General features: G+C 38.8%; 6 protein-coding genes across 22 annotated transcripts; 2 read left to right on the top strand and 4 right to left on the bottom strand.

Moving 5' to 3' along the window:
• Positions 1 to 261110: 261110 nt before the first annotated feature.
• On the bottom strand, positions 261111 to 266012 carry KCTD12 (potassium channel tetramerization domain containing 12). The gene has a single exon (XM_074911935.1). The coding sequence runs from the start codon at positions 265777 to 265779 to the stop codon at positions 264772 to 264774; it is 1008 nt and encodes a 335-aa protein (XP_074768036.1). The 5' UTR covers positions 265780 to 266012; the 3' UTR covers positions 261111 to 264771.
• A 28402-nt stretch (positions 266013 to 294414) lies between these two features.
• ACOD1 (aconitate decarboxylase 1) lies at positions 294415 to 302298 on the top strand. Its single transcript, XM_074931048.1, is given in 6 exon segments — positions 294415 to 294488; positions 294490 to 294556; positions 295907 to 296068; positions 297145 to 297234; positions 299216 to 299421; positions 300275 to 302298. Coding segments are annotated over 6 exon segments (1554 nt in total). The 3' UTR covers positions 301230 to 302298.
• A 497-nt stretch (positions 302299 to 302795) lies between these two features.
• Positions 302796 to 308904, bottom strand: LOC141972966 (glutamine amidotransferase-like class 1 domain-containing protein 3, mitochondrial). Of its 2 annotated transcripts, XM_074931040.1 has the most exons (5): positions 308714 to 308904; positions 308007 to 308178; positions 306179 to 306203; positions 305999 to 306103; positions 302796 to 303092 (listed from the first exon to the last, which is right to left on the bottom strand). In XM_074931040.1, the coding sequence occupies exons 1-5, from the start codon at positions 308819 to 308821 to the stop codon at positions 302900 to 302902; spliced, it is 603 nt and encodes a 200-aa protein (XP_074787141.1). In that variant the 5' UTR covers positions 308822 to 308904; the 3' UTR covers positions 302796 to 302899. The 2 variants fall into 2 exon arrangements, with proteins under 2 accessions (XP_074787141.1, XP_074787137.1); XM_074931036.1 differs by having other exon boundaries at positions 305999 to 306203.
• A 6205-nt stretch (positions 308905 to 315109) lies between these two features.
• Positions 315110 to 324510, top strand: CLN5 (CLN5 lysosomal BMP synthase). The gene is made up of 4 exons (XM_074931027.1): positions 315110 to 315272; positions 317240 to 317405; positions 318607 to 318832; positions 322706 to 324510. Exons 1-4 carry the CDS (start codon positions 315154 to 315156, stop codon positions 323215 to 323217), a joined length of 1023 nt encoding a protein of 340 aa, XP_074787128.1. The 5' UTR covers positions 315110 to 315153; the 3' UTR covers positions 323218 to 324510.
• A 5821-nt stretch (positions 324511 to 330331) lies between these two features.
• FBXL3 (F-box and leucine rich repeat protein 3) lies at positions 330332 to 347955 on the bottom strand. Its single transcript, XM_074911922.1, has 5 exons — positions 347798 to 347955; positions 343602 to 343965; positions 341199 to 341321; positions 337891 to 338062; positions 330332 to 332260 (listed from the first exon to the last, which is right to left on the bottom strand). Exons 2-5 carry the CDS (start codon positions 343962 to 343964, stop codon positions 331617 to 331619), a joined length of 1302 nt encoding a protein of 433 aa, XP_074768023.1. The 5' UTR covers position 343965; positions 347798 to 347955; the 3' UTR covers positions 330332 to 331616.
• Positions 347956 to 357258: 9303 nt separating this feature from the next.
• Positions 357259 to 562763, bottom strand: MYCBP2 (MYC binding protein 2). Of its 16 annotated transcripts, none has more exons than XM_074911767.1 (86): positions 562480 to 562763; positions 530567 to 530642; positions 523701 to 523916; positions 518708 to 518861; positions 517142 to 517338; positions 516683 to 516925; positions 516321 to 516392; positions 513405 to 513501; positions 508945 to 509018; positions 507613 to 507751; positions 506718 to 506794; positions 504893 to 505097; positions 502136 to 502300; positions 501260 to 501418; positions 500319 to 500523; positions 499434 to 499579; positions 497257 to 497358; positions 488329 to 488436; positions 480016 to 480135; positions 479498 to 479579; positions 473250 to 473367; positions 471099 to 471303; positions 470589 to 470742; positions 468020 to 468192; positions 466777 to 466902; positions 466550 to 466677; positions 464723 to 464814; positions 463613 to 463747; positions 463447 to 463530; positions 462126 to 462222; positions 459203 to 459395; positions 458298 to 458572; positions 457140 to 457361; positions 454497 to 454688; positions 453241 to 453447; positions 452426 to 452557; positions 451722 to 451900; positions 448036 to 448178; positions 447119 to 447219; positions 445603 to 445821; positions 443190 to 443415; positions 442733 to 442851; positions 439694 to 439781; positions 435965 to 436017; positions 434526 to 434698; positions 434049 to 434193; positions 431891 to 432103; positions 429373 to 429428; positions 428834 to 428949; positions 427629 to 427726; positions 423327 to 423443; positions 422392 to 422532; positions 416216 to 416290; positions 413853 to 414077; positions 412806 to 412938; positions 408690 to 408815; positions 405249 to 405434; positions 398313 to 398414; positions 393916 to 395559; positions 392434 to 392603; positions 391424 to 391668; positions 390571 to 390738; positions 388734 to 388891; positions 388113 to 388312; positions 386754 to 386903; positions 383837 to 383997; positions 383079 to 383235; positions 382200 to 382424; positions 381501 to 381566; positions 379019 to 379258; positions 378784 to 378882; positions 377750 to 377830; positions 376259 to 376525; positions 373422 to 373705; positions 373027 to 373123; positions 370753 to 370872; positions 368928 to 369029; positions 367121 to 367249; positions 364497 to 364629; positions 364123 to 364226; positions 362799 to 362987; positions 362171 to 362278; positions 360930 to 361139; positions 358828 to 358935; positions 358469 to 358634; positions 357259 to 357659 (listed from the first exon to the last, which is right to left on the bottom strand). In XM_074911767.1, exons 1-86 carry the CDS (start codon positions 562761 to 562763, stop codon positions 357544 to 357546), a joined length of 14385 nt encoding a protein of 4794 aa, XP_074767868.1. In that variant the 3' UTR covers positions 357259 to 357543. The 16 variants fall into 16 exon arrangements, with proteins under 16 accessions (XP_074767868.1, XP_074767877.1, XP_074767886.1 ...); XM_074911776.1 differs by having other exon boundaries at positions 378793 to 378882; positions 562480 to 562750; XM_074911785.1 differs by having other exon boundaries at positions 393916 to 395538; positions 562480 to 562750.
• Between the last annotated feature and the right edge of the window lie 13953 nt (positions 562764 to 576716).

The raw sequence follows: 576716 nt of genomic DNA, 5'->3' as shown, positions 1-576716 counted from the left end.
TACGTGTGCAGCATAACCCAGGCGTAGACTGAAACACAGTTACCAAAGAGACCTGACAGCTGGCATGAGGAACCCATTCTCTGGTGGGGATGTTCTGTTGAAGGCTTATGGAAGGATTTATACAACCCTGTTGAAAATGCCCAACAGTTTTCTCCACTCATCTTGGTGGGAGAAGGGTAAGTATGACAAACACAAGGCACACAATAGAAATTCACCTTTTCTTACTGCATCACTGTTTCCTGTGTGGAGAGTGCCACTTGCAACATTTCTTATTTCAGCTGCTTGCTGGCATCTCTTGTTCTGTAAAACTCCCATTGTTGAGAAAGGAATTAGGTTGCATTTTACAGACATTTTGCTTCCTTTTTGCCTGCAAGGTGGAGACATGGCAACGGTTGTCATATTTCAGGGGTAGGAGGGAAGATGAGATTATAATTATCAGCTTTACAGGAAAGTAATTGTCTCTTAATTGCTCTTATAACACTGTAATATTAGAATCAGAAACAGGGAATATGAACATACTGCTTTTAGCTTCTTTAGTGAAAGGTGGCTGAAGTATAACTACAATACAGAAACAAATATTTCCTAAATTCTACCATAGATACTGATTGTCTAGTCCTGCAAATGCAACAGCTCAAATCCAATCTTCTTCTCAAGTGTCCCGATAAAGCTGTCAATCACCTTGAGACCAGACATGGTCCAGAGACCAGCCAATGTATGTAATAAATGCTCTGTGTCTCATAGCCCCATCCTTGGACCTCACCTGTTGTCTAACATGTATACTACTGATTTTCATATAACTGTTGTGCAGTTGGTGTCAGACTGCTAAACCTTTGGTAAATAATGAAGTTATTAGATTGCATCCTTCCTTATTCTTCATTCTCTTTCCCTAGTTATGGTATTTATACTTCACACTGTTGTAATAAACTTTAGCTGGTAGGACATTGTGTTCCCTAACTGGCAACATATGCAGAAATGAAGAACTTAATTCCAAGCAAATATGTTCAGAATTACTGGAGTGGAAATATTTACAAGAAAGTTTTAAATTCACACTGGCACGCCTCCTCTTTATTAAAGTAGGCAAGTCTGTGTGTGAGGAATACTAGGAGGAAAAACAGGGAAGAGAAGGAAGAAGGAGGGATGAGAAGGGCAAGCTGAGAATGGAAGATGTTATTAGAGTCAAAAGGGTTGGCTTTGTGTGTTTGCGTGTTTGTTGAAGATTCAGACTTTTAAGTTTGTTCGTGTGGGTGCTGATGCTAAATTTGCATGTGTGAGGGAAAGAAAAAACACAAATACACATACCCTTGCTTCACTACACAGACCTTCATAGAGGCTACCTATGCTTTTCACCTTTTGGATAGTGGCAGTAGTGGCTGAGCTTTTTTAATGGGCTCAAGAGTATAGAATTGTTTTCATAGTTGTTGACAAAACTGTTTGACAGATAAGGCAGCTCCTGCTTATTTACCTTGGGGAAAAAGAATAACAGGATGGTATTTAACCTTAAAACTCAGAAAAATACCTACTTCTAGCAGTTACAGTTTCTGCCTAAGTGTTGTAATAGCTGCTGTAGTTCTGCCCTCTTTGTTAAATACTACCCTTTAGGCAGTACTGTTCTTGTTTAAGAATATCTGTTTAACATGGGTGAGCAGCAAAGCGTAACAGCAAGTTCTTAAAACTTCACACTTTCTTTTATTTTCAAACAATGAAGACTAATTTTTTTTTGTTTGAATGACATATAGGCACAGTCTGTCTTTCAGATTTGCAGAATCAGTAAAGTTATAGTTTATATTCTAAACAGTGATGTGTCAGTAAGGTTGGTCCTTTAGTGTAACACATGAGGTTATGTTTCTGATGTCTGTATTTATTTCAGGTTCCATGATTTAGTGACAGTGCCTCATTTATTACTTGTATTTCTATGGTAACCAAATATCCCATAATGGGTGTGTTATGATGCCAAAAAATGTTTCAGTTTAAGATAATCTATTCAATTTTAGGTCATTATGCTGCAGTACTAGCAGGGATGACGTTATAGCTTTTTGGCTTTTTCTAGTCTTATTTTGTTGCAGAGAAAAGGAAAAAATAGGCACTAAAGAGACTGTTGTGAATAAGAAGCCCTGGGATGTCCATACATTTAAGAAAGATTTTATAGCTGTCTAGCATCTAAATCCAATATATTTTGTGATCTTGTGGTCCTCACAGATGTATCCTACAATTGATTTTTACTTTGAAAAAAACCAGCAAAGTCCTGCTTTGATTCTTGTGTCCTTGTCTTTCACTGTTTGGATTTTGGATATCTTAAGTTTTCTCTATATGAAACAACCATTCAAGCTTTTCCTAGTATGTGGGCCCTCATGCTTCAAAAAGCATGTGTTTTATACTTATTGATTAAATATCATAAGATTGATTCAAGGACTTTGATCATAATAGTCTCATGGATGGACTGACCCCACTTCTTGTGGCATATTTTAAGAAGCTAGCTTTATGCACCTGCAATCTTACCACTGCAACTACTTAACACATACCTAAGCTTGAGCCACCAGGTCTATTGCAAACACCTGTAATTAAGCAGCTGCATAAGAGTTTGAAGAATCAGACACCAAATGTAATTTTTTGTTCTGTTTTTATCAAATCAGTGAGAGAATCAATGGACTCATAAAGGTATTTCTCAGCACAGTTCCCTTGCGTGCAAAAAGTAGCTCGTATTTCAGCAAAGTGCCTTGGAATCAGTACGTGATACAGCTCTTTTTTCTCTGTCTATCTGCTCAGTATTCCTCCTGATTTCCCCTGGGATTCTTTCACACTGAAAAACTTCTGCCCTGATACAAATAAATTGATGCAGGAGTTGTTTCAGTGTTGTGTCACTACAAATTCCTGTTATGATGGTACTACCAAGCCTCCTGGCTTGATGAAATTAAGGAAAGCAAGAAACCCACTTACAATTCTTGCAACTGCAGCTAGTAAATGTGTTTTGTTACTTGTGCTTGACAAGATAAATACCAGCACCAGAAATGAAGCTGAAGAACAGAGAGAAATAGAATGATTTTGCCTATATTGAATTAAGAGGATATATATAATTTTGTAGGAAGAGAAGATGAAATAAACTGGGTGAATATATAAAACATACTCAATGCTGTAACTGTACAATAATATCATACATATACCCAGCAGATTGATTGTAAGTGGGTGTGCAATGAAGGCAGACTGACAAAGTCACACTTGGGGAGTGTGGCTGATGGACAGGCAGTGTCACTTGCTATCAAGAGGGAGACAGGCAGCATGTCTGGAGTTGCTCAGTCTCACTAAGGCTGCAGAATATACAATGCCCAGCTGGAGTCTCTGGTCTGGCAGCTGAGCTCAGACAAACAGAGGCAAATGGCGGCTGAGTTTTTCTAAAGGGGAAGGGGACAGAAGGGAGGAAGCTTTCTGCACATGCTCCTTGCAGCAGGAAGGAGGTAAGTAATTTCTATTTTTTCTGTTTTAGATCACCTGCCTTAAAAATCACAGTCAATTGTTCCCAACTTTCTCACTATTCCATCCAAACTGCCCTTTCTGTCACATTCCCCTCGCTCTCCAGCCCCAGGGATGACTGAGCTGGTTACAAAGACACTATGTTCGGCACCATTGTCCAACCATCGCTTCGGGAGGTTGCAGAGCTGCTCCTCTCCATCAATGGTGACACCATTAGCAGTGGTGAGATGTCAGCAGTGGAGGCATCAACACACAAGTGTTCCCAGACACCAAGCAAAAGCAATTCTGATTCCTGTCCCTAAATTACACATGAGAAATGAACTGATAAAATTATTTTCTCCCCCCCCCCTATTTATTAGATTATCCTATAAGTGATGTAATTTATAGAGAACTGATAAAGACAGAGAAAACAAAATCAATAATATTGAGCTTTATATCTCATTATTGTTTTTATATGTGCCAGAGACTGGTACTTGTATGTTATAATTAGTAATGAAAAAACAGCCTTAAGAAGTAGGGATGTTATATGTCATATACTGTAGCTAGCTCTTCCTCAAAGTTCAACAGTGAAAGAAACTAAGGAGTTAGAAATATCTGTGCTATGTTGACATTTCAGTGTGGATTTTACCACTATAGTACCTGTAAATCTCTGGCGTCAGGAATGTTTAACCGCTTATTGTGGGATGCCTAAAAATGAGGTTTAATTTCATGATCAATAGTTAAAGAATGTCATCACAGAACAGACTCCGAGTTCTTGTAAACCTTGTTCTGTCCAGCTCTGCTCAGTGCAACAGTCACAATTTCTATCAGCTGAGAATATAAGTAATAGCCTTTGCATAGCTCATCAATATTGTGCCATTTACAACCTGTAATGAGAGTACTTTTCCCAAACCAGAATATTACTATGCTTGCTTTCAGCATTTCTTGTGACTGGGTGGGATGCTTTGTTTTCACGGGTAATGCAACATTGACAAAAAATTGCAGAAGATTCACCCATTCACAATCCCTTGAATTCTGTCCAAATCCAAGTGCAACAATTACCTAGGATGTACAGAGCAAGATAATAAAAGATTAAATTTATATTCCTTATGATCCTTGAAAATTATATTCCTGCCTATATGCTGAGAGAAGAATGCAGTTGGTAGAGCAGAAGTTTATCCTTCAAAGACTGTGCTTCCTTTTGACTGGCATCCCCTTGTTCATCAAGGGGAAAAAGGCAGAGCACTCCCTGTCTCTACCTCCAAACTGAACATTCATTTCTGTAGGTGCCCCCCAGCCCTCATTAGGCACAAAATTTAATATTGTCAAAGTTCACTGCTTTGTTCACAAGACAGCATGATGCACCAAATAAAACTACTTTCCATTTCAAAATCTGAAGATTTGTACACAGCCAAAGAACATGTAAGCAACTCAGGCTGTTCCTACATAATGAATTAAACATGATAAAAGTGCATGTAAAGAAATATCCACCTTTCCTATAGTTAGCAGCATGTAGTCTACTTTTTTTTTCTCTGTGGCTTTGCAACAGCTACGTCATTTCCCTCATGACTTTACACTTTCTCATATATTATTTGGATGTACTGTGGAAATTTAAAGTGCAGTAAGTGGGTAATTTCAATTGTCAGACTACTATGCTCACTGAAAATATGAGTGTAGAGATTCTTCTTAGGATCACAATACAGAATAAAGTTTCCTTCTTCAACTAGATGTCTTTTGCTGCTTTAATACAGAAACTAATAGGAGGACCTTGAACCTACTAAAAACATGGGGAAAAAGATTGCTAAAGGTGCTTCTCACCACTTACTGGAGTATTTGTGCTGTTGTTTCCCTTTTTGCATTCCAGGATAGACAGAGAAGGTGACAAAGAAGCTGATGTGATTCCTATTCTGCTTGATCAGTCCCTCCATGCCTAATAATTTTACACTGTATGAGCAAGAACTTTGGCTTTTCCCAAAGGAAAATCCCAGACCATAATGCAAGTCTTTGACTGCACTTGCAACATTCGGGAGAGCAAGTGATCTGAGTCTAGAATGGACTCAGACTGCTGTGTAGCTGACATACTACAAACATACAGGATCACACAGAAAAGTTCTGGTTTAGAGGGGAAAGAGGCCAGCAGAAAGAGCATCAGGTGTGATGTCACTGCTCCCAGCTGGAGTATAATACAGGGTTTGCAATGACTCATGCAAGCTGATTCATAAAGCAAAGAAGTACCTGCAGCAGTAGCTGTGCATTTTGCTCCTGCAACTTAGTAAAGTTTCTACCATATACACAACATAGTCTTATTACTGTAGAGGATAATGAGAAAATGGAATTGTATTTTAAAAAAATACATTGAAAGATCACTGATTGCATCATTGTATTACTGGGAAGTGCTTGACCAGGTATCATGGTGTGTGTCAATCTAATGGAGATCAGCTCCATGTAAATATGCACAAACTGACTCTTTTGCTCTCTTTATATGAACAGCCTTCCTTAAGTCTTTGTGCTTCCCAGAGACAATAATTAGCTATTCTGACTCTTCGAGATTCATCTCTTCTTATTTTAAATGTCTCTAAGGTGGATGTCTGGTTCTCAAATCCCCAGATTACTTTTATATTCTCTAGAGAGAAAGAGGCACTTTGGGTGTCATTGCCCACTTCACTCTAAAGTGGATGTATATTTTTAGAGTAAAAACTTTACTCTCCATCATTCCCTCTGGCATAATCTATGCATCACCCTGTATCTCACTGTAATCTCTTGAGATCATATACTTCTACAGGCAGAGACCATCTTTTGTTTTGTGTTGGTACAGGCATTAGCTGAACGGGATCAAAATTAAAGATCTGCATGCTCCAGTCATGGGCATAAGAACAATAAAAGCACAAGGTACTGAATATACTTGCAGATAATTATATATATCTTATCTGAAGTCATCTAGTAATTTAAGGATGTTTGAGTTTCCAGATGTAAGATGTACATGTGGTTTTAAAAGATGCAGAATTCAAACAGGCAGTGCTTTGACTCCTTTGTTGTTGCGACATAGCCATCAGAATAACAAAACTGCAAGCAGGGAGAGGAGCCTCGTTTATCACCAGTTCTGCTATGGTTGAAGAAAATAGCTGTAAGGTAGAACAACCTGAAGCTCAGAAGGGAAATAGCAGCATAAAAGAGTTTTTTAATTTTTCTGGGTAGATTGTAACGACTAATCATACGTCACTCTGGCTAAATAATGAAAAAAGTTTCTTCTCCAGGAAATCGGAAATTTTAGCCTGTCCAACAAATGTTTTATAAGCACGCTTTAAATACATTAAAATGCATTTCAGCAATCCCTATCCAATATTACATTCAGTCACTCATTTTATTTTTATAATATTCTCCATACAAGTGCCACAGAGAGTTTGACTGCGAAGCACACTTAATTAAAAACACAGCTAAGTAAATAGGGTTGGGTTTTATAAACCACAAGACACCTATCATTTTAATCACACATGGAAATGTAGTCCACACACAAGAGGCATAGTTTTCTATCTAGAGAAACTGCAAAAACAATCCTGCTTTTATTTTTACTGAGTTTCAGAGATACTAAAAAGTATGTATTTCATATATATAGAGAGTGCTCAGCATCTGGTGCTTAATGTTCAAATAAATAAATACTGGAAAACAATGTCATGCGTGTTATAAAACAGGCTGTAAAAGTGGAGGGTTAAAGCCAAATGTCTATTCCTCTTTCGGACAACAAAGAAAAAAATTTGTACTCTTCAGCTTGGAATCTTCATCAGCTCAGTAATATTGCCTCCAACTTTTTTCCTAGTCGTATGAATTATGTTTGTGTTTTTATCATTCTGCTACATCTCTGGATATTACATTTATATATTCAGTGTGATGTACAAGAAATGAGCCAGATAATTACGAGTAAGCTGAACCAGCTGCAAATACAGATAAAGTACATTCATTATGCTATAATAAGAAGATCATGTGTGAATGTAAAGGTTTGTATACTGCAGTTGTGTCTGGGTTTTTTTAGCAATTGCGCCTGCACTGTGAGATGCTTGCCAAGGTTTTCAAGCCTATGCAGACTGCCACTGCCATTCTGTGACTCCAGAGAGCTCCATACTAGTGGGCTTTATGGCTGGGCTTTTTGTCTTCAGCTGTAAATCTACTTGGTAGCCCTGATCCTGAGAAGAGCCAGCATGCTAGGAATAGATAATAAACAAAACTTAAATGATTGTGATACTTACTAAGTTAATCTTTTATGGTAAGAATGACATTTTGACTATAAATGACAAATCCTGTAAACAAAACATACACCCTTTGTCTGCGAAAGGAAAAATATTAAAATTACTTATAAAAATGCTATTTGAAGGATGAATGGAAAGCTCAGTGCATTTGCACTTGACAGCTATTGTTGTTGTCGTGAAATCTTTTTGACATTTAAATGTCAAAAATATTTTTATGGATGTGCTATTCTTACAAGATTTTCATTGTCTTTGATCATTCTGGTATTTCTGGTTTTGTCTTTCATTATTTTAATTTCACTGTGGATTTATGTCCAAGTTGTGCACTAAGTCCATCATTAACCCTATATACTTTGCAGCATATAAAAAGTGGTGATCCTTGCAACTTCTTTCCTTGCACACATTTTATCTTTATAGATAAATTAAATTTAAAATTTAATTTTATAGAAGTCACTTCCTTCTTCCTTCCTTGTCTTCCTTTTCAACATATCTCTTGCCTTATCCTCTATTTCCATGAGCTTTGTCTTCTAACTTAAAACCGAGAACTGTGGACCATCTCAGATGGTGGGTGTCATCAGACTATTCTGCTCTCATGTTGTATCATTTCCTTCAGCCTTTTTCTGCCTTGTCTGTTTAGAGTGGAGCTTTTAAGCAAGGGCTGCAGGTTGCCATGTCTTGTTCTGTTTAGTCCTTAGACTTTATTCCAATAACCATGATTATGAATGTCATTTAGTTTTCACAGATAAATGTACTGTAACATTGTATTGACAGAGACCTTGGGCTTAGGCTTTCCTATATGTGGGAAAGATCTGACTTCAATTCATGAGATATTTTGTAAATTCCTTAGGTGAAGTTGGCCAAAATGTTCCTCCCATGTAACTTAGGCATCTAGAGACCCAGCAAAGATGTACTTACATCCATGACTGCAGAAAATGCTGAAAGTACATTTAGCATAGGTGGCTGAAGATGTATGAGGGGGGATATGATCCAAGTCCCCATCCAAAAAGTTTATTTGGGCTTGATTTTTTCAGAAAGAACTCAAGAAAGTTGAGTTTTATATTAGTTTTATTTTATACTAGCTTTATCACAAATTAGCTATATTTCTTTGCATGTACTGTTTGTTACACATTCAAAGGCAGTAAATTTGTTGCTGAACTAGACCTGAGTGTTTCAGATGCTCAAGAGGATGCTTAGTTTCTGTGTGCTTTTTCTTCCTGTGCCTTTAAAAACATGACCCTTAGTTCAAGGACCTAAAGGGGAAACACGTCTCCTCCAATGCATTCTCTCATTAGTACTATGTATGGAGCTTTTACCAGCATTTCATTCCACTTCATTTAAATAAAATATGGCCTTTTTAACCGAGAAGATAATTAGTAGCTGGTGGAAGCTCATTTGTAATTATGTTGAGCTGAAACTAGTAATTATTACATTACTTTATATGTACAATGTTTTTCCTCCCAAATCCCCTCTGATTCCCTCATAGATGCCCATGAATTTGGAGCAATTTTGCAACCGCTGTTACGGGAGAGGGAGTTCAGTTCTTCATTACCTTTTTTTCACTACAGAAAAGGAAAGAATTCCTCAGTTTGTGAGGAAATCACCCTTCTCTAGATGATACTGTTTAATCAGAAACAGCTCATTGCTGGGCTTCATTCAATAATATCTTGGTTTTACACTGCCAGAGCTATCATAATGTTACAGGCTTGTTTTCAATTTTTTAGTCGTGGAACATTTCCTGAGGTTCCTTCTAGAAAATATTAAATCTTATTAACAATTTCTTGTGATAAAAACTGGGATGTGTTACTAGTTGTACTTCTTATATGGCTGGGGAAGGGGGGGGGGGGGGGGGGGGCGTTGGATGTTCTGTGAAAGATGAAAGGAAAAACATTGCCACCAAGATGCACCTCAACGTATCTCTGTGCTAACTGGCACAGTCTGCCCTCTTCTAAAAGTCAGCCCTTGCCTCTTCTCTCTCCTCTCTCTTAGTGCATTCCCCAACATCTGTGAGGTCTCATGCAGAGCCCAGGGACATTTCTGGGGGGTGATACTTTGACGCGTTAACACCACCAACTAGTGTCATAAGTATCACAGCTACAGGGCTCCTATTTACTCTTCTGCTCTGACCTCCTGCAGAACACTGTTGTTCAGCACCAGAACGAGTCATCCTTGGGCATCACTATGAAAAAACTAGGCAAACCTGAGTTAAAAAATCCCCATGTCTGTGTGCTAGTTTCTCTTTATTTAGGGAAAAAAGCCTTTGGATTTATCAGTCCTTCATTTTTAAGTATGGCATCTCTCTGAATATTCTCCTGCTAGTTTGCAGACTTTTACTGACAGAAATTTCTTTCCATGTAAACAGGTGGGAATATCGACAATAATGCATGATAATATATCCCATGCCTTTTGTTAGGTGTGTTTCCTAGACCATGACCAGGTCTTGTAGCTCTCTGTGAAATCCTTCCCCAGCTTTCACCATCTTTTCTTTAAAATATTGACAACAGAACTACAAAAGCTATTGCAGATGGTATGCAGGGAGGCAACACCACCTTCCTCCTTCTGTTTGATACCATTTGCCCTACAAGCTATCACATTGAAGTCATGATGCCTACTGTTTTTTCAGTGCCTCTACATTGAAGAAGAAAACTGGCATCATGCAACGGTGGCATCTTTTTTTCCTTGAATGGTTCTGACAGATGGAATTCATTTCTAGATTAAGATAGATCAGTTTAGGCTGATAAATTTAGTGCCCAGTGGTGTCTGCGGAGGAGACTTCGTAGTCGGTGGAAATGTGGGGAGCAATTCTGCTGACCATTACAATGGATATGATTCGTTCACACCACAGAGACATTAATGCCACTTCCCATATCCTCACTAATCTCATCTGGCTTCCAGCTGCTGCTCTAGAAAGGCAAGAGTCTCCCAGAGGTCCATTTGACATCATGCATACCTCGAGATGTATCAAATGCCACTGCAAACCAGTGTGTAGGCAGTTGAGTCATCCTTTAGATGTCTGTTTTATCATAAATTGAAATGCTTCCTAGGCTCTATTGCCTGTAATAGGATTTTAAACATCTATAGACACCTACGTGGAGACATTTTAAGTTTTCTAGCCTGAAATTCATTCGAGTGCAAAGGCTCAGTTTAGTTGCCTAAAAACAGATATTTACCATTTCTTAATCTTAGGTCAGCTTGCCCTACTTTTTCTCAAATTGCTTTCAGGACTGCATGATGGTAGACTATGCAGGGAGAGAGACTCTAATGGTATTGATAGCCCCAGGTGAAAGATTTGCAGTTCTTCCAGTTTGAGAACATTTAGCTTTAATAGTTACAAAGTTTAAATGTTTCAGACTTGCCAAGGAGATAGAAGCTATTCCATGAAGACTGGAAAATTTAAGTAGAACTTTCAGATTTCTCTTGAGATAAAGACTGCATATATCTGTTGAATCCATCTACCTTCAGATCTTCATTGGCAATTGTGTCAGAGCTGTCTAGTGTCAGGGCCAATGCTAGGATTTCACTTGCACACAGTATGCTGTATAAATAATGTGTCTTGGGTATTTTAACATTCCAGACACGGGACTCTGAGCTTCAGTAATATCAGTACTATTTTATTTCTTTAGAAATGAACAGTGTCAGTTCCTTGTCTTTTTATCCGAGGCCACTAGCATGGGTATATACAATAAAAATCAAATCCTTGTCTCTCTACCAAAAGTTGTGATAATTTTTGGCCTTTGTGGTATTATTAAATAGTGCAAAATAACATTCTATTTTCTCACAGTTCCCTTCAAAATAACAGCAGCGAGATTGTTATCATTAATACTAGAAAATATGACAATCTTTTCATTTTTGCTTGGACTATGAAATATTTGGATTTAGATTTAAATTTAGATTTTGAATTAGAATTAGATCTAGTTTTAGATTTAGATTTAGATGCAGTAGAATCATCCTGAATTTGAGAACTGGGGGTTTGGATTACAACTCTGTTTTCTAGGTTTGGTTATAATGCTCTGTAATGTTTTACAGACAATTTAATATATTACTCACATTCCTTTTTTCTTTTCTTTAGTGGATTCTTTGAGATTTATTTATGAATGTTTAAAATCAAGATGCTTAAGTGCAGAGGATATAAAAGCCGTCATCAACATTGCTACACAATCTTTTCCACATTGTATCATAGGCTCTTTATGCCTTAATAGCATACTAAAAGGTACTGTAAAGATGTTGTATCTGATGCTTATGACATTTCACATAAAAGATTATGGGCTGTACAGCTCAGCTGGTGGTGCCAGGTGTGTGTGCACTTCATTTCAGGAGATATCACTAAGAAGTATTTATGATGGGTAGTGAAATGATTGTAGGAAAAAAACATTGCTGTAATGGGAACTGCAGTATCATTTAACTTTTTATCATTTTTATCATTTAATTCTTTTTATCCAAGTTGCTGTCTTAATAGTGCCTGTCATAGATGCCTTACATTATCATACTCATGGTGGGATCCATCTGCCAAAATGAAAGTGTCTAAAACTTAGACATACAATTCCATGTTAGTCACCCTAGGCTATACCGTCATTTGAGAGATACAGGCACCTCCAGAGGAATATTCACATTAAACTCTTATTTTATGATGAGCTGAATCGCCTTTGAAATGTACTTATCCTGAATGTAGAGTTACAAGCTTAGGTTCAGGCATGTAATTTTAAGTTACCTAGGTTATTAAATTTGGACAAATGAAGTTTTGGTTGACTATAACCAGTGCTTGTTTGATTTCCTTAAAATCTTTCCCAAAATAATCTATTTTTATTTATGTAACATAATCATAATGAAATTTTGGTCCTTTAGCCAAGAAAGAGTGACAAACTGTAATAACACACATCCAAAATATGGGAGTTTTACAGTAAGGCTGCACACTGGCAAATCACAGATTCACAGAATCATTCAGGTTGGAAAAGACCCTTGGGACCATCGAGTCCAACCATCAGCCCTACTCTACATTGTTCTCCCCTACACCATATCCCCCAACTTCTCATCTAAATGACCCTTAAACACATCCAGGGATGGTGACTCCACCACCTCCCTGGGCAGCCTATTCCACTGTCTGACCACTCTTTCTGTAAAAAACTATTTCCTAATGTCCAGTCTCAACCTCCCCTGTTGCAGTTTAAAGCCATCCCCTCTTGTTCTATCATTAATCACCTGTGAGAAGAGACCAGCACCAACCTCTCTACAATGTCCTTTCAGGTAGCTGTAGAGAGTGATGAGGTCTCCCCTCAGCCTTCTCCTCCTCAAACTGAACAGTCCCAGCTCCTTCAATCGCTCCTCATAGGATTTGATCTCCAGGCCCTTCACCAGCTTCATTGCCCTCCTCTGCACTCGCTCCAGCACCTCGATATCTCTCTTGTATTGAGGTGCCCAGAACTGGACACAATACTCCAGGTGTGGCCTCACCAGTGCAGAGTACAGGGGGACTGTCACCTCCCTACTTCTGCTGGTCACACTATTTCTGACACAAGCCAGGATGCCGTTGGCTTTCTTGGCCACCTGGGCACACTGCTGGCTCCTGTTCAGCTGCTTGTCAGTTAGAACCCCCAGATCCTTCTCTTCCAGACAGCTCTCCAGCCACACCTCCCCAAGCCTGTAGCCATGCATGGAGTTGTTCTAAGGATTTTTGACTTGTACGATGTCAGAAGGAAACAGAAGGGAGCAAGGCATCTCCACTTCAAGGGCATGGAAATGGCTGAGCTCCTCCCTAGGGTGATGGATTTGTCAAAAAGCCCAGCCCAGAGCTGCACAGTTGGCTTCATACTTCTGCTGGCATGCATGGTGAATTTGCAGGATTAAATGCTATTTGCTGTCCCTTTAGCTATTTTCGTGTTTCTATCACATTTCTGATGAGACACACAGACAGTTTTCAAGAATGTGAAGCCCAGGAGTACATGCTGCTGTGCCCAGACATATGCATAACAAGCAAAAGGAGTAATTGTTTTCATTAAAATAGACCAAAAAAAATTCCTTCCTAATGAGCAGAAGTGATTATATTTTAGATGAACCATGAATGCTGTAAATTTTATTTTCATGAATTTTTCAGGTACAGATCACAAATAGGCTAAGGATGTTTGGCATTGGTTTTGAGACCTGCAGGTAGGAACAGAGAGTAAATACAGGTGTCTTAAGGCAGGGAGAGTTGTTCCAAATTATTTGAGACAGCCTGGGCCCTGCTGAGTTGCAATGTCTATGGTGAAAAAAACGAATTCTGTCTTGTTTTGCTTTGAAGTAGTTTATAGGAATATTGGTTTATTTTCAGATGTTTGAAGTGTGTTGTCATAGTTATGCAGTGAATCATGCTCCCTAAAAATACATCCCCTGTATTAATGAAAGGTAGTTTCAATCTTATATAGGGTTATATAAGGCAGTTGCACCAACACATTTTTGTAGTCTTTAGTTCTTCAACTAGTTATAGCTAAGCTGTTTGAAAAATTATCTTTTTTAGTTTCTGGAGATTTTTTTTTTTTTAACAAAAAGATGGGGTGCTGTTTTACTCCTGCCTGAAGAGGCCTATGCAGTGCTCTGCCTTTGGCAACACTGTATCTTTTTTTGTGGCGAAAGCTAAAATCAAACCTCACTTGGCCCAATGAACAGGGAGCAATTCCAAATGCCCGTTAGGTTGTTTAGCATTAAATTTTTGCGATGTGTTTATGATGGTATCCAAGGTATTGTAACCTCTATTTTTGTTATCACCATGTTCCCCTGGAAGACAGGATGGTTTTAATTACCACTTCAGTAGTAAAGATCCTTGATACTGTACTTTGGAAAGATTTGCTCCATGTCACCCAAAAAATGTAAGCAGAATGTATAAATTAAGCCACATGTCCCACCGTGCAAGCTAGTACCTTCGAACTGAGTTATCCTGCTGTCCTTAAAGACAGTGATTTTTTTGGTCCCCTATGTAAAAGCCTTAGAGATAATTACAATCAAATACTGTAGCTATGTCTTTAAATAAATCTTACCCTGGTTTACAGCTATAAGAAGAATGAAGCAGAAGTTATGTTAGTGTGAGATGGTATGTTTGCCTTGAGAGAAAAAAATATTTTTGCATGAGTGAAAATTCACTAGAAGTCAGGAGCTATCAGTTCTGGCACCCTACATTAGGGTCATACCTCATAGCCAATGACAAAAAAAATATCTCTTTAAATGGATAGCCCTCACTTCAGTGGTTTGCCAGAGTTGTTTGTTGGGAGAACTGCTATTTGGTACCTTACTGAGATATTTTTGCTTCTTCTTCTTATAGAAATATGGGGATGGCCCTATCCATGCTGGTGTATTCTTTTTCAAAAGCAGCTGACTCACTCATCTTATTTCCCCTCTGAATACTACTTGTAAGTCCCAAGTGCTTTGATCTCCCTGAAATGACCTCCCCTAGGCTTCAGGCCAGCTCTGCAAGGAAGACAGTGATGCTTCCTAGACGCTATAATACTTCTGATTTATTCTTCTTTTTTTTTTTTTTTTTTTCTGAAGAGGAAATAATTTGCTTTATGATAGAAATGACTTATTGGAGTCAAAGTTTGGATAAAAAAATGTGGGAGAATTAAAAGCTGTGGGAGAATTAAAAGCATTTGTATAAGAGGCCACTAGCTGTCCTTGCAGATTGACTTTCACAGATGTCCAGTAAGCACTGGAAAGTTAGATGCTAAAAAGCTTGAAGTAGAATCAGGAATTTTTATAAAGTGAGAAGTAAAAGTGCTTGTAAAGTAATTTTTAGGACCAGCTATTCCAAAAATATTTGGCTCTCATTGCCTTCTGTTCAGGTACACAAAGCAGTTGTTCATTTTTTAGAACTCTGCCCCATTTGTATAATATTGAAAACAATGTTGCTGGACACCATGTTCTCTCAAGAGCCCAACATCTTGAAGTGAGGCTCATTTGTCTAGAAAGCTCAGATTTGGTGCTGATGGGAATACCACTTCTCTGACAGATTCTGCTTTTCCATTGCTACCTGCTATTTTATGTTCCTTTAATCAAAATCTTTTGTAGTTCCTTTTTTTTTTTTTTTCCCAGCAGATTCTGACAAAGATGCTGTTTTTATTTAGGATGGGACTACTTATGTTTTGTTGTTGGCTGTTCTTTAGTTTCATTTTTCACTGAGATGTGACTTTTATATCCCAGCACAAACTTCCTGCCCCTTGCAAGGGCAATGTCTGCAATCAGAGTCTTCCTTTTTGGCATTATGATTGCAGTCAGGTTGCCAGCAAGGACACCCCACTGTCTCGTATATGATGATGATGCAGAGAGCTGCCAAACATTCATAAAACAGTGGTAGATTCATGTCATTCACAACAGATGAAAGAAAATGTGCCTGGTTGTATGCAGGAATTGTAGGCAAGCAGGGTTTTGTGCACAGGAAAAGTTCTGCAATGCCAAAGGAGAAGCCTGCTCTAAGTTTTGGAGTCTGACGAGTGATAGCTGCAAGCTCAGGTTGAAATCTTGCAGTACTTGGCATGTCTTATTCCCTGCCTGAATGTAATGATCACAGAAGCTAAATTCTTAACTAGTAGAAACCAATGCCATTTGTCCTAAAAGTTTCATTAGATTTTGAGTCAGGCAGAGGCCATCTGAATACAAGATAGGCTTCCTCAGACGAAGTGTGCTTTTATCATCTCACTCAGCATGGCTCCTCAGAGCAGACCATGTGCTGGATACAGCGGTGCAGCAATCTGCTGCTTCCCCCAACTACTCACAGGGATTCATTTGTTCAGCAAGTGTGTCTGGACAAACTTATTCTAGGTCCTACACTTACCTCCTCACTGCCTGCTGTGAGACACATTAAGGTGTTCAGAGAAGATTTCTAGAGAGTTTTACAGCATAATAACATTTTTTGCCTTTTTTTTTTTTTTTTTTTTTTAAAGGAGCACATTGCTTTATTTAACCAGACATGGGCTAGCTTGCTTTCCTTAGAGTAAAAGCCCAAATCAGCCTTGTAATTGCTACTGCAAGTACTATTTTCCTAGACAGTCAGGCAGGACGAATGTTAGATTTTTCTCTAATCTGAATAGGACCACTGTGCATTTTTAAACTGCAATGGCTTTGACTGGGTGAAAACAAGAAGAAATAAAATATAGAAAGAAAGGGAAAAAGCGAGGCATCTTAGTGACATCTTTTGTGGAATTGCCAGCTTTGTTTTTTGGTTCAAACAGAGATATTGTTGTTGCCTGATAGTGAATCTCACTAAACTCTTCTCCGATTTATAGTTCCCCATACTGTAATCCAAGCAAACCCAACAATTTATCATTATGTGTAGCCCAGGAAGAATATTAGCAGCTACTTTTCTTTCTGGAGACCAAAATGACATAAAAATGTAAAAGAATACTAAAGGAATTAAATTATCTTATCTGTTCCTTCAAAAAAGAGAGTCTGAAAACATGATGGTAATGGTATTGAGGAGACAACAAATATGTGTTGCAACTACTTATTATGGTTGATAAATATCTTTCCTTAGGGACACAGGAAATCAAGAATGCAAACTACTCCTACTTGTGCACTGAGCTCCAGTTATCTGTGTTTATTTGCCTTACACTGGTATTTTTTCCTATACTGGCTCTTGTATTTGGATGTACATTATATTAGGTATATTCAGTGAGGTACGTGTATAGATACAGATTTCTCAGGTTTTGCAGTGCCATGCAGCGCTAAGACACCCCAAGAATTGTCATGGGATGCACTAGGAACATCTTTCCTTTTCTTACAATGGCCAAGGCAGTTAGACTGCTGAAGTGATTTAAAGTGATTACTGTTTACATAAAAAAAAAAAAAAACAACAACCAACCAACCAATGTCTTTTGTGGGAAGCCATGTGACTGCAAGCCAATACTTTCTGCATGTTAGGAACTGTTGATATGAATAAGATACTGAGTTTGCAAAACTGTTGAATGGCCCTGAACAAGAGGACATGAAGGAATACTCAGACAGCTCTGAGTAACCCTTTCCGTCTTAATACTTCCTGCTGAGCCTCCAAGGGTACTTCCCCTTTCTAGAAAAAAAAATTAAAAGATGACATAGATTTTTTTATGGATACAGTCTGGTTAATAGCTGGCTCCAGGACTTGCAGGAGGTGTTTTGTTGATCTGCGAAAGAACTTTACCCTCAGAGAGAGTGAGACACATTGTGTGTCAGGACACGCAATTGCTAAGATCAGTTCACATACTTCAGACGTTGTGGCTTCTAGTCTCTAGCAGGCTTTTTTGTTTGAATGAGTTGTCCAACTCTGCCACAGGCATTTGAAAGCTTGTGCTTGTGTTTTCACAGGAATATGAGGGAAGCTCTTAATCTACATGGATTATTTTGCCCTTGCTCAATGTTTAGGATTGCAGTTGATAAGGCCTGATTATTTTTTTGTTACAGCATTAAGTATCCATTGAAATGAAGTATTAATTTAAATTTAAATCTCTGCTTGCTAGTTGTGGGTCATACGTTGACATTCTATTGGCTTGAATAGATTGTTTGCTCTTTCTGTGTATTTCAATAAATCCTTTTGACATTGCTATGGCCTCTTATCTCCTTAGAACCAACTAAGGACCTACAAATGATTAAACAAACTCTGAACAGTCTCAGATATACATAGAATTGGAGACTTCAGAGCAGACAGTCAGACCTGCTGGCTGCAAGGAAAGTCACTAATAACCAAATCACAACTTGGGACAAAAGTACAAAAATTTAAACTACAGTGTCAGGGGAGTTTACTTGTCAGTGATACCTGCTACTTGCCTCATCCTTCTTGTCTTGCTTTTCCTTTTCGCCTGTGCCCAAATCATTTGGGTTGCAACTGCACAGCTTTGCTGAAGTTTCTGTTCAGATGATCACAGCAATGCAATGCAATATAGCCACAGGAGTAAAAGGGATTATCTGTGTTTGGCAGTTCATCTGACAGGGAGAAGACAGGAGCAGGAGGAAGAGCTGAACTCCCTCTGATCCCCTCAACTCCTTCAATACGGGGCCTACCTGTCAGTAGGAAGCTATTAAATTAGTTCAGTCATCTCATGTGATACCACACAGAAACCCTGAGATTTTAAAATGACAAACAGAAATGAATAATACATACAGAATCAACCTGTAAAATTTGTTATACCGACAAAACTGACTGAATAACTTGAATTCTGGTTCTCTGACAAAGTAGCAAGCATCAGCTAGCTCCTAGTAGCGTGTAAAGATCAGGACAATCCTTTATATGTTCCTGGTGTGATCCTAATTCAATTGTTAACCACAGATTTGCTTACCTGCCCTTTCCAAAGTTGCAGGTTTGTTTGTTTGGAGGTTTTTTGGTTTGTTTTTTTTTTTTTTTTTTTTTTTCCACAGCAAGAGTATGTAGCAGTTTTATATTTCTTACAACAAAGTCACGGGTAAAAAATTGAGATTCTGAATACGTGAGTCATGTAGCTATCTAATTGTAGCAAGAATTGAAAGGTGAGGTGAAGTTACATCTAGTTTCTGACTCCTTTTTAACATTCTTTCTCTGTTTGATAGCCTTCTAACATTATTGTCTCCTACGACTGCCCCGCCTCCTGTATGAGGGGCAGTAAAGAGATCAAAATACCTTTTGTTCATTTATAAATCTCTTATATGGCTTCTAGCATAAGAAGAAGTCAAAATCCTCTCTCATTTTTCATTGTCTGGACCATCTACGAGAAAGTGCCTCTACTTCAAGCCATAATAATTTCTCTCAAACCTGTAATAAAGAAAATAGGCAGCGTTCGCTGTTACTCCACCAGGTCATGTTTCTGTTTGCGAAACCGATGAGATCCTCAGATAATTTGCTTGAGCTGCCTAGTGGAACAATTTGCTGAGCAGTGTGCTTAGAAGTCACTGTCAAATTTAATGACATAACCACAATCACAGGCTGAGACATACTGAGATGTCCCCCTGTTCCTCCTTTTGGAGTAGGTCCTATTGGAAGGTGTGGTTCCTGTCACACATCAGTGAGCTACTAATAGCAAGAAAGTGGAACTAGATCAGTGGTAATGTGTATCCTTGTATCCTTCACTCTCAGTATCACTGTCTGGGGTATTTGCCATGACCCTGGCATTGCAACATGATCCATAGCATGTCTGACTGAACAAGCTGCCTTACAATTCACTTAAACTATTGCTTTCTCTCCAGAGAGATTATTTTCACATTATAAATAGTTAAACTGCGTAATTCATTGTCACAGGATATTGTGGAGGCCAAAATGAGTTAACACCCTTCAGCATCTGTTAAAGACGATTATCTGGATGCAACCTCTGGTGTATGAAGTACACTCTTAAAGCTGAATGGGAGGTATGTCAAGGTCCATTCAGATCTCTCAGATTTACAGGACAACATACTCCATGATTTAAACTTTATTTCATGAGCTTATTAAGAAATATAATAAACAAAACAAACAGGGGGGTCCATCCCATTGTGCCCAGACTAGTCTATCACGTTAATTTGCTTATTCACCATTCAAGTCATAAGATTTCATAACTTACGGTAACTCTTAATACTGCACATATATGAGCAAAAGAAAATAATTAATTACCTAGATGATGGTGGGAGTTCTTATCCTTCCTCCTCCATCATGGTGTGGGCATCCCCTTTATCACACCAGGAAGAATGAAGGCTTCAGCAGTCCAGCTGCTGTGAGAGCCACTTCAAAAGATGATGTTTCATACCTTCCAGCTTGGAGATTTGGTCTATACCATTTCCATAAGTTATTGGATTCTGAGGAGACAGCAATTAGCAGGTGATCATGGCTGCGTAGCTGCCGTTTAGCTCTTCCTGACCACCTGTCCTGCCTACATGGTACTCTTGATTTGACCTAATGGCACTGCTTCCAGCATACATCAGGCCGTAGCATGAGCTGGCTTAGCCAGAATCTAAGCAGGAGTTGAGTGAACAGTCACAGAGGTATCAAGGGAACCTTTACCCTGTGTGCATCCATTTTCCCTAGTATCAGTTACAAGCCATTTTTCAAGACAGACTGGTGAGTTGGATGGATATCTGATATTACTTGCTTTGGATGATTTTAAGTTCTTATCATTACAGAATCAAGCTTAACTGCATTTGACAGTCCTTATCCACCTAAACAGTCATACTGATGTCAGGCAGAGTTTACATTTCCTAGCAATTGCATTTTATGAGTTGAAAGGCCCACATACAGTGAAAAGGCCTAAGGCTTGGATGAGCTCCAGCAGAATTTCTTGGCATAAATCAATATATTTCAAACACAGCATTTGCATCCCTCATGATGCAAAGCAGCGGTCAGTCAGTCAAAGATTTGAGCTGAAATCCTGACTGTTTGTTCAGTTGCTGAAGTCAAAGGGAAAATTATGATTCATTTCTGTGAACTCATAATTTCTTCATTACTTTCCAGTCTCAGCTATCCCACTACTCTACTATCTTTGATCTTGGCAATAAAGATAAGTCATTCAATGGTTAGGAATTTCTTTTCTTCATTGTGTTCCAACTTCCCATTTTGCTAGTGAGGAGAGATACAAAGACTGTCTTGGTAACAGATTTTTTGATTCTTAAATGAAAACTGGTATAAGAATATAATCCTATAGATGGGTGCTTGGTCAGATATTGTATATGCTTACCTTAGGCCTTGTGAGGATTTTGTTTATATTAGGAGGCTGGGGGGAACTTCCCAGTTCCCAAGTGTGGGTTTCTGCCCTGATCACAGCTCTTCACCCTTTTTCTCCCCCACTTCTTCTCTTCCCAGTGCTCCATTTTCCACAGAAGGGAAACCTGCTCATGTGGGCCATGTGGGAGCTTCAGCTGATGACACTTATGCTTAGCCCAGCCACTCGTCCTAGACTGCCTACAGTCATGATCCGTCAGATCCTAGTACCTGTTGTGAGCCGAAAGGGTCATGATACATAATTTGTCCAGACATAGTAGGAGACTATCACCAGGAACTGGTAAATCAGAGAACAAAATATAATCTGTTAATCACCTAAATTTAATAGCAATATGTATGACAACACATCTCATAGTACTCAGGTCTAAACTCAAATCCATTTTACTGTGAATCATGTCCTAAAGCACACATCTGTGAAAGTATAGATTAAAAGATAAAGATGACCTTAAAATATACATTTATCTAATTCTGCAGACAAGAAAAGAAAGGAAATTGCTAGTCAGTGTTCATTTATCTAAAGAAAAAAGTTGCTGTTTATTACTTCTACTTGGCAAAATGTGCCTTAGAGGAAGCTGGAACAAACTATCTTTGTTAAGGGAGAAAGAGGAAAAGTCAAGAAGAGAAATAATAATTATGGAGAAGGTCTTCTACTTTGTTTTATGTGTGTATTTTTATAAATCTTAAGATGTTTTCTAAATCTTAAGATGTTACTATATTTAATGGAACATTTAAAATTCTTGCTTCCTATTTTTTGAGTTTAGGACAAATAATCTACTCATCCATGAGCATGAAATGAACAGCAGGAGTGTCTTCCTATCTGGTGTATAGGACAACAGGACAATAGTAACACAGGAAATACAGGAACTCTTTTATTAGGCAATGAATCCAACAAATTTGAATAAGGTGAAGAGTTTTTTTCATGTTATTTTCATTCTGGGAATTTAACTAAATTAATACTAGTGCCTTTTTTGTGGTTATTCCTGTTCATGTTCTTCACAGACTGTCTCTAATCCTCCTTTGATCTTCCCGCTATTTATTGCAAGTCATCCACAAAGCTCTGAGATTTAGAGACAAAGTTTCCAGGGACTATTTTCACTGAAGAGCCCTCTCCAAGTCTACAGGTAAAAGACCTCTTTTGGACAGGAGACAAAATGTAGTCCTGATGCAGACAAATTTCTGAAAAATGAGAAAGAGAGCAGAAAATATGCTTTCCCTCCTTTTAATAAAGTGAAGAAAATTTGGGGGTTTTCCAGCCTCAATTTTTTCTTAAACAAAGGTGCCAGGTGAAGGACCTGAAGCGTCTGTATTGATGACATATATTGTATATATTTTCTGAGGAAAAAGGGAGTCAGAAGAGGCCTTTTGGCCAAATTCCACCAAAAAGTCACCTGGTTAATGAAAACACGCAGATAAACAAGCTTTTAAACTAAATTTGTTGCTGATGAATATTCGGTAATGGGCACATCAGTCAGGTTTCTGTTTCTGCATCATTACCTTCTAGGAAACCTTTGCTGCGTTTGCAGACACCTGCTCCCAGAATCTTTAATTAGAGCAAGTGACATGTCTAGATTGACAGGTCCTGTTGCAATGGAAACTCGTGCAGTTTCAACTCTGTATCTGCACAGTAATGGCTGTATGACTGTGCTTTCAAGCTGACAGCATCAGTCTTACCTGACAATCTCTCTGTTAGCTTCACTGCCAAATAACATTTCAGGTAATAACTTGAAGATAATGTATTATCTGAGCAAAATGGTCACCTCTGAAGGGAGGAACTGCTGACTTGGCCAAGAACAGGCCAACCAGGGACTCTGGGCATTTTCATTGTAAGGGTAGTGGCTGAGAGTGGAGAATCTGACAATTGTACTTATTTATCATAGAAGTGTGCTGCAATTTTATTGTTACAGTTCAGGTAGAAACACTGCTGAGGTATCTGAAAAGGCACAATTTGCATGTTGAAAAGATCCAATTTGCATGTTTATGAGGTTTTTTTATTGTAATGACATAGATAATGGCTTAACTCTATATTATCAAAAAATAAAAAGGGAATGTGTCATGAGAGTATCTTGAGAAAGAAGAAAATAGTATAGTGAATCACTCAGCACCATGTACACAAGTCCCTGATCAGTTTCTAGTTCACCTGAATTAAAAAAATAAAATAAAAAGGGAAAAAATATACACTTGCACAAACTAAAATGGAGGAGTTAGAAGGCTACTAACATGTACAGCAACATTTATTTGAGCCTATAATTAACATAAAATATGGGTAGAATATGTAACCTAGCACCCTGCTAAGTTCCACACTTTCCATTTTAGTAGCTTCTGTGAGCTAACTAATTAACACAAAGGTCATTGTTCTCCTTTTTCCAGTATCAACAGAAGATTAAAGCAGCACATCTCTGATTATGTTGGTAGATGAGGGATGTTTTAGTTGAGATGAAATTTCAGTTTCAAAAAGGTTAAGACCAAAGACTATAAATTTAGCAAGGGGATAATCTACTGTGCACTGTTTTTCTGAAAGGAGAAAATAGAAACTACCATGAAAGCACACAACCAAGAAGAAATGGAAATGGGGATGGTCTTTATACTTTGATCAAAGGTGCATCTGCAAAATTCCGTGTGAAAAAGAAGTTAACATCATGACTCAAATGCCAAATGTTGAAACAATAGTGTCTGTAGATGCAAATTGGCAGGACAGGTAGATTGTTGTCTTATAGGGAGGACTATATGACTACAGCGGTGTAGCCACCTACCTTAACAGGAAATGTGTCATGTCTAATGCTAGTATGAGAACTACATTCCTTTATCTTTTGCTCCTTTTAAATCTATAACTGAGTTAGGACAAGCACTCAAAAACGCAAATAGTTGTGTAGGAATACTTGAGAATCCTTTACTCATATTTCTGTCTGCCTTCATTTGCACCAGAAATATGCGAGACAAACTCAATATTTTTCATAAATGGTGGATAGCTTTTCTTTAGATGTTGGCAAGAATAAAGTAGTTCTGATATTAAAGAAAAGAGAGAATGTTTTTTTATTTCACTTGAGTTTTGGACTGAATACTTCTGGAAGGCCAAAACATTCTTATTTTAACTAAATCATTTCTTCGTGTCCTCCAAGTAATTGACTTCTAAGGCTGCAAGGTATCATTCTACTCACCTCATTTGATTTCTCATTAGCACTATGTAATGAGGACTTCCAGGAATTACTACATCAAATGTAATTTTTGATTGAGCTGAACCATACCTCCCAAACTGACATTACATATAAACATGCAAGCTAAAGAATTCACTGAGGAAATCTGATAATCCATGTTAGACTCCGTCTCATAAAAATAGCTAAAGACATCTTCAAATGTGTTTGAATTAGAAAAAATAGAAGTGAATGAAGTTTTGCAACCCTATTCCTTCTGAGTTATCTATTGTAGGGAGGAGACATGAGTGCTAGAAACAAGTCAAGAGAACTCTACAGATAATTTTGTGACAGTGGTGCTGGATGGACTGACAGAGAGGTGCTCTACTCAGTCTGCTTGAGGGGATGTGATAGCCAATGGTAGCCTTTGTTGCAGTGGTCATGAGATGATATTGCTGAAGAACCTGAAGAAAGGAAAGAAAGCAGCTATCAGAATAATGAATGTGAACTTCAAGAAAGTCCAGGGAACTGATACTCATGGGAGGCTGCCGTGATGCTTAAAGGGGTCAAAGACTGCTGGTTGATCTTCAGGAACAACCTCCTCAAAGTTTCAAGAGCAGTCCATCCTGATGTTCAGATAGTGCAGCAGAAAATCAGCTTGACTGGAAGGGTAACCTCCTGTCTGAGCTGACCAGAAAGGCAAGGATGACATGAGGAAAGTCGAATCTCAGTTGCAGCTGAAACTAGAGAGGAATCTAAAGCACAATTAGAAGATCCTATTGGTACTTTCACAGCAAAAGAAAACCATGAATATTGAGGTCGGCTACTGAATGGAGTGTGCAGCTTGATGACAAATGACATGGAAATGTTGGAGGTACACAATAGCTTCTTTGCCTTTGTCTGTTCTGGGAAGTAAGTGTTAGTCTTTATTGTCAGTCTCTTATCTTTGTGCCTGGTAGTACAGTGAGGCAGAGAGAAGTGCTACCTGCAACAGAGGAGGAACGAGCTAGAGTAAACTGAAAATAGGCAAGCCAGTGGAACTGAACAGGATGAATCTCAGGCGTTGTCTATATTACTCTGAGGCCTATTTTTAATGGTCTTTTTTCAAAGGGTTTGGCAGTCAGGGGAACTTTCTGAAGACTGTCCACCTTCAGGAAAAGTACAAGAAGGAGGATCTAGGTAACTACAGGAGGGTCAACCTCTCCTTACTTCCTGTGATAGTTATGGGGACTGTCTTCATGGAAGCTATTTCCAAGCAATTGAAATACAAGAAGGTGATTGGGAGCAGACAACATGGATTTTCCTAGTACTAGTAATGTCTGATCATCATGGTTGCTTTCTCTTATGAAATGCTGGCTATGTGGACAAGAGGAGAGCAGAGCATGTAATTTACCTTGGCCTTCCAAGGTCTTTGAAATAATTTCCAATATCATCCTTGCAGCCAAATTATAGACTGTAGCGTGAATGGGCTAGACTTCAACCTGTTGAAAAACTAATTAGACCATTGGACTCAAAGAGTTACTGGTCTGTGGTTCAAAGTCTAACTGGTAAATACAGTGAAATGGGGTTGATATGGGGTCTAATACTATTTAATGTATTCATTACCAGTCTGGACTGTGGGAAGGAATATACCCTCAACATATTAATGGATGATATAAAATTGGGGTGAATAGCTGGTGAGAACATCCACCTTTTGTAGGAACCTCGACAATCTGGAAGACTGGGCTGACAAGGACCTGAAGATGTTCATTAAAGATGAATGCAAAGTCCTGGATCTGGAGCAGAACAACCTCATTGAGCAGTACAGGTTGAGAACTGACTGATTAGATCAGAGCTTTGATGAGAAGGACCTGAGGTCCCTGTGGACAGCAAAATGAACATGAGACAGCACCATGCCTTTATGGCAATGAAGGTCAGCCATGCTGGGCTATGTTAGTGAGAACATAAAGAGTAGGTCTACGGAAGTGATTATTCCCTCTGCTTGGCACTTGTCAGACCACATCTGGACCTGTGTCCACTTTTGGACTAGATGCTCTTCAGGGGTTTCTTCTGACATAACTTCTTCTGTCATCATGCGAAAAAGGAAATTGCAAAGTAAAGTTATACATATTATTTGTCACAATAATGCGATGTATTATTTTTAATGTGAAAAATATCTCTGTACTTCATAAATAGATTGATTTCTGCTTCATTACATTTAATAAGATTTTTAGCCGAGGACATGAGATGATATTTTGGGGTGGATAAGCAATCTGATAGCCTTAAGGCAGTAACTTTAATATGAAGCGTTATGAAGCTTTCTGAGATATTGCAGGGAAAGAATATGAAGAATTTTTGTTTTGGAGTGTTCTGAGAAGAGAAGCTACATGGCTTAAACCTAAGCACAAATAGGATCACATTATTAGCTGGTATGCAGTGAAAATTAACCTAATGTTAATAGCCAGAAATGTGCAGATTTTAGGAACTGGTGTCAGTGTGATTAGGTTGTCAGATACTGTAGCAAAGTAAAACTTCTATGTTCAGCTACACACTGACTTGTTTTGTCTCGTTTATGATTCATTCAGCATGTTGACTTTCTATCTGTATCTTTGAATCAAGAAAACCTTCTTGATTTCTTTGGTATTGCTACTAGTATGGAATAAATTGTAGAAATCAGTGAAAGTGTCATTTTTATCCAGTTTCTGCTGAAACATGCAGTTGATTTTGAAGGGATCTGATTATAACAATGTTGTGGGTGCACTGAGATGCTTGCATAGCAAGTATTGCAGGGATACAGAAGCATAAATTCTTTAACAACCTTCTATAGATTTTTGAGAAAATGTGCTCCACCACTTTAAAGTCAAATTGGATTTTTTTCAAATGAAATAGCAACTACCAAAAAATAAAAGGTAAAAAAAAGCACAAAAAAGAGCACCCAGTAAAAATCCATATCCAGTGCTTCTCCAGCACTGCTCACATTACAGACTTTTTTGGTTGCCATTTATTTTAGACCTGAATTGCACAAGTCATCCAAGATACATTGTTGTCTCATTCTGCAGCTATTAAATCATCTCCTACTACTCAAAACCCGTTCCTCCTGTTGAACTTCCATTGCTAAGACTCTACAAGACTTTCTGAGTGGGTATCTAAGATAACATTTTAAGTGAAAAGTTTAGACTGTATTGTCAGGCAGCAGTTTGAACAAAATGACTTTTTAAAATTGACTTTGAACAGAGGGTGTACGATCAGCAAGACTTGACATACACTGAGGTTCTCAGACATAGATCTGGTAAATCTGTTTTATAGAAAACACATTTAACCCTGTTAAATACTGTGGTGGTTTAAGCCCTGCGGGGACCTGAGACCATGTTGCTGTTGCCCCTCCCCCACGCTCAGCCGGTCAGGCTGGAAGTGAGGCACAAACCCCAGGGGTTGAAATAAGGGAAGATTTAATACAACGGTGTAATAAAGTCTGAACAACAACAGCAGCAATGATAACAACAATAAACAGTAATAACAGTAAGCAAGACAAAAGATATACAGAGAAATACCATAATGGTTACAGACAGCTCGCTTGCGTGCTTCCCGCGGCCAAAGCCACAAAGGAAAAAGTTCCTGTGTCCCGCGCCTGGATCTGACATCAGCATGATATGAACAACCCGGCTGGAGATCCCTTCTCCCTCTCTGCTGTGGAAACTTAGCCCTATCCTAGCTGAACCAGGACAAATACAAATCGAGGTGGAAACGTTTAAAATCTATTTTTCTAACTCCCTGTCATAACTGATTATGCCCCAAACATAGTAGAAGTATGTCAGTCTTTTTAATAATTCAAACTTCCAAATACCTGGATAAAGGGAGCAATGGCTGACCCTCAGCAATTTAATTGTGTCTTTCTGGGACAATTTTTATGTATCAGAAAAAGAAGTCGACTTCTTCCAAACCGTTTTGAAGTGTGATAGAAACATCACAGTAATGCCTCATATGTGAAATGTATTAGACACAAGGAAGAAGCTCCATTTTCTAATGTTTCACAGAACAGAAGAAAGTAAACAGAAATTATCTTTGATGACATAATCAGTGGGTGAAGGAAAATATAATAATTGTGGCTCTTTCCTTCTTTCTACTTGATATTTATGCACCCTTTAATTACATCCTCATTTTTTAATTTCTGTTACTTTTTGTGAAAAATTCCTCAAAGTGCTACTTTGACTGGCAAATTTCAAATGCTAAAAAAAGCAAGTGGAGAAAATAGAGAATCATTGTCAAGCACTGTCCTAAAGGCTAGCTAATTATTTCCTTGGAAGGACATCTTATTTCAAAATTTCATTTAATGTGTTTTGGGTTTTGTTTTTTTTTTTTTTTATTTCAAAATTAGTAAAAAGGCCTGCTACTAACAGTCTGCTAAATCTCTAGAACTCTCTCTGCCTAATTTTTACTTTTCTATTTAAGTTAGTACTCTGTTTAAATCCTTTGTTTTTATATAGCCTACACATGCTAAAATTGCATAATCCACTCAAAGATCTAAGTATATTTTTAGTACCCTGTAGGTGTTTCTGTATGCGTGTGTATAAGAGTAGGTATGCAGACACGTAGGAAGCTCAGAAATTCCATATAAAAAAACCTAGATGAAGTTTATAAGAACATATTCCATCTTTGAAATTGCAAAGGAAGTAAGTCATGATATTAACCATGGGAATGGTTCATAGCTGCATTGGAGAGGTTCAAACTTCATGTTAGGAGGTATTTCTTTACTGAGAGGGTGGTCAAACACTGTAACAGGCTTACTAGAGAGGTGGCCAGTGCCCCACACCTGTCAGTGTTTAAAAGGCATTTGGACAATTCCCTTAACAACATGCTTTATCTTTTGATTAGCCCTGAATTCTATCTAGATGATCATTGTAGGTCCCTTCCAAATGACATGATTTCTTTTCTTTTCTTTTCTTTTCTTTTCTTTTCTTTTCTTTTCTTTTCTTTTCTTTTCTTTTCTTTTCTTTTCTTTTCTTTTCTTTTCTTTTCTTTTCTTTTCTTTTCTTTTCTTTTCTTTTCTTTTCTTTTCTTTTCTTTTCTTTTCTTTTCTTTTCTTTTCTTTTCTTTTCTTTTCTTTTCTTTTCTTTTCTTTTCTTTTCTTTTCTTCAGGGCTGCATCAATAGACCACTGAGTTATTCCTGTTCCCAACCTCTATTATGACACCATGTAGCTTCCCATATTAATGTACTAAATTAACTCAGCAACAACTTCACAGAATCACAGAATTGTCTAGGTTGGAAAAGACCTTAAAGATCATCCACTCCAACCATTAACCTCACACTGACAGTTCCCAACTACACCATATCCCTAAGTGCCATGTAGACCCTACTCTCAAACACTTCCAGGGATGGAGACTCCACCACTGCCCTGGGCAGACATTTCCAATGCCTAACAACATGTTCTGTAAATAAATACTTCCTGACTTCTAGTCTAAAATTTCCCTGGTGCAACTTGAGGCCATTACCTCTTGTCCTGTCACTTTCTACTAGGCTAAAGAGGCTCATCCCCAGCTCTCTGCAACCTCCTTTCAGGTAGCTGTAGAGGGTGATGAGGTCTCCCCTCAGCCTCCTCTTCTCCAGACTAAACACCCCCAGTTCCCTCAGCCACTCCTCGTACGACCTGTGCTCCAGACCCTGCACCAGCTTCGTTGCCCTTCTCTGGACACGCTCGAGTCATTCAATGTCCTTTTTGTAGTGAGGGGCCCAAAACTGAACACAGGAATCGAGGGGCGGCCTCACCAGCTCCGAGGACAGGGGTAAGATCCCTTCCCTGTCCCTGCTGGCCACGCTATTGCTGACACAAGCCAGGATGCCATTGGCCTTCTTGGCCCCCTGGGCACACTGCTGGCTCCTCTTCAGCCGGCTGTCAATCAACCCCCCCAGGTCCCTCTCTGACTGGCAGCTCTCCAGCCACTCCTCCCCAATCCTGTAGCGCTGCTGGGGGTTGTTGTGGCCCAAGGGCAGCCCCCGGCATTTGGCCTTATGGAAACTCCTCCAGTTGGCCTCAGCCCATGGCTCCAGCCTGTCCAGGTCTCTCTGCAGAGCCTCCCTACCCTCGAGCAGATCAACACTCCCACCCAACTTGGGGTCATCTGCAAACTGACTGAGGGTGCACTCGATCCCCTCGTCTAGATCATCAATAAAGATGTTAAACAGGAGTGGCCCCAACACCGAGCCCTGGGGGACACCACTTGTGATCGGCCATCAACCAGATTTAACTCCGTTCACCAAAACTCTCTGGGCCCGGCCATCCAGCCAGTTTTTTACCCAGGGAAGTGTGTGCCCTTCGTGTTGTTCAGTGTTCAGCTAGCACCTTCTGCACTTCTCAGCCCAGGCTGAAGAGAGAAATGAGTAGCTGCACAGCTTGTATTTGTTCACTTATCATGTAAAAAGAAATACATGCATAGTCAGAGTTGCAGGCCCACTGCTTCACAAATCAACTCCTTTTCCAGGGAATGCAGATCAAAGTAGCATATCATAAGCTGAACAGATTCTGAGGTTAAGCCTCATTACTATACTGTGTGTAGTTACACAGCGGAATTGGATTGGATTTTTATATCCGCGATTGTACTGTGTATAGTTACACAGCAGAAGTATGACTTAGTTCATTGTGGACTGGATAGTTATTAGCATGATATTTGGATCCTAAAAGGGGCTTAGCTGTTGAATTTCATAGGTTGAATCCCTTCATCTGAATTGCCGACAATCAACCTAAATGGTGTTTACAATCCATTTTTTTGGTTCAGGAAAGCCTCTAGTATTTATGCTTCAGGTTGAGAGGAGCTGAGCAAAAAAGTCAGGGTTGGTCGTTACCCATTTGAAAAATGTTAAAAATCTTTGTCTGAGGATGGAAAACAGAATTAGTCATTGAAAAAGTATGTCAACAATATTATCCTTGTTTAATTTATAATTTGCCCAAACTGCCCATTTAAATTTTTAAAGATTAAGTCCTCTGTTTTAATGTAGTTCCTTCATTATTACTTTCCAGCACCTCACATACACCACAATGCGTGTAACTGGGGAGTGCCATAACACAACATAACTTTTCTATTTGGGTGTATCCCTTATGGGCATTTTAGACATTGGCTGTTAATTCTGTTGAGATCCATCTTTTAGTTACCCCACACTAAGCAGGTGTGTTGCCACTCAGTTTTGAACTGACATTTCATGAACACTACAACCAGAGTGCCAAATGAAATAGAAAATATCCTGAGTAATCTTCAGTAGCACTAAAATGCAAAGCTAAATAAAAAATAGAGATAGAAGGAACAGAGCTTGTGCCTTATTACTTTCTGCTACTATTCCTTCCCACATTTTGCTCTGTGATCACTTGCGTGACTCCATGTTTGTTTTTTAGAAGAAAAACATGAGAGGAGCAGGTTCTGCAATGAATCTGGTAAAGGGACTTCCAAATTGGAATGGTTGAAAGGTGGAGTTGACATTTTTGAAGAGAATTATGCAATGTGATTGCTTATAATAGCAGGAAATTAAGAAAGTCCCTTCTTGCCACATGAACAATATTCTTAAGATTCTCCTTCAAATATAGTGGCATTTGCTACAAAAATTCCAGGTAGGAATCTGGTGTTCCTGTGTTAAGTGTCTGACATTGAGATCTTCCCTGATGGTCAGAGGAATCCTCCAGATGCCCCAGACCATCTAGTTTAGGGACCAAAATTTAGGGTTATGGGTTCTCCCTTTATAGGAAAATGAGGCTCTTATTTTGGAAGGCTGTTTTGCTAGAAATGTTATATGGGTGTGCTATATACGTAAGTCAGGCTGACTGGATTTCAGTCTAGATGTATCTGTATTTAAGAGAAGGTTTGGTACTGGTGTATTCATTCCTGAAGTTCATACTATTTTCATTCACCTTTTCGGCCTTATCAGATTCAAATTTTATTTTCTCAGGAGATCAGATGCATTCTGAAATTCCCTGGGGAGGATCTCTTTCTTCCTTTAGTGGCTCAGATGCTTTAACATTTCAATGAAAGACCAATGGTACAACTTTTGGTAACAAACTCAAAGTTTTCAAGCAGATCAGGGACTGAGCAGTCTTGTGATGAGTGCTATAGGATTCAGCTGTTGTATAAAAGATTTAGTTAATCTCTAGCTGCAGAAACAAATTGTGTTTCAACAGCATTTCAGGGGCTGGATTCCTCCTCCAGGTTTGTGATTAGGCTTCCTGTAATGGGTGAAGGGTTGTGCAACATGAAGCAGGATCTGAGCAGGTGCCACTTCCATTAGATAATGTAAAAAAGTAAGCACAAGGGCATCTTGTTGCCATCTCAACAGCCATAATCTTGGCCTCTGGACTATCTGGAGTCCGTGACTGGAGATTGTCTCCTTAGGGTAGGTGCCCACATTGAATCATGAAGACACTTAAGCAGCACACATGGTTTACTTTCATGAGAAAAAGTACAAGGGTGAAAGAATATTTTATATGCAGGGAGCTAGTGGCTAGAATTCCCTTCTGCAGTAATTTAAAGTGATTTATTGCTGTTGTTGCAGGCAGAGTACTGTGACAGGCTGCCCTGAGTTTACCTATCCCCTTGTGAAAGTTGTGTTACTGAAATGGATCCAGGATCTCAGAAGCCAGATTGCTCAAGCTGGACCTTGGCCATTTTGCTTCCAGTAATTAATGTGGACAGGGACAGTCCTGACTTGTGCTTGATGGGGCAAGATTGTGTCTGCTTTATACTAAGGATATAGAGGTCAATTAGGAAAAAGGGTGCTCAGATTAGGGCAAACAGAGAAGAAAATAACCAAGGGCAAGGCTAAAAGTGTACAGGGAAATTCAAAGTAAAAAATCACTGTATTTTGGAGAAAACGAAAATTGAGCATTGGATTTTGTATCTAAGGTTTGCATTGTTTTGATATGTAAACCAGACATATTTATATGTTTTTGGTTTAGTAAATATATTTCTCTGACCTAAAAGAATCGAACACCTTATTTCTTCTTCATTTTAACTGTGTGTGCTTAATTCCTTTCAGGTTCTTTGAAAATTTAACTGAAAGTGTCAAAATACTGTTCAATAATAGCTTTATTTCACAACCGTAATGTTCAAATCCAGAGTCTGATACAGCTGTGGACTGGGAAGAGTCTAATTTAAATGAAAGTAATTCAAAGATCTTCTCTTCTTCTCCTCTGTCCATACCCCATCTTTTCTATAGTTATCAAGTCCAGTACAGAAGTGGTAGCAATTACCAATTTAGCAATGCATGAAGCATGAATTTCTTTTTCCCCAACAGTCAGGCATTCCTTGGTGGTTTGCTAGCAGCTGAAACAGGGAATGTTTTTGAGGAAATATCTCCTTGGTCAGTTGGAAATACTGTGCAAACAGTGGCTGCTCTGTAACTGATAAGAATGTGCTGTTGACACAACAGCAGCTGACTTTTCATCAGTCAAAATTGGCAGTATCATGCAATTTAAGGCCACTTGGCATCGATTACTATCTAAATATTGTACTTTTATGTGCTAAGCTCACCACTAGATTCTGAAACATCAAGAAAATAAGAAGAACTGGAAAAATGTGATGAGGGTGAATGCATAAAATTTCAGAGAACTTTTAATTGCTGAAGCTGAAATAGCAGTGAAATATCTTTTTATTGTTAAAGTCTTAAAAATTTATCAAGAAATAAAATGTCACATCTATCTCCTTATTTCTCTTGGTCTTGATATAATTATTCACTAACAGAACTAAATTCTGAATTATTAATATGACATTCAATATATAATATAAAATGTCTACTCTTGTCAAATCAGCAGAGAAAAGAACAAGCAGCCTATCCCAGTTACTGAAAATTAAAAAGGTACATCAGATGAGAGACCCAGTCATCTGGGAACATTCACTCAGAACAGAGAGTCAGCGTTGTGCCTTTGTACACACTATACTACACTGAGGTCTGACAAACTTCCAGTGACATCAATAAGAGCAGGTCAGGTGAAAGATTTTGAATTCAAATTACCTTCTTTTATCTTTTCCTGAAAGTCCCCAAATTCTTACAGTCTGATGTGATTTCTAACACAAGCAGGAGAGTTTAAGATCCAGAACTTAAAAGAATAAGCAGTAGAAGAGGTTCTTACTCAGTCTCCTTGCTTTGATACTTTCATGAGAGCTGCAAGGAGTCTGCTGCTAATAAAAAGACATTCTGAGTTACCATTAAGAACTCAACTTCATCTGATGTCTGAATTCAAATGGGATACTGAAATGCTAAATGCAAATGCTGTCCACTAGCTAACAGATTGCAGATACTTACACTCTGATTTGTGCTCCAACCTTTACTACTTTAAATTTGCAGTTGGGCTTAGATTGGTAATAAGAGGCATTCAGGTTGGAGGGCTTACATCATGTTCAGAGGTTAGCAACTCAGGATTGTCTGATCTAGTTCTAAGTGCGTGCAGGTATCTCTCTGCTGTATAAAATTACTTTCAGTAAAAACCTTTAACTAAATTTATTCACTGAATCTGGGATTAACAACATCATTAGAAGCTACATTTTCAAAAGGCAGAATCAGTTCACACGTGCATCATAGCTTACACCTCTGTCTACACAATCAATTTTTTTAAAAGGAGTTATGTCCTGAGGTATCAAGAGACATTATTTCTACAAAGCTACATGTGTGGTTCTTAGGCAAAAATTGGACTCTGAGATTGTTTTTTGTTCTGGAGTGAAAAGATACTTCTCAAAAATCAACTTCAGTGTTAAATATCCCTTTAGACAATATTTTAATTTGGAGCCAAAACCAATTGGTCAGAAAATTATCAGTTTCCCATTATAAATGCATTACTTTAATACTCTTTGTGCTCCTGGGCTCTGGTTTTAATTTAATGAGAGAATAGTACATTTTCAAATTTATATAGAAATAACATATGGTATTTTGTTGCTATAGCAAAATAGATCCCTATTTCTTCATTTATGAATAATAATAAAAACCTAATTGAATTAAGTTACATTTTCATTCTACCATTTCCTGAAGCTAGCCTTTCATGAAGACTTTGTATACACTCAATTTAAACTACTTTATGGCCCTCTCTAACAGGATTTTATGTTCTACTTGGGTTTCTTTGTTAAATGCTCTATGCATTTATTTTTGCTTGTGCTATCCCATTGGCAAACATAAACACATAAATAAAAAAATGTCGTTTTTTACTAGGGCAGTCAAGCAGTGGAACATGTTGCCTAGACAGGTTGTGTGGTCTCCATCCTTGGAATTTATCCCAGCAGACACTGCTTAGAGCAGGAGGCTGGTCTAGATACTGGTATTATTCTGTGATTCTTTTATTGGGGTCCATCGTAATTGCAGATCCCAAAGAGCCCAGTTTATGTCAGTTGCTACAGCTTGAAAATGTACAATGGGAGTACGTGAAGAACTTTTCCACAGTCTCCTGTATCTAGTTAGGAATGTAGCTGGTGCTGCTGAGAAAGTCTGTTCTCAAAGGCTTCATCCCAGTGCCTCATTTTACTGTAATATTATTAGATTTAGTTTTATCTTTTGCATCATTTGAGTTCACACCTTGTGCTGAACGACATTTTCCTGGATCATTCAAGGAAATTCTTAGACCTGAAAGACATCACATTTTGGTTGTCATTAACCTGACTTTATTTCAAATGCCAGTTAGCAATCAGGTGCTGTAGTCTGATAATGCCATATGATGTTATCCCTTCCTTATTAAAGGAGTCAAGCTCTAGGGTTTACACTGTCTGAAAGACTATCTAGGAACACATCCGCAGACAGAAAGACACAGTAAAATCAGCCCTTTGGCTTCTCAGAGTACAAGCTGAGCATGGCAAATGTTATCTGTGGAACAGTGGACACTTCTAAATGGACCATTTAGCAACTGAGGTTTTCTATTTTTATATATACATTTTTACATATATGATGTTTATATATGTAAAAGTCACATTAAAAATATATATAAAATAGAAAAACCTCTTATTTTTCATATATGTATGCCGGAGATTAAAGTCCTCACCAGATTTTTTATAAAGGCACTGTAGTTTAAATTATTATTATATGGTGAAACTCCCATTGTACCTTAGTTTCAATTATAATACATATCATTTAGATTCCTAAATTCCCACTTCAGGTCAGTTAAAAATAAAAAGAAATTTCCCCTAATTGCATTCTATTTTTGAGGATGTATATTCTAGATTAAAAAATACTATTATTGGTGATCTTTCTTGCTCTCTCACTGCAATACATATATACATAAATGTATATATATATATATCTCATATACAAAAATAATAAAAATACTGTATGTTTGTGTGCATGTATGTATAAGCATGCAAATATATATATACATGTATACACACAACCATACAGAGAGCAAATTTAAGGGCCTTTTTTTGTACTATTTTCTGTATTTCCAGGATTCCAGGCAATTATTTGAGACTTTCAAATTAGAATGATCTGTTAAAGGGGAGTTTGCCTTTATTATTCTGATCTGTCATTTCTTTTATGTAACAAGCCAGCTGTTAGTTGAACAGCATCATTCATTTCCTCAATGGAATGATGACACTACAATCAGCCTTCATTATCTTCCCATGCTCTTATATGAGAACTAAGTGCAGAGGAAATACTTTGTAATTACTCTAGGCAGATTTCCCACATGTTAGAGATGCCATAGATGGGATTAATGAATATCACTTGAAAAGGTTGAAGTAGACAAAAACAAAATTAGGCTTCAGTAATCGCAACATGCAGATGGGTTGAAATGCTAGTGGGAAAAAATCCCATCAGCAATTAAACTTGCTTCTTGGAACAGCAGATGTGCATAGTCTTTTACTGAATACTGAGTACACTTGAAAGGAATTTGTAGAGGAAGAATCCTGAAATATATACAGCTCTCTTCAGGCAGGATTGGGATGAGTGACAGGGTTGTGCTTATTTTACTTAGCAAGCATCAGGATCCTCCATCTCTGCTCAGAAGAATCCCAAACTTCTGCTAGCTTCTTACCACCTCTGGTGCTTTCTGCCATGAAAATCTCTTATGCCATCAGAGACCTGTTAAAGGCTTGACCTAGGACAGCAATCATATGGTACAGATTGACCCCTTAATCTCTGAAAGGCACCATTAGTTCTACCAAGGAGACATTCCTCAAGCCCTGTTTTGCAGGTGGCAACAGACACACAAGAGCATCTCTGCTAGCTTCCTTGCCAGATAGTCTTCAAACATCTTACTGACAAGAAAAACTGTTCAACTAGAAACCACCAGCAAAACTAATTTAGCCACATAGAGGACTTGCTGTGAGTCACTGAGCAGGGAGCTGCTATCTAGAGAGGCAAATGCATCAGTGGACAACTCAAGTTCTCAATCAGTTGTTTCAGTTTATAGTGCTGAATTTTTCAGGTTCTAGATCAAACCTGACTTTCAACGTCCAGACAAAAGGTCCACAGTCATCACTGCAGGATACCTCTCGGTATGACACCTGGGGAAAGTGGGAAGGGTAAATGAGCAAGGATGCAAGTTCACAGAGCTTCTACTTGTACTGATTTTTCATTTATGGCTTTTTTTCCCATATATTCTTTTAGTCAGCATGTGGAGCAACATCAGAGCATTCTGAAGTATTCTAACTCCTTAATTACTTGAAAAGTGGACTCCAGTCCTGTGAGAGATGACTTGTAAAAACAGGTCCTGAAAGAAACAGGCCTGTGAGAAACAAAGCCTGAGAAAAACAGCCTGAGAAAGTGATAAAGGATAGCAGGGGGAGTGGAGGTCCTCTGAGCTAAGGAATGTCCCAGACACTCAAAAGTAATGAAACTATAGTCACAGATGGATAGTGTGGAGGTCGAAGCTGATAATGCTGCCCGAATAACACAAGATGAAGCTGAAGGAGGGACTCCTGTGGAGACAGGACGGCCCTGCTCTGGGGCACCTGGGCAAGATTTAAGGGCCATCTGTCCAGTGAATGACCTTTGCTTCATTATCCATGAAATGCATATTAAAGTTATCATCCCGGAATATTCTAATGAAGGCTAACATGATCATGCTAATTACATCATCCCCTGAAACACCTTACCCCTCCCCGTGCATGGGATACGTAGGTACGAAGGTCGACCTAGGGGATGGACCCAAGGGGTGTGTATAAATTGAAGGAGTGGAAAGAGGGGAGGGGGCCCCTGGAGAGTATACAGTGAAGAGAAGAAGACTTGAACCAGACTGTTGATCTGTATTTCTACCTCTCTCTCCATCTCTCTTCTTTTCTTTTTCCCCTTTTCCCTTAATACCATTAAGCCATGCAAGGCACGCTATATCGCTTGCCATACTCGTTATACACTTAGCCAATTATGTATCAAATTGTGACAAATTAATAAATGTCTGTGTCTGAACTTTGAGACTTGTCTCACCATTGTCCACTCTGTTGGGAATTTACAAATCTGCCACTTGTCTCCCTTGTCTGAGTGGGACGTGACAAGTCCCTTTTGGTTGAGCAGGTGGAATGGATTTGACAGTTACAGAGAAATTGTCATCTTTCACTCTGCACAAAAGAAGTGCTGTAATCTGACCCAGTGGTTAAAAACACAACTTTTACCATCCAAAGCAGCTTCTTTTCTTCTCTAAGGGCAAAATTAAGTTCCCTTCTTCCTCTCCTGTGCTGGGAAGAGATTTGATTCCTCTCCCTCTCCGCTTGCCTGCCAGGCGGTGTGGCGGATGAGTAACCCTTCACACTTCTCTCACTGGTTTCTGCTGTTCCCCAGTCACAGCTAGACCCCAGGCTGGATTCAGAATCTGATAGAGTGGACATGATAGGCAGAGATGTATACAGTCATAGGTACATATGCATATAGGGAGAGGTGCAGCATTCTAGAAATAGCCATTTAGATTAAATCTTACCTATGATTTGATCCCAGTCTCTACAATAATTTCAGCTCACGTCTTACACCTAACACAGTTCCCAGTGAAGAGAAATCTTTTGGGTTAGCTTAGTTACAGTCCAGAAGCACTGATCTGTGCCCATATTATGCTTGCCACTAAAAGGTCTTAATTTATCTATCACTATTATTTCCTCTTTGAAGCATATGGAAAAGCATGTTGTATCCCAGCTGCTGTTAGGCTTGAAATCTTGCTAGGGACAAAAGGAAACACTTCACACACACACACACACACACATATATATATGGAGCAAATAATTTATCGTTAGATTAACCACAATACAGCAGTCACTCTTAGTCAATTCCAATACTATTAACATTCATAGTCCAAAGTAATTAATAATACTCTTAACATGGTTAAAAAATAAAACTTAGTAACATCTACCCCTTTTTCCTGGAGCTGTGCTCACTCCTCCAGTGTCCCAGTGGGCCCTACAGCCAATCGCTCTAGTTTTCTTCAAGCAGAGGGGTGTGCATGGAGGGCAAAAGGTCCATGTTGAGTTCTGGGCATCTGGCAGTTTTCAGGAGGACAACATGGTGGTGGGGGTCCCTTCCTCCTTGATATTGGAGGCCACCTGCAGCTATTTTTACATGTTTTCTTAACAAGATCTGCTTCTACTCACTGAGCATCACCCAAAAGCCTTCTCAAGCTCCTGTGAACATAAAGGGCTGTTGTACATCATACAATGATTACCTAGGTCTGTTGAACCTTTACCATGCTGTATCCCCAGAAGTGACAACAGGTCAGGCAGTAGTCCCTTGCTAAAACTAGCTCAGGTCCAGAGAAGTCCTGAGTCTCTCCACTGTCAGGTCCATGCCAAGCCTGTGGTCTCGTGTGACTAATGGCAAAAATTTTATTTACTGATGCACACTACCACTATTAACCAGTGACTATTCAATATGTGAATGTCTGTATGGGAGTGATGTTAAGGTTACCTCTCCCACCCTAATAAAATCATCTTCATGGTTTTTTTTAACGCTTTGATTTGTTCAGCACTCTTCTGCCCATTCTGATTGTACAGTCAAGTCTCTTTGAGTGTGAATGCAAATAGACCATTCCTAAACATACCATATGCTACAGCGTTGGTAAAATTATTTAGGAAGCACAACTACTGTGAGCATGCAGCATCCTGATCTGGATTGAGGCAATGTATACAATAAAAAACCTATCAGTTGATATCAAGGATTTATGGAATTTTCCACAGTATGAAAAAAATAATCCGGTATATCCTCTATCAATTTTCTGTTTATTTATCAATTTATATTTTGGTCAGTATATATTAAATTATTATGACAATGTTCTTTCTTGAACCCTCATTCATTTCAGAATCTCACTTTTATTTTTGGCTAATGGTTGATGAATTAAACCACAAGATTTAGAAATGTGTTAGCTCTGATGACAGTATCTCCACAAGAAGCTGATCTTCAGTCCCTGGAGAGGTTTTAACAACGTGGCAGTTGGATTCCTGTGAGTGGAGCCCTCCAAACATCTGCCACACACACCTTGTTTTGTCTACAGCCTCACACAGCTTCCCATCACTGCACAAGTCTTTCAAACATAGATAAAGAATTCATTGCAGAGATCAGCAGATGGTTTTCATTGTTATTATTCCTATTGGCACCAAAAATGCTTAAATCAATGAGCAGGCTTTGGAACAGTATTTCCTCTTCTATTTCTCATTTTGTTTTGACAGTCATTTGAGCATCTCCAGATTCCCAGATTAGACTCAGTATGTGGTTTATCTATTTCATCAATACTCTTACAAAGAAAAGCTTATCTTCAGCTTCAGCCAGTTCCCCCTCAGCCATTTTTAAAAGCCTAGCAGTTGTAATACTAATTGTGCCTCTCACACCCTCTTGTTATGATCTCAGATTGTTATCTGCATTTAGTGTCAGATAATAATAAAAAAATCAGAGAAGTAGTAAATTTTGGGTTGTTAGCATCAGTTAGCAATCAGTATGCCTTATGCTTCCTATTAGAAGACTTTTTTCAGTTGCTTACAAGCCTTCCTTGATTTAGCTCTTTTCAACTCAAATTTTCCACGCTGAATGCCTGTTTCTGCCCAATAAAATAATTTATTTTTAAATCAACTTGTAAATGATTTGGTAACAGTAATGGAATGGAAAAATAAGCTTGTTTTTCTCACGTTAAAAGATTCAGGATTTCTTTTTGTTTGAAGACCCATAATGTACATATGAATTTGTGTGTTTTGGTAAGGATTTGCTTTTTCTCTCTGGAAAAAGCTGCTCAGCTTTGGCCTTTGAAAACCCACAGTTAGCTTGTGTCCTACAGATACCCTCTTGCTACAGTTTTCCAGGATAAAGTCTCCCAGAATCCCAGCTATGGGATGTCTAGCATGTGGTTGAACAAAACTATGCTTAAAGTTGTAGCTGTGACCTATTCTAATTGTGTCAAGTCCAGGTTTCAGATCTTAAGGGTCTTTTCTCTCCTGTGCTCTTGGTAGAAGCTTTCTTGCTGGGCCCAAGAAACCTGGAGGAAGGATCTAATTTATTCATATGCCAAGGGGTTAAAATAACATGGTAAAGTAAGGGTGACCACAGAACAGCACATGGGAACATGGCCTGCAGCATGGGATGAGATGTGAGGTTGTAGATGGCGGAAGCTTGTATTTCAGGCTGTGGGGAAAGCAGGACTGGAAGTGGGGAGAGGAATAGTGTATATGCCAGGGCAAGAGACTGAGGGTGAAAGTGAAAGAGGAAATATGAAAGAAGGCGATTAAACTCTACTGTGTAAATATGAAAAAAAAAAAAAGAAACTGCAAGCTGATTGGGCGTCTGGATGAGAAGAGTCAAGATGGGAATCAGTGAGCCAAAGGACAAAATGTAACAGGGTGGGCAGATGTGACCTGACACTGAGGGAGGGTTGAGGTGTAGGGAAAAGGGATGTGGGTGTAGAAGATCCATGGATGAGGAGCTTGATGAAAACAAAATTGAGCAAGAGTCTGCGCACTCAAGTTTCAGTATTGCTAAAAGGGAAATGGTCAAAAAATGTCTTGTTAAATGGAGAGAAAAGAGTTGTTCAGATAATGAAGCTTTCTATTTTATTAAAATTGGAGAAATGAGACTGACTGCATGGGACTACAATGAGGCTGCAGTGACAGAGTAGGGAAAGGACTTCAATGGGGACACTCTTGCAATGGGCCAGATAAAATGTTTGAAAGGAATGGGCAGAACAGCTTGTAGGCATTCAGAAAACTCCTACCTGAACTTGAATTTGATCAAGGGTTGATCTCAACTGCACAATCAATGGCCATGTATATTTTCCATACCTGAATCAACATAAATGTGCAATCACAAAGCTCTCTGTGGGTAAATTTACCCTGTTTCATTTGCATTTGTCATCAGACAGAATTAGGTCAGGAAAAGTACTACACTAACAGAATCATGATTAGGTGTCCCAGTGGCTTTGCTAGCTCAGATATTTCTGTTTAGCATTGCACAGTGCTTGGTATAATCCAGATTTCTTGAGTTCCACTTATCTTTTTTCTGTTGTCAAAACTATGTGAATTGCTGCTCTTGCTAAGTGCTTGTTGGCTCAAATGACAGAGCTGGTAAGGTTCTGATTGTTACAGTTTACTTTCTTAAAATCCTAGACACTTCTACATAAAAACCACACCCTGCACACAAATACATTAAAAGAACATTTTTCAAGATTGAAAAATCACTGTGCATGAAAAAGTTGTCAAGTACCAGAGCAAAGCCTGCTCATGCTGAAGTGGGTAAACAATCTGCTTTTATCTGATATGTCTTTTCTGAAGTGGCTGAGAGATTTTTTCTGAAACATGACAATATAAATTTGATCTGTGGAAGAATAGGGTCTCAGCCTAAGTAGAAACATAAGCATAGAATAAGCAATAAAAATGTTTGTTATCAAGTTTCCCATAGCATAAAATACTTTACACATTAATTATGATCTCTTTGCACCTTTGTAGTTTAGTGGTTGATCAGATCTGGCATTTAAATGATATAATTTTTAATTAAAAGATTGCGGAGGAATTAACCAGTGAAGCATTTCCTTTTCTATCTCACTGTTCTTCTACCATGTGCTCCACAAGCACAAGGTTTTGTATAAACTCAGTAAACCAGTTGTGATCCAAACTGTGATAATTTGATTTTGAATATGGCTTGTGGTTGTTTTTTTGGGGTTGTTTTTTTTTGGTTTTTTTTTGGAAGAGTAATGAAAAGTAGTTGGCAAGATGACAGCATATGTAAAACCCAGACTGAAGCTGTCAGCATGGGATGCAGCAGTGCAGCTGCTTCCTGCCTTTGAGAAAGGTCAGGAGAATATACAGACAACTCGCACAGCACGTAGATGTTGCTGAGGATTACGGGCTGCTTAGGCGGGAGCGTAAGTATAACATGAGAGCGAACAGAACATGCAAGTGCAAAATTCAGAGAAACGCATTTTACCCGTGACAAGTGATGTCAGCTGTAACAGACAATGTCTGCGAGTCGGACAGGCAGTCACAGCTCACTTCTGACAAATGAAAGGTGCTGGCTCACCTCTGTGGATGCCACTCAGGGAAGCAGAGGCTAAATCCCACCAAAATCAATCAAAGCTCATTTACTTCAGTGTGCTTTGAACTGGGTCTTAAGACAACACATCACTCTGGGTCTTCCTGTTGTGTGAGCCTGCATCACCCAGCAGGCCAGGCTGTAAAACCTTGAGGGGCATTGCTTATTTGACACATCTTTGCACAACACCATATTTATTTCAGGTCCTTCTTCATCCCTAATTTATCATAATTTTAAGCAATTATGAACAAACTGCTGCCCTGTAGTTTCTCACAGAGATGTCCTAAAAGAGATGATCTGAATCACCTTTGTTGCTGTCTGTATTTCTCCCAGACTGTAATGGAAAAAGAGGACAACCTGGCTTCTCATTTAGATGTCTCAGTTTGGTCTCTGGAGACCAGTGCAACAGGGGCTTGAGAAAGTTCAGTGAGTCCATGCACATCTCATACTAAAGCCTAAGAGATAAAAGCAGCAATGAAAATCTCTAGTTATGATCTGGATTAAATAGCTCAAGAAAGGGGAGTGGTGACTCAAAAGCTCATTGACTGCTAAGGGAAGGAATGGATGAAATTAGAGTCCCTGAGTGCTTTCTGTCCTTTGACAGCCACAGACAAAGTATGAAATGGTCCCCTCGGGACATATCATCTTTTTTTCATATTAATGAAGGCTTGCCCTTTGTAAAGATCTTTTTATTTTACATTTTCAGCAAGCATTGCACTATTTTATTGTTCTCTGCTGCTGATGTGGCAATCTCACCCTGTTAGCCCTCTGGATATATTAGCAATTCTAAAATGCCATTTTTCTCTTGTGAGAAAGTTGCCGAGAAGAAAGATATCCTTTTAACTCTTTCTGAACCAACCAAAATGTATATTCCTTTTTGCCATTCATATTAAATTTCTGAATGTTTTGGGTGATTTCGCTATACAGCCAGGATCAAAGTCATCAGCTCACTTCATGGAGGTAACCAAAAGTCATCCAGTGATGCAGCAGTACATCCAGCAGTACTGTGAAAAGGGTAACTAGAGCTTTTACAAGGTCAGTATCCCACTCTGATCTAATATAATTTTAATTTGATTCCTGTTGATTTTAGTTTTTAACCATTTTTTCTAGGTGTAAATTCCATTTCTGGACAGGCAAGATTGACTTGTCTGATTATGAGTCCATGCAAACTGAGAGTTTCTCCTCTGTTCCACAATATCTTATTTATTTTCTTCCCTTTGTATTCCTAGGCTCCTTATTTTTTAATTTCAAATAGCAACATTTTTATATTGCAAACCTGAGCTCTCAACAAATAATTATTAAGTCCTTACACATTTATTGAACATAATCAAATGACAATATGTTTAAATTATGTTAAATTCCATTATTTACCTCCCATTTACTCATTTAGTAGAAATTGAAAGTGCTAAACTACTAGCACCACTTACAGCTTGGTTAGTCAAAGCAAAGCTAGCCACACAGCAATTATTTCCATAAACACAAGCATCTTATTCAATACAGGAACCAGCATGCTAGTCCATTACCCTGCTCTGCCCCTGCTCCTCAACAAAGGAGTGCTGAAAAACAGTCTGCAGGGCTCAGCAGACAGAGAGAGATCCACAAGGAGGAGGGGTAGAATGGGTTGTAGGAAAGCCAGAGCGGAGAGACCCATCAAAAAGCAGGGAAGGCAAGAGAAAGGGAGAGAAATAACCAAGAGATAAGTAATGAAGAACAAAGCCAGAAAGGAGAAAATCAAGGAGAATGATAAACAGAGATGGGAGAGGAGAGAAAGAAGGGAAGTTAAGGTGACTGATATAAGCACAGAAGAGAAAAATAGTCAGCATAATCACCACAGTATTTACTGAATCCTAAGGAGCTTCTTTGTCATATGAACATCCTAGAGCCTACATGAATTGTGAAGGGAGTAAAATAGGATATCAATCAAAAGTGCAACACCAGAGTTTCTGAGGCCATGATTTTATGATACAGGAAAGCCTGTCTTCAGGTTCCCAGTACCAGCTCAAACAGTTGCAGCTGCAAGGAGCAAAGTGCTGATCCTATATAAGCTTGCTCTGCTGGTTCAGATTAGTGCAGAACCTCTGGTGTGTTAACTTTGTACTATTAACAGGCTTTATTGTGTGTCATCTGTCCTCCCATGTTGCGTGTTTTGGCTAATTCAGCAGAAATGTGTTCATGTGTTTGTAATCACATTTATAGTGCTGGTCCAGGAGGGCATAGATTTGGTAGTAAACTGTCTTAATACACTGCAAATGTTGTTATGAGCAGAAGGGAACATACCATATACCTAAATCGAATTATTTACTTAGTCAAATTAATATTTTAACAGTCGAAATTATTAACCCTGTTACAAAAATATATACTCATTGTTCAGATTAATACAGAGATGTCTCCTCAGTAGTAGTCTTAAAATTGTTTGGGTCTGCTTGGTGTTATTTCACATTTTGCCAGCAAGATCTGCCTGCTTCTCCTTGGTTCCTAGGTGAAGTGTGAAAGCTGCACAGCAGCCTCCATCTGATGCAAAGGGCTGTTGTTTGTCCCATGACGACTGTCTACATTTATCAGGCCTTTGCCACCTGCAATATTCCCAGAGATAGGGATTAGTCAGATGACCACTAAGCAATTATTAAAGCAAGCTAAGGTCAGCTCAGGCCAAGGCAAGGCCAAAAAATCCTCAGACCTTGAGCTGTCAAGTCAGCACAAAACCTGCAGATTTTTACTAATAATGGCAAAAATCATGTTTACTGGGGAACAGCCTCAGTGTTGTGTTCATTTGAAACCCTTTGTGAAACTGTATGACGCTCTGTAAATCTGCTTTATATGACTGATAATGGAAAACATCATCAGTAGGAGCTTTCTTCTGCTTTTCAGCTGACAAATGGGCTGTGCTATGTACTTGTGAACTGAGATATCTGGCTTCCTATGACTAATGTTTAAAATTATGGAAGTCTGAACTTACATGCTTTTATATGAGGAAATATCCCTGATGCACCTTCTCTTCTCTGTAAAGCATTTAGTTTAGCCTGCACTGCAGAAATCACAAAAGGTATTAGTTCCATCTCAATTATTGCAGTTGGGTTCTGTTAGTATCTAAATTTATTTCACAGCAGCATGTATTTATGTGTTAACACCTGATTGCTGAAAGTACCAGGCTTAGGAGAGCATTACTGGCAATTTCATTTCTTGAACGATGGCTGCTAGTATCTACCGAAAAATAGTGGATGGGCAAACAAAACCCCATGAGGGAAGTGGTGATAACATCTGCTGTGCTTACCTTTATCGAGCTGCAAAATTTGGCTACAAACTCCCCACACCCCTTCCTCCCCCCTCCTTTTTTTGCAGGTCTGCCAAGCATGAATAAAGAGCTCATTTCAGAGCTCAGCAGATGGTGTTCCTCATTGTTATTCCTATTGGTACCCAGGGATGTCTGAGTCCATGGGCACGAGAATGTTATTGCCCACTGCTGTTGTAGTTCCACTTTGACTTTAATTTCTAAGTGTCCATACTGCCAATATAATCTGTGATACCTCTTAATAATATTTGTCATCCAGTATTGCTTTTAACAGTTTAAAAGTTGTAATATATATCTGTGTATAAACAGATTGCTCATGCTGCATTCTGAGTCTGTCAGTAGAAAAGCAGAACATCCAGGTGATCACTATAACCTAGTGAAGAAGGCTGAGTCACAAAAGACAATGTACTCGCTTCTACATATAAGGAGAAGATTGTTATTAGAGCCCTGCCTCCTTTGGTGCCCATGAGGGAAGGTGATCATGTTGCTGCTAGAAGTATTTTGCAAAAATGCTGTTTTATCCATTTTAAAAACAGACAAGCTGGGGTCCGTTTTCTTATGTGACTTGCCCAACACAAGTTAAGCAAATATTGAAAGCAAAGTACATCTTTTAGTTTCCTATGACCTAATCTGTGTCTTCTACTAGCCTTGAAAAAGCAGATTTAATTTTGGAATTTCCTAATTTATTAGTGGCTTGATTTTGCAGTCTTCATCACTGCAGTTGTAGTATTTCTACCGAAGACATCCCAACAGAAAATACCTTTCTATTCCTGGATAGAAATAAGCCTGGGTATGCCAAAATATTGCAAAGGTTTTGTAGACACCTAGAACAATTATAGAAAGCAATTTTTACTTTAAAAAGTATTGTTGTAATTTCAAATGAATCTTAGGAAAGGGTCTTCAAAACCAGAGAGAGATCACAAAACCTCTCCCTTTTTTGCCAGAAGACTTTGCTGCCTTTCTGCCTAGGCTTCAGATGATATTAAAGAGTCCCAAGTCTATCGAGTTAGCCTTGGATAAATAACAGACTTGCTTACTGGCTGGAGGCAGCAGTACATACCTTCAATAGATTTCAGATTATTTATGTGACAGTGTCTGTAAGTCTATGTCTGTATATGTACTAAATGTCTAAACTCTCACTGTAGTAATTGGAGATCTAGAACAGGATTCAGTTGCATAGAAAAGTATTCATACTTCTAGCTGTATTTCTCTGCTTAAGTTCTCTGTAAAATAGAAACAATAATAGTTGTGAAAATCAATCTGCTGATGTTTTTGGAGACCTCCAGTAAGTGGCATACCAGGGAGAAAATGGGAAGTAACAGTGACACATGTTAATCAAGAAGAATAGAAATTACTGAATAGATGTGCTGACACTTCATCCACTGCATGAGGAATAGTGTGTTTCTTAAAAAATAGTAAGAAATTCAGTACTGCATCATAACACACATGTTGCAGTGATGGCACTAAATGACATTAAATCTTCATCCTGGATTTTGTCTCTATTCTCAGTATTCTTTCTGTTAAATTTGTGAGTTTTATGTTTAGAAGTTGGCTTTACAATTGTGCACTTAACACTTTGTAAATAATGCAACAGGCTTAAACTTTGAATGTTTGGCCACCGGCACATTTTGCCTCTGGGTAAGATGCAACAGCAACAGCAAATGAGATGTATTTTGGACCAGATTTGCTTATATTTTTTGTTGTTAATAAAACTTTAAACTCATCTTACTCTCTGGGGAATAGCTGTTATGATAGGGAAAGAGCAATTAGAAAAAAAATGGTGATATCTTGCAAAAAAAAAATCGTCACTGAATTTAGTTGGGTTAGAATTTCACACATGGGGTGTTAACCACAGCAAAAGTAACAGAGTCTGGGTGCACTGCTGTACTTCATTAAAGTGGCAAAACTGAATTTTCCCTACCTCTTCAAATTTTCAAATTATTTAGAAATAATTTTCCAGCAGGTACTGATTGCTGAACTGCTTAATAATTTTTCTGTCAGCAGATTTCTATTTATATTTTCATATTCAATGAAAAAAATTAGTACTAAGAGTCAGGAATGAAAGTACTTGGTTGCCTACACTAATTATATATCAAGAAAGTACCAAAGGGAGAGGAGATAATAATTCCTGAGCTTCCTTCCTTTAGGAATTGAAATATCACAAGAGATTTTGGAAGTACATACAAATGAACTTCAATACTCCCCTATTATAATATTTGTTGAGAACATGATATCTTCTTGTTTTTAAAGGTGATGGTTTTAATAATTTAAGAACCATGGTGATATTAAATAGATATATTTGGTAATCAGTTTCCTTCTTTGCTTCCATTCAGATGTTACACAGTGTTGTATCTAGCCATATGCAGTTATGAAAGAGAATTTGATTGTCACATACAGTCTATATATAATTGGCACTGCTGACTGAATCAAATGCAATAGCAGTGACAATCTTCAGGACCTGACCTTGCAATCTATTCTTCAGGTTCCAAATGACTGCCCATGTGGCTAATATGTCTAATTTCTAGAGTTCATTTCTACACTCTAATGTTACATTTTTAGGAATAGACTAAAAAGCTGAGAGCTCATACCTTTATCTCAAGTCTTCACTTATTGAAGCAACAGTTATTCCCTCCAAATCATCCTGGCAGGTAAGTGAAGAATTATTTTCAAATCTTTGCATTTGAAAATGACAGCTACATTTCAACACCATTATCTGCCTTCAAGCTGTGTTTCTTTGCCTACTCAAATCTTTGTTCTAAGTTCTGTCACATTTTCAGCAATTCAGAGTGCTCATTTCAAAAGATGCCAGACTGGGCACAGGCAGTTATAATTCATAATACTGGGTAGGTTGAAGAAAAGAGAATTTTGAGTTAATACTTTTTTTTCAGTTCAAAATTGGAATAGACAAATAGAAGGTCAAGTCTTAGCACACCAAGAACAGACTGAAATACCTCACTGTAACATATGTATGTACGCATGTATATTTTGTATGCATTTCAGTGCAGAATGTGATTGCTAGTCTTAAGACTATGTTACTTTTTAAAACTTCTGAAGGTGTTTAATTTACATACTTGGGGATGTTTTGGTATTTATACCCAGTATTTGCATTGTGTACAGCAGAGCTCCCTACAGGCTCTGAATTACTGGGTGTTAAACAGAACAATCCTTTAGTCCCTCCTGCATGCAGAGATTCATTTGTGAGCAAGGAATTAAAAGCCTGGATTCTAATATAACAGCTGGCAAATCAACATTGTGTTTCATTCATTCAATTAAACTACACAGTACGATTTTGGATCTCGTCCAAGTCCTATCCTGGAAGAATATGAGTCTTTCACCAAAAGTTTGATATAGTCCTCAGTGACTTGCAGCTATCAAATAAACTGCAGCTACTGCAGCCCTGGAAGATTTATAACCTTCACTCTAGACTTGACTGCAGCTGTTAAGTCCAGAGTTTTAGAGGACCAAGTCTCTGACACTCACTGAATAGATGGGCTCTATATGTCAAGCTGACTAATCTCATACAGGATTATGTGAATCATTCTTCAAAGTATTGTTAGAAAGATGCTGGATGTCAAACATGAAAGAGGTCTATCATCACTGGGTATAACTGCTCCAGTGACAGGCGCACAGAAGCAAAATATTGGCTTAAATATTGGCAGGTACAAGAACAGAATTTGTTTCTTCTTTCCCTACACAAACTGAAATGATACATACCATCATGCTATGGCAAGTCTCTCTCCTTCGCATGGGACAATAGATGAATTTATGTCAAATGATCATGTCTCTTTCTGTCCCAGTTGGCCTTTCTGACTTTGTCCAAGGTCATCTTCCCTGTATGGACTCCATATTAATTGCTTCTAGGAATTACTTTCCAGATATTCACCTAAAACGAACCCACCCCAAAAGCCCTAGCATCATTGTTGCACAATATTTTTTCTAGATGTTACTTTTATTTTTTATGTTACTTGCCTCATTTCTCTTTGAGCTGCATTGAGATAATTCAAAAGCAGGAGTCTAAACTGATCACATTCATATGCAACTTTCTTTTTCCAGCATGTTTTTAAAGGTATATCAAGATAAGATGTATTGCAAAATAATCTCACATAGTTTTTTTCAAATCCCTGACAGGTTTCAAAAATAAACTCTTCTCTAAAAAAATTCTGGTTTCTGACACTTAACTTTAAATAGCTTTGTAGATCCCTTTCATGCTTCATTATCTATTCCCTGTTATTGCCTACATTATTTAAATCTGTTGTTTTTCAATTACAGGTAAACTTTCCAGTTATAGGAGAGTTGGAAAAGACAGATACTTTCAATGTTAATATTACTGCTAACATTTTTGTTTACTAAGATAAAAAAATTGAACAGGAAATCAAACAGAAGTTACTAAAACCACAGCCAGAATATCTTGTTAGTCTGTTAGAATTTGTTAGTCTCTGCTATATAGAAAGCCATCTTTGGGCCATGACCACATTTAAGTGACACTATCAGCAGCTTTCATTAACATATGCCTTTTGACTATTATATATTGTGGGACTACAGGTAGATACTGTGGTTTCCACAAGAATACAGGACAAACAAGGGTGTTACCATTCATCTCAGCCAAACATCTTAGTTGACTCTCAGCTTATATCATCTACTCTTTCAGTTTCATAAACTTGTTTGTCACACATTATTCCTCGTGGAGAAAGAAGATACAGCCAGGATGTGGACTGAATATAACAAGAGCTTTCCTTCCAATAATAAGCAAAAAATTCTTCCATGATTTTGCATGATAGTGTACTGGCTATCTGCACAAAGTATGATTTTGGTACTCTATTGTTTTATCTCCTGTTTTATCAGCACTTCTTCACTGACAGTAAGAACCTGGAAGCAGAGACAGCTTTATAAAGAAAAGAGCTGCTAGTGACTTTTAAAATATACTGGGAAACATGTTAATTTTAAAGTAATGATTAAGACTTTTATTTTAATGAAAGGAGGAAGTTGCCTAATTTATCTTTGGTTTATCTGTTTATGTGGTATCATATAACACAAGTTAAATGCAGCTTTGCAAAATAATCTCCAAATGCTTTCAATTTTCAGAACAATAAGGAATTGGACTTCTTTAATCAAATTTGATTGTGTAGTAAACTCCAGAGTTAAAGCAGATTTACTTTGTTATTATTCCTTCAATACTTGGAAGTTCTTACAGTGGCTGTTTGATACATACAAGAAACCTGGCTTCCTTTCACAGTAATTTACATTGGTGTGAGTCATTAGAAACATTAAGGTAAAAATTTGAGAACAGAGAGAAAGATCCCTTTTATTCCTAGCTTAGTGAAAAGTGAACTAATGCTTCCCACAGATGGGAGAGACATTGCCTTCACAGCAGATGCAGGACAAGGCATAGGACAGCAAACACCCCTCGGGTGAATTGCTTCCCTGAGAAAAAAGACTAAGGAAGAGAAGTGCCTCTGATTATAACTTCCTTTATTTGCTGTGTTTTTTAACAGGAGTTAAGGGATTTTCCAACATTCAAACATATGTGAAGGGAACAAGTGAAGGAAGGCTGGTGACACTAGCAAAACGGGAACATCTTCCCTTTTGACGGTCAGAAAGCAGTGAAGAAAACAAGAATGACAGAAAACCTTATGCTTGTTCACTCTCTGTTCCTAGTGTTTGGTACCATCATCTTTTCTACTCTTCTCTCCTTAGGTTGACCTATGTGAATTGTGTAGCCTCACCCTGTATAGCCTTGGCAGGAGGAATAGTTATTTGACAACTGACTGAAAGGAAGTCACACGGAAAATAGGAAGCCAGGTTAGTGAGGTCTAGGATTTGAGAAGCTGGGACTGTGGTTCCTCTACCATAGGATAGTACATCCTTTTCTACTTTGTTAATCCCTGCAGGAATCCTTCTCATTTAGTACTGGGAATATTTTGGAGTTATCAAGAAACAAGATACATGATGCCTTTCCCCACACCCTTTAGACATGTTTGATATTGTAATCCTAACACTTTGTTCCAGAGTGAAGTGTGCTTTTAACAGACAGCAGCTGAGATGAAAGCTGATGTCTGAGACCTAACAAGCCACTTTTACTAGAGAAATTTAGGAATATTTGTCTTCCTCTGTATGTCTTCAAAAAAATATTATCTCAACTGTGAGCAAAAGAGTTCAAACCTGCTAGCTAGATTCAACCTAAAATGTCACTGTGTGAGTCTGTCTGCTTAGCTTTGGCTCTTCTGCCTACATAGTGTTTTCTCTGCAGATGGCTCAGTCACCAAAAAAAAGCACTGAATGTCACAGTATCTACCACATCAACTATGAAAAGTGGATATAGCAGCTCAAAATCTTTGATACTGTAACTCCAGGGGAGGGAAAGTAAGCTGGAACATCTGTAAGATTTAGCAGATTTGAGGCATCAAATCTCTTTAATTCAGCTCAAATGTTATGTGGCTAAGCAAATTCTAGTTTTCTAGCTTCCAGACAATTTTGCCTCTGTCAGCTTTCTGAGTTAGGTATTCATCATATATATTTTCTATATAACAATGTATGTTACGGCTCTGAATGGACCATGCTAATGCATGACAGTTCTTAGGTATGAAAATTTTTATGGCTTTTTTTGGCTGTACAGGGTACTGAGTTCAGGAACATTTTCTGAGTTCATATTAGCTGTGATATTACCATTTCCTTTTTGTGCACACAGCTCATGGTATTCTTTACACAGCACCAAAAAACTTATTTCTAAATTCCAAACATATATAAATTGTTGTTATGATAATTTTCAAAGTCATGTTCATGTTTTGTTGATACTAAATAAAGAAGGAGTCACAGAATCACAGAATCATCTAGGTTGGAAAAGACCATGAATATCATCTAGTCCAACACATAACCTAACACTGACAGTTCCCAACTACACCATATACCTCAGTGCTATGTCAATCCGACTCTTAAACACCTCCAGGGATGGGGACTCCACCACCTCCCTGGGCAGCCTATTCCAACGCATAACAACCTGTTCTGTAAAGAAATGCTTCCTAATATCTAGTCTAAACCTCCTCTGGTGCAACTTGAGGCCATTTCTTACACATAAAGCAATGATGTAGCAGTAACAATTTTTTGTAGTACTAACCATCACTGGAGAGGTAAAAAGAAACTGCTTTGAAAACCATAAAAATAAAGCCACACATGTGAAAAACTGTCATTTTTCAAAGATGATCTTCTAATTAAACTAAAAGTGTCTGAATTTCCAAATGATACATGAGTAGCAGGAAAGAATAGAACTATTTTTGCATATCTAGCACTTGCCATGAGAAGTCTGCATGAGACCTGAGCATAGAATCATAGAATCATAGAAAGGTTCGGGTTGGAAGGGACCTTTAAAGGTCATCTAGTCCAACCCCCCTGCAATGAACAGGGACAGCTTCAACTAGATAAGGTTGCTCAGAGCCCCATCCAACATGACCTTGAATGTTTCCAAGGATGGGGCATCTACCACCTCTCTGGGCAACCTGTTCCAGTGTTTCAACAGCTTCAGGATAAAAAATTCCTTACTTCAGACTAGTCTAAATCTACCCTTTTGGTGGAGTCTCACCAGAGTGGAGTACAGGGGCAGAATCACCTCCCTCAACCTGCTGGCCACACTTCTTTTGATGCAGCCCAGGATATTGTTGTCTTCCTGGGCTGCAAGCACACATTGCTGGCTCGTGTACCACCAAATCCTTCTCCGCAGGGCTGCTCTCAATCCCTTCATCCCCAAACCTGTATTGATACCAGGAGTTGCCTTGACCCATGTGCAGGACCTTGCACTTGGCCTTGTGGAACCTCATGAGGTTCACATGGCCCAGTTCTCAAACTTGTCCGGGTTCCTCTGGATGGCATCCCGTCCCTCTGGTGTGTCAGCTGCACCACACAGAGTGGTATCATCTGCAAGCTTGCTGAGGGTGCACTTGATCCCACTGTCTGTGAGGAAGATATTAAACAGTGCTGGTCCCAGTACGGACCACTGAGGGACACCACTTGTCACTGATCTCCATCTGGACATTGAGCCATTGACCACTACCCCTGGATGTGACCATTCCATTAATTCCTCATCTGCCAAACAGTCCATCCATCAAATTCATATCTCTGCAATTTAGAGGTGGGATCCAGAGCTCATGGGAACAAACTCTATCTGTTGATTTCAGTAAGTTTTATTGGACCCCTATGGTTTTTAAATAATAGTGAAAAAACAATTCCTCCATATAGCAGAATTTGTGAAAAATAAGACTGAGTTTTGGTTTGATTTATAAGTCTTGAACTTTCAGTAACAAAAATTCATATTTATAGGTGCTTGTTCACTTTACATAGCACCTCCACATTCTAGAAACACCACGATGCATTTAATTTACAGGCTTCCCGGCTAATCATATTCAGAACGCTATCTCTGTGATTTAAACTATTTTTTAAAAAGGACTATAAGACTGCAGAGCCAATCTCCTAAAACAACATTGCAAGGAGCAATTCTGTGTTCTCTCTTGCTTCATTATGCCCATAAGCTTAGCAATAATGTCAGCCTGATCAATTTGATTCAGCATGATGCTAGGATTTTAGTCCACTCCATGCACAGTCCTACTGTTAGTACTTGTTACAGCCACATAGGGAAACTTGATTTAATAATTTGTGGCCATATTCATAAAGATGTAAGCAAACACAATTGCACTGGTTTCATTGAGCTCAAGACAACTCACTCAGGAGCTGAGCAATGCACTATAAGCTCACAATCTCCAAATTTTCACTCTAAGGTAGCAGCAGACTGAAGGGAATCCAAATGACAGGATAAGACTGAGATTTTGAGCTCAGGTATGGGTTACCTGTGGCTTTCAAACTATGTATGGTCATTAGTAAGTCAAGCACATCAACCGTATTGTAGCCATACTCTTTTTCTGACTAGTGACTAGAGGAATAAACTCTGTTATGGGAGGAAAAACCCATCAGGAGCTATTTAGATTGATACTGGCACATTATCCCACAGCTCATGGAGATGCTGAGAGAGAACAGCAGGAGTCCTTGCGAGCCTGATACCTCCGGTACATGCAACGCCCCATGTAACATTTCTCTTAGATCTTTGTGAGGTGTGCTATGTGTCCTGCTGATTTTGCCCACATGGACATGAAGACATGTGGGTTGGAGGATCATGAAGACTGTCTGCTCTTATTCTAGCTCAGATGGGCAAATGTAAAACTCACTTGTGTCACTGGAAAGGTTCTCACTGACTTCAGTGTTTGCTGTGCTGGGACTGTGAGTCAGAATGACACACAGGTGGTGGGGATATACTTATCCCTTGAATGCTTCCTGTCTATTTTAAGCAATTATACTTATCTGGTTCAAATGAGTTTAGGAAACTCAGCATGCAGTTTGCAACTAGTTCAGGAGGAAACATGCAAGAGAAATTCACCGATTATCTGCCTGTATATAAATATAGCTTAATAAACCATAGTTTTCTTGATGTTAATAACGTGCTGCTGATGGAAGGTATAAATTAAAGGTAGAAATTCGTTATCCGCTCCCTTTTTTTTTTTTATTTTTTTTTCTTTTCTTGCTGGAGGCTGCTGGCATGAAACATTTCTACCTAAAAAGCTATGTCTCTGTTATGGAGAGCAAGTTTTAAGGCACTGAGGCAGTATGAGGAGGTGAAGAAAGGCATGTCTAATAAGGTCTGCTAATCTTAATTGAAAGGATGTGTATTCTGTTGAAGGGTAAAATAAAAGGAACATAGTCAAGTTTACACCTATTTTGCTCTTCCGACTCAGGAGACGAGGAGCCAAAAAAGGCAATACTTTTAGGGAGAGTTAACAGTCTTTTTTAGATCAAGTGCTTTAGCTGGAGAAAATGAACAAATGACTGTCTTGAAATTCAGGCAGAAAGCCCAAGAGGTATACTGAGCAGTCAAGACAAGTAAGCCATGGAATCTCATTGCATTCTTTGCCAATTTGCATGAAGTGCTGAGCTCAGTAAGAAGTGAATTTTGAGCCTCTACAAATCTTGTAATCTGTTTTAGAGACTTGAAAGAGATGGGGGAAAAAAAAAAAAAAAACCAAAGACAACAGAACCTTTTTTCCTGTTCTTTTCTCCAATGCATGACAAAGACGAACATGTCCTTTCATCTTACAATACCTTCCTGATTACATGACTTTAGCAACCATTTTGTTTCCTGTAAATCACCAGGTACTTTGTGCTGCTCTCTGATTTTCTGAACAAAGACACTCCTGAAATTCTTTCTGTTTGTGTTGCCTCCACTAATGAGTTCTCAGAGGTACCTTAACCTAAATAGCTTTATAAACGAGAGGTGTTAAAGGTCTCTCAGTCAGTGCAGAGGACTCGGAAATATGCATAAGAAGCTTTCTTCTCTTCTATTCTCTTTTTCTTGCATGGAATTTGCTATACTAGCACTTTTTCCCAGGTAAAGGGAGCTACCATTCCCATTAGGTGCTGAGCCTAAACCTGATCAGACAGTGTCATCTTTCCTTGCTGGGAAGCACAGCACTCTAAAGTATTATATATTCCCATAAGAATAAAAGTCTTTTAGCTCTGTTTCTATTTTCCTTCACCAGTTCATTGGTGCTGGGGAACATCAGCTACTCAAACAGTAAAAATGAACAGAACTGAGCATTCTAAGGGATACAAGCAGGCACCTCAGCATGAATATGGAATCAGATATCTCCAGGACTTTTATATTGTTAATATTCATTAGTATTTGTTTAGTCCCAAGACCAAAAGAAAGAATTTAAAATTTTACATGCAAGTTGCCATGCTAAAGGCTGTGAAGCTATTTAACCAGGAGTACAAATCTCAGTGAGTAGACTGAGATTTGTACTCCTCATTAGTTTCTGACTACTATGAAGCAAGGAAGTGAGAGAGTTCCTCAGGCAAGACAGGCATGCAGCTAGGTGGCAAAAGATGGCAGCTTTCTCCCCATGGAAGGATGCTACTCTATTATCTTGCCTTCTTTAACTGGTGGCAGATAATGTGAGGGAGAGAATGCAGCTGTTTGCAGCATGCCTAGCAATCACCCATCATCTTTGTATGGTGCTAATTGAGAGGGGAGACAAAAATAGTTAAAATACTTCAGATGGGATCATTGGATAAGGCTTGATATTAAAGCTACTGCAGGTGTGGGGCTTGTTCAATCCTTTTCTCCATGAAGCAAATCGTTGGCCAACTGCTGGAAAACCATTAGTGCTGCAAGATGACATTTAGTGTTAATTTTATTAGGTAGAAATGATTTATAAATTGCTGTGACTACACAGAAGGCTCCCTATTACAAAATACTGCCCTAATCCTCTTCCATTGTGGTTGATAGAAAAGCTCTTAGTGGTTTTAATATGAACTGTATAAAGCCCTGTGATTGTAGTAGGGAGTCAGGAGTAATTTATGCCTCCTCCTGATCAACCAATAATCTCTGGTGTTTCTTCTTTGTGTTTGGAATAAGGGAACTCAGAAGACTTTCTATTTAAGATACTGTGATGTAAGACTGCTGACTGAGCTTAAGCTGTGTGGAGTGTTTTGTGGTGTTCTTATTTGATACTGGATAATAGTAATAACAGGACTTGTAGTTTCTGCATTCATTAAGGTCTTTGAAGAAGGATGGAAAATGACCTACATATTTATGACTTTCTTGAGCAAGCTTATTAAAAGTATTTATCAATAATGTCAAACTTTGAGGAATAATTCTGTCAGGTTATTTAAGAGAACATTTAAGATTTTCATTAAAATTACTTTATTTTATTTATCTGAAGTTCTACAGTTATTCCATGAAGACTTTGAATTCAGCACATGGCCTATCTTCTTTAAAAAATAAAAACAAAGCAAAAAAAAAAAAAAAAAGCAACATAATGCAGTAGTTCAATGCAGTAGTTCCCCATGTGACCTTCTTCCCTCCAAAACTATATTAGTGACACAAAATCTCATTGTATGGCCCCAAAAAAATCTTTATAAAAGTTAGCTTATCTCAGTGCATAACAGTTGAGCAAGGATGAGAAATCATAGGGAAGCACATAAGTCACTGGCCAAGAGTATTGAGAGGGGAGACAGAGATGTATGAATGATCAGAGGGCTGGAACACTTCTCTTATAAAGAAAGGCTGAGAGAATTGGGATTGTTCAACCTGGAGAAGGATCCAGGAAGACCTTATTGCAGCCTGATCTAGTTGAAGATGTCTCTTTTCATTGCAGGGGTGTTGGACTAGATGACCTTTAAAGGTCTCTTCCAACCCAAACCATTCTATGTTTCTATACTTAATACATGATTCCTGTTCATGGGCATTCCCTGATTGTATGGTATCTGTATGTTGTCTTTGGTCCTGTATTCATGGCTGTTTCTACTTCTTGAAAGTCTGCCAATATATTGTGTGTATACCTCATACTTTTAAGGAGATCAACTTTGATTAAGCATTGTAGGATCACAAGAGCGTACAGATCCAACAGGCTTGGACTGGTGGTCCCTCTCTCCCATGTCATCTGTGAGAGTGGCAGTGGCATGTGCTGTCTAAGGAGACCACAGGAGCCTGCCTGCTGTCTTCAGTGTCTCCCTTTATACCTTGCCAGTATCTGCAGTTGTTGGATTAAGGATATTAAAAGGTACATCCTTGTCTGTCGCCTATAGTATCTGTCTATGGAAGTGCTTCCCACGAATTGGTCTAACTCCTTTCTGAATCTGCTGTTATTATCTGTGTCCAGCAACTTCATTGAAAACAAATTTCAGATCACCTTTTGCTTTGTAAATAACATTTTGCATCTACCTCTGTCTTGCACTGATATTTTTACTTTTGGCAATCGCCCCTTACTTCCTGTATTGCAAGATGAGGCAATAAAGTTCTACACTCAGTTTATCCTTTCATGACTTTTTAAACGTCTCAGTTGCACTTCCTTAAGCTTCTCCGCTTTGAATTGAAGTCTCAGCCTTTTACCTGTCCTCACAAAGCACGTAGTCTGTCATCCTACCCATTTTAGCTGTCCTCACCTTTACCCTTTTTAAATTCTGTGATATCTTTCTTAAACATGGAGATTTCCAGAGTTTTCTGTCTATCCAGCCTGAACTTTGAAGGCAGTGATCCTTAAACAGAACTTACGCTCTTTTTTCCTCAATGAAGATTTTTCAGTCCCTTGCAGAACCACACTACTATTGATAAATTTGCACCAAGGATGGTCCAAATAACAGGGATGGTGGAAAAGAAGGCTAAAGAAGAAAGAGAAGAATCTGAAGAGAAATACAAACCTGTGCTATGCTTTTCATGCTTGCTTTTCAAGTTGGACTCAGAAGCTGGTTCAGAGCATCCTGTGCAGTTGTTAGAAGGGAAAAATGTGTGACAAATAGTTTAAAACATTTTATCTTTCAGAAAGTGTCAAAATGTAAAAACTTCTTAATTTTTGCATTTTTGTCACCTAGACCTGCACACAGTCCATGGTTGTAAATGTCTGTGTTTATTATTACAGTAACTGATCTTATACAGTACTATAATCAAATGAGATGGAGGTATGAGATTGAGTAGTATTTAGGAAAATTTACATGTATGCATATACAGGCCCATTTTCTAGATATTTTTTTTGAAATATTCATCTTCCTTTTTCCAGAAATATCATGTTAGATATCTGAGTAGCCCTTAGGTCACTTTTAGCTGTACAGTTTTTGCATTAATAGTTAGTAAACAGAACACTGGAATCCAAATAAAATTAAAACCTCACAAGTGAGTGAGTTAGGAGCATGAGACACCCCAGTTGTTCTGTGGGAAATGAAAAGGGAGTGAGACTTTAAAAAACTCTGCAGAAGAGGAAGCTGTTTATCCCTATTGCCAACTGAACAATACTGAGCTCAATTGCTTGTGGATAAACTTGTCTATAGCAGTCAGAAACACTTTTAATCTTGTCTTAAAACCATTAAGTAGAAATTAATTTATCATATAATTTGGCAGTAGTTAATCCAGTGATTATTCAGTTACATTTATTTCATATTAACTTTTTGTTTTCTCTTCCCCCCCCAGTTCCCAATTATTTCCTATCATTTTCTGGAGATGGGTAAGCCAGTTTGGACAAAATGCTGTCAAGTTCAACTTCAACTTTAAAATCTCCAAGGAGAATCAGAGTCTTCTGAGACTCAGAAAATGTTTTAAAAATGTTGTAATAAAACTTATTTTTCACTCTGTGTACACTTTGTGGTTCTGATATTTGGACATTTAAAAAAAAATAATAGTGTTGGAATATGTTTTTGCCAAAAACACTCATCAATTCTACTTATTCCATAGTGGACTGTGATCAGCAAAACTGATTACATGTTTTATAAAAATTGTATTCAGATTAAAAAGTCTTTTTTTACTTGTGTGAAGATATCCTTTTAAAAAATTCTCTGTTCAGTTACAAAATTGTTTGGATTTTTTATATATATAATATATTGATGATGAAAGTCACCGTGATACAGTTGTGGCCATCTGAGCTTATACCTGGCTTGCAGAAATCTACTTATTCACTAAAATCAAATAAAATTCTGAAAGTCATTTTCTCTGAGCTACAGGCAGGTCTTTTCATTTGGCTACTACGTAAGTGACTATCAAATTATCATTAATTTACCCTCCAAAATAATTCATAGGGTTGGTATGGGTGTGACTAAGTAACTTTACATGTGTCTTGGAAAGCAGACATTCCCAGAAAAAGGAACATATTAGGTAATATGCAAAGCTGATTTGTGGTCAGCTATAAGTTTTTTGGGAAGGCCAGTGAAAAGATTTTTGGAAATATGACTGAGAATCTGCTCACTTTCTTTACAGTCACTAGTGAATTATTCTGCCTGGATGCAGCACGCTGCACTGGAAAAAAAAATAATGTATTTCAGTGTCTATAGGTAAGTGAACCTTTTAATCTCACCTGTATCTGAACTTTAAGCTTATGCCACAGTCCTGTTTAGTGTCGTATTGCCATAGCTGTATTAGCTACTGATCAGTTATTCAGGTTTTCCAGTGTAGGAAAGGGAAGCAAAATATGGCCCAAGTTGTGAAAGATACATTTCAACCACCACCTTGAAAGTGATGTTGAATAGCATCTGGGCCCTTTACCAAGGGAATGAACTTGCTGGCACATGGCACTTTGTGTGTCTACAAGGACTGGTGCTATGCCAGGTACCCCTCTAAATCAAGACAAAAATAAATCCCAAAATTTCTCTTCAATGAAATACTTTAACTGAAGAAGTGTCTCATAGCTAGTATTAGCAAGCAAGCTTCTGTAGCATTCTTATCAACATCTCATCAGAGATGGGCTCAGGAATACTAGTGGATCACAGCCTGTAGGCCTTTGCTCTTGCTGTCTGTCTTCAAGACTGATAAATGCAAAACTCCTAGGTATGCCAAGTCAGCATCTGGATCCTTCTGTGATTTCTTCTGGAATCAACAATGCTACTGTTAATTAAAGAGGGTTGAAATTCCATTCTCCAGTGTGTTGTCTTTTAGTGAAATACCCTTCAAGTTCTCTAGTTATATGATAAGCATCTGTTACTATGAATTATTTAGTGAATATGTTAGTTTTTGACTCAAAAGGAGGAGCAGCAAAAAACATGTCACCAGCTATATGACATGTATTTTAAAAAAACCTGACAGATCATGTAATGTCAATCAAAGCAGCTCTCAAACTCCAGCTACCCTCTCAGAGCAGAAATTAACTGGATCTTTTTTCTAAGATACAGCTGTCTGTAAACTATTCTGTAACCAAATTAAAATTTCATGATGTGTGTGAAATTACCTCACACTACCAGAACAGCTATAGAATAAAAATAATATAAATTAAACCTCACAGTGTATCTCATTTGGCAAAGTAGTTACTGGGTTTTGGATCACTGTCAGTGAAACTACCTTTTACAAGTGATGGAAAACCCTTAAGCCTTGCAGCTTAGAAAAACAAATATAAACCTACGAGGATCATCAAGGAACATAATCATTGTATGTTTCATATTACAAATTGATTTTTGAGAATTTTTGAGATTTTAGGCAAGAAAAGGCAAGTAAAGATATTCAGGTATTTGATTTTCATTTCATGGCTTCCTTTTCCTATGTTCTTGGTTCTTCATTTTGTAAGCAAAAACATCAATGAAACAGGGAAACTGAAGCTCCATTCCTACCTCCAGATTAGTTACCAAAACCATATTTTGCTCATCCTCTTGGATTATTTTAAACACAATAGAATAGGTTGAAAAAAAGCCCTAGTGACTAGTGCAATGTTAGTCATGTAGGATATTAAAAAGTCCTAATACATGTTTCAATCAAAATTTATTTGTGTTAAATAAACAGCTTCCCATAGAGTCCAGTTCAGCTCAGGATAGTGGGCCAGTGTCTCTCAGAAAGATACATGAGTTTAAATCTTCTGTTATAAAAGGTGGAAATGAACTTGATTCCTCTGAGTCCTGTGCAAGGACATTATTCACATCCACCTCCTGAATAAAAGGACACTAATATGTTACCTGCTTTCAGTAAAATCACAGTTTTAAATAGAAATACATTTGTATTTTTTCCAGTCAAGACTGATTTGTAAAATACATATTTTCAGAACTGACACATGTATTTTGGCAGATTTATTATTTGTGCTTCAGAACATGTGCAACTGCAATTAGAATCATGGTGGAAGTGTAATGCATTACTCTAGCCATGACTGTTGAAATGATTGTAAATTAAGAAGTCACATACAATGTTACTACAGACATTCCAGTCATGCATTTAAGTCTTCTGCTTTGCTGTATATGGACGTAATATCAGAATTTTATCTACCAAATTTAAAAATTTGATCGTAAGTGTCCAAAATTAATTTTAAAAAATCCCCTTACTTATAGCATTCAGTATGAATTCTTTCATTTTTAATCTGAAAGAAATGTAAAATGGAGTAATAAGCATTATAAGTGATTAAATATGGAATTATAGTTTTCTGTAATTAATAAAGAATAATGGAAGATTTATTTTCATGCTTATGCTTTTATAAATCTACAAATTATTACTTTGCTTCTAATTTCTTACATGTTTCTTTTATCTAGATCACTTCATTCAAAATGTGACTTAAGTACTGCTGAAAATACTGACATATTGACTCCAGGTAAGTCATGTTTTCCTTTCCTTAGTCTGAAAAGTTAACATCTGAAACGTAATATATTTGCAAAACTCTAGTCAGATTGTTGAGATTTGGTACTGTATTTATTTTTGTTGAAGAATCTGTTTTAACTTTAGTAGAATAAAAGCATAGATTTAAGCATTGTGAATATGTGTGTGACAGTTGAATCAGGAGTTGTCTTGAAACATTAAGTTAATGAACAAAGTTTACTTCAGCATGGCTTGAAGAATTTGTTCTCAAAATTAAGGTCATGAATCTACAAATATGAGGACTTTGTAAAAAAATAATCACCACATGGCTATGCAACTAAACAAATTATGTTTGCTGGGTGGCAGTAGGTGACATTATTGCACATAACCTGCAAGTAATCCTCAGAGTTGGGAAAAGACATTGTCCTGTGAGTTTTACATTGAGTTATTCTCCGGTTGAGACCACAGCCTTTGGAAAGGTGCTTTGCAAGAAGGAGGACAGATTCTTCTCTTCTTTAAAATCTGAATAAATACTCAAAAATAAGAGTTTCTCTGCATACCAGGTGTTATATCATCACATTATTCCTGGGAGGGACACTGGTTTCATATTGTCTGCAGTTGTCTTTGGTTTATGGCTGCTATGATGTATGTGTGTGAGCACACATTTGTGCGTGTGCTGACAAAATAAGCCAAATTTAAAGTCTGCTCACAGTATGTTCTTGATTTCTCCTCCACTGGAAAATTCATGTACAAGTTGCTGGAACTCTACCACTGAGCAATGAGGCAGGACCACCCTAAGAAAAGAGTACTGAAGTTGAGAGAAGAGTGTGCAGTGTACAGGGAAAGCTAATCCAATTAAACCTGTACCATCAAATTCAGTTGTAACATGTTAAGTGTGTGAATAATTATACCTTTCTAGGGGAAATCTTCAGATTTATCTGGAAGCATAAATTTAACACCATTTTAATTTTCCAGCTAGCTAAATGAAAAACTATCGTCTACATTTTGTCCTTTGGTGATGTTTTCATACGTATTAAAATGAATTTGAGGAAGCATGTTTAAAGAGTTTGTAGATCACTTTAAAAAAATTTTTCAATAAGCTATTATCAAAGCTGCAAATCCTGTCAGTGTGAAACACATAAACTGCAACCCATTGCAACCTAATGTATATCTGCATCCTATACAGTCATAGTTATTCAATAGCTTCCACTCAAAGCAGGAAAAGAAATTATGGTGGAGACTAAGAATGTACAGAAACTGATTAAACAGTTACTCATGAAAATGGACTAAATATGTAGCTATATATCCCCTACAAAGCCAAATGGAAAGATATATCTAGTGGAAAAATTGTTAACCTCTAAACATATGCTTGAGGAAAGAGATTTCAATAACAGTAACTTTAATAAACCTCTTATTAGTATTCCAAAACATGAGCTAAATGAGTTCAGAATTAATTGCTACAAATACCTGGGAAAGTGGAAGTATGTTCAATGACCTACATTTGCAGTATTAACTGGGAACTGAGTAAGGAACGTAGGTGAGGCCACCACCACTGTTAATTGCCATATGCTGCCATTTACCTTGAGCTGTATAAAGCAGCACCAACAGTTTGCCCATCAAGAATACGAGTCCTGCACTTTCTGTCAATATTGTCCCATTTGCTGCTGAATAAAGGCAGATTTCTGACCCTGAGGATAAACGGCATAGCAGAACTACCATAGAAACTTTCTCTACTCCCAAAAGGAGCTTTCTCCATACTTTTGCTGGGATCATTCCTGGGCTTATTCTATACTTCAGATCATTTCTAGATATTCTCCAGCTGGCACAGATCAAACCATTCTGAATTTGCTGAAAATTAAACAATATAGATAAAAGTGTGCCAGGACTCAAATCTATCCTGGTCCTGTTTAGTTTACTGGTGTAGACATATACATTGAGCTGCTTTGGTGGAAGGAGTGATAGACATTCCAGATTCTGACCTCGTTTACATAATTTTCAATAAATCCATTGAAGTTATAAAGAAATCTTTAGTCACACAAACACTAGCGAGATCAGAACCTGGCTCGCAGTGTTGGTTTCAAAGGCCTAGTCTGAAAGTCCTAATGGACCCTTATAACTAAAAGCTAGAGATCCAACAGCTCCACAGTGACAGCCAAGGAAGGATCAGGCCTTTATTAAGGTTCAGTTAATTCATATAGAGGTAGCTAGCAGAAAAAGGACACATGAAGAGCGGGCTAGATAAGCCCACTTCTTCCTGCTTTACGTACAAGTCAAGGCAAATAACTTAAACACATACTTCATGAAATGAATCTTTCTATGAGAATTTCTTTGTGGATTTAGTCTAAACTTATTAAATTAACACAATTTGTTCTTATGACTTAGTATCAGCTCTAAGGTAGAGAATTGTTCTGAACTTCATCTGTTGACTCCTGAAGTTATTATCCAGCTATCAGACTCTTTAATTAGCAACTACTGTCAATGACTGTTATGTTGTACACAGCCTTTTTTGTTTCATTGGTTTTGGCTTTTGTGAGGAATTTTTAGCACATTTAATTATTCGCTCTCTAAATACTTTCAACTTTCTAGGAAAGGAGCACTTTAAACCTCTGAAATCACTAAGTGACTTCCATTGACCATGCAAAACTATAACTCAAAGCAAGCTAAAAGGCAAAGCACTTTCAGAATATCAGCATGGTAATAGAAATGTCATTAGATCAAAAATCTTAACAAACAACAAAGAATAATAATCTTGAAATAAATGAGACCTAATCTTACAGAACTATATGGCCTGCCTGCACTTATAGCTCACCTTTGTCTTATGTTCTGTGGAGAAAAAAAAAAGATAAATTTTTCATCACTGTTATTCTGAAATCTTGATATAACTGCATTATGCACACACAAAAGAAATGTCCCGTTCTCGCTGAGTGGACTTTGGTGTCTGTCCAAGGTGGTGCTTTAAGTTACATTGGCAAAAGAGGTCTTTGGTCACTATAAGCTGTCTTCATAAGAAATAAGGGGGGAAGACATCAGAAGAAAGATGATTGACATAAATATCTACCAGGAAGCTTTTTGAAAGTGTATAATGACTAAAGATAAGAAGTACAGACTGCATAACAGCTAGATACTCACATTTACCATGTTGACGTGTTCATGAAAAAAACCACAAACCTTTAAGGATTTTGTACCCAAAAGATTATTCTCAGAATAACAAGCACTGAATGGAATTTAGATAGCACAAATCTGAGACTCTGTTTAGTGTTAGTGATGTCTCACTGCAATTACGCATTTGGATACTGTACTTCCAAGTTTTTGTCTATCCTTAGAAGATACTAATTTTGTGATGCTTTATCAGGGTGACAGTTACTCCTATCTAGGGAAAATGTATCAGTGATCTACTGGTTTTCCTTTCATAGACACTAAAACTGAAGGACCGTTGGGAAATATGCACGATATTTCCTTGAAAAATATTTATAATTTACTAGTTGAAGCTTACTGCTCAGAAAGATCATTTCCTGACAAAATCTCATTTCAGATTTGTCAGAATAATGACTGGAACTGAAAAACTGAAGGCGTTTACTTGCTTTGGTAGCTGAGTTACAGGGAACAGTGAGTCCTAAGTGGTAATGGGAAAGCAATGAATTCCCAAAGCTTTGGGTGTAATACTCTGATTTCAATATGAAAAGACCAAACGGGACAGCAATATTTTGCTAACACCTCTTTAGGAAGAAATTTATACTTTGACATAATGACATACAGGTTTTTCAGGGTTGAATGCAAAGTTTTACATCACATACTTTCCAGCGGGAAAGATCAGGACAGTTTGAGGAGGAAAGTTGTAGTATGGATACCACAGAGCATCTCTCTGGGGAGAGCTGGACCCAGCAGGGTGGGAGAGCAACACTTGGTGATGAGTGGTCTAGGACCATGGATCACCCCCTGAGGCATACGTGTATACCAATTTATATGTAGCTAATACAGCATCAGCTGGGGCCTACTATGCCTGGAGTGACAGAAACATGTTTTGTATACTGGCAGAAATTATTCCTGCAAAAATACAGTCATAGCTGCATCTATTTCTTTCTTTCTTTCTTTCTTTCTTTCTTTCTTTCTTTCTTTCTTTCTTTCTTTCTTTCTTTCTTTCTTTCTTTCCTTCCTTCCTTCCTTCCTTCCTTCCTTCCTTCCTTCCTTCCTTCCTTCCTTCCTTCCTTCCTTCCTTCCTTCCTTCCTTCCTTCCTTCCTTCCTTCCTTCCTTCCTTCCTTCCTTCCTTCCCTCCTCTTTCTGCAGTTATTTACTGGGTAGGCATCTATTCACTAAGCAGGTATGTACCATGCTCAGCATGGTAGGGTTTATGAATCCACATCTCCTACGTGCGAAGGGAGTCCAGTCAGCTCCCGCCATGCATGAGATGACCAGGAGAGCCAGCAAGAGGGTGTGAGGGCTGCACAGCTGGGCTGAGGTAGTAAACTGGAAGGGATTGAAAGGATGAACTCAGACCTTTAGCTATATCTTCTTGTACCTTCTTGATTAAGTTCATTTGAAGTGTGGGAAAAGGCATCTTTCAACACCTTGGTATTAGTTTCAGATGTGATGGAGGGGGTGGGGAAGAGCTTTGAAGTGTCTCAGACTGTTGTCTTCTAGTTGGCAAGATCCTGGCTTTCAGGATGTCTTGGTCATCAACAACAGAGGTGTTGACAATGGCATGCATTATAACAGTTTAGGATCTGCTGCAAATACACAGCCCAACTTGTAACATTCACTGCAGACCCCAGGAGTTCTCTCAGATATTCTCTTTTTAATCATCTTGATTTTTCATAATCAACTCAGAGAAATATTTTCTTTCTACAGAGGTGGAGTGAGTCATATGGCACCTCTCAGTTAAAAGTGTTCAAATAGATTCTTGTGTGTTTCATTCATTATGTAACTAAGACTAGACTAGAAATGAGATGGATTTCCTGATTAATGTGAAAATGCCAGTTTATTTACAACAACAAAAAGGAGTTTGTGGATATAAACTATTGTCAAACAAAAGATCTCATCTTAACATTTTCCAGATTTCAATGACTTTAGTTGTTTTTCATAACAGGCAAAACTTGAATGAGATGTCATTCTATAAAGAATGACATTAAAAAACCAAGCAAACAAAGAAAATTTCTCAGAGCTTGGATTCTGGACTGGGCTTTCACTAAAGATGGCACTGGAAGACTGATAACAGAACCCAGCTGTCTGCATCTTTAACAAGATGCACAAGTCATTTCTTGCTGGAAAGAGTCTCTTCTGGCAACTGAATCTTATTGTTCTTTACAATGATAGAATCATAGAATTATGGAATGGTTTGGGTTGGAAAGGACCTTAAAAATCATCTACTTCCAACCCCGCTGCCATGGGTAGGGACACCTTCCACTAGATCAGGTTGCTCAGAGCCCCATCCAACGTGGCCTTGAACACTGCCAGGGAGGGGGCAGCCACAACTTCTCTGGGCAACCTGTTCCAGGGCCTCACCCCTCTCACAGTAAAGAATTTCTTTATAGCTAATCTAAATCTACCCTCTTTCACTTTATAACTGTTACCCCTTGTCCTGTCACTACACTCCCTGATAAAGAGTCCCTCTTCATCTTTCCTGTAGGCCCTCTTTAAGTACTGGAAGGCTGCTATAATGTCTCCCTGGAGCCTTCTCTTCTCCAGGCTGCACAACCCCAACTCTCTCAGCCTGTCCTCGTAAGGGAAGTGCTCCATCCCCCTCATCATCTTCATGGCCCTCCTCTGGACCTGCTCGTGTAGGTCCATGTCCTTTTTATGTTGGGGACCCCAGAGCTGAACACAATACTCCAGACCAGGTGGGGTCTCATGAGAGTGGAATACAGGGGCAGAATCACCTCCCTTGACCTGCTGGCTACACTTCTCTTGATACAGCCCAGGATATAGCTGTCTTTCTGGGCTGTGAGTGCACATTGCTGGCTCGTATTCAGTTTTCCATCCACCAGTACCCCAAGACCTCCTCCACAGGGCTGCTCTAATTCCAGTCATTGCCCAGACCGTATCTGTGCTTGGGATTGCCCCGACCCATGTGCAGGACCTTGTATTTGGCCTTGTTGAACTCCATGAGGTTTGCACGGGCCCACCCCTCAAGCCTACCAAGGTCCCTCTGGATGGCACATCCCTTCCCTCCAGCATGTCAACTGCACCACACAGCTTGGTGTTGTCAGCAGACTTGCTGCGGGTGCACTCGATCCCACTGTCCATGTCACCAACAAAAGATGTTAAACAACACTGGTCCCAACACTGACCCCTGAGGAACATCCCTCGTCCCTGGTCTCCCCTTGGACATGGAGCCGTTGACTGAAACTCTTTGAGTGTGACCGTTGAGGCAATTCTTTATCCACCAAGTGGGCGACCCATCAAATCCATGTCTCTCCAAGACAGAGACAAGGATGTCATGTGGGACAGTGTCCAATGCTTTGCACAAGTCCAAGTAGATGACGTTAGTTTCTCTTCCCTTATCCACCAATGTTGCAAGCCCATCAAAGAAGGCCACCAAATTTGTCAGGCATTACTTTCAGTCTCTGCTAAGGTATTAGTAAACCTTGTGGGGAATTCCCCAAGTTTCCCCTGTTTTTCCCTAGCGTATTTTCTCCTATTGCAAAGCTGTATAAATGGGAAATAGCTGCAATGGGCACCATCATGTCTCCTGTGCTGATGATCTCCCATCATGTAAATGGCCCTTATTTATCTATTTACTAAAGAAAAAGGGAGGATAATCTCACAGAAAGATCTTGAAGGATAATCTCACAGGAATTTAAGAAGGATTAATGTTATTGTATTGAAATAAAACTAATTTCAAGTATAGAAGGATATATTTTGCCTAAGGAAAGAATACATAAAATTAAATCCTATGCAATACACTTAACTGGGCTTCTTGATATTTGAAATAATAGCACTTAACTACTATGTTTAACATGTAATGTTAGCTGAAGCCATAAACCAAAGTACATATCTCAGGCTTCCCCTTTGGCTGTAACTCAGTTTTTATGAGATATTCTTTGGGTGTTATTATACTTTATCATGCGTTAATGTACACTAGTAAGGACTTTAATCCACAGATTACTCCCACAACAGAATGACAGCTCCAAAATATGTACTTGGTTATTCAGAAAACTTTAATCTCTAGAGCTGTGCTGTATTTAAAAAGCAATATATTGTATAATCCTGTAGAATGTTTTCCTGCATGCACATACTGCTGCATGTTAAAATCCTTACCAAAAAATACTCCAAACCAACCTGTTTAACATTTGTTCTGCTACAGTTTTCAATAATTAGGGGATCAATTAATTAAAAGATCAAAAGCACTAAATAGTAGGTCAATTATGATTTTCCTTTTAAAACATATTTGATATGCTTCTATTTATAAACATAAAATAGCTGTTCATATTGAAGCAATCTTCAGGCTTCAAAAGAACAGACGCATCTGAAGCCAGTTACCTTTTTTTTTTCTGTCTTCATTTTTTTCCATGCATAATTCTTAAATGAACACCAGGCTCCATGCTTTAGCAAATTAGAAGCCTGTGTGTGTAAGGAACATGCAGTTGCTGCACATTTCAAAGGAAAGCTCTGAGTCTTGCTTGATAAATCCCTGATAGTGCAAAATGACTGAAGAATACACAAACCTGTAAGGGTGGGAAAAGTGTTTAAAAGCCATTTCTGATGTTCAGAGACACATTCCTAATGTTGTTTCGCTTTACCAGAAAATACTCTTGTTGACATGGCAAAATTTCATTATGAATTTTCATACTCTCAAGTTCCATCACCATTCACACCCATGCTTTGTCCTCCCATTCCCAGCTACTCTTCCCCCAGCTGCAAGCATAAAATCATAGAACAGAAACATCTTATTGTCCCTCCAAATACCACACAATTTACCTCCCCAGATCCTATTTTTGATAACCTGCATTCCTCCCCCATTTGCCCAGCTCCCACAAATCAAGACGCCAAACTCTTTGCACCTCCTGCACAGCCCACTAAAGATGTTCTCTCCCGCCTCCCCATTTCCACCCTGCGTCCTCTGGTATGGTTGGCTTTGAACCTGGAAATGCAAATGTTAAAACTGCTTCAATTTCTGCATTCCTGTAGGATTTAAGTGGCTCCACAGGTGGGGCTAGGAGCTTTTGCCTTAAATAATTTTATCCTCAGGAATTTACTGCACCGATGAAGGAGCAGCTCCATGGTTGTTATTACAGCTGGGACATTGCTGCCTGGAATGAGCTGCCCCTGTGTCCCAGTCATCGATCCTGTTACTTGGACAGTCTGTCAATGGGTAGGATTTACACAGTTCCTGGATGCAGTTTGCACATTCCTGTGCTATAAATTCTTGTTCATTGTTTGAGGGTTTGCAACACATCATGTGACTTTTTGTAACAGTTTTGACTTTTGTGTAGTTCTGAATCCTCTCCAAATACTTTGTGCCATGTACCAAACTAGCAAAAAGCTACTTTATTTCACTCATTTTCCCTCATGTATTTAGTTTTTCCTTTCAGCAGCTTTCTGCTATCTCTGTTTCTCTTTGTTCCTAATACATGCTGTTATATATACTCAGAAAATGAACTAAGAAATTAACACTCTGGAGACAAGTAAATCGTGTTTTCTGTTACATTTCTCCTTTCCATTCCTCCTTAGAAGTTTTTTTCAGGGAAGTCTGTACTGCAAATGGAATTTATTATTGGAATTCACTTTGTTTCATTATCCCTAACAACAGACAGAAAATATAAAAGATTTAAAATATCATAGCTTAAATACTAGACTTTTTCCAAGGGTATTGTTTTATGGGAAAACTTTAAAAAGAATACCCATCTAGTGGTTTTTTTCATTCTGCTGAAATGCTACAGTGATGATGTTGCCTACAAATACCATTCCATGAAGTTACCAACAGATGAATGTCTAGATCCAGCAAAGCATATAATTGTACAGTTACACTTTCTCAAAGCCAAATATTAAACGCAACCACAAATGTTTTCTAAATTAAGGCTGCAATGAGAAATAGATAGTTAAAATGCACTGAGAAGAGGTTTTTATAGAACATGTCTTATATATGCTTTTTTTTTTTTTTTTTTTGAGAATCCGACAGATGATTTGGCTTGTCACTAAAGATAAAGGTTCAATATCCATAGAGGTAAATTGGATGTTACCAGGGAGCACTACTGGTCACTGGATTATGTAAAACACATCATTCTCTCAGACTCCTGGGCATAGCTTGGAATTTATGGACTATTGCACTATTTTCAATTAATTTTGAATGTAACCCATTTCAGAAAGTAAATGTGTTTGATATTATGAATATTGTTGCACTCAATGACAGAGAATTGCCCCAGACCGCTTCAATATATCACATGGAAACCTTAGTCTTGCCTTAAGTAGTGTTTGGATCTAATCATCATTTTCAGAGATGGAAATAAGTTCCAGCCAACTTAATTTTATTAGTAATGAGAAATCTTTTTTCTGTAACTTAACACTACATAATCAGTCTCTGAATACCTCAAATTTCACATGGTTATCACCTGATCACAAATTCAGCCCTACTTACAGACATTTTTGTATAAATGCTTTTAGTTTTGGAGTGGTTTTTTTTCCCTAGAAATATGCCACCAAAGAAATACATGTATGTATGTTTATATATCTCCATATCTTGTTTTTTCTGCTTGCCCATTCTTTGCAAAATTATGGATCACACTGGTCCTTCGTTTAGAGGCGCAGTGCACAAATAATGTCTTTAAGTGCATCAAAACCTTGCATTTCTTGTGGGATTCTGTATTATCAAGAACTTCTAGCTCAGCCACAAAAATATTCCCACATTAAGCCAAGCTACAGAAAACCTTTACCAAAATCTACATGCAGGAAATCATCACAATCCCCTCTGCCCGCCCTACTGAAAGTATTGCTACATTTGGACAGCAGTGAAAGCGAAGTAGTTAAAAAGCATGGGGAAACAGCAGCAGCAAGGAGATGACAGATTTCATCAGCTATTGTCAGTTAAGCTTATTGTAAACAAATACCATGCTTCCTTTTATTTCATCATTGTGTCCTATCTGTCATCCTCCTGTCCCTCTGCATTTTTCTCCTGGCAGGACTAGTGTGTATTTCCTATTAACTCTTCTCTCTCTGTGCCAAGGACCTTCTTATGAGTAACTCTGGCTGTTATGTCATCCTCTCTTCCTTCATACCTTCTTTTTTCTCTGGACTGAAATCCTGCTCAGGTCCCCCAACTTCTTCTCCTCCTCAGTGGCAGGGGCATCTGTCATGGGCTCTGTCATTCTCCTTGTTCCATTAAGACTGGACCACACTAGTTTGTCAACTCAGCCCCACAACACCAAATGTCTTATTTGCTGGATCATCTTGCCTCAGATCTTTCCTCCCTGGTAGCAGCATTCCTTACTCTCTTCTCAGACCAAGGGCCATCATTACTGTCTTGTCCCAGTCTCTGTTTCTTCTACCCTGCATTCATCCACTCCTCTCCTTTCTATCCCAGGGACAACTCCAGTCCTATTCCTTCCCCTTTGTCTTATTCCATAACATTATAATCAATCTCCTAAATACATTATCAATCCATTCTGTTCTATCAAGAGAGTGCCAGGAGTAGCTTCACATTTCAGGATGGCCTTATCAAATGTGAAATGACTGATGGTTGGAGCTACAGGTAGTCACAGAAGTGCTTTAACCTGAGCTTGTGCTAAACAAATGGCAAGGAATGCACACACAGTCACCCTTTTCAATCTTTCTTTTTAAATGCCCCCAGTCAATAGTTTTCTACCCATAAATTATTAGAATAGTCTCTAAAAATCTGGATGTGATTGAATACTATATTTGAAACTACTATTCCATAAGTAAAGAAGTAGATAAATTGACAGATTTTTTTTTACATGACTGAAAACTCTCAGAGTGGTGCTGGTAGGGCTATCCTACAAGTATTTTCAGCTTTTCTGAAATTCCTTTTTTTCATAGCACATGGTACAACTGTGCACTTTAAAGATATAACTAAATTAATTTCTTTCCCACTGGCTTTTCCTTCTTTTGGAGCTATATGGCCCATGATTTGTAATTGAGAAGAGTTCAACTATTCACCACAGAAAAGTGGTTTCAGAATTTGCTGAACCATATACTGTCTGAGATGAAAGTGTTTTTGTCAAAAAGTACAAAATATGGCAGGAAAAAAATGGTACCAAGAAGAGAGACTTCAGTTCATCTCTTAGAGTATTCCTATATGTTTTCTAGAATTTTTATTACCAGCGGTATTTTGATAATGGCCATAAAATCTACTGCATTCACTTAATCCTCCCATTATGTGTAAAAGAGCGATACTACATGTTTTAGGTTAATTAGAGCATAATTCCCCAAGCAATGTACATATGCACTGGCACTAAAATGAAAACTTTAAGCTGGTTGGCTGATTTTAATGCTGCTTTATCATTTACCATCTGTCAAAAAACAAACTAGTAGGCTATTCTGTTCCCTTCCGACCTCTTGTAGAGATAACACTAGAGAAACACATGGTTTTATCGGGAGGAGTTGAATCATCACCCAGTTTCCTAGTTTTGCACAATGCTAAGTACCACATGCAAGGTAGTAAGCACCATGACACCATTTGGTCATGAGATTTCTTCTCACTTTTCAAAATTGGATGTGTTCAATAGTTTTCTGTAATTTCTGTGTATCTATGATAAATAGGCAGCAATCTGCACTCTATACGGTAAGCAACATTGCTTTTCCTTCAGTATAAGCCCTTGCTCAGAATCCCACGTAAGCAGGGAATATTTAATACTTAGGCAAACTGCCTGCAATAAAACTATTTTGAGCTCTCTTGTAGATGATCTGCCCTTTAGATTAGTTCAGGTTCACACAGCTGCACAGCGAATAGAAATATTTCACAGCTCAATAAATGGGACAGCTGGTATTTTGATTCATCTCAGAGCAATTTCACTGGGAATCAATAAAGTATGGTGCTCATTTTGAACAAAAGAGCATATTTGATGGGATATCATCATTGTCATTGTGGTCAGCTTCTAGCAGCCTAGAGATGAATGAATGTGTCTCTCAGAGTCTTACCTTTTCTCATCTTAATGTACATGTTTACTTCCCTATCAGTTATTAGCTCACAAGCATTTGTAACAAAACAAACAAATAAACAAAGAAAACCAGAGAAAGGTAAGAAGAGAAAAGATAAAAAACGTTAAGTATTTCTTGTATGGAAAACAAAAATCAGTTGAGGTTTCCCTTGTTTCCTGAGAGGAATTACCAGATTCCGATACCAAATAGTATCAACACTCCAGGAGCACCTCCCTGCTCTAGAATCAGATTTCCATTTTATTTTTCAAGTTCAATGGTAGTAACCTCTCTACTCTCTGCTCTGATTTTGACTTGGCTGTTTTGCACTTGCCAGTACCACTCCTCTCTTTGTCATGTTTCAGACCAGTGGCCTCTGAAATAAGGCTCTAGGCTGTATCAAAAACTTTATCCTGCACTTTTATCCCTAGAAATAATTCTTAAGTTTTCATTTTCTTCTTTTTCCTTTATGTCAGTGGTATTTCCTATCTTTTCTGTGAGATGTTGCTTGAAAAACTATTGGCAGCATTTCAGATACTACTTCATTTGTGAAATGCAATGATAATTCATTTATTTTGTGGGATGGAAAGGTGGAGCCAGACTTATCTCTCTCAATAAAAGTATTTTTAAAAAAATAATTTGAAGGCCATTGAAGGTCAGATGTCTGGCTATTCAAGCCCAAGACTACATTTCTTTTTGGAAAAATATTTTTTTGTTGGATTTTCCTTCCTTTGGTTCCTCTGCTTTAAATAGGCTTTCCTTGCATATTTTTCTCAAGCCTAATTTTCACAGATCATGATTTCCATTAATGCATAATATAGCTAAATTTGTAACTCCACTTCTACAATCATGTAGTTTTTATCATATGATCTCTTTTTGGCCTGCAATTCTCAGGACTTGGTCTTAGTCCAAAGTTTTTTCATTCTATGATGCCTCCATTTTTTTGAGTACTGTGTCCATCACTCCCATCCCAGACTAGAGGAGGATGAAACAATCTATGGCCTTTTGACCACTGCTGATGGTATCCCTAAAAGAAAACATGGGTGAGGGCAGTAAAATTCATTTTCTGTTCCAAACTCCTGAAGAAGCATGTATATTAACACAGACTAGTACTGTACCTCTTAGAAAAATTATGGAAAAAGCCAAACCTTTTTAATGTTTTTTCATGAAGCCATGCTTCATTCCCATTCTGGGAATTCATGGCTGGGATTTGGGGTACAAGGAGCCCATCAGCTTACAGTAAAAGACTATGGGATAGCCAAAAGTGTTTCTTGTCTCTGTATGTGAGGTTCACACTCCTACTTCCTATTTTCCCAACAGTGGGATGGATTTTGCCTATGGACTCTAATGACCATTGAACACAAGTGGGATGTGACATGCAGTTTGCAATTCCTTATTTGGATGGTGATTTCTTTACACCAATATATCACAGTTGTGTTAACCCTGGTTTTGCTAGTAATTTCATATCACTGATTCCTTTGGCAAAATGCAAACAAAAATATTGTGGAAAATAAAGTATGTTTAATGTACTAAGGGAAGGTTTATTTTATTTCTCAAATACCCTTACAGCAGTAACTTTATCTTAACTTTATCTTGAATGTTGGTATTCCCCATACCCCAAACATTTTTCATCTTCCAGAAAGCATTTTGAAGACACAGTTAAAATGTACTTACAAGAGACAAACAGTACTGTTACAGGAGTAGCCAGCAACAAAGAGAATGATATTTTAAAGCTATGCTTAGCAGAAAGGGAACATTCATTTAACGTGCTGTTAAAATAAATTGAAGCTCCTGGGAATTTTCTTTTTTTCTGTGGCTTTAGAGTGGGAAGAAAGGCCAAGAATCTTAAAGGTATTTGGAAGTCCAGGTGCTTCTAAAGCCATGAACAAAGGCATATAAGCCAAGCTAGCTGTCTTGGTAAATAACATTCATGTTACAGTGGTAGGCTGTTGCCAGCTCAAAAACTGTGTTTGGCTTTGTAGTCTTCTATCTCAGACCTGAGGAAGGGCTTCTGTGTGCAAAAGCTTTCCACATTTCAGCCGAATAGATTTTATCTTCCTATAAATCTCTAAATAGCTACATTCAAAAATTTAAGTCCTCAAAATCCTCCTCAAATCTTTCTCAAATTCTGCCTAATTCTGGGTGTGCCTACAACCATACGCTTCTACTTTTTGCCTAGGCATATGCAGATATATCTTTTGGAGCACCCAGAACCACTTTCATTTTGAGATGTAGGGAATGTGTGTGATGCCAAATCCACAGATGTCCTAGCAATTAGAGGAGGAGATGGAGAAGACCTTAATGTATCAACTCTTCTCACTTTGGTGGGGTATGGATTCTCTATTTCCAGCTCCCAGGAGAACAACACAAAGCTGTGAAACAGGCTAAACACTTCTTCAGCTTTCCTGTTGAATCTGTGTCACTATTTGGGGAGGATGCAAAGGTCAAGAGAAAGCAATTGAAGAGGCATCACAATTCTACATGAAAGGGACAGGAGGAAGGAGCTCACCAAGGGAAGGGAAATGCCTTGTATTCTGTTTTCCATTGCTCAGTCCTTTTAGGCACCACTCATTGAACATTCGTTCATTGAGTTACTACCAATATCTCTGCTACATCAAAGATTCTGGCCACTTCAGTGGGCTATAGCATACACAGATCCCACCTGGAAAAATACAGTCATCCTGATAGTGGTTCTGGAGCCAAAGGAGACGGCAAACTCCTCTAAACCTTCGTGACTGACCATTACCACCACCTCTGATTCGAAATTAGTTGAGTTTTGGCAGCTGTTCTTCAGTTGTGATCTGATCTCATTAGATGTGCAGACCATTAATGTTTCTAGTTGTTGTTAGCAGCACAAAACATTTTGCAGGAGATATTTTAATACAAAAAGAGACACAGTAGAAAGAGTTTGGAGAAGCTTCTGGAGAAAACAGTTATCAAAAGTTACAGTGGGAGGGAAAGGCAACAGGAACAGTTTCCAAGTCTGAAGAGTAGATTAATTGAAGGGTTAAATCTACCCGTTCCTGTGTTTTAGTGGTAGTATAGTTGTAGATCAAATTGTATTTAGTGTTGAAGTTTGCTGTGTCTACTTTAGACCATCGTGTGATCAAAGGGATACTTGGGCTGAATATTTATAATTGCCATGTGCATGTCACCTTCTAGACCTGACATTGTATTCCTCGTGTGCCAGGGAAGTCTTAGTTGCACAATGAACTCAACACCAGGTTCATAAATAGCCCAAAGACACATTCTTGTTACATGCTGCTATAATTGAAATGAACACATATGGCCATTATAAAACAATTTTAGCTACCCTTGAATTATAGTTGGACTTCCTTACCAACAAGTCTCCAAGAAATACGGCTTTTTAACCTCTGGACTGCAGTTTATCATTCCTTGTTGCCTTTAAAAGTATTTTTTTCTCCTGGGGGGGGGAAAAAAAATAAAGTAGTGGCTTTCAGAAAGAAAATGGGAACATTATAATGGGCTTTTTTCCACCGCCCAAAGTCTAATGTATAGGAAATTACTGTCTACTACTGGTAAAGAGGCCAAACATATGATCTATATAACAGCCAACCAAATATGCCTTTAACTGCCAGCACTTCAGAGAAAAAGAAAGCGAGAGACAGAGAGAGAGAAAGGGAGTGATTTGCTTAGTGCAACTACAGTAGAAAAAGAAAAGGGATTTTTCAGGGATTTTTTTGTTTATTAGTAACCACAGAAGTAAACTCAAATAACATGAATTCTGCAATCATCTGATAAGTAATGGGATAATGAAAGTAAATTCTAAATTATTTTTCCTTGTGTTCTGTCACCTTTCTAATTCCTTTCTTATTCTCATGTGATATAGTAAAATAAAGATTTTAAGGCTTTTTTTCTGCCCATTTATAACTTTTTTAAAAAATTTAATATTGCTGATATTAGCTATATAACAGTGGCCTGGCTGTAGATAGAACCACAGTCAACATTTTTGAAAAAATTCTGAAGACACAATGAGCAAATCGAAGACTGAATAAAACAATTCTTCAGAAATAAAAATATGGTAAAAAAAATATAGACAGAAATAAATCCCCAACTAGTTTCACTAGAAATTTGGAGTCACAGGGTAAAATTCATCTGACCAAATGCAGATATCGAAAACTGATCTGGTCACCCAAGCTCATTTTGGTAAGGGAAATGGACAGTTCTGCAGTGTGATTTAAGTCACACAAAAGGAGATATGTACATTTGTTTGAGACTTAAGAGGATATAGACACAAAAGTGCCTATTTTTTTTCTTTAACTACATAGGGATCCCAGAGCTAACTAATCTACTCAGGGTGCAGTTACCTAGCAGTCAGTAATAGGACTCCATAACATCATATGTTCAGAAAAAAATGGGTTAGGGCAGAATTTTGAGAATTTCCCATGTGTGCTTAGAGAAATAGCCAACTTTTTTCTTCAGGAATTTCATATTTGCCTTGAAAAATATGGCTAACCTTTAGAAACTGCACAGGCATTCACTAGGATATGGGATGTTACTGTAGGATTGAACATTTTTTAGGATCAAAGAGAGAAGTGAGGGACAGAGCTAGGTGAAGCAGCTAAGACTTACCATGGATTAATTTTTCCTATAGCTCTACAGTTTGGCGCATATATGTCACCTCCAATATATGATGCCTGTTTCATCTGTAATATGCATGCAATTTTTTATATTGCTATAAATTCTTTTATATCTGAAAATGCTTTTCTGATAAATGTAATTCTCCCACTGGAAGCACTGGCAAAATTCACACTGATTTGAATAAAAAACAATAAAATGGAGAATAATGGAACAGGGCTTAAATCAAGAGTGTAAACCAATTAGGTGTTTTCTTGGCTGGCCTTTGAGCTTCTAAATATAATGCCTATTGTTCTGTTTCCAGAGGCACCAATCCTGCCAATCTCACTGACTCTCTCAGCCTTTTTCATGCCAGCACTAAGGGCTGTTTTCTTCTGTTCTGATACTTCAGCCAAACACCATCATGTGTCCTTCCCATGTGTCCTTCTCTTCAGTCACTGATGTTCTTAGACTCCATTTTCTAATCAAATCTTTCAACAGACGATAAGAGGGCAGAACATATGCAAATTATCTTAGTGAAGTGGATACTAAATATCTGAATCAGCAACATAGCTTCCAACTACTGCACTAATTAATCTCTTATTTATGACTCATTGTCAACTGTACATTTTTGGAGTGCTGACAGATATAGCTGGCATCCAGCAGTAAATAATGTTTCAATGGTCTCTTACAGACTTGGATGCAATTTAAAGCTGTGAATTACTCAAAATAAGATATGGTAAAGTATAAACACAGACAGATAAAATTATTTTATTCTATCTTAATTATTTATTTTTACTTTGTTATTTGTCTATTTCTGTATTAGAAAATTGAAAGTGTAGAATGTTGTGCTCATTTGTCATGTACTTAAACACAACCTATGTTGTTGGACCTTGCTGAGTGATATCTATTAAACAGAAGTGTGTCAGAAGTATCCTCATTACTCAGCAGTCAATGCCATTCACTATCTTAAGCCAAATTGGTTCCCTGGGATGATGCACAATTAAGTAGATTCCCAGTGCATCTGATTAAGTAAAGTGTAGAAAGCTACCTATGAATCACTGTAGCATATTTTGCTCACTAAACTTTCAGCCTGATACAATTTTAGTGAGGGTTTTCCTTCCAGCTCCATGCAAATTACTCTCAGTGAGGCAATTAAACACTCTGAGGACGTGAACATTAGAAATATGGAGGATTAGATAAGGCAGATCTTTCCTGACCAAACAGAAACTGATGATACCTACTCAGGAGTCTTGAAACTGATTTGCAGGGGGTCCTAAAATTGATTTACTATGTCTTTAATTATCCTCTAGTAAAACTCTTCAAGTAAACAGTTAGAAAATAGAGTCATAGCTGAAATACTCTTCCTAACTCTTCTTACTCCCCCTGTGTTCATGCCAGGCATTCAAAACTAAGTTTTAAAATAAACCAATCTCTTATTTGAACATGTACGTTATCAGACTGAATTCCATCTGAATAACCTTCCCATCTCAATTTGTGGCTATCCCTTGCACCTGTAGAGTAATTGTTATAACAGTATAAGGGATGAAAGCAAATCCAGTAGGGGGCTTCTTGCTAAAAATAAATATATTTTAGTAATAGAAAAACCTTTGTAGCGTACATACTGGTGAACTCAGGGAGATGCTCATCAAAACCTCTCTACAATTCACAAAGGAGAGAATCTCTAGATCTACAAGTCTCTATTCTTCCTCTAGTTCAGGCTGATTAGTCTATTCTATCAAATCTTCAAATCAGTACATTTATTCTATTACTTTTTGCAATGTATGGACCAAAACTAGATACAGTTGAAGCCATCATTCCTGTTATGTGTGCAGTTCCTATTTTTGGGACAACATTTACATGTACATACTCAAAATCTTTTAACGTTCAATCTGTTGCACATTCACAGTTGAACTGTTCACACCTGACTTGAACCATCTGAAAAATATACCCTGCAGAATATAGTTGATATAACCTCCTTTAGATCATGGCAGCCAAAAAAAAAAATCACTTTTAAAAGGTGACACAAAATAAGCATGCAAGACAGACTTAATGAATCTTTCTGAGGAATGTCCATGTCTCTTTACTGACTACAGGGAACACCAAGATAGGTGATTTATGCCAGAGTTAAACTGATTTAGTTAGAGTTAGCTGACAAGAATAACATCCACAGAGATGTAATCATCTCTGTCAACACAGGAAGATGACATGGTTCATAATTTTTATCACTTGCCAATTTTAATGAGAGAGTTGAAGGTTGGGTGGGTAGGGACAAAATTGTGAAACAAGATGAAAAATATTTCATGGAAAACTGCTGTTTTGAAATAGTAACTGCTGTTGTTTAATAATAACATACACTTTCATGAAAAAAGGTAATAAAATAACTGAGCAACTTATAAAGGTTTATTAGCTATCTTAACAGCATTTATTTTTTCAAAACATGGGAGGAAAAGGCTAGTTGGTGCACAAAGCAAGAAGCCCTCATAAGTAAGGTAATTGTAAATCCTGCTGTCCTTCAAATGACAATGGTTTTCCAAAACATCCATATCGTTGTTGATTTAACTTCTTTAACAAACCTTTGTCTTTTTATAATTTGCCTGTGCATGGATTATGATTTTTTCCAAATTATACATTTCTTAAAGTTTTTCTTTTATCAAATACTTCTTGGTTTGTATTTCTGACAGAAAACAAACAAACAAACAAACAAAACCCCAAAAACAACAAAACAAACAACCTTTTTTCGAAATTAAAAGTATTTTGATAAAAACAAATTGACTTTTTTTTTTTTTTTTTCCCTTTGTACTCAACATCATGGTGAATTTCCAATTTGAAACAAACTTCTTCCCATACTGTATCCAAATAACATTTCTCTGTGAATAAAAAACAGTTGCAGATGGAAATAAAACCTTTTCAGAGAATTGTTAGTAAATCTCACCACATCTCAGCTAGCAGCTAATGCCTTAGCCAGTACCTGAATCAAAGGCATTTGCTATGTTAAGTACTGGATCCTTAGACACTTTGTCAAGAAGCTTGTTTGCCTTAGAGGGATTTTCATTGATATGAAAACTGGACAAGCAGAGAGTGTTTACTAACAGAAAGCAAATGTTGAACTTCTGTTCAGAAAGACTGGCAGGAGACTGTTTGTATCTCCTTACAAGAACTGATAATTTATACACGACACCTTATTTATGCCTAGAAGAACATGGACAGTAATTCCTCTGTACTTAAGTGTTCAAATTCCTCTGTAAAGAATTAAGTGTTTAAATGTCTAAGACTTACCAAAATGTTAAAAGCATGCATTTGTTCCTGCTTTGGATACAGGTCAGCATGAAAACTTGTAAGGATTCCACTCAAACAAAAGTAATTAATTTTACAGACCTTTGTAACATCTCATAATGTCTGTGTGTCCACAGGGAACACTGCTCACCTAAAAGAAAGATCAAAACCCAAAGACAGGGGTTGGTCCCATGGTTATAAGCATGGTGGAAGAAAGGAAAAGGTCTATAAGAAAGACAATGTTTAGATCTGCAAAGTATAGAAATATCAGTTCAGACTAAACCAAAGTATGTCAGTGTCCATAAATTCCCCACAAAGGCTGATATAATCATTAAAGATTTTATACATTTGAACTGTACAATAAGGTGGATATACTCCTTATCCACAAATATAGAGTGAAACACAACTGGTTACTTTTTTCCTTCTCTGAAGAATTAGGTATCATTAACTTTCTTGTCTGGTTGGAGAAAAGTGAACCTGATAGTGAGTGACATGATGTGAGACTTAAAAGACAAGATGAAGTGGAGTAAAAGCCACTTCTTTTTCTTTACTCCACAAAAATCACACTTTCCTATATTCTTCATTTTTCCTTTCTTCTCCATTAACTTTCACGTTTCCTGAATACCATTTTCTACTTCCACAAAGTACCTTTTGAAGAATGGGAGAATATTTTTTTTTAAAGAGGAAGCCAAGCAAGCAAGCCTGCTTTTTCACAGTAGCACACTAACATGATGTCAAGAAAGCACATTCAGGCTATGCGAGAGTCTACAGGCTTGAGGATGAGAGAAAGATCTCTCCTCTAGATTAATGACTCTTTGAACACAGCCTCCTCTCTCTGCTGTTGAACAAAAAGGGGAAGGCACAATTCGTGTCATACTAACAGAGCTTATTTTTGCTGCTGCTGAGGGGTCCTGATTTTGGCTGGGATACAGTTAATTTTCTCCTTAGTAGCTGGTGGTTCTAGGTTGATGTAATGCTGAGAGTAGGAATTTTTGCTGCTGATGAGGTCAATATTCACATATTAATGCAGTCTGGATGGACCTTCAAGTAAACATTGCTGAGGTGAACCTGTCACCCAGGAAATGTGAACAGATGGAGAAAGCAAATGCAAGACAAGAAATATTGTTACTTTGGTGCTATTTTGTCCTCAGTGGCACCATTTCTGTACCTCCATGAAGCCCAGAAGATTAATCTGAAGACGAAAAATACATTGACAGCGTTCGATTCATTCTCTTTCTACTCTTTGGCAAGAAATTATGCTGTGCACCCCCACCAGGTCTGCTGACCTTGAAGGTCTATTATCATTCTATATTTTGAGCAAATGCTTATTCATCCCCTCCTAAACAATAAAATCCCCCATGTACTACCACATAATGAAATGATTCAGAGGTCTGCAAGCTCTTCTTATGCATCACTTTTTCATTTTTCAAATTTTCTTTATTCCTTCATATCTTTTATACCTTTTAGTTTTTACCTTTTTTCTTGTCTTTTTTTTTTTTTTTTCTCAGTTGAAGGAAACCATCAATTAGGACCCCTCTCCAAAAGTGTTTCTATTATTGTGAGCCACTTCCCCTTTCCCTCGACATACATTCATGCAGTAGGTAAGAATGAAGAGGGACCCAAGTGAGAAAATAAGCCCCAGGCTGCCTATGCCTTTTAAAGCAGTTGAAAATATATTGATACTAGAGATGTGTAGTCTTCAGAAAAAAGCTCCAGGCTGTGCTCCCCTGTGATTACAAGGAACACTGTCAAGAAAATCTGTGATTTTGCAGATATCTTGGCCATTCTCTTAAAGATCAACATAATTAATTTCTGCCTTTCTTTTCATGTCTCTCTTTCTAACATATTCCTTATTTCTTCAGTGTCAGCATGATTACATTTCTAAATCTGGTAGTAGTAAAAGCAGAGTTGGTTTTGGTGATGTAGTCTCTGTTCCCTTTGAAATAACCAGCAAACAATAAGATCACTGGCTACAGGAGAATTACTGTTTTCCTGGAAGATAATTCTCATTTCTCATGAAATCAAGAACATGCTACTGAGATCAGATTTCAAAGAATCTTTCTTTTCTAAGATTTCTAAATGTAGAAATAAATTTCAAAACAGTCAGCTTGTTTTAAACCTACTCATTAAACTCTCCTTATTTTTCCCCAGGAACTTCTGAAAATTAACCCAGATAAGTGTTGGATTAATGATTGGTGGTGCGTTCCCTTGTATTGTGGGCATAGAAGATTAGGATCAGCACCTGTTTTTTTGACATTTCTGGCCAGGCGTCAACACAGATATTCAGTGATAGTACAATGTTCCTTGGTGCTGGATGCACATGCCCATCTGCGAGGATGGCATTGTTCCCATCTGTGAGTTCAGAGTGTCTTTGTCTACGATCAGTGATTGGTTTAATTGAGCAGCCTATATTGGAGTGAAAACGCTATTGCTTCCCTACCACCCTCTCATGTGCCAGAACGAAGCTGTGGTGACACCTTCCTCACCTCTACTGTCACATCTTGATATTTATGTAAGCCTAAACAACAGAATGGAAGGAATCAGTCACTCTTCGCAATGGCTGCTAACTGCCAAGAGGACATTTGTATTGCAGCAGATGATGAATTTCAGTATCAAAGTGCACATAAGAAAGGGCTTTTTAAAAGCTCCCTGTGTGCAAATCCAGAAGACACACTCCTCAAACCACTGAGGAGCATGTGCTCAGGACCAGCACCTAGAAACAGCTAAATTAGAGGCAGATACTCTTGACCAACTAACAGCAAGTTAAGAGATTCTTTTTATTCGTCAGAGTAAAACACTGTTGTCCAAAACCCAGGCCGTTCAGTTAAATACAAGACATAGTTGCCTATGTTACATCCAAAGAGAGAAAGGGAGGGCGCTGCCATCTGGACTTTTAAAGGCATTAAATGATAATAAAGCCATAGCTGATCTGACTGAGGCTCTGGTCCTTCCCCTGCTGTCTCAAATTTGGCTTGCAGTGTGCAAAATCTGGGCATCCTGAGTGTATTTCAACAGCAGCAGTGAAATACAAAACAACAAATACCTTGTTCTAAGTACACTCTTTACCTCTGACCCAAAGCAAGGTACTGTCAGGTAAAAGGAGCATTTTTCAGAAATGTGTTTTTATGTACTCTCCCATTGTTAGCTCCACCATTCAGAAATGTAAACCTGAGATCCTTGTTATCCAGCTGCTTTGTATGAGATGTGCTTAAGTTTATAAACACATTTTAAAAGGCTTTTTTTCCTTAAAGTGCTTTTAGTGAAGCACAGGATTCAGCTGCAAGAGATGAGATGTCTTTCATGAGAACAGTCTTCTGGTTTTAGTTTCTGTGCCTTCCTGAAAAGCAATATATATCCGTCTTGCTTTCATGTATTCTCCTTTTCATTTTATGGAGGCCTCATTTAGTCTCACTACACATTTATTTGCTGATAAGGTGATTCCATAAATTATCTTACTGAAGTAGGTCTTTTAATTATTTCCTCCTTCAGAAAATGCAGTTTTCAAAATTCCTTATTTCCATTACTGTGAATACTTTTTTACATGTCTTGTGTTGTCAGATATAATTTAAATATTATTCATGCTGTGCTCTGATTTCAGTACATTATTTAAATATGCTGACTTACATATTTTCTGATTAATTTTGGGGAAAAAAGGTTATTACCATTAACTGTGATTCTTGAATAATGCTGCTGTTGCATATTCATGCTTGTGGCGTTCATAAGCATGGTGCAGTTGTAGGACTGTAGAGCATTTTTAGGAAAACGTCCCATTCAAATCAGATAAGCGTGTTTCCCAACTGTGAATGCTTGCTGCTGATACTATCAAAATCTATTAAATTCCCAGCTACTACCAATATCTCCGTTAAATCCTTGCACACTAAAGAAGAAAATTCTGTGGATGCCTTTGAAGTGGGAGAAAGGGACCAGGAAAAGACAGATAGGAGTTGGTGCCAAGGAGGTCCAAGGACATGTCTACAGTGAGACATGTCATACATGTCATACTACAGCATATCAACAACTAGTCTGCAGTTACACTGCTTTGGGAAACCTGTCCCCAGCATGGATTTTTCTCGGAAAAATGTAAGCAAGCTAAAAATTAACTGGTGTATCCCTGGGACAGACACACTGTCCCAAAGCCGGTGAGACTTCGGGGAACATCTAAAGCTCAGCATTTGCAGATTCTAACTAACTATAAGAATAGTAGCACCAAGACTGTTTATGACTGTTTATGCCTTCCCGGAATTAATGACCTTTCTTCTTCCCTTGCATCACAGGGTCAGGCTGCTACAGGTCTCACTATGCATTGGAGCCTATTCCCCCTAAAAATTTTCACTTTGATATAGTCATGATTTTATTTTTATGCTTTCATTTTTAATAATTATTTTGCTTGTTTATGACCCTATGGTGATTACTCCTAAAACAATAATTGGCAGCATCCCTTTGAAGCCTCAAAAGGGTGAGGGAGAAATAAGGTAAAGAACTGTTTTAGACCTACAGCCCAAACACTATTAACTGACAGGAAATGTCTGCAAAAACAGTAGTGGGATAAGAGAATATATTTTGTGCATCACAGCATCTGTTTCAAATAACCTTTATTCTCACCTGGGGGAGTGATTTAAATACTATGTTAAGGATACTAATTATGTTTCACTTCCCTTTCAAGACATTATATATTTTTTAAATAAGTTTATTTTCATATAACAACCAAGTTGCATTTCTTAAAAGTTCCTTATTCATGGGATATTTCAGCTTATAATTAATTGTTTGACATTTTAGCTTGAGAAGAAAAGCAATTTTGCTGGGGTGATTACTAGATATAATGCATGTTCTATACTTCCCTTTCATGTTACTTGTAGTCTGATGAAGATCAGGAATGTTGAAATTCATTTTATGGCCAACAGTAAGGAGGAAAAGGAAAATTCACCAGTCAGTGGGAAGATACAGGAGTCTTTCAGACAACTGGCTCAAATTCAGTCCAGAATGGTTTTGAATTCAGGTCATGATCATCCAGCGGACTCTGGTTCTTGGTGAAACAGCTGTCAGCCTCAGAGTCAATTTCAAACGCTCAGGGAGAAAGTCATGAGTTGGACAGATTTTGAGGATGAATTATTACCCTATGTCCAGGAGTGGGCAGTAGAGCATCAGTTTGAGAGAGCAGTTCAACTAATTTAAAGCAGAATTAGTACAATTGATTTCAAGACATATAATGGGGCAACTCACTTGTTTAAAGCTAAGCATCTGCTCAAGGATATTTTAATTTTGCAACTGGAGCCATGTTAGTGTTAAAGCACTTTAGTAAGGCAGTAGAGGAAGTTAGTGTGCTTTCCCAGTTTATAAACAGAGGACTTAGCTTTTCATTTCTGTCAGAGCACCATATTTTGCAAGCATTAAACTCATAACGCAAATTCCTGTAAAGGAATAGTAGTGTATAGAAGTGGATTATCTAATGGCAAACAATCCACCCCATATTTGGTGTACCTGAATTGTAGCCAATGTATCCTGGCACTGTAGAAATCAGAAGCAAGGAAACTACGTAGCATAAAATGGCTTTAAACATCTGTCAAAAGCAAACTGAGTTGATTACATTCTGTTTTGATTTGCTATAAACACAGAGGTTAGTTTCTGAAAAACAATTTTAGAGGTGTAATCACATTTCACTGACAGTGTGAGACAAAGTTCCTTGATAATATAATATAGGAATTAAGTGGCTTTGAATTAATTAAGAGACCTTGAATGAATGGCTGGGAGCACACAAAAATTTTGTGCTTGTGCAAACAGTGGTACAAATCAAACCAGCGGTGAGAGAAGAAGGGGTTTATGGAGATTAAAGAAAATAGCTAACCTTCATGAAGCTATTGCCAGCAGTGGATCTCAGGGTACTTTGGAAAGAAGGGAATTCTCTGTATTTCTCTTGGAGAAAGGGAAGGACAGAGAGAAATAAGTGGAGGAGTAACAGAGCAAAGCTCCACTCAACTCTAGAGCCACATTTCATCTACTAGGCTGCAAATGAACCTCAGAAATAATCAAAGTGACAGAGTTTCCAGGATGCTTCTCTGCAGTGGGAAAATGCCAGTTTTTCAAATCCAATATGAATAAAACCATGTCAACAAGAAAGAATGACAGATATGTTTCAGGACATAGTTTTTTGCTAAAGCAGTCAAATTATGTTAAAATAACCGGTAATCCAGTGATGGAAGAATACAATTGGCATGTAGAAGACATTGTCAAATTTCTGCCTGTTCTCTCAAAAGCTAAATGAAGATCTGAGTTACAGATCTCACCTCTCCTTTTGTGCTCTTACATTTTATTTAAACATGTAAATATACGCTAGTGAATGAGACCTTGATTCATCAGTCTCCATGGACATACTGGAAAATACTAAATCCTTATATGATTTTCCAGTTTTCTCAGACCCTATCTCTGTGTGTAATACTCTCCATTTCTTTCTGCTTTGCCAAATATTTCTCAGATTCAGGGGAAATTCTCTTGTCAAAAACCATGAGAAATATGTTAGAATAGAATGTGACCTTCAGGAAATACCACGTCTAAACATCTTAGTTTAAATGCAAAATAGAAAATCTTAAAAAAGTTGATGTCAGAATTTCTCTTGAAGAATGGGAGAATAATCTGTCTCTAAAAGGGAAGCCAATGAAGCAAGCCTGCTTTTTCATGATGTCAAAAAACAGGTTCAGGCTATGCAAGAGTCTACAGGCTTGAGGACGAGAGAAAGATCTCTCCTCTATGTTACTGGCTCTTTGAATATAGCTTCCTCTCTATCTGCTGTTGAGTAAAAAGGACAAGGCACACCTCATGGCATGCTAACAGCTCATTTTTGTTGCTACTGAGGTCAACATTCACAGATGAAAATAATCGAAAATCACTCAGAATTTCTGTCTACTGATGAAAATGGAAGTTGTAAGAAGCTTGCAGTCTGGATGGACCTTCAAGTAAACATTGCTGAGGTGAACCTGTCACCCAGGAAATGTGAACAGATGGAGAAAGCAAATGCAAGACAAGAAATATTGTTACTTTGGTGCTATTTTGTCCTCAGTGGCACCATTTCTTTTCCTCCATGAGGCCCAGAAGATTAATCTGAAGATGAAAAATACATTGACAGCGTTCGATTCATTCCCTTTCTACTCTTTGGCAAGTAGTTATGCTGTTCACCCCCACCAGGTCTGCTGACCTCGAAGGTCTATCATCATTCTATATTTTGAGCGAGTGCTTATTCATCCCTCCTAAACAATAAAATCCCTCATGTAGTACAACGTAATTAAATGATTCAGAGGTTCGCAAGTTTTTCCCTACATGCTGCTTCCTAGTCTTCCACTTGTAAAAGTGGGAGGTGAAGTGAAATCCATGCTATTTATTCACTTTTCCCCTGACATACAGTGGGCGATATCTTGCATATTGTGCAGAGAAATGATCTGGAAGGTGAATGTTGCTGACTGTAACTGCCTGGCAGAGCTGGGAGCTTGAAGTCAGGCTTGCATTTGTGCCTTGTTAAGGCTGCACTCTGAAATTATAGCTTGCATGATCTGATGCATGAGAGTACTCTTGAGTATGGGGCCACAATTCCTTGGAACAGAATAAGTTGTGAGCATGAAGCCATATTTCAGGACCCCTGCTGAACTGGTGCTAAAGTGTTTCTCGGGAGCACACAAGTATGATTGTGTTTCTCAGTGGCAAAACCCAGACAGCTCAGCCGGTATATTAAGTTGGATTAGTTCATATATTAAGTTACAGACAGATAAAAGTGGGACAGAGATATTCAGTGACTGAAAGACTTGAGAGGCCTGCAAGTTTGTCCAATTTTTTCAACTTCATTTAGCCTACTGCGAAGTATTTTTTCCTAGAAACTTTATCCCTCTTAATTTCAAACTACACAGCAAAACACTGACAATAGTTGGCATAGATGGAAGAGATCTCCTGACAATCATCCTTAAGTCTATACATGCTGAAACCTCATTTTTCCATAATGTATTTATTTTAATTTTCATCTTTAAATCACAGGGTTCTTACCCCAAAAAACCCTGTTAGTGTCTCCATTCAAAACAGTGTAATCTCCCTTGAAACTTTTCAGTTGCCTTTTGTTCCACTTAAAATAGATGAAGCCAGTTTAAACATATGTTCCTAAATGTATGATTATAGTGCTTTTTTATAATTGGAGAGTTTTACTTGAAGTAGTATTTTAAATACTTCTGTGATCAGCATGTGTTATGAGGCATCTGGAATTTGCCTGGCCAGAGAAAAACACTTTTCTGATTTTTTAAACCCTTCGAATGAAGGAAGCAAAACCATAAAATATCAATAAAAGCTATCTACCCTAGGGAAAGAGTGACCCAAAGATGATCTCGCATCAAGAGTGCCTCAGCCAGGTTACTGTAGGACTTTCTAACTCTCACAAAAGCTCTGCTGCTCTTCTTTTTCTGTATTGTGGGGAACAGCTCATCTTCTTAGGTACTTCTACATTTCTAATCTTCTTTTTCTTTTTTTTCTTTTTTTTTTTTTTTTTTTTAACTTTAAGAAAGAAATCAAAGATAAATTGGAAAAGGAGATTTTAGAAACAGGAACCTCATATCTTCAGTAGGCCTGCCTGGTTGTACAACAGTTAAAAACAAATGAAAAAGAAACCCACAACCAACAAATTCAAACTTTCAGTTTGTCTCTGTAGATTTGCTTTACCTACCAACTCTATAAACTAACAATTCAAAGACATGGAAATACCATGCTTTTTAAAAGTTCATGAAAGTTGTTTGAACTATTGGAGCATTCAGGTTAGGTTTTGCATAAACTCAGAGTAGTTTGTATGGACGTTTTCCCCATTTAGCTTTTATATGTTATATTTACAAAATGCATTGGTTAGGAGGATACGGTAAAATGAGTACTGAAGGGTAATCTACTCATCTAATCACAAAACCTTTCCTTTATATATTTCTTGTCGATGTTCCTTGTAATTTTTCATACCTTACTAACCCACTGCACCTCTCTAGATAGCTTACATACAGACATATATCCATGGCCCATATGTCAGTCTGAGTTTTGTAACCATATGGACAGGAATCGCTTCACCCAAAGAGTGATTTGGAACTTTTCTCTGTCTACTTTATTTCTGTGGTTTTCTTGGTAGAGTACTTCATGGATAGATTCAACATCATCTGGTTTCACCTAACCCTTGTTTTGTCTCTATAAATAGGATTGTTCCCTTAGTTTCTCTTCCATCTTTTGCTTTTTCCCCCCTACTCTTCCAAATGTGCTTTTTATGAAATATTTGGACTCAGATTTTTACCCCAAAATCTCATGTAAGAAAGCGTGTATTCTCCTTTTCAGTATGCACTTGCAAACAAGAGAAGGATGATTAAGAAAAGAAAAGGCTGGCCAGTATTTTAAAACAGTTTCTTGTAAATAATCTGAACTCAAACAGAGCTTTCTGCACACCTATTCTGTAAACTCTCCATTCATATACAAGACAGTTAAAACAGGAAGCTAAACTAATCTCCAGACATTGCACTTTTTATCTACAGTACTTCCACGTTTGTGTTGCTCTAGTAACCCCAGATGGATGAGTCAACCTATGAAGACAGATTTTGGAAAAAAACCCAAGGTATAGCAGATCCTTCACAGATGCTTCTCAACCATTACTCCTTCCTTTCTTCTTTTCTTTAGAAAAATAATTTAAATTAAACAGATTCGTTATATGCAGCACAGTGTTGCCATGTGAGCCCTGAACACTTTGTTCAAGAGCTAGGAGGCCAGCCAACTGCTTTAGTTCCTTAAAGAATAACAGATGCGTCCTTCCAAGTCTCATGCTAATGGAATTTAGGCTGTGGTAAGGAGTTTAAAAATACTCTCAGTTGTCTGCAGGCTCTGTTTCAACTCTGTCCTTTTGGTTAGCTTGTTTCAGGCTTCTTTTTCCATATCTTTCAAAGGCATTGCATGAAATGTCCAGTTGAGCTGAAAATGCCAGTAATTTACTTTCATTGACTGAAAACAAATAGTTAAAAGTAAAAATCTATGGGTTTCAGTTGTGCTTGATATTGTTTCTACCAGCCGGACTCCGTAGTTACTATTTTAAAATCCATTGAATAAAATGCTCTCTCTGTGTATATACAGTAAAAAAAATGTAAACTTCGTTCCTTTACTATAAGCATATGTTTGATATCTTTATTTTTAGCTCCAAATATTAACCACTGTTAGGTAAAAGTGAACCAAAAGATTTGGTGTAATCATTCTTAAACAGAAGATACCGTTACATTGAAATGGCAAATGAGGTGAAGCAAGAGATCCTTTGCATTGCTGTTCACATGCTATATGTTGTAAAGGCCCTAGGATCACAGGGAAAACTGTAGGAAAAAGAAGGAGTAGCTACAGGTTTTTTTCTCCAGCAGGAATGCAGTGCAGGACAAAGTTCTCTTCCACTGTCAAAGCTCTTCAGATTTCTGCACTTCAGCTGTGTGCAGACTGAAGTGAATGATGCTTATTATAATCTAATCACTTTGCTCTCTTGTCTCTCTGGGATTGAGAGCATTATGGAGAAAGCTCTTGCAGGAAGTAATTCTACAAGTTGCTGTGCTGAGTGCTCTGGCTGCTTGTTTTCACCACTTATTGTGAGTGGTGGGAAACAAAGAGATCTGGTGGGTGGACAGTGGGAAGAGAGCATGGAAGAGAAGAGGCTGGGAGCATGGAAGAGAAGATGCTGGAGGCACTGGCTGTGAATGGGAACAGGAGGCTTCTACATGGCAAGCATTGTAAAGTGAGGTCCTTTATTTTCCTTTTTTCCTTCTGTCTGAGCTAGTCTCCCTTATTCCCTCCACATCAACTCCTATTATTTCCATTTTTTTTCACACATTGCTTTGTCATCCTGCACACCAGTTGTATCTTATGGTTGTGATTCTCCTCTTCCTTGTGTGGTCTTTGGTGTTTGTGGAGCTCAGTTCCTGGAACTGGGATTCTCACAGGCTTTTTCCTCATTCGACCTCATATCTCATTAGAAGATTGCCTATGGAAGGAGGCAACTACCTGCATCTTATTCCTTCTGCAAAAGTGATGCGGAGGTTTTTTTGCCTCTTTACCTTCCCTGTCCGAAGCAAAAGCTCATACTCCTTTGGAGAAAGGAGAACTAAAAAGCATGGAGCTACTTCTCTGAACAGCTAGTAAGGAAAACAACATGGGTTGTCTTCTTCCTCCACAATGCTAGGTGGTGTTCATGGCAGAGCATATGACCAGTGAGGCTACATTGTCCCTTTCCATGAGGCAGTGCAAAGAAGTGATGCAATGTGTTGGCTCTCAAAAGAGGACAACCTGTAAGGGCTGGACAAACTTTGTCCCCCTCAGCTGATAGGAGCTGAGGGAGAGGGCTGATGGGAAGAGATAAGATTGCTGGTAGATTACAAAGAGGAAGGGAAGAATATGAGAGATTTTAGTGAAAGGATGTTTAACTAAAAATGATGCTAAGTGGCAGGAAGAAAGGATGAGAAGTGGAAGGAACAGCTAAAGATGATGTATTTATTCAATATTCCTAATTTACTTTCTTAAATTTATCTCAGAATTGATATTTCTTTAAAATCATCCCTTTGGAAATACCCCACCTCCCGAACCACTCATCCTGTCAGAATTCTTCCAAGATGGCATTTATGCTTGATTTACCCTTTCTTTCCTATTCCATTTGTCACTTCTAATTTCCTCTTATATGCTCTTTCCAGAAATTGCAATATGTTTAATTCCTTTGTCATAAGTTCTGCACCCTTCACTGAGACATTCACAGTCCCTTCTCCTTTCATTGACACTCTCATTTTCCATTCCTCTTCAATTCAGCTCTCTTTCTCATAGTTCTTTCTCTCTATAGTTGTTTATTTTGGGTTTCCCCCTCCTCAGCTCGCCCTTTACAACTCAAAAAATTTCCCTCTTAATCGTTTTTTCTTTTCTTCACAAGCCTCTCTACTAACTTATTTCCTGGAAACTCTTTCATTGCCTTTCTCATGCTTTACTTAAGCAGGGTTTATTTAGACCTATTGTTTCCTTTTTTTTTTTTTCCTTTTTTTTTTTTTTCTTCTGATCTTTTTCAGTAGAAGAGGTATTTCCTTGACTTTTGATAGCCAGAAACATAAATTGCAAATTCTTTTCTGGTGATTTTGAATGTTGTTGCTGCGGTAATGCAATACCTAACACGTAACAGGCATTGCATCATAATAGATGGTCACTCTTACATATTATCATAATTAACAAAGGACACATTGTATTCTGTAAATGTCATCTTTGCTAAACACCTTCGTCACCTTTCAAATCCTCTGCAGCAGAACTGTTTGTCTGTAGCATTTAACTTTCTCAATTTTATTTAGAATGATGAGTTAAAGCTTTTAAGAAGCATAAGGTCATAGTTTATATGACAGAGTGCAACATAATATTCATGTAGTCACGATTTTATTCCTAAACAACCTCTTCACTCCAATCAGGAATATAAAAGCAGTGAAATCCAGGATCTGCTGCAACACTGATTCTGTGGTCCAAGACACTGTCCAAAATTAAGTATTTCACAGTCTCTTCTCTCTGAGTTAGAGTTCTGTTTTCTCTCCTTTTTTTTTTTTTTTATGATGCTAACTCCTAATCTCTAAGTAGATTCTTTTTTCTCCTGCTTTGCAACTTACTTTCAAAGTATAGCTCTCCAGTATGCAGACATCAGAGGCAGCAGGTATCACAGAACAGAGAACCTCCACAAAGGCACAGCTATTATGGCCATATCAAGCTGATGGAGCTGTGAGCAACTGTTTAAAAATCGACCATAACAGATATGCCAAAAAGGACAAAGGTTTTTAAGATATGTAATTTTTTGCTCACAACACTTTACATGCAGGTTTCTCTCAGCATAACTTGGCTTCCTTAGCAGCACAAGAAAATAAGCAACAGGAATCTTTGATTAGAGGTGTTTTACCCTCTGAAGCATGACATTGTAGAGCATGGATGTTTCTGAAATTCTGTTAGTAATTTCAATTTGAAGAGGAAAAAAACAGATGTATAAATTGTAAAACTGAGGAGATTGACTTGGTTTATTAGATGATTCTTGTGTATAATTATACCTGGAAGATCTAATGGAAGGATTCCCAGGGGTGAGTTTTTTGCTCTGAATTATCTGATTGTACAGCAAACTCTTCAAAAAAGTTCCACACTATTACAGAGATGCCAATATATGAGTACAACTCTGGGTGAAAAGAGTTATTATGTGCACATAATCCTAAACAGATAACTAATAATAAGAGTCATCTCCCTATATTCAGTGTTTGTGAGCCATCTGAGACAAACCACAGAAGGTAAGAACCAAATCTGATTCTGTTTAATTTTGCATGCAACTTTAGTAAGCAAAATAATTTAATGTAATCTCTTTCTTCTTCTTTAACTTGCTGAACCTCTTTTTCATTCTATCCCCTCTCTATTTTCAAAGCTATAAGGTTGAAAAAGCCACCGGTCAGATTTATTTCTGGATAATTCCAGTGATGAAACCAGACTGTGAACTGTCTTGTACTCCACATTTTTCCAGGACTGGTTTTTCCCTGCTCTGAAACCAGCATAATTTTGCAGCCATCCATAGAACTGTGGCTGCTTCTACTTCTGCTGTTACTCTGTGCATGCCATAATCCCAGATCTTTTAAGAAGCAAAGTACAAAAGGTAAAATAGATAATGATGGGCCTGGCATTCCTTACCGTTGCTAACAACCTTCTTATTTGATCTGTAAGTTTGCTACTAGGGGTTACAGATGCGTTGATTTCCCTCACTCCTGGGAGTGGAGAGGGTGCATCAACACTTGCATAGTTGATTGAGGCATCTGTGAGGCACTTCTGCTGCTGCTGAGATGCACAGATAAGCAAACAATGCCAAAGAGGCAGCAGGAGCTTTAGTCTCCACTTCCTCTCTGCTGCTTCCCCCTCACCAGCCTTTGCTGTCATCTTGTGTGGGACTGAACCAGCTGGTGGTGGGGGAACAGGCACAGCTCATTGTATTAGTCAAGTATTAGCACCATTTTAAAGGGTCAACTGCAAAATTAAGGTTATTCAGATGAGTATGACATCACTCTGATATTATTAGATGTCAATATTGCACATTTCCCGTGAGTTCTTTTCTAAATGACAGCAGCAAAACTCGGTGGCAATAACTGCTTAAAAGACTTATTTGTATGACTCCAGAGTCAATAAAAAGAGCCAAATACTCTAAGGTGCAAAATGATAGTGATCTCAGGAATGTCCTTATTTTAACTGAGCATAAAGAAATTGCCAACAAAGGTCTGAATTTATATATCTTCAGCCTGTCCCATCAAAACTTGATTGTCTTGGTAGCTGAAAGACTTAAAGAAAAAGCTGTTTGGAACTGGATTCAGAGTTTGAACTAAGCAAATAAGCATCTGTACTTTCTGCTAACACACAGCAAAGGTGTTCCCACCAATGCCTGGTTTCCAAATCTGTTAGAATGGTAATGTTCTAGATGTTAAAATAACCACTCTTGACCACTCTTTGAAGCTATTTATATTTTTCTATTTAAATATCCTATTTATTAAAAGTGTTCAATATTAGCATAAAGAACCCCCTGCATTCCCCAGTCAGCAGGTAGCAGACATCTCATGTCAGCTATTTTATGAGAAATATAATTAACAAGGCAAATCATACAACTTCCAGTTTGATTCATTTGCTGATGCTTATTCTGATTCATTTACAATTATGCCAGTAATTGGCATAACTGTTTAGATGTATTTGGAAAATGTCCATAAGTGGGGATACTAATTATAGATTTATCCCAGTGAGATACTCACATTGTAAAATAACCACTTTCTCCATCTATCAGGAAGTACTATGCTGATTCCTAAGGCAAGAAACTAGTGGAGGCTGTGGTCTATTAGGTTATTATGGACAGAATAGGGAAACTCAAAGGAGGTATGACTGCCTGTCCTCTGACAGTGCTCTTTCAGATTCTAGGTGCTTGGAAAAGCAAAAGCCCTGCCAACTCCAATGCAAGCTGGCAGAGGTATTTCATTTTGTCTTGTGCCCGTTCAAATACACCAGAGAACTCCAATTCCAGTGAAGGTTAAACCACAGATTTCTGAAGCACAACCAAAGGGCAGTTTTCAGACACACATCAAGTAAATGACGTGATGAGGACCTGCCAGGACTGGAAATTCTTCCATGTAGGGTGTGCCCCAAAAGGAAGGAAGTTCCAACTTTCAGCTCCTCAGACACTTGTATGTCATCTCCATGCCTGTGCAATCCCCAGATTTCTCCATGGGTGATGGGATTTAGCTGAAAGCAGCCTACCTCAACCCCCCTGCCCATGTGTTGGTGCCAGGGAGCTCCCTGGCTCTCTCCATCTCCTGCCATGGATGCAGCACTGGCCGCAGTACTCGCTTCAGCATGCAGCTGTGTGCCTGCAGCCGCATTCACAGTGAAGGAAAATGTGGAGGTACACCTGAAGCATGAGAGAACGCTGGACACTAGAGAATTCGAGCCGTGACTGGTGTAACGCTTAAGAATCTTTAACCTACAGGCAACTACACCGGATCTTTTCATAAAGGCTAGATCAGTGAACTGTGTGTTAAAGACATGAGGTCTTTCACTTTGAGACATCTTTAATTCACTTCTGATTATGAGACAGTCATAACTTTTAATGAAAACTGAACTGTTTCATGAAGGAGTTAGATGAGATTTTTTCCTTTATATTTCATAAGATTAAAAAAATTAAGAAACATTAAGAAACAACCCCCCAGTTCTTTAAATTACACCAACTGCCCGTTCCACTAAAGATCAGGTTTTGCACAATAAGCTTATATCTGTTTTCCTCTCTAGATACATTCTTTGAGTTGCTGTTTCTGCCAGAAGCAGTTTCTAAAAGCCAGACTGAATGCAATATCTATCATCAGGCCATTTGACAGAACAATCCTCTCAGCTTAAAAGCAAAGTTATACGTGCCAACTCTAGACCCAAAGTGGCTCTGTGAGGGCTGGTTTAGCACTTCCATGTCATCTCTGTACAGAAGATATCTATAGACAAAATAATCACAAATGTATCATAATGCACTTTGCATAATTTTCTTCAGCTTATTCTGATATATCAAAAGTGCTGCCAATTTGCAATTAATAACATGTATTTGAGTACTTTCTTATTAAAACAGTATGTTTTGTACCATGATAACACATTTCCATCATTTAACTCTTTTCTTATAGTGACTGAACTTTGTAAAATGAATAAAAACACTTTCAACTTTGCTGTCTTCAGAAAGAGTAGCTTTGCTTTCATGAAGCAGGAGAAAAACATCTTCATTTTACATAATACAGTGAAGTAAAAAATGCAAGTACGGATATTTGACTTGGCTGTAACTGAAAGTCAATAGGAAACTTTAAAATGAATTGAACTTCACTTATCATCCATCAGGAAGACTAAACCAAGTGTTTCCATTGCGTAGGTGAAGCTATTTCTGGCTTTTTTCTTCTTGATTTTTTCCTCAATTTCATTTCTTCAAAATGAAACAGACATAAAATAACAATTGAGTTTATCCAAGAACATATAAATAATTAACTCTGAGTTCTGACATACTCTGCATCTTATGGCTGTCTTTATTCCATAATTTCATACACAATGTAAATTATATATAGCATCAATAATGTGACAGTGATCCCCTAAGGGCTTTAGTAGTATTTAAGTCAAAAGCATCTTGTAGAGAAGAGCTCACAAAGTGTCATAGCAAAATTTCTATTTGTTTTTAACTGGAACATAATTAGGTCCAAACTACAAATGTACATCTGGTTAACACTTCCTTTTTTTATATTCTGAAAAGCTCATCACTTAGATTTGTTGATATATCACACTTTCTCAGAAGTAAACTATTAGAAAAAAATGGCCTCTATCTTCCAGGTATCTTTCATTTTTGTAAAAAATCATAGCCACTTGCTCTATATGTCATTATGATGTATTTAGAGAACAAAATTGCAGAGATTGTTGAGATTGAAACAATGGTTGATTAAAGAAAATAACCCCCCAACTTTTTCAATAGACTAGTTATCCAGAAGCATACAGTAAGTAGAGAAAAGGGTTAATACTCAAAAGGAAGTCATCATCTTATCTGCATTTTAATTTATAATACTCCTTCCGGTCTTTCAATTTCCAGTCTATCTTGTGAGAGATAGGGGCTAGCTGCAACTTGTGTGTGTCTTTCTTTGGAAGGCTTATTTCAGCCGCTGCTGAAAAACCCACTGAAGCATAAATCTTATTCTTTTAGTTGGAACCAAACAGCATTGTCCTCACTGATTTATCTTCTGTTTTTTCCCTCCAGCAGTCTCCTCTGATTTATTTCCTTGCACTTAGGATAATATCACAAAAGTAAATTGATGTGCATATTAACAAAAATATATTTAACTGTCTTACTCCCTGCTCCAAGATCCATTTAAGTGTCCACAGAAAATTGTATTGAGGGACTCAGAACCACACGCCATTTTACCCCAATTTCACCATTGCTTTATGTGTCTACCTTGTCACAGTGTTTATTTTTTCTCATAAACTCGAGTTTAGCTCTCTGTGACTATTCAGTGCTGGACACAGTTTTTCAGTTCAGATTTGAGTCCTGTCTAATATTATAATTGATCATCAATATGTTTGCATGCCACCACATTTTAGAAAGTAATGTGTAATGCAATGTTATGACCGAGAACTTGCCTTTATGTAATATAAAACCAGCTATAGGGAACACTCAAGAACATCATGAAAATTGTAAGCAAATAAAACATTTTGCTCTTCACTTATAAAAAGGTTAAACAAAGAGGTTAATGGCTATATACCCTTTTGTCTGCCCCAAAGAAACTGCTGGTCTCAATGGAATAATACATTTTTATTATTATTTTACTAGTGTTTTATTATATTGAGCTATATTTCAGTCTGTATGGTGGATTGACCCTGGCTGAACACCAGAAGCCCACCAATGCCATGCTATCACTCCTCCTTCTCAGATGAACAGGGAAGAGAAACTATAATGAAAGGCTCGTGGGTTGAGATAGGAGCAGGGAGAGATCACTCAGCAATTACTGTCACTGACAAGATAGACTTGACTTGGGAAAAATGAATTTAATTTACTACCAATCAAATCGGAGTTGTGTAATGAGAAATAAAAACTAAATCTTAAAACATCTTCCCCCCACCCATCCCTTCTTCCCGGGCTTAACTTTACTCCAGAGTCTCTCTCCCCCCATCAGCAGCATAGGGAGGCAAGGAATGGGGGTTACAGTCAGTTCATCACACCTTGTCTCTGCCACTCCTCCCCCTCAGGGGGAGGACTTCTCACACTCTTCCCCTGCTCCAGGGTGGGGTCCCTCCCACGGGAGACAGTCCTCCATGAACTTCTCCAGTGTGAGTTCTTCCCACGGGCTGCAGCTCCTCACAAGCTGTTCTAGTGTCCCTCCACGAGGTGCAGCCCTTCAGGAACAGGCTGCTCCAGCACGGGTCCCCCGTGGGGTCACAAGTCCTGCCGCCAAACCTGCTCCAGCGTGGGCTCCTCTCTCCACAGGGCCTGCCAGGAGCCTGCTCCAGTGTGGGCTTCCCAGAGGGTCACAGCCTCCTTCGGGCATCCACCTGCTCTGGTGTGGGCTCCTCCCCGGGCTGCAGGTGGAGATCTGCTCCCCCGTTACCCTCCATGGCTGCGGGGGCACAGCTGCCTCACCATGGGCTGCACCGTGGGCTGCAGGGGAATCTCTGCTCCCGTGCCTGGAGCACCTCCTGCCCCTCCTTCTTCACTGACCTTGGTGAGAGCAGGATTGTTGCTCTCACACATTCTCATTCCTCTGACTACAAGTGCTGTTGCACCCTTTTTTCCCCTTCTTCTTAAATAAGTTAACACAGAGGCACTACTATTGTTGCTGATGGGCTTGGTCTTGGCCAGCAGCAGGTCTGTCTTGGAGCTAGATGGAATTAGACGCGACTTCACTAAAGACAAATCATGCCTGACAAATTTGGTGGCCTTCTTTGATGGGCTTGCAACATTGGTGGATAAGGGAAGAGAAACTAACGTCATCTACTTGGACTTGTGCAAAGCATTGGACACTGTCCCACATGACATCCTTGTCTCTGTCTTGGAGAGACATGGATTTGATGGGTCGCCCACTTGGTGGATAAAGAATTGCCTCAACGGTCACACTCAAAGAGTTTCAGTCAACGGCTCCATGTCCAAGGGGAGATCAGGGACGAGGGATGTTCCTCAGGGGTCAGTGTTGGGACCAGTGTTGTTTAACATCTTTTGTTGGTGACATGGACAGTGGGATCGAGTGCACCCGCAGCAAGTCTGCTGACAACACCAAGCTGTGTGGTGCAGTTGACATGCTGGAGGGAAGGGATGTGCCATCCAGAGGGACCTTGGTAGGCTTGAGGGGTGGGCCCGTGCAAACCTCATGGAGTTCAACAAGGCCAAATACAAGGTCCTGCACATGGGTCGGGGCAATCCCAAGCACAGATACGGTCTGGGCAATGACTGGAATTAGAGCAGCCCTGTGGAGGAGGTCTTGGGGTACTGGTGGATGGAAAACTGAATACGAGCCAGCAATGTGCACTCACAGCCCAGAAAGACAGCTATATCCTGGGCTGTATCAAGAGAAGTGTAGCCAGCAGGTCAAGGGAGGTGATTCTGCCCCTGTATTCCACTCTCATGAGACCCCACCTGGTCTGGAGTATTGTGTTCAGCTCTGGGGTCCCCAACATAAAAAGGACATGGACCTACACGAGCAGGTCCAGAGGAGGGCCATGAAGATGATGAGGGGGATGGAGCACTTCCCTTACGAGGACAGGCTGAGAGAGTTGGGGTTGTGCAGCCTGGAGAAGAGAAGGCTCCAGGGAGACATTATAGCAGCCTTCCAGTACTTAAAGAGGGCCTACAGGAAAGATGAAGAGGGACTCTTTATCAGGGAGTGTAGTGACAGGACAAGGGGTAACAGTTATAAAGTGAAAGAGGGTAGATTTAGATTAGCTATAAAGAAATTCTTTACTGTGAGAGGGGTGAGGCCCTGGAACAGGTTGCCCAGAGAAGTTGTGGCTGCCCCCTCCCTGGCAGTGTTCAAGGCCACGTTGGATGGGGCTCTGAGCAACCTGATCTAGTGGAAGGTGTCCCTACCCATGGCAGCGGGGTTGGAAGTAAATGATCTTTAAGGTCCTTTCCAACCCAAACCATTCTCTGATTGTATGACACAGAAGCTTCCAGCAGCTTCTCACAGAAGCTACCACTGGAGCCCACCCACTACCAAAAACCTTGTCACACAAACCCAGTACACCTTGTGGCCACAGACCTTTCATATTCTAATGAGTTTCATTCTGTCTTGGGAATTTTTTCTGAAAATTGGCATTCCCCTTTACTCTCATAGTTGTTTATTTATTTATTTATTTATTCTGAATTATAATGCAAAGAGTCTCTTTTGGGGGTTTACCCATGAGATGTATATGTATGCACCTGTCTCATCTGGTGAATACCTAATTCTCCAAAATTATCTTTGTTCCAAAAATGGTTTATACTAAAGAAAATAAGTGATTTACACTGCATAGTATTATGTCTTTCATTGTTTGTCTCTGTTGCTTTTTCCTGAATTTTCAGTACAGTCCTGAAGGTAAATTTGAAAAATCTGTAAAAGTAAACTTGGCAGTCGTTTCTACATCTTGGCTTCTGTAAGGAATCTCATGGAAGAAAACTAGAGCGTAACCAAGAGCTGGGGGAGCTGATAGACATAGTACAGTGCCCTGGCAAAATGGTGTAAAAGCTTACATGCATCAGAGCTTTGGCAAGAAGAATTAGCTTTGTAGATAATCAATGGAAATAAATTTAGCATATCTGCTAAAGTCACTGTTTATTTTGCTCCCATTCTCTATAGCTAGCACATTACAGTACTTGCAACAGGTAACCATGGAAGCAGGACAGAAGCTAGAAGGGACTAATGTATAGGGCTCCCCAGTTCACGCAGTATGCTTCAGTGGTTCTGATTTCCTTAAGATAACGTTATATAATGCTTTAGACCTTATTTCTTCCTAGATATAGTTAGAAGAGAATTACAGGTCCAAACCAACAGAAAATACATAACAGTTGTGGCTTTGCCCAGGACTCCATAGGTCTAATTGTACTTGCACCTATCCTGATCAAGATAGAGCTCTTAAGGATAAATGAGACAAAATAACAATCCCCCAGTAATTTTTCATATATTCTTTTTCTTCCGAATTGAAAAAAAAATATTTTTTTTTTTCATTTAAATCGTACTCTTTAAATTTAATCTTTTTTTGTGAATATATCCTTTTTTGCTTTCTAGCGAAAGAAAATAAAAATGGACACACACAAAAAAATTTATAGCAGGAAAGGTCAAAAGGAGTGCTAATAAGTGTTTTCTTCAGTGAGAACACTTCATAGGGGAACACTGTAGTTTGTCAAACCTTAAATTTTTCATGTAAATATGTCATTTTACAGAAGTCCTCATTGCAAAATCTGTGTAGCTGCAGGACAAAAGATGAGGAGAGGAAGAAAAGTTTCACAAATTTACTAACAGGAAAATGCCAGGGAAATGTCCTGAAGGTGTTGAAGAATTATAGGCAAATCCCCCACTGGTTTGGATCAATAGGGAGTGGTTAATCCTTCTCAGTCCCTCCTTTTGAAACTGTTCTTCAGTATTCATTGGTCCCAATAAAGAAACTAAAGCTGTAACTTGTGCAATAGGGCACTCAATGGGGAAGTGAAGTGTCAGTCCTGAGTCAGTTAGAGGAATTGACATGTGATCTCCTATGGATCAGGTGAATATTTTATCTGCAATGTCATGGTGGGTTCTCTCTTTGTAGTTTTGTTTTCTGTCTTCCTTTCCCCAGTGAAGAATTTGGAAATATCCTGGCTTTGTTCCAATAAAGAATAAAAAAACCTTTTTTGAAAACTAATATATTTTTTCTAGTTTGTTTTCTAGACTTCTAAAATCAGAAGTGGCTAAGATCTAAAAATGCAGCAGAGACCAGACAAACATCTTGTACTGCAGATGGTTCAAAGAAAAGATAAAGAAGCTGAAGAATAGATTGTGCCTTTAGCAGGGAAACCATTAAATGCTGTTTCAAGCCATCCTCTGTTTGTACTTGGATACTTTTAGGTTCCTTCTTATTTACACTAGAAAATACAAAATATTTTCTAATGTCTAAATATTTTAATTTGGGGGAAGGGCTGATACACTGGAGCTGTCATTCAGAGGGATGTCAACAGGCTGGAGAAATAGGCAGACAGAAACATCATGATCAACAAGGGGAAGTGGAAAGTCTTACATATAGGGAGGAACAATTCCATGAACCAGTATATGCTGGGGGCCAGCTGTCCAAAAAGCACCTTTGTCAAGAAGACCTTGGGGTCCTGGTGGACAATAAGCTGAACATGAACTAGCAATGCACTCTTGTGGAACTCACCAGTCCTGGACTGAATTAAGAAGAGCTTTGCCAGCAGGTCGAGGGAGGTGACCCTTCCCTTCTACTCAGCACTGGTGAGGCTTCTTCTGGAGTACTGTGTCCAGTTCTGGGCTCCCCAGCACAAAAGAGACATGGACATACTTGAGAGAGTCCAATGAAGTGCCACAAAGATGATTAAGGGACAGGAGTAACTCTCCTATGAGGAAAGGCTGAGAGAGCTGGGACTGTCTAGCTTGGAAAAGAGAAGGGTTAGGGAAGATCTTATCCCTGAAGGGAGGGAATGAAGGTGACTTTTCTTAGTAATGTCCAGTGACAGTAAAAGAGGCAGTGGAAAAAAGTTATAGCACATGAACTTTCATCTGATCACACTAGAAAACCCTTTTTTACTGTGGGAATGACCAAGCACTGGCATAGGTTGCCCAGAGAGGCCATGGATTCTCCATCATTGGAGGTATTCAAAAGCTGTCTGGACATGGTCCTGGACAGCTGTCTCTAGGTGACCCTGATTGAGCAGTGAGGTTAGATCAGATGACCCTCAGAGATCCCTTTCAACCTCAACCAATCCATGATTCTTGGGTTGCCATTTCTGAGTTTTCTTCACTAGATTCTCTTTGATAATTCTGAAATAGCAATACAAATATTTGGCCTGAATATTAAGGCTACACTTCTCAAGCAGGACCCATATCCAATACAGTGCATAGCCAACTTTTATCCCAGACAAATGCAACCACATTTCAATCATTAACTGCTGTGGTTTCATCATGACCTACTGCCACATAGGTGTTAATTAAGAAAGGGTTAACCTGAGAATTAGATCCATTCTACATTTCAGGAATTCAAGAGGTATCTGTTGAAATTACCTTTTCATGTAGTCAGTTTTATGTAAGTGATTCATAATTTACTAAGGAGCATTTTGTTCTTTTTAAGTTGTGAAAACTTCTGCCAATTTCCCTTTGCTTAGTAGCCCTGAAAGTTTTTCTGAGACTATACTGGAAGAACATGTACAGTTATGCAGACACCCAATGCTCTTCTTTTAATATCTTTGAAAAACTTCCAACACATGATTCCAAGGCATCAAACCAATTTTGTTTAAACATAAACATCTTTTATTCTTGATTTCCCAGTGACATTTCTCTTCAAAAAGATGCCAGACAATGTTTGCTCCTTGAATGTTTATTAAACACTTTCTCTTTCACTCATTTAGATGGGTCCCACCACTCACCAGGAAAATATTTAATTAGTCTGGAATGCTCTCAGCCCAGAAACTGATCCGGGAAACAGGCAGATCCTGAAGATCCAGCCCTTGTGTGCAGTACGGCCATAATGGGGCACAGAGAAGAAATTTCCTCTATGTGATTTATCAAGACTTTGAGTTCCATATATGGTGCCCATGTAACTGAGACGTATTCAATCAGTGTTGTAAAATTACTTCTTTTTTATATGTTTTGCTCATGGAAGAACTGACAGTTTTCATTTCTCTCATATGCATATGGATTATGTAGGTTTTTATATGCATGATTATAAGGTGTTTTTTCCATAGGATGCTGTACATTAGGTAGACAACACTAACTAAGGGCTAGTTCATTCTATTCTTCTACATGTATGTGGATAGCCATATCTACTGTGTAGCGTGCCAAATGTACCCCTTTCTGTAGTGCTTGCTCTAACCCCGTCATGTTCACAGTAACCAAACAAAGGACTCAATTTTTATGTTGAGTTTGAGAGAGGGAGAAATAGAATTACCACTGATTTGCAGTTAGGGAACTAACACAGGGAGAGAAAGAGTAAAAACTATCTTAAACTGAAGGACAAAATTAAGCCAATTACTTGTCTAGGATCAGAGAAATACCATAACAGCAGGGAGCAGATTATGTTTTCCAGGATGACTTATAAGAATACATACCACAAAATCTTTATTTTTATATTGTTCAAACAGTTTTGCCAAAACTCAAAAAATATATAACTAGGCAAATATCTTGTGGAAACAATTTGGTAGGTATAAGTAACTGGAAGAAATCACTGAGGTTAAAAAAGGATGGAAAACTTTAGCCATATGCATTTCTACCAGTAGTGTGTCTGCAGATAGCAGACTTCTGGTGACATATAAGAAAGGCTCAGATGCTCAGTCCTAATTTATGCTCTTGTATAAGGAAAGTATCTATTCTCTCAGAGCTTTCTGAAAAGGAAATATGAGATAGGAATAATAAAAAAATAGTACCATCATGAAGGGTAACATAAACTCTCTAGATGTACCATATAAAAAGAACACTCAGAACAGAAGCTGATATTCCAAAAGCAAGTCTCAAAGACTGAGTAATTAATCTATCTGATACACTTCCTGATAGTCCTGCTATCATCCATGGGCATACCAGCATCTTGTGATCAAAGAAATGAAAACTGGGCAACTGGTTGTTGGAAAGCATTAAATATTAGTTGAATATTTGCAACATATTTCTTTTTCACTTTTTATGTTATTGTTTTGGGGTTTTTAAGCAAAATGCTAATAATTACTTTGAGTTATTACTCCTTGTAGATCACTTTATTTTCATAGATCCGTGGAAATTGAAAATATTTGAAATCTAATGTACCTACTTAATCTTCAGCACCTGGAGCATCTGTTCTCTCTGTGCTACATCACATCTCTCTGTGCTACATCTGTGCTGCATCACTTGCTGAAATGACTGGCAGAGGTTGTTCAGTGGCTGTGCTCACCCAGTGACCATGATTATCCAGTGCTTGAGATGACCAAGTTCTTTTCTTCACGGTGCTGTGAAAGAGGTTTGGCACAATATTCAATACTTTCTGCAGTCTGACACTTGAGGACAGTCTAAATAGGTACACTCTCTCTAGATGTACATATTAAAGACTATATAGTACTTACATCTGAAAATGGCACTTTGAACATATTAAGCTTCATAAATAGAATAAATAAGAGCTGTTTTGTTCATAGTGGATGATTCCAAAGTACTGAGGCCCAGGGATAATTGCTCCAGATGACGTTGGGAACTGAAAGGAAGGAGATCTAAGAATGGGAAGAGGTCAATATTTGGGGCCACCTGGACAACATGTTGACGCATTCATTTATCCCTGTGCTCAAACGGGTACAAATCATTATCAAGGTTTGCCTTGATGTATCAGCGAGCATGTTCTGGGATTTTTGGGGGGATGGGGAGGATTTGTAGGTGTATTTTCGAAGCAGGTGTCACTAGATGGCACTATTACAAGGCCTCTCACAGGGTGTTGTGGGCGAGCAGCAGGCAATCGCTTTGCCTGTTTTGGTGGTGGTAGTGGGTGGGTGCGAAAGTAAGGACTCAAATGGCAAGGGAACGGGTTTTCTGACACTCCCTAATGCAGCAGGATTATTTACAGAGGCAGAGTCACCTCCTGAAGCCAGGGACTGCCGTCAGCTGAGCTCCTGGAACACCAGCTTCTCTGCGACTTGGCTGTGCCCACCTCTGTTCCGAGAGGGTGGCAAATAATCTGGAGAAATGTAATTTCTCATGTAATTTGAGGATTTACACAGGGAGAGTGCTACTCATTTTTCCTCTAAAAAGAAGCTGATTTACACGACCTAGAAATCAGGTGATGCTTAGCAGAGGGACAACAGTATTTTAGTAAATGCATGTCACGTAAAGGAGATAATTATGTGATTAATTGCATGGCCATATGAGAAACCAAGCTGTGCACTAAAATCTCTCCTGTAATCCATCACAAACAAAACTTATTCTGGCCGTTCAAATAGCTAGCCTAAAATATTCCTTTTGATACATTATGATCATTTTTTTACTTCATATATTAATTTTTCTGACAGTCTCTCTTCCAAACTAATTTTGCTTTCTCTTATAAAATCCTATCATGGAGTAGGTCAGGATTCAATGACAGTTGATATTCTTGGGTTAGAAAAAGGACCTTTTTTACCCTTGGGTCTGGATTTTTAGGATGGGACATGCAGTTCTCACATTTAGCCCTGAGACAAGCTCTTGGAAGTGGCAGATTTAGTTTGATAAAGCAGTTGTATGCCATTTCTTGAAACAGTCATATTTTCCCCTGGACTATAAACATACTTGTGGCACGTCTTATTGTCATCAGGTGTAAAAACTGTCTCTAGTAACGTTTTTTAACATTCCTTCATTTGTTTTTAATGACTCTGGAATAAATCTACTGGCATAGAATGATGCAAAGGCTTTTTTATCAGGACTTTTGGATATCTGCATTACCACTATAGCAAAGTCAGATATGAATTGACCTTCATAATTAAATATGATCAAAACCTTTCTATATTTACCACATGGCACAGATCTAGTGAAATACATTGCTCTCTACATTCTCTTTGGAGTTTTGTTATGCAGACTTTCTTAGAGTTTCTGGTGTCAGGATGATTATTAAAACAGATTTCTTAGAGTTCTGTGCTTCAGAGTTATCACTCAAAATGCTCATTTGTCCAGCTGGGGCTATAGCTCTGACGGAGACAAGGTGAAACAAAATCTTTGCTTTAGAAAAGGACTATTCAAAGTGATCTAAAATCCATTTCTAAATAAATCTACAACCACATAGCATCTGGGAAATTGAAAAAGTAGTAATGCCTGTGCTCTGGGATGGAGAAAATGATGAACTGTGTCATTTCTGCAGTGTTTATTGTGTACATGCTGTGCTAGGAGACTTGCCTCTCGGGCAGATCACAGAAAGTGGAAAGAAAGCAGATACAAAGGTCAAACTCAGCTGAAAGCCCTGTTAGTGCACCTGAGATGTTTGCTGAAAACACCAGTCAAGGACCAGGCTGAGCAGGCACAAAACTGTTGCCCAGTGAGATGCTGATATTTCCCCCTGTGTTTGGGAGAATTCCAGTATCTGTCAATCCAGATCTGCATGAGGATTTGTGCGTGGCTTTTAAAAAAAATGACATTATCTCACAGTTACAACTCCAAAAGGAGATGATTTTTCTCCAATCCCTAACTGTATAGAAATGGCAGTTTCATTGTGTCTAAAATTTTCTGAAGACTCAATCAATATCTCTTTACTTGACCCTCTAAGTAGTATTCTTTTGCTTCACTAAATGATAAACAAAATTCAGTTGCTCTATGTGTTGCAGATATTTTCAAGCACCTGCAGATACCAAAGCTAATCACAGTGCATTACTTCAGCTTTGCACTCTTGGTGCAATTTTCCAGTCACATATCCTCCTTTTTTTTCCATTTCATTCACTTCAGTATTTGCACACACACACAAAATCCAATACAAACAATCTTTCTCTTGGAAAGTGACATCAAAATTATTTTTACATTAGGATCAAAGCACAAAATGCATGCAAATCCTGGTAACTGAGGGCTGTCTCCATTAGTAGACACAGAACAAAAGTTATCATGAGTCTGCATATGTAGCACTCATGGCACCATACCTGGAAGAGAAGAGATTTGGTCTCCCATACCTACTTCACTTAAAAATTAACATAAAATGCATGTAAGGTTAGATGACTGGCCCTGCTACTAGTTAAGCTGTGCAGATGAAGTATAACAAGGTAATTATAAACTATACTGCTACTTTCCCTAATGTTGTTCTTGGAAGAAACTGTATCTCATCAAAGATGTTTAGGGTGTTTTCCTGGGAATTATGGGTTCATATTTTTTAGAGAAAGGATTAGCAAAGTCTGTGGAAACTTAAAAGAAAAATTCTTAAGTCATGAGAACATTGCGTTTGTTACCTTACCTCTGTGTCTCTTACTGGTGAAACCATGCTAAGAATAATGTATTTGGTTCTGGAAAATATAGTAGAAGGAAGGCATTGAATTAGTCTGTGTTCAGAGAAGGGCTAGAAAAAAAAAAAATCACAGAATCGTCTAGATTGGAAAAGACCTTGAAGATCATCCAGTCCAACCATTAACCTAGCACTGACAGTTCCCAACTACACCAGATCCCTCAGCACTATGTCGGCCCGACTCCTAAACACCTCCAGGGATGGGGACTCCACCACCTCCCTGGGCAGCCCATTCCAATGCTTAACAACCTATTCTGTAAAGAAATGCTTCCTAATATCCAATCTAAACCTTCCCTGGCACAACTTGAGGCCATTACCTCTTGTCCTGTGGCTTACTACTGGGTTAAAGAGGCTCCTCCTCAGCTCTCTGCAACCTCGTTTCAGGTAGCTGTAGAGGGTGATGAGGTCTCCCCTCAGCCTCCTCTTCTCCAGACTAAACACCCCCAGTTCCCTCAGCTGCTCCTTGTACGACTTGTGCTCCAGACCCTGCACCAGCTTCGTTGCCCTTCTCTGGACACGCTCGAGTCATTCAATGTCCTTTTTGTAGTGAGGGGCCCAAAACTGAACACAGGAATCAAGGTGCGGCCTCACCAGTGCCGAGGACAGGGGTAAGATCCCTTCCCTGTCCCTGCTGGCCATGCTATTGCTGACACAAGCCAGGATGCCATTGGCCTTCTTGGCCACCTGGGCACACTGCTGGCTCCTGTTCAGCCTGCTGTCAATCAGCACCCCCAGGTCCCTCTCTGACTGGCAGCTCTCCAGCCACTCCTCCCCAATCCTGTAGCGCTGCTGGGGGTTGTTGTGGCCCAAGGGCAGCCCCCGGCATTTGGCCTTATGGAAACTCCTCCAGTTGGCCTCAGCCCATGGCTCCAGCCTGTCCAGGTCTCTCTGCAGAGCCTCCCTACCCTCGAGCACATCAGCACTCCCACCCAACTTGGGGTCATCTGCAAACTGACTGAGGGTGTTTCTATTTTTTTTATTGAACAACTCTGGGCACCCTATTTAACTTTTTGAAGATAAAGCTGCAGCTTCACCTATGTAAGAATCAACATGACGAATAATATTTTTATTGAAGGACTTTTGGTCAGTCCAGGTAAATGTATAATAAAGTCCAGACAAATTCAAATTAAAAATCAGGTGAATATGATTTATTGAATGACTATCTGATTAACCAAGCTGTCTACCAAGGGCTACAGTGGATTATCTCTCCCCTTAGGTCAAGATGGGATATTTTAATTAAGGTAAATATAGCTCAAGTGAGAACATATTCTATATTCTGTAGTTTCTCATAGGGGTGAGTGGACTGATGTCCACAACCTCCCAGCTAGCTCTGTGACCCAAAGATGGTCAATGTGAACCTAAAACTGAGAGTAGCACATCACCATGTGAATGTGTCAGCCTGTTCTTGAGAAAGGGCTGATCTCCTTCGTTCTGGAAAACAGATGTCCCAAAAGTTTAACCCCAGGAAGGTATCTGAGCTGTGGGCTCTCCCATAGTGAAGAGAAAAGACCAAGATGCACCACTTTTTCCACCACAATTCTTGCAGGATGTGCAGGCATGACCTGCTCTGGCTGGGGAAAGTTGGAGTGCCACTGACTGGGAGGGTGGGAACAGGAATCACAGCTTGGCTCCAGGCCTTCGCCTTAGCTGGGTGGCTAATGAGAGAGACAGGTCAAGTGGCAGAGGAGGTCTGAGGAGTGAAGACTCAGGGCCTGGACTAATATTACAGATTTTGTGACTATACCAACAGATAACCAATTTGGTATTGTTTAGTATTCTCTTTTTCATAGAATCACAATGACTAAACTACCTTTTGGTAGCTTAAATTCACCTGACTTTCAACGTCCCTGGACAGCACCAAGCATTTGGACATTTCTAAGCCTGAGCAGGTTTCTGAAACTAGATGTAACAGGCATGGCCTGGAGACATTCTCAGAGGCCAAACACAGGACCTGATCCTATGCAAAGTCAGCCAGGGTCTATAGTATCATTATGTCTATTCCTTCTGTCATTCCCCTAGAATGTTAAACTGCACTTGTACTGCTGAGTACTTCTGTTCTGGGGCTTTCTGCCTCAGTGGTAATGAATGATTGCATTCCCAATATTCACCTCTGGGGCAGACTGGGCAAAACTACATTGCATACAACCTACCATCTTTATTACTTTGTGCAGTTTTTCAGTTCAAAGCAACTGGCCTAATGCCAGAGCTCTGTCACAACCCACCAGACAGCTTTATAGCATGCTACTGAGAAAATTGATGATGTCTTGGAGGCTGCGTAGCCAAGCAGGATAGTGATGGAAGATTATGTTGGCTAGAGGGAGCCAAATGTGGTACAGTTAGGTCTGTGTTTTTTGAGAGCAGGTTCTGTAGTGAGCTGTCCCAAGAACTGTACCTGAGTTTGGTGAAATTATGTTTATGCTGTGTGAATAGTCAGGGTGTAGAAATCAAGTGGAAGCTGATACCTGCCTCATAGGGAACAAGCAGAAAGCAGTTTTCAGGAGAGTGGATCTTCCTCCACTGAAGCTCTTCCCTTTTCTATTAATAACTGAAATATTACATACTCGTCAGACCCAGGACATTAAGAAGATGGGTTCACACATCCATCTTGACTTCTGTAAACACTAGCATATAAAACTGTTAATTTGTCTGACTCTTCCACCTCCTCTTTCTTTTTTTTCATCACTTCAGTGATTCATATTTGTAAACCTTAGAAAATTTAAGTCTGGTTTTAAGTCTTTAATAATCGACTGCCTGTATTTCACTGGATATATTCTGTGAGCATATGAAGATCTTACAGCACAGGTGTCAATAAACTAACATTTCAAAGTGACAAGCCAGTAAAAAATAACTTAAATATTATTTTTACATAGAAACCTTGTCTTGCTGATGCCCTTAGCCCATTGCAGCTATGACAATAATACCAGAGAAACTGATAACATCTTCAACTACACAATTTCAGGGAGCTAGTCACTTTTGCTAAATGAGATCAAAGTTATTTCCCAAAGCCTGTGATCTAATTTCTTCTACCAGGCTAGTTTCTGATTGTAACTTCTTAAATTGCTGAAGAGTTGTTAAGCAGACTCTGAGAAAATCACGTATATGGCATTAATTACAGTGAGGCAGATGTAATAATTCTAATTTTATGTTCTTCGGAAATAAATTCTGGAAGTAAATGAAGTATTGACAAGCAGACTCATCTAAAAGTTCATTCTGTAAATAAATCAAACTGTAATTGATAATCGTCTTCTTATGTGATTCTCAGACCTTCTACTTACTTAACAAACAATCATCTCTCACTGTGAAATTAATAAATTCAATGAAATAAATCACAGAACACTATAGAGTACACCATACATACTACTTGTTAGATTAAGCTTTCCTAGCTATCACTATGTCTTTTTCCCAAATTCATTTTATTTGCAAAATTAGACTCAGAATAGTCTTGCTTAATACTCCTGACAGAGGCAAGAATCCAGAACAGCAGAGAGAAGTAGCATAAGAATAAGGGAAAAAGTACTAGTTTCATAGTATATTATATATGTGTTTAAATAACATGTAAACCAGTCACTTTCCTACATGTTGGTTAGTTGCCCTGTTTATTATGACTCACAAATATATGTGTGTGAATAGACACTCAGCAAGAGCTCAATGAGACTTAAAGGGAATTATTATTCTATCTGAATTACCTAATCTGAAAAAAAAAAGTAAAATTAAGTTTAATAGTAACACTTTTCAGTCTTCTGATGATGAAGCACTGACTTGACTGGAAGTATTCTGAAAACTCTTTAATTAATCTTGTTGTTAATATGACATATTTGTCTGGTAGCACAGGCAGATGCAGACCTGCATGCATATCTTCCACAGCTTTCAGTTTTCCCATTGGCCATGTTTTAGCTCTGATCCTTTTTGTTGGTCATTTCTGGGAGTATCTCAGATTGAGCTTCATCTTTCTTTAATTTAGGTATCCAAAAATGAATGGAGGATTCCATCACCATTACCAGTGTTGAAAGAGTGGAAAAGCTGCTCTGAAGTTTAGGTAATCTGGGAATTTCAAAGCACAACTACTTCTATTTATCAAGATAATTTTTGTTTACCAGCAGGTTTTGGGAAATCAAACACACGTTATTTGTATCAGCCTGTGTGTCATGTACATCCATATTAGGGTAGGGTGACTGACTGACACAAATCTCCATCTTTCCTCCCCTGGGCACTAGCCCATTGAACAGCTCTTGGATAATACAAGGTTGTCATAGTTGTATCTAACCCTGCCATAACATTCTGCAAAGTTGAAGTGACAAAACTTTTGTTACTGGTGGGAATATTTTTTCCCTCACTCAATGGGGATTCTGCAGCTAATTACCTAGGATCTCTTTATGGTTAATGAAGAGTAATGGGCATTTCCAGAAGACGATTCAGTATACCTATTTTAAACACCCACCTTGGGTGGGATGAGTCATTACTGTGAGGTGCCCATGTCTGTGCACTAACTATAGAAGGAGCCTAGATATCTGGTTTACACCTTGATGAGTAACTCCTAGATGGCTATAGAAGGAGCCTAGATATCTGGTTTACACCTTGATGAGTAACTCCTAGATGGCTTAAGTTAATGAAATGAATCATTCCTGGTGACTGCAGAAACAGGTGACTCTATATCAGCAATGAGTTTTTGCATTTAGACCTTCTCTTGCAGTTCAAGAGTTTTGGCGCAGCAGTCATCTTAAAGGGAAGCTCCTGTATGGCAGCACTAGGCCACAGTTGGGTGACTAGATGAAAATCCCACACTTCTCATTTTGCTGACCAAAAGAGGGTCAGCTTTGTTCTTTGCTTTGCAGAAGAGAATAATATTGCTCCACATCTGTTTCAAATCCTGTCCAAGCAAGGACAGCACACTGACTGTAGGCCATCAAATTTTATGAACAAGTGGATGAGAGCATACTAACATGAGTGAAGACAATACATGCTAACCTTGTTTGAAATGAACAAAAAACACTGTAGGCTTCTTAGTTTGCATTCACTAGCAAAAACTACTCAGCCCTGTTGGCTGCCTGCTCTTTCTGCTGCCATCAGTCCTAACAGTTCACTTTGACTCAAGGATCCTGCTGCCAGGCAAATAATATAGCTTGGCTTGGAAATCAGAGCTTTCCTCTAGCTTGTGACTGATGCCCAGCTGCTGGGATGATTTGGACATCCAGTGTTATATCCTTACTGCAGATGCTTGCTCCACATGATGCTGTTCCCCAAGCCTGAGGCTGGTGCCTGGAGCATTCAGGGAGACCAACCATGCTTATTTCTAAAAGAATGTAGATTTATCCTCACAGTGATACTCTCCAGAAGCATAACATGCAGGAAAGGCACGTACTAACTTGTGGCTTTCTTATGGTCTTGTACAGTAACTCTGTACTTACAGTTAAATTGATTTTGGCTTTCATCACCTCAGCCATAACCAGCCTGAGGCAGTGTGAGCATTCATGCCTGTGTCAACTAGCTTCTCCCTTCCACCCATGAGCTCAAAAGGTCCCCGACTCCTCGTGGTGCAGCTCTCCCCTGGGTTCATGGAGTTTAATAACTTCTTACTGGCTGCACATAAGATCATCCCAAGAAACTATATGTACACCCTCACCTGGAGATTGATAGGTAATTGCCTATTTGCTCCGAGCACTGTTCTCTCATTTACTTTCCAGTCATTTACCATTTGTGATCTTAATAACTTTCTCTTCTACTGTCCTCTCCTGTTTTCCCTCAGCTAATGTCAATATCTCTTCTTCCAGCTCTACATACTCCTCCTTCCCATAGCATAGTGACAGCTTGCATCTTGATCTGCAAATTTTCCACTTTCTCTTCCCAGCTTTTAAAAAAAGCCTTTGTGTTAAATGGAGCAAATAATTCTGTCACCATGAGCTGCAATGAGAATGAAAACCTGAAAACCACCTTGACTTAACAGTACCACGCAGTCAGAAGCGTACTTTTTTTTTTTTTTTTTTTTTTAATTATTAAGTAACTAAAACCGTAGGGGGTTTGAAAGAGAATTGGTAACCTGAAAAGGGAGGTCAGCCAAGAGCCCATGTAGTCTTGCCTACCTTGTTATTCAACATCTTTTCCACAAGAAGTAGAAAAACTGCTATAGAAAGTTACTTTAGTTTAATGTTCCCACCCCTAAACTGAGTAGAGCTGTGAGGAGACCACGGCATACATCCAGCAAAGCTACTGCACTCAGTGTTATGACTATTTGTTCTTTGTGCTAATTGCCACCAAGGGCAAAATACAATCCAGAGCCGAATCTAAACTCAAAATGTTTTTATAATTATGGTGAAAGAAGGCATAGCAGAAAGTTTTGTATTTAAAATTCTATACCTGTCCTTGATTTAGAAGAAGAGCAAACAAATCTGTGACAATATCCCTCCCTTCCTTCTTAGACACCTACAGGCAGCTCTGATGTGATTTGGTGCTTGCCAAAGACTAACCTTTTGCCCATGGGCTGGTGCAAGAGATTACTAGGTCCCTGCTCCAATTAATTACCTCATGGCCAGCCATTGGAGCTCTCAGCAATAACATCCCCCAGAAGGAGAGCAAAAGCAAGTGCTGTGGATACTTGGGAAGAAGAACACTGTCTTTTACAGCAGTGAATGCAAAATAAGATCAGGTGTATGGTCCTCTATTTTGTATTACACTCTACCCTACATCAAGTATTTCTCCTTGCTAGGGAAAGAAAAAAAAGAAAAAGAAAAGAGTTTTAAATAAATAAATAAAGCATGCGCTGCTTATAAGTACTTACTGCTTACAGCTCTATTTTCTCTTATACTAGAATATCTTCTTGTAGAGGCATTATCCAAGCTATTTCTTTCAGTGCCTCATCACCGATGTCTAGTCTTGAATATGTACTGCTTTTTCACCATAAAAGAACTATAATTTAAAATTAAAACAGGTATTTTATTGATATATCTCATTCAACACCAAGTAGTTCAAGATTAAAAACTAGAAGAGATTAACTGGAGAAAATAGAGCTTGAAGAGAGTGAAAGCTCATCTGACCTAGCTCGTGGCCCCCAGGCTAATTCAATTACACCAAAATGATTCCTGGAAATGTTTGTCTAACCTATTCTTCAAAAACACTGGAGATTGCAACTCTACAACCTCCCCAGGCTGTGTACATCAACACTTCACCATCCTTATGATTAGAAACTCTTCTTTTAAGGTCAGAACTACATTTCCATTTACTGCAATTGCTCCCTTTATTCTCAGTGTCCACAGGGAATAAGTTATGACTGTCCTCTATGAAAACTACTTGAAGACCATTATTGTGCCTTTTGGTCTTTTCCAGACTGAACAATTTCTTTAAGTCTTTCCTCACAAACCTTGTCTCCTAATCCACCAATCTTCACCCTTCCCTCTCCCCCCCAGCCTCTCCTTTTCTTTCTGCATTCCTTCCAGGTGGTCTGAATCAACCTCAGAACTAATTCAGTTCAGCAAAAAGGTGGAATTCTGTTCTAGATTTAATTCCGGATTCATACACTTAGATTTGTTTATCTGTAATGTATGTCTTTGCAATTGAGGAGGGTGTCTAAATGCCTCGTAGTCTATGAAAATCTAGTTAATCCAGTCGGTGCTCTAGCGAGTGAGATTATCCTAAAGTAGACAGATTTAGTCAGCTAACAGCTCTGGAGATGCCACTATAGGCTCAGTGCAGTTGTCTAGACATGTATGTCTAGTGCTATTTGAGATGTCTTTGAATATCCTGCACAGCATCCACCTATTGGTTCAGAAGGACACAGTCTCCTGTAGTCTTCATGTCACATCACCAGCCTCATGTCTAAAATGCCCTATGACATCTCTGTGTGTAGAGATGGCCTAGATGTTTATAATTAGGTGACTAAACTGAGCCCACAGCTGATGTGTAGATTCTTACACTGCAAAATTAAGGTCAGATACAGATTTACACCCTTACTGTCTCACTTGTCTTACTGAGAGTAAGAGTTAAACATGACATCAAATGCTGGGCACACAGCCCATAATGATAAAATACAAGGGTGATCATAAGTTAATTTCTATGGAAAAAAAATAATTGTAATGTCCACAAATAGTGAATTTTATCAGAAGAGAAGAATGGTGTGTTGGTTTCATTCTGGGTATTATATGCCAATTCTGACATTTTGTGACACCTGTGCTGGAAGCAGAAGGGGACTCCAGAATCTAAAATTATTATTATTATTCTAAACTGAGGAGGTGAAGATGCTTGCTAGTTCAATAAAATGTGGTATTAGCTGACTTTTCCATCTTTTAGCTTATAAAAATTTGGGATGCTGTGATAGTTAAACCACCCTCCTCTTCATGCTGCACAAATATACACATGAGTTAAATGATTCCTTGCAGCTTCTGTGTTTTCACTTAAAAAATGCCATGTATAGAAATGGATGACCTGTCAAATTTTCATTCAATCTGGAGAAATTCATTTCTCCAAGGAGTGGAAGTAAAATCAAGAGGATCGTTTGTGCTAGTGGTGCATATGACATAATGGATGAATGAAAGTTATTGCTCAATAAAAAGTAATTTTATCTGGGCTGGAAGCTCCCTCCTTGTGTTATTTTGGATCAGATGCTCATGTGGGAAACAGTAGACAAGATGAGGAAAATAGGGAGGATAGAAAGGAATTTTGGTACTATGACAAGCTCTAAAAGTCATAAAAAACCTGCAGAGTCCCTCTAGAACTGCTCTAGATACAGTGCTAAGTGGGAAGAGCATGCCAAGGATAGGCAAGAACAAAGCTGGTTTAGAAAACAACCTGTTGCTGAATCATCCAGCTGTAAATTCTTGCATTACTAATAGAGTGTCAATTCTTCCACATTTCTTCTTTCATTTCTTTGCCCTCCTGTGGTTATTGGCTTGGGGGAGTTCAGGTGGGATTAACTATTTTCTAGGAAAGTGATGCTGTATTGAGGGAGCAGGAACTTGCAGTCAGCCTAAAGTAACAGGACAGTCCCTGCAGTGATCAGGCCCCTCACTAATCTCACTCCCTTTCTCTCTCCTCAGGTTGTTTCGAGTGGTTTGTCTTCACCTTTTCTCCCCTTCTGACTCGAGAAAAGTTGGTCTTGTTTCTGCTCATCTTCCTGAGCACATGCAGTATTTGCAGCTAATCAGGCAATTCAAGTCAGTATCATTTTACCTCACCTTAAATAACTCATTTCAAAACAAACCAAAACAACTGCCATGAAAAGCTAAGATGTATTGATGTTTTTGCGGATGCTCAAAAACGAGACAAAAAAGGTAGGACAGAATTTTGGCTAAACATTTAATGAACTAAAAAGCTTTATCCATCCACTAGCAAGCCAATCAATAAAATTTAACTCCATGTTCCAGGGTGTCCATGTGTGCACTTCATTTTGAGTTCTCCACTGTCTGTTTGACAATCCTTCCTTCCTGACACATTGTACAATACCGTTGGTTAGTTCTAGAAGAAACTGGATGTGAGAATACCCAGTGAGACTGATTATATTCCTGCTGTTTAAGCATGTTCTCCCAAAGCACATTTAGTTACACTTTGAATAATGTTTCAGTTGAAATTACCTCTTTCCTTTTTTTTTTTTCTTTTTGACAGATAAATAACAAGTGCCAAGTAGTGTAGCAGTTCATTTTGTAAGCTTTAGAACAACGTTGTATCCTTTCTGCCAACGGTGTAATTTCTTTTATTTGTCACTAAATCCAATGCAATGAATGTATTAAATTGCTGATTTGATTGCTGATAGTACCTGGGAAGGGAACACTGCCTTCAGTCTTTTTGCCCTTCTATCCAGAAGTACATCAGCTGTACACTACAAAAATGAGGGATATGACATAAAACTGCAAGCTGACAGATGGGAAAGACATGGCGCTCTTCTAATTTGGTTGTATAATTAATTTATCTTTTCTTCCTTTTTCTGCCCACCCCTTCCCTCAAGGTGCTCTAATGTTTATCCTAGTTGTGCTGAAATTATATATGAAAATATCAAATCTACTCTCATTTGCCTACATACCCACTAAAATGCAAACCTTCACTTAGAAGTCAAGACACTCAAGAGACCTTAAAATGTAGCATTTTCTGACGTTGATATTTTGTTGTTCTGAAATTGCTGACCTATATTTTAGAACTTTAGATACTGTTTTACTAATTATGACTTTTAAGGTCTCAGTGGGAATTTGTGGCCATGCAGCAGGTTCTCAGGAGCCTGGAGTAAGAGGCAACAGCAGCATCAGCAGCCATTGCTAGAACCCTCTGCAAGGGTTGGTATTGGTTCCCCCTGTGCCAGTTTGGTTTTACTGTTCAACACAGAGGGAAGCAGCACGGCCAGAAATTCATCTTGTTTAGGTTAGAGTTTCAGGCATTTCAACAGCTAGTTCCTCGCAAGTTAACTGAGAAGACCTGGGTTTAACTAAATCAGCCTGTAAGACTTCAGAAACAAAGGACTTGTGTTCTCTATGTGACACAAGTCAAGGACTGCTTTCATCTTAGTTCATCTGAGGATTCAAACTTATGTAAAGGCTTTTAAGGTTTTATGTTATGAAGTGAACCTTTAAAATTGTTTAAGATTATTATTGATACTTAAAAATAATTGTTTTATATGCTCCAGCTGAGAATAGACTTTTCTGTTTTAAAGTCCTAACAACTTGTTTCAGCCAAAGAGTGTAAAATGCAGTAAATGATCATCTACTTCTCCTTACCAAGCACTTTGGGGTCCACTGGTGAAAACTGCTACAGAATCTCCCATTGTGATAATTACAGTTATTAAGCCTGAATTCAATTTAGATGGGGGGACGTAGTTTTTGAAGCAAAGCTGTGGCTAAATAAAAGTGAATTTGTATTGTCCCCCAAAGCATTTATAACATCTAAGCAAGATATCAACAGCCAAGGCTGTTAACTGTGGCAGCACGTTATTTTTGCTCAAGAACATTTCTTGTCATTTAGTATAAAGAAAAGAAAGTATTTACATTACTTCCAGAATTTCTGATCACTATGTAATCATAAAATAGTTCCCAGCAATCTCCTGGAAGGAAAAACAAATATGTCCCAAATTAGCAAGAAAATCTATGTTGTATTTTTAACAGGGAGTGGACTTGTCATACCTCCATCGGATTGTTCACAATATCCATATAACCATTCTTAATTAAATGACCGAAATTGCTTCCTTCACTTCTGCTAATGAATTCACAAATCCATCTTATGCTATGCACAACTTCTCTTTTCTTTTGGCTGAAGTCTTACTTTTGTCATCATTAGAAGAAACATCTACTAATACAATAATTTTCTTTGTGGGAGCAGACATCTGTTTCCAATGTAGCTTTCGAAAGCCTGTCAGAGCTTACAGTGATGTGACAATGTTCATCTTACTGTGCTTCACAGAAAGAATCTTTCCAAAACTTCGGTACTTTCAGATTATTGGTTTTGTTAGTTTCCAATATGATGGTCTCACAGTAATATAACTTTTTGGACACCTTTTTGTAGAGGAAAACCAAGCTATTCTTAATGTGTCATTTATTCTGTTTGGCATTAGAAAAAACATTTGAACACCTTAATATTATTAAAGCTCAGGTTTTATAATTTGGTACACAAAGGCCACATATATATATCAGGAGAGTATGAATCTCAGCAGAAATTAAGGAAAAAATGAAACAGACAGTGATAAGGATGCTACAGGTACAGATACATATTCTCTGGAAACTGAAAGACTTGTTTCTTATTGTCCAGATTGTATAGTTATTCTTAATATTTAAAGAGTAACTAAACAAATAAAGGTCTTCAGAAGCAGAGAAGTGAAGGTGTGAGCAAGTAAATGAAATGTCAGCATCTCACCAACAAAGCAGGTAGATAATCATTGTAAAGAAACTGTAAGGTATGTCCATCCTAGTACAGTGCTGCTTCTTTGATCAATTTTGGATATTACAGTTTTCTTCCCACTATTCTTTTTGTTTATTCCTTGTGATAATTCATCTTGGGACATCAGGCACAAGAAAGTCAGCTGAACTGCCTGAACACAGTCACCCAGCATCCATAAACATGGATATGGGCCCTCCTGGGGTGCTGCAGGATGTACTGGAGACCTTCGTCCACCCGCAGGAGCTGGCAGAGGCCAGGCAGGAGCAGCTCAGGTGGTACTAGATGCCTGTGTTTAAGGACCTGAATCAAACCCAACATCTCCACAGGCTTCAATAGATTACTCTGTTGTAGGACATACTGGTACTTCAAAGAGCTACCCTGGCATTTTCTGTGACGAATAAGTAGGGCTTTAATTTCTGTATCTCATTGCTTTAAAAATACTACTTTCTAGACCCATTTTTACTTATGGACATGGTTCTGGACTTTTTTTTAATCTGTCAGTAGTGATATACTTCTGAATTATGCACAAATGTTGACAACACTAGATAACTTTCTGAAAAATACTATTACAATAATTAATACCAATGATCTCTCAAATTATAATTAAGAATCTTTAAAGCTTGATTGAGGGGAGTTATCAGAAACTGCAGTACATTCAAGCAGAGGAGATTTCTTCAAGCTGAATGCCTTTGGATGTCTTTCAACTTTGTAGCTATGGAGGGTAATTCAATCTGCAGTGTCCCAAGTCTGTTCAGAAATATTAAAATCACATGAAAGAAATAAAACAATTTCAGTTACATGCAAATAAAGTTGAATCTGGAGGAGCTAAGGAATCAGCTCTATGATACACATCGCCTTGAAGATGCTGCAAACGGTTTCAGAAAACTATGCAAACTATATAATTATAACATTCTTTAATGTACGTTTCCCCTTCTTTATTTAGCAACAACCAAACAAGAAATTCTGCTTGGATTTCTAAATGATTCTTCATCTTATCTGAATAGATGGGTTTTGCTACAGTAACAGCTGTGGCCAAAACCATGGCAATTTTAAAAAGAAGCAAAAAAACCCTAACCATAAAGGATCAAAAGCAAAATGTAAAATATATTCAGTCTTTTCTAGGTCAATTCATATTCTGCCCTTATTTTAAAAAGTAACATAATTTCTATAGCAGCAGTCCAGGGAATTCCAATTTACAATCACTGCCACTTCAAATTTTTAGCCATTATATTCTGATGCCTTTTATTATTTTCTGATAATTAGTTTATTTTCATCAGTTGTTTGTTGATTCAAGCGGCATCAGGAATTTTGTTACTAAGTGAAACTGGAACATAGGAAAATGTTACATTTACTTTCATTTGAAGTATTATTTTACTTTGGGGGAGAAAAATTTAAGGAGTAGACCTTAAAAATGCCTGTGACAGAATTGTTTAATTCTGAAAAAAATGAGCTGAAGAAGACTAGAGTTTATTCTCACAGAGAACTTAAAATAATCCTCAATGACACTTTAGAGCCTGTAATACAGTGCCAGCTCTGACTACTGCTGGAAAATAAAAGCCAAGTACTTCACTGCATTTGTAATCGTGTTGGGTCAACTAAACAAACAAAGCCCCCTGTAAGTGTAATAGAGAAAGCACAAGAGTAAAATAACTTTTCATCTTTTAATGCGTTAATCTAGAAATTAATACATAAGCAGGACAGCTCACCTGTGTTCTGTTTCTAATAGTAAAAATTTTAAATAAAGATGAATTTCTTTAAAACTAATTGTTCAATAATGCAAGATGGAAAATGGTATTGTACTAACCCAGGCTGATGAATATCTGATACCTCAAAGTAACTGGGAAGCTCATGCATTGGTACTGTTTAGTCATAACCACTGCAGAACATCCCACACAGTTTGCAATTACCAGGAAGCAGCAGTCACCATGGATATTCTCATTTTGATCATTCTGTAACACCAGCCATCATGTTGACAATGAGGAGTTCATTTTGCCTTACATATCTTCTGTGCAGATATTGATGCTGGGTGAGGAACACAGTGCACAGTAAGGAGTAGGACAGTTCTTTCATGCACTGCCTCTCTGCTCATCATGAACAGTCCCTGCTATAAAGTTACTAATGACACCTTCTTCATTAGGTGCAGCAAAATTCCAATCTGAAAGCTTTTTTCACTCCCAAAAGATGTTAATGTATAATTCTGTAGAACACATTTAATAGAAGGATGGAGGAAAACAGATAAATGTCTTATCAGGCAAGACTAATTTACCACTTTCTTTTTGATTCCTATTTGAATACTGGGTGGTCTCTAATTTCAAATGTCTTTCTCATAAATCTCTATAATATTTTTTCAGATATTTAATGTAATTTTATTTGGAGTAGACTGTCACAAAATGGTGAGTATTTTCCCTGTTTCTCTTAGGCTTTGCTTGGTTGTGAAATCTTGATTTAGTTACACACCCAAGTATTCCCTTAAGCTATTAAGTGCTCAAGTATTCCAGCAAAACCTTGGAGAGATGACACAACAGATCTCTGCTACAAGACACTATTTCTGTTAGGAGTAATGTTCTGCACTGCAGCAAAATGCATTAATAGCATTGCATTATAATGTTATAATGGGGCCACTGATGCATGTCACCACTCAGCACAGTTCATTATCTTGTGATTAAGTTGTGTAGCAAGATAGGAACAGTTTTATAGATACCTTTCCAAACAGCTGAAGTACATCTGAGGAGTACTTTGCTTGTCTTGTGTTTTGTGTTTTCTTTCTGAAATCCTACATACTCATTATATTCTTATTTTGAGGCTTGAATGACAACCATCAACATTTTCTACAAGATAACAAGGGAGTAGAGCAAAATAACACTAAAGAAAAAGACAGGCTAACATCTCCTCCAAGGGAACATTACTCATTAACAGCTTCACAGCATTCAGAACTGTTTTGACAGAAGTAATCTGTGTTCCCTCATTTTTTCATGCATGAATTAAAATTGTAATTAGTGCATCTGTAGAAAAATCACCACCTAATATACAAATGTCTGTCCAGAGATAATTTTTCTCTCTCTCTTGCAGTTCAGTTAATAGTCTCAGCTCTTCCATTGTGTCAGGGAGACTAGTGAAATTTCATTACAGCATCATTTCATTTCATTGTTTAAGTCTGTGGCTAATATTAGATAACAAAGTACAACATTAAATTTATCCTTGCAGGCACAGAGTAACTTGAAGCATTCTGGTTTGTTTGAAAATACTAGAGACATCTTCTTTGTCTCTTTTCAGAAAGTTCATTGAGTTTTTCTCCTATATTGCAAGTTATATCCATGGCAGAAGGGATGCTCTTTTACTGTTCCTGTTGATTAAAGAAAGAGCAACAGCTAAATGCGAAGACACCTAAAATGATGATGTGAACATTCAGCTCTGCATTTACAGATGTGAGTTTCTCACAATACTGTCATGTGTCTCCATTCCAAAAGTGGCTCTAACCTATATGGTAGGAGTCCTACATTTCAAGATCTTGTTTTTCAGTGATTTGCCTTCCATATAAGAAAATTAGTAGGAATGACTGGAAACAAGGCAGTTAGTAGACATAAAAAGAAAATCAAAGACAGTTATAAAAGGTTTCCTGGTTATATGTTATGGTTTACTGTTAGCAAAATTATAGAAACCGAGACAATCTCCTTCCCTAATGAAGCAAATAGTGTAGAAGTACAGATGGCACCAGTTTCCCTAAGTGCTGAAGGTACACTTAACACTGAATGGCTTTTTCACACTAAGATATCTTTGTAAAATAATAACAAATTCTTAGGTGTCTCAATTTTTTTAAAAGAAATTATTGGATAAGGAAGAACTCATAGTCTCCTCTCCTCTTTCTGTTTATTTGCCTTTTCCTTGTTTACTTGTTTACTCTTGCTTTTTTTCCTTTTCCTCTTTTCCTTTTCTTTTTTTCCTTTTCCTTTTAAGAGGCAAAATGCTTATTAGATCCCAGTACATCTTTCTGCTTCTGGGACAGCAACCTTCTAGATCTGGCTCTTGACCCCTACACTCTTAGCTGTGGTTCTCCATAGCTTCCAATCAGCAGTAGATTAGTCTACAAGATTCTGAACATAGGGAATAAAAATCCACATTCAAAAGCATAGAAATGGAGGACTCAAAAAAATACAAAAGATGTAAGGTTAAAATAAAAGTACTAATGCCAGCAAAAGATTAATGAAGCCCTAAAAATTTGTAATTGCAGTGATGATGATGCTATTAGAGATTATTAGACACTATTTCATTACATAAAAATTTGAAAGAAGGCTGAAAAAAAAAATTCAAAACAAGTGCATCTTTTAATACCAAAGTACTGTAGATATCTTGATCTATAGTTCTGTACAAGTATTGGTATGGTTTGGTGTATCTGGATGATTTTTTAAAGTGCAAAGTTTTATATTCATAACACCTCTAGTACCTGAAGAAAGCTCATCTTTGAGTAAACAATGGGAAAATAAGCCCCAGAAGAGTGAAGGCACAGACCCATATCGATATTTAAGGACTTTTCGCCTAACACTCCTAGCACCTAACAATAGAAGTACATGCCAAAATGTATTTGTGTATTCAGATGTTTTATCTTAAGATCTTTCTGTGACAAACTAGAAACTGATCATGTTTTCTAAATCAAAGTTACTTGACTGAATAGAAATTTTCAGCTCCTTTTTCACCTTTGTTCCCTCCACGTCATGAAGTCATTTAGTGTGCAGAAGTGCAACAGTTACTGCTTTACAGTGACTTGGTTTAATATACCCATAAATAGAAATAAACGCTCCCAAATGTTGTAGGCTAATTCAAAGTTTTTTACTAACTAGTGAAATATCAGGACAACACTAAAAGAAAGATGAAAAACAATGCAACAAGTTTATTCTGACCATGCCCACTTTTCTCCAGTTAAATAAAGAAAAATATTATTAAAAAAAAAATAAATAAAAGGCAAATTACTGCCTGGAGGACACTCCAAAAGGAAAGGAATGACGAATGTAATTTAGAATTCCCTGCTTGATTTATTTGCGATATTCATGTGTGTTTACCCAAATGCTTTGTCTCAGATCAGGCAATTAATTAAACTAGAGAAGATCTCAAGCAGGGAGGACTGAGAATTGTTAATAGTGTATGGCTGATAATCAAATATGGCTCTGCTGTTTTTCTTGGGTCACATTCCTGTCTTTGCACTTTTACAGCACTAGAAAGATGTGAGATCCATGGCTAAGCAGTACAACGTGCTAGAAGCAGACATGACTCCAGAATTTGAACAGTTGCACTTGTTTGGGCATAAATGAACAAAGGCTTTTATCCAGTTCATTTTTCTTGAGGATAAATGAGAAAGCAGATTACTTTTGCAATGCGAGGTGAAAGCTGAAAAATAAGAATAGCAGAAATGGCAAATGAGGACAGAAACAAGATCAGAACTGATAAAAACCCTAAGGATGAGGATGATACTTGGTTTCAAATTGTGACAGAAGGTGGTGGAACTCACAGAAGTCAAAACATGGCAATGGGAAGGTTTCAAAAGCATCTTTGTAATTTTGGTATGGGTCCTTCATAGCACCCAAATCATACATTCCACTACTTTGGGGGCACTTGAAACTTTAAGACTGTAGTGGCTTTGCCCATAACAGGAAGAAATGAAACGTTCCTAACAAAACTATATGATTTCTACAGCTCAGATCAAATACTGGTTTGTTGCTCCAAGCACTGGGACTGCAGTCTTGTTTGGTGCTTCTGTAGACTGCACCAAACCAAAATAGCCTCCATAAAGCCTCTTCTGGAAATACATATTCAGGCAGGATTTGACTCCAAACTCTAATACTACAGGACCATTTTTCTAATCTTGTTGTTCAGAGTTATGTGTCTAAGTCACCTCCAAAACATCCAAATGTTAGAACTTGTCATAATATTTAGAAAGATATACTTAATGTATTTATCTCTCTTCATGTTAGGCAGTTTGAATCCAGAGGCTGCAACTTTTATCAAAATCAGACATCTCTCTGACTAATCCATGGGAATTCTCTTGCCTTCTGTGGAAGTCAGTACTTCTTGGCAATAAGACTTTCCTACACTTTTTGATTAATGGTTCTGCATATCTCATGACACCCGAAATGGCTAGTTTTTTTATTGAAAACCCAGTGCTTCAAATTCATTAAAATTCCCTTGATTGTCATTTATACTGGTAATTCCAACAAAGGAAGGCTGTCAGTGCGTGTCTAGATTCCTGAAAATGCAGACCAAGTGCTTACAATAAGTAGATACTCCCCTGCATAGCTACATATGCAGTCGACAGTTGTACAGCCTATACATATTGTGGGATGTAGTCTTAAAATTAGAGATAGCTGACAAATTAAGATAAAAACATTTGAAACTCTGTGATACTGCTATAAGTGGAAATCAGCCAACTCTAGTTTTACCAAATTCACAGATTAAAAAAAAAAAAAAACAACAAAACAACCCTTTTTTCATCTAACATCTTTAAAATGTATCTTGAATGTATTATATGTCATGTATTTTTATTCCATTACAAAAATGCAGACTACTATTTGTTTCCTACATTTGGAAATTATTTCAGTCTTTTCCTGTTTAATGAACTCAGAGGTTTACTTTAAAAAATTAAAGCACATACAAAGTTAAGGAGTCCATTTGACTGCAGGGGTCATTCACATTCCATGTACATTACACAGGCAGAAGTGTTTCCTAAATTTGGGACTCACAAGACCACCAAGCTGTACCCAAAGTCTCCTTAGATACTAAATAGAAACTCTCAATCATCTGTCAGCTGAAATGACAGAAACCTGAAAAGTCCTCTTTTTGCCTGCTTTTTGTGGGGGTTCCAGTCTGATAGACTCCAGTTTGAAAACGACGTGTAGTATATAAGTAGTGAAATTACAAATTTGTGAAGCCTGCTGAGACTTATGCATGAGCTCGGTTCTCCAAGAAGCTCCGGGGTATCAAAGAGATAAGCACATTGACAGAAGATACAGAAGATGGGACTCGAACATCTCATTTCAAGGGTAAGTGGTTCATTTGGTACCTCTGTGACTAAATCCCCTTCTAAGACCAGTACTTCAACTTAAAGACATTTGATCAGCATCCTAATGGAAAAACAATCTGCATTGAATCACTTTCTGTTGCATTAGATACACAACAGGAATAGACACAATTTACTACTAAAATAAACTTGTCATTCCATTCTTGCTGAAGTAAGGCCTGACCATTTATAACAAGATAATTAAATACTTACTGGCTTCGCTCACTTACTTCACTTTCACTAACTAGTGAAAAGGTTATTCAGTGATATTCATTTGATTAACTATACAGACAAGTGATAACGTCACATTTTTTAAAACACTGTAAAAAGTAAATACTTGGATGTCAAAATCAGACAAAAATCAAATAGAAAGAGTTAAATGTCTAGAAGAGAGTAAAATCAGTAAATCAAACAAAATCTTTTTCCCCTAAATATTTGTTGTGAATCAATATTAATTATTGAAATATCAATCATTAAGCTGAGAGACTACATATTTTTGTACCTTTTTATGAGTCTGTCACTAAACAACAGCTGAGTCAAGGACAAACTAAGTATGGAAAAGGATTTCCCTTAACTTTTCCTGCAGGGAGAAGCTCTTCATCAGTAAATAAGAACATGGCACAGGACATCTGCTTCTTTTCAGATAAGCAGAAGAGCTAGTCCACGCACTGTTTTCTAAGTGAAAAGCATTTCCCCACTCATTATCTTACAGAAGCCAGAGCAGAAAAATCCACATATAAAGATACCTAAACTTAGGTACTGTATATAGGTATCTACCTGTGAATCAGATGTCTGAGCTCCCATTATAATCAATGGAGATTTAGAGTTCAATTCATTTGCATATAAGTAGGTATCTAGGGCATTTGAGGTGCTAAGGCTACCCCTTAGCCTCCACCAGACATTTCAAGAACATATGAATGCCCTGTATAAACTCTGTCATCCACCAGCCTTGTGAAGATGTCCATAATATGCATGTGGGAATAGTAACTTCTGTTTGGGAATATTAATTACACCCCAGGCCTGCATGAAGAGCAAGAGGAGCTTAGACACCTAATTCACATGTGGTCATCTACAACTTGGGACTTAGCCCACCTTTCAAGACACTTCAGTGCCTGCAATATGGAGAACAGTCCTCCTTTAAGGGAAGGACTAATTTACCTAAACATGGTCACCTAACACCATTTGTGAATCTTATCCATAACAATGATGTGGCACTGGTAGATAGGACACAAGGCTTACAGAAGACCTGCAGTCTTCTAGAGAAGCACCCAGAGGCCAGGCAGGATATCCTACTGCGGGGTATCCTAAAATGCATACATACAGCAGACGAATACCACCAGAGCTGTTTGCCTTGTATGACCATAATTCCTTTTCTGCATTGTCTGGTAGTGGCTGAACTACTTCTTGCTCCCTAGATAAGGTACCTATAGCAGGTGGCTGAATAAAATTGTAAGGAATACATGCACCTGTGTTTCTAAATTAATGATGATGCTCTCTCCTCCTCTGACACTACTGCAGAATGATGTCAGGTAACCATATCATCTATATATCAGGCACTGTTAGCACTGATAATTTTAGTCCTGACTAAGTTAAACTGATAGGCTGGCCCTTTCCATCTATCCTTTCCACACTGAGAAAGCAAAGCAGCTAAATTACTGCAAAATTTCCCAATGCACAAAACCCACAGTTATACTTTTAAAAGATTTTAAAAATTGATTTCTGCTGCCAGTAAGAGGTACTGAAATCAAGTCTTGCAGCTCGAGGGAATTAACTAAAATAATGTTTTCTCTGATACCAGCATTTGAAATAGCATAACATTTTCCATTCAGAATTAGGTGTCATATGAAAAAGATGACTTACATTTGACCTCCCTGTGCAGGCATGATCATCTAAATTTCACATTGGTTTTTCTGAAGGTAAAGGGCAGTTCCAAGCTTAGCATATATACCTTGTCTACACATGGCTGTCATGATAGCTTGAAATGAATGTAATGAATTTAATTTGTTAAGGGACCAATTAACTTCAAAGACAATTTTCAGCATGATCTTGCTCTGGGAGGCAAAGCATAGTATTCATTTCCTCTCTCATAACTGAGAACTCCAGAATCACTAGCCTCCAGTATCAAAAAAAAAAAAAAAAAAAGAAAAAAAAAAAAGAGAGTACAAAAAGATAAAGGGTGAGAGAGCTTTCAGAGACAATCGCACATTCGGGTGTTGGTCCTAACGTCCATATGCATGTAAATTATCTCTAGACATTTAGCAATTGCATTTGTTTTTCAGTAAAGCTTTCCTGTTCTCATCTTTCTCATCTGGAATATTCTGGTGACATGAGAATAACAAGGGTGACCTTCCACTTAGCCATAAGTGGGGTAAGACCAACATTGTTCACAAGTTTCATCCTCCTTCATATGAGTCTTCCCTGGACTTAGAGGTGACAAAAATCCTTAATCTTTTAGTCACACATTGCAGAAATTTAGAATAAACTGGTCAGAGAAAGTAGAGAGCGAACTTTTTCTCCCCTCCCTTCTACCCATGTAGGGAGAGATCTTTAAGCATCCTAACTCTAAGAACTGAAAGGGAATGATCCAATGGGATCAAGAGGACACATCCTGTATGTGAATCCTGATCACAGACACATGGTATTTAGCATTATTTTAACTTCAGGTTCTGTCCAGCAAAAGTAACAGCAGTAAATTATAGACAGGGAGATGATTTTTCTAGTACCTTTTGTTTCTGAAAGAAATTACAGTGTGGGGCCCTGAACATGAACTCACAATAGAAAAACTATCATCTTTTCATGCATGCAACCTGTAGGTTGTCTGTAAAAAAAAAAAAAAAAAAAAAAAGTACGTTAGCTATACTCTTGATACAATGGCTACTTACCAAACAGAAGTCTTATCCTAACCTTGAGAGCAACAGAATCCTTGAACCCAGCATCAGTGGAATTCTTTTTTTCCCACCCCTGAGGTTCTCAGGTAACAGAGATCTTTTTCCTTGAGACAGGAATCAGTAACAGAGACCTTTTTCCTCCCTAAAATACAACACAGTTCACTCCTTCATAGTGGTGAATCATCTGTCAACATGAGTAATTCCTTTATATACAATGAATGACATTTTTTGAGCTCTGGAGTTACCTGTGAGTGTACTATACCAACACCAAGTACACTGGATGGAGTTGCAAGCATGGCACTGCCCAGGTGCTGTTCTGGGAAGCACTGCATGGAGACAAGGACACTCCAGTAGTTCACCTGCCCATGAAACCACTGAAATTTATTCCTGTGCTGTCCTCTCCATAAAACCCTTCTCATACACCCAAACACACATCTGGGGAGCTACTTTGTAACTAATAAGCTAAATGGCTGATGTGGATCAAATCCCCCCTGGAGGCTATCAAGTGCATCTCTCTGTCCATTGAGTAGGCACTCAAGGACGTCAGCTTCACCAGGCACTGAAAAGCAAAATGGAAACGCATAGCACCACCCTAGGATACACACCTTTCTCTCTCTAACCATTGGCTTTCATTCTATTCTTCTCACCATGAACGTGGTCCAAAATGACTACCTAAAGCTGAGAACAGGATTAGCTACTTGGCAATTCTAAACCTCATAAACTGGGATTTAGAATAACTTTCTTCAGCTGGCCAGCTTTAAGAGAGATTTACTGGCTCCACTGCCAAAGACAGAGTGACTAGAAATCTCCCAGGATTTTTGTGTTATAGATCAGGCTGTTGATTGATTGATTATCTTCTGCTTCCTTTAATTTAACAATAATAGTGACAAATTTCCTTATCTCCTCCCTTTTCAAATACTTTATGAAAACACTTCAGTAGTAAAAAAAGATTGTTTCCCCACATCTTACATCTCTGTCAATGCCTGCATTTCAGGCATCTAAAACAGGATAACAAATCTGATTTTTAAAATCTTTCTGTGGAATGGAGGCCAAATGGAGAAAACTTAATGCTTGATCCGTAAATGCAAAGCTCTTAATTGGATTTGAGAGTTGGCAATCAACACCCATTCCTGAGAAAAAGTTCAATACTTTTTTTTTTTTCCCCACATTCATTGCACACTAGATAGTGTTTTAACAGTGCGGTACGTGAGTTTATCTTGACAGTGTGCACATTTGCATCACCTAGGTCTTTTTTCACTGGTTTGTAGACTTCCTGCCAATGCAGATGGATGAAATTCTGTGGCACAGTGAAGGTCACATAAAGCAACCTAAGGACCCCTTCTTCCCCCGCTTCTATGGTATTTCAAGTACTTTAGGTGTACCTTTACTGAGTCTCACATTAACTCTACAACAGAAGTTCTGACTCATGTTGTCTATTTCTTTGATACTCTATTTGTACCACACATTTTCTCCAGCTAAGAATTTCCTGTGAGGAGGGATGCCCCTGAAGATAAATTAGTTAGCTTCTACCTTGGCTTTCTACTCATGTCACCACAGAGTAAAGAATGCAAAAAAGAGGTAGGGGTAGAGGAACATTTTCACAGCAACATTTTTATTTGGACTTAGATCTGCTGTAACACTGTCTAGAGGAACAGCTGGCCCTTCCTCCAGTGTTGATTTCTTTGTGAGATGAAGATACAAAACACTTCACTGTTTTGAGCACTTCAGGAATTCTCCTGGCAAAAATGGCTGCTCGAGGCTTGGATGGGCACACGCTTTGCTGGGTAAAAAACTGTCTGGATGGCCGGGCCCAAAGAGTTGTGGTGAATGGAGTTAAATCTGGTTGGCAGCCAGTAACAAGTGGTGTCCACCAGGACTTGGTTTTGGGGCCACTCCTGTTTAACATCTTTATTGATGATCTAGACGAGGGGATCGAGTGCACCCTCAGTCAGTTTGCAGATGACACCAAGTTGGATGGGAGTGTTGATGTGCTCGAGGGTAGGGAGGCTCTGCAAAGAAACCTGGACAGGCTGGAGCCATGGGCTGAGGCCAACTGGAGGAGTTTCCATAAGGCCAAATGCCGGGGGCTGCCCTTGGGCCACAACAACCCTCAGCAGCGCTACAGGCTTGGGGAGGAGTGGCTGGAGAGCTGCCAGTCAGAGAGGGACCTGGGGGGTTGATTGACAGCCGGCTGAACAGGAGCCAGCAGTGTGCCCAGGTGGCCAAGAAGGCCAATGGCATCCTGGCTTGTGTCAGCAATAGCGTGGCCAGCAGGGACGGGGAAGGGATCTTACCCCTGTCCTCGGCACTGGTGAGGCCGCACCTCGATTCCTGTGTTCAGTTTTGGGCCCCTCACTACAAAAAGGACATTGAATGACTCGAGCGTGTCCAGAGAAGGGCAAGGAAGCTGGTGCAGGGTCTGGAGCACAGGTCGTACGAGGAGCGGCTGAGGGAACTGGGGGTGTTTAGTCTGGAGAAGAGGAGGCTGAGGGGAGACCTCATCGCCCTCTACAGTTCCCTGAAAGGAGGTTGCAGAGAGCTGGGGATGAGTCTCTTTAACCAAGTAGTAAGCCACAGGACAAGAGGTAATGGCCTCAAGTTGCACCAGGGAAGGTTTAGACCGGATATTAGAAAGCATTTCTTTACAGAAGGGGTTGTTAAGCGTTGGAATAGGCTGCCCAGGGAGGTGGTGGAGTCCCCATCCCTGGAGGTGTTTGAGTTGGTTCAACACAGTGCTGAGGGATCTGGTGTAGTTGGGAACTGTCAGTGTGAGGTTAATGGTTTGACTAGATGTTCTTCAAGGTCCTTTCCAACCTAGATAATTCTGTGATTCTGTGAACTGGACAAAAAGGGTCATACTGACTATAAAGGAAGAATATCGCTAGAGCTGGTATGAACAAGTTCATTCCACCTCTGTAAGGTCAATGGTAATGGTATATACAGAAATCATAATTTCAGAAAATTGGTTCATCTTACTATTCTACTGAACCATATCCAGACCATTACTGCCTTATCTCAGGTGAAATCCTTGTAGCTCCAGATGTCATGCTAATAAATGAGATTTTAAATGGAAAACGATTAACAGGTTATCAAAGAGATGAAGACAGGCTCTGTTTTGGCTATGCTGTGACTACACCCCTGAGTAGAGGGCATTAGTGGGTTAAAATCAGCAGTGTATATCTTTTACACATACCATCTCCTTTCATTCAGGCATACACACAGAGTTGTTGCGGAAGGAACTAAATTAACTCTTGGAATAGATGAGAACAGATCCCTGTTGCCCTGAGCTTACAACAGTCACAGTAGATGCACTGTGTCTTGTGTAGCAGGCTCAGTACCCTGGCAATATCACATTATTGCCTTCATCTAGTGCCACATTTTATTACTGAGATCCCTGGCTGCTGGCAGTCTAGGAGCACTCATGGAAACTCTGAGTACTGTCCTGGTCCTACAGTGCTAATTCCCAGGCGCTTGATTTTGTATTCAAACATTTTGTTTCCTGATTAACTTCATTAATTCAGTTCTTTTAGTTACTTAATTCAAATTTCCAAAAGCCTTCAAAACTGTCAGTAATAAGGGCAGTTTTACCAAACAAATGGATACCAAATTTTTCAGGTGACAGCAATGAAGTCAATAATGACATGCGTAGGTAAAGTCCATCAAAGCTGGAAGTAATGATACAGGACAAATAAGAGTGTCTTGTGTAAATACTTAGTGGAGGAGAAAAGCATTATAAAGGAAACTTATATAATAAAGATATCATGAAGCAGATCCTCACAGATTTATGTAATATATTTCCAAGATGCTGTAAAGTGAGTGTATATTTATGATCCCATAGTATCTCCCATAAAGCTGCATAACTCCCCAAAGCAGTGGGGTCTTTTATTTTGAAAACACGGATAGGCCTTTGGAGAATATAAGTATCTGAAAGAGAATAAATTACTCCTACATTCCATCAAGATACTCAACCTACCACAGAAACATGGGATGGGATGGGAAAGCTCTGCCATCGACAAGAGATTCTGTGGAGCTCAAACAATACATTGGCACCACTGCCAAAATAAAGTGACTGTGATAACTTCATAAAGAGCCACCTGTATTTAAACAATAAGCTAAGGATTGTCTTGGTTTGCTATCGAAATCTTGTTGCGTTTTCCATGGCTAAAGTGTCTTATATAAATAATTAAAAATCTGCATCAAAAATGCTGCCTATACTGTGTCAAAGAAGAGAGTTATTGGATTTCATGGTAGATTTGTGTTCTTGAAGATACTTCACTCTTCAGGAAAGCAACGTTGTTAATTTTTAAGATGAGAAGTTCCTTTTAGACATGCTGTGTTTCCTTGTAAACAAGCTAGATCACTTAAGTAGCTCACTAACTGTATTTTCTGAGGCATTTTAAAAGTTCTATCAAGAAATGGCATGATGTTTGAGTATTTTATTATGTACAACATCTGTGTTTTATTTTTTAAATTTTTATTAAATTATCTATAATTTATTATATATTATACAACATCTTTTCAATAAATGGCAACCTAACCCACCTTGTAGAAAAGCAACATAGTGAGTTAATAAATGATAATAACATGAGCCAGAAAATAAATAGTAAAGAAATAGGGGAAAGAAATGTTAAAGGCCTAAGTGAGGGGGGTTGAATCCCACCCTTTTCTCTTTAAGTCCTTGTAATTAAATATCCAGAGTCACTTGAGAGAATATATATGGTTTCATGTGCATGATGCATTTCTCATCCTTATGAGATATCGTGCTGATGAGATGAACTTCTTTGTAGGAGGTTTCCAAAATCATGAAGGGGAATGGGAGACAGAACATGAAAGAATATTATCCAGCTACCAGTGGCTCAGAAAATCGCCCTAAAATATCTAAAGGACGCTTTCCTCATGCTACTTACTGTAATTAAAGACAGCAACTGCAGGTACAGTGTCAATAGTTGCACTGAAGACAATTAAGAAGTCAGGTAGGTCCTCAGGGTCAAGTGTTAACTAAAGACATGAGGTTTGTCTGGCACCTTGTTGTTGATAGCTGACAGCTTTGCCCTGTCAACAAGGAAACAAGGAACAACAAGGAAACCTCTAGAAAGCCATGTGAGAACCACTGTCTCTACCGTGAAAGTCAAAAGGCCAAATCTAGTGCCAGATGCGACTCTGTAAACTAAAGAGAATGAAGATTTAAATTAAAAGAGAGTGAATTTCTTTGAATTCCTGTGTATTGCAGAACAGCAAGCATATCATTCAGCAGATCTAAGGACGGCTCTTTCACAGCTGTTGCTATTAACGTGAAGTGAAGTATCAATGCTGCATAGAAACATTACTCCTGCTCTTTCACGTCTATTTACAGAGAGAAACCTAAAACATACTGAAAAAAAAAATTCTCACATTTACACCAAGAATCTACAAACCCATGCAATTAATTAAAGCTAAAAATGTGATGTGAGACAACATTAAGCGCTTCAAATCATGCTCAAATATGATTTAAATTTAGACGATCTACCAAGACTATCAGTTTAAACTTCAGATTTATCTGTTTCTGTAACAATAATCCATAATGATGTGGCTGTAACTCAAAGTGTTCTGCACCTATTAGCAGACTGTTAAACAGAAAATGCACTCAGTGATATAAATGTCAAGTGAAATGTTTTCTCTGATGCTTTAACTGTCATTAACAAAGAGAGAATTGCAAAACGCTAAAAAATTTGTAACAGAATTCTATGAAGTTCACCACCAAATACCACAACACTAGCCTCCAGAAACACTGCCTTTTTGTAAAATTGTAACATTGTCAATCCCTACCTCTAGGTAGGTGCTCAGCTTTCATAGCCATAATTTCTTCTACTTTCCTCTCTTCCTCCACCATCCTGACCTGTTTCCTCCATATTCCACCCCACCCAGGTTGATAGGATCCTCTGAGTAGGTGCATCTGCAATTTTTGCCAAAGTAATATTGTCTGGAAATTTAGATGACCATGCAGACTCCTTCTCCCTTTAATACATAACAGCCAATTATTGTCTTTCATCTTTATTCCTCAGTTTATATCTAGAATCATAGAATTCTATAGAATCATATGAATCATATAAAAATCTATAGAATCATAGGAAATCTCTCTACTCAGATCATCCTCTTGGCTGACAGCAAATCATTTCATATCACAATAATATGGGAATAAAATGAATGTCATTTAATCACCTGTTAGGATTCTTGAAACAGCCAAATTCTTCTCTTGATCCTTTCACAGGACTGAAATGTGCTGGGAATGAGTCTTGCTTATATGACCACGGATCTTTAACAGTCAAAATGGAAATGTACAGTGATTTGTACATTTCAGTGTTTTCAAATTCATGAAAAAAGCATGCAAAATTTCTCATTGAAGAATTCAATTAGACTTCTACTTGCAGCTGAAGGTCAGTTTTCTTCCTACTTCTGGATTTACAGAAAGAAAAATGTAACTTTTGCAAGTCAAATGTATGAAAGCAGATAGCTGTGTATTCAGATACATCTTATATAATGTTTGAATGCAGCTCATATTATACTGCATGATCAGATCCTGCTGTTACAGTTCCACTTTAACAATTCTTTATTGCATGGTTTAAGTTAAAAGCAATAAATTAAAGATAACTGAACTGGAGCTGGATTGGTAGATGTACATTTGGTAGCACAAGCAGAAGACACTGTTTGAATTTTAGAGGCTCTACTTTTTTTCTGCCTGATTTTTGACCTGTCTTACTCTCTTTTTATGTCACACAGCTGGTTTCTCCCTTCTCCCAGGATAAATGAGGGATTCTTAGTCCCGTTCTTTTCTGAAATAAAGACCTTGTGTCATGTAAATTGTTCTGGGCTGTATCTCATCAGACAACATTACAGGCGTGCTACACACTCCTACTGAACAATCTGCACTCTTACAAAGAAAACAAAAGTTTAGGATATGTGACTCTACTGACAAGTTATATGTAGAAACTGAAAACCTATGGCATCCTGTTTGTTATCATATTAAGAAAAAAATTCAGACCTGGCAACACTTAATTTCATCTGCTATGACAAACTGGAAATGCATCCTAAAAAGGGAAGGAGGTTAGAAAAGGTTTCTGTGTTGCAGTGAAAGACTCATTTTTGCTGTTGTGTTGCCCTTTCACCTTCCTGTTACCCCAGAGCTGTATTCCCAAGAGGGATGAAAGCAACAGTGAAAGGATGGAAATTTAAGTTAACACAGAAGATAGATTAAAAGTGGGAATCTTCTTAACTAGAAAGGGATTAAATTCTTACACTGCTTGTGGTATGCATAAATTCTGTACAGTTTCTGAATACATTCATTTCCTTTTAAACTTTGTAGGCTATTGCTACATTTGAGAGAGCCTCTGAATCTTTGAATCTGCTCAAATGACAAGGTGCAAGCGTGCTTCCACATTGCACTGTGAAAATCGTCACTGTTCTTGTCTCATGACAAAAAGTTTTGACTCAACTTCAGCTTCTCAACAGAGATCTGGAACATTTGTGTGAGGAGTAGGTAGCCTCAGTGACTTCAGTGCAACTTGGAAAATAAACAAGCTTAATTTTAGAAGCTGATATAATTGCCATATAGAAATGAATGAAAATAGGTCTCTGTTTCTCACTGAAAGAAAAGAGACTTGGCACTTAATTCAGATTACCACATATGGAAGAGAAAAATGCATTGTCCCATCTGCAGGAGAATAGTGAAAACTAGACCTGACCAAGAACTACAAAAATATCATCATGTCCTGGTTTGCCAAGTTGCTTAAGGACCTTAACTTCCCCTTGTTAACATTGCAAAGTGTGGTACATTTGCCTGCAATTTCGAGGCAACAATAAACTCAGAGGAGGACCAGTAGCTGCAGCTCCACCCAGGATGACTCGTGTTCAGAAAACAAATTTCCACCATCACCATGCACAGCAGATGTGCAGTAAGTTCAATATATCTGACATGCTGGTTCTGCTTTGCACTCTGTTCAGTCAGTCTGCACTTCTGCATAATCAGTACCACATTTTCTACACACTGTACTATGGAGATGCTTCACACATGCACAGTGAATCTCAAAAGACCCAAATTCATATACTTTCCCAGTCTGAGAGCAACTGCTGCCATTGCTAAAACATCTCTCATAAGAGCCTTTGAGCAATGAAGCTATGAGATATGCAGGGAAGGAGATTGCCACCCTCATGGTTGTGTATGAAATACTCCAATGAAAGCTAACTCCATCCTGGTAGAAACCAGGACACTGGTGAACCTGTAATATTGCACAAAGAGGAAGAAAAAAACTAAGGTATCAGTAAAAGGAAATTTCATGCAGAGTTTAGGCTGAAGACTTGGGGAGAAATTAAGCTCCAATTGCAACTCCCTCTAAGATTCTTATGTTTTACATTACATTCTCAAACAAAAAGTGTCTGGGAGCTGGAATAAGAGCTCTGTCTTTCACCTTCTGAATGAGTGTTCTGATCTTAGGCTATTATGCCAAAGATGCTCACCATCAGTACACAAATACTGTTCCTCATAGACTACATGAGAAAAACAGACATTTAAAATAGATGAACAGTATTTTCCCCTGCACATATCAGAGAGATCTTTCTTAGTATCTTGACTAGGTAGGGTGCTTTTATTAGGAGTCTTTTAGGTGAAACAGTGTTTCAGTTTGCTTCACATCAAGTATCCAGGTATGTAGATTGAGTTGCAGATGTACTTTCAAGCCCTTTTCAGTAGCACTAAACTCCAAACTCTGTCCTTCTATACAAGCTCTTCTCATAGCACCAGAGATCTTAAAACAGCATAACTGAAGCAGGTGACATGTAAAAAGAATCAATGTATACAAATAAATATTGAAATACTAAATATTAGGAAAAAAGTCTGCTTGTGCAAATTATGTGATTTAATTTCATTTATTTATTTATTTATTTTAAACCTGCTCTCACATATCACAGGTTCTGCCCTATAAAAATGATTTTCACGCAGCATGGTAAAATGGATGCAGAGTTTTTCATGTAATCTGAATGACAATATGACTTGTTTTTTCAGTTCCTCTTATGTGACAAGTAAAACTGCAACTCTAATGCATCTACAAGGGAGGGAGATTTTATTTTTTGTCTTACAGATTCAAGAAACTATGACTAACATTTAGTTAATGTTTACACAGTGCTTTGATGCTCTGATGAGCTAAATTAGTGTGATACTGCAATGCTTCTTTCAAACCTTTTCATGCATTTTCAGCTAAAATGTTACACTGTCTTCAGTATTTGGTCATCGCAGAGAAACTGGAAAGTTTGCTAGGTCCCATGAATATAATAACAAGCTTGAATCCAGAACAGTGCTGCTTCTTTGCTTCTGAATAACTAACATACAGTTATTTCTTGATAACTAAGAATTATTAGAGCTGCACTTTTCTCATCGCTTTTATTTCCGATCACTTCTTAATCCCTTGCACTGCTGCTGTTCTTGTTTAGGAGAATAATGACTGTGGTATTAATCCCAGTCACTTAAAGTTCCAGCTAACAATGATATTTATTGCAATATTTTTAAGGAAATTAATAGCCTCAACTTCTGCTTTTCAGGTAATAAAAGCCTTAGCAACATAAGATTTCTGGCATAAACTTCAGATACATTTTCTATTGCTGAGAAAAAAATCATGAGTCACATTCACATTACCATTATGAAGTTTCTCAGTGGTATTTACAAGGTATGGATAAGTAATTTTATGTACTCACTTTTCAGATTTTCTCTATGACCATTAGACCATGAAACAAGTTACATTAATTCCAGTATTAATTCTTTTCCAGGAAAAGCTGTGATTGCAATGGAATTGTTATTATTTTGGCTATGCATTAGGAATCAAACAGATAATAATTGATAAAGATATTTCTCCTTGAAGAGTCACTTATGTGTAAATTCTCTACACAGTGTTTTAGTAGGTTCACAGAGGAAGGGCAAAAAATGTAAATTTTCTGACCTGGAGGGGATCTGTAGATATATCTGCTAGATGAAATATGTTTCCTGGACCCTTGAGTAGCCCTTTCCACATGCTACAGGAGAAAGAAAAACCTCCAGAAGGAGCCTTCTCTATCCTAGCAATTATTTATTACTGCATAACAAATCAAGCTCTTGGACACCAAATCTTGGGATCTGCTCTGAAATTTAACCCTTTCCTGCCACAATCCATGGAAAGTACAGCATAAAGGGAGACTGAACAGGGTGTTAAATAGATTTGCTACTTCAGGAGAAATTATATGAGATCATTACTAGTGTCCCATGGGACCTGGGATTCCACATCTATGTAATTTTTTACAAAGTCCACCATCTGCTATAGCATTAAGCCTCACTGTCTCAGCTTTTATTCATTCAGAATAAAGAGGAAAATCTTCAAAAAGTAGTAATGGGAACACCAAAATTTTCCAAGCATTTTTTTCATGTACATTCGAGTCTTAGGGTTGATTGGAAGTTCTGATAAAATATTTTTATTAATTTTTAAAGCATTCATGTTGTTTTCATTGATTCACACCTGTTTAGTAGTGTATATATTCATTCAGTAGCCTTTCTCTTAATGAGGACTTGTACAGGGTCTCCTTTCTCTTCTCCAAGAAGACACTTGTAGGTCTTACAGACAGAATCACAGAATCATCTAGGTTGGAAAAGACCTTGAAGATCATCCAGTCCAACCACTGACCTAGCACTGACAGTTCCCAACTACACCAGATCCCTCAGTGCTACGTTAAACTGACTCTTAAACACTTCCAGGGATGGGGACTCCACCACTGCCCTGGGCAGCTGAAGTGCTAAGGTTGAGCTGACATGCCAAGCTAGAGTTGACCTATAGATGAATCCTGTATATTTCATAACTGGTAACCATTGTGCTAACAGGTATTATACTAAGTTATAATAAACCACCTATCCTGATGTACAAGGTGGAAGTGTTGAAGGCTGAGCAACAGGCCCTGATCTAAAACTGTTAATCTGGAATGTAATCCTCAATGAAATATGCATGGAGGCAGGTGTCTGTCTATGTGACCTGATGTGATGTAGCTACCTTGAATGTATCTTCCCCTTCCTTTGTATGTGAATAGAACAACAGGGTCATGGAGGCAGGTGTCTGTCCCCAAGACCCGATGTGAGACCTTGCGCATAATCCCATCAGATAAGCAGAGAAACTCCCTTAGCTTCTTCCTTGAGCCCTGGCCAGGCTCTGGGGGGAACTAATGTGAGACTGAAACCAGGTATTTCTGCTTAAAACAAAGGTACCAGCTATTCTGGCTTGCTGATTTTTAGGTATATAAGGCTGGACCTGCTCACAGGGACTTTGGAAGCCTCATCTATGGGTGGACGCACCGCGTAGGTTTTCCCACTTACCACTGCGGGTCTGGGTGATGGTAACGTATGCAAGTGGTGATGGATCTTTCTTAATCACTGTTCTCTCTCTCAGGTAATAATGATTTGATGCATTACCCTGTATGTTCCTATTTGTTTAAGTGCACTATTCTGTCTTTTCTTACTGTATGTTTTCTGTATTATTCTGTAATATTACTTAGTTCTTTCAAGTAAAATACACCTGCTCTTTACACTTTGGTGTCTGAATTTAATTGGTATTCCTGATCAGCAAAACAGCAGCTCATTCCAACACCTAACAACCTGTTATGTAAAGAAATGCTTCATAATATCGAGTCTAAACTTCCCTGGTGCAACTTGAGGCCATTACCTCTTGTCCTGTCACTTACTACTTGGTGGAAGAGGCTCATCCCCAGCTCTCTGCAACCTCCTTTCAGGTAGCTGTAGAGGGCGATGAGGTCTCCCCTCAGCCTCCTTTTCTCCAGACTAAACACCCCCGGTTCCCTCAGCCGCTCCTCGTACGACCTGTGCTCCAGACCCTGCACCAGCTTCCTTGCCCTTCTCTGGACACGCTCGAGTCATTCAATGTCCTTTTTGTAGTGAGGGGCCCAAAACTGAACACAGGAATCGAGGGGCGGCCTCACCAGTGCCGAGGACAGGGCTCAGATCCCTTCCCTGTCCCTGCTGGCCACGCTATTGCTGACACAAGCCAGGATGCCATTGGCCTTCTTGGCCACCTGGGCACACTGCTGGCTCCTGTTCAGCCTGCTGTCAATCAACCCCCCAGGTCCCTCTCTGACTGGCAGCTCTCCAGCCACTCCTCCCCAAGCCTGTAGCGCTGCTGAGGGTTGTTGTGGCCCAAGGGCAGCCCCCGGCATTTGGCCTTATGGAAACTCCTCCAGTTGGCCTCAGCCCATGGCTCCAGCCTGTCCAGGTCTCTCTGCAGAGCCTCCCTACCCTCGAGCACATCAACACTCCCATCCAACTTGGTGTCATCTGCAAACTGACTGAGGGTGCACTCGATCCCCTCGTCTAGATCATCAATAAAGATGTTAAAGAGGAGTGGCCTCTGCTTTTGACTGAAATCAGGCTGAAATGATCAGTGAGTACACTGTTCAGAAGTTAAGGACAACCAGACAAACAGCGATCTTGTATGCCTGATTCTTTAAGAATCAAGCTAAGAATGTCAGTATTATTTAAAGTTGCACAAAAAACTCTGAGCATATGAATACTATCAAGCAATTAAAATGTTTCCATGAGTCAGCAGAAAGCTCAAACCGAAGTTCCTAAACTTTCTTTGCAAGTTATGTTAGAAGGAAAAAAAGAAGTGTTTTCTTTATAAATTTCAAACAGATCCTTCTTTCCTCTTCAGATGACCTTACTGTGAAGAACAAAATGTCTAACTTTCCTTTGATCTCTTCTGAAGTGCAGTTATGCATTCAGAGATTAAAAAAAGATCTTTGGTTCTCTGGAAACTGATATTCTTAGCACTAGTACAGCAAATGGAATTGAATACCAAATTGATTAATACAAAAAGGATGGTACTCACTGTGACATTTATTTGATTCATTAGAACCTTCTTCATAGCTCATTGAGTTGTCAGTTTATTGCAGTAGAAAATTTGGGGTCCTCCTTTACCTAAAGAATGTACTAGTTGTTTATCATAAAAGTCAGTGTCTTAATTTATATTTACAATGATGGAAAAAAATGACTTTCTGAGGACTTTAATTATTAAGCATTAACAGCAGCGGCTTGCTTTGTAGCTAGAAATTAAAGAAATGTATTACCACATCTGGTAACATTGTGAAAGCAGTCAGTGCTTTTATGTGTAGATGGTGCTGGTGTAGGTAATAAAATTTGCATACAAAAAAATCATTTAGATGTTTTGATATTTTTCAAGTTTCTGCGTAGTTGTCCAGCTATGCAACACTACATGCTCACCAGCAGAAAACAAATTCTGAACATCAGTCCTAGATGATTTACTAAATTATGGAATGGTGCAATACCACTTCATTCTCTGCAATACCTATAACACTGAGCTGAGTAGCATTCATAATCATATCATTAATTATTTTGTTTATTCTAGTGTCATTAGTTCTATGAAAAAGACTATGACATTCATAGAAATACCATTTCTGTGACTTCAGAATTCTGCAACGTATTACAAATTGCAGCCAGTAGTTTTCTGGAAATGTCAGATTTCCTGTTTCTGCAACATATTGTATCATACTGAATTACAATGCTAAAGACGGGAAAAGCTAGCCTGTTTCTCAGATGTGGGGGAAAAAAAACCCAACACATTGCTAGAAGCAACTAGACACTTGTCTGCTAGTCTGTAAAATGTCTTCACAGTTATTAACTTGTTTGAAATAGAGAAGAAATCTCTGGTTTGGAATGAAATATTTCATAACCAGGAAAGATTTATTGAATGTAATACAGCTAGATTGACTGTGTTCAGTGATTTTTGTTTTAATAATGGTAGTTCCATTTGGTTGAATATGAACATTTATGCTAGTTTTTTTCAATATGGGTCAGAGACTTAGATGCCTACCTAATGAGTGTAATGTCTACCTATTTGAGTGTAAATACCTATAAGAAGCCTATAAAAGTGTCCTTCAGTTGTTCCCTCCTTTCTTCTGCAATAATAGGATTCAATAAAACTGTAACCTGATTATAGAGATCCATATAGCCTTTGCCTGTCTCTCTAGTCTCCAGTCATGTACTGGCTGGTATCTTCCTGCCCTCTAGGTCCTGTGACAGAAACAGCAATGAAACCCAGAAATGGAACAAGAATTGACATTCTGCTTTTCTACATAGTTTAATTTCTCTTAGGGGAAAAAAAAAAAAAAAAAAAGAAAAAGAAAAGAAAAAAAAAGATTAACTATTAGCAAAATAACCAAGGGGAAAGTCTTGAAGAGGTACTGTTTATAAAAGAAATACTAGCAAGAATGCTTGAACTTGACTGTGAGGCTAAAATGACTAAATAGTAATCAGCATGTAAACATCATTCAGCTCTTGAGATTGCTCAGCCTTTATTAGATGGTTATTAGCTTTTGGGTCAAACATCTTTCAAAGCTGTACAAAGGAGCACAGACTTGCCATAAAGTCCTCTCTGATGTTTCTGTGTTCCCTTGGAATTACATTTGCAAAGAGTGGGAGGCTCACAAGTCTTCTTACAATAACAGTGCTATCGCAAGGGAAAGTCCGTCCTTAATTCTACACAATCCATCCAATATTAAGGCCTCTGTCCAGAAATTAGTAAGATTTCTTTTTGTATTGTAACTAAATATTGAGGAGAATTGTTTAAAGACTGTACCATTTTTATACTGCAAAATAAGGAGGCCTTAGAAATACAGAAAGAATCTGTCTTGTGACATGCTAGAGAAACAGTGAGATAAAAGAATAGGATTTAAGCTAAGGATTTATTAATTGGTTTATGTCCTGAGACTCATGCTTATGAAAACTTTGTACTGTTTCATATGGTTATAGTTATCTATACATTTAACATGCTTTTTACTTCTATCCTGCATTGTACCAAGACTTCTTCCACAGAGTTTTTCTGACCTTGAAGATACAGCATTGTTTACATCAATGTCTTTTGATCCTGAACAGCATCAGTCAAGCTAAATAAGTTAAGCTCCATAAATCTGAGACAGCAGCTCTAGCTTTTCAGATAACATGGGATTTTATTCACTCTGAAAAATGGGATTATACCTAATACAGCTTTGCATCAAGCTAAAAATAAAAGAGCTCAAATGCATCATTTCTTTTTTTCATTTCGACAGTACAATTGAGCAACAAGCTTATTAATTTTACAGATATGGATCACTTGGGGCCTGACCTCTGAAAAGAAAGAAAAGTCTCCTTGTAACATCTTTGGGCTCTTGGGGCAGATACATACAGTTTCTTTTTCCTGCAAAACAAAGTATTCTCTTTATAGATGCTTTCTGTTATCAATAACTAACTGGTTGTATAGCCTTACATCTGTATCCAGCTGACATGCTAATTAGCGAAAATAAAACCAAAAATACTAGGCTGAGTTTAAGTGATTGTGAAAGAATTAAATAAACGAACTTTTAATTTGTTTGTCACTACTAATAGTGACTCAATAGTAGCTGAAAGGAAGACCTAAGGTTAACAGCAATGCACATAGCAAGGATCAGGGCCCATCAATACACAGAAATTGCAGGGGTAAGCTAACAACTTGAGCAATGTAACGCTTGAATGCTGATTCAAAAAAAGGGAAAGCCAGTTCATGTCCAGAATACTTAACAGCTATCTATGACAGGTGATGAAGAGATGTAGGAATTAGAAAGATACAACTACTGACTCCTCCACATTTGTCAGTATCTCTGCTCTAATATGGTATACAGGCTTAAGTGCTCTGGTAGGTCTGGTAACATTAGTCAATGAATTTGCCACTGTCTGTTCAGCTGCTATTAAAACAAGTCAAAGCTTTATGTTGTTTGTCTGTCTGGTATGCAATGCCACTTAAAAGAATTCTTTTTATAGCTGATTATTTTAATGTCATTTTTTCTTCTCTTTGAGTATACTTGAGATTCTGGTTTTCACTGTGACTGGTTGTGACTGTTCTTGGATTGCAGAACTATGAACTGAAGTCACCAAAGAGATTGTCTAGAGATTTCAAAGTGGGCTTATGTATGAACTGAAGTCACCAAAGAGATTGTCTAGAGATTTCAAAGTGGGCTTATGTATGCATTGTTCATTAAAGTTATCCATGGCAGAAGTCATTTTCTAAGAAGAGAAAACAGGCAGGTGGTAGGAGGAATGCAACATCTCATTCATGTGTGTAGATCAAAACAAAAAGGGATGAAATAACTGTCATAAAATTGGCAAGAAAGCAGAACTATGAGTTAAATCTCTCCTGAGTTTTAATCCATTGTCTTAAACCACAATGTTATCTTATCTCCCAAATTAATATTCACAATTTCTACTTTCATTCAAACAGATAGTCTTTCTTCAACCAGAAGATCTATACAGTGTCATAATCTGCCAGAAGTTTTGTGCTGTGTTCTTTCAGTTTGGAACTGGTTTTCCTACATTTATGCATCCTCCAAGGTTATCTAAAGATCTTCATTTTCTAGTAAAATGTATTTGGAAAGTGAAAATGCCAGATCCTGAGTTGCTTTGAGAAAATCAGTTGCAGTTCAAACACATTTCTGTGAAGGCCTCATGAACTGTTGCTCTTTTGTCTGTTTATGACTTTGTAAATCTATTTTGAGCTGTTGGAGACAAGAGGGATCATGCTCAATTTTAATATGATTACTTATTTCTGGGAATAAAGACTGTAAAAGCTACAATCAGTTTAACATCCATCATTCCATCTACTTACCAACACAGTTTTCCTTGAACATGTTGGTCCATTGCTCATATCCATTCATGGGCTCACTCCCAGCTTAGGAAAAACTTGGGCAAAGCTCAAGGAATCTGTTTTCTCTGATGTCAGACCCTCTTAGTGGGTCTGACTGATGTTTGCTACCTACTCTCTGGTGGAGAAGAGTGTATCTTCTCCACCAGAACAGTTTTCAATGATGACCACCTGACATGGATTAATAAGTGCAGGAAGATTCCCTGGGGGCTAGTATGCAAACTGGGGATGTGGCCCACTGTTCTACAGATAAAGCAAAATTACTCTGTAGCCTCTCCCTCATCATGTGATATCCCATACATCCATTGCATAGACAAAAGTTCAGACAACCTCCGTCTTGTGATAGACACATCTTGTACTGCAAAGGAATAAACATGTTTATCAGGGCACATACATGACCAAATGCCTATATATATTCACCTCGCACAAATGGATGTGTGTTATTCACCTGATGAAGACCTTTAGGGAATGTACTTTCATAGGATGGACAACTTCCTTGGTCCCTGGCTGTGTTTGAAAGCCCTTGGAAAAAGAAGAGCAAGAAGTGGGCTGAAGACTAGCCAAACTGTGCTGGTGAATGATATCTGACTGGGAGGTTTATACTCCCAGTATAAAGGCCAGATTTATACTCCTGATCTACACTGTGAAGTAATTCCTACAAACAAGAGGACCATAGCACTGCAGAACTTCAAAACTGGATGCAAATTAACTACTTCAACTTAGCTTTCCTTCAGCAGTCTTTTGAGTATTTGCACAGAGTTCAGCAATTCATTTTCATTCACATACATAAACACAACTAAATAAATCTATGTATTAATCAAGCTATTCAGATATAGCAGGAGAGATAAAAAGAATAAAATAATTTTCTAGGAACTATAGGCAACTCCAGCTAACAAATAGGGTCCTATCCTCTGCTCCCTGTGTTGCCTTCCTACTAAATTCAACCTGTTCTCAATTGGCAGGATCCACAGACATTTCAGTGACTCAATACCACAGCACATAAGAGACAAGCGGACATTTATGGAACACAAATCCACAGTTTTATCTACACACATACAAAAAAAGTTACTTTAATGGGAAGAATGATATACATGAAAATCTACAGGTTAGGTGAGATTTTCATGTACTTCCTGGTACATGGTACACAGGAGCCTGAAAAGATCTAAATGGTTTTGTGTATCCCTGTACTTGCCTTTTTTTCGCCAAGGTATTCAGGATACATCTATACCTCTACATAGCAGAAGATCTGGGAATGGCTTAAGCACTGGACGCCTGATTGTCCACATTGCCTAGTTGCTTGATGGCTTCCTGTTTTCATCTAGCTTAACTCATCTCAAGACAAAGCCTAAGCTTTCTCAACACAGTTCACTCCAGGGATTCTTCAAAAAGACAGCATAGATGAGACTTCATCAAATTTGGCTGTCTCCATCCTCCAGTCTGTCAGTACTACCTCAGCCAGCTTTGAAGCTATATATGACTCCATATACCCTCTAGCCACACCTGAGGACCTAAACAACTCACTCTGTTTCATGCCATGACAAGATCTCTGTGATGGGTTGTAACACAGTCATCACATTATTTCAGACACTTTGAAGAGAATTAAAAATACATTCATACAACACATCAGTTATGACTTCACATCACCAGAGAATATCCAGGGCCAAGGGCTATGTCGTGCCAAGATGGCTGTTCTGTGTGTCACCTGGCCTCAAGACCAGAGCAAGGTCACCATATTATCATTTAGTTTTATCATTATGGACAAAACCAGGGACTGCCTGATGTATTACATCCAGTCTCCCTCTATTACAAACATTATATTAGTGCAGAAGTCTCAACTTTCACTTCATCTGCTGATACACTGTTAAACATGCAGTAACTTGCTAAAACAAATGAAGTCTTACGTGATTCCATGTAACTTCTAGACATGTATCGGGTGTAGGCATCCAGGTGTTTGCAGTGGTGGCTGCAGGATGACCTTTGTGAGGAGGGGCTCCACAGACTCACCACAGGGCACAGCTGAGCCCATTAGCCAAGATGGTGATGCCTTCAGGAAAGAATATTTAAGAAATGGCAAAAACATTAGACAGGAGAGGAGTGAGGAAAAAAGTAGAAGAAACAGCCCTGAAAGCACCAAGGTCAGATAAGAGTGTGGGAAAGGAAGTGCTCCATGGTAGAGCAGATATTCACTGCAGCCCATGGAGAATCCATGCCAGAGCATTTGTTTTTCCTGCAGTCTGTGGAGAGCCCCCACTGAAGAACAGGAGGGAGAGAAACTGCTGTGTACTGACCATAACCCACTACCCCCATCTCCCCTTGTACTGCCCAAAGGGGTTAATGGAGTCTGGGAAAAGGTTTAATTTTAATCTTTGACTTTTGTTTCCCACTACACAGATTTATTTTAATTGGCAATAAATAAAGCTGATTTTCCCCAAGTTGAGGCTGTTTTGCCCACAACGGTAATTGGTAAGCAATTTCCCTGGTTTTGGCTCAACCCATGAGCTTTCTTATTCCTGTCCTTCCTATTTCCTCCCTATGTCCTGCTGAGGGCAGGAGGCAAGTGGCTGAGTGGATGTTTGCTTGCTAACCAACGCAAACTCACCACAGAGTTCAAAGCCCCAGAAGGAAAAATATAGGAGCAAAAAAGATTGAAAGCATCACCAATGTCCTAAGTCCCTGAAGTGTCAGCTTTAAAAAAAGACACCCTAGTGATCTTAAGAAATGAACCATGGCTTATGCCAAAGAGGAAGCTGGAAAACCAAAACCAAGAAGGCAATGTTCACTGCCAATTAGGCTGAGGATGAAAGTCTTTTTGACTCCAAATCTGGTGATCGCATTAATCCTGAACATGTGAACAGACACAAGCCACATGTCCCAGACTTTCAGGGCCATGTGGAGGGCTAGAACATCTGACCAGCATCCCATCTCTGGCCATAGCCTGTCACTATTGTATCAGAAGATGAAAAACACTTCCAGAAGCCGAAATGCTCATCAAAGAAGAGGGGAATGGGAGGGAAAAACTCCCTGGCCTTTGTAAAACAGAAACAAAAGTCTGTTGAATGAAACTAACACAATTGGTACAGGATGAAACAAACAGTCATAAACAGAGGTCGCATATCTTTGATTCTTTTTCAATATACCATTAAGACAACTATTGAACCATGGCTTACATTATTTAATTGCTTTCAGAAGGGTCTTAGGCATGGCATTGATGAATGTTATGCAGGTCCTCTCTAATATAAAGTTGTTATGTTGTTGTGTATGTTTAAATATTTCAAAGATGTTCTGTAAAGAGATAAAGTATTTCAATGGTAATAACTAATTTATTTGTACTGAAGGTACTTTAGTTTGACTGCATTTTAATTTCAAATTCTTGTCATCCATCGATTTCCTTGGGATACCAATAAGATAAATAAAGTTGTTAACCAAATGAGACTTCTAAATCAAAATGTGTGTAATAAACTGCAGGCTTTTTGTGTTTGCTACCAAACATTAGTGTTAGAAAGAATCTCTATGAGATTTGTTTCTGATAAACACTAACTAGAATTTCAATAAAGTGATAAACAATAGCTCACAGAGAAGGAGCTTTTCTATAGCAAAAGGAATGAATGGCGATGTCTGATTTTGGTAACTTCAAAAATAATAATTTGGATCATGGGAGACTTATTTTAGTTCATCTTTCCTGGACATATGTTACACTACATATTTGCATTGGTAAAGGGATGGCATCTGCCATTCTTATATAGATTAATATATATATCATTCTTCATATTCTTCAGTTTTTATTGTCACGGTGAACAGAGTAAGGTACTATTCATAATAGGGGTTACTTTTTAGAATTAGGGGTGGAATTAAATCTTCTGAGGCAGAAACTACAGCAAATAATAATGATTGCAAGTGCTCAGAAAGTTGAAAACATTTGATTGCTTTGGGAAAAAAAGAATCAGTGAATTTGAAAAGAATAACAGGATAATCAGGCAAGTCATATTTTACTACTCCAGTCTAAGAGCCTTTTGGGTTTCCAGCACAGAAGGCAATTTATGGATCATCAATCTATTATTTGTGGAAGTAAAAGGAAAAGAATACTTTTGTCCAAAGACAATGGTCTTGATTCTGATGTTTTTGAGGCAATAAAAGTATATGCAAGTGTAGATTATATTTTTGCCTTTTTTACTATAAGCACTATTTTAGAATCCCAACTTACTGCTTACAAATTCAGTAAACAGACATCTGGCTGCTAAATCTGCCTGCTCCTTTGGAGGTGCCAAATGAAGCTTTTAGAACTAGTAAAGATATGTTTATTATACTTACAAGATCCTTAACATGGCAGGTCCTCTGAGTTCATAACATTTGTCATTTGTGAATAATTGCTTTTGAAGTGGAGGTCAGGAACTGAAGCCAGAAATGAATTGATGTTGGCTATAGTTTGTAAACAAGACTCCCTTGTCATGCTAACTTGATTGTCCCTGTTGTTATTTCCTTTGGCTTGCTCTTAACCTTGTTCAGTTAAAGTAACTACAGAGAAATTAAAAGGCTGATTGAGTTTGGGGAGACATATTTTCTCATATAAATGCAACGTCTTAAGAAAAGAGTTTAGGGCATTCAAAATTTTTCATGTATATCTGGGGATGTAACTATATTCACAGGTATAATGTGATTCTGTATGTTCAGTAGATATGTAAGAAGTGATTAAAACATTTTATTTTTCAGAAAATTCAGAAGTAGAGTGACTATAACATACTGCCCTCTCTAAATTTACTCATCTTGGTCATCTATTAGCTAGATTTTTTAAAAGAAAACTGTGCTTACTGAACATAAAAAAGCAAGAAATTAAGCTTTTATTATTTGGCTTTAAGCCAAACTCAAACTTTGAAAAAACATTGACTCCAGGAATTAGTGATGGACATTCCAGCAAAAGGAAACAGAAAGTATCTGGATCAAACAACTGGTGATACACACCCAAAATCTTGTTCTAAGCAAAAAGGAACATACTGTGCATATGGAAATAAGAAATCTTTGTTTGTCCCATCAGCATTTTAGTAGTAGTGTAGCTATCCAAACCATTAGTTCAGTTTTGATGCTATACATTCAGAGAAAATTATACAGAAAAATCTCATAAATTATATCCTTATAAATATTATATGATAAAAATTACTATGATCTACCTCTTTTCCCTGGAACTATGCTCACTCTTCCAATGTCCACTTGGGTTGAGTTGACAGTGCCAAACATCTTTCTCCATCAGAGAGGAGTGTGTTTTACAGCATGTCATTGCCTCCCTGAGGTCATCATTGGGAGTGGTATGATGTCCATGTTAGTGGAATCCTTTCCTCTGCAGTCTTGGTGTCCAACTGGAGCTATTTTTGGATGTTTTCTTAACAAGGTCAGCTTCCAGCTAAAATCTGAAATTTGCCCAGTGGCATCCCTTTAGCGCAGTCTAACACAAAGGGCTGTTAACTTGTCCCATAATGACGACCTATGTTTTTCAGTCCTTTGACACATGCAGTATTCCCAGACATGAAGCTACAAACAGTCAGGCAAAAGTCACTTTATCACTAGACAATTATTAAAGCAAGCTAAAGCCGGTTCATGCCAAGGCAAGCATAAAAAATCCTGAGATCTTGAACTGCCAGGTTAATACAAAGCCTGTGTCCTGTTACTAGTAGTGGCAAAAATCACATTTACTGTGCTACAACAAAGGAAAACAGTGGGAACAAGGAAAACCAACAGTAGAAAGAGCATGAAAGAGTATATAAAGTATAGAGTATAGACTATGAGTATAGAGTATATGGTCTAGGCTCTCTGAAAAAGGAGAGTTTCATATAACAGCGAAGCCACTACCATGTCATGTCACTTGGAGTTCATGAATCACTTTAGGTATTGCTTTTAAATGGCAACCCTTTAAAAAAGGTGCAATGATTTTATAAAGATGATGCCAAAAAATTGCAGTCTCTTTCAAAGCAACATGATGAAGATGAACTGATGCAAGCCTGTGTTTGCAGTAAAAATTCTGTAGAAATGTTGACAAAGTAGTGCTTTACAATATGCATCGTTTTTTGGGAATAAAATAGTGAGCTTTCTTTTTTTTCAAAATGTCAGTACTTTTTGTATAACAAAGTATTAGAATCTGCAAGTTGAGAAATAATTTTACATTACACAGGGGCTTCAAAAATAATTAGAATTTTGCAATGACATGTTGCAGTTCAAAGATTAGGGTTATGGAAAACTAATTAAGAATTTTTTTAGAGGGTCTTTGAAGTAATTTCATGAAGGCCTATTGCCTCCCTATATTTTAATATCCTTACTTCTTGCATCAGTTTTTCACACTGGATCCTGAGAATTGAGTGGTCTGCATCTACTTACAGGAGCTCTCACCGGCATAAAGGCGGATTTAATGCAATGCTCCAATTAATAACTTTAATCATCCAAGACAGTGGTGTTTGGTAGATCTGTGATTAAGCTTGATAGGAAATTTTATATTGTAGATGTATTTTTTTATAAAATGCCAATTTGTCAAAGTGAAATCTGTTTAAATAAAGACAGCTTTTTTGATAAAATGCTTTGGAAAAAAAATGTTTTGACATTTAAATCCCCCCAAATTAGTATTTTTTAATTTTAAACGTATTTGGGTTTTAAGACTATACTGAGTTACATTAAAAAAACATGCATAAATTATTTTACAAGGTAATGAATAAGACTAATGAAAATCAAAACAAAAGTGTTGATTTATATTTAATTAAAATTTTTAAACTGCTGATTCATGAGCATTTTTGGCATTTTCAGTATTTAATCTCTGTAAAGAATAGGAGCTTCCTGTGATGAGAAAACATTTTCCTTTCAGTTCTCTTCATGAGTGTTCGATGGGAAATTGCAGTAAAATCTCAGGTATATTGGTTACTGAACTTTGTATTTCTCAGGAAAAAAAAAAAGTCTAGGGAAAGATGTTTTCTGAATTCAGTTATTACTAAAATTTTAACTATTTGTCTTTCTTGTCACAAGTAACTCAGCCAAACCACGCCATTCTAGCCGGCAGTGATCAGCTTTGATGTTCTGTCATCTGCTGCAGGAATCTGTTTATGATTCATCTCTCAGTTTGAGCCACTGGGTTTAGGTCCAGGGAACACGGTTAAATCTTCACTTTCTTAATCTGCTTTTGCTACACAGGTATTGTAAAGGATCCCACATATATATATGTCAAGTCCTGAAGTATATGCTGTTTCTCAGACAGTCGAACTGAAGTTGGATACAGGAACATAGTTTTGATTGCATACGTGTCTATAGTTCCTTTACTGAGAGTTTAATGTATTCTGAACTCTACAGACAGTTTTCCATGTTTATCTCACTCTTTGCTGCATTGTCATGGAAAGAAAAAAAAAAAAAAAAAAAAAAGAAGGGGGGGAGGGGGGGGGCGGGAAGCCAAACTTTTTGTTTAATGAAATTGCCAGATTTGGAATATGCTGCCCAGCAAACATCAGGTCGTTCCAGGTGAGCTGGAGAAATGCACATGAGGAAGAGAACTGCAAGAAAGCAGACTGTCCCCACCTTCAAATTCTGCCCAGAGAATGAAAACACCTGGGCTTGAGCAGATTTGTAAGGAGGGGGCTGCTTGCTAACACAGATACACTTCTTGGAACAAAAGTCAGCAACTGCAGGGAGAAGCTTTGCCAGATGGCACCAGTTTGGGAAGCAACTCTGGTCTTTAACAGCCAGCACTAACAGACTACAACAAATTGCTTCCAGTGAAGTTCTGCTCCAGTCTAAGATGCACAAAGAAAAAAAATTATCTTTCTTATGTTTGAGTTTATTAGACCAAGTGAAATTTATTCTGCACCCTTGATGAGGTATCCCATCATGCTTACTCCCAAAACGAAAGTCTCCTATGTCTCTTCAGCAATTAATGTAAGTGCCAAGTAATCATTTCCCCCATCTGATAAAAGTCAAGTAGCTTTATTTAAATGTCAGCAATCATTCTGCTTCCTGCTATCTCCTTCCTCACAACACATCCCATCTCCTTTAATGCACGATGTCAGTCAAGAGTTTTGATTTTAACACAGCTACTTTGCATTTTTTCATTCCTCTGGGAGTTCTCCACTCTCCCCTCATTCTCTTGGGGAAGGAGCTTTTATTTGGTCAAAATAATTCAAATAACCCCTGTTTGTCTTACTAGGTAGTGAGTTAATTTAACCTGTTCTACTCTTTTACAGAACCAGTGGCCCCATGGACCTTATGTCTCTTTGGACAGCAATGTGAAGACGAGGAAATAGGTATCCAGAGATGGTGTCTTTCTCATGGCTTGAAGTATGCTCTAATACATACGCTTCTCTGGCTTCTGTCAGAATAATGAATTCCCACACCAACATTTGTTCACCATTTCACATGCATTCACAAAACCTCCTGCAGTGAAGGCACGTGAAAGGTGGTTGTTCTAGTCCCTGATATTTCAGAATGATATGTGGGTTCAGGGCCCTTACATTTTTAATTTTGGGGGATAGGAGCCATCTGTCTTGTAGCTGTGTGCATTACCTAAGCCAAAATAGGTCCTATTGCATTCCAAGCAAATGAACATACTCTCTAACACTTAAAAACTAATTATGCTCATTGTTTATCACCAGTATCTTCAGTGTGAGAGAAGACACTTTGTCCTTCAGAAACTAAGTAGACCATGGTCTCAAGCAGTAAATACCAATCTGACTATGACATTCTCTAGTACAGCTCATAAGCAAAAGAAATGCAAGCAGTTGAGCTGTGCTGATGCTGTGATGACTTAAGGATGTCTTCTATTACACGTGCTAGCTTTCTCCAAAAGGATTTTTATTCAGGATGTGTCCATCTTCTGCAACAGTACTCCATGCAGAGTGTCCTGGTTTGAGCCCAGAGGGCAACCGAGCACCACACAGCTGCTCACTCACCCCTCCATCCACAGCTGCTCACTCACCCCTCCATCCACAGCTGCTCACTCACCCCTCCATCCACAGCTGCTCACTCACCCCTCCATCCACAGCTGCTCACTCACCCCTCCATCCACAGCTGCTCACTCACCCCTCCATCCACAGTGCTGGGAAGGAGAAAATAAAGAAAAAAGCTCAGGAATCGAGATAAGTACACGGAGGGAATTACAGTCATGCGCAAAAGACAGACTCGTTAGGGGAAGAAAAAAGAATATCAATTTTATTCAGACACTAACAACAGTTAACAGACAGAATAGGACAGTGAGAACTATTACTACATCTTAAAAATAGCTTCCTCCCACCCCTCCTTCTTCCTCAGCTTACCTTTGCTCCCAGTTTCTCCACTTCCTCCCTGCAGTGGCACAGGGGACAGAGAATGGGGGGTACAGTCAGTCCTGCACTCTTTCCTCCTCAGGAAGGGGGAGGTACTCTTTGTGTTCTTCCTCTACTCCACGTGATTCCTCTCTCACAGGAGACAGTCCTCCACGAATTTTCTCAGATGTCAGTCCTTCCCACAGGCCACAGACCTCCCCAAGATGCTCCCACACATTGAAGTCCTTCCAGCACAGAACTACAACAGTGGGGGCTTTCCACACAGTCCTGGCCACCTTCATCATCAACAGCCTGCTCCGGCATGGGGTCCTCCACGGGCTGCAGGTGGGCATCTGCTCCACCATGGACCCCCATGGGCTGCAGGGGAATCTCTACTCTGGCACGCCTGCCCCCCTTTCTCCTCTTCCACTTACCTTGGTGAACACAGATATTCTCTTCACAACACCAACTCCTCCTCTGAGGTTTCCCTTCTTAAATATGTTATCACAGACACCGCTAATTGGCTTGGCCTTGGTGCAGAGGCGGGTCTGACTTGCAGCTGGAGGAGCTTCAAGAAGCTTCTCGCAGGGGCCATCACTATTAGCGTCCCTCCCCTGCTACCAAAAACCCCTGCCAACTCACTCAAACCCAACACACAGAGATACTTTGAACTGGTATTTCTGGAAATAATACCTCTGAAATTTGAAGCAGGGTGAGTGGTTACCCCTGGGCTAGTTTTCACCTATTGTTTTTGTAACTCAGGCCAGTGTCTCTGTGTATCTCCAGCAGTGCCGTGTAGACAGAGGCAGCACAGCTCTCTGCCCAGTGCTGAACTGCATAACGTAGACAGTTCCAAATGCAAGCAATGAATGGCATTGCCACAACATATTACCTGCTAATTATTGTTGTTCATGCACCAGATGTTAGATGGAGATAGAGAGTAGTTATTAAATCATAAAGAAAGAAGCATTCAAGAGACCTCTGAAAAGGGAAAAGCTGAAGAATTAGAAATACTTATTTTAATCACCTTTGCCAAACTTATATTCAACCTCCAAGATACAAGTGTGCTCTAGCACATGTGCTCCTTTGGCTTCATAAGGAACACTGCATTTCTTTAAAATGCAAACTTTCTACAGTTTGTTACAATTACTAGAATTATGTTCCAAAGAACAGCTGTGTGACTATTAAGACGCCTTCACAAATGCATTTTGCATACTTTTCATTGAAGTACAGTTAAACCCATACATTTTAAAAATATAATGCGTGAAAATGTTCTTCAAATTTGTTGCCAAATATCCACAATATACAGAAAAGACAGGGGGGTGGGTGCATACAGAGAAAAATGTATACCAGATGTACTTTAAGTTCAACAACCACATTAGAATACTAAATAATTTTTTTTCATGGTGAGTATTCAGAGCTTAAATCTCATGTAATTCCTGGTTGTAAGTCAGTAAGGGAGGCAGTAACTTTTGAAAGGTTCACATATGGCTCTTAGAGGGAAAATGGATTAAGCCAGTGAATGGGAGATAATACCTCAGGTAGAATTTAAAAACTGTCTGAATATGAACTGCAGAGAATTTCTAAAAAGTATTCAACTGGTAACATTTTGATCACAAATGTCTGGAGTTTCCAGAGGCTTTGCAAAATCAAAACCAGTATTTCCCAAAGATGCACAAAGATAATTTCATACTACTGGGAATCAATAAGCATTTGGTGAGAGGAAAAATCTGGTGGTTTTACGAACTGTACCTGTCTAGGATCAACCCTAACATGTTAGTCTGATAACTTTGTCTCAAAACCAGAAAGAGACGAGCAATTTTTCTTCATTTCAGTGTTGTTGTTATAGTTGGAAGGAATAAGCAATTCACAGAGTTCTGCATCCAAAAAAAATTCCATTAAGTCTGTTCCAAGAATATCTGGAACTGAGTGATCACAGGCAGCATTTTCTTGACACATTTAATAATGACGAGCATATACCTATAAAATAATTTTGATAAAACTGAGTTTCAAATTTAAAAAACATTAATAACTTCTTTGATTAAGTGTTAAAGTATCATTTTATTTTTACAAATAGTTTAGAAATATAAAACCCTGGCAACTGAAGCGCTTACTTGAAACAGATATTTGGTTTAGGTTTCACCAGTTCTGTGGAATTTTCCATTATATGTCTTGCTGAAAGATGCATGATATGATCAAAACACTGGTGACTGACGTATCCCAGGAAGCAGAATTTTAACTGTTCCATATGAAATAGCTGTCTATCCACCATGGACAGACAAAGTCTAGCAATTTCTCAATCAGCCACAAGCCTAGGCTAGTATTATAGAGGTAAATTCTTAACTTATTGGATTTTTATTTTCTTTTAATACAAGATTCCCAATGGTAACAAAAAGGTTTTTTTCCTTACTAGCATTCTTATGAAAGCTTGAAGTAATCTTCCCTTGCCATTTCAACTTCCCCTATATGTAAGAGAAAAAGGGGCAGCTGAGAAAAAAAAAAAAAAAAAAAATCATTTACAAACTAGCTAAAAAGTAAAAAAGGAATTTTATAAGGTAGTCTTTGGGGAACAATATCAAATACTGAAAACCTCAGAGTTTGACATTATCTATCTAAATTAAGTGAGGGACCACATTCTTCAGAAAGTACCTGAAAAGCTCATACACTGAGATAAGTACATCACACTTTTCTTCTTCTGGTTCCACACTTTGATAAGCAATTTTCCCAGTCAGTCATGTTTGTATTGCATTTTCCATCGAAAGAAATGCCAACATACATCATAAAACAAGACCATATGTTACTAAAATAGTATATAAATATGTTTCAGAAATGAACAGTTCTCTTCTGGAATGAAAGATTGATACCCAATTCACATTACAGTTTTCCAATTATAATTTTGTCATCTAGAATGTGGAAGGTATACAACCCATAACCAGTTTACTTATGCCAGCAGGTTGCCAGGCACAGGTACTCCTATGCCAGAAAAATATCCACTGTTTAGCTTCTATACTTCAGGAGGATGGTGTCAATCTGCCAGCAGGAAAGAGTTCCTTCATTCAGCTTACAGTGATTCTCCGTGATGGGGCTGTGTCTTGGCAAGGACTAGTATAATGGAATTTGGCCCTAAGGATGGAAAATTCCAGTCCTGAAGTAATTGATTCGATCAAGTTGAAAGCTAGTGACATTTTGAGAGGCACAAGTAAGGAGGGAATGAGAGCAAAAGTTGGAATTCAGACTCTATTATAGAGCGTATTGTCTATTTGCATTACAAAAGTAGGCTTCTTATAAATACATTCTTCCACTGAGCATCATAAAAAATTCCAGAGATTGACTGGTACAAAGTATCACAATGTATTTATTAATCTTAAAACTGACATAGTTATTTGAAGAAAAATGCAAATTTTTACCTGAGAGAAAAATCTTAATACTTCAACTATAAATCAAGGACTTTGGTAAAATCTTCATCACTGACCGCTTTTTAAATTGAGACTGTGTGTTTGCCTAAGAGATACGCTTCTGTTCCAGTGGGAATTAATCCAAAATCATATGGACTGTGTTATTCAGGTCAGACTATGTAATTGCAAACGTCCTATTATAATCAGTTAATCTACTAATTCAATTTTATACTATGTATTTCATATAAATTCTTGTATCCAAAGAACAGAGCCACAATGATTGATTTCAAACTCTTTTAAAGGCTAGAAGAAAACCAAAGGGTTAGAAACACAGTAGAAAACATAAGCTGTAAAACAAAATGGAAAGGATCCTGAAATTATTAACTCAATTCTAAAATCTATTATCTAATAAGCAGACAGCTAACATTGAGTTGTGTAGTCCCAAGCTTTTCTCTTCAGGTGAGGACCCTAAGCACTAGGCTACCCTGTTGTTTTCACTTCTGGGCTTTGTACTTCTGGTGGCTTCACAATAATTCTGTTTCAGTGGGAAAAAATGAATTTGACCCATCTTCTTCAGCTGTTAAGACTATTTGATGGGACTTGGTGTCATTACTTCCTCCTCTCAAGCAGAGAGGGAGATCAAATTAGTCAAGAAATAGTTCTTGACTTCTCTTTTGACCTGTTTCTAAACGACAGCTTTTATTTTTTTAAATGACCATTGTGTTTTGTGATGGACACTGATGAGTGTCAGGTATGTTCTGACTCCTGTTTGAAACAATGCAGGGCAGCAAACATTTTGAAATAGAGTATCTTGACTATGTCAGGTACATGCTCAGGCCATTAAAAAAAAAAAAGATAATTAGAAACTATCATTAAAACATAAATTCTTATTAATTTCACTAAAATATTGGATCTGCAATCATGCAGATTCCTAAAATGTATTCTCTGCATACACACTGTACTGGGTCTGGCTGGGATGGGGTTCATTTTCTTCACAGCAGGCTGTACGGTGCCATGTTTTCCACTGGTGACCAAAAAAGTGTTGATAGCACACCTGTGTTTTAGGTATTGCTGAACTGTGCTTGCACAGTGTCAAGGACATTCCTTCTTCTCACTGTGCTGCCCCAAAGAGTAGGTTGGGGTACACAAGAGGTTGAGGGGGCACACAGCTGGGACAGTTAACTCCAACTGACCAGAGGGATACTCTATATAACATTATGCTCAGCAAAAAGACAGGGAAGGAGTTTTTCCAAAATAACCATTGCTTGGGGCCTGTCTGACAGACTCTGCTGTAGTTGAGTGAGTGCTTCTAGCATCACTTGTTTTCTTGTCTTTTTTTTTTTTTTTTCCCCCTTCATTTATTAAAGTACTTTTATCTCAGCCCATGAGTTTTTTCTCACTTTCACCCTGTCAGTTCTCTCCCTCAGCTTCTTGGGAGAGAGTGACTGACTCGATGGGGTGTTAGTTGACAGCTGGGGTCAACCCACCATAGACACAACATTCAAACTTGTATTATTAATGCCATGTCTACACCTAAGTTATTGTGGAAATAGTCAGATTTTGGCAAACATTTTGAAAACTATATTTCTAAATTGTAAAATAATATAATATGAAGTATGCTGAATGTATACTGATGTAAAGTTCTCTTAAAAGACCTGTTCCATTTTAAGTTAGGAGAAAAACTAACTGGATTTTTTTGAGACAAAAAAAATACAGAATTCAATAGGATTTTGTCACCTAAATCCTTTACAAGGAGATTCTTAAAGGACAGAAAATGCATCATCTATTCTAAAGATTCATGCAGATTAAGGACTACAGACTCACAGAACATTTTTAAATTAATGTGCATAAGATGTCTGTTCAATGCCCAGTATATTGTTCAAAACAACTTTTAGACAATATTTCTTCTTCTGTCAGGGTGTTTTTTTAATATACAGTATTATAGAAACACAAGTATTTATGCTTGAACATATTTTATATCAATTTACAGTATTTGTAGCCAAGATCGGACTTGAAAAACTGTAAAGAAACTATTCATAAATGTCCCAATTTGAAAAGTATTTGTTCAGAATTACAAAAGTTAGTACTAATAAAAGTTAAAAATACAGTTCAATTGTGAAAATAAAGGATGAGTCCAATTTCAAGACTTTCCACTTGCATTCTGAGCAAGACATACGGCACATGAATTTGTTTTTCAACAAGAAATGTAATCTTTATATAAAATATGCATACAGAGAGGATAAATCTTCATATACATAAATTTTTGTAGCATTTTTTATTTCACTACTCTGAAATATGACTTACATATTGTCAAATGATTCTGCCCAGTACAACTAATCATTATTTCTCGTAATTTGTGAAAAGTTAATATATTCTGTGGCAATACAGATGTAAGCAAAATAAAATCTAGGCATGAGCAAAATTCACATTTTCTCAAATAGGTCCATAATAACTTTACAAGTTCCATCCTTTTTTAGCCCTGTTAAAGTACTTTTCAGAAAAAAAAAAAATCAAAAATGGATTTATAATCCATAATTCAATCAAAAAGCATTGTTGTATATAATAACCTAGGGTGATGATGAAAGCTTATTTTAAATGTATTCATAGTAATGTCAGACTAATCTGAGCAAGGAAAAACTTAGTCTTTTTCAGTGTGATCATTGCCCTTGTTGAACAAGCAATTATTATCAATAATGGAAAAGGGAAACATCTTAATTTTTTTAGTACTTGTCTTCTTTGTTGTAGTCTGTCTGTTTTTTACATACTTTTTTTTTTTTTTTTTTTTTCCTGAGCACTACAGCACTACATTCCAGAGAAGATTCTCAAGTTCATAATGGAGATCACATTAGCCGTCTCTCCTTTCACAAACACTGGTGTATATGAATGGAGGAAGAAAGAAGCGAAGTTTTCCCTGGAAAGTTTTTCTCTGGAAAACACACAGATGTCTCAAGGAAAAGAGGAAAGTACTTAGGAAACTATGAAATTCACCATACTGAAACCAAGAGTTGTACTGGCTTAGCTTCTTCTAAATGTTAAGTAAAAAAATAAAATAAAATAGGATAAATCCCCAAAACACCACTTCACCAGTTGGAACACCTATGGAACTTCTACCATTACATCCACTGCTCTGTCTCCAAGTCCTTTTCCAGGAAAGAAAATAAAAGCATAGCGCAACAACAACAATACCATCATAACCCGTTCCCCACATAATCACACAACATTCTCCAGATTCCCCTTTTACTCCAGAATGACAACACTTGCTTTGAGGAAAATTTGCTAGCCACTTTATTTGGTTATGAATTATAATCAGAAGCTGTTTTATGACCACTGCAATTTAATGTATGGGTACTCCTAAATTCCCTGAAATCTACTTTAAGCCAGGTAGAAACTAAGTATAATCCAAATAGTATACTTATCCACTGTATATTATACAGGTAAACTAAATCATTTGATCTCAAATACATCTGTGAATATCCACAAATAAAGCTGTGTGGATTTTACTAAACTGGTTTATTGCAGTAAATTACAGTATTTTCTATGTAGAAACTGTACCAACATAGGATGTCTCTTTATAGGAACTAGGTTAAATTAGTGCTTCTTTTGTATATACTTTTCCCTCTGGCTTGTTTGGTTTGGTTTGGGTTGGGTTGGGTTTTTTTCCAGTTTGTTACATTCAGAGTGAGAATATTAGACCCTATGAAATAAGTCTGGAAATTTCATTTAGTCCCAGGCTGAGGTGCTTTGGTACTCTGCTTTGCTAGCTCAGCAGTTGGGTAGGTTCCTGCAGCCAAAGCCAAAAGCAATGAATAACTGTGGGAACCTGAGGTTATCCCTGAAAACTGCCAGAGCCACTTCAGTAAAAAAACATCTGATGACAGCCCTTGGCCTGTTTGCATTCTGCTTGTACCAGTTTGAACCAGAGGAAACCCTGCTGAGTCTAAGACCTTCAGAAAAGGCTCAGGGCCTCTAGAGGAAGATCAAGATGTGCAAGATCTAGGTTTTGCAAAATCTGTGCAAAAATAGTGCTTGCCAGGGCCTTGCCTCTGTCTCTGAATAAACTACCATCAATTCAGGTATATCTCTGAATCCTTGTCCCCTGTGTGTCCCTCTTTGGGCTACAACATTTGACCTTACGTATCAAAATTGCTATGCTAGGTCAGATTAGCAGCAAAGTATCACAATTTCCACTCTACTCCTGAATCCCCTAGGCAGGCAGCTATACAGCAGCCTTCCCCTAGCTAACTTTTAAATTGATACCCAGTGTTGACTTTGTGCACTAGGGTGCACAACTCGGGCTTTTCACTCTGGCATTTCAATTTTTATTATCTGTGTGTATATTTTGTCCTTTTCTAAAATGCACTAACCCAATTATATCAGAGGGAGGCAGAGGAGATTAATGTCTCATATTGATTGTTCTGTGAAAAAAACAAAACAAAGCAAAACAAAACGGTTGTAAATGTCACTTTCCAGCTCTGCTGGAATTCCCTAGTCCTTGATATATCAGGAAAGAGTATTTGCAACACTTTCTGCACAATTTATTTTTTCTATGAGATCTTATGGATTTCTTTTCTTTAATGATACTCTTCAGATTACCTTCACATAGAGGTTTTCAGTGATTTTAATAATTTTTGTTGTTCATTCCCAAATCTCTCTTTAATTCTATTACGTTTGCATCATGTTTTAAACAGGGTTATACTAAAATATCATCTCAGCAGAGCACCACAGAGGGAAATGGTGTGGCTTCCAGTGTTCTCAGGTGAAAGAAACACCTTGAAGTTTATTGTATCTGATGCTCTAATATATAGAGGGAACATCTGTAGGCAAGAATCAATGAACAAGGTTATATACAGCACAGCATTAGCAAAGAATTTATACAGCATGAGCTATTTGGCCAAAAATTGGAAATGAAAGAGAAAAACCCAAGAAGATTTGTTCCCTTGCAGTTGTGTTTACTTTTATCCTATTCTGTTAGAGTATGCATAGGAATCAGGCTCTCACTCTGAAAGTCTTAATCCTGTCACTGTTTAAAAGGTATTTGGACAATGCCCTTAATAGCATTCTTTAACTCTTGGTCAGTTCTGAAGTTGTCAGGCAGTTGGACTAGATGATCATTGTAGGTGCCTTCCAAATGAAATAGTTTATTCTATTCCTCCCTGAAAAATAAATAAATAAATAAATAAATAAATAAATAAATAAATAAATTAGATGTTCATCTAAATAGGAGCCAAGTCATTTCAAACTTGCCAATAAAGTGAATTATGAGCAAAGGTGAGAGGATAATTTACCATACATAATGCATATGAATCTTTCAGTCTGTTTTTCTGCCCAGAGAAATTCTGAATTCTTCTCTCTGTTCTTTGACTTTTTTGACAATTTTTCATTTTTTTCTTTTAATCTGCAGTGCATTTGGACCTTACACTAGTTGGTAACTGCTGTTGGTTTTTTAGCATGGTTTCTTAATGATGCAAAGATTAAGCAGATGTGATTTAAGTATGTGCATACTTCTGTTAGTCTGTGGATCACTACTTTCATTCATGCCACTTTGGCTTTGTGAGAAAGGGAGGCCAAGTAATCCAGCCACTGATGGAAAACTGGTGGTTCCTGTTTTCCCAGGGATTCGTGCTTTGAGTTTAGTTTTGAACTAATTTACATTAGTGCAGCAGAATATTCTCACCTCTTATTCCCCCACAATCATATGCCTCTCCCATGACAGTGTTCTTTCTGGTAACCAAGGGCTGAGCTCATCCTTCATCCTGAGCATAGTTTAGTTTAAAAACTGACCAGAGATAACACTAAACGTAAAATGTCAACAATACTGATGCTCTTTGAAGGATTTGCTTGAAATGCTTGTTGCAAGAAAACTATATCCTGAGTACTTCTGCTCTGAGCAAATCATCTGGTATCATTTATTGCATGAATGAAAGGATACCCCTGTGAGCCTTGCCTGCAGGTTAAGCAATTCTGGGTTCACGCCGAGTTTGTGATGTAACAGCACACACCTCTTACAGTCAATTAGAGATATATCATCCTTAGTTATATGATGTGTTCTCCCATTAGAAGATTTTGAGTGTGACATTTATTACTAGATGTCTGGATTTTCCCAAAGGGAAAACCTCGTTGTTCCTTTTTTTTTTTTTTTTTCTTTTTTTTTTTCCCCCCCAAAAAATATGACAGGACAAGGCCTTTTGTAAAAATTAGCCTACTGCAGCCAGGTATTATCATCTGAACTTGCATCATCCAACTATAATTAATGTTCTTCAAACACTGGACCTTATCTACTATCTTAAATGAACTTTGCATGTAAGAAAGCCAGAAGCATAGTTTAATTTAAACTTTCTACAATGAAAAGCAGAAATACCTTATTATTCCTTTTACATAGGTGATGAGGAACTTCCATCTTAGAAACAGAGAATGTCAATGTCCTGTTCCAATGTGATGCTAAATAAAGTGGATGAGGAAGGTTGATCCATTAGAGGTATTCTGCCCCTTGTCAGATAAATCAAGGAAAGCTGAATAGCTTGTTTGCTTTTTTTAAAAAAAATAACTGACTAGACATGATAACAGATGTCAACATAATTTCCCAAAATAAAGAAACATGTGAAGTAAAAACAAATCCTTGACATACATTTAACTTACCTAATACGAAGCAATAAATAAAATGAGGAGACTGTTTCTCCAGGTTGGAAAACCTGGTGGTACTGAAAGACTAAGTGTGTATTTCATCCTATTTAACTTCAATCACTTCAGCTGAGATGAGTGCCTCTGCTCTTCCTGCCCAGGGACCCAAGGGCAGTAGGCATTTCCAGGGAGCAAGTCATCCATACTGTCTGAAGTGTCTGTGCCAATGTCTATTGATTAAACTGTTCGAGTGCTCCCTTGACTACACAGGGCACCCTACATTTTAGATAAACATTTTTATACAGGAGTTAGTTTGGAAAGTAGGAAAGATTATTTTTTTTTAATGCTCTAAGATTTTCATATTTTCTCCAGTGAAGGCAAAATGTAGTCAACAAAAATTAATTGATTAAGAGCATTGTGTAAAGCAAAAATGTCTCTAGGGATTGCAGGGGGCATCTGAGTGTTTTGTATCAGCTCTCAGATGAGGACATGATATGTACCTATTACAGTACTTCCCTGCTTATATTTTGCTCAAGCCATTGTTGGACCATCCTTGAGTGTCTGTGCCAGCTTTATAATCATCCATAATCAGAATTGGCACTGTCTCAGTAGTTCACAACAAATGAGAAGTAATAAATGCAAGATGAGTGATTTTTCTTTTTTAATATAGATTAGGGGCAAAGAATAAAAATGTTTTCTCCATTGAACTCTAAAAGTAATTTAAAAAGATAAACCTCAGTGACTTTATTAAGTCCTTTTCTTGGAAAAAGACTACTTGGTTTTCTTAGAAAGTACAAGTATCTTAAAACAAAATAAAGTTAGAATCCAAACACCTCATTAAAAAATGCAATTATATTTCAATTGCCCCCTGGGGATTACATTAAAAAGAACATTTTGATTCTGCTGCCATTGTGTCTAAAAGAAACAGAATAATGAGAATTCTTGGCTTTTGCTGTACATAAAGTTAAGTGGCAAAGCCATTTTCATTCCAAAACAATAATTCTTGCTTTTTACTTATTTAAAGATTTCTTGAGATTGTTTTCTCCTTATCATTACTTATAGAACTGAGGTCCCAACTGAGCCTTTTTTCCCATTTGCTTTGAATATCATACTGAGGTCATCTCCCCTCTAAGTAGCATTTTGACTTCCAGTCACACCAGGTGAGACTCTTGCCCCAAATTCTTTACCTTCATGGATCCCAAAGCAGGGTCTGTTTCAGCACTCTGTGTTGAGGGAAAAAGAAGATTATTAACAACTTTCACAGACTGCATCCTATTTAAATACTTGCTGGAGATAGGGATAACCTTGATTTCCAGGTGATTGTCCACTGTTGTGCCATTCAATTGACATCTCATTAATCAATTTATTACTTTATGCAGTGTGGAACATCACTGGAAAAGTCTGAACAAAACTCATCACATACCAGAGAGTCCCAAACCCCAAGGATTCTCAAAGACTGTTATTTCTAGCCTAAAGAAGCCTCTGTATGGTATCCTGAAAAAGACATTTTAGTTGCAACTGTCCTTAACAGAACAGACAGTTAAGGCTGTTGGATCTCATCTGCCTACACTAGGACTGGAGTGAGTGTGTGGGCACTTGGAGATCCTTGACCGCCGGTCAATCCAGCTATGACCAATCCTGCTAATAAAATTGGGTCAGCAACCAGTTCTTGGCTCTGAGACTTCACAGTTTGAACTGGCTTATGTCCGTATTTGTGCACATATTTACAATGTAAGTGTCTATATTAAAGCTAGTCACCTCAGCCCTTTTTTGTATACAGTGTAGAGACATATGCTTATCTGAATGTGATTCGTACTGTCCAACAGTAAAGGTCTGAGACAGGTGAGAGAATAAGATGGACATTTTTGTTACTTTCATTATACACCTTTACTTTAGGATGAGTCAGATTTAGGCATGCATCTCTGCTGATTATAAAGGAACCCTAGGGTGATTGGCTTTGACATATGCAGTTAAGTGATTTGAATCCTCTTCTGATGGTAAGAAGCAGTATTTGAGGCATATTTGCATGTAGTAAAGTAAATTTGCAGTCAGGAGCATCTCAGAAGGGAACCTCCCTCTTGAGATGCTGTCCTGGGATCTGGGAAGTGAGAAGACACTCGACATGGAGTCAGAGACCCAGCAAAAGATGGGACTTTTACTAAAGAGCCACACATTGACCCCAACACATATTAAATCCCCTTACCCTGAACAAAGACTGGCAGAAAGCCTTGGTCTGCAACATCATGGTTTACTAAGCCATGTAGGTGGTGAGAGGTTTAAGTTCTCACCAACCAAAATGTCAGGGGGATTTAGCCAAGGGTATCACCCAACTCAGGTGAGCATTTCAAACTCCTCCTGGACAGAAGTGTGTGTGGAGGGGCTCTTACTGGCAATGCATATGCTGGAATCCCCTCCTTCCCTTCTCCAGATAGAAAGTACATATAGTTTGCAAATTTTACCCCCACTGATACTGAGCAATCAAAAATGTATTCTTCAGTGAACTAAGTGTAATTAAAAATGCATTTAACCCTAGCTTAAAACCACAGACACCCCAATTTCCTCATAAACTATGAATTGTCATCAGGGACTCCTAGAAAAGAAAATACTTCTGTCTTTGGCAAGCTTCATATTTGTGTTTACTTGCTTTTAAGTCATTAGCTTGCAGATCTCTTGTTAGAGATTATATATTTTACAACAGGAGATTATAGTGATTCTTATAATTAAGAATATCAAAGAACCTCAGTGAGAGGCCTCTTGTTTTGATCATTTGCAGGCTTTTGAAAGTTTCATTTGTTACTCTGCTTTTTTTTTTTAGAAATCAATATTTAGAGAAAGCTTGAGATAGCTTCTGCCTCTAAAGCTATGAAAAAATTATTTTTACTCATTTCACAACATTTCTGAACCATTATGTGCAAACACAGTTGTATATAGAGAAGAATCTTGTTCAGTGTTCTGGTATAATTAAGCACTATGATGATAACTGAAATTCACATAATAAAGAACTTTTTCAAAGGTAGCAATATATGTGAGAGATCTGATCCATAAAAAAGCAATACTTACTTGTAGAGTCTCAAAAGCCTGACTGGAGTTTCTTGGCAATATGAGATGGGTGTAGAGGAGAATCAGCAAGGAGAATAGCTCACTGAAGTTACTCACTGAGATGATTTGAATTTTATTTGGGTTAAAATGCAATTAATTTTTCAGTTAGAGAAAAATAATTTATTCAAGTAATGCCAGAAAATGAAAGGACAGTACACATGCAATTAGGACCCATGAGTCACCTAGCCTGATGAGGAAACACAGTAAGGAATTGCTGAATGGGGTGAGTGGGTAAGTCTGAGGAAGCAGCAGCTGAGGACACGGTTCTACCTAGAGTCAAGGGCTCTGTACACCCTTGAATCATTCCTAAAGAACATGTATTCTGGGGAGGTAACAGTGTTATAGATGCTGAAACTGCAGAGGTGGCACCCAGGCTGAAAGGGTGTAGAGGCTGCTTCAAAGTAAGCACATGTACTGGGGTGGAGGGCAGAGCTAAAATTTCTTGAGCTGTGGTTACACAAAGCAGGAGGAAGCTGATAGCCTCTGCCCTTGGCATCAGAAGTGTACTCACTTCAAAGAGCTTCCCCAAAGCTTCATACAACCAGATGATGGAGCTGCTGAATTACTGGGTTTCAACAGCCCTCAGTGAGATAAAGTGGAGGAGGGGAGCGGCTGACTTAATACATAATTTTGTTAGCAATGCAACACTAAATGAGGACTAAAGTGAGTACTCCTCAGTTCTTATAAAATATTATTATAGTGACTTGCCATAGTTTCTTTCTTTTCAAATATTTTCTTAGTCTCTTGCACTTGATGCTTGTGAATAAGAACAGCTTGTAAGGGCAGCCTAGCCCTGGAACCCATCCATCAAGGGTTTTCCCACTGCAGCCTCCCCCATAGCTTAGTTTCCAAGGGTTTTGCCAGGGGTCAGGATGATTCCTTCAGAGGAAAACTTAAACCCAGCCCCTTTCCTTCTAACAGACTTGGCAGAATTGCAACTAGAACTATTAGACGAAAAAGCACCAGGCACGCAGTGTCCAGAGCAGGGAGAAAGCTATAAAAGAGCACCAATGAAAAGCACACCACAAACTTAAAAAACAAACAAACAAACAAACAAACAAAAATCCCTCACAAAAAGGCTTGATAGATTTCCACACAGAAATGCAGTTGAGGTACCATTACCATTACTAAATGCAATATAAGGGAATGACTTGTATCAGCAAAAACAAAAATCAAGGGAAATCTCATACTGAGCACATAAAAATATTCAGTCACAAGCCTCAATATCAAGTTTATGCACGCTGATTCTTAAAAATGCTAAACATTAGTAGTTACCGAAACCTGAACTTTGAATTCATAAAAATAATCATAACACTATGAATTCCCTGAGAATAGTTCTATTCTCTGTAGAGCAAGAATGTTGCCCCTCATGACAATACCTACAGCTACTAGGATATTTAGTCACTCAGCAAACCACACCTGGCAACCAGAATTCAATTCACTTTACTATATATTTCTCAAGCCTATTACAAGGTCACCCTGGCTTGCTTGGTTTTTTTGTGCTTTTTTAAAAGTAACTATATAAAATACATAATCTAAAATATATGTGTGAAAATTATTTGGTTCCACAAAAAAAAAAAAAAAAAAAAAAAAATTTGAATCACCTGGCAAACACAAGAAATTTCAAATACAAATCCCATTGATCTGATTTGTAATTGACTTTAATGGAATTAACTTGGTTTACAGGAAAATCAGGAATAATGTCAGGCTTTTCAGAACCACACCACTGTCACCAGCTTAGGGGGACCGTGAATGCAATTTTAAACCCTCTTTATATGACAGGATGGTGTAGTGGCCTAGATTTGGTAACTTCTTTGTTATTAGACAAATGTATTCAGCTCACACATTCAGCTTCTGAAAGTCCATGTCAAGCTTCTCCCTGCTGTTAGCATGTAATCAATATAAAACATTACTCTGGAGTTTCCCACTGGGTAGTGTTTATTGCTTGTACTATCTAAAGCATTTCCAGGAGGGGCAGGCAGGAAGCTGCTGGTAGCTGCAGGGCTCCCACAACTCAGTCAGATGCTAAACAAAGCCAGTTTGCAGGCACTTTTTCAATAGTGTCTCCTTTTTCGGAATCTCAATGATCTGACTATCAATGAGGAATCTATTTTTATCCAGGCAGCTCCTCTCAAATAAGTGATCCCATTGAGTAGTTTCACTTTGAATTTTAGCGCTACAGAGGGGAGATTTCTAATAATTCTCTTTTCTGGGATTTTTTTTCCCTTTTCTTGTTACTCTGGTAATGATCTTCCTATTGCCTGTCACCTAACAGAATTCAATCTGATTGATGTTGATTTACGAGATGTCTGAATGATGGCTATAAATCTTGCTGCATATAGGTGTCCTGTTGACTTCAGTGAGGCTTGACATGTGAAAGCAGTGATGTACCTGCAGTAGAACTCAGACTCTGGGTTTAAGTTGATAGAATGCATTTGCCCTACTTAATTAAAGAGGGCAAGGGAGCAAAATTCAGCATTGGATCCCTGCCTGTGCCCAATGTTGGTTAGCTCATTCACTCAATTACAGACTGCTCAAACTATCTCACTCCGATGGGAGCTAGTCCCAAGCAAAGCAAATTATGTCCCCTCCTCAGAAGTGTTTCAAGGCCAGGTTGGATGAGGCTTTGAGAAACCTGATCTAGTGGAAGATGTCCCTAACTATGGCAGGGAGATTGGAACTAGATGACCTTTAAGGTTCCTTCCAACCCAAGCCATTCTATGACTCTGTGATTCTACTGAAATCAGTACAACTCTACATCAGTGCTAGGGTTTGATCAGAATAGGCATAGACATAGGGTCCATGGGCAATGCCTGAGGACAGATGGATGTCTCCAGATGGGAACTGCACATAACCATGCTTTAAGTGGTAAGGTAATTCCATTATATGCTCAGTTGAGTAAAACAGGCTCATTCCTCCTGAAAGGAGCACAAGACTCTAGTGGTCCCCTTACAAATAAGCCCCAACACATCTTAGAATCACACATACTCTTGTAAGTCTTTTTCTCCTCTGGAACAATAAAATAGTGATTTATTTTTTCTGCACAGTGGCTCTTCCTTGACAGGCAAGTTGGGGACTGACAACCTCAAATTCACCCTCATCTTAGAGCAGCCTGCAGCCTGGTGGCCAGAGTGCTGTGCTTTCCAATGAAGTAAAGGAGCTGAACAAGATTTTCCATGTCCTCTGTCACATACAGAAAGCAGTTGGTGAGATTGTGGTTTGTACAGTGCTGCCTACAGTATGCCCTCCTCTTTTCAAGGAATCTAGAAAATAATTTGCTGGAAAAGGACAAGGAAAGGAAGTTGGAAGAATTGGGAGCAATGACAGTAAATGGAAAATCTTCATCAAACAGGAATAGAGGGAAATTCCCTCCCATCTTTATCAAACCTGCTGAAAGCCAGGACCCTTCTGTCCAAAATATCTTATGAATGACTCCCATCTGGTTTTTATGAAGATTCAGCTTTCTTGTTGCTTCATGAAAAAAATGCCTGCAAAGGTCTTTACTATAGAAGAATCCAACCCACTAATGGCTTTACATAGAGATTGTTCCTCAAGTAAGCTATGGAAGATAGATCATACTTAAAAATCATCCTTCCATTCTTTGATCTACAAATTCAGAAGCTGATGGAAGTAGAGTCTCCATTTTAGTCTAGGTTTATTTGAAATATTTTACATACTTTTCATACTGCTAATGTTTCCTCTGGTAAGCCTTTGGCTTTTTTACTAGAAATACATTTTTGTCTGTATCCTTAGGGCAGCATTTAATACAGAAGTTTTACTTTGTACAATTACAAAATACATTAAAGGAAAAAGGCATGTTGTCTGCATGTTTTAGTCAATCCAAGTATAGGTGCAGAGCTGAGATTCCTACTTTGGAAAGTAGCTGCTCTATATTTATGATCAATAGAAAGAGATGGGCACTTGGGTGAGATAGAGTTCAATTAAGATCCGAATTGCTCTCTTAAGCAAGCTGTTTTGCACTGTGATGACTACAAGACTACCTTGACAATGGTGTGTGAGTTAGATATCCAAATCCTCAAACTCAGTGAATCACAATGAAACATAACTCATTTCACCTTATTTAGGGATGATTATGGAAAACAGAATCACTGCAATCAGTGTCACTTCAAATGTTCATGTGAAAGATGGGTGTGATTATTCATGCTTCTACATTATACTATTCTGTAAATTACTCTTACTTGAAACTGAATAATATGGATTTGCAGTATAATTATTTGTAAAAAACAAAGAATCATATTCTTTCAGCCCTAAAAAAGCTGAATTATTACAGTTTTTAATATTGTCACCATATCACTTCATATTAAAAAAAAATTACTCTAGCTGAGTTAGAAACAAAAGAACATTAAATAATATGACTATATCATGATACTACACTTCTTGAAAAAAATGTGGGTTGTCATAACAGTTTTAAGGGCTGAAGCTTTACATAACATTGAGGAATGCACAAGATGGTGTACAAAAACCATACCCCAAAATAATTACTAAATCATAAGGATTTTGACTGCAGAAAAATATAAATATAGGGACAACTCAGTTGAAGCAATAAAATAATGCAATAAAATTTTAATCAGAATTTCAAGAGTTTCAGTTAATAATGAAACTTATTAAAATGCACTTTTGCACAACCTCTCTTGCCTCTGTAGTTGAGTCCTATTCAATTCGTTGGAAATAAATATTATGATTTTTTACTAGCCATCAAGTCACTAGACAAGAAAGGACATAATTTGCATAAAGAAATGCTTGTGGGTGGATCGTGTTATTTATGTCCTTCTGCAGAACCATAGTATGTTCCTGACTGACTTCAGCAGAAGTGCAATGAGTTTAATGTCCAGTGTTACAGAAATACAGAATAATTTCCAAACACCAGAAGGTGAAGTTGAGGATACTGGGAGAAAAGAAGGGGTCAACCTAAAGACAGTGTCACTTCATACAGTTAGTCAGAAATCTCTGAAATGTCTTCTAAATTATTCTATCAGTCTGTGCACAGCTGCCTTCAAAACAAACCCAATCTTTTCTTTAAGAACCTATGGAGATTGACAGAGGCTGCCAGAGATATTCTGATTTTATCAAAAGCTAATATAATTTCCCTGAGTGAAAAAAGCCTGAATAAAACTATCTCCAAATTTTCTGAACTTACCAGAGGATGCAAAGAGAGGATGAATCCTTGTCACAAACTGTTCATAAAGAAGAAACTGTTCATAAAGAAGATGTCTCAAACAACTGCCCTGGTGGGGGGAAGCAGAGGGAGCTCTGTGGAGGTGGGGCAGTGGGTCATTTCTCTCCCCCTCCCTCCTGTGGTTGCCCGGAGACAGAACTTGCCTAACTGCACAGGTACAAGCCAGGGAAAATGAAAACCTTCTGGAACAACCTATTGCACATGCATAAGAAAGACTATCTAAAGGCAACACCCCACATGTGTTTTTGTCAAGCCACCACCTACGGACCAAGCTGGCTACTCTAAGACAACATGGGATCCAAGGGCAGTGATTCTCCTTTTCCTATACCCTCTCGTCTCTTTTCTCTTTCCTCTCTTTGCTCTTTCTCTCTTACATATATTCATGTATATAAGTTTTGTAGGAATTGAATGGTAGGGGTTGATCATTGACAGGTTATTAGGAAAATAGTCTCATCTCCAAAGTGCCTTTATTCATCCTCCCGACAGCTATCAGTTGATTGTTGCCAAACTGTCTGCATTCATTCACTAAAGTGGTCAGTTAATAAAGTTACTAGCTCAATTGTTCCTCTGAGTCATTGTGGTGACTCGGCCTGCCCTGCGGCTCTGCTGAGCAGAGACCAGCTCTTGCACCTGCACACAGGCTCTTGGGGAATTCAAGAGATTCACCCCACTCGTAACCCACCACATGAGATGAGACAATCCTCAAAAAGTTTCTGAAGTTTTGCTTAGCAAGCTCCTGTATAAGTGATTATCACATATATAACATTAAATAATAACTCTGTATTAGAAACAGATACAACATTAACCTAAAGCCATAGAGCTAGTCTGATTGATTGCACAAATATTTAGGCAGTTCGGGGCCTAATTTAGGAGTGTAGTCACCCTGGATGTTTATGGATTCAGTAGAGAAAAAGACGCCTTCAGAGGGTGACCCAGTTCGTAAGTCATCTGACTTAGACAAGATCTATGTTTGTCCCTACCTCTCTTTCAGCTATGTAGGACCCTCTCAAGCTCATCTACCTTCTAAGACTCTGTGATTCTGGTGAAATCTCTGCTTGATGTAGTTTTATTTGCCATGTCTCTTATTCTACAGACAGTTTATGACATCCTTATCAATGGATGTTGTTGTCTGTTATCCAGGCAATGGTAGCTTACTTAAGGTGGAAGGAGATTATAATTCCTACTGAAGATGATGTTGTTCCAGAGTAACCCTTTCTGGTTTGGGGCCTAAAAGGGTAACAGTATTTCCAAAAGGATAATAGATTCAGGGCATACAGAGAGTGCTTAATATGATGTCACATCCCTTATCAGTTCCATTCAGCAGTGGACTGAGACTCACTGAAAGTGGATCTAACCACTGGATTTCATGTCAAGAAGCCTGTATCTCTAGAAAACACTCTGGCACACACTGTATCTCCAGTACCTTTCCTGCAGAGTAATGCTCTGGAAGCAGCCTCTCTGCTACCCAAGTCATTCCTCACTTCCACACAACCCTCAAGAGTCCACCTAATGCTCTGCCCTTTCTGAGTTTCCCAACAGATGTCTAGGCTGGCAAGCAAGGAAAGAAGCTTAGTAAAAAGTATTTGTTAACCACTGGAGTTTTAGCCCTTGAGGAAATATAAAACAGTTAGAGGGTGGGGGTTTTTTGCAAATAACACAGCCCTAAATTTCATATCTTTCTGAACCTCAAGCCACTCTCTCTGTGAGTCTGAATTTGGCCAGACCACAGACAATCTCATCAGTCTTCATGCCTTCACTATGTCATACCTTTCTGACCCTCTGTCATGCTGTCTCCTTGCTAATGAGTCAACTGCAGCTTACCTTGGTCTTTGACTTTTAGGGCATGTCCTGCAACACAATTTCATCATTTACACTTACGGGCAAAAAAATGGAAGTCAGTCAGTAACTGGCTTATTACAGTTCTTCAATGAAAATTTTCCAGAAGTGGTCCCACACTCTTACTGACCAGATCCATCTTTGCAATTAAATATGCTTTCAGGGCTATTTGTTCTAACATTAAACACAACCGCTATAAGATCAGGATACATATTCCTCAGTTGCAGCTGGCAGATGTCTACTTGCATCGCACGTCTTTGACAGTCTTCTATAATTTATTACCGTCAAAAATCCCATTCTGTTCTTTTATTTCATGAAATCCTTCAAGATCAGCCACACTTCTGTTCCGATTGCTTATGTAGGAAAAGGGCAAAACATAATAATTTCTTCTTACTGCGTTTTATAACACTCAGTTTAGGTTTTTTCGTATTTTAGCAAGTATACCTTTTAGCTAAAGAACAGTAGGACAATCATTGCATCACATCTTATTTTCAGTATACGTTAATCTTTTCCGCACTATCTCTTTTCAAAAATGCTTTTAAAAAATAAAATATCCTATAAGAATGATTTTGCTACTTTTCTGTCAATCAAGCCCTGTACATGAATGATTATTGTGGTAATGAAACAAGAATAGTATCTATTTTAGGTATGAGGCACACTGTGAAGCTATAATTAACATTGAACATTGTGTATATTTACTTATCCTCAACCAAAACTGGAAAAAATGTGCTTTCTATTTTCATTATGTATGTAAACATATTGCTTATGCTAGTGAATAATCTGAGTAAAACCATAAATGAATTGCCCTATCAGAATGACATTCTACAGCCAAATTTCTTATGATTATAAAACCATTATTACATATTCCTCCTACAGTCCAAAAACACCTACACGCACATGAAAATGAAACTCCTGCTGAATTGATTCCCACATATCCTCTGTATATTCTTGATGTTTATGAATGTCCATGGCTTCCAAAAAGGAATCCTCCATTTTTCTTCCTACTCTCATGCAATCCTTTCACAGTGCTGGTTCAAATCATCACTTTTAGGGAAGCATGGGTTGGGAAAGAGGTTGAGAAGAATGTGACACAAGCTGTCTCCAGTGCTGCTCAAGAGACAACCTTTTGTAACTTCAGGATACTTCCAAAATATACACTCAGATATAATGAGAAACCCTGAAATTATTTCATATTACTGACATTCAGACTCAGAAGTCAGTTACAAAAATGGGACTTGATCTGCAACTGGCCTAAGTTCTTTAAAATTTACCTGTTATCCTTATAAATTATTTATAGCCCCTGCCAGTAGACAAGAGAGCTCTCTAGTCATCCTTTCCTCTGTTTCCCACTTCCAAACTGGTATACAAGAGCTGAACTGGTGATGTACTTGCCTTATACCCCTGGACAATTTTCCTGAAAAGAAAAAATCTTTAACTAAGCAAATAATCTTCCTAATTTCCTGCACTGCTGTACTGGCAAATAGCAGCATCGCAGATCTGGAATTTACATAGGAGTTCAAAGTGGTAGACAGTCAGGCTGCAGAAAAACTAAATCTGTCCAAATTGAAGGCCAGTTTATGGCCTGAGACAAAGATATATTTATATGATGATTTCTGTAAGCATTGTGCATTAGTATACCTGAGGGCAGAACATGACCCTGAATTTTAAGCAGTACTCAATTGTATGCTTCTTGAACATTTTCTTGTGCTGTGTCATTTTATCTTTGCTTAGCTTATCCTTGAAAAAAAACCCTTGTATTTTATTTGTCAGAATAATGTAATGTTAGGTTTGCCAGCAGAACTGGTAATTCAGTGAAGTTTTGAAAAATTGAGCATGAGGTACAGCTTCTGCTCTCTCTCTCTCAACTGCTCACCTGCACGGACCTGCACAGTTGTGGTACAAGGAATTTAGGGAAGAGGAGATTCAAGACAGCAGTGTCTTTTGGAGTGGCTTATTTGAAGGACAACTAGGAATGGCCCTACCCAACATTTGGTTCCTCTCTGTCTCTAGGCCTTAAGGAAAAGGAAAGGAAGAAAAGTGGACCAGCCCTTTGCACTTGAAGGCTGCAAGGAAGGCAAACCTTCTAGGGATGCATAATGTCTTTTATGAATTTTAATAGGAGAAAATCCTTCAGACATGCATCCTACCTGCATAAAATTATCATTAGGACTAGCTTTTCCTTATGACCAACATGAGTAAACAAACATAAAACTTGCCACTATACCATCACAGCTCAGAATTAATGCTCCCATAATCAATATGGGAGCAAAATCAATATAATCAACACAAATCAATAGCTCTTACATTTGCACCTCCTGCAGTGTAACCTATTGATCCAGTGCACCAGATGTCTACATGCAAATGACACAGATGAAATTAAGTGCCACTGTGCATCAAAAGGAACACACACAGACAATTGGATCAAAATACCCAGTTAACCAGGAGGAAGATATTTCTCACCATACAGCTTCTCTGGTACTAACCTCCCTGTTCTCATCACCAAGGGAGACATCTCCCCTGCTTAGAAAGTGTCTCCAAAAGATAGTATTGAGAACTAAAATTACTAACTCTACTCAATATTAGAAATCATAACTTTGATAGAAATACAATATATTTTTCTCACATTCCATTTTCTCACATACCACCATTTTTAACAAGTGATAAATTAACATCTTCCCCCACAGACTACAACTGTTTTATCACATCCTTCTATTAAAGTTTATAGTTTTGTTTAGAATAATTATTCTCAGCTTGTGTTTAGCTTTAAAGTTTTCTGGTTTCATATTTAAACAAGAGCTTATGCTCCTGAAAGTCTGCCTGTTTTTCTAGTTTTAAAAGACATACCTCTCCAGACAAACTTTGACTCATTCATGCAGGGAAGAGGCAATATTCCATGGAACTATGGTTCTGGGGCAGGCAATTCTTCCTTCTCTTTTGAACTTTTCCTTTTTTCACATGGACTTGCAATTACACAGTGCTTGGCTGCTTTTGTTTTTTAAAATATAAGATTTATAGGCAATATTACAACCTGACCTGCTTCAGTACATGGCTGCACACATTCTTAAGAGAATCCCAAATCAACCATTTTTCTCCATTTCAGTGAAAATTTCCATATACGCTAAATCGTGTGCAGTGAGCAAGATGCTTTTATGTCAGGCTCCTGGGAGCACAGAGCAAAGAATATTTCCCAACTATGTGTTCTGAAGTGCTGGTAAAATCAGGGCATCAAACAAAACATTGTGAAAGAGGATGCACAGATCCTGTCCAGAGTGCATGCTCGTTAATCAGAAAATCTTTTTACATTCAGTGTTCTTGCCTGAGTGACACCCAGTAGGCCTAACAGCCGAGTCCCATATGTCAGTGAACTGTTTTGATTTTCACTACTGCATTAGCAATGCTGATATCAATGCTTATCAACCAGTAATTTTACAAAGGAAATGTTGTAAACCTCAGTAATAAACTATACACAGCATATGGATGTAGAATACTGTGGCAACAAGTTTAGTTCCGCTTACGTCTCAAAACAGGTCAGAAGGGGTTTGACCTAAGGTTACACAAGCAGAAGCCAGAACTCAAAAACATACACTATGCTAAAAGAGCATTTTTACAGTTGTAATGTCAGCATGAGGTCTCCTTAGCTTGGGTCTCAGCATCATTTTCCTTACCCTTTCACTCGCCCTGGTTTCACCTACACTTCCTCTCAGCAAATATAACGCTCCTGCCTATCCCAACTTCCCGGTCCAACTTTCACCTTTCTGACCAAACTGAAACTCTTACTCTTACAACCTTTAACTCTATTACCTAACATTTCTAAGCCAAAAACTTGTTCTTACAGGATTTGAGCCCTTTAGATCTTTACAATAATAGGGCAAGGGAACCTCAAAGCCCTTTTTTCGTTCCTGATCCTTCTTCTGCCCATGTCAGTCTGTAGGCAATGTGAGTCATAGCAGTACTAAGATAGAGGATGCTGTCTCCTTTGTTCAGGATCATGATTTTAACTCTCACGGTCTTTGCAGCAAACACTCACTGTACCAGACCTCCACTGTGGTTGGATCTTTTTTTAATGTTTATCTGCAAAGCTCCCTTAAGTCTGTGATGTGCCTGTCAATATCAACTTAGTTCTATCTTCCTCCTTTTTCAAGGTAATAACAAAATAAAGTCAGTTCTGCTGGAATAACAGATGACATTTTGAACACAGAGACTATTCTCCTGACAAATTTCAAATTTCTGCTCCAAAACATGGTGGCATTAGATCAATGAAGACATTGTCTGAATGTTGGGTTATCACAAAGTATTCTTCTGTATATTCTTTTCCAGATGTAAATCACTGGGAGGTAACTGTCACCAAGAAACTGAAAGAAAAGTCTGTTAGCTGTCAGCTTGATGCATCTGGCTGTCTGTGTGGTTATAATGGCATCAGAGTGTTTTGGTGAGCTACTGCATCACCCTGTAACGGGAGGCTGTCTACTTCTCTGTGTACAAAGTAATAAAGCAGTATATGGAAGAAAATATTAGACAGCTATACTCCTTGGGCCAATTTGTCTCACAGCTACACTACCGTAAATCAGAAATAACTCCACAAACCTCTGTAGAGCTATTCCAGATTTATGTTTGCGGAACTAAGAACAGAATCTAGCTCTTTTAGTCTCATGCTATCATTTTGCATAGCCAGCTACTGAAATAGTGACTTAGGGTGGGAGTTTCTGAAAAGATCTGTTATCAAAGCACATTTATTTTCACAAAGTTTCGACAGCCAAAGGTAAAATACAGTGGACTAGTGAGAATATACTGGCCGCTTTTGAACTCTTTGCTGGCTTTGTATGAGTTATATGTGAACTTCCTTCATGCATTTAACATGCAACTTAGGCAGGGGTCTCCCTGCCAATATCTACCCTGCCACTGTGTATACTCTGTGCATTTTCAGGGAGTAGTGTGGTCTCTTTCACTCTTTTTTTCTCTGGATCACCTACAGGAAGGGTATTCAAAACAACTAAAAGCATAGCCCTCACCAGTTCTTCCCCACTCAGCATGAGCTCAGTTGTCTGGACTTTCCAGATAACCAGTGCACTACAGGTCCTCTTCCAAAGAGCGAGTAAGCTAGCCGTGGTCTCATACACAGGAAATTTATTATTTGAGAAGTCTGACCTGAGTCTCTAATATGACAGATTTCAGAGGAAAAGACAACTTTTAAATGTTACCTGGAATTACTATTGATTTTATCTAAACTGAAAAACAAAATTTGAAATTAGTTTCAGGACAGCTTATTGTGTAGTTTAAAAATGAAAAACCTGTTTTCTACTTCAGTCATTGCACTGCAGCAGTACTCAGGTAACTCTGGTCACCTTCTTACATGATATCCCACCAAAGCAGCAGTCATTCTAATAGCTATCACTGACAGATGCACCAGAGTCATTGAGTTTCTTTATTTCCAGAAAAAAAAAAAAAAACAGCTATTTTTCCATCAACATCTAGCTGCTTTTTTTTTTTTTTTTTCAAATAAATGTAGTAGGTGAAGATCACTTTGTGAACACTGACAGGCAGCAGGTAATTGCATGTCTGTGGGTGAGTGGGTGACTATTTGAAACTGAACTTTTGAACTCATAAGCAAGTATGAGCCTGCCACCTGCTAGCTGCAACTAGTATGGGCTGGCTGTAAATTTTGATAACACTGGGACTAAATAACTAAATAACTGTGACATGTCCTGATTTCTCCAATTAATAAATAGATGTGAGACAAAACCACCGATTAGGAGCTGATCACGCGTTTGCTTCTGCGCATTGACTATTCAGATTGGGAAATCTGCGGGCTGGAAGATGCAGAAAGGAGGTGAAGACACTGGAGAAAAGATCCTGGAAGTGGGAGAAGACCCTGGAGATCAGTGCACTGCACGGACACAAGTGTGTCCATGTTCATGACCAGAGACGTGGCTGCTGACACCTGAGCCTGGTACCTATGAGCAGTGGCACAGCATTATGCAGCAGAGCTTTCTGCCTGTCCTTTCCTGGCCAGCAGCCACCTCCCTGTGGGGAGGGACATTGAGACCATGGGTACATAGTGCTGGTGGGTAGGGAGAGAATGAGTGTGTGAGGAAATCAAGGAGAGTAAAAGCCTTGATCTCACTAGTTCTTAAATAAACCCCAATTTTCAGATCCATTGTGGACTGTGGTTTACTCCATCTCACATGTGACAATGTAAGATATAATTTGAACAACTGTATAATTAGATAATATAGTTAAACTGTATACCAATGTATGCAAAACACAATATATGTATTCACAGCAGACCATGCTACTTGTGCAATGATCAATGACTCATCAGCAGTGTAGTCTTCCAAATTTAGTCCTGTGCCCTACTGAAGAGTTACTCTGACAATTTACCATGGTAATGCTACCCTTACGAGTTTATTTTCACTATGTTCATATTCTCCCTCTTACTGCTACTGGAAAATAGGCATAATTACACTAGTGTTGTTCTCTTGTTGTCAGCTGTTTTTCCTTCAAATTCTAACTTCTAAATTTCACAGAAAGAACTGAGGGACAGAAACTGAGCAAAGATCACTTAATCTTGATAAACATGGCAGCAAATCACATTTGTATCAGAGTGGTGTAACAAAAAAGATACATCCCAATACAAACTCCTGTAAATCCACTACCCAATTATTTTCAAACATAGTAAATCAAATTTAGTGCCAGTATATCTATACATGAAAGAACAGACTGGCCAAGAAAGCAAGGAAATTGTACAGAATTATGTGAGTTGTATTTGAACTGAGTTTTGTTTATAATTAAGTCGTTCTTGTTTGCTTGGGGGTTTTTTTTAGGTATTTTTAAAACGGAATTGAAAACACAAGTTATTAATAAATGTTTTCATGTAATTAGACTGTGGAAACATCTTCCAGTAAAAATACTGGAAGCTCTTTTAAATGCTCACAGAAACATTTGAACGAAACCAGGCAAAAACTACAGAAGAGTCTGCATAACGTTAGTCACCTTAATAAGTAACTGAAAATGGCTGATGTTCTTTTTCAGACTTTTATCATAAAAACATGGGCTGTGATTAAACAAGAGTCTGTTTCCTCATAAGGGAGGAACAAATATCCACTAATACCGGTGCTGTTTATTGAATTTCCTTCTGCAAGTATGACCATGATACAGCCAGCACAGGCAATTCTAAAAATAGCAAAGGCAAGTGAGGTCAGAACGTTGAACCGATGTGGAATACCATTCCTGCACCTCATCTGCTCTCTGTACAAGCTGTTACTATGTTTCTTTAAATCAGTAGCTACCCACTGTCTGTTATCATTTCTCTATCAGCTCCTAGGCAGGCATATATTTAACTCTGTCAGGATAATCTGGATGTCCTCAAGAAAGAGGACTTGATGGCAGCCAAGGTTTTACCAAGATGTTTTCAGATCTTTCTGAATCCATTTGTGCAAATCTTTGGCAGTTGTAAAACATTTGCTGTAGATATGGATTGTAAAGTCACTCTCTGTTTCAGCTCTAACCGTCCCCTTTTAACTTCTCTTTTCTGGTTTCCCCATACATAAGTCTTGTGTAATTATTTCAGGATTAGCTCTCCTTGGTTCAAGCAACTTGACAGGACTGGGCACTAACATATTTGTCCATCTGCCCTGTTGCTTGAAAAATTGTCTCCAACAACATTCTTTCTACTGATAGCAAGTTTTCTTCCTCCTGACTTCTTAACTAATGTTGAATTATGCTTCTTTCTTTACAAGAGGTACTTAGACATTTTGTGATTTAGCTAAATAAAATAAGCCTATACAGTTTAAGGATTAAGGCTGCACCGGTGGCCTCATCTTTTTCTTTTCCACGCAAATCAGCTTATTTCTTCCTAAGTACTCTCAGATGCTTAGTTAAATATGCCAAAATACTCACTGCTTATAAAATACATCTCTCCAGATGACTTATGGTTAGACAAAAAGATACAAGCAGTGGTGCTCACAGGTGCAAAGTGAAACTGTGGATGCTGGTACTATACAATCCCAGTGTAAAACCCTTTTGTAAAGAAGGTAACATTATTTCAGCTGAAAGCAGTAGTATAAAAGAGACTAAAATTCACAGCTGGGCCAAGTCTGTGAAATCCAGAGGACTGGATTCAAAGGCATTAGAGTGTTTAGGGATTTTTTTCCCCTTATCAAAAAAATCTTCTAGTGACAACCTCTGATAAGCAAGAAATTAAACCAGTTGGAGAGTGATGCAGCAAGCCAGGAAATGTGATGGATAGACACATCACAGAATGTATAGAATAGCAGAAGACTCCAGGCATGCGGTGAAAGTGGGATGAGAGGAAAGGCGTTAACCATGTCAGACAACGTTCAAGGACAACATTTCTCTGTGGAGGACAGGGAAGGTTGGAAAGGGAAGGGGAGACAGCTAACAGCAGCAGGCTGGATCTAGCAAACTGAGTCCTTAGACTGCAGTCCTTTAGAAAAGAGAGATAGATCCTGACACAAGACCAGCAAGACCCAGGGAACACCACAGCCTTAAGGAATAATAGTACACTTAGTTATTTCCCAGGATTTAACACTGCAGCATGACTTTTGTCCAGCAACAAATTTGATCCTGTCTAGGAGAAATTGTGTGTACATGGCATTTGTATGTCCTGCCTAGTTGCACAACTGCTGCTCTGGTTGCCCCACACCAACCAGTTTGCTTCCCTATGACCATTCTACCTGTTTCCTTACCTGTGAGATCTTATGTCCCAGTCACTGAACCACTTGATTTCAACAGATTCTTCAGCAAGACCCAGTGCTATACCTAGAGAGCAGACCTCGCTCTGCATACACTTCACTTTGCTTAAGTAATACTGTGATGATCTTTTTATCTTTGCTCTGCATTTCATTAGAGAGCCCTGTGCCTTAATGTTTTTAACAGCAACAATCCCTTACAGCTGGTTTGGATGGAGGCAGCTATTTTGGAGCACACCAGGGCAAAGGATTTTTCTTGCATTTCCTCAATACTGGGTTGTATACACATGACAAACCTCATTTGTCATACAGAATCACAGAATCATTCATGTTGGGATCATCGAGTCCAAACATCAGCCCTACTCTACAAAGTTCTCCCCTACACCATATCCCCCAACATCACATGCAAATCACATCCAATCCCATCCAGTTCTCAGTTTTCTAATAGTTTCTCAGCAAGGACCAAGAGCTGAGCTGGAAAGGACGGTATTCTGATAGATGCTATGCAAACAATGTACTATACAGTCTTGGCCTCGGTATGTCTGTGATTCAGGCAATGCAGAGAAAAAGCGGGGAAGTTAAGACATAATGGTACTTCGTAGAAGTTAAAATATAAAGCAGAAAAGAATAGTCACATTTCTACACTAAGACTTGCTAGCTAGTTTTCTAGGATTCTTTCTGGAAGTTGATGGAGAAAAGTTGACCCTTCCAAAGGTATTCAGAGCACTTAAATTAGGTTTTGTGTTGTAGGAATCTGTATCTCATTAGTAGATGTACATAGAAACTCACAAAAGCATCTGGCTGAAGTGTGAACCTCAACTTGTACAACAGTAATACATTCTCTTCACCGCACTACATTTTTTCTTTTAAAATTTTCAGTGAAAAGGCTTTATTCCAGAATTTCAAAATTCTTGTCCTTTTGTAGTCATCTCCACAGGTAAGCAGACTTGATAAGTTACTTCCTCAAAGATCATATAACAACTTGCATTTATGGAGCCCCCTCACAAGTATTCAAAATTATTTTACTAGGGGTCAACTTGTTAGGATCATGCCTACCTGTTTCTTGTTTACACATAACTATGTGTAGCTCATTCTGCTGTAGCACTCATTGTGGAACAGCAGAAACAGGAACACAGCATTTGGTGGAAATAAACAGCAAGCAAGGAGCGAATTCATCTTCCATCTGTACTTAGTCTAGAACTGCTGCTTTCCCTTTTACTGTCTGCAGACTGCTTTCCTTCATTCAGTATCTAAAATGCAATTGCCTAACATCTGCTTTCTAATACCACCTGTTTATTAGATTTATGGCATATATGGTTGTTAAAATGTATAAATAATTTGGGACCTGTTAACCTGCCACTCATGCTTGGGTCAGTTTTAATTTTGTGTGACAATAGTTTCAATTATTTTTGCACTTTTTTTTTTTTGGGGGGGGGAAGTTTTCAAACAATGAGTTGGTCAGAAGAAAATTATAGCCTTTTATCTGTAAAGAAATATACACAGAAATATGTAAAGACTAGCTCTAGGATGTCTACTACATTACCCACATTGTCCTCAGAGCTAGCTATGAAAACCAGAATGTCTCAGTTGGAAAAAAATCCAGAATAAAGGACTAGAAATGAAAATGTAGACAAGCAATGTCATTACATTTCTGAGGGGTCTGAGCTTTTACTTAGTGAGGCTAGAGCTATTCAAACAGATCTGCTAAAATCAGACCTCCCAATAGCTTTGATTTTTATGGGTTTCTTTGCCCTGGTAGGCCATCCAGTTCATCACTTCATTAGTTTTTGTTGTTATTGCTCTTGGTTTTCAGAAAGAGGCCTTAAAGTGCATTATTTGTCTTTTCCTCTTCAAAAGCAAAGAATCATGAAGAGAAAACATCCATCCCTCAGTGGCTTCATCTTTTGAAGGAGACAGTTTTAAGGGCACTGTGATGCAAACAGCCTCCTCTATAATGATATAAAAATCCCAAATAAAAGGGTTTACGTAGTGTCCATTATTGCATGGTTGACATAGGTGAGTACTCCAAGAAGGCAGGAGCTTGCGGTTAAGTCAGCTGCCATGTGTGACATGAGATGTCACCAGATAGAGGGAAAAACCCAACTCAAGGTGTTTGACTCCTTGACCAGAAATCTATTTGCAAGTTTATGCCGTCTTTGACAAAACACCAGTGCAACTTATTTCAGCAAACCTCAGGAACCAATGCATAAACAAGGGTAGACTATAGGTAAATAAAGTTCATTTTCTATAAGTAGGCTGAAGACAAAACCACAAGAGAGTGAGGCTGTACAGGTGGAGCAGAGATTGAGTAGATCTGAGTGCATAACCGGCTACAGAAAAGGTACAGAGGGTAAAAACATCCATTTAAAATCTCTTTATTACATAATTATCATTGATACAGTGTTAGAATGCATAAACTGCATCTTTGTCTTTCCCTTTCTCTGATAGTTTTTGTTTCTCATTTCTGCTACTAAATTTGACCCTGAAGTCACAAGTGATCTGTGTAAGCATATTGATGAGAGCACATACCTTGGATTCTGTGCTCATTATCATACAACAGAACTTGAAGGATATCTTCCTTTTAATACCAAACTGTTATGTTGTTCAGTACGTTATTTGGGTGTAATCTGTAGGAAGCTGCTATATGAAAGAAATTAATTGAATCACAGACTTTAAATCATGCTTTTCCAGGGATATGTTTTGTTTCACAGCTCACTGCAGCTGCCTGAGTACAGAAATGTTCTTTGTACTAGCAAAATGGGATTAGCTTGTCCCAAGAGTTGCTGAACACCTGCATTCAGCAGCAGCACACAATTTCCTATGGAGATCTTAGGAGCATCTCAGTGATGCTCCAAGCATCTGAACCTGCTCCAAAACAGACTGAAAATTGAGTCTGGTATCTCATGGCTGCTGAGCTAAGAGTCAAATATCCCATAGTGATTTTCAGGGAAAAGAGCAAGATGTGAACTTGGAAACTTTGACCAGCAATTTTTCCTTTGGTAAAAGACAGCTTTGTTTGCCCATGCAGTACCACTGATGGCCAGCTACCATAGCAGACATCTCTTCCATTACCCCCATCACTAACTGCCTCCTTTGCTGCTGAGGTTTCTTTCTTCCCTTCTCCCCAATCCTAAATTGCTTGGGAGATTCATCAAGTAAACAGGTATTTTAGGTAAAATATCAATAACTTGAAAAAAATTAAATAAACAAATACATGTGTAAGAGTAGGAACTAGTATAAATGCATACACATTTCTCATCAATGAAATAATTAGTTTATTTAGGCAGTATGAAGTCAATTTTCTTCAGGCTTCTCTTTACAGAAGTGCTGAAAATACCAGCAAAATGGTTCAAAGTGTGCCCTCATTTCCCCTTTCTAAATAATATACCATATTACTAACAATTGTTAATAGATGTGAGGAAATAGACTCTCATTTTATCACTTCAGAAGCACAGATATAAACTTCTTGCCCGTTCTGGTCCCCCAGTAAATATTTACACCACATGAAATGTCAGCAAGGTTTCAAACAGTGGCAATAAGTGAACACTTCTGATAAAATGGTCTACAGTGAAATAACTGGTGCTGTAGGAAGTTAATATGCCAGTTAGGCATATAGGCTATCTATAGATTTTTCATGGTGGTGCTATTGATCTTGAGTTTCTGGCATTAGTAAATCACCAAAAATCAGTCTGGCAATCTGTGCAAAATGAAGTGGGTTTGTATAAAGGGCTCCATTAGCATAAATGCATTGGCATGGCATATTTGGATTAAATGAGCTGAATTTTGCAGAAACTTTATGAAATGAGAACACTACTGTGGAAAATTTTTCAATGTGAAGTTCAAAACTGTGGATGGTAAAAGCGTTAATGTTGACACACAGTTCTGTGATGAGTTTTAAAGGCTACATGTCAAAGTGGTAACATTTACAGGGTTTGCTACACATAGACTCCCCACCTCAGCACAAGTTGTCTTTTTTTGCCAGCTGTGTGGGCTAGGTGTGGGATGCTGCGGAAGAGGACAATTTAAATCTACAGGACTCCTGGAAGGGAACTTGCTCAAGGGAAGCTTGTGCAAACAGAATAGTGAAAAAAACATTTTGCTCATTCTACCAGTCCTACAGAGAAAAATCATCCTGTCATTTGCACTGTGTTTTCCTTCATGCTGCACACCAAGACCAGCCACTGAAGCTCAGGCAGATCAGCAGTCCCTACAGGACAACTGTGACTTCAGCCCTGCTAGGTCCTCTCAGCCCTACCTATCCCTGCTCTCAGAGGTCCTGCTTAATGTATCCATGGGGTGGAAGTCACACGGGTCTCACAACAGCATCTTGAAATGGTGTTGGACCTCTGGAGTTGATATCTCCAACTCCTGAGGTTGTGAAGGTGCTATAGTTGACATTTGTACACTGAGGCTTCTATTAAGAACCGTTTCCAGTTGGGTTTGGGTGGAGGAGGCGGGTTGCCACACAAACACACTCAGACACACACATACACAGACACAGAGTGTCCTCAGCCCTTAAACCCACCTCCAGTCCCTTGATACCACCCCGAGAGACTGCAAACCATGGGTATTGGAGGAGAGAAAGGGGTTCTTAGCCCCCATCTGTCAAGCTGGGAGACAGCATGAAGGCTGAGGAAAACAGTGAGATATAAGGATGAAGAGAAGACTAACATTTGAATTACTTGCCCTTTCTGTAGCTACTTTGTACCACTGTTGGTAGACAACACTTCTGCACAGCAGGAATGCATCCTTCCTTTTTCTCAAAATAGCAGTTCATCCTTCCCTCTTCCTGATTTAGTTTCAGTATTAGAGCTGGTGAAAAAAAAAAAGAGGCTCTGTTTTAAGTTGCCAATTGAAAATGAGTCTACAAATGCAGAACAGAAACACAAAATGTGAGGGTAGGAGAGGAAAGAGGAAAAAAGGATCTTTAAAAAGTACTGTACAAAGAAAGTGCTGAATGACAACATGCAAGAACAAAATAAAACAATTATTGTTGTAATGGTACAGGAAATAAAAAGCAATAATAGAATTTAGGAAACTTTTAGTAGATCAGACTCCAATTTAAAAACGTTGCCGGCCAGAGCTGTGCAAGTCCTCAGCCAGAATTAGGTTATGCCCCTGCAGTAGGAGGTCTGACAGCAGCACAGAGACAGACCCACGCCAGCTGTACCCAGCACCATTCACTGCATTGCCACAGTCTTTTGAGCATAGCTGCAAGCTGCTCAGCCTACCAGAGACCCTGAGTGATCACACGGAGACTAGCACCACAGCTACTCTGTGACATGGTAGCCAATATATGGAAATTTAAACTAAGCTGGGTGCCTCAACTCAAAACACTGACAGCATACCTGTGGCACTTTATTGCCTTCATGAATGTAGTGCATTCAGGGTGGGACCTTATGTTCATAATGTAAACGGGAACCACTGTGTCACATGCACTAAAATTTTCCCTATATTCAGATGGAATTTCTTCCCACCAGAAGGAACAAAAAACTGACCTTGCAGATTTTTCCATGTCAAAAGGGCTTTTTATGAAAAATCAATTGAACTGAAAATATTCTCCTTTGGCCAAAAATTTTCTAAATGTCTAACAAGGTAGCTTGGTGGCACTTTGTTTATCTAGGAGAATGACATTGTTCCAGGAAAACTAATGAGTGCTTGGGAACAAAGTACAAAAATATCTCAGAATTTCACTGCTGATGTAAAAGAGTGTAAGATTGTTGAGCCCAGCTGAGTTGTATTTCCTTATGAGAGCTGTAAATTTAGACTAATATCTTTAGCAAGTGAAGTTGGTTCAACACACAGTGACTCGTCCCTTATTTAATATGAGTGCCATAGCTTTAATTCATCCCAGAAGACATCAGATGGTGGGACCAGCATTTTTGCTACTCTGGTATGAAATGCACTAACAGCTTTATCCTAGGAAGAGAATCAGCATGGTATTATTCTTCTAGAAGATGGTTGCTTTACATTCCAGCTTCTAGAACTACTCAGAAATACACTATATAAACCTACATTCCAGGTGCTCTGGCTTACAGCCTATTGCCTCTCACTTTGGAGGTGTTTTAGTCCCCTTCTGTTCAGTGGGAGGGCTTTTTGTACGATGATGCACATACTTCATCAGCTCTTTTAGCAAAAGTTGTTTCTAACAAAGTTACTGGTGCAATTATGAGTAACACAAGGCAGTCTGATTACTCTGAATTTTCCCATTGGCTGACAAATACAATTTGACTGGATAGAAGTGTGTTGAGGGTGGCCAGGACATCAAGGAAATGGTTCTGATCCTACGTGTGCCAGAACTGTAAAGAAATAATTTGATTTTATCTGTTGTTTTTGTCTGTTGTTTCAGAAGGGTTTGAGGGAAGCTATGATAACTGGCTTTGAGAGGGTATTTGTTGCCAAGATGCATTTGAGACACTTGTTCAAAAAGATTACTGTTTACGAAGTCATTTTGGTCCAGCAGATGTAAATATGACTGGTATGGTAGCACCTGACTCAACAGTAGCTAAAGGAAAAACACAAACTCTCTGAATATGATGCTTACCATTTCTCCCACTCTACCTGTGGCCAAGACAGCCACTACCAGAGAGTGTGGCAGCTGAAATTTTCCCCTCAATCACATCCTAAATTCTTCTCAAATGCAGTGTTGAGTCCTTAATTTTTAAAGAAGTCCTGCATTTCTACCATGTTTTGCTTCATTCCGCATCTAGACAGTGCTACTAGCCTGATGTAGTTAACTTAAGACCTCATTTTGGAAAGCAAGTGTCACTACCAACAAAGGGATTGCCTGTCTTCTTGGAGTACTTTATGGCAAAATGTGTACAGTGATATAGCCTGAGGAAACATCCCTTTCTCCCTTACATAAACTCATATTTAGGTCCACATGTAATTATTTCTGCAGTTTCAAGTGGAGTAACAGAAACCACTGGGACAGTGATAAATTCCTATGCTATCACAGGACTGTATAGCGAGTTCCATTTCTGTGAAACAACTAGCAAAAATATAAGATTCGGATGAACACGAACCAAAGAGACTGAGACCACAAACAGGCTTCTATTTTCATGTTAGTTTAACTAGAAATATGTATTTAAGTAGAAAATAGACCTCCCTCCAGTTTCCACATTACCTGTGAAGCTTCTTAAATGAAGGTCTGGATTTTTCCCTGCCATTTTAGCTCTACTTGGTGGCAGTGCTGTTTTCCACTGAGTCTCCTGCCCTGCAACTCAGCAGGTGCTTCTTCAGACCCCAGTCTGATCTCACATCCATATACATCAAGACCTGGCCTTGTAAAAGAAGCTTCATGATATCTGTCTTCTAATACATCAGGTTTTGAAATGGAGGCATCTCAGCAACAGAGATTAACAGAGAGCAAATGATCATCAACATATTTTGTTTACAGTGGTTTAGTTGTGCTGGATGTAAAGCTAATTCAAAACTTCCTGAGACCTGTTTCTTTTAAATAACTCCTCTTGAAAGTTGCTTTTGCTGCAACCCCATAAAATTTCAACAAGTTGGTGAGCTGGTACTGGGCCCAGCTTGATTTTCAGAAATGAGACGTGTCACTCTATTATTACAGTGGCAAGAGCTGACAGAGACAGGGTATGTTCTCCCTTCCCAGCAAGATCATCACCACAGAGCTGGTCTCTGAGGATACCATAACCTCATCGGTGCAGTCTTCAGCTGCTGCTTAGTTTGCCTCGTTTGTGACCAGAAGGCAACAGAAAGATGGCATTTATTAGCCCAGAAGCGGCACCACAGTGAAATAGCTATGTTGCTTTTGAGACCCACACCTTTCTTTTCTCATTACCTTGCACTATGCTCTCCGGGCATGATGATTCTCATCAGTATTAGACCAGGGAGCTTTGCACATTGTGTTATTGCAGGGCATAAACCTGTCCTCAGGCCTTTTGGGGAGTCAATCCTCCACCTCAGAATTTTCTACAGGTGCTAAAAGCAGTTCTGCACTCTCCAAGTGATCTGTGAATTGTCTTTTTCTGGAGGCAATGTAGACACTTCAGAGCAATGCTAGATGAGATAGCTCTGGTGAAAACAGCTAACAGGTGGTTGCTTCTTTCTATTCCTAACACAACCAGTACCTCTCTATGGCCCTGCAAAAGGTCATGCAAACGCACCCTGTTTCTCTCCATTCATTCTGGCATTTCACTTGTGTCCAAAATTGCCAAAATGGACTGAGATTCCTAAAACCAAAGAACTGCATCCTTTTCTGCATCTACCCTCAAAGCAAACAGAAACACTACTTTAGCAAATCTTCCGGGTGCCACCACAATGGCCAGTCAATTTTTTCTTTCCCCTTTAGACATGACTTTCTCACAGTTAGAAGGCTTTGTGGTATGGTGCCATAACTCTACAGCATAGCTACAGGTATGCTATTTCCATTTTCTAAGCTGGAAACACTCCTGATGGCACAAGGCTATAACCACACGTCCCTGATAGAGTGGAACTGGTAAGAGCTGTGCACACAGTGTTGTCCACCAAAAGAATATTGCTGTGATTTATGGTCTGGTTGTCAATCTATACTTACTTCTTTGAAGATCTTCACTTTTAAAGTTCTGTTTTGGAAAAATGGGGTGGGGAAGATATGTGCTTATGAAAAGTCTGTTAAAGACTGCTACCCAGCCAAGTCAGGCTCCATAATCTTAACTCCTTCCGTCAGTGAGGAACTGTCAAGGCCTGATGCTTCAGATCAGTTGTACACAGGATGAGTCAAGGTTAGTTTTGTACAAACAAACAAACTGAGAGGATAGGGCATTTATAATCCTTACCCAAAATATATCAGGTTATGTGAAAATCAAATCGGGGCTGTGAATTCATTGTCTGGAAAAAAACAGGTCAGAAACAGGAGAAGATGCTGCCACAGGTCAGTGGATTACGCTGAAAATTGTGTATAAAGTCATACATAATGGATGGCACGGAGATGTGGGGTGGGAGGGTGAAGCTATACTTTGCAATAATTTTTTGGAGACTGACCCAGCTATTTCATTTCAAGCCAGAACTTGGGTGAGTGAAACCTGATCCCAGTAGGTTTAACTGCTTTTCGTCAATGAACAGGTTGGTTTTTAATGAGCATACCTGTTCTTGGAAGTACCCATACACCACTGGTAAAATTAAGCACAGAGGTACTATTTCACAAGAGGCCTTTTGGAGAGGAAAAGAACAAATTCCTACAGAGGAGGCAGGCACTCAACTTTTCTCAACATTTTCTTCATGCTGCCCTTGCTAGTGTCTCTAGCAGCCTCTCTATGCAAAACACAGTGACAAGGCAATACTGTACCAGCCTGAAGTCACTTTTTATCTCTGTCAGCGTGTGTTCTGGTTTTAAGCATCAAGACAAAAAAAAAGAAATTACAGCCTCCTTAATGCTGCCTGGTCTCTCTAGCCCCTGACAAAGTTCATCACCAGGCATCAGCTGAACTAAAGTTCGGGAGTAATCAAGTCCAGAATGGCATTGAGGTTACATGACATTAGAAATGAAGAACAAGAAGGAAAAAGGAAGGACAGTGAAAGAAATGAAGGACAAGGCTGGAGCCTTTGCTTTTGCTTTATATGGGTAAAAGCTTTTCAGCTTGTTTTATTTCTGTCCCCAAAACAAGCCATATGGGAGACTGCACATCTACCATGTATAGACATATTGATGTATCCATGCTGGCAGGTCAAAGCAGGCTAGAGCATTCTCTGCACTTGCTAGGCTCTGTACCTGTAAACACAAGGAAAGAAGATCTAAATACACCAGAGCTGACTGGACATGAACCAGTTTAGCTCTGAAGGTGACCTAACCTGGTGTTAATCCAGCTCAGTAAGTGACCCCTGCTGACAGTAACATTTTAGTCACCCAAGTGCAGTTCTAGACCACAGGATCTAGAAGGTTCCCAAAACTAACCATTTGGATGAGCTTTTTACTACACAAATAATTTTTGCAATTCAGAAATATTTCAGCTGGCAAGCTAAGTGGAATGGATAGGCTCATACCTAGATAGTGACAGAGACTAGCTGAACATGGTCAAGTATTCACAAATCAAGAAAAATAACATGACACATTAAAAAATGAATTCTGAAAAACATATCTGATATATGGATCCATATCTATGAATTGAGGTAAGGGCTAACCTGAGGCCAACACCTAACTAAAGACATTTCTATAAGGAAGGAGGCTACTGAGCTCCTGCCTTTGAGTGGCCTGCAAGAGAAAATGTATCTTACAAGACTTGAACGACGAACTTGGGAGCATTTCCTGATACAGAGATTACTAAACCAAGTTTGTAATGAAGGTGATGGAAGTGATGGAAGTGTTAAGACTAAGAAACCTGTGAAGTTCTTGTATGTGCTTTATAAAGAGAGTTCAAGCTGTGTCAGACATCAAGGCCATATTAATATGGCAGTGTGCAGGGTACAAAAAAGATTTTAGCATGGGGCTTCCTTTGTATTTCAATTTTAAGTTTACCTTATTGTCAGCCTTGCCCAATCAAATCAAGATTCAGAAAAGAGATTTTAGATTATTTAGTCAGAGAAATTTTCCACTCTCTACATTCTCTGTTCCTTCTGTTTTGATCATAAAATATTTCTATGTTCAGCACAATAATGCTTTTCCTTTAGATGTGTTCTCCCCTCCCCCCAAAAAAAAGAGAAAGAAAAGACTTGCTCTATCATCACAAAGCAAACAAGATTGACATATCAAAACCAAACAGCATGATCAGTTTATGAAATGGGTTATTCAGCAAAACAAACTGCAATTGCTAGGGAAGGGATTTAGTGGTATAAGAGGAGCCCATCCAATTTGATTTTTAAGATTTTCATAAATTTCAGATGCCATGAATCTGCACTACTGTCAGTGAGACTACTTTGATCTATATTGACGGAGAATTTACACTCGTGTTTTCATACAAAACCTGTCCAAGGAATATTCAGAAACATATCTTTTTTTTTTTTTTTTTTCTTTCTATAGAGCTTGTATGTGAGAGGAACTGAGATTTTCTGGCAGTGTTATCTATAAAAGAGGTGAAAAGAAGTCTCTATTGAACAAAGACCAGGAAGGCAGCTTTATTTTTCTCTTATACCAACATATATTGTCATTCTGTTGTAGCTAACATAGTATAACCTCCATAAAAGGCATGCAGAAGGGAGAGAGGTGACCCACCATTCAGGCTTGAATGAAACCTCAGCAAAGGCTGTGCAGTGGAGAAAAATGTGGCTCAACAATTAAGAGGAATTGTAAAAGGTGTATCTTGGCATCATCATGTAAATCTGAACCAGATAGATTACTAGATTATTGTATTTTTAATATGTTATTATGATATCACTTTTGCTCTATAATTTACTCTACCATTTATCCTCTTAGATACTCCCTCAGATGAAAGAAGCAATCATAAAGGCCAGCTATGCTCAAAGGAAGCTCTTTCCCTCTGTAAAGACAATGAAGAGCAAGGTCTGCTGTCATGGTTTGAGCCCAGAGGGCAACTGAGCACCACACACCCTTTCACTCCTTCCCCCTCAGAGCCGAGAAGGAAAAGAAAGAAAAAGGCTCAGGAATAGAGATAAGGACAGCAAGGGGTGGGTCACCCATTACAGTCAAGGGCAAAAGAGAGACTCGTTAGGGCAATCACAGAAACACAGAATCATCTAGGTTGGAAAAGACCTTGAAGATCATCCAGTCCAACCATTAACCTCACACTGACAGTTCCCAACTACACCATATCCCTCAGCGCTATGTCAACCCGACTCTTAAACACCTCCAGGGATGGGGACTCCACCACCTCCCTGGGCAGCCCATTCCAACGCCTAACAACCTGTTATGTAAAGAAATGCTTCCTAATATCTAGTCTAAACCTTCATCCCCAGCTCTCTGCAACCTCCTTTCAGGGAGCTGTAGAGGGCAATGAGGTCTCCCCTCAGCCTCCTCTTCTCCAGACTAAACACCCCCAGTTCCCTCAGCCGCTCCTCGTACGACCTGTGCTCCAGACCCTGCACCAGCTTCCTTGCCCTTCTCTGGACACGCTCGAGTCATTCAATGTCCTTTTTGTAGGGAGGGGCCCAAAACTGAACACAGGAATCGAGGGGCGGCCTCACCAGTGCCGAGGACAGGGGTCAGATCCCTTCCCTGTCCCTGCTGGCCACGCTATTGCTGACACAAGTCAGGATGCCATTGGCCTTCTTGGCCCCCTGGGCACACTGCTGGCTCCTGTTCAGCCTGCTGTCAATCAACCCACCCCATGTCCCTCTGTGACTGGCAGCTCTCCAGCCACTCCTCCCCAAGCCTGTAGCGCTGCTGGGGGTTGTTGTGGCCCAAGGGCAGCCCCCGGCATTTGGCCTTATGGAAACTCCTCCAGTTGGCCTCAGCCCATGGCTCCAGCCTGTCCAGGTCTCTCTGCAGAGCCTCCCTACCCTCGAGCAGATCAACACTCCCACCCAACTTGGGGTCATCTGCAAACTGACTGAGGGTGCACTCGATCCCCTCGTCTAGATCATCAATAAAGATGTTAAACAGGAGTGGCCCCAAAACCAAGTCCTGGGGGACATCACTTGTGACCGGCTGCCAACTGGATTGGGGGGGGGGGGGGGGATATGTATGGAGGTAAACAGCTGGCCATGTTGTGATTTGGTACCAGCTGAGTTCAAACCATGACAAACACTTTAATTCAAATGCTAGCAAAACCCAACACTTAACAGAGTGGAACAGTGAGAAGTGTTACCATATCTTAAAAACACCTTCCCCCACCCCTCTCTTCTTCCTGGGCTCAGCTTTGTTCTTGATATTTCTATCTCCACCCTAGCAGCATAAGGGCAGAGAACAGGTGGTTTTGGTCAGTCTGATGCTCTTTCCTCCTGGGAGGGGGAAACACTCCTCTGCATTTCTTCTCCTGCCCCACATGGCTCCCCTTTCATGGGAGACAAACTCTCTCCATTATGAGTCCCTTGCATGGGATGTACTTTTCCTGAGATGCTCCAGCGTGGGTCACCCACTGTGTGCTGCAGTCCTCCCATTACCAAACAACAGCAGGAGCTTCTTCTCTCAGAGTCCTGGCCTCCTTTAAGCACAGCTGCCTGCTCCAGTATGATGTCCTCCATGAGCTGCAGTGATGACCTGCACCAGTGGCAAGGAGGGCAGCTCTGCCATCTCACCATGGGATACAGGGGGCATTGCTGTTCTGGTACACCTCCCCACTTCCTCCTTCTTACTTTCACTAACCTCAGTGTTCACATAGGTGTCCTTCTTGTAACTCCTCCTCAGATGTCCTCAATGCCCTTTCAGGTTCCCCTTCTTAAATACATTATTGCAGAGGTGTGGCCACCATCACTAATTGGCTTGGCCTTGGTGCATAGGTGGGTCCAGCTTGGAGCCAGGAAACTTTTTGAGAATCTTCTCACAGCAGGTCACTGCTGTAGCCTCCTTCCCTGCTACCAAAAACCCCACCACACAAACCCAGCACATCTGTTCTGGATGGAGAAGAGGAACAGACATACACCACTGTCAAGACTTCTCTTGGCCTGGGTCTTTGTCACGAATGGAGAAAAGTCAGTCTGGCAAGCAAGGGATGGTCTTTGGGCCTCTTGTAACAGAAGAGGAGTACTCAGAAAGAAACTTTCATGACAGGAGCTTTGGATAGGGAAAAGAAAAAAGCTAACTCCAGAAGGGCAACTTGAGCAGCTCCCCATAAGGGAAGACTGAGCTTGGTGCAGGAGATGGTGAGATGAATCTCTTATCAGCTGTGATAATGACCCATTTGTTCCATGCTGCTATGTGTCATTCTGAATACAAGCCAATGCTGAAATTATATGACAGAAGCAGTTTAGGTGGGGGAGCACTATCATCAGTGTTGCAGCATCAGTGGAAGAAAAAGTTGGAGGAAATTTCAAAGAAAAAAAATATATATATATATTTCACAGCTGTTAGGAGAGTAATTTCCATAATGTCGTCTGGGACAGCATGTCTGCAATGTATTACTTGGATCATCTGATATAAAACACCAGTTATTTAGCCCCTTCTTTTCTGATGGAGGAGAAAGAATTGATTTCTTATTCATGGCACTGTTTGCTGAAATGGGTTTAAGTTAGATCCGAGAAGGACTCTATGACAGGTTTTTAAACAAACATAGTGAAGTATAGCTTAAGCTCAGTGGCCCTTTATGCTATGTTTATTAAGCATGACAATAGATAATTACAGCCAACGTCTTCCTCATTCCACCAGAACTGTTAGCATTAACTTTGGGGTTTATTAAAAAGCATTCTTCAGGGGATATATGAAATCTCATTCTTTAAAATTTGAATTTTGTTATAAAATTTGGCTTTTCAAGGCTATCTATAGCAAAGACTCTTCATTTAAGCCCATTCCAGTGCTCACTTCTTTAATTTTATTCAGCTGTGTATGTGCAAGCAGAGGTGGTAATGAATAAAAGGTGTGGGATAATGCTGGAAGGGGATGGTGAGCGTAAGTCACATGAGTTGTAAAATAAGAAGAAAACTAATATTGCCTAGCAACCTAAGGAAAAAAAAATGTGCCTGGCAACAGAAAGGAAGGACTTAGCTGCAAAGAGAACACTTGCCAGGAAAGAGAGACAAAGAGAAAGAAAATTCATAACATAACAAGCCTTAGAAGTGGGGGATGGGAAGGAGCAAGAATGAATACTCTAGAAACTTGGAAGAGAGCCAGCTAAAGCTTGTCTTTCACAAAAATGGCAAAGGGCTCTACAGGAATGGCTATTGGTAATCATTTGTATTGGCTTTTTATGGTGATGAACCAAAAAAGAAGATGCAACAAATGTGTGGTCACCCTTGCCATTATACCTGGAACTTCAAAGGGAAAATTGAACTCAGATAATTCTGTTACAAAAACATGAGGCCTTAACTGGACTACAAGAAAATATACATTTATGCTCCTCACAGAACAGGACCTTGTCCTACCAAGGTCTCCAGGCTCTGACGGTGTAGACAAAATTCATCTAGTAAAAAGCAGCAATGCACTATCAAAAAGTGAAGATTTAGATTAGCTGGTAGCAGAAGTGCATGGGCAAATTCACCCTGCCAATTAGGTGCCCCTACAGGGGTAGTTTAACTGGGGGTTTTCCTTGCCAGCAGCATTACGTTGTTGATTTTGTATGTGTTGGAAACAAAGCAAGGTGCCAACCGTCACAGCACAAGAGGAGACGTTTGCCCTCAGTCCCGTTAAGAGCCTCTTTGAAAAGAGAGAAATTATTTGATAGCTTCACTGATGGGAATAGTCATATGCCGATGAATTTTCAGTTATGCTAATCTCGGCACCAAATGCCATGTAATCTTAAAATTTTCTTTTCAAAATTCTACTCATTGCAGCAAAGGTAACAGAGGTTAGCATAAAAGAATTGAAAATAAAACATCAGAACGTGAAAAATAATTCATTCTGCTCTGGGATTGAAGACACTGAGAAGCTTTAATCATTATGGCTATTGCACCATAGGACTATGGGGCAGAGTTAAGGTTGTTTCACTGGCCTAATTGTATGCATGTGGGGATTTCCTATTATCTGGGATAACTGCAACATTGATGACATGCCATGCTGTCAGTCATCATGTGTTATTTTGGACACAACTCTGTTGGGAAATTTTTGTTTTGTTTTGTTTTAATTTAGCTGTGGCAACAACTTATTAAGTAGAAAATAATTTTAAAATATTCCTCAGAAACCACAGTTATTTCTTCATTTCCGCAGGAAAGTTGAAACTCCAATATCCTAAACATTTTGAATGACACTTTCAAATGCAGGAATGAGGAGGATGTTAGACCCGGGGCATAAGTAAGAGATTAGTAGTTTATATTAACTCCAGATTAGTTAGCAATTTATAAAATTGAAACTCCACTCCCCTCTAGCTGCTATAAGGGAAAAGGAGCTTGCTGCTTTTTCTTCCAATTTCAGGAGACTTCTTTAATTAAATAAAGACTTTCATTCTTTACAGTCTGCCCCTACTTTGAAGTTATCTTCAGTTACAGCTTCACTGCTATCCTTGAGTTTATAACCAACTCATCTGACCTATATCGCAGGTCCCTCCCTTGCCATTATTTTATATGGGTATTTGATGGCTAACACTGTGCCTAGCACTCTCTGTTTCCTGTCTCTTTTATTGTAGCTGAGTCTCTGCTTACTGTGTTACCTTAGCTATTTGTACATACCAGCTATTTGTTGTAGCAGTGTGCCCTAGCAGGAAGCAGAGCCTTGATTTTCTGATACATTTCTGCTGATCTCTGTGCTGTGCAGAGCAGCAGTGCTGTGGATAGGTGACCCCTGCTGTCTCTTGGCTCTTTTTTACTTTTGACTCTTCCTTTCCATGGCTTTGTGGAAGCCCTGGAAGGAAATGATGGACCGAGAAAAACAACACTAATAATTTAAGTGTAATGATCTTTGCTGGTTTTGTTATTTCAGATTAAAAAGGAAGTATGTGATTAGGGTCATGGTTTTCATTTAATGTATTATTAAGTTTTATGCAAAAAATGAACTCAATTATTTATTTGTGAAAGCACTTTCATTTCACAGGTGGAAGTTATTCTTCTGGATTCCAAGTAAATATCTCTTTCATTTTTGTTGAAGAAAAACATTACTATTATTCTTCAGCATTTCTGGGCATGACAACAACACAGCAAAGGTTCTTTTTTGAATTCTGCTACAGCATATTGGAGCATTGTGTAAGCATTACACGTGCTTACATGTCTTTCAGTTTCCATATACCTTCTGTTTTCTGGCTTTAGAATCTCTGGGATAGACCGTATTCTAGAGAATGGGGAAATAATCTTTGACCTTACTTCTCTTCTGTAAAAACAAACTATCCTGATCTTTCTGATAGTTGGGTTGGGATTTCCAAAGGGTAAAATATTCTCTGCTCTTATTGATTATTTTAATCTTTACACATGCCACAGTCTTCATTGGCTAGTCATTCCTCAACAGTATGTTTATTTCCGAATTCACCTAAGGCTTTTTAATATCCTAGGTATAAATTGTCTGTGTTTACTGCCAGATTAATGCACAGATTACTCTCCAACCAGCAACAGAAACATCTTCCTATGACATTGTCTCCTTATGGACTGGACAGATTGAGTGCATAAATAATTTTCTTTTCCTAGCATTCACTCAAGGTGATGCTGCTCAGTGTAGAGCCTCTTGTCATAAGTAGGAAAAATTCAAGTACAATGTGATTCTATTTCCTGAACCACTTAAGCTGCACTAGAAAATTGCACCCTCTTCAGTTTATCTGTCACAAGGAGTATTTGGTCAATGACCTCTACACAATGCTTTCCAGCAGCTTGTGACAGAATTGTTCCATGCTGAAAAGTCAGCAACCAGCATCTTCATTTTGCCCAATTTTATTTTCCTCTGTGCCATTCAGGACCTTAATGACAAAGCTGGTTTTGCCAGAGTGTCTCAGGTCTCCTTCAGATGCATTATTCTCTTGTTTCAGCTGCTTCACAGCTTTCTGAAGAATTTTGTTTGGTTTTGTTTAGTACTGAAAAAGATATTCCTGAGTCTCGATGGTATCATTGTGTTATGACAAGGGCAAAACAGAATCTGAGAGATTCCAATAAAACCTAAGATCTGTCAGATCTGTCTCAGCATCCCTGGGTCTTTCCTTTATTTTGATCTAGATATTCCTTTGGCATTTTAGTTTCCCTGGGGCTATCCAGATTTCCTCAGAAACCAATAGATTCTGATTAAAAGGATCTGCGTTTTCCCCAGTTTCAGTATGCCTACATTCAATCCATCATTCACCTCTCAACATTTGCTTTGGTGGTGTTACATTCTGATTTGCCATGACATTACCATGTATTACAATCTTTTCATAAACCATATCGTAAGTTCAAATTTTGTCTTTGATGAGGGGAATTCTATTCAGCAATTTTATGCAAATATCAGCTTCTGATACAAAACTTGAGTTTTCCTAAAAGTTTTCTTGACATTTACTGGGCTGCTGGTCTACTCGGTAGTATATGATAATTCATTTTCTTTGCTGACTTGCCAGTAATCTCGTGTTTTTCCCCTCAGCATCTGAACATCAACACCATGAAATGCATCTTTATAGTCTGTTAAAATTCCTAACAGGGCCCGATATTGTTATACTCTTTCCTCTCTCAGTTTTGTTTTGCAGTCAAATATGTAATGCCAAGCAACAAGAGCTACTATGATTTCCAGAAATGTTTAACTGTGTATTTCTCAACAACTTATGTTTGCCTGTTAACACTGCAATAGGTGTATAGTATATCCTTAGTAATTGCATTTCTCAGGTCAAACACCGCTTATGTCCTTGCAGATTCATATGGCACCAGTGGATGCTCCTTCCTGGTCAGCACATACATGTCTGACTCAGCTTTGTTTGCTTCTTAATTACTTTTTCTTCCTTGCTGTGAGTCTCACTAGCCCCTCCATCCATGTTTCATATACCACATGCTGGATTATAACGTAGCAGGCCTACTTACTTCTATAAGAAAACTGTCCCCTTTTCAGAGATGCTTCGGGCACAGGGAACAATTCAGTTAAATATAGTCCAGCTTGCCTTCTTGGTGTATCCTCCGAAGTCTTCTGTAACTTGTGGTCCTCTTCCCAAGCTCTTTGCAAACTACTCCTGCCTTTTTCCTTCCTATACCTTCAATGAGTAACAGCATAATGACAATGACTTGCTCTTGACAGTAATAATTCTTAACCAGTGATGCTAAGTGTTTTTTCATTGTATGTGACCAGAAATAGATTAATTTTTTTCCCCATAGTGTTTTGGGAGGTAGAGACATTGGTTTTCATTGAGATTCTTAAAAAATTTTTGGCTTGGGCTTTGCAACTACCTGTTTAATCAGTGGGTTAATCTGAATGAGGAGAGAAAGCTTCTAGCTCTCACATAAGAGCTTTTTGCAATTGGTATCTTTATGTCCATTTTACAAGCAAGATTCAAGAGGAGACTAGCAAACAGAACAGATTTCACCTATTTGGTCAACACAAAATGTGGGTAAGGTTTGTGTTACCCGCATCAGATTTTGTAATACCTGCTCTGCCACTGAAGCAGGAAATATGTCACTTTGCCTTTCAGTGGAAGTCCTGTGGTAACAATCCAGGTTTTGAGATGCAGTCATCCTCCCCCAAGATAAAATCACTTTTTAAGTGTGGGTGGCTCTGTTCAAAGAACAGTGTCCACTTTTGATCAGCAATGAGGACCTCTGTCTGAGTTCAGCATTTAAATTTATCTCAACAATCAGCTTCAAGATTACAAATGTCTTTCCATATAAATCACAGTTAGACTGTGATGTTTTTTTCCTGATATTTTCCTCATTTTCTCCCATTTTTAAAAATCTTTGATATTTAGACAGACTACATATGTCAGCCAGAGCTGTATGCCATGGACAGAAATGACAACAGGAAAGAAATAGATTGGTCCCAAGGCACTGAGTCAAATTAAAAGCCAATTTATTTAATTAAAATTACACAGATGACAATAAAAAAAAAATCGAAGTATTAAAAGGAGAAATACGATGGGTAATAAAAAAGAAGATGAAAAACTGTATGTGAAACCGATAATCCCATCCACTCCAAGGATACCAGTGGGAGTCAGGAATATCCAGGTCCCCACAGTCTCAGTAAGACTTGCTCAAATATTGCTGGAAATTCCTACATCCTCCCTGTGACTCCATTTCCAGCCCCAGGTGATGGTTTCTCTGCTGACAGGTATTCTCGATTGTTCCTTGACTTCCTGCTGTGCAGCATCTCTAGTTAAAAACAGATGCAATTTATCAACTGGGCAGCTCCACCCTGATAATAGGTCATGGTAGGTACATGATAAACAGAACAAGCAAACCCCAGCATTTCTTCTTCTGGTGATCTCAGTGCAGCCCTGAGCTGTGCCGCCACCCATCTCATCCAGCTCTGCTCTGCTCCAGAGGAAGACTGTCCTGCGTTGATTGTGTTTTAGTCCTTGAGGTGTGCAGGGCAGATGTTATACTGGTATCATTGGAGGAGCTGTACATTTGCATGGCACACACTCGGATGGCTCCATGGCAAGACAGGACAGACACAGGAGTACACAAGCACAAAGCCTCAGAAAAGCTACCAGCTTACCCAGTGCCATCCCGGCAGCTCTGACAGCAGCACTGAATACTGTGGTTTTCTGAAGCACCATCATCCAAAGACAGGTTGTATGATGTCACTCCGTACTTAAAAAACCTTCTCCATAGTGAAATGGGACAGAAAGTGTAAGAGAGAGAGTAGTAGCTATAAAAAGGTTAATGGAGTTTCTCTTTGATTGCCATCTCAGATAGCCTTAATAGTTGGCCATAATAATAAAGGAAGTCATAGCTACATTATTTATGAAAATCTAAAAATAAACAAAGCCCCTAGATAAATGTGTAAGCCAAAAAACAAAATTCATGTGTGTCTCAGCTCAGACTCCTGAAGATTCATAGAGACGCTTTACCACAAAGACTCTTTGTGGTAATTCAATAATACTTATACCACTAAAGTCAGATGACAGCACAACTGGCTGGTAAGGGCTTAATTCAATTTCTGACAAAACTGATGGAAGTAACCCAACAAGTTCTGATTTTATTTTCCTTTTTTTTTTTTTCCCCCCCTATTGTTTTTCCTTCTGTATCCTTTCCTGGCAGGTTCTTTGTTTCTGTCTTTTACAGTGATGCAATTTACTTCCTTTTAGGGTTTTTTTTTCCTCTGTTTTCTTCCCTCCTGCTTTTCATATCCTCTTAATTTTTCCTCCTTTATTATTTCTCTCCCTCTTCCTACCTGATGCATGTACATACACACACATGATAAGACACTCAGAGTCCTCTTGACATTTCCTTTTCTTCTCTCTCATCCTTTGTTTTTCCTACCAGATGGCCAAGCCAAAAATGCCACAAGAACAGCTTGTTCTCATGATATGTAAATACTACAAAAGCAGCCAGTCACTGTATTTTCACCAAGAGAGACCCAGAAGATGGGTCTTTTTCCACCAATTGCAGAGGTTTCTGCTCCCTTAAAATTCACAATGCTCTCCTGCTTCCTCCTCTGTCACTTAAAGTAGGACATGCGCTCCCTGGCTGGCTGAAGACAAGTTTCAAAAGGATTATGATTCCCAGATGCATACATCTGTGGCACAAGTTTGCACTCTATTTTATCACCAAATGAGGTAAAAAAATAGTAAGTATCTCATAAACATGGAATAAGACAGCACCTGTTACAAAGCATTTATAATCTGAATTAATCTAAGCAGAAGGCAAGATACACAATAGATACAGATAGAAAGGGCAGTCAAAGGGAGCAGTGAGACATTATTTGTCATCATGATGAGACCCAGGCTCGACACATCTGCACTATAAACAGTGTTAGAGAGATCGGATGCTAAATTCCCTGACAAAGATGACTTTTTCTATGATAGTTCTTATGTTTATAGAAGACATAGAAACATTAACAAAGAAAAATAAAATCATCCACTGAACTCTTTCCTGAGAGATTAGGTTCTTCCTCTACCTCCTTCACCCAAGGATCTCCTTTCCTTTCTGACTGCAAAACCTGCAGATCTTGTACTTGTGGAACAGAGCTGAGCAAATTTTAGTTGTCTTTTATGTCTTCAAGATTTGTTTTTAACATGGGAGAGATACTTGTTGGTGCTTTTCTTTTATGGAATATGCATTTTAAGTCAGATTTTCAAATATGTTGCCCATTTCCTATATTTGGGCAACAATATTCCAGTTCTGACATGTAAATGAACAGATATACATGTTTGGTACCTCTATTTACAGCACAAAGTCCATAGTTTAGGTTACTTTTCAAGCAGATCTAGCTGTTTAATCCTCAAAAAAAATGCAATGAGACAACCTCACGGTCTGGCACAGCCCCCTGAAAGTAGCCTCCCATTAAAACATGAAAATCTAATTTGCCAAGTGACCTCTGTTATGGTGTCTGGGGATAAAATAGACTTCATACTGGGTCCGGTGCAATCAGCTTTCAAACTTTAATAGTTGTCACTAATGCAGTTTTCCCACATTAATGCAGTTTTCCTGCATTTCCCAAACTAGAGTGACTTCACTTGCCTGTCCAGACACAAGTGAAGTCAGAATTGTACAATCAAGGAACAATTTAGGGTGCAAAGGACCACTGGGGGCCACCAGGTCCATATTCCTCTCAAAGGACCCACTTTGAAGTTAGAGCCCAAAAGGTGATGTGCAAGGAATTAGTAAAAGAAGCTACAGGACAGACGTGGAAAGTATCACTGCTGCTGGATGTAACCAGAAGGAGGTTCAACTCCAATGGATGGCAGAGACAGTGAAGAATTAGAGGGAAAAGGATGCAGACAAGGCAGCACACTCATTTTCCTACAAGCCAGATGTTTGTTCTCTCCAGCACCAGAAGTGAAGCTGTCTGAATGCACTTCTCATGCTGACACTTCTCCATTTTTGCCAGAAAAGACTGGTAGCCTGTAATATCAGGCAGAAGAGGAAGGAGGGGGAAGGGGAAGTACTGAAAAGAGACTTACTGCCTGAACTTTCATTTCAGAAGATGAGGACTAAGAAGTACAACAACTGCTACATGCAACTGGCATGTGTCAGTTTCTAAGGTGTATTGGAGGCTTTTGGGGTTGTCTGGAGTTTTATTCCATCCTTTTGGGATGGAAGGAGATGATGCAACACTAGGAGCCAGGGTAGAAAGAGGCAAGAGAATGGGGATTTTTGAAGTCACACTGAATGGGCCTTAGCAGCTGTTCCTAGAGACTTACATATTCTAGAAAATTCCTGACCCTGGAGCCAAGTACACAGACCATTGGATACTAATTCCCACTGAGCAGGCAAGCTTCTGCGTCATACCTCCTCTTATTTCTGGGCAGTGAATCATTCTGGATTTCAGCAAATCCTGCTTTGTAATTCTGTAATCTCAGCCCTAAATGTTAAATCTGTCCACTGCACTGCCAATGACACTCATAAGAACTTACCTCTGCTCTTTCCCAAGCCTAAAGTTGCAGGCGAAAGGAGAGGGAAGACCTACCCATCATCCCAGGACCTCCATCTCTTCCTGCTTACCAGTAAGATCAGCACTGAGCAAGGAGGGGAAGAAGGTATCTGTCTCTGGCAGCAGTCCTGAATGACTTTTTCAGGAGGTAGGAACTTGCGGAAGGTAGTCATGCTGGGATGTCCCTTCAACTTTCTGAAGGCTACAGTTTCTCTGTCACATCAAGACTGGCTCCAGCTGGAGCCAAAATAACATTACATGTAGTGAAATAATCGGTACTCCACATAAGGCAGAGTGCCACTGTGCCACAACAGCTCTAATCAGACTGTTCTGCTACTGGCTTTGAAATCAGTCATTGATTTTACTGGCAAGGCCTAAATTAAAAGGTGATTTTTACAGCTCTTTCTAAAAATTGCCCATGTAGGAAACAGCACGATACTAAGGAGAAGGAGACCAAGCTGCAGGAAGGAAGAGCATGAAGCAGTTACTACGAAATCACTCTGTGCACATGGCTGAAAAAAAAAAATCTAGTTGTGACAGGGAGAACTCTGAAAAATCTTGTTTTTAAAGAGAAGCCATTTTCACTCAATGAGAAGATGGTTCTCAGATTATTACCCAGCATGCAGCTCATAAAAAAAAAAAAAAAAGCTTCGAGTTTCAAGGTTTTTCTTAACAGGAGATTAAAACGCTCCAGGAAGAAAGGGGAATAGATAAAAGAGCACAGCAAAGCTTCTGAACCTACAGTTCCAGTTGCATTTTGTGTCAGCAAATAATTTGCCTAAACTGCAGAGTGTCACAAACAGAGAATAAGTAAATGATTTATGCCGTACGTAAAACTGCAAGAGCATCACTCAAGTCCTCTGTTTTCTATTAATGTAAATACATAAATTTCACAGGTGACTTCTGTCTAAAGAATCTATGGCATCCTTTGCTAACTCTGTGTTCTGCCAGGGAATAATACAGGATACTAGTTATGAAGCACAATAACACCATAAAAAATGAGAAATGATGAAAAGGTAACGAATGAAATGGAATATGTTTTCACAGTGAGCTCAGGCTGTCATAACACTCTGTTCAGGTTATGGAGAGATACGTATTTAAAGCAAGAATAAAAAGCTTCCTTGTAACTCTGTGCATGAACTTAATCACAAAATTTTGGGAGAAAAAAAGCTTCATAAAATGGAACTTTTCAAACTTAAAAAAAAAGTCTTTAAGAAGTATTTATTAATCCATGCAGAAGCAGTATTTTAAATATTCCTTCTTCTAATGCTTGGCTTTATTTTTGGTGTCCTAGCTAGCAAAATTTGCATTCTTGGGCACCTCTTGTCATAACATCCCAGATGAGTGTGGCTTTAAATCATATACAAAAAAAAGTTATTATTCATCACAAGCTGAATAAAGTTTACCAACAAAAATGAGTTCTTTCTTCAGTTTTGGTTACTTTCTTTGGCCGTGCTTCAAGGAACAGCTGCCTGCAAGCTGAGCTGCAAGCTACATATTGCTAAACCTCTGAATTTTGGGCTTTACCTCTTCCTCTTTCCCTCTGACTATTTTTGTTTCTATTTCAGTCCTGGGTAAGCGGAATGAAAAAAGAGCCTGAAACTCTGTCCCAAAGGCCAACACTACACTTTATAACCATCTGTGAAACATTACCTCTTTTAAGTACCTCTGTTGGCCTTATCACTCCAGTGTCATAATCTTATTGAACACTTTCAACTTTATCTAGAGATATACCCCTGCTGTTATCCACCTCAGAGGAGGGCTTTAAAATTGTGAATTGCTCAATATCAGGATGCACATTTGACCCAGGAACAGAGCATCCCGGCATCCTGTGGCATGGCAGGAGGGCATAGCAGCATAGATGTCTTGGTGTCACACCACGAGATGGGATTGACCATTTGATAGCAGTTAAACTCTTTGTACAAGAGTGTGGTCAGGAGAGAAGGCACCCCTTGGCAACTCCAAAGGTTTCCAGCTGGAATTTGAAAATGGCTATAACTTCAAGCAGCAGTTACATCCAAGTGCCAGGATGCAGCATGTCTACATGCAGCTGAAAGGAAAGGCTACATTCTATCTCTACTCTCTGGTTGGACCCTCACTTTGTTTCTTGAACCTAACATAAGATCTGTCCCCATAAGATATGAGAGTTAGTAGGCCACAAGCTGCATGACAAAAAGGAGCAAACAGTGGCTCTTTCTGCTTGTTATCTCCTTTCTAATATGGGAATACTTGGATTAAAATGTTTTTCATGGTGCTTTGATGCCTACATATCCACGTCTACGAAGAAATGTTAATTTGACAAATAAAAAAAAAAAAAAAAAGAAGAAAAAATAAAAATGTTCTTTTCTGAGTTTTTGTCAAAGTCATCCAAAAGCTTTTTCCTGACCTACAGCAGTGGTCAGGAGTAAAAGATAAAATTAGTTCAGAGGAAGGAGAAACAAAAGATTAGATAACTGATACTCAATTTCCCAATTTCCACCACAGTCACAGAACAAGAAAGAGCGCAATTTTTTCTGAAAGACAGGAAAATATGTAAGGCAGTTTGGTAGGTCAAGAATTAAAGGTTTTAACAGAGTGGTTGGACATAGTAGAAGATACCTTGGAGTTTTCAGATGTAGTGATAGATTTCTGCATGTGATATATCCATGGTTTACACACATGCTGTGTGTACAGATGTAACAGTATGAAATTCTAGTACCAAGTACATAAATAATTGTGTGTGATTGCACTGAAGAAGAAAATAAAGGTCAGATGAAGTGGATAATTATTGTCTATCAGTGCACGTGCTGAGAAAATTTCCTGCCACATACCATAGTGCTTTACCTTCCACTTACTAGGAACCCTGTGGTAGTTTCATTTCCTGATCCTATTCTTATGCACCCAGATTTTAGCCTCACTCATGTGTTTTCAATGTGGCTGGAGACTGCCATGGAAGTGAAAGCAAAACAAAGTGAAATTGGAGTGAAGCTGACACTATCTAAAGCTGTCTGACAAATCTCCCAGAATATCACAAACATTCACAGTGCCCAAGGCATACCAGCCTCCACAGAGTCACATCCACTACAGCATCAACTGTTCTGAATTCAGCCCCATGTATATAAGAATCACTACATGTTCTTCTGTACCAGCACAGCTTTTCAGTGTTGTATTTGTTGTAAGTCTACATAATTTAACTTTACTTCTGTGGCTTCAGAATGTTGGAAAGTTTGTGTTTGAAAGATTTGGTTTCAGAAGTAATTTGTAAGAAATTACTGTATCAAAACAGAAAGGAAAACTCATGCCTTTTTCTATTTAATGTTGCAGAACAGATAGTAGCTATAAAAAGTAGGACCAGAGCTTATTCTTCCTTCTCTACTCTTTGGATTACTCCTGATTTCCTTATAATGGGGAAATCCTCAGCTGACACTGCCACACCTTTTACATGGCACAGGTTGAGAAGTGAGGCTGGAGCACAGCAGCCATCAGCAGTCCTGGCATTTACCTCTAAGGGCAAGTGAAAACTCAAAAACATCCAAGATGAAAAAGTTGCAGACGCTCAACTCAAAAGAGAGGAGACAGACCTGAAAAGCTGTGTTTCCGCAGAGACATACTTTTAGCACTCAGAGAGGGCTGCTGGGCTTTGTAAAAGCATTCTATCTTCCTCCAAGCAGAATGTGTTATCCATCTTCTATAAAAGTGTATAAATCTGTTTCAGCTGCTCTTCTTTTCTGGGAGTTTTCCATATTCCAGTGTCTCAGTGTAAATGATTTTGCACAAAAAGAGCTAAGGTTTTTTTCAGTTATTTTGCACTGTTTGTGGATACTGTATTACAGTAATCCAACTGAAATCTTTCACTCTTGAGCAGGAGTTTGAAACTTGGCTGAGCCCAAAAATGTAAAAGACAACCCAGTTCATGAACGACGGAATTCACTTGTGAAGAAAATACAATTTGCTTCATTAGATTTCATTCTCATAGAAGACAAAAATACAAGAATCAAGTAACTTTTGGAGTGTCCTCTGTGAGTACCGGACTAAAAGCAATGGTTATTCAGAGCTAAGCTTTTGGTATGAAAATATGATATGGGCAAGTTTAGTCTCAGCTGTTCATATGAAATGTATGAACAATGACTCGAGTACTACATTTCCCTAAATAACAAAAACAGTTTTAATATTAGCACTGACATTCCTGGCTCTTTATTTTCCCTTTTCATTTTTGTTTTTTATTTCAAAGTAGATTCAGTAATTCACATCCTACTTCAGCAAAGGAGATTTTGAGGTAAAGGGGGGCTAAGCTTACAAACCAAGTCAGTGAAGAGTTTTTTTGGTCCAGACAACAGTGCACGAGATACATCTAAATGCAATTAAAGACAGTCCTGCTGCGCAGACGGAAACCCTCATGTTCTAACCACCCAGCAAGGGCAAGTAGCCATTATGACACGAAACTTAACATAGGCTATGAAATCTGCCCCAGACCTTGGGTGAAAGTTGGGATAGTGTTTAACCCATGCTTAAATTTATCCTGCTGCTTCCAGATTGTAAAGCAGATTACACCTGCCTTGGTTCTGTGCAGGTTTTTGACTGCCACGTGCATCTATTTCTTATGGTATATGTCCAGTTCTCAAAGGGAATGAAAGATGAGCAGCTGCTGTGATTCTCCCTCCACGTGCACAGGGAGCCCTTGCTTTGCAGGATGTTCAGCAGTATCTTGTCACTCTATTGTCATTGCTCCAGTGTGGTAGATACAAGTGAGGATGCTTATTGGGCAGTCAGCAAGCACAGAGATCTGCAAGTGGCCTGTGCAGCCTGCATCACATTTTCCTTTTTCTAACAATTGTGTCATGGATTAGTGGAGCCACTTGCTTGAAGAACTAAAGAAATGGTGAAAAATATTTGGAGTTGAAAACAAGCAGCTTTTTGTGAGGGAGTCTTGGCAACTTGTCTGGCTAGAAAAAAAAGAAAATTTCCCTCTGAGCAACAAATCAACAGATGACCTACTAGTACCTACTATGGTGTAACCACTAAGACGCAGTTTTTCAGAAACACTTGTCATGTGTAGGAGGCAGGCAGAAATCTTTCAAGAATATCTTCCTAACAGCACTGAAAACAGAATTTTTCATCTTGCAGCAAGTGCAAAGTAACACTGAGGCTGGCCCTTGGGCTGTTCTTTGGGGTCAGAACTGAGACTTCTGTTCCCCTGGGTGTCAGAGAATGAAATAATATCCATCCTAGGCTCCTAGAGCTGTTTCAAGCAGAAATACCTAACATTATTTCTTCAAAATCACCCTTGCCCACAGTCTAGCTGATGCTCATGTGCCTATTGGCCCAGTGGCAGTGATTGTCAGTGGCTTATGGAGAATTTGTATGACAAATATTGAAGTATAAGGTGTACATAAAGTAAAAAAAAAAAATCTTTCAAAGATTGTTAAGACAGCTTCAGGAGGAGAGAGACCATGAAAAATTACATTATTTAGCTGAACAGGAAAATTAAAACTCAAGTACCCAGCCCACTGTGCACTAAGCCTAAAATGCCAAGAGAGCTCATTCACACTTATTAAAAAAATGCATGACTGATATTTTATTCTATTTGAATAGTAGAGCAGCAGAGAATAAAAAGCCAGTATTTGTGCCTTTGTCAGATACTCAGGAGGAGCCCAACATGGTTTTTTTTATTATGCTGACTTTATCTGAATACAGAACAGACTTTGTGCAGGTCTGCAAGAATATTTTTTTTTTGCCATGTCAAATGCTATGTGTCCTGGGAATTCTTCATAAACCTGCATTAAAAAGGTGCAGAAGAAAAAGAAAAATAATGCCTCGCTCTTCTTCCTGCCCTCCCTCTAATGGCCACACTTATGGTATTCCTAGGATAACGCACATATATGATATTCTTTCATAGGCAAATGATAATTAATAAAAACTTCACAAAAAACTCCATAGTCATTTCTCTGCCAGCAGCAACACATTCATATATAGCAGTGATGTGGGCAGTGTTTTCAAATCACATGAGGATTTCTGGATGTGAAATAACGTTTAGTCAAAGAGCAAGCAATTATATACAAGAGTAATGCAAAATCGGATTACATTTTTTCTAAGTGTAATCAAAGCCAAAACAAGTATTCTTGAAGGATTCAGGAGCCGTTAGAGATTGTAGTGGGAATTAGATTTGTTCTTCTACCTTTTGTTCCATGGATTATCCAAGGGGTAACAGAGCTAGCCAGACAATTTTGAGCTTCTGTACTAAAAATGAAAATCATTGCCACCTCCTTTCTATACTGTTTTGATAAATACTGTAAAGAGAAGCTTAATGACTTAATGTACTGAACTTGAGAGGCTGTATCAGAAATACAGAGAAGACTAGCTGTAAAAATCTTCATTAATGATAGGGAAGAGAAATTACTGCCTGTAATAGCTCTTTGTTGTTTATTGATCAACAGACAAAAAAAAAGATGTACTTAGAAAATACATCAAGCCAGAAGATTATAAGGCACTTATTTCTCTTTTCATGTTTAAGGGACTCACCTTGAGAGGAGAGGCTAAATCTGTGACTGAAAAAGAAAGCACTATGACATGAACATCTTGAAGAGACCATTCACTATTCCTGCTGATGCAAAAGATTTCCATCTTTCATGCATGATCAACCCAACAAAAATGTTTGACAGTCATGTTCTACAGAATAATGTGTAGTCTGGTGTTCGCTGGAGGCAAAAAAACTGAGATTCTCAAAAGATTTTTCACTGAGCGTGTCAAGATATCCCAGACCTGCTTTGGTGATAAAGCACAAGAATTTAGTCACAGTTTTATTCAGGAAGATACATAGCCTGATATCTGCAGTTTGTGCTTTATAATCATTCATTATGTAGCACCACTCACATGCAAAATGTACTTATTACAAACATCCATTGGCAGCCATCATTAAATAATTGCAACCATCAAAGCACACAATGAGGCCTCTCATTTCAAAAATGTAAAGTAAGTTTTAAAAACTGTGGTAATGCTTTCGAAAGTAGTGTGACTTCATGGAAAATATTAGGGAATGGCTATGCAAAAGCTTCTCTGGCTCTGCTGAAAAAGAAGCAGCACGTCTGTCTGGTGGGTTTTGACAGATGTTCTGGGTTTATAGAGGTTCCTCTTTTTATTAGTGCAGGAAGAAAACAAAAACTTTCACGGTATTGTGTTTAGTCTGAAGCTACAGCTGAAAAGAATACTGATAACAAGCATACAATTTCTCATCTAGATTTCCAAACTTCATGCTATTACAAGATTTTCATGCAGATTTTTTTTTTTTAAAACCTATCATCCATCCATTGGTAACAAGTTTTGAGACTGAGATATGGATTCCTATGAGGGTTCCAGGGATATGAAGGTATGACACAACAGTATTTAGGTAGAGAAGATTCTCCAGAGTTTCTTCGGTTTACCAGTTCCAAGGGTAATCTGCTATTCCTGTTTTATTATTTTATGTTGTTGACTCGTTAATTTAGTTATATATTAATATTTAAGTGGCTGACTGTTCATTCTTACTGGGTGTCAGCTGTTAGCTTCTGCAGAGATCTTTATGTCAAACTCATGAGTTTGAACAGTTAGCAAACTCTGCGGCAGTGCACATAGTTCCCCGTAAATCCTGTGTTTCCCCCAAAACTCACTTCAAAGGTGCACTATGCTTTTTGGTATTTCACAGTAGAAATGTGTCCCGATCCAATATCGGATATGATCCCGAGAGTGAGATTAAGACACAAACGAGGTCCAGTGCTGTATAGCCAAACCAGATTTTTACTATTAAAAAGGCGAAGAGGGGTAGCGATAAGACAGAATGGAAGGAAAAGACAGAAATAAAGCAAGCATGGGGGACAGGGCTGCAAGAATAGTCACCACCATGGATCCAGCGATGTCCCGTTGGTCCTCAGTCTTCAGTTCTTTGGTGGTGGGTGCACACGGATCTGGCTTTGATGGTGGATAAACACTGCACAAAATTTTCTGCTGCCTTTTTAAGTTCATCATATCCACTGATTAGCATATATGCCCACCTTTAGTTTTTCTCTCTGATCAGGGCCCGAACGTTTGCCTCTTGTCAGTCCATCAGCAATGCATGCATGGGGTCTGGCCTGCACAATAGAGCCACAAACGGCTACAGGATGGGGCCAGGTCAGCACACCTCTGCCCCTTTGAGGCTTGTCTAAAGAGTCCGGACAATGCAACCGCAAAGAAGTGTCGGGGGGTGCACCCTTCAATACACTCCTGCTTCTCTGGGCAGCATCCCCCAGACCAATTCACAGGCCGCAGCAGCTTCTCTTGGAGGATTGCACAGACACAAGCAAGCTTTGAGACAGTCATAGGACATTTCAGCCTCTCACAACATGACATCCAGCATCCAGCTGATGGATACCTCAATGGAACCACAGCATGCCATTGGTTTCTCAGATGTCCCAGCAGTGCTGCTATTGACATCCACAGAGAAGCAGCTGATGGGAACTCTCATCTAGGGGGAGATTAATGCAGTTTAATGCATGTGGGAGCTTGGTCACAGCACTAAGAGACCGGGCAGGACAGCTACTGAACTTTTTGTTATGGAGCAGGTGTCCGCTGATGCTGCAGGGAATGACAAAGGTGTGCAGAAGAGAGGCTGAAAAATCTGCTTATTTTAGATATGAAGTAGAAGGCCAGGTCAGATCTTGTTTGATCACTGGTGAGTGATCACAGTCCTGACACAGTTCTGAGTGTTCAGAAATGGGCAATGGAATGTTTTACATGGCATGTCAGCCACTGGGATCCAGGGCACATGGACATCTTGAAAAACAGGGATTTGCCACTGACCTGTAGCCCCTGTGAAATGAGTTGTGCTCTTACTCCATGCATATCACTTTTACCAAGCTTTGCAACAGATAGGACAAGCCTCCCTGATCCTATGAGGCAGAGCACTCTGGATCAAGACAGAGTTCACCATGAGGGGAATACTGCTTCTGTTCTAGGGAATAAATGAGCTGTCATTAATCTATCAATTTTTATAAGTAATATATTAATATAAAACATATTAAAAGGAGAAGATAATTTTTAACACTTCGGGTTAACACCAGAAAAGGCAGAACAGTTTGTCAGAACAGATGTTAAGAAGCAGTAAATGTAGGTAAGCATCAAATGCAAATATTCAAAGGGGACTTAAATATTTTGAGTGATTTATGGGTATAATGTAGAAAAACGTGAAGGGAAAGCAAGGAATATTTATAAACATAAAGATGAAGATAAAAAACCTATAATTAATATCAACAGCTAATTTGTGAGTAGTACTTAAAACACTAGTAAGTTCAAGAGTATAAAATGTGATAACTGATACTGTCATGACAGCAAATGGGTGGTCAACTTATGGAAGTCACCAGCACGGTCACAAACTGAAGAACCATCCCAGCAGAAATCTCCAGATATGATCAACAGCATAAGAGAATAAAGGTGATTACAAAACTGCGACATATAATACCATGATAACAAGCCACATCTGGAAACAAGGAGTTTCACTGCTTCTGATGCCTGGTGGAAGCATAAAGACCTCCTGCCTGGTGGAAGCATAAAGACCTCAAAGTGCCTCTGTTGCACTAGAAAGAGAACCAACTGTAATGTTACTTTATAGGATGCAGTATTTTCTTTGCCCACTCTGGCCATCCAGGTCTGCTGGTCAACATGTAGAGGGGAGCCCTTTCAGTAAGGGTAAAATACTATCTCAGCAGCAACTGAGCAGAAAGATAATCCCTCCTGGGTTTTATGCAAGCTGCAGGAGCTCCTGAAGTGCTAAATAAACATTTGAATGCCTATTTTCATAACTCCTATGAGTTACAAATGGATTTATAAAAGTAGTACAGTCCTAAAGATAACGCTGAGAATGCCTTTACATTACCATTCATTAAAAACACCATACTAATCACCACAAGTTTTTCATCTTGTTCTAAAAAAACTTTCTAGGCTTATGTGCTGTTGTATCAAATACTGACATTCAACAGGCTATTTTACTTTCAAAGCAGCTAAGAGTAATACTGTGGCTTGCTGTGCCTCTTACTCAGATGATTTGGTCATCACTTTCAGTTGTGAAAATAGGTAAGTGGTTTTCCATAAAACTTTTCACTCTTTTATTTTTTTTTCAATAAATACCACAATTAAAATAATAATAGTAACATCTGGAATAACAGCTAATAGCATATCTGCAAGAAAGATCTCGATAATACAGAGCTAAGCATTTTAAGTGGACTCTGCAGAAAACAAAATTAGCTAATAAGCAAAATCATTTAATAATGAGTTCTGTGCTTCAGAATTTAAGATATTTATACAGCACATTTAATACACAAAATACATCCAGATTTTTAAAATAATAAGGAATAAAACTATACTCTGTCAGGAATTTTTGAGGGTAAGGAATTTCTGCGCTATCAAATGTGTCTGTACATTATTTAATATATTTCATAAAATATTTTTAAATTAAAATGGTTTGACCCAATCTCTAAAAATTTCCACAGTTCCTACAGATGGAGACACAGATACAAGTACATGGGACAATGTATATTGCATGCTTTAACATGTTCCCTGGCCTGTCTTCCTAGCAGCAACACAGACACATCTATAATAGATTCCAGACTGCAGACACTCTGTGCATAGTAGGGGGACTAAAATCCTATATGAAGTTTCAGAAATTTTTTTGCATTGCCATAGTAAACTGGGTCATGAGAAATTAAGGAATAGAGAAGGGAAAGGCAATGGGAATTGGCACAACTGTTGTGTATGCAATGTTGGCCAAGGGGAGGCAAAGCCAACAGCTTTGGGACCCAGATGTTTTCTTTCCAGCTGTTTGGATGTGAGGGTAAATGTGTATTCCCAAAAGGCGCACACACACACACACATACTCACACACACACAAACATGTGTTTCTAGTAGCTGGCACAAGCCTATAGCCCCTGCAGTATCTGGTCCCAGACACCCAGTCCTCCAGCCCCTAGATTTACAGTCCTTCCAGTATCTAGACCTACATCTCTTGCCCTGTTCACCAGCTAGTTTGGCTTGAGGCTCACCAGTGTCCCACACAGAGCACAAAGAGCACCCTTGCACAGAAATATAGTTAGGAGATCAGATGGTGATCAGATGCAAGGCAGTGCCAGATGACCCCCCTTTATCCCCCTTCTCTCCATATTCTTCTATTTTTTCTTCCCTTACGTTTTCTTCTCCCTTGTTCCCTCCAAAATAAACAACTTTCCACTGATTACTTTTTCCCCATCAGTCCCAGTTTTGATATACCTGTACCCAGATTTAGTATTTCTCGTGCTGTTACCTAGGTCATCTCTGCCTTACTTGGTGTCATGGATGGGGTCACCAATAACCCTCCTCAGCCCTTGTGAGACCTGACTGTCGCTCAGAACACTGTTGGTAATTTTTTGCAGCTTCAGAGCATGTTTCTTGTTATGTTGAGCAACATCTCATGTCAGATCCTGTAGTTCCTCATGTTGCATCCAGTTACCTTCACCTCTGGCTATGGACAAGCCATCTCCCAGCAGCCACTAGACCTGTTTAGAGTGAGTGTGGGCTCCTGCCATTCATGTGGTATAAATTCTGTAGGATTTCAGACATGAATGGCCAAGTAATGAATCCAAATGAAACCCTGCTTACTTTCACAGTATAACTGACATGGTCAAAATCATTGATATGATATTGTGGTTAGAAAAATGTAAATAGACCCAGTTTCCATCAGGAGGGAGGGGGAACTGAAGGCTTCTGGAAGGCACTCTCAGTTGTTATTTTCCAAATTAATAAAAAAGCATTTCTAATGGAGCACAAACTGTCTTTGGTTCTAAAATACAAAAATAATGCCACAAAACAGACCCGAAAACCTTTATGTATGTCCTGAACCATGGTAGTCTTGAATCACAAAGGTAAGTTTTCTACTTTTCTTCTCTGACTCCCATGCCTTTCTGAAGTATTTTGATATAAATTGACAGACATGTTGTCTGCTGACTTTACAACAGGCAAAAAGAATTGACTGAGTGCTAAACCTATCCTGAATTATGCTCATTGCAACCAAAACTGATTTTTTCTGCTTTTACTTTGTTAGATTTCACTGATAAAATTATTACACAGTACAATTCAAAATGCACTCTGAAAGTCAAATGAATGTAATTATGAAGTATATCTATAGACCATTCCACTATAGAATTATATAAGAATTTCTTTAAAATGTAAATAAACAAACACATCCATTTGCAAATTTATCTAATAGCTTTCTGTAATAAGATCCCTGTTTACCCTTGCACTTACCAAACATTTTATCATACTGCATGCATGTTATTAAGTCCCAAGATGCTTTTTAGTGAGACTGGCTTGCTAAATTGTGTCAATTTTGTTTAGATCAAATGGAAGTGCTCAGCACCATCTAAGCCAGAGCTTCCATCACTGGGAAGATGGTGGCATCATGCACCATTCTGTACTAATGATGTGCAAGTCAAGGTAGCATCAAATTGCAATTGGCACTCCAGACTACTGTGATGTAGGGTTTGGAAATCCTTAATGGAAAAATTCACTCATCAAACAAATGAATAGCTATTATGTAAGTATGAAATAACAGTCCTAACAGTGAATACTCATCTCTTCTCAGGAGGGGTGCAAGTTAAATGTAAAAACATTTAGCTGCAAAGCAAAAAACTTATACACAGCATGACAAAACATTTCCGAGCAGCTCATCAACTCTGGTTCTTTAGCTGATGGTAACCATATGGAGGAAATGAACTTCAAGAAAAATGAGGCCTGGAGATTGAAAAGCTATGAGGGATAACATCTATTTAAATAAAAATATTTCCAAAAGCATAAAGGGTAACCTGGAGGACATTTCCTGTCACTGTGGTGGATTTCTAAGTAAAATTCCTCTCTTAAAAATCCTCTTGCCCAGACTGTCCTTCCTGAAGTGTCCTGATTTTTATGGTATCCTGGTGAGTGCCCCAGCAATGTGACACACCACCATGGATGCTTCTGGTCACCAGGTGTAGGCTTGGAAACTCTCTTTCTATAACTGTACCCAGGGCTGCTTTTCTGTACTGTGCACGTCCAATTAACCCAGTGCACTGGCATCTACTAACGTGTATCAGCAGGGGATGGGGAAATCCATGGGATGCAGAGGACTCCTGGCTTTACCCACTGCACATGGGTCTGGGGGGAGATGCAAGGTAAACCAGCGCTCCCCCCACTGACTCATCCGGCTGCCCCAAAGCTTTGAGAAAGGGCACACCGTCAGGAGCTGTGGTCTCTCCCCAAGTAGCCTGGATCCATGTGTCCCCTCTGAAGTGGGAACCTACATGGATGCCTTCTCCCCATACACTCTATAGCATCATCTAAACTGGCATGGCAGAGAAGGGGGGGTGCAAGGCAGCCTGATCCTCCTCTGTGACCTCCAGCTGCAACACTTCAGCCTTTTTTCTATGCAATTTGCTGGGAGACAAGACACATGTCACAAGGGTCACACACTTTATTCAAATGAGAGCCAAGGTTCTTACAAGATTCCCACACAAAGCACAGACAAGCTGTGGATAGAAAACAGGATCCCATAGCTCTCCTACAGAAAACAGTACCCTATTGGTCTCCATGCTTGGTATTGGCACCTAAACTGGAAGCCACACAAGAATCTTAACCATTTCCTTACCAAGGGAACTGGATGACTCACTGTCAAACTGGACAGTCCTGGAAGGTCCAAAGATAAGGACTGAGAGAGAGACAGACAACATGCACAAGAGCCTTTTCAGTCCACTGAATATAAAGCACCTCATAGCTTTCTTGACTAAACTAAGCAAAACCTCACCCATGAAGACTACTTTCCAAGTTACTCCTCAAGTCTAAAGAAAAGGCTGACTTCCTTGCCACACCTCTTCATGGAAAATCCCAAAATACACAGATATACTTGAAAAGCACTAGGTCTGTTCCTGCTTTCCTTTTTACGACCCTACAAAAGGTTGTGGGGGCGTGGTCCTGCATGCTCCTCCAGGCAGACCTGCCTGCTTCGACCAGCATCAGAGGCAGTCTTGGGAATCTCCCATTTCATTGAAGCAGAATGGGTTTGGGAGAGGCTTGGTTGAGACATCATGTCAACCTTTATGGGCCTGTTCAAGTTCCAACGGAGGTGGGAAGAAGAGATACATCCCTCTTACTCCTCTTCTAGACAGTGTCGTTCTGTTTAATCACTGCAATCTGGCAGCCTTCAATACTCTCCTAAGACTATCACAGGCACTTTGAACCAGAAACAACACACACAAAATATTAATGAAATCTGCAAGGGCATCAGATGGGCCCCAGGGCTGTACATTTGATGTAGTCAAGTTACTGAATTGCAAGGTAGCCCTAACTGCATCCCACTTGGCCTGCAGACTCAGAATCACTGTCTGGAGCAATTATATTTGACAGGATGAAGGTAGCCCTGAACTAGACAGGTGAATTCTCTATTTGTCTATTTTCTATTTCTCTACTCATGTATGTGTCTACAACTGGTTTATCTTTTCTAACTTCACATAAAGAATATTCCAGTCAACTGGAATATAATCCTATAAAGAAAGAAAGTCTGAGAAGAGAATCAGGACTAGAGGTCCAAAGTCTGAATTATTTGATATTCTTAGTGTTGACTCATTCTTTAATCCTTCAGTATGAAACTTTAAATACACCAGGAAACTCACAAGTCAAACTAATGAATTATTATTTTAATACAAATTAACCAAAATTCCACAGATTGTTCTAAGACATGCAAAAGAAATTTATACAAAAAGCCAGGTTTTATGAAAACACAAACATCTTTAACCAGTGAATTTCTACAGCATCTTTGCTTTTAATTGGATTTTGTGCAGTTTGTTTGCGTGCATTTCAACCATCACTGGGCTATAGCTAGTGAATGGAAAATTAAGCCGCCTTCTCTAATACTCAGATCTCTTCCCCAGATGAATGGTTTGGAAGGGATAGAACATGCACTGACTTTAAAGTATTATAAAAATTACTTCAGTCATGAGGGTGCATCCACTTCACAGGGCCTGTAGTTCCATCCCAAGCCAAGTACAACTTTGAACGGCTCGTTATATTCAAAATCCAGACATATATGCAGGCATAAGCCTCATCTTTCTAATCAAGGCCATATAAAGAATGTGTGTTAGCAATAGAGCATTTTAAGAGGTTCTTCACAAAATATGACAGTTGAAATAAAAACAGAACATTCTACTTCTTTGATTTTTTTTCTCTTGCTTAATCTTTTCAATTCACTTTCATAATAAAAGTTAATGGTGGAAGAACGATATTCTCACCTATGTTGAGGTTTCGTTTCTTTTTTTCTCTCATGAGCACTTCTGATATTATAGTAGTGGTATTCACAATCCAAGGGTCGCCTGGAAATCTGTTAATCAGTTTTATGAAGGCTGGGATATTTTTCTTTCCTATGAAGGCTCTCTTATTTGAATACTGCTAAATCATCTGAACGGAAGATGATTTCTAAATTAGTTTTTCAGAACAAAGTCTTTGCCTTTAGAAAAGACCGAATTGCTGTAGGTTACAATATTTTGAAGGGAACATTACCTAATGCATTTATGCAGTCTTCATTTTAAACTTTTAATCAAATTATAACATTTGAATACAATGTTATACTGAAAATATAGGATGCTATTTCAGGAAGCACATAATTTTTTTTTTTTTTTTTTTTAGTAAAGAGCTCTCTAATATGAGTTTTTGGCCTTTCTAGTTATAACCATAAAACAGTTCTTTTCTTAAACAAGAAAGTAAATTACTAAATATCACAGATTTTCATATATTTTCATACTCTAATTTTCACACACATGTACCAAAAGAACTCAGTGTAACTTTTACACTGAATTTATTCTACAAAATAATTAATATCTTCTTGCTTTTTATTTTGCTAGCTCTCCAAATACATGCTTGGGGCTTAATCATCTCTCCTTTTTATTCCAAATATTTTCACATTATAACCCCTAAACACAGTCTGACATCTGGGATCTCGTAACATAAGCATTGAACCTATGTAAACTGACTTCTAGCTTTAAATATCACAGAGCTAGAAGTGACTACAGGTAGTCATTAGGCCACGCCTGGCCTTACACTTAGATCAAGTGTATCTAAGTTTTCTTGACACACATTTGTCTAAACTATTCTGCGATGTCTCCAGTTTTAGGGATACAACCTCACCAGTATTCTACCAACTCTTTCCTATCCTTATACATAAGCAAGTTTTCTCAGTTACTAATTGAAATCTTCCCTCCTATAATTTTGTTATTCCTATTCACCATGGAAATAAGGGACAAATTACAGTCTTCTCTGCAACATTCTTTCACATATCTGACTACTGTCTTCATAGCCCTTCCCCCTTAATGGTTAAATAAATTCTTCAGTCTTTCAATGAAGGTCATATTCGTGATTATTCTTAAGCCTTTTCACTGAACTTGTCAGTTGCTTTTATTTATTTAAATGCAATGTCCCAGTCTTGGATACTGCCCTATAACCTTGATGATAGCAAGTAGAAGGAAAGTAGTATTTTTTGTCTTACATACTATATGCCCTGCATATATAAAAATTACTTTTGCCTTTTTCTATTTGTGTTTTATGCTCACCTTGTGATCCAGTGTGGATCCCAGCTCCTTTTCTGAAGCATTGCTATTTAACCAGATATTCCTTTCCCATGTGTATCCAGTTGATTACTCCTGCCCAAGAATAAAACATTACACTTGTCTCCATTCAGTTTCATCCTACTATTTTCTAGCTACTTAGTCAATTTTTCAAAGTAATTTTGAATTCTATGTTCTTCTCATGCTGCCCAGTTCCATGGGGAAAATTAAATGGGCATATTCTTCAGAACATTAAGAAAAAACGTGAACAGAGACTGAAGAAACATATCTGGGGAACCATACTAGATACATGCTTTCCTCTTTGTTTCAAATCATTGATCATAATTCCATGGCTTGTGAAACCTACCCAACCCTTCTGTATCCACACTATGTCAGTGTTTTATAGAATTATAGCATAGCATGCTTTTTGTTGGAAGATCATCTAGCCAAACTCCCAGATATAGATCTTATTTGTTGTATAAGACAATACAGAAAGCCCTATTAAAGTCAAGACAAATGGCATTTATGTTTTCAAACCCGGTTGTTCTGGCATAGGAGGGAATCACATGAATCTGGTAATTTCGTATTAGCTGCTACTCACACCCTTGTTGCCTTCCGGTGCTAAAAAATAGTTCATTTTGTCAGTTGTTCAAATGTTTTCTGAGAGCAGAAATTAGTGACTGAATCATATCCCAGTCTTCCTTTCTCCTTATTTAAAGACAGACATTGGCTTTCCCTGTGTGAATCTTTCAAGATATTACCTGCTCATCACATGCTCTCAAGTACCACAGTAGTATCTAATATTTCATCATGAAATTCTTTAATTTCTCATTACAAAATTCATAATCCCTTGCTGACGTGAAAAACTCTAATCTCTAAATTGCTCCTTTACCATTCAAAGATGAGGTCTTGACTTTTATCACTGTGAACTATAATACACCTGAATTGCAATGAATCATTCATGTAAGGACTGAAGTAAAAAAGTTACTAGAAAATTTGACCTTCTGAGTATCATCCAGCCATAGCTTTTCCTCTCTGCTGAACAGCTGACCAATTCACCCTTTCCTTCACCTTCCTTCTATTGCAATTGCACTTCTAAATTGATTGATATCTCTTGGCAGATGCATCTTGTTTTGAGCTTTGGCTTTTTAAAATTTTGTTCCTACATGTTCATGTTATATTTATCACTCGTCCTCAGTAGTCTGACCTAGTTTCTGCTTCCAGCTTGATTCTTTCTTGTGTTTAAGGTTCATGCACAGTTCATGCTTTAATCAAGCTGATCTCTTACTGCATTTTCTCTCATTTCTTCACAGTGGGATAGTATATACCTGTGGATTGATATTATGTTATTGTGTGTATTATTTCTAAGGTGCTAACCCTTTAACAGCATTTTCCTTTACATGAGATCTTGACTACCCATTATGTGAATTTATTGAATTCTACCTTCTATCACTCAGCTGCTATTCCTTCTTCTTGTACTGAGGATCATGAACCTTTTTTCTAATGACGACTCTTAAAGGGACTTTTCTTTAGGGTTCTCATCCATTCCCCACAATTGTCAATGTATATAAAAGAATGTCTCCTTTATTTACTTTCTATACTTCTTGAATCAGAAACATTTTCCCTGATGCAATCCAAATGTTTTCTGAGTAATCTGCTGTATTTCTTCCCCAGAAGATATTCCTTGTTATCCCCAGTTACCTTCTGCCAAATATAAAAGTTCTTGTGACATATGACATAGCATTTTTTCCCTCAGTTCTTTTTTGTTTATGCTGCAAACAATGGAAATAAGATGCAATTTAATGCTATCTCTTGCATTCAAAGACTGAGTTTGGGGGAAATTTATGTCTAGCACGTGTTTTGTTTGATGGGCACACAAAGGTCAGCTTCAAGATAGCTTCAGTTACTGACAGCACAACCCAGAGCACACGAGATCTTGCAAGTAAGGGCACCTCATATGCTACTGATATGGCATATGGCATTAGGGAATGAATAAGTCTGCAAGCAAGTCTAAATTGTCCATGTGCTTGTCCACAATCAATGTGTGGTTTGCCTACAGCTTCTCAACATTGAAAATCAGTGGATCTAAGAGTATGTCAGGCTGCTGGCTACTCATCTATGTCCTGTTTATGGTAATCTCACTGAATCACATGGAAGGGAGAATACTGGAGAGACCTGCTACAGTAGAAGTAAGACTTTTTGAACATAGCTGAACCTTCACCAGGAAACAAAAGACACTTCTTAATATTAAAATCCCAAAATATAATACTATGTAATTATGCTAGTTAAGTGCCATGAGGAGAAAGAACATTAAAAAAAAATATATATAAACAATGTAAAAATAAGGTAAGTCTTAAAACACTAAATGTAAACTCCTTTATTTTATTTAAACAAGGGGTTTTTTTTATAGTTCACAGAAATACAACATAAGAATAAAATAATAATCTCAGAAGATTATATTTGTCATGTACCATCATACAGTCCAAATGTCCATAGCAGAAGCAGATGTGGAAGTTGTCATTTCAAGTCATATAAATACTCATCAATGTAATATAAATGTTAAAATGCAAAGTTTGCAAGCTGAAGTTAGATCCTGAGTATACTTCTTGCATGCACTGACATAAAATACATGATGTAACACTGGATTTCTATGAGGTGTAAGGGTTTTAACAGCATGAATTTGAAATTATCCTACTAGGCTTACTAAGGAGACACAGATAAAGTGCCAATGGACAGGGTATTTCAAGGGAAGGCAATAATACATCTCAAGCAGAATACAATGACGAAGAGTCTTCTTTTTCTTGCTATATATGTAGCACAAGTGGGTTTTATAACAGAGTGCAGAAGAAGCCTTATTCTCTATCAAATCATAAGTAGGTCTTGGGATTATATTTTAGCATTTCAGCTTTCAATCTAAAAAAAAGTGTTTAGCCATGTTGAGCATTTTTTAAAAAAGGTTTAAAAATGTAACTTGAATGTAACCAGTATCTTGATTTCTGTCTGCATCTGTAAAGGTCTGGAATTAATAGGTATGAAAAGCACAAATTGGCTCATATATCATAATAAGGTGTTATTTTCAAGAATGGTAAATCAATCTTTTTGACATTCAATTTCTAAGTTTTAGATACATTAAGTGGGGAATAAAACTTAAGGGAATATAACCACCTGCACCACAAAACATGTAGACCTCACAAGTGTACTCTTTAGGGTACTCCTTGCAGGAAACAGAACAGTGGGGAAAGATGCAAGAGATGAGCTAGTGTTTTCCAGAAAATACTTAATCCAGCTCAACAGTAAATAGCAGGTATATGAACTTGTCTTTGTGATGTAAAGATCAGCTTAGTGCTAAAATATTAGAATGTTCCAGTCCAAAATGTCTCCTTCTGTACTGAACACAGAGAAACCTCTCCTTGTAGGTGCTGCCAAGAATTTATAAGAACTTTAAAATTAAGTTATCTTAAACTTAACTAAATTAGCTAAAGATGTCTTTCATCAGTAACAATCTCTTTAATTGCACTGATAAATTATGTGGTGCACTATTCCTCAGTTACACGTTATATTGTGTGGCAAAGACTATGTAATTTTTTAACTGCTGGGTCACAGACGCTTGATGTCTCTGCCATTGATTTCTAGTACTCCAATGGTCACAGTGCAGGATTAGGGTTTATCAGAATGACTACTGGGGAATGAAATATTTATAAAGACCATCTTCACTGCATGTGTGAGAAGAGTGCACTGTGAGAATACAGTGGGATTTACATAGCCAGTTATATATTATTGGGGTGAGGGAGGCTTTTCTGTCTTCAAAGAGTACCCCCTGGTCCTACTGTCAACAGAAAATGTTGTCCTTACATAGCATAGGTAAGAAGTCTTTCATTACAGTGTATGAGGCCTCTTCTGTTTCCTTTGTCACACGGAATAGGTACTGGTTAGACATTTTAGTGTCTCTCTTGGAACCAATTTTAATCATAAGCACAGAGAACTCCTTTATGTTGAACCATTATTAAAGGGCTCTGAAAGTGCTGAAAAGTGGTGTTATCATGTAGTTTATAATTTGAGACACCTGTAGCATATCCAGCTCCTTGCTGTTTTTGTAAAGCTCCCACAATCACACCCTAATTCCTGAGTTTAGATTCCTTCATCTGCTGTACTTCTCCTGCACTGATTATAAAAGTTCTCATCTCCATTGCCAGATCTAAGCACTTCAGTAACCTTTCTTTTCTTGAATTATGGCTTAAACACAATCAAATACTTTTTTTTAATGCCAAGAGTAGAAAGAGAAAGAGCAATATGTGGCCATCTACCCAGAGAAATGTCAAGGAGCATTGACTGAAAAAGCCATAACAAGATGTACAGCAATAAGCATGCTTAGTAATAACCCATAGATAAACCAGTGAAACAAGAAAGGAAGAATGTGAGTAAGCAGGCAGAGCATAATGGTAGCTGTCCCTTGGATAGATATTATGTCAAAATACTTTCCTATCAAGGAATAAGGAGCATGTTGAGTCTTCTGCTCCTATGCTCAAACCTTACATATTTTACAAGTAAAGACCTTAAAAAGCATAGTTGTTCTATAAGCAAGAAAACAAATGAAGCCCAGATCCATTATAGATAGACAGTCTTCTCCCCAGCCTCTCCCCCATCATAATAGCCCCAACACATCCCTAGGAGCAGCAATGCTGTTGTTATCATAGACAAACACATGTGCTGAGGCACCAGCCAGATCCTTCAGCTTTCTCTTAGCTGGGCCGTTAGCCTGGAACTCCTTTCCACCCAGACATCAGTATTCATTACAAGGGTGGTAACGTAACTGTCTTTGAAACTCCTACTTATCTTCCAGTTTGGCTTGAGGTGGGTCAACATGCCGAAACCTTAGCAGGGGGAGGGAGGTGATGTCTAAGTGACAGTTGGTACTTTTTCTTTTAAAAGAAAATGTCCACTAAAAATCTTAATGTTCCCAAAACGCTTTTCTAATATCAGAGAAAACACAAGCATTCTGTACTCAGATAGTACCCACAGTACAGAATGAAGGAATATATTAACACTGTCCAGGGATGGTTACCCTCAGGTAATGTATCATTGGAAAAATCTTGCTGTCTGGCTATTATTAAAAATGATACTATCAAGTATTTTCTTCCATTCTTCCTGACTGTTATAGGCTGTTGTCAGAGTTTTATCTCTGATGCACATGAGAAAGATTATACCTTCCAGCATTACCTGACTCGGTGCCTGATTTGGTCCTATAGCGTGGGAGCAATGAAGTTTTGCATAAACAGAAGCAATTATAAGAGGTGTTTGAAGTGCCAAGGGGATTTTAGTACAGGTGATCAAAAATATGTGATAAATATGATTTGTCATACCACATACAGATATAAAACTAAATGAACTATGCCATATGAAAATAATTCTACCTTTGTTTTATTTGGGACTTGGGAGTTTGGTTATGTGTAATGGCTGAGTATCTACCTGTTGGATCAGTCTTCCTCAAGTAAATGAATTGGCAATAGAGGGAAGAAGGTACTTTTACAGATGTTCAAAAAGAGCTCCAATTCACAAAAACTAAACACTTAGTTATTGACATTAATAATGGATCTCCCTGTAGAGGCCTTCAAAAGCACCTAACCTTTCTCCTACAACTAGGAAGGGAATTTATCAATTCTAAAAATGTATTTATTTGCATAAAGAGAGATATTGAGGGAATCACCAGGCATCTAGGATGAAGACACAAGTTCTAGAGCTAGATAAAATAATCCCCACCCACTATCCTTCCTTAACATATTAACAAAATAATATTCCACTACTTTATTTGGAAACTTTATCTACTAATGATATTTGTAGGAAAGCAAAAATAAAGGTAAAACAAATAACTTTCCAATGCTGAAGTCTGATAAATGAGGTCCCATTAAAGACAATGGTATTTACACATTCTTTGTCTGAGGGTTTGTAAAACTTCTCATCTCTTCTCCCATCTACATGTAAGAGAGTGCCCTATACTTTTCCTAATAAGTTCCCAAAGCTTAGTTTTAGTGTTCTAATACAAAAAAAGGAAGACTACTAATACGTTAGTCAATGTACACAAGCAAAGGAAGAGCTGACAACCAACCACTGTGCCTTGAGGCAGTTTCTGTAGTGGAAAAGAAATGCTTGATCTGAACTCAACTATGTAGACGTAATGCCAAAAATTAAGTAACTCCTGGCTTTAAAGCCCCTGAGAGTCACTAGAAAACTTTCCCAGACTTCAGATTACACTGTAATTTATTTTCCAGTGATTCTGTAGTGAGCAAATTGCTGAACTGACATTTAGGAAATTGAGTTGGTTTCCTGCTCCTGACACAGGTTACCTACAAGACCGTGGATTAATCACAATGCACTACTGTAAAAGATTTTTTTTTTTTTTGAGTGCATGCATACCAATACTGGAATATTAGGCTGGAGAATAGCGATGGTACTACTTTTAAGGCTGAGAGTGGAGAGGTCATAAATCAAAGTATGATACCTGTAATACAAGAAGGATGTGTCAGTGACACCTGAGAGAAGAAATAAATGTTTCCTACTCCACAAAAAGAAGTTACCGAGCCTCTTGAATCATCTACAAAACAATCAAAAGACCTGGCTTCTGCCTGAAAGTACTTACCAAGAAGAAAATAATAATGCAGAATGCAACAGGAGCTTCTGGCCAAATTTTGACCTGGAAGGATAGTACATAATTTTCGCCATGTTACCATTAAACTAAGTTATTTATTTAATAAATTTAAACTTATTTAAATGTTCTGTAAGAGTTTAAAACATTTATTCTACACCTTAAAATTAGTGACTTTATACAGAAATCATCTGATATATGGTAGGTTGCACCAGCTAATAATCAATGTTTCTTCTGGATTTGAAATCTTGCAGATCTCCTTCTGTTGTAGATAACACATCTCCAACAACTTTGTGTAATAGGGAACATAAAGTCATTTTTAGGTGTTATTACTATGTGTTTGCTTTATAAACAGACAGATACTACATTCTCAGTATCTACCCCATAATATATGCAGAGCACCTGTTTTAAATCTCTCCCTTTCAAGTGTCCTCATTAGAGACTTTACATTCAAGAGCCAAGGGAATGAAACATTAATGGCATAAAGTCCTCTGCACGATGAGGATGTTAAGTACTACGGGTGTAACTAATCTCTCGGGCTTTTAGGGGGAAATTAATGCTGCTCCTTACTGGGTGCAGCTATGCGGCAAACAAGAGTGTTAGAGCAAGCCCAAGCACTGGTCACTGGTCATCACTCACACTGCTTACCCCTCACCTCACTCCCTGGCTCTGCTTGGGACTCTTCCAGTTCGCTCTCAGACATGGTCCCTCACCATATAAATACAACTCAGCCTGTACCTAGCCCCTTTTTATTTAGCTATATAGACACTGCCTTAGAAACTTACTTTAAGTGAGCTGAATCAGTCTCTAGGTGGAATTATTCCCACATTATAAGCAGAACCACCAATTTGGGCACAAATTCATTGAAACTCATGGGTACAAAATGAAACACATTAAATTTTGTCTGAAGATAACACTTTTTTATATTACTGTGAGTGTGGTTGAACACTGCAGTATGTTGCCCAGAAAGGCTGTGTGGCCTCCATCCTTGGAGATATTCAAAAGCTGTCTGGACATGGTCCTGGGCAACCAGCTCTAGGTGACCCCGCTTTGAGCAGTCTCCAGAGGTGCCTGCCAACCTCACCCTGTAATTCTGTCATTCTACAAATCTCTTAACCAGTTTAACAAAACTCTTGACCAGCTGTTGTGATGCAAGCAGCATTACCAGTCTTGGATAAAGGGCATACAAAATTATATGGCTATACTGAGGGTTAGTTCTGCAGTTAACATGCTCATTTACATGCAAAAGCAGAGACTATATGAGGAGAGAGCTGCTACCACTCTGGGTAGTTGGTGGTTATAATGCCTATCAGTTTAGCACTTGTCATCTACAGTCTTATAAATTCCTCATAAGCAGGATTAAATACTTTTGTTTTTCAGATAGGTCAGCTGAAGCCCCTGGGGTGTTCATGATTCATTCTAATTTTGCTTGGGAGACTCACCTCAGGATACCCATATGATCCACAAAGAGACAGCAGCAACTGACGACATGAGTTTAAGAGAAGGTGGTCTGTGTCATCCATGACAATGACTGTTTTACTATACTGACAACAGAGGAAACATAGGACAACTAACTTCTCTAGCTTAAAATCAATTTCTGGAGGTGAAATGGAAAGACAGGAAGCTTCAAAAGCTACAGTTCATAGTTAAAAGCCATCAGCTCTGCTAAGAATAAAGTCCTTGTTCATGGATCTTATAGCTCTAGAAAAAGACTGCAGGGTTTTCCAAAAGCAAAAGCCATAACGACCGCTGACAGTAACTAAATTGAGGGTAGAAGTTTTCCTTCCAGGCTTTTAGATCATCTGAGAAAAACAGCTTCTTGCAGAAAAAGGTAGGCACACATGGAGATGCTCTCTGTCACATGCTGGTTTGCTGTGTTAGGCTAGACTTGGAGGTTGTACAAAACGAGCCCTTCTGGTGTCAGAAGAGCTTGTAGAGCCTGTATTATAATCCTATTAGTATCTCATAATCCTATTAGTAGTACTCAGCACTTCCTACTTCTCATGTCCTTCCTTTTCTACAGGAACAAATTTAACTCATCTTTTGAAATCTCATTGCCACAAGATTCCTCCTTCCTGTGTCAGACTGGCCTTACTGGTTGATAAAGAGAGCAAATAAGTTTCAATAAAAAGTAGGATTATTAAACTGGAAGGTTTTTATACATGAACTGGTACTCCCAAGTTTAGAGCATGCACTGCAAGCTCCCCAGCTGCTGCTCTGCCATCAAACTCTCTATGTGTTGATTGCCCAGATTTTTTAGCTAGTAAGAGATCAGATAGAGTCTTGTAGGTGATGAAATGCATTATGAACAAAAGGAAGTGGTGGAGCGACACAGACAAAACTGTAGCAGTGCTAATGTAGTAGAGCTAGTAAAGGGAGCTTAAAAACACATACATCATAGAGTGTCGAAAGCTTTGCTTCACTCCAGCAGAAGGCTATTTTGGTTAACTCATGTGATCATTTTGCTATTACTTTGTCATGCTAGCTCCTAGTAACAGAAAAGCTCAAGGTACTTTTTTACATCTTTGACAGAAGATACTGACAATAAGTACAACAACAAGGGACCCTTCAGGAAGGGATCCTGCTAGCTGACATTTCAGAAATTCCCTCTTGTTAGCTTAGGCAAAGATATCACCTATAGCAAAGATATTTATCTGGCATGTATTATGTGAAACATGTGTGACATGGAAGGAAAACAAGAGCATTCCCCAAGCTCAAGTGTTTTTTGAGGAAAGGACTGTCATGCATAACTGATGGTATTTTTCTGCAACTAGCTTGTCTGCCTTAGTTTGCTGTCCTTCCTGTACACTGGGAATGAAATGTAAGGAGGCTGATAATGGGAACATGAAATCAAACAATATAAAACAATTTGGATCCTCAAAAGAATTATGTAGGAAATTTAATGCTTGGTTCCTTCTGGCATGACACAGCTTATTATTTATAAGGCTAAAAGCTGGTTCCAGGAAGAACTGGAGATGAATATGCTTTCAACAATCTAAGGATTATGCTCAGACTGGCTGAAACCCATAAAAAGTCAGAGATTCTGATGTGAGCAAGGCAGTCTGTTTTTCTAAGCCAAAGTGGGAGTTAACTGTGCTGGAGAGAACTCACAGAGAGGAGAAACATGCACACAGAATTTCTCACTTTTTTTTTTTTTTTAAGGGTAGCTAGATAAAATAATGTTTTTCTACTGATTGCCAGAGACATTAGGCCTATTTGTGTACCAAAAATTGTGAAGTCAAAAACTGATACAAAAAACATCCTTTGTGTTATGTGGATTCAAATTTATGATTTATATACACATTCAATACAATCAACAAATGGATGTTTCCCAGAGAAATTAGATTATGCTTACAGTATCCACACATTGTAGACGTTATCTTTGTTAATTGGAAATCAATAGGATTTTATGTGTGTACTTAACCTCCTGTGGCTTTACGATCTCAACAGGAAATTTAACAACCAACGAACAATTCATGGTTTGGTATTATGCTGATATGTGTTGCAAAAGATGGAAAGATCTGATCCATAAGATTCTTCAGGGCTCGCCTCTTATAAAACTCTTGCATCAAGAAAGATAGTGTTCAAAATATGATACTGCCTAATTAGATATATGCCAGTGTAAATAAATTACATACATAAAGAGGTATTGAGGCAAAATGTCTGTTGGGTGGTAACAAAAGCAAGTAACACTACTTTAGCTCATCCTGTATCCATTAAAACTGTAGTGAGCAATATTCTTTAGAAGAGGTCATGTAGATAACTCCAACTGAAAGATTAATCTCATCAATAAATCATTCTGAAGTTAATTATTTCCAACTGACTTAAAAGATCTATGCTGAAGCAGCAGTTTTTAATCGCATTTTAAGCGATTCATTTCTTTATACAGTCATTAAATGTATATATGATCGGTTTCTTAGGTCACCAAAATGTTAAGTAGTGAAGGTTTATGAGCTTAATAGAAGGTCTACAGGGAGTGAACACTTGCCAGTTTGCCCGGATCATTATATTGCCCAAAATCAAGCTTCAGCAAATATTTAACACAGTCATCAATTCAGGATCTGTTATATCAATTGCATTTTGGAGCATCCTGTATTTATTTGTTACTGCAGAACAAATCTGGAACAGGGTTAGCTTCAGATTTCAAAGTTTTGTTTTCCAGGAAACTTCAGGGTGAATATAAAAAATTTTATCCTTGAAATGAGTAGTTGTGAATGATTATTCTGGATGTGTCTACTTTTAAGAATTTTTTATATCAGTCAACCTCTCTTAACAGGGGAATGTCTTATTGTTTTTAATATTTCCAAGAAACAGAACATGCAATCAGCAGACTGAGACACCTTTTTACTTTATTACTGGATGATAAGGGTCAAAGTTGAGGAGGGGGAGGGTTAAAAACTGCTTTTTGGACAAGTCTAAATCTCGCACTGTTTGAAAAAGGAATGAAAAAAACCCTGAGGTGCATAAACCTTCTTGAAGAAGTGCAAATCTTGAAGAATGGTCTAGTTTTATATGCTTCCCTAGATACCTGCTAATGCATATTCTGAGACAGGACAGTAAATAGAATTTTGCTCTGACCCAGTTCAGCTTCCCACTTCTGGACCCTAAATTGCAGTAGTATGTATGTCTAGCATGATACAGCTAAACCTTGGAATTCACTACTGCTAGGTGTTGGAGATATAAAAGGTTCACAGGTATTTGAAAAGTAACTACATAAAGTCATGGACTAGAAATCCACTAAGCATTATTAGATACAAAGACACCGCTTCTGGCCTGGAATCTGAGAACGGGAGTGGGAAATACCATTACAAGCTTGCTCCACATTTATGTACCTTTGCATTCTTCCCTCATGTCTCCCTTTCTTCCCTAAACTTCCCTATTACTCACTTCCAGAAAGACAATACTGGACTAGATTAACCTTTTATTAGACTTGGCATACTTGTTTCTATCTAAAAGCCCCTCACTCCACTGACATTTCTCCCCATTTGCTTTTACCCTGAACCACATATACAACTGAACATTTAAGTCCTTAAAATTTCAGAAGGTAAAAGGGACAGTATGCCCTTATCTGTCACAACACATTTGGATGTTTCTCCTCAACTTTTAGGTTTCAGCTATAAAAAAACTAGAGAATTGTAAAAGATGTGGATGGATGAAAAATTGAAAAGTATCAGTGGCTGCTTTCATATTTCACTAAGACAAATCCAAGCAAAAATCCTGGACATCTTTAACCAAGGGCTAGGCATGGTCATGTAAACTCTGTGGTCCCTCTTAGTCCCATGGCTCCTAATTAGGTCATTGCCAGCCTTGCCTGCTTCTACCCCAGACTATGTTCAGCCTCTGTTGTGATCATACTTCACTTTGCTAAACCCTGAAGTACGGGTGGGTAAAAGTTGCTCTGGGGTACAGACCTCTGGCATGCATTATTCAGCAGCAATAAGGCCCAAGGGACTCTGCTGGAGGTGCCAGCCTCACTAATGCTGTCAAAGGTGAAGGGGAAAGCAATGAGGCTAACCCTAATCCCCCCACAAAAGTCACTGAGTAGTGAAGTTACTGACAACTAAAGTACAGGAAACAGGACTGTGAAACTGAAAATATACCAGAAAGTCAAGCTCTTTGTCTACCTATACAACAGAAGTGTTCTGCTGTGATAAAGTCAGAGCAAGTTCTGATTTTCACTGCCCCACTAAAGGGTCGTATATTGTAATCGTTTACTAAAAAATAATCATGTCAGTGTTCTTCCAGTTATGCACCCGCATCTTATAATGAAAAAATAGATGATAATATCTTTGCTGTATTACATTGTTCTATAACTGAGAATTGGGTTGTGTTTCATTTCAAGCATTTTCAAAAGATGCAGATAATGACAGCTTTTACTAACAGCACTGAAGCAAATGTGAATTCTCTGGTGGGTTTTTAAGCCTCATCTCAGCACGTTTGAGGTAGGAACAAACATTAAAAGTACTCTAGTATTTTTGTCAATGCTTTCCTGCATAAATTCTATTAAAAACACATTCTTTTGTTTTTTCACACAGAAAATATAGTGAAAATTTTAATATTAAAATGACTTATTGAGATGTCAAAGATTAAGTTAGAACTATCAACTACCTATATTTTTCTCATTTACTTGCAGTTGGTCATAACAACCTTCAGAGGATATATGTGAAGTAAGTCATCCCTATTATTTTCATTCCTGGGTTCTGATACAATTTGGCAGAGATTTTCAGCTCAGTTGCAAAAAGTAGTGCTGGGCCGTACAAATTCAGGTTGATACATGGTCACCAGCACTGTATGGCAGCAAATCAAAAGTTTTCTCATTTTCTTTAATGAGTAAAGGAAAACTGCATGCATTATAGAAATGAGAATTTAGTGTGGTATTTAAGTGTCAAAGAACAGGTCCAGTTCCTATTCAGCTACTACACAAAGATATTCTACCATATCAAACAAGAACAATTTCTAAGGGAGGAGGCATTTTTGAGCTAGAGAAAAGGCAGATGAAACAGAAAAAACGAGAACTAAAATCTGAAAATATTGTCTCTAAAGGAAGACTATTTTTTTTCTTCTGCATAAACACTTGAATAATTACTCCGCAGTTCTCCAAACTGGAAATTTGCAAAAAGCTGTTTAGCTTGGCTTTCAGTAGTATAAAGAGCAAAAGCTCTTCAGGGTTTCACTTACATCTTTGCAACAGCTGTAAAAAATATAAACATGCAGATTGTTTCAATATATGAAAACACCTTTATTTACTACTTCTTTGTCATACAGGGAATAAACTAACAGTGACAGCTTTTGGAAAGTTTTAGATAAATAAAAAAACCTCCAAAGTGGGAAAAATATTGTGCTGTCAGGTGGCTGCAGCTTTGCTGCGTGAGCTAATTATTCATGTAGAGACATTTTATAAACATGTCACTTCAGACAATAATGGCAGCTAACCCTAAAAAAACATTTGCATAGAGCAGTAGCTGCTATTGCTCTAACTTAGCAACAAAACCAGTGCATCCTCCACTACTTTAGTTGAACAAAGATAGTTGCCTCTCATGTGCCACTCTTCTGACTTTCAGAATAATGCTATGAAAAAATTTCCCTTAGAAATTTTTCCACCTCCTTTCAGAAAATACAGCCAATGTCCCTAGCTGTCTCAGTTTTCTATTCCACAACAGTGTGCTGTATTTCAGAACAAAATTAACCCATGGCTAGCTACTGAGGTCTCAGCCCAACTTTTGCTGCAGTCAGGTAGAGAATTTCCATTTAGTCTAGACCCAATGAAGTGCCGATGTAAGTATAAGCAAAAAAAGTTATATAGAACTTCATAATCTCTAGTAAAACAATAGCAAGAATATGAAGAACTAGGTTTTGTCTACTGTCTCTCATATATGTAGTGATCAGCTCCTTGGAAAACAGCCTGGACTGGTTGTGGGTATGCCTGTAAACATATGGGCAGAGTGCTGGGCAGTGGAAAGGACAGCATTAGAAAAAAGCCCAGATCCTTGCTCTGACCCAGAATCACCATTCTCATGTTCTCAGTGCATGTGAGGCTTGTTAGTCTTTGAGTCCAACATATTTATCATAACACAGGACACTGGTCAACAGTCACAACAATGGTCAATCTCCAGAACATTTTTCATATGCTTAACATGTAGAGGACTTAAACATGGAATGGCTAACTTATATTATCGGGTTAATAACAACTCTTGTCTGTCCTGGTAGCCACATTTTCAATGGGAATAGACCAGAACTAACACCTGCTACAAAACCACACCTGGCTTCCAGGTCAGTTAAGTCCAAGCTCAGCTTTAACAGCTCCAGCATACCTCTGTGTTATTCGTTCTTACACCCTTGCACACCTTAATACTTTATAAGCATATACTGTTGAGGAAGTCTTTGAAATCTGGTCTTCATGAGAACAACTTTCTCTAAGCTCTAGTCTAAATTCCACTGAAGCTGGCATCTAGACTTCACAATAAATATGTGCACACATTGCATAAGTGCAGGTGAACACAAGTCTAAAATGGAGTTAAGGAAAAAAGTTCTGTGGAAAGTCTGTCTCTGCACTCTGTCACTGGAGTGCATCCTCATTACCCTGTCCCATAGCAAGAGAGAGCATTTCCACTTGGACCACTGCTTTGGCTGGAGGAGCCATGCCCTTTCAGCAATGGCAGAGAGAGACCTATGAAAAGAGGGTGGGACAGACTATGAATGTCACTGGTATAGGCACAAAGCATCCAGGGACACATCCACACATACTCATGACAAAAAGCAGGTTGGCAAAGCTAATGGAAAGCAACACGACCGAAAAGGCCCTGGGGGTCCCAGTGGACACCAAGTTGACAAGGAGACAGCAAGGTGCCCTTGCCCAAAGGCAGCGCGAGTGGCACCCTGGGCAGCACTGGGGAAAGCCTTGATGGCAGCTGGAGGGAGGTGACCCTTCCCTCTGCTCAGCGCTGGTGAGGCCATGCCTGCAGTGCTGTGCCCAGGCCTGGCCTCCCTGGACGAGAGAGACACGGGCACCCTGGGGAAAGCCCCTCAGTGCCCCACACCCCCAGCACCCCCAGCACGACCGATGAGGTCACAATGCCCCGCTCTGCGTTGACCCGGTGCTGGCCTGGCAACGGCCCCAATACCTGCCGGGACAGTGCTGTGCCAGCACAGAGTCGCAGTGGGGTCTCGCCCAGCAGCACTGCAGAGCATCAGGACCCCTCGGAAGACTCTCTCGGGCCGTCAGAGCACGGCCCTGAGCCCCACCGGAGTGTGCAAAGCGAGGCCTCTCGTGTCCTTGGCGGGATGGGCCAGCTGAACTGCTGCCGTGGCTCCAGGTGAGCTCCCCCCGCGATCTGGGGACACGCCGGCACAGCCGGGCCCCGCAGCAGCCACCTTGCTCACGCCCGATGCCGTCTCCCCTGCAGGGTCTACCCTTACCCCGAGCAGCACTGCGAGCCTGTCCCGGGGTCACCCGAGCTGCTGCTCCGCCAGCGCGTGCAGGTGACTCAGGGCCGCACGAAGAAGAAGAGGGACCTCCTCCTCTCCAGGGACGCCCTGGTCATTGCCAAGTCCAAGTAAGACTCGCAGAGCCCCGCTGCCTTTCCTCCCAAGCCCCGGCCCGGCACCAGGGCAGGGACAGCCAAGGAGCAGCCCCAGGCCCCCGGCACCCTGGTGCTGGAGGCACCCATGGCCCTGCCCGTGGCAGGTGGACGGTAGAGGGGAGCCACTGGGCTCGGCCAGCTCCAGGTCACTCCCTGCCACCCCTCTCCACAGACGTGGCAGCGCCCCGCGCCCGCAGCACTGCCTGGCCTTGGGTCAGCTGCAGGTGCTGAGCAGCAGGATAGGGGAGGCCGGTGATGGCCCCAAGGAGCAGGAAGACAAGACCACCAACTCCCTTGTCCTCGTCTGGCCCTTCGGCTCATGCGTCGTGACCTTCCAGTGAGTCTCGGTGCCACATCCCACAGCAGGACTGGGCAGCACCTCTGTCCTGCCCCACGGGGCTTCGTCCTGCCTCTGTGGCCGTCCCCACGGGGCAGGGCTGTGCCAGCGCCCACCTCTGCCCCCAGGCTGGGGAGCAGCAGGCACTCAGGCTGCTTTTCCTCTCTTTCTGCAGCTCCCGGGCGGAGAAGGAGCTCTGGGTCAGCGCACTCCAAGGGTAAGCCCAGCCTGGCGGTTCAGCCTGGAGGCCCGTGCTCACCTCACGGGGGATGCTCCAGGCTGGGGACAGGTGCCCCCACAGCTGCAGGCAGCTCTTGAGCAGGCAGAGCTGGCAGAGCTGCTTTGCCCAGCTGTGTCCAGGCAACACCTGCCCAGCCCCAGCCCCACCTGGGGCTGCCGCTGCTCTCCACTCCACTACCAGGCGGTACCCGGCTGCTTTGAGGCAGCTCGGAAGTGCTCCCTGGGCTGGAAGGAGAGGGAAAAGGCAGCTTGGGTCTCACACAGCTCTTTCTCTGCCCCTTCCCCATACACAGGCCACCAGAAGGAGTGGAGGGAGCCCGGGTCACCCAGCTGCCCTCCATCAAGGCCCCGATGAAGGAGCTCAGCCGCCGCAAGGCAGTGAGTGTCCCTCCTGTCTGTGCTCTGCCCCCAGATGCTGCTCCAGCCCAGCATCGGGTGCATCCCTTCTCACCTTCTGGTCTTTTCCCCTTGCCCAGGTGACACCACTACGTGCCAGCAGCCTGGAGAGGCTGGTCGAGGGCCAGGCAAAGGTCAGCTTCATTCAGGGGGCGATCTTGGCCATCCCCACCTCTCTCTCACATGTGGCCAGGGGCCGCTGCAGCTCACCAGGGGCCCTTGCTGCTGCGAGGCTGCTCACTGAGCACGGTGCTTTTCTTGCAGGCGGGTGCAGAGCAGCGGCCACCACCCGTCGTTGCTGGCAGCAAAGGTGGACACGGCCCCTCGGCTGGTGAGTTTGGAGAAGAAGGGGGCAGGATGGCCTTTCTCTCCTCCTCTGGCAGGCGGGCACTCGTGCTGCAGTGGGGCTGCTGCCCTCCCCTCGGGGCACCTCCGTCCCCATCGCTCCGTGCAGGAGATAGCTGAGCCCCCAGGACCCCTCATTGCCAAACAATGCCTCTCCCTTGCACTCGGTGCGGGGGGGACAGCGCTGAGAGGGTCCAGGGGCGCTGGCCTGGTGGTTCTCATGCAGGGATTTTGCCTCCCTTTCCCTTGACAGCAGGTGGGATCGGCGGCAGGAGGAGGGGGCCGTCCTGGCCCTTCTCCCGGCGAGGGACCTTGGCCGCTGCAGAGGCGCCCGCGCTGTCGGGCTCTGCCGGCAGCGGGGCTCTCTTTGGCCGGCCCCTGGCAGCTCTCTGCAGCCAGGACGGCACGCTGCCCCAGCCCATCCAGGTAAGCGAGCCTGGCCAGGGGTTCCCCACCCTGTTGGCTCCTTCGGAGAGGCAGCATCCCAAGCAGAGGGACCCTGTCTGGGACGCTGGGACAAAGCCGGCTCCCCCCCACGTCCCCAACCTGCAGCCACCCCCCCATCCCGCCCCGCCCCAGGGAGAGAGGCGGAGCCATCCACACTCGCTCCTGGCCCTGAGGAAGGGTCACCTGCCCCAGGGCCTCTCTCCAGCCAAGCAACTCTCCTCCTCTGTCCCCCGCAGGACCTGCTGGCTCTCCTGCACCAGCACGGGCCAGCCACGGAGGGGATCTTCCGGCTGGCAGCCAACGAGCGCGCCATGCAGGAGCTCTGTAAGGCCCTCGACAGCGGAGCGCAGGTCCCCCTTGAAAGCCAGCCTGCGTGCCTGCTGGCCGTCATCTTGAAGGTAAACCCTGCTGACCTGGAGCCCGGCAGCTCCCAGCTCCATCGGTGCTGGTGGGCACCTGCGAGAACAGGAGCCAAAACCCGGCCGCCTGCTCCACAGCCAGAGCGCCAGGGATGCTGCCTGTGCTCCTGGCAGTGGTGGGCAGGTCCTCACCCGCATCCCCTGGCATTGCAGAACTTCCTCCGCAAGATCCCCTCCAAGCTCCTCGAGGTAGAGCTCTACGAGGAGTGGATGAGCGCCCTGCAGAAGACCAGCAGGCAGGAGAAGCTGGCAGGACTGAAAGAGTAAGCGTGGCGAGCAGCCTGCCTGCTCCGCAGGGACTGGCAGAGGCCAACACTTGTCTGCAGTGTGACGGCCTCCTTGGAAACGCCCTTTTTTTCTGCCAGCCACCTCTTGCTGCCGCGGGGTGGGGTTTTGGGGGCAAGTGGCACAGCAGAGCACGTCTCTCCTTGGAGCGCTGCCGGCAGGCATCGCGGGTTGCTCCACGAAGGGTGTCTTGCCAGAAGGGGAGGCAGGGAGGAGGGAGGTGGCCGGCCATCTCTCAGCAAAGGCAGCCCCTCTGCCGGACAGCAGGCGTGGCCAGGGCGTCTTCCCTCGGGCGGGCTTGGGTGAGATCAGGCCAGGAGGCCTGCGCTGACAGCACTGACCGTGCTAACGTTGTGGTCCTGTTCCCTCAGGGTGGCCAGCAAGTTGCCCAAGGCCAACCTGGTCCTGCTCAAACGGTTGCTGTCCCTGCTGCAAAACATCAGCAGCAACGCAGCCACCAGCAAGATGACTGCCCGCAACCTGGCCATCTGCGTGGGGCCAAACCTCCTGAGCCCAGCTGAGGAGCACACCCTTCCCCTGGACGTCCTGGCGCAGGCGACGGGGCAGGTACGCTCTGTTTACCAGCCGACTACAGCCCTCTGGGCCCGCCCGAGCTTTGCTGTTCAGAGGTACCTGGCTGCCTCCTCTCTTCAGCAAACACTTGTGGGGGAGCTGCCGGCAAGAGCAGCCCCACAGCTGCGCAGAAGCCAGGCTCAGCAGTGGGAAAGGCCGTCGCACCTAGGTGGACACCAGTGTTTTGCTGTGTGCAGGTGACGCAGCTGGTGGAGTTCCTCATCGAGCACCGCGAGGAACTCTTCGGGGAGGAGGTGGCTGGGCTTGCCGGCACATCGGACGAGGAGTCACCGGCACCGGAGCTGGGAGCAGCAGCAGCAGAGGTATGTCACGGCCACAAACAGCGTGACGACCAAAGCCTCCCCCCTCAGAAGGGGGACCGCTGCCGCCACGGGGACAAGCAAGATCATCCACCAACCTGCAGCTCTGCAAGAGCGCAGAGTAAGGCTGACGCAGGTTGGCCCTTGCACTTCGGCGGCGATGCCACCAGAACTGGCTCAGCTGGGCTGCGCAAACCCATCCGAGGGATCTGCCTTTCAGAGCTCAGGTAGCAACTGAGCAGGTAGGTCCTTGCCACCTATGACCTTCCTCCTTTCCACTGCAGGTGCCTCCAGTCGCCCCAGAAAGCCAACACCTGAAGAGCTCGTCTGGGGAGAGAAGGTAACATGAGCTAGCCTTGGTGAAGAGTAGAATTGTTTCATGTTTATCATGGCTTTACCTGTCTAACCATCCTCTTGCATGGAAAGGTTGCCAGGCTCTTCTCAAGGGAATAGAAAGAGAAAAGTGAGCTGTGAAGAGGGGAGCAATGGGCAACCAGGCAGGAAGATGAGGAAGCTGGAGCCGGAGCTCTCAGGGACGGGCAACTGAGGGAATCTGAGCAGGTAAGATGAACGAGGAGCCCAGGGGTGTAGCAGACCCTCTCGTCCATCTTCCAAAGGCTCTGAACACTACTCTGAATATAGGAGGACTTCCCGAGGTGCACAGAGATGGCCCCAGACAGGAAACACGCACGTGCCCTTGGGAGAACGTGTAGGTCTGGAGAAACATTCCGCTCCAGCGTTGGCAGTGTTCCTTTTGCACTTGCTGAAGCTTGTTTGTGCAAGGCTGAGCAGACACCCCGGCAAGGTCACAAGACTCACCATTTTGAGCTCTTTGACCCGCTCCCTACAGAAAGAGGCAAAGTCTCTCTTTTCTGTTCATGCCAGTTGGCAATCCTAGCACTGGCTGGTGCTGCCTGAATCCTAAAGACACAGTAAGGGGTTGTTCCAAAGAGCTATAGACAGAGAGATATTGGCACTTCTGAAAAACTCATGTCTCACCTGAGGAAACTGGGGAAAGAAAAAAAGAACCCAAACAATAAAAAATCAAAACAGAGCATGGTTTGCCTGCCAACCTGCCATTTTAGCATGGGATGGTGAGGGCTGCTGCTGCTGCTCAGGTTTTGGGAAAGGACCCCATCCCAGCTCCCCAGGGGCTCCCTGCTGAGCCCTACTGCCTGGCATGGGGGCACTGTACATCTCTGCCAACCTGCCGTACCCTGAGGGCATTGCAGGCATTGAGAAGGGGCCGAAGCAACGCTGGAGTCACTGCCAGTAAGGGTTCTCTCTCTGGAGCCAGGAACGACCCTTTTTTCCTCAGAATCCCCAAAGAACAGGCAACAAAGTCACACCTGTTCCTGCCCTCATGGTTTCACCAGCGCTTTCTGACTCTGCCCTTGTAGGTGCCCATCTATTTTTGCTGCTTGGATTCCCCGATGAGTTCTGATGCCACGGCTTCCAGGGGCACGACATGGCCCCAGCATCACCTCAGCAGAGGCAAGGAGAGAGGCGCCGTGCCCTTCTGCTCTGGCCAGCAGATTGCAGTCACGCACCGCTGAGCCGCAGCGGCCCCGCACCGCCCTCAGAGCCATCCCGGCCCTCGCAGGGGGCCTTGCTGGCTGGAGGGGAGCTGGCATGGGAACTTCAGATTACAGGGAGCATTTTATGCGCATGTCATCTGGGAGGGACAGGAGGGACATGCTGGCCAGACTGCTCCAGACTAGAAAACCCGCCAGGTTTCACTTACAACTCCTTGCTCTCGGCAGAGAGATGCTGAACGCATGTCGATGGTGTCAGAGTCCACAGATTAGAAGGAAATGACACAAAGACATTGATGAATGCAGATTAAGAATGGCAGCTTGTCACACAACTTCCTTGACACTTGTGAGTGTGTGTCAAGAAGGTGGGTCGTGCCAGCAGAGCTGCATTGCTTTATGTGTACAGGAGCAAAGCACTGCACCTTTCAAAAATGCAACTAAACTCCAGAAAAGTCTTGGCCTGCTGTTGGCATGCAGCGGCATACCTAATAAACCTGTGAAGGTCAGGAAGGAAAGAGAAAATAATTTCTAAAAAAACATGCAGACGGGCAGCATCATTGAATTACTCCATCGCATTTTTATTTAGAGCTGCCCATTCTCGGCAGACAGATGCTGAACCAACTTGCTGAGTCCAAGCAGGGAGCACCCACTGCAGCTCTTTGGTCGGTGCAAGTACTTGTATGCAGCACACAGCAGACTGCCCTTTCTTACCCTTCCTGCTCAAACACGACTAGCTGGCAGTTTCCAAGAGCTTAAGAACTCCAGATCAGCTACAGAAAACATCCCTTTCTTGCACCTGCTCCTGCAGATCAGCTCTCTCTGGACTGAGGCAAACACACCCCTTTCCGTCCATCTGTCTGTCCATCCGTCTGTCAGAACTGGAGTTTTGAAACCAGCTTTTCCCAAAGCTCCAAGTGCTTAAACAGCCTCCACCGTTTTGATACTTCAGCCCTGTATGATGTCTAACAGGGTCGAGCTCCTTTCAGCAGGGAAAACACAAGTGCCAGCCACATCTGGGGAAAGAAATGGCACGGCTGCTCTGCAGGTCTTGCAATGATTGTGCAGGGGTCAGCAGAGCACACAAATTCAGGTACAACTCTCCCAGCTGACATCTGAAGTGGTCCAGAGGCAATGCCATCTTCTCTTCACGGCCAAACCCTCACTTGTTACCCACAGCAATTGCTGCCCTAAGGAATTCAAGTCCTAACTGCTTGGAGCTCTGCACTATGGCAAAACTGGTGGGTTTTAAAGAAAAAAAATCCCTACATCATTTTTGGGGAAAAAAATCCCTATGCACTCAATCACATGTCAGATATCAAGATGTCAATATCTTAGCGTGGTCTTTCTTACCATTTCCCTGTTGTTCATTTACCTGCCTCTGTGGCTGAGAACTGCCGATCAGCATTTCGTCTGGAGTTACTAACCACAATGTGTGCTCCAGATGATGCTGGAAAAGGTAGAAAGAACAGATAAGTTACAAAGGGATAACCATATCTACCTCATCTAAAAAGTAGCTGATGAATTAAAAACTATTGTTTATCAGTTGCAATGATGGGGAAGATGTCTCCTCTTCCTCAGGAAAAACAAAGAAGTACAGGATGCTGTGTGAGAGACGAGAAACCAGGCCTGTGAGAAACTAAGACAAACAACCTGGGAAAGCAAAAGTTGAGGCTGATTGAAGAAATGCCTCAAACACTCGCAAGACAAAACTCTGAGTCACAGGGTGCCTTCTGTGGAGGCCAAAGCTGATAACGCTGCCCGATGTAGCTGGGGGAGAGAGCCCTGTGGAGACAGGACGGCTCTGCACTGGGGCACCTGGGCAAATTTCAAGGGCCATGTGTCCGGTGAATGAACTTTGCTTCATTATCCACAAAATGCATATTAAAGTTGACACCCCTCAATATGCTAACGAGGGCTGTCATGATCATGCTAATTACATCATCCCATGAAACACCTTACCCCTCCCTGTACATGGGATACGTAGCTATGTGGGTCGACCTAGGGGACGGACCTAAGGAAAATGGGTATAAATCAAAGGGGGGAAGAAAGGACTTTCTCTCTCTCTCTCTGCCCCTCTTCCTTCCCCCCCCCCCCCCCCCCGACCGTCTGGAGAAAGCAGTGAAGCGAAGAAGACGAATGCCAGCGAAGAAGACGGCCGCCTCCTGGAACCCTCGCCGGTGGGATCAGCGCAGGAACCCAGACCGGTGATCTGTATTCCCCCATTCCCTCTATCTCCCTCTTTTCCTTTTTCTATTAAGAAATGCAAAGCATATTATATTGCTCACCACAACTTGCTCTGTACTTGGCCAATTATCATGTGTTCAATTAGTGCATTGTAGGTAGTTAATAAATGCTTGAACTTGGAGACTTGTTGTCCGCTCCAATTGGGGATTTGCGAATCTGAGTCACTTGTCCCCCTCGTTGGAGCGGGACGTGACATGCTGAGAACAAAGGGTTGTATGAAAATTAATGTTCGCATGCCCTTGCTCCACCAAGAGGTGGCAAGACAGGTGCAACAAGGGAATTGAAACATGTTCCCTCATCCCTATGGATGTTTTCTACCTATTGGAGCAAACTGGAATGCATGATCTGGGCCACCCAAGATGACGACCATGCCCTCTCAGTGGTCATTATGCTGGGATGACTGAATTATGCTGAAAACTATATGCCTATGTATGCACTAATATTTATGAAATGTGAAATTCTGATTTTAGTTCTAAAAATATGTACATACTTAGTAATCATGACTCATTGTTCTTTCTTCTGGATTGAAATCTCTATTTGGTCCCCACATGCTGAGAGAGGAGAGATATCTGGGAAAGGGATGCTTGCATTATCAAAACCAATATCTACAAAGATCCTAGGTACTGCTTAAAAAACTCATTCATCCTTCTTATCCCTGACCCATCCATTCCAATGACTCAGGAGACCTTCTTGACATTGTAATAGGTTGTGCCTCCTGATAGAGGTCTCATGCAGAGAGGAGCACATGTGCTCTGCTGAGACAGGACTGTTTCCAGTTCTGTACTGTGTTGCACTTTAGCCCTTTGCTAGGCAGTTCCCTACACTAGAATTTCCCCATCTGCATCTCGTGATCATGCAGGACTCATACTCTGCACAGGCGTACAGTGACCCTGGTTATATTTTTCACCAGAAAAAGCAGTAGAAAAAAAAAGCAGTTGACTGTTGGTAAGAGAATTTTAACAAAAGAGGAATTAAGTAGGTGCATCTTACACAAACACAAACCCGAAAGATCCTAGCCTTCTCATCTATCTCCCACCTGGGCTGAATAGCCACCATTGCCATCTACAACCCCAAACTCACCCTACTAGCTTTCTACCTATACACCCTAATAGCCACCACTGTATCCCTCACCCTAAGCACAACTAAAACCCTAAAACTATCAACAATAATCATCTCATGGACAAAAGCCCTCATACTAACCTTGCTCTCCCTAGCAGGACTGCCCCCAGTAACAGGCTTCCTGCCAAAATGACTTATTGTCCAAGAAAGCACTAAACAAGAAATAACCCCAACAGCCACAATCATTGCCCTACTCTCACTGCTAGGACTATTCTTCTACCTCCACCTTGCATATTACACAACAATCACCCTCCCACCAAACTCCACAAACCATAAAAAAGAGTGACACACTAATAACCCAACAAATGCCCCAGTTGCCACCCTCACCTCCCTATCAGTCTCATTCTTACCACTCTCCCCCATAACTCTGACCACTGCTTAGAAACTTAGGATAACCTAAATTGAAGGCCTTCAAAGCCTTAAGAGTTAAAACCTCTTAGCTTCTGCTAAGACCTGCAGGACACTAACCTGCATCTTCTCAATCCAACGCAGACACTTTAAGCCAGGGCCTTACCTAGACAGATAGGCCTCGATCCCACAAAAATCTAGTTAACAGCTAGATGCCCTAACCTCACAGGCTTCCATCTACCAGAATCTGGCACACTTTTAATGCACATCAGTGAGCTTGCAAATCAACATGAATTTCACCACAGAGCCGATAAGAAGAGGAATCAAACCTCTGTAAAAAGGATTACAGCCTAACACTTCAACTAAATTTGTCTGATCCCATAAAACTAATGTAGGCTGCAGGTGTTAGCTGGACCAGTAAAAACCTCAAGATTACTCTGTTAAATACATGAAGTCTGATTGAGAGAAAACAACAATCAGACTAAAAAAATCTTCTAAATACATAACAGTCAAACCCATTAAATTCATAAAGTAACAATAAAGATGAGAAAATCTGAGTAAAAGACTATGGTTTTCACAAAACTAAAAAAAAATCTCTTTCTAAATCTTTATGTACAAAATAGCCATGGAAAAGAACATGTTCTTATCAAAATAATAAAAACATTCTCTAAAAATCAGAGAGCAAATTATTTTTCATTTCAAGGGGAAAAATATAATTAATTATAATATAATATAATATGTAATATAATATAATGTAATATAATATAATACAGTATAATATCATGGAAGAGGTGCGAGTTCTTTTACAAAGCATGAGCCAAGTGAAGCTAAGCAGAAAGAGGAGTTCAATTCTATTTATACTGCACTGGTACAGTGTAGGTACTGTGTAGGTACACCAGTACTGTATAGGTTTCTTCATACATGTAAACCAGAAGAACAATCAAAATACATTTCTTCTAATGACCTTTCCTTAGAGAAAGGAAAGCATAATACTTTTACATAGTACACTTACAACATACAATTCCTTATTAAATGCATAAGCAAAATGCTTTGCCACATACTTATAAATGGGTTTATGGCAGAGTACTCTGAGATGCTCTGTGGGCTTTACAGAGATTCTTACAGTCTCCTTTGATGTACCCACTGTCAGTCATGATCAGAGAGGATAAATGACTTGGCAAAGCAGTGAGCTGCGACGGTATGGCAATTCCTGTGTACCTGTAACTATACCACAGATTCAGCTATGCCGTGTGTATACACTGACAGAACCATGTGCCTCAGCCAGAGACGTTTTTATACAAAAGAGGTGAAAATGTAAGAGCTAAAAGAGTAACACAGTAGGTAAATCACCAAACCCAACATCAGACTTATTAGAAGTATACATGTAGCAGCTGTTGCAGAAGATTTAGAAAAAGTAGTTTCAGTTAAGGAAGATAATAACTGGGAAGGAAAACTGCAGGTCAACTTGCCTTAGGAAAGATGAATATTGCTGTAGAATGAGAGCATCTCTGTAAAGAATAATAGTGAAATATGTTTCCTAGTTGGTGACGTGTCAGAAGGAAAACACAGAAGTTTCATAAGGACACAGTATCTTTGGAAAAGGGTGGGAGAGGTGGAAGATTTTATAATTCTGAAATTATTTCCCTGTGTTCTGTCTTTTTCTGTTTGTGAAACATTTGTGATACGTACTTCATCTTGGGGAAAACATTCAGTATTAGGCAATTGATACTACAGAAGAGAGCCACTCTGACCGGAGAAAGACTTTCTTGTGTGATTTAAACAAAGTTATTCAAAACTACATATTTTGTTATTCCATAGAAAGGGAATGACTTGCTGATTTCAGCCAACTCTTTTATTCCCAGTTGCTGCTATAAAAATTAAGGTTAAAAGTAATCTCACATTGTCTAAGGATGCTAATTTAAAGCAGCATTTCTTCCTCTAATTTTCTGTAATCTAATTCTGCAAATGAAAATGTGGGAAGAACACTGAGCTATTTAAGAGACTATCAAGGGAAAAATGGTGAGGGCAGCTGTATAAACTATAGTGAGGGAATTATAGCCAAAATCATGTTTAAAGCTACAATAGGACCTTCTCTTGAGGAGTAACCTGATGAACATGAAATAAGAGAAAAGCTACTGCAATTTGTAATGTTAAGTGTTTATTATTTATCCAGACAGTATCAGCCTCCACACACTATGAGTTTGTGGGGTGGGTAGGCAAAACGTGCAGCCTCTAGTTGCTGAGAAGTTGTCGCTCATGACACTCTTACTGGCCACATGCCTTTACCACAGATGAGTTTCTATGTTGTCCCTCTGGTTTCCATACCAATTCATATGTATTGGAAGAATGTATTGGAAGCAGTGCCTCAAAAAAAGCAAATACCAACTCCAGTGAGTGCAAGTCCAGGTAAGAGCAAAGGAATGAGCTGTGTGTCATGTGTGCAGCACTCCAAAATGCACTTGAGCAATGTTCTTAGGTGACTGTAAATGGAGTTTAGGAATAACATAAATAACTGAGTATTATGAAGAAGCAACTTTTAGATGTGTCAAAACAGTGCTAGGAAAGATCTGAGAAAATATTCCTCTGGTATATCCTCTATATATTCTTTGGACGTGCACCACAACAGATAGAATGAGATTAAACAGTCAAAACACAAAGTAACATTAAGAATATTAATTCCCACTAACTGCCTATCAAGAAACTTACCTTGAAAAATACTACATTTCTAAATCCTAGGTTACAGTTTCAGCAAATGAATATAAATGTAAAGTCCTGAATGTAAAAGAAAGAACACTGGTTTTGCTAAATTGTCATGTACTTCCTGCAGTGACAGCACCTTTTACTGAGATCAATGCGAGTTACAGTTATCCAGTACATCCCAGGACAGGATCCAGAGAGCTGCGATTAAAAAGTCATAGGTATAAACTCTAATAAGAAAAAAGAAGGTTATCACAGCCTGTATAAATCAAAAGCTATAAATTCCAAATGCGGTACTAACTGCATTGTATAAATTCAATAAGCTGAGGAAAAAAGAACACAACGACAGCAGTAGTCAGCATGATTACAAATGAAATTATTTAATTTTATTAGGAACAATGTGAAAAATGGTATTGATTCATTACTAGATGGAAGTTGGAGGCTTGATAGTTCAGGAAAAGTATAAATATTTTGCTCTGCAGGTCTGTTCAGAATAATGAACAATTTTCCTTCTGAGACTAATCCAAGAAAAATGAGCAACAAGCATTTGTTTTAATCAGGTCTGGCCCATTTAGATCCTGTGTCTTTATGAGCCTTTGTAATTACTAATGCAGCCTTCTCAGAAAGTCTCAGAATCCTGGGGAAACTCCAAAAGACTGGAAAAAACATAAACTGTGTTTGAAGACAGTGGTTAAAAACAGTGGGGTAATTTGGGAACTTCAGGCCTGCCAACTTGACATCAATCCTTGGCCATCCATTTATGCTGTTGAAAAATACCTATCCAATGTAATAACTCGTAAGAAATGATACTGAACATTTGTGTGACACAGTAATGTTCATCAACACTGATGTATACAAACCAGATCCCTTTTTATTAGTTTTGCTCAGATTTTTAAGGCTATATAGTTGTTAGAGGTTAAACTGTGATATAACGTTTAATAAGAAAACACTTTATACACTGCCATGCATTTTGACTGCTAATTGGAACAGCATTTGGAGGACAGAAGACAGGTGCTCACAGTGGTGGTTTGCTGCACATAAACTCCATTGACTCTTAAATCCCTGGAAGTGCCAATGCAAACCCTGGACAGATGAACAGAAAAAACAGAGGGTATGACAGAAATTTTACTTTGCTTTAGTGCATTTCCCTACTAGGATGAGAAGTATCTGAAATCAGCAGTTCCAAAGATGGTGATAAATTGAAGAGGATTTAGAAAAGAGACATGAGATGACTAAAGGACTAAATAACATGCCTTATTGACAGACCACAGGAGCTCACTCTGTTTAGTCATCAGTCCATTTCTCCTGGCACTAGAAACTTTATTATGCTGTCTGTGAGCCAGTTCAGGAAGCTGCTCTGGTTGACAGCTAACCTGCATTTTTCTGTTTGCTTGTTTGAGTTTTTCATCTGCATCAGGTTCCTAAACTGGCTCACCCCATGGCCACACTTGCAGTGCCACAAAAAAATGGCTACAGGAAAAATTGGCAGGGAACTGAAGGAAAAGACAAGAGTCTTCATCCCCAGATTTAGATCAGATGAACTGTCTCCATACATACCCTCCTACAGAATGCTCTCTCCAGCCTCAAGGTGCCAGTGAAGAACCTTCTGGATGGAAGCCAAAGCTGGTGACACTGGCAGCAGAACAACTAATTGAGCACAGTAACGTCTTCTTTTTCACCAGCAGTATCGTCCATGAGATTAGATGACAGACTAAGAGATTTCACTTGCCTGATTTAAAGACTCTATTCAGGGAAGCCCTGCAGTGTATTCTATGTAGAACAGCAGACTAGATGATCTGGATATTTATCTCTGTCCTCAAACCCTAGGAGGTGATGTGTTGAAAAGCATCCAATTTTATAATCTGAAGCAACCTACAAACTTTTCTTTTAGAAGCAGAAACACTAGTGCATTTGTATACCTATACCCTCCCTCTAACGTTTTCTAAAGAAATACGACTGTTTGGTCCAGTTATCTGCAACTGAGCACTCTCCAGCCTTTGACATGATACAAACAAGTCCAAGCGGATAAACATACTAGTGCTCCAGCAAAATAAAGGCAACATTCTCACTTAGAAAAGGTGCTCTTGCAGAGTTTTATTATAGCTTACGCAGCAGTTTTCATGGTTTATTCAGACTGCAAAATTTTAAGAAACTTTAAAACTATTTTTCACTGAGTTGTCTTTATCATCCCTTTAGCACCCCGGCAACTATTTGGCAACCTACTGCAGACAGCTAAATCCTTCCTATGTTTCAACCATACCCTGAGACAGCAGATAATGTACAGACCATTAAAACAAACCCTGAAAATAAGTGGGTCAGAAGTCTAGTGGAGAAGTGCCAATTGGTGGCTGTTGGGCTGCATAGAGCTTACCAGAATACAAATACTGCCCCTTTATTCAGGCAAGGCACCAGCAGTGGGATTGTGCTGGCTCAGGGACGATCCACGTCGGCCGTGGCCAGGAAGGAAGCGAGGCAGAAGGGGCAGCTGTGGTTAGGTCCGGGGTCATCCTGGGGCCTGGGACCCAGCTGCCCAGCCAGCTTGGCTCTGACTGCAGGAGGCACCACAGCAGGAGGGGATTGCCATGTCACACTTGTGAGTTGCTTGCAAGACCTCCTGGTCCTTGCAGCTGTCTGAAATACTTGTGCCTTGAGCTGTCAGCCATAGGAAGATGTGGAAGTGAATTTTACAAGGTGAGGAAATTTAGGAGTGTTTGTACAAGACTATAGATTCGAAAAAAATAATCCATAATTGAGATCCCTTACTAAAAGAAAAACAAAAACCCAAAGAAGAGTCACATTCCTGGAACTGTCTCTGCCCTTTTAAAGGAAAAAACTTCAGGATTTTAATGACCACAGTCCTTGCTGTAATATGAGGAGATTGTCACTAAGCTATTTGGAAAATCTGAGTCAAAATCAAAATACATCCAAATCTATGGAAGTCTACATAGTTATGATAATATGCTCTGCTAAAGGAACATTTATTAAGTGTTGATGTGACCCTAACGTTCAGCCACGACCAGCAAAACAGTCAGACCGAGGTGGCAGCATTGTGGGTTATTGCAGTGATGTCTGAAACCAAAAAGAAACATCATTCCCATCACACCAGCACTGTGTTCCCTCCTGAAGAACATGTGCACAGGGAGAGGACTGGAGGAAAGGGCTTTTCCTTTATTTTACTTTTTTTTTTTTTTTACATCACAGCCTGCTTCTCAATAAACTAACCAAGGTTGTGACTACCTCAAAATTACAAAGGAAAACAGTAAATCACATACTCTTTATCAATGAAGCTGTTTTTTTATTGAAGTCTAGGTACACTGTTCTCATCTCTCTAGCTGAACTTCAGTGGGTTAACACAGATTCTAGTCTGAGAAAATCATTAAACTGCAAAAACCAAGTCAGAGGCTATATGGAGCTGGACATCATCTGTATACTGACATCACAGCACACATTGGCTCATTCCTATAGGCTCCTGTGTGAACTACCCTCCCTTTCTTGTTATGCTGAATTAAAAAGGATCATAAAATATTAACCCACATCTGTCCATCTCCCTAAGCAAGGTGTACTGCTAACATTGTCATTTTCCAGAAGCTAAAAACTAAGCTTTTTTGAAGAAGTAAAAAATGTCTTTCCTCCAGGTATCAAATAAGACCTAGAACAAAGACATTACATCAAGGACTATAGTTTTTCAGGGGGCGTGGGTTTGCAAGCTTTCACTGGAGTAATGTGTGAATGTATTATTTGGATCAGGCAGAAAAATATATTTAATTTCTTGTGATACCAAGAAATTTCCCCAAAACTGCATGAAGCTGCTCCTACTTTGTGTATTTTTCCTAGCTCTTATTTTCTCACAAGGAAATAAATCTGCTTCAAAATCTGACTCATTGTGGCCAACAGCTTTGATGGAAGCATCCAATACTCCATAGTCTGTGCTAAAAAACTTTTTGAGCAAGAAAAGTATAACAGAGCTTAATTTTATTCCAGTTTGAACACGACGGAGAGTGGAACAGGAAAGAAATGCAATAATTTGACTGGCTCAGCAGTTGTGCTGCATATTTCCAATGGACCACTTGCAACAGCGGTGTTAATACTTCAGCAATCATACGTAAGAGCTTTGTTTAGCAGCAAAGACTTACATCGAGTTCAGTTCACTGCAAGGGGAAAAACATATGCAGTTTATTTTAATTAAAAACAAAATTAGGATTCAGTGTCATAAAACTAAATGCTAGTACTTTGTAAATAAGTAACACTTTCCACTAATTTTTCATTAACAACTATGATAAAGATTTCCTATAATATAAAAAACTGAGTCAAATCTAGCCTTTGGGAAATATTTTCCTGCACATTTTGATCCATTTCTGCTAGCCAAAAGGGCAGAAGGAGTCCTCAAAGCTCCGTGTTCATAACCAAAAGTTTCTCCAGCAAATTTACCAACAGACAGGTTTAAGACAGGCAGACAAGAAGGGCTATTGTAACAAGGCTCAAAGCTGTTTGAGCTACACTTGGAAACACTGCAGAAATTTGGAGGCTGGAAATACTTTTAAGCCATTCTAGTCCACCCATTCGTTTGGCTGACTGGACAGTGTCACAAAAGTAAGCATGACTGCTTGCCTCCTCAGTCTATAGGGATTTAGTACACTTGGACTTCTCTGTCCTCCTTTGACAAAAGGTTGTATATCGATAGTGCCAGACATTAATTACAGTAATTTGTTGTTAACATTGCTTCCTAAGGAAATAAGACTCATACACTTGAATTGTCCATTTGGGTGGACATCTGTCCCCTTGAACTTCTGAGTTGATGGGTGGTTTAAAACACAATTAAAAGAACTAAAAAAACCTCACAGATGTTATGTTCTTACAAGTCCCATGAATATTGCTGGCTGGGTAAAGGAAAGAAAAAAAAAAACAAACGGTAGTTCACCGAAGGAGAAAGGTAGAATTCAGCTCAGACCTTCAGCTTAGCAGAGGCTGAGTATGCCAAAGAACATGCTGTCTTTTGCCTAGTAGAAATGAAATAAAAGGGATGGGGGTGAGCAGAGTAATTGAAGTGGTAGTATAAAGGAAATGAGAGCAAAGCCTGCAGAAAGACAGACTCAAAGTTTTGTTGCCCATGGAACAACCTCCTTTCTTATATTATTGCTTGATAACAAAGCTCTAAAATACTATCAAGCCATCAAATCAAGCTTCCTTTGCATTATAACCATGCTACCCAAGAAAGTTCTACTAAATATACAGGTGCTTCACATACATAGATTATACTAGCAATTCATTACTAATTATCTATTAAACTGACGACATGTTTATTATAAACCATCAGGTTTGTAATAGTTCACTAAAGATCACAGGGTAACTAACAAGATTACTTCTCTGTTCCTCAACAGAATTTCTAAATGCATTTCTCTTGGATCATCTATTTCCTTAGGTATTGTTTCTTTCATTAAATGAACACTATATCCAATGTTATTCTCTGGCTTCATAAAAAAATCAACATTTTATTTCAGTGATTATTCTGTGCTATTTAAATTAAGCTGTTTAATCACTATGGTTTCCCGAGGACCAATTTATATTGACCAGCACTACAAAAATTCTCTGTGACACTTAAAAGGAAAGTATACAGTCTGAGCATTATACATTTCTGCTTATCTTGCACTAGAGAATCCCTATACACATAATGGTCTTTGCTCAATGTTTCTGCTTTACATATTAGTTTGGAGACTTTTCTGAAGTTATGAATATGATACTGGGGAAGAGAGAGCAAAGCTAATGACATTTTTACCAAGAGTAAAAAGGACAGCATAAACCACGCAACGGAGTTAATATTTAAAGAGCAATAATTTAATTTGGTATGCAATGTTTTCCTAGGAGGATCTTTATTTTCAATGCTATACATGTGAAAATAAGAATGAGTAAGTGGCTCGTTATCTACATGTATAAAAATATAAACATCCTATCAAACAACTGCGAAGTCACCCTTCATTATATGCATCACAGAAAAGATCTACACCTTAACTTCTAATAAAAAGAACAACTGCCTTTGTTTTTTTGATAGCATTTATAAACGCTACTGCATTCATCCGTAAGTACATGAACTGTGAACAACAGCTACAAAATGTATACAGGATTCCAATACTGTGCCTTTAGATTTTTGTCCTTCAGCATGTCAACAGGTTAGCAGAGTCATAGTGTTTATCTGTTCTCTGAGCTCTCAGTAGAAGAGAGAAGCAAAACTCAGTGACTTTGCCCTGGGCATTTTACATTTTAAAAAATTTACTGAAATTACTGAGTAATGTTTAAGAAAAATATCATCTTCTGTGGCAAACCATCAAATGACTATTACATTTATGGCACCATCATTTTAAGCCTAAATGTAATGTGTTATCAGTAAATGAAGGGCCCCATTTCCAGAGTTGTTAGCACAAACGCAAAGATTAAAAAATCATCACTTTATGTTTTTATTACACCCACTTTTACTTAGAATATGAGAATTTCTGGGTCATCTGCCAGCAAACGGATAGGCAATCATTGATCAAAATACAGGCAATCTTTGCTTTAGAGATGCATTCAGCCACCTGGAAGTTTAGTTACGATTCACATTCAAGCAAATATGTAATTGATTTCAGTTCTACAAGCTGCTATTCATAATCAATTTTTCCATAGAAACAGGTATAGGAAACCAGTAAAACATTACCATATTATGTACATAGCGTAATACGTAAATGTTCAGCTAGATATAGTATGAAATCCTGTAGCACTAAAATGATTAAAAAACTAAATGATTCCTGTAAAATGTTTATAGACTGTATATATATGTACACTAAATCACAAGTTCAATTTAAAACTGCCCCTACTCATAGCCCCTGTGATGGATTTCGTAAGCTACCAGATTCTTAAAAAAAGAAAGCTATCTAGAGCAAATTTGAACACTTTACTGAAAACTGATTTTATACAAAATCTTAAAAAACATACTTCAGAGTTACTTAACAGAAGCTAGAAAAAGACGGTCATTGTTCTTGAGAACGGCATTGTAAAGACCTAGTAGCTGTGATCAATGTCCTTTCACTTGTGGTATAAATAAGTTAAGCACAAAGAAATCATCTCAGAGTAAGGCATAGGACAAACAGGTTTCATTCTGTCTTCAGGTGTATTGGCCTCTCACTCTATCTTATTGCTCATCTAATTTGGCAGGTATACATTTCTTTCCTTTTAAAAATACTCCATTATACAACTATCTACAACTGGACAATACCCAGGATTTTCATATGCACATCTTCGATTTAATCACATTGATAAAGAATCTTGCTAATATTAAAAAACCCCAAACATGGTGATGCAAATTATTTTCAGTTTTATGCAGTTGTGCATGCACTTAAAGACCAAGTGGTGAACACAGAAACTGAGCACTGAAATTCCACTCAAAACATACATAGCTATAGCTCTTTTCAAAGGAATTAAGGTTTTAAAAATAAAACCCTACTGTGAAATTCTTTGGTTAGAATACAAGTGCTAGTAGTATTTTCTAAATTTGGAGTTAGAACAATTTATTATTCAAGAGTATTAAAAATGCAACTTCAAGCCTTTAATATGTACCGCTAAATTCAAGACTTTGGATACATTTAGGATATTTTTCTGTGAAGGTCTGAACAGACAATACAGGTTTTAAAATCAAGTTCAGGTTTTAAAGGAAAGTGCTTTTGTATCCCAGTGTTCACGAATTTATTAGAAAGAGCTGCTCAGTCTTCCCTACTGTAAAACCTGCTGCTCAGATCGTCTGTTCCAAGGCAAGCTATGCCTGCCTCCTCCGGGAAAGAAAGACCATTAGATAGCATGAACCAAATATAGCTTAGAATGGGTAATTTCCCCTAAAGAAAGTTGGCATTGTTCTTGTTTGTGTAAGGATGGGGCTTAATCCTTTCTAAGAAACACAAAGTTTGTCTAGGAAGAGGTACTTAACGCTCAGCAGTTATGTTGCCCTAGTAGTACTGCCATGAAAGCTAAGAAACTAGTTCCTAAAAAAGTGGTTTCGGCATCAATTCTGTTGGCCTCGAAGTTTTACAGCACTAACATGACAAAACTTAAAGTAGCAAGCAGGGCACTCTTGATTAAACTTACAATGTACATCTGCATTAATTCAACGTACATGATTTCAGCTTCCCAGGAAGCAGGCCCTACCTTCACTCTGGCAAGCCTGGCTTCATCTCACCCCCCATCGTTTTGAGAGTGGTTTAAAGAAATATGCATTCAGATTTCTATGCATATCACAGACAGTAACTTCCAGAGAATTATAAGGACTTCACACCACCCATGAAAGTTACAATTCACAAGCACTTTAATTTTTCAAAGCGTCATTGTTTTACCTCTCAAGGGAATAAACAGGTGTCTCTGAGGACACTTTATAGTTCAAACGGTTGGTTATCCTTTTACATGAACCTTACATGCCCGCTGTGCGGGCCCCGGTTCAGTTTAACACCTTGGAGAGGGGAGTTCAGAGAGATAGGGAGCAGAGACGGGAGATGGATGAAACTGGTCATGAAGGGCCACATGCAAATCTCCTGCAAAATTACTCATCTCTACAGATGAAGTACAAGCTGGAGTGCCAACCCCTCACAGTCAGGCATCATTTCTATGTGACGGACCTTTACAGACAGGCATCACTTTGATGGGATGGGACGGGTAAAACAGACCATTATGGGTCCACCCAACAAGGCGAAATCCCGCTTAAAGGTACGGGATGAGAAGAGACAGCCATTTGTCCTGTCATCTTCAACAGAAGTTGCTGAAAGGCAACTGAAAAGTTCCTCAGCCCCTAAATGGGTGGTTTTTAAAACACCCTACCCAGACAGAGCTATCACTCATCTCCCGTGTGTGGAGAGAGGCAGGGGCTGGGTACACACGCAGGCTTTCCTGGGATGGGTACTCCCGCTACCTCTCTCCTTCCTCGCTACCAACACAGCTACTGGGAGGGATGGGAGGGAGGATGATGGTGCAAGCCGGGACAGGGTGGCTGAGCAGGGGCTTGGTGGACAAGCAGGGACATGGCGGCCGAGGCACAACATGGCGACCTCCTGTCCCCGGGGCCGTCAGGAGGTGCGTGCAGGAGGGCTGGGGGCTGCGCTGGGGGCTGACCCGCCTTGTGCGTGGAGGCAAGCACAGGGGCGAGGAAAGCGCAGGGGGACACATCCCCCATCCACGTCCCCCTTCCTCTGGGCCGGGAGGGGCCCGTGGGTGTGAGGGTGTGCAGGGGCCGCCCACCGCCGCATCCCCACGCCACGGGCCGGGCGGATGCTCAGTCCCGGCAGAAGACATACTCGGTGTAGCTGGTCCAGATCTTGTCATCGGCAGGACCGCCCTGCTCGGGGGCGAAGGCGCAGGTGCCGGTGGAGGAGCAGGCGGCCATGCGGAAGCCGGCCTCGGAGAGGCGGTCGAAGGCTTGCTCGAGGAAGTTGAACTTGAGGTAGTAGCGGGCGGTGTAGCGCTCGGGAGGGCGGTCGGGGTCGCGGCTCTCGTTCAGCGTCTCCCCGAAGACCTCCTTGGCCAGCGCCGTCTTGCCGCAGACGGTGATGCGGGCCACCCGCCGGAACTTGGCGTCGGCCTGCGCCTCCCGCCCGATGGTGTAGGAGCCCCGGTAGCCGATGGTGATGTAGCCCGAGCGTCGCCCGCCGGCCCCGTCCAGCGACTGCGAGGGCGTCAGCAGCGGCCCGCCCGAGGGGCTGCGGCTGGCGGTGGGCGACGGGGCGGACGCCGCGGCACCGCTGCCGCCTCCTTCCAGCGGCTCGGCCTCCAGGTAGCCGAGGAGCGGCGGCGGCGGCGGCTCGTCGGCGCAGAGCGAGCCGTCGCGGTGCAGGGCGGCGGGGCGGGCGGCGGCGGCGGCGGCGGCCCGAGCCTGCGCCAGGCGGCGAGCCAAGTCGGGCAGCTGGAAGTACTCGGCCTCCCGCTGGAGGCGGCTGCGCTCGGGGAAATGCTCGGGCAGCACCAGCTGCAGGTCCCGCAGGTAGTCCAGGATGTAGCGGAAGAGGAAGCCGTCGCGGTCGAGGAAGAAGCGGCCCTTGCTGTCCCGGGGCAGCTCGCTGGGCTGCTGCTGCGAGAACATGCGCCAGAGCAGGGAGTCGCGCACCGAGACCACGGTGCAGCGCCGCGTTACGTACACCTGCCCGCCCACGTTCAGCTCCACGATCTCCGGGAAGGTCGACCAGCCGCCCGCCGCCGCCGCCCCGCTCCCCGCCGCCCCGCTGCCCGCCGCCGGCGAGACGCCGCCGCCGTTGGGCAGCCCGCGGGCGCTGTCCGCCAGGGCCATACCGGAGGGAGTCCGCCGCCGGCGGGGAGCCGCCGCCCTTCCTCCTCCTCCTCCTCCGGCCGCCTGGGCTCCGGCGGGGCCGCCGCCGCCCGCGGGGGAGCGCGCAGCCCCCCGCCGCTGCCCGCCGGAGCCTCCCGCCCCGTCTGTGCCTGGAGCCGCGCAGTCACCGCCGCTCCGCTGCCCGCTGCCTGCCAGGCGCCTCCGTCGGGCTGCGAGCGGAGAGCCCCGGCGGCGGCGGCGGGGCCGTGTTTATGTAGCGCGGCCGCACCTCACGGGAGGCGTGGGAGGCTGGCGGGAGGCAGAGCCGAGCGCACGGGGAGGGGAAGGGGACGGCCCTGCACTGACGCAGGGTCCCCCGTCGTCGTACCCCCACCCCACCCCCCTCACCCCGGTCTTCCTTCCCCGGCTGCGGCGGGGACCCTCTCCCCGCCCGCCGCGCTCCTCTCGCCGCGGACGGGCACCGCGGCGTGCGGCCGGCAGGGGTAAAGCCTTGGGGGCGGGGGGTCGCCCACCCCTTCCCCGCACCCCTCCGGGCTCGCTCCTCCGCTTCTGCGAAACGTCTCGTCTTTTCGCAGGCAAGAACCCCCCTCCCTCCGCCCCGAGGTGCAGGAGCGGGGAAGCGGCGAGACGCTACTGCCCCGCCGAAGGAGCCGTGCTGTGCCCCTGCTAACCTAAGGCTTGTCCAAACCCTCGCCAGGTGACACCCCCCGACGAGGTAACCGTGTCCCCTCCCTCCCGTCGCCTTCACGGGGGAAAACGCGAGCGTGCGGTGCTGCCCGCGCTCACTTCACCCGGGTCCCCTGCCTGTTTCTGGGCTTGCAAGACAGCCCTCACTACGCGGGTGTTTAACGCCCTCAAGGACCCCGGGAGAACCTCCCGCCGCTCCGCATCCCTGGGGGGAGACTCGGCGGGAGCCGCGGCTCGCCCCGTCGGGTGTCTCCGAGAGCACCGTGCCGGGGGTGCGCCGCCGTCGGGGGTCAGTTCCCGCCGGCCGGGAGAAAGAGCCTGGCGGCGAAGGGTACCCCGGAGCGGATGGGGTCCCCTCTAGCTGCCTGTCAAGCGGCACTTCACCGTGAGAGCCTGGCTCCTCGTGTCTGCATGGACGTGTGTGTAATCGGGTGCCCTTACAGCTCAGATTTAATTTGGATTAATTAGGTACATCGGGATCTGTGTGAAACATAAGCACCTGTTTAACATGCTTTGGCAGAGAGCATTTAAATTATGTTTCAGACTTTTGCTTGAATTCCATCTACATTTCTGTGTCTCCTTGCAAGCAACAGTGAAGAGCTGCTGCCTCAGTGTACTCAGTTGCTCTCTTCTGGCAGTTCAAGTGTGCTTTCTTTCACGAGAGAACAGCTGAAAGGACAGGAAGGTCAGAGGAGTATGAAGGCAACGGTCGATGCCTTCCCTTCGCAGGGATGAAGGAAGCCCTCTCTGGGCTACCCTGCTGCAAATGCGCTGATGCCGTGGTCCATGAAGTAGAAATCAAAAGATGCAGAGGCAAGGGGTAAGAAGTCCTTCAAAAATTGAGAAATGGGAGAGGAAGGAAAGGCAAGTTAGTTCTCAAGAGCAAGCTAAGTTTGCCTAAGAGAGGAAAAGGAAGGAGAGGGGAAGTTGAGAAACAGAAGTTTTTAAAAGAGAATAGATGAAAAGGAAGAATGATGTGTCAAGGGAGAGCGGACAGGGCGGTATCATGGTCTAAGGAAAGCAATCGGGTGAGCTTGGGGCACCGGATACTCAGAGTTACAGGAGTTTAATCTTGAACAGGACTAAGAATAGGGTAGCAAAGAGGCAGAACATTACTTTTTCCATGTGGTAAAGAGCCAGCTGCCAGGACTTTGACCACCAAGTATTTTCATTTGTGGGAGCAAAATGGCAAAGTAGGTTCATCTGATGTTTTGCTGACATTTTGTAACAAGCAGCTTGTTTCTCTCTTTGTTCATTTTTTGAAGGGAGTAGGAGAGAGGTGACAGTTCTGAAGGATCAGGGAAAAATAAGCCTGAATGAAGTCGATTTGCTACCCATTTAAACATCTGAGTTTGTCGCTGTAGAAAAAAGGGAAAATAACATGACTTATCTGCCAGCACACAGGGAATCTTTGTTTTCTTCCCTTACACTATTTTAGGGTCAATTCGCCAGACTAAAAGCACATGGAATTTTCACATGGTGGTTTGCTGGTGACGGTTTCATGGAGTTACTTTTACCTCTTAGTCTCTTAATGAGGCATCTCCCCCACGTCACCCCGCTCCTGGCCATACTTAGCAAGAAGCCACCTCAAGAGCCTCCCACAGATTCATATTTTAAACTCTATTTCCCTAGTGTGGGCTCTCTATCGAGAGCACTGTGATTAAACTGTGCACCCAGAAGATGAGATCATGTAGTGCTCGTGCGGGTGCTTATTCACAGCAGAATTTGCAGTGGAAGATTTTTGTACCTACCTGCAGGTGAGTCTTACTTATGCTCCTATATAAAAAACTGGGATGTTTAATTCCTCTGTTAATTAAACTAAATTTGTCTGGCATTAGGTGAGTATTAATTGAGGTTAACAAAAATAGCACTAACATATTTATTAGACTTGAGCTTTTTATTTGCCTTGAGCTTTGTTAGATTTGAGACCAGGCTTCATAAGATGTTTATGTTTAATAGATCTTCCAGCTCATGTTTTCAGAAGCTTCACAGACGAGTAAGTTATTCTGCTCCTTCAGACATTGGCTCTCCAGAGCTTTACCTCCACCTGCCTACCATCTAGTGGGAGACCAGATGAGAAGAACCCACCACGCTCCTGTGCAGCACCATATGATGTCCAAAGCCGTGCACGATATTGGGGAGGAGCTGTAACAGGCACCTTCTTTGGGCCACTGTTCCAGGTTTTTCTTTAGGGATACAAACCAGTTCGTCCCACTGCAGCGTCCTGTGTGCCAACATGCAATCTGATCCCTGACTCCCCTTGAAAAAAGGGATCAAGGAGCCTTCTAATGGGAAGACACTGTTCATATAGCCTTTTAGACAGTCCTGGGCAAAGACCCAGCTTGCAGTGTTTGTCTCTGAGATAGCTGTAATTTTCTGGGTTTAAAAAACATGCACAACAGTGAAATATATGGTTTGAAGCAACCTCTCTTCAGAAGAATTAATATCTTCTGGCCATTTCAGTGCTGCTTTATCCAAGCAAGGATACTTTGCATGGCTGCGAGGCTCTAGCATATTGTAATTTATTTCCTCTTTTCACAAAATATTCAACTAGCTGCTTCTCCATTTCCAGTCTCTTCTCATTTAGCTATGTTTGTCTCCAGTGAGGAGAATTGGACTCCATCTGGGGATATTCCAATGGGGAGATATATCAACTATTTTTACTTAAGTGTCAGTCACCAGGTTGCATAACACAGTCATAATCTCAGTGTTTTATTCTTATTTTGAGTGGGAGACAGTGAAATATTAGTACATGTAACATTCAAGGCTGCCACAGAATGCCTTGTAAGGCATACACCCCCCCGTAAAGGGTGTTAAATATGGTCTAATGGACAGACTAGGCTTTATGATAATAAATGTGTAGTTGAATTTCTTTGACTTTCCAGCACCATGACATTTCTGAGCAATAGCTCCTTCAGACAAGACAGTCACAATTTCAGTGTTTGCTGTTAGCTGCCTATCAGAACTAGATATGTGTTGGGTGCATGCTGTCTTAATGGGATGGGATCCAACAGCTTTTCTTCTTTAATATTTTGAGAAATTTACACTGGTTTGGGGGTGTTTGGATTGGTGGGCTTGAGGGGAAGGGGGACACGGGGACACACCCCACACTTTTATTGTGTCAGTGTTTAGAAAGATGTTTCCATCGCGATGGGATGAAGAATGAGCTCCTATTTTGCATTTTGGGTAGCGCACCCATGGGTGGTCCAGGTTTATTCAAGGAGGACGGTTTCCTACACAAACCATAGAGGAAGGGTAACACCTAGTGGGAGTAAACCCACATTGCAATTAAGAAATGCAAAGGGTTCCTAGGTATGGCCAGCAAGACCCAAGATACATAATGAAGAGTAAACTTTGGTCACAAAATTAGATGTAAACTATTATATTAGTATCTTCAACTTCTTTATGATAAACTTCAGAAAGCAAGAACACATTTTATGTCTGAACTGAACTAAAAGTGGTGGTTAGCATTTATTAATTCTTCTTTCAGTCTGTATAGTGTGACATGACACAATATTGCTTAGAAAATGCCTAATTAGATATGACTGAATTGTTTGAATTTTTAATGCTGAATTTAATACCAAATTCAGTTTTAGCATCCTGCATAAAACCAACAAAAGGAGTTAATGATCTAAACTGAACCAGAGGCTCAAATATGCTCTTTTGAGCTTTACAACTTTGCTTAGTGGATGCAGGAAAAAGAATATGGTTAATCCCACAGAAAAGTTTATTGCCTAAGAGTTGGGAGCTCGTCACATTTTTGGAACTTAGGTGCTCTCTAAGATGTGTGGAGTTCCATCGGTTTGACTTTGACAATCAATGGATGGCTATTAGATGAAATCTTTCCCATTTCTGAATCATTGCTGAGGCTGAAATGATCAGGCTCAGCATTATAGTCAAGTGATACCAAGTACTGTTGCCAAAAACTTGAATTGTGAATTATTCCACCCAAAGACTGAAGAACTTATTTACTTCTAAAGAGGGTGCTCTCTCTCTGCAGACTTGGTCTCATATACAGTTTATAGCTGGATAACACAAAGACACAAATTCATAGAGTTCCATGTTTCATGTGAATTGTAAAGAATGTTATCTGTGAAGTTATATCTGATAGTATCTGTTCATAGAAATTGTTTTTCCTGTGTGTTTGCATATACAGTGGAATATGTTTAGCTGGAACTGCATGTTCTAGGAAGTCCAACTGCTATGAAAATACAAGTGTACATGCATGAACGATATTGAAGAGTCATAGAATAATTCAGGTTGGAAGGGACCTCAGAAGGTCACCAAGTGCCTCCTGACAGAGTGATACAGACATTGCTCTGAATAATTTTGTGAGGGCAATGCTCTGCAGAGCCTGGGGGAGAGGGAGGGGTGAAGGACAGCCATTAGCTGTGTATTCCATGTCCTTGGCCGATACAGAGCTACAGAGTGTGGCTGAGAAACATAATCAAGTAGAAAATAGAGAAATTCTGAGCTGTATTCATTTCCTTCAAACACCTTTGCAAAAATTGGAAGACAAAGTGTACCCTCTCAATGTCATGGTAATGTGCAGGTTGTTTCTGCCTCAGTAAAGAAAAACATTGAAGGGGACACCTTCCACACATATCTTGAGCATCACTGAATTTGGAGGACAGAAGAAAAGAGGCTATGTACCTTATGCCAAATGTGGAAGTACTCCCCGCTGCTTCTTTACAGGTGCTATCTAGGAAAATGTGATGCTTGTTTTCCTGTTTCTCTGCTTTGGTTAATTATCAGGAAGTTTCAGCTCTGTCTGATACAAAAAAAAAGCAGAGGACAGCTATGTCATTTTACAGTATGTAATGCTGTGGTATTTTACATGCAAAACGTGAGGTTTTTCTCCTGTGCTGAATTACTCATAACCCCAGTGGAGCAGTTTTAAATCAGAGTTCTTTTTGTGAGCCTTGGCTCTCTGAAATTAATCTTCCGTATCTTTCTGAAACGTTTCGTTCATGTCTTCAAATCTTCCTTTGGCGATTTTCCTATCTGTGAATAAATAGCATTCTGACCCAGCTTCTACCACAGCAGTGACAGAAAGACAACCAGACCTTTGCAAACATGAGTGGAAACTACACTGATCTTCTACATTAATCATCAACGTGGATCAACAGCCTTACTCCATCTCCTAGAATTTGACAGGATAAAGATTTAGCAAAAAAGCTTCTCCTAATAGGGAAATACAACTCATTATCTAGGTAATTAGGATATCAAAACCAACCTCTACTCACACTTTTTATCAGCCTACCTTCCTGTAGGGTCAATCAGGCTTCAGAATAGGTTTTAGTGGGAAAAAGCACATTTTTTGGAGGGAGCTACAACCAAAAGAGCATTGGTTTGCAGAGGAGCAAGTTAAGAATTGTTCCTAAGTCTCTTTCTCCGAGAAGCCAGTCTCAAGGGTGGTGTCATTACTGGGCTGGATTACTATATCCAGGAAAAAAAATATTTATAATTAAATTTTCAAAATTTACAAGTCTTGCTTATACCCTTTTCTTACAAAAAAGTGCTTTAACAAGGAATTCAAAATGTATTAATTATTTAGCAGAGTGATTCTTCAAAGGTAAAATAGCTAATAATGACTTTGGTGATTGTGTGCTTCAGATTTACATGTTCACTTTAACTGTGATTACTGAGGGTATACTATTCACTAATCTAGCACTTTTCAAAATCCTACCTGTGGTCAGTGAACAGTAATTAATGCATTTGCTTTTGTTTTCTGCCACTGTGTAGCAATGCAAGCTGTTCTTAACCAGTGCTGACTCTTTAATTTGGATTAAAATAAACAAATAAAATGCAATCATTCATTTTGTCAGACTCAGAAATTAAATGTTCTGCTTTGTTCTGTTTGCATCTTTTTCTGTTGAAATCAGTTTTAAATTCCTGTTATGTTTAATAGAAGAAATACCACAATCCTTACCAGGGATGCTTAGAGCATCTGTAAAAGTATGAAGGGGTGAAAGCCTGCAACAGGCACTCTAGTATAGATATGTTGACAACTGATTTTTGACTACCTTAGCTACCTTTCTTGACTACCTAAGAAAACCATGTTTGCACTATTTTTTTTCCTTACCGAGACCTAAGCTCATATCCTCAATCGCGTAACTGATGGTTTTGGTGTCAAACCCTGCTTGTTTCACAGCCCATGTAGACTAACAGGTGATATTAAACTGTCAAGGAATGAACGGCTTCAAAATGCTTGTATAGTGTTTCACAGTCCCCTTCTTGCTCATGTCCCTCCAGGATATCAGTCCTGAAAGATGCTTTGAATATGGTAGAGATGGTTCCAGCTTTCTACTGGGCTCCATAGTTCAGTATCTGTCCACCAGACTTCATTATCTCTTGACACAGACTGAAATGAAATTAATGAACCTGCATTAGAGACTCGATGTTCACCTTCTCTTCTGGAAGATGAAAAACAATTACATACACATAAAGAGAGAGACCTTTTATTGTTTTAGGATACTCAAACTTGTTTCTCCTTCTTTGGCCTCAGACCGTAGACCTACGTGGAGGGTGCAGCTCCACGAGCTCTTAGGTGCTCCAGGCATCCTAGAAAATACCCATTTTTTCAGGACCTTGCCAAAGTATATGTCACTGGTGGCTATAACTGGGGTTCATGCCAGTGGGGACATCTGTGAGTAAAGGCTGTAATTAGATACTCTTAGCTCCTGCAGGCAGTGTCTCTCAGCTGTGCAACCCATGCCAGAACAAGATGCTGGACCTCCTATTCACTGATACCCTCCCTGACCTGACACGTAACTAATGTGTCATTAGTTTTCAGTTACTTGGCGGGGGAAATGATTTGCTCCCTAACTGCCAAAAAGCTCCGCTTAGGGAGTGAAAAAGCAGGTCAGCCTCTGTTAGAGCCAAAGTCAAGTTTTCCAGAGCATTTCCTTCAGCCCTTATCCTCAGCAGTGTTTCCAGAACTTCGACCCATTATGCACTGCATAACCCCACTTGATTTTCTGCTTCGACTGAGCCAAGCTCAGAGAAACTTGGAATCAATTCGGTAGGCATAGCTGATGGTTGCTCAGCTTCCTGATGTGCTGTGCTAATGAGATGTCACTGGCCAAAGTAATGAAAAGCAGGTGTTTCTTACCTGTGAAGAAAATCTGAGAGTTACTGCAGCTCATTTGGAGGTGAGTTTGATAAGGCTGTCTTCCTTCTTAGAAAAGTTCACTGCATGTCTTTTGCTCTTTATTTATTTGAGAGGCCCAAATAGGATTAAATTAATGTTTATAGAAAATTCTGAATGTGCTTTCCTATTTCAAGTGTTTACATAGAGGGATTACCACTCTGCTTTGTAGAGATTTCCTGTAAAGTATCATCTGTCTACAATATCTAGGCATTTCAGTCATGTATGTAAATAATACATTATTACTGAAAATTAAGAAATAAACAGAATAAATGAGAGACTGTCAGAACATTTAAGAAATATATGGAATGAAGAGTGTAAGTGTTTAGATTTGATGAAATTTTAATGAAGCAAATGTGTGAATTCACAGACAAATCACAGCCACTTAATTCCAGCAGCCTACTGACTCTTTAAGCCCTCAAGAATATAGGAGTTAGATTTTTAAGAAGCTCCCCTCTCTTTTTATACTTGCAAACTGTTGACAAGATAAAGATTATTTTTAATTACTTATGAACTAAGCACAGAAATTCTCTTTCCTGTATCTGCAACAAGACCATGGCAGAAGTATATGTCATAAAGTTTTGCTAGCCTGAAAAGACTTATGCCCATGTAACAGAAATTTTTTGTTGGTTTGCACCTTTTAATTTTTCATGTGTGTTATGTATGTACAGTTTTTGCCAAACTGCCTTTCTCAGAAAATGGAAAGCTTTCTTCATTATTGTTTGTATTTTTTAACTGCATGTCACGAGTCTAGATTTTATCAGAGCTGAGTCCCCTAAATAAAATCCTTTCAAATACAACAAGAAAAAAAATCTATTCATCTCAGTGAGGTTAAATCACGCAGAAATAGGTTGAGATTATAGGATGGATCTTAGTGAAGGGGGAGCTTATCTGAGAGTCGGGAGATAAGCATAAAGCCTGCAGTCATAGTGACAAAAAAGGCTTCTGGAATAAGAAAAGATCTCTTTGTAAGTCAAGACACTGCCTGTGACTGACAGTCTGAAAAAGGAAAAAATTAAAATTGCTAAGCATAAGGCTTGTTAAGAGGGAAGAGGAGAAGGGAAGAAAAGAAATATATAGCTAAGGAAAAGCAGAATAAGTACAGAGCAATTATTTCTGTATTTTATGAGCCCTCAAGTCCATATTTTCAGTATTTTACAGTACAATAGCTACATAGCCAGGTCTTTAATACTGTATATAGATAATAAATGTGGTTATTCAGACCTGTTTGATAGTGGAGTGACCTTAAACAGTAAAATACTCATCAGTAACCTAGGTGACCTCTTTTCTTAACCTCTCAGCCTCTGTCCTCATGTCAAGGCTGATGTGACTATCCCCTGATTTCTAGTGGAAAAAGATGTTTGGATTACTGTCGTTTGACAACAGGAGATGTACTAGTAGGGCATATTCTCAGTACTTTCTCCAAGAAAACTCTACTTCCTTCCTTTTACTGTGCTCGTGCTTTTTTTATATACAATGCACCTGTTTGGGGATTTTTCTTTTTGTAGCACAGAAAAAAGTTTGGGAAGTCAGAGAAAATGCTTGCCTACAAACCTAAGAGTTGGCATCTCTGCAGGTACAAGAGGTCAGATTATCAACACTGCCAAATTAACTACACACATGTGTCCAGAGCAGGGATCAGGAGTAAGAAGGACCAAAGGAACACATGAATGGAATGGAGAGGGTCTTCTGGGAGCTATACTGTAAGAGACTATGTTGAACTGTGTTTGTCTCGATATTGCTGCTGCACCATTACCACTTCCTGGCCTCAGCATCCTGTGGAGGAGTGCACTCTGAAGGAGACGAAATGTCCCCAAAGAAAATGACCGTATCCGCCCGAAGCTGGAACAACATCCTTCGTAGCACTTCCCAAGCTGCGCTTGTGCGTGAGCCAGGTGGAGGGGAAATCAGAATGAGGAAGATGTGTGGAGGCTGAAGGCGCCGCTGGTCGACACCCCCCTGGCACAACCACCATGAACACCTGGGCATGTGCATACGTAGGAACACGAGATGGCACATACGACAATGAGCTCTGTAGAAGTGGGCAGACTCTTCAAATAAATTATGGGGACTGGGACAGTAAAAGGACTGTGTACTCCTCTCTCAAGGGCATTTGACATCACCTGAACTTTTTTCTCAGAATTCCTCATCACCTGCACCAAGATCGAGACAACAGGACACGGTGGTGGTATCTGACCTTGCTGCATCACTTCCATTTGCTTGCTTAGCTGTTCTGACTTTTTCTTTCTTCTCTCTGTCCTACTGCTATTACCCCTTGTTATGGGAATAAAGTTTAAAAGGTTGTATGGCATCTGACCTCATTTGTGTCTTAATTTCACTCCTGGGATTATATAAGAATCCACCCTGATATTGGATCGGGACATATACAAAGGAAAATATTTGTAACTATGTTTAGTATTAGTAACTATACTACCCACAGGAGCACTTCAGATGTGAGCTGGGTACATTCCAGAAATATGTATTTGATATACAGGTTGGGAAATGTCAAGATAATCTCATCTATATGTATTATAATGACCAACACTCTGTAAAACTGATTGTACAACCACTGCCCAAGTAATTTTTCTCTGCTTATGTAATTTATTCTTCTGTATAAAACCTTTTTTTCCTATCCACTGAGCAAAAATTGTTTTGCTGATGTGCTTTTTCTATGAAGAATAAAATTTGGTTTACTAATCTCAACTGGGCATTGACAGTAAGCTTACTGAGCATTTAAACCTTCCGGGTCACACCAGCTTGAGCTAACACCTGGTTTGTTCCATTTTATGTGTCCTGCATACTTATTTTGAGTGTTCTTGCAGGATTTAAACAATTTCTCTCCTATATATTATTCAGCTGATCTGGAGCACAAATACTAGGTTCTATAAGAAAACATGACACTGTAAATATTCTTAATTGAAGACACAAAGCTAATCAGTGGTCTTAGTCACACAATTCCCACTTACATTAATTGAAGCTGTTTGGCTAAATCTTGGACTAGATGACCATTGTAGATCCCTTCCAAATGAAATATTCTATTTTCCTCAGATTTAAGTACCTTGTTATTACACAGATCATAAATCCATCCATACTTCTTCTGTCAAATTGCTGCACAGGAAAGCATAGCTAATTTCACTCACTCATTCCCTACCCCCAAAGTACAAACATTTGACACCTTAGTTAGACAGTAAGTAGTTTTGTGCTCCCTCAAGCTGCCGTATCAGAATGAGAGACAATATACTGGTAATTGCACATGAAGTCTAGATATGTTTTGTCTGCTAACACTGCATGAATAGGTAAATATGTTCTAATTCACCCCATATAATTTTTTCTTAACTTCTACTTTCCATCTTTGTTAAGTTTGAACTTCACAGTAGCTTACTACCCCAAGTTCTATTCATATGATTTCTTGATTTATTATTTTTGTGTGTGTGTGTGTCATGTGTTTTAACTAGTCTGAGAGAATCACATTCAATATCATAATTTGTGTTAAGTTTCATAGTAATTTCCTTTAGAAAGGTCTTTGAGTGTCTTCACAGTGCTCTGACTGGGCAGACCCCCTAGCCTGATGCATCCAAATGAGGATCCAGTCAAATATGCCACAGCTGGGAAATGCCAGGCACCTGGCTGTCCAGGAGGCAATATTGTTAGTCCTTTTCTCACAGATGAGAATCATGTCTGGTGTGGAAATATTCCTTTGCTCCACTCTTGTTCAAACCACAAATGCTAGAAGCTAACCTATTTGAATTTGCACTGAAGGAGGAAAGAAATACATTGGCAAGCATTTGTCTCAGTCATTTCTCTGATATCCTGAAGGGTTTCCAGGCATTAAAAAAAAAAAAAAAAATCTTAAAGGTAGTAGTAGAGCAGGACTCAGGTCCAGGGATTTGAATGATTTATGAGCAAGGACTCTAACAGGGACAAAAGAATGGGCTTACAAAGCAGCATTAGTATACCTCGGGTAGTGAAGCAGTAGACAGCTTGACTTGATAAGCAAGGATGATCCTGACTCAAAGCATCAGAAGACAAAGTACGAGCAGGTTGTAATGCCACACTGTGTGCCAAATGCTATTTATAATGTGAAAAACAGTTTTCTTTAGAATCTAGCAAAAAGAAGTGATGTCCCAAAAGCCAGGAAGCAAATCTTTCCCAGTGATATCCACATGCAAATGGAAATAGAGAAGTTGAAATTTTGGCCCTTCAACTTGGTGACAAAGTTCCCTGTGTTTTGAGGCAGGATTTCACCCAACATGCGTGTCTGACTGCACTGGATGCATGCCTCTCTATATACATTTCTTTATTACATCTAGGCATTTCCTAGGGGAATATGTGAAATTTAATTTCCCAAGAGTGCAGTGACTTTCCTTCAAAATGTACATACGTGTTGTAAGAAAAAAATCACCACCCTTTTTGGAAGTTTCTGGCAACCTTTGCAACTCAGTAGCCAAATCACAAATTCTAATCAGATTCTTTAAGAGAGTGTCATCAAAAGCTCCAGGGTCACAGGTCTAGCTCTTGAAACTCCAGTATAGTTTATTTACCACTGACTTTATAGTGACCTTAGAACTACCGTACACTAGTCAGGTCTGTTGCAACTGAATTAATCTAGATGAACTGTGTCTCTTGCTAGACACAAACATTGGTGCCCTATTTCTACAAAGCTTTAGAGCAATAGTAGTAGCAGCCTTTACCAATAATGTACCATTTTAGCACTACAAATGTTGTGATAGTTTCTATTCTGACCTTAACATAGTAAATCTTTAGGTCCATTTCTGGTAGTGTTTATCAAGGACAAGACTTCCACGACTCAGGCTAATAATTTCAGCTGTATAGGACAGGTTATGTAGAAAAAAACATGAATACGTGCACTATTACTTTTAGGTCATGCATTTTTATATGATTTTGAACTTAGTTTTCTTGTGTGATATTTTTTCTGTTATCACTCTTGTCTGTTGTCCATTATGCCTTTCTTTAAGGGCAGCATTGTTAATATAAAGCCTTAGTCTGGTGAGATGATAATTGCCTACAGTTTCAGTAAATTCCTAACTGAACTAGCCAAAGATAACAGCATCCAAGTATGTGATTAAGCTGCAAAACAGGGGTGGCAAGATGGCTTGTTTTCTTTTTGAAGCTGACAGAACCCCAATGGTAGCTTATTTTGTTCACTGATGCTTTTCAAATAGCAAAGCTGGTATTTAATTTTATGGTGAATAATGTTTTAACTATTATTTTTTAAATTATTTTGTAACCTTTACTTTTACAGCTAATGTATTTTTACAGTACATACCTACTTTTAGCCCCCAAGCTTTGGTTCCCTTGGCAAGAGAGCCCTGCCCCTGGGAGCAGTAGGTGGCAGTGCTGTCTCTGCTCTCCATTTTGAAGCACTGCAGTAGCACATCTCGAAGAAACCATTTCATGAAGAATGTTTAATAGTTCAGGTTCTTTCAAACAGAGGGACTTCTGCTTATGGGCAGTGCCAACTATTCTCATCAGAGTGGTGTGAACTTGCCCTCCAGACTCTGAACAGTTGCATCCTTCAAGTGAACTTCCTCCAAGTCATGCATATAGTATTTGCTCCAGTATATGTATCAAGGAGTACAGGTATATAGCAAGGAGCACAAGTGACTTTCCATTACTTTTATTTTTAACCCAAGATCTATTTACCTAAACATGAACGAACTCTGTATCTTTACCGATGCCATTGTCAGCCTTCACTGGCAGGTGCAGCTGCCATTTATCGCTAGAGGTCGGCATCACTGTTGTGCAAGTAAAAAATTGTTCCAGAATCATACGATTAATTAGCAATCACTTTTATTTCAGCTCTTTTCTTAGCAGTAAATACAGTAGCTGTGTCACTGACAGAATCAAACACTACTAATGCAGTAAGGCTAGTGCTTCACTTACATAACTAAAAGCCTGTTAGAAAGGCAGTAGGTGGGATGCCTGGCCTGCCTTTGTTTTCTCCAGGTCTGCAAACTCTGTTTTCAGGCCCTGCCTCTGAGGTCAAGTGAGACTGGCTGGCTCATACCCACCCTGTTAATGTCTGGGGCGCAGGTTGTGCAGGTTGTTTTGCACATAGAGCTAACTGGAGTGTTCCAATAAAGATCCAAAACACAAGATTAAAGATTAAACAATGTAGATAATCAGGGGTCCAAAACCAGAGCTCACCACCTCACACTCTTCTGTTCATCAGTACAGACTTACCAAATAGGACATCTGCTACCTGCAAGGAGTGGGGGCAGAAGCGGAGAAGGGGAGTAAGAACAGGGTGACAGCAGCTGTCTTACCTTGTTTGAGGGTAGCGGGGAAAGGAATGGCTCGTTGCAAACATGCAGTGGGAGTAAGCCACAAAACCAGGCCTTCATGATGAGTGTGATGACGTACATCAAGAGAGGTTATCTTTTCTTGTTTTAATTCTCCTTTTTTGCCCATATTTTGAATGACCAAGACAAAACCAGAACCAGTAAAAACTAGAAATGTCATCTCTGTGGCTCTGGTTATCCTGAGAGGACTTACATAAAGGATGAATTAGCCTCTGAAGTTCAAGTGAAGTAAGATAAAAGGCATGACTATGAACTGAGAGAGTAAGTGAAGTAAAATGTTTTTCTTTGAAAGGATGAGATGTGAATCACTGAGGTCACCAGTTTCAAGACATGCTAAAACTAGATGCCTTCATAATCATCAAAGAATTTATGTTAGCTTATTTATTATATAAATATGGATCTAGTTCTGTCTTTAATTTGGACTCCTCAAATGGGACATCTGAGTTACCTGATGGGCCATATATTTGATACAGTGTCACCAACATAAAGAATATCCCTGGCCTTTCAACATTACACCCTGAAAAGACATACCTCTCAAAATGAAAATACTTGGAAGTTCTCCCTGAGATTAATTTTTAGATTTATTCCTGTAAGTGTCTTATGAAATCCATTTTTCAAAAGGGGTTTGGATGAGAGGTGGTATTTTGGTGAATAAGCTGAGAAAGTAATTTTTTCCATAAGAGCAGACAGAAGTAGGAGAAAGAAATGAGCAGAGGTTGTTGACCCAAGGGACACTGCCAGGACTGAGAATGAGGATTTGTGCATCATCCTGCTTTGGACTCATGAAGTAGATGGGCTGAATTTGGCGATGGGAGAACATACATCATCAGCACAGGTCAGTGTTAAGTGAGTAAAATCAAATTATATTAAAACACACACAGAGGCCTGGAGGAATTTCAGACTCATCCTCGGAATTCTGTTAGCATTTTGTTCTTTCCTATTCCATGTGTCAGTTATTACTTCCCACTGATTATCCCTATGATAAATATATACCTCTCATCAGTAAGACAGTCACAATCATATATCACACTGCTGAATCAGTATCACAATGGCTTTAAAAATGTGTGACCAAAACCAAAACTTCAGAGCAGAAAATACATGGAGCCCAGCAGGGAGAAATACAGGAGAATCCCATCTAAGGTAGAGGAACTGATTATTTTATGGTGTGTCTGCAAACTTCAACATTCTCACACACAAACAGAAAGAATATGCTAATGTTAAAGGGCAGAATGAGGAACAAGTTAAAAAATGGTACGTGTCACAAGAAGTTGTCAGTACAGCCTTCTGACTATTTCACAGAGGCAGTGAAGTCTTTTGAAGTTTTCTTTCCTTCTTTAATCAGTTCCATTAGAACAAGTAGATCCCAGCTTCAAAGGTAGCAGGGCTTGTCAAAGAAGAAAGCTGCCCTCTCCTCAAACCATGGATGGCAGCTGTATGTCCCACAGTGGTTGTTCCCACGTGAGGCTGCACGGCATTGGCAGGGTGGGCATGATTACACAGCAAGTTCTGTGCTCACATTTCTTTGAAGGGCTTACATGCACTCCCTAAATTATTATTGATCCTCTCCTTTTGACAGGACTTCCAAAGACTTGAAAAGATACGCTGTAAAGCATACTTCTTAGCTTGATCTCTCACCTGTAAAGTTTAGATGAATCCACAGACATGCTGCATTTGAACTGTTTTGTCTAGTTCCTCAGATAACAAAGTTTTACTAATTCAAGTAATTGGCATATTTTCTTAATAAACGCCTGCAAATTTTTTTTGGGTTCTAGTCTTCCTATGAGGCTTTTCCCAGAACTTCCCTACAGTAACGGGAGCATAGGAAAGTTATGGTGTTTATCTTGTCCACAAAACACTGTTCTCTGCTAGAGAACATCATTAGTAATGGCATTTATTGACTATGGTGAGACAGAAGGTTAAGTGCATTTCAGTGTTTTCCAAATCTGATTCATTGATTCTGCAGCCTGTCATTTCTGGAAAAGTTTGTGGTTTGTTTTTGTTTTGTTTTTTTTTTAAAAAAAAGGTCCTGAATACACATCTCTCTCTGCTCCATTTTAACTCCAGTTTCACACTTCTGCAGTTCAAATATGAACATCGCTTATATTTCAACAAAAAATTGCTGTTTGTTATATGTTTCTTCTCACATATTAATGAAATTGTATGCCTCAGTGTACACATTTCCTGGTTGGTGACCCTACTTCCAGTATTTGCAACTGGATTTCCATCATGCTTGAGCAACTACTTGCAAGTGTTGCAATCTTGTTTGCAGTCTGAATCAGAAGCCTGGGAATCACCTCTGAAGTATGACTTTCTCATGGGCTTATTTTCATGGTGTATTTAGAGACCAGCTGTGCCAATCTAGGAAGTTTTCCAGAATACAAAGCAGAGCATGAGTGGTATGTCTGATATTATGTCCATGGACAGTGTGTTCACAGATGCTCCTCTAGTCTTCAGCGAAATATTAAATAGCAGTATTAGAATATGATTCTGTTCTTGTTAAAGCTATTTTTACAAGTAGTATTGAGCTCAGTTAGAGCTAAGTACACAGGGAACTCAGTAAATCGTGAAGTCAGAAAAAAGGAGGGATGGAATGACTAGAAAGAGATCATCCTCCAGTCCACCTCTGCACCAAGGCAGGATAATAAACCTTGGACTAATCCTGGCAGATGCCAGCATAATACTCTGGTAATAATTCCAGTGAAGGAAATTCCACAGAATTCTTATGTATAGTATTTTTATGTTTCAGTACCTTACCCAGTACCCTTTTCTGTTATGAAGGGGTTTTTTTTTCACATAAAGCAAGAATCTTTGATAAATACTTAGCAGATTTATTTTTATCTTCTTTCTCAGTGGATACAGCAAAGTTGCTCAGCATCCTCTTCTTTCTAAAATATACAGATTGTATTCCTATAGTATGTACCTGTATATGGTGCACTTTCACATTAAAGCTAAGCCAGTCTGAAGGTTAGCTGCTGCCAAAATGAACCACCCTACTTTATTCCCCATTCAGCCAGCCCTTATGTGATTGTGATTGTGATGAACCAGTTCAGAGGGCGAAGTGGAGAAGCTTTCAATTCTTTAATAAAATAGGTTTTCTGCTTAGTTCATTGAATCAAGCCCTGGGGAGGGCATCTGACAAATGCCAGTGGTTGGAATGGCTTAGCTGCAGTGTGAAACAACACAACTTCTCTTTTTTAGGCTAAATAAAACTCCTCATGCCTCTTTTCAGAGGCCATGCTTTCCAATCCTGTTATTGTTCTTACATAACTCTGAATCCTCTCCAGTTTTTCTGTATCTTTTTCATACATTGTGCATTTAACATATTTCTGTATCCAGAAAATGTTTAAAATGTATGATTCAGTTATGAGTGAACAAGCCATCAGAAAGATCTTAAGAAAATTTGTTGTTGCTCATATGCTCTTCTGACCATTTTTCCATGCCTAATTTGTGTGTGCTGTTACCGTGACTTTGCCTACCTGTGTAATAATTGTGCTCACAAGATGGATGGGTAAACACAAGTGTGTCACCCTGTGCTGTGCTTTTTCAGTTTAAGGAAGGTCATTCTGATCAGCACCCTTCCCCATGTGGTCACTGCTCATGTGGCCATCTCATCATGTTTAATTTTAACTTAGGACATCATTTTTACATTACAGCAGAACCTCATGCAAGAGTTTCTTTAGGTAGAGAAGATAATTCCCCTTAAGTTTACTTCAGTTTTGCTGTGTGTGTACACTGACCTACATTGAGAGGAGGCACATGACAGATTCTCAGTCAGTCTTTCATGTAATCTGAACTCTTTTGGGTTAATGGATTCATGCAAGTATAATTTTGTGGCAATCTATAGGAATAAGATGTTAAGATTTGCTGTGTTTTGTCTTTTAGACAGAATTATTTATAAATTATTTGTATTTCCCAGTATGGATTCACTCCTGATTCATATTCATATAGTTCTTTCAACATGTGATCTAGAGTCTTAAAGTATTTGGTTTTTTCCTCTAAAGCCATCACCACCTGAAGTCATGTAGTCAACTGAGAATTTAAATTTTTACTATAATAGTTTCTTGCTCTTATCACTGTAAAAATGTGGAAAATATGAATCCTGAGGATAGAGAATAAAGGTCCCAGATACATGTGATCTTTTAAATCCCATCACTTGATAATAATTGAGAGGTTGGAGTTTGTGCTAGGGTGTCTGCTGTGGATGAAACCCACACTGTAAAGAAGGATGCCTCAGTGAAGACTTCATCATTGACTGTCTAGCTGAAGTCGTATCCCACCACAGACTGCTGTAACCTGTGAGTTGCTCTATCCTATGTAACTAGGTCCTGTCTGAGATGAGCCAGCTTGTTCAGAAACATTCAGAAATGCCCGATCTGAAGGTAAGGATTGCAGGGCTTTTCTGTCCTTCCTGTGAAGGCTCTCTGGTGGCTCTCAGAGTACAGAAACAGCAGAAGCCTATGGGCAAGCTCTGGATGCACTTCAGGCTCAGAGATGATGTGGACGATGGGGACCTTTGGGCCAGGTCTCTCCACTACAGGTTCCCTGATGACATGGAGGAAGGGATCCCACCTACCTTTATATCCTACACACCCTCTTGTGAGAACCTAGTAAGCTTTTGAAACCTATCTTTCCATATCCTTACAGGGATTTCTTGGGGACTGACCATGCTTTTGTCACAGCTCAGAAGCAGATTCTCCAATTCAGCTTCGCCTCTCAAGCTTGCACATTTTTTCTTGAATGTCCCTGAAGCTCCAGGTCCTCTGTCAGAAGCACACACCCTAATGCAGATTATTGGTGCTGATGACTTGTTGGGCAGGAGAGAGAAGAGGGTTCACTGCTTTCAAAGTGCCACCTGTAGCACTGACTGCCAGCCCCATCATGATCTCTTTCCAGCACGCGTCACACACAGTCTGACCAAAGATCACAATTTTCCAGCGTGTGGGATCCAATCCTGGGGCATAAACTGGAGTTAACTTTTTTATAAAGTTATGGGAAGTTGGCATCCTGCACTGGTTTCAGGTGAGACATGCTCCCAGCTGACCTATGAGAATAGGAGAGGGAGGGAGGGAGGGAGGGAGGGAGGCAGGAAGGAAGGAAGGAAGGAAGGAAGGAAGGAAGGAAGGAAGGAAGGAAGGATTTCTCCAGGTAAAGCAGGGATGCAATACCAGGCAATAAATAGCACAGCATGCTGAGTGTGGCTGTAGATCTATCAATATTTTTCACTTGGACTCAGCAAGCAAACTCACTATATGACTCTATCTGGAAGCAGCATCACATGAAATGATATTGCATTTTTCACAATAGATACAAATAGATACTGCCTTAGCCATGGTTTCTTTCCCACCCTTTTCATTAAAGTGCTGATCACAAGCACTTTCTCCCTCTCCCAGACTCTTGAATATTTCCCCTTTGCTGATCTACAATCTCATTGAGGGCTTCACAGCACATGTCCTCCTGGGATACAGGAATGAAAGACGAGTTTGGATGCATGACGCAAAACTGCAAACTTTGGAGCAGCTGCCTTAACAGGTACTGGCTAGCAAAGATGTCTGCACCTACAGGAAAAGACTGTGGGTACAGCTGATGTGTGAGAGCAGTCTGATCCTAGGAAGGAATGATGTGCCTAGGATTTTTGTTTTGGTTTGGGGTTTTTCTTCTCAGTCACTTCTCCAGAGTAGTCATCAACATGGTCAATTCCCATGTTCCATCAAACCCCCGAGTCAAGAAGTCTCTGGCACAAAGTCCACTCACAAACTTCTTACTGTGTCTGAAAGAGGCAGCATTTCTGAGCAGAAATGATAGCACTGACAGAATAAAGTCAGGAACAGAGGACAGATAGCACAAGGCTTGTCTGCCCTAGGTCCTTGCACATGGCCAAGAAAAGAGAGGGAAGGAGCTTCTGCCACAATTGATGAGCAACTCCTGCTCCAGATGTGCCAGACAGCTGGACACAGCCCCCATGGGCATTCTGAGTTGCTCTCTACTGTCCAGGGGACCAGGAAGAGGCAAGCCAAGTGCTGCCATCAAGTAAAATGAGGGCAGACAAAAAGCCATATAACCCTGTCACAGGGTAACGAGCAGAGCAGCCTGCATTAGTGCCTGCCAAGGGCCAGCATCAACCGAGTGATCACAACCCACATGTGAACTATCATAGAGGGTGTGGACCTTACTGTGGTGCCAAATTCAGTATTGATTTAAGCTCAGCTGCAGAGACTCCCTGGGCCAACCGGTTACTTCTCCATCAAACAGCTCTGTATACATTGCCCTGCGCCCAGTGTACCAGCTCCTTCTAAACACCAAAAAATTTGAGTAATTGCCCTTTATTTCATGGAGGTTAGTTCATCAGAGGGACCTCTCCTGTCTCAACCCGATGCTGCTCCATGAGGCACAAGAAGTTAGCACTAGGTCTCCCTTCCCAGGCAGCAAAGATTTATTCAGCTTCTTTGCAGCACAGGAAAATTCAGTGTTGCTGTAAAGCATATTTCTGGGGACTGGAAAGAGGAGACTTGCAACTAATCAGGGGACATTAGGAGGTGGCAATATATACATGCTTGGGGTCTCTTTCTTCCCCTTCTTTTTCTTTCTCCCCCATCTTTCCTTTCCCTGTGCCACAAAAATATACTCGTCCAGCATCCTTATGAGACAGGTCATGTTTTATTCCCATACAGCCACATATCTTCTCTTTCCTTGCCTCCTTCACCCTTGCCAAGGAAACATCCACTCTCCCTAATTAATTTCAACTGGATAGGCTTCTCAAGTTTGCAGGTAGTAGAAGAGCGTGGGAAAATATGCCTGGACCTTGTTAGCGCAGGAGGACAAGGGGCAGTGCAGGGCTGGGCTGGGCTTGGAAGGGGGAAGAGATCCGGTTGCCAAGGGTAGTAGGGTGGGACATCAGGAAGCTGTGGGGGAAAAACAACTTCTAGCATCAGCCACCCTGTTCCTCCTTAGGAGCCCTTCCTTTGGTGGCAGCAGCTGAAGAGGAATGCAGAAGCACAAAGCAGCTATGTGTGGATCAGGCTAAAAACCACTCAGCTTTATTTTTTCATTAATAGGCAACACAGGCAGCAGACTGCTTCCTAAAAGTTGCTGCCCAAGGCAGCTGCCTGCTTTTCTTATATGCAGTGAAACAGCATTGCACTGGCCCTACCCTGTGTATTGCTGGTTAATCTGTTTGATTTACACACTGCTGCAATTGTGCTGGTGTCTTAGGAAGTGCCAAAACATTTCAGCATTCCTTCATTTACAACTCAGTCAATCAGTTGGGGGGGGGAGGGAAATGCACCTCCTCTCTCTTCTGACTGCCCCACCCACAAAGTTTAATAAAATACCATACCAAATCAAGGAAATGAAAAAGAAAAAAAAAAAATCCCAAAAGAAAACATAGGCTTCAAAATAGACTTCAAAGTTGACCAATTTGATAAATAATAGAAATAGCCAGATCACAGAAATGGAGAAATCTTCTAATTGTGGAAGGGAGAAATAGAATTGGTTTATTTGCTTATTATATTAAAACCAAAGTCATAATGCTGGCATTGTGCCATGCAGAACAGTTACTAAAGTCAGTAGGATAAGAAGCGTGAGCTGGTGGTACCACTAATGTCATATATTCTCACTGAATATGACCTGAAGTAATTTTTTAAATAAAAAAATGCCATTACTCAGACAACATTATTTTTCCTACAGCTAACTCTAATGGTCCTGCAACATCCAAGGCCACATAAGGAGGGACATCTTCCAACTATTGCAGGGAGTGACAAAGGTAAATAAAATGATGTCCACTACATCTGAGAGTAGGTACCATATTTAGGTGAATAGTTTTAAACCCTGCTGATGCTGAAGAGTCAACACAGATGATCAAAGGTTACAGAATCATTTCTTTCATTTTGTGAAAGTAGTTATTTTCCTTGATTTTTAGTGCTTTCTGCATCTGTCTTAATCTACTATGCTGAAGATGAGTAATGTCAGGGAAAAAATAGTGTCATTATAAATTCTAAAAGCCAAAATTCTTCAAATGCTACTTATGTAAAAAAGTACCATTTTAAATCAAATCATTAACTCCTGCTTAAATGTTCAATTAGAAGAGTGCAATAATATAAATGTTTTATGTATTCACAGCTCTTGTCTTCAAATTTAACCTTTCTTCCATTCATGCTGTTATTTCTCCCTTTTATAAATGTTGGTGTAATTACGCTCATTTTCTCTTTAGAGGTGAATATACAATCACAGCTAGAAATTCCCTGTTGTGTTTTATAGTCTGAAACATGTAATACTCAATCTCATGACTAATAACTACCATGGCATGTTTTATAATTACACCATAAATCAGAGACTGCCACATTTAAAGTGTAATTTTAGACTGTTTTTCAATATTTCTTGGTACTTCTGAAATATATCAGGGTGGAAAATGCATGATCTAACCATGTACAACCACAGATGAGGAAAAAGAGTTTTTCTTCAGTCACTGGAGTGCCTGAAAAGAGATGCTAAAAGGCAGCAACATGCCTGTAGCTCATGGCTACCTCAGGAACCAAAGCTGCCTCAGGAACCTCAGTGAGGGGATGTTGTCTGAGCAGATGTTGAAGTCCAGTGATTAAGAGGGGGGGAAAAAAAAATCAACCCATGGCACAAGCTTGTACAATGAGCAGTCCATTAGGAACAAGTACTCTGTGGCTTTTGCAACATCATTTGTTGTTTAAATCCTTCCAGGGGGTTTATGTTTGGGAGGGACTAAGCAGAGGAGGAAAGTCAGTATCTGCGGTGAAAGATGGAGGAACAATTCTGCCAACTTACGCAGCATCTCCCGGTACCTGTCTCAAGAGCTTCTCCAGCTGCTGACAGGTAAAAGATGGACTCCCACAAAATTAGGTGAATTTTTCTCCCAAAGACTGTTTCTGTTTGAAGGAGAATGCTTTGATATTCATTCTGGGGTTGCTGTATATGCTTTAGGTATTATTTTAGCCCTTCCCATGCATGCAAAAGTTTGTAATGGCATCTGGGATCATTTCCTAGGGGTTCAAAATCCCTAAGTTGTAGTTTAGATGCAGAGAGGCTCTTTCATCCCTTAATTAATGTTGAAGCTTGTCATAGACTAGATCTTGATGCTTCATTTTCCCACACTGGACTGCCACCACAGCCTTGCTGGGACCTGTTACAGCCTGGTATCTGGGCTCAATGATCAGGAGGGTGTCTTTGCTGAGTACCTTACCATGTAAGATGCAGCAGCCCAGCACAGTGACTAATGCCTTGTTTGCACCACCAGGTTCTGCTGGTAATTTAATTAAAATTGCCACATCCCTCACATGTGCTCACACTAATTTCGTTTCCGCTAATCAAACTCTGAATTTATGCTAGTCAAGTTTCATCGTGTCCCCAAATGGCATGAGTCCTGGAATGACATCTGGCCTCATTTTGACCACTTAATATAGACATCATGACTGCTCTTTGAGTAAGAGAGCAATGCGTGCTAAAGGCTGCCCCAGGCTGCCAAAACCATCAACAAGAAGCTATGGCAAAGTATATGCATGCACAGAAAACCTGTGTGATCTCCTGTACCTGCTGCTATTATTCATACTAGAGGTCGTGACATATAGAAACCCTACAGCCACCTGCTACTAGGCCACATAACCTTATTTCTTTAGAAAACAGGGTGGAGAGCTACAGTGAGATGAAGAAAAGCTTTGGGAACATGGCTATGAGCTATCACAGGGAGAAGTGGTGGTACTGCAGGGTGCAGAGGCAGTTCACAGGGTACCGGGGCTGGCTGTGTCACCTTCCCCTACACCTCCTCCTCCTGGGCTGTGAACCCGAGGCAGCCAAGTACGGTGTAGCCACTTGCACTGCCAGGTTCTGAATGCTGACACTAGGATTACGGGTGAATGCTACAGTATGGGTGAGACCTAAAATTGACACGGGGTCAACAGGAATTTTATGGATCTGCCATGTCTCCTTGCATTGTTATAGCTCAGGCCCCTTCATGCTAAGTCCATAAATGATGTTGAAGGGCTTGCCTAATCATTCTTTGGCTTCAAACACACTTTTGCTACTAGTGGAGCAGCTTTAGCCTTGTTCACAGTATGTCTATACTGAAATGATCGCTCTGTCTTGAATGAGATTCTATGTATTTACACCAGCTATTTCTGGTACCTGCATCTTACAGCTAATTTAAGCAAATCGTCATCTACATTACAAATTTAAATGAACTGTGAGGACTTCTCTTTAGAAATCGCACCACTAATTTACAAAGGCAAGAAGGGCAGTGTAATGTGGACCTGGTGCGTTGACTTGAAGAAACCTTTACCAGAATATGGCCTGGCACTTCTGAGATTTGCTATGAGGAGTTTGAAAAAAGGAAACAAGGGTGTTGTAACTTCTCAGAGATTGCATTGCTGTTGTTACTAGTTGTGCAAGCAAGTGAATAAAAGAACTACCATCACTTAGAAATTTCCAGAATTATACATTTCATGGTACAATCATTGCCTGCTATATTTGCTGTGTATTTTTGCTTGCTGGCTCCATAACTGCTGTTGAGGTGAACACAGGAAGGTAGGCTTGGGGAAAAGAGGCACAGGAGACCATAATGATGGTGGTGTAGGATCACAAGATTTCTGGCTGTAGGTCTGTTTGTTAACAGGATTTAGATCAAGCCACCTATTCCAGATAATTTGTTAAGAATCTCATCTCTTCACTGTACTTAAAATATCCCAGTATAGGGAAAAAGAGCAGGTCCTGCACTTATAAGGTGTTTTCAGACCCTCAGCAATAGCAGAGTCTCTATAAACAGACTACCTCAGCACCTGCCTCTGGTTTCCTTATCTTAGTACAGTCCATGAACAAAGTTACAACTTAAAAGCTGGCTTAGAGAAAAGAAAGCCTGGACTCTATTTTGCCATATTTTTTATATTTTTTTAGAACAAAAGGAGCATAAGTCTAAGGCCAAAACTGCTTTCTGTTGCAAACATACAGCTTGCAGGTGTGGGCAGAGTTTAGCCTAAAATAACTGGAGGGAAAAGAAATAAAAAAGCAGCTTAAAATTGTGATGTCAGCAGGAGAAAATAGACTCTGTGGGGCACTGGTTTTCTAAAGCCTTGTTCTGTAATCAACACAGCTCATTACTGTAGCTGCACACGATGTTGCAAATGGCATTTGGATGAATGCATTTTGTCCTTCCATCGTGCTTGCTAGTTAACAAATTGTCTGCCCAAATTGCTGAACCATGTGTATTGTGTCAAAGAAGAGGAAAGCAGCAGATTCCCTTTGTCAGGGTGGACAGCCGGTGCCAAACTCTCAGTCACTGATTTTCAACCTTCTGTTTAGACCCCTATGAATTCTCCTGTGGAGGTACAGGACTTTCTAGAGATGCCTCTTCCCCTGCAGTGATAACCATATTGCTTTCCTTTCCTTCCCTTCCCAGTCTACAGTGTACACCTGACTCTGAGGTCTGCAGACCACATTTTGGAAACTGATCTCCCAAGCAATTTAATTTTGTGTATTTACAGTTTCACTTTTTTTTTTTTTTTTTTTAAAAAAAAGTCACTTTCTCATAAATAGTACTGATGTAACTATTGCAATGCATAGAACAACTTATCCTGCAACCAAAGTCACAGAAGGAAGTGACCACATATCTGAGATGAGCTAGCAGCTTGTGACCACACATCATGTTGCAAGGCACATCACAAGTTGTGTCTCCCATCTGAATTCACTTTAGAGTCTTGCCATGGGATTCAAGGCAGCTGGACCTCTGCACTTCCCTCCTGTAATAGGTATTTCAAAGTGGTTTTGGGGAAATAAGACATTTTAAGCTGTAAGCTGTTGTATGGACCTTGTTTTGAGGCATAATGCAGGCTGAGGATGCAGTCCTCCAGGCTGACACTACACTATGCCTTCTAAAGATGAAAAGGGTTATGTGTCATTTTTGCCCCATTCTGGTTGTGGACTTTCCAGTGTAATTGTCACCCATATTAGAGCAGTCATTAGAGCAATAAATTAGACTAATCAGGAGTTGCGTTGCTGCATACTGTTCTCATACTTTTCAGCTGTTCAGCTGTATTCACTGTTCATCCATTGGAGATGTCAGGAAAAAATGAAAAGGGTCCAATTTTGCTTAGGTTAAGAAATACCTCCTTAACCAGATGTGGGGCTGTTGTGTGTCCTTTGTGCCATCCAGAAGCACAGAAGGGTCAAGGATATGTTCAAATTTCACTTCAGTCTCACTTGAGGAGGAGGAAGAAATGAGAAACAGAATGGCATTATAAACAATATCCCAAAGGTAAAGGAAAAAGATGACTGAAAGAAGGCTGACTTTAGTGTTTGAATGTCTTTCATTTAATATGTAATTTTTTGGTGGTCAAACACTGTCACAAGTTGCCAAGAGAAGCTGTGGAGTCTCCATCCTCAGAGATACTAAAAAAGTTCCTGAGCAACTTGCTCTGGGTGACCCTGCTGCAGCAGGTGGGTTGGCCCAGATGATCCCCAGAGGTCTCTTCCAACCTCAGCCACTCTGTGATTCTGTGATTTAGACATTTTCTTCCATTTTTCTGGAGGGAAGAATAAGCTGAAAGAACAAAAGTGAAAGTTAACAAAATCTTTCCCCTTTTCAGTCTAATAACATTAACTGCTGTTAAAATTTCTAACCATTGCCAACCTTGTCAGTATGAGCAATCCTGTTAGCTGGGCTGGATTTTATCAGCACCAAAGGTAATTCTTCAGTACATCCAGGTTACCTCTGAGGTTTTTCTTAGTGTGGAAATAAGGTAGCAAGGAAGAAGCACTGATGCACATTCCGGTTCTGTCTCCCCATGGGGTTCGGATTTGGCCAAAATGCACATTTCACCCAGGAACTAGGAAATGTTGCTGGGATGTTTTATGTAGGTGCAGATTATACATGCGTGAGTGAGGAAGCTGTACTATACTCATAGAGAAATGTGTGTGGGAAGAGGTTTTGTAGCCATGCTGAACAGCTGCTCATATGTAAGAGAAAGACAGAACAAGGTTTTAAAAGGAACCAGCATATAATGCAGGTTAGCCCGTACGGAAGTATGTATGTGTTTGTAGGGCTGGGTTTTAGGAGCCCTGGGCTGCAGGTTCTTTGGCTACATCCGTGAACAGACACACTACCGCTTCTGTCTTTTAAGGCACTCTGTTACCCAGTGCAATTTTCAGCATCAAGTTAGGCATCTGAAGATGACATCCATAAGGAGAGCTGGCTCAAGGCACATGCAAAATAGGCAAATGTCTGGGTTAGATCTGTCTGGGGAACAGCTGATCCTCTCCCATCTCTTTTTACCTGCCCATGCCCTCCTAAAATTTCACAGAATACTGCTAGTGCTACTTCTTTCTCCTTCTGCTTCTGCTGCTAGATTTAATTTTTAGTTTCTGAGGCAATGAAACTCAGTTTTGCCTGACAGCTGAGAATCCCTAAGCTGGCTTTGGAGACAGGCTGGACCAGCTCAGAAAGAGGTCTCCTCAACATCGGCACTGCCATGAGGAGGACTATGTGTCCAGGGAAGAGGATGCAGCCTGAAACAGGACCTTCAGTAGGAGTTAGAACCACTCAAATCAATGTTTAACTTCACCTGTAGACCCATGCTGGTCTCCACCTGAAGAAGTCAGGAGTTAGATACGGCTTTACAAAATTATCTGAGGCTAGGCTGAGTAAAGGTCTGACATTCTTAGAGTTTTAGGCAGCACTTCACCATGGAAGTGCAAGACAGTAATTCTGAAAAGACTTTGTCCCTAATCCAGGAGGTTCCCAAACTTCAGACATACATTACTTTTTCACTTCAGAATTATTGAATGTCCTCTACTTATGCTCCTCTGGGGTCTGCTCCCTTCCTGATGGGATAGTCAGGGATTTCTCACTCATTATCTTGTAGTAGTCTGGGATTCCCACAGAAGCGAAATCCCTAAACTGGTGGTGGGAGAAGTGCCTCCTTTCTCAGAGAAGACATTCTTGCATGAGATGCAGAAAACCTGCTAGTAGAAATGATGGTCTCACATAGCAATTCGTGCTCTTAAAGGCCAAGAGTTGCCTTAATCCAATTCATGGTCTGAAATTCTTATGTCACACATTTCCCATGTCTGAATTGTATGTAATATAGAGGAGACATATAGTGAAAGAAGAACAAAACAAACAACAGGTTGTTTAAGTTAAAACAGCCTTTGCCATCCTTCTGGGCTAGGACTGGGATGACTACTTTCCCAACCAGTAGTTATCCATGGCCTACTGTGGTTCCCCAAGGTCAGCCTGACACACCTGATGACCTCTTCTCTCCATGCGACCAAATGTAAGACACTCGACTAATGTATCAGTTTCTATCTGGTAATAAAATATCACATATATCAATTTACATAACATGTGAATGTGACTGTCAAAGTCCTGTCAATGTTCCAGCAGTTAATAGTACGGTGAGTAAGAGGAAAGTTGAAAGTGAAGAAAAAGGAACATTTCCAGACAGAGGAGGAAATGGGCAGGACAAGATGAGCAATAAAAAAGGCCTATTACTTCTTCCCCCATCACAGACATACACATATAAATAGTGAAAGAGTGATTTCACTGGCTGCCATTCATTTGCTGCATCTCTCTGGGACCACGGACCATCCCCCCAAGATGTGGGCAAAGGTACTGTCTTGTTTCTTTGTACTGTAAGATACACTTTTCTGTTTAAGCTTTTGTATCCTCACCCTATATGTTTCAGTAGGTATGCATCACACTATGGAATATGTGGTTCACCTGCTTTAAATGACTTGTGTACCTCGAAATAGTCTTAATGCTTTAGTACACAGCTGAGTGAGAACCTGTCTGAAATAATGGGTACAATTCTGGGCACCTTGGTCAGAGAAGAAAAATCCAATTGGAACAACATAATGAAAAGCTACTAGCACAGTAGAGGTGAGTCTTCATTATAAAGGAGAGAGCAGCAGAGTTTGGTTTGTTTACCTCAGCAAAATGAAGGCCAAGAGGAAATATCACTCTGTGTGGACATGTGCAGGGGAGTAGAAGAAGGGCAAGGATGAGGGGACATAGAAGACCTTTTCCAAAGAGAAAGAAGAGCTATATTAAATTATTCCAATGTAAAAAAGCAAGTGTGTATAGACTGGTTGTAAATAATACATGCCTTCACAGGGAGAAGTTTCTAATGGTAGGAGAAGGGAAGTTCTAGATCAGTTTCTAATAGAGATATTAACAGCAGTTACATCACAATCCAAGAAGAAGCAGGCTGTGCTGGCATAATGGGTCAGTGTTCAATAGGAAAGAAAAAAAAAAAAGTTAGAAATATAATTCCCAGATCAGCAGAAGTCAGGAACAAGGAGCCACTGCTTTTCAAAGAGGTAAGATCTTGTCTTGGAGAAAAGCTGGAAGTCCAGCTAAGCATGAATTCAATGAGAGCTGGGAGCTAGGAGCAAGGGGTGCAAGGTGGAGCTGCCAAGTCTTGTCGCCCACTTAGCTCAAAGCTCCACAAGACTTGGGATAGTAATTCTGCTACTTAGGGACATTAAGTCTTGCCTCCTTGTGTGGTAGTGGCTGTACTGGATTTCAATAGCAGTAAGAAGGTGCTATGGAAGACAGATTTTTTTGCTTCTATTTGTTTTATATGTGTGCATGTGTGTATAGATATAGATACATATAGATACCTTGCAAAGTTACATCACCTGCAGTGCTTGCCCTCAAGGACTCAAGTCAGGGAGGAAGCAGCAGAAATAAAGAACAGACAAGGGCACTGATGAAAGTATAAATAAAATATAAAAAACACTGTGGCATTTCTGGGAATAAAAAGAGGAAGAATTCAAAGTTTAGTTTTGCTGATGCAATTCATGTAAGCAGAGGCAGGGCAGCAGAAATGACCAGCATGTTAAGCCGTAGCCCAAAACTGAAAGCAAAAAAAAAAAAAAAAAAAAAAAGGAAAAAAATGAAAAATGTGGTTTATTTATATTAAGGGAAATATCTACTTCTTTTTTTTTTCCTTCTCAGACAGTTACAGGAAATTTTGCCAATGTGATTCATGGTTTGAATGCAAACCACTTGACAGACCAAGTCATTCAGAGAAGCAAGCGAATGATTCTGGATACTCTTGGAGTGGGGCTCCTGGGTACCAGCACTGAGGTCTGCCACAAAGTGACACAGTACAGCAAGGTAAGATGTCTGACATTGATAAACCTAAAGGTTTTGTTATAAGAAAAGTAAAATTTGGGCTATAAGGGGAAACTTTGTCATGATAAAATTATTTTGGGGATGGAAAGACAGTGTTCTTCCCACTGGAGACCGGGAAACTTCATTGCTCAAGTTTTAATTCTGAATGAGCAGAAGTCTGTGCAACAGACTGTATGTTGACCCTGACCTACCACCACAAAGAGAGTTAATTAAGAATCCCTTCCTTTCTTTTACCTATGAGATTTTATTAAACATGTCAGCAAAGCAAACGTCACTTAGAACTAGACTTTCCAAAATAAGAGAGTGTTAAAGGTATGGAGAGCTAGTAGTGGGTTACTTCTAGTCCATAAAACATCATTGTCTGAGGTACATTGGTCATGTTTCTCCTCCGTCCTTGCTCTCCTTAAACTAGAGGAGTACTTGACCTTGAGGAGAAGCCTTCCCAACAACGGAGCATATCAATGAGAAGAAGTTTAGCAGTCAAACCTGGCTAGTTGGACTCAGGCTCCAGAGCTCTGTGTGCCAATAAGTCTCTTTGCACAGAGATCCCCCCTTCCCAAAGCATGGTAGTTTATGTCCTTTTATTTAATTCCATAAAGATATCTTCACTGGCTAAAAGATCTGCACAACAAACAGGAAAAGAGCAGACTCCTTCACAGCATGGAGACACCAGCATCAGTAAGCCATATATAATTTACTCCAGGTCTTACTAAAATATAGAAAACCAGAAACTTTAACTGGAGATCTTCCCCAACGAGGTGACGACAGTCCTGAGGGAACTGCTGATGGGCAGTGAGCAGGCCAGAGGTTGTGTGAAGGTATTGAATGACCAGTTGGTCGGCCCTCTGAGGTCTTTTTGGGTGGAAAGAGCCCTTGACATAAGGCAACAGGAAACCAAGTTTATTTTCATACTTTCTGATAGAACAACATTCTTCTCATGAAAGAGGACAGTTGGCTCACAAGAGGGTACGGTCAGATCTTGGTTACATCAGAGATACAGCGCACAGATAGATCCTTAGGCTCAGGTCTTTGAATTAATTGATGTCAATTTGTTTCAGATCTACAGCTCAGACATATCCAGTACCATCTGGGGACATCCGGATTTCCGATTGCCTCCTCTGTATGCAGCATTTGTGAATGGAGTGGCTGTAAGGGATGCTCTTTTATATTTGCCTTAAACCACACTAATTGATGCCATTCTCGCTCTAGAGAGAACAGAATGCTCCTAAAATCTTAGTCTACTTTATTCTTCTGCCTGAAATCTTCTAAAAAACTTTCCTAGACTGTTCTCCTAATGTGCTTCAACTTTCTTCTCATGAGTCCAAGCTTAAGGTATAATATATATCTGATCTAACTCAGCAGCACACCTTACCTTTAATGTCGGACTTGGGGCTGTTTTCAAAGGTCAGAACTCTACAGCTTATTACAACCTTGCTACAGCTGCATTACAAAGAGGCACTCTAGCTTTCACTGATTCTACCGAGATCCAAACTTTATGCCAACTGGCAAAGTATAGTTACAGAAAAACACAAATACAGACACATGCACATATACATACATACATATAATATCACAAGGCAATTTAATCTTCAGTTATGCAGTCTGCAAAAGCCAGTTATATATTTTGGACACATACTTTGTCATTAAAGCAGTAGCTGACTCCCCAGATATTTGTCTAAATTCAGTTTGAGGCTGAAACCATTTGAAATTGAAAGATGCACAAGAGGTAGGGTAGGCAAATTAGATGATTATGCAAAACTAGGGAAGGCGACCAACCAAGTAATATTAAGCCTATCTAATTTAGTGGGACAACAAGATGAGAGATTCAATTTGACACCTCATTTCCAATGTAGAGAAAATTACCTCGGAAATGAGATCTGGTACCTCTCAGCTCCTAGCAGCCTGTGGATTATTCAGATCTGCTGTTAGCATGTACATAATCATTTCAGTTTACATCTTGGTCACAGGTTAATTTTAAGTGCTATTGAAGATGCAAGGAACACAGCTTTCCAGGTACTGGGCACAACCTTCCTTATCCTGCACTGCAGGGCATCTTCCCAGCTGGCATCAAAGTTTTTCAAGACACTGACTGAGTTTTCTTGTCTGTTCAGAAAGGCAGTCCTCAGAAGTGCATCTTCCCAGTATTAGGGGGCAAGACCGGAGCACTGGGGAACCTTCCCAGTTTGCTCTGAAGTAAGACACAGGTGAATAGATGTGAAAATTCAGCCTTTGAGGCATTATCATGTTATTAAAATGCTGTCCCTGATGCTCTCAAGTCCTTGGAGGTTCTCAAAACTTTTGGGGGGCTTCCCACAAGCAGTACATTTCAAACACTGACTACACTGCTGGGAGAAATCTGCTACCAGAACAGCAGTTGTATGCCATACTGAGAACACCCAAAATCTCCCTGAGCAGCTGGGCTTGGGAAAGAGGAGACACCTCTCTGGATACCCTCAAGGGTTAAGCAGCTTGTCCCAGCTTTAAGACTGTAGCTTTCTCCTACTCCCAGCAACCCCAGGGAGACTGGTTCCTTGTGTGACAGGTCTTGTTTTGACAGACCGAAAATTCAGGCTAAAGTTTGATCTACATTTGCAGGCTTGTGCCTGTTGCCTGTGAATGGTTGCACCAGAGAAGTTGTTCTGACACAACTTTCAGTTGGCTGTATGGATTCAACTGCTACAGCTTTAATGGTGTGAGCCCTAACGGCAGCATCAGTTGCAGCACTGGGGAAGTAATTTCATTATGTTTATATACTGCTTTGGGGTAAGTGAAAATTCACCACTCACATGGTGCACCTAGAAATGCTGCTTTAATTATACCAGTCTAATGAAAGCAGCAAAAGCTTATTGTAGGAAAGAAGAATCATTTTCAGACTGGTTTTAGACTGGTGCAACTCGAATTAGAACTATACTCCTTTGAGGCAAAATTTGTATTGCATCACCACTTCTCACAGAGCCATGTTGGGAGTAAAGGTCTTTAACAGAAAGACTTTTGAAGTTTTGCTTTCTAAGGAAAATCTAGTTCTTCAGTTCTTTTTCATACCAGCTACAGTAGTTTAATTTGATTGAACCAATCTTGCCAAGTCAGAGTTCATTTCTGATTACAAGTTAAGGCTTCTCTTTCCATTAGGTGCACTCAATGGATTTTGACGACACATGGCATCCAGCCACACACCCATCCGGGGCTGTGCTCCCTGCCGTGATTGCACTCTCAGAGGCCTTTCCTCAGAAGAAAAAAATCTCAGGTCTTGATCTGCTCTTAGCTTTCAATGTGGGGATTGAAGTGCAAGGCAGGCTGCTGCGCTTCTCCAGCGAAGCCAGGAATATTCCAAAAAGGTATATAGAAATTCATCAACTAGAAAGTTGAGTGGAAGGGTTTTTTTCTCAGTATTAATATAGTTAATTAAATGCCAGCTAAAATACAAATGGCACAGTTAATCATATTTTCTATGTTGTTTGTCAGGAAAGGTTTATCTTAAACATAAATACACTTACATGACTCCTTACAGCTTATCTAATAGATTTCTTTTTGAGAGCATCTATCAGTTTACAGGAAGAGGTGATGATCTCCCTATTAATTAAAAACAGCAGCAAAAGGGCAATGTTTTAACATCAGAGACTTCAGACTCTCACGAATACGTACAATTATGCCTCACTTGCAAACAGTGGCTTGCTCTCAACAGAAAAGGAGTCACTGGTGCTGGGCTCAGAGCAGAGCCCAAGAAGATGGGGAAAGCCTTGACATATGGGATGGACTAGATGCCCTCTTGCTATTTCTGAGTGTTTCTTCTACCAGTTCTGCAAAACTGGTTCAGAATAACAAAATCTGCCTCCCCCAATATGTATGATTTATAGATGACCATAAATTATTTACAGATAATTTATAGATGCCTATAAACTGTGACACTTTTGCCATTACTCTGCTCAGTATGCCTTGAACCATGAACCGCTCTAACGTTTCAAATTGCTTTCTGGGGACGACCTATTGTAAGTGGTACTATTCTAGTTTAACTTGTTCCTGGGGAAAAGCAACAACTTCTTCCGTTAGGACCGCACATGAATTCTGAATGTATATTTCTTTATGATCCAATTCATCTTCCACAGCAGTGAAAGGAAATAGGAACTTGTGTTTATAGTGAATTCAGGTGACTTTTTGAAATATAGTAATGAAGAGATTTTGTTTTCCCAGGTTTCACCCACCAACTGTGGTTGGTACAATGGGGAGTGCAGCAGCTTGTGCTAAACTGCTAGCTCTTGACCGGCTGAAATGTAAAAACACCTTGGCTATTGCTGCCTCCTATGCAGGTGCCCCACTGGCTAACGCAGCCACCCAAACGAAGCCCCTCCACGTTGGCAATGCTGCCAAGCATGGACTGGAAGCAGCTTGCTTAGCATCACAGGGCCTCCAAGGAAACAAACAGATCTTGGACATGGAGTCAGGGATAGGTGCCTTTTATACAGATTACAACCCACAGAGTCTGCCAACCTTGCAGTCTTATCCCTGGCTGTTGGACCAGCAAGACGTGGCCATCAAACGCTTTCCTGCTCATCTTGGAACGCACTGGGTGGCTGATGCAGCATCTTCTGTTAGGAGGAAGCTCGTGGAGAGCAGTGACAACTTGCTCCCCCTTGATAAAATTGAGAAAATCATTCTCAAAGTCCCAGAGGTCAAATATGTGAACAGACCCAACCCTACCTCAGAGCATGAAGCTCGACACTCCTTCCAGTTTGTTGCATGCTCTGCTTTGCTGAATGGCAGCATGTCAGTCCAGTCCTTCACCAGCGAGAACGTTCACCAGCCAGCCTTGCGGGAGCTCCTCTGCAAAACACAGCTGGAGCACCCTCCTGATAACACACCTAGCTTTGACAGTCTTTACTGTGAAGTGAGTGTCACACTTCGGGATGGCAACACGATCAGTGACCGCTGCGATACGTTCTATGGACACTGGAGGAAACCTCTGAAGAAGGAGGACTTGGAGAAAAAGTTTCAATCCAATGCCTCCAGTGTCCTGCCTGTAGAAGCCACAGAAGGCATTATAGAGACTGTGTACAATCTGGAAAATGTAGAGGATTGTTCTGCATTAAGTACATTTTTATCAGGACGGTCAGCTAGAGCACTTTCAGAGAAGCAGTGCTTCCTTTGAATGTTCTGACAGCTAGATGCTGTTCACAAAGCAAACACAAAATTCAGGACAAACGCTTTAGTGCCTTGAGCACTTTTAAATAGGACTCCTGTAACACAAGAGCCACGCTCAGCCCAATATTGTGGGCTTTGGCTAAGTAAATAGTTTAGCAATTATGTGCACAGCTCAGGCTGAACAGAAGATCCTCTGCTGGCACAGTTGACTCAAATTACCTTTACACCTCTAGAGGCAAAGCACTGCTTGTGTGCAACACAAAATTTCCCTGCTCTTCTGCCAAAAACATCTGTAGATTCTGCTTCTGATAAATAACTCCATCAAGGAAAACCGAATTCTGGAGGAGTATGGAAGTGCTGTGTACATGAGAAACATCACTGTGAGAAGGAGAATAAGAGCCTTTATATAATTATTTCTGTAGATTTAGCTTCAAAGCCTCCTTGAAGAGGCCATCTATTATGTCCACGCTTTGATGTTTGTGCTAAAAAAACATGGCACACAGAGTAGTACCACTTGATACTCTGTAATACGTGAGGCTTTGCTGTAACAATTGGTCTTGTACAGATGATGTAAAGGTTTGTGCCCTTCCTGATCACGCCAGCTGCTGAGCAAGAGGGACAACTCAACACTCCTTGTCATAAAAGCATTATTTCCCAGTTAGACCTTTTGGCTGCTCTGTGATGCAGGTTTGTTCCTGCTGTATTCCCGCTCCAGTTACAAGGTGCTTGCTTGACAAGAAATGATTAGCACTAATTAGTGATGACATGTTTAGATTACTTCAGGCACTGCAAAGCATGGGCTACTGTACTTGTTATGAGTGACAGGGACCTGTGAGCACCCAAACCCTTCTCATGCTGAGACAACTAGGTATCCATAGCAGCACTCAACTTGCCTTGATAATGAATTCTCGGAATTTTTAGTTCCTTCAGTATAACACTTTGTGAGATTGTGTTTCTAAGAGAGGCTGACGACCTTTGTTCACATTTGTAAGATCAAAGCACGTGTTCTAACATATCTAAAATGTACCTTCCTTAGGGCGCTGAACTATGTATGCAAAAAAATGACAAAATAAAGCCAATTCATGTCACTAAGCCTCAAATTATTTAACTTATTACCACAAAACCTGCATATTTTCCACATACAATGTATTCAGTTGTATTTCAGCCTCTTTTAGCTTATGAAGTGAGTTTATCTAGAGGGCTCCGCAAAAATCCCACATAACCACATTCTTTTCTTTTTCCCTCCTGATTACAAAGTAGACTTGAATTACTCACCTATACTGAAGGTACGCAGACCCATTTACAGCTATTTCAGCTGTAATTATAGCTGGATAACACCAAAAGTGAATTACTGATAATCACTAGTGATGTGATAAAACACCACTGGACAAGGAGAGTTCCTACATTATCTTATCAAAACTGAATAGATTCAAATTAATGGGACAAAGAAAGGGGAACTCCTATCACCACAACAACCTTCAACACATGCTTTCTATTTTAAGATATATAAATAGGATAAACTTAGCAATAACCAGATTTAAAAAAACAAACAAACAAAGAAACAATCCAAGAATTGTGAAGCTTAGTAGTTGCATTATTTTATTAATACAATCAAAGGAAGCTAAATGCTTAAGCTTAGCTAAACTGATTTCCTTGCAGAAGTCTGTATGCTTCCAGTCAGGCAAGTTTCAGGACTTCTTGTACCATTGTCCCAATTCCATCAAAGATTTCATGCAGAGGAGCCTTGCACATGAAAGCACAGGTAGTAACTATTTTATTGGCTTTATCCACATGGGATTCATTTACATTTTTGCAAATGTGCTTACATCCAAGCTCTGCAATAGCAGATGCCGTTTCAGCATCAGGAAATCTGTAAAAAAAAAAGACTGTAATTACCATAAAGAGATGATATAGCCATAAAGTTCTGCCAACATAACTTGAATGAAAGAACTATAATAATATTTAAGTGACCCCTCAGTTGATGATGACAAGGAAGTCAAACAAACAGCCACTGTCAGGTTTTCCCATCCCCTATGGTCACAATAAGTGATCTAATTTCTTTGAAAACAAGGTCTGAAATGCAGACCCGCAGTATGTCAGAAGGTACAATTCTGTTTTTAAACAATCTTTCAGTAAGTTTAGATGATGAAGCCATAACTGATTCTCAAAAGCCTGAGAGATGCAAGCTGAACTTGCAGACACCTAAGACCTTTTCCAACACTTCTGTGTAACATTTTCCACTGGGACTCTGCAGAGAGGTTTGTGGGTTTTTTGGTTTGTTTTTTTTTTTTCCCCCCCTGAGAAGGGAGGAACAGACGCAATCCCTCACTACTACTGCTGATATGAAATTCCACTCTGAAGTTTTATCAGTTGACAGTTCTTGAAGCAGCACTGACCCTGCTCTCATCTGCTCCCCTAAACTGGCCCCAAATCACCACCACCACCAGAAAAACTTCATTAAAAATCCCTGAGCAGATAATAGTCCACAGACATAATTCACACAGCCACTCAAATTACCACAGGGTACCAAGTTTTTGAATGCCAGCTGGGCAGATGCCTGTTCTTCATTTGCACATTTGCAATACAAATTGTGGCCTTCAAAGGCATTGGGTAAGCAAATTCTGTAGCTCACTTAGTACGAGCTAAAATCTATCACTTAAATTACCATGAACATAACCTGAAAAAAATAACTTGATATCCCTTGAATCACACAATGACAGAATCATCTAGGTTGGAAAAGACCTTGAAGATCATCCAGTCCAACCATTAACCTGAGTTCCCAACTACACCATATCCCTCAGCGCTATGTCAACCTGACTTTTAAACACCTCCAGGGATGGGGACTCCACCACTGCCCTGGGCAGCCCATTCCAACACCTAAGAACCCATTCTGTGACGAAATACTTCCTGACATCTAGTCTAAACCTTCCCTGGCACAACTTGAGGCCATTATCTCTTGTCCTGTCGCTTATTACTTGGTTACAAGGGCTCATCACAGCTCTCTGCAACCTCCTTTCAGGTAGCTGTAGAGGGCGATGAGGTCTCCCCTCAGCCTCCTCTTCTCCAGACTAAACACCCCCAGTTCCCTCAGCCACTCCTCGTACGACTTGTGCTCCAGACCCTGCACCAGCTTCGTTGCCCTTCTCTGGACACGCTCGAGTCATTCAATGTCCTTTTTGTAGTGAGGGGCCCAAAACTGAACACAGGAATCGAGGGGCGGCCTCACCAGTGCCGAGGACAGGGGTCAGATCCCTTCCCTGTCCCTGCTGGCCACGCTATTGCTGACACAAGCCAGGATGCCATTGGCCTTCTTGGCCCCCTGGGCACACTGCTGGCTCCTGTTCAGCCGGCTGTCAATCAACCCCCCCATGTCCCTCTCTGACTGGCAGCTCTCCAGCCACTCCTCCCCAAGCCTGTAGCGCTGCTGGGGGTTGTTGTGGCCCAAGGGCAGCCCCCGGCATTTGGCCTTATGGAAACTCCTCCAGTTGGCCTCAGCCCATGGCTCCAGCCTGTCCAGGTCTCTCTGCAGAGCCTCCCTACCCTCGAGCACATCAACACTCCCACCCAACTTGGGGTCATCTGCAAACTGACTGAGGGTGCACTCGATCCCCTCGTCTAGATCATCAATAAAGATGTTAAACAGGAGTGGCCCCAAAACCAAGCCCTGGGGGATACCACTCGTGACCGGCCGCCAACCAAAATTAACTCCGTTTGCCACAACTCTTTGGGCCCGGCCATCCAGGCAGTGTTTTACCCAGCAAAGCATGCGACCATCCAAGCCGCAAGCCGTCAGTTTTGCCAGGAGAGTGCTGTGGGAAAGGGTGTCAAAGGCCTTGCTAAAGTCAAGGTAAACTACATCTACAGCCTTTCCCTCATCCAATAAGCAGGTTGCCTTGTCAAAGAATATCAGGTTTGTCAAGCAGGACCTGCCTTTCATAAAACCATGCTGACTGGGCCTGAGCATCTGGTTATCCTGCATGCATTGTATGATGATACTCAAGATGAGCTGCTCCATTGGTTTCCCGGTCACTGAAGTCAAGCTGACAGGCCTGTAATTTCCCGAATCATCCTTCCAACCCTCCTTATAGATGGGCATCACATTGGCCAATTTCCAACCTGTCGGGACCTCCCCGGTCAGCCAGGACTGCTGGTAAATGATGGAAAGCAGCTTGGCGAGCACCCCAGCCAGCTCCTTCAGCACCCTCGGGTGTATCCCGAAAGGATCACAGCATCCCTTGGTCATCTCCATGTTTGCACAGCTATGATTCTATTAAAGTCACTTTGTTCTGTCACTTTTAGGACAGACAGCTACATTCAGTGACTCAGTAACACCCACACTGCACAATAAAGACGGTGCAGGAGCCTACGTTACCTTTGGTGGCTTATAGAGTGACGGCTTAGGCAAGAGATAAGGCTACCTAAAGTTTTCATATTATTAAATGTAATAGTATTAATCATAAAGTATCATATCTATATAATAGATATGATAGTTGACATCATAAAACATCACAAACCAAGGTATTTCTGAATTCAGAGATAAATTTTTCCAATGTTGTGGCACACAAGTCACCTGACATCGCAGGTTCAGTCTGTCTGCCCTGAGAGTTCTGCGCCTACTACTAACTTCAAATTTTCACTTGCATGAAAGTGAAAAATGTCACTAATACGGTACCCAGGGGTTACTGGCAGCAGAGACCTCAAGAGTTTTTCACAGAGGACTGGCCACTTCCTAATCCTAATTCTCATGTGAATTATCTCCATGCATTTCCTTCTTACCTTCCATCTATGTTTTTATCTTGGCCGACTGTAACCTCACAACCAGGAAAGACTTTAGCTGCCAAGACTGGTGATATACAGCACAAACCAATGGGCTTTTTAGCACTGTGGAAAGCCTGGAGTGTGGAGTTCACATGCTCATGGACAGTGCAGTTCTTGCCATCTACAGCCCAGGAACACAGGTTCTTTGCTACACCAAAACCACCTAAAAAAACCCAAAAAGCTCAAATGTAAGACACTGCTAAAAGCCATTAAATTCAATAACAGACAGAAGTTCTGGGGTTTTTTACAACATAATCTTGGCATACATAGGACTATTAATTTGCTATACTGAAAGCTTTCAGCATGTAACAGATGATGGGTTTACAATATTAGAAATTTAACTGCCTGGTTTTTATATCATGTATGTTACAAAGGCCAGAAAATTAATTTTGCTTCAAGTGACCAACAAATAAATAAATAGAAAAACTCATATTCATTTGCTAGTCACTGGAAAAGCTGCACTATCTGATATGTACCGCTCAGTAAGTAAGAGAGCGATCAGAAGAAAGATCAATGATAGTTAAAAGTAGAAGAGTGTAATTCACAAGAGTGAAACAGCAATTTGACCCTGTACAGTAATTTACAGTTTTAGTCCAGTACTTAAGAAATTATAGGAGAGCTTAATGGATATTACACAAAAAGGAAATTATAACTTATACTCTGAGATATACCACTTGTGAATGATAACAGCATTTCCTTTTAAAAATAAAACAATGCTGGATTTGTCTTTTTAGAAATTAGAACAGTCCTTTACTTGCATTTAATCTTCACTTAACTGTAAAAGCAGGTTATAATTTACAGCACGTGTTTGCTGGATTTATAACCATCAGAATAACCAAAGTAAGAATGTTATTAGTAACCATCCATTATCTTTGATTCTATTGGGATGTGTACAGAATAACAATAAACAAATAAACACAATAAACAAACAGAAATTTCCACAAGCATTTCAATGGACAACATCAAGTTTTAAATTTTTAGTATTTTTCCTTTCACTCTTTGCTCACTTTCAAGTGTTATCTGGAATATCTGAGGTAAGATTTTAGTTTTCAAACTTAGTAGGATTTACTTCTCTCTAACAGTTATTAGAGCAACCCCACTGAGCCTGGGTTATAACAGCATGAAATTAACATCAAAAATACTTGCTCGCCTCTACTCCCCAGTCAGCCCTGATGTCAGCCGCTCATTTTAGCGCTGAAAGTGTGTTTCTCTGCGTTATACACATACTCCCTCTGCTGGCCTTACAACAGAAGACAGTATAACAGACTTCAAAATTAACACTTCAGCACAATCCTAAAGGCAGTATTTAACAGTACTATGAATACTCTGGAAAGTGATCTTCAGTAATGTATAATTTCCCTGTGATGTTTTAGTTTCTTCACTTCTGAAGTGATTACAATTATTCCCATCTGAAATGCAATTCTGTGGTCCATAAATAAAAAATTATCCATAAATATGTTTAGTATAACTTCATCAGCAGTGGACCAGATACATAATTAAAACAAAACGTACTCACATTTGACAGAGAATATAATCTATCTGGCAATCTGCTATTCTAACAACAATTTCAAAATCCCTAAAATTAAGGCATTGCCATGTAATACCAAGTTCTGGCCATACTTCTGCACTCTGGTCAGTGTTCTCCACAAGTAGGTGCTAAAAGTTTTCAGCATCCTTAGAAAGAAGGAAGTGTGATGTATAATTTAACATCAATAGAAGACTATAGCATTTTAAATTAACGAACTATAAATTAATAAACTGAGATGACTTACCAGTCCGTGAGAGCTTGCTAAAACTTTTTCTCATCCTCAAAATAAAATAAGTAAAAAGGAAAAGAACACATACCTCTCAAATTCAAGAGTGTAATTTATTCTCTAAACAGATTTTAAAATTTTTAAAGTATCAGAGACAAAGCAGTTATTTGCAGTTGAAAAACCACAAAAAAATTTCTTTTAAAAGCACCTACCAGGGAAAATGACCGCATCAAATTCACTAGCTTTCAGTTCAGCCAAATCCTGAATGTTTCCTCTTGCCAGTCTGGCACTTTCAACTAACACGTTTCTTTTCTCTTCTGTTGGACTTCCTTTTAGGTGATCAACTACATCCCTTTGCTCAATATTGGGGGCAAATATCTTCACCTAAAATATAGAAATGAAGCAATTTTATAACTGTAAACAGAACTCATACATATTAGTCACATTAAAGACCGTTCAACAAAACCAGGTTTTGTGTCTTAAGTCTCTTACCCAAGAGAAGTGGATTCCACATTAACTATCTAAAGTGACAGGTGACATTAGGATGGGTAAACCTGGCCATCCTCCCCATCCCATTCCTGCAGCTTTTTGACAGGAGTGCATGGGGAGAGGGGTGAATAAAGAAAAAGGGGAAGGCAAGATAAGGAAAGAGATCATGGTTGAATAGGCTTTGTAGTGTGCAGCGGCGGTGAAAAAAACCGTGGCGAAGCAGGAGGGGCTCCGATCCCACAAACAGCGGCATGGCCTGCCCCGCACCCCGGCACAGAGGGGGGTGCGGAGCGGGAGGGAAGGCCAAGGCGGGGCTGCCCCGGCTGCTGAGGGGCGCGAAGAGACCCGGGAGACACACCTCCACCCCCCGCGCAGCATGTCACACGCACCGCCGGGGCTGCCGGGGCGCGGGGCCCCGCCGCCCCCCTACCTCCGCGCCGCCGCGGCTGAGGTGCACCAGCGCCGCCGAGGCCTCGTGAATCTCGCTGCCATCGAAGACGCCGCAGCCGGCGAGAACCAAGGCCACCCGCTTGCCCATGGCGGCCCCGCGCCGCCGAGCACCCGCCCCTCAGGCCCGGGCAGGGGCTGCTCAGGCCGCAGAACCCAGGCCTCACAGTCCCCGCCCGCCCTACCTCCTCCTGCTGCGCCTGCGCGCCAGGCCCCGGCTCGGCAGCCATCTTGTACCTCCACGCGGACGTTTTATTTGCTTTGAAAACCAAAAAAAGAGTGGAGTTTGGATAAAGGCCAGCAGTACGGCTGGGTCCTGATGTTGTTTGTTTCAGTGATACCTTACTCATCAGACCCCCGTACCCCTTTTGGCTCCCTTAACCTTATATTGTGTTCTAGGGAGCAGCTCCATATTAGCAGGAAAAACAGAATTTCTCTGGAAAACCAACCTTTTACCTGCTCCCAGCTTAGTCATTAAGGCATTGCCCTAGGGAACTAAAGGGCTTCTTTGGGCCAAGGCAGACAGTCATCCCTAGTCTCCTTCTGATGACCATGCACACAAGTGCCACGCCAGACACCAGTTGTATTTAATTTTAGCAAAATCTCTCAGCTCTTGGTTCTTCATTTTTCATGAGCTGCTTCCCTTATAATAATAAGAAACTGGGGCTTAATAATGAAAACCTACAGTTTTACTGGACATGAGGGCTGAAAAACTGCATCTTGTAGAAAAATGGGAGTGTCTTCCAAAATTTTAGAGTATGGGTGTTCTGCAGGGAACAGAACAATGCATAGGCTGGGAAGAGGAAAAATAGTATAGGAAAGCAAAGTCTCTAGCAAAACGCATTCAGGTATATACTGAGAGGTCGGTAGTCTGTGCAGGATGATGGATAGGGAGATTCTTGAACAAGAAGGGGCCAAAACAGGAAATCTCCCTGCTTAAGGGCGGACTGCTGGGCAATGTTTGCTCCAAACGAATGTAGGGCTACAGCTCGGCTCCATCACCACCCACACTCTGCCTCTCGGGACCGAGCAGGACTGTGGTGCAACTCCAGCTTGGAAAGCCCTCAATTGCCTGACCACCTTATCCACAACCATATGCTCGAAGATCCCTCTCAGTTCAAAACACTTGAGTTAGAGCTCTGTACAGCATGAAACCTTCACCTTATTCCTCTAGACTGAGTAGGACCCCAGGGAAATTCCAGTGGAGTCATCTCAACCTAGAGAAATACAAAGTATATTTGGTCAGAGTGGAGTGGCAGTTCAACATACTTACTGGCATGGGACTCCTTAGTCTCAGCTGCAGGAGAGTGGGGGGCTTGGTTTGGTGTGGGGACAGGAGAACTGAGAGTCTCCAGAGCTGTAATCCCACTGCAGTTCTCCTCATGCTTGAGAGCTAGGAAGATGCTGTTCTCTGGAAGGAGTTTAAGTTCAGTGCATGCTTGGAGATATGAGTGGAGTCCCAAACTCTCCTGTGTGTTAGGGCCAGGGTTAATGTTAGATCTAGGGAAGTGAGCACCTTCAGAGCTGGAAATCCCTGCTCTTTCTGTCCTGACTTACTGGCTAGTCTTCCTGGATGGACTCTAGACCTGAACTGTCAGTAATCTCATCTCCAGTCTTGTTTCTGTCTCTGTCTCTTGGGTGGACCTCAGGCTCACATTATAGATAGCCTTTTTTCCTGGATCGACCTTGCACTCATTTGGGATGTGATATTCCCACCCCACTTCAGGTCCCCCACGTCACATCTCTGTGCCAGCTCTGTAACTGCCCTGGCTCTGTGTCATGGTCTACCTCCAGCTTGTTCATGCCATGTCCCTGCCCTGGCTTTATGACCTTGTCATGGTCTTCTGTGTCTGACTTAGGTCCATGTTTTCATGCCAGTTTATGACATGTCCTTGCTCTGCATCACTCTGAAGTAGCCCTGTAATGACTCTTCTCTGGCCTGAGCCCACAACAGCAAGTAGCAACAAGAACATTTCACAAAGGGTATGCCTCTGAAGCCAGATCTTTGCAAGGTGAGAGGACACACCTTGATGGGAGAAGAAGCTGCTGTCAGGGCCCTGAGTGCACTAGTAGCCCTGTAATTACCCTGGACAGCCTCAGCTGTGGCCTCCACCTACACACCCTGTGGCCACGTACCCATGGCCTCTGTGTAAACTTAGTCCTGGACATCCAGACATGACCTTAGCTGTGCTGTAGGTGTGCATGTCCAGTCCTGTTTTCTGTTGTCCTGACACACAGGCTGGTCTTCCTGCACAGACTGTCAACCTGTGCTGCGGGTAGCCTCATCTTCAGTCCTGCCTCCTTGGTGGACCTTGGACACGTATTATAGGTAGTCCTGGTCTCGGCTCTACCTTGCAGTGTCTGGGGTTGTTGCTGGATCCCTTCACTACTACATACCTTTTCCCATTCAGAAAATTCAGGATGGCACCATGGTCACTGAGGTCACTGCTCTTGCCTGCACCATGGTCACCTCTGCTCGTGGCTCATCCTCCCTTGCAAAACAGCCCTACTCCTGCTGCTCCCTGGCACCCCTAGAGCTAGCATAAATGACAAAAGTTTTTATCTGACTTCAGATAAACATGTATTTGAGGTGTGGAAGCGGATTCACTGCTCTGCTTGTGGTAGCATCAGAGTTAGGGTGCCAGGGCACAGCGAGGGCTAGCTGCTCCCCAGAGTGAGCTGAGAAGGATAACAGGGCAAGGGGAGGCAGGCACCTCACCAGTCTGGCCCAGTCCCACCCCCCGAGCAAGGTGAGCAGGACAGTTCTGGTGAAAGCAATGAGGTTCCACCAAGAGTCTGATCACTAGGCAAGTCCATTGTGACTGGGCAGATCCAAGGTCAAGCTGGGATGACAGATGCCTGGGTCGGGGTCTGCATCAGTGGGGTACAGGGTCCAGGTATGGCTGCAGTATATCTTAGGTAGGAGGCAAGAGCCTCGGCTTTAAAGCAGCTCCACAAGAAAGGAGCAGGGAGCCCCCGCTGAGGTGTCCCAGCAGAGCAGAAGCAGTTTCTGGCTTTCCTCACAACGGTTCTTGTCTGATCTTGAGCAACCAGCTACACACCCTGAAGAGAGAATACACTGTCCCCTTCAGGCTTCAACATGTTGAATTAGGACTCTGTTCTGAACCCCAACCCTTTTACTGCTGCTCAGGATTTGAGAAAGATGTTTTCTCCCGTGAAAATTCTGCTCTGAAGGGCCCTAATTGCCTAACAACAGATTCTCAGATTATCTTAAATTTGACTTGGATAGCTCTTTGTATTTCACAGACTGCATCCAGATGACTCATGAGTTCACTTATCCCTACCCTGCAGCAGATCCCAGAGAGTCTGTCTCAGCTTGAAACTCATTATGATCTTCACCTGCATCCTTATCCCAGCCCTCACCTTATCTCTCAGGCTTCAGCAAGGCCCCTGTGGAATTCCAGCTTGGAAAGAAATAATTTCCCTCACTTGCCCCCTAAGCTCAGTCAAAGCAGGGGCGGCCCTGCTGTCCCAAATGCCCACTGAACTGCACATCTGTCCTGAGCATTGCCCTCATTTGAGCTCTCAGGGTTGAGGAGGGCCTGAGGAGAACCCTTGGCCCTACCTTACACAGTCACAAAGCCCAGCCATTCTCCTTTCCTGTAGAAGAAGACATGGCTTTCTCCCACCCCAACTCACAGTTGAGGTTGCATCTCGGGCTATGTAGCAGAGTGTAGTGCAGAGGAGTCTTGCATCCTTTTCTCAAGATGTCTTTCACACCCATCAAAGGCAGGGAGGGTGGACTTTAGTTTGATGAACTTCTGTCTTTCACGCTGGCTTCAATATGACTTCAGGTGATGTTTGTATTTCTCGGTGTGCATCCAGCTAATGTGCCAGTGTGAATACAAAGAAAAACCTGTGAGCAGTAAAACTGCTAGCTGTGTAGCTTTGTCTGCTGTGATCCATATATAAAACTGTAACTTTCTTAATGGCATATTGCCAGTATAGAGGCTGGCTGATGTGCAGCTGAGGGTGTCAGCACTATCCAGAGAAGCTAATTTTCCTGAGATAGGAGCTGTTACTTAAGGTTCAACAGCCTCTTTGCTGTGACTGTTACTGTGTGATGAATCATGTAGATGTTCAAAACCAAACTGGCTGTTCAAAACAACAAGTTTTTGGCTGCAGCAGCAGGGTTTGTTTTCCCCTTTCTCTCTGTTTCTTCTACCATGTGGCTTTCAAGGGCAGAGACAGATAAAGTACTTCTTTATAATGGGAAATCAGTAAGATTCTTCTTCATTGTTTCAGCAAATTGTTCGGTATTCACTAATCCAAAGAAAATAATCTGGGAAATTAGAAAAATTTGGGAAGCCAGTCAACTCCAGAAGTTGATCTGTGTAGCCAGTCTCAGTCTTTCCTCAAAGCCTGCTAGTGGACAAAGATGCAGATCAGCTCTGTGGATTTATAAAGGATGCTCTTACATGCTTCTGGATACTAAACAAGACAGCTGCTGACTCAGAAATTGCTGGCATGTAAGATTTTTAGCTGAAGTATATTTATTCACAAATTTATTAGTCATTTATTTTCTATGTTAAAATGTGGTTCAGAACTGTACGAGAAGAAAAACATACTATGCTGCAAAAGTTTCCTATGGGATGCAGTGAAGTGAGATAAAAAAATCCCACTAAAATGAAAATTAAAAATGAAAATCAATAGCTTTTCCATCTTAGTCATTTGACCCAACACCTGCAGCAACCACAGCAGTGCCTGAATAGAGATTTAATTGTCCAAACTGCAAACATATGTGGAGCCAGGACTAAGAACCAGTTCATACTGTATTTCTAGTTCGGCTAACAAGCAGTTACGACAACTTCATTATGTCATTTCACTTCCCTGCATCCCAGTTTCATAGGAGGGATAAATTATGCTTCCCTTATTTCATAAGGCACTTTCAGAGTTACACATCAAAATCTCTAAAATTAGGAATTACGGCTGTATTCCACACAAACACATATGTTTTTAAACAGATAAAAAAGCTGCCATTTTGTGCTACACTCAAGCTAGGAAACACACATGAGTAATAGCACACTTTTTTATAAACAACAAAACCAGAGCTTTATTTTAAAGCAGACACAAATAACACACATGAGATAAAAATGAAACACAGAAATGTAGGTATGGATAGATTGTGTATACATGCATGAAATTAATGTATAGTGCTGAATGGCATGGATTTTAAAGGTAAGCAATATAGAACCAGCCAACAATGAAGTGAGATTCAGGAAAGTTGCTGAAATTAAAGATTTTAATAGTTGTGTCATTTTATGGTTTTCTGAACACCTTTAGTATTTCCAGCATTACTGAAACTGATACTCAGCAGCTATCCTGCATTTTTATGTAGGATGCAGCGTGTTCCTTTTCCTATTTTGTTCGACTGTAGTCTAGCATAGTGCTGACTTGAGAACGGATTGTTTTTTAGGGGCTTATGTGCATCAAGCAGGGATATTTCTCTGGCTCCTCATGGTCAAAAGTCCGCAGCACAGTTATTATTTACCCAGTGAATAGTACACACCAGCGCTCTCACAGCTGATGCCAACTACCAAACTTAGCCTCCTGGGCTCTGACACCAGCATAGCTGGTTTTGAACTCTACCGAGCTGGAAAAAGCAGTGTTTACTGTAGGGATGCTGCTGGCAAAGCTGTCCTGTTTCTCTTAGCCAGAGTTCACCTTGAAAGATAGTTCTCACTATCATTGTAAAAACAAGAGAATAAACTGTTACGTAATCCCGGTAATGTAAGTTGTTACAACCTGAATAAGTGTTCTGAAATGAGTGATGGGTATATGAATTTAGCTTGAAGCTCTGAGAGGCTTCAGACAAGACTTTTGGGCAGCGAGAAGAGGTTCAGGGCCATGTGGTTTTTCAGGGCCACCAAAAGCCTTTCTGCTGTTTGGCGAGGGCAGCCCTCATGGCGCGAGGTCCAGGCCCAGAGGTCATGCCTCTCGGTGGGTTCCGGTTGTAAGGATGTGTGTTTCAACGTGGCGCCAAAGCACTGCTTGAAACAACACACCAGGCTTTAAAAAATACTTCTGCTAAATTACAGGTGCACATAGTTGTCTGGGTCTCCAGAAAAATGAAATCGTAGTGCAGTCAAGTGACGTTTTTAAGGGATGATTCTGCGCACCGCTAGTTTCCCTCAGGAGTTAAAAAAACCCCAACCTAAACCCAACCTGCGTTTGATCAGGACCCCGTGTAACACTGCGCTGTCCTCCCCGCCCTAGGCCCGCCGGGCCGGGCCCTGCGCGGGCCCCGCCGGCCGCCCGGGGCCCTGTGGGCGGACGCGGGGGCGGCCTCCTTCCCGCGCGGGCGGCCTCCTGCCCGCCCAGCCGCCCGCCGCCCCGCCGCTTCCCCTGCCCGCCCGCCCGCAGCGCCGGGGCCTGCCTCGCCGCCCCGCAGGCCGCGCCGCCATGGGCGCCGCCCGCCACCACCACCGGCGGCTGCTGCTGCTGCTGCTGGCGGCGGCTTGGGGGCCATGTTTCTCGGAGGCGCCCGGCTCCCCGCAGCGGCGGTGGCCGGTGCCTTACAGGTGAGTGAGGCGCGGAGAGGCGCGTCCCCGCGGCTGCCCGGCCCCCCCGCCCGGTCGGCCGGGCCGGCTGCTGGTGCCTAATCGCCCGCCTCCTCTCCCTCTTCCTTCAAGGCCTGTCGTTTTTCCGTTTGTTTTGTTTATTTAATTTTAAAATTGAAAAGGCCGTGAGTAATTTCCCCTTTTTAATCACGGGGGTATGTGCCATTTATGCGAGATTTGGTGTATTTAGCTCACAGGTGTGAGGGAACGGCTGCCCCCCCATCCCTGGCCCCCGGGAAAGACTGCCCACGCTTTAAATACGAACCTTTAATTCCCGTTTTAGCAAAACGTTGTGATGAGGAAGTCAGGCTGCGATTTATTTTATTTTTTAAATTAAACTTTACTTCATACTTCTGTTCATGGTAAATGAAATGGTATAAAATTCCATTAAATGCTCTGGAGCCGTCTTAGCTCTAGAAGAAGACCTGGTGTGGTTGGGGAAAGCAGAGCAGTGCACGTTACCGTATTCTGCTGAAGCAAGTAGCTACGGCTTTGGTTAGTTACAATGAGGAAATAAGCCCCTTCAGGAGAAGGGCTACACTTGTCATGTGTACTTTGTGTGGGCTTGCTGTTTGTAAAAGGAGGTGTTACAGTTTAACTGCTATCTAATGCATGCCTGAAGTTTTGAAAGCCTGTTGCATAATTCCTATCAGTTAAGTTTGTATCAGGTGATGCCTGAAGGAGCTGATCTTGCAGTCACGAGGCATTCAGGTTTTCCAGCGAGTTCAGTTGTTGCAAGAGCTGAGTCTCAGGATGGTCAGAACTGGAGTACAAGTCTGTCAGTGTGAAGCACTCAGAAATGTGGTATTTTAATGCTTCTTAACGTGCTTGTTACCTTCTTGTCAGTGTGCATGGTGCAGTAGGAGTGGAAATCGAAAATGTAAGATAATGCAGTTTAGAAACAGGGCTTAAACGTATGGCTGGCATAAATCTTTGCTTTCTAACTGTTCTTTTCCAGCTATGCTTCCCCCCCCCCCCCCCCCCCCCCCCCCCCCCCCGGACAAAATAAAAGCAGATATGCTGCAGAACCCAGCAAGATTGGATAAGAAGTCTACAGGGAAGAAAAATGATGTCTCAGTGAGGCTACTGGCCTTACAATGGCTGAGGAAGTCCCGTGTCCTTGAGTCATCTCATGACTGGGGTATTCGTGCCATTTGGTAGCCCTGGGCAACTGAGTGTGTTAGACTCTTAGGCTGTGCTCTGGTCAAGCTGTGTACACTAGTCTGTCTTGGTAACAGGCATATAGGAACTTTGTCCTAAGTGAAATACAGTGAGTGAATCTGAAGGAAATTGGGAAAGGAAGGCTTGCCAGGAAGGTTTTTTGCTCTTTGTATATAGTGTGATACATAAGCAGATGCAGTCGTCAGTTTTTGAGATTTAATAGGCATGATGTATGGCAACAGTGATCCTAGGTAGGTTCTTAGACCTCTTTATCTAAATTAGCATAGAGGAATAGAATATTTCTTTCTGATATTGGCAATATTCTAGAGTAAAAATAGCTCCGTCTGGGGAGCTCTTACTATAGAATAGTTTCCCAGAGCAAACTGGTCAACCCCTGTGTGGACAAACTGTTGGAGAATTTTTTTTGAGTCAGGTCTCAAACTGTCCTCTACCCAGCATCTCTGTGTCTCTGATTTTGTGAGTATAAGTCACCCTTCGTAATCTGCATTATTTCCACTCGTTTACTATCAGTACTATGTACAACATGACTTGCATTCGTGAGTCTTAATTCCTGTTTCTGCAGACATGCACCTCAGCAGCCTTACAAGCTTGTGTACTCCAAAGTGTTGCAGCATCTGGATCACAGAGTCTTCGGGAATGGCTGGACACTTGAGCTATCCTGCTCAGGTCCTGTGGAAGCCATGAGACAGTTACTCCAGCTGTGAAGCTGTGCTTATTGTTCTGTGTGCTTCTCTTTCTCAACACAGGCGCTTTGATTACCGTCCAAAAGCTGATCCTTACTGCCAAGCTCGTTACACCTTCTGTCCCACTGGCTCTGCCATTCCAGTTATGAAGGAAGAGGATGTCATTGAAGTTTACCGTTTACAGGCTCCAGTATGGGAATTCAAATATGGGGACCTACTAGGACATTTGGTAAGGTGATGTTTTTGTTTAACAAAGTTAGAGTGGCGAATTTAGCTGAATTCAAGAGCAGGTGTCAAGAGTGGGAGCTATAAGGTTGGGATATGCTTGTATGGAAGAGTATTGGACACACAAGCTAGGCTATCTATAGGAAAGATACTTAAAGAGCAGTAAGTTTCAAACAAAAGTTACAGAATTTAGGTTAACTAAAGGAAAGAGCATGACCAGCACTGTCAGTGAGTTTGAATGTGTTCCCCCACAGAGCTGCATACTTGGAGTGTTTTGTTATACACATACCATTACATTTTTGGTGTCTTTTTTTTCTGTGCTAGCACTGCACCAAGAAAATATATTTATTTGTCCCCTTGTATCAGATTAAATGCTTGCTTAGTGTATTAACTTCTCTGTTGTTAAAAATGCACATATTTGCATGAACATGGATATCTGTCAGGAGGAGACAGCTAGCTGGTTAGAATAGTGGCTCACGGGGAGTTGGTTGCTTTTACAGTTCTTTCTTGAATGTTATGATCAGTACTGAATAAAGTCTCCATTCCTGGAGTCGTGCAAATATGAAAGAATCTCTGCTTTAGTAATAATTATAGCTATAGTGGTAGCATAATTAAGCTTCAAAGCATAATCCCTAATGAATAAGGAAATACTAGTGAACATGAAAGAGCAACATCAAAACCAAGCACACACAGGCAAAACTGGAAATATCTTCAAATAGCATTATTAAGGTTGTTAAAATTAAGGTTGAATTTATGTATTTACTATACAGCTTTTAAAATAAATATCTCATTCCTTTTGTGGCTTTCATTACTATGATCTGTTTTTAGTAACTCAGTTCTGCTCTGTATTTTTTTGATACTCCTGTGAGGTTAAGGATTCAAAAGTAAGCTTGAGTTTTGATGATGAGCTCCCACTGAGTATCTGCCTCCAAATAACAGAATTTAAATGGGTGGATAGACTACCACTGAGACAGTGTGACTCTGTGATAAAAGTATGTGCATGATATAATCTGGTATGTTGTGCATCAGTGCTACTGAATCCAAGATGTTACAGAAACCCCTTCTGCTCTTCTAGCCCTGTTACACAGCATCTCCCAGGCATCTTACCTTCTGTACAGGCCAAGCTGAAATAATTTTTATGTTAAAAGTTTTGGGGGGTTGGTTGATTGTTTGGGTTTTTTTTTTTTTTTTTTCTTCTTTTCCAGAAAATCATGCATGATGCTGTGGGTTTCAAGAGCTCTCTAACAGGCAAAAACTACACAATGGAGTGGTATGAGCTCTTTCAACTTGGAAACTGCACCTTTCCGCATCTCCGGCCTGGCATGGATGCACCATTCTGGTGTAACCAGGGAGCGGCCTGCTTTTATGAAGGAATAGATGATGCACACTGGAAGGAAAATGGAACTTTAGTTCTTGTGACTACAATATCAGGTAGATTTCAGATGCTTTTGCTAGTGCTAATACAATAAAATACAGAGTCAGCCTTGTCTTCCTGTAAAGCAGTATCTTTTAATCAATGTTTTGTAGGTTATTCGCAATGTTAGTCACTGATGCTAATTTCAAACTGAAATAGTATCTGAACTGTCTTGAATACAGAAAGTGCTATGAGGCTACCGCCTTTTGAACAATGCATGCTGAAGAGTTGTTCAATGAGAGTCATTTGGTATTGCTGTACAAAAACACTTGAGTCTCTTGAGTGTAAAAATAGCAAAACAGCTTATACAGAACCATTATGGACTCTTTTCACATGGCTTCACCAAAACAAAACCTTCTATTGTGAAGTGGCATATGACTGCTGAGATAGAAAAACTGGTGAAAATGTGTACATTACTGAGCAAACAAGGCATATTTAGAAATAGTCTCAAAAATATATAAAATATTAATCTCTATTTCCATCTCCCCCATTATGGGTCATAAAAACTGTGCAGATGTCCTCAGTAATAGGTCTTTGTCATATGTCATGGAACAAAACCAGGATTTACACCTCTGATTACGTGGTTGATCACCAGAATAACTTCCTGGTGTATACTGAACACTGACATTCTAAAATAAAAACGTCATTTAAATAAATCTGGTTGATTACTGTAGTAATACAGTGAATGACTTGGAGAGTCCCCTGAGGACTTGGAGAGTTACATTTTGTGTGTCCAAAGCCACTTACTCTCTGAAGTTAGCATAGTGTACAAGGCACTAGTGATTACAGCTACTTGGTGCAGTGCTTTATGTTTGCCTGCTTCCACCTTCAACAGCTTTGCTGGACTCAGTCTCTGGATAACTTGTCCACTGCTGCTAAGAAATTCTGGGCTGTACTTTAAGCAATGAGATAAGCAGAGCTGCTTTCCTTTGAGTTTGTAGCTCATGACTGAAGCCTTTGATGCCTGATAGGTTGGATTCTTTTGTATGAATACCAAGTTAAATCTTTTCAGACGGTTGTGGAACTTGTAATGCTTCCTGCCTGTGTGGATTATTTGATGCCTAAGAAAGTGAGGTTACACTGGTGCCTTGTGGAGGCATTGTTACCGTCCTCCTTGTCTCTCTTGCTTCCTGTTTCCATGAAACTTTTAGGAAGGTAGCATCTCTGGGAATTTTGAATTGTCTTAATTTCACTAGGAATCGGAAAGTTACTGTGGAATTGGGTGAGTGGATGCAAGCACAGATGGACAGCATCATAAGCTGGACTTGCTTCCTCAGAGAGCAGCCAAAAGCAACCTGTCTCATGGGAGAGGGCTTTAACCTGTGAAATAGCTGGACCCTCTTTGTCCTTGTGGGATCCTGTAGAGCTGCTTGTCAGCATTGTCAGAGACCACAATGAAGCAATCTCATTTTCTTTTAAAGCCCATTAGCCAGGTTAATGTTACTTATGGGTATGTCTCTGTGGAAACAGGGCAGGAATATCCAAAGTCTGATTTTTGATTGTCTAGGCATCTTCCAACAGCTTATCACAAAGCCATGCATTAACCTGTAATATTTTTGTTTAATTTAAGACTTTAAGGTCAGAACTTCATATTAAGTCCATCTTGGTCTTGTTAGGAGAGACAGAACCTTTTCAATAACATGTTGTACAGAATACACACTAGAAAGCTAATCTGGTAGGAATTAGAGAAGATAAAGGGGAGCTTCAGGCCCATCTGCAGTCTATAGTAAGTACAGTTCTTGGTACAGATATAATGACTTGTTCTATTAAACCAAGCCATGGGCAGTTAAAAAGGAAAGTATCCAACACTTTCGCTAAACAGAATGATTGCTTATGTTTGCTGTGAAGCCTGAAAGCTCTTAAGTGTGAAGAACAGTTACAACGGGGTAGCCTAGGAGGTGAATGTGCAGAGTTTAGTTGTTCTGAGGTAGTAGCTTGCACACATGCCTTACCTCAGGGTAAGTATGAGTTACGTTTACTCTCTGATGAAGAGTAGATCCAGCAGTTGGACCTTTGTGGCTTGTTTTGGGGGAAGATGTGTGGCATGCAATGCTCCTCATTGGTCTTGATGAATGCAACAGTGCAGTGAATTCAGACTTAATGCAAGAGGCTGGTGGTTGTGTGCAGGACGGTGTTCATAATGCAGATCTGTCTGATGTCTGCCGCCGCTGAACTGTGAGGTGACTGCTGCCAGTCTTGGCTTGCTGCAGTCTTGCCTGTCTTTCAGCAGCTACCAAGCACCGTTACTGTACCCACAGCAGTGACACTTACAGCTAAAGAGAGATCATGGTTTTCAACACTGTCACCATTGCAGGCTGTCGTCTGGCTGCGTCTTCTGACATCTCACAAGAAAAATCTGCAAAATTTGGTCATGGTGAGGTGCTAGACAGATCTGTGTCATAGATGGCTGCACCCTGTGCCATGACTGAGAGAGGGTGGGAAGAGTGAGGTGCTAGGACTACAGAAAAAACAAAAGAAGGAAGATTAGTCCTGTGCTTCAGCTCTATTTTGGGGAGGCAGATGCATCCATCACATGTAAGGAGCTACCGGGGGGATGAGCTGAGTTAGAGATGTCTTCCTCATTCCAGTTGTGAAATCAGCAAAACACTCCAAACATGTATTTTAAATAAAAAAAGAGTCCACAAGGTCTTTAAGCTTCCTGATCTTCACATCCCACTCACATCGTTTGGCTTAGTTCAACTTTGCTGGCAGAAGAGCTGCTAAAACAGCAGGGTCTCTCAGTCTAAGGACTGTTTTGTGGAGAGACATGAAAAATTCTGCCCTGAATTGCTGAATTTAGTTAAACTTGAGGAAGTGCAGAAATACCTCTTGCACTGGTGAGCACATTGTCAGCATCTCTTGTAGATTGTACTACCTTCCCTGTTTGTCTGCGTGGATTAAAACAAAATGAGAAGTGTCATGGTGTCCCGATCCAATATTGGGGGAGGTTTCAATACGATCCCAAGAGCGAGATTAAGACACAAACGAGGTCAAATGCCGTATACCCAAAACAGTTTTTTATAATTAAAAAGGTGAAGAGGGGTCGCAATAGGACAGAATGGAAGGAAAAGACAGAAATAAATCAAGTATGCAGGATAGGGCTCTAAGAATGGTCACCACCATGGATCCAGCAATGTCCCATTGGTCCTTGGTCTTCAGTTCTTTGGTGGTGGGTGCACATGGATCTGGCTTCGATGGAGGATGCACACTGAGCAAAAATTTCTGCTGCCTTTTTATGTTCATCGTACCAGCTGATTAGCGTATCTGCCCACCTTTTATTTTTTTTTCTCTGGTCCCACAGGTTTTGTGGGGCTTCAGGGCCCGAACGTTTGCCTCTTGTCAGTCCATCAGCAATGCATGCATGGGGTCTGGCCTGCACAATAGAGCCACAAACGGCTACAGGATGGGGCCAGCTCAGCACACCTCTGCCCCTTTGAGGCTTGTCTAAAGAGTCCGGACAATGCAACCAAAGAAGTGTGGGGGGGTGCACCCTTCAATACACTCCCGCTTCTCTGGGCAGCATCCCCCAGACCAATTCACAGGCCGCAGCAGCTTCTCTTGGAGGTTTGCACAGACACAAGCAAGCTTTGAGACAGTCATAGGACATTTCAGCCTCTCACACGTGGTTCTCTGGTGTTTGGATATTCTGGGATAGTAGCAGGAAATGGTGCATAAAAAGGAAATAGTTTCAGTAAGTCACATGTAAATATAGTTTATTCAGTGGGATATCACTTCTCCCTCCAACCTAAGACTTGTGTCTTTGTATGGTTAGGTAATGTTGTGGTTAAACTTTTGCAGGGATTGGAGGTGAACCTTGAAAGAGATGGAAAATATTTTGAGTCATGTATTTGTTATCTTGTCTCTGTAATACTTATCTTTCTCTCTTACAGGAGCCATGTTTAATGAAATGGCAAAATGGGTAAAATATGACAATGAGACTGGCATTTACTATGAGACCTGGACAGTTCAAGCAAGTCCCAACAGACAATCAATAGTATGGTTTGACTCTTATGAATGCTCTAAATTTATACTGAGAACATACCAGAAGCTAGCTGACTTGGGAGCTGTATTTAAGAAGATACAAACAAACTATACGAGCATAATTTTATTCAGTGGAGAACCTATTTATTTGGGAAATGAAACATCTATTTTTGGACCTCTAGGAAACAAGACATTGGCAGCAGCTATAAGAGACTTCTACTATCCATTCAAACCTCATCGGACAATCAGAGAGTTTTTTGTGGATCTTTTAAAAATAATCGATCGTGTCATTCTGAATCATCAGTTTTACCTCTTCTACAACTTGGAGTACTGGTTTTTACCTATGAAGTTTCCATATCTCAAAATAATTTATGAAGAGGTCCCTTTACCTGTTGGAAACAAAACATTCTTCGGTGTATAATTGCTTCCTGAAGAATCAAACTTGCCCTTATGTCAGAATATTCCTGAGGATTTTGAAGTGCTGCCATGATGGTATTAGTGTTGTATGTTCCACTGCTAACTGTAAAAGTCATGTTGGGAAGGCTTTGCTAGACCCCATGAAAGACTCTGCCTTTTTTTTTTTTTCTTAATTACCTGTATAGCACATTCATGAACGCTTCAGCATCTCTGATGAGTGGCTTCTGTGTGACCACAGGCATCTGCTGCCTGAAGGTGAGCTGATGTGGCTCCTCTTGGCTAAACTCTGCTGGGCCCAAGGGGGAGCAGGAGGCAGCCTGCCAGCTCTGGTCCCAGGTGTTCTCCACATATGTGGCCATGTGGCCACAGATAGCACCTGGTCATCAACAGAGATGGGATACAAGCATTACAAGGACCTTCTGGTCTCACCAGCTCGGCTAATCCACGTGTTGGAGCTAACAAACCTGAGTGCCTAGATGTGCCCACTTCCCTCAATGTGTGCCTTAGATGAATGTTTCTGTATTTCTTTGGTTTGTGCGGCTGGGACTTAAGACCTGTTTTCTGGTTCATGAAGTAGGTGTTCAGCATGGTGGGAAGGGGCAGTGAACACATTAGAAGATGGCATGGGTGGTAGCTTTTCATCACTCTGCTTCCTTCACTTGTACTGTAAACACAATACAGATGGCTTTTCCTAAGATTTGTGTGTGTTTTCTAACACAGAGAGAAGGCAAAGAGCCTGCTTGATGCATAACTGCAGTGTTCTAGCAGTCTCCTCTCTTAAAGTCTACCCAAGGCTTCAATCAGGTCGGTTTTGTAGAAGTCACATTTATATTCCTTTTAACTTTTTTTTTAAAAAGCATGGAATCCTTAATATTAAAAAAGCAATGACAGTTTGTGGAGTGTCAAAGTCACAGTTAAAAACCTGTACTTGTCATAAATTTGCCTGTACAAAGCCATTGCAGCTTCTCCCTGGCAGTGCTGCAGCTTGGCAACGGGTTCCCTGTACACCCAACTGACCAAAGCCAAGGGAACACCGGATTTCTGGACACTAGGGAGGTGGCTATACACAAAAAATACACCTGCAGCAGCATTATTATTTCCAATTGTACACTGCTCATTTTTTTTTTTTTTTTAAACTAGTTGCAGAATGAGTCGCCCTCCTGCAGAGGTTATTACTGTGTCATGGCTAAGCAGTAACACAGGAACCCAATTCTGCAACTTCATTTGGCTTGAGCCAAGTTAATACCCTGGTGCAGCCAGCAAGAGGAATATACAGTGCGAGGACACAGTGATTTGTTTCAAATCATAAGAATGGTATAAAATTAACCTTGTATTAAAAAGTCACTAAAATTAATTAGTTGAATTGCATTATCATGTAATGGGATGAGTGTGAGAGCTAGCGTGAGAGGAATGAGGTGATGAGAGTGCTTCTGTTCTGCAGGGGAAAGCTGCTACTTAGTTCCGCTGTTCTGTGAAACTTCATCTTCTGCCTCAACTTGCAAGACTATTTGTAGTCAAAGTCACAAGCCCTTGCTTTAACCAGCAGAGCTTCAGATTACCCACCAAGGTAATCCAGGAGGCACTAGGAAAGATAAAGGGGTGCAATAAGCCTGTCTACAGAAGATACGTTCTTGTTGATGCATGTCTCTGATTTCAGAACCCTCAACATTGTTGAACCCCCATTTATTTTCTCAGGAAGAAGCTTCAACCTCAAAACCAGTGTCCAGAGCTCTGAAGGGCATCCTTTAGATGCCCTATGATCATGGAACCAAGGCAGTAGAAGCCCCAGAAGCTTCTTCTCTAGCATTTGCTAAGAAGCTTGTAACAATGCTGCAGTTAGAGCCCTTTCAGAGCCTGAAGGAGATGTCGGGGGGGGGGGGTAGGTAATGCTCCCCCAGAGCAGAGTAGTATTGTTTGCTCATGGTACAGTACTTCCTTGTTTTCACACAGGACCTAGGGAGCCTACACACCAAGTCATTCTTTCCCCTAACAGAGTATTTTATGATGCACAGAAGAGCCTTGCAGAACTGGAAATGCCAAATCCTGAAATGCACAGCTAATGGGAGCTGAACCCCACATGTCAAAATTGCCTTGTGCAGCTCCTAACAATCAAAAAGACAGGTGTTTGTGGACCAGTAATACCTAGAGAGATTATAGAATGACTTCACATAGCTGACTGTCTGCAGAGGTAAAACCTTCATGATTATTAAAGAACTTGATCAAAAATAAGGGGTGGCTATATGAAAGGAGTAATCACTTTTTATGTCCATGGTCAAATGTAACTTGTGGTTCTATCAGTACCTGGGCTTTTTTGTACCTTAATAACAGCCTTTCTCACTTTTCCAATTTCATCTGTACAATCCATTTCATTTAGCATCTTTAACCCTAATACTCTGGATGGTACAGGGAGTTGCTTCAAGTGGAAACAGTTACATCCTAGCAAGTATTAACAGCAAGTTAAGAGGACAGTAAGTTTCTGACAACAAAAAAACCCTCATGAAGCCAACTTAACAGTTGTTTGTCAAGGGTACTGCATCCCTTCCAGGCAGAAGGAAAAAGCAGCAGCTAGACTCAGACTCTGTGAGTGTGTTCAGTGGTAGGTCAGAGTGATGAGCCTTTAACAATTCCTTTATGCAGCCATGTGTTTTGTTTCAGTGTGTTCTGCACTTTGAACTCTATCCTCAGTTTAAAGGCACTAATTATCAGTGTAGGAGTTGCCCCTTTTTTAGCATATGAGTTCCTTTTGAGGCTGGTATTTATTCCATCTGAGCACAAGTTTGGAGAGGGAGCCCCTCACTTCCTTTGATTCTCTCTATTTGGGAGGTTTTGTTCAGAAACTTAAAAGCCAACTGTTCAGAGTGAATGCACACCTGGGTGGAAGTAAACTCCACCAATGCAACCTGCAGTTCTGTAAGAGGTGCAGCTGTTGAAGTTGACTAATCATTGCACTGGAAATAGATTCACCATCATATAGACTGAAGTTTGTAAGTGCAGTGTGCTCTGCTAGGCAGAGTTAGGCCTATAAAGTTAGATCCAGAATAACACTGAGGTGAGTCATAGGCTACTTCCATGAAGTTTAGACAAGCCCAGAATAGATCCCTAAAGCTGACACTTCTGTCACTTAAAAAGCAAATGTTTGTGACATCTAACACCTTCTGTACACCTGATTATCTGTTGTTTGTGCCTGAAAACCACCTATTCAGATCAAGCATTTGAGGTGGATGTCCTGCTGAGAGACACACCAGGGGTTGGAATAATAGGATCACTTCACTCACAACCAGCTTGCCCAATGGTAGGAACCAGGGGACTGTCCGAACTGCCGGGCTCAAGGATAAGTTCCTCCTCTCTCTTCTATCTGTCTCCAGTTAACACGTGTCATTGAGTCACTACTCAGGCTTTGAATGCAGGAGTTATTGGCCACTTTAGGCTGTGCTTGGTTCTGCTCCCTGCTTTTATGCACATTGCAGTCAAGGGTAAAAATACACGATAATTCTGTAATGCAGAGATTTCCAAGTCTCCAGAGTGGTCTTGCACTGCTTAATTTTTATACCACTGAGCTGCTCAGGGCTGTAACCCACACTTTCCTCCAGGAGGGTTCTCAAGCAAGGAGTTCCTGCCTTGTCATACATCAAGGTCAAATGGAGTGTGCGGGTCCTGTTCGCCAAAGGGGCCTGCACATAAAGGGCTGGTACAAATGCTTTCTGCCTTCGCTGCACAAACCCACTCAACTGACAGATACTCTGGATTAGGACAGCTGCCACTTTCAGGACCGTAACTGAGGAGGGTGTTGGTGACCTTGAGGTTCTTCTAGTTTTGAAATCACCACAACTGGGGAATAACTGGAAAAGCAGAGCACACTTTTGCTCTTCAACTTAAAATGGAGTGTAAGTCATAAGTCTGAAAGTATAAAATCCCCACCATCAGCTGCTGATTGCAAATTAGCAAAATTAGGTAGTGAAAACAGGCCTTACCAGCCATCATTTTCAGGCTAGGAAAAACTAATAGAATTAAAAGAATCATCTCCCATGTCACATCACACTTAAAATTTAGTATTAATGGTAGACACAGTCTGTGGGGTTCTATAATTAAAAGCTGTTACTATGAATGAGGCTCCTGCAAGAAATTTTTCAACTCATACCACGCCGTCTAACACAATACTACCAAAATGGCTGCTGAACAGTTAAGAGCAAAGCATCACGTCCTGAAACAATTTAATGTGGAGGGTTTGTAACACTGGAGAGTCAAGATTCCTCCAAGGGCTCGATGCTGCTGGCCATGGGAGAAGGGATGTTCTAAAGCCTGCCTCTTTCCTGCTGCATTAAGGCTGTTGTAGGGTACAGGACTGCTTTTGGGTGCCAGAGACTCCATGGGAAGAAAGGACTTCCGGCTCAGACACTCTGCGACTGTCTGAGACTTCAGCTACAGAATTAGGAATCAACCCTCTTCCTCCTTTTGCCTATCTCCCTCCAAAACACTCAAGCCTTTATTTGTGGGAGGATTCAGGGGTGGCACTTCATCTCTTAAATCTTGCTCCTTGGGAATAAAGACGGGGTAACTGGTATGATGCTATATCCAAAGTTCTTGCCTTACTAATGTTTAAATCAGGATTTGAAATCCAGGCTGCCCAACTGCCAGTTAACTGACTTCAGTCTGGATAAGAAGAGTTCTTTATCTTAGATCCATACAACAGGTGAAGTACAATGCAAAGAATCACAAATCTTTTTCCTTACTCGTATAACCAACCATGACAGTGATCTTAGGACAATCCTGCACAAAAATAGGAAACTACAAGTTTTCTGTCATGCTGGAGGACTGGAAGGAACAGGTATTTTCTTCTACAAGGTCCAAAGCTGCCCCAGTTCCTCAGCATTTTTCAAGGAAATGCCGCCTTAACAAAAGCACAGGTGGAACCCAGAACAGAAAGCACGCCACAGTCTCTGTTTCAAAGCACATGAACTACAACAGCCAGCAATGGATGTGATCCTACAAGAAAAACCTAACAAAAAGGATGAACAGATGAACATACAGAACATCTAAGGTTAATTGTGGTTTCACTGTCATAGTTTTAATACTATTAAACTTCAATCATATCTCCAAGGAACTTGTTTCTATAGAACCTGTATCTTAGGAAAATGAATTTAGTTTGTAGTCTGAACTACAGACACTGAAATTCCCTTTCAGATTTCACACATTTCCTCATTAAACCAATGCTCCAGATACAGCAGCAGCACTTTTTACCATTCCACGTGCAACTGGCTGGACCAGCCAAAGATCAAGACAGATCTCTCTGAAGTAATGTAACAAAGTTTAAGTTTTAGTCAGGCCTACTCCAAATAGAGAGGCCCAGAGGAACCCTGCTTTAAATTCACAGAAAATTTATTTGGCATACATCTAAATCTTAACAATAGGAACAGATACAGCAAATCTTTACCTACATAGTTAGATCAGTTTGCATAGTATGCTTCTGACTAAGAAAAAAATGCAGAAATACTCACTTAAATTCACAAGTTTGTAGCTCCTGTAAATTGCAGGAAGCTACAAAGGTAATGTAAACAGCTGCTCTTACATCACTCACCTTTTCACTTTTGATATATCATCTCGTGGTAAGGCAGCAGAGCTCGTCAGGATTACTCCGACTGTTTGGCATCAGCAGCTTTCAAGAGTAAATCTTCATCCAAAACCTGAAGTGATGTAGCACTTGAGTTCCGAGGTAAGATGTATGACTGCACATATTAACTACTTCTACCCAAACTGGACAACCAAGCCAATACTTTAATTATCTTCTTCCAAAAAACAAGAAATAAAGGTGAACCCAGGGAAAATTATTTTTTACAGCTATAAGACAATCACGTTCATGTTTCCAGCAAGCTTCATGATAGTCTGTGGTACTCATTACTACTCATGTAATGGATTTTTAAAAAATTATTATTAATTTGTTCCAACATGTGTAGAAGCCAAATTAAGAAAATGTACAAGATTTGCTATAAAGGAGCATTGTAGCTTTTCCTGAAGCTATTTAGAATATAAACTTACTTGGGAAGTTTGTTTTATGGTCAAATCATTCAAGCTAAGGACACTGTAATCAGTTCGATGTATAAAACCTGCAGGTCTTCAGTGCAAGAGAGACACAACTGTTTTCAAGTGGTTTTCTTACCCTTGCACATTTTGCTCACTGTTATGATACCGTGTTGCATCAATGAAGGGCTTTTTGAAGTCTGTGCAATAAAACAGAGCCCTTCTCAGAAGAGGCCAGCCAGTTACCTTGTGGGGAAGCAGTTCCACTACAACTGAGTGTAAAGCCTACAGCTGCTGACATGTTCCCCCCTCAGGGCCTGACAGAACGCTGGTTTCAAAGCTGTGAACTCCAAAAGTGAGGAGGCTCAGGCATGGAGGCTGGGTCTTGCCTTGCAGTTATTCCTACCACCATGCCACTGACAGATCAGCATTCCCAGGCAATGTCGGACAGCAGCAGTCAAGGTCCAAAGAGGTTTTGGCTACATTACTAATGAGATTATTTCACACATTAATTTAGTGAAAATGTGTCCTCTTCCCCAAATTACTGGTCTTACTCCACCTTTATCACTTATGTAGTTCAGAGTCAGAATATAAAAAACACTGAGCTTTTTTACTTTTACAGATTAAATATATTGACACATTTTATACAAATAAAAGCAAATTATAGTGTTACATTAATATAACAAATTCTAATACAAAAAATACCTATTTCATAAAATGTGATTTTTAAATCAAAGCTCTACAGAAACATATAACTCCCCTATAAAGATGTCCAGTCTGTCGAGCAATGTTTGCTCAAAATATAGTTATGAACTTAAATATGCTCATAAGTGTATTACACTTGAACTATACATTTGGATAAACATTACTGAAATCAGAAATGAAGAAAATCTACAGAAGCAGCTGTACAGCTCAAATGAGAAGCAGCCACTAGTTAAGTTCAGTACAGCCCACAACTGGAGGAGCTTTGCCTTGCTGGTGGCTGATCACACCTTTCGAACACATTCAGCAGTCACATGAATATTTTATAGTGTTACCAATGAATAATCTAAGACAGAAAATAATGTAACTGTTGGCAGTAAGAAATGAAGTCACAAGCCACATCCAGATCACAGGCAATATGGTGCCTACACACCACTTGCAGACTAAAAACTTTCTTTAATAAAACTGATTTACCATGTATTCAAAACAAAATTTTGCCTATTCCTCTACTTCACGCAAGTTTACTGCTTTTAGGTTTTTAAATATTATGAAATGATCGAACTAGCTGAATTAAAGGTATATAAAATGATCATCTATCAAACATTCACTTTATACATAAACATCTCTGAAACAGATTTACAGTATACAATTAGTTTATACAGCTTAAGCAACTGTTATAATGTCACTCTCTCAAATTGAAAGCAGCCAAAAGATCTAAGGTTTTGTTAAAAGGTTCTTGGTCACCATTCAAATTTTAACTTCCTTGTCTTATGCTGTTCACATCCACGTCATCATATTTAACAAACTATACATTATTCCATCTAACCGTATGCTGCAAACCCGGTTAATGTGCAAGAAATGCTCATTAACTCCAATGTGTTTTAAAATACAATGTATCTACATTTTTCCCCAGAATGCTTTCGCTTCCTGAGCTAGACATAAAATACCTTAAAACAGGTTGAGACACAGATCTGAGACCCCATAAGCAAACTACATTAAAATGCATAGAGGGAAAACAAACCACATCACTTTTGGTAGCTCGCACTACTATTTCTCTGCACTCTAAATACATTTTAGATGGATCTAATAATCTGTTGAATAAGGTAGCAAACTTGATATTTTAATTGTCTAAACTATATTATTGTGTATTGCTCTTGCCTTTTATGACTTTTATAGAAAAGAACATGTATATTTCACAGCCTACTAAATACTCCTTATAATCTTTAACTTGTCATCCAGATGACTGGATTTAGAAATGCTCTGGTCTGCAACAGAAGCGTGCAGTTTTGGTGGGGTTCTGTTTGGTTTTTTAAGATCAAATCTGATTGTGTTTAATACTAGTATCTGAATCAAAGAAGGACAGCATATTAAAACTGCTGTTTTGAAGGTACATTCCAGTATTTTAAATACATTTTTTATTTCCATAAAAGTTTGAGGTCACTGTCAATGAACAAGACATCTAAAACAGAAAACAGATTTCTGTTTAGATGAAGAAGGAGCTATCCACAACTTTTACTTCTGAACTGGCATTTCATAAATCATTTTTGAATGAAAAATTTTCTAATCAAACAATGAAGTAACTTACATTAGAAACTATAGTATTAAATAAGCTTATAGAGTAAATTGCAATATGGTAAGCTTGGGTTTAAGGTGCTATTCCATGTGCCCTAAAGTTTTTTAAGGACTTTACCATGTGGGCATCATGTCCGGGAACCAGACTCTACCGAGATGCTTTGAAACTTCCCAGTGAATCTGCTCTAAGCTGTATTTCTGATCAGGTATCAAAACTTCCTCCATAATAGAAAGCTGAGAGAGACGACCGCCACACATCTTCACAAACTCAACAAAGGCACTGCAAGAGACTTCACATTCTCCTAGGCCGACGGCTGACAGATACTTGCAACGTTCTGCGATACGGATCAGCTCCTCATCCAGTGGCCGCAGTCCGTTGGCGCACACCACCAGTTCCACTAACCGAGGACACGTCATCCCAACGCGGCCAAGTACGTCTTTGCTTACTGATCTTCCAAAGTAAAGGTGAGTGACAGGTATTTCGTAACGAAAGAATGGGTCAAACTCTTCCTCGTACAAGAAGAAGTACATTACTAAATTTACTTTAGGAGAATGCTTGATGAAAGCGTCCCAGCTGCTCTTCTGAATCGTGTGGAACTGAGTCTGTCCAGGATTTTCACTGACAACATCAATGCGCAAGTGTTCTAACCTGACATGTTTTTCAGAAGACAAAGCAAGCAGAAGCTCGTCACTCAGCAGGTGGTAGTTCAGCGCCAACTCACGTAAGCCATGGCACTGGTCAGCCACGCAAAGGATGCCTGGGAAAAGAGAACATTATGAGAGGGGTTACACAAATAAATATACCCATAACTGAACAGGAAACGCAAGAGTTAATTTGTCTATGTATGTCAACAGGGTGCAGAGACCACATATTTCAACGTGCAACCAAGACATGCTATCAAGACAAAAATCATACTGGACAACCAGAACACAAAATCTTTTTCTCATAAGCATGGTCTTGTGACATCTTTGTTCCTACATGGTAAGATACACACAGGCTAGGCAAGTGCACCACTATTTTGCTAGGGAAACATCAAGAAGTTACTCCCTTGCATTGTATACTTTCCCGTGGGAGTTGACTCTCATGGGACAAATACATCAATAGCACACTCTCACTGTTCTGCCCTATTGTAAGACCACAGATACTCAAATTCATTTTTGTAGAAGGGCTTAATCGTAATTAAAGTGTTTCCCCAGTCTGCTCTGGAAGGACTGCTGTCCCTCTCTGTGGCTGACAAAGCAGCCATGAATAAAATCTGTCACCTGAGGAAAGCAAACACTAAATGAATGCTAGATTTTAATTAAATACAGAAGTTGCTGCTGTCAGTATTTGTTCTTTTCTAGCAAAGCATAAATATTTAAATTTGGAAAAGGAACAGCAAAAACCAGGGAAAACACTAAAAACTGGGAGCAGTAATTCCTAGAACAGCAATTTTCAGACTCTTCCTTTAATGAATTAATATAACCTGCTGCTCATGGAAGACAAAGACATGAACAAAAAGAATTCAGTTCGGCCTATGAGGTTTCCACTCAACCTGTTTGCAGATACAAGCAACAGTACCATACTGGTAACAGTATTAAAAAAAAAAAAAAAAAAAGCAAGCACTAAAAAAAGTATACAGTCCTCTGCATTTCATGTTGCCCAGAAGACTGTGTGAGATTCAGAATATGGTCTTTCCATTAATAGAGGAGATGAGAACATAGCATTTACTATGCAACTGAAAAGCCTGAGCTTAATACACTACAGCTTTGAAGCAATAGGAAGAAATACAGAAAGACAGCAGTTATTAAGCTCCAGATAGAAACCTATACTGAACCTAAAACCACTTTCTTTAAAAAAAACCCAAACCACCCAAACTGTAAAAACATTGCATGAATATATCACCAAAAAAAGTATGTATTTCCACCTGAGGATCTGCAAGAACACATGCATCAGAAATTCTTCTAAATAGATCAAATACTGTCATTTCAAATATAAAAAATTTGGTAGATTAATTTTAAAAAGCACAGAATTTAGGTAAACATAATTTTAACCCAACTCTTATTGCAACTATTTACTGTAAAAACAGTTTATATATGTAAGCATAATCATTATTTCATTCAGGGAGGAAGGGATGGATCCAAGACGAAGTGAAAATATGGATTTTTTTTTAAGACTGAAGTACAAAATTAGAACAAGTAAGTATAACTACAAACTTCTGTGTACCTTCTACACATGCCAGAGATAATTTCCTGTCCTTTAATCATAACAACAAAGTTGTTCCACTCCCTTTAAGCAGGCTCGGACATGCTGCTTCATAGTACCTAGGTCTGTTGACAAATGAAATATTTTAAGAATTTTAAGTCTCATCACTACACCATTTCAGAAAACAACTTGCTACAAATTTATCATGCAAACCAGCTTGTCCAGACTGCCATCCTTCAACAAATAACTTTTGTTAACTTTAAGGGTATGTTACTGACTAGTGCAATGCAAAAAGGGAAGAACTGGGGTTCAACTTGCTGCAATTTTTTATGTGTTTAGGACTGGATATCTGCATCAGACACTGGCAGTGAAATTCTGTATCCTGTATGTAGAACTGGCAATTAATACAGGTAGTGTAGGTACAGTTAACGTCGGTAGTGACTGAAGAGCCTGCCTGGAGCCCAGTACAGTCACAGAACATCCCCAGGCACTGCCTAAACCTTTTGTGTCACCAAGAGGTAAATCACTCTGATGTCAAACAGCCAGATTTGCATCCAAAAAATCCCTGTATTAAACTACCAATGCAGACACACTCTACATTCATTCATCTCTACCACCCCACCTGAAGGGAAGCAACCCTCCTACCCCCAAAGCTGTACAGAAACACAGCCTTTACAGAAATGCCTTCAGTTCCCTCTGTTGCAATAGCTAGTATTGCAGATAATAAACAACAGCACATCAACAAAGATTTAAAAATAACTATTATTTTGTTTTACAAGGTACTGTTGCAGTTCTAATGCAAGTTGAAGGTCTGAGGGAAAACAGCAAACAGAAGAAACTTCAGATATGCTCACACAGACATGTATATTGCTGCCTTTGTTTCTCCAGCCCAAAGCCAAACATACTACTTTATCTTTGTAGATAATTTAGGAATTACTCATAGCATTATTTGGAAGAAATTCAGAGTTTGATACCAGTCTTCTTCCTTTATTGCCACAGTAGTGGAGTCTGTCTTGCACTACTTGCATTATTCTTCTCTGCCCTTCACTAACAAATTGCTTGAGAACTAATCTAGTAATGAACATACACCCCCCACCCCTGCAATCTGAAGGCACATTATAACTTTTTAAGTGCATCTATAATTAATTATTTTTGCATAACTCATGATCCTTTTGGTTCAATTAAAGTTTTTCCCCATTTATAGAAGCCTATTATAATATTCCCATTAGAAAAAAATCCACGTAAGTCCCAGTGCTCCAAGTTTCTAATTTTCCTTCATCTAATTTTTGCAGTCTGCCTGCTCTTGAAGCCAACCACCCACATACCAGCTCCTTTCTTTAGTTCCACTATGGTGGGTTCACCCTGGCTAGACTCCATGTGCCCACCAGAGCTGCTCTATCACTCCCTCCTCAGCTGGAAAGGGGAAAGAAAATATAATGACAGGCTTGTGGATCAAGGTAAGGACAGGGAGATGGCTTGCTTATTACCACCACGGGCAAAACAGACTCCACTTGGAGAAATTAGCTTAATTTATTACCAATCAAATCAGAATAGAGTAATAAGAAATAGAACCAAATCTTAAAACATCTTCCCCCCACCCCTCCCTTCTTCCTGGGCTTAACTTCACTCCAGCCTCTTTCCCTCCTCCCCACCAGTGGTGCAGGAGGATAGAGGTTGCAGTCAGTTCATCACATGTTGTCTCTGCTGCTCCTTCCTCCTCAGGGAAGACTCCTCACACTCTTCTCCTGCTCCAGCGAGGGGTTCCTCCCACAGCAGACAGTCCTCACTAACTTTTCCAATGTCAGTACTTCCCACAGACTGCAGCTCTTCGTGAACTGCTCCAGCATAGGTCCCTTCCACAGGGTGCAGTCCTTCAGGAACAGACTGCTCCAGTGTGGGCTTCCCAGAGGGCCACAGCCTCCTTCGGGCATCCACCTGCTCTGGTGTGGGCTCCTCCCCGGGCTGCAGGTGGAGATCTGCTCCCCCGTTACCCTCCATGGCTGCAGGGGCACAGCTGCCTCACCATGGGCTGCACCGCTGGCTGCAGGGGAATCTCTGCTCCCGTGCCTGGAGCACCTCCTGCCCCTCCTTCTTCACTGACCTTGGTGTCCACAGGGTTGTTGCTCTCACGTTCTCACTCCTCTCTCCCACTGCTATTGCTGTTACATGGGCCCTGTGTGTGTCCCACCCCCACCTCCCTGCCTAAAATACATTATCCCAGAGGCGCTACCACCATTGCTGATGGGTGCGGCCTTGGCCAGCGGTGGGTCTGTTGTGGAGTTGGCTGGCATTGGCTCTGTCGGACACAGGCAAAGTTTCTATCAGCTTCTTACAGAAGCCATGCCTGCTACCAAAACCTTGCCACACAAACCCAATAGATCCACCTTTTTCTCCATCTCAAGGCACACCCATACCCGATGTAAGCAATCAAATTCTCTTGCCATTTGCTTAGCACCCTCTGGGTTTGCCACTAATCCATCCAATCCCATTCTATTTATCCTCACTCCATGAAGGACAATACTAGTTGTCCTTGTTCCTTAAACAGGTGTTGCCATTTCTTAACCATTGTTCAATTTAAAACATTGTACAGGATACACCAACCAGAACACACCAAACAACTTCATAAACCCATGCCCTCTCTCAAATCATCAAGTGTAGGATGTTCCATAAAACCTTCTAGCAAGGATTAGCCATAAACCAGCAAAGTCTGCTAGAGCTGACAGGTCACTCTTGGATCCAAGTCCATGGAAATTACTCTCTTTGCCTAGCTACAAATTACTGCTGGAGCCTCTTCTTGGCAGACACACTATAGCTCCTGTACTTCTCAGACACAAGGATTCTCAAGCAAAATTTTAAGTCGGAAAAACCAGTCATTCAAGCTAATTTAAACAACCCCCTGTCCACGATTACAACACTTTGAAGGAAATAACATTTCAATAAAAAAATTGCACCATGGAAGGTTTAGACTAGATGCTAGGAAGCATTTCTTTACAGAACAGGTTGTTAGGTGTTGGAATGGGCTGCCCAGGGAGGTGGTGGAGTCCCCATCCCTGGAGGTGTTTAAGAGTAGAGTCGACATAGTGCTGAGGGATATGGTGTAGTTGGGAACTGTCAGTGCTAGGCTAATGGTTGGACTGGATGGTCTTCAAGGTTTTTTTCCAACCTAGACCTAGATGATTCTGTGATTCCAGTTAACATGCTGGTGAACACTTTTCTGGACAAATCTACTTCAAAACAAACCTGCATTTTCAGGATTTCTTTATACAAAACCAAACACAAGGTTTTGTGTTAATACCTACAGAACGTATTAAGTTTGTGTTTTGTTTGTTATCACTACAGCAACGTACCCTCTGCTACAGTATCATCTTCTCCACATACTAGGAGCCCTGCTCTTGAAGTTTACATATAATATACCTAATATCTACAGTTGCAATATATTCACAGGAAGAAAGCTATGGTGACTACAGTAGTTTCTACTTATCCTCAGAAAAGGAATTTAACTAAGTTGCCAGCATCTCATTTATAACTCTTCGTCCATTTCTCAGTGAAAAATTGTGTTAAGTTGATGGGCTGTGAATCGTTCTTAAACCTTGCTGTGCTTTGTGTAAGGCTTCCACAAATGTCAAATTCTATGAACTTCAACAATCTTGAGTGATTTCATTCTGACATAATCTGGCTCCATTCTTGCTACAAACACACTTAAGAGTGTTAATGAAGTAAATTTGGTATGGCAGGAGTTGCACACAGTTCAGTCTCATCTCCCCTTTGTTAATGCTGTTGGCACTTACTCTTCAGCAAAAAATGCTTTATTTCAGAATGACCAAACCAGCTTCTTCATAATCCATGACACTGCAGCACTCAAAACCCATACATAATGAACTGCAGAACAGGAACTCAAAGTTCCAAAAACCTTAATTATACTGTAATGCATTATCAAGTCAATACATACCCTTTTAAGTTCCACAAGAGGCTAGTTATTTGTCCAGAACAGACATGCACTATTTTATTAGCTCAGTATTCACTCTGCAAGTGGTGTAACAGATGAATTGACAACCAGTTGAATTACTATTTTATTCAGTAACAGTTGCTGTAGATACCACATTCATCTTCACTCTCACCCCTGTTTTTTCAGGGGTTTACTGGTTTCAGACAGAATTTAATGCATACATGCAAAAAAAGAAAATTCAAAACACAGTAGCTTACCAGCTGGAGAAACATGAGGACAACTGCTCATTTTCAACAGTTTGAGTGTGTCGCTGTTGTTAGCCACTAGCACTTTGAGAGACGGATCATCTACTGGTGTATCATCAATCTTAAGTGAGGAGAGGGATTTGGAGTTTACAAACACGACTGTCAGTGCAGAAATAAAGTGAGACTGGAAAAAAAAGTTTAAATGAAACAGTAGTATCTGAAATAAAAACATCAATGGTTTTACACTGTACACAGCAGTCCTAGCTTTCTTTCCTTATTGACAGGATTTGCTGAAAAAACATTCTTTTGATATTGCATAATTAAAAACTAATACTAAAATGGACATATTTTTGAGCAGAGGAAGTATAATAATTTCTTACTATCAGTCTATGTATTTGGCAAATCAGAACATCTAACGTTAAACACAAAACCAGAACCTGAGCCAGGGCAATCCGCTACACAAACTTAAATCTGTAGGAAGACCACAAGCAAAGAGAAAGCCTAGAAGTCCTAATTTTGAGGATGATTTGCAAGTCATCACTCTGAAAGAAGCATCCTCTTGAACAGGAACTCCCACACGGTTAAGTTGTGCTGCCTTGGTCAGATGCATACACAGTCAAGAGTGGCAACCCCGTACTGTCAGGTGGTGTCCAAAGCCAAACGGTCCCACTGCCTGCCTACCGTATAGACAAAGCATTTAGGGTTTGAATGGATCTGCCTTGCAAAGTTAACTGAGGTGGTCCAAACAGAACCAAGGTGTAGGTGATCAATTAATTACCAATTAAGCAGCACAGATAATGCAGGTGCAGTGCTCAAGGTTGCTCCTCAGTGTTTTTATGCAACCACTGAAAACTACCAGTAAAAGCAGAGCCCAGGACACCTTCATTGAGAAACAGAGACTAAGGAGCAGATGCAGCAGTGCTTGTAGAAATCACTGGCGGTATGAAGGAAGTGAATAATTAGCTTATCTTCTTACATGATTGACTGAATAGAAGACTTAAAAGTACTTACTCCATGCACTACTTTAAATATTCCATAAAATTACCTGCTACTTTGATTTCAATAATGTTTCACTCCGAGCCACATGCACACATAGAATCCTGAATACAGTTATATGAGAGAAGGCCTGGTATCAGTATTTGCTCATTCTTATGTGATATGTTTGTGGGTTTTGCCAAAACTCACACACAATTAGATTTAGAGCAGAAATTAGTATTTTCACATTAACTGTCGAAGTCAGTTCATGCAAATGGAAGGTTCAGATCAGAAGCATTAGGCATTTAGGCTTTAGGGACCACTCCCAACTATACTGACGATACGCTGATTATATATATTATGTACTGAAGAAAGAGTGCTTTAATAATATTTCCACTCTGTATTCTGAAAGCGTTAGCACAGTTTTTATTCTCTGGATTTAGAATAGAATTTCCTTCACCAAGAAGGCTGTTAAATAGAAAAGCAAAGAAAGTTAACGATGTTTGCAAAAACAGGTGAAACTGTAGTTTGAAGAGCTAATGGAAGACAGGCAAGATCCCAAAAAATGTAAAAACTGGTGATGTAATGTCTTTTCAATATTGTAATGAATATGTAGCCTACAGTAATCTTATTTTAAAAGAATCATAATGTAGAATGTGCTTAGTGAAAAGACCAGGCAACACAATGCTAAATGTGATTTACAAATATTTGCCAGATGTCACGTTACTTGAAATCAGAAGAGCACCAGCAAAGATAATGCAAAGTATTTCAGAATTCCTATACAGTCTGATTAAAAAAGAATATATTGTGTCGTGTCAACCATTTTTCAGATTCATTCATCCTTGCCTGCTTCTCACCCAATGGGCCTGTTACAAATAGCTTCCCACAGGAACTTATTCATGGCCCAATTAAAATTTTTGGTTTCGTTAGTGGTCTACAAAAATTTAAAAATCATTGCTGGTCCAATATGCTGGTGACAGTGTTACTGGAGTGGTAAACATCAAAAGGCAAATTATGCCTAGACTTGACTTTGAATCATTTTGAATATATTTTTTAAAGACCACGTGTGAACCTATTAGGAACAAAAAAAGAGGAAGCCTGTATTTTAGAAGACTTGAAGCCAAATAAGATCACAGCTTGTATGACTACAAATAATTCAGCAAGCTTAATAGGACCGTAACATATCCCTTCAGTGAAAATTAAGAGCTAAAACACCGTTCAGATTAAGAAATAATACAATACACAAGAGCTGAAAGGACAAAGTACTGCTAACACAGTAAGACTGTGGATTTCGCTATGTTCAGGTTTTCTTATAGTCACATCTCAAAGCACACTGAAAAAGGAAAAACAAACCCAAACAAAACTAATTAAAGATCTAGAAAAACTTTGGAAATTAAGGATTAAAAATACATATTCAAGAGGACTACATGACGTGGCTGTGATCACCACCAAGGATAATAACCGATAATCCTTCTGTAGCTAACCTTGCTTAAACCCTATAGCCTACTTCCTTTCCTTAGGCTGTCCCTACTTCTTCCTTGTCCTTGTTGCCATCATCAGCAATGACATCATTGAGATCCAGCTAACAGCCTAGCTGCATCTGGCCCTTCACATACATGCGGACTGGATTCAAAAATTGAGGCTTCAAGACACCCGAGATGTCTCTTCCATAGAATAAGCAACCCGGTTTACTCCAACTGCTCCCCTGCTCCTCAGCAATAACATTTCTACCTCACTAGCAGGAATTTTTGTTTAGAAGCACGTACAAGAGATTTGTTGTCTTCTAGATTAGATGTCTTCTAACAATATATAACTTTTGGTAAACATGCAAGGTAAAAATCCAACAGATAATTTCAGAAATACCGTGCACTTTGCCTAAGAATCCAACACTTGACTGCATGGCATGAAATACTGAAAACATGATCATATTGCTTTCTAAAGAGAGCACAATGATAATGTAATCCCTACAGCAAGTCCACATGGATAAGCCTCCACCACCCATTCGATTATAATCATCCCCTAAACATCTCCCACTGTACAATTACACAGACATGAATTGTCTAGCCTCCTGACTTGTGTCATGTTGCTCAGTATTACATTGTGCTCAACAGACAGGAGGACTTGGAGGAACAAGGTCAGCACCAAGTTCTCACACAATGCAGAGAATGAGTGAAACTTTAGTTACCCAGCTTAATACAACATCTCAGTTCCTCCCTTTAATAGAGCCCAGAAGTTTTCTTTACTAGAGATTCATATTCTTAAAATAAAACTTTTCTTAAAGTTATAGAAATACTGTATGAACCACTGCAATACTTTGCTATAGAAAACTATACTTATTAAAATACCTTTGGTAAATCCATGAAGCTTGGCCGGGCAGTTGAAATGAGCCCAAGTGTTTTCAGAGAGCAATTCACAAGCTGCGACAGAATATCACAAGCAGCTTCTGCAGATTCCTTGCTACTGTCCACCTTAAACCAAGACAGATTTGTTGTTCAGAAAACACTGCCATCAAACACTCTTTACAAAAAAGTAGATTAGAGTAGATGTACTTCCAACGTTTTTTTCACTTTACCTTCTGAAATGTGATATCAAAAACCCCCACAAAACACCTCACTGGGAATCCATCAATGTAACTCTCTTTTCCCTAAGAGGTACAGACCAAAAATCCAAGACAATATGCTGTAAATTTACCACTCCCCTAAACACTTTGGTTAAAATTTAGCATGATGAGAGGTCAGCTAAACAGTTTGTTCCAAGATATTCAATCCAAATCAAATAATAAGCAAGTGGAGGTTCATCTGAGTCCAGATCTGACCCCCACTTCCTCTTTACATTCTTCCTTATCAAAATGCAGGAATTCTATAGATCCCTTATTGTGTAAAAAAGCTGTTTCCTTTTATAGTGACTGAACTCATAACATAGAGCTGCTGGAGAGTTAAGTGCATTATCATATGAACCTATATGACTGGACCTTCATCATTAATACCACAACAGATATGCAATGGATACTCTGGAAAAAAAAAAAATTAATTAGTCAGCTTGTTACCCAAACAAATCACTTTGTGTGCCTCCAGTGGATTTCAGATGTGCTTTCCAAATAACCTCTTATATACAGTAGGTGAGACAGCCTTACAAACCTATGGAACAGTAAAAAGCTTGATCACAAGATCAATTTTAAGTCCACCATAAGCCCTGCGGCCTTGCCAGCAACTGAGCTAAGTCCAATGAATATTGATTTTTCTGCATAAACACAAACTGAAAAACTTTGATTTTCAACAATCCAATCTTTTCTTGCCTACAAAAAAAACCCCAGTTCTCAGCCTTGACACATTAAGTGTGTTATATCCACTTCCTTGTGATTATCCTTGCTACTTAGCATTTCATGCGATCTAGTGTTCATTCTGAAACACTGAGGCACAACTGCAGGGACACATTGAAAAAATTAGGGGGTATCACCCTACCAGTGAAGGACATCTGAAATCCTTGAAAAATCACTTGGTGCAAAGCAACATAGACAGGAGATAAACACTGGAAGGTCATTCTAACACTGCTGTAAATTTTCTTTTTTTGGACAACGATAAAACCCCTGCAAACCTGTAATAACAATTTGTATTTTATATTGCAACAAGCAGTAGCAATACACGTGATCAGGCAGAGGTGCCTCAGCAACTCACATGCTGATGATTCTTACATTAAAACTGACAGATCTCAGAAACTAACTAGTACATTCACCTTGCTGCAGAAGTAATTTCCTTGTCAAATTTCTCACATAGCTGATGCATATGCAGCCATGACTGTTTCACAGCATCCTTCCAAAACAGTGATACATAAGACAACATTAAAGATTTTCATCTGCTGAAAATAATTTCATGATGTTAATCTAGCCAGTTCTCACCAAATGGTATTTCTCAGCCAAGCACAATCAGTGAATTTGCAAATCCTGTGCAAACCCCATGTACTTTTTCAGTTAACTGAAATGCAGCTGTGCTGAGCAGATGTCATACACGGACAATCCTGTGCAATGTAGTATTAAAACTGCTGGTTGCTTACTAGTAGTACTGAAGTCACCCTCTATGAATTAGATTTTTTCTAACTATGAATATTAGATCCTACTCCCTACAGGATGTGAAACAGGGAAATGCTAAATTTACACATCCTGATCAAACTTAGTTCTGAGGCAGGTACCCAGAACTGAAGTATTTCTGTCCACTCACAGAGGCAGAATTTTAAGCAGCTAAGGTGCTATGAGAAAAAAAGCAAACAAAAAAAAAAACCCCACCTAATGGAATTAAGGCAATGAAAAGGTATGTTCAGAACAGTTATTCCAAGTTCTGATCCTGAAAATATATCCAAATAAATTAATTGGGAGGTAACCTCCATCTCTAAAGAACCCATTTTTTCAGTATACTAGGCCTGAAAACAAGGCTCACCACACTGAGAACTGCTGTATTTCTTTTTAAATAAAACTGACAATCCTAAACACAAAAATATCATAAACCTCCCCTAACATTCAGTGATGTTCTTTAATTTTTAGCATATTAAAATATTTTGATCACAATTGTCAAGTACCACTTATTACTGACATTATATCACACTTCTTATGTTCTGATATTTACATAGATGAACCTTCAAACTCTCAAAAGTACCAGAGATATCACCTTATAATATTCTGAAAATGAAAGGAAAAGAAAAAGAACTAACAGATGCTTTTACAAAATTAATTTTTAAGAGTCTATAAAATACACTACCTTGAAGCTGACATACTGCAGGTGATTGGAATGCCTCTTTATTATTTGCTTGATTAGTTCAGGATGCGTAGCCCTCAAGTAAGACGTAGCTGGTTGATTCAGTTCAAACTCAAAACACCTCCAGAGATCAGGCATATGAAACACTTGGTTCCAGCTTCGGCAGACCTGTGATGCATGAGCACGATCCAGAAGGGGCAAGTACTGAAACACCTGCAGGATAATATCTTGAAGAAGGTTCGCCCAGTCAGGACTCTGCACAACTATGGTTTTCTCATCTATAACCTTGTGTCTCTTGGATTCTTTTTCAGTTGTCTCTTCAGATGAACTGCTGTTGGCCTCATTAGTTTTCCTTCCTCGTTTCATTCTATAAAAATAATTAAAAAAATAAATCTATGTATCTTGTAAATGTAACAATGGAGCTGAAAAGAACAAGAATAGAGAACTGTGGAGGTGAAAAAGCATGTTTTCTGTATGCATCTATTTTAAACCAATATCCTTAAAAACATATTTCATCAAGAACATTGGTGTGCATTTGTTTTCCCAACTAACTAGTAATAGGGATTATGAAAGATTTCTAGTAACAGTCTGGAAGTTTCAAACCACAAAAAAAGTTTGCAGAAGAGTCAGCAAACTTTCTTCAAACTCATACTAAATTCAGCAAGTCTGATGCAAAAACTACTCACTCTCAGTAACATATACTTCTTCCATAATGGTCTCACTTATATAAGTTCTACCTTATTAACATTACCTACATTATTAAAGAGGGGGAAAAAACCTCCACCACTACATACATCTGAAATCTGAAACTGGGTTTTGGTCAAAGTGTGTCCTTTTGTACATGCCAGCTTACAACTGAATTTAGCATCCAATCACCTATTTGCCTAAGTGTGATGTACATCATGTCCCGAAGGACTAGGAATGAGACCTCACACGAAACTACAATACATTCAACTATAGTCTCTAAAAAGCTAAGAGAATTGGGGTGAGGGGTCTTGGTATGTATAAACATGCCCCAGCCCCCTTGATTTCTGTAAGATAAACATGGACTTCATACACACATTGAAATCCTTCTGGTTTAACATTCATGTACAATTGTACATACACAATTACCATATGCCCAGTTCACTTGCGATCTGGACAATTAACTTTCCCTGCTGTGTATTGCAACTGAGTAAAAGGTGAAAAGTCTTTTTTAAAGCAAAGTATAATATGCTTCATAGACAAGTAAAAAATTATACTGTTTATCATCCAATCCATCACAGATTATTTTTTCAAAGACAGCATCTCCTTACCTATCTTTAAAACACTTCAATTCCACCCACTAACATGACAAAAGCAAACTATCAGTTAAGGGCTGAAGCTATTAATAAAATTATGTAAACAAACCTGAACAGACTGTCATGAAACACTGATGAACAGAATTTCTCTCTCAGTCTTTTTCAGCTTTGTCTTGTAATCTCAGTAGCACTTTGGGGCAATCATAAAATCAACACACTACTGGGCAAAAAACCCTCTTCTTGCTTCCTGAGAACTACGTACTGTGAGTCACAGCTCATGACTATGAGACTATGCAGGACATGACTCCTGTGCTGAAACAAAACTTTCCACGTGAGAGAGAGTGCCACTGACTTCACTGGTACAAAAGAAAAGCAAGAACACCAAAAAGTGACTTAGAACCATTTGCCACTAACAAAAAAATGAAGGAACTGGATTTTGCAACTGTGAAAACTGAATAATTAAACTTAACTAATCAATAATTAGATCAGCAAATCCACTGCAAACCTGTTATGTCTGTATTTGCGATAACTGCTAAGCATAGTCCAAGAATAGTACTTGTAATAAACTAGCCTGAAATGTAACATTCCTTTAAACTTTACACCAAACAGATATTCCAAACAACTACAGCTAGGTTATAGCAAGCAATTACCATATGCAAACTAATTTGGGATAGCATGTTTGATGTCTTCAAGTCTTTTCAAAGCCATCTCTCATTAGTCTGTGAAAAACTACACAAGGTAATTGTTAGACTTTGCTCCCCAAGTCTTCCTCTCTAGATATCCTGTCTCATCTTTTTCTAGTAAGATAATACATGTGCATAAGTTTTCTAGTTAGGTAGGCTTCTTTTATCACTGCATTAGGGGGTCAAGTTCTGGATTTTCTCCCTTATCACATTATAGGGGCTATTGTGCATGTACAGTAGAGCTGATTCACATACAGCACATACTCTAACTGATCTTTTCAGACACAAGCAGTAGATCTAACACAATTTTTTTCCTTCCCTCCACCCCCTTTTTTTTTTTTTCCAGAAAAGACCAGGAGTGAGCTGCCACTGACAGAAGTGTATGAATTTTTCAGCTGGAAAAATAATCAGACAGGGCTAATAGAAGTGGACCACGTCATCAGCAGCCAACTTACAAGTTGCACCTCTGAGCTAACTTCAACAGAGCTCTAAGTAGTTAATACATGCTGATTACAGATCAAAACCCACTCCTGAAGTTGTGGGTTTCTATCCCAAGTTTTTATAGACAGTGAAGGAAAGAGTGAATACGGCCATCACTAGAGCTATACTGAAGATGAATTTCAGGTGACAGTCTTCCAAGAAGATGTTATGTGTTCTAAGTGCCATGGCTTGAAAAGTAGGGGATGGGAAAAGATATTTCCAGACAACTTTTTTTTGTTATACTGACATCTCAGATGCTTCTGTAATTGAAAAGAGGTAGTAATCCTAAATTTCAAAAATACCTCCTTGTGGATCTTTTTCTAAAGAGAAAGCAAAGTCTAAGCTATAGACTAAAATATATGATTTTTAAGACTTGCAGAGAACTGTTTTGTCATCTAATTAATTTGTTAATCTGATTTTGTCATCTTGTGTCAGAATTTGAAGTATTGTATATTTTTTTTAAACATAACTGGTTTTAACCTCTTAACGTGCCTAACAATAAAACAAATACAAAATTGAAAGAATGCAATTTGCCTGCATTAGTTTGCAGTCACTTATAATTATTTATTAAAAAAAAAAAAGGTCACTTAAGAGAGTAAACCTTTCTGCAAATTGAATACAGGAACAGGCAAATGCAATTAGGCCGTTCCTTGTTTTACGTATCTGATAGTTTAATGATCTAACCATTTAAAATCCAAGGCCAACAGAAATGACTTTTCAACAAGGAAGATAATGATGCAAAATTCCATGCCAGCATATTAATGTATAGGTACAACCTGTTTTTCAAACAATGACTGCTTATCGCTTCTTACAACACCTGAATCGTCAAATATTGCTTTTAACTCTCTGGCGTACTGAGGACACACTTAAGATTGATCAGTTTTTCCAAACTGCTGCTATTATCAACTTTGCTTTAAAAGCTAAGATCTTGACAGAAAAGGGAAAAAAACCCCAACAAAATAACAAAAATACCTAACTCTACCAGGACAGAAAGACTAAATTAAATCAGAACGCTCGAATCCGTAAGATTGTCCAAGTAAATTTCTCAACCTGTTATAACAACTTGTTTCTGAACTCAGTGTTCTGAACTCCACATCTGGGCGCAACCCACACTATCTTGTTTGCAACAGTCATGTTCAACCACAATCACACAGTTCAGTCGCCAAGCAGGAGGAGGAGCAAAGCACATGCTTAACATTGTTTTTATTGCTGTGTGAGGTGCAGACATAACACAATGGCAGTTCAAAAAACCCGAAGCTGTGCATGGCTGTTTACATCCTGCTGACAACGCTTTCCCATGAACAAACCTTACTGGGCTCGTTGTGTTGTTTTACATCTGAAGTAAGGCCGCTCTAGAAATAAAAAGAACGAGGTAATGGGGGGAACGGACTTAAAGAGGGGGCGACCCAGACACAAGACTGACCCCTCCCTAATCGCCGCGAATAACTAGTTCTGCTGAAAAAAGACAGGGACTCACAATTTATGACTGTTATGAGAAGGCTGCGAGGCAGCGCCACCCGATAAAAACGGAGGACTAAGCTTTAAGCCCCGCTCCTCCCGGAGAAGCTTCCCCGGGGCGCGGGCTCTGACAGACCGCGGGCAAGAGCCCCGCTCCCGGGCAGGGCCCCACGACCCGCCGCCCCGCCCCCCGCTCGCAGCCCTCCCGGATCCCTCCATCGGCAGCGCAGCCGGGACCCAGGGGAAGGTCTCGCTGCGCCGCCGCCCACCCCCGTCCCGTCCCGTCCCGTCCCTTCACCTGGCGGCTCCCTGCGGCGCTTCGCATCAACCGGGGCTCGGGCCACACTGGCGCCTCCGCTCCGGCCACATCAGCTCCCTCCAGCGAAACCAGCCCCAACGCTCCGTCACCCAACCCTCCGGCCTCTCCTGCCCCGCCGCTCCCCTCCCTCCCTGTTTACTTCCCAGCAGCGGAAGCGACGCCAACCAGCCAAAATGGCGGCGGGCGGGCCGCGAGGCGGCGCGCCCCCTCCCCTCCCCTCCGCCCCTCCCACGGCGCGCGCGCGACAGGCGGGAGGCGGCGCGAGGCGGGCGCGTTCCCGTGCCGCCCGCCCGCTCCCGCCCAGGGCACGGGGCAGCGCCTCCTCCCCCCCCCCGTGGCGGACAGCCCGACGGCCTCGCCTGGGGGCTGCACTGCGGGGTGGCAAGGACCGGGCTGCTTGGAGGTGTCCCAGCCGCGAGCTCGGCGGCCAGGAAAGGGAGGGCTGAACTCTGGGGCAGAGACCGCAGGAGCTGGGCCTTCATCGCTGATAGAGCCGCTTATCTCTGCTGCGGCACCTCCCTGTCAGGCCACCCTAGGAGTAGTGTAATGGAGAAAGGAAACGCTCGATGCTTTGTGTGCCCAGCAGCTGCTGGGCATGAAGCGTTGGGATACGGCCAGGCAAAGCAGACAAAGTGGTGTGTACCTGGATGGGCTGGGGCAGCGTGCCGTCCTGGCTGCAGAGAGCTGCCAGGGGCCGGCCAAAGAGAGCCCCGCTGCCGGCAGAGCCCGACAGCGCGGGCGCCTCTGCAGCGGCCAAGGTCCCTCGCCGGGAGAAGGGCCAGGACGGCCCCCTCCTCCTGCCGCCGGTCCCACCTGCTGTCAAGGGAAAGGGAGGCAAAATCCCTGCATGAGAACCACCAGGCCAGCGCCCCTGGACCCTCTCAGCGCTGTCCCCCCCGCACCGAGTGCAAGGCAGAGGCATTGTTTGGCAATGAGGGGTCCTGGGGGCTCAGCTATCTCCTGCACGGAGCGATGGGGGCGGAGGTGCCCCGAGGGGAGGGCAGCAGCCCCACTGCAGCACGAGTGCCCGCCTGCCAGAGGAGGAGAGAAAGGCCATCCTGCCCCCTTCTTCTCCAAACTCACCAGCCGAGGGGCCGTGTCCACCTTTGCTGCCAGCAACGACGGGTGGTGGCCGCTGCTCTGCACCCGCCTGCAAGAAAAGCACCGTGCTCAGTGAGCAGCCTCGCAGCAGCAAGGGCCCCTGGTGAGCTGCAGCGGCCCCTGGCCACATGTGAGAGAGAGGTGGGGATGGCCAAGATCGCCCCCTGAATGAAGCTGACCTTTGCCTGGCCCTCGACCAGCCTCTCCAGGCTGCTGGCACGTAGTGGTGTCACCTGGGCAAGGGGAAAAGACCAGAAGGTGAGAAGGGATGCACCCGATGCTGGGCTGGAGCAGCATCTGGGGGCAGAGCACAGACAGGAGGGACACTCACTGCCTTGCGGCGGCTGAGCTCCTTCATCGGGGCCTTGATGGAGGGCAGCTGGGTGACCCGGGCTCCCTCCACTCCTTCTGGTGGCCTGTGTATGGGGAAGGGGCAGAGAAAGAGCTGTGTGAGACCCAAGCTGCCTTTTCCCTCTCCTTCCAGCCCAGGGAGCACTTCCGAGCTGCCTCAAAGCAGCCGGGTACCGCCTGGTAGTGGAGTGGAGAGCAGCGGCAGCCCCAGGTGGGGCTGGGGCTGGGCAGGTGTTGCCTGGACACAGCTGGGCAAAGCAGCTCTGCCAGCTCTGCCTGCTCAAGAGCTGCCTGCAGCTGTGGGGGCACCTGTCCCCAGCCTGGAGCATCCCCCGTGAGGTGAGCACGGGCCTCCAGGCTGAACCGCCAGGCTGGGCTTACCCTTGGAGTGCGCTGACCCAGAGCTCCTTCTCCGCCCGGGAGCTGCAGAAAGAGAGGAAAAGCAGCCTGAGTGCCCGCTGCTCCCCAGCCTGGGGGCAGAGGTGGGCGCTGGCACAGCCCTGCCCCGTGGGGACGGCCGCAGAGGCAGGACGAAGCCCCGTGGGGCAGGACAGAGGTGCTGCCCAGTCCTGCTGTGGGATGTGGCACCGAGACTCACTGGAAGGTCACGACGCACGAGCCGAAGGGCCAGACGAGGACAAGGGAGTTGGTGGTCTTGTCTTCCTGCTCCTTGGGGCCATCACCGGCCTCCCCTATCCTGCTGCTCAGCACCTGCAGCTGGCCCAGGGCCAGGCAGTGCTGTGGGCGCGGGGCGCTGCCACGTCTGCGGAGAGGGGTGGCAGGGAGTGACCTGGAGCTGGCCGAGCCCAGTGGCTCCCCTCTACCGTCCACCTGCCACGGGCAGGGCCATGGGTGCCTCCAGCACCAGGGTGCCGGGGGCCTGGGGCTGCTCCTTGGCTGTCCCTGCCCTGGTGCCGGGGCCGGGGCTTGGGAGGAAAGGCAGCGGGGCTCTGCGAGTCTTACTTGGACTTGGCGATGACCAGGGTGTCCCTGGAGAGGAGGAGGTCCCTCTTCTTCTTCGTGCGGCCCTGGGTCACCCGCACGCGCTGGCGGAGCAGCAGCTCGGGTGACCCCGGGACAGGCTCGCAGTGCTGCTCGGGGTAAGGGTAGACCCTGCAGGGCAGACGGCATCGGGCGTGAGCAAGGTGGCTGCTGCGGGGCCCGGCTGTGCCGGCGTGTCCCCAGATCGCGGGGGGAGCTCACCTGGAGCCACGGCAGCAGTTCAGCTGGCCCATCCCGCCGAGGACACGAGAGGCCTCGCTTTGCACACTCCGGTGGGGCTCAGGGCCGTGCTCTGACGGCCCGAGAGAGTCTTCCGAGGGGTCCTGATGCTCTGCAGTGCTGCTGGGCGAGACCCCACTGCGACTCTGTGCTGGCACAGCACCGTCCCGGCAGGCACTGGGGCCCTTGCCGGGTCAACACAGCAGGACCTTATGATCTGGTCGTGCTGGGGGAGTGTGTGGGGCACTGAGGGGCTTTCCCCAGGGTGCCCGTGTCTCTCTCGTCCAGGGAGGCCAGGCCTGGGCACAGCACTGCAGGCATGGCCTCACCAGCGCTGAGCAGAGGGAAGGGTCACCTCCCTCCAGCTGCCATCAAGGCTTTCCCCAGTGCTGCCCAGGGTGCCACTCGCGCTCCCTTTGGGCAAGGGCACCTTGCTGGCTACCTCGAGGGAACAGGCCCACAATTGTTTTACTGGGTCTGGCTGAGCTGGAATTGGTTTTCCCCTACAGCAGCCCTCACGGTGCTGTGTTTCATGTTGGAGCTGGCTGGGTGTTGGTAGCACCTGGTGTTGTGGCTACTGCTGAGCAGTGCTTACACAGCACTAAGGCTCTTTCTGATTTTTTTTACCCCCAGTGGGACAGGATGGGCGAGATCTTGGGATGGGACACAACCAGGACAGCTGACCCAAACTGACCAAAGGGACATTCCAGACCATATGACGTCTGCTCAGGATAAAGCTGGGAGAAAGGAGGAAGGGGGTGGGGTCACCCTTGGTCCTCCGAAGCAACCACTCCTCGTATGGGAGCCCTGATCCTGAGAAGGCCCGACATTGCCTCTTCATGGGAAGTAGGGAAAAAATCTGTTTTTTTTTTTTTCTCTTCCGTGTGCAGACCTTTGCTTCACTTTGCTTATATTAAAACTGCTTTTGTTTTACCCACAAGGGTTGCTCTATTTCACTTTCTTTCCCCTCTTTGCCCTGTTGAGAAAACAAGGGGAAGGGGGGGGAAGTGATAGAGTGACTTGGTGGGGACCTGGCATTTAGCCAAGGTCAAACCACCACAACAGTAGTGAAATAGACATTGTCAGCAGTCAGCACAGATCTCCCAGGGTGATCTCGCTCAAGCCCACCCGAGGGAAGGCTCCTTGGCCGCTCTTGGTCTACTTCAGCCTTTGCTGAGATACAGCCATCTCCCCCCCTGCCCTTCTGGACATTGATTTCTTCTTTAATGTCCTTTTTGTCAGGGTTTTAGGGTTATCAGGGCCATCAGGCAATAAGGGCTGATATTTACTGGAGATCAGATTTGGCTTGGGTAGAAATGGCGTCCCCTGTGGCAGCCATTTTGAGATTGTCCCACTGATATGACCTGCCTCCAGGCACATGCTTTGAAAGGGTTATTCAGGTTCACCAGTCATGTTTCTAAATCTTGTTAGGAATCTGCATTAGGATGGCAAATTACTGCTAGTGGACCATACCCTGCCCATCATACCAAACAGCCTGAGCAGTGTGGTACAGCTCTAAGTGACATGACAGTGCTGCATACGTGGCCACAGTGGAGTATGTACTTCCCGTCTGTGCCAGTGTGTTTAATGCTATTTTTCCCTTCTAAGGCTGCTCAGATGGAATGGATGGCACAGGAGAGACCTAGGAGTGTGGCTGGGTCCAGTGGGAATCCTTTCCAGGGCAGCTGACCAAGCAAAAAGGATAAACTCTGCAGGGGAGGATGTACACAAAGCCACATCATGCTGTCTCAGGAAGGGAATATTGCTGAATGAACAAAAGAGGAGGTGGAAATACTAGCCGAGAGCTAACATGGGCTAAAGATATTGAAATCACTTTGTCCATCCCCAAGGAGGCTGCTCCTCCCATAGGAAGGAATGGTGCTCACTCATGTAAATAGCTACAGCACTAGAAGCCAAGCTACAAGCAGGTAGCTGCATGGGGGATTAATGCAGAAAGGGAGCAGTTTGGCTAAAGGGCCCAACCCTGATTGACCCTCAGTGGCCATTACCTGAAAAAACTCAGTGGCTAGTTGGCAGGGGACATCTTTGGGTGATTATCAATGACTTGCCATGCCATGTTGCACCTACTGGCTGTGCTATTGATTGTAATCAGCTGCTTGTTCTGTATTTGGTTGCATCTATGTAGGCACACCTGGTGAAGAGCCTGCTACCTGGAATGCTTGGTAGCCCAAGTTCATCACTGCTGGACCCCAGCAGTGAGAGCAGGGAGTGTGATAGCACAGCCCTTCCAGTATGCCTTGGGCCGAGGAACACGGGCATCTGGTGTACAACTTGCACTCTCAGTCACCCGCAATATCTGGCATGGGTTAAGGAGGGGGGCTGTGGCAAAAACCTACAAAGTTTGAGTTCTATCCCAAATGACTGGGTGGTCCTGTAGCTCCCTAGCTAGCCTCTGTTCAGGTGAAACAATGATCTAACTTAGTATGATGTGATTAATGAAAACCATTTCATAAGGACCAAGATGATCAGGCTCTGATGGCGACTGGTTAATTGTGCCTTATTAACTTTTACTGTTCATTTTGTATTCAGTGGGTGGATACACCTGTGAACGTTTAAGCTATTTGTAAACTAATGATGTACATGATCTAAGTGGAAGTACTACGTCTTCACCTTGGCCAGGAGCCGAGTTCGGTATGAATTAGCTGAGTGTGGTGAGCCATGGCAAACAGGACAGTGCAAACAAGAACTGAGTATTTCAATTGCGCAGGCTGTGGATCAACAGCTGACAGAAAAGCACACCAGACTGCTGGAAGGACATGCAGGAATCTTATCATGGACTGATCTGATTAGTGGCCTGTCCTGGCATCTGGCCATAACGAGCAGTAGACTGGTGCGGGGGGAGATGTGACGTGAATGTCTGACAGTGTAGTGCCAGAGTGTCTGAAGCATAACCATGATGCATGGGAGAGCCTGATGCTCACGCTTAGCTGTGCCATCTCCCTGGAGTAGTAACTGGGGACAGTCAGTTGTGTGTGAGAGAAACATAGTAGTTGGACTGGATGATCTACAAGGTCTTTTCCAACCTAGACGATTCTGTGATTTTCCTAACACTGCCTATCCCTGGCTCAGTCTCCTTAACAAACTGAACATAGCGTATCCTGTCCTTTCCCCGCTGTAATCTCAATTTCCTAAATTAATACTGATACTAATAAAAAATAAAAGGCTGGAAAATTAAAAAATGGAATTAATTTGTAAATATGGTGCTACCCTCAGTAACCTAAAAAGCATAGTGGGTCAGACACCTCAGATGCATCTGCTAACTCCTTTTTTGAGAACTTAAGACCTGCAGGGACCTGTATTGCTACAAACCACTTCAAATTATGTGCATTAATCTTCCATTGTAGTTAGTCTTTCTGCAATGTCCTTGTTGGGCAGAAGTTTTCTTTTTGTATTTTTTTTTCATGACCCCTCATCAAGTCAGTTTACAGTTAGAAAGATGAGTTTTCTAACGAAATGCCCTCTGAATTAAGTTTGTTACAGACATCTAATCCGTGACCTGGGAACACAGAAGTGCTGAAATCCCTGGTGTAAATGCCTTTTATGTATTAGTTGACACCCGCATTATTAACACTTTAAAATAAGGTTCCTCTTTGGGTATTTACACAGGAAAAAATTATTCTCACTTTTTGTAACATCTTACATTAGCTTTAAAATGGTTCAGCATACACTGTATGCCAGATTGGGCAGCTCCAGGTTGTGCTGTGTGTCTCCTTGGCTGGATGCAGTCAGCCAGGAAGAGCTGCAGTGCCCAGCCTGACTTGGGCGCTGCTCCTCCTGCTGCCCCTCCACACGGCAGCTCTGCTCCTGGCGCGTGGGAAGAGGCTCCTAACATGGAGAAACAGCAGCCAGAAAGCAATGGAAGGAGAGAGAGGACTTGTCTGTGGTGGATGAGGACAGAAATCAGCACCTGAGTGTCTTGGTGAAGAGCAGGGTGACAGTGACTTGAGGCTTTGAGGGTAGATGAGAAGCAGAGTGGGGAGGGGGCTGGGTTTGAAGGAGATGTGTCTGACTAGTATGGTAGGGAGATCCTTAATAAATACACCGGGCTCTGCTTTCTTCCACCTTCTGTCCTATGTACACCTGTTGTACTCTAACTGCTGGTTTAATACCACTGTATAATTCAAATCTACTGCAGTACCTCCCAACTCCTAGATGTATTAATTCTGATAACCCTACAGCACATTTCTTGTATGATAAGTATAAGAGTCCTTAGAACATCATTCTGCATCTTTCATTCTACATTTACCATTCTGAAGCGATTCAGGAATCGCTTGTACGTGTCCAATACAAGTTCACAGGTTGTAAGTGTAGGATTGTCAAGTACTGAGTAAGGAATTTATATTTTCAAGTGAAGTCACTTAGTCTTTTTAAGGTCCATAGTAGATCTCCAACAAACATCTGGCAACATTAAAACACAAACTATCAAACCTCAGGCCGCAATGTCTACCCTTCACCCACCAGAATCTGGTGAGTCCTATGCCAGAAGAAAGACCGAGGATCTGTTTATGAAAAAAACCCATTAACCAGGAAACATGGAGCCACAAACGTGGAAAAACACCTCAGACTTTGACCTTTCACTCTTTGTATCTTGCCATCCTCTCAGAAAAAAATCTGCTGTAGTGCTCAAGGTTGTGGTGTCTTGGGTCCAAAACACTGCTTCTGCTTCAGACTTCAGAGTAGGTTGTGATGACCTCTTTATAAATGCACATTGTAGTCATCTACATCGGAGCTATTCAGGAGGCTTGTGGTTTATTTTGAGATGAAACGAACCACATCCCAGAAGTGCTTGCCCCTCCCCACTGAAGATGACTATGTCCAAGGTAAACATCTAGAGTATGGGCATAATTTGGACAGGTGAATCATACTCTCTGTAAGTGAAGTATGATATAGGAAGAATCTTGACTCTTCAAGATACTGAATAAAACCACCATATCAGCTTCCTCCGGACATTCAAACAGAGGGCTTAATATGATTTTAAACTGTTGGTGATTTTTTTGTGGAATGAAGGACTTCATCTGCAGGTACAGGACCTGTCTCTCTCTTACCTACTTGTTATGTCCTTGCAAATTAAGTTTTATCTTGAATCTCTCCCCCCTGATATCCATCCATAGTAATATGGTTTTGTTTCCTTTTTATTTTTTAAAAATATATAATTCCTGACTTGACCAAGCTGACAGCTTAGTAAAAAGTACTAAGTACAATCATTTATTTGCACTAGGATAGCTGCTGGCTGTGATCTTAGTATAGTTGGCTGTTCTAAAGAAAACATCAATTCCCCGATTTTTTTTTTTTTTTAATACTTGATTCCTACAGGATCTTACCTAAGACTTCTGTCAATTTAATGAATGTAATTTCTTTCTTGTATTCTCTCTCTTTTCAGAATCATGACTGTTGTCATTTCATGGTTGTTTTCATCTAAACTGCCTTTCAGTCATAATAAAATCTAGTAAAGCTGCCTTTTAGTTGCTTTTTCTGCTTCATATACCATATTTATTTCAAATATATTCCAAGAACTTACCAAGCAGCCTATCTCCTGATGTATTTCTTACTAAACAGGTATCAACTAGTTAGAATTCCTCACTGTCATAAGTTTAATTGTTTGGATAACTGTTAGTTGTTAAAAAAAAGAAAAGATGTGGAGTATTTCTTTGAAAGTCTAGTGCAAGCCCTACGTTTGACAACCTTTGTCTCTGTGCCTGCAACATCTCCCACCCCCCTACGTTGCTACTGGGAATGAGATAAATCGTACTTCAGAGGGGTGTGTTTTTCCCCAGCTGTTACAAAGAGCAGGCAGACATCTACATTACAGATGTCTGAAGTTAGGTGAGGTGGATGCCATGGTTCCAGTCTGATCAAGGTACTCTGTTTCATTGGGATGCCATCTACCAATATCTTAACTGTGAGAGCAGCTTGTTCATGTCTTCACTTGAATTTATAGATTGCTTTTCACCACAGAGGAGCAGAGGACTTGGGACTAATGAACATGTTGGGATTCATGGCAAAAGGCTCTTTGTCCTAGAAGAGGGGGTGATATTTTACTGAAGAGTCTTAATAATGGATAGAAGGAATTTAAAATGGAGTCTTTTTTTGTGTTTTAAAGCACTACTGGAAATTGTAATGGAAATCACTACTCCATATGAATGCTAGTACATTTATCCAGCTTTTCTTGTAAAGATTTGAGCAGTGCTCTTTGTCTTAAGTACTTCCATAACAACCAGTTTACTCAATCAGCTTTCCTACTTTTTAAAAGAACCTGCTGAAATAATTATATGAACCACTCCCCTCCTCCCTCCCATTTTAAAAAACATTTCTGAAAATGGAGACTTACACATTCATTAGACTTTCACTGTATAAAAATGTACAGTGGCTTTATTGACATGTACATTCCATTATGTTTACAGCTGCAAGATATGAGGCACACTCAGTATTGCACTTCATTAAAATTTCAGGCTCAAACATAACCCAGAAGTTTAAATGAAACTGCTGTTGTAATTTAATAATTCTTATACAGGACAAACATTGATACCTTTATATACAGCAAGATACTTGTTACATTTATGCCTTCCTAACACAATTTTTTTTTTTTTTGTAACAGTCTAGGAAATAAACCAGAATATTCCTCTTTCCCATCCCCACTTGTGATGCGTTACAATTGTACAAGATTACAAAAAGTCAGTATACAATAATCAATATTTTTTTTCTTTCTCCTGAAAGCCAGCATCATTCATAGTCCACAGACACACAGATCCTTTAATAGCAATTATTTATTTGTAAATGTCCAATGTTTCCTAGCCAATGACTGTAATGGCCACATGCAAACACCTCACAAGTTTTGATGTCTCGGTTCAAAAAAATGTCAATATCTCACAGCAAGAATTATGTACATGGTATTTGGCATCCTTCTTGCACTGTAAATTGTTCCTTTTACCTGGATTATGAAATGGTCCCGTCCTCATCCCAGCTGGACTTTATTTTCAGGACACTTGAAGGATGAGGGCACCTGTTTTGCTCTGGTTAAAAAAAATGCTAGTCTAAAAAGTGTGAGCATTTCTGCAAACCCCACAACCCAGAGCAAACTCTTCACCAGTGGGTGGATGGACAACATGAAGTGGACATTCTGTTCCTTCAAGTTGTTTACCTTTGGGACCTACAGTGAATTTAAGAGTAAGGGGAAAATAAACAAAACAATTAATGGTTGGAGACTTCAGTCTAAATAAACATAGATTACACTTCCTCAAAACACAAACTAAGTGAAGGTAATATAGTCTGTAATATGAACTTAGAATGCATCAAAAAAAAAAAAAGGCTTAAGAAACAGCAGATAGGTGCTTTCACACAGTAAATTCAAGCGAGAAGTTTAGAAGCTGAATAGGCCAAGAGAGAAAATGCCATCCAATTAGATTTGACAAAACATGAGCAAAAACTGTAAGCTCCTTAAAACAGTTATGTCAAATGTTGAACTGGTGTTAAAAAAAAAAAGTAAAACTGCTGTGCAATTTTAAATAAATCTAATTCAAGGTAAAAAAGGCAAAAAGCTTATATGGAGAATCACAAAATAAGTTTAATCTCATTAATACTGGGGAAGAAATTAGCACAATCTAAAAGCAAAATCTGTAAATATGAACAAGAGTTATACTCTGCAGTAAAAAAAATAATTCTAAGGCTATATCAGGAATCTCATCTGGAGTCTGAACTGGTGTAGGTAAATTTGAATGCCTTTCTGTATCAAACTATCTAAAGTTTAGAGGATCAGGGTGATGACATTGCCTGTATTATTGCCAGAAAAGCAAAAAATCAAATGCAGGCATAGAACAAACCCATTCTATTATTATTCAAGGTACTGAATTTAAAATTTGTATGACCGACCCTGTGGTTTTCCTCAAAATCACTGGCAAGAATATCAATTAGAACTAATTACTAATCTCAGAATTCAGAAATGCTTTATAAAAATACTACCTGCAGGACAGTGTGGGAGTTCTTCTTTAGGGATGCTTGTCATTCTTTGGAAATCATCATGGCAAGCATTGCAAAAATGCGTTGTCCCAAAACAGAAAAAAACAGCAACTGAACAGCAGTAGCGGCATTTGTATTCTAAGAAATCTGTACCGTGTTTGGGACACATCTAAACAAAAGAAAACAAGCACCAATAAATGAAATAGCCATGCTGTAACAATCCGAACACATTTCTACATTCTGTAGCATATATTAATATTACACAATACACATAATTACAAAGTACCGTGAGTTATTGTACAGCTCAGGTACTCAGAGCTTCATAATGAAATAAAAACCATGAATACAAGTTCTTTACTTACCTGAGCCCTTGAAACATCAGAGCATGCACCACAAATAAGCTCTCTTGGATCATAGTCATCTCCTTGTCCAGCCTCAGCATCACAACGAGCTTCACCACCAAAATATGCCTAAATTTCATATAGAAATGACTGGACATTAAACCAGAAACAACTATTATTTTAACAAATTCAATGTGTAAGGGAAAAATGATGAATAAGGGTCATTACTGTCATCTCCACTATTTTGTTAACTCTCAACTCTGACTCTAGATACATGTCTTTGAGGTACTAAGACAAATGTCTCTCGATCTCAGGATAAATAGGACCAAAAATTGTGCAACGCACTCTGGCTTATGCAAGTGACTGTACGGCTTGTGAAACAGTATTTGGATGCTCTATGAACAGAGTGTGTAAGGAAGACAGGACCGAGGCTGCAGTCAGCAGAGAAAGATTCTACCAGGAGGGCTTTTTACTAACCAAAAGGAGTGTCAGTTCTTAGGCTCATGTGGGATCTCTTATAATTAGAATTTTTCTATTTTCTACAAATTCATTCTACTTTCTGATCTTACTCTACCAGGACACACTGGGCACAAAAATGGACCAAGACTGCCAACTGATGAATTTCCTCTTATACTAAAGTGTTTTCACACGAGTAGTGAGATGAGGCAACAAGTAACTTCCTTGCTTCCTTTGTGACCATATTATTCACTAACTAGATAATGCACAAAGTTCTTGCTCTCAGCAGTTCTCACCTTTTTGCCACAATTGTAAAAGGACAGGGAAAGTGGTCTTAAGGCAACTATGATGAAGGAAAAATTTAAGAAGCCCACCATCCCCTAACATCTACAGACTAAAAAAGAAAAGGAAGAGTCCTATGGAATGTATGCCAGGGAATCAGGTAGTAGTTTGGGGTGAACAGATGCTGGAGGAAGGAAGTAAGTTAGAAATTCCATAGTTGAATGTTGTTGTTCAGACATACAGACACAGTATGAAAGGCAATAATGAGATAGGAAGGAAAAATAGGGCAGTTAGAAAAACACTGAAATACCGAGTATCAAAATACTGGAAGGAACGCATAATGAAAAACAGGGACAGGACTAAACCCGAGATACAGTAAAATGAAAAAAGAAATCATTTTTGTAAGGGAGGTAAAAAAGGCAGTAGGCTAATTGCTAAGGGATGCGGAGTGAAAAGTGATTAACTATGGGAGGCAGGAACAGAAACAAACTGAGTAACTCTGTAGTAACAAGCTAGAGGGATTCATTACTGCTCTTCTCTAGCATATGGAAGTTAATCCTTTCTCCTCTTATTTCCAAAATGTGCACTTCCATTAAACAAAATGTTGGGGTTTCCCTTGAAAACCTTATCATGAGACTGCTTTATTCCATTCATTCCTAAGGGAACAAGGAAAAAGGGCTGGTCAAGATGGGCACTAAAATCAGCTTCAGATGAAAGAAGCAATGGGAGGGGATTCATTGGTTATCCAAAATTTCTCTAACTATAGTCTCTAACCACAGATTAAGAATGTTTGTCTCTTCTCTGCTGGTGGGGAAACCGGGCTCTTTGTATACAATTTTTGTATTCTGGATAAATTTCATATTCTCTACCTGAAGAAAACTATACACATATGTCCCAGAGTCCATCAGGCTAGACCACACATTTCCTCTTTCTACTCTCCTTTTTCATTCTTCTAACACTTCTGACCCCAAATCAGTTTACTGCAGTTGCAACAAGCTCCAGCTTCAGTAAAAGTAGTATTTAGGTGGAATCTTAGTGAGGAACTCTCCATATCAGAGAATAAAGCTTATGTTTATTCTATTTAATGGCCACATAAAGTATGAGTTGGAAGAGGGATCGTTGGTGTTCTGACACAGTATCATCTACACATTCTTCTAAGAGGGCCATCACCTCAGTATGCTTTTGATTTCTGAACCGCTCTGTAGATACTTCTGAGCTTTACAAAGTAAGACACTATGTACATCTAATTTGTTCAACACTTCTTTTAAATTATGATTTACCAAAAATTTATTTTCCTGCTTTCCTACTCCATACTTCCACTCTTTAAGAAATTACTTTTGAAACTAGAACATACATCTAATTTGAGAAAGTACTCATTGTCATACCTTTTTGCACTTGTAGCAAACATAGTAAGCGTATCTGTTCATAGCGTAGCCAGCTGGGTCATTGTAAAATCTAACACCTGGGGTTGTGATGGCCTCGCTCTTGTGCAACCCTTCATACTCCAATCTCATTAATGCTTTTCTCCTTACATCTTCATAGAGTTCTTTGATTGGATCAAGCAAATCCTTTAATACTGTATGATTGATTTTGTTCTGAAATTTAAAAAAAAAAATGATTAAAACATCTTGCATCTTTATTACAAGAGCTGTGATAATTTGTATTACAGTCAAACACAAATGGGGTAACGGATGTCATAAAAACCTAAGAGCTCAGGCAATGGACATTTCAAGAAATGGCTGATACAGTATATACTTTGTTTGCTGCAAAGATAGTAGCCAGGGATGCTTTTTAGATGGCATTTTGTTATATGAAATCAGCACTTACAACAGACTTGTAACAAGCACAGAGGGATGGTAAAGGGTACCTGAAATATTCACCAAAGCATAGGAATATTCTGATATTATATTTTCTCTTAATTTTGGTCCTTTTTGACTTACTGCTCAGCAATTAAGAATAATGACTGACAGTCCTCTATGCCAGGTCTTTATCAAATGATCACAAGCTATTGCCATAAATTACCAAAGTACAGCACGAGAGAAGAAACACAGCATGCAGAATGGCTGACCATTCACAAATTTCATATTCCTAGGGTGTTAAGGTGCTCTCCTTCCCAGAAGCTAACATATGCTTTTGCTTAGAGCAATTACGATTTTGTAGAGTACAAGAGGACTTTTTAGGAATTTAAGCTGAACTAAGTACATACATCCTTCAGCTCTGTCCTCATACTGAAAAGCAAAGCAGCTTTGAAAGGGGTTAGTGTAATAGAGAAGCCAAGTTTCTCGCTTCAGATAATGTGCATTAATTACTTATTCCCCTCCCCACTGTCCCCAAATATGGGGAATTTATAAGCTAATGGTGCTAAGAATAGAACAGCATTAAGATAATGTCTCCCTTATGCTTTCTTTTAAGAGGACCCTTACTTCAGGGAACAGTAGGGGAAGGTGAAAAGATGCATCAATGATATTCTTTTTTTAGTGACATGAGAAATTAAGGAAACAAGTAACACGTAAGTAATTCGTATTGTAACAGGCAATATTTAAAAAAACCCCAAAACCAAAACCAAAAGCAAAGGCAGTATTAAGCAACTTGTTTGACCTAGGCAGTAAACACATAGCTCATTTACCTTGCAAATAGGACAGGACATAAACCCAAAAGTTATCCTTGGCCCAAGCCATCTGTTTTCTAGTACTCGTTGACAGCATTGCAAATGGAAAACGTGGCTGCAGTCCAGCTTTAGAAAAGAATACATGTAAGTGAACGCTGAAGTTACATTAACCACTAAAAGATAAGTAGTTATTTGCTTTTAACTGAAAACCTATATTAATTCCAAAATAAGTATCCTAGATAGGGGTCCTAGAAGACCCCTATTTTCTTCTTAATAAAGAGAAAGAATATAAAATCGTTGTTAAAATAACCTTTCCAGTCCAAAACCACTACTGGATATATGAAATGTATATGAAGTATATCCATTAATTACCTCAGTTGCTTTTCTCATTGATTAAATACCATATATTTTAATAAAGCAGACAGGGCAAACTAAATGGATACCACCTTATTTCTTGGAATAGCAGTAATGCCAGACAAAAAGAAAGCTTTTTCAGTAACGTATCGCTCCAGTGCCTGTTTTGAAATTTTTAAGGGTATAATTTGAAGGACTTTATATTTTAACTCCTTCCACATTTAGCATTACAACCATAAGATTAATCCCTTAAAAGAGGGGGGGAATAAAAAAAACCAAACAAACAAAACACCTGAATAGCTGGTGCTGCTGAAAGTGCTTCAGTAAAGCAGATCATGCACATGTCATCAGCATCTTGTTTAAGAGTTGCAGCGTTCTTATCACAGCCATGCAAGCACGGCAAACAGTGCTCTTCGTTCTTAACGCCTCCACATGGATGACCACAGGGGTGTGTCTTGCTGCAGGCAATTTTAGCATACTCCTATTAAAAATAAATAATTAATCTTTTTTCGCCCTCCACTGTATGGTTTGATATAGTGTTAGTCTTTGAAGGATTGCTGTTTTGTGCAATAAACTAAGACAAAAGACTCATGATTCACATTTACTGCTACAGCAGGTACTTGGGAAAAACTGCATATCTTGGGTACTTAAAAGTAGAAGCGATACCTTCATTTACTTATGTTACACCTGAATAGTAATGGTATAATGAAGCCATAGTTTTTAAATTTTAATATAAAAAGAAATATTCTGTAATCCTCTCTATGTATTTTGTATATTAACAAGCCTCCTGCATCAACATTGCTTGTCCTGTATTAACAGCTTTTAAGATATCTGCAGATTTAGGTCCTTCAGGAAAGGTATGAAGTAACCCACTCTTAAGAATGCATTAGGAGCTATTCACTGACCACTATAAAGCACTTTTTACATGGAAATGGTATCTTAATCACCTCTAATTCCTACCCCTAATAAGTAGAAAACTTATAAAAGTTGCCCAGAAGCTAACAATGAATTGCACTGAATTAATTAACAATAATACAATATATTCAATAGGCTGAGAGAAAAAAAAAAAAAAAAAAAAGACAAATTTGCCACACATAAACAGAAATAAACAGGGCAGACTAAGAAACTGGTTAGGATTTGGCTCTCTGCCAATTGTACCAGTAATGTAGGGCACAAAACACTCAGAACGCATAGATACAGTTGAAAACCTGGCCAAGTCTTAAATGTTTTATGCTCACATAATATAAACAGGCTGCTATGCAAGCTAGTTTTGCAAGTCAGACTTTACGTTGACAGTGTATATTTTACTTTATACTTGGAATGCTATTGTGAAAACTTGCGATACTTTTGAAGATAATAATGAAACTACCTAGTGTTTTGTTTGATTATTGGTGATTGTAGCCCGTAATTAAACTAAACATTTACAATGTTGGAAGTATTTGAACTATAATATAATATTCAATTTGAATTACAATAGTCAATATTGTCATATGAGAGGTCTGATTTTAAATGGACCACAGGGATGAACAAGGTTTACTCAAAATAAGGAATCAATTTGATCCTGCAGTCCCTTCTATTTATGTAATTCGTGATGATTGGTATTTGCTAATACACACCTGGCAATCTGTATCAGAACAAACGCTTCCCACTGCTGACAATTCTGTTCCACTCCTACAACCACAGAAACGACATGCTTCAGAACTGCTGGTGGTCGGTTTGCCTAGGTCCGCAAAAATAAAAATACCATGAAAATCATTGTAATGAAACATAGGGGACTGATATTCTAACAACAGACATCTAAACAACAATCACAGAAAACAATCAGAAAACCAGCAATTCTTATAAAAACTATTTTCTTTTTATTAACAATTAAAAGCATTGCCCTGAAGCAGGTGAAAACCCCAACTGTTTGGTTTTTTTTTTGACAAATGCTCAAGTAAAAGGTAAAAATAATCAGGATAAAGAGCAAGAAATAATAGTTTTGTTTTACCTGTCTGTTCTCTAAACTCCACCATAGCCTTCATAGTTTTAGAATCTGCTAATGCCATGAGCCAGAAAAGTTTGGTCCTACCACAACCCTCGTGGAGATCAACTTTGATAGCTTCTTCTTCTTCTTTGAATACCTGTCAGGTTAACCAAACAGATAACAAAGAGCATTTCTATGTTATTTTTGTCACTGGGTCTTTCGATTTTCATCAGATGTTTTATAGATTCTGCAGAGTTTGTTGACTGCAAACTAATTTTTTAACGCATTCTGTAATTTGTACCTATTGCTGAATGGATAAAAGCTTTGTGTTTTTAGAAGTAAAAATACTTAAAATTAATGCTCGAGCATTAATGTGTCTGGGAAAGAATAGTGCAGGAATGTTAAGAACAGAGCTGCACAACGTTTTTTCTAATTTTAAAAATATGGAGCTTGGACTTCATGCCTACTATTCAACTCATCCAGTAGGCCACAGTGTATTAAAACCACAAGAAAACATTAGAAATATCTTCACAGAGCCATGCTAGTAGTTTATCAAAGCAACACTGACTTAATATATATTATATTATATATTATAACAATTAACACTGGTCTTAATAATATGTACTATGCAATAACAACTATAAAAGTGTGTAATATTAGTATTTTTGACTTTCACATACATACACAGTGGATATTTTTGGCTACAATAAGAACAACAAAATCTTTTCAAAATTAAAAAAGTGCATGAGATCCCTAGTGCATTTCATACAGTCTCTTCTTTTTCTCCTTTTCTAAGTTTTGAAGGCAGTTCTGTTTTCATTCATTTCACCTGCAAAGCAATAGAAGTTAGAATTTTCCTGGGTATGGATGTATACACTCAATTTGAACTCGTAATTCTTGTTAGAATCTGGGAAAAATCCCCAACTGCTTCGCAAAGGATTCACAGAAGCAGGTCATAGTAACTTACAGGCTGTCCTTTCTTGGAGGAAGAGAAAATACATTTCAGAGGTATGTATGACAGAAGTTGGACAAAGAACAGGAAGCTAACAGAAAACAGGAGACAAGGAACATTACAGAACTTAAAATTTATCTTGAGAGGCTTAACATGAAAGATGTAAAGGTGGTGAATAAAGATTAGACGTCTAAACATGCTTTTAGAAGTAAATAGGAAGATTTTGGATAGATTAAAGGAGAGATGTGAGGTTTTCTATGAAGTAAGAGCTTAGTTTTTATCAACTGTAATCTGAACAGTCTATACAGGAGAATTCAGGAAAACAAATGAGACTAGTGCTGAGGCCATGACGAAAGAGTAGACATGTAAACTCATCTACTTAGGATGACAAAACAGGAAAATTTCAAAGGCGACTGCAAAGATTCTGGCTAAGAAATAGAAGATAATAGAAACACATGGATCTTCCAGGCTGAGCCTACGCTGCAAATGCTGAGGCACCAAGAAGAAGGTCTATAGAGTGAAACTCTACCCCAGTGATCTGGTTTACATCACACATGCTCTAGACCAGCTGATCCCTTGCACTGAACCACCATTAGCAGTGTGTCCCTGCATCTATCTTTCTTTTGGTTTTAATTTCACCTAAAAGGAATCCAGTTCATGCACTCCAAGGCTGCTCTAAAACACAAATCAAGTCATGTTAAGGAGAGATGATCATATCTGCTTTAAAAGCCCATTCCTGATCGTAACTAAAAAAACTAATGTAGATGCACTCTAGGAGATGGAGAAGAGGAATGATTTCCATAGAATTAACTTTATTGACAAGATTTATTATTTTAGCCTTTGCACAAATTTAAGTAGTCAGAGGAAAAGGGGAAAACAAAGGACCACAAAAAAACCCCCAACAGAACAGAAATAGTGTCAAGAAAATGTTCAGTAGGTTCAGAGGTAAAGACATCTTCAATGTCAATTTCAATAAGAAAAAGAAATACTCCAAGGAGAATGTACTTTCAAGTTTAGAGATGAAGAGGATAAAAGAATAACACAAAAGAACACTAATTAGCAGAGTACACAGCAGTTCGTAAAAGCTCATCTAAGTCAAAGAGGAAAGACGTTTCAATCCTAAAACCAAAACAAATACAAATCGGGAAATTTTCAAGCTTACAGATGTGACAACTTATTTACCTGTGAAAAGACAGCGAGAGCTGGAAGAATATTGAAAAGTAAGAGAAAAGTAACATAAGGGAACCAGTAGGAATATTTGTCGTCAAGTGGTCTTCCTGGATATTAAAAAAATGTATATACATTAAAAATGAAAGGGTTGACAGCATTGACTCATGTGATAGAAGTAGTGAAGAAGATATAATTTAACAGGAATAAAGAATCAATGTATACTTTAGAAACTGCATAGACTTTCTTGAGTCTCCTAAAAAAATGTTTGAACAAGAGAGAAAAAAGCTGATGTGCATGAGAGTTAGAATCAAGGACTACTATATGATTTTCTAATCTTCTTCAGAAGATAACAAGAGAACAAGTGAAAATAACTGAAAAGAATTAAATGGAAACTTATATATCCCATCTCCAAAATAAAACAACATTTTCAGATTTCATACTTGCTACTGTCTTTTGCTTATATATTAATTGGGGAAATGCACAGAATGTATGAAGTGCATACAACATAATGTCATGTACACTCTACCTGTCTTTGATGACTCTTTGTTCGCCGATGGAGATGAAGGAATCTGTCACAATCTGTACACAAATTCCCACAGACATTACATAAAATGATTGCAGCAGTTTCACCATCATCATGGTTATCACACATTGGCTAAAAAACAAACAAAAAAAAAAAAAAAAAAAAAAAAATTTCTCTTTATTAAACCACTCATCATCTTTCAGCGGCTTTTTCTATTCTCCCCCCAAACACCCCTGCCCCAAATTAATAAAGGGGGATAAAAAGCTTGTTTAGACTATGAATTGCATCTTTAGAATAATCAGTATCTAAACAACTACTCCTGGACACAAAAAGTTCCAATTTATTACATCAGTTCTGATATTCTTCTTCTAATATTTTACATGATGTAGCAAAAAATGCATTTTTCAACAATACAGTTGAGACATTGTTTTCAACTAGTCTGAGAAAAGTTTTATGGGGTAACAGTGGGTTATGGGAATATTAACAAAAGAGTTCAGAGATATGAGGACTTGGGTCAGTCAACATACATGCCATTTACACTTAATTACTTTGATATGGTATGTTTACTCTGTTCAAACATCTAATCAAAGCTGTAAATCATCTGTAACTCAGAGAGAATACAATCGAAGTAGCAAATTTCAAAATCCATCATAAAATTAAGTTGCTTTACTGATACAGTTTTTTTAAAAATTCCACAGATGTTTGTTTTACAGTTCAAAATATCTACACATAGATCAATAACTGACTTTTATTATGTATATGTCTGAGAACAAGTTTCCATCATACCCCCAGAACATGTGCTTTCCATGATATTGCAACTTAGAGCAGAATCCTTTCAACAGCAGTCCCAGTAGGGGGCGGGGGGGACACAGTTCACCTCGAAATTTGAGTATCCTGGCATAAAACAGGATTCGGTTCGGCAGCTTGTATCCTGATTGACGATGTCTTGGCTACTCTTCTGACATTTCCAAAGCTCTATAGAAGTCCCTTGACTTTCTTAATCCTCAGAAACCTTTGCATCTGCCTCCTTCTCTCAGCAGAGTTTTAGTCCTTGCTGCTGCTGCAGCTCTGCCCTGGATTCTCTTTCTACCTACACTAAACTGCTTTGCACTAAGCATCCGCAGTTGATAGTGAGAAGGCATGATATTCCGTTGCCTCCCACAGGACCCCACCTAACCAAGTTATAAAGAGACTAGCTTCATTATTTTGCTCTTTCCAGATTTGTATTTTAAAAAAAAATAAAAAAAAAATCTAAGTTTTTTGTGATACTGAAAAATACAGACAGAAACTTGATTAACCCATCATATTCCATATTAAATTTGAAAATCCTCTGGGTAAATAGCTATACTAAATTCAGTTAGAAAGAGCTTCTTTCTCTTTGGGGTAATCACTCAGTACTAAGATGGAGAAGAGGAAGTTAAATTACAGAGAAGTTATTGAGGAACACAAAAAGAATTTACTTTATTATGTGACAGAGATCCAGACAGAAAGAAAAGAGCTCTGATAGAAGGTGCCATATTAACTGAGTCAATCTTCTCTCAAAAATCCATCCTACAGGTGATAGGAAGGCCTTGATTGATCCTGAATACCAGCAGAATTGCTACTTTATTGTTTCAAGTTGGAATTTCTATTTTCTGAGTAGTGCTTGTCTAGAACACAAGTACACCAAACATGTATGTACAATATCCATGGGGGACAGCAGGAAGGAATAAAGTTAGGCCAAGTCTACCTTTCCCTATCATTATTCTAAATTATTTGACTCCTGAATAAATCAAAAATAAACATAAAAAGATATGATATTCTGTCTCACCATCTGTTTCTGTTGTCCATCCTTTCCCATCCATCTTCCTGAGGACAGTCTATCAACATGATCTTGATCAAGTACACAGAGGGATGCTAAGGCCAGCCATAGCTATTGAAAGGCAAGATAGAATGAAATATTTCAGAAATACTAAAAAAAAAAATAATCTCAAATACTAAAAATATACATTTCAGCAGGCAAGAATATGACTGTTACCTGCAAACTGTTATCCTCATTAGTTGAAGTCTGCTCATACAATGCAAGTTTTTTCTTTTCCAAAAGAAGTCAAGCACACAATAGAACTTACTGAACTTTTGGCAATTACCTTGTTTCTTTCAGGTGTATTACTTTATGGTCATAAATACAGTAGTTAGCACACAAGAGAGAAACAGTGAAGAAACACAAAGATCAACCAGAGAATATTATAGAGAAATATGGCAAATACAGACTTGCATTATCACTCCCAAACATTGCAGGCTTTGGTGGAGAAGAAGAAATTCAAGAACACAGACTAATAAAAAAAACCCCAAACCAACAAAACTTTAGCTCAATGAGATTAGTTTGCCTATGTTCTCTCCTCACTGTAAAAGGCATTTGAGATTATCTAGAAAAGGGTTCCGAGCTAACTATTATTCAGAGGAAGCTTTTATCTCCCTCTCCATTAACTACAATGAAATCCTAAAGATACATGAGGATAATCTGTTGATAGGCCTGCAATCCAAACTGAAATGCACCTGAAGGCTGCATTTTACAGTAGTTTTTGATCAAAGGTTTGATTTGAACAAAATGGCTTTAATTGTAATCATCTTCTGGACTCCCCCAAAGAAATGCACACCTCCATGACAAAACAAAGAGCTAGGCTGACATTCAGTGCTTCTCTGAGACCCGATTAAACTAACACAGTGACAGCAGGAGCTGGTGGTATTCTCAGATTGTGTCTTCCGAAAAGCAAAGAATTTATGAGTAAGGGGATAAAAAGGACAACTGGTGTAGCCTTTTAAGATGGAAAACAACATGGGTGTCAAATGCTTGTAACCACTGCAAACCTCTTCTTCTACATGTAATTATTACGCTCGAGAAGACAAAAATCTGGACTCCCTAAAATGGTAGGAATGTCATAATCTACAAGCATGCATTTGTGGTATTTCAAACAATCTATTAAAGTTAAGTTAGTCCAAGTTGCTATAAGAGAATCATGGAGTAAGATTAAAAAAACCCAAACACCCCAGGTAAATAACAGAGGATTCAGCAAATGATTTTTCATTTTGAGACTAAAACACAGGTGAAGCTTAGCTTAATTGTCCTAGAGAGTGTTTGTTACTGAGTGTTTTCATAAACACAGCCTTGATATGTGGCACCTGATGACTCAGAAGTCAAACCACTTAAAATAATGGTGCAGAGATTGGAAAAAGACAGCTGATATATATTGTGCAATTTTCCATGCAGATGATCTCGTAAGTTTAGTAAAAGAGAAGTATCACAAACTTAAAGCAGAATTACCTCAAGGGTAAAACCCCAAATGTATAACACTTATTCTTCATTACTTGGGAGGTATCCAAGACACATATTTAATCAAAATTCACTTTTTATTGGTGTATATCTGCCACAAAAAACCTCAATCTGCTGTGACACAGAGAAAGCAGGACTTTTATTAGGAAAAATAGTGATTGTTTTAGGATACCTGACCATTATGCACACAGATAGATTTGGAAAATATAAACTGCATTGTTTCCCAAAACAACCTGTATAAGGAAGTTTTTCCTAAAATAGGAAGGCTCTTGGATGGCCTCCTACTGCATGTTTACAATGAACTAATGTCAAGTAAAGTTCTTACTCTGGTTGTTGCAATGCACCTCACTGGTGACCTGTATTCTTCTTCCATTTTGGTCAGAGCTATGATGGTTTCTGCAATAGCATTCTTTGTCACACGGGACCAAGCTTCTGATAGATGACCCTGGTAAAGAGAAAACAATTTATTACAGATTTTATTAATTATTAAGAACAACGAAACCTGTAATTAGAGCTGGAGCTGCTACATACAACAACATCAGGTTAGGATCTCAAGTTAGAATAGAAAAAGAGGAAGTCAGGCCTGACTGACAAATCAGGTGTTTTCAAATCAGACAGATCAGGTAAAAACTAGCCCTCAAATACTCAGGTGACTGACTGAGGTAGTCTCTGAGCAACTACTGCAATAACTAACCTGGAACAGCCAGAGGGTATATGATTTGAAGAATGAAAGGGGATATCCCTAAAGCCCCCCTGCCAGAAGGAAAAAAGATACAGAGCTGGAACACAACTAAATGACAGTGAACAACACACAGATTTCAGTGGGTTCCTGGAGAACGTCACTCGCCTAGCTTGGTCTTCATGAATATTCTCCACAGTTTCTATATTTGAAAGAAATAAAGAGGAGTACACAGGAAACATCAGAAATGTAGCATACTTTCCAAACCAACCTTAAAGTTTCTGAGCTTATGGCACTGATTCATACCCTAAAGTTCCTGACTCAAGAGACTGCAGAATCCTTAAATTCTTAATGTAATCTCTAAATCTCTAAACCTCATGCTAAGGGTGACAGAAATAACTGAGACTCACTGGACTCTAAAAAGGAAGCTATAGTGACTAACTCAGATCTAGGTACCTACACACTGCAAATGCTGAAAAAGTGAGTCACATTTTTAACTTATAAAGTGACCAGTAAAACTGGTATCACCCTACTGATAATTAGCTGCTCTAAAATCCTCAAAGAAGGGTTTCTAAACTAGGACCCCTCTATTCCTCTACCCACTTTTGGGTAACAGGGCCAAATCTCCAAACAAGTTTTGAGCATGCCTAAAGCACAGAAGCCAGTTGCAAAATGTAATCAAGAAATGTTATTATTCCCAACTGTGAATGGCCTCAGTCAGGTCTCCCTCATCTAGACTAAAGGGAAATAAAGTTTGATCTTCATACAGGAGAAGAGAAGAGTCAATATTTGTCCAGAGAAGGGCAACGAAGCTGGTGCAGGGTCTGGAGCACAGGTCGTACGAGGAGCGGCTGAGGGAACTGGGGGTGTTTAGTCTGGAGAAGAGGAGGCTGAGGGGAGACCTCATCACCCTCTACAGCTACCTGAAAGGAGGTTGCAGAGAGCTGGGGATGAGCCTCTTTAACCAAGTAACAAGCGATAGGACAAGAGGGAATGGCCTCAAGTTGCACCAGGGAAGGTTTAGACTGGATGTTAGGAAGCATTTCTTTACAGAATGGGTTCTTAGGTGTTGGAATGGGCTGCCCAGGGAGGTGGTGGAGTCCCCATCCCCGGAGGTGTTTAAGAGTCGGGTTGACATAGCGCTGAGGGATATGGTGTAGTTGGGAACTGTCAGTGTGAGGTTAATGGTTGGACTGAATGATCTTCAAGGTCTTTTCCAACCTAGATGATTCTGTGATTCTGTTTAGAAAATAGGACTCCAAAGCTGAACACACTGAAACAGCTTTCTGAGAGTAATCACAGAGGAAAGTCTATGTTATTGGGGGTGTCTCACTGATATAGGTACAGAATGTAGAAAAACAAAACCAACCTCCCAATTAAACACTTGTCCCCTAAACATTTTTTGTCTGCTTTTTTTTTTATTTGTTGTTGTTGATTTTTGTGGTTTTTTTGTTTTGTTTTTGTTTTCTTTCCAGTATTGTTTCTGGGAAATAGCTGAATCACTTTTCATCAAATTCTTCTGCTAAAAAACTTGCCTGAAACAGATATTTTTTAACTTTTCAATTGTAGTTCAGAGTGTTCAAGTCTTAAAAAGCTAGGCTTCTAAGTTAATAATGTAGAAAATAACATGTAATTATTTACTTCTTAAATTTCTGGTACGACTTATTTAAAAGCTTATTTCTCAACTGGATTTCTGTTTAGCAGAATAAGAACTGAGTTCCTACTGCTCCTAGACTAAGACTCTACCCAGAAGACTGGACCTTTTTCTTCTTGAGATCAATTCACATTTAACAGCTCAACCCAATACTAACTGTAATAGAAAGCAATGAAAAAATGTATCAGAAATATCTGAATAACCTCCACACATTATTAACAGAAATTCTTGAATATCCTCCATACATTTAAAGGATAGAAACTTACTGCTGCCATGTCTTTAATGAGTTTAATAATGATCTCTGAAATCTGTGTAGGTGTTGAACCCTTCATCCACCAATGGCTTTCACCTCGCCGAATATAGCTGCAAAGGATATATGGTAATACATGAAATAAATTCAAGTAATTTGTTACTATTGGTCAAAATCCAGCACAAAGAAATAGTGCATATATTCATCATAGAATAGGTTGTGTTTTTGTTGTGCTTTTTCTTTTTCTTTTTTTTTTTAAATCAAACTAATAATATGACTCATACAGTCAAAGTGTTATGCCATTTTTTCAATTTATAGAACAAAGGTCATAAAAGACAATATAACTGACTTCAAAAAAAGTAATTATTTTGTGCCTTTATTTTGAGAATATATATATATTTTTAAACAAACCTGGAATTGAAGATCATTGGAAGTGTGACTGTAGTAACTCCTTTGCCTGCAGTAGTGCCAGCTGTCCCTGTTATAGTAGTTCCTTTGGCTTTTAGCTGTACAGTGAGAGCTTTGGCAATGCATCCCAAAAACATGTCTAAGATACCTAGTTTATTCCAATCTCCTTTTTCTGTTGAGTGAATGATATCACTTATATCTGCTGGTGGAAGAGACTTCACTCCTATAATACTAGCCAGGCGACTAGGGGTTACCTCGGGCAAAACACGTCTTAATAATGATGTTACCTGGAGAAAAAAAATCAGAACAATTATATTATAAACATGTTACCCACTTTGCATATAATCTTTAGATGCTAGAAACTCTGTCGTAGAACTGTTAGAGACACTTTAGACTTCTGGATACAAAGAACTTGCCTCGAGGTACTGAGAATCATGACACACTTTTCTTCCTCCACTGGTTTTCCTTGTGATACTCTAACTGAAACTTGTTGAGAAGTAAATCTGTGCCAATTGCTGTGGATCTAACAGCAGCTGTCTTGGATTTATATGCTTCAACCTTACCAGCTGGTGGAACTGGGGTTGAAATTGGCTATATCATGCAAATTTGGGTCCCAATCAGGATGTATGAAAGCTTAAGAAATTAACATTTCTGATTTCTCAAGCTTTCAATATTCTCTTGAAAAACTGTTTACATTTTAAGAAAAACCCCTTGCATTTTGCATATCTGCAATATATCATAATTACTAAGTGGGGCAGTATCTGCCTCTAGGAGAGTTAAAATGTGATGTTGTTACAGTTGAGAAAACTGGAAAATGAGAAGTAGAGAGTGTGAGACAGAAAAACTTCTGAAACGGGAACTAAAAATCCACCTAGAGAAGGCATACCACCTAGCAACAACAAGCTAGCGCATTAACTGTACTAAAGCAAATATTTTATATGTCTATATAGTTATGTATATTATATGCATATAAACATACATATACTCAGAAAACATTCAAGTTCAGAAACAGATATTAAAGCTCTGAGGAATCCGAGAGCAGAAAGAAACAGTTCCACACTACTACACTCATAGCCTGAGTGTAAAACAAAGATGCTAAGGACTCATGCCACATCAGTAACAGGCACAGCTAACTAAAAGTCTCTCACCTTATCTATACAGGTTATATGGGCATTATATATGCATAATATGAAATATCCAAACAACACTGGATTTTTAGGTCCTGTCCATTTGACAGACATTTCAACCATTCTCTACTCATGCAAGGTCTAATCTCAACCAGCAAAGCCTCTGCTTCATCTGTTATGTTTTAGCAAGACTGTCCCATAATTATGGATTATGGTTTTTAAAAAAGTTATCCCATAACATAATAACTTAAATTATTTAATCGGTAAAATAAAAATTATCCCATAATTCTAGCTGTCACTATGCATTGAGATCAAACATGATATTAAAAGGGCAAGAATTAACAATGTCCTCCTCAAATCATGTAAATATTTACCGACATTTGGAGCACATGCAGCACATATAAATGGGGGCAACCGTGTAGCGCTCTTGGGCCCTTTCCCCAGAGTGAAGTGGCATGAGATCTTACTAAAATTAAGTAGACACCTCACTAGCTTCCTTCCATACCTGAAAACTTAATTGCTTTTTCTTCAGAATTATTTCCAATAAATAAATAAATCAGCTTTTAAACTTGAGAAATGGGAAGTTATAGCTCTGATATTTAAAAGGAGCACCTCTGGTTCTTGAAATGGTATGTAATAATTCTTGACAGTACTGTGTTTCATAAGTAGACAAATGCAATACATGAACATTAAGAAGTCTTTTTAGAATGTAGTACATCACACAGGTCTAAATGTAAGTACTGCCAGTCACAAGGCAGTGCCAACTTCAGAATCTGAACTTCCTTCTTAAAAAACAGAATTCTGAGTCACTGCAACAGAAAGACCTGACAAACTGAACATACGTAACAGGACATGAATGAGTCTGTTGAAAACATGAACAACTGGGCTACTGTGAAGTAAGATTCACTGAAGAATCCTTCGCAACATCACTTCAAAACAGAGACTGTGTGCTTATGTAAAAGATCCCCGTTAGGACCCACAAAATGACTATTCGCTCTTGTGTATCCTACTTCATTTCAGCAACATACCCTGCCAAGCAAACCATACGTCCCTTTGATGTATGGTTTGAGAAAGCAATTTATATTACTGCATTCAAAATCCTTCAGAATAAAGAAAAGAAAGGTGAAGAGTGGTATTACTCAAAGGCATTTCAGAATAGTTTGCTGATTTAGGTTCATGATGACGTGTTAATCATGCAATTTTGGGTTCCTACACCTCAGCTCTACCTCTTGGAGACAAAGCATTACAAACTTACTCAAAAGTGAGTTTTAATTTCATAACTGCAGCCTTTATTGTCTTCAACACTGTGCTTCCTAAAATAGTTTCATACACAAGTTGCGGTGGTGCTGGAGTATATATGTATTTATATATCAAAGAGTTAAAATTTCATCATTTTAACCCCATTCAAAAACTGGGAAACAACCCTAAAACCTGACACTCAAATTCCAAAAAGACATTCTGTGATTTGTTTTTAAATGTTCATAAATTTCTATTCACAAGAACAAAATGAGTTGCTTTATTTACAGTTACCTATGTGAAATATAGGGATGATCTGAGTATGATTGGGAAAATATTTTTGAAGAGAAAACACAAAACTACACTTCACAAAAAGGTATGTTCAAATACACATTACACTATTGTGCACACAATTAAAGGATTCTAAAGACTTTTTTCTAGAAATACCAAGATAGACAAGGAACAGTTAGTACTCACCTGCCTCTGCACCCTGGGAGAAGCAGTGTGTAGCAATGAGAAAAGATCCTGGAGCAGGGTCAGCTGCTGAGCCAGATATTGCCGGCCCACATTGGAACCACTCAGTGCCAGAACCATTGACAGCAGCTCAAAGCAGTAAGCGTCAGAAGAAGCATCTTCATCATTAGGCTGTGAGTTGGCGTTCTCTTTGCTAGAAATGGCATGCTCCCACTCTTCACGCACACGGGTTGCTTCCATTCGTATCGCCTGGACTATATGAGCACACACCTATCCAAACAGAATCCAAATACACAGTAACTCTTAAGAACTTTCAGAAAGTGAAAGAGATTGTGTGTTATGTACCTTCACAACTATAACTAAAATGGAAAGCCTATGAAATTTGGCCTGTGCTTAAATTATTTTCAACATTAAATAAAGAATAAAATTTAGATTTACAGGGAAGATTAGATAAAATTCTTTAGCGTTAAGATTTAGATTTAATACTGAATTTGCTCATCTTCATTCTGGAAAACTTCACTGAAATAAATGATTTTTAATTGCACTTCCTGCCTTTTAATTTGTTTTAACACAGAATTCAGATTAAAAAACCCACAAAACCTCTAAAGAAATACATTTACTCAATACTCACAAAAGAAAAGGACTTGGTAAAAGACTTAGTCTCTTGTTTACTTTACTATTCAGGAAGCTTAGAAAGTTTTAGAAACCATGTTTTCATTTTTCCAATAGAATGTTAAAAAGAATATTTAAGAGATTTTAAAGTTTGCTGAGATGGGTTACAAAAAAGTAGATTCTGCACGACTTACTAATCTAAGAAACTTCAAAATTAACCTAATACTTCCTGTATTACTCTGAAAATCTTTACAGCAATATTTGTCTTGTGATAGGTGTAATAAAGATAATATAAAAGATGTCTTAATTTGTATATTTTTAAAAAAGTCAGTATTCAAAAGAAAAAACATACTCTAGCTACTGCTTTATGTTAAGAAAAACAAAGGTAAGTAAGAAAAGCACAAACTCAAAACTTTCATTAACTGAAGGAAAGTGTAATTTAAGTATCTACATACTGATTACCTTTTTAGGATTCATTTTATCAAACCTAAATACTTTTTGATGACATAAATGGGGAGAAAACGTGCAAAACTAAGATTCTAAACTCTGTCTCTGAACCTCTCCTAGAAATTTGAGAGGGTCTACTATTATGCTATTAATAAACATGAAGTACCTTTTACAACTCAATTCTAAAACTGTTTTAAATTGATCCTAATAAGATAGGAGGTTTTATCCTATTACACTGGATTTTTTTAGCATCAATTTCAGCAGATTTATCATACAAAACACACACACACTACTTTAAAATGTAAACCAAAATTAGATTATAAAGAACAGCAGAACTCAAAGCATCAAGTGAAAGGTACTATATTCACTGAAAATGAGCATATTTATTCCAACACATGAACATTTAATCCTCAAAGCATTTCAGAATTAACAAACCTGCTTCTGCAAATTTGTCAGTTTGCTCCGGCTGAATATGATCCCTACCATGTGCTCCTTCAGGTCTGCATCTGATGTTGCCTTCATAAAAAAGCAGATTTGATATTAGAACAAGAGTTTCAAGAACACTTCCTAATTACTGCAGCAATTAACATGTAATATCAACAAACTTTGTTCTAAAAGTTTGTAGCTTTTTGGTACAGAGAAATAAGATACATAAGCAAGATCAATTTAACTATAGTTAATAAATACCTCTTAGATGTATTTACTTTCTTTCTAAGAGGAAATCTGAGCATGAAATAAATTAATAGGCAAAACAAGTGAAGTACAATTATCCGAGATTCAATCTCTTCACGTAGCTTAATGCAATCACTGATTAAGTCTTTATAAAGCAGTGCATGGAATAAATTTTTCAATTTACATATTTCACAATAAAAGGAACAGGGAACACACAATTAAGTTATTGCACAGTAGGCGTGACAAAAATACACTTTTACAAAAATAATTCATGGAGTTCATGGAACTTATTGCCACTAGATACTGGGCAGAGGAAAACCATACATTATCTGAAAAACAAAATCACTTTCATACAGTCCAATTTTGGCTATTAAACATGACAGTCCACATACAGTGACCTTTTCAGCAACACTTCTTAAACTAATCCTTGCCGGAATACAGGAGAGTATAATGGGTAAAGAGGATGCTCGTGCAGTTTCTTAATACTTTTTCTCTAAACATCAACAGAGCCCCTCTTAAGGCACAAGGCAATGGGCAAGAAGGACTTTCAGGTCGACCAGTACTGCAGGTGCCAAGTACTTCTGTAATTGTAGGCATAAATTGCGCCACCTAAACCCATATGCTCTAATTATAATTTACTACTAAAAATAATGATAATTTAAAAAAAATAAGCAATTGTGATATTTTACTTCTGTTTTGATCTGAAAATTATGTAGCGTAAGACATACAACAAATACTGAAAATCATGCTAGATAATTTTTTCAGCCAAGTATTATTGATAGAATACAAATAAATACATTGTGTACTTTTTCTTCTCCTTCTGGGGAAGACAACAGTGCTTTCTCTTCTTGTTCTGGGGTTGGTTCAGCATCTCCAGAGATGAGTTTTCCAAATACCTGGAAGAAAGACAGTGACAATTAGCTTATCTCAAAGACAAACTTGTGCAGATGTGACATTTTACATCAAAACATAAAGCACTAAATTCTACAGTTCATGGTAACTTTCACTGTAAACACATCATTAAAATCCCACCTGGGATGTAATAAGTCGGAATACTCGCAGTGTCTCAGATTCACAGTTTCTTTGTTGAGCTACACTTGCAGAAATCTGGCCTGCTATTTTAATGCTTTCACCATCTTTCCATCCAAGAATTTTCACTTGTCGAACTCTTAGTGTGTTCTCTGGACCCTTCAATTCAATTTTGATGATGTGATTATCACCCCCAGGAAGTTCACTTGTTACCCAGCCAATATGTCTTGAATCCAAGTCTACCTATTAAACAGGAATATAAAGATGGGAACTGACATTACATCAAACAAAAAGTCACCTACTTCTTAAACAAACCCATCATGTATCACTGGAACCAATACAGTGTTTGCTATGAAATTTCCATCCTGAGAAGTAGAACTATCATATTTACTTATAAGAATATTCAACCTCATGAATTCAGATTTAAAAAGTTTTCAAAATTAAAGAAAAAGGACATACAGTAATTTATTTTTTGTCTTTAAAGCCTATTAGAAATAGTGTTCTAGCTATCCCTTTTATCCTCTAAGCAACAGTTCACACATTCAAAAAACCACTTTGAACTAGTATTTCCTCACTACTTGTCATTTAAAAAAACCTGTCATAATTTAACTGAAAATATAACACACAATTTCATCCCTACTCACATACACCCCTGCCAAAGAAATTGTAACTGTGGAAGCCAATGTCTGATTTAATAACTGTAAAAAAAAAAATCAAATTAAGTTCATTTTAAAATAAATATAATTTTTAAAAAAAAAGAACGTAAATAATGTCGTATGATTTAAACTGTGATGTCACTACTGGAAGCCAAAACCTGATAGGGTGCAGTGACTCACATCATCGCTCAGAGCAACCTTGGGTGGGCCTAAATTACACTTGTCCCTGAGCCAAGTGAGCCACCTCTTGTAACCACGGGCTCATTTGTAACCAAGCCAGTATTTCTTCTTTCCCATTTCTATGCTAATTCTCAATTTCTGCATCAAACTGTGCTGCAGCAGACAAGGCCCTTTGTTTTTTCTTAAAATACTATGAGCCAGGGTATGCATGAGTTACAGTACAGTATGTGGGTGTGTTTGAAAATAAAAACCCTGTTGGAGGAGTGTCAGAGGACTGTTCAGCAAAGAGGAAGCAAAGCTGCATCGAGTCCTGCCTGTCTTCTGGGAGTGAACCAACCCTGGAAGAACGCCTGGACACTGTGTTTGAGCAGACAGAAACAAGGCCAGGGAGCAAGCTAACAACCTGTACGAATGACCATGTGTCCAGTGCCTGAGCTCTGCTGTGGCCTTCTTTTCTTTCACTGGATAGCCAGGCATACCAAGTGTCTTCTCACAATAAAAAAGTAATCTCCAAGAGGAGGAGGTGTGTCCCCATCTATATTTTGTAGCTATACATAAAGACTTAAAAAGAAATACACACACACAACCTTTTTATCTGTCTACATATATATACGCACTCTTACTTAACCGTTTAGTATGAGCCCACTGTACTGAAGTTTTGTTTCTTCAGATTTGTAACATCCTTTGGAGTTGTATCTTTGTCTTAAATGCTCTCTGAAGCTAAGAGGTAGAGAAAAGCAAACTCTCTCTCTGTCATAAGACAATGCTGCTTCTTTAAAAATTTTACAACTGACTGTCAATAACCAAATATTAAAGTTTTAAGCCCAAAATGGCAACTGCCTGCTTGAAACCTTCAACACCTTTGATGGGTCACATCAGTGCCAAAATATTAAACACTGTTCTCTGTGTAAAAAACCATGCATCTATCATTTGGCTTAGCAACAGAAGTACAAAGACTGAATACTCTTCTGAATGAGTCACCGGACAGAAGTCTTCAGCTACCTAAAGTTGAGAACTAAACTGGCAGGTTAAAATGTGTGCTTATAAACGTGTATTAGACCATGTAACTAGAAAAACTTGTGTTAAGCGTAAATGATTTATTTTCTACTTTCTTGTGGCATTTTAATGCTGCTAACTCTTTAAGCTGCATTTCTCTAATGAAAAATGATTCCATGAAACAGATAAAACGCAATGACAGTGCAACACTAAGAAGCTAGGCATAAGAATATCTAACAACATGTAATACTACTTAATGCAATTATTTCAGATATATTCAGATATGCATACCCTAGAAACAAAATCAAACAGCTTGTTGTACCTTATAAAACACAACCTAAACAGTCTTTTTGGAAATGTTTTACATGATCACTTATCCTTTCAGCTGTAGTAATAGAAAAAAATAAAAATCAAAGGAACATTTTATATTACCCTGTTCTGCTTCAGTAAAAGAGTAAAAGCTTGAGCAATATTCAGTATGTATGACTGAATTCTGTCATTAATAATACAGTCTTTTCCAAGAATGATGCCTGATACTTGTAAAACAATTTACCTACCACAACAAATGGAAAATATTTGCTTAGAAAAATCTCTGCTATTATGCAGCCAAAAAATGACAGCAATTTTTCAGTGTCAACTGTTAAAATGTTTACCTGCTTTATTCTGCAGAGATCTTCTACTGCCTTGCCAGTTAGGAAGGTCATTGAAGTTACTTTGTTCTGCAACAGACAAGCAAAATAAGTACAACACGCTTCAACTGAGGACCATTCTACTATTTCTTCTGTATTATGAGAGTATGTACATAAAAGAAAAACATGTTGTTTCATTACAAAAAAATATTTTAAAAGTGATCAAAACCAAGCACAAAGAATTCCAAAGCACATCTCACAAAAAAGAAAAAAGTTCCTTGTATTAAAACCTGTAGTTGAATTGAAGACATATTTGTAACATTTCTGTACAGATCAATCAACATCAATGTAGGAAGTCTAGAAAGTATTTTGAATTTTAAAAAAACTCCTTGTTTGAACGCTTCTATAGAAATTGTGTGCAGGAAAAGTAACTTAAGAATAATTAAATGCTTGAAAACGCATCTGAAATTGAACGTGCCACTGAGAATTAAGTTACCCAGTCTTTGGTTCATGCAAACTGCAACTTTAGTTGGATTGGTCTGATCATATCAGGGACTGCTTTCAAAACCACAGGAATTAGAAACTTTACTCTAAAATGTAAGCTTCTGAATTAGAATTACAAACTGAAGTGGACAAAGAAAACTGTGGTTCTTGATTGATAAATATATACAGATTTGACTATGTACCTTCAATGGGAGACATTTAATCTCATTTTCCTCTTACCCCAAGATCTCTGGAATTGTCTACATGAACACACACGTAACGCGCATTGATTCCTTTTACACAGTTAATTGTGATGTTTTTAGTTTTGTTCTTATCTTCATCTCCTGACTCCCAGAATGTTTCTGTTGACCCATCTGTTAAACTGCCAATCATGGCAGGTCGGCTTGATGTTTTAATGTCAACAATGCTGGTTAGATCTTTTAGACAAACCACTATACACAGTTCCTGTGAAAGCAAATGAAAATATGTAAAATAACTGAAAGTGAGCCAAAATACAGGCATTAGTTACAATTTTTAAAGCCATAGAGACATTTCTGTTCTGAGAAATATGCTCTCTAAATTAAAGAAGAAATTTGTCATTTATTAGTTCTAATTATTCAGCCCTTTAAACCAATGGAAATATTAATAGCTAACAGATGAATATAAGTAAATGCCTAAATGTATTAATAAATGGAAGAAAAAATTTAAAAATATTCATCAGGAGTATTAATTTGTGCTCCTCAGAATAACGGAAGGAAATAAAAAGATATAAATAAATAAGAAACGGAAGTACACAGCATTTAAAAAATGAACTCAAAGAACCAAACGAATTAACTAAACAAACTGTAAGAGATCAACAAACACCTTATCTACAAACAAGAACTTAAAAAAGCACTGCTCCAAAATTTAGGTTTGAGTGATATACAGGCTAAGGGTCACTATTTGAACCTCTAAAGTTAAATATGAGAACCTGAATATCAGCAACAAGATCCCAAACTGAGATACATTCAAGGAAATATGACACTGCAATAATGAATGTTTTAATTCAAACAGAATAATCATAGGAAGTACAGGCTGTTCACAACTGATTTCTGCTTCTGAGACACATGTAATACTTACCTGATTCATGACTTCAAAACCAGACTGAACACTGATACTAAAACTCTCTTCACTGTCTCCATCATCAGATTTAGATAAAATATTGTTGATATGATGAAAAACATTGCTCTGGTGCAGGAACTGGTGATCAGATTGTTTGAATTTGAGACTCCAGCACCTGAAAACACATTTAGCAGACTTTGAAATTTTGAATATTGTTTAAAAGACATAACCCACCAATAAAACTTCTTCAAATATTTTCTATAAACATTTAACTTAAAAGTTTTTGCAGGATCTTAAGTGTTTCTACGCATCTCTTTGAAGAAGGCAGGAATAAACTTTTCTTAGAATCTTAACAGTGAATAGAATCACTGTTGTTCAATTTGTATCGTTTGAGACAGATACACAGGAAAGTTCAAACAGTTTAAGGATACTATTCAAATGACAGATTTCTGAGCAAAAGGTATTACACTACCATGCACATATACACAGATTCTACCATATTATTCAATAATATCTGTTTCTTTCATAGTGGCTATAGTGCAAAATTTAAGAGCGAATTCATTTTTCTCTACATAACATTTTATAATATTATTTAGATGTATGAACACATACATACATCTTTTACATACATCTGTCCTATGCATAAGGATAGACATGCTCCTTTTCACACAGGCGCATCAAGTTGTTTCAAACTTCCTATCTACACTGCAAAATCTTTTCATCTACAATGTTACAACGTTTCCAGTCTCTTAAGACTTTTCTTAATTTGTGCTTACCTTAAGGCCATTTGCTGTAATGCACTACCACTGGGAAGAGACATCATAAGATCAGAGATAGTCTGGAGAAGGCGATGAAAAGTGTGCGGTAATGGGTGAGCTGCTTCGCCAGCAATCACTATATCTGACAGAGGATGTTCACATACTCTTGTGTCTTTTTCCTAAGATGCAAAGCAATTTCTATGTTATTAACAGACTTTCAGAGAAAAAAAGGTTAAATAAATAAAAACATTTATGATATTTAGTTTAATAACAACTGCAACAATCCTATAATGAATGTGAACTTCAAAGTAGCTCCTGTCAGAGAATTTTTACAATAACAAGTTATACATGAAAAACAATCAAGGAATTTGGGAAATATACTGTATATATCACATATTTCTCATGATTTACAAATGTGAAACATTACACTACAATAATCTGAAAACAAACAAACTAGAAAAAATAACATATTCCAGCTGTAAATAACAACTTCTTTGACAGCAAAACTCAGCCATAACAAACTTGCTAATTAAGCTAAGGTTATCAGCTGCTTTATTTCATTAGAGATATGAAAATAATGATTTTTAGCTGAGTTGTGTCAGTATCAGAATGGCTTCGCACTGGGAGCCAAGTTCCATTGGGCAGTGGGTATGAAAGCAGTGGCAGAGGACCAGCAAGGTGTGTTATGGGAAGAGTAGTAGAGAAAAAGAAGGAGGATGTGATCACGATATCCTGTTTCAGAAGGTAGGGCAATAGTCATCTATGAAGGATACGAATGGTTTCCTCTGCTGCTTTTTTAAAAGAAAATCTGATCCTGCTTGAACCATGGAACCCAGCTGCATGTCCCCCAACACACTGACATCTAAAGCCAGATTCAAGCTTAGTATTTTAAACCCATTAAATTATCTGTGTATGTTCTGGTAAGTAGGTTTCCCATGGATCTTGACTGCCTGAAGGCCTAGAAATGCTATGGTATTATTTGAAATGAATTTTAGGCACATGCTTAACTAGACAACAATCATCAAAACAGACATTTCTTTGTATTTTCCTGGAGGGTATGATGTGATAAAAGTGTACTCAGCGTATGAAGTAGGAAGCATGAGATTGGGGTCTAGACTAAATAGAATCAATTATTCAGAAAAAGTTCAAAGCCTAGGTCAAGGGTCCTGTCTACACAGATAGCAACCTGCTCCCCCATCTCCCCTGCAGCTTAGTAATTCTTGCATTTTGTTTGGCTTTAGCAAAAAAGGCAGCGAGGACACTGCCCTTGAACCTACACCTTACACATCAAACCATTTATGGTTCTAGATCCCTATCTGCCATTTTTACAGAATTCACCACTGGGGTTTCTCACCCTTTCCCAGTATATTAAACAATATGTAAAAATATTTCACATAAGGAAATCAATCCTAGTTGTGGAAAAGCCTTGGATTTATTACACTGTGTACATACATTTACATGGGGTTTTTTATTATGGGATCAGACTACTGAAGGAAGATTTTGTGATTTGAATACATATCACTTCAGTGATATTTAACACTTAGCTGAAAACTGTTGCCAGTTTCTTGTATGCCATAAAATTAATCATCCTAGCCAAGTGACCAAGGGAAATATTGAAGTTCCCCCTTCAAATCAAAAGAAAAGCAGCATTCCCACCAAAGAGGAAGTGGCATATTTAACATTTCTCTCTAATGCCCTTTATCTTTCAGTCAGTATTATACAAACTACATCTAAGACAGTATTTGTTTATTCTTTTATATAGTAAAGGTACCTATTTTGGAGGCTGACCAGCATAAGGACCAGTGGGAACACATTTCCCTCACTCTAGCAGTGCTTTTCATGTAGCAGTTGAAATTACTCCAAGGCAGAAAATTGTTGGAGCCAAGCACAGAAAAAATTTTCAGAATGTAATACACAGAGCTACTGAAAATCAGCTTTAATGTATACATAGAAGAATTTGGTACAACTGAAAATAAGTAAGTAGAATTATAAATCTGTATGTTGATACAGTAATATGGAATAGTTGATATTCCACATAGAATTTATTACAAGATTACAGTTGCTTTATAAGCAACTGTAGCAATGTACCAGGGCTGCGATGCTGAAAAGACTCATTTCAGAACTTTTAATTTCAAAGCTGGATTAGATGTGAAGTGATAAAAGTTACCCTGATTTACTAACAGCACTAGTATGATTTCTTGAGCTATTCATTGTGGACATAATGTTTCCAGTTAGAGTTAAATCTAGAAGAGATTGTATAAAGATACCTTTCAAAAGACTGATGTGTTAGACTATACCATTTTACATGCTATATTTTCAGAACTAGAGATTTTTCTTAAACAACTAAATTAACTATATCTAGTATATATAATTAATTACATATATAATTATTTTTATGTCTATATTTCTAAATTAATTATAGATTTTCAGAATTAACTATGGACTTTTCTTAAAGCACTGAAAGACAGCAGACAGTACAACAAAGCTTCTCTGAAAAATATCTTCTCTTTTCTCTCACCTTTTTGGGGGGCAAAGGAGGAAGAAAAAGTAAACTAAATTTTTTTGTTACTAGATTAGCTATGTGCATGTTTTTTTTCCTTCTTTCCTGTGAATACTCACAAAAATAATATATTAAAAGACTGAAATTCATCAGCACACAAAATCTGGCAATTTTAGATGAAAAAATTAATTTATCTATGACTATCAGAAGAGTTCAACTACAATTTAAGACTTGTAATTTTCATTCCATAATTAAGGTTCTGTTTCACAAATAGAGGATTAAGTGGGTTTTTTTGGTTCATTTGGTTTTGCCTTTTTTGTTTGTTTGGTTCGTGGGTTTTGTGGTTTTTTCCACACATAATAAAAATATTTCTACATTGACTATAAAATCAACAGAGATAATGTATTTACGAAAGGAATGCTGAGCCTCACTTACTTGTTCTGTATTTTCTTTATTTGATTTATTTTCTTCATCTTCCTCTTCTTCAGGTTCTACTGGTGCAGGAGTAAGGGAAGCCACAAAATGCCATAAAATATCATGAAGAGAAGTTGTTTGAATGACATTACAAAGAAGCCAGTTGAAAGCCTAAAATAAAATACATATAAGGAGTTATTAATTGGTTAAGCAAACCTGGAGTAAAACAACTCCTTAAACTGTTTTTATAAGGAGATGCACTGATGCTTTTGGACAGGCAAATAATAATGTAGAGGTCTTCAAGTAAGACACATTGCTCTATAGCTAAACCAGTTTATTAAAGTGACAACTGTATTGCAGGGGACATAGCAAAGTAATTCAAAAACACCATACACAAAAACAAGTTCTTTGAAAAAAGCTTTAAGGATGAAAAATCAAAATTCTTATGTATTTTCAGAGATTATTACAGGATGAGGTGGCAGCACTCCTTACTATTCAAACTGGTTAACAAAATAAAGAACCTTTATAATTCTGTAGGCTGAGATTCGAATTCAGTCAATGGCAGAAACCATCAAAACAATTAAGCCACTTCAAAAAAAAAAAATCAACATAATAAGGAAAAAAAGTTTTTTTAGAAATTGTAACATTTATATGGTCTTCTAAAAGCTTTATTTATTTATAAGGTCTTCTAAAAGCTGCAATACTTCTGCATGTTGATGTTTGGAAATTTGATGAGTGGTACTCAACAGCAGAGGTGTGTTTTTTACTTTATCTGAGATAATCCACCTATATTTTTGCAAGTTGCAAATACTTGAAAAATACCTGTGCTGTATACAAGTTCAGAAGAAACTTTACTAAAGCTTAGCTGAAGTTAAAAAAAAATGGCCTCAACGACGATGTAACTGATCTTTAATGGATCTTCTGGTCACTCATTCACTAACCACAAAACAGGGGCAGCATTCACCCATCTCAGAATGAAGTTGTGAAATATCTAGATATTACCAGCAACAAAACAATTCTAAAGAATACGCAGTCCAAGATTTGAAAAAGGTATGGCAAGTAAGACCAGGAAGATGCTGATCAAACAAGGAAAATACAGTATGTGCATAATTGATTTTTGCAGCCTTAATAATAGCTAATCAGAGATTTTCTACACAACAGATATACTATCGAAAAAGGTTTACAGGCAATGCTTTTGTATTAGTAACTTTTAGAGTTAATAATACAATTAAGTGAACTTTTAGAATAGGTTTACTGTACATCATAAATTTGTTTTGTTTTGTTTTTTTAAATCTATATAAAAATGATTTAAAAAAAATCTGAGACAGAATTTACAAATGCCTTATTTTAATCATGCAAGATCCGTTAGTACATTAATACCTCCATGGCAAAGACTCGGCAAGCAGATTTCCGTAAGGCTTGTTTCATTGCTATTTCAAGTCCTTCCAGATCATGATGCTGTATTACAAATGCCAGTACTGGCCACTGGAAATTTCTCTCTCCTTTGGAAAGAGAGCTGTGGGCGGAGATTAACCGAGAAAGTTCAGGAGATGGATGTCTCAGAAGAGAGGACCCCACTTCTATTCAAAAGCATAAAAATACGCATACATTAGATTCTTTGTGCATTTTAATTTTATAGCCACAGTAAAAATAAAAAGCAATAGAGCAATATTCAAAATGATATTTTTGTTCATTTTTCTCATGATGTGTTAAAAAAAGCAACGTGGAAAAATTATGCTTCCACTGAGAAAAAAACACCACTAACTTTTAAATCAAGCACAAAAGATGCACCACAGATTCCAGAAGCACTGTAATTCCTGAACTGTTCGTAGGCTAATCCTATATGGATTAACAAACAGCTAATGATTTTTAAAAAACAGAAATAAAAGTCATTACATGTATTTATAAAAATTTTATTTGTCTATGGTTTCCAAGAACAACTGCAAATCCAGTGCCACATCCTTGAATATTTTTCAGTGCTTCTAACGCCTGTGCCCTTACCTGCATCTCCACTGTTGACTCGTCTCCTAGGGATTGCCTTTACACGTGCTGGTAAAATTGAGTGCTGTTTGTCATATTCTGATGCAACAACTGAATATGATCTTTGAAAGACTGTACGCTTCGCAAGATCTGTATCTGTTATCGGACTGGTTTCCAAACTACAAAGAAATGAGTGAAGTTATAGACCCATTAACAAATATATAGCGTATACTTGAATTATATATAAACATTAAAGACACATGAATCTCATAATGACAATGCTACTACTGCATGAAAGTTTGTCTTATGTACCTAATAACTCTTTAAACGCTGGAAAATAAGGAGCACACATTAGAATTACATGTGGTGAAAAAGCATGCAAGTGCTTTATAAACAAATGTAATGATGTACACAGTACGTTTCAAGAATTTAGGTATTTTTTTAGAGAGAATACAAACATTCAGATCATGCCGGAATTGGAGTTTCTGACCAAATTTGCCCCGAGAATGCATGTGAAAAGTCTATGGGGTGAATTTTTAATATGCAAGCCAACTGAAATTTAGAACTTTACATGAAGTAAAAGTTTTTAATATCATTAAAGCCAATTTTCAATTGCTACAGCTACACCTCTGACATGTTTTACTCCTTACCTTCAGTGGACTTCTTACAGTCTGCAGAAGAACTCCCAGCTTATGCTGTCCCTACAGGCCTCAGGAGACCATGGTGTCCACAGATTTAATAAAGGAATATACCGATACGATGCACTCTTAAGGAGTTTTGTTAGAAAAGTTCTATTTCTGAAAAGACTACATTGTAGATTGTAGCATTCCAATAAACTGTTTTTGCAGTCAGTATAAAATATAACAGTTTGAAATAAAAACAGATTAAAAGCAAGTTTTCTCCTCATTACATCCTCATTATAATATGAGGAATCACTGTTTGATATCTGAAAACACCGAGCATCTAAGTTGAATTCAGACTATTATTATGCAACAGTAAGAGCCTTTTTTTTTTTTTCCCCTGGCAAACCAAAAAATTCTGTAATTACTTGAATTAGATCATAATAAACTTAATGAGGGAAGAAACTGGCTTAACTTGACTGAAACCATCTAGCACTCTTGGTCCTAGATAGTATTAAGTTGTCATTTCTTCAGTGACATTTTAACACCCCACAGAAAGAAGCAGCAACATTTCCTTTGAAAAATGTAAGGTAATGAAATTCCCTCCTTTTCAAACTTCCTTTCAGCATGAAATCCTGAAAGGAAGAGAACAGCTGCTTTCTTTCAAAAAAGTCATTAATCTGCACTACAGTCAGCTGTGTTAAACAGAAATACAAGGGGAAAAAAATGCTGCATTTTTAAGGAGTTCACAAGAGGTATGGTCCTTGGACCACTGCTCTTTAGATCACTTTTTGAGTTCTGAAGTTTTGGAGATTTTGGAAAAATTGCATTTGTCTCTACAGGGAAATAAACAGGCCTGGAATAAGGACTATAGATGAATTTCCCTAAGGAAAATTCATCAATTTATGAAGAAACCGTTTTTCGTATTTAGGTTCTAAAACCGAGACCTTTCTAAAGGGAAGCAATTGATATGCAATATAGTTAAAAGTTTCAAACCCAAATTGCAAACTTGCATTACTAGTGGTTGAAAATATGCCTGATATGCTATGATTCACTGAAGATATTTTTCTAATTAAAGCTTCATATGTTTTCAATTTTTTTGCTGCCATTTCAGAGATTGATCTGGGCTGATCTGATACTTCAGCTACTTAACAAGATCAACCTTTACCTTTTTTTTTTAAACTGTTATGCTAATACTTTAGCATTTGTATATAGTACCTAGAATTACAAGCAAGTACCTTGGGGGCATAGATTTCATGTTACTCTCTGGCTCTTCAAAGACATTAGGGCTTGCATCAGGAGTAACTGAGATGTATGGTGCAGGTACTGAAGTTGAGCGCAGGTACCTCATCTCATCCTGGAAGAGGTTGTCATCCTGGTACCCAACAAAATTTTCATGATGATGCCTACATCAAATTAGATTTTAAAATTAGGATTAAGGATTACAAATTCCTGAAACACACACACACAGAAGTTCTTTGCCAATACATTTCGCCAATTGATGCTATCCATTTACTCCTCACCTAATGCATTTAAGGTGGTTGTGACTTATAAGTGTTAGTGGAAAATATAATGGCATTTTCAACAGAGTGGAGATCACCCTTTGCTATCTTCTAGGATTTTCATTAGATATTTCCATTATGTATTTTAGGCTCAAATGTCTATCCATCATAAACATGAGACACTACAGTGAAATCTACTTTGAAATACCAAGTAAGTACAAGTCTTCTGGTTTCCTTCTTACTATTTTTAGCTGTGAAGAGACAAAAGCAGCACATATGTCTGCTACTAACACAGTAAATTAAACCCTTCAGGAAATTCTAAATTCTTCGGACAGAAGCTAAACTGCTGTTAAAAAATACCTAGTATCCAAAAGCTACTCAGGGCATATTTGACCCCTGGAGCAAATACAGTCTAAGAAATCAAACAAGATCATGGAAACAAGAGAGAAAGAAGAACAAAGACAATACAGAACTAGGAAAATATGTATTTTTTCTATGTAAGTTTCAGTTTAGTTTATACACACATTTTTATTCAACACCATAAATAGATGAGTATTAAAATCAACATTCATAAAATTCCTTGAATTACCTTGCTAAAGTCTGTAGATAAAGACATGGCATTTTAATAGGAAAGTCTTCAGAAATTCCTTCTTTGACACTGGGAAGTTGAGATTGGAATGCTTTTGCAGGGTGATAGCAGAGGATACTGGGCTCAGCAGCACTACTCAGTGACAGTAAATACAGTGCATTGGCTTTAATCACTTGATGAGCTTCCATAGTTGGCAAGGCACGAGGAGTCTTAACTTGCATTGGTTTTCTCCTGGATTGTTTAATCTAGCGAAATTTTAAAAGGGTATATTTAAATTATACTTCATCACAGGAAAAGCTGACAATGTCACTTATACTAAAGTTGCTTCCTGTTACAAAATGCTTTCTATTACAAAATGGCACTTGTCATAACTTGGCAAACTTTTATTAAACAGCTGAAAGTTTTGATGTTTGCCTAAGGATGAATTTTGTGTGCAAAAAGTTTCAAAAATAAATTAGTATTGCTCTGCTTATCTTAAAACATCAACATACTTTAAGCAAGAATTTGAAATTGGTCATGGAAGACCAACGTAAGAACACTCCTCTGGTACTAGTCCCATTAAAAATTGCTCTAGTTTGCCCGGTGTTTGGCACCTCTATCCAATGATCTGGGTGATTAAGATCATTAAAGAAACTATAAACATATGAAGTTAAAACAGCAGTCATATTTCAGTAGTCAAATAAAACAGAATTCAATGTTAAATAAACTGACACATACTTAAAAAAATTAGGTATTACATCCTACGTTGCAGTTGTATTGGGATAAAAAATAAAATTACTTCATGAATTTGAAAACACTATCATCTGAAGGGAAGAATTCTTGTCAGAAGTAATCAGCAAAGTTTCTATGTTAATGTTTTAAACCTATCAGTACATACGTGGATATTCCAAAACCTTTCAGGATACTGAAATTCCAAATTTTTTAAACTGGCTCAACTTTATGTTCAAGTTGTGAACACAGTACTATTAAGCAGATAGAGCGCTAAACATATGAGAAACAGATGAATATACCTTCTCTCTTGCTGCTGCTTGCTTTTCACGAAGATATTTTTCTCTGCATCGATCACAAACCAAATACCAAGTGCTTCCTCCAATACCACCATCGCCACAATTACCAGCCCATCCTCCACAAAAGTGCCCAATGCTATTATAACCTTGGCCACCTGCGTAACGGCCACAACCTACATCAGGGAAAAAACCATGAACAAAAGTTATTTCAAAAGAAAGATTATTATTATTATTATATTATTTATTACTGTAAAAGAGGGATGGAGGGGGAAGGAAGACATTTCTCTTTTCCTTGCCTAATTTCCGCTTTTTCTGTATATCTGAACTGATTAAAAGACAAGGTACATGTCCATGTATTCCAGCAGCATCCAAAGAATCCAGATGCACTGTAGTTTTCAAGTTTTTGTTATGAATTCATCCAAAGCATCAACAGCTATTCATACAGTTAAGTGACGGTGAGGTCAGTATTATGTGTTAGCCAACATTATCCAAACACAACCCATTCCCCCTCTAGCAAAGCCTAAAAGGGAATGAAGTACACTCCCCTTTGCTGATTACTGTTTTTCAGAAAGAATCAGGGAATTGATAATTGCTGCGTAATAAGGCTCCTGAATTTGGCTTTAACTTTGCATACAGTGCTAAAATAAGTGCATACAACATCAGCCTGAACTTACTGGCTAAATAATTAGTTATGTTTACAATCTAGAAAACACAGAAATCATTTTGTCTCTAACAAGGCTACTTATTACTAGCTATATCATAGCTAATCCTTTCTGTTAGTGATCCCATTTCTAAAGAAAACACAATTTACACATATTTTGAATTCAGCTGACTAGCTAAGATAATGCATAACTAGCATTGATTTACCTGATTTTCCTAAAATTAAACAAACCCCTGAAAAAAATTCAGGGACCCACATGAAGAGATAAAATAACAGACTCGAGTTGTATTTTACAATACAAATTGTCTAGAGACTCTAACTGGAATTTTTTATTATTTTTAAGATAAATGTAAACCAAAAAAATTAAGTCACTGATTCCCAGTGCTGACACCGCAGATAGAAGTTTTCTACTGTTCACAGCAGAATAATAATAGATAAATTTTGGCAACAGAGAAACCTTAATTAATTAATCTCTTATTTTTAATTTTACTTCCAATTTTCTCAGCATACTTTCAAGTCCTGAAGTGTAACAAATGGCATGTTTCTGGAGAGCTACTGTAATGTCAGCTCATTGTTTAAGCCTCGTTTTAAACAACCTTCTCCAGCATCTTTAAAAGCTCAAATCCATAACTACTTAAAATTACTTATACAAGCACGTAAATAATTTATGTGAGTCTAAGTTTTGATTTAGCTTCTACAGTGAACTGTGTTAAAATGTTAGACAAGACAGCCTGACATATTTTCCTAACTAACTATTACCAAAACGTGCGTGTGCAATATATTCTACAGATGGACACAGGAATTAAAAAAATATGTAATCTTACCTGGATGAGCTTGTCTCATGTGGTAAGTCACCGGATATGGATGGGATTCTCCACACAACTCACAGATGGTGTCTTTTTCAGGTCCTCCCACTGCAAGCTGAGCCATCTCGCCAAAAAGATTTCCCCTTGGCCTAGTCTCAACCTTTTCTTTTTTCTTCTTCTCTTTTTTGGTTTTCTTGTTATCTTTGTCACTTTCCTTCTTCTTTAACACAGCACAAGAACCAGGACTTGGAAAAATCATGTTTTGGGAAGCTGCTTTAATAGTCGCTAAAGAAATATCTTCCCAGAAAGCTACCAAGTGCTGCAGTGTTAACGGAAGAGGAGACTTGGATTTCATTGTGTGATGACTGGATGTTTCAAAGGAGGTAGTTTCAGTTTTTCCATCCTCACACTTTTCATGCAGAGGTGGTTCTTTTAACATAGAGAGGACTTTGTTTTTATTGATGCTACCCATTTTAGATATATCTGGTCCATGAGGTGAGATGTTGAACATGTTAAGAGCAGATGATATTTCCAATGAATGTCTATTTTTCAGCTTGGTTTCTTTTTCCTCTGCAGGTTGTTGAGTAAGACTGCTTCGTATTGGTGCATGCTCTTTGGACAGTTCTGGATTAAACTTCAAAAAAGATGAACAAGCCATAGCATCATGAACTATTCCCTCATGCCAAAGAAATGCAGCAAATACAGCTCTAGCACATTCTGCAACGGAAGGTGACATTGCTTGCTTGGCAGGCTCTACAGGCTTGGAGCCATCTCCTTTGAAAAGAAAGCTGGATTTTTCCTTTTTGGGTCTTGTGTGCCTACCAGCACATTTACGGCTCACTTTTGGAGATGCTCTCATGTCTTGCTCGTCTTTCAGTGGTGCTTTTCCTATGCTGAAATGAACTTTACTAGAACCATCGTCCAGACTTCTGAATTCTGTGTTGTCTTCACAGGTGCTATCTGTAATGCTGTTAGTCTTTAAAGTACTTGAAGTACATACTTCAACAACCTCACTGTGAAGATTTTCTTGTACGACATGAGGGGAAGGAGCTCTATTTTCAGTTTCTGTAACAGGCTTTCCATCTTTTGCAATAATTTTTGGTTTGGGTGAAGTGGACCTCCCCCTTAAGGGTTCTGTTAGAGGTACTTTCTTTTTGCGAAGGGTGTCTGGATCTAATGTGTAAGAATCTGATTTGGATCGTTCTCGAGGAGGATCAAGCTTTGTTTTCACAGGGGATGAAGCTTTCTGAGGTAGAGTTTTGTCATGGGGTGATGAGGATCGTGGAGAACTAGCACCAGATCTAACAGCTGTAAGTGTCTTTGTCTTTGGAGAAGATGACCGGGTTCCTGGCCCTGGAGATTCAGCTCTCAGACCGGTAGTTGTTCTTCCATCGGTTTTTAGTGTTTGCAAAGTGTTATGATTTGGAGACAAAGACCTGCTGTGAGAGTCTGACCGCAGTTTAGCAGCATCTGATTTCAGCATAAGAGACTCACTGGCAGATAAGCCTTCTGTATTCCTGGGTTTCTTCTGGTCAGCAGCAGCTCTATTCATTCGCACATCAAGCTTGGGTGACCTGCAGTCAGCTCTGTGTTTTGATGACATGTCTGATTTTCCTGCTGGAGAAATTGGTCTAGCAGCCCCTGTGAAATTCATTCGGTCACCTGTTTAGTATATTTAATAATGAAATTATTAAGTATTGGCAGTGATATCTTTAATAATACAAAACAAGGATTAAAGATTTGAACACAAGATAAAATTCACACATGCTTCTGTTCATATCAAAATGAAAGAAAATATAAAGGGAATTTTTTCCCTCTAAAATATTTTCAATACATTTCTTCTCCCAAAGATAGATACAAACAAGTGTTAGGAAATATTTACAGAGAAAACGCTACTATGAAGGTATCGGAAGGCACAGTTCACTATTTCCACAAAACACTAGTAAAGGAAGAACAGTTTACAACCTTACATAAAATGCCAGGAGTTAACTAAATTTATCACAGTTGCAACAGAAACTAAGGATTATTTATTTTTTATCTCTCTGTGTGTCAGCCTGACTGCAACAAGAGCCTTGCAGAAAGATCAAATGTATCACCAGATTTATTTTCTTTAATGCTCAAAAGTCAGGAAACATATGAAGTAAATACAGCTGTAAGGCAAATTGAGTAACAGGCTTACAAACATGTTTAAAATGATACACAATGATTATCTGAGGTATCCACCTTTTTAAGACCACATACTATCAATGTTCTGCTATTGGAACACAACCTAGAAAAAAACCACACTTTTTTCAACCGCTAAGCTAAACCATCAACTCTGGTCTACGATCTCCTTTCATTTTGACACAGTAATTTATTATTCCTATGCACATTGACTTCGTATGTGTATTAATCCACTGAATTGTAAGAACTATAGACAGCTTAATGCAAATAGCTGCAAAACAAGTATATGCAAGTAAGTATATTAAGCAATCTTCTAATAATTCTGTGAATGTGCTCAGTCCCTCCTGCAGAATTATGTTTTGAAAATTAAGACAAGCAGTGTTGAAGTTACTTGCAAGCAATGCAGCGACTGTGAATTAAATAACTGTATATCCACAAAATATTACACCGAAAAGTCTTGAATGCAGTTAAATAATTCTGATTTTAATGGGTTTTCCTTAGTTAAATGTAAGTTTATCTTGTGAGACTTGTAGAATTAGGTCACAGTACTTTGGATTATTTTATTTTTTTAGACACTAAAAGGTTATTTCCATTGGCCTGGGTACTTTTTTGGGGAAACAACTATTTGTCAAAAAAAGAGTTTCGATTAATCAAAGAATATCTGCAAATTTGGACCTTGATTTCTAATGGGAACAGAGAGGCTAGGCAGTCATCTTTTATCTTGTACCTTCAGCATTTGTTTAGAAGGTGTGAAATCTGTGTTTATTTCCTTCTGCACCATGGGATCTGAAGCAGTTCCCAACCATGAAGCCTTATCCCTATGCTAGAAAATATACAGAAGCAAGGACTGATCTCAGGTTCTCCTTTTTTTTACCGTTACCTCTCACAATAAAAAAACAAATGTATTTTTTTGAGCAAAGTCTAGCAACCCAGATGTTTCCTCAAGTTACGAAACAATTCTTATTATTTGGCTATCTCCATATTTAAGGAGCTTATACTAAAACAAACAGCAACAGGAAAAAGTGAAGGATACCTATATTAGAATATTTAATAAGCCTGAAGGTTAGGGTACTGTCCTGGCTTCCCAAGATGTGGGACATGATAGGACCTCATATTTCTTCAGGAACAGAAGAAATATTCTGTCTATATTCAGGAACAATATGCCAAATGTAAACAGTAGAATATAAGGAGAACTTCTCAAAGGTCATCATAATCAATTTTTGAAGTCCAATCTGTCTTTAATATTCTTTTCTTATGAGTTCTATAATTTGGGGGGGGTGTGGGGGAGGAGGGTAGGGGAAGGCGGAAGAGGAAGGGAAGAAACAGCATGGTACATCAGGGTTTATAAAATGATTTTTCTTGGTAAAAGAAGAAAAATAAAAAGTTTCTTAAATATCAGTGCAAGCATTTTGTTCATGCCGGCTCAGTTATTCACCAGTTCTACTGATGAGGTATTTTGATATGTCTACTTTGTGATATATGAATTCAGAAATGTAACTTTTAATTATTTTACACACACTTTTCCAAAAATCAAACCAATAATGAGAATAATTTGAAGTTTGCCAGATGAGACAATACTCTAGATAGAACCTTTTACAGGATTCCTCATAAAGGAAAAGGAGTCCTTTTCTTAGAGGACATAAAATACCGTAAACCATTCAGCAATGTATCACATTTAAAGTATATGTATGACTACTGAATATCAAGCAAGAAAACATTCTAGAACAAAACTGCTTATGAAAGGTATAGCTTAACAGTGGTTTTTATGTTTTTGAAAGCAAAGGCTTGGATTTGCATATATACAACAGGTAAATAATCCTAATTAGCATTCTAGACTATCAGCAGAAAGAAAAATCCCCCACGTGAAAAGCTGCATAATCATGTAGCCAACTGCTTTATCTGTAAACAAAAAACAATACCCCCCCATATTTTTCCCCTTTCTTCTTCCATATTTCATTTGCCTATTGTTTGAAAACAGGTATTATTAGATTAGATTAGATTAACAGTCACCTTTCTGTTTACAAAGCAGTAAGAGATAGCTAGATCACGTATCACAAAGTTGCTGCGACTCAGGAAGGCAACACTGAATAGTTACATAAAATAAGCTCCCAACAACCACCAAACTGGAACATGTCCTTTTGAAATAGTATTGTATTAAGCGAATGAAATGAAAATGAATGGAAGGAGAAAAAACCCCCAACATTTTAAATGTAAAATCTGAATAACCTTGCTACAATGGCATGCATACCCACCCTTCAGTTTGTGAGAGAGAGATGAAAGAGCAGAGGCAGGCCCAGCTACATCACTAGTTTTGTAAATACGCTCACGAGAAGCAAGGCAGCAGGATGGAGTTTCTACAGTGGAAAACAGTTGCACAGAAGCAGCACAGATTCAATGGAAAAAGCAGTAAAGATAAAAACAAGCATTTCAAATGATATGCATCTCCTTTGTTAAGTATTCTGAATTGATTTGAGACTCCTACATTAGTTTTACATGAGAAACAGTTACTTCAAAATGGTTTCCCTGATCGAAACTTTAGAATCTTCTGTGATTTCAGTATTAGTTTCTAGGATCTAAAAACACAGTATGTACAAGATGAGCCAATGAGATTTATAGTTTATTGTAAAACCCAGCAGTAGCTAGTTTTGAACTGAAATCTGGTTTGAAATGTGAATTTCTCATCTGTAAATTCAGAGATTAATTATTTAAAACTGCAATATGGCCTTCTAGAAGACTAATTCTCACATTCTTTGGAGAAAATTAGAGACCATCTAGATGTTTGTGTTGGAAAGTCTCACTAATCACTGGAAAGAATGAAGAAAAATATATTAAACCCATCCAAACTACCTGTTTTCAAATCTGAATGCACTCAATAATGTAATGTTTTGAAAAACTTCACATACATAATGTGGACTGTAGGTTATCAACAGAGACATAACTAGCAATAGAAGAGTTTCTATCAAACAATATAAACATGAAAACAAGTTTGCATCAACGCTTAAAATAATTTAGCCTTAAGAAAAAAACAAATTCTGATGTAATCCAAGATAATTTCAGTAGAGAGTCTACTGACAATAAATCTGTTAGAGGTACAGCTCCAAATGAAACTTGGAATGAGATAACATCAGGGACTTTTAGTTTCAGTTCTATCATTGTACTTTCCTATAATGTTGTTTCTAATTCTAATTTCAATTCCTATTTCTTCCTTTAGAAAAAAGTCGAATTCCTACTGCATTAATAAAGAGAATTTGTATCTTTGTTAGAAGATACTCTGTTTTAGAGACCCTTCTGTACATATGGAATAAGGCAAAGAATAAGTGATTTCAATTCCTGCACTGTTTAAGACATCTTTTTGTACTACATTTCCTAAGTTGTATGTATAAATATACTAAACCCTCTATCTTGTACAGTGAGCTATAGTTCTATAGACTCTACAATGAGAAGTGTTCACATGTTTGAAATAAGAATTTAATGCTTTAAAACAATAAAATAAACTGTACTTTCTCAATTCAGTATTAGCATATATTTAAGAACATTATTACCTACTTTGATTGCCACAAATGATTTGGAGTGATCCAACACTAACTATATAGCTTCTGACTAACAGGATGTCATTCCAACAATTTAAAGGTAAAAATGCAAAAAATCCCCTTAAGATCACAAAGCAGGAGTAAAAGCAATCCTAAAAATACCAATTTGATACACTAGCATTCTATTCCATGAATAATCAAACGGAAATCTTTACTAAATCTGCTTTCATGAATGCACATTCACATTACATTCTTTCATTCTATATCTGAGAATACCCACATTTTGTAACGTTGTAATCTAGTTTATGTTGAACAAGGTACTACTACTCAATCATTTCAAGGGGACTGTGGTTTGAAGAGAAGGAGTCTCCCACATAATCTCCTTGCTGCCTTAGCAAACAGTCTATCCAGGATAACTGGTCAGCCACAGGGACCAGCTTTTTGGTCAGGATTCCTTTCTGCATCACCCTCAAAGACTACAAAGACTTAAAATACAAGGCAGTCAAGGTCTGCCTCATGTCATGTTCGAATGTGACAGTGTATCTTTAGTCACACTCTTTCATTCAACATGGAAATAGCTCCAGCTTGAAAGCTACACAACATGAAGACCTAAGAGACAGTTCACTTCCTATGGCAGGATGCAGTCTTCTAACAGCTATGTCTACTTCCTCTGAGGAAATGCCAGTAAACCAATCTGGGAGGCATGACATACCACCAACTGGTCCATGTTAATCTTTTTTTAAACAAACTCTAAAAAAACCTGGTAAAATGTCTCTGGAGAGTGGAGATAAGTTAAAGTTTCTTTCAAAATGCCACTGGTTTTCTGAATGGCGATGAAAGAAGCACTGACCTGCTTTTGCCCTTTTGCCTAAGCAATGGATGCCTCTTCAAAAGAATGCTGAATTTCCTCAAGCACTGTATCTTTTTTCACATCCTGAAAATGCCATAGTGACAGCTGGACAAGGACGCTTTTTTTTCCATGAGTAAGAGAATATACCGAAGTCAATAAACATTTGAATATTAAATATTAAAAAAGGAGAAAAGTATTAGGTACTATTATAGGAGGGGAATGAATGGGTGAATGAAAGCAAAAGCCAAAATGTAGTGTCATTAGAAAAATATTAGCCATGTTCTTTACCCAAAGGTTGGTTTGGAGCACCAACACTTGAGCCACTTAAATTTATTAATTCAAAGAAGCATTCCTGTGCTAGAAGGGAGATAAAAATGATTCTATAACTTTATAATTTGTAACTAAAATTTCTGAAGATGTGATAAGCCAAATTTATTTCTAAAATCAAGTTTGACACAGTTTGTGCTTTCCTCCAAACTTTACCATACCAGTTCCTCAGGGATGGTTTTGGATTGACCTGGACAAATATACCTTTAATCTTCTGACATACATATATTTGATCATCAAATCTGTAAAGCCTCGGGTATGAAACTTTTTAACCTCTTAGCTCAAAGTTTCAGGAATGACGCTTTGGCAATATGCAGCATCTGAAAAAAGAGTTTAACCAATAGTGTTTGGCTGCTTCACATGACAATTAAGTAATTCCAGCACAATACTGAAGAGAGCAGTGTGCTTGATTGAGAATATTCTCTCCCTTCATTTTCCTGAAACACTACTGAGAAGGGTTATGTGCTCCATATGTGTACTGGTCTTTTGTGCCTCTTCTACAGTTTAGGAGATGTGGACAGAGCACTGCAGGCAAAGCCAGTGGTTCTAAATGCTCTGTAACTAGCACCTAGAAAGGAAAGGAACAAAACCAAAAAGTGGTAGCACAATATAAAGGGATGTATCAAGGAACCCCTGACAGGAACAGTGGAGGCTGATGACAGACGTTGGGACCACATGCTGGACTGCAGCTCCGCAGCATGGCCTCGCAAGGAAGCAGCTTGACAGGACACTATGAACGTACTGAACAGCAGCTCAGCACTGCAGTTTCTGCCTGGACTGAGATGAGTCAGTAAGCAGGAGCTGTGCTGTGCAGCTGCTCAGTGAGCTGCCTGGGCTGCAGTGGAAGCAGGACAATGTGACAGATGAGGCTAACAAAGGGGGGTCCAAAGGCTCTTCAGCCTATGAATCCACTCTTCATTTGCAGTAGCAACTCAGATGTGAGGAAACATGGCATAAAGGTCTAACACTGGTGGACTGCAAGGTGTCACACTTCCAGCCCCAAATTCAGAGTTCAACAGCCAATTGTGAAATTTTGGTAACTGATGCTGGATAGCATGGCAAGATCCCTTTTCCCTGACTTCTCACGTCTAAGGAGTTTTATGCACTGCTGAAGGTTGAGAAACAAGATCTTCTTCTATCCTCTAGGTTTCCACGCTTCACCTATACTCAGAATTCAAGCAGAAATTCAAGTCTTCTGTGCTCTTCACAAAGTTAGGAGACAATTTAATCAAGCAACCAATCTTGCAGCTATGGGAGGTTGCAGGCCTGAGCAAATCTATTACTGGAGATCTTACAAACATCTCAGAAGCAAGCATATGCAGGCTGAAGTAATTACAGATTGTTTTGCTGAAATAATCAAGGAAGGAACATGTATCACTTGTGCTATTCCTCTAAAAAACATCCTTGCTAAGTTTCCAAGTCAATACGGCTGTTCCTGAACTCCATGTAGGTTATGCCATCTCTTCTAGCTCTTTTTGACTTTTAGCTGCACAAAAGACTGACAAGGAATTAAAATACATGACAAGAGCATCTTAGTTTTGTCTGTCCCTGTGAAAAAGAAAACTACATCTCAGCTTTTTTCCCTTGTGACCATGTGTGAAAATTAGCGAAGGAATTAAGCAGGACAGAACAATCAGTCCTTCACAGAGTTCTAGCAAATAACACAAAACTGAGTAACACAGTTCCTCTTTCTTTTTATAATATCCCTTTTTTTAACAAATTGTTTGACAAAACACACAGGACTCTTGTTAGTTTACCTATTCATGATGTGAAAAGAATAACAGAGACACTTCTCTTTTTTAAGTATTATATGCAAGGAAGTGGATGTCCAAAACTGTAGTCCACATAAAAAAAGAACCAGACACTGTATCGGAAGATAAAAGGTTGTGACAAGCTCTTTCCCTCTTCCTTAAATAAATCTGAAACCAGACCAAACCCCAAGCATTCATCAAAAAAAACCAGCTACCTACAATCTCTTCTAAAGAAAAGCTACAATCTGTCACTGGCACAGAGTATGTTTTATAGTCAGAGCAACACTTTTCTTGCTACTGTAAAAATGTGAATTAGGGAAATAATTCTAGAGGACATTCAACCTGATCCTAACTTTCCTCAGAATCATGCTTCCAAATAAAGTTCCTCCCCAGGAGGACAGATATCCGAGGAAGAACAGAAAATTTAAGTGTAGCCAAAACTATTTAGGTAGAAGTTAAATCAAGACTGGTTTTAAGTATATAACCTCTGCAGCCATGGAAATCTAGGCTGACACAACTTCTTTTGACTATTAGACTATCATTAGTCCCTTTAATATAACATTTATTGACTATAAACTTTAATTTTAATTTTTAGATCAAACTTCACTGCAGGAAGCACATAATTTGAAACTAAAACTAAGTGCGTCTAGGGCAAAAGTCCAAGTGACTTGATATCGAGTCTTGGGATATGTTGTTTAAGGAATTTAACTTATAATTATGTGGCTGGTAACAGGAGGCTATAAAGTGCTTTGGAAATGATGAATGAAACTTGCACGTTTAAAGAATTTATGTTACAGTTCTATTATAGATGCATCAGCGTGGAACACATGTTAAAACCCACACAGCATAATTCAACCTAAATAGAACTTTTCTGTCTAAATATTTTTATTGCATATATGCCTTGCTGTTCTAATTAATATTATATTGCAAATTAATCCATTAATTTATAATATGTAAATTTTCAAGAAATATAGTAATAATAGAACTACTTAAAATACAAATTTTAATCTAGAGAGTCTTATATCCCTCAAAATTTCCTTGACTATTAAATGAACAAGTATATGAACGTAGTCTTACAGACCTCCCTGACAACATTCTGAATTTGGTTGAACTTATAAATGTAAGATTAACAAATCAAACAGGAAATTTTTACCCATATAATTCTTAAACTGGCAGTGAAAACAAAAATGTTAACATTTCCCTCCTTTATGCATAATTTACATTATCTGCATCAAATCTTAAATTAGATATAAACTGTTTGGAAGAAAGTCCTTTTATCAAATTACAGTTAATGCAACAGTATACCAGTTCTGGCTGACAACTTTCGCCCTGTTGGAAGGGCAAATAACCGTATCAGTTGAGATCTTATACTAAGCTAAGATCCCAAATCAGACACAAACTTGAAAATTTTTTCCAGTTTCACTATTATTTTATTTAGTAGACTACCAGTGCTCCCTTTATCTGACAAAAAAGGTTTCCTTCTGAATCAGGGATCCTTATTAAAACACAAAACATGAATGTAGCTTACTGAATACAGTTTATCCCCATCTGTTCATTAGGCAAATCCATTGAGCAAGATCCTGTTGGGCAGCCAATAAAAAATGTTGACAGCTTTTCTTTTCTTATACAAATCATTGAAATTTGAAATAAGACAATTAGGGTTATTTCTGATGCGAAGTTGAATGCAAAACTGACTTTACTACTCTGAAAAAGGTAAGAAAACTAAAAGCGATGGAATACAACTGACAAATTCTCAGTAATGGCGTGCTGATGCCAGTGGCAATCAGCTGTTTTATCTGAGTAGGTTTTGAAATATTCTGCTTTCAGGACACTGGTTTAAGTCCAGCATAAGTACAGAAGATCACTGTCACTGTATTTCTGACAGTCTTTATAAAAGTGAATTAGAGATTTTAATCTAGTTCGAACATGAAGCACTTCACTATCACTTCAATAAACTGAGCTGGATAGATTCAGGTCTGCATAGACACAGAGACTGAACTGACTGACAGGGTCCCACAAGAAAAAAAACTGAGTCACTTCTGAAGGACAGTTTAGAAGACTAGCATTCCTGTGACCATGCTATACCTGTTCTGTACGTAAGGAAGAACTTACTGCAATATCTGCTTTCCATCATGAATGTGAGCTGTTATTTTTCATTAATCAAAAACTAAATAGTTTCCTGTCCTTCCATCAGTAATCAGGTTAACTGCTATTCACGTCTAGGTGCAAAGATTCATGTCCATGCAAATCTGATGAGCACCCAACAGAAGACGACCAAAGCCTTTCTTATGAGTAGTGCCAAGTTGTTCCCACCGTCAGCCACACCCCTGAAATTAGGAGTGATGACAAAAGTAGGAATTTAGGAAGTACCTATGAATTTACTGCAGTCCATTTTCGATGTTAAAAGAATTATTAACATTTTGTACCATATAAAATATTTACCTTAATTAAAAATCCAGAGTTGCATACAATATTGGAAATGCACTTTCATGACTTATCTATGCTGCAGAACACATACAAAAGCAAAATATTGTCAATATAGAAATTAAAGTTGAGCAAGTATACTTCTTTAGGAGCATTACCTCACATGCTTCTGAATCGTGAAAAACTTAACAAAACAAAACCAGAAAGGTGCACTGAGGGATGATTAGTAGCTGGTAAGCAACGGAGAACAGCAATGTCAAAGCTGCAGAAATGGACTGATGAGGCAGGTAAGGCTGACAAACTTACTCTGAAGCTGTGGCTGAGGCTGCTGGAAGGAAAGGGGCTGTCCGAACACAAATGGACTGTGGACTAGGGAAGAGGGAGGTTTTGCAGCTTGATCAAAGATGGAAGGAGCTGGGAGATTTGGCCGTGACTGAATGGAATTCAGTATGGCACTCAGTTGGTCACCTGTAGTGGGCAAAACAGTCAAAACTACAACCTGTTACTTATCATTCTCCAGAAAGGCAGAGTAAAATGGTGCTCAATTAAAGTTTAAATGATGATAAAAGAAAAAGCTCATAAATCTTGTTTAGCCACATACAACTCTGGTTGTGGCTAAACATAAAAATCTCACCCCATGCATGGCAATAAAATTACTGAGAAGTACAAGCAGGGTTTTTAAAGATCATGGAGATTTTACTACAATTATTCAAAACATTTCAAAATAGAGATTTATATTTGTCTTGCTAAAAAACAAGGAGCAGCCAAAGAAAAAAGAGAAACCCCTAGCATTTACAATAATACACATATGCAACAGAACATGCAGAAAAATATTAGAAAAAATGATGAGAAGGGAAAGATAACATATAATTAGGCTTTGGGAAGTGTATTTCTGTGTCAAGGCTTTGGTAAATATTTGCTCGTTCTGCAAATATTTTCAAAAGTATTCTATCATGCTGTTTTTCAAGATCAGATTTAAGATAACTTAAAAAACCTTAAGTACCACTTAGGAACTGGAACTGGTTTTCCAAAGAACTACATGCATTAGTTATGAGGCAAATGAAGGCCTTCAAGAAACTATCATGTTAAAAAGAGTTTTAATAGCTGAATGCCAATTCTGAAAAAACTCTACATGAACGTGAGAAATACATGAAGCTTACAGTAAGAAGGCAGAGTTTATCACACCATGTTATAAGTTGAAGTATACTTAGTAATACGAGCTGAGACACCAAGAATTTGAAAGCATGTCATATTTGAACCATCACCAAGCAAATTCTGAGTGTCACTTTATTCTGCAAATTCATATCATTTTGACAGCATTCTAGAAATCCTAATGCAAAAAAATTAGCAGATAATACAGAATTTACAACTCACTGAGTTTACAACATTTCTGGGTGATTATCAAATGTCTTTTCATAGAATTAGAGAAAGACCAGAGAGTATATGGAACCCTGTATTACCTAAGAACTCCAAAACTGAAGTTTGTATCTATTTTCTTGGTATTTTGGTTTTAAAATTAAGATAACAAAAATATCAGAAAAGAGCTGGAATGCCTTTCTAAATAATCATCTACAGTTATCAATAAATCAATTTTATTCCACTGTTTTGGAAGTAGTATACCTAAAAAACATTGGAATCAGTGCTTGGGCAGCAATCACTCCTACCTCAATAACCTAGAAGTGATTGAAATTTTTCACAAATCACTATTAAATATCACCAGCCTATTTCTTAAAATGAGTAATTATTTTAAAAGGAAGAACACCTGATAAGAGGTTGAAAGTCACCTGCCCACCATAATTAAAAATGGAGGTAGGTAGGGTGATTGATGATACTTGACTGCAATGTAGAAGGCTAGAATAGAGAAGACATAGCTAAATCAAACAGAACGATTGTGTGAGTTATGTCTTCTGCCTCTCAGGTAATATTGTAAACACAGACCTATTTCATTGGGTTCTTTACATCTGACCAGCAGTCTGAAACGCTAACAGATGGTGACTGAATTTTCATTGAAACTACAGAAGTTCTTTTAACAAACAAGGACCTCCAACAGAACTGTTTCATTCAGAAATTCCTCATAAAGAACATGCTTGTGCCTTCAGTTTTTTTATTTTCCACAAAACTCAAATGCTTCTTAGACCTCAGAATGCAAAAATAGTGTATATAGAGTAATGAGACAGATGAAGAATTCTATTTTTGGGAAAGTAATATCATTATTCTTTCAATGTAGTTGCCAACAACTCTCCATTCTTGGGCAGTTCAGAAGGAATTACAGTCCACGGAGAATGATTAAAGTAATCTAGCCGAGTTGTTCACTCACACTAAACATCACAGCTTGAGGGTATGTCAAGAGAAAAATGCATATAAAATGATATGGAAGTCAATGCCAGGAGTAGCTTCCAAACTTTCCATAACTCTAATATCCCAAAGAAACACCTTAGAAACTGCTTATGATAGGATATAGTAAAAAGAATCACAATGTCTTCAGAAAGTAGGATGCCTGTTAATATGGCATATTGCTCTCCCAGATTTCATCTTTGGACAACACAGGAAAAAAAAATAATTCCTAATATGCTTCTGCAGTAAAAACCCATAATACTTCTGCACTATTACACAACTGACATTGAGAGACAAGCTGTCATACTGCCTCACATGCTGAACATCTTAAAACACTTCCACTGTTGTGATTCAACCGTTACTTTGAAATGAGTATGGCTGAACTGGGAAAAGCAATTCTGTATAAGGAGCCCAATAAAACAAAAGGAAAACAAACTTTTCCAGCCTTTGTCCAAAAAAATGTTTCCCATAGCAATGCAGGGACAGGTATGAACTGCTTCTTTATGCAGTAAAACACTGTGACATGATATAAAACTTTTTCATGTTAAGAAAATAACAAACTAGAACATTTAGGAATATTTTTTCCCCTCATCTCTCTTCTCCTTTAAAACAAGTCTTAAACCAAATTACTTTATTTAAGAATACTAAGAATATATGCTGGTGTTAAAAACACATAGCACACCTTATGCCCATGCTTGTAGTGGACAGAGTAGAGCGACGTAAGAGTAGTATGACAAAGCTCCATGTTTCAGTAATATTTCTCAAGGACTTCTGCCTCAGCAAAAGCCCCTTCTGTATTGTTACATCTTCTAGATCCAATCAATGAATGGACAGCATGCAGTTTGAGTTTATTGTGATGGCTTATATATATTTACATGTTGCCAATGAAATAAACCGTAGTTAAAAGAAATAATTCTTTTCCAGCTTTTCTAAGTGACTGAAAGGTAACTTCAGTTTTACAACTTAAATCTCAGATGGTACCTTTTATTTTGTCATCCCATTAAAGGCACTTAAAAAACATCAAGACAGTTGAAAAGCTTTTACAAATGTTTGTGATCATTTTAAAACACATGCTTTCTAAATACTTGTAAAACAGGATATGGAAATTATTGTATATATTTTTTATTTCTGCATTACAGTTTTGTTCCCACCACTGCAGAAAGCCTCAACTGTAACTTACAAATCTTTGACGATCCTTTTTATACAGAGTACTTTGAGTGAAATTAAGGCAGAGAAAAAAAGCAGTTAAAATATTAACTACATGTTCTGTAAACTACCTTGCAATTCATTGCACTACTGCTTATTTTTTTTGAGAACATCTGATGCTGCCTAAAAGGTCAGGAAATGAGTAATAAAAATATAAGCAAAGTTAAGAAAAACATAGTTTTTTAAAATGTGAGTGTAAAAACATACCTTTGTTATTTCCAAGGCCATAATCAAACCCTTGTCCATTACTACAGCTTGTCCCCTTACTGAAAGCTTGTATTGAAAAAGGACTTGGAGGAGGAGTCTGAACATTTTGATCTAGAAGGACTTGCTCTGTAAAAAAAACCACATCACTGCAAAATTAGACCTTCTTAGTAACAGATTTACATTGGAAAGATGAGTCACAAGGCAAAGGAGTGATATTTTTTTCCACAGATAGCACTCTTCCACTCAATTCTTTTCAAAGAAAAGCACATCTCTCTTCTTTACAGCTCACATTCTAAAAATATAGACAGAGGACTTAATACCACACAGACTGTTTTTATGTTTGACTGAGTTGCTGCCAGCTTTGCCATCATATGCCATTTAGGAAGAGGCTTGACACTTTGTTTTTCAGTAACATCACATCATTCAATGTTTATTCCTTGGACAGCAATTGTTAAATTCATTTGACAAAGCACGGTGAAGAAAGAACAATTTTCAGAGTGGCAAACTCAGAGCTAATAAGCTTTTAATCCTGGCTACACCCTAATAGTTCACAGGATAGAAGACATTTTTTTACCCTGAGAGATTTACTCATACCTGTTACTGAATACTAGTTTTACTTTCTGTATGAAACTAAAAAAACCTCCAACCCAAACCAACATGGGGTCTTTCAGAATATCTGTAACAACAGAAGCACCAAGATAAATGAGAGACAGAATCCACTTGACTAATTAGATTTAGGGACACATTACTGACTTAATGTGGCCAGAAATATTCCAAGGGATGATCTACAAGAAAAAATTCAAAAGTAAATCTCCCAAATTCAGGTTAAAAGCTCAGGTTGGCACCTTGAACAAATTTTTCTCTTGTAAACATATTTAATGTGGATTCAATTTAAAGAAGAAAGAAAAAAAAAAAAATCAGACCTCTTCCAAGAGCCATTTTTAGGAAGTTGCATTTCAGGCCAATATCCCATTTCAGAGTAAAAACTTTTATGTAACACATATTCAAACTGAAAAAAAAATCATCAGGGAGAAGTTTGTAAATTTAAACTTGGCTTAAAAAGGAAAGGATCTACAATTTTCTCAATTAGAGGCAACTCTAGATGTTGCTGTGGTGTTTCAGATAAAGTATCTGGCAAGTGCCTACAGTTTCAGTATGACTTTTGTCTCTGACAGATATCTTATTTTTTTCAGAGAATTTCATTATCAATTTATTAAATAATAAAATTTAAAAAGCTATCTGAAAGACTGTATTATTTATGGATAAAAATATTGACAGTTGCAAATCTAGTTGGAGCTCCTCCAAATCTTAATTATTTCCCTCCAGCAAAAGCAGTGAAACTGATGACAAAGAGTATTCCTAATTCATTTCACAGCAAATAAAAGCAATTAGTTTAAATGATCTTCAGATGTGGCTTAAGTACATTAGTTTTACTTGGTACCAAGATGGACTAGGAACACAGAATAGGTTGAAATATCTCAGTAATTGCACTGATAACTACTTGAACTGCTTTAGCTAGATGCACAAGAGAAATCTATTTTCATCCTACTTATAAAATCGTAGGCTCATCCAGAAGAAAATAAAACCAAGCATGTCACGGTATAGGATTCACATCAGAAAGTTTCTGAGGTGCCCTATACACTGGATTGTAAAAATCCTACTACAGTTTTGTCCTCAAAGCTGGAAGCTTGCGTTTCTGTTTTAACTGTGAGTACGATGTACTTGAAGACGTCATTCAGTAAGAGTACACAACTATCAAGAATCTGAAGATAGACCTTTCAACAAGGGTCTTGTTTAAATTCTTCCAAATTTGGGAATCCATTCTTAAAGTACAGATACATCTTGAGAAATTAGAGAGAAGATGAAATGATAGACAAATTACTGAAGCTGGAAAAGACTACTTAACATATGCAAAATACTGTCAAGAAACAAGACATTATACCTATCCTTCAAAATAAGTACTCTTGAATGGAAATTTTTGCTTCTCCTGTAGAAAATAATTTCTCTGAAGTTAGTAGATAAAGCAGTGTGCAATCAGCCTCATGTTAGGATAGAAAATGATGAAGTTAATTATTGAGTATGTGTACTTTCAACAGTAAGGTATCGTTTCAATTCACAAATACTTAAGTTTCTAGAATCTACTCGGGCTCTCTGAGCAGCTGAGAATTTGACACTATCAGACATAACTAAAAATGGAGAATCTATGACTTCAGAAAAGATACTGTGCTAAATATTAAGTAAACACTTTTTTCACAATTTATATATTTTCTGAAAAACTCTTGGTTATTCCCCTTCTTCACAGAATTTTTGTATCTTAAAGTCAAACAGCAGCAGCCTACAACAAATACTTACATATTAGCAAGAAATTACTTTAATATGCTAATGTGATGCTAATTATCAAAGTATCTAGTTGCGAAATAATTTTCAGCAAAAAATGTCAAAACCAGAAGGGCAAAGAGTCTGATATAATGAACAAATAAAAGGCTGACAATAAGTACTATGTAAAAACACAAGAAGAATATGACCGCTGAGGTGGAAGCTTATCATGAAGACATTTTTTGTAAAGCGGACACATTAGATCTCAAACAGAGTGGGAAGATTATAAATTGAAAACATCTAGATTTATTCAGAAAACAGAGAAATATGTTGAAGGAAAAACAAAAGGGCTTGAAGAAACTAACTCTTCATGTTGAAACAAACCAGCCTCTAGAGAACTTGACCAAAATTTTATGATCAGTGGAAGAACCTCAAATGTTTCTCTCTAAGAATACCTGTAACAAAAGCATACTAATGAGAATCCATAGTAATTTTTACTACACATTGGGAAAACTCAAGAGGGACACACTGGACAGCTGGGGTGCTGTGTCCAGTTTCAGGCTCCCCATCAGAAGACAGAAATTATTTAAACAGAGGCCACCAAGACACTCAGGGCAGTAGAGCATACAACATCAAAGGAGAAGCTGAGAGATCTGGGTTTGTTCAGTATTAAAAAGAGAAATCTATGGCAAGATCTCATTGCTCTCTGACTACCTTATCAAAGGGTTCAGGGAGTATAAAGCCAGACTCATCTCAGAGGTTCACAGTGATAGGACAAGAGACAATAAACAGAAGTTGCAGCATAGGAAACTGTGATTAGGTATTAGGAAAATTTTTACCATGAAGGTGACTCAAATACTGGTATGGGTTGTCTAGAGAGGCTGGAGATAGAAGCTGACTAGACAAGGACCTAAGCAACCTGATCTAGCTGAATGTTCACTGACAGGGAGGTTGTATAGATGATCTCGAGGAGGAGTATAAATACTGATAGATCACCCTCTGTCTAATTTTTTAAGTGAATGTAACTAGCCCATAATCTTGCACAGCAAAACTCACCAAGATGGGCTGGGCCTCTCTGTTAAGGAAATAACAGTTTCAAGGTATTTGTATGAAGCATTCAGGGCGAAAGAAAGATATTTTAGATAAGTAATGATAGCCTCTGTGGAGGGAGATCAACAAGAGGATGATCAGTGTGTGAGGGAAGCAATAAAATAACTTTGTAAATCAACATTTTGTTTATGTTTTCTTTTATTATTTCTAGGACTTACCCAATCTGAACATGAATTATCAGGACAGAAATTCTGCATTTTAAGAGAATCCAATCATAGTTTGCTAACTAGAATAATTAACTAATTTCATGTTAATTATTAATACACTTTAAAAAAATGTTAACATGTTTTTAATAGAATGCTGCGTGACAGAATTAACAAACTTAAAGTCAAAAGGAACACAAATAATTCATTCTGCTCTGCTTTTCAGAGGCACAAAGTAAACCAAAGAAAGCAAACAAAAATGCACCATTATTTATTTAAAAATAACCCCCAGAGCTAAAAGGACAGTTAAAACTATGATCCATAACTGGTACAGAAGAAAACATGGGGAAATATTTTAACTGTTCTTTTAAAAAAGATTTAAAGAATGTTTATAAACAACTTTGAAGTCCAACTGTGTAAAGTAGCTCAAATAAAAAAGTGTATATTAATTTTATACCTGTTTAAAACTCAGTTCCTTCTTTATTTATTTGTCCTGCTTAGATTGCTTAATTTTTTTTAAAGTTATTTAAAAAACAAAACAACTTGCCATCTTCGTGTCGGAGATACTGGTTTCCACCTCTGTCTCTAGCTAACGACCATGCCTCGCCTTCATCACTTTCACAGAACTCTACCATGCTGTTCTTATCCATTTGCACCCATGTACCTTCTGAATTAGTCACCTGATGCACACATAAAAAAGCATAATTTATTGACTTTTCAGATAATTCAGTAGCATGATTCAGCAAGTTACTATAGTATCTGAAACTCACACTCATTCCAATCTTTGTATTACAAAGTAGATGTAAAACAACAAGTTTCTTAAATTAAGGCAACAGGCTGAGGCAGATTGAAATAACAAAACTATTTATGGCACATTTACAGTTAAGAGTATTTTCAAAAATCTTAAACCTGTTTATGTTAGAAGAAGCAAAACACCAACACCACAACTTAAAAATATCCAAACAAGCCTAAATAAAAACTTGAAGGAGATAAGTCACCAAAATAAGCCTTTTTATTGGTGCAGAATAGAAATATACACAGTAGAATTATAATACCAAATTATATATAAAAAGTCTCTAAGTACTAATTTTGTTCCTGACATATTTAGGAAATAGCATGACACACTTCATCCTTAAGCCCTTCTTAACCATAAATCAACACAGTTGGACAACTGGGAACAGTAACAGTTCAGCAACTGAACAAATGAATACAATCAATACAGAGAAACAGAGTAATCTGTTAACTGGTTAGGTCCTAGAAAAACATTTTTTAAATGAAACAGAATTCTTTCTAAGAATATGACAAAAAAGTAGAACAAGAAACAGAATTTTGTAAGGAATACTGTAACAGAGATATATAAGCAAGCGTATGTAACTGCAGTACAATTTTAACATTATTCCAATCAATGCACACATCTAAAAGGCAAAAGACAAAGTTGCATTAGTATTTATAATATAAACCAAGTTCAAAGGTTAGTATTTATCATAAGGGTTGGAAAAGCAAACCTGTACAGGGGTAGATTCTTTTGTTGCGTTTACTACTGTTATATACTGGTATCTATGAAGACATGAACTGAAGCTACAAGGATCCATACCTCGCCCACTGCCTTGACTTTGTTTCCCAGAACTAACATTCCAATTGGGATACCTCTAAGGTTAGGGCAGCTTCTGATGTTGTGACCTGATGGGCCAGTCTTCACTACCTTGTACACTCCAGGTCCACCTCGAAGGAATGGCATATCTTGTTCTTGCATCACTGCTTCCTGTGGGCAGTGTGAATTTAGGTCTTTGAAAAAATCATCAGTATTAGACCTAGATTCCTGAGAAATTAAAACAAAAGGCAAAACAAAACAGAATAAAACCTATTAATAATACCTTTGAACTCTTCAGATATGAAATACTTATTTCAAGACTACAATGGCTAAATTTCAAAGCTAACAGAGATACTAGTTACGTTGTTAATTTTAGTGTGCAGTGATAACTAACTACTAATAAATTGCACATTAATTGAAGTTACCATATTACTCTTCAAAAAAAAAAAGTGGTAAAATGTAACCATTTATATAAAAGGATTATCTCATATCTACAATTAGAGAAATTATTTATTCTAACTGCTTTCACTAAACCTTGTTTTATACCGACATTTATCAGTACTTACACTCATTCCTACTGCTATATTTGTGAAATTTTGTGAAAAGGTCTGGGGCTATGGAAAGGGAACTTGAATATTATCTCTTTCCAAATGATATGCTTCTTTTTTGATTTCACATTTAGAATACATTGTTAATTTAAAGGTAAAATTATGACAAAGAGTAACAGTAACACCATAGATTCTTAAACACACATGTGAATATTAGTGCATATTTATTATTTTCACTATGACAATAAAAATGGCCTGCAAATTTATTTCACCTGGTACCAATTACAGATGAAATATATACCCAAATCTAAAATGAGAAAACACTTTTTGAATTTCCTACCAAGAAAAGTTGGTAGTTACTAAAAGAAGAGAAATATCAGCACAGATTTTTCAGCCAGCCATAGCTTAATAAAAAGGCTACTGTACAGAAAAATGAGGGCCGGGAGTAATGTAATGCACAGTTGTATCATAAGAGAGCAAGTGAGAAGCAGGAGCAAGCTCTATTATGCTTATAATGCAAGTCATAGCTGCTTTTAAAAGACAACTTTTAAGTTAAGAACTAAGTAATGCCCCACGGGATGAAGCCAGTGGTTCACCTGGTCCAGTATACTGTATTCAACAAAGGCAACAGGAGATGCTCTTTGGAAGTAGCATACAAGTATTTATTTGTGCTCTGTCCCTGATATATCAACAGCATTTAAAATCTTTTTATCATGGATGTTAGAGGGTATACCGTATTTTCTTTACTGTTTATTTATGAATCTGATTTCTAGAAATCTGTTTAATTTCTTCTGAATGTGATGATACTTTCTGCCTCCACAACATCCTGTAACAACACCTTCCAGGAGTTCACTTCCTGCTGTGTAAAAGAATACTTTCTTTTATCAGTTTTAAACCGAACTTCTGCTTATGTTATTTTTTTTTTAACTAATGCAATTTCATTTGATCTCTTTAATTATAATTTTTTTCAGCTTTTTGGTATAGAAGTCTGTGCACTATGTCCAAACCAATACAGAAGTCTTTCCAAGAAGCCTTTATACAAAAATGAGTCTGTTCTATAAATACGTAACTTTCAAAGCAAATTAACGCAAGCTGAGGTAAACCAGTTCAAGGGAAAAAAAATCTGTATGCTTTGAAGACAATTTGAACATTGTCTAGATCTTGATAAAATAATAAACAAGTTTGCTATTTTGGGGACAAAGATTCAGTGGAAAAGCAAGTTTTAAAATCTCTCAACAAACACATACAACATAGTTTCATCTTCATTACAAAGTTCATATAAAAAACCCTTGATCTCAAAATCACTACAACGCTGCAAAGAGATTTAGACAAACACTTCTCTAGATAAACTGCTTTACTGTATGAACATAACTTGTTCCTATAATTGTATAATTTTAGAAAAATCTTAAGAACGGGCTAAGTATTCATTAAATATTTGTGGCTTTACTAATACAAATATAATCTTATTAGATGCTGCAACTTTGTACCCTTCAATAACAGAAAACAAATTTCTAGTACATTCTGTATCAAAAAGAGAATGAAAGCCTTTATTAAGTTACTAGGCCATCTCTCTGAATTTCTCATTTGTTTCATTAAAAAAGGAGACTGCTACTCATGAATTAATGAAAAAGCCCCGGGGTTTTTTTTGTCATCCTAAAGGATGAGACACAGATACAGCATTCTATGCACATCTGCAATTTCCTGTAAAAATAATTCAAAGTGAAACAGACTTCAAAGAATATTTAACTTAAAGTTGAGTCACAAGGTACAATCTGAAAACACGAGAAAGAGTGTGACTGTTCCTGTCATTTAACTCACCTTAGGGGGTAAAGCTTTGGAAGTCCATGAAAAAAAGTCCAAATCCCTTACTCCTTGGCTAGCATTAAAGACATTCTGAGCAACAAAGTTTAAAAAAAAAGACACATATCAACAAAGAAATGGGAACAAAGAAACACTGGAGGAAGAAGCTCGAAGTACTATAATGCAAACTTGTTCCACAAGTAAATTTATTGGTAGAATGTTTTGTAAAAGGGGAAAGTTTTGTTCTCCTAATCAAGTCACCTGAGTCCATTGCTCACTATGGCAAATCATCCATTAAACAAAAACAGTTTAGTATGTCAAAAGCTCGAAATGGATGTAGTGTGTCATGCCATTTACTCAAATTAAGAGCCAGACATTTCTACAAAGCTTGAGACTTTGTGCACAGAAAAATCCCACACTTCCATTACAATGAAACAGTAGTTGCTTCCACCACAAACCAGAGTTTTCTAGCAATACAATCTGCTGTTCTGAAAGATAATTTCAACTTTTTCAAGACACATGGACTTTTAGTCACCAAGTCAGAACTGAAAAGATGCAGAAGGGCTAAGATCACTATTGTTGAAAGCAATTCATTTGCACAGAATAATTTCACCAATTTACAAATCAAAATCTTGGTCTTTACCAAAGCCAAAAATTTCAGAGAGTGCTGTAAGAAGGACCACTAAAATTTCATTGGTTTTATAAAATATACAATGCATTTACTAAATTGTTATTAATTCTCATAAACGAAATAGAGCTGTCAGAGAAACTTCACTAATTTTATAATCAATTGCCTATACTGTAGAAATCTGCACTGCTGTTCCATATATTTTTTCCTCCCACAGAACAGCTAGGACAGCATTTTTTAATCACTTGAAAACATGAAAAAGAAGCCATCTTTTCTCCATAAACTGGTTTCTACTCATGTCAAAGAAATTTTCACTGTTCCTGTCAAATGAAAGATAGCACATATATAGTAGTATTAATAGTAAGTATTTATGACAGAATCCTTTTGGCAAGTAACCATTTTATCAGTATGAACAAAGGTATCAAAATCTGATTTCCCATCCTGATAGGGGAACCGAGAGAAATCCCTGGACAGCAGCACATTAAAATTTAACAGTAGTTAAAAGAAAAGACAATGAATCCTTTTAGCAGAAACATGTACAAAAGACTCTTTGCATGTCTTCTCTGTATTCCTTTAAAAAACATTAACTTACATGTTAAAAGGAAGTAAATCCATGCTTCTGCCTCACGATAGAAGCAAGTTATCTAGCTATATACTGTTTGCAGAACTTCTGCTTACATAAAGTTTCAGTAATACAAAAACTTGCAATTTTGACAAAACCAGAGAAATTGTCAAACACCAGCATTTGTTTAGAATTTAGTACCTCTACCCAAAATTGAAAGAGGTACCAAGAGGTGCATTAGTGAAATACATTTTGGGGCAACGGGGAAGGTGAGGAGAGTGTTAGATGGGAAGATTGGCAGAGTAAAGGCTTATCAATTTGACATAAGACTATGACAACTATATAAAGCCTGTATCTGCCTAATGAGAGTGTACTTCATAGGTATCCAGTGTAGTTTAACTGACTGATTATATTAGTTTGCAGCATATCTCCTATTTTGTGATGGAATTCTACTGTACAGAGAAACACAGACTATCCATAACTAAGATATTTATGTAAAATTTCAAAGATCTGTTTCTGTATGCTATAGAGTTTTATGTATAAAACATACAAAAGAAACCAAAGCAGCGAATTGGGACCATGCTGGCTTGGCAACGCTGAGAAGATCAAACTAGAAGCTCTCCTTTGCTCTGGGAGCTTTAGAGCTTCCTGGCTATTAGGACACTGTATGACAGTTTAGATGAATAGACCAGGCAGGTATCTGAGAATTAAGCTTCCACTCTGAAGAAACTATTACGTACAGGCTTTATATTTAGTCCTGCTGCTACCATCTGTAGATTTAGTTCATTTTTTCCTTTCAAGCTTTCCCTTCCAAAAACTAGAAATAATTTCAGGAATTCATACTTTTTCCAATAAAGTTTACGTTTCAGAAATAAAAGAATTCAATTACTTGATTTGGCCACCAAAAATCAGTAGACCATTAAGAAACATTTCAAATCTCAATATTTTTTTCAAAGCTAAGTCTTATCTTAAACAACCCAACATAGTCCTACTCTCCAACTGCTTTCCATTGTGCCTAAAATGACAGTACAAATCTCTTACGAATGTCCTTTCAGAGAACATTCAGCTTTCTGAGGTTCTGTGATCAAACACTGCAGTCTACATAGTAATTTTGATTCTTTCTTCCACTGCAATAATGGTTTGAAAAACCTGCAGTTTCTCAATCCTGCTTGCCTATGGTGGTTGGGGAATGTAATAATATAACTGGGCAACAGGGTAAAATACTACTTATAATAAAGTTTTACTTTACATTTATTTAAAATGAAGTAACAAAACCATATTTAGAATATTTAAAAAGTCAAGTTCCAGAAGTTAACAAAGATAAAATTCTATTTCTTCCCAGTGTGTACTGTTTTATGTTGTATGTAACTTTCTACTAAGTAGTGTGTGCAAGAGTGAATACATAACTGTGTAAGGAACTTAACAAGTATTTTTTCAAAAACAGTTAACTCAATGTCACAAGACAGAAGGAAAAGTAACTACCAGGGATGGAAGCATCTTATTTGAAGTAGCAATCTATTAAGACTTATACTCTCATCCAGAATCTCCATCTATTAAATGACCTCATAATCTCATAATCAGATTACCTACAATGGACCGGATGCACAATTTTAGATCAATGGCTACACAGTAGTTCCTCATGAAAGGACAAGAGCAACAAAAGGAACAAATTCGACTACACAGATTTTCTAAGGTAAATGACCACAGATAAAGAGTCTGGTAACTGTAGTGGATCCCTGCTTTCCTATGGTCATTTATCTTTAAATACAATAGCTTTGATCAAAATATACAGAAACAGTGTGTTTAGGAGATCTAAGACACTCACTGTTTGCTTTATCATAAATGGTTAATGTCAATAAACAAACATAAAATGTAGATACAGTATATATGTCAAGAGGCCAAAATTAACACTGCTGAAACACTCTACTGCTTTTTCTTTGTTCACTGTTCAATACAGTGATGAAACAGATAATTAAAGCTTTCTTTTTAAAACTACACTTTTAAAATATTTTACAAAATGTATTGAGAGATTTCATTTACTTAAGGGATGATTACAAAAAGCCTGCATATTTAAATGTGACCAAGTAATGTAACTGAAGTTGACAAGTCTGCACACTCATGAGCTGAATAAAAATGGAGTCCAATAAATGTAATATGACATTAACTTGAACAGGGAATACAATGACTAATTCAGCCACTTGATTTTCCATTTGTATTTTTAGCTGCACGAGAGACTTTTTTCCAGTCTGTTTCCTTCTTCTGAAACCAATACTGTTAGAACATCTTCGGATTCCAAAAATCTTGTATATTAACAGATTTTTTTACTACATTCTGCTCATCATGTCATTCAGTTACCCAAATCAATAGAACAGGATGAGCAGATATGCATTACTTCACAATTTAATCTACAGAACCTTTAGCATTTATTAGTTAATTGAACACCTTCTGCCACATGAGCCAATCACCTCTAGAGGACTGCACTGCTCAAATGTGACAATTTACAAATACAGTTCTTTTCTTAGACAATGCAGAGAAAAAAGATGTATTTTTGAATATGCTCAACTTAGTAATTACCTTAAATGAGATTTTATATGAAAACTCTCTACAAAAAAAACCAGTATCACTTTATGTAATCAAGATTTAGCAGGAAAAATGGCTTTAAGACGAGCTATAAAAATCAGAGCCGTACAAAAAGGTTTATTGGATTTCATCAAGCTCTGTGGTGAGTAATGCTAGAGCAGCATGCAGTAAAGACTAAGGCATTCAGAAGTAAGCCACTGAACCTTGATTTTTGTTTTGTGGCCTTTAAGAAAGAGATAAAATGTTGAGAAAATTTTTTGCTTTTTCCTCTTCTTATTACAAATCTAACCAACAAATCTTAATGCTTAAACATGGTCATGATGAAATTAGATATCTTCAGGACATACTAAGTCCTTTCAAAAATTTGAAAATATGAGAGAGATGCAAAGAAACCTTCCACCTGAAACTAGCTCAAAACACATCTCTTATTATACATAGCTACATTGTTATAATAGTTGCTTTTTTAAAGACTTTTGCTATGTTGGCCACTGTCTGCTTACTAATCAGAAGCTAAGAAGATAAGCAACTTCTACCTTGTGACATTAAAGATGCCATGTAATTGGTTACTTAAAATTAGGCATATCTACCTGCTCCTAATGGTCTAAATGGTATCAAAACTAATTCACAACACTGTTTAAGAAAAAAATTGATACCATTTTATCTGAACTTTACAGAAGCAGAGGGAAATGTATGATAATTAAACGCTGGTTTTCACATTTCATAGTACCTGACCTACTTAGTCTAATGAAGTCAGGATAATACTATCAAGATTGAATGTTCGTTTTTATTTATGACAGCCATTTCCTTTCAGTCTTTTCTCAGGGAGAACAAAGTATGTTATTCTCTAGAACTAAGTGTGTAATAGAGACATTGAATATATTTCACCCAGTAAGTTCTTGCTAACCACATACGTAACTGCTCAGCTCAAAAACTATTCCCTTCAGCAAGGAAAAAAGTATTAAACTAAAAAACAAACAAACAAATCTAACAATGTAATACCCATACAGACTTACAGTATTTACTAGTCAAGGTGAATCCACTTTTATCGTGGATGAAATGGTAAATTTCAACTGCTGCATGCTAATATTAATGGTTCATAAAAGTATAGTTTAGCAATTATCTAATGAGTATCAACTTCTAAGGGCAAAAATACAAGCACCGTTTTAAGCAAAGCTTAGATTTTTTCCATGTTTTCATATATTCTACAACCAACTAGATAAATACACCTGTCATCACAGTGTTTGAGTGATTGCTGAGTAGAGAATTAATTTATTTCTCAAATGCAGTATTAAAGTAATTCCCAAAATAATCCCTTTATTGAAAGAAATCTCTGAATAGAATTAAATCAGCAAATAATTTATAGACTAGAAGGTGAATAGGAAGAAGATACAGTCACATCATATAACACTATTTGTCAGAACACAGGTTGACGCCACAGAGGATTTATGAACTGCCAAATTTGGCTACTAGCAAACAGCCCACTTTCACTGGTACTGGGAACATCTCAGTTCTATGATCGGAAAACCACGAACAGGATCATATTACTGACTGCAGGTGTTTAATCAGGCCAAATATTTGTTAATTGTATTCAACTGCAGCAGCAGCTCAGCTCACTCATGTAAGACAACAAATCAAATCTAAACAGCAGTATTTGTAATTAGATCTGGTTCTCACATTCTGCCCTGAAGAAACCAAGGTACTGCCCACACTGGGGGTGCACAAAATCAGATGAGCCAGGAAGGTCTGCACTTTCATAAAATCTTTGAGAAACAGTGGTTTGGCTAATATACTTTTTTCCTTCTGTATCTTGTTTCCAGAAACGGTGTAACCTTTGAATTGTAGTGATGGTGATCACATTAAAGTTATCCAGATAAATTATGCTTACTCTCATTATAAATTCAATTTTTTACTCAGTCTCGATGCTCTGGGATTCTTTGATTAGCTAATAATAGATGACTCAAGGATTCAGGTGTAAAACTCACAAAAAATATACACAAAAAACAACAGAGCCTAAAGAACTTTCAAGTTTTTAAAAATAGGCTCAATTCCATTGATTCACTGAAGGCTGCAAGCCTCTCCTGAAATCATGGTATCAGTAGACCACTTTACAGACAATGACATCTTGCATCAGAAACACCTGGTGCAGACCACAATCTAATATGATTATGCTTTTGTACACAGTTATAGTGATCCTTGCACTTTTGTTTCTCTTCTAGAAGAGGCTTCAACATAAAAAGCCTTGTACTTTTCTACACTCCACCCTCATTACACAATAGCCCTCAAAAATGCAAACACATACAAGGTAGTACTTGGTAATTAAAATACTGTTTACCTCAGGACTCATTTGCAGCCTTAATTAAAGAAAGTCTTGTAATGAGGATAGAGTGTACTTTCGGATATTTTTCAAAGGCACCTTTTACTTACGTCAGCAGGCACCAGAAGGCTCTTGCCAAGATGCTGGTTAAAAGAGAGACACCAGGCTTCAGTGTAACCATTCATGTTAGGAACATACTTCTTTATTGTCTCATCATTCAGCCTCAGCCAAACACCATCATCATTGTGGATCTATGGGAAACAAGCAACAAAAACGAGCCATGCTCTCCTGTAACCGTTCCATAGCTAGTAAGGATTAACAGACTCCGGACAGACAACAGTAGCAAGGAAGTAACGATTTTCACTAGGCTGATAGAATGTAAGAATAAGTAAAGAGGAATACTGACAAAAGCAGAATTTCAAAGCAATGGGAGGCATATTTTTTTAGAAGGCAAGGTACAAAGATAAACTTAAGTCAGATCATGCAATAATAAGAGTTGCTTCGAGAGAAAAGAGGAAAGCAAGCCAAGCCTTCATAAGCTGCGTAAGTTCCCCACTTTCCATTTTTTCACTGCTGATGTAACTTTGTAAGTATTGTAAGAGTAATTTGCAAAAATATCCCTTGTCTATGAAGTTATATTGTCAGAAAAATACATGCATAGTAGTCTAACACACTAGTGAACTTTCAGAATTGTAAGTGAAAGATGAAATGAAAATGACACCTACATCTGAATTTTTGTGTAGAGTTGAAGCATTCAGTCATGAACAGCGAAATCCTTAGAGGTATTATTGTAAAATGAACTCTAGGAATTTTGTTTCCTCATATCAGAGTCTCAAAAGTTTGTTACACAGATTTTCAAGTAAGTAAATTAAAAGGAAATGACAGCTCAAAAAACTAAATTAGTAAATATTCAGGTTTTTGTAGTTTATACTCTTATATTCTTAAGTTGAATAGGTCAACATATAAACATAAAAAAAACCCATTATTTGCAAGAATTAACTTTACATCTTAGCCCAATTTTCAACAAAAATGTCTTATTAATTACCTCGTCAATGAAAGTGATGGATCCATTGACTTTCACTATGCCTATTTGCTCACTCTGAAGGGAAGGGTGGCTACGGATACGAAGCCCTGCACTGTCCTTGGCCACAAATTTGCGAACCTAAGAGAAGCAAAGGAAGACAGTAAGGAAGAAAAAAACTGGAACAGAGCTCTCAAAGAGTAAAAAGAAATAGGTTTAACAGACACTGAAATGCTAGTAATGAGATGGCAGTCTTAAGAGTTACAGTTTGTTGCTAGTTTCCCATGGCTGCTGTGTATAACTTTAATTCTTTATTCTAAACAATAAAATCACAGTATTTAAAAGCAACCTAAAAGTGCATTGACTCAGTCTTGGAAACATCTGTTATGCCACACAGTATTCCGTACAAGCTACCAATTCTTTTAACTTCTGCCCCAGCCCTTCCATTTTATTCATTCTTCCAGGTTTCAAGAGTTTTGCCTTTCCAGATTTAGCATTTCTAGTAACTGATAAATCTAAGATTACTGGTTCTCATTTATGCTACCATAACATTCTGTTTAGTCAGCTTTGTGGCTAAAATTTGGATATTGTCCTTAACTAAAGCGTTTACATAGAAAGAGAATTTAGAAACAGAAATAAAAATAGAGATTAAATAGAGGAAGAACAGATCTGTCGTCTACTTTATTTTTCAAACAGCTATTTCAATAGTTTGTCCCTTTTTCACTGGTAGGTTAAATCAGATGCTCCTTGTTACCAGTTTGATTTACTACAGTCCCCAAAACCTCCTAGTTATTTTTCACTGTAATTTTTTTTTTCATCATTCAAACACACTATCAGGCACCTGTCCCACAGAGAACAAACACAAGCCATCCTTCTGGTCTCTGGTTTTAAGAAGTGCTTATATTCTATGCCTGTGGTATGAAACCTTTTTCCTGGAGGGTTATTTTCGTACTCCACATGTAAAACTGAAAGAAGTATCAACTGAAGTATGGACTCAATCTTTAACTTAATATGAAGCACAGAGTGATGTGGAAAGAATAAACTCAGGAAAAGGTAATGAAAGGTAACAGTTAAGTGCATGAATTAATTTTTTTCTCCCTAAAGAAATTATTTATTTTAAGAAATGGGATTTATTTCAAAGTTAACTTTAAAAAACCACAAAACGTAAGCATGTAAAGAAGTTCAAATGTAATTCACTCCAAAACGTGCAAGGTTTTGCTTACTAACAATCCTGTTACTCTAAGGATTTAGATTTCTCTCAACAGGCAAAACTAAGACTTCCAAGGTGCTTATAAACATATAAGGCTGAATCACTGATTACAGCATTCTCAACACTGTCAAGCACATAAACAAAGCCTTGCAAATTAAGGGTCCCTGCATTAATTATCCTAAAATATTACTGCAGAAAAACATAGGATGGGTTGGCTAGAACATGGATTAAAAACTTGAGTGTGAGTTGTTCTTCCTCTAAATTCAAGATTTGAATATGCACAGGCCTGGAAAAAGCATGTTTCCTCTTTGCAGCAGCTAACTAGTTAATGGAAAACTCCCAGCTGTAACTATAAACTGTTTAGGTATCAGAACCACTGACAGACAACGCAACAAAAAACAGATGGAAAGTTCTCTTATGCTTATTTCTCACAATTGTCTGAATCTTCTGATATAGCGCCTCTTTACTTGGAACATTTCTCTATGGCACAACTGTTCAGTAGCTCTGTTCTGTAACACCTCCATAGTCAGTTCTTCCATGAAGCCTACACAAACTGGATTCCAACTAAAAGAAGTGACTAATGCAGAAAGGCTTAATAATTAAGATGTACATCTCCCTCACTGTGTGCAAGCAGTTTAAGAGCTGTGTTGCTGTGGCTTCTTATGTGGCGAATCTGAAGAGGTACACTTTGCAGAACAGAAATGTATGTTGTATAGGATAGAGCAATTTTAAACAAGGGAGTTAACCTTCTGTGAATGGATGCAAAAAGACATGCCCTGCCCAGAGCTTTGGATTTGGTGGGGGTTTTTTTTGCAACTGATGCTAGCTAGTTGTTCAGTCATGGGAAGACAGTAGAAACAGTCAGAAGATGTTAGTGAGTAGTCATTCTGGTACCAGTCTTGTCGCTTCCCATTCAGCTAAACTAGGACTGCTTTCTCGTTGGTTCTAACTACCGTGAATTATATTATATAGCTTGAAAGATGTTTCCCTCAACAGGATGTGGAATTTCCTGCAAATTAGTTCATTTAAGTTCCACAGCCAATGAGGAGGCAGCAGTTCTTATGGATTATATTCTCCAGGCTGAATACAGATCACTATAATAATCTCCTTTACCAACTTGGATGGACAAGAAAAACAGATTTTTATCTGACTGCAAATAAAAGACAATGAAAAAAAATCAATACAAAATCATAATATAGCATCCATTTTCAACTTGAGATTCAAGTAAGATTTGACTAGAAAACTGAAATGTTCCACTGCCTCAATGAAATTATTTTGGTGTTTCTAGCTGAGAACAGATCACTGCTGAGAATGCACTGTTAGTGTCCTTTGGTTATAACCATCTGTAATTTTGGGCTGACAAAGAAGAGGAAGAAGCTTCTACAGCTTAACTAAGCCCTTTTTCTCAGTAAAACCTGATTTGGTATACTGGACTGTCTCTGATACATGTCTAATCTGCATTCTTGGCTTCAGAAGCATGGAGCACAGAGTGCAATAATTACCCTTTGGTATTATTTATAATACTGCTGTTCATACACAAAGAATTATTCTAACTTGGTTTGTTATGTGATTTATTATGACACAGAAGAAAGAAGACTAATAAAATGATTTACCATGAAAGGTCTAGTGTATTCTTGCAGCAGGCACTGCAGACACTATATACAGGACAGAAAGATGGCTCCTCTTTCAAAGAGACTACAACTTGGAACAAGAAACAAGACACGCAAGCAGAACAACACAAGGAGATGATTAAACACTAGGTAATGCCTCAGAACACCAGAGGCCTAACTTTTATCAAGTATTTTTAATTGTTATGAGGACTGTTACTTGACAAAATGCAGCTATTATGTATGAACCAGTCACCTCAATTTCCACTGTAATAACTGAGAAGACAGCACTTCCATCCAGTAATTTATCTCATCTTAGACTAGATGTGTCTCATTTTGGTGACAGCAAACACCACATATGATGATCAGCTTGGATGGAGATATCATTAAGTTCTGTGAGATGAATCTCAGCCAGTAGGAATTGGGAGTTTTAATTAAGATAATGAAGTAACCAGGAAGTCTTCCTTTCAAAAGAAGGGAGAAAGCCTAAAAGTATTTTTTGGAAAAAAAAGTTAAAAATGCAATGAGGGATAAAATATTGTGTGGAAACTAAAGTTAAATTTACTGTTTTTATTCTGAGGTGTGGGTGCAGGGTTAAAAGAATCTTGTTAGTGGCAGAAACAGACGCTATATGCATTTACAGACTGGGGAACTGTATAACAGAGTTACTGTTTCTGATTATTCAGAAAGCTGGAAATTAACTAAATCATGACATGCTGTATAGGCAAGAAGTTGGCAAATACTTGATCCTTTTTGTAACCATGTATTTCTTAGACACCTTAGCAGTTGTAGTAAGACAGGGAAGAATAACCTTGTGTTATTTCAGAATTCCACATCTTTTAATACAGCTTTTTTACATGAAAAAAAGATTTAGCACTTCACTTAATATCCCTTCCTTTTGCATCTAAGTGGAAGTGGGTTCCCTCATCTGCGGATTTTCCTTATAACACTGCCACAACACCTTTCAGCTTTCCTCTTTTATTTGTGTCTACTTTCATCCTTTGGGGTGGAATGATAAGGTGAAATGGAGAAGTCAAAGCTACAAAAAGAATAACTTCTAAAATTAAATCATTATATTCTAAGAAAGGAAGATATAACAAAAGAAACTAATTTTGGATTTTATACTGTCTGAAGATCTTAACCACAAAACAAAATCTTTGTAAAGCCCTTTGTAAAATTTATTTCATACTACAGTATCAAAGAACTAATAATAGTGCAGAATGCAGTCTGTGGCTTTCATAATAGTTGCACAACATTTGTGAGATGAGCCAAGACTAAGGCAGTTTCTGTAGAGCTTCTAACAGTTTTATTAATGGATAGACAGAAAGAAAATGTAATGAGTATCTTTCATGTTATCCAATATATTAACTTCATTCCATTCAGCACATTAAAGTGATTTGCAAATATCCTTAAGTCCTGCACCACTATGACATGATAAAGTATGTACTAAACAACAATAAAATCCCACCCAAATGTCACTATCTGGTTTTGTTTTTCAGTTCTCCAAACCTTGTTTGGCTGAGGCTCTGCTTTTGGTTTAATAAGTTGTGTTCCAGGAGGTATCATTCCCTTTGGAGGATCTTTTACTTTCACTTCTAGTCCAGCATCTATAAGCAAACAAAGACTAAGTTTTAAAAAAAATATACATAAGGGGAGAGATCAGTCAAACAGTAACTACAGTTTATCTGTGCTGCAACTCGGGGTAGGCAAAACAACCACTTGCTTATCTGTCTGCCACAAACAAGACTTTCAGTTGCTTCATGGTATAAAGTATTACTTTCTCAGCATTGGTTATTTTCTCAACATGTAGAAATTCACAGCTATATAATTTCATGTTGTTATTAGACATCTGTCACACCTTGTGTACACATCACTATTAGGTAATTTTGTATCCTAATAGTGTCTGTAGGGTTATGTTTCAAGGAATGGTGAACACAGAAGACTTTAATGTTTGAAGGGTGGAAGTGAATGCTCCTGGAGAGGCAATAGCTTATTCATGCTATACTGCTGCAGGTGCTAATCGTAAAATGTGAGAACAGATAAGAGCCTTAAAAGCCAAGTTACACAACCAGAAAAGGCCTATAATGTAAACTGCCAGGATCTTTAATTACCAACACTGTTATAAAACCAGAAGGTACTAGAAAATATCTCAACACAGTAACATTCTCAGATTGTGAAGAAATATACATGTAAAGAAACATTTCAAACTTAAGTAACAGATGGATATAACCTTGAGTAATAATCCTAATAAAGAAAATGTCTCGGCAATCACTGTTAAAATCAAACTACAGAAGATCAGTATTTTGGGGGGGGGTTTGTTTCATTTTACAGGGTGACCCTTTGATGAGCAACAACTTGAAAAGAAGCACCCAGACCTAGTGATAAAACTGTTGATTTCAGTAACATTATTTTAAACATGCATAGGAGTAACAGAAGGAATCCAGAGATATCAAGAAAATAAAAGGTTTGAAACAGAGAAGAAACTAAGTGCTACCAGTACTTAATCCGATAAATGTTGACAGAATTATGCATCAAGCATGGGTACACGAAAGCTTGAGAGGGAGTTGGATAGAAGGCTTCGAAACCAAAACTTGGGTGCTAAGTTTTGCTATGAACTGTAATAATAAATCTTATGACCACTGAGACACACATTTGTCAGTATACAAATTGAATATAATATCAATTTATGCTTAAGTACAGTGAAAATTAAGTACCTATTTCAATGCCATCTATAGTAACATGAATGGTATATAGACCAACAGCTCCAGGAGTCCAGTTTGCACAGTATGTACCATCATTATTGACTCTGATCAACATGTTTTCACTGGGTCTAGGCATAAAAAAATACAATTGAAATCATTAAACAATTATTGTCTTCTTGGAAATCATCTGTAATAGTTAGTTTGGAAATTATTTTTTTTATCAGATCATCTAAATACCATTTTCCCCTGTCCAATGTACTAACCCCATATTATTTATTATGAAGTTATAACCCTCTATGACACATTCAGTTATAACAAATGATGAAAGAACACATTCAGAGACTAGATAACACAAATAAGGAATCAACATTAGAACAATTAAGAATGAAGGATTTAAAACAAAATCTCTAAATTTAAGAAACAATTTCTGTACTGTTTCTACCATTATACAAGGTTACCTGGCAGTCAAATCCTGTGAGTCTGGGTGTAAGCCCAAGTGACAGAACATGCTAATTTAAGTGATTACTAAGAAGTAAATTTTTATTGTTTACCTCTTTGGTGTTGGTGAAGCAAAGCGTAGTTCTTCAAAAGAATAATTTTCATATGCCTATAAACAGATTAAATTCAATGAACAAAATGAACAGTTTTGGTCACGAATAAAAGAAAGCAGAATATTTTCTTAAAGAACACACTAATCTAGCTTTACACTCACCAGAAGCATTGATCAGGGAACATGAAACAAATTCCAAAACACAGAAAAAGAATCACAGACACATTTATACATACAGGAAAAAAGTATCTTTACTTTCTCTTTAAATTTCCATTATGTAGATAATAAAGGTAGCTATTGCTAACAAAAAACTTTGTTCACAGTCAAGTCTCTGGATCTCTTCTAATCTCACTTGTATAAAAAGCCTTTGAATGCAGGTAGTGCATTGAGGACCATGAGAAGATAAGAAAGCAAATATGTTGCAGGTCAAAAACTATAAATCAGTCCAGCGGATTTATCAATGAAATTCTGGATCGTTTTTCTTTCTATTAAAAGTAAAGAAGAAAATTCCCTCTATAGTGATGTGATATTTCCATTGATTCCCACTACAAAAAAAAAAAACCTGGTTCACTTCCACAGTTTCCTGTGAAATAACTGCACTGAAAAACCCCATAAGAAGTAAATAATGGTAGATCTAAAACTGCATGAAGTACCTTAACAAGACTCCTTCTGGGCTGCAATGGTTGCTGAGTTACCAGATTCCCATGTTAAATCAAAAACAACAGGGGAACAAGAGGTGGGATAAGAACATTTGAACAAGGGTCTCTATACAAGGATATAATTTTGGGTATCAGTCCTCCAAACATGTCATAATTTATTGTCATGAAGTGAGAAGCTGGAGTTTCTAATCATATTTGGATGTTTCTATCAGGTACCAATACAACATGCAGGCTGGTGTAAAACAAAAAGGTCAGGGGACACCTGCATTTTATACCGAAATGAGTGTGCTCAGTAATGCAGAGAGGGAAGCAGAAGAGAATATTTACATTTTCTGGAATCAGTAAAGTTGTTGATAAGCTAATTAAATACTGTAGGTAACACATTTGCATTTCCCAGAATGTCAGACAGTCCTTAATTTAAGCAGCAAAATAACAGCTCTCTTCTGAATAATAATAATAAAAAAGTTAAAGTCTTGGATGGAAAAGACTTAACCTGAAGAGAACCTCTGGAAGATTTGCTCTAAAGGTGTCAAACATAGAAGTCAAGCATGTTTTAACAAGAGAGACACTTTTTGTATCTTACCTTGGTGTGTGTCTTTTACTTTTTTACTTTTACCTTTACTAAGATTTGTACTGTTATTATCCACCAAGATGAGTTCAAGTGAATACCTGTGGTTGCATCTGATCTTACCCTGATCTAATTAAAAAATGATTACGTGTTAACTAGCTAACATCAAGCATTCCTCACTCAAAGTGTCCATCAAATCTAGAAATTAATTTCTGAAGGCCCTGCACTTGGTCCACCACCATTTACTCCAGAGTATCTAATGCATTGCAAGATGTGCCACCACCAGTTGTATGAGCAGATTTGACACCAATTACTGGAAAACAAACACCTGTGGACAATGGTAATCAGAAATCCTATCTGGGTTCCAACTTTTAATAAATAATGTATGCCCCTCCCCAAGTCACTGGTAAAATTACCAATTAGTATCAAGCCAAGAAGTGATCTCTGCAGTACCCCCAATAAAAAAAAAAAACCAACAAGCCGATCACACTTGTCTCCTTGATGTACACTCCCTGATTGTAATTATCTTTTCAGACATGTGATTTAACAAGTTTATAAACCATTTGTTGTACACCATATTGATTTTGTAGTTCTTTCATTGATCCATTAAGACACTATTTAGTAGCCAGTTGCACTATTTACACAGAGCTACTGCAGCACTATCCCTTGCAGAAAACAACCCTGTACCCTCTAAAAGACGCTAGTTTGCTATTTTTTTTCCTCTAAATCAATACTAACTGCTGTTTTCACCTCTTTAAAAACTGTTCTTGGCAAAGTCTCTGAGCTGATCCATTTGACAACAGATTTCAATTTCAACAGATGCTGTTTAATATTTATGCATTGATACACAAATCATTTGTATGACCTTTTTACCCTGCTGAGCTTTGATTTTTTCCTATGTTCACCTATTCTAGTTTTTAATATAGATTCACTGCAACACTCCAACTCTATATGGACACATATGTTTGACTTCTCCTCCACTATTTCAATAGCTGTTTTCACTTCTCCTGAGTGACTCAGACCAGTTTGTTTATCAGTGTAATCAAAATCACAGACAAGTTTTCCTTTCAAATGCTGATCTAGTTTATAACTACTTTAGAGTCCAGACAGGTGGCCCTTTTGATGAAGCTAGTTTTCTGTTGAACTTAAATGTAATCCAAGTAATTCATAATTAATGTATTTCTAGATTGCAGCTAACCTGAAATATACTTTTTTTCCTTCTCCTTTGCATACCTTTACACACATTGAATGCTGAATCTTACAGTTATATTGCCGAAATAACAGCAATTTACCTTCATCATTGTAATAGCAATATATCGAGCTTCTTTTACTATCATTGGCTCATAGGAAGAATCAAGCTTTGGTGAAGGAAGTCCTCCAAAGGTCATATCACTGCTAGGGGAAGCAGCTGTTACAGGACTCCCTGGTATCCGCTGCACCTTTTTAACTTGTTCTTGTTGCAAAGATGTTTTTTTCTGAGAAACAGGAATAGCTTTGACTTCTACCTGCAATAAGACATGGAATACGTAAAATGATTCCGGGAGAAAACACACACACACATTCTTTTACATCCGATAAGGTGCAGTGACAAATTGCTTAGAGCACTCACTATAAATCCAGCCGTAACAAAAACCTATGTGCCTACATTTAAAAATTTACAAAGCCAAGCACAGCATCTCTGAAAAATGTAAATGTATAGGAGAGAAGCACCCAACTGCCTTGGCACATGATCAGTAAAGGCCAGTGTCAGTTCTTCCCATCCCAGTGCACTCCCTGGGAACCCACACGTAGTCTGGTATGCCTAGCTAAGTTTTCCCACAACAGTAAATACTATGAAGTAAGAAGAGAGCCTTCCAAATGAGTGCACAGGTTTCAGAATGAATCATCAGGGCCTGCTAGATCTGGATCAGCAGTGGCCAGACTGGATCTTGGCTAGCTCTGCCACCCTACCACATCAGCACTGTCCATTTATACTGTGCTCTTCAACACATATTTTAACTTTTTTTTCCCCCCAGAGGTACCACAGATATCCATTAGTGCAGGTACAGTCAGCTGTACATAGGTCTCTGAGGGAAGACAGTAATGCTTTCTTCTCATTGGTAACAACTGTCAAGATTAAAAGCATAGAGCTATGGCTAGATGGCATCCTGGCTTAAAGAAACTGCTACCTGAAAAACAGACTATCTGGAAAATAAGTTTATGCATTACTCATCCTAAATCTGCAATAAAGTATGTTTGAATACTGCAGATTTCACGCATTGTTTCATCAAAACTTGACTTAATTTACCGGAAATTACATCAGTGTCTTGTGCACTGAATGAGTCCAACAGAATGATTAAAGTAAGATTTGTGTTACTTTAATACATTTAAGTAAAACAATAATTAAGAAATCCAACAATAGTTTTGATATTTTGACATATACTCTTCCTGACTGATAGAATAAGATCACTACTTGGTTTTCTATTTCCTCTGTCACAAATTTAAATTAGTAACCACACCTATGTTTGTGACTAAGCTGATTCATGATTCTTGTGTTGCTGTTGTAGACTCACTGTTCATTAATGAGTTTGCAGCTCACTGTAAGATAAATCTCAATTACTACATCTATACAAAGAATATTTTTGAGAGATCTTATCACAGGAATCATGACTTTGTAAAAGGTACTTCATCTACTTTTGAGCTTGAACAAAACCAACTACTCCACAGTAATAGTGGGCTTTAAAACATAGATGTAACCTAATTTATTATAACTACGTGAAAAACATTTTGTGTTCAATTTGTTTTGTCTGCATGCTTCATTACTTCAAACCAAGCAGCCATATTTTATACATATCACATAGGTTTTACTCCAAAATGTGTTACAAATTCTTCCTGAAGCTGTCATGAACACTTCCTTTCCAGTACTTCAACAACCAAAATAAATTAAAAAACACAGTGATTAACTGTAGAGGCTGAAGGAAAACCCAAGAATCCCAGACCCTGCCAGTTATTTTTTAAATTTCAAACACTACAGGAACCTCCAAATACTAGAAAAAGGGGAAGTGCTGTTCTGGTCTAAAATAAAGTGGTAATAAAATGGTCCATCAATGTGCTTCTGATTCTTCTAATCATTACATTTATTCAGTCTACAACTTAAAATACTCTTTCTTGGCTTACAAGTTAAAAAATAGATTGTCACCTTACATATCATTACCACCAAATGTCACCTACAACTGATTATTTCCAACACTACACAAGTGTAGCTCGTTGCAGACAAGATATAAATTGCATGAAATGGTGTTGGCATAATTGAGAATTTAATAATTCCGTGGATTTAGAGGTAAGAAGGTTTGACTACACTGAATTTACAAATGTCACTTTCTGCAATATAGAAGAATATTCTGTGGAATAACTATAATACTAAAAGACAACATGATGAAGTATAAAAACAGCCAAGACGACAATAATTACCTTCATATTAGGAACATGAACAACATCTCCATACTGGTCTTTTGTTTGTACTGTAATAACAGTTGGCCAACCACATCGAATGTCATCCTTATTCAAAATCAATGATGTTTTCTGAGGATCAGCATATGAATCTGGCTGAAGCCACCTACATCAAAGAAAAACACCTAAACATTAAAATCTCTTCTAGGACCCCAAGATAGAAATGCTTACTCTGTACAAACATGACTTCCAGCAAAGAAAGGATGCAGAAGGTCTGAATACATAAATGCTTCTACCTAATATATTAACAAAAAAAGTATGGGCAAATAGTTTTACTTAACTAATATTTGATATAACAAAGTTTATAGCTAGTTGTACAGACAAGCAACAGCGCACAGGTTTTAAAATTTAGCAAGTAATGTTTTCTACTTTGCTGCAAAACTTAAACATTACAACCTTGACATAATGGGTTTATTCAAGAAGCACACAAACTTTTACCTTGCAAGTCGTCCACCACTTGATCCTGGTACACAAGCAATGAAATCCTCCAGAAATGACTGCTCATTGCTTTGTACCTGCAGTGGAAGATTTCCTTCGAGAGCTTCCAAAATGGTTGGTGAGTGAGATAGTGCCAAGCCCTTCCCAAGAATGCCAGAGTGAGATTTGCACACCTTTTTTTTTTTTTTTTTTTTTCCCAGAAGTTGAGTTGGGGGTGAAAGGATGGAGACATAAAACAGCTTTTCAGTATCTTACATGTAGACATTTTCCCATAATATGACACAATTAAAACAGACATTTTAGGAACTGAAAACTGTTCAAGAGAGACAAGAGTGGATAAACTGATGAAATTAAAAAAAAAAAGTCAGCTAAATCTATAAAACATTAATTTATGTCAAAAGAGATCAAACAAGCTTGAGTTGAGGGAGAATTTCTGGAGGAAAGAAAAAGGTAACATGAACTTTCATGTTAAGAGTATCCTAAATTGTTGAATTGTGACCAGGAGAAGAATGAAAAAAGCCGTTCTGAAAATGTGACCAATGAACATGTTCCAAAAGAAAAGGCTAGAGATATAACTTATAGAAATGCAGATCCCTTAAAGAAAGGGTGAAAAGAAATCCCTTCTTTGTAAGAAGGGAAAGAAGGTAGATAAAATACTGAACAGACAGGTCAAAAAGCAAAAATGAATCCATGACTTGCATGCACACTCCTAGGTCACATTTTGAATTAGAATATGGTGGGACCAAGAACATATTGCTGAAAAAATATTTCTTCCAAGGAGTATCTGTTTTTCTATTTTCTGTTTACTATTCTATCATCTAAGGCCTATGTACTGGTGTCATACTGCAGCACTGATATATTTTTTACAGCAAGTACTGTAACAACTGAATTTCAAAACAGTTGCCCTGAAGATAATTAGGAAAGAAAGAAAACATGAAAACTCCTTCTTCACTGTCCACCATCAGCTAGGGGATATAAATTGGGAGTTACTGACCAGCATTAGCTACCATCACAATGAACAAAATACCATCATCAAACCAGAACAACCACAATAATATTATTTGGGACATGGTAAGTGTTACTGCTCAACGGAAAAAGTGATTTTAGTTCTTCATTTACAAAGACATGTAGAGGATTAATTCTGGCAACATTCTGAATTTGATAAATTGTGCAACTTAAGCCAAACACTTAAATACTTTGAAATACATTTGGCCATCTAACTCTCTGTGTGATATTTTATGCTTTTTTTCCTAAGCAGATTTATTATTAAAAGATTTAATGTATATACTAAACTCCCCTAAGACTTAAGCTGTTTTATAACAAGTTTTACTCCTTCCTATTATAAAAACCTTACAACTGATTTTCTTCAGTAGCAGTCAAAAAATTCCAATGAAATTACATGTTTAAGTATGTTGCAATGGCTAAAAAGCCACAGTTACCTGTAAAGCAGCCTCTTCAAGAATCTCAAGGTCTTCTTCAAATTCATTACCTGCTGTAAAAATATAAACACATATTTTTCATAACAATATTTACATTTATCTACATATTGTATGTAGATGTACAAATGTAAATGCAAATATTGAGTGTGAAATTCAGTTCTGTTTAGTGAAGCCTTTCATGTTAAAAATCTGTTTGCCTAATTGTGTGTAATATTGTTTAACCAGCAGCTGAAAGATTAATATTTTGAAGTAACAAAGTAAGCATGCAGTACTGTGTAGTTCAGTGCACAAGCAAATAAACAATATACATTACACAAAAGAAAAATTTGCTATTTCTCTTCTTATCTCCAAGACAGTATGTATGGCAAATCTTTGGATGTGACTAGATACCTTCCAAAAAAGATTTTGGGAGGTCAGGATGGTTTCTGAGAATCAGTACCTACGAATAGGTACCAGCTGCTCCCTTTTAAGACCTTACCCTACTAACAGTATTTGAAAACTTGATAAACTCTGCAAATTTTGTGAATTATGATTCATCCTAAAACATAAAACTCAAATACATTCTACTACACAGTATTTCCTTTTCACAAATACAACCCGAAAGTCTGATTCCAGGGTGACCAGAATTGCCAAACACAGTCTTTTAATAGAAAAGTAAACCAGATAAGGTTACTGTATTTCTACTCTCTCTCAAAAACATGTCAGGCAATTCTACTAGTCAGAAGAGAGAAAGAAAAATGAAAAGAATCAAATTCTAAGGCATTTTTAAAAATCAAAGAAATAAAGATACATAAAAACTCTGCTCTCAGAATTAACTTTTAACAAATTTGAAACAATCAAGTAAGTAATAATGTTAAATATCTTGATCAATTTCACATTGCTGTTTAGGTCAGAAATTTGTCACAGAAAAGATCTCTTTCTTGTGAAGAAGTATTATAATTTAAGTCTTGGAGAATTGGCAAGGAGGAGGCGTAGCCTTCTGAACATGGTAACTCAAACAGTATTTGGGTGTACTCTCAAAGATAAAATTTTCCCAGTACATGAAGGGATCACGGTCCGGTCCATCTTCCTTTGGAGCAAAAAAGGCTAAGCCTTCTTGATGTTCTTTCAGAAAACTTTCCCCCCCCTTAATGATTCTAGAGGAATACTCATATAAGTATCTGGATACTTGTATACAGAATATGCCCACAACAACAATTACTAAAAAACAAGGTACCTCTTAGTGAAGGACAACCTCCTTAAAGTCAATATGCCAAAATAAATCATGCAAATAAAACTGAAGACGGAAAGGTCTTACAAGGATGTAGAAACTAGTAACTCTGGTCTGAAGTCAGTTCCATCATCCTATTTTCCTTGACACAAAGTCATGACATTTCTTACTGTTTTAATTAAAACTACCATGTTTTAAGAGTGCTTAATTGGATCCAGAGGTCTAAAGAGTATCTGGGAAATGAAGCAGTATTTACTTCATCTAGTTTTGGGCAGTGAAGCATGACATGATGAGCTCAGATTTAGGTATTACAAGATATCCTTATGCAAATGGAAGAGAAACAGGTTCCTCCTCTGGGTGATTAATTAAATTTTTCTTACATCTTCATCTTAGTACCACACGAACCATCCTCTGAAGATGTCCAAAATAACTCTAAAAGAAGGTTAGAGCTTCTAGCTTATAGATACCTAACTTCTAAATGCCAAAGTTCAGGCACTGTAAGTTAAGTTGCTGACTATTTTGTGGAGTGAGCCTTTTTCTTAGGGTACTTTCTTTAGCCCGTACATGTCCACACAGAGGACAAAGGTAGCATTGTAAAAATCACAAAATAAAGTATGACAAGTCTAATAAAAAGGACCTTTCTCTGCATATGCCCTACAAGACAGTCTTTTATATAATTATATAAGTTTTTCCTAAAGGACACTCCATTCCATGAGTAAGATGATAGTGCTCTGCAGATGAACAATGGCAGTAACAAAAGTATTTTTTAAGACACCGTTTCACTTGCAGAAAAAGGTAGAAGATATATAATCTAGAATGCAGAAAAAGAAAAAATAGTCTGATACTAAGGCATTTAAATGTTTCTTCAGAAAACCACATTCTTACATCTTTTTCTGTGATACCAATCAAAACACCTAACCAAACCAGAAGTACATGCAACTGAAAACCAGCTTAAAAAGGCTGCACTGTGCCTTCCATTTGCAAATACTACCACTGCTGCCTATAATTCATCAGTTTTGTTTATTCACAGGGTCCAGTGGTCTTGGAGTGAAACAATAAACGTGTATGTCATTAACACTGTAATATTATCTGCAACACTAACAGACCTGGCTGAAATCCTTGAGTTGGTGTTAGGTAAACTGTCAGATGAATCAACTGTAGTTATGCTGTTAATCAGGAAACTCTTTACAGGCTATGCACCTATCCCCCCTCTCTTGAAGATGATACACAACCACTTTTATAGGTGGCCGAGACCGCTCATGTAACTTAACTGCATGTTTTATTTCAAATTCCTTCTATCTGAAAGCATATAAAGCCAACTGATGTACCCTCTAATTTCCCTTGTGTTTTAGACATTCAAAATCAGAACTAAACAAAGAACTTTTTTAGAGAGAAGTACTAAGTATTAGAAAACCTGGGAAATTAAGTTAGAAGCATTTCAATTTCAGCTTTTTTTTTATTTTGCATAGGAGAACAGTAGTACAAATGGGTGCTAGTGAAGTCAACAAAACTCATGTGACTGACTGGAGGATAACAGAAGAGGGCACTCTTTAAAGTATAGAATTGCCTGTAATTTTGAGAGAGAAACATAGATCTACCAGTGCAATCGAGGTGTCTTTTTGCAACACAAATTTAGAAATTTGCACATTCGATTATACAAGCAAAATATCTGGTTAAAAAATCCAAATTAGGGTTTGTGGTTATAACTGCACACTGATCAATGCCCTCCTGCACATTAATATTCTAGTCTCATTAACAATATTTGAGCTCTCGTTTGTACTCCTAAATTAAAATGATCAAAAATATATCCTATTATTGATTATAAGCCTGTTTTTCCTATTCACTAATGCTAATTAGGAGAAATGCTATTACATAGAGTATGGTTGAATATTTAGAAGTTCTAATTCAATCTCTATATCCATTAGTTTTCATGAACTCATATTTTTCCTTACATTTTAAATTGCATTTGGGTTACTGTAAACTTTAATTTGCTGCATCTGCTGTAAAAGTATGTGATTTTTTTTTTTTTAATTAAAAACCCCAAACTACAGCATAAATATTTGAGGCTATAAGGTCTACAGATGCAATGGTCACTTTCGATTTTGAACAAGTGATTTTTAAATTTTGCAATTCAATGTTGCAGGTATTTTTCATTCAGACAGGTGTGGAGTGCAGGGAGAAAAAAACAGTGAAAGAGAAATACAAATAAGATACCTGCACATTTGTGAAGTACCACGAGGAAACTGTAGGACATAGCTCGTACACTGATACACTACCTGTGGATTGGGTGAGTTGGTTCAGATTTAAATGACCAGGCTTCCCTCCTCCCCATACACACATGAAGGGAACAGCATAAGCAGAAAACACTTTATTATCTTGTTTGATTAATTCAGTTTTAAGAAGTATTTTCATATTATTATCTCTAACTAAAAGCAACATTAAGTCTTAAAGGTCATATTGATTCAGAAAACCTGAAACAATGATGAAGTAACTAAGTATGTTTTCTGAGTAGGACTTACCAATAGGAAGTGCTAGATCTTTCTTCATCAAAGCCGCTGCACATGATCCTCCTAAATTAGCCAATTCTTTCTCCAGCTGAATAATACCCTTAAATTGAAACAAATTTTAAAATGAAAATAGTGTCTAAGAAAATACAGCAGAGAGTAAGTTTCCCTGACACTGCTTTATCCTATGAGTTATTAACTGTGTATTCCACTTTGAAGTTTCTCCGTGATATACTTCTTGCTGCACAACTACTGTCATATTTTGCTGTGACACAGGCCAGCGTACCAACATTTTTAGAACAATTTCAACTAGATATGAGTAATAATAAATGGGTTACTGTGCTTCTGGTAGCCTAGTAAGAACATGTAAAGTTGATAGGTGTCTTCCGTCTGGTTAAAGAGAAAGGAAACTTCCTAATACAAAAAAAACAATCGATACATATTCAGATTGCAAAGCAATGCCTCTTCTAAACGGTACAGATATCATAGCACATAAACTCACATTCCTATATTGTCTAAAGGTAGTGCTGTTTGTAACTTTACTCCCTCTTTCATTTCTCTGGTTGGAGCAGCAGGGATAGGAAAATGATTCCATAATTTCCCTTTCTCCATTATAAATCCTGGGAGACACCCTTGACAGCTTCTTCTCCCTTCTATTTGCACTGGAAAGTTACTTCTTCCCCTTGACTGCTCTTCTAAGGAAGACCAACCCTCCCACCAGACTTGTCACTGAAAACACTTGAGAGTATCTCTATCAGTATCTTTCAACCTTGTTTGCAATAAAAAACAAAACAGACCACGCGCACAGTTTTCAAATATAGAGAGAAGGAGATGGGTGCAAGGAATGGGGAGAGAGCAGTATGGCTAGGGAGGTTTAGCTACATTTTAAACCATGAAGAAACACATCTGACATTTGCCCTTCAACTTGTCCCAGCTACACGCAAGCACAACCTCTTTAACTTGGCACCAATTTTAAATTGTAATGAAATACGTGGGTGGTTCAACACGTGTCTGACAGATGCCTCTCAGGAAGGAAAAAAACCCCCAAAACCCCGCACCAGAAAACACTGGGGGAGATAGGACACCTCCATCTGATGGATTTTCTAGGCAGACTTACAGAAACTAACAATACATAAAGTAGGCAAAAAAATCCTTCTTTTGGAAAGAGTCTTCAAAAGCAGTAACCCTAGACTTGCCTGATATTGCCCGAGACTCCCAAGAAGACTGAAGAATCTCCAAAATGCATTTTAAACTAAACCCTTGCTAAACTGCATATTTAGGACTCAAACCAGCAGGTTCTGAAATAGCAAGCAAGTAAGGATGTGAAATGTGTATCAACCCACTGGACAGTTCCCTGCTGTGTGAACACTTTTTACACAGAAGACAGTTTTTGGAGGTATTTTGTAGATTTAATAATGAACAGCAAAAAGCCTTCCTTTTCATTCATCAAAGCAAAAATCTAAAATTTTTGCAAAAATCTGAGGTTTAAACAAGGTTTAATAGTTCAAGTACACCCAATTCTCCTTGATGCCCACACTCACAATGACATCTGTCAGTTTTTGCAGACTTCCCTAACAGTGAATGGCATTCAATATACTGGTTAGGTAACGGTACCAGAGGCTTGTCCTTTGGAAGGAGAAAGAACCAGATGTGGAAAAATTAATCCCATTGACATGAACTAGGTCTTACTGATACTTTGTTCCTTTAAGCTATAGAAAACACAGGGGTCACCAGAACATATGCTGCTTTTGCTATGAGTGGTAACACTTCAGAAAACTGTCAGCACCCAGAAGAATGAGAAATTTGCATTGTTGTCCACCTACTTATATTTCTTACAGAAGCTTTAGTCCTGAGATGTAAGGTAGCTTAAGCACTGTAAAAACTTGCTTTTCTATTTATAAAACTTTAAGTTAGAGTATTTGGGCTATAAAAAGGTATGTTTCAAAACAACTGCAACTTTTCTTTAGATGATATAGTTAACATATTAGCATGTTTTAGCACTTAAGTATTAAAAACATACCAGCAGCTTTGTAAATGCTTTTAGAAAATTAATGACATATACAAATCTGTCTTTTTTTCTGCTTAAGCAAAAGTTATCATTACTCAAACACAGACTAGTTAGATCTTCTACAGGATTTATAAATCTGATTTGCTGCAAGCCAATGAGACTATCATAGCTAATAGACTTATGGTATGTTTTCATATCCGATATGTTATGAAATTTCAAATAATCTCAGTTTGAAAACCTGAAGATATGATTTAACTTGAGCAGAACCCAGGAATAAGATGAGGTAAATCTTCTGTGATAGTTGTAGTGTAAGCAAGATGCAGACCTTGTGAAGTTCATGTGAAGCAACACGCCCAAAGAGCCCCAAGATAACAGAAGGGCTATTTTTCTGGAATGACTCTAAAGCATATAAAGTATTTTCAGTATCTCTTAAAATAGGTCAAAATAGGTTAAAATAGGTCAAAAAAGCACTGGCCCAAGGACATGAAGAAATTTTATGTTCCCAACAAAGAAACAGTGGTGGAAAAAATCTCATATCCTTAAAGGCAAGATGAGGTGTATCTCAGGTAGCCTAAATGAGCACAGCACTTCTAGCGAGTCTGAGAGTTCTGGTATGAGTGAACACTGGAAAAATAATACAAGTTTGTCATCCCATAATTGGCAGTGACAGTAAAACAGTAATCACTGTGCAATTGAAAGCTGCAATCGTTTGGATTTTTGATTAAGTCTAGGTCAGAGTTTTAGGAAATCTCATATCCCATTAACATAATAGATAAAATCATGCTATGTATTTGCAGACTGTCACAGTTATTAAAAAACCAAACCAAACCAAAAGACTATTCCAGTAATATTCAGATTAAAGAAATCCAAACAAATAATGTCTGTAAGAAAATATGTTAAAAGCTTATATGAAATTAGTTTTAAAATATTTTGCCAATGTTTTTTAGTCAGAAGGGGAAATACAAATATTTTTTTTAGAAAAACCCTGGCCTTATGGGAGAGAATTAATAGGTGCAGCAATTGCAGACATTTCACTTTTTCCTTACCTCATCAGATCCTGGACTAAATTCATATCCAATTGCATAACATTTGAAACCATAAAAACAAGCCTTTTCATCTTTCACATAGTCTGATGCCGTCTCCAGAGAAAAAAGAGCTTCATTTCCTTATAGGAAGTAAAAGGATACATAAAATAAATAAATAAATTTTAAAAAATTATCCTCCTTTTGTATGTTTCTTCTACATGAGCATACATGAAACTCCAGCTTTGTATAAAACATGTAAAGTAAAACCATGACTAACACACAGATCAACATGTCAAACAAGAAACCTAATATAAACATAATCAACTGATATACAACCAATGGCTCATAATGAACTCTTGCCAGCTTGAATGAAGACTTTTCAACTTTGTTTTCTAAGATAGTTTTGCAGAAAAATAAAAAACTTTCATTCATTGTTTTAATAATTCACATTACTAGAAATTACTGCAGTATCTATTACCTGGCAGTACTAATACCATGGTAGGCCATCCTGAAGATCCAGAAAATTTTTTCAGTTCTATCCATGAATTAAGGTTTTCATGAACAGAAGCATGCTTTGGTCCAAATCCCAGACTCTGTGCAATTCTGACAGGAATTAGTAAACGAAGAACATCCTCTGATTGAGCAGTGCCACACTGAGTGTCAAACTCTATTGTTATCCACCTGACACATTCAGGAAAAGACACCTAAAACAAAACAACAGTCTAATTATGTGCAAGTTTTGAGTGGTGTGGGGTTTTTTTACATTTATTTCTTCATTTCCATTTGGTTTTAATTCTTTAGGCTATGAAAGTGATTCAATTATGGAATTCTTTACAGTTGTTTTGATATGCTTTAGATTAACATTAACCTAACCCATTTTTTGAAATACAGATATACCAGAAATGTTTTACACCTTATTGAATTATAATCCTGTATTATGTTCGGATTAAGCATTTGTGCTAATGATACCATTTGTGATTGTTTTTAAGAAGTCTGCACAGGATCTTTAAACAAAACAATCACAGACTACTACAAACATTTAACTCTCAAAGAGCTTTTTTAATGTCACCTTCAACAAAAACATTCAGTATCTGTTTTGTGAAATCCTAGAAAAGTATACAGCAGCTGAATCACACTCGTGAATATGGCCTGCAGTATGATAGCATATAGCTACAGAAATCCAAAAGCAGTAACAACTAAACCTAAGGCTTCAGATAAGCTCCATAAACTTCCAGAACAATAATAAGCATCACTACATCAGGGAGATCATATGATAACTACATTTTCTGCAGTGGATGTCTTGCTGTCTCACAAGACAAGAATGTGGAATAGAAATTAATCACAGAATTACAGAATCATCTAGGTTGGAAAAGACCTTGAAGATCACCTAGTACAACCACTGACATAACACTGACAGTTCCCAACTACACCAGATCCCTCAGCGCTATGTCAACCTGACTCTTAAACACCTCCAGGGATGGGGACTCCACCACCTCCCTGGGCAGCCCATTCCAATGCCCAACAACCCATTCTGGAAAGAAATGCTTCTTAATATCCAGTCTAAAGCTTCCCTGGTGCAACTTCAGGCCATTACCCCTTGTCCTTTCGCTTACTACTTGGTTAAAGAGACTCATCCCCAGCTCTCTGCAACCTCCTTTCAGGGAGCTGTAGAGGGTGATGAGGTCCCCTCTCAGCCTCCTCTTCTCCAGACCAAACACCCCCAGTTCCCTCAGCCGCTCCTCGTACGACCTGTGCTCCAGACCCTGCACCAGCTTCGTTGCCCGTCTCTGGACACGCTCGAGTCATTCAATGTCCTTTTTGTAGGGAGGGGCCCAAAACTGAACACAGGAATCGAGGGGCGGCCTCACCAGTGCCGAGGACAGGGGTCAGATCCCTTCCCTGTCCCTGCTGGCCACGCTATTGCTGACACAAGCCAGGATGCCATTGGCCTTCTTGGCCACCTGGGCACACTGCTGGCTCCTGTTCAGCCAGCTGTCAATCAACCCCTCAGGTCCCTCTCTGACTGGCAGCTCTCCAGCCACTCCTCCCCAAGCCTGTAGCGCTGCTGGGGGTTGTTGTGGCCCAAGGGCAGCCCCCGGCATTTGGCCTTATGGAAACTCCTCCAGTTGGCCTCCTCCAGCTCTTACTTGGTTCCAGGTTTGCTACCTCTGAATTTACAGTTGAGGAACCAATGTGACTGCACAACTCACTATTTCAAAACATGGGAATGTATGCCTCAGCCTTTTTTTCAAACAGAAAATACACCCTTTCTCTATTGATATAGAGGAAAATCTAGTTTTATTGAAGTAGTCATCCATGTAAGGCAGAATGAATCCTATTCAAAGTGACTGTTAAAAGGACTTCAGAGACTTCTGCAATGTCAAATTATGGTCCAAGTGAAAGGAATTACTGAAGAATTTAAATTGGCAGACCAGCAATAGGGATCCCTACACTATAATGCATTATTAATTTAACTGGAATTGACACTAGGAATTTTTAAAAATAATTGTTTTAACATTAAGTAAGAAAGTCTGAGATATGATTAGCTAATGTATACATCACGATTTCCAACTTCTACAGTCTGCTTAGTTGGAGCAAAGAACTGCATGACAGTATGAAAATCTAAGACTGAGCAAATCTCTGGACTTACAGTAGATACCTGCATTAGGGAGTTAAAACTACTCTAGTTTCCACTACAGTCTCCACTATACTTACTGGACAAACAGAGATTTCTCCAGAAAGCAGTACAGTAATACAGGAAACTGTCTCCTATATTAGACAATATGAATTACCATGCATGGCAACAATTTTTCAGATAGTAAATGTTGAAACAAACCCCACGTGCCAAAAGCTTTTAAGAAACTGTATGCACACTTAGAAATGGTCCTTACCTTATAGTGTGTAACACTGGCAGGTTTATAGGGATGCTCACTTTCTACAACAGCATAGTGATTGGAGGTAGTACAAGCTGAAAGCCCTTGCTCCGGCTGGTTTCCGGTGGTGCTGTCTGTAGACTGATTTGGGTTAAAAGCTGGAGGAGCATATTTCTGATTCAGAACTGCCACAGAAGGAAGTAACTGTTGTACTAGGCCAAAGACCTCAACAGCAACCTGTAACATAACACCACACGCAGTAAAGTATTACTTATGGCTAGGTGAAAACAATACTCACAAACATACATTTCTCTACAATGGTTGTTCTGGATATTCTCAGAATATCGCGACAACAATTCGTTCAGTCATTTTCCAATACTGCATCTAAGTAACCCTGACAGAAAAAGTATCACTATATTAATCTCAAATACTCCTTTTGAAGACTTGCCAAAGCTGAAACAAAAATCTGTACACAACAGAGATACCATCACTAAAACAGCTTCTACTAACAAGCCATAACATTAGTGAACAATAAGCATGAGAGGACAGAAAGCAAATACCATACTGAAGTGATAGTTCAGTCATCCTTTGTTTTATAACAAATAATATTTTTATATATTATTACATATTACATGTATTATTTTACATATTATATTACATTATATTTTTTCAAATATCAAATATATTTTAATGCATGTAGTGTTAAGCATTGCATTGTTCCCTGTAATCTTTACAACATCTTCAAAGGGGAGTAACACTTCTAAAGCAAAATCCTTGGTTCTAAACACCAGTTCATCACAGTAACAAGGTAACTAAAATTTGACACTATTTTTAATTAAATTAATCTGCTAGATATTAAGTGGCTAGTCCTCTCTCCTCCCTCTCTTTATAGAAGTCTGAAGAGAGTTTACAGTTCATGAAAAAGCAATAAAAGTCAGTAGTGTCTACTAGCTAAGAATTAATGACATTTGTAAATCTCGTAACAGGTTTCAAGACTGTTCCAGACCAGGAACATGCTATGTCACTGAAAAGTAAGGCTATTTTTATTTATAGCTGACATCTTTCCATCTCTAAATTTGATATAAATAATCTAATTTAATGAACAGCTACTAGTGCTTTGGATGTTTACTGTAAAAATAGGATTTATAATACATAAAGACCCATTTCATCCAATATTCATTGGTGAGTTGTAAATGCAGTTCCTTTTAACTTGTCTTTTCCTACTGGTAAAGCCTGTTATCTTTCCCTCTGCTTCCTTAAGTGTTTTTGGTTTGTTGGTTTGGTTTTTGCTTTGTTTTGTTTTGGTTTTTTTTTCCCCATAATGTCTTTGATTTAAGTAAAAATAAAAGAAGTCATTTTTAAAACATGTTTTTAAAATTCCTGACTCCTTGAAAATTCACGATGAGTCATGTGTTAAATATAAACCACTACTTTATAAAATCGTAAGAAATCAAGATGTTCAGATTTCTAGAGTAAACTTTTTCCTTGTACAACGTTCTTAAATTTCTTCAGTAATTTTTGTTGAGTAGCATACCTTGGGAATAGCTGCTGCTACTGGTCCTATGTAGGCTATTATGAGGGGAAGCAGCATTGAAAACAGACTGGAAGAGCTGAGTAGTTCTGGAATGTCTTCAGCTAAACAAAGATAATTACAGCACAGGGATTATTATTAAAAGTACCACGGTTCAGACCACATTTTTCTGGCTTGCTTCTTATGATTAAAACTTCTAGTTTCTACACTAGTTTCTATTTTAAATTATTTTCATTATCTAGGCATTGTCAAATTCTAAATCTGCAAACTTCACCCTAGATAAACATACCATTATAGTTCTCTGTTAAAAAAATTCCTCCTCTTAGAGCATAATTTTATTCCGTTCTTTGCCATTTTGTCAAGCTGTGTTCACACTTTCTATGGTATAAAAGCTAGCACAACAATCTCCTTCCAGCCCTCCAAACCATTTTCTACAACACTATGTAACATTCAGGACATTTTAAATAGAATGGCTCAAGATGGTAGCCTAAAGCCATTCAGTTTTAAGGCTAATGTCTGCATTTCTCAAAAATAAGGTGTTTAAGTGCTTATTAACATAAATGCATTACATTCATGAGTCTTCCCAATTACCACCCCTGTGCAAATAAAATTTGTAACTGAGCCATCATAGCGTATCTTTTGGAAATAAAGAATCTTACCAGCTTTAATATGATACTTGCTAAGTTGATGAGAAAGTTTATATATAGTATCTGCCTATAGATATCTCAAGTGCAACTCAATGACTTAGAAAGTTAATCAGTTTAATACCTACAGGAATTAAAGGTTAGAAAAATATTCCTTGGAAAGCAAAAGAGAAATTTCTCATTTTTTGTATCACTGGTATTCTACTATTATCTCTTGCTATCAAAGAAACAAGTTTTGAAAAGGAAATTTTGAAAGTCAATTTTCAAAAGCCTTACCATCTACAGCAAGAGCCCTGTGCAACAGGTCTTTGGCTGCTCGTACAACAGCACTCACAACAGAAAGAGCCCTGCTACAATTCTTATCTTCTTCATTAGCTTTGTTCAAAAGCTGTGATTGCAGATCTCCATCATATTCACTCCTGGATGGTGGATTAAGTTAAAGTAAGTTCACAAAATACAATATTATATTAAAAAAAACATGACTGACTGAATTTTTGCATAGAGTAAGTAAAACAATTAATTCATGATTAAGCAATAAAAGAAACAAAGAAATCACAGAGGATATTTTGAAGGCAATGTCTCAAGTGTTCTCTGCAATAATTGTATTTGGCAGAAAATATGAAAAGCATTTGTCTGAAATGTTTTGTTTGACCAGATGCCTTTCAAACCACAGAAATGCATTAATTGCTATGCTCTTCCAAGCTCAACGACTTACTGTGTGTGATAAACACAGAATAATACTAAATGCATCACAGAAATGGACACTACTCTTTCAATGGATATTTCTGCAGCATCGTAACAGGGAAAAAGATTGTCCCTCCCTCTTTTAGATTAATTTTGGTTTTGAAATACAGCCTTAGGCTTACTCTTAACAAATAGCTTTTTCTTTGGAATCCACTCTATATGTCAAATTAGGTTCTAAACAACATTATGCACAAATCTATTTCAATAAGGTATATAAAAGATGCAGTTAAATTTGCTTTTTCAAAGCAGTCAAATGATAATTATAAACTAAATCAAGCCCTCAATATGATAGTGATTAAACCTTGGCATAGACAACCAAAATCACTTGGTCAACATGTTAAACAAAATTTCTCATTTTCTGTTGGATTTCTTATATTTATGCAGAAAGACTTGATCCTTTACAACATCATTCCAGAACATTAAGATTCCAGAACTGAGAACTCACAATGCTCAAAAAATTTACCTGGAGCAATTCAATGCACAGCAAAGATACCTATCCTTCTCTATGACTTAAATTAACTACTCTTACTTTTTTTTTTTTTTTGGGTCAGTATGTCCTAGAATTGTAGTTTGTTGTCAGCCTCAAGCCTTTTTCACTTTAATTTATTAGTGACTGACAGTGGTAGCAATTCCAACTGGGTACTTTTCCAACAAATCCTTCCAAAGCATTTCTGCTCTTACCAGAAGTATGTTAACACACTTCTGGTATGGCCTTTCTTGGCATTTGCATCAGCAACAATTCTATTTGTATTTGAGCATCTTTCAAACAAAATCAAGTGTGAATCTTACAGGCTCTGTTCTGTAATAGCTGATTGAACATTTGTTTCTTTACTGTAGAAAATTCAAAACCTCAAGTCATTATATATCAAACTGGGAACCTTCAGACCAACTAAGTTCGTAACTGTAGTCACCCATAAGATAACATTTAAGTTTCTATTGTCCAAGCAAACTTCAAAGGACACTGTGATTACAGGCAGCAGTCTGCAAAATTTCCAAGCAAAACTTAATTTATTCTGTAACAGTTCTGAGTTGTGCCATTACAGTCCTTCAAAAGCTTCTTAGAATTTTATCACAGCTGAAACAAAAAAACTAAGACTGTTCTGAAGACAGCACGTTGGTGTGGGTTTTTTTGCCATATGTTAGGTTGTTTTTAAGTTAGAATGTCTTGCAGCTACCATTTACAGAAGTTTTATGTTATTTGCTTTTCTGGAATCAAAGAAATTGTTATTTCTCCTTTATTCCCTTCTTTTACATTATATAAAAGCAGAAATTCTAGGAATGGGAATGAAGATTTTCTCTGTCCTCTTTCCTCCTTCTTACACAATATGATACTTCATAATTCTGATACTTCATAATGAAATGTCTCCAAATGATGGAGGGATCCCCTAAACACAGATGCCCAAGATTCCAGAATCAACAAAATCAACAAAAGTATCATGATATGCACCACCGTAATTCCATTCTTTGACAAGCAATTGCTGTTACTGCTGACAAGCTGGATGCTTGAGTCTTTGAGTACAGCCTATCTCATGTTTTAAGAGTTTAGAACTAGCCTGTATCTTCAAATATTCTGTTGCTATAGTTCTGCTGGTAATTTTAATTTCTTCATATTTTAGTTTCTTTAAAACTTTAAGAGCAACATGTACTTATGACTGTTAGTCCAAAATATATCACTTGTTCTAGCATTACTTATTTTATTCTCTTCATCTTTTATTAGGTAGATATATATCACACATAATTAAATATCCATGGGGGTTACTATTCCTTGCTCCTCCTATTCCTTGGATTTACTGCTGATCAGCCTTTTTTCGACAAAAATTGAGATCTGGAGTAAAATGTGTGACAATTTTTTTTCTGTACAGATAATAGTAGTAATTCATGTATTCTGATGCTGACACATTTTGAGAATGCCTTCATACATATCAGAGTAAGCACCTCAAAACTGAAAACAATGCTTTCTGCAAAAGGATTACAGTAAGTGAATTCCTACTATCATCCTGAAAGGCTACAACAAAGCTTTCCTGCAGGACAGTCAGATGTTTCAGTTGATTTTCTTCAGGCAGTTACAATTTCTCTTTTTATACCTTTGAACTCTACAGTAAGAGAGGAGACAGTTCCTATACAAATAGACCTTGCTTCATTACATGATGCAATCCTTTTTGGCAACAGAGAAAGGAACTGAATAAAAGTACAGATAAACATTCCCGTGAGCAGTCTCTCAGAAACCTCTTAGGTTATAAAAAATCAGACTTAAGTAGTGCATCTCCATATTACAGCTTTAAAGCAGTAGACAGAATCACAGAATCGTCTAGGTTGGAAAAGACCTTGAAGATCATCCAGTCCAACCATTAACCTCACACTGACAGTTCCCAACTACACCAGATCCCTCAGCGCTATGTCAACCTGACTCTTAAACACCTCCAGGGATGCGGACACCACCACTGCCCTGGGCAGCCCATTCCAACGCCTAACAACCCGTTCTGGAAAGAAATGCTTCCTAATATCCAGTCTAAACCTTCCCTGGTGCAACTTGAGGCTATTTCCTCTTGTTCTGTGGCTTGCTACTTGGTTAAAGAGACTCATCCCCAGCTCTCTGCAACCTCCTTTCAGGCAGCTGTAGAGGGCGATGAGGTCTCCCCTCAGCCTCCTCTTCTCCAGACTAAACACCCCCAGTTCCCTCAGCCGCTCCTCGTACGACCTGTGCTCCAGACCCTGCACCAGCTTCCTTGCCCTTCTCTGGACACGCTCGAGTCATTCAATGTCCTTTTTGTAGTGAGCGGCCCAAAACTGAACACAGGAATCGAGGGGCGGCCTCACCAGTGCCGAGGACAGGGGTGAGATCCCTTCCCCGTCCCTGCTGGCCACGCTATTGCTGACACAAGCCAGGATGCCATTGGCCTTCTTGGCCACCTGGGTACACAATGGACCTTGTAAGAGATGTCAACCACCAAATTATTTGACAAGTTAAAAAAAAAAGAGAGAACCTAAAACAAGACTGGAAGAGGCACCAGTACAACTGGTGTCCCAAAAGCTGTCTTCACTAAATAACTTAAGACTGAAACTATACTGGAAGAACACCATAATACTGTTGAAGATGACCATTCCTCATATACACTCCAGAGTTATTTCTGTTGCTGCTCAAAAATAGATGCGGTATGACAGCACTACAATGGTTTTACTTGCTCTTCTTAAGAAATTGATCATGACAACACACTAACCTGTAATAAAGAATCTGTGGAATTTGTCCTCGCGTTTGGTTTGTGCCATTACTGCTCAGACTGCATGTACTAAATGTAAATGTTACACCATCTGGACACTGAACTGTGGTCATTCCTCCATCTCCATTGGCAGTCCGGCTTCCATAATTCCTCAAACGAACTGCATATTTCACATTTTCCTTAACAGTGAGAGACAAAAAAAGTACGCAATATAAAACAAGTATCTAAGTTAGGCTTAGTGGCATTAATGCTGGTGAGTCTAAAAAGTCCTTCAACACACTCCACTAAAGAAACTAACTGAAAAAGATCCAGCATTTAACAAAAGTGAAAGCTGCTCCATGTTCCCAAACTATGGAATATAACTTAAGTAAAATATTACTACTAATGCCTTCAAGAGTGACCAGATACCAAGAAAATTAGCACCTGCCCCTCATGCACACAAAAAAGTTGCATATTCAAGAATATTCTAAAATTACTAAGCAATTACAATCTATAATGTGCTATTATAAAAATTAAAGTTTAATTTCTTTATGCTCTCAGAATTTGAACTTTTTAGTTACTGGGTGAAACTAGGACTGTATAAAGCAAACGTGTCAAGATCAATGTGTAAACATGTACCCCCCAAAAATTTTCTGGTTGAACATTCTGTGTTTTTTTAATCTAAAGTCATATGAAACCTACAGATGTGCACTTCTTTTGTTTACCTTCAGTGGCACCACTTTGTCAAGTCTGATTTCAGCTATGTCACTGGGAGAATCATCTGTGGTGTAAGTTCCTTTAACCAACTCTAAAGATGTCCATCTATGAGAATGAGTTGAATCTCCAGTATGATCACTCTGATTCAAAGAAACAAAGTAATTTTAATTCATTTATAATGTAAATACATGACACATTCATACAACTGTGCAAGCTGTGTTTTCTTTCATAAACTGTACACATAGCATTACAAATAAAACAAAGCTGAAAAACCTGTTCAGAGACAACAGTAAAGCCTTTCTGTTAAAAATGAAATTATTGAGTGGAGGGGTTTTGCCATATCAACCTATGCTTGCCCTTTGGAAGAGATTAGAACAGTCGGTTAAAGTGAACAACTGTCTGTAAAAGAACACAGATTTTTCTTCAGTACAAGGACACACAATACAGTTTTATGCTTTTTCTAAGAGACTACTTTAACAACACGTGAAACATCTGCAGCCTGATCATGCTGCTAGGCTACCCCCTTCTTCAATTTTTGTTTTAAAATGTTTTAACTTGGTCTCCTTATTAACTCCAAATATTATTTGTGATAAAATATGATTTCAAGACCACAGCCAAGATAAGGACCTTACTGGATTATGGTATGTAGCTTGCAATACCACAAAAATCACAAGCACAAGCAGATCAAAAAACCCTACAAGAGCACTGTTTTACTTGTAGCCTAGAGTGTATAAGAATATTAACAATATTAGTTTGTAAAACATACTATGAAAAATTCTGAGGTTACTTTTGTTCAAATTGTTTTCTTCAATGCTGTACTTACATCATCAACTAATACCTCCAACTCATACTCATGAATTCCTCCTCCACCATAAACAGAAAATCCTACTACAACTACACCAGGTTTATCAACAGAGAAACATATTGCATCAGGGGATCCATTCCCAGTATTCCAGCTTCTTCCCTGACTTGTTTTCGTGAATCGGTTGGGGGTGGATTTGACAGAATGGAGAGAGTTCAGCCCATCAACCTGTAGAAAGTCAAATACAAGCACCAGAAAAAATTAACTGCTAAACGTTAGTCAACTTTAACAAAGCAAAGATAAGTGAATTAAATTACCAGATTTTCAACTGGGTAAATTTTACAAGTCAACTGCTAAAACACAGAAGATGCCACCACTGGGGCTTCTATTCAATACTGACTAAAAAGAAAAAAATATAATTTTTGGTAATTGGAAATTAACTGGGAATAATTAGGAATCTGATTCCTACCTTATTTCAGGTATTTAAATAAAGATACAAATCTCACGTAACAGTAAAAGCATCTTTAATCAAGATGTTATCAAAAGCTAGGTTCTTTCTGTGAAAAAAGTCTGCCAATAGCACAGAGACAGTGACATGCCTTTAATAAAAATCAAATAAATTTCCATCATTTAACAATGTTGTAGCCTCATGAAATGAAACATTTGTGTGTGATTATGAATCTCTGGATTTTAAGGAGTTGAACTCCTTACTACTCTCAATTTAGTATACAAAGCAAATAAACTGGAGAAAGTCTAATGATATAAACAAATATAATATGGAATACATAAAGGAAGATATGTATAAAGACTATCTTACATATAAAGGAGGGAGATGCAATGCATAAACAAAATACATTATAAATTCTGACTCATAATCAAAAGCAGATAGGTTCAGAACACGAAGCATCCATGATACCATGAGAGGCACAGAGATGCTCAGGTAAATGGCACTGCCTCCAGTGAGGACCAAATGTATTTTGAGTGCATACATGCAGACACGCAAAAAGAGAAGCACTCAAAAAAAAAATTTGCCATTTTCTAAACAATTTGCAGTATTCTGAAGCCATAAGTAAGTAGATAATTATCAACAGTATTTCCCTAATACAGTGAATATATGCTTTTAAATTTATGTTAAATATCTGAAAGCTATTGAGAACTGAGAATTCCAGTGTCTGTAAAAGATTTGCACTCCTATAAAATTCCTGCCACAGCCTATATCACATTCATAATATACCTGTCCTGAAAGACTTTTAGTAATGATTTTATAGAAGCTTTACCTCAGATCCTAATGCCGATGCTGTAAGCTCACTCACAATACTAGCAAGCAACCCACAGGTATTAGAAACCAGATGTGAAGAGAAAAGTTCATTTTCTCTTCTAAGGCTGTTCCGTACTGGTAAAACAACAATAACCAACATCTTTTCCAGCACTTCCCGAAAGCTTGTCATCCCTGAAACATTCTCTTCACTCTACATTATTAAGAGAAAAATGACAAATAATGTTCTTACATTAAAAAAACCAAACCACTTTAATTTTCACATCTTATAAGCATCTGTGACTTCTTAAAAATAAGAACTGTCTACAGGATAAAAAAAATTTCAAAAACTTTAAAATTCTCAAAACTATCATAGTATGTACTCCTTTGTCAAAAAATTTAATTAATATTCTTAATTTCCAGAATGAGCTGGTGTCAACTTTATCTATTGCACTGGAAAGACATAGAGGTGCCCTTCTCATGAAAGAGTTTTTCTTATAGCCCTCCTTGTCATACTACCTATTAACATACATTAGAATACGAAAGATATGTAGCTACCTACAGAACTCTTTACATCATTGTCTTCTCCACTGTCTAAAAAGAAACTCAGAAGCTTTTTGGCTTTGATATTAGCAAAGAGAATCCTCCATGCAAATAGGTAAGATAAAACCAGTGGTGGGATGTTTATAAGAACAGTCATTCTTTACTGAAGACTATGAAACAGATCTAAGCTTAGGCATTTGCGGTGTCTTCTACCTAGCAGTGACATCCAATGTTACTCAAAACAGTTTTTCATACTCAAAAGTCATTCCCAATGAGGAAAAATAAAATCAACTCTACTGATGGAAATCAAAGGTTTGTTTTTCTCACCATTTTGTCTCCCAAAAATTTCCAAGTAGGAACATATAGGGAAGACAATCAGGTCAAGCAAACCTGTACAGACACCTGCACAGAGCTCACTATTCGTCAGCAGTTAAGATGCAACTGTATCCAAGATGGAAATATTATCTTTGCATTTAATAGCTTTTGGTGATTGTTTTCTTCATTAATTTGTGCAGGTGCTTTGTAAATCCGTGAAAGCTTTTAGCATAATAATGGTCTACGGGAATATGTTCCAGAGTTTAATTGTATATTTTATGAATAACAGCAATCTTTTGAACTTACATTTTGCTAAGGTGTCTGGTTGCTCAAAACTTTTGATACTGGAAGACTCAACAACCATCCTTCAATTACCTTTCGTGCATCATTCATAATATCCTAAGATCTTACCCCTTTGGTTTTCTGAAGTGAAGTAGTGACTATTTAGTTGTCCCGTATCTTTGATTATCACCTTTATCCTTTTCATTCCTGTAATCTATTCTGGAATAACAGAACTGCAAAACCCACAGTATTCAAGAACCCTTGATTAGAAAATTAATAACCTTTGCTAGAACTATATGAACTGGTCTTCCCTTGACCGTCTGCTTGTTGACTTTTTATTGCCATAGCTGTATTGACTTTTCCTCAAAACACTGAATCCATCTACACGTTCATTTTTGTGGTCATGTGAAAAATCTGAAAAACTCTTGCGGAGAACACTATGCAATGGAATCACAGAATCATAGAATGGCTATGGTTAGAACAGATCTTAAAGATAATCTAGTTCCAATCCTCCTGCCATGGGCAGGGACACCTTCCACTAGACCAGGTTGTTCAACTCAAACACTTCCAGGGAGGGGACATCCACAATTTCTTTAGGCAACCTGTTCCAGTGCTTCATCACCCTCACAGTACAGAATTTCTTCCATATACCTAACATGAATTCACCTTCTGTCAGTTTAAAGCTGTTACCCCTCATCCTATCACTACACTCCCTGATAGAGTCCCTCCCCATCTTTCCTGTAGGCCCCCTTTAAGTACTGGAAGGTTTCTGTAAGGTCTCTCTGGAACTTTCTCCAGGTTGAACAACCCCAACTCTTTTAGCTTGTCCTTGTAAGATAGGTGCTTCATCCCCCTGATCATCTTCATGGCCCTCCTCTGGACCTGCTTGAGCAGGTCCATGTCTTTCTTAGGTTGGGGGCCCCAGAGCTGGATGATGCAGTGATGATGCAGCTTTGATGGGCTGTGAGCACACATTGCTGTCTCACAGTCAGTTTTCCATCCACTACAACTCCCAAGTCCTTCTCCTCAGGGCTGCTCTCAAACCACTCATTGCCCAGCCTGTATTTGTGCATGGGATTGCCCCAACCCACATTCAGGATCTTGCACTTGGCCTTGTTGAACCCCATGAGGTTTGCACAGGCTCACCTCTCCAGCCTGCCAGGTCCCTCTGGATGGCACAGCCCTTCCCTCCAGCGTGTCAACCACACCACACAGCTTGGTAGTGTTGACAAACTTGCTGAGGGTGCACTCCATCCAATATATAACTCCAAACTATATTTCTGCCAATTTAATATTCCAAGACAATTTTTTTAGGCTTAAACATTCTCCAAACAAGAAACAATTGAATATTTCAGACCAAAAGAGGAAAATTGGATGATATAATAAGTTTCTGAAACAAACCTTTTAGAAAGAAAACACTCAGGCAAATTCAGCTACGTCCGTATAAAGCTAAAACTTCAGCTTACGTAACTGTTTTTTGCTGCAAAGTAAAACAAGCTGTTGAATTTTTAGAATATATTCTAACCTGACTAAGTTTTTCCATGTGTGCAACCAAAAGAGGAAAACGATGGGCCAGAGCAGAGTCATTCTCAGTGCTGACTTGTTTAACCATTGATCGCAGCAATGCCTCTCCATCATAAGCAATCGGAAAGATAGAGGTCAGTTTTACTGAAGTATGACAGAGGGCAGACATAACAGCAGCAAGAAGCCGGCTACTGGAGGTTTTGAAGTTTGCTTCCTGGATGTCCTAAAAACATAAAAAGAAATCAATAGAATGACACCACTGCATTCAAAGTAAATAAGAGAAACTACTTTAGAAAGGAACTTTCCAGTTTTATAGTAATTATAAAAATAATTTAGAGAAACAAGTGTTAGCTTTCCTGTGAATTTTACATTATCTGTTCTCATAAGCTTCCGTTTAGATCTTTCAAACTGGAGTAATCAAAATGTACTGGTTCACATGTTTTAAAATAATAAACCCATTTAAAATTTCGAAAGTATGGCACCCTTTGAAGACAAAGTACTTAAACAGTTTAATTAGAATAACATATTAAAGAGTTCATTCTTCCTTGAATTTCTATATGCTAAATGAATTTTCATGCAAAGCAGCAAGTTGCTTATTATCTCACTGCAATCAATGCAAGGAAGCAATTACACTGTTTAGATGTGGGATGCTCATTCACAATAAGCAAGATACATGGAAGAAAGTTGTTGATTATATAATAATATTGGCAGCTTTTCATGTAGTTTGCTGCATCAGAGCACTGTTGTAACATTTAATAATGAGAAATTACTAAAGTATTAGTTAAGTATAAAAAATGATACGTGTATGCTCCTAAGCAACGTGCAGCAAGAGTAATCAGAGAAAGCTTGCCCTCAACACTGAAAAAGAAGGTGCTGACAGTTACCAGCACCACAACTTTTCTTCACTGTGCCAGAGAGAATCTTACTACAAAGGGACACAGAAATCCCTAGGCTCTTGTTGAACTTGTACACTTTCTTTTAAAAAAAAGTCCAAGAACCAAAACCCAATTATTAAAAAACACCAAACCATGGCAGACTTCAAGCTGCAAACCAGGATAAACACACAAAAAAAAGAATAAATGTTTTAAATACTGCTTGGCTTTAATTTGAGCAAAAAGACAGGTAAGTTGTAGTATTTACTTGTTCCATTATATTATACCTGGTCCAAACAATTCAGCAAGTCACAAAGACACGCCCACTGGAGAGACGGTGTTGGATAAAATGAATGAAAGCAAGCTGTGAATGTGTTATGGCATTCCTGAAGAACAGCTTCTAAAAGACTGAGAGGCTGACTAAGGTATCCTTGTGGATCATTATCCAACTTCACCATGCAATGATCAACTCCTTCAGATAAAATTTTTCTCAGCAAGGTCCTAGTTTTTCCAATGCAATCTGCTAGTTTGCTGGTTTCTTCTACAACCGCCTTAGCTGTAGCTAGAAGAGTACACCAAAAGAAGTGTTAACTGTACAACAAATGAAACATTTCCGTATTAAAATGCACATTCTGCATGCAAATAAACCAAGTAGAATTTACCAACACTGATGGATCTACATTCAGAGAAGTTCATTTCAAAAGGAAAACGGTGAAGGACATGAAACTACACTGAAGAAACCTGAACAACAGAAACTTCTGGTTTTGTGGTCTTTCATAATATATGCTGCATATTAATATGAGTGTTGTTAAACTACAGGCATGAAAAACAGATACTGTCTTTCAAGTTTAAATTATGCTCACCACCAAAGTATGGCGGTACTATGTACAGAAATGGGGGAAAAAAAGAAAACACAAGTAGTCCAAAAGAACTCAATTGTCAAGCCAAACAAAACATTAACTTTAAAATACACACAAGTTACAATGTAAACATGTGGTGCTGGACTCCTGATCATGCAGATAATTGCAATCATCCAATTATCGACACCAAGTCTCTTAATTGCTCCAATAAAACCACCTGTATAAGCATTTCATCTTAAAGCATATCCTACATAAATACCTAGGTCAAATTTTGAATGCCTTGTAGATTATTATTTGCTGATAAATATGAAACAAGTGAATTAAAGGAATACCTGATATTGGATATATTTCACATGTGTAGACCCTCAACAACCTCAGGCAGCACGTGCCCACAAAACGCAACCTTTCTAAATCCAGAAGAGTAGCAGTGTATTGGAATCCTTTAAGTCCACGAAGTTCTTCAACTCCCAGCACTAGTGTTGTCCAGCTCCAGTGAAGAATGCTCAATAAAGATTCAAAGCACTCCTATTTCAGGGTATGAAGGATACAGAAGACAGATTTTGTGTTAAAAACAAAAAGTGAACTTACAGCACCAGTGTAAGATGAAAAGCAAACAGCATCTATAACCATGTTTATTATGAAAACAGATTTATGTCTATACACATCTACCATACAACACACAAATCCTATTTGCAGGAAAAGCATGGCGAGAATGCTTTAGGGAACACTTCACTGTAATATCATGCTAAAAGCAATTTATAACATAGTGTGCAGAAATCTCTCAGTTATTTAAGAACTAATAACAGTTTGTATTCACTTTTAATACTTTTTTTCAGTGAATTTTACTTGCTTTGTCAGCATATGAATAGTGTAATATGTACTTTTAAGGGAACACATTCTTGTCGTAACAGTAAAGACTTATCAAGCTATCTTTGCTTTGTTTTTAAACAGTTATGATCTGCAGGTTTGAAGTGCTAAGGCTTGGACAACAGGCCCAAGCCACAGTTGACCTATAGACGAATCCCGTATATTTTATAACTGATAACCATTGTGCTAGTAGGTATTGTACTAAGTTATAACAACCCACTTGTGCTGAGGTAAAAAGTGCTAAAGCATTGAAATACTGAAGCCTGAACAACAGACCCCGAGCCAAAGCTGCTAACTTAGTATGTAGCCATTAGTGAAATATGTATGCTCATTAATGAAAGATGCAATTTAGATATCATAAAACATGTCTATCCTGAATATATCTTTATCCTCCTTTGTGTAGGGGCAAGTTAACAAGGCCATGGAGCCGGCTGTCCAGCCCTGTGACCAGATGTGTGACCTTACTCATAAATAAATTGGATTAACAGGGAAACTCCCTGGGCTTCCTCCTTGAGCCCTGGCCAGGCTCTGGGGGAATCTAATTGGAGAGTAAAGCCAGATGTTTACCACACCATAGTCAGGTGAACTTGTTTATTCAACACTACATAAACCTGGACTCTCTTACAGTGACTTTGGAAGCCTCACCTATGGGTAGACGCACCGTGTAGGATTTCCCACTTGGCGGGACAGCCTCTCCAAATCCTCGCTGTAACTGGGGCTGCCCAGCGAATGCATATCCAGATGATGGTAACGTATGCAAGTGGTGATGTATTTTCCTTAATCACTATTCTCTCTCTCGTGTAGTAATGATTTGATGCATTACCCTGTATTTTCCTATTTGTTTGCTTGAAGTCCTATTTGTTTGCTTTAAGTGCACTATTCTGTCTTTTCTTACTGTATGTTTTCTGTATTATTCTGTTAAATTATTTAGTTATACCCACTAAAATACACCTTCTCTTTTCACTCTGGTGTCTGAGTTTAACTGGTATCTTAATCAGACAAAAAACGTTCAGGGGAACTATATGACATTTACAGTACTTGGAAGTTCAATAGAAGGACATGATCGACCACAAGAAAACTGAGGATTTGAAAAGTTCTGTTTGTACAAAAATTTGTTTCTGTTACTATTAACTGAGGTTTATAGTTTCAGAAGGCAAACTACAAGTATTTGGTATTGAATACTTTCAAGACACAGGTATACCTTCAAGCTGCAAAAATCAAGCTGATTGTTCAAAGGTAGTTACAAAATGCCTAATGTTCCAGAAAGCCCAAACTCTTCTCTTATCCCAATTCAGATCTATTGTCAGGGATAAGAGCAGCAAGATAATAAAAAGGGAGGATACAATGTGAAGTATTAAAAGCCATGGAGTTCATAGCTTAATGCAAATATTTTTAAGCAAACATATAGTAAGAGTAGCTATTGATATGTCAATAATATGATTACTACAGATACAAATTGTGTAGATAATATATTTTAGAAGAAATCTGAACAGAAGATAATCTTGAACATTAGAGAATGAATACTGAAGAAATTGAGAATATGTGAGAAAGCAAGCTGGTTAAGAAAATTGGACTGTGAGTGTCCATATGGAGGCAATAACTTCAATGTAACTATCAGTAGAGAATACTGACAGTACATGTAATGCAGTATAAAATATAAAGTAGGACAGAACTGAAAATAAAATAATCATTGTTTGTAACAGATAAGGAAGGACCTGTATTTCAAAAACACAAAGACAGAACTGGCTTTATCCTGCACGATAATACTGCATTTCAACTTAATACAGTATTCCTCAAAATTTGACTAACTTCCTTCTATGTGAAGGACTGCAGATTATCTTCTATTAATAGTTGCAGTTTATTGTGTCTATTAATACTCCTTACTTCGGCTTATGAAGTTTAATTAAATGCTACCTGATTCTCAATGCATATTGGAATGCATCCAAGAGGAAGATGAATCTAATGACTAATTAATGGCAGTAATTTAAAAGCCACAGAAGGGAACATATAGCAAATCTCCCTCAAAATTCTAAAATGCCTGATAATATTAATTTCTTGGCAGGGAGTAAGGCTTGTACATTGAATACAACCAATAAGTATGAACTCAACCCCAAATTCGCCTCCCAAACATAAAACTAAGTAGCTCAACCTTGTAAATAATACATTTTTGGACTCTTATCCTCAGGTCAACACCAAGCTTAACTTAAGTTTACATCTGAAATCTTCAGAAAAAGTAAAAAAAAAAAAGTTCTATAATGTGAGCATACCTAACTTCTCCTTGATAGAGCAGACAAAAAAAATCATTAGTTATTTCCACATGTATGCCTTTCAGTTTTCCAGGTATGTATGAACTTGCAGGAAACACAGAAGATTCTTGATAATACTCACCACTGAGACAGTTCTGGCAAAAGATCTCTTTAAAATATGCACAGGTTCACTGGTTTGTTGTTTTCCTTTTGATGCACTGCCATCACTTGTTGGCAGCCTGGAAGAACAATTTTAGAATTGACTTGAAAAGTGCCCTTTTTACTTTTAGAAGTTTTTGCTGTTTATATTGTTCAAGTGGAACAAAAGAGAAAATTTAGGGTAATTATCAAAACCATCTTAAATTTCAACATAACTTTCGCCAATTCCTAATCCTTTTAGGCCAATAATCAAGTATCTTTAAATTCTATTCAACTGGCAGAATTGTGACAATTGATAATAAAGAAATTATTACAAGTACTACTGTATTTCTTCAGATGACATTTTTAAGAAGTGTTACTCCTTAAAGAATACTAGTTTTGTGGAGGTAAAATATATGTGGAGATAAAACATACAGGCAGCACCTGTTGCTGTAGCACCTTTCCTTTTGTGCCACTCCTGGCTCTTCAGCCGTCTTTCCTTCAGAGGCCCCAAGGCTTGTTTGTCTTTGGCTACAGGCATCTCTCCACAGAAATCACCCGAACAATTAATAGGTTATGCCAGGACTTTATATATGCATCAGTCAAAATGAAAGCTTACTCTGGAGAGATAAGAGCCTGTGGACACATAGCTTTCTGGCAAAAGTGAGCTGTTCTGATAAGGGACCCTGAAAGGGACATGCTTAGAAAGGAAATACCAAGAGAACTGGTATGAAGAAATTCAAAGTTTCAGAATCAACATGGGGGCAGTGGGGAATATATATATACACACACACATAAAATAGAAATAATTAGGTCTTGTATATATCTGAATAAATATGAAAAAATATATTAGCAATACAGTGAAAGACTCTTGTTTTTTAAAAGAGAGTTACATAACATTTATCACAGGAATAATAAATTTATGGTATCTTATTGTAAAGCACAATCTGTTGTGGTTTCTCGTTAAAATAATCTGTTTGATAGTATACTGCTCCTAAACTGAGACCTACTAAATAGAATATTTCTGAGCTAGAAAAAAACCCACGACACATATTAGATGAAATCATGAGGCTCTACAGAACTAAATGAAAGTCTCAGAACATAATATATGAAGCAAAACTTCAAGAAAAACTGTGAAGAAATAAATGTTGCTATAATGAATGTATTACTTTTCTCAAAGACACTAAGTTTTCCCTAAATTTTTCAGAAACTGATTTCCTTAGCTTAATACAATAACAATTTAATGAAATATATGCTTACTTTAACAGCGCTTCTGTTTAAAAAATGTGTCAATAAATTGCTCTAAATAAAGGTCAAAATATTACCTGTAGAGTAACTGTGGGATCTGCCCTGCATTAACATCTGTACCATTATTTGATTTCTTGGAACTTTTAAACTGAAATACAACACTGAAAGAGAAATAATCCAATTATTATTCAAGTAATATTAAATCTCTTATTTTGCATTAAAAAATTATAGAAAAAAAAATACCCATCATCTGTAGTAATAGAGGCCTGTCCATGAGATCCACAGTCACTGCTAGGTCCTGACACTCTTGCCCAGGCTACATACCACCAGCCAGCTTGTAGGAGTACTGGTTCATCAAACATCATTGCATACTTCTCTCTGGGAAAAGTAAATTTTGAAAAAGGTAAATGTGAACTAGGTTTTAGATTAATATTTAACAAATTACACACTGCCTATAAAAGAAATTCAAGAATTAATGGAATTAAGTTATTAATCTCAAGTATCTATATTAAAAATTTTAAAATATTTTGTTGAACAATACTGTAGTAATTTAAAAGGACTTACAAATGCCTAAGTCTAGCCTGATCTTGCATTTTGAAACAATCAGATATCAAATACCAAATACAGTGAGGAGAGATTAAGTTAAATTAACACACACAAATCCAATTACATTTAATACCTAATACTGCAAGTATTAATGATATTATTTTAATTTCATTTCAGAAAAATTTTGTAAATAACAAGAGCTTATACATAAATTCTTAGGAATTACACATGAATATTTAAGAAAGTAATAGAATATATATCTAGAGGCATTAATACATCAGAATTAAACCTGAAAGAAGTAGTCATGGATTATCTCAATGTTAAATTATTTCATAACAGTGAATGAAAAGCAGCTAAAACACTGCTAACCCCATCCATATGCACAAAATATTTCAAGCAATAATTGCTTGTATTCTAATGAGCTGAACCACAATAACCCTTCTTCTGGTTATAATTTTGTATTGCAGTACATTTAATGATGAATTGTTTAACGTAAATACCCATTTGTGCTTCAAAGCATTCTTCTGATAGAAGTATTCAAAACAGCTGCTACAGCACTGTCTTGTCTTCTCAGCACAGAAATACAGGGTTTGACTATGATTTATACAAGAGCCGTGTGAGACAATTCTTCTTTATTTAAATTTATTACCATAATGGCTTAGTGAGGTATTACAATCAAACATAGATTTTACATTTTCTACAAACTTAAAGATGTAGATCACCTCTGTTGATATTTAAAGAGATTTTAAAATCTGTATGAAGAAAGTAAAAATAAAGAACTAGAAGTAGGTAAGGAAAACTTCATACCTAGCAGCACAATCATATGCTAAGACATCTGTTTCAGCAAGAAGGTCTCCATCAGTCTCATGGTCTCCCCCATCCGGACCCAATTCAAACAACTGATGGAGTAAGAAAAAAGGTAAAAATACATCTTAGGTGTTAGAAACCTCATAATACCACTTTTTTTCTGTCTGGTATTCTGGAAACCGTCTACTACTGTTCCTTTCCTCCCCAAAAGTAATTGCTAGTTACTATCACTGACCAGTAAATTCCTATCTGAAAGTCAGGCTTTTTAAATATTCTTAACTTAAAAAATAGCAAATGACACTGACCTCCCAGCCTTATGCCCAGATACACTCTTAAGTGGAGAAACTCCCTAAATCTTTCAGGCAAGTCAAATACAGAGCATCTAAAAACCGGAAAGCTGTGCAGACGGTGTAGGCTTTCCATCACCAGATTAAAATGCACTGAAGATATACTCAACTTCTCTGGAAAGGGACAGCTTGACTATTCAGCAGAGCTAGTCAATAAACAGTTGGTGACTAGAACAAAAGCTGATACCTTTTTCAAAAGAACTGGAGTTTCTTAGTCAAAAATAATTTCTACAGTTTGACGAGTTTGAAGAAGGACCATAAATAGTTGTCTATGACTGCCCTTGCAAACGCTTACTATATTAATACAGAGTTTATTTGTGGCAGGACTGGCAAATCTTGTCTTGGCTATAAACTAATCCTAGACAACCAGAAACAAATAGAAAAAATACTGGAGTGCTTTCATAGGGTTACTACCTTTAGTATTTAAACATTACTCATGTGGAGTGGGGTGTTTCTTGGCTTTCCTTAATCATTTACAATTCTCAGTCATTGTGCTAAACTATAATAAAGTACAACTACTTGTTTTGGATCTCCTGTTGTCTTATGCAAATATTACTGTTGAGCATATGCATCCACTTCACTAAAACAAACCTCAATACTTACTCACTTGAAAACAGAAAAAGAATACTCAATAACCCACTAAATGACAAGTAACAACAATAACATATTCTGAATATACATATCGAATATAAATCTCAGACAGGTATTAGATCCTTCCATTACAACTTCTTTTTGGGAGTTTCTGAAATGTTTAGTAAATGCAGGAACAGAAGTTACTTATAAGAAACCAGTGTTCTGTTATCACACTGTGTGTATTTATGTGATTTTTTTAATCCAAAGCCAGGCTTGTTTATTCATTTATTTATTTAAAATCAGCACACATGCTCCAGCCCTAATCATCCTTACGTCTGGCAGAAAGCAGAGTTAAGTATGTTTGGTGCCATTCACTCTCAGTTGAAGAATCCCAGTTGAGATGCTATCCAGACAGGAGTCTGAGAAATAAGTGGCAGGGACAGTGGGAAGCAATGGCTTAGCTGCTAACAAAGGATAAACACTCTCTTTCTGGTTTTAAGAAGCAATCTCTCATGTATCCTGACACAGGACGTGAATCTAACTGGAAGCCCCCAACACCAATTTTCTGCAGGTGGACCTCTGAGCTTCACGTAAACAGATCAGAGAACCCATTCGACCCACTACCATATCTGCTCAGGACACCTCTAAGATGGCATACCATTTACTGATGGTAACAATTTTTGACAGTTAAGAACAGTAGTTCTCAGATCTCTTCACTCACCTCACCTGCATAAGGTTCATTACTTCTCACTGAGAAGCCTTCTTCTATTTCTATTACTAATGCTTTTAATATACAGTAAACCACTCATTCATCAAAAAAATGACATTAATCATGGTTTTAGGTGATATTTCTAAAGTTCCGATTTTGAGACATAGTATCGTTTAAAACAAAAGCAGAACAACTTACCTTTATTTTAGCAGTGTATTCACCCCTACCTCCAAAAAGACCAAGACCACCTAACAGAATATCCGTATCAGCACAGAAACGGATAGCTTCTACTGAGTGGGCTGAATAACCCCAGCCTCCTCCATGACCTGCAGAAAAAAAACCAGCAAAAATACAGTTAATCTTTCTTAGTCTTTTATACTGCAAGCCTGGTCAGCTTGTGCTATAAAATTTTACTGTGTACATACTTTCAAATCTGTTCACAACACTATAGTCTTCTTTAGAATAAACTTTCATTACTGCTTGAGTCTCTTCTTCCGTATTAGCTACACCCATTTTTAAGTCCTGCATAGCAGCCAAAGTATCAAGACAACCTAGAAGAAAGCAAACCCAAAAAGAAGTCAAAATTTCCTACTGTTGATTACAATCAGTGAAATGGAAATGAATATTAGTTAAAAAGATCAAAACAATTTAACTGTTTTGTCCCTAAACAACATATATGCTACCAAATATCATTATAGCTTTATTTAGGTCAGGGGTCACTGGTGTAGAATCTCAAGGTTCACTACTAAAGATCAATTTAATTTATTCATTTTCCAAAATAACCAAGAAATGTGATTAAATCTACTTTGTAACTTTTCCAATGTTAAACAAATATCCAGCAACAACTTTTTTTTTTTTCTTTCTTTCTTTTCCCATTTCCTATATTGCCTGAAAAGAGTTGAAGCAGTAACTGATTCATGGGCAGATTTGAAAACCTTCATAAAAGGCATGAAGGCATTTTGTTTCATATACATGGGTACCTAACAAGCCTTACTCTAACACAAAAAAAGCATTGTTCAAGTCAAAATTTATTGCACCTCTAACACACAATGAAGGGAGCAGTACAAGAAACCTATCACTCACCACAGTCAGTGAGCAAGTGAACTAAAATAACTTCCAAAGCTGTGCTTTGAAGTACTGGATATGTTGCATATGGCCACTTTATACATGAACATAGTGGGATTATTTTTTGTTTTGGTAGGCTTTTTAGACTACAAAAGAAGATCATATTACACTTGGCGTCCCATTATACAAAACTGCAAATTGTAAATCCTAATTTTAGATATTGCATTTACTTGAAAATAAAAATAGCTTATTTAAGAGCACTGTTTTTCTGTCTTTTGGAGACTCCAAAAGTACTGACTTTATTCTGAAGACTGTCCAAAAAGATCATCTAGGACAGTCTCTTACTTTATTATGCTGACCTCTAGTAGCAGGTTCCATCAGAACTCTAAAATCCTCTATCATCATTAAGATGGCAGAAGATAACTATTTTGAATAAAATTAATGCATATCAGCCAGATCATAAGTATTAAGAGTAATGGTGAAAGATTACAAAATAAAATTTTAACTCAAAAAAGTCAGAAAGCTGTTAGATTACAATTCATTTATACATCAGATAATGTTTATTTCATCTAAGCTTCTGACTCATCAACTATAAATGTATACCTAGAATGTGCAAAGCTGCATGAGATCTGGTGGTTAGAGCTTTGGAACCTGTTGGTAGAGCAAGTTCTGGACTCAAAATACTACACCGGGATTGCATGTCTGGAGCTGAGGGAAGTCTGGAATCGGCAACTACTGCATTGTAACTCCACAGTTCCCTAGCATTTGGTCGAAACCTAGAGCAAGACAAAACAGAATAAAAAAAAACACCTTTCACCTACTAAAAAAATACAAAAATCTAACTAATAATTAAATTTTATAAGCTATTTAATATAAAATGTAAATCTGCTAACACAAACTCTTAAAAATGAACATCATTACACCAAATACATATAAACTTTACTAGCACACTAGCAAATGGAAAGACACAAAAACATTCTTACTGTACTTCAAGTCAAACAGTCATTATGGGTCTAGAAACTTCAGAAAATATTAGATACTTTTCAAAGCTAATAAATATTAGAAAGGTATAATCTATTAAGAAGCATAAAGTAACTAGAATAGTACTAGATATAATGGCAGATGTGCTCAAAAATGAGAAAGATGCCAAGTGAAAATAAAAGGCTTACCTTCAAATAAGAGTAAAAAGATCTTGAGAAATCCAACATATTTTGTTTGGGCTTTTTAAAATGGATAACATCACCTTACGAGGTTTTAAGGGATTATAGGCAAGGGCAGAGTAAACAAGGGAATACAAAGACTTTCTATACTACAGTTTAACAAGTACAAAAAGAAAATGGAACACGTGGAGCTTTTGATATCACCATGTAAAAGGAAGAAACAGAAGACACAGGCCTATGGGAGCATTCTGAATAAGACCAAAGGAATTTTTACTTGGCACACTGTTCTAAAAATCCAAATGCAACTAAGATGGTCTAACTAATGGAGAAAGAAACAGCTTTCACTAAAATTATTATACAACACCGAATATATTCAGGATTTGAATGAGTTAGCAATGTGCAAGTTTATACACACACACAGGAAATTATTTTTAAAAGTCACAAAGCTGTGAAGAAAATATTTAAAATCTATGTAATCAAGAATGCTGTCTCTCTGTACAGAGAAACTGCCCCCTTCATTTAAACAGATATGAATAAAAATGTCCAGGAAAAATAATTAATACACCAAATATTCATTAATGTCTCTTCTTTAGACAGTTTTAATATTTTCTATTAAACAAGAATGGGATACAACACAGAAATAAAATCTGCACAAGCTCCCAAAATCCATTCTTCAGTAAAGTATTTAAGCTCTAGCTTTAGTTCTACAGGTTCCAAAAATTCTGCAAGAGAACACCACAACCCATGTTTGCCCATAATACTATCTTTAACACGTGACTTTGAACTTCCTCAAGATGAATTAACCATTTTAGTGGGCTACATCAAGATAAGCATCATCACCTTTTCTCCCCTGAAACTTGTTGCTTTCCCATAGCAACCAACAACTCCAGTTTCCATAAACTGAGTCATTCAGTGTGTTGAATCATGCTGATAATATCATGACCAAAAGCTTTAAGGGATGTGGGTGCTACTATTCATTATTTCAAATCTCAGCATAATTTAAGTAAGACCTGGTTCCTAGCTAATGAGATTGAAACAAACCTGGGAATGTGCATAATGCAGAACTACAGCCATCCAAGGAAGATGCCTAGCAAATATACATGCTTCAATGTTAAGTGGCTTATTAAGTTCTTGAATCTCAATTTTGGATGAAGACATCCGAAGTAGGATGCAAGTAGCCTATGGACACAATGATCTTTTAAAGATATGATCCTACATACTGTCTTTTCTAGTTGAATGCAGATGATCTGGTTCCCTGCTTTATTCTAACTGCAAGTGATTATTCCTGTTTTGCCTAAGTCTTCAAACAGTTTAAACATCATCCATCACTTGCACTCAGGTAACAGTCCAAATTTATCTTCCAAATTCTGGTTAACATAGTTTTTAAATCATTACAGATGAACTGGATGTTATGATTCTGTTCTGGAACAAGGGCTTATGATCTACACCTTCTCAACGACTCCACTGAAAGCAACCACCCCTGAAGACTGTGAAATAAATGTATCCATAATTTGAATATGTATGCCATCTAAATAAGAATCTTTATTTTGACCTCCCAAAATTTCAGAAATGAAAAGAATACTGTTACTCCAGCTCTTCTTCTATTCTAGTCTTAACCACTAATGCATGAGAGAAGGATGAGGATTTAAGACACAAGGATATGGAAGCCAGGTATAGCAAGAACATTATTCAGTGAAGTGTTAAGCCGATGGAGGACAGTAAAGGAAGAATAAAAAGGATAAATAAGTGAAATAGATTGAGGCCCCCAAACATCATGAGACTAGAATGAGAATGTTGCAAAAAAGAGAAGAAATCCAAAGAATACGGGCAAAAGATGATGTCTGGTTTGGGCTTACTTGAACAAATCATGCAAAAACTGTGAAAAGATACACAGAAATCGAAAAATTGTTTTTCATTTACTAGGAAAATGAGCATAATCAATCTCCAGCCTCCCAAAATATTTCAATAAGCATTTCTATACTACGACTTTAATAGCTATAATCCACACTTGCCTCCAAATAACATCATAGACAGGATCCAGACACACACCAGAACCTTGAAGATCTTCTTGCTCAGAATCATTGAATGTTTTGCAACTGCCATCTACTTTATTTATCAGAAGACATTTAAAAGGAGGAGGTTCTGATAGTGAAGCTGGTACCAAACCTAAATTAGGGAGCAAAAAGAGCAGAAATACATGAAGACTCCACTCATTACATGACATTTTCTATGCATGGGGCATTAATGTAGTAGGGAAGAACAGATACACTGATACAGCAAAAAATATAACGTTGTAAGATTTAAGTGCAAGAAAAGTTTAGACTTCTACAATCTTTTTTAAGAAATGAAATTAATTTCTAAAGAAGCCAGTATCACCATGTGCAATATAACTAGAAAGCCAAAATATTTAATTCCCTCCATTCACATTTCTGACTTGTTGCTCCCCTATTGTTCACATGACCAAAGTTATTTTTTCTCTTATACTTCCGTAAGCATTTAGAATATCATAGAGGAGTTCTTGCCTATTATATGCCTGCTGGCAAATATCTCTGATGTGGCAAGCACATGAGAATTAATAAGAGCTTCATCAATCCGGAGAAAAGTCTGGTCTCCACTTGCTCCAATCCACGTTGCTTTGCGTCCGTATTTAGAGCCTATATTAGGCATAGGTGCTGGTTTTGCATTCCAGTAGGGCATATCCAGAATTGGTCTACCAAGCTGACCTTTCTGCAGAGAGAATGCAAGAATTAGTAAGTAACAGTAACAATAAATCTCAAAGATCAACAAGTTACTTCAATAGTTCCAATATACAAATATAGTAATCTGGAAATTTTAGCATAAAATTACTTTTAAAAAGCAGTAAGTTACTTAGTTCCTTTGTTAAGGAACAAGTTATTGAGAGATATTCTCCCTATTCAGTTAGGTTTTTGAATGAACTTTTTTAATGCAACTCAAATTCTCCATGACAGATAACTCTCCTTTCCATCTTTAGAATCAAATATTAAAGCATTATTCTCCTTCAATATTCTATATCCGAATAACTTCAGGGCTAAACAAGGAATGAATTAATAGAGAAAAAATATCCCAACAACCTACATTCAGATTCAGACAGTCTAAATTCCACTCAGGTCTGAACTTATATGGACTGTAAGTCTTACAGAACAAATACCTCTTAAAAGTACCTAGAAATCGATTAGCAAATCAAGCTTGAGCTAAGAAGAGCATAAAGTGCCTAAGCAAGCACCTCTGCATATGCTCATTAACATCCTGACCTGGAGATACAGGGTCTTATCTCCTATGTACAATTAGTTATGGAGAGATAGGTGCAGGAGAACTGTTGGTCCAAGTACGTGGTAGAAACTGCTGGAATAAACCTACTCAGACTCCCTCTACCTCACCCAGGCAAAGGAAATTCATTGCAGGCTAATGAAATCAAGGTAACTTTTTATTTAAAAGAGTAAGGGAGAAAAACATGCATGTACAGCAGATACCCTCTGTCCACCATGTTACTCATCTGTTTCTACAGAGCACTGTATATAAGTACACTTAGTGAAGACATTTTCAAAAAACAGGCTTGCTTTTGAGCATGTCTTGACTTTAAGAAGCTTTAAACACACTTTCATGCATTACAATATTAAAATCAGATGCGGGTGGTCTAAATGTGGTATAGATTTATTTTATCTTTGAGAAAAAGAAAAAGTCTCAATCAACAGACAGCTTTTTCGACCCTATTTCTGAGAATGGATTTGGTTTTTCAGGGGCTGTTTCACTGCAACCCAACAAAGCTTCAACTTTTATGTGTCCAAGTCACTTTGATAAAAGGACACCAAGGCTCTTAAAGTCTGAAAAACAACAAAATACTACCTACTAGCCACCTTCTGGCACACTTTTAATTCACAATGTTTTCCACTTCTAAAATTTCAGTCTTCACCTTTTTTTATTTTTTGTAAAAAGATTTCAAAAGGTATAATTTCACTTCTGTTGTGTTTGGCAGTACATAGTTTTTAAAGCATATAAAAATAGCTCAATACCTATAGTCTAGCTTTTGCCAAAAGGGCATTAGTGGGAAAGCATGAACAACAGATGACTCTGGAGAGATTGCAGTGAGGGTTTTTTGCAAAGACAAGGAGTCACAAAGGCCCAAAGTCAGGATGAAGAGGAACTAAACAATGTTGAAGTGCTTATTCAGTGCATGTAAGACTGGATTTCACATGGACATAGGAGAATATATGCCATGTCGATAGGGAGGAAGAGTACGAGAGTTATGCTGGGTTATACTGAGCAATAATCTCCCCTCAAGTGTAAGCATAACTTCTGCAACCCACTGCCATTTCTATGAAAGATGACAGACAAGTAATAGAATATGCAATAGACACATATTTACAACTGAGCTTGCAACAATAAGAGTTTGATAAAACTGGTGCACTTTTTAAATAATCAAGCTTTAAATTATCATCTTAATTAAAATGTAAAAACCACCAAGAATTTCTGGCATCACGTTTTTCTAACCACAACAATATTAAGAGGCCACATTTTTAAACATAACACACAAAAAAATACGCAGAAGTCATAAGCAGTTCTGCAAGAGCAAGTATAAGCAGTTTTGAAAGGTCTTTGAACAATACATTAACTACTAGCTTATTCCCATTAAGTAAATATTATTATTTCCTTACCGAGAAACTTCCAAATGTGAAAACCTGTCCATCCATTAAGAGAATAGCTGTATGGTTGCTCCCAGCAGTAACTTGTGTACTAGGACCTGGTAATGCTTGCACCAAAGTGGGACATCCCCTATATCAAAATAAATTAATTTTGTATCAATATATGCTTATGCAACATTTAACACATATATTAGTATTATAAGGTTTTTAATCACTGTGAAATATATTCACTATGTTCACATACTATATGGAATCAGAGTCAAGAAACATCTTACATTTTAAATGAACAGATATTTGAAAGACTACTAGATATTTATGCCCCCTTGTTACAGGGAACCAGATAAAGTACCCTCTCTTCAGTTAAACTCAGAAATTAGCATAGAATAAAAATGGTGAATTTAATATATAATTGTAGGATTACATTAATGTTACTGTAGTTACACTAATATATGTGTGTGCATATATGTATGTATATAAGATACATTGCAATGTACTGCAGCAGTAAAAAAATTCTGTTGTAAGGATGCTGGTTAAGCACTTAAACCTGTCTGCATCACAAAGCAACCAAAGCCTTATGTAGTTGGTACCCTAGTACAATTACCAAAAGCAATACTGATACAACCCTCTTCAGATCACTGTCTAGAGAATTATACAAGGAAGAGAAGGTCTACCCACCACCATCACCTTTCTAATGGAGAATAAGGCATTAAAAAACTGCTCTCCATCAAACCCATACTCAAGAAAGAACAAACTTCTCCGAACTGTTTTCCAGAAAGATCTGAAAAAGTCTAATCCATGTGCCTCCCAAATATGGTCAGGTATAAGAAAATATATTTCCCATTCCAGTAAAAATGAAGGGGGGGGTGAAGGAAGATGATCGAGAAGCAAAGAAAGAAAACTTGAAGTGATGACTTAGAAATAGCAGAAAAGATAAAAAAAAAAAGTATGAGATACTGAAACTAAAATTTTTATCTTGATCCCAACAAAGTGAACAGGAGTTTACAAGAACTGTACCAGACTTTGAATCCCATAATGAACATCTACCTAGACTTCAAAGTTATTGTGGACTTAAGACTGCAAATTTGAAGAACAAGTTATTCCCAAATAACTAGTTTTGGGAACTATGACCTCAGAGAACAGCAGCAGTATTTAAACTTAGTTTTAAACACATTCTTTCAAAAATAGGTTAATCTAAAGTAAGAATTGGTTGTCTTATGCTGGAATTAAAAAAAAAAACCCTGTCAGCCCCAAGTTACCTAATGATTGTTTAGTAGCTGATGTGCAAAAAGATGGGTTATCCGAATGTTCTGATTTTGGCCGAATTGCAGGTAAAACAGAAGTCAAGAAAGTAGAAGGAAGGAGAAGCATCATGTGCTCAGTAGGGAAAGGGTAGATGGCAAGATGGGAAATGTGGAACAGAGGGATGCAGCATGAAGATAGGCTAATGACCTGAAGGAGGAGGAACACAAATATACAGAAAGAAATTATTCCTTTGTGGTGAATGTAGCTTCCAGCAGGTGATTCTAGTAAAGATGGAGAGACTGAAGAGCAGCATAAAATTTGGTAAAGGATGCACAACATGACATTCATAAATTCAGAAGCCTTTGCTGGTCTATAGGCACAGGGGTAGGGACATCAGTAAGATTATAGACACACAGAGCAAAGTTTAGCAGCACCAATGATGAAACATTTTTAAAACAGATAAAACATTTGCCTCCCATTAACTTCAAGAAGGGTCAAAAAGGCACTGAAGCAGAAACAAAATATAGTTAAGAACTAATCCAAAAGCATTCCAATTAAAGAGAAATATTTTTACTGATATTTTTTTCTTTTCCTCAAAATTATGATAGCTGCAGGCATGGAATTATAAATCCTATGCATGTAAAAAAATATAAATAAGTAAAAGAGAGTGTTTAATCTCTTCGATGCATAAAAACTAAGCTATTATCACCAAAACTATTTATGTTTCTGTTTTGCCAACTGACTCTATCGGAAATGTTATCTAAATGCTCCGTATGATACCCTCTTGGCAACATCAGAGCAAAACCAGACAAGCAACATGTAGAGAGATGTAATATGTTATCCTCTTAAATAGCTTTTTATTAAGATCACCCAGTCTTTGGAATGGCCAACTACATTGTCTTAACTAATTAAGAGGAAAAAGCTTATGAAACTTAACTACGTTAAAAAAGTAAAATCACATAAAAATAATTTTTCACTTCATAAAAAGAGGGATGTGGAAAAATACAGTAAACCAGTTTGACTGATGCATGTGAAATTTAAAACCTGTGATACTAATTGAGTATTTCCTTATCCCTCTGAAATTTGACAAAGAATAGCTCAGCAGAGACACTTAAAAGAGTTCGAGAAACTTTTTGGACAAAGTTTTGATAACCAGGGTTTCTCCATTTGAATGGGAGAAAGCAAGAAGCATTCTTCTGGGATAGAGTTGAAAGACACATTGATGTCAAGCTCCCAGATTCTTTGGTCTCTGGACATGACACAGGTACTTGACAAGAATCAATAACAAAAGACCAACCTCAACTATACAGAAAGTAACTTGAGATCCCTTGGGAAAATGTAAGGGTGCTGAATGGAAAGCAGCAGATATACACGCATCAGCTAACTCTGGATCCTACAGAAGCTCCAAATGCATTTTGGCTGTCCACACGGAAACCTTCTTCCACCCTGAAGAGTAAAGCATTTCTGGGAGCAGATGTGGTCTCTGAACACCCTGACTGCGTTAACTGTTCAAGAGTCGCTGTCCATTGTACTTCTCCAGCCAACAGCTGGCTGCCATCTCCAGTAAGTCCCTTGGGGCAGCTGGCCGTGGTACTGGAAATTCACGTTCACCATAAGCTGTTACCGAGTAGTGTGTCAGAAGAAATCCGTAGTAACTTCTGCCAATTGCAGTCAGAGTTGGACAGTATGGAGTTAAAAAGAAAATGGAGATTCTTACATTTTGGAGGTAACAGGAAGTTTGGTGAAAAGATGTAAATAAGACCTGCACTCCACCACTGAAGCAAAATAATCAGACAATGCACCTAGAAACATGGTCCTATCAGTGATGATGGAACACATTTCTTTCCTGAAGATATTAACAGGATATAGTCTCTACACTTTGTCTTCAAACAGAATATTGCTGCCTGTCCATGGAAGGTCATATCAGTTTTCTTCTGTGTTATAGCTGAACCACTGGAAGCAAAATTATATCAGGATTGTCTTACTTCAGTCGTTCCATTTCCGAAGCTTGACTGCCAGATCACATGCTTGCTAATGTAGTGCTGCAGTCAAGAGTTTGTACAAGAAATATCCTGGAGTTTTATGTCTCAGCTTCTTGAGAGAAGCATCAGCAACAAACAGGCCCTGGCTTACCAGAATACAAGACATGATATTTTTTACCAAGACTAGATACTGCAAAGCATTTCTTGCTTCTAATGAGTTTCTATCCACCAGCATCTAATCTGAGGAGAATATAAGCAGAGACTGACAAATCCTTCATGTAGTGAATAGCTCATCAGCATCTGCCACTGTGGATTATACAACAGAAAGCCTACGCAGACTAGTTTAATGGTGCTGGCATACCGATACAGAATGGTCTCCCAGGAACCAGTTCACCTGTGTTTTTAAGTGGTCCATCTGTGAATGGCTGAAGTCTTTGCTGGAGAAAAAAGTAAAACCACCTTGCTCCTCCACACCATTTCAGTTCTATTAATGGTTTCTGGAGAATCACATCATTCTGTTCATCTGCCCTTTTTTTTTGTTTGTTTACTTGTGTGCAAAAAAAAAAAAAATAGTCTGAAGTCCTTCTAAGGCATGTAATATGTCTCATTCCTACTAAAATAAGAGGAAGAATTTGTGGTGTTTACCATAGGCTAATAGACAAGTCCTGAATCCCCTTAAGGAAAAAAACATGTCTGGACAGCTGCACAGAATTCAAAATAGTTAAGCATTTTCAACACTTTTTAAAATATAGTCTCACTACTAAATCTTTGCAAGACAGAAGTCTCTGAAAGGATAAGTCATCAATCACTGCCCAGGAACTTCCATCGTTGCTTCATGTGGCAATGAAGATGGTTCCCTCAGATGAAAATGAGAGTTCCTGAATTCTCCATGACAGTTCTTGTTTTCAGTGGCCCCCATATTTAGATATACTAGCTAGGCTGCCTAAATACTACTTCCTTTGTTTTTTTCCCATCTCTCTCTCTCCCTCTCTCTCTCCTGGAAACACAGTAGAGTATCAGTTCCTGGATTGAGAAGATGATGGTCTTCCTGAGGTCAATACAGGCAATGTGACACACTGCATGACTGACATACCACTGACCTGGCTGGAGCTGGCCATCTGAGCACCACTGCGTCCCAACTGAGGTGGAACTCTGCATAAGGATTCCCTGTTTCCTTCTCTGAATCCCTTACTGTGAGGACAGAGGAGAGATCTCTACTTAAAGCTGGAAAAAGAAGTACATCAATGAGGAAATTATCATTTGAATGATGGCGCTAAACAGCAATATAGAACTATAGCCAGTTCTCATGCACAGAACATATTCCTAATTTCTTCCAAGGCTTTTTTCAGACACTCTCTAGGGTCTGTTGTAGAATGATTCAAAGATCAGCGCCAAGTTGCTTGTACCTCATCAGTTTCTAGGCCTGGTCAAGCACTATCCTTTGGCACACGATGTTTCACGTATCTTCTAGGATCTTATTTGGAACTACATTTGGTCTCCATCCAGTTTCTGTCTAAGTAAGCAACAGATGTAGGGTTTAGTATCTGAAATTCTGACAGATACAGCAGATAGCTTTGATGCCTTCAGAAAAGCCAAGAGATTTCATCAAAGTTGGAAATAGGAGACAGTAAGTTACCAGTACAAATTCCACTGCTGTTTGTACCTCTTCAGTCTTTAAGACAGAAACAGGCCTTAATCTAGTAGTGACTTGAACTGCCAGCTAAAGCAGCTGGAGCTTGGAACAACTATCCAAGAATTTCCAGGAATGAAAAACAGAGTACTTATCTATGATATGGCTTTACCATAGGCAGAAACAGACTGCATTCACAAGTCCAATGCAAACTGAGCAGGGGTAACAGTTTAGAGACTACCATTAGGCACAGCAGTCAATACAAAGTACGCTTCCAGTAAACGTTCTTTCTTCCTTCCCCCTCCCTCTTTTGTTTAGTGAATCCAATGAAAGTTTTAAGATGATGAAGATTTCTTCAGAAACTTGATTAAGGAAATGATTTGGAAGTCTCCAAAGAGATTAGGAGGACAGATGTTCAGTAATTCTCATCTCACTGCTACAAGAGAAATGACAGAACTGAAGACACATCACGGATGCTCCACTCTGTTTGCCTTTTACATAAGGATATTGGGCATTACTGGAAATACACAAAGCCTCAACAACTCCTACTATTCAAAATCTCCTGTCTTATGTGTTATATTGTATGTGTACATGCCCAAAGAACAACACTATTACATTTCCTTTTATTGCAGGACACTGATTTTTTACTTTAGTAAGTAGGTAAGATACTAAGGATGAGATACTTAGGGTGAGATTGAGCTTTGTATTAAACACCTATATTTAATTATCTATGTTCTCGCAGTAGTCAAGGGAGATCTAGCCCATAAAGTTTACAGAGCTACTGAGCATATCTAAAGTAGATAAGTAGTGGGTGGTTAGTCAAATAACACTCCAAATTCTGTTGACTTCTCTATTTCCACCGACCGCAAAGAAAGCACACATCATTCTCATGCTGACATACAAAATAAGTGTCTACAAAATACGGCTGAGACCCAAGCTTAGTGACTTAAGTTTGGAGATTAATATTAAACAAAAATGAGATTTTTATCATAACTGAACTACTGTCAATGGTGTAATAGATACAGGTTAATCTAGGTTTCTATGTGAATTATTGCATATGTAGTACTTTACAGAAATAATGAAATCTTAATTAGATATCAATGTCATTATCTCATATATATAGGGAGAATTGAAAAGACAGAAGCATTTCAAACTCAATTATCAAATTAATAACTATGCACAGAAGCTTTCACATATTAAAGAAATTACTTATATGGTACAACAGTACTGTTAGTGTATGCATATACAGGGGTTTATGGGGAATAAGTGCAGAACAAGAGCTTATCAACTTTATTTGGACAATGTGTGAGCTTTCACACTTAGAAGGTACAGAGAAACAGAAATTTAGCCACCTTTTGTGCAGCAGTACAGCAATACACAATCATGTCCTTTAATTACCAGCTCACCTGGAATTAACATCACCATGTCCAAGTTGCCCATGCTGTCCATATCCAAATGTGTAAACATCACCATTCTCCATCAAAACCACTGCAAAACAAAAAAAGAGGATATTTTTCTGGCATAGGCACATATTAACATGACACTGCACCGCTGCTGGTTAGCTTTTCTGAGCAACACAGTTAACAATCCCTACTGAAACATTAAGAGATCTATACAGGATTCCACAACCAATCATAGCTAGCACCTCCATGGAAGGCTAGAGCTGTGCCATGCAGATATCTTCAAATGGCTCAAAATTGCTTAAAAGCTCTGATGTGACTCACTATGATACTTATAATACTTTTCACTGTTGAAGGACAGCGTAGTAGGCTACAAAATGATACTGCAACCTTTTCAACCTTTAACACTACCACGTACATCCTTATTAAAAATTAAACACAGAGCTGTGAAAACACATGATGGCATTAAAAGAAAACCAACAAAAATTCTATGCAATAATTAACATTGATATATGTGGTTTTACCTGAATGGTGAAATCCACAACTGACTTGCACAGCTCGCAGCTCACAGTCAAAGCGGACAGCCCCTGGTGGATAGGTTGTGATTTTGCTTGCATCCTTCTCACCTCTTTCTCCACTTCCATCTATAAACAAAATTTAGAATTATATCTCATGTCTTCTAAAAGAGTTCTATTAAAGAATGAACAAGAACAGCAACTCCCCACCCCGCCACTTGTAATGTAGGAGAAAGAACTTGCAAAACAGTAAGAGGCAGCTCAAAATGTGGCATCAAAGTAGATGTGAAAGATGACAGAAACTCTACTTCTAAACAACAAAGTTACACACTGGAAAATATCATATCCTCTAAAGCAGAAACTTACAAAATGCAGACAAAGTTGACCAGCAAAACAGTAAATTCAAACAACTTCAGAAGTTTTGCTTAATAATCACTTTCATTCTTCAATAAAATAGCATTATGAAGGGAAGAGACATTACTGTAGTTAAAGTCAATAAGCATTGCTTGGTCTGCTTTTTTCAATTGCTACTTGTTAAAGATTTTACTTGACTCCAACTTGGCCATATAGCCCTTGTTTCACATAAGTAACAATGCAGCTCATTTCTAACAACACCGACATACTCACTACCAGCATGTCTGTTCCCTGTCCATTTTTTATGCATTTTTACACGCTGTTTCTGTGATTTCCTTTTGTAGGTGTGAAGTGCACTATTGGTTCCCAAAGTCAAACTGCCCTCACATCAGATAAAAGCACTGAAGCGATAAATATGTTATTTATAAACTTCCTGAAAGCCACTATCTTCTCCAGAAATCAGAATGTTTATGTCATCTAACAATTACACTGTAATTAAGCTATATGGTCACAGGGTCAACGAAGGAAGGTGGATTCATAACACGAGCAGGAAAACAACATGACAGAGAAACAGACAACATGCTCATCGCCATTAAAGCATCTATACCTGTGTAGAAAGCAGATAATGAAAGTTCTAAAGAAAGTGCATTTCCACAGTGGAAAATTTCATATATGACTTTAGTCACACTGCCTCTAGCATAGAGAAATGAGAGAGAATACATGAAGTGAAAAATAACTGCACAAAGGAGATCCCACATTCTGACTGATTATTGCTTTGTTAACAAAATTGCTACAGCGAAACAATTGCTGCTCAAAGTATTCAAGGTGCTAATTTATACCTGCATTTATAATTTTTACATGTTTTTCTAAACTTCATTATGGGAAGTCTAAACTCTGAGACTTCATTATTCACTCTGTGCAGTGTACCACTTAAAGACTTGCGAATCTTTTAAAATATAATTCTGGTTTTATTCATATTGCTCAAACTTTCTTTCATTTTTATTGCATGGAAACTGCTGATGCAGTAATTTCAGTACTTTTATTACAAAAAAATACTTTTATTACAGTTTTTAAAAAATCCTCCTGTTCTGAAAATAAATCTCTTTTCTAGTGCTAGGTACAGATGTTATATGAATCTCCACACAGTTTACATCTGTAAAAGAACAATACATATAGGTATTAAGTAATGCTTTTGAAGAATCAGGTTTAATAGTACAGGTAAAATATCCCTTTGAAAGTGTGGGTGCCCATCATCAAAAAGTATTACACCTATGACAGATGTTGGATATGTGTGAAATGAACAAATGACAAAGCAATAGTCTGGCTCTCAGAACTGCCATGGAAATTTTGAAGTTTCTTCAACAGCATCAGTTTTCTACTACCAGACTGCACACACACTACAAGAAATATTTCTGGAGATCTGTCTGCAGCTTTTTTTGTATTAACAAAACAAATACAAACAGACAGAACAACTACTTAACAACAAAAAAAAAAAACCTGAAAAAAGAGATTTTTTTTCTCCTAGTCATGTATTTCTGTCTTAACAGGCTTCTAATATTTTAGTTAACAATTTGGCTATTCCTCAAATACAGTACTTTTGGAATTTTTATGCCTATTTTTGCATTAAACTCTACATGCTAAAGTAATCAAGAGATGGTTCTACAGGCTAATGTTGCCACCAAAATCATTTATTCATCAAGCACCCTGCTAACTGCTTCCCTCTTTCACCCAAGCTTTTTGGACAGAAGCAGAAAAAAGTTACTTGCTCTGGAAGTCTACCTGTAGCCCATCTCCCCTCCTCTCTCCATCATTAATGACTGTAATGAAAAATGTAAGCAAATGTAAGGTCTCCCCCTGTCAGGAATGCACAAACATATCCAGTGTATGTCAAGGCTGCATGCACTTCCTGCAATGAAACAAACTAGACACACAGCAACCATGTCACCTATGCACAGTCATGCTAACAACATTTAGCATAAGTTGTATTCTGGTCATGTAATAGTGGCATATCAAGTGATCAGCAGATATCTGAACAGGTAATTGTGCATTTCCTGCCTCATCCTAGGCAAAACATACTGCTCTTAAGTGCTTCAACAACTACTAGTAAATAGTTGAGAACTGACGTCTTCAGCAATTTTTTGTGAAAATTTATTTAGGTATGTGAAAGGTGGATGCAGAAAGTTTATTTGCACGTCTCAAGGAACTGTAACTATGGAGACATGCTTGCTTTTCTTCAAACAGTTGTGCACATACTCATTTCATTAGAAACAGTATCAAAACAACTGCTCCTATAAGGGAAGCACAGAAATACTACTGAAGCAGAGACTCTTCTGGTTAAATGAATGGAACCTTCTGAGCAGAGCAAGTCAGTGCTTCCACTGTTATTCAACTGGTCTACCACTGAACAGGATCTTCAGACAGAAGAAAGAACCATGGAAATACTCCAGAGGGCTTCCTGCTGTTGACACTGAGGCTCCATCAACAACTTCCCGCTGATGGGTTTTCATCTTGGCTGTCTTATACAGTTGGGGAAGGAAAGCGATATAATTTGAAATACAACCAACAAACATCCCCCCTGCCTCCCCTTATTTTCCTTAGGAAATTCTCAACTCCTGAAGAAAATTTCTCCCTCTCTGAAACAGGCTCAAAAATTTTCTTGGCTGATATTACCACCACAAAAAAAAAAAGTTGCTTTCCAGGAACAAAGAAAAAGATTATTCAGTCCCAATCACAAGTGAAGTCCTAAGCTATAAATGAAAGTTCTGCTAGCAAAAAAAAACCCCCAACATTGCTACAGAATCGCATCTCAGATCATTGGCCCAGACCCGAAGAAAAACATTTTGTTAGCGTTTCCCAGCTGCAGTAACGGTGATGAAATTTCATTTCTCACTGACCTTCTTCGAATAGGGTAAAAACACTTTTAAAGATGTTAAATGCTTTTCTCTCCACAGCTGAAAAGCTTCAATGGGGATGACTGGACACAAAAAAAATCTTAGAATAACCATCTCTTTAGACCACATCATTTGCCAACAAATCTTTGTTCAGTTCAGCAGTGATTATCCAAATAAAGCATATCAGCCAAGTTACTAGTTAGTATCTGTGATGTTAAACTTTCACAGCACATTCTGAATGCCTTAATACCAACTATAGGCTTTACATATGTTACTTAAACAAATCAGCCTGTGACTGCAGCTTCTTGGCTGTCCACAACAGGCTTGAGCTGAAGTATATGTAACCACTGTTATAGCTACAATGCAGAGGGATGTTGTCTACCTTGACTTCAGTAAGACCTTTGACATCATTTCCCACAACATTCTCCTGTCAAAATTGGCTGCTCAAGGCTTGGATGGGCACACGCTTTGCTGGGTAAAAAGCCAGATGGATGGTTAGGCCCGAAGAGTTGTGGTGAATGGAGTTAGATCTGGTTGGCAGCTGGTCACGAGTGGTGTCCCCCAAGGCTCGGTGTTGGGTCCACTCCTGTTTAACATCTTTATTGATGATCTAGACGAGGGGATCGAGTGCACCCTCAGTCAGTTTGCAGGTGACCCCAAGCTGGGTGGGAGTGTTGATCTGCTCGAGGGTAGGGAGGCTCTGCAGAGAGACCTGGACAGGCTGGAGCCATGGGCTGAGGCCAACTGGAGGAGTTTCCATAAGGCCAAATGCCGGGGGCTGCCCTTGGGCCACAACAACCCCCAGCAGCGCTACAGGCTTGGGGAGGAGTGGCTGGAGAGCTGCCAGTCAGAGAGGGACCTGGGGAGGTGATTGACAGCCGGCTGAACAGGAGCTAGCAGTGTGCCCAGGGGGCCAAGAAGGCCAATGGCATCCTGGCTTGTGTCAGCAATAGCGTGGCCAGCAGGGACAGGGAAGGGATCTTACCCCTGTCCTCAGCACTGGTGAGGCCGCCCCTCGATTCCTGTGTTCAGTTTTGGGCCCCTCACTACACAAAAGACATTGAATGACTCGAGCGTGTCCAGAGAAGGGCAACGAAGCTGGTGCAGGGTCTGGAGCACAGGTCGTACGAGGAGCGGCTGAGGGAACTGGGGGGGTTTAGTCTGGAGAAGAGGAGGCTGAGGGGAGACCTCATCGCCCTCTACAGCTCCCTGAAAGGAGGTTGCAGAGAGCTGGGGATGAGTCTCTTTAACCAAGTAGCAAGCCACAGAACAAGAGGAAATAGCCTCAAGTTGCACCAGGGAAGGTTTAGACTGGATATTAGGAAGCATTTCTTCACAGAACGGGTTGTTGGGCATTGGAATGGGCTGCCCAGGGAGGTGGTGGAGTCCCCATATCTAGAGGTGTTTAAGAGTAAGGTCGACAATAACACTTAGGGATATGGTGTAGTTGGGAACTGTCAGTGTTAGGTTAATGGTTGGACTGGATGATCTTCAAGGTCTTTTCCAACTTAGATGATTCTGTGAAACTTACCTCTGGTTATGAAAATCATCCATCCTATGAGGGCAGAAAAAAATTATCCACTGGATGCTTGAGAAGTTGCTACAGACTTACTTGAGCTTATAGGGAAATTTGATATGCAGAATCACAAGTGCATAACACACTAACGTGATAATAAATTAGCATTCTAGTTACAAGCTCAGTAATATCTGTGTCCTGAATTTTTGTACCAGTAGTGGTTTACCTGTTCAGCTCAGCCAAAAAGTAAATGCAGGAACAAATCTACATGCCAAATAATGTATTTCATTATCTGACCTGCATGCAAGTAAAACCACAACACTGAGGAAGGGCAAAGTACATCCATCATCACTATATACTTATTTTTCTATGCTATATGAATACAAACCAACTGACTCAAGGAATTCACTTTGTTTTTAACTACTACTCAGTTCATTTCTACAGTTGAGAAAATTCTACAGATTTTCATTAGTCTTTTTCACTCAGATCCCTGGTGATAAAGTCCACAGGGATTGGAGTTGCAGACTGGGAACTCGCTACCTCATTAAAGAATGACGATGAAGCACAAGATCATGCTGCTTCTTAGTGTCAAAGAACTCCACGAATACCAAGAAGATGATACCTACTCCTTTCTATCTCTATCTGTGATGGAGACACAGACATTGATCAGAAAGATTATAATTATGCTTAATATGCATTTTTTGTAATAACAAGAATCTTGACACACAGACCCTATAAATGGGAAATGAACAGATAGCAGTGGCAAGCTTTCCAGAAAATGGGTATTTTGATGAAGTTGAAGGAGTTTTCAACTGGACAATTCAACAGAATTCCACAAGTGAAAAATATGTAGGTTTGATAATATGCACAAGCACCTATCCAATATACTTTTTTAATTAGGCCATATTTGTCAGTCTTGAATCAGCAGTACACATTCAAGTTTAACTATCATTATCAAGAGAAGTTCCGCAGCAGCAAACAAAGAAGCATGAACAGGTACCAGCAAGTTTAGTACTGGCCTCATCAGTGCTACCAGTCGAAATAAATTTTCCTTGCCTGAAGATCTTGAAGGTCTGGTTTGTGTGAGGAGTTACAAGACTACTTTATGAGAAACACCTGAAGTAAGAGTGATGGTTTGGAAAGCATCACATTCAGAAGTAGGACAAAAGAACATGCTGATTTCAATGTTACAGTGTCCTTTCACTGAAGTCAACATCCTTGCCTCAGGTTGCTTGATTATTGCTTTTACATTCTCTGTATAACAAGAAGCATGTTCTTTAAGATCAGGTATACTTGTTTTTTCCATGACTCCCACCTTCCCCATTACTTTGATAACAACCCACTCCCCATCAGTTTTTCTTTTTCCCTTAGAAGCTCTTCCAGAAGTTAAGGGGCATTTCTAATTTCTAGTGGAATTTATGGCTGTCTTTTGAAAAGCAATCTTCTGAGGCAGAGGGGGGGTCTCCAAGTTTACCTGTAAAGATGTGTGGAGGTTTGAACTCAGCCGGCAGCCAGACGGCATGTGGCCGGCCATTCACTTCCCCCTCCCCACTCTGGTAAGATAGGGGAGGGACAAAAGAAGAGAATTTGTGGTTGAATAAAAATTTAAAAATTACTAAATATAACAAGAGAACAACAGTAACAATAGTGAGTTCAGAAAGAAAAAGGGTAAAATGCAGCAGTGGCTTACCGAGCATGGTGACCACCCCCCTTCCCCCAGCACCAATACTGCCCAACCGACCAGCAGAGAGAGAGCTGGAGAGCGAGCCCACCCACCTGGGCACGACATCACATGGCATGAAATACTCCAGTGAAAATTAACTACATCCTGGTCGAAACCAGGACAAGATGTTATAATCTTCCTTATGTGTTTAGCATGAGACACAAAGAAATAAGAGAAACTGAACGTTTCCTTGTATACGGCCTTCCTCAAGGACAAATGTTCATTTCTACAGAGCATATCTGACAATATCTTTTAGCACAATACAGACCCCTTTGCATTGTTCTTACAACTCCAAGAAGCAATGTAAATCTCAAACCAACACTAATGAATATACCTCTTGTAAGGAGATACTTGAGCTGAAGTGAGCTCCAACTACTAACACATGCTGAGAAAGTACAGATGTAGGTGGGATGAGCATACTCCTTTATGCACTCACCTATGAGGTCAAGGGCTTGCAAGCAGTACAACTAGCAGTAGTATCCAGCTCAAGAATATTGGTCACTCAAGCAAATTGTTACTCAAATGACAGCATTTATATTTTGTCTTTCAGCATCCAGTCTCTCTCAGGGAGATTATAATATTCTATTTAATCCATCAAGATTTAAAGCTCATACGATATGTTTTCCAAACAGATTGAATATGTGTTACACAAAGGACCAGATTCTGCTTTTATTTTCATAACATAAACTTAGCATGATTTAATGATCCAGTACGTTCGTAACTAGGTAGGCCTATGATCCACACACATATCCCAAAAGGCTTCAATCATATACCAAAAGGCTTCAAACTGTCATACACTTTATTTGCATACATGCCAAATACTATCACTAACTTCCATTAATTCAACTGAAATGTCATTCTAACAATTCTTTTCATATTTAGCTATCCTTTAAAAAATAATTGAAGCATTACGGGCCTTCAATATTTTAGGAGCTTTCTACTTAATTTGATCAGATCTGTTAATCTCCATTTTACATACTTATCCTTTATATATAAATACATATGTACAGACACACCTATATACAGATATATACAAACTATGATGAGAACTAATACAGCTCATCTTTTAAGAATTCCCTCGAAATTTTTAGTAATAACTCTTCCTAAAAAAAAAATCATTTTATATCTGAACAAATTACACATTTACAAATTCAAGGTATAATGAACTGGCTTTCCAAACATCAGAAATATCAAAGACACCTCCTTACTTACATTCTGCAAAACATTTAACTCAAGAATATTGTGGCATAAAACCTGCACTTTGACTTGTATTCTCCCCATTCAAGGCTAGTAAAAAAAAAATAAATTGCTGTTTAAATTATTATAAATATTTGATTTCTCAAAAAAAAGACTTGTTAAAAGATAACAGAATTATTAAAAAATTTATGCTAGAATTAACAAGTCTGGAATTGATGTTAAAGCAATCACCCCAGATATACAATACACAGTTCAAAAAACAATGCAAATGCAATGCAGCAGTCTCAGTCACCAGAAGGTGTTAAAGTTTCCTACAGTAAAAATAAAGAATCTTAGGAACAAGATAGCATTAGAAATGAGGAAAGACACACAGAAAGACAAAGACAATGCATATTTCATGAAAAAAAAAAAAAAAAAAAGGAAAGAAAAACAAAAATGATGCAGAATACCAAACATTTACACTTTTAAAAAAAAGTCAACATTTAAATGCATTTTCTTTCTCCTCAGGTAACAAGTTACTAACAAGAAGAAAGGCAGAACCCATTGTGTGCAGTTCTTTGAAAAGACAGATTCAGTGCATGGAAGAAGTGACTGGGAGGATGGGCTTATTTCCACCCTAGTCAATAAGGAAGACCAAATACCTTTGTGCTTGTCCCGTTTATGCTTTAGCTGTGCTGGATGGGGTCTGATTCTGGCTAGAGCCTGTTCTCGATGGTTCATAAAAATAGGACCAGGAAATACAAGGGGGCCTGAGGAGAAACATTTTGCACATGCATAGAAGAACTCACAAAATGGAAACAGTGTGTTAAACAAAATTCAAATTAAAAGCAATGGAAAAAAAATAATATAATCTTGTTTTCCTAAATTCAAAAGGCCCTAAATAAAAATAAGTTTCCATTTCTTGATAGTAAGACCAAAATATTCTGTAAAGAAACAGTAAATATCCCACAGTTTTACCGGACTTTGTAAGTACGCAACTGTACTTCAAGCAGCGGAAATACAACAGACTTACACTGGAGTAAAATTTGATAGCAAATATCCATTACTGTCTTTAACAGTTAAAGAGATTAATTATCATGCCTTGCATCCTACAGTATTACATTCAAAATACTAATTTTAAACAGTATCATATCAACGCTAAATTTAAAAAAAACATAACCATACAACTGTTTGTAATTACCATATTTAAAATGTAGATATATCACTCAAAGAAAAGAGCTACCCAAAACTACCTGTTTCATGATGAAAATTACTCAAATCATACCATTTTTTTTCTTATCTACTTACTAAGTTTGAAATACATTTATTTTTTAAACATTTCCCATCTATGTAAAGATCTTCAAAAGAAGATTTGTATTTGATGAAAGCAATGGTATAGTTATTTAGAACTTTCTCCAGACTACTTTTTAAAATCTAGACCCAAGCAGTGCTACATGAAGTTTAATTGAGTCTGATTAAATCTGTGGTTTTCCTCTATTTTAAAGGTTAAGCATGCCACCAAGAATTTCTTTGCAGGCATCTTCTTCTTCCAGAGGTCTCACATTCAATGCAAACCATGAATCAGGAGCAGCAAATTCTGCCAAATGCCACTCTTGCCATTCCATGGCTTCCCAGACCCAGTACTTACATGAACTTTAAAAAAAACCACCCCCCCACCCCACCCCCCAAAATCAGGCTTTATGTCATGTTGTCATGTTATAAACAGCTTATGTGAAACTTTGAAAACAAGTATTCCTCCTCCTTCCCCAAAATCATTGTTACTCTACTTCTTTAGCTGAACTTTATTAAAAAATTAAAGTAGGTAACTTCATAAATGCTCACTGTCTCACGTTTCCTGCTGTCAGATCCAATCCACCAGTTCCTTCACTAATAGTAAACATAGAAAGAAATTTAAGTGGAAGTTAGGCCAAAACTACCTAGCTTTAGAACCTTCAGATGAAGAAACTTCTCCTCACACACAGAAGTTCCCAAATTTTAGCATTAACTTAAAAAAGAAAATGTAAAATATTTTAAAAATCCACTATCGTCTTTCCCCCTAACTTTGAGATTCATACATGTGTTAGCTGATATAATGGCCCACAACCTCATTAATCATGTATCTTTCTATACACAGCATTGATTTTTAATTTTGGTTCTACTGTACTTATCTGGACTGTCTTTATACCAGAATAGGTCCCCCTTGTTAATTAAGAACCCCTTCTGATGATCAAGGATCATCATTTGCTTCTACTTTGCCTTCATCTTGTAGATTCTTCCTTTAATTTTCTTGCTATTGCTCCCAATTTTCACAAACTCCTTTCAATTGAAGTTTCTATTAATAGATATATTTTTGGTGAAGATTATTTTCTGCCAGGCCACTTGCTGTGTTTAATATCCTTCTTCCCATCGTTTAGACTCACATAAAAAAAAATACCACGCTTCCCCTCTTTCCAAGTTGGAGGGCAGACACTGAGGAGTATACTGAGGCAGAACAGGAAAAGGCAAGAAAGAGGAGAGAGACAAACGACAAGCAGATTATGAATGCTAAAAATATTTGAAGGACAAAGATACAGAGGAAAGCTGGATGAAGGAGAAAACAAGGTGGGGAAAAAAGGAAAAAGAAACAAGTAATGGGACTTGCTTACTGGGAAGTTCCTAATGGAATGAAAAGCCCAAAAAATACAGAATTGGACAGGACGATACGACAAAAGTGAAACTTGGATCAGAAAAGCTGCAGAAAGGGAGGCAAAGACTGAAACGAGTGCAGCTTGAAGTATGTGGATCTGAGGTATTTGTGGGTGATCAAACAGAAGTGATCTCTAGATAACTTCGGTGAAAAATTCTGAAGTTCTAGAAAATGCGTTCAGACACAGCCCTGAAGGTTGCCTTGGCAAGTTTAACGCTAAGAGCAAAGAAGGTAAAAATTAAAGAGAATTTCAGGAGGACAGAAGGAAGTTAAGTACATGAGGTTGATTAAAAGAACTACAGGAGATCTGGGAGACAGAGAATGTTTAGGAAGCATAAAAGGCTGTCAACTCCAGCATGGTGCTAGCACACGGCTGCCTTTAGCTGCCAAGCCACTTGTCTGAATTACACTCCCCTAGTCAAAATGACAATTCTGTAACAGTATCTAACCTTCTGACCAAAGTAGGATTTATCTTTGTTTCTGGATATTCCTATATGCCCTACATTCCCACCCAGCACGTAAAGATCCTGAATTCAAAATAAAGGTAAATGCAATATATCTTCATTTTATAATCATTTGCAGCCGATCCATGTAATACGAGTCTGTCATCCTCTTTGGCTTTTTATGAGTGCTAACTCTGTAACATGATTTTATCGTGATAGGAAATATCTACATTTTTATCTACACTTTGATGCCTGCACGTTCAGTCATGTGTTGGCTAGATGTAAAGCACCTTCTCTCCCTCCAAAATAACACCACAGGAAACGAAACACTTAGAGCACTTCATACAGACAGCATCTGCTCTCTGCTTACATCTGAGGTTGCCTTGTACAAAGGGACCAGAGTTTAGGTATTATGAATTATTCTGATGGAACAATTTAGCTGTGTATTAGACACTTCCTTTATTTTATTAAAAAATGCCTGCAGAGTATTATTTGAAAAACTCTTTAAGAAGCCTCCAAAATAGATCTACATGGGGAATAACAAATTATTACTATTCTCAGCTATTTTAGTAGCTCAAGTCACAGAGATGAGGAAAGGAGAGTCACTAGTAGACTGCAATGCTGCTGTTTTAAATTAGTTGCTATACAATGCAAAATGACATTCACTCTCTTCCTTTATTTTTTACGGAATGTTTTCCCATAGCTAAGTTGTGAGGTTAAACATCCTTAGCCTAGGAAACATCAAGATTAGCTTTTCTTTCTTGGTCCTGCAGGATCTAGGCCTTTCAAAATGGACTTTCTGGCAGTGAATTAAAAGCATAAAGGAAAAAAATACTTATCCACAGAAATAATTTCATTTTCTAGTGAAGTAGAATTTATTAAATAATGCAGTGGACTACAGGAAAACTTACACAATTAATATCATCCTACAAGCACTTGTGTGCTTCTGCATTCTTGGCCATTTAAGCACTCAGGCAGAACTATCAAAGAGTTTACTACTTGTTTTGAATTTATATTGCACATATTTTGATTTCTTCTAGTACCTTTCCATAAACAAACACTATTTGCAACCTGTGATTACAGAAGATTGAAATCGATGATCTCAAATGGTGACTTCTACACCAGTGCACTGAATGTAGCAGGCTACCTAAAAAATAGTACACAACCACACATCTGAAAACTGTATCATGCGGAACATACACAAGCAGTATAAATTAAGGTTGCACAGGGAAGTCCTAGGTTGGATGGTCCTTTCTGTTCTAAAAACTTATTTTTGGCTTCTTGAATACTTGTAGGAGAAAAAATGCTACTTTTTGGTGTTTGGTTTTTTAAATAATAAAATAGGGAGGCAAAACCCTAATACAGAAAAAGCTATCTAATAGGTCAACAGGTGGTAAATTTTAAAGAAAAATATTTCAGAAAAAGAAACTGGGGACAAATGCTTAGTTTCAGTTTCACTAAAAGTAGAAAACATTATACTGAGATAATGTCCCACCTCTACAGCCTTAAGTGAAACTAAACTTAGTGTTCTTATGAGGCAGGAATAATAGTTAAGATGCATGTTCTTTAAAACTGCATTTTTCAGACTACAGTAGCAATTAATTATTATGGCAGAAATATTTATGGAGAATGTCACTGTGCTGTGCAGGCACTGAAGTTAATTGCAGTTTGCTTTGTTCAAAACACTGCAAATAAAAATAGGATACATGCTTCCTTCCAGTGTTCTTAAAGCTCTTTTCTACTGACACTCAAATTGTACAAATCAAAAAAATTATTAGTGCTTTTTACAGAGGAAAAGGAGGTGCAGGCTATGCAATACAAGTATGCAGGGCAATTTGGGGGTGATAGAGAGTGAGATGGAAGTATGATTTATGATAATCTTGACACCTTCTCCTTTCTGAATACTTCACTTTGTATATACTGTTAAATGCAAAAGATTAATTTCTGTATATATACATGTAAGGTAAAACAGTAAATACAAACTGGAACTGTTCTCATTGAGTCTATTGCAAATCTGAGTTCTAAAACTGTAAGGGAAATATAAATATTTCTACTTTAAAAATCAGTTTTATTAACAATCAGCACCTCTTTCAGACAGTAATCACAAACTCAAGTACAACAATGTAATTTCACAGAACCATACCTGCTGGTCATTAAGGACGAAAAACATACAGTTTTATCTTGAAACAGAAAGTCATGTGTGGGTTTGATATTCTTTCAAGTAAAAAAGGGTTTTTTTTTGATTGGCTGTGGTTTGTTTAAAGAACATTGAAACAAACATAATTTCCAGGCTCTGAAAGCATCAAAACAAATGAAACTATAGAAATAAGCTGCACTAATATTTAATGAAGAATACTGCATTTGAATGGATAGTTCTGCTGTATATTTAGGCATATGTTCAGCAATGAACAGAGAATAGTGTTACTGCCAAACTGATTCCAAGCTCATAGCAGTTTGGGCAGATGTTAAACAGATTTATATGATATTCAGCCTTAGCACAGTAAAACAAATTACTGAATTAACTGAATCTACTACACTACAGAAAAATCAAAAATTGCCCAAATATAGGCAACCTCAGATAATATTGTTTCAAAACACAGCAGCTTTGACTAAAATTAATCAGTCTCCTGTGGGTTCTTTTGTTGTTCCAAGTAGAATAAGATTGATGGAAAGTAATTTTCCCTTTCTGTAAGGGCATTAAAAGCTAAGCCTTGGTTACACACCAAATTTGTATCTCACTAAAGATCATCTAAATGTTTTTACATCATAGGCTGATAAAGAGAAGCAGTGAAATATCAGTGAAGCACAAAACCATTTATTATCACCATATTGAGCTATTTCTGTATGTTTTAGCTTATTAGTTAAATACGGTTTGTTAAAAAAGTTATTTTCACAGCCTTCTGAAAGTAACAGAATTATCTTGAAGCAACAAACTGAAATATTTGATAACTTCTAAGCTATGACTTCAAGTAGTCACAGGAACAGATTTCAAGATTAGCTCCCTCAGTAAATGGTAGTCTTTGGTTCATTACATTAATTGTACAATGTGGCCCAGGGAATTCTGTAATCCATTAAGGCATAACTTAATGTCCCCAAGACTAAAAAAAATGGTGTTTCATAGGAAAGTAAAAATAATCTAACCATGTCCTGAACATTCTAACATACAAAACTTCATTACCACAGAAAACAATAAAGTGTAACTACTTCTGCACTCGCCTCCCACTACGACCATGAAGCCCTAAACCAGCTTGAAAAACAACATTTCTTCATACGGCTCATCAGCTCCTTCACTTCTCACAAGAACAAGAGAGACAGTGAAATGCTGAGAAACATCCACCAGTAATATGTTGAATTATTATGATTTAGCATAGAAACCGTGATGAATACAGCTGGCTTTATTTCTCAAAAGTTCATAGATCAGACTCAAAAATGTGGAATTGATTTTGAGCCTTCTTCACTGCTCTTGTCACAGCCATTAAACTAGAAGCAGAAAGAAGCAGCTCAGTGAAGTAGCTCTCTACCACTGTCACAGAAAAGCAGCAAAACTGGTCATCTGAATACACTGTAACTACTTGTTGCAATGAAAAGAGCAAAGAAATATAACCGATATTAAGAAACTCTTACTTTTTTAAAATAATAGATTTTTTATCTCAAACTGAAACACTTTTTTCTACTGTTAATTTTGAGGATCTAGTTTGTCACTAAAATAAAATTGGTTTTTGAGTGAAGCAACACTAATAACTGATTCTAAAATAAAATTTACTGGTTACAATTCTATCATAGCACACATAATCTAATCTGCTATGACTCATTTCAAGATAAAAACCGAAATCTTCAGCATAAGCAACTAAAATTTCTGAAGTTACTACTTAGCATGGTGCTGCTGAACAGCACATATACAGGTATGTGTACATATACCAGCACATATACAGTACATATAACAGCACATATACAGGTCCCCTACTTTGACTTGGAAGGTGTTTCAGAGATGAGTTAACTGCTCTTGGCCGAAAATATAGTAACATTCAACTAGGTCATTGATGATATAGCTATTAATGACAACTACTTCTTCCCAGAAGTAGTATTGAAATTCACACTTTATATTTGCAGAAAAATGCAAATAAAGATGAGCATACCCATCTTCTTCCACACAAGAGATGACAACCGACCTTGTGACAGACTTAAATGATTCTCATATACCTGTATACATAACCATCACCTCATCCCTTAATTCAAGAGGACCACTGGAAAATATTTTTAAATCAGAGGTCACTGTAACAAGACTAAGTCTGGAGCTTTGGTGAGGAAGCACAATTAGACCAATTAAAAACCTGAAATGTGTAAACCAGCATACTTCCAGCACTCGTGCTCTTACACTTCTGTCCTAAACTTTATTCCTATTTCCACATATTCAGGGGGAAAATGAGTGAGAGGTTTCTTTCTGATTTTTTTGTTTGCTTGCTTTTTTAGGAATGAAATATTCTTATATTTACTTGAAAAGCTTTCATAGTCCTCTTATTTATATGTCATTCAAGATCTACTGAAAATATTTGTATTGAATAAAGGTCACCAACTGTAAATAAAAAGTGATCAGCAACATTCAGTGATGGATCCTATTCTTCACTATCAAAAGCTACACGTTTTGTTTCTCGCTGATCTGGCTTAGAAGAACAAAGGTCACACATTAACACACTGCAAAACTCAGAAGTCATAATCCTGACAAACAAAACATTGTGCACCTGAAGGAAGGACCCTTCAGGACAGAGGTAACCTGACCTTTAAGTGACTAAGGAATATTTTCCGAGAAGTAAAAGGTTGAAATCTTTCTTTGGATTTCTAAACAGCTATTTCATTAGCAAGAATTTGTTCAGTCACATACGCACAAATACTAGACATTTTAGACAGAACTAAGTATGCCTATTCTTTTAAACATTAGTATAACTACATTTTTCCACGTCGCAAAACCTTTTGCACAGCAAAATGAAAATCTAGTATATTATTTAAATGTCTCTCTCAGGAAAAGAAGACTCTGCTAAATCCAAAACTTTTTAAAAAAGTGATAGATGGGCATACAGAAGGGATAAACTGCTCTGGTTCCACTTCTAACCACAGAAGTGGAAGTAAACTGAAATGTTTCTCTGCTGTGCTTTTTTTTTTCCCCTCCCCAACTGAAATTTACCTCCAAGCTCTGTCATCAGTACCCTTCTGGGCTGACAGCAGCAGCTTTCAAAAAATATCCAGGCATTCAATCAGGATTTAAGAAAAAATTATTTTCAGCTGTACCTAGCATTTGCCAGCAGTATACAATGCAATTACAACATGACCTAGGCAAAGGAAGAAAAAAGGGTTCCCCTCTCCACCTCACAGTTAAAATTAACCACAAAGATTCAAAGCAAAATAAATATTCCATCTTTTCCCACATACATAGGAAACTATAAGCCTTCTTTTCCTTGTTGCTTCTTATTTGTGGTAAGACCAGTAATTTCTTAAATGCAAGTAAAATAAAACTACAATTTGCCCCACAATGTTCACTGATATGGAGTCTAGGATCTAAGTCTGATCACAATATGCATTTTGTATCCAAGTAAAAACAGTATCTAATCCCTAAGAGGAGAATCTAAATGGTATTAACCAACCCAGAAGGAACTTGAAGAGCATAGTATTCCAAGTTGTTCCTCTTCTCAACATACAATAACCTTACAAACCACATCATCATCCCTCAGTAAAACATTATGATTTATGTTAGTCTAAATCTCTCAACTTCAGTTATTTACCAGATTATGACACTGAAGTATTTTAAAACAGTAAGTAAGAGTATCGAAAACCTGTTAAGATATGTATTGTTTGTATGGAAAATCAACAATAATTCCTGAGGTAGATAAAAAACAAGGCAAGAAAATTCTAAAATAATGAAATGTTTTGTTTGGTTTGGTTTTTTAATTCCACGCATCAATTTTTTTGTGTCATTCAAATATAGAAAAGTTCATTTCATCAAACAAGAAATTCTGCTTACTATAATACAACAGAAATTCAATAATGTATAATAATAATAATAATTTAACAGTTCATACTATAGGTAACTAGCACTGGACAGGCTTGCAGTCACTTCAACTCTTCATATAAAAAGGCATATAAACGCCATATAAAATCTTACATTTAAAAAAACTAATAAAAACCCCATTATTCAACTACTAAAAAATGAAAACTGACTATATGAAAGTGATATAAAATTCTACTCTTCACCATTAAAATTCTGATTCTTATTAGTAGACTTTGTTAAACACACAGATTTTTCACAATCTTCCAAAACCACACTAAATAACATAAGCAAGCTATTTAGGTTCCAATTTTTGTTTAGTTACTGTATCGGAGCAAAACTAATTAATTTCCATTCTTAGAAAACAGACTAAGAAGTTTGCTGAAACTATTCTAAGCCTCTCATCAATAAGAAAGCCACTTACCTCTTCCTTCTTCCAATCTGTGTCTCCTATTTACACGTTGCCGCTTTTCTTCTTGCCGCAACTGAAGGTGTTCTTCAATATTAACTCCAGGAACAGGGACAGCTACATAAATTAAGAAAATAAAATATGTAAAATTATTTTCACGGTAATAAACCCCAGAAGTTAAGGAAATAACAATGGAAGCCTACTTACTGCCTGCTCTTTACATGGCTCTGACACAATATTTAAAAATAAAGAAATGAGCTGAGTAAATTTAGAGAAGAATCTTAGGCTTTATCTCTCAATTTCTTGCTTTTCATGAATCTGCCACAATTTCAACATCATTGAATATACATATTTACATTTAGTTATGTGTTGTCATGGCTATCTCAATTTTTCCAAAAAAAGTTTCAGAAGGGATTATTATTGAAATTGCTTGTATTTTAGAAACATTTTAAATAGATTAGATATTTTTATTTTAAGAATGATTTACCACTGTATGCTCTGTGCTTAATAAGAAGCATGCAACTACTTTAATGTATGTATACATCTGTACATAAATCTGACTTATTTACCAAACTAGCTAATTTAATAGGAATTTGAAACAAACTGATAAGCACTTTTTTAAACAGAAAACATGAGTTGAATGAATGCAACAGTAAAACTACTATAAGCACTACCTTTTTCCAATGGTTTTTCAGCAAATTAGACAAGCTAGAAAAATATACCTTGCCCCTCGTATCAAACAAAAACTCCACTTGGAAGCACTGTCACTTTTCTCCAGACAAACATGGTTAATGCCCTCACCTCAAACTATGCCAAGCCCAACACAGGACCAAGAACTGTTGTCTATCCTGCTAGGAGAGGAGTTGGCAAAGCGGAGGTTAGCACAAAAAATGTAATTCCTCCCTGGTCATGCATGAGAACAGAGCCATGAAGCAGAGCTGCTATTGCCACATTCAACATCAGTATAAACCTACCTCCATGACAGCCATATACAAGCAAATTATATTTACAAATACATGTATGGAAGTATCAGGACTGTTCAGTGATTATTTGGGGTCCTTAGTGTTAACTTATTAAAACAACCCCTTCTATTTAACTTCTGCTTGGTGAAAAAAAATCCCACACAAAGTACAGCACATAATTTTCTATTATTACCACTCCCTCCCCTCAAGTTAAATTGGTGAGATGTATAAATATTTTAAGTTGCACATCTAATTATCTTACGGCCTTTTCTATACCAGATAGTATATCCACACATCCATGCAAGATTAAGGGCTCAAAGTAAATCTAAACATAAAAAAAAAAAGTAAGGAAGGGCAGTCTGTTCTCCAAAAAACTGTAAGTGTCCAGTTGTAAATCCAGAGAACACACTATTAAAAAAGCTGTTATAACAGATTTTACAAGGCAAGATTGCAAACTGCATTCTCCAATTATCAGACCAGTTGGTACTTTTTCCCCTAACATGGCTATTTTGGGGGAGGGTAGGTGGGGTGGGAGGTGTTTTTTTGTTGTTGTTTTTTGTTTTCTTTTAAAAGTAATTTCCACGTTGCCACGTTAGCGGCACATTACCTCTGAAAATTTCTAAGAGAAAAAAGAAAAAGTTTTCAAGAAATGTTATTCCCACGTTTTATGTGACTGCAAAAAATCCTGATAAAAATATTATAGAAAAATTTTCCAGCTATCAAAAAAGGACAGGAACAACTTTGTAGTATCAACATTAGTATAACTGCACAGGTCAAAATGGCACACATGTCTATTGTAAAGGTATGTTTAAAATATTTCACTTACCAGAATAATCCCACTTTGCTATATCACCAATAAATAAACCTGCCTGATAAGCAACATTTTAGTATAATATTTTAACATTTAATATATATTATTTAGTATAATATTTTAACAATATTATACTAAAACTGTCTTGTATGTCTTAAAGTTCAGTAATTTGATTGGAAAGAAAGAACTGCATTATTTAAGAAACAAAGTTCTATCATATAAAAGAATCAAAATACTAACTGAAATATTAATTTGAAAGAAGAAACCTATTTCTAAACTAACCTGTTATTCCAATTCAAGTTTCAGTCAGCAGTGGGATTGAGTTTAAAGAGTGTAAACAGAAGTACTGATTTAAAAAAAAAAAAAGGTACAGTAAGAAAGTAAATAAAAAGCCATCTTGTTAACTTCATATCACTTACCCAGCAAGAGATCTAAAGGTATCATCTCTTTTACAGCATCAAGGATTCCTCTTTGCCTTGCTTCCTGGCCATCCAGTTCTCTAGCACACGCCTTGCAGCAGCCACATACAGCGCAGCCCGACTCACCTGAGCCACAGCCACAGATTCTGCAGCAAACAGAGTTGCTTTATCACTATCTTTTATTTTCATGCATTACTGATGCCTTGGTAATTAAAATAAAAAGGCATATAATCTCTCCATTTAAAAAAAGGTTTCAGCAGCTAGATTTTAAAAAGCTATTAGTTTGTTCTATCTGTGGACATATAATTTCTTTTGAGATAAACAAAGTATGGCTAGTTTAAATCCTAACTGCTGTTGCATGGTGCCAGGGAGCATACGCTGACCAAACTGACTTCTCAGCATTAACTTTCCTTCATTTAATTAAACATACACCACATGAAAACATGAGCAAGGAAACAATGAGCACATGCAATGTTGGAGAGGTAGCAACGGCAATATTTAAAGCAGCAGCACTTTATGCAGCTCAACCCTAATGTAACAGATAAAAGCAACAGGAACAACAAGATAAAATACTTCCATTATAGGATGAAGAAAAGTTACCCCAAAGACAGCAGTTATGTCAGAAGACACATTTTATTAGTGTTCATATTCAATAGTGAAGAACTATACGCTAAAGAAATGTTTAAAATTGCATTTAGAACTAAATCACCTGCAACCGTGAGAAGCTATTTACAAAAATGTTAACCTACTTCTGATTTTAAAAGCACAGACTCTTTTCAGATATATTGTTTCCTTAGACTGAGAACACATCAACTCAGTTTACATGCAATGTGTGCTTTAGCCATTCAACACACTAGAGCAGTGTATTTCCATACAGTTGCTTACCCTCCAGGCACTCTGTCAGGACGCCCGCTACTAACACAGCTAGCTCCATAGCCCGTGCAATCTCCACATACAGTGCACACCATACACTGCTCCAGCTTCCATTTATGCATGCCTGGAGGACACATCATGGACTTCTCATCTTTTTCATCCAGTTCCTCTTCCAGGTCTTCATCCATTGCTGTTGCCATGTTCTCAACTCCAAAACCTAGTTATGGTATTGAAACAAGAAACAGCTGTTTTCTGCAGCTAACAGTAGCTAGTGAGGAAGCTCTAAAGAACAATTGCAGATCAGATTTTAAAAGGAATGGCTAGGCATGCCTAATTTGCATGCTCAGCCAACACAATGACACTTTTGAAACCTCTCTGAGCATGGGCTGGGGTATACAGCTAGGTCTTATGACTTAAAAGGGAAATGAAACATTTATATTCAGTATACCTGTAACAGGTCATTTACTTGTCACATATAAAATACTGCAATCTGGCAGAGGTGAATAGGTATGATTTTTTCGTACCTATATTTAGGATTAACGGAAATTGTTTGGAGAAAGGTGTAGACTTGCATTCATGCCCTGTTTAGGGAAACAACAGTCTCAAGACTGAATACAAACAAGGAAAGGTAGAAAACTACTTACTATGACAATTGCACATAGTAAGACAAGGAGTGACGAGGTTTGGTTTTATTAATTTGTTTTAGAGAAAAGCTTCTTCACCAACAAACATAGGTTGTAGGGGGTTTTTTTAAACATAACTGAGTTTATTAGTACGTGCAGAACACCAAATACCCAATAGTTGAACTGAAAGCATCCATACCTGGGGTTTTTAAAGCATGTTGCATATACTGAAGCTTTAGTTCTGTAATTATATTTTGTGATAAAATGCTTAGTTATGTTTTCACTTGTGATATGTTCCAGCATACAAAAGCAGAAGTTTAGGTCCCTCACCTTTTCCTCCCTGGCTCATTGAGCCTGTGTCTCGTCCACACTGTCCTTTATTATTTACGCCAAATGTCCAAACTTCTCCATTCTTCATTAGCACACAGGTGTGAGCTTTGCCCATGGCTACTTGAGTCACAAAATGGCCTTTCAAATCTGTTACTAAACCTGTAAGACATAAAACAGTTGAGTAGTAAATTGCACTTTCTACCTGAGAAGGAAGCTTTGGTGATATAAAAAATTGCTAGTGGATACTGACAATTTTTAAATTAATGGCAAGGAAGAAAAACAGCAGATATAAAAAACAAGTGCTAGAGTAAGAAGTGAAAGGAGAATTAGGCCTAGGCCATTTGTCCTGCAAAGGAAAGAAAGTCACAACCAAATCAAACCCTGCTGCAAATCACTTGTTCTGAAAAACAATTCTAAAGGAGTTATAATGCCACTGGAGTTTAATCCTTTAATATTTTACTTAAATTGGTATGTAGTGGATCACCTGCAAATTCAAAACAGGCTGTCTTGTGAGCAGAGAAATGTATAAGGCCTGGTTCCCTGCACTCTGTTCATATCAAAATATGTCTCATTTCTGTGACTTTTCCCTGGGTGGCCTTCTAGTGTCAAATTAATATAACTTTTTTTTTTTTTTTCTCCTCAGTGGAAGCATTAATTTGGGTATTTTGCATCAGTGTTGCTATATATTTTTAAAGAACTTAAGGAAACTGTCTTCTCTTTCTATCCTTCTGTCATAATTGGCTGAATCAGCAGAAATTCAGAAATGTATTAGAAGACTAAGAAACACATAAACATCATTTCCATAGGCTAAAAACTTACAGAATAATTTTAATTACTCTAGTTGTGAAATTACTTAAAAGACAAATATTAACTTACTTGTACTATCAGAGTAAATGGCATCTTTTCCAAACATGTAGAGTTCTCCATCTTTTGAGATTACAGAACTGCTTCCATTATTGCACGCTGTAGATATAACAATCTTTCCTTCCATTTTAATAATCTTTTTGGGCTTATATGGTTTTGACTGCCGTCTGCTTTTAGCTTTAAATAGATAAATAAATTACAAGTCATTCTACCAAAAAACCTTCAAAGACACAATAACATTTGTTTAATAAGGAGGGTTTATAAGAGCTTTCAGACTGCCACTGAAAAAAAAATTCTATCTGTATGCTTTCCTGGCCTAATTTTTATTGGTTTACACTGGTTTCTCTCAAAAAATTTTATGGCAAGCAAAGTCATGATTAGACGGGTATCTTCCAGGAATGAGTCTTCAAGTTTTTATTTATATATATATATACTAAATCATCTTTATGAACTTTACAAAACAGTGAATAGTAAAGAAGTCCTCATTTCCATCTGAGAAGAATACATATGACAATATATGCAAAATAAGTTCAGAGAAAAGTGGCACAAGTTCATTTTTTAAGAAGAAAAACATTAAATTCTCTATTTATTAAAACCACATTTGGAAAAACTTTGAGTTACAATAGATTCTCACAAAAGGAAAAAGGGAAGAAAATGTACTAAAAAAACCCCACCTCAAAATCATTGTTTGCAATCTGGCTTCAAACGAAACAGCTAGACTGGATAAAACAACTAACAGCTACCATTACTGCCTGTGAATTTTCACCCAAGTCAGAGAACTGCCAGCTACTTTCACTTGCTGAGAGTTACTAGCTTTCTACAAAGAACACATGCACACACCCGGCTGATAGTCTCCCTGCGCAGGTTTAGAAGAAATCAGGGAAAAAAATTAAAACTTGTGCATATCCACTCTGAGTCAAACTAGAGAGTGGCAAAGAGAACCAGATGAATCAGAAGACAGTTGAACTCAGAAAGACCTTGCCCAGGTCCTCGAGCAAATTCTTCAGTAAGAAGAACTTTGACAGTTTAAACAAAAGCAGTGACAGCAATTTACTTCGAAGTGCTAAACTTCTGTTTCATCTGAAATTGTAGATTAAATATACAACAAAAAGAATAAGTTTAATGGTATTTTGGGTAACTTCCCAATAACTGCTCAAAACAATCTTGGAATCTGTGCTTTTAAATACATTTCCTATAATTTTTTTGTTTGAATCTCTTAGATTTACTCTACAGTTACTGGAAAAAGTTGTATGATTTTGTCCCACACAGTTTTCAGTAGATTTGCATTTAACACCACTCTACAAAATTATTTCAGCACATACCAAGTTTATTATACAAATAATTTTACACAGAAGTACTATTAACTTCCTCTCTCATGAACACATTAAGAATCTACTCCATATGCATTATCAAACTTTAAAATGTGTTATTGCCTGTATTTTAGTTTTACTACATGGGAAAATCCACACATTCTTAAAGAATACTGTCAATGTAGTCTCAATCTTTCACAGGAAGAGTAAGACAAATACGCTTTGTTTCTGCATGAGCTATGCCATACCTCATGCATGCAGCCCATTGAGCTTTTATGAACAACTTTCTTGAAATGAAACATTCCTACACAGTTGACTGAGACAAAGCTGGACTCTACCGATGCTGTTTATCAAGATTTTAAATCTATTTCAAAATACTACTTTAAATTCTAATCATCTAGTACTACCTAAAGACTTGAATTTTATACCAACATTCGAGTGTTATTTACTATATTTCTAACTGACTGCACTGAGGAACAAAATTTCAGTCTGATTTACAGTCTCTCTGTGTTTAAATTCTATGGCTAGCAGACCAAAGTTTTCCACAAATCTGCTTTGTGAAAAAGATATTCATTTTAAGGGTAACATCAAACTACACCACTAAGACAGAACATTATTGAGAAATTAATTTGAATTTGAGTTAGGCTTCGATATTATATGAAAATGCTCTCTATGAAATATACATTACATTACCCTATCAAAATGCAAACATCATGAGGCTGATGACTCAAAAATACCAACTCATTTTTAAGATCCTCAGGACCTAATATTTTTCAAAATAAATTCTTCATTTTCTTAAATTAATCTAACACAACAGAACAGTCTGTTTCTTCAACTGAAGTATTTAATATCATAGCAGATCACAGCTTTCAGGCACCTAAAGATACCTTTCATTGACTTATAAAGTGTATTTCAACCTCAACACACAACTTTAGAGATCAAAACTAGGAAATGTGATAATATTATATTGAAGAGTTATTTGTTAGTCTGAAGATCAAATTAAACTGTCCTCTCTAATGTCTGAAGCATTCTGCTTGATCAAACACAGGAAGACTGTGCTTCTACAATTTCTGATCAATGTACCTCTCCATTATGGAGGCATTATCTGGCAAAACATAGTTCAGAAGTTCTCTAAAACACCAGGGAAGAGGCAAAAGTCTGGTTCTTCAGTTTTTCAGACAAAGTCCCAGGCAGACAGCTTAGCCTCTTGACCAAGCTTATGACTGCCTTTTCTCAGGACAACTCTAAAACATCACTCTCACCACACAACCCAAACTGAGATCAACATCTCTAGCTGGGAGGGACGGTGGCACTGGTTGTCAGGACCTGTGGCTGGCATAAAATTGAGACCAAATGGCATGCTTACATGTTCTCAGAAGATGTTAAACCTCTTCTTTTGGAATCAAAAAGTGGTTAATAGGCTTTTAGCAACTGTTGGTCATGCAAGCATAATACGTACTTGATTCACCATCCTCTCCTTTACTAGCAGAACCTGTGAAGAATATGCTTCCATCCTCAGCAACAAGTAAGGCATGTGAGCCATCATGTCCAACAGAGAACTGAATAATCTTTGGAGATTTTGTGATTGGGAGTTCAACCCATTTTCCTGCTGAAGGACCACCTTGTTTAATTCCAAGGCTCTGATATTTGCCAGTATAATAAATCTAGGAGGAAACAGTTTATCACTTTCAGTTATTGTACATTAAATTTGCATCATCTTTAAAGTTGCATTGTTTTTAAATCCTGTCATTTCAAACCATACAGAACTTTTCCTGATATTGCTTACACCATTTCAGTATATCTATCCTAAACCCAAGAATTTTGACTTAATGGAGGAAACGTTCTGACTGGATTCTGCTTGTTCTGAAATGTGCTTTCTACTGTGACACAGAATTAGTTTCCATATGTAATTGTTTGGCTAGATGAGTTGAACACACAAGAAGGAACTGTTCAGAAGAAGATACTCAGAAGAAACTAAGCACTTAAAAGACTTAGAGAAATGTCTGGTCTGTGTAAAAACAAGATAGTATTATAACAATAAAAGTAATTAAAAAGACAAAATTATTACCAATATTAATATGCTTCAACATTTTGAAAACTTATTTTCAGTAAATGCAAAGTGGCCACTGAGTACATAAACAGTAACACAGAATATGGTATTTCACATGAATAAACACAAAACTAGTGATATGGACTAAAAAGTTTCTTACAGAACTTTCTGTTACTCAACAGTACTATAAAATGGGCGTAAAGCCATCTTTTGTTGTCTGAAAGTGTATTTCATACTTAAACATACAACTTTAGAGATCAAAAGTATATTTGTTAATTTGACATTGAAGAGACATTTGTTAATCTGAAGATCAAATTAATCTGTCTCCTCTAATGTCTGAAGAGTTCTCCTCTAGAGAGATCTAATGTCTAGACCAAATTCTGCTTCATACTATTAATTTTTTTCTCATAAAAAGTAGTTTATGAACATTTTCACCAATCTCAGTGTTTTAATAGCAGCAGAGCAAGGCCTTCATTCCAATAAAGCAGCACAATTCTGAACACAGGAATATGCAAATGACTCTAAATATGCATGAATATGCAAATGTCTCTGAAAAACAGTCTCTATTGGGCAGAACCAACATATCAAATCATTAAGAAAAGGATTAAAGAAATCAGTTGAAAATTTTTCATAGAGGAAACCAAGAAGGAAGGATTGGAAGGATTGGAAAAATCATGCTGGGATTTAAATCACAAAATCATCTAGGTTGCAAAAGACCTTGAAGATCATCCAGTCCAACCATTAACCTAACACTGACAGTTCCCAACTACACCATATCCCTCAGCACTATGTCGACCCAACTCTTAAACACCTCCAGGGATGGGGACTCCACCACCTCCCTCGGCAAATAAATGACTATGGTCAGATTGTTTATAGTTATGAGGTAAAATTTGCAAATGTGGTAATACATCATTTGTAGACAGAAGGCAATTTTGTCCCCCAAACCTAAAACAAAGCTGCACACTGTCTCCAAGTAAGAGTGACTGTATAAATTTCTATAAATTCAAGCCACAGATTTCTCTGACTCCAATACCATCTGTTTATGTTTTCAAATAACCATTTGCCTTTTTCCCTTTAAAGTGGGCTCTGAAAATATAATTAAATACAGTCATATAAATTAATTCTAACATAGTAAAAAGGCAAAAAGTAATTACGGAAAATAAAAATTAAATTTTTAAAATGTAGAAATATACATTGATGCAATTTGCCATTTACTAGAGAACATTTTCAGTACCTTCCCACTAGCAGTTTTCATTAGTGCAAACTCTCTTCCAGCACCAAGGACAGCTGATTCCTCATCAAACCCTGTACCTGTGCGAGTAAGATTGTGTTAACCAGACAGTTTAACCAGGCAGTTTCACAAACCAGTTTACAGACGTAACTCTGACAGGAAGAGATTGTCTTAACAAAGGTTGTACGGAAGTTACAAGTGAAACAATGTTTTGCTGCCACAAGAAGGCTTAATGGGCTAGACCTGGCAGGGTTGTTCAAAGAGGAAGAAACCACTAGCATAAGAGCAACTGCACTTGGTCAGACAAAAAGATCCATGTAACAAAATATGCTTTTGTTCTGATAGTGCCAAAAAGCAGACATCTAACAGCGCAAAAAAACTCAAAGCAAAGGCCAAGTGGTATTTCTCCAAAATAATTTTGTAGACACATTCCAATTATATTGGAATATAATTTTGCATCTCAAATTCTGATGCAAAGGTTGTTACCACATATTTAGTTTATTTCAATGCATTTTTTTTCCATTAATCCAGCCAGCAGTCCTTTAAACTTTTGTTAACTCTGACACACAGCAAGGAGTTCTATAGCTTAACCATGTGTTATACAAGCACTATTATGAAGTCCAAGCTTCAAACAATTATGTATTTATTATACAACTAGAGGAAAATATTGAAAAACTATAGATAGTGCCATAAAGAAAGGTGGTTCAAAATGAGTATATGGATTACTAAGAGTCAAATAATGCTTAAACAGTTACTAAACCCTTGTACTTTTTCATGTGTTTATAATGGAGCTATACCCTTCTGCACACAATAAAGGCAAATAAAGGGAAGGGCAATGTTTCAGTTTTATTATTTGAAGTACTAGGCTTGTTAGTAACCTTCAAGGAAGAGGACTTACTGATAATGTGCAAGTCTTTCTCCAGATCAAACAATGAGATGCCACAGGCATGTAAGCATTTTCTTGCAAGCTTAAGTTGCAGTTCTTGTTGTAGTACTGGCTCAGTACTTGTTGCAAATATTCGCACTACAAAGCCATCCTGGAATAAATAAATAATTTTTTAAAATCTACTTTATACTGTTTAATAAGTGCATTGATTTATATTTCACAGCCTAAGTGCATCAGTATAATTTCAGAGTAAATTATCAGAGGACACATCGATAAAGTAACATTTATAACAGAGAAGAAAAGAAGGAAGTGCCAAACAGGATGAGCTGAAGACAAGCATCTGACAGACCTTAAACACATGCTGAATTCTAGGAAAACGCTATGAACACTATGACAATAGTGAATTGCTATAGAAATTAACTCTGAATCTCACTACAGAAATCTGGCTTTTATAACTATTTACATCTATCTTTCAAGCCCTCAACTTCTCCTGATTCAGAATCCAAATTTCTGCATGAAGTTTAAGAGTGACTGCTTTAAAGAGTAGCTAAAACATATTTCTGTTTCCAAGTGCAGATGAAGTATCTTCATCTGTTCATGTTAAAAAAAAAGAGTGGTTCCATTAGCAGGGAAATGGCTTAATCTTGGGTTTTTCTGTAGTTGCGTATCTGGCATCTCTTGCCAAGCCTGTCCCACTCCACCCTGCCCCATCCATTTTACAGCTTTCTCACTGTCAAAAAGCAGGGACCAGTACAGAACTAAGAACGTAATTACTGTCTGCTGAACAAAACATAGAACAGGTAGAACTGTTTTGTCCCATTGCCCACTGGCAATTTTCATATATTTTCTTAATTGCCCATTGGCAATTTTCATATAAAAATCTATTTGAATATAGTATCTTTCTTATATTTTCTATTAAATCCTGCTGAAATTCCCCAACAAGTACCAAAGCAATTACAGGAAATTAAATTAGAAAAAAAAAATATCATAAAGCGCCAAGAAGCTTATCCCATAGAGACCCTGCAGAAAAACACGTTAAAAAGCCATTATTCAATGTGTAAGATTTTTTTCCTCAGTAAGAGCAACACAGTTTTTCTTAAAACTTACGTGAAAAAAACCCAAACTGAAAAATACATCACAAATCAAAATTGTGTGAATAAATACCAAAACATTGCTGCTTTATGCACAAATATGGTAGTTTTTCATTATATCTAGTTACATGGATTAGTTCCTTAGTTGTGTCACCAAAGAAAAAGCCAAATTTAACCAAAAAGTAAGCTTTAAGTATTGTAAAATAAAACAATTCAGTTGAAAGAAAAATAGTTTATCCATCATAACACTTACATCTCTAGATGCTGCTATTTGATTAATGTATTCTCCATCAGTGAAAAGGATATTCTGCCCTTCAGTATGACAATCTATGAGAGAAAGATAAATTACACTGCATCAGTTTATATTAACATACATACACACGTTGTTCTCCATCTAATTTATTCTCACTAGAATCAGACTATGAGAGTTTTACTTTGCCTAAAGAGATCAAACTGTTCTGATAACATGCTAAGATCTCCTCTCCCACCAGAAACATATAATACCCCTTTGTCATTTTAAGAGTTATTAAAAAAACTCTCCATCATATGAAATGTAAGGTGTTACCCCAATATTTAACTACAAAAGCATTTAGTATTCACCTGTGAGGGGTATTGTAAACTACTATAACACAACTAAATTCTAATTTTATGGGACTGTTAGTCTTTCTCCTCCCCCAAAGACATTTTTTCTCTTTTTTTTTTCCTCTCTTCCCCCAATAAGGGCTATTATTTTTAAAGTTTCTTCGATCCAGCATATAAAACCTACTGAAATGAAACAAAATGAAACACAATCAAACTTTCCATTAGCATCTTATCTTTTCCACTATTTGTAAATTTTGCCAAACTATTAACTGAAAATCCAGGATTTTTGGAAAATATAAACCATCTACTTGAATGCATCACACATTTATTGAAAACAAGTCAGCTATTTCCAAGAAAAAAAGGTAGGAAAGAATTCGCCCCATATTAGGGGAAGAAAAGAAAAAGACCACTTTATCTACAAGTTTAAAAGCATGTCCCTTCACCATCTCTTCTTCCCTTCCTGTTCTGCTATTAACAGAGATTGATACTATATGGCTTGTAAGGTGCTTGTTTCATTGATAACACACAGGAAAAAGACCTCTTCCAAAAATACTACAAGACAGCTACTTCACATTCTAAATATCTTCTTCATAGCCTGAACAAAGATCCAGTATCAGTCATTTTAGCTAACAAATTTAATGTTAAATGAAGCACACACATCATCCTTCTGGCACAATCATCAAGTTTCCTATTTTTTGCTAGCTAGCGGGACTATTTTATTAAATATAATAGAGCTGAAAAAAACCCCACAGTGTTCACAAACCCATAAACTGTTTTTCCTGCTTTATGCTCAGTCCAATACAGTATCTTACCAGGAACAGAATATTCTCCAACTCTCACATGCTGAAGTAACCAACCTAAACTAGACAGCCTCCCCCTTAGAGCACACACAAGTATGAATCGCAAAGAGCGTAAGCAGCAAGCAGGGTGGAGAACAGCTGATACACTCAAGTTTGAAATACTGCGCTCTCAAACATAATCTCAGATTTAATGACCAAAGTAAGTTCATGTTACTAATTCTTTACACTGCAAAGTGATTAGTGATACAACAAGAGTTGTCAGCAACTTGAAGACAAATTTCAAAAATAATCTAAATGACATTTCTGAAAGATTACAAGAAGTTGGTATTAAGACACCTCGCATGGCTGAAAATTACATGCTCACATAAGCATAACAGTCAAGGAATCAGGATACTCTGGACATCAGTGGGTCCATATTACAATGTTTGGCCTATTTCTTGAGTCATTTCAAGAAGAGGCAAGCACATTTTTGGAGGTTATTTATATGATTGGTAAGTGTGTTCATGGAGGAAGTCTGGAACAGGGATGGTTGCCTTTTTTTTAAAAAAAATATATATTCTTCAGAAGACTTCCTAAAAAATAGCACGTCATTAGATAACATTCAGGCCCAGCACTGAATACCAAATTAATGGGGAGAGCAGAAAATTAAGGCAAATGAAATATAAACAAAAAGCAGAATAGTAGAGTGTCTCAGCTAGCAAGGAGCTCTGATGAGTGATTGTAGTATTACTCAATCTGACTTCGGAAATTACTCTGGGGACAAAGATACCCAAGGTTTCTGTGTGGAGATTGCTATAACAGAAAAAGCTTATGTTTTACTTAAAGGACATAACTACAGACGTCTGTTAATCACAGCTCCTTAGAGATTTCAAGAGAAGACGACTGTCAAGCATCACCTTCTGTATTTATATAGTGCATTCTGTGTTTGCTAATAAGTACTCCTGAGCTCATCTAGGCTACCCTCAGTTAGCAGTACTTTTCAGACAAAGTGAATAGTCCTGAGCGCCAAGATATTAATGTTTAATTTCAAAAGAACAATGAAACCATACACCATGTAACTTTAACTTCTTCAGATGAACACAGCAACCTTTCTCTAAGGTATGTAGTAAAACATTATGGTTAAAGAAACAGTCAAGATGGAAACCTCCTCTGTAAGTTCAGGTCCAGTCGCCTAGAAAATTTCATAGAATTCAGGGATTCTTTTATGATATTTGGACTGGGAAGACAGGTCCACAGCTCAAGAATAGCGTATGAAGCCGGGCAAAGGCATGAGATAGAAGAACACTGTATGGTAGTTCCAGACACAGTCAGATTTGCTAAATCATCTATCAGAGTGGAAAGACTGCCCTTTGAAATAGAAGTTTATGGTTTCAAGAAGCTGGTGGATCCTACTGCACGAGAAAGGAAAAGATAATGTTCCCCAGTTCACTGAGTTTTCTAAGGTCACATGACTTCTAGCTAGGATCAACTCCTAATCACATCTCCTTATGAACTCGTAATTTCCTACGCATCCCTGTACAAATAAATATGAATACCTTATTTAAATGCATTAGCACCAACCCAGGCATCTGGAAGAGATCAACTCCTCATAGAGATGTGTCTGAACACCATGCCAACTCAGAAAAAACAGTTGGGAGTCATATCAGTTTTCAGCTGTTAGCAAGGTTACTACCCTTTAGTTCTAGTTGGTGTGGTTTTTCAGAACTACAATATGCTTATGCTTATTATGAAAATTACAGTGGGTCAGTCTCTACTATTTAGAGATATGTACCTACTCAGGTTTCCCCAGGATAGGTCACATACCCTCCCCTCCCCTTCATTTCTTTCCTTCTAATGGAAAACAGAAGTAACCACCAGTGGAACCCTTTGAATTTGTCATAGTCAAAAGAACAAGGCCATATCTGCACACAATATAACACTGTGATAAATGTGCAGAAGTGCAGAAAGTAAAACAGCAAAGTTCAAGGGTTGAAATACAAAGGGTAGGAGTTATAAAGAACACCTATCATCCACTTTGATACCATCACAAACCATATAAAATGCAACTGTGTGAAAAAGTTTGAGGAATTTCTGAATGGGTGTTCCCACAGTTACAAGATTTGCTTTTGCACATAAAGATTAATACATTTTTGTTTAGAAGGCATACTCTGTCTTAATTTATAGCATAAATACAAGGCTGTCTTGCAGAATCACACATGCCACTAAGATTTGCAAAAGAAAACAAATGTGTGCTTAGGCGTCTCTCAAGACTCCCATGAAGAGCACCGATTTGTTTATCAGTGGCAACATAATTAAGGACCTCAAAGGACCCTATTGGTTGAAGAAGCTGCCTTGAGGTTAAGAAAGTTGAAAAACAATCTTACAGAGCAATTCGTCAGGTCCTTATATGTGCTCTCCCTCAAATTTCTCTTACAGCCCCACAAAAACCAAGCAGTTTAAGCACACATCCACATTTTAAGGACTTGCATAAAGTTGCATATACTAGATTCTACATTCATAGTTTGTTTCAAAAATTACTATTTGTGTTTGAAATATAAACAGCATAGAGAATTTTTCTGAGGTTTCAGTGAGTGCCTTCTTATTTATGTCAGGATGCAACACAAACTCTTTCTTCTGATCTATTAAGCCTGACATTGTTTAATCAAATATATTCTTGTGCTCTTCTACTGTTTATGTGAGTGGCTAAGAACAGATACGTTTCACCAGGAGGCCATTAAAGCATGTCCCAGGAACACCCTCATTTTCTAAACAGAGACCTAAACTAGGAGGCTCCTCTGCAAAAAGCCAAAACAAAAACCCAAACAACAACAAAGCTATAAAAAAGATTCCCAAAACAAATAAACAAATCCCCACCAACAATTTAAACATCGGAAGCACAATCAATAAGGATTCAGCAGCCTCCTCTGTTTTTTCGGATACATTTCTACCTATATTAAAGAACAAATGGTTCTGGCCATAAGTTGTAATCATCTACATGTAAAAGATACTGGAAACAAAGTAATATCTGACCCAAATGCTTAAAGTTCAAACAAGGAAGAATATAATAAAAATATACAAAAATTCTTTAAGAAGGAAGTTAAGCTCTTGGGAGTCTTTAAATTAAGATGATTATACATTCTAAAATTGTGGCAATATTCTTCCAGTAGTTGGAGTAAGACACAAGACCTGTGAATGAAATACTGCAGCTGGCCTAATGTAGCAAACCAAAGTAATAAAAAAGCAGTCTCTCTGTGATCTCAAAATCTGTCTCAATTTCACTTCTGCTTATCTGAAAATACATAACATGTGAACAGTAAGCTATAACTATCTTCTCATATCTGGAGGTTCTTACCTGGCAAAGCAACTGTACCATCTTGTTCCAAAGTTTCAGGGTTTATTCTTATGGCTGTCATACTGTGATTATTCGCATCTCTATATAACAAATAACCCTGGTAAGAATAAGAATATATATATTGGTATAAAAATATTATTAAATATGTCAAAGTATATTGTCAAAAGTGGAAAAAATTCAATCATTACTTTAGGTATATTTTAAATATTTTGGAAACATTTTACATCAAATTTGATTCATTCTGACAATCAACTTTTTTCCACTAATCAAACTCTGGAGTAGAACAGAAATTTGACCCCCTTCCTCCACTTTCTACATTCTGTAGATCAGCGTGCTGAAGCCTGTATACAACTTTTGAAGCCATCTGTAGTAGTTGTGTTCTTCATATGTACATACAATTACAGTTAAAAGCCCCGGGAAAAACCATGTTCCTGTCCCCACTTTCCAAATCAACAAAGGATTCACAGTAATGCCAGCAAGACGACACATATATTGCCCTATACAGAAGAGTACTCATTCATGAACATCAATAAGTGCATTTTTCAAAAAATGTTAGTTAACTACTTCAACTCCCACACTAACAAGATTCCACATATTCATTCTTTCTAAGCTCTTCAAAGAAATTCCTGCAAAGTATATGGTGATTCTGGCAACAACAGCCATGACACAAGGTTATATACAAGGAGTTCTTTTACTGCTCACTTCCCAACTCCTAACCAGACCTAGGGGAAGGGAGATATTCAGGACTAATTTCCTTTCTGTTTCTCCATGTGCAGAATACCTTCATTACCCCCAAAACACCTATCCTGGTCAGCAGCTCACATCAAGAAGTCTCCTTTGGTATACCAAAATAATATCTTCTCTCTCTTCATATATATACTTTTCAAAGGTTTGATTCAGTCATCAGTTTAGAAGGTTTCTCAGTAAAAAGATATGCCTACCTGAAACTTACATTTGAGGTTTATTGTTTACACTTATAACTTTGAGTGCACTTTTAAACAAACACAGTCATATAAATTTTGCTTTAGGTTAAACCAGATAGGTTGCACAAGCCCCTGTTTTTACATAACGTGCGCAGATCTGTAAGAGAGGCAAAGACGGCAACTTTGCTCTGGTATCTTTTTCAATGCTGCAATGTCTGTGAACCCTTCAAAGATTTTGAGGGAGCAGGGTAGAAACAGTTGTGGAATTCATACTTAGAAAGCACTTCTGCTACACAAGCAGCTACAGGAAAGGAAAAAGATTACTTGAGAGCACTTATGAACATATTCATTCAAGGTGACTGAGGCCAACCAAAGTAGTATTCACCTATGGGTAAGCTGTCAAGGCCAGTATGAATAATGACTAAGTAATGATCTTGAAAATAGCAATGTCATAGCAGGAGATATGACAATGGCTTGCAATTGCTTGAAGCATGATTGGCCTTAGGTCAGGATTCTACACATCTAAGAATGGATGCATTTCACAGGGAGGTCACTAGGGCTTAACCTCAGAATATCTTCATTTAACAGAGTCATTAATTACAATCACCTAACAAAACCAGAAAAATCCTACCACCCCTTTTCATTCCATCTAAACTACTTGAATTTTCCTGGATAAATCAATCTCTTCAAAGTGGGAAAAACAAATCCACACAAACTAGGAAAAATAAGTATAGAGCATTAAAGTAGATAGAAAAGCTTCAGTCTAAAATAACTTATATGATGAAGTACGAAAAATCACTTGAATCTGAGCTAACCAAGCACCTGAAGGGCAATGAGACTGAGGGGCACATCTTACCACTTTTTCGGACACATACTTTGCAATAAGTGCAACTTACACATCTTCCTACAAATATAGCCCCAGAGTGACATTTTTCAAACTAGCAGTGCCTTTGGGTACAGCCACTGTGAGTGCATATACCTGTATAAGCACTCAAAGCAGAGCATCAAATATATTTATAGCTATATACAGAATGTCCAAATGTGTAACTATACAGTGAAACTGAATGAATCCTATTCCTTTCCAAACTGATAAAACAGGCTCCTGAATGAATGCATTTGCACACATTTGTATTGCACCAGTATACCTTTTGGCAATCTGTTCCAATACTAAACAAAACCAGACTTTGTATACATATATGATAAGTGGAATAATAGAATATATACATGAACAATTTAATTTCAAAAGCATTGCAAGGAGTAGAGTTAATTTCACACTGGGATAAAGATCACTCAGTTTATAGCAAATATAAAATAAAATTGCTTAGTAGTTAAAAAATTAAGTAAATTCACTGTTCTTTGAAATTTAGTTTTTGGTTTGTTGTGGGGTTTTGTGTTTGTTTAGGGGGATGCAAGAGAGTGAGCACACTCAGTGGTAATAAAAGGATTCTTAAAAACCCCACTAGTTTTATAATGGCAAAGGTGTAAGAAAAGTTAGTTGATATTACAGAAAGCGACTAACTCCAAAAAAACCAAAACATCCAAATACAGTTAATTCTGCTGTTGAATGTCAACAGTTACGTCTACTTATGGTTTACACATTCCATGCTACAAATGTTTTAAAATCAATTTATTTTCATAGATATTTCAAGTATTTTTGCACTGTTTTGTTGCAGCAGCACATTTTTACACCTGCTGACCTAAGACACACGCAGCCATTGACTGAACAATTCATAAATTTACATGTTAAACCGTCATATTTTGACAAAGTCTTTACAGCGTCAACAGAAATCAATGGTGCTTTTCATTACTCCTTTCATATGCCAGTACCATCAGATGTTCCTCATCTTCCACAATTTAAAAAGTCAGTACCAAAAAACTAATTCATATAAATGAAGCCAAATATCCATGTAAGCTTACTCTAAGTCTACTTTTAAAGTTACTCATAAGGAATGGGGGGTGGGGTGCACATTTTAGATTTTAAGTATTCACCTACCTGAGCATAGCCTAACCAAGACTTTTTTTCCTTTCTGTTTTTGATGCGGGATGTAGAGTTGTATATATGGCCCTGAAAAGCAAAAAATTCCAATCATTTAAAAAAAAAAATAAAAATCAGAGTGACAGTTTTACACATAATCATTTACAATCTAAGTAACAATGTTTTTAACCATACTGAGAAGTGAAAATTGTAAGAAAATGCTGTAAAACTCTTATAGAAATCAGACAATTTTAGACAAACCAACAAACTGATCGTTAGTGAGCTACAAAAGATTCTCAGTTGAACTGAACATCATAAAAGTTAAAATATTAACCAGCATTCATCAGACAAGTAAAAAAAAAAAAAAAAAATCATATTACCCTCACTGTTCCACTATATCCAGAGCCAATTTTGTAAAGTCCATCTTTACATAAGAGATAGAGGAAAAAACCATCGCTCTGAAGAAGGCACTGGTCATCTTCATCTACAGATATTTCTTTCAATGGCCATTTGTGCATCAAGGCTGCCTTCTTTATCCCATTACTGAACCAGTCCTGGATTTGGATTTTTCCCACCAGAACTGCCTGTACACTCCGCTGAAGAGAGTTTAAAATGGTTGGCACCTAAACAGAAAAAAAAAAGTGAGTGAAAAATGTGACTATTTTTTAAATGTTGCATTTTTTGTTCTATCCCCAACTCAAGAAAGACAAAGAAATACCTATCTAATCTCAAAAATAATAAGGGGAAAAAACCCTGAATTTACAAGATATATCTTCTCAGAACTCACATATACATCATTTACATGAAGACCCAGATACAGAGAAGTTTTAGTGCAAGACCTGAATAGTCTGACAGGCATGGCTGCCATTATTGGTGAGGATAGCAGAGATTGCTTGCAACGTTCTTCCTGTCTCTCCCCATGCAGCTACCAAACTGAAGAGGCAAGCGCAGGAAAGTGCTGTCAAGGACTGTCCTGTACTGTCATTCATTCCTGTGCTACGGACCGTTATCTCCAGAAGAAGCTGGAACAGGGATTCTGCAAATAAAACACAGCAATTACATAGACAAGTCACAAAATCATACCAAGCAATCTGCCAGTCAACAGGAAGTTAATCCTATAAAATACATGGCATGGTACATCTTTTCTCAGACATTATGTTTAGCCCTATTTCCAGACAGAAAAGAAAGCATCTCTTTTAAAATAGGTCTAAAATGTACTTAACGTTTCATTCTTTTTCAGCCAGAAAACTTCAAGTCTTGATAATCACAATGGCCAGATAACAAGAGAAACCAAGTCCCTCTGTTAGTGGAACAGATTAAAAAGAAATGGGCCAGAAGGAGTTACTTTACCTTCCTATTCAGTCTACATCATCACTGAGATGATGTGTAGATGTTGACGAAACCTGTCTAATCTTTATGACCATTATCCATCCATGTCCACTTCTCAGAAATGAGCATTTCAAATCAAAGCTTGAAAATTATTTTTATCCATATGCCTCATTTCAAGCACTGTTTAGTGGCTGAACATCTATAACCATCAAGGTGTGAACAGAAATCCACCTCTATTTTTTTGATAGCACATAAAAATAATCACCAAAGCAGTAATCAAAACAAAGCCTTCTTCATAGCTTTCTAATACTCTGTGCATCAATATAAAATAAAAGCTTTCTGTAGGAAATTACTACTGTCTTTAGAAATGGACTACTGTTGAGCCATAACATAGGAAACATACATAGAAAGTCTTAAGATATATTTTAGGTTTTTTATTTTTAAACAACAGACACTACAGCTCAGCCTTCCTTGCGATTCTATAAACCAGTAAAAACTATGAATTAACAAAAGATTGGGTTTCAACTTAAAGCACATAATTGATCATACACTCAAAGTCATAAAGAATGCAACCTTCATTTTTAATATAATTAAAAGCAAAATTAATTTTCAGGGAATCTTTTGGATGGCAAGAGGAAATAAAAGCCAGAATCTTGACACTATGTTTAGCAGCTTTATATAAATTACAACATTAAACAGTTAAGCTACAGTTTACAACAGCAGATGACAACAGAAGTTCACTGTAGAACTAACTTCTTTCAAATAAGACCAAGTATTTTATAGCTTTAGTAAGACAAATGAATCACAATTTGTAAGGTTTACTATGTTTCACTGAAACTCTGCATTACACAGCAACAAAACATAACTTTTATATATATATACCTTTACATGCCGAAGTTCCTGTTCTACAAAAGATTTAAGCTAAGTAGACCATAAGGAGTTTGCACTCCAGAACAGTCAGTCAGTTGAAAACAAGCATGTTTTTATCTCATAAATACTTGCTAGTAACCATTTTCTTCCATTCAACATATAACAGATGCATGCGAATACGAAGACAGTAACAGATGAAATATTACCTAGGACTTCAGGAGGCTCTGATTGCAGGCCTTCTGGTTGCTGGCCTTGGAGCACATTAAGTAGGGCTTGTAGGCTCCTGAGACACAAGGATGGATGAGAAAATCTCGTCTCCTTTATCAGTTCAAAGACTTCACATAATCCAACTTCAATGATCTAAAGAAGTACAGATATTTCAGAATATCTATTAATATAGTATTTTTGGATAGGTCTATCACAGTGTTCACAGTTCTTTGAGTGAATATATAAGACAGAATACAATAGTAATTCAAAAGAGAAACAAAATCAAGAACCCACCTATATAACTGTACTAGCAAATATTACACAGAAGTAACGTCGTTATATGAAAGAGCATATCTAAGCAGAGTAAAGGTTCCCTGATAAAGTAAGGAAACTTAAAATTTTTTTGAGAATGTAAGACAAATTGTGCCTCTGAGCTCTTCTAATTTCTACTGAGTTCAAATTTTGATAGACCTCTTTTTCCTTTTTCCTTGCTCATTAACGTGAGCCAGTAAGCTAGAATTGGCTTGCAACCTGACTTCCAAACTCGAGTAATGATACATTAGACAGCTGACATGGGCAGCACTAGTACTTTTCCCTCCAAAGCCTCCAAGATTGTTTTGGTGACAATATAAAAACTAAAGATTAATTACTTGTCACTAAAACTCCATATGTACTCATAGACGTACAACATCTGTAATAGCACTGTTACAGCCTCTTCTAACTTTCCCTTTTAGAATTTGAGAGATTACAGTTATGCTTTTCTCCAACAACTGTTCCCTTTCACTTCCTTCTCAAACTCAGTATGTAATAATGATGAGGATAAAAGAAAAGTGAGCAGGGTTAACTCATTACAAATAAGCAACCATATCTTCAATTCACTATTCTTCACATTTCTGTCAGGAGCAGAAGCCCTATGTTTAAAATGTTTAATATAGATTAACCCCAGAGTAAAATCTAAGGAAAACAACTGAAATGTGAAAATAAATACAATTGTTAATGGAACTGCCACTCATGCTTAAGACAGATCTCTTCTGACAGTCAGCTATAAGTTCTACTGCATGCCTTTTAAGTGTTTTTCCTGTCATTCAATTTATTTCGATTCTTGTCTTTCAGATGATATTTTACCACCTGTTTGATTTTTGAAGGTAACAACAGCAATTTTCCTGCAAATTACATCTTACATTCCATATCTTCAATAGAGTGGGGGAAACACATGCATGGAATCTACAGAGGAAAAAAACCTGTCAACAAAGTAACAGCATACATGTCTTTTCCAGGATCCAAAACTCCGCAACATCTTGGTGGATAAAGAATTAAAATACACTGTAATACATTTTTAGAAATACCTTTTCTATCTTTGAGAGAAACTGAGAAGTTTATTGTATTCTTCCCAGTCTTCAGGCAAAAGACCTCATCTAGCAGCTGACAGAGGCAGCTGGAGAAAGCAGAGAACCTAACACAGTAGACAAAATAACCTGGTGAACTTCTACTACAGTAAGAATCAACAACGAATAGTTCTGCTGGGATTTTGCCTGATCTGCAGAGGTTTTGGGTTGGTTTTTGTAGTATCTGAGATCAGACTAGGTAGATTTCTTAAAACAGTCTCTTCACCTTAAATACATATACGTATTTTATAGATGTACACAATGTGTGTATCATTCTCTCTCAACTCCTCCAAACTGTGCACTGAAGGACAGAATAAACAAGTCTGTTCAAGACATCTTAAGCTTGTTCTCGCTGCTCTCTGAAGGGTCTCTGCACCAAAACAAGCACTGCTTCACCCTCCGTCTGTGTCACAGTCTGTCAGCTCTTACTGATGCTCTCCACTCAGTCATCCTCCTGTTCCCTTTCTGACATCTTTGAGATTTCAGATCAAAAGCATAAGCCCGCTTATGAAAGGTACACAAAATTCTAGCCTGGATGCAGACATCATGACCCATAATTAATTCTTTAAAAAATCCTATTTCTTCAAGAAGTCTTATCTACATTATTGTTTTATTTCCTTTGTCTTCTCTCTCTCATAACTGCCCAATACTCACATTTCTATGTTTATTTAGGGATACATAATATGCCATATATTTAATACTCTGCATTAATTTATATAATATACATAAAAAAAATACTTTGCACAGGTAACACATTCTCCTAATGAATTCTGAAAGACAAAATCTGTTTCTAAAGAGAGTATTTTTTATTTTTTGTTACAATTTGAAAATTTTAATTTTTGCTTACGCTTATTAGCTAAGCAGCAAAACGTATGTTACTTCACTAACAAAGAATACTGAAGTAGTTAATTCCACCTTAATCCAGCATTTGTTCCTTTCAGTACAGGGCTTCTGTGGATCATCCATAACCCAGTGTTAAATTTAATATTGAGGGGGAGGTAGTACCTCTTTCTAACTCTAACAATTACAAATCAAATCAGTAGAACTCAATCTGCCCTATTTCAAGTAGAGAGAATTCCCCATCATTAACTAAGGTATTAAATAAATAACGTGCCAAAAAAATAAGTCAGGCAGAAGGGAAAAATTTCTTGCAAAATCAAAAATTTAAAGCTATCAAAACAAGTTACTAAACTGTCCGAACACAACCAAAATACGCACTTTATTGTGTTAATATCTGAAGACCAGCAAATTGCATGTGTCTCTTTTTTAACAGCTGTTAAAAACAACTGTTCTCAATTTTACTATAGAAATTGTGTAGGACAACTTTTAATTCCAAAATGTATTCTAAATAAAAGCTCTAACAAACCTGACTTCCTCAAGTTTAAGAATTAAAAAAGATACTTCAACAGAACACCTTAAGTCAACTTAAGATGCATAAAAAGTAGAATGTTTTCAACTATGTTCTCAATTAAACCAAGACTTTTCACCCCCCCCAAAAAAAAACAAACACAAAAACAACACAGAAAAAACAAACAAACAAACAAACAAACCACCACAACAAACCACCACACTAAGGATGAACCAGTTTAACTCTGGAGAATCTGGAAAAGCACAAATCCTGACCACACTTCTTTTGAATCTGACTTTCACCTCACTGTCAAACTCAAAATGCATCAGTATTTTTTTTAATAAGTTAACAATTACTTTTAGAAACTGGTCTAGCAAATACTGTAAAACATAGAAACTTCAGTAACAGTCGTCTTTATATTTAACAAAGCTCTACCCAGTATTGTTCATTATACATAAGAACAGATCATAATATACTCAAAGCATATATTCAGGATACAAACACATTACATAGTTAGCCTCTAAACATTTTACTACCTGCAAGACAGCTCCAAGAGGATGCCTTTTTCAAATGTATGGATGTAAGTGAAAATAATAATAAAAAGTGTCTTATCTCAGAGTGTCCTAAACAATCTAATATTAGCTAGATAATAATTAAAAATACTGAGGTTGTACCAAGCACTAAGACATTGCTGAATCAGTAAAAATTCTTGAATTCTTTGATATTTTGCAGATTCTTTGTTAAAAATTAATAGTTTGAAAGCATACTGATTTTCATCAATTTTGTATCTGCTGTATTAAATGTAACAAAATCTCACTGATTTTATGTTTTGAGAAAGGAAAAGTAAAGTCTCCTACCTACAGTTTCCCTACCATTTTTTCTAAGCCACCATTTTCTTAAAACTGCACTGCTTTTCCATGTCTTTTTTTGATAAACTCTCCATCACCTTTATCAATACCCGTGTTTTAGTTTTCACATGCAAGTTATTCTGTTCATATCACTAGCAAATTTAATCCTTCTTGGATCCTTTTTTAGTTTCAAAATCTAAAACTCCATTCCATTCTTCATAAATGCTAATAGCTACATCACCTTTTACTTAAAATTTCAAATTAATCATCTACAAGCACTTGCTGATTCTTTTAGCATAATCTACAAGGGGTCGGATGCCATTAATAAACAATGCTAACTTTACTTTTACTGACCACACATTATTTTGCAACCATCAACCATGAAATTTCAATTACCATGTAGCAGTTACATGACTTATGCTCCTCTGCAATTCTCCACAACTATCTTTGCCCTTCAGATAATATTACCTAAACATGAACATATATAAAATTCTAATTTTCTAAGCAGCGAGAACATTCTACATAATCACTGCTGCAACAACCTTTTAAACTCAGTATTTTTATTGTTTTTAGAGATAAGACAAACAAGTGAAGTTACTCTGAATATGCTTTTTAGACTCAGAATAACAATAAAAGGAAGCAGGACTCATAGCATTCATCAATTAGCAATGAACAAAACTGAATGCACAGAAGGTACATAGTACAAAACAAGTGAATCAGGGAATTAACAAAATTAAGAAAAAAATCAGTAACTCCTATATAGATTATTTCTGACTTTCCATCATTAATCCTACTATAAGCAGTAAATAGCAAGAAACCTACCCTAACAGTTGACCTATAGTATCCAAAATCTTAATGTGCATTACTGACTATCTGTAGTTATTAGTGACAAAAGGCACTAAAGCCAAAAAAAGGGAAAGACTGAAAAACTAAGGTAGTAAGAATAATTGACAATTACTGCAGTTACACATATACCTGGCAAGTCCTCTTTGAAAATGCTCCACTAACTGAATTTCAACAGAACAAAGATTTATTCTTTTCTGGGGGTAAAGCAAAAGAAAGCACCCTGTATCGTTACCACCTAGTAGCCTCTGACAGATGCAAGAGCTGCCTTACTTGCATTTTGTACAGACTTTTGAGTCTGTAGGTTATTTTCAAGTACGAGTACTTACGAGGACTGCATGTTGAATGTTTACCTGATATTTAGGTGACTTTAAAATTAATTATTGGGCAGGTACATAGATCTTTCTAATCCATCAAATCAAATGATTCTGGACTAGATGGACTACAAATAAAACTATAGCTATTTTATGAGCATCTGACTTATAACGCTGTCCTATTTTCTCCACAAAGATCATACAAACTTTAGATCATATACATGGCACATTTTAATGAGAATCCAGTTACTTGCCTTTGGAAGTTTAATAGGTGGCTCTTTGGATTCCTCTTCTTCATCACTGTCTGAATCCCCACTCTGTACACTGTTCTTTGAAGCCAAAGATACAGATGCTTCTTTTTTTTGCCACTCCAACACACAATGGCGGACATTGCAGTAAACATTAAAAGCTGAAGGGTTGCTATGTAATCTGATATCTGGTATGGTTATTGTACTCTCCAGGTTTTCAGTCTGAAAAACAAGATTATTTTCAAGTTTATTAGAAGTTTCAAGCTTTGATAGGCACAAGTAATCTCAACAGTCTCAGTAATTTTAGCCAACCAAATGATTTTCAAACTTAAGCCTGAACCTTCCTGTTTAAGTACCAATTATATTTCAGGCAGGGAAGAAAGGAGGAAGAAAAAGAAATCTCAATGTATTCCATCTGGCTTTAGCCTCTACCTCTCATAACTTGATGAGAACACTGGGAGAGAAAACGAAAAGCAGCTCAGGCTACAGGATGGCCCAAACCTCTGCAACAGCCAACAGAGTAGCAGAATTCAGGATTCATCTTCTTAACAGTGGTCAGTTTGCGTTTTTTTTTAATTATTACTGAATTTTTAAATGTATTATTTGTTATTCTAGTTGTTAATTTTAATCTATTGCTAAATAATAAAAAAAATAAGCTGTTTCCTAAATATATATTAGAAATTAAAAATACCATTACTGTTGTTTTGTAATTAAACGAAAACAGATGGCAAATTCAAAAAATTCCCTGGCAGGATGCTGTGGATAATACTTTTGCAGATAATAATACCTAATGGACAAATTACTAAATACAAAAATCTATTAAGGCCTACGAAGTACCAAGACCCCATTGTGTCTTCAGAACCCTGAGCCACAAAGTAAGAGTTGGGAAACTGTTCTGAGAAACAACTACCCTGCCCCACCCTCTCCTTCGTATCTACCACAGGTATATATTACTGTCAGCCACTGACAAGACACAAAAGCCTCCGTGAGGTTGTCATTAGACTTGGAAAAATATTAAGAAAAAATATTTACTGAAAAACATCTTTTAAATTCTGCCTCATATTCTCCCTTTCTTGCAAGAGTAAAAAGGGACAGGAGGAATGATAGACTTAAAGAAACAAACAAAACCCTACAACAATAACAAAAATCCCCAGGGCAGAGTTATACCTTCTCTTCAGTGGTGTACTACAAAGACTAGGCTGCTTTGAGCACAGGCTATGAAAAACTGAACTTCAGGCATATGGGAGGAAGAAATGCTCTGTAATACCTCCATGCAGACAGAGGGCACAGAGACTACAGGAGAGAAGGCTTAGGTTAAAGAGTGCAGGGTAAATTTGCTTGAACATACAAGGCAAAATTCTGAGGCGCATTAGGCTAGACTGAGTCAGGATCATGACTACTTCACAAGGTTACTTTGGTGTGTTTCTTGTATTCTTGGAGGGCAGTAAGGGTGGAGGCTTTTTGTCTTTTATTTAACGAGGATACATACTGTGAATGACCACATTCATTTGGTAGGAAAGTACACAGTGAATTATATTACAGTGATATGAAACAGATCAGACTGGAAATACTCATGCATCTCAGAGCAGTGGTAGGAAAGAGGACTTTGAATTAGCAGAAAGTTTGAGAACCAGTGAATTAGACAATGTTTTAATGGGGTGATTTATTTTCCTCCTAACTTCACTGAGGTCAGATGCACCGCTCAAGTTAGGAAATTGGGACTTGAACTCATCCCATCAACTGGAAGTTTCCTTTTCTGCAACTAATAACAGCCATGGCACCGGGTCATTCTTCTCTACAGTCATACAAACTTCCCTGATAGTATGAGAATCATGCTACCACCTGAACAATCTTGCTACGACTCATAGATTTTGAGGTAGAACAGATCACTATGAAAATCTAACCACTAACGGTGCCTAGCGAGCCCCACATAGTAATTCTTTTATCAAACTAATAAAGTCTATTTTAAGTTGCAACAATCCTCTTAATGATACTGCATTTCATGTTGACACAAAATACTTCTACATTGTCAAGGAAAACAGTGGAACATTAAGACAAAATGCTAAACAGGTTCCGTGAACACAGTGAAGGAATTTATTAATTTTGCACAGATCTAGATTATTAATAATCCAATCAGACTGTTCTTGAGCTATGGGATACATTATTTCAAGAAAAACCTCCACCTTGATAGTTTGTTTTCTTGGTGTTAAGTGTATCAAGATCCACATATATATGAAAAGTTTTTTTGTGATGCTATGGGTAAGGTAAAGATCAACAATCACTTTTTCTGCACTTCTAAATGTTTTTTTTTTCCTTAATGGCTACTGGAATACTGCAATCCAAAGCACTCATTATCTGTAAGAATGACTAGAAGCCCAGCTTCTAGGATGTCTGAGTAGAAGATGAGATGATAGGCTCTACATTTTTTTCTCCCAAGGCATTTGGTTTCTCAGAATATGAAACTGCTTTCAAAAAGAGTGGAGCTTTAAGACTGGAAAACAGAATTATGCTTTTTGATTTAGTGGTTTTCATATGAACTTTAAGGAAGTGGGACATTCTGAAACCTATCTTTGTTGTTTCATTTGGTATCACCATAAATTGAAAATGCACCTTTCTAAATCCAGATACATGATGAAACATGCATTGTAAAACTTAACAGATGCCCAATATATGCATCACATCTTTTGTCTTAAGTGCCAGAAAAATTTATTTGTGCTAAACAAAACATCTAGCATGAAATTTTGGTGGAAAGGAAGATCAATTTTTAAACATTTTGTCATTCTTACAAAATGTGCAATATTAAACTTCAAAAAGGAGATCCTCAACTGAAACCATACAAGGCAAGGTAACAGTGACGAAAGGTCATTTCGATGGTCAAGATTAAGGGATCTTTTTCAGAAGAGCAGAGAATCTGTAAAGGCTATAAACCTAATTACATCTCTCACAAAAGTCTTCTGTATTTTAGGTATACAAAACAGAAGCAGATTATGTTCTCCAAACATTTAAAATAAAGTTAGAAAAGCCCTTCTCTTGAAGTTTTAAAAGACACTGAAAGAACAATTCAATCCCGAACTACTGAATAATGAAATCTAAATGCAAGTCTGAGAAATTTCAATGCCAATGTAAGTAAAAAATCACAAACGTAGTTTTAATACATAAATGTAAGATTGTATTTTTGTGTTACTTTTTTTCTAAGAGATAAGTTATTTTATGAGAGAAAATGAAGTGCAGATGCCCATACCCTGATGTGTGACCTGTCCTTGTAAACATATAGTTCCTGCTAAATAAAAGGATACATTATGCAGGAGAGGTTAAACAGCACAGATATGGTTCATAAAAATAGAGCAACCAGACTCACAAGCGCTCTTCTCAGTCAGCCTTTTGTAATGTTTCAGTACACTCAAGGAAAGGCATGGGAAAAACAAAACCCTCTGGTCTTCTCTACACTTGTTTCACACCTAAACAGTTTTCCCAGAAGATGAAATCCATACATAGCTTATTTTATGATTAATTTATCTCCTTCCTCTTGAACCAGATGACTGTAATAATGGTTTATTATCAGATGCGATGAATATAGACTATAATCAGAAGAGGAAAGCTAATCTGTTGTTAAAGATAGATAAGGCTATAAAATAACCATCTGATCTAACCTCTGCATAACACAGAGCACAGAAACTCACTGAATTCTTCTTTGAACAGTTCAAACATCTCTTAGAAAGGGATGCCCTCTTGAGGTTGAAACACCAAATAATACAAAAGCCACTGAAAACACTGTCAAATTATTTGAGAAGCTACATGTGTTTTTAATGAGATATTTATACCAGTTGATCCACGTTATACATCTAACCATTAGCTTGCAATAAATTTGTCTGCTACACAAACTGGCCTTTCCTAAGGTATTATTCCTTCCATTTGTATAAAGCTAAACAAGTTATAGTTTAAAACTTCTGTATAAAGAGATGGATGCTGATCACTGGGAGTACATTCTCGGACTCTGGCAGACTCCAATTTTTCAGTATTCTTCAAATAACATTATGAGAACAGAAGATAGTGAACTCTGACTTTCCATCCAGTCTCTCAGCTAAGTGTCCTAAGCAGTACTTTTATGAGTCAGCAGTGAAGTGAGAAAACTGCAGGGGATGAAAAGGAGAGGAGGGAGGGAAAGCAGCAATATTCACATGGCTGAGAAGTTATACAGCCCACAATTTTCTACTGATAATTGCTGAAGGAAAAAAAAAAGGCAGTGGGGGAAGGGCAGGAAGCCAAGGTGCTACACCCACATCTAATAACCACATACTTGTTTTCTATGCAAAAGTCACTGCAAATGTTACTCTATTCAGCACTGAATTTTCTAAAGCCAAAGCACACTGCATCCACATGGAAAACTTTTATACCTCCGTTTAAAAAAAGATACCAAACCCAAAGGTTAACAGTAGTTCAAATACAAGCAATTATAACATGACCCCTGCTTAGAAACAGAATAAGGCTCAAAGTCCTGGGCTGCATTAAACACAATTAATGTTTTATACTTAAAATGCTATGACATTTAATGCTTAAATAATGGAAATAATTTTCCTTCAGTTGCCCAACAGTGACTTATTTTATGTTCCCTTCAATTACTCAATTTCCATTTTTAGTAAAAACACAGTATAAATAACAAATTTTTGGGTTCATTCACCTTATTCTTAATTTAAGGCCTTTGCTGCCTCTACCAAGCATATTAAGAGAAAGCTCCCACCTCTGTTCAGACTAAGAGACCCCGGTTCTTAAAAAATGAACTGATACACACAAGGTCTCCCTCTCAATGTCCAGTAGCGATGAGCTTTTCAATCTGCCCTATTATAAGGCTCCAAATGGAAACTCACATTTTCCTGACAAAACACACGTATCTGTTTTCAGATATTCCAGTGCAAAAATGATCATTGTGCTTATTCTGCACTGGTAAGCACAGGGATGCATTGAAAGCCACAGGGGGAAAGAAACCAACAACAAAAACCCCAAGGAAACAACAAAAAACAAAACCACACCAATTTGTCAGTAAACAAAGTTTGATAACTGGAAGATATGAAGCTGATTTTATCTTTCCCTTTTCAGCTACATCTTTCAGGAAATACACAATTTCCTGCTATCATGCTGAAATAAGCTGGAGTGCCTTTCTGTACCTCAGTGACTTGGAATGAACACTAGTGCTCTGCTGGTCAGATCAGGCCTTAAAGACTGTCTAGAATAGAGGCATCAGTGAAATACGTGGAAAAAAAACATTATGCCTTTCAAAGGCAGATAAATCTTACTTAAAGCATCAAGTAACTGTTTTAAATCCACGAAAAATCTTGAAAACAACCCTTCATAGTCACGAGGTGCAGAGATGATCAGTTAGTGCCAAATCTCTAAGTACTGACAAGAACAGCCTTTAATATGTTCACGTTGTCTTTGGCTATTCAGAAGGGATCCTGCCAATCCATTTATCCAGTGCAACTAAATCGAAGAAACACATTTGACTGTCAAACTTCTGCAGAACAGCAGTTCTGGATTTAGCTTCCTACTTGGCAGTTCAACTAGGGCACCACTGCTCAGAAAGACAAGGTTCCCTTTACAGAGTAAAAATGTTCAAAGCTGAAGAGTTATCTTATTTTAAAAGCACAAGTTTCTGTCACCAGACAAAACACACAAAGACTAACTATGTTAATTCTGCAAAATTTCTTCATATTTCTAACCTGGTTTTCTCTGCTGACAGTGGGTCTGATAAAAATCATGAAGGGAAAAGGGCTAAAACTTCTAATATCATAGCAACTGAAGAAAGGGCTGAAAAATTCAGTCTGGACCAGAAATATTCACTGTACAGTAATGAGAACAGAAGTGGAGATAAGCCCCTTCTATACCATAGTCTGAAGCTGCACTACTTGAGATAAGTAGAACAATCTGGTAAGTATCCAAAAAGGCAATACCAAATGAAGAGATAGAGGCTTGCTTCACCCTCCCAAAGTCATCTGTCTTGAGATAGAGTAACTACACGATGTTTGGCAAATACGGATAAGATGGCCAAGCTGATGTACAGAGTATTCACATTTTAAGGCCATTCAACTGACTAGAAAGCATTTTCACTGCATATTTCAGTGGTTCTGTCCTACAGAACCATTCCAGAAATTAGCTGCTTCCTCTTTACTGACTAGAGTGAGAACCTAGGAAGAAGCCTCTATGCCTGCAGTGAGCCTTTACGAAAATCCCTCCAAGACGTGTAGCTTAAACAGAGAAGTAATAGCTCTCTATTTAATGGAGAAAGAATGGAGCAGAGCAACATTTTAAAATACTGTTCCTCCTGTCTAGATTTCTTCTCTGTAACAAGCAAACATGTAAATATTTTCAAGTTCACTGTACCGCTCCCACGCATTTAAAGTGATCGGGGCAGGGGCTACACAGGGAGAAAATATTAACAGATGAGTATCATCTATGCCATTATGGAGGAATTTTGAGAGGTAACTTTGGTTCTTTCAGACATTAAACGCTCCCTTTCTCCTTTAGACAATATGGACAGAACTCTTTGCAGCAGCAGTCTCTTAACTGTTGGCTAGACATGCATCTCTTAAAATTTAACTTTAAAACCAACATGTGTGGCTACATTTACAGTTCAGGAACTGTAGAACCAAAATGCTGTTCATATTATTTCATGCTGAACATTAGTATCAAAGACAGTTGAATATGGTTAATATTGGTATCACAGCCATCTAGAAAACAGTAAAAAAACAATACTAGCCTACTATTTTATTTTCTAAACAAATAAATTGCTAGATGGACTTAATTTTCTTGTATTTCTCTCAATTGAAATTACTTTCATTTTTGAGTCAGAACTTTCGTCAATTTAGTTACAGACTTACCTTGTTGCGTGTTTTTATTTTCAACTTAGTCTTTTGTTTTCTTTTCAATTTTTTCTTGCTAAAAAGTTTCTTACTTCTGAAAAAGAGAAAAAAAACTCCATGAGAACAAAAGATTGAACACCCTTCCATACCCCACAATAAACAGCAGCAGAGGAATAAAAAAAAAATGTCAGAAGTCTTCTAAAATTTTTTCTCCTAAGCAAAGGGAGCCAACACAGGCAGAATTTCAGAGTATAAATCAGAATATAAAGCACTTAAAATGATGCTTTCCTAATGCCCCACTGAATTAAAAGGCCTCTACTCTCATCAATTTAAGCAGAATATATGCTAGGACAGACAAGAAATCCTTATATTTTGTAACAGAAACAGTAGTGCAAAACAGTGTAAGTTTATTAGTGCCACAACAATGCTAGGAGCAAGAATTACTGATGATTCTCAGTAATACAACCTGTTAGTACAGAAAATGACTAGTTGCTGCCCACCAAGCCCAAGGTGATCAGATAGTACCTGGCTGTGAGTGAACAAAGACAGCTTCTATGGCAGGGCTGAGTTTCTGCCACTGGACAAGGTACACTCGATCCCTGCAAGCAACTGATCAGTGCCGGAGAGAGAGGAGGGAAGGAAGAGCTCTGCAGGGAAATGAGAGCACTGCGTGTGGGAAACAGCACACAGGGACTGGTTCTCTTCCAGTCAGAGAAAAGACCACGGTCACAACACGGCCCAGAGGCAAAGTGATGAGGAATGTGGGAACTCAGACAGAGGTCCTGCACAAACAGGCAGCTGTGCAGGTCTCTGCTTGCCAAGAGTGCCTGAGCCTGGCACTTGAATCAGAGGGAGTCAGAGACACCATTTGTGTGCGGTGTCATCAAGTAAGCGATCTGCTTAGGCAGGTGGTTGAATTGAGGGAGGAGGTAGAAAGGTTGAGAACAATCAAAGAGTGCAAAAATTAGATTGACTGGTGGAGCCACACTCTGAAACAAAGGCAGCAGATAGAGGCTCTACAAGAAATATATGACTCCCTCTCTTCCTCTCACCAGGCAGGAGGAGGGCTTGTGGGGGACAGAGGGCAATGGAGTCAGGTCCTTCCTCAGAAAGGCAAGCAAAAACCTCATCTGCCCTCCTCACCTTCCCAGTTGTCATTATACAATAGGTATGAGTTGGAACTTGACAGCCAGCCAACTGAAGATGGAAACAAGGACCCATGTAGTGAGTCATCCACTGCTTGTCCCTCAGCCCCAAGACTTAAGATTTCTTCATGTAAGAAGGAAAGGAGGGTAATTGTAGTGGGTGACTCTGTTCTGAGAGGTACGGAGGAGCTCATACGTCAACCAGACCCATACCATAGAGAGATCTGCTGCCTCTGGGGGCTCAGGTCAGAGATATTAAAAGGAAAGTCACTGCTCTGGTGCAGCCCTCCAATTACTACCCCTTATTGGTTATCCAGGCAGGTAATGATGACACAGTAGAGAGAAGTCTTAAGTCACTCAAAAAGGACTTCAAAGCACTGGGGTGGCTAACTGAAGGCTTAGGAGCTCAGGTTATGTTTTCATCAATCCCTCAAGTGGAAGAGAAAACCAGTGATATAGGGTGGAAAACATATCTGATTAACACATGGCTCAGAGACTGGTGCCACTGTCAGAATTATGGGTTCTTAGACCATGGCGAGGTTTATAAGGCATCTGGTCTGCTGGCAACAAATGAGACAGGTGGGATGCAGCTGTCCCAGAGGGAGAACAGGATTCTGGGGCAGGAGTTAGCAGGGTTTATTGACAGGGTTTTGAACTAGATATGAGGGGGGACAGGGAGATAACTGGGAATGTTAGGAACAAGCTTAAGGGAAGCGTGACAAACCTTGAAGGATGGACTGGTGAGGGCTCTGCCTCTGCCACTTCATTTGAGAGAAGTGAAAGATGTTTAGGAACCGTCGAAGTACCTGAGAAGGGTCTAGTAGGGAACAGGGCCCGTGCTCACAAAAGGGTGTTGGATTCACTACCTCATCTCCAGTGCATCTATACCAATGCACGCAGTATGTGCAACTAACAGGGGGAGCTTGAGGCCATGATGCATCACAAGAACTATGACATAGTAGCTATAACAGAAATGTGGTGGGATCACTCACACAACTGAAGTACTGCAATCAATGGCTACAAGCTCTTCAGGAGGAACAGACAGGGAAGGAGAGGTGGTGAAGTGGCCCTGTACATAAGAGAACACTATGAAAGCTCAGAAATCAAGGGTAGTGATAATGGGGTTGAGAGTGTGTGGATTAGGTTAAGGGCCAATAAAGCAGATCTTGCTGAGGGAGTCTGCTACAGACCCCCGAAACAAAGCAGTGAGGTGGTTTAAGTTTTCTATAAACAGTTGGGAGAAATCTCACGGTCACTTGCTGTTGTTCTTGTGGGGCACTTCAACCTCCCAGGTATCTGCTGGGAACACAACACAGCAGAGAGGGAACAATCCAGGAGGTTCCTGGAATATGTGGAGGATAACTTCCTCACACAGCTGGTGAGTGAGCTGACCAGGGAAGGTGCTCTCTTGGACATGATTCTTGTGAACAGGGAAGAGCTTGTTGGGGGGGTAAAGGTTGGAGGCCATCTAGGGTGCAGTGATCATGAGATGATCGAATTTTCAATCCTTCAAGAAACAAAGAGAAGGGTTAGTAAAACTGCCACCTTAAGACTTCTGAGGGCTAACTTTGACCTGTTCAAAAGACTGCTTAGCAAAATCCCTTGGGAGGCTGCCTTGAAGGAAATGTGAGTCCAGGAAGGCTGGACGTACTTCAAGAGAGAAGTCTTAAAGGCACAGGATCAGGCTGTTCCCGTGTGCTGAAAAACAAGCAGGCAGGGAAGGATACTGGCCTGGCTAAACAGGGACCTTTGGCTGAATCTCAAGAGCAAAAGGACAATCTATGACCTTTATAAGAGGGGCCAGGTCTCTCACAAAGACTATAAAGCCGTAATGAAGTTATGCTGGGAGAACATTAGGAGAGCCAAAGCACAGATAGAGCTCAACCTGGCTGCAGCTGTTAAGGATAATAAAAAATGTTTCTATAAATTCGTTAACAGCAAAAGGAGGACTAGGGAAAATCTCCCTCCTTTACTGGATGCAGAGGGAAACATGGTAACTAAGGATGAGGAAAAGGCTGAGGTGTTCAACGCCTACTTTGCTTCAGTCTTCAGCAGTGGAACTGGCTGTTCCCTGGACACCCAGCCTCATGAACTGGGAGATGGGGAGGGGAAGCAGACCGAGGTCAGCACAGTTGAAGAGGAGGTGGTCAGAGACCTGCTACACCCCTTGGATGCACACAAGTCTGTGGGACTGGATGGGTTACACCCAAGGGTGCTGAGGGAGTTGGCAGATGTGCTCACCAAGCCACTGTCCATGATTTACTTGAAGTCATGGCTAACTGGGGAGGTCCCATTGGACTGGAGGGTGGCAAATTTGACACTCATCTACAAGAAAGGCAAGAAGGATGATCCAGAAAACTACAGACCTGTCAGTCTGACCTTGGTGCCACAGAAGGTCATGAATCAGGTCATCTTGAGTGTCATTAAAAGTCATATAATGGACAACCAGATGCTCAGGCCCAGTCAGCATGGGTTTATGAAAGACAGGTCCTGCCTGACAAACCTGATCTCCTTCTATGACAGAGCAACCTGCTTATTAGATGAGGGAAAGGCTGTGGATGTAGTTTATCTTGAATTTAGTAAGGCTTTTCACACCATTTCCCACAGCATTCTCCTGGCAAAACTGACTGCTCAAGGCTTGGATGGGCACACGCTTCGCTGGGTAAAAAAACTGGCTGGATGGCCAGGCCCAAAGAGTTGTGGTGAACAGAGAAGTTAAATCTGGTTGGCAGCCGGTCACGAGTGGTGTCCCCCAGGGCTCAGTTCTGGGGCCACTTCTGTTTAACATCTTTATTGATGATCTAGACGAGGGGATCGAGTGCACCCTCTGTCAGTTTGCAGATGACCCCAAGCTGGGTGGGAGTGTTGATGTGCTCGAGGGTAGGGAGGCTCTGCAGAGAGACCTGGACAGGCTGGAGCCATGGGCTGAGGCCAACTGGAGGAGTTTCCATAAGGCCAAATGCCGGGGGCTGCCCTTGGGCCACAACAACCCCCAGCAGCGCTACAGGCTTGGGGAGGAGTGGCTGGAGAGCTGCCAGTCAGAGAGGGACCTGGGGGTGCTGATTGACAGCCGGCTGAACAGGAGCCAGCAGTGTGCCCAGGGGGCCAAGAAGGCCAATGGCATCCTGGCTTGTGTCAGCAATAGCGTGGCCAGCAGGGACAGGGAAGGGATCTTACCCCTGTCCTCGGCACTGGTGAGGCCGCCCCTCGATTCCTGTGTTCAGTTTTGGGCCCCTCACTACAAAAAGGACATTGAATGACTCGAGCGTGTCCAGAGAAGGGCAACGAAGCTGGTGCAGGCTCTGGAGCACAGGTCGTAGGAGGAGCAGCTGAGGGAACTGGGGGTGTTTAGTCTGGAGAAGAGGAGGCTGAGGGGAGACCTCATCGCCCTCTACAGCTACCTGAAAGGAGGTTGCAGAGAGCTGGGGATGAGCCTCTTTAACCAAGTAATAAGTGACAGGAGAAGAGGTAATGGCCTCAAGTTGCACCAGGGAAAGTTCAGACTAGATATTAGGAAGCATTTCTTTACAGAAGGGGTTGTCAGGCGTTGGAAAGGGCTGCCCAGGTAGGTGCTGGAGTCCCCATCCCTGAAGGTGTTTAAGAGTAGGGTCAATTTAGTGCTTACAGATATGGTGCAGTTGGGAACTGTCAGTGTTAGATTAATGGTTGGACTGGATGATCTTCAAGGTCTTTTCCAACCTAGACAATTCTGTGACACTGTGAACACATACGTTTTTTTGTGAAGTCTTTACAAGATAAAGGTTGAAGCCTTAGAAGACAAAAAAGGAAGCTTTAAAAATGTACCACTTGGTAGAAAATTCAGTTAGTGGAAGACACTGCAACTTTTGAACACAGATTTTTAAAATTTTGTCTGGACTTTCCCCTTCCCTCAGCTTACAGACTTTTCATTTCTATCCTCTTACATTATGGCTCTAGCTAACACACACTTCTCTAACCCTCTTCTGCCCACACCTCATTCCTAACATATTCTTTTCTCCTCCATTTTACTAACCAGTAAAGAAAAAAAAAAGACACCATGCACACATACAATTGTTTTGTCACCATCACTGAGATCACTTTGTTTGTGATGAATGCTTTTTAACCTACTCTACATTTCTCTGGTCTGTTCAAATTACAAGCCCCCTGCAAAAAAAGGTGGAAGTTGTCTGCAGGACACAGCTCATCCTATACAGGGCTTTAAGTAACAGCTACTTACATTCCTCTCTGCCACTTAAAGATCACTAAAATAGTTTACATTTCAGATTTGTTGGAAAAATAAAACTATGGAATCTGAAAAATCACAGGAAGTAAGAAGTTGCACTTTCAGATAAGAGATTGAGATTCAGGAGAAACTATTTTATTCAAACAACTTTGTTTTAAATAACAATTTTGAGCGACTAAAAACATATTGCTTACTACTCTTCCCTGTAGAGCATTCAGACTGCAACATTATGCAAGGTTCATGGTCCAACAGTCAAAAGCTGGAAAGTAAAGTTTGACCAATGGCCACCAGTCAGAAAACAAGCCTGAGAAAAGAACCCCTGCAGAATATCCCAAGAAAGCTGCCTGCTAGAAGTTTCATCACCTTTCCCATCTTCACCTATCAACAAAGACAGAGGTACATGCGTCATCAAGACACTTCCTGCTGAAACATATCATCTCACCACTTTTTTTATAAGGAACCACCATTATCCTAGAGTTAAGAGAAGTGATTCAATGAGGGGGAATCCCCCCACCTTCCCCAGTAAATTAAAGCTTATAAAGAGAACCTAGATAACCTCCTAAGGTTTCTTCAACAGTAAAGTTTCAATATATGACAGCACACAACCTGTTTAGGAAGCAGGGGGAAGAAATTTCATACAACCTTTAACGTCCAAATTTCTATAATCATACTCCATAGTCTGTTTCATGATTTAGTTATTCTTATATTAGACAAGGTTTTGCTTCCTTATTCAAGTTTAATGCACTTAATTCTTATTCTGCATGAAGAACAGTGCGGTCCCTTCCATTCTGTAGCCTCTCAATCTTTTTCTCTGGACCAAATAACCTTTTATGAAACTTTCACCTGAAGTGTAAAAGTCCTGATTTATTTTGGACAACTTCTAGGCTCTCAGTCCATAACACAAGCAAACTGCATTGACCAAAACCGAAAACTTCTTATTTGCCGTTGAAAAGAGGAAGAAGAATTGCCTCATACACCACTTTTAACTGTATTCCAGGTATTATTTGGCAGCTTCACAGCAATATGGCATGACAGATTAATCCAGAGTAACTTGACAACATTTTCCTGCAAACTTCCACAATGAGCTTCCAATATTCTATCTAGTTGTGTTGTTCATTATGCCTTCTAAACACAGCACAATTTGCACTTACCAGAGACAACTTGCTAAGCATTGCTTTTTTTTTTAAGGAAGGACACTAACTCAAGTTGCCAAGACATTTCAAATTTAATCCTACCTGCCAAAATCCTAGCTAACTCTCCAAATTTGTTATAGCCTGCAAACATTACAAGCACTTTTTCATCTTGTAAATATTTCACAGGACAGTCCCCATATTTTTTTTATGTATTTCTCTATGTGTATGCATACGTCTAGAAACCCCCACAATTAAGTCTTTTTTTTTTTTTTTCCTCCCACTAAGACTGGGCTCATTTCCAAAGTGGCAAAACCCCCACCATTTTGTAAACTAACTTCATTTGTCAATGATACCTAGGCAATGTTTTCTCCAATTAGCAAGCAGGAAAGATCAGCCATGGGTTTACTTCCTCTTTTGGATTCCAAGTTGTAGTGGTATGATCTACCTCATTTATACATCAGACACTAAAGATGCTGCCAGTATAAACTCTTCCTAGTCACTCCACTGTAGCAGTCAATATCTTCAGCAAGGTTTAGGCTTGACCAATTTTTTACATGGAAACAACTTGAGTATAGAAATGCCATGTTGAGAATCCACATTTATCTCCCTATTGTTTCTTAAAACAAAACTTCAAGGTTATGAAAACCCAACATTTTTGTTAGGAAGTATACTCTCCCCCTGTATCCAAATGAATCTTCAGAACTAGTGATTAATTAAAAAAATAAAGTCACCAGCACTAATTTTATACACAGTTCTGAGCAACCTATCATTACTATGCGTAACACTAATGTTTATAATATATCTGCATATAAAGATATATATGATTGTTCACAGTTCTACTGTTATATACCATTATGCCAAGACGTTTAATTATTCAGATAGAAAAGATAAAATATGGGCAAGTATGTTCATGAAAAACAACATTAAGCAGATAATGAATAATTTCCTGTTGGAAACCACTTGTGTTAATTACAAACCTGACTCTTCTACTGCCTGAAGATTAACAAGATCCAATATGGCTTAGGTGGATTTTTTAGCTAAATTATTCATCGTGGTTTTGGTTAACAATTGTAAATTGCTGTAAACTGTCATTTGTAAACATCTTGAAACTCTATGCTGGCAATCTGATTCCAGTGGCAGAAGGCCTTTAGCCTTTAACTTTTAGCTCTGCTGTTGAAACCAAACACTGACGATCAGCAAGACTTAGTCAGGTTTCCTACAATCTGCTTCAAGCCACTGTATCATCTGAGACTATGTTAGCAGTCTTGAACTGGACCACAAAGGAAGCACAAGTCAAGTGAGTGCAGAACATAAAGATACCTTGACAAGAAAATACTCATGGCAAATGGATCCAAAGAAAGTAAATGGTGCTATTACAACCTTCACAGAAACATCTGTTGAGAATGAAAGCAAATTCCTGAAACATTCAACCCTGGAATATGGAACAACTGCCTCAAACTAAAGTGGGAAAAGAAAAGGGGAAGCTGCACATCATTTTCTGGACAATTTAAAATAGCTGTTAAATTGCATGATTAGATGATTAAGCTTTGTGGCACCTGAAGTAGAAGGAAGTAAAAGCACACAGTTTATTTGTTTTTAAATCACAAGTAGCATTAGCGAATACCTGCAATATTTGCTGTATTATTAGGGGGATGCTATTCAGTTGTCTCAACACCATTGGTCTTACTCTCTTTAAAAGAACCCAACAAATGCAAATGGAGCATCTTCCCTCAAATTCACAATGGTCCTGAATTGCAATTCATAAGCTTAAATTTGAAAAGGAAGCTTTAGGTGTTGAGTGTCCCCCTCACTCACTGTCCTCATGGAATTACTCAATATGGGTTAACATAATGTTAACCTATGTTAATAGAGTCACACCTGCATAAACTCTTCTAGGCTTTATGTTACACTGAAGGTGTCACTGAAGAGTGGAAAAAATATTACTCTGTCTCTGCTGCTGAGACAGAATAGGAACAACAAAAGCGTTATTTAACTTCTGTCTCACCTAGAACCTTTGCTTCTACCTGAAATGTGTTACCAAAGACCATGGTAGCTAGTAGAGCATTAGACCCAGTCATTCTATTATTAATTAGATCCTTGAGTACACTTTTGAAAAATCAGTAAATTTAGCAAGCCATGTGCAACACATATTAAAATTTTTTTAACTTCCAACTGACTTTGACTATGTGTCTGTCTAAATTGCTTGCTCTGGTTCGATGGCTAAGAATCTTCAGGAAGAATTCTAATTTTGACAGGAGAGGTCTATCAAAGACATACTGTATTCAGACAAATGAAAAATACACTGTATTATTTTGTTTCCATAGGTGCTTACTCTGCACAATTAGCTTCAGCACTCAAGGCCGAGTGGAAATGCTCTTTAGAGGCAGCAACCACCCAGTAACATTGAAATGAAACAGTCAGATTTGTGACATCAAATAATTCATTTGTTCCCTCCATCTGGTGAATTATTGCAGCTGGCTGTCGATCTGGTTGGACAAGCAGCAGCAAGCATTTGCTTCTGAACAGCCCAAAGTGAAATCCCAAGCTGAAGTTGTCAAGTAGCCTGCAACTGCAAGCAATTACCACTTATGTGATCATGTAGTCACCATCATGTCTCAGGGTCTCTCATCACAGCACCAAGTTCCTTAAAAAGCTCTAAAACTACCAACATACTTTACTCAAGGGAAGTGAAATGCAAGTATTGACATGTGGACACTGGTTGAAAAGTAATGAACTGACATTTCCTCCACTGGTTTCCCCAGCTGCCCCATAGTAACAGTGAAATATCAGTAGTACTCATTTTTATGTGCAGAAATCACAAACTAACTAGTGCCATTTGGCAGCTTTCTTTGTACAGGTATATTACTGCCTAAAGGATCTACAAATGACAAAACACATTATCTGGAGCTTGTCACTACATGATGGAAAATCACGTTCATCAAAGGCAGTGGGACTACAAGAAGACTAATTGGTCCAAAGCAGTCAGACATCCCCTACAGTGCCCCATATTATCTACCTTAACTTCTGCCCAGCAAACTGTCAGGGGAGTATCCGGCTTGCAGAAAGCTGTATGTCTTTGTGATTTTCTTTTTGAATAAGCATATTACAACATCTGACTGCCCCAATTTTTCAAATACTTTTCTTTACCATCACCCAATAGCACACAGAAGCATCACTACTCCTAGGTCACCACTAGAGAACTGAAGTACTACAGACTTACTTGCAAAAGGCAGATTGGGATGAAAAGACTATTTTGAGTAGACAAAGCTGTACCAACATGGAATGACTGACCAGAAAATGCAATTACTTCATTGCTCCCTTCTTTTAGTCTCTGGGAGGTATAAATTATACTACAAAGAAGGTCACACACACAATAATTTTCACTTTCTACCATTTAATTTGATGGTTTTCCTTTACCTTCCCACATCCAAACTTCACTAGAACTTTTATCATTGTTGTTGCAAAATACCAACTATATTGTCCTTGTCCTTTCTGTGATTCAGACAGAATATGAAGCAATTGATGGTGAGCCAATTGAGATCTTATGGGATTAGAGAGCAGACCAGTATAACCAATATTGTTTAGGATGTCTGCTACACCCAGTCTGATTAGGAACTAGATGAGGCCTGCAAGAAATCTTACATTCACAGGCCCTGGTCCTTATGGGGGATGTTAACTATCCCAGTATCTACTGGAAAGGAACACAGCAGGGCACAAGCAATGCAGGAGGTTTCTGGAGTGCATGTATGATAATTCCATGACACAGTAGATTGAGGAGTCAGTGAAGGAAGGCACTTTTCTGGACTTGACACTTAACCAAGGAAGAACCAGACAGATGCATGAATGTTGGGGGCAGCCATGGATGCAGTGTCAATGCAGGTGAATTTCAGCAACCTGAAAGCAGAGAGCAAAGCAAACGCAGGATCACAACCCTAGCCTTCAGAAGAACAGACTTTGTCCTGTTCAGCAACCTACTTAGAAGAGTCTCATGGGATACAGTCCCCTGGAGAGAAACGGGTGCAGAAGAGCTGGATAATTTTCGAAGATCACTTCCAAGCTCACGAATGGTCTGTTCACACATGCAGAAAGTCAAACATAGGAGAAAGGAGCTCTACATGGATAACAATGAGCTCCTGACAAAGTTCAAGCCTAAAAAGAAAACATTTCTAAGAGGTGGAAGCAGGATCATGTCACCCGGGAGAAATATAGGGACAGTGTCTGAGTGGTTAGGAATAGGGTTATAAAAGTCAAAGCCCACCAAGGGACACTGGTCACCTACATGTTTACCAGTAAAACTAGCCTTCAGCAATACCATGTCCCTGAAACCAGAGGGAAAGTCTGAGTAATGATGTCTTAACCTCAGTGAAGGAAGTTCAGGTTAGGGAATATTTAAGTAAGTCAAGGTAACATGACAGAATGCACCCACAGGTGATGAGAGAGGTGGCCAATGACACTGCAAAGCCACTCTCAGTCTTTGAAAGGTCACAGCATTTAGCGTAAGTTCCCAAGAACTGCAAGAAAAAAAACATCATTTCTGTCTTCAAGGCCAACATGGAAGATCAGGGGATCCAAACAGACAAAGGACAAGATGGTGATAGCAAATAGTCACTTTGGATTTATGAAGAAGAAATCACGCTTGACCAATCTGGTAGCCTTCTGCAATGAGATGGCTGGCTTAGTGCGTGACTGGAGAGCAGGGGATTTTGCTTATCTCAACTTTAATAAGGCTTTTGACACTGTCAGTCACAACATCCCCATATACAAACTGATGAAGTACATGCTAGATAAATCTAAGACTGAAAATAGGCCAAATTGCTAGGGTCAAAGGGTTGTGAATGACAGGACAGAGTGCACCTTCAAGCTAGTTTGCAGATAGTACAAAACTTGGAGGAGTGGTTGATAAAGCAGACAGCTGTGCTGCCATTCAGAGGGGCTTCAACAGACTAAAGGAATGGGTCACCAGTAATTTCATCAAGTTTAACAAAGGGAAATGCAAAGTCATGCAACCTGGGGAGGAACAATCCCAGGCACCTGTACACACTGTCAGCCAACTGACTGGGAAATAGCTTTACAGAAAGACCTATGGCTACTCATGGTGGACATATATAACATGAGCCAGTAACACTGTCTCTGAAGCAAAAGCAGCACACAGCCTCCTGGGCTGGGTTAGGAAAAGTGTTGCCAGCAGGTTGAGGAAGTTGGCTCTTGCACTCTATGCAGCACTGGTAACATCACATCTGGAGTACTGCAACCAGTTTTAGGCTCTCCAGCACAAGAGAGACCAACTTACTGGAGTGAGTCCTGAGAAGGGCCACTAAGATGTTTAGTGGACCAGAGCATCTGTCACATGAGGACAAACCGAGCAAACAGAGAGACTCTTTAGCTGAGAAGAGAGAAAACTTGAGGGGGTGGAGTTTTCTCAGTGTGGCTATACACTTGATGGAAGAGAGTAAGGATGATGGAGCCAGACTCTTTTGAGCAATATCCAGTGATAGGCAAAGAGACAATGGGAAAAAAGGGAAATACAGGAAGTTCCATTTAAACATAAAAATTATAGGTGTGGTCAAACACCAGAACAGTTACCCCAAGAGGCTATAGATTCTTCATCTCTGAAGATATTAAAAATCCCACTGGACAATGTCTGGAGCAACCTGCTCTGGTTCATCCTACTTTGAGCAGGAAGGTTGGACTAGACAGTCTCCAGAGGTCCCTTCTAATCTCAACTATTCTGTGACCCTCAGTTTGTTTACATACTAAAGTAAAATTTGACTGCACAATAAACGTGCTTGTACATTGTGAAAAGAGTACATTTTTTCTCAGTTTAGCATTTTTCCTGGTGTCATGCCATGTTTCTGACTACACTTCCAAGTATAGACATACTGAGCTTTTCATCTGTTCACCATCTGGATCAGCAAACATACAGCAAATTCAGGCATAAAAGCAGACTTCTATGGGAATTAGTCAGCATAATCAAACCTACAATACTACTCAAACCTAACAAGAACAAGGGATGAAAACCACCCTACCACACTTAAAATATATGCCTGTATTAAGACAAGCCAGTCACTTGAATCAATCCATTCTTGGCTATAACCAATGCCTATGGGTATACTAAGAAGTGCATGACAAACATGTTACATGTAATAATCAAGAGTTTCTCTGTGCAGATGGATCACTGTGGACACTGTGTACAGGATCTTTAACAGGACTTTTCCACACTTCAGTGGTACAGAAAACTTGTGCATGTCCCCAGGCAATCTAGAATATAATTTGACAATTGAAAGGTACTCTAGGATCATTAAAAACAGTGCCTGGAAAGGACCTTGAAAGGTCAGTCTTTCCATTCCCTAGTCCTGCACAGGACTAGTCAAATTCTACTTTATTCCTGAAAGGTGTTTTCCCTGTGGAGATATTAAACACTCACAAAGACCACACTTCCACCAGGTCCTAAGTAATGCTACTAAAAAGCTCTTTGTGAGGTCTTTTCTAAACCACCTTTATGGTAGTTAAATGTTATTTTTTTACAACTTCATTGTTTATTTTCCTTCTTTTCCATGGTTAGCTTGAATTTATTTCAATCATGAGGGGAAATAAGAATCTTTTGTCAATGAAGCAGTCTCAGTTCTTTCAGCCTAAACCACTAATTGTTTACATCACTGACATCTAATTTCAATATTCTCTCCTACTAATAACTAGTCCTTCTTGTTGAGAGGAAAAAAAGAAAACAGAGATAAAAAGAGACAAAAGAAGTCCCACAATCCTGAAGTGCAAATAAAAGGTCAAGAATTACTTCAGGCTTCCTACACAAAAGAATCTCTCGCACATTTAAAAAAAAAAAAATATCTGAAACTCTCCAACAGCATGACACTGCTGAATCACATTCACTTTAAAATTTTATACAATGTGTAGAACCTGTCACAAGGAATTCTACCTCACCTTTTATTCACTGTTGTTTTTACAATTGTTTACATTTACGTTTGTTCGGGCTTTTTGGTTTGGGTTTTTTTTTGTTTTGTTTTGTTTTTAAGCTAAATATTTGCTGAGATTACGTTCAGTATATCTGTAATCTTTCCCAGTTCTGCGTCCTCTATGAACTTTTCCATCTACAATCTCAATTCCAACAGTGAAGTTGCCAAAGATGGGACAGAACCGTTCAGGACCTAGGACAGATCCAGATGCAGACCAGGAACCACCCCCTCTTCTCGCAGGCTTCCTTCCCCCCTGACAGCTAGCTCTTCCCCAGCACCTCTCCAGGGTGGTCTTCTGTGTAGTTTTAAATCGACCATACAACAGTTCTGTCTACAAAAGGGGTAGCCAAATCGACAGGTGAAAGGCGGCACACCCAAAAATTCCACTTGAGGAAGGCTAGAGTCCAGCCAATGAGACAACAGGAGCAACATCAGCTTTGCACACTTGCATCTGCTTGAAGATCAGACCATGCTTCTTGGTGCAGGCCCAAGGCTAGAACCAGAGTTCTGGTATGCTCCTAAATGATCTGCTATAACAAGATATTCTAACATTTGGTTCAGTTCAGAGCAAGGTCTGAGTTGAAGTACAGACTATCTGGCACTGGGTCCTAACTTAACCATCATCTGATTTTAGAACAAGCTTAGCACGACTTTTTCTGTGAAGTGCTATTTTCCATAATTTTTGAAAAATTAAGTTTTAGACAACTCTTAATAACACTACTTAATTTCCCATACATGGCCTATCATAAAGCCATTTTGTGTCTAATTTTTCATCTTCATTTATATAACATGTAATTTTTATAGTATATCTAAAATTTAGTCAACAGAAACTGTACTAGAGTACCTTGAGTCTTTATCCATTTTTTAGTTAGGCACTGTTTACCAATTTGTTTCACTAGTCTTTTAGAACCTTATATATCTTCTATGATTTCCCCAAGATAATTCCTAAGCTCTGAAATTGCCTCAGCCAGTTTTTCCAACCAGTCTAAAGGGGAATTTCATCATACTTACGAAAATACCTACTTTCAAGCCTGTTCTCTCTCTATCCTTGCATTCATCACTGATTGCAGAGCTACTTTTCTATCAAATCTGCATCAGTTTTGACTCATGCAGAAAACCAGGGTGAACTGTCTTCTCTCTTTCAGAAGAGAGAAAAACTCTTCTGATGAACTACAACAACATGCATTTTGAGGTTTCTTCCTTATCTTCTGTAAGCAGATGAACTACCTGACACGTGATCACACAGATGAAGAACAGAGCCATTATGGAGAGACATTAGAGCAATCTCAGCCTCTGCTGGACCTTCCTATCTCCCATACCATTTACTCCATTTCCCAAAGTGCTCCAAAACAGCTGTTAATTTGTAACCTAGCTTCAAGGCATCTTAATATCAAATACAATAACGGAGAACCACAGCTGATTAATACCAGTGCATTTGTAGGCAACAAACGTACTATTCACTGTCTCATTGCTACAGAAGCTTAACTATAAGGGATTCAAAATATAGAAAAGGAAATACTGAAGAAAAAAAGAGTATCAAGGCTGATTAGAAGATGTGAAGAGATCTCAAAATTGTGGGACTGCATCTTCTCCCTTAATGCTAGAAATAAGTTGCTTTTTAATCTTATTTTACAGGGCATCCAGACTTGCTGTTAACAACTGAAAACCATTTGGCAAACAAAGCCAAAGATTAAACAAAGAAAAGAGAAAGTTCAACAAAAGTTTGGGACAAATAAGCAATGGCTCAAATGAGGGAGTTGACAATGATAAGAAACAAAACCAAGGAAGTGGTCAGAGCTTTAATGGGCTAATCAATAGATAGAGATTTTATGACTAAATAGCAAGAAAAATATGTGGAATTTGGACATTGGCAAGATGAAGAGGTACCAGTGACAAAATTTAAACACTGAATACTTTTGTAAAACGTATCAGAGTTGCTGCTTGTCTTGCATAGTCCCTATTTTAATACCTCTCTGCATTCACAAAAGCTACAGTCTTCAGCAGCCTTACTTATACAAACTGGAGAAATACTTTTTCTTGAAAGCAGCTACTTCTCTTAAGAGCCTCCATGTACAAAACCTCCTACATTTAGCTAAGCAATAAGTGTTTCCAGTGAAAATCCCCTGTGATTTCTCCAACCTCAATGTGATCTCTGCACTATGCTTATTTCAGCACCAACAATCCTGAGCATCTACAATGAGAAACTGCCTTACTATGCAACCACATAAAGCAACTCAAAGTAAACAACCCATATAATCAAAACACTGTATACCTTCTACAAAGTTGGCATACAGATTGTGTCACTTAAGAGTAGGTACTTTAAGATTACATCTATAACTGTAAAATGAGAGATGCTCAGAAAACATCTCAAGTACCAGGTCCAATCTATACTACTTTACTCCCGATTCTGTCCATAGCTCGCTTGTGGGTTACTCCATCTAACTCTCTCCAACACAAATCTACCAATTAGTGTGAAAGTGGTTCAAGTCAATTGGAGCCAACAAATGTTTCATCATGTTTAGAGGTTGCCCTACAACTGAACTTCCCTAAGGCTTTCCTTGCTTTATTTTTTGCCTTGGCAGATACCTCCCTTCGATGACTAAGTGGCCACAGCTAATCATTACTCCTAATACTGAAATATCCAAAATGCTTTCAACCATGGTGGCAGTGTCAGTAGAATGCAAGAATAAAGAAAGAAAACAAATAGCACTCAAAAATCTGTTCTTGCCTTGATAAACAAATGGTCTGCTTACAAACAATAGTGTCAAAAGCTTTTAATGCTTCATTTTCACATCACCTACAATAATACCTATCAAGTTTCCAAAAGGACTTGTATAGTACAGTTGACAGGGGACAAAATACACATACATGAACTGAAACCTGGCAGACAAATATGTATCAAATATACATAAACTCTCTAAATGGCATGCAAAACTAAGTATTAGCAAGCGTTATGAAATATATGTGCACATTATATACTTCCATCACAAACTGACCCAAAATTTTACCTTACAATTCACAAACAAAAATACAATAAAATCCAAGAATGTACATTTCTGAAGGAAGAAATACACACACTCATCTAAATCCTTTCACTGTAACTTGGCAACAAAATCTACAGAGCTCTTCAGAAAAAATGCCTTTTGCTAATACTGGTTAGTATTCCTGGGTTTTAGAGTATCTCTGACAAAGGAACACTTGCTCTGTGAAGTACTTAATAAAAAATACCTCCATGAAGCAGTTGCTTGACCTTCCCCTTCATCTTTGTACAGTTGCAGGCAGACTAGGAAAAATAACAGTTATTGCTTCTGCCAAAATCACAGCCAAAGCAGAACAATCACATGGCAGTTGGCTCATAGACCATATTTTTGCCTGTTGTGATACATTATAAGTTTGAATATGATATTTGCTAGCAAAACAAAAAACAGAAGAAAAGTGGACGACAGACTACAGAAAAGGAAAGCTAAGATTTTTGGAATAATATCCCCTAACGGGACTAATTGCCACTAGACACCTACCCACTACTCCAGCAAGACTCTAATACACAAGACCTTAAACAAGCTTAAAAATACTCTGATAAATTACTTACATTGGGATCTTGTTACCGTGAAGCTCTTCCTACAAGAATGTTAGGGCAAACATATAGCTTTAACTTAATTTAAAATTGCAACTACTGCTACCTTTTCAGTTCCCCTCACATTCCTTTTACTTTGACTGAGCTACAGCATGGAATTCTAATACATGTTTCTGTAAACATATTACCAGCAAAATGAAGGGTAAGGAGAATCTCCATCCTTTATTGGATACAGGGAGAAAGACAGTGACAAAGGCTGAGGAAAATGCTGAGGTACCTAATGCCTTCTTTGCCTCAGTCTTTTAATAGTAACACCAGTTGTTCTCAGGATACCCTGCCCCCTGAGCTGGAAGACAAGGGAAAATGGTTAGTGACCTGCTACACCACTTAGACACACACAAGTCTATGGGGCCAGGTGGGACCCACCCAAGGGAACTGAGGGAGATGGCAGATGTGCTCACCAAGCCACTTTCCATCATTTATCACCAGTCTCAGCTAACTGGGGAGGTCCAAGCTGACTGGCAGTTAGCAAATGTGTTGCCCATCTACAGGAAGGGTCAGAAGGAGGATCCAGGGAACCACAGGCCTGTCACTCTGACCTCAGTACCAGGGAAGGTTATAGAGCAGATCGTCTTGAGTGTCATCACACAGAACATACAGGAAAACCAGGTGATCAGGCCCAGTCAGCATGAGTTTGTGAAAGGCAGGTTCTGCTTGACAAACCTGATCTCCTCCTATGACAAGGTGACCCGCTTAGTGGATGAGGGAAAGGCTGTGAATGCTGTTTAACTGAACTTTAATAAAGCCTTTGACACTGTTTCCCACAGTATTCTCCTGGAGAAACTGACTGTTCATGGCTTAGACAGGTCATACTCTTCCCCTGATAAAAATTGGCTGGATGGCCAGGCCCAAAGAATTGTGGTGAATGGAGTTAAATCCAGTTGGAAATTGGTCACAAGTGGGGTTCCCCAGGGCTCAGTATTGTGTCCAGTTTGTTTAATAACTTTATCAAAGATCTGGACAAGGGGATTGAGTGCACACTAAGTAAATTCGCAGTTGACACCAAGTTGGGGAGAAGTGTTGATCTGTTTGAGGGTAGAAAAGCTCTACAGAGGAATCTGGACAGGCTGGATCAATGGGCCAAGGACAATTGCATGAGGTTCAACAAGGCTCAGTGCCAGGTCCTGCACTTGGGTCACAACAACACTATGCAATGCTACAGGTTTGGGGAAGAGTAGCTGGATAGCTGTCCAGCAGAAAAGGACCTGGGGGTCTTCGTCAACAGCCAGATGAAGATAAGCCAGCAGTGTGCCCAGGGGGCCAAGAAGGCCAATGGCATCCTGGCTTGTGTCAGCAATAGCATGGCCAGCAGGGACAGGGAAGGGATCTTACCCCTGTCCTCGGCACTGGTGAGGCCGCCCCTCGATTCCTGCGTTCGGTTTTGGGCCCCTCACTACAAAAAGGACATTGAATGACTCGAGCGTGTCCAGAGAAGGGCAACGAAGCTGGTGCAGGGTCTGGAGCACAGGTCGTACGAGGAGCGGCTGAAGGAACTGGGGGTGTTTAGCTGGAAGAAAAGGAGGGTGAGGGGAGACCTCATTGCCCTCTACAGCTACCTGAAAGGAGGCTGTAACAAAGTAGGTGTCTCTTTTTCCCTGTAACAAACAATAGGATGAAAGGAAATAGCCTCAAGTTGAACCAGGGGAGGTTTTTACTGGGTATCAGGAAGAATTTCTTCACTGAAAGGGCTGTTAAGCATTGGAACAGGCTGCCCAGGGATTCTATGTTTTGAGCAACCCAGCGACTGCATCTTTCAACACAGCTCTGCTGCAGGAACTGATTATTTAACACTCTGTGTGTTTGTTCCCTGTGACACCTCCTGTCAGAAGACAGACAGGTAAACCTCATATAGATTCTTTCTCCTTGTGGTCTGTTTTCCTAAGAATTACAGCATCACAAAATCATTCAGGTTAGAAGGGACCTCTTGACACAACACCTTTTTTTACTGTGAGGGTGTCTGAGCACTTGCACAGGCTGCCCAGCAAGGTTGTGGAGTCTCCATTCTTGGAGATATTCAAAACTGTCTGGAAACCTGGGCAACTGGCTCCAGGTGGCCCTGCTTGAGTAGGGAGGTGAACCAGATGAACCTTGGAGGTCTCTTCCAACCTCAACCATTCTGTGATTCTGTGACTGATTCTATGAAGATTGCTGCTCAAGCAAGGTCAGATACAGTAGGTTCCCCAGTCCATGTACAGTTGGATTTTTAGTATCTCCAAGGAGATATTAAACCTATCCAGACAACTTGTGCCAGTGCTTGACCTCTCCCACAGTGAAGAAACACTTTTTTGGAACACACTGGAATTTCATAATTTTTAATTTGTGCCCATTACCCCTTGTCTTATCAGTGGGCACTACTGAGAAGAGTTGGCTCCCTCTTCTTCATCCCCTCCCTACATTGATAAGATCCCCCCTAAGCCTTCTCTTCTCCAGGCTGAACAGTCCCAGCTCTCTCAGCCTTTCCATATAGGAGAAATGCTCCAGACCCTTAATCACTGTGGCCCTGCATTGGACTCTTTCAAGTATCTCTGTCTCTCCTGTACTGGGAAGTCTAGAACTGGACACTCCAGGTGCAGCCTCACAGTGCTAAGCAGAGAACACCTTCTTCAATCTTCTGGCAACACTCTTCCTACTGCAGCTCAGGAGGCTGCCTGCCTTCCCTAACACGGCAGTGCATTACTAGCCCATGGTCAGACTGTTATTCACCAGTACACAAAGCTACTACTCTTCAGAGGTGCCTTCTGGCTGGTCAGCCCCCCTGGAGTTATTCCTCCTCTGATGCAGGATTCTGCATTACCTCTTGTGCTTCACGAGATTCCTCTTAGTCCAATTCTCCAGCCTGTCCAGATTCCTCTGAATGGAAACACAACCATGTGATGCATGAGGAACTCCTCTCAATTTTATATTATCTGTGAACCTGCTGGGGACACACTGTGTCACTGCATCCAGCTCATTAATGAAGATTGTAAACAGTACTGGCCCCAGTATCACCTCCTATGATATAGCACTGATGACTTACCTGCAGCTGGACTTTGTGTCACTGATCACAAACCTTCAGGTCATTATTCGAGCTGCTCTCAATTTACTTTACTGTCCACTTATCTAACCTGTACTTTGTTAGACACAGGAGACAGTGTCAAAAGCCTTACTCACGTTGAGTTAAACATCCACTGCTTTCCCTGCCCTGAAGATATGAAAACTAATGGGAGCACTATTACTTTTCATCAAGGGCTACAGATTTAAGAAACTCAAAAGGGATAATCACTAAGAATCACTCCTCAGCTTGATAGGCAGATCTCAACATAACACTAGCAAACACAATCAATTTCTTCCCCAAACAATAAAAGCTTGGTATTTTTTGATTGTCAATTGACAATATTAATGTCAGACAACCTCAAATACTTAAAATTATTGATATCATCTTCATTTAGTCAGCCTAAGATCTAATGCTTAAGGAACTCAAATTTTTAGTGAAGTGGGCAACAGCTCAACTGTCATTCTAATAGCCATTGTGTGTGCCCTCCAAAGCATTAACAGCTTATGCACCATCTTCTTGGAATTATTAATCAAGCATTCTGATGTGAATGTTCATTCATGACAATATAAAAGGAAATTAAGGGACTTAAGCAGTATATCTACAAATGGAAAAATAATAAAAATCCTGACACCTAAATCCGTAAATCAGGGTAAGGAACATCAATTGAACAATCCGATTAATCCAATTAACACAGGCTTAGAGGAAAACAGAGGCAGACTATTAGGATAAGTTATACTGGGTTTCTAAAGCATCCGAAAATAAAAGGTTAAGAAAACTCAAAACAAAAAGGAGACTGATGGATTTGAGAGAACAACTGCCTGGGAATGAATATAGAGCTACATATATTTAAGATATCAAACATCTGGAAAATGGGTAACAGCCACATTCTTACAGTCTGGAACTCCCTTCCACATGCCCTAATTCAGAAGAGAAAGGCCATCTTTCTACTTGATTGTTCAGCTGGGACTTTAATGTGCTACTGTTTGTGATCTGATACTGCACATCTTTTTAATCATGACTTTAGTATCATAACTCAGAACTATTTTTCAAGCCTATGACATCAATCTGTATTATCTTTACCACCACATTAACTTTTTAAATAACTAGCCTTTTTAAAAATGCTTAAGAAAGAAAGGGGTCACATTCCAGCTGCTGGAATATCCTTTCTAAGGCCTCTCCAATTGAGTCCGAAACCTAAATACTGCAGGTTCTATAAATGAAATTAAAACCCAACTACACAAGTACAATGATTAAGTTAAATTTAAACAGGACAAAAGAGCAAAAGTACTTTTATAACTGAAAAGGCTTCTGAAACAGCATAAATCTATCTCATACAAACAAAGAGAACCTGCAAAAAAGCACCCCTACAAAGTGTTCTCCACACAAAAAGAATGGTCTCGCACTACAACCACTGACAGCTGTAGTTTCTTTTCTGTAATTATCCAATTTTTCTTCATCTGTTGCATTATCTATTAAATTTGATCTATAAGAACACATGCAAGAAAAATATTCTACTTCACGTTTTTCAGTGTAAAGTATCTCTGTATCTCTTATACTTAAAAAATTTTTAGGGCTCTATTTTAAAAAGTCATTCAACCATAGCAAAGATGTCAGTATCTGGACCATTGGCCACCTTCCTATCTAAATGCAACCACCAAAACCAAAGTGCATACAAAGCCATCTCACATAGAATCATACCAGCAGAACTTTAATTTAGGGAAGACACTCCATGAAGTTTAGGAAGAACTGTACTTTTTAAGAAAAAGCACATTACTAGTGGTTAATGACAGTATAACATCCTTAGTCTCATCACTATCGCAACTAAACCAAAGAAATTCTATGTTGTCTTCATTGAATAGCAAAAAATGCAACCACATAGTGCAAACAACTGAAAACTCACCAGTGTACAGCTGTCAATGGTCTACCCTGTATAAGAGTATATTCTAGAAATAAAATGGAATAGATAATTGATTGGTTTGAAGAGAAATGGAACAGACATGACTACTCTGAAAACATACAAGCATAAGACATATGAGCACATCTGTTAGAAAGAATAATGCATTGGCTAGTGGGAGGGAAAGGAAAGGCAAAAGCAGGTAAGAGGTGAGTCAACAGCATACACAAGTCATGGTGAAACAATGAAAATAAGAAAGAAGAGACTGAAATAATAAAAACAGGTGAATAAGGTATTTATTTACAAACAAGTTCATCGCAATGTAATATAAATGGCTGCAGATCTGTATAAATACAGATGTTGGCTTAAAGGCTCAGTAATAGAAGAGATGAGTGATGTTACCAACTGCAACAAGGAGAACACTGGAAAAGTAAAATGAAGAGTTCAGGGTTTGACCCTGTTAAGGTTAAAACTCTCAGCCAGACATTTTTCCAGACTGACAGAGATCATGACTAAAATAATCTAAATACTATGACACTGTAGCACAAGTTAGAGAAGAGACTTCCAATTATTTTCATTTGCAAACTTATAAAATTTTTCAGTAGTGGTTTTGACCATTCTAATGAACTACAAACAATGGGCTTATACTTTTTGACCTTATCTTACTTTGTATTGGCTTTGGCTAGGATAGAATTAATTTTCTTCACAGTAGCTTGTACAGGGCTTGTATGTTTTGGATTTCTGGTGGAAACAGTGTCAATAACACACTTATGCTTTAGCTGTTGCTGAGCAGTGCTTACACTGAGTCAGCGCCTTTTCTGTTTCTTACCCCACCTCACCAGTAAGTAGGCTGGGTATGCACAAGTAGTTGGGAGGGGATACAGTCAAGACAGCTGACCCCAACTAACCAAAGGGATATTCCATAGCATATGATGTTATGCCCAGCATATAAAGCTGGGGGAAGAGGGAGGAAGGGGGAACACTTGCAATTACGGGGCTTGTCTTCCCAAGTAACCATTATGCACAATGGAGCCCTGCTTTCCTGGAGACGGCTAAACACTGGCCTGCAGATGGGAACTAGTTAATTAATTCCATATTTTGCTTTGCTTGTGCACACAGGTTTTGCTTTACCTATTAAACTGTCTTTATCTCAACGCACGAGTTTTCTCACTCTTATCCGTGCACCTGTCTCCCCGATCCCACTGCTGGGGGAATGACCGAGCAGCCGTGTAGTGCTTAACAGTTAAACCGTAACATCCTTTCTCAGAATCTATAAAGTATTTCCCAGGAGTTCAAAAACCATTACTTTAGACAACTACACCTGGGAAAACAAACCAAGGAAAGAAAATTAAAGTAAGGAACGGCACTAATCTAATCACTGGGCTCCAGTTTTATGTGGGGACAAGGAAGCTGAACTTTTGACTCTCTTCTAAGGTCTAGAACTGGCATAGATTTAGATTAAAATAATAAGAAAGCGAAAGTCCTCACAGTATTCTCAGGCCAATGTAGTCATAGATATACTAGATGGAAAGAAAAAAGTATCACAGAGTTATAACAATAAAAACTAATTAAGTCCATCAACACATTCATCAGTCTGAAGGGAGGCAGTAAGCTGTAACATGCTATTTACTATGAAATACTTGCTACTAAGAAAGAAGTGTATTAAGCATATTAATATGCTTCATACCCTATGAAACATTAAATCTAAATGTACAGAAACCATAAACCTTAATTTAGCCACTTAGAGCACAAGAAGCCCATTCTCCTGTGCCAGTTTCCAGTATTCATCCTTTGGAGGGACACAGCGGTAGGAACTGGCTGTGAAAGACCACTGGGAAAGATTAGTGGTGAAAGAGTGTACTTACAATGTAAAAACTTTAATTAATTATAACACTAGTATTCCAACCAGCATCTCAGTGTGAAGCAGAGTTTATGGCAAGCAAGGTAAGAAAGAAAAAGACAAACATGCAACCAGGTATTTAAGAGATGCTGCAAGACATCAAGTTTCCAATGTAAACCAAGGATGTGAAAAAGAGTTTGCAGGAAGAACTTCAGTACTGAAGACTCTATTACTGATATGTCATTGTGCTTTCTATAAAGACATAAATAGGCTTTAAATTATGGATTTGGTGAAACATATGTAGTCATATTTCAGAAGAATTTACTAAAGAAACATCTTCAAAATATTTTGGGCAGGAGGAAGATCATAATACAGAGGAAAAACAAAACCAAATCCCACAGCTGATGGTTAACATAGCAGAAACACAAAATTCAACATCGAGTTTTTAAGTATGGAGGAAGCACATTTACTACATTTAGCACAGCTAGCAGTGAGGAATAGTAACCTTTTAAATTGCTCCAGCCTAACTTTAACTGCTTGTATTTGCCACCTAACAGACCATCAGCATGCCAGAGCAGATAGCATAATTGAAACTAAAACTTTAACTGGCATTTCATCTCAGTATAAAAACAAAAAAAAAGAACACCCAAAAACCCCACCACAAGCCAACAACATAAAAGGAAACAAAAAATAGAACATACACACAGATGGTTTCAAACCAGTAGGTGTAAGAATCCCAGTGACGCATAGATTAGAAAGTCTGAAGATTGAGAACATGAAATCAGGCTTTATATGAAAATGGCCAACAGAACTCATATGTCTTAAAAAAAAAATGGAAGCGAAGTCCAATTTCAGCTAAGCAAAAATAACTCTCCTATTATTCCTCAAATTACCAGCTGTACCCATTTTAAAATAAATTAGAAAAAGAGTCATTCACTGGTTAAAATATTAAGCGGAATAAACCACAATCGTTGCTAATCTAATAACACTGATTCCTCTCCTGTCCCACTTAGGTGTTGTATTTACTTATGCTTGCATATTGAAATTCAAAATTCTTCTGAACTTCAGCAGAATATTCGGACAATGTTTGCTGGTTTAAAGTGAAAAAGACTTTGCTATCCATAGGAAAAAAACCCACAAAATTCATACAATGACTTCATGTGGATTAAATTACTAAAAGTGTAACACTAACATGTGAGCTAGACGTGTTGCCACTGTTAAGAACTGCCATTTTAGAGATACCAACACCTATAATCATATTCCCACAAATATTCCAATCAGTAAGCCCCAATCTGACATTCAGAAAGGATACAATATTTTAGAAGTGTAAAACACATTAAATACAGCATTTTGGAACACGGCTGTACATCCAAGATCCTCAAAGGTGGCAACAATATCAAGAGATCATCAAACATCCAGAATTAATCTAGCCATGAAGAAAGATTATGTAAGGCCTTATCTATGCTTGAAAAGCATCTACAAGAATGCTGAAAGAGCAGGTAATGGGAATTGAAAAAGAGGTAATAATTTGCTGTTATTTAACTTACTAAACAGACACTTTCTCTGACAATTGCCATATGAACACCAAAAAGGCTTAACACCAATAATGACCAAAATATTACAGCTAAACAGTTTGGTACCCAATACAAATGATTCGGTAACAAATAGATTATGTAGAAAAGTGTCATTTTTCTCCATAGGTGAACATTCAGACTGTTACTATTTAACAGTACAACCACAGATGCTGCTATTTGACACACTCTTACACAAGCACAGACTCATAGCTAAAAAAAAAAAAAATATAGCCTAACAGTTTTTTGTAACTTCTTTCAATTCCAGTTTGGCTTATAACTGAACTTTTAACTGAAGAGCAAAAGGTTCCACACAGTATTATTTTGTCACCCAAAACGAACAGCAGGGAAAGAAAAAAAATAATCACACAATGTGATCACATGCACTAACTCCTTTCCAAACTGCACACTTTCCCTCTAAACAAAGAAGCAGAAGGACGCATGACTACAAGACAAAGGTGTCTTTTAGCATCACTAGACATCTAAGGCTGCTTCAGCCTCCATTTTTGTGAAAAGGGGATCTATTTCTATCAGCCCACAAAACCTGAATATTCTCATGGATACCATTTTTTTAAAAATTTCAAATAATTTATAAAAATTATGATATATTATTTACATATATATACACAAATAAACATCTCAATCCTCTCAACATATTAGCTTCTTTCCAAGCTTCTATTATTATGTTTTCTGCACTAACACTGCCCAAATACAAACAAGAGCAAGTGACCACTACAGATTTTTAAAAGAACTACTATGCAAAACTATTTTCCTTATCAAAATACAAGGTAATGAAGTAAAAATACACGGGTTTAGTCATTAGTTAATCCCTATTAACCAACAGCACAATATAGTATTAAAATATTACTATACTGCAGCTAAAAATCCTACTGCAGACAGCAACTCCTATCAGCTTTTCTAATGCACAGGTTAGCTTCATGTAAGACTCAACAGCCCATCAATTTTCCAATGAAATAAAGTTTACATAAGGACTTAGACTTTTTTTTTTTTGGTAAAATGACATTTACAAAACATAAGAATTGGAAAACACAGAAGAATAGCATAGACTAGACTAGAATATTTCAGTTGGAAAGGACCTACGGAGCAATCCTTTTCACAGGAATAAGCAGGAAAATATAATACATAATGCAGAACACTTTGCAAGAAGTACTGCTATCAATTTGTTAGTCTTTATTTTTTCAATCAAATGAATGCTTCCAAACTTTCTACAATTATAAGTCCATTTTTAAAAAGCATCAAGTCCCAGACAAAAAAGAAAAAAAAAAACCTTACAGCTTTTTTAAAGGCTTCAGATCTGAAGAAATTAAGACCTTCTGGTGTACCAACAACCAAATCAAATGTCACATATATGAATTTACTAAACATATTTTCTACAAATTCTTTAATAACTGGTAGCGCAAAGGTGAAGTGTTTCGGTCATGTTTCTCCAGTAAATTTTGAAAAATACATACTTAAAACATTTCAGGGCCAAATAAGCATTGCATTACTAAGTATAAACAGAAGCGTAATGGAAGACTTTGTGTCAACCTTGAAAAGCCTAAAGGCTAACCTAATAATCAATTTTCTCCAGACAACATATAATGTGCGAATGTGAGTGTGGACCAGCTGCAAAACTTTCTTTCATCATCCAGTAGAAAGAATCACCATAAAATGAAAGTTGGCTACCTCTTCTTTAGCCAAAATGGCTGGGAAAACAGCCATCTGATTTCTGGTTAATAGCAGAAATCTTACATTCCAGTCATGACTGAAATTTTTCTTGATGTCAGTCAAGCCACTTGACATTATTAGATTTGTTTGGACTTTTTGTCCCCACAATACAAACAGAAGCTTTTCTCCTCTGAAGGACCTAAGTTAAAAACCACAACTTTAGCCATGTTGCACAAAAAACCCCAAACTTTCAAAAACCATTTGTAGTTTTAAAAGGTTAATGTTTTTAAACTAATCGACAGAATGTTTTTACTGAACTTTATGAAGCAAACAAATAAAGCACCTGACAAGCTCTGTATGATGAGTAAGGAACATAAGAAATTTTCAATATTGAATATTATTCAATAAATACTGCTGCATCTCAAATACCTAATGTTACTACTACTGAAATCTAGATGCAGTCCTCAGGTAATTTAAAGTGCAAATGGAACCAAAGAACCACCTATTCAGAAATTATTCTTGGATCTGCATGATGCTACTTTTACAGTTGCCAAGTTGATGTCCTACAGACAAAAAAAAAGATATGATGATCTTTTTAGTAATGATCACTCAATAAGCTGTAAAACAGATGAAAAAAACTTTGACATGAGTATGAAATTACTGCAATTTTAGAGTATATTGTCAGTGTAATATTAAAATTTCAAGTTAGTCAAAATTATGTAGTGAAAATTTTTCATTACAAAACCGGCCACACTAAAGCCGTTACAAATCTGTACATCTACCCGTCTTTGGCGCAAAGTCTCAAAGAACACACTGAGCCTGACTGATACTTCTGGTAGTACATACGTAGGTAATAGAAGAGCAAAAGGACTGACAGTTCAGGGAAAACCCTGAGATGCACAACAGATAATAGTAGCAATTCAACTGGATAGGGAGGCTTGTTAGAATGAAGTTATACAATAGAAAAAAGGTGTATTTGAAGACAACAAAAACGTGGAAATCAGAAATACCTTACTTTTAAAATACAAAGCTTCAGGACTAAAAGCAATTAGCAACTTACATTACATCAGCAACAGAGAGCAGACTTCCAGTTTCATCCACTCAGAACCCAGCGTATGATACAACACTCAAACAACGTGAAGTTTTTACTTGCCCTCTGCAGAGGCTCATACTTCCCACTAGTATTTTACAGACTTTCATGGCTACACTAGCCATTACGCCATTACTAGTCATTTTCGTGTATTTAAGTAGCCACAAAGCAGAGACTACAAACTAGGCACAGAGTAGATTTATCTTCCAAACCAATCTTGGCTTGACAAGCAAATTTCCCACTGCTAGTAGCACTGTAACAGATTCTTAGCATTGCTATCTGAGCAAACACAGCTGTATGTTAGATTGCAGGATTAGCTATTTTTTCTGTTTCCTTTCATAAAACTATTAGGCTGGCACTAGTGACAAAACCAGCAGCTTCCTTGCTCCCGCTTCTCTGCACATATATCGTGCAACCCTCTGCAACCCTCCGCCTCACGCTGCACAAGCACCATCGCAAGGTGAGCCAGATCAGGGAATTAGTCTGGATTACAACAAACCATTTTCGCCAAGTTAAAATTAACCCAGAGCGAGTCTCTAATCTGTTACTGCAAGAGACTATATAAATAATGTCGTCAACGTGGCAGGGGGAACAAGCACAGTGACCGAACCGCCTCCTTTGGAGTCTGAAGTGCTCATGACACAGCAGCCAGTATCACATGAAGAAATGCAAAGCACTGCTAGTTCTGTTTCAAAGCCAATTACTGCAGCCTACTAAACACGTGATATTCCTCAATTTCAGATGACAGCCAGCACAAACACCTTCCAAATGTTTTATTAACCTTACTTGTGACTTTCAGATAATCTCCACAATGTTTAATTTCCCTGCCTATACACAAGCATTTTCATACTGCTTTCTAGTTATTCATAAATACTGGAATAAAAGCACTCACTGAGCCAGGCACTGGTCACACCATTATGAAGTGCAGAGTACAATTTTTCAGACTTGAAGTAAAAATTCTGTGTTGACATACTGCAAGTAGGCTGCATTGTCATTCTTCGCATTAGTCTTCCTGGAGCACAGAAATAATTTCATTAATGTTCGTAACTCCATTTGTTTAGTTTTTTAAACTACTTTCAAGATCTTTTTCTAGTCACAAACACTCTTACTGACAGATTAAGAGGCTTTAGCTTTTCCACGTAGATAAAAATCTGCTTAAGGCCCTTGTTATAAATTAATTGGAGGTTAAAGTAATATAGTTTATCTGGCACTGTCATCTACTGTAGCAACTAGATGCAGTCACAAATCACTTTAAAGCATCTCTTCAGAAAACGTTTGGGATACTACCATATTTGTAAAAAAGTATTTTTGACCATTTCTGTTTAAGACTACCAGGTGGCTGAAGTTCTCAAACCTTAAATTGCAATATTTTGACACTAACATGGAGAGTAGAGAAACCTTGACAGCCATCAGTCTGATACATGAGATGTTGTGGGTGAGTACCAAGAGGTAGAGGGCAACTAGCTGATTATTAAATATTCCTCCTCTCAAAGGTACTACAGTACACACTGGCTGTATTCACCTGTATTACCTAGCTGACATTTACTTTCAAGTAGTTTAATACAACCTGTTCCCTCTCTACGAGGAGTCTGGCTTCTTTCATTTGCTCTAAGATGACAGAATGCAGCCAAGATATATGACTAAGTCTAGCCTTCAAGAATAAAGACATACAATAACTGCAAATGTCACTGTTACTTTTAACTGGCAATCTCATAAGAAACTGCTAATTAGAAATAAAACCCAAAAGAATGCAATCTATGGTATCTTGGAGTTAAAAGTAATTATTTTAAGAACATCAATTAAAAGAACATTAACATTTACACCCACCTAAAGCTAGTATTTTCTACAATGTTAAGTACAAGAGATACCAGTTAACTATCCTGAAACCAAAAACCATGGAGAACACAATGAATTCAAAACTACTGCTTTAAAAAATACGGACACATTAAGGCAAAATTCAGACAAACATCTGACACCATGGAGCGACTGCACAGCTGATTTCCTTACATTTAGTAGTTTCCTTACACTTAGCACTTGCAGTTGCAGGATTAAATGATGCAAAGCTCAAAAGTATGAAGAGAAGACTTAAAGGAAAAAGCATGAGTAGTGAACTAAGGAATATATGGGGAAAAAAGGCACTCACTGGTCTACACAGGGAAAACAAGAACTATTAGTTTCCCTGTCATACACTCTGATAAGAACAACTCAGTAATTGCAAAGATGTCAAATGCCAATGTTAACAGTCCACGTGTCCAGCATTTGCCATAAGCGAACTTAGAAAGTTACGTTATTCTTTTAGTTTCTTATGTTAATTCCACTCCTAGACACAGCCTTTCGGGGGCGGGGGGGAGGCTGGAAATAAGCCCTGCTGTTCCAGTCAGGCTGAAATAAAAAGACCAAACCCGAAGAAGCCAACCACCTAGGGCTTTACAACCGTTTACAAACTTGAAACAACAGCGACTGAAAGCTCTCCTTACGATCTGGCCACCCACATCACGGCGTAAGGCCAGCGGAGGCTGAGAACACAGGAAGGTGCCGGCTCCGTGTCATCCACATCCTCAGCGACCTCCGGAGGGAAACAATGGGGAGCGCCCGGGCGCCCGCCCCTCGCCCCCCTCACACAGAACAGCCGCCAGGCCGGGGCTCCGGCAGGGCACCCCGCCTTCGCCTCCGCCGGCGGGAGGGGCCGGGGGTAACGGCCACCCCTCCCATCCCCCCCGCCTCAGCCCGCAGCCGCCGCTTCGTCCCCGCCGCCCCCAGACTGAGGGGAGAGCGGCGAGACACCGCGGGCGACAGGAGCAACAGGCACCCTGCTGCGGCCCGGGGAGGGAGCCCGAGGGGCGGCTGGCAGGGCCGGCGGCGGGAGAGGAAGCCCCGAGGGGCACCATCCCCGGGGGGCGGCACTCAGGAACCGGGGAGGAGGGAGGGGGGGGGGGGCGCGGCGGCACACCCCTCCCAACCCCCCGGCTTCCCCTGGAAAGCGCTGCCTAGGACGCAGCCTCCCTCCAGATACCGAGGCCGCCTACAAGGCGGCAGAGATTACTGAGAGGAGGAAACCCGAGGCAGGGCAGCCAAAGGCTGCTCCGACACAGGGCAAAGCACCGAGGCCCCTCACTCGGGCGAGGCCGCCAGCGGGACCCGCGGGTGCGCTGCACAGCGGGCAGCGGCGGGTCTCGGCACGGACCGCGGGGTTCAGCCCGTTCCAGCGGCGCGACAGGCCCCGGCCAGAGCGAGGGCTCAACATGGACACCGCGAGGAAGCGGTCCCTCCGTGCCGCGGCAGGGCGGGCGGCTCACACCGCTACCCCCCGCCGCCAGGGCGTGACGGGCCTCCGCGCTGGGGGAGGGGAGCGGGCACAGGTACCCACGGGAAAGGGGGTGGCAGCGCCATCTGCACGGTAACGCCGGCCAAGCGAGCGGCAGGGCCCGGGCGGCGAGGAAGGACGGGGTGGCACCTGGGCAGCCGCCGGGTTACATCACCGCTCCCTCCGTCCCCCGGGGCCCGGCGGCGGCCACCACATGGCAGCGGGGACAACCACGCTGCCTGGCAAGGGGACGAGGAGGGAGGATGAGGAGGGCGGCGGCTGGGGGGAGGGGGGTGGGGAGGCGTGCCGCTGCCGGGAAGAAGGTGCACGCACGGGGCCGGGGGGAGCCGCCGGGGAAAGGGCCGCTCCCAGGCGGCGATGGGAAGGGCTGCCCCGTCTCGCCCGGGAGGGAGCTCGGCGCGCGTTACCTGGCCGGGTGGCTCCCCAGCTCCCGGTCGCTCAGCGCCGCCGTGTAAATCTTCCGGTATCTGTCGGCCAGGGCCTTCCCGGAGAGCAGCAGCTGGTAGCGGCTCCGGCAGCCCGGCGGCGGCGGCGCCAGAGCGCCGGGCAGGGCTCCCAGCCCGCCGGCTGAGCCCTCTTCGGGCCCCATGGGCCCCGCAGGACCAGAGCCGCTGGAAAAGAAGAAGAAGCCGCCCTCGGCCCCGGCGCAGGCGGCGACGGCGGCTCCCGCAGAGGCGGCTGCGGCGCTCATCCCCCTCCCCGCCCGCCCCCTGGTGGCTGCGCCGCCTCCCGGCGCGACGCGGACACAGGCGGCTCCCGCTGCCCTCACCGCCGGGGCCCAGCCATGGAGAGGCCGCAAAAGCCGCCGCCACCGCCCCGGAGGCTCCTCATCCACCCGCGCCGGGGCCGGGGGTGCGGGAACACCCCCCTCTCCTCCCCTCAAGCGGCGGCCGGGGGCCCCGGCTGCCTCGCCCTCCGCCCCGGGCGCAGCGCCGGCCGCCGCTTCCTCCCGCCGGCAGGCGCGCCGGGCTCTGGGCGGGACCGTGTGCCGGGGGGGCGGGAGGGGGGGCGGCCGCTCGCTTCTCCCTTCCCGCTACGGCGGGTCGGGGAGCAGGGCAGGGCGGGGGGGAGGCGGGGGGCGGAGGCCGGCGGCTGCCGCTTTCCCTCCGGAGTTTCTCGCCGCCGCCGCCCTCTCTCCGCACGGCCGCCCCGGCCCCACCTCCCTCCTCCCTCCCGCCGCCAGCCCGGCCGGCGGGCGCATGCGCCGCGCGGCCCCGCCCCGCCCCCGCCGCGCGCGGCCCCCGGGAAATCCGGGAACGAGGGAGCGGGCGGGCGCGCGGCGCACCTGCCGCGGGAGGCTGCGGGCCGGGCCGGGCCGGGCGGGTCCCCCGAGCCCGCCGAGGGGCCGGGAGCGCTTCGCACGGAGCCTGGCCTTCGCCCTCTTGGGAGCGGCCGGCCGTCGCCTCTCTTTCGTACTTAACGCAGAGTTCAGCAAACCCTGGTGCCGCATTAGTCCAAGATTTCCTTAAGTTGTCCTCACTGGTTCCTTACCTGCTTTTGGAGCAGAAGGAAGCATGGCAGTAGGCACTCTGACGGTATATCTTGATATATTACCTCCTTCGCCCACATTACCTGTATCGTCGAGTCTTACACATCATTACTTTTTTATCTGTTGGAATTGTAGCCCTGCAGTTTTGCCAGGCGCTGTACTGCTCTACACAGCTGAAAGCTTCAGGTGTACGGACCAGAGTACATGTTATTAAAAAAAAAAAAAAACAAAAAACTCCTGCATGCCAAATATGACTTGGATTGCAGTCTTCAGAAAACTGTCTGCCAAAGAAGGTGTATGCTGTCATCTTCTTTTTTCATCTCCCTTCCAAAAGCGGGCCTAAATAGAGCCTGGCATTCTGCTGATTCTGAATATCGATAAATATATTTTGCAAAAAGTTTCTTTCTGCATAACAGCAAATCCAAGTGAACCGTGCAACCGTCATCTTTCTTAAACTGTGTATCACCCACCAATGCTTAAGCATTCAAGCCAAATTTCAAGCGCTTTTTTGCAGAGAACTGGGAATGTCAAAACCAATAAATTCATACAGTTTTTTTCTCACAGGTAGGGACCCAGGTAGCAGAAAGACAGCCAGATTAGTGCCATCCCTGAAGAAAAAGCTACTGTCTGAATGCAGTTAAAGGCACCGTGGGCCATCCAAATACTATTTAAAATACTCAGTACATAAAAAACTTTCAGTTATAATTCTTACACCATATGGGAGGGGAGAAAAAAAAGAAAAAACCCATCCAACAGTGATAAAAGAAGCCATAAGAAAGCAAGCACCATGTCTTATGATGATTACTACCACCAAATTGCATTCTCTCTGAGAATCTGAGTAATAAGTCTTTCTAGCTCCTCTCTTAGGGATTATCTAAAATTATTCATACAGGCAAGAACCAGGGGAAAAAAAAAAAAAAAAAAAAAAAAAAACAAAACAACCAAACCAAGCACAACCAAAAACAACAACAAAAAACCCCAAAACCAAGAAACACCTTCTTAGCTCATTTTTGTGTTTTGTTGTAAGCTGCTACTTAATATCCAAATAGTACTTTTTCCTTCACCAAACACACAGCTGTCTGACAAATGGTCTATCTTCTGGTGTAACATTGTCACATCTCTAAATTATTCTTCTGCCCTAACCTTGTTGTAACCATGTTAATGTACACACCACAGAAGCTAAGAGCTGGCAAACTTTTTTGAAAGTGATGCAATTTCTTGCAATTCTTGCATATTGCTCCAAACCCTAGAATTTGTCTGGGCTTGTGTTGTACAGAGCCACACAGAGTATTCTTTGCAAGCTGCAGCTGCTACTCCACATATGTTTAACTCAAGTCTTTTTGCTTTTTTTTTTTTTTTTTTTTTGGGGGGGGGGGGGGGGGGAGAGAGAATCTTGCTAAGTGTCCACATCCACCCTCCATAAACTTCAGCCTGTCAAACACTATTGCTCATCACAATGTAACTAGGATTTTCCAAGCAAGAATAACTTTGCACCTTCACGTAGTCCACTTCCAAGCTCTCTCTCTTCACTCAAAATATTAAGTAGTGTCCAACTTATGAGGTGGTTAATGGCACCAGTTGGGAGCTGGATGTTCAGTCCTCATTCATAGCCATATTTTCACTTTTTGTTTGGTCCTCAGAGGAAGCTACCTTTTTTTTTTTTTTTTTTTTTTTTTTAATATGACTGTTGTACTCATATTTCATATTCTTCCTCTGAGACTGATTCTGAGCAATAATACCAGTACTGTGCCATGTAAGGACATTCAAGAGTACACATTTCATCTGGACCAGATATGATATTGACTATACTCCTATAGTTAGCTTAAAATTATTACAGGTTCAAGGTTTTTTTGTTTAGTTGGGTTTTTTCTTTGGGTTAAAAAAAAAAAAAAAAAAAGTGTTAGTATAGTTTTGGAGACTCTGCACCAGATTAGCCCTTTGCTTTATGTAGCTGCAGAGTTTTTGATCTAGTAGTATGTTTGAAAGATGGATTTATTATACCATCAAAACAAACTCAGTCAACCAAAAGCTACTGTTAAGTGCTTTGCAACCAGAATGTGTCTTACTTCTGATGACACTCAACTCTTTCCCTGTTTGCTAGCATCTGCTTGCTGTTACAGACTGAAGCACTTTGCCAGTCAGTCTCTCCCTTTTACTTTAAGGTGGGGTTTTCAGCAGTTGCATTTGTTCATTTGGCACCTTTATAAATAAGGTTTAGCAGAACAAATTGTTCAGAAGTCCTCCAGAATCAGAGTCTGACAGTCTGTCTTGTTCACTATCACTGCTCACATGGATCAGCATTGTACAAATGTGAGTTTCAACACAGCAGAACAAGAATTTCCACCAGGTAATTTGAAAGCTCCCATATCCTGCATGACTGGACATAAAGGAGAAAGTTTCATGATTTCATAACCTAACCCTTATACTTTTAAATTTTATTTCCATGCCTTGTTTTTTCAAGCTTTCAAAATATGATATCAACCAATACAGTAATTTCTTGACAAGCAAGCAGGGAGTCTGGAATAAGTTAACTTCCAAATAGTTAACTAGACAGTTTATGTATTAAATTGTAGCCAGGGAGTTATGAACCACAGAATTCAGTACTTCTGCAATAAAACTTGCTATTTACTACAATCAGATGATGTTAGAGTTCTTTGTTCACCTGAAGCAACTAGCTCTTACCATCATACTTTCTCCACAAATAGGACTGAAACCAGTAATGGGGGGGTGAAAAAAAAAAAAAAAAAAAAAAAAAATCTCTTGGCCACTAAGCTTCTGTGACTGCTAAGATGTGTTGTGAGGCTGCTAATATGATTAGTTAAAAGGACCATTTCTCATCACATAGTTCCACAAAGCTAAAGTCTATTTTGGCGTTCTTACTCTGTAATGTACATCTACCTTTATTTTAAGCTGTCAGCATTTTTTCTGAGGCTTCATTAGTATGGGCGGGGCGGGGGACACAACAGCGGACAAACACACCAGAACCACAAAACTTTACAACATAATTCTTGTGCCGTGTTTTTCTATTATAAGGAGTTCTTTAACGATAAAAAAGACAGGTCAGGCACTATACTGCCTTCATATTAGAAACAAGGCTTTCTTCTCCATTTCTACAATGAGGAGGATTGTTCCACCCTATCCAATTGTTTTCCAGGTCAAATAATGACACCAACTTATGCTTAGTCACCTTTAGTTTCTATATACAGCACAAGTGAAGGAAAACAAAGCTCACATATTTAAAAAATAAAAATATTTTTTTAAAAAAATTAAAAATTCAACTCTCCAAATGTAGTTGCTTTTTCATGTTTTTTGAAAGTAAAATCTTCCTAATCTTAATTGTAGAGACATGCTAAAAGAAAACAAAAAAAAACCACTTTATTTTTTCTGCCAGCTATCACAAATCCCAAAGAACTTGCTAATCAAAAGGTCCCTCTGTGCACCTGTTCACCCATTTTTGTCTTTATACTTTCTATTGTGCTAATGTTTAGACTTTAATTCTACCTTAGCCAAACTCTGTTGTCTTCTCCTTTAAATGCTTTCTTTAAAACTCAGTTAGTACACACCAAAAAAAAAATTATGCAAAGTAAAAGCTTACAGCTCCAATATTTCATTGTATTTAACCATATATATCAGCTCTTAAGATAATTACTTCTTTCAGGTGGGGAGATCAACAAAGAAAACCCCAACAATTTCTGCCATGGTGATGTAACTGGCGTTAGAATAAATAAAAATAGGTACATGTTCAAGTTAATGTGGTATTCATGAGTAACGTTCCTTTCGAGACTGTAGCAAATAATTATTTAACGGTATTTACTCCACCAGATTTCCCCTTACATAGAAATTCGGACTTTTTCTACATATATTTGTCCAAACCAGTTATGCATTACATGAAGAGAAATACAGTTGAAGTATTATTACCAGGGCATAATCTGCAACCAGCCTGAAGAGGAAGAAAAGTTATCCAAAACATTTTAACCAACAGCACTGTAGTGTGTTACTGAAGTGGAAAAAAATCAAAGAACAAAAAAAAAAAAAGTATTAGAAACCCACAAAAAAAGACATATTAACAATGTTTTATAAAATGTTATTGCTTTGAAAATATTGTATAGGTTAAAAGGAAGATAGAGCATGAGTTGATGTTCAGATTTATATATGCCAGTAAGTTTTGAAACCAGACCTTAGACTGAAACTGGACTGAAACTTGGAAACCTCAAGTCCTCTCCAATATAACATATGGAATACTGTTTATTGGATTGTCACATAGAATGAAGAAACAAAATACAGACTAGGATACAATCCCATTGAAAAGTCCTACCATAGAAACACGGGACTGGAAAAATTCACGTGGGTCATCAGGACAAGTCTTCTGCCAGAAATGATGCAATATACATGAGAACTATAAATCCTGCATCTTTACAAGGCACTGAACACCTGAACTGTATTGGAAACTAAATTGGCTTGGCAGAAAAAAGACCCTAGCAGTTCAAACATGCTAATCTGCAAGTAATAATCTTGTGTATCCCAAGGAGAAAAATGGGATGAGATTATATTTCCATTTCTACTGCATTTTAACATGACTGAAATCACATTGTTGAGACTTCTCAAAAGGATAAAATAGGTCAATTTTAAATTCAAATTGCAGACTCAGAACAGGGTGCCAGGGATATATTTAGGACAATCATGTTGTCAGTGAAAAGCTTTGGAAGCCTAGCTCGGAAACTGAAGGGATGGTGCTGTGATCACAGAAAAAAAAAAAAAAAAAAAGCAGTCTAGGGTGCAACTGCTTAAAAACCCACACAGATATCCATAAACATATTTTAGTAGCTGTAAGTTACTTAAAACAGTTTTCTTGAGCAACTGTAAAGTAAATGAAGCCCTTTCAGGCTTTGTGTTTGTTTTAAAATGCAGAGTCCCAGGGTTCAGTTAAATTAATAGCTTGGTGAACTTTCTCAGCTGTAAGTTCAAACACACAGAGACTTTCTACACGTGGATCATCACATTGCATTTACTGAACTCTGAGCTCTATGCATATACCTGTTGCTGCACTAGCCACATTATTTCCTGCGGGAATTTTTTCTCCACTATATATTTATAATTACTAAGGACTACCACATTAGTCATTTGACAGATGATTTTCTCAGTATTATGTAATAGGGCAGCCAAAAGCAACTTTCAGTTTCAACTGGTCCCAAGAACAAGCACTGTTCCTGGTATTTCTAGGAGCATACAGCAAACAGTTAAACCATGAGGGAAGCATGCAACCCACAATTTATTATTCTACTTAGATTTTAACATCTTTCAAAGCATTTGGACAAAGCCTATTTGGCCATTATTTGTGGGACATTCTCCACCTCTACTGCTTCCCATACTAGACTCTGCATCTGAAGGGGTGGATTTTGCCAGGCCTGCTATAAGATATTTCAGTTTCTTATACAGTTTAGTAATATGCTTATAGTACATTGGGAATTGGGTCTTTGTTCTGGAGGCTTGTGACTGACCTGATAAGACAAGGAATGGATCTTACCCAACTGGCGATTGAGAAAGCCTCTGCCTTCCGCTTCCATTCCTCTAATTCAGAACTAGGAATCCATTCAATTCCCTTATTTTCTTCCCAAAACTCTTGTGCTACAAGTGGCTTTGCTAATCTGTATTTAGAAGCATCAGATGCTGTGCCTACAACAATTCTGAAGACTTTGTTTTGAAACATTTATTTCAGATCACTGTCTGCCATAGATAGATCCAAGTCCGATTGCTGTTGTATGTTTTACTTTCTTTCATTTGCTTTTTTTAAAGCCTTAGCATGATTTATGTAGAGGCATAGATTCTGGATCTCTGAAATCTCAGATCTTGCGGTTTAGCATAATTTGACATCTACATATGCAGGACCCATGAATTGTTTATAATGATAATCCATCAGCAGGAGATGCTATACAAGATCTCTTCCCTTAGTTGAAAAATTAGGGGTAAAAAACTGTGGGTATTTTCATAACCAGCATGGTACATGGCATCTCAAAATACATCAGGAAAGCCTCTGTAAAGTCACCTTCCCTCTGCTAGAAGTGCGTTTCAAAGCTAGTAGTCTGAGTGCATGGCCATGGGCTACTTTCTTGCATCTTTGTTTTCTGGGGTCAGAGTTCTCCTCTATTTCTTTATCTCTGACACGGAGCATAACTCCACCATTCCTTATTCATCTTCTTTGCTAGCCTTTTTACAGAGCAAACAGGGCACAGATCCTTCCTGATAACACGTTATTAAATGTGACAGCAATCCTAACCTTAAAGTCCATACTGGGAAAGTGCCTCCTCTCTCTTTACTACCAGCTTAGGCCCACTCAAGAAAAAAACCTCTCCATTGGGAAGTAAGTCCTAGGCAGTACAGCTAAATTGACTTGTTCGACTTATTAAGCCCCATGAAGGGACCAAGTACTGAGTGGAATAGATCGGATCTTTTGTTTACTTCCCCCCATCACGTGCATATGCACACATGAGTCAAAACAGAGCTATGTGGCTCTGTAGAAGCTGTGCAAGTCCACTCACATTAGGTTGGGATGATTTTTAAAGTTCTCTCACCGGGGTGGTGGTGGAAAGAAGTATTTTCTCAACTCAGAAATAATGTTTTATTATCCAGTCATTTGTAACACCATACAAAGAAACTGGTATGTCTTCACAAGATCGGTTTAATGCTCATGCTCCCCACGGATGACCTTGAGAAATGATCATCTGCATCCTATGCCATATCTTCCACTTCCCAGGAAATTTTTCTGGTCGCCATAAACAAAAAGTTATCTTCATGATTGTTTGTTTTTTCCTCCAATTTCTTGCTGAATTTGTTCTATTTCTTCATGGACTATTTAAATATATAGCCATGCCGGAGATGTGAGAAGGCAGGATATTAAAAAAAAAAAATTTAAAAAAACCCCAAACCAAGACTCCACAGCCTCTTTATTCACCTATCTGAAGAAATACAATGAATATAAGCTCTTCGAGTTGAGTATTTGAATCAGTGAATTTCAGTGTGCTTCAGTATTTCACATTTAGAAGAATGCTGTAATCACTAGGTTAGTGGATCCCTAATGAAAGAACATCTACACTGACATAATTCTAGGTACACCATATTTCAGCATGTTGTAGCGTGACTAGTGAAATCATTTGCAGAGGTAGATTTAACAGAACAAGATGTGTTCCTCCCCTTCTAACCTGTTGTGATCTTACCCCAGCCAGCAATTAAGTACCACACAACTGCTTGTTCACTCTCCCTCCCCGTCAGTGGGATGGTGGATACAATTATAAAAGACAGTAAAACTTGTGGGTTGAGATAAAGACAGTTTAACAGGACAGAAAAGAAAGGGAAAATAATAGTAATAGAACATACAAAACAAGTGATGCACAGTCCAATTGCTCACCACCCATTGACTGATGCCCAGCCAATCCTCAAGCTGCGGTGCCCCCTAGCTAACACCCCCTAGTTCTTATACTGGCCATGATGTCATATGGTATGAAATATCCCTTTGGCTCATTTGGGTCAGCTGTCCTTGTCCCATCCCAGATTCTTGTGCACTCCCAGTCTCCACTGGCAGGGCAGTATGAAAAGCTGAAGAGTCCTTGACTGAGTACACTGCTTAGCAAGAACTAAAACATCAGTGTGTTATCAACATTATTCTCATCCTAAATCTAAAACACAGCACTATACCAGCTACTGGGAAGGAAATTATTCTAGCCAAAACCAGGACATAACCCTACAGGAGTTTAGAACAACAGATGAGCAAACAAAGTAACCACCTCTCCCTTCCCACTCCCAAAAAACCGCCAAATATCTGCCATCAGTTCCTTCAAAAAAAGTTCTCTGGTAATATAAGAAAACGAAGAAGCACAAGAATATGAAGGATGTGCACTGTAACGGGGGAGAAGAAACTTAAAATGGGGGGGGGGAGGTCGGGGGGGTGGAGGGCACGAGAAGACGGTAGTTCAGGAACCCAGTCTAAATATTCTTGTAGAAGTTACTACAACAGGAGAGATTCAATAAGAATCTAGTTCCATTCACCTTCATATAGGCATCACACTAATAAAACAACAAGAAAAAACACTAAGAACACCCAACCCCCCAAAAATACCTAAAACCTCAAGGATCAAAAGAAAAGTTGGAATTTTTTTTTTTATTATTTTTGATGTGAAATTGTACAGTCTGAAGCATTCAACTTGAGTTGCTCATGAGGAAGAACAGAGTAACCTATTTGAAGAATGTCACATTTTAAGGAAAGCTGCTTTTGAAAAGTTACTAGATTCATATGAGAAATCCAAGTGAGAATTTTTTAAAGCATTTATTAAATAAATGAGAGTTCAGTCAGAGATATGCTTTTGGAGGACCATGAAATCTCTAATTTGGGACCAAATTGTAATATGAATCAAAACCCAACAAACAGAGAAGAAAACTGTCAAGATTCTCCATCAGACTTAAGGATTAAGTGTGGACTTCAGTAATCGAAGTACATCTATATCTTAGATAACAAGTTCTGAAAATAAACTAAATTGATAGCACAGCAGACTGAGCTAGCAAAACTACAGATACATGCAGGGATTAAATGAAACTCATACACCAAGAGTTAAACATACAAACAGAAGCATCTTTGCAAGAACCAGAGCATATAGTATGAGAAGAAGCAGACCTAAGCACCATTCTCCATTTGAACAGAGCTTCTGTATTTGGGAGAACCAACAACCAAATTGAAGAAATTTAGACAATGCCTTAAACAAACATGTATCTTAGAACATATTCAAATCCTCTTTGGACCAGAGTTGTAGCTATAACACAAATTAAGCGAATTTTCCAAGAAACTATAGCCAGCAACTAAAATGTTTTTCTGAATATAAATGGAACATATGCTTAATTCTAATGGATATTTAAATTTGTATTTCAAATGCCATTAAGAGTTTTAAGATAAAGAATAATTATGAAAACAGAGAGGTAACATGATCAGTCTTTGGAAAGATTCATCCTAATTTGGATGTCTGAGAACTAAATACAATTTATTGAGGAAGTGCCTTAACACCAGTTGTAACCTACTAAACAGTCCTCAGTTTTGCTATCTTTTTTAAAATAGCTTCTGTCTTAGAGGGAGGAACTCCTGAAAACAGAAAAATCAAGAAACCTCCTAAAAGAGGGTTGACACAAGAAAGGAAAAACTAAAATTCCTGCAAATAGATAAAAATCACAAGGAATAAATGATAGTACAGTAAACAGAGCTATGACAAACAAGAAGAGGAAGGTCCCACCCGAGTGCGATGGTATATATATACATACACTCAAAAAATATCAGCATCCATTAACATTTCTTATGACTCAAATGCCACTGACCCACCTACACAAATTTATTTTCTTGGAGTACTTACACTACATTGAAAAGTCAGGCACTTTATGTTCCATTAACACTTAAGACAGGTATTAGAAAGATCTACAGGACTAAGCTTTTTAAAATGAACTGATCACAGAGATGAGCCACAGTAAGAACTCTAAAACCCTGTCTCAAGATTCAAAGATTTTTTTTTTTTTTTTCCCCCCTAGAACTGTCCTGGTGCAAAGATCTTTTAAAAGAAGAGAATTAGAACACTAAGTTTGTGCTAGTATCAGAAGTACAAACAGAATGATGACAGTAATTACTCTATTTTATTGTCATCCCTTAGATAACAGAAAAGACTGCAGTGCTAGACAACCAAAGATGAAATAGCATTAACTGTGCTGTTATATAAAAGTAGGTCTCATTAAATAAGTCTTCTTTCTCTGACAGAACTACAAGTATAGGCTTCCAGGTTAGTACTACACAATATTCCAACTCAGATATCAACACCATATAGACTATAAAACAAATAAATTATTAACAAGCTCATTAACAAGTACTTCTTAAGATGTACCAGTACATGTGGTTTATTCTTTAAAAGAATTTACTTCTACCAGAAAGTTCTACTATTGACCAGATTCCAATTTCACTCTTATACTATACAGTAACTCAAAAATTGATGCTGTACAAAAAAACCCCACACCAAAACAAACAAACCAACAACAACAACAAAAAAACCCAAAAAACCCCCACCCAACCACCCCCAAAAAACAAAACCATAAAAAGAAATCCACAAAGATACATGATATTTTCATTTTTAAACTCAGGTTACTTATTAGGGTTTTTTTCCCCAAAAAAAGAATATTATTTTTAATACCAATATTAAAAAATATATTACCTTTATTGCATTTACTTAGTTTTTTTAAAAGAGAAACAATACCACAGAAGTAGCATAACTGTGATAGCTTCCAGCCTGCATGATTACTGAAATTAAACAGACAGGCTTTATTTTTCAAACAAACTCAAAAATAAAGTATTATTCTGTTCATCAAGCAGACAAAAGCCTACTACTAGCCCTCAGTTCACACACAATCTCTCACCTTCTTTTCCTTCCTTTTCTCACCCCAATAACACCATCGTCTCTGAGCTTGGACTGCCTTTAAGGTTATCAGCTTAGCTGATTCACAGCTATGTACTGTTTTTTCACAAAGGGAGGCAGGCTATTTTCCTAACTTCTTAAAGAATCCATAGTCTGTAACCATAACATCTAAGCACAGTGTGTATCAAAAAGGATTTAATGTAATCCCTGATTACAGAATGAAGAAGTGAACAAGTGATTCTATCTTTGTACATGTACTGTGTCTGCCCTCACGGTGCTGTGTTTCATGTTGGAGCTGGCAGGGTGTTGGCAGCACCCTGGTGTTGTGGCTACTGCTGAGCAGGGCTTACACAGCACCAAGGCTCTTTCCAACATTTCCCCCTCAGTGGGACGGGGTGGGCGAGATCTTGGTAGGGGACACAGCCAGGACAGCTGACCCGAACTGACCAAAGGGACACTCCAGACCATATGACATCTGCTCAGGATAAAGCTGGGAGAAAGGAGGAAGGGGGTGGGGTCACCCTTGGTCCTCCGAGGCAACCACTCTGCGTATGGGAGCCCTGATCCTGAGAAGGCCCCACATCGCCTCTTCATGGGAAGGAGAGAATAAATCTGTTTTCTTATTTTTTTGCTTCCGCACACAAACCTTTGCTTCACTTTGCTTATATTAAAACTGTTTGGGTTTTTTGTTTTGTTTTTTTTTTTTTTTTCCCTCACAAGGGTTGGTTGTTTTTTTTTCCTATCTTATTTTCTTTCCCCTCGTTGCCCTGTTGAGAAAAAAAGGGGAAGGGGGGGAAGTGATAGAGTGACTTGGTGAGTACCTGGCATTTAGCCAAGGTCAAACCACCACAGTATACCATGTTGTTTAGTCATACCTATTCCTGCTGCCATTGAACTTAGTAGCGGTTCAGATTGCCAGAAAAAAGTTTGGATACCTGCTAGCAAGATAGAAACATCGTCCAGGTTGCTATACAAAAGTGCTTAGATGGCACAAGGAATACATCTGACCCTATCCATTGTCCATGCCCCAAAGATCAGTGAAGACATGTAGAATCTTATAATATTGTATATTTGTTGGTATATCAAAACCACTATTCATGTATATCTTTTATATGTTTCTATGAAGACGTTAAAGAAGTATTTAGAAACAAATGATTCATCAGCAAGCATCGATACAGGCAAGTATAAGCTCTGGTCACAAAATTTAATGTCTTAAAAATAGCAACTTTCAGAGTAACAAATGTGTAAACTACATTATAATGCCTGTTGCATTAATGCAATTAGGAATCAAAGATGATGACTTCTCAAATATTCTGTGAAAAAAAGTGTTCACTAAATCGCATTCTTGTTATATAAATTTAATGCCAGGCTAATATTCTGTGTTGTAGAAATTGTTAGACATCTGGTGAAGGAGCAGCCATGCTTTTTAAGTAGAAATTTATCTATTTGGGTTACATCTGTATGTGTTTACATACCGTATATTTTTATAGTCTACAGAGCAAAAAGTGGAATGAATTTCTATGTTATAAAATTTAATATTGATATCTTGCTCTTCTAGATTTTTTAAACAAACTTTAATTTATGACTGATCGACTACTGAGTAGCTATAGAGCAGGTGGATTATTAGCCAATTTTACTTTAATTTTGAATGCTCTCCTTGTTTAAAACTGGTGTAGCGCATTTTCTACCTAAAAAACCCAAAAAACCCCAACAACTCAAAGAACAGAAATACAAGAAGTTTTACCCAGAAATGAATCATCAGCTTTGTGAATGCTATATCCTTATGTCTGTATAAAGCCGTATAGATACAGGTATTTTGAGCAACATACAAAATAAATAGTCATATACAGATGAACTATCTCCACTCCTTTCTTCCAGGGCCACTTACAGGTGATGTGAAACTAGGACTGTTAGCAACACAGAAATAATCTGGAAGTGCCATGTGTAACTGTTGAATTTAGGAGAACCTGACAAGCCTCTTAGCACCTCTCTCCATTCAAAATAGTTACTGGAATAATGATTTTAAAGCAATGAATTTGAATTTAGTTAGCTAGCTACATTTTAATGAAATTTTCAAGTATTTCTTGCTCCCAATATTCACACTTGGAATAAGCTGGAAGATGACTTACAACCCCTTCTCTAGGGTAGTTGTTATTGTCGTAAAATAGGAAGGCTTATTTTATCTACTAGTCTTCGAAAGCTTAGGCATCTCAGACTAATCTGTCTTGAAATTTAACTAAGTACATAACATGTCTTAGTCTATCACTAGTAGCTAATAATCAGTCTTCCAGGAAGGATTCACTCATTGTAACTGTGTTGCCTATACTAGACAAGCTCTTTCCATTGTAAATGAAAACACACAAGTATCCGTTAGGCATCTGGGTTTATGGTGGAATGAATTGCCCTCCAGAGGTGCCCACCATATTTTAGAGCTTGAAACAGATAGTTAGTACATAAAAGCTTTGGACATCTTTTAATGAAGCGGTTATGGTGATTTTCCAGTTTCTTTACTCATCTTGATGCACTGCAAAGTAGCAAAATATGAAAGCAGATATGGCTTATGGTGCAAGTCTTTCTAGAATGGCGTGATGGAGCCATGCTTTTGGTTTGTGCTGCTAGAAGACTTTGATTACATGTGAGCACTAAATGCAGTTTACATTTGGCTATAGCTCTGTTCTGTTGTATGAGTAAGTAAAATCAAAATATATTAATTTTCTTTAGCCCT

This window comes from Athene noctua, chromosome 1, assembly GCF_965140245.1.
Source record: "Athene noctua chromosome 1, bAthNoc1.hap1.1, whole genome shotgun sequence".
Lineage (NCBI taxonomy): Eukaryota > Metazoa > Chordata > Aves > Strigiformes > Strigidae > Athene > Athene noctua.
This window is presented reverse-complemented; position numbering and strand designations above follow the sequence as displayed.

What these genes read in the sequence shown, in the direction of transcription:
- KCTD12 (XM_074911935.1), bottom strand. Translation starts at nt 265,779, where the DNA reads ATGGCCCTGGCGGACAGCGCCCGCGGGCTGCCCAACGGCGGCGGCGTC.
- LOC141972966 (XM_074931036.1), bottom strand. Translation starts at nt 308,821, where the DNA reads ATGGGCAAGCGGGTGGCCTTGGTTCTCGCCGGCTGCGGCGTCTTCGAT. An exon ending in TGATGCGGTCATTTTCCCTG is followed by an intron (nt 306,204 to 308,006) that starts GTAGGTGCTTTT and finishes GGGTTTTTTTAG; the next exon opens with GTGGTTTTGGTGTAGCAAAG. An exon ending in GATAAAAACATAGATGGAAG is followed by an intron (nt 303,093 to 305,998) that starts GTAAGAAGGAAA and finishes TTTTTTTTACAG; the next exon opens with ATTTCCTGATGCTGAAACGG.
- CLN5 (XM_074931027.1), top strand. Translation starts at nt 315,154, where the DNA reads ATGGGCGCCGCCCGCCACCACCACCGGCGGCTGCTGCTGCTGCTGCTG. An exon ending in GGGACCTACTAGGACATTTG is followed by an intron (nt 317,406 to 318,606) that starts GTAAGGTGATGT and finishes CTTCTTTTCCAG; the next exon opens with AAAATCATGCATGATGCTGT. An exon ending in TCTTGTGACTACAATATCAG is followed by an intron (nt 318,833 to 322,705) that starts GTAGATTTCAGA and finishes TCTCTCTTACAG; the next exon opens with GAGCCATGTTTAATGAAATG.
- FBXL3 (XM_074911922.1), bottom strand. Translation starts at nt 343,964, where the DNA reads ATGAAACGAGGAAGGAAAACTAATGAGGCCAACAGCAGTTCATCTGAA. An exon ending in TGCAGTATGTCAGCTTCAAG is followed by an intron (nt 341,322 to 343,601) that starts GTAGTGTATTTT and finishes TCTTGGTTTAAG; the next exon opens with GTGGACAGTAGCAAGGAATC. An exon ending in GCTTCATGGATTTACCAAAG is followed by an intron (nt 338,063 to 341,198) that starts GTATTTTAATAA and finishes TTTTTTTTCCAG; the next exon opens with TCTCACTTTATTTCTGCACT.
- MYCBP2 (XM_074911767.1), bottom strand. Translation starts at nt 562,763, where the DNA reads ATGAGCGCCGCAGCCGCCTCTGCGGGAGCCGCCGTCGCCGCCTGCGCC. An exon ending in TGGTACAGTTGCTTTGCCAG is followed by an intron (nt 509,019 to 513,404) that starts GTAAGAACCTCC and finishes TTTCTCTCATAG; the next exon opens with ATTGTCATACTGAAGGGCAG. An exon ending in AGATCTAGCACTTCCTATTG is followed by an intron (nt 436,018 to 439,693) that starts GTAAGTCCTACT and finishes ATATTTTTACAG; the next exon opens with CAGGTAATGAATTTGAAGAA.